The sequence below is a fragment of the Python bivittatus genome, unplaced genomic scaffold, assembly GCF_059951505.1.
Source record: "Python bivittatus isolate LINGU-HERP-01145 unplaced genomic scaffold, Pbiv_v1 ctg000700_np1212, whole genome shotgun sequence".
Taxonomy (NCBI): Eukaryota; Metazoa; Chordata; class Lepidosauria; order Squamata; family Pythonidae; genus Python; species Python bivittatus.
The window spans coordinates 92496566-93064918 of NW_028277098.1; the positions used below are offsets into that span (position 1 = coordinate 92496566).

The 568353-nt window shown below is 39.9% G+C and overlaps 12 protein-coding genes and 2 long non-coding RNA genes across 27 annotated transcripts; 5 read left to right on the top strand and 9 right to left on the bottom strand.

Moving 5' to 3' along the window:
• The first annotated feature begins 9102 nt into the window (after positions 1 to 9102).
• STX16 (syntaxin 16) lies at positions 9103 to 37292 on the top strand. Of its 6 annotated transcripts, XM_088153256.1 has the most exons (9): positions 9103 to 9815; positions 23476 to 23583; positions 24528 to 24668; positions 28119 to 28281; positions 28383 to 28474; positions 29250 to 29393; positions 29914 to 29994; positions 32903 to 33017; positions 33599 to 37292. In XM_088153256.1, exons 1-9 carry the CDS (start codon positions 9681 to 9683, stop codon positions 33625 to 33627), a joined length of 1008 nt encoding a protein of 335 aa, XP_088009382.1. In that variant the 5' UTR covers positions 9103 to 9680; the 3' UTR covers positions 33628 to 37292. The 6 variants fall into 6 exon arrangements, with proteins under 6 accessions (XP_088009382.1, XP_025024757.1, XP_007431972.1 ...); XM_025168989.2 differs by having other exon boundaries at positions 9104 to 9815; positions 32903 to 37292; XM_007431910.3 differs by having other exon boundaries at positions 9105 to 9761; positions 32903 to 37292.
• Positions 37293 to 37913: 621 nt separating this feature from the next.
• NPEPL1 (aminopeptidase like 1) lies at positions 37914 to 60348 on the top strand. Its single transcript, XM_088128534.1, has 12 exons — positions 37914 to 38115; positions 43779 to 43964; positions 45272 to 45442; positions 46885 to 46974; positions 48757 to 48838; positions 50510 to 50652; positions 51068 to 51145; positions 54550 to 54650; positions 56806 to 56929; positions 57730 to 57906; positions 58432 to 58542; positions 60072 to 60348. Exons 1-12 carry the CDS (start codon positions 37966 to 37968, stop codon positions 60228 to 60230), a joined length of 1572 nt encoding a protein of 523 aa, XP_087984660.1. The 5' UTR covers positions 37914 to 37965; the 3' UTR covers positions 60231 to 60348.
• Positions 60349 to 62282: 1934 nt separating this feature from the next.
• LOC103055458 (piezo-type mechanosensitive ion channel component 2-like) lies at positions 62283 to 127959 on the bottom strand. Its single transcript, XM_088154034.1, has 45 exons — positions 127942 to 127959; positions 127234 to 127348; positions 125873 to 126009; positions 124701 to 124964; positions 121041 to 121146; positions 118604 to 118785; positions 117637 to 117785; positions 115181 to 115354; positions 113636 to 113677; positions 112638 to 112670; positions 110909 to 110979; positions 109391 to 109554; positions 106873 to 107049; positions 105485 to 105628; positions 104773 to 104973; positions 103532 to 103736; positions 103240 to 103341; positions 101710 to 101875; positions 100916 to 101159; positions 98650 to 98746; positions 95813 to 95975; positions 94056 to 94145; positions 92549 to 92649; positions 91173 to 91244; positions 90416 to 90543; positions 88251 to 88374; positions 87894 to 87965; positions 86505 to 86671; positions 84440 to 84606; positions 82353 to 82589; positions 81683 to 81941; positions 80922 to 81110; positions 79862 to 80018; positions 78576 to 78702; positions 77249 to 77396; positions 75819 to 76033; positions 73479 to 73637; positions 71455 to 71602; positions 70298 to 70483; positions 69576 to 69668; positions 67316 to 67485; positions 66555 to 66671; positions 66049 to 66128; positions 64247 to 64475; positions 62283 to 62926 (listed from the first exon to the last, which is right to left on the bottom strand). Exons 1-45 carry the CDS (start codon positions 127957 to 127959, stop codon positions 62671 to 62673), a joined length of 6645 nt encoding a protein of 2214 aa, XP_088010160.1. The 3' UTR covers positions 62283 to 62670.
• A 2931-nt stretch (positions 127960 to 130890) lies between these two features.
• LOC148214273 (uncharacterized) lies at positions 130891 to 134333 on the bottom strand. Its single transcript, XR_015793475.1, has 3 exons — positions 134181 to 134333; positions 132963 to 133176; positions 130891 to 130967 (listed from the first exon to the last, which is right to left on the bottom strand). It is a non-coding gene; the product is annotated as an uncharacterized LOC148214273 (long non-coding RNA).
• A 27534-nt stretch (positions 134334 to 161867) lies between these two features.
• On the top strand, positions 161868 to 355382 carry GNAS (GNAS complex locus). 4 transcript variants are annotated; one of them, XM_088154248.1, is made up of 12 exons: positions 161868 to 162353; positions 239320 to 239392; positions 267565 to 267619; positions 267709 to 267828; positions 304353 to 304450; positions 343984 to 344038; positions 345990 to 346063; positions 346823 to 346881; positions 347764 to 347884; positions 348113 to 348243; positions 349405 to 349472; positions 350445 to 355382. In XM_088154248.1, the coding sequence occupies exons 1-12, from the start codon at positions 162113 to 162115 to the stop codon at positions 350589 to 350591; spliced, it is 1242 nt and encodes a 413-aa protein (XP_088010374.1). In that variant the 5' UTR covers positions 161868 to 162112; the 3' UTR covers positions 350592 to 355382. The 4 variants fall into 4 exon arrangements, with proteins under 4 accessions (XP_088010374.1, XP_088010375.1, XP_088010377.1 ...); XM_088154249.1 differs by lacking the exon at positions 161868 to 162353 and adding an exon at positions 233950 to 235403; XM_088154251.1 differs by lacking the exon at positions 161868 to 162353 and adding an exon at positions 236019 to 236374.
• Positions 178151 to 224055, bottom strand: LOC148214274 (uncharacterized). 3 transcript variants are annotated; one of them, XR_015798609.1, is made up of 4 exons: positions 223978 to 224055; positions 216310 to 216567; positions 182091 to 185410; positions 178151 to 178523 (listed from the first exon to the last, which is right to left on the bottom strand). It is a non-coding gene; the product is annotated as an uncharacterized LOC148214274 (long non-coding RNA). The 3 variants fall into 3 exon arrangements; XR_015798610.1 differs by having other exon boundaries at positions 216310 to 216405; positions 223978 to 224032; XR_015798611.1 differs by lacking the exon at positions 216310 to 216567 and having other exon boundaries at positions 223978 to 224033.
• Positions 355383 to 363866: 8484 nt separating the features above from the next.
• Positions 363867 to 385686, top strand: NELFCD (negative elongation factor complex member C/D). Of its 2 annotated transcripts, none has more exons than XM_088154586.1 (15): positions 363867 to 363973; positions 367189 to 367301; positions 367562 to 367671; positions 368122 to 368231; positions 369363 to 369470; positions 370238 to 370390; positions 371732 to 371862; positions 373075 to 373240; positions 374835 to 374969; positions 376136 to 376275; positions 377296 to 377410; positions 380733 to 380828; positions 382058 to 382198; positions 384244 to 384373; positions 385548 to 385686. In XM_088154586.1, exons 1-15 carry the CDS (start codon positions 363908 to 363910, stop codon positions 385580 to 385582), a joined length of 1749 nt encoding a protein of 582 aa, XP_088010712.1. In that variant the 5' UTR covers positions 363867 to 363907; the 3' UTR covers positions 385583 to 385686. The 2 variants fall into 2 exon arrangements, with proteins under 2 accessions (XP_088010712.1, XP_088010713.1); XM_088154587.1 differs by having other exon boundaries at positions 363873 to 363973; positions 367192 to 367301.
• CTSZ (cathepsin Z) lies at positions 385677 to 401025 on the bottom strand. 2 transcript variants are annotated; one of them, XR_015798614.1, is made up of 7 exons: positions 400675 to 401025; positions 397390 to 397553; positions 396205 to 396384; positions 393802 to 393952; positions 391490 to 391652; positions 389723 to 389931; positions 385677 to 385815 (listed from the first exon to the last, which is right to left on the bottom strand). XR_015798614.1 is itself a non-coding variant. In XM_007431868.3 (6 exons), the coding sequence occupies exons 1-6, from the start codon at positions 400821 to 400823 to the stop codon at positions 389818 to 389820; spliced, it is 921 nt and encodes a 306-aa protein (XP_007431930.2). In that variant the 5' UTR covers positions 400824 to 401025; the 3' UTR covers positions 389557 to 389817. The 2 variants fall into 2 exon arrangements, 1 of the variants encoding a protein (XP_007431930.2); XM_007431868.3 differs by lacking the exon at positions 385677 to 385815 and having other exon boundaries at positions 389557 to 389931.
• A 5717-nt stretch (positions 401026 to 406742) lies between these two features.
• LOC103065568 (cathepsin Z-like) lies at positions 406743 to 416956 on the bottom strand. Its single transcript, XM_088153935.1, has 6 exons — positions 416682 to 416956; positions 412943 to 413106; positions 411600 to 411779; positions 410333 to 410483; positions 408897 to 409059; positions 406743 to 407221 (listed from the first exon to the last, which is right to left on the bottom strand). Exons 1-6 carry the CDS (start codon positions 416825 to 416827, stop codon positions 407108 to 407110), a joined length of 918 nt encoding a protein of 305 aa, XP_088010061.1. The 5' UTR covers positions 416828 to 416956; the 3' UTR covers positions 406743 to 407107.
• Positions 416957 to 424870: 7914 nt separating this feature from the next.
• TUBB1 (tubulin beta 1 class VI) lies at positions 424871 to 433076 on the top strand. The gene is made up of 4 exons (XM_007431863.4): positions 424871 to 425115; positions 427884 to 427992; positions 429368 to 429478; positions 430661 to 433076. Exons 1-4 carry the CDS (start codon positions 425059 to 425061, stop codon positions 431734 to 431736), a joined length of 1353 nt encoding a protein of 450 aa, XP_007431925.1. The 5' UTR covers positions 424871 to 425058; the 3' UTR covers positions 431737 to 433076.
• Positions 433077 to 434533: 1457 nt separating this feature from the next.
• Positions 434534 to 436448, bottom strand: ATP5F1E (ATP synthase F1 subunit epsilon). 2 transcript variants are annotated; one of them, XM_007431865.4, is made up of 3 exons: positions 436289 to 436448; positions 435584 to 435710; positions 434534 to 434708 (listed from the first exon to the last, which is right to left on the bottom strand). In XM_007431865.4, exons 1-2 carry the CDS (start codon positions 436318 to 436320, stop codon positions 435587 to 435589), a joined length of 156 nt encoding a protein of 51 aa, XP_007431927.1. In that variant the 5' UTR covers positions 436321 to 436448; the 3' UTR covers positions 434534 to 434708; positions 435584 to 435586. The 2 variants fall into 2 exon arrangements, with proteins under 2 accessions (XP_007431927.1, XP_007431926.1); XM_007431864.4 differs by having other exon boundaries at positions 435580 to 435710.
• Positions 436449 to 439699: 3251 nt separating this feature from the next.
• On the bottom strand, positions 439700 to 450015 carry PRELID3B (PRELI domain containing 3B). Its single transcript, XM_007431866.4, has 6 exons — positions 449840 to 450015; positions 446583 to 446751; positions 444234 to 444323; positions 443724 to 443794; positions 442520 to 442622; positions 439700 to 441054 (listed from the first exon to the last, which is right to left on the bottom strand). Exons 1-6 carry the CDS (start codon positions 449869 to 449871, stop codon positions 440935 to 440937), a joined length of 585 nt encoding a protein of 194 aa, XP_007431928.1. The 5' UTR covers positions 449872 to 450015; the 3' UTR covers positions 439700 to 440934.
• A 7401-nt stretch (positions 450016 to 457416) lies between these two features.
• On the bottom strand, positions 457417 to 462198 carry LOC103065812 (aurora kinase C-like). Its single transcript, XM_088154035.1, has 6 exons — positions 462122 to 462198; positions 461180 to 461371; positions 460251 to 460389; positions 459600 to 459748; positions 458422 to 458596; positions 457417 to 457784 (listed from the first exon to the last, which is right to left on the bottom strand). Exons 1-6 carry the CDS (start codon positions 462196 to 462198, stop codon positions 457581 to 457583), a joined length of 936 nt encoding a protein of 311 aa, XP_088010161.1. The 3' UTR covers positions 457417 to 457580.
• A 27507-nt stretch (positions 462199 to 489705) lies between these two features.
• Positions 489706 to 502759, bottom strand: LOC107326216 (androgen-induced gene 1 protein-like). The gene is made up of 6 exons (XM_025168971.1): positions 502592 to 502759; positions 501068 to 501211; positions 496249 to 496350; positions 494862 to 494977; positions 490902 to 491053; positions 489706 to 489731 (listed from the first exon to the last, which is right to left on the bottom strand). The coding sequence occupies exons 1-6, from the start codon at positions 502757 to 502759 to the stop codon at positions 489706 to 489708; spliced, it is 708 nt and encodes a 235-aa protein (XP_025024739.1).
• Between the last annotated feature and the right edge of the window lie 65594 nt (positions 502760 to 568353).

Genomic DNA, 568353 nt, shown 5'->3' on the forward strand with positions numbered 1-568353 from the left:
AAATGATTTTGCTCACTATTTCCCAGCAACCCACAAACCACTGCCCTCATCTAGGGGATGGGAAAGGATCATATTTTCCATTTTGGCCTTGCAGGCTATGTCACGCTACAGCAGCCAAACCCTTAATGCTACTCTCTATCACCCCTCACTTCATAAGTTAAATGACACGATAAAGTGCAATCAACAGTGACCATTTTGGCTGGCCAAAGTCAACCATTTCTCTTCTCTCCAGCTCCTAGCCAAGTCATTAGCCGCAAGATAATATAGCTTATTCTTGCATACAAAGAGTTGAGGCAACTTCTTTGCTGCCTGAAGTTCTCACAGCCCAGCTCAGAACAGCTTCAGTCAGGGAGCAAGGGAACAATAAGATGCTGCTGCTTTGTTTGACAATCAAAGGCAAGTCAAAAAAATGGATTCTTTCCCCAGGCATGTGATGGCTCCAAAAATTCATACATTATTTAGCCCCCAAATCTCTCCTTCTTCTGCAGCTCCTAGAATCACACTGCAGAAACAGAGAGATGATGTTCCTCTCATTTTCAGTGGTAAAATGATACACTTCCCAAGAGGTAAGGCTGGATTAGTGCTGAGAAAGGCAGAAGCAGAAAAATGCAACATCAGACAAACAGAACCCCCTTTCTCCAAAGGGTCCACCTTTCCCAGATAGATTCTGCCTGCCCAATTTGGAGGGCCAGAGAGCACCTCCGAAGGATCCCCACCAGTCTGTGCTTCCCTCCTTGATGAGGACTCCCACCTACTCACACAGTGTTCCAGGAAGCTGATAAAAATCTAGATTTTCCAAAAGGCCTCTTGGAAGTGCCTAAGGACCATTGGCACCTATATTAGTTTTATGCCAATGTTAATTAAATAAATGCATTCTTATTGTGCATTTTTGATGTTTCATGTGGTATTACTCTCTGTAAACTGCCCAGAGTCTGTCTGGATAAAGATGGTGCATGAACTGCATAAGTCCATTAAGGATTGCCAGAAATAGCAATGCATCTATTGTTATTTGATCAAATAAACCAAATTTATATCCCTTCCTTTTACTTCTAACAGTCTTAATCTTTGGTCCATTCAAGTAATGTTGTAGAACTTGATTTCTTTTCATTTCTTTTTTGCCCATTCTCACAAGATTCATCCAAACTTTAACAAACCTCTTTTGTAAATCCAATATATAAGAATTATCCAGGTCACTATCCTGGTTTATTATTTGTAATTCCCTTTTGATTTTTAAAGCATTAACCAATTTCTTTTGTATATCCAATAAGACATCTTTTTCCAAGTCATTCTTCTAGTCTGTCATTTGTAGATTCACTTTCAGTGTCAACTCTGTCTTTGCCTTGTCAGATAAAACTTGTTCCTCTTCTGTCATTTCTTCCAAAATATCTTTTGGACACAATCTATCCATAGAAGCAAACACCACTATTGACATTGTTGATATTAACTTCTGATTCCACTTTTTCAAGTGTCTTTCAGAATTTCCAATGTTATAATATTTTGTGTCATTCTGTATCTGTTAATCAGGTTTATGTATTCTTCTCCTTTAATTAAAATCTTTAGTTCCCTCTAGTGTCCACTCCTGCGCTTCTCTTATTTACAGCAATACAAAACCTGCCACATTTGCAAAAAGCAACAGGGGCTTAATTGACGTAAATATTCCTCATTAGCTATGATGCTGAAGAAAAGCAGGTGGTGATTTTAAGGCCCCATCCCTACCATTGGACACTCTTGGCAATCATTTCAGAAGCTGAAGCTTTCTTCATTTCCAAAGGCTTTAACAAGTCCACGTGCCCAAGTATTCAAGAAGTTCATCCAAAGTGCAAAATGTACAAAATAAAAGGAAAATGAATCAGACTTCCTCTTAACATCCTGTCTTCCTCTGATTCACTTTGGGAGGTGAAGTTTGTTCCTGGGTTCTTCAAAGCCCTTTTCTCCAAAATGCAAATTGCTTAGAAAGGAAGATGTGGTAATGTATTGTCGAAGGCTTTCACGGCCGGCATACGATGGCTGGTGTGGGTCTTCCGGGCTGTGTGGCCGTGTTCTTGAAGTTTTGTTTCCTAAGGTTTCACCAGCACCTGTGACCGGCATCTTCAGAGTGCAGGAGCACAGACAGGAGCAGTTCTCTCTGTACCCAGGGTGATGTGACCCTTTTGTGGGTATTTATAGAGATCTGGGGGGGGGAAGGGGGGATTGGGTGTGTGTGTGGGGGGGGGTTGAGTTACTGAGTGGCTGCTTGTTTTGGTGTCAGCATCTGTGTGTATCTTCCTGGGGATTAGGCAGGGTTTTTTCTTCTATTGAATTGTTAATGAGGGGCTGCTGGGGATGATTAGCAAGTTCTTTGTGTGAACTGTTCACATGTCCTGGTGGTTGAGCTGAGTTCGTTGAGCTTTTGCAGGCTGTATTTTTCAGGATTGGTAGCCAGGTTTTGTTGATTTTTAGACTCTCCTCTTTTTTATTGAAACTGTGCTGGTGTTTGTGAATCTCAATGGCTTCCCAGTATAGCCTGGTATAGTGGCTGTTGGTGTTGTCCAGTATCTCTGTGTTTTCAAATAGGATTTTGTGTCCAGTGTGCTTGAGAGCATGTTCAGCTACTGCAGATTTTTCTGGTTGCTGTAGTCTGCAGTGCCTTTCGTGTTCTTTTATCCTGGTATGGATGCTGCGTTTTGTGGTCCCGAGGTATACTTGCCCGCAACTGCATGGTATGTGGTATACTCCTGCGGCGGTGAGGGGATCCCTTTTGTCTTTTGCTGATTTTAGCACTTCTTGTACTTTTCTGGTGGGTCTGAAGATTGTTTGGAAATTGTGTTTTTCCATCAGTTTTCCCATGCGGTCTGTGACCCCTTTGATATAGGGCAGAAATACTTTGTTGGTGGGTGGCTGTTTTTCTTCTTCAGTCGTATGTTGCTTTCTTGGTTTGATGGCTCTTTTTATTTCATTTTTGGAGCAGCCATTCGCTTGTACTTCAAGAACACGGCCACACAGCCTGGAAGACCCACACCAGCCATCGAAGATGTGGTACTTTGGTTTTCTTCAGCCAGAACTCCTTTGTCATTCAAGCTTTATTCAGATTTAACAAGCCTCTTAAAGACACACAGAGAAAGCCTGGTTCCCCTTAATGCGCAATATATTCGATTGTTGTTGTAAATGTTTTTCTTCGGTTTTAATTGTTTAGACTGCCTAGAGTTACTTCAGTGACTGAGGCATCTAATACATTTGTCAAACAAGCAAAAACAAACAAACCAATTTACCCTTGAACTTTCTTTCCTCTCAGCTATAAATCTGTGCAAAGCTGCATCCTGGCAGGAGTGTTTCAGGTGGAACGCTGGATCTGGAGAGACGGAATGCTTCTTGCAGAGAGGAAGCCGATGCTGCAAGTCCTCTCCGCTTGCTCTTCCATATATACAGAGAACACAAAGAAAGGTAAACCAAGCTGGGGTGATATGCTTGGGTGGACAGTTAAACTCATTGCCCGAGGGAAAACATCTGCATCTCAAGTCCTTTGGTAAGTGAAAGAGGTCCTCTGTCATAATCCCTGTAAGAGGAGAGCCGTGTTAATCTATGGTGGCAAAAAAATCAGAAGTCCCACAGCACCTTTTTTGACTAAATTTTATTAAAAAGCCATAAGCTTTTATGAGTTTGCTTCTGATGAAGCAAGCTGCAGCTCACAAAAGCTTATGCCATTTAATAAATTAGTTAGCCAGAAAAGGTGTTCGCAGACTCCTTCTGATGTCTGTAAAAGTCCAAGCATTTTCTTTTACCGATGGTTACTTTTCAATGGGAATGAGCTATGATCCTCAGTGGAAGAAGCAATGTATCTCTGAAAACCTGAGGCTGACTGATGCTGTTGAACTGGCATGTGTTGGATGAGGGTGGCTGTGTTGGACTTTAAGAAGGCAATTCTTCTTTTGCTTTCTGGCCCAATTTAGTCTAAACCCCTTGGCTGTATTTCACAAGTAGGGGTACCTTTTTAAGATTCTCCTTATATGTTGGTTGGAATGTTGCTTTCAGTGACATATAGCTACCTTCTCAGTGCTATAGGACACCATTTGGGGTGGGCAAGTTTGGAAGCCTTCTGCCTTCAGACATCACCATCATCATCTATTAAATGTATATGCCACCTGACTCCCAGTGGCACATATGTGTTCTGCTTTCAGGTAAAATATCCTACAGTGTCTGTATATAAGTAGTTCTCCTTCTCAGAAGCACAACAGACATAGACTGTAGTTTGTGTTTGTGTATTCTGTGTTTTCACTATACATTAATATTCTTTGATGCAAGTCACACAGAGAATTCTGGTTATGGCATATGGTCTTGCAAACAAAAGATCTGTTACTCAGCATTTCCCCCAATCCTTATCCATTCACATACTTGATCTTCTCACCTTAGCCCAGCCAAGCCACCCAAATCTAAAGCTGTGTAGCATCTTAGTTAAGGGGCTGGGGATTCTGGGTCTTGTAGCTGTGATATATTTGGAAGTTACCAGGCTGGAGAAGACTGTTGAATGCCATTTAATGAACTGCGTAGACTTCCCTACTCTTTTATAAATAATTCAAATCTGTACAAATAGCGTCCAGTCTTTAGTGTAACAGTTATTGATGCAAATGAATTCTTACAGAAAATAAATTTTGAAGTAAGAAAACTGGTGCTGCACCAAGCAAATGATTCAATGGAGTGCAGGGTATATTGGCCTAGGAAAAGATTCTAGCCCCCAAACTCCATTCTTGCTTGCCCCCTGCTGCTCACAATGGGAAGTACAGAAAATTGGTAGCCTTTCCCCCCCCCATCCACTCTCCTGAAAAAGACTACTGGTGAAATGATATTTAATATAAAACAGAATCAGGCTATTTTCACTACAGTTCCAAGAATGAAATAAATATTATGCAGTCTTTCTGAACGTTACAAATATCTTTTATATTTATTATACATTTAAATACCCAATGGCAAGTGTTTTCTTTGGAAAGCCATTCCTAAAGCTGTTGTTATTTAAGTTGATGAAAGAGATCTGTCCTGGATTGGAAATGTTATTGCTGGAATATTCTTACTAGCACAAGAACTGCTTTATGAATCAACTTGCTTCGTTCTTCTAACAATGAGAAATATTCAGACGCAGGAATATTGGAAAGGCAATGGAACATTATAATGACTAATCAAAACAACTGGATCAAAAAATCCAAACACAAATAGAGAAAGTGCAGGAATCTAAGGCTATGCTTCTTACACGCATACAAAAATGTGTTTTCCACTGTCACGGATCTGAAAGATGGAGTGCAAGTAGATCACACTGTATTGAAACAGTGAATGTTGGATTCCAGCATGTAAAGGATGAAGAATGGAGAACAGTAAAAAGGAAGATCTTTTACAAGAATTTTGAATTATGGGGCAGGAAATTCTAGAGCTCTGATTTGCTGCCAGGCTCTTGGAGCCATTTAGGGAAAGTCTGATTGTGTACTGTAAGGAGAGCTGTTTTATTGTTAAGGAAAAAACTGTTTTTAGAGGTGGCAAGGATGCTGGAAATAGTCTCTTGTTAATGAGCGGTGGATATGGTTGGGATTCTGCCCCATCAGCAAGTTAACTTTGTTGCCATCTCTTTATTAAGTCTGCCTTAAGTCAATTGCACAGGGGTGGATCTCTCATGCCTCTAGTCGAGTGTTGTCCAAACTTGGCCACTTTAAGATGAGTGGACTTCAACTCCCAGAATTCCCCAGCCAGGCTGGCTGGGGAATTCTGGGAGTTGAAGTCCACTCATCTTAAAGTGGCCAAGTTTGGACAACACTGCTCTAGTCAATTCCATTCTGCCTTTGTTAATGCTGAGCAGTTCTTCTTTCTTTTCATCAAGGAAAGGATGAGGGGAAGGCTTTGTTTAGGGGCAGAAATAATTCCTTTGGACCCAAGAGGATTATGTAAAGTGGGAAACTGAACCTGGTCCCTGTCATGTTCGCAAGGTTCTGGGGAAGTGTCCTGGAAATAAACTCTTATGTCATTTCAGCCACAACCACCCTAATGGATACTTCCATATTTTTATCTTTAAAAATCATCCCTGCATTTAGCCCCAGATTCCAGCTAGTGTGTGCACTCCATCTTGGTCTGTCCTGAAAGACTGCCTTCTGCAGAAACAGACAGGACTGTCTCCTAGCAAAACAGAATGGATATACTGGTTGCCTGTTTTCTTCCTATTTTACAAACCACAATGGTTTAGGGTTATATATTAACCAAAGAAACCATATTACAGGTCCCTATGGTAGAGGATTCAGGCATACCTGTACTTCGGATTCAGCTACTTGTTGGAACAACTAAGGAAAGGCACGTCCCACCCAAGCGTTATTTTAGATGAACCTTGGGGTGGGGATAGCAAAACATGAAATAAATCCGGTATAAGTCCTATGGGTTTACATAGACTTCTTCTACTATGTACAACTGGTTTTGGAAAAATATTAGAATCAAAATGGTAAGTTCTGTATTTTATTTCCATTATTCATTAGCTCCATCTACTGTCTTGTCAATGCTGCATATAAAAAGTACAAAGAGAAAGTTAGTTAACAGGGGTGGGAAAGAAAAACATATATGCCTTTATTTTGACAAGAGCACAGGACATAACTTCCTAATGATGGATCAATAAGGACTGGAAGGGAATTGTATTCCGACACATCTGGAGGTACCAGTGCCTATCTAACTAGGAAGTAATGAAAAGGAGTAGCCGTAAGTGTTGTTACAGGGCAAATTCACTTCCACCCAGCGGCTGAATTCACACAACACACTAAACCCAGATTTACAAAATGCAATTGCTATGTTCACATAACGTGCTATACCAAATAAATATTATAGATTAACATGGTGGCCTGGCTCATACAACATGCTAAGGCCATGGCTGCAGTTCACATCTGAACCTGTGACTAATCAGGCTGGTTAAATCTGAGCACTGCTGTTGCTGCATAGAGGTAAGCCCCCGAACTGGCTGGGGGCTAAGCATCATTCCACCCTCTGAAAGTGAAAAATTAAAGAGGGCCTAAGTTCTGCTTTGAGAAGAAGGTTGCCACCTTAAATCTTTCAGGGCTGATGAAGTACAACTCCCTCCATCTCTCATCATGCTGGCTAGGGCTCCTGACTGCTGCAGTTTAGCCTCACAGGAAAGACCCTGGGTTTCTCATCCTTGCACTAAACCAGCCTTTTCCAATCTGGGCACTCTCCTGATGTATGGACTTCAAACCTCATGCTGATTTGGGTATTCTGAGAGTTGGAAATTCAGGGGTTTGGAAAGTGCCACACACTGCAAAAGGCAGTCCAGAGACTGTCAGAGTTGAGCGTTTGCCAACAGCTTCGCTTACAGGAGCAGAAATTAATTCTCAGTTTGCATTTTTACTTCTTTCCGGTTAATTTCCTAATAAGCGTTTCATACCCAAGGTCCCCATTTGGCCCCAAGGCTTTACTACAACTTTCCCCAACCTGTTGGCTCCAGGAGGTATAGAGGAAACAATTCTCACAATTGTATCTCAGCTGGAAATTCTGGAAGTTGCATCCTCAGTGCAGGCTAGTGGGCACCAAGTTCAGGAAGACTGTTCTACTAAGCTCAGATCAACATAATATATACTGTACATTAGAGAACTGAAAACAAATGTACTTCTGTACATTTGTGCACAGTAAATGTGTAGCATACAGGGTCTCCATTCCAAAAGGAAACCTATCAGTTTTCAGTAGTTTGCACTCCAAGTTGTGGCTCCCCAGATATCCCCAGAGTTGCTGGGAGTCAGGAGGCATAAAAATTATTATTATTATAATACAATCATTCCCAACAAGTGTGAGGGAATTCTCTAGATTACATTATCACACAAAAATCTAGGCGGGATCGTGGTTGCACCATTTAGGCTTAAAAGTTCAGCTGGAGGTCAACCTAAACCCCATCATCTGGAGGGGGGAATGGTTGATTGTGTTATGATTGGAAGCAGGCTGTTAATACTTTCAGCCATCCAAAATCTGGATGTGTTAGAAGGTCATCTTGTCTCACAAATAGTGACTGTAAGCAAGGGACACATGGCTTTGGAACATGGAGTCTTAGTATGATCAACCTATAAAATCCCAGCCCAACGTATGGGGCACTGGGACTCCCCTATGAGCTCGAGTGGTGCATCTGGCCCAAGCAGCTCCATTCACAAGGTAAGCAGAGTTGCAGATTGTGGGCGAGGATTTTATGTGGGATAAAATCTACAATGTTCTTCTTCTGTGTTACTGTACGCTCAGACTAGATGGGAATTTCCTTTTGCAGCACAACCCATCTCCATCTTTCTCCTCTTTGTCAAGCATGCATCAGAGAGCAAAAGGCCCATTGAGGGTACCATCTAGGCATTTAACTTTTGCCATTGAGGGCTCTACAGTTTAGAGCAGTGTTTCTTAACCTTCACAACTTTAAGATTGTGGACTTCAACTCCCAGAATTCCCCAGCCAGCATTGCTCCAAAAAACCATGAGCAAAAGTGATCCTTTCCCCCCCAAAAATCATCAAAGTAAACATGCAAATAAAAAAAAGCCCCTCTAAAATTGGTTCTAAACCAAGACCTGGACAGATCATCATGAAGAAAATCTATCTAGGTGGTTGCTAAGAGTCAAAACCGACTTGATGGCTCATACAGTAATCAATTAAAACCAAAACCAAAACCAAGGCTGGATTTTCTCACAGAGGACTAGCCTCCTTTCAAAGCAAAGAAGCAACAAGCTCCTCCTCCTCCTCCTCCTCTTCTTCTTTCTCTTTCTCTTCCTCGCATTTGCATTCTTCTAAACCAGCATTTCTCAACCTCAGCAACTCAACCTCAGCAACTTTAAGATGTGTGGATGTCAATTCCCAGAATCCCCCAGCCAGCATGGCTGGGACTTCTGGGCTGGGGAATTTTGGCAATTGAAGTCCACACATTTTAAAATTGCTGAGGTCGAGAAACACTGCTCTAGCCGGACTCGCCCCACCTTCCCCTTCTCTTGACTTCAGCCTCCTTCAGGCCACGCACGCGGGGCGCATCTATCGCGTCGAACAGGAACCAGCAATACGCGGTCAACCACGAAGCACCTCGCCTCTTTGACTCTTTCCTCCGCTCCTCCTCCGGAACATTAGTATCTCGTCTCCTCCGGGCCAGGCGGGGAAGCGTTTGGGCGCCGGACTAGGCGGAAGTGAGCCGAGCCGGGGCCGGGATTGCAGTCGGGGGCAAGCGAGGATGGGGGACCCCGGAGCGGGTCGGGGCTAGTCCCATCCCTTCCCTTCCGTGGGCTCCGTGCCCTGCCAGCGGCGGGGAGGAGGAGGAAGAGCAGCCGCTGCGCCCCCCGCGGGAAACCTCGCAGGGCGCCGCGCTTGTCTTCGGGGGCGGCTAAGGCGGGGAGGCTCCGCGGGCTGCTCCCGGGGGCGCCTAGGCTGCGGAGGGGGGGGGCACTTTCCCTTAGAAGAGGCTCCTACCTGGAAGGTGCTTCCGCTCCGGGCAGCCCGGCGGAGCGGCCGAAGAGCGCATGGGGGGCCCTGGCAGGGAGGGCCCCCGCGGGAACCCCTTCGCAGCGGCCCCTCGAGAGCGCGGGGCGCCGTTTTAAGAGCCGGGCCCGCGGGACGCGTAGGCAGCGGGGGGTCCCTTGGGTGAGGCTGAGCGGGGCTCCTGCAGGCTCTCAGCGCAGCGGGCGGGGGGTCCTAGAAGGACCTCTAGGAAGCTTTCAGGCATGGCCACCCGGCGTTTAACAGACGCGTACTTGTTGTTGCGGAACAACGCGATCCAAAGCCGGCAGCTGCTGGCTGAGCAAGTGAGTAGTTACAGCTCCTCCAGTCCTCTGACTTCACGTAGCATGGCTGCTGCGGTGAGTCTCCGTTCATCCTTCCGTATCCCACATGACGCTTGTTTGTGTGCCAACCGCTTAGATATCAAGCATGCCTTTGGGGTCCCCCACCCCCTTTCCCTGTCTTAAGCTCTATCCTCTTTTCTCCAGTCTCTGAGATCCGGTTGACCTAGCAGGTTATTTCACATATATGTTTCAGTCCTTCATTTTATGCTAGGCAGCCGCAGTGTCCGTGCGTGTGAACTTGCTAAATGCGCCTGGTTGGCTGCTGTGTGACACAGAATGCTGGGCTAGATGGGCCCGATCCAGCAGGGCTCTTCTTTGGGTGGTGTTGGCTACCAGCTTGGCTGGATTCAAAAAAGGGTTGGACTGGTTCGTGGAAGTCATGGGGATCCATGGCTATTAGCCTTGATAGCAGCATGACAGCCTCTGAAGGCCGTCTGCTGGGACACTAGTGGGCTTCCTTGGGCAGTCGGCCACTGCGAGAAGACTGCTAGACTACATGGGCCAGGGATCCAATCCAGCAGGGCACTAGTTATTTTTTTATGTTCTGATTTTACTCTGAGATTCCATAATACATCTAATGGTAGGCTTTTTCTAAAAATGGATCATTCTACACATTGGTTGTGGAAAATATGGTCTATGCTTAAGGGGAAGAGGGTGTCAGTTTCAGTTTCTGACAAGCTAAGAATAATCACAAAGTGGCCAGAAATGGAAGATGTCTTTTCTTGTCTAGGATGTAAATTCACCAAAATTTAATTCATTTTGTTGCTTTTTTGGATGGGGGGAAAAGGGATGGAATACTGTATATTTCTTTCCCCGTTTTCTGTTCAATAATGCATGCAAGGATCAATCATCCCTGTCAACTGAAACTGCTTATGGCCTATTATTTGACTACCTTGGAAGCTGTGAGAGTTTGAAATAGACCTTCCTGGTTGATTTCCTTTTCTTTTGATTTGCCAATCCACCTGACAAGAACAGCTAATAGTCGTTTTTCTTTTCTCTTGAACACACTAGGGAAAACTCACGAGTTTTTTCTTAACACAAGACTTTTATGCCAAAATGTTGGAGTTGCACTAAAAAGTTAAACTAGTGAATACGTGTCAGCATGATTGGAAGTATTGTGCGGAGAGGACCTAGACTCTGTTTTGTGATGTTTGACATGCCTTTTATAGTTATACAGGTAGACATAAAGAGGCAGTTAAAATTAATGCAACCCTGTACTATCTCATGCCAACTTTGACCAGTTGAGTGCTCTTGAACAAGCCTCTGGCTGTTTGAAACAGCCCATTTCAATTTTAGAACAGACTGTGTTGAAGTCAGGATGTTTCTTTTAAAATTTAACAGATTTTAAATAATCTGTTTCAAACCTTTATTGTTTCCAGGCACAACTATTTAGATTCCATAATGGGGAGTTTCAGGCTCAGCATAGTGTTAATACAAACCTTGCACTTACAACTGTCACAGTGTCCCGCGGTCCCATGATCACAATTTGCGTACTTGGAAACCAGCATGTATTTACAACAGTTGCAGCATCCCGGGGTCATGTGATTGCCATTTGCAACCTTCCCAGGGGGTTCTGACAAGTAAAGTCAATGGGGGAAATCAGATTCACTTAACAACCATGTGATTTACTTAATGACCACAGCAAAAAGGTCATAAAATTGGGTGTGACTCACTTAACAACCACATTGCTTTGCGATGGAAGTTCCAGTCCCAATTGTGGTCGTAAGTTGAGAACTACCTTTAATTTGTAGCTATCTGAGGTATAGATTACAGATTGTTAGGGTATTATCTAGTTTACCTTCAGATGTTTTTGAGTTAGACTAGAGCAGGGATCCCCAAACTCTTTAGCATAGCAACCCCTTCATGAAGTTTCAGATTGTTGATCAACCCCTAAACATTTATTATGTGAAAATAATTTAATAAATACTACTTTTAACTAATAGTACTATGAATAATAATAATAATGATCCCTTGGATGGTCCCATTGAACCTTGGGGGTTGATATTGACCACTTTGGGGAACCCTGAACTAGAGGTATGTCTCTTCCTCATCCTTTATTTGCAATGCATTCTTCTAATGTAGACAGTATCAGCTCAGTATCTGCTTAAAATTGATCATTTTCTATTACATTATTATTTATTTTATGGTGCTTTTCAGCCAACAACTTTCAAATTAGCTAATAAAAAAATTATAAATGTGCCAAAAATATCATAATAAGCATGTAGACTATTATTAAACAATAGAAACAATATCTAGAAGCTGTAACAGTAGAAATATACAGCACTCTGAGAATGAATAAATAACTCAAAGCCCACTTTTTTAAAAATGGTTTTATCATCTGCCCCAAAAGAAAGATAAAACTAAGGGAGCAACGTGCATCTTCCAGTGAGGTAATCCCATAGCTTGTGTGCTGTTCCCAAGAAGGCCCTGCTCAATGCATTGGCCAGCTGGTGGGGTGCAAAGCATATTTGTCCTTAGAAGATCATAAATGGCCTTGGTGATTTGGTCCTTGATGATTTGGACCAAGGCTGCATGATTTGGTCCTTCTGGTCTCTGAACCTAAGCAACGTAGGGCTTTCAGTATGATAGGCAATGTGTAGCACTTTAGAAAGTAACAGTGAGCTCAAGCACAACAGAAAGTATGGCATTGAAATTCTGAATAATCCTCTTCTTTCCTCCCCAGCAGTTACTGGTAGGATATGTAGTTTTCCAATTTACTGTCTTTTAGCTGGTGCTGTGATACTCTGAGAGGGTTAAGCAGATGCGTTATCCAGCCATCCCCTTTTTAAGTGGCTGATTCCTGCAGAGTGCCTTCAGAATTGTTGTTGTTTTGGCCCCATAGTATTTCCAAAGTTTTTCAGAGTGGCTGCACTGGATACGTAATGAATGGCCACTTGAGAATTATTCTTTAAAATGATAAATAGAGTTGAAATGACTGAAAATACTATATAAAATGTCTATGGAGTTCACAGCAGTCTTTAAATGTTAAGACTATAATAAATTTAAAAAGACTATAAAACCATAATTAGCTTCATGTAAAAGGCATGCTGTATTATACACAGCTTTTGAAGTGGACTATGCTTTGTGGGTGTGATTAAATGGAGGCTGTTGAAGCCGTCCAGTTGCTAGCAGAAATAGCTGAATAATCCCTGTAGATTAAATTTATAGGCCTTTACTGAAACAGAAACAAAGTAAAAGGACTTTAAGTAAACAGGTATAGTGGGGCAAAAAAGTATTTAGTCAGCCACCAATTGTGCAAGTTCTCCCACTTAAAAAGATGAGAGAGGCCTGTAATTTTCATCATAGGTATGCCTCAACTATGAGAGACAAAATGGGGGAAAAAATCCAGAAAATCACATTGTCTGATTTTTAAAGAATTTATTTGCAAATCATGGTGGAAAATAAGTATTCGGGCAATATCAAAAGTTCATCTCAATACTTTGTTATATATCCTTTGTTGGCAATGACAGAGGTCAAACGTTTTCTGTAAGTCTTCACAAGGTTTTCACACACTGTTGCTGGTATTTTGGCCCATTCCTCCATGCAGATCTCCTCTAGAGCAGTGATGTTTTGGGGCTGTCGCTGGGCAACACAGACTTTCAACTCCCTCCAAAGGTTTTCCATGGGGTTGAGATCTGGAGACTGGCTAGGCCACTCCAGGACCTTGAAATGCTTCTTACGAAGCCACTCCTTCGTTGCCCAGGCGGTGTGTTTGGGATCACTGTCATGCTGAAAGACCCAGCCACGTTTCATCTTCAATGCCCTTGCTGATGGAAGGAGGTGTTCACTCAAAATCTCACGATACATGGCCCCATTCATTCTTTCCTTTACACGGATCAGTCGTCCTGGTCCCTTTGCAGAAAAACAGCCCCAAAGCATGATGTTTCCACCCCCATGCTTCACAGTAGGTATGGTGTTCTTTGGATGCAACTCAGCATTCTCTCTCCTCCAAACACAACGAGTTGAGTTTAGACTAAAACATTCTACTTTGGTTTCATCTGACCATATGACATTCTCCCAATCCTCTTCTGGATCATCCAAATGCTCTCTAGCAAACTTCAGACGGGCCCGGACATGTGCTGGCTTAAGCAGGGGGACACGTGTGGCACTGCAGGATTTGAGTCCCTGGCAGCATAGTGTGTTACTGATGGTAGCCTTTGTTACTTTGGTCCCAGCTCTCTGCAGGTCATTCACTAGGTCCCCCCGTGTGGTTCTGGGATTTTTGCTCACCGTTCTTGTGATCATTTTGACCCCACGGGGTGAGATCTTGCGTGGAGCCCCAGATCGAGGGAGATTATCAGTGGTCTTGTATGTCTTCCATTTTCTAATTATTGCTCCCACAGTTGATTTCTTCACACCAAGCTGCTTGCCTATTGCAGATTCAGTCTTCCCAGCCTGGTGCAGGTCTATAATTTTGTTTCTGGTGTCCTTCAACAGCTCTTTGGTCTTGGCCATAGTGGAGTTTAGAGTGTGACTGTTTGAGGTTGTGGACAGGTGTCTTTTATACTGATAACAAGGTCAAACAGGTGCCATTACTACAGGTAACGAGTGGAGGACAGAGGAGCCTCTTAAAGAAGTAGTTACAGGTCTGTGAGAGCCAGACATCTTGCTTGTTTGTAGGTGACCAAATACTTATTTTCCACCATGATTTGCAAATAAATTCTTTAAAAATCAGACAATGTGATTTTCTGGATTTTTTCCCCCATTTTGTCTCTCATAGTTGAGGTATACCTATGATGAAAATTACAGGCCTCTCTCATCTTTTTAAGTGGGAGAACTTGCACAATTGGTGGCTGACTAAATACTTTTTTGCCCCACTGTATGTTAGTGTTACAGAAATACAAACAGGTATACGTGCAGAATAGAGCAGCATTCTTGGCAGCATAAATTTTTGGAATTAATTGTTAATAACAAGAAGGATGGACAACAATATAAGCTGGCAAGCTTGATATGATCATCTGCCATTCTTGTTCAAGCGCTAATGAAGAGCAGATTAAGGGTATCTGTGAAGCTCTTAGCGTGACATCCATTTCCATCTTCTGGAAATCTGACTCCCATACTTATTTGTTTTATGACTCAGTGCAAACTGGCTATTTGCAGCTCTTCAGTATAGGTTCATTCAGTGAAATATTCTTGTGTGTATTTTTTATACATGATGTTCTACCTTTGGACTTCTACTTTTTAATACAATCCCCCCCCCCCAAGTTGCTGAAATACTCTAAAAGTGTCTACAAATGGTTATTTGCTAAAATAGGAGTAATCTTACTTTCCCTCTGTTGTTCTTTTGTCAAGGTCCATTATGAGTTGCTATTTTCAGAAATTGATTCTGTAATATTTATGAGGTCCAGAGTCAGTTAATAACTGGGAGCGCCTACTATCATACAATAAAGTGATTTATTTTATGATTCTAAAGCAGTTTTCCCTGGCTTTTTCCTTCCAGATAGGCTAGAGAATTTGATTTTTCCTAAGAGAATATAATGCTGCTGATACTCCAAAATGTCAGTTAACATAGTCATAGTAAATTTTATGCCAAATCCTGCAGTGTTTCAGATACCATCAATAGCTGAACCTACATATGAAATAATCAGTGTAAAGAGCAGAATATGATATTTTTTCCTTTAAGAAGAGAATCATTATTAATATAATACTGTAGCTCTTTAGGAACAGTATTATATGTTGGGGTTTTAATATGTTAAGTTAATCAAAATAGCTCATTTGATATGTATATATTCCCCATTTTACAGTAAGCATATTTTTCTGGCTGGTAGTTGTGTTGTGTTCTTTGGTCCAGGTTGTTCATCTGCCTTTAAAAGAGCCTGCAGTAAATGTATAATTGGCTCATTTCACATCTTTTCCATTTACTTTGCACTTTCTTTATAAAGAGACATTTCTGCACAATTAATTTTCCCATTCTGTTGATATAACTCTGTAATAGTTTGCTTTGTAACTACCAACTTCTGAAGTTTAATTAATGTTTTATAGCAGCAAAGGTCATATCCAGCAATGTATTTTCAGTCTGCTTTATTTTGTGACTACATCGCCAGCTCTTAACCGTTGTTTGTTCAAGTTATAATGTGATATTTTTTGATCCCCAGGGTCTCTTAGACATTTGCAGTTTTCACGCTTAATTGCTAGGGACTAGACAATTTTTTTAAAAATTAAATAAGAAAACTAAATACTGTACCCCATTTCTACTTCTACTTCTTTTAGGTGGGTAATAGAATGACTGGCATCTATGAAAGACCTATAGGATTTCAAAATATTTCTTAATCTGGATAGAAAGGAAATAGTTTCCAAGGCTGCTGTTCAAATAATGTCAAAGCAAGTACTTTCTTTGCTCACAATGAAGCAAGTAAAATAAGGTTATTGAGGGGCATCTGCAGAGGGGGATCAAAATCTGCAGGACAGTGGGCTTAGTATTGTGCTTGAAGCCCTGCCATTTTTTTACGGACATGCAACATGGTGATACAAGGGGGCGGGGCTTCACTCACAATGCCACGCCCTTCATCTTGTAGATTTTGACTTACCATCGTTGGCATCATTTAAGGAATGCAGCTTGTCATTGCCCAGCAGCCTCTGTATTGGGGGGAATATTCCCTGGTTCAACACATAATACCCTGCCATTATACCTAATTAAATGGGTTTACATGTATTGGCGCAAATCCAAAACAATAAGTGTTGATATTTCAATTTAAACACTCTCAGGTTATAGGAATATGTAAAAACAAGCTTGTGCCTCATTTATTGCACGTGACTTTGGTTCTCTGTGCTTCCTGAAATATTTGCATTTTTAAACATTTACAGTGTTCAGATATTTTGAATATTTGTGTAAGTGTTCAATTTCATTTGAAAATGGTATGTATATATAATCTGATTTCTGAGATTACTGTAACATATGCATACTAAAGTCACGAATTACTGTTAGTTCAAGAAAATAAAGAGAACCAGGCACAATTTTTAATTCATGCTCTAGTTTGTTTACAGTGTTTGTATGCTGGCCCAGTCATCGATTTGAGGTGGCTAACCAAAAAAGCCCATAATAAAATATCATAAAACCTCAAGTCATAAATGACAGCATCGTTTTCTTAACTAAAACAAATCATCGGTTTCAGCTGGCAACTGTTGTATCAAATCTAACATCCTAATATTGCTCTATATTGAAATCTTAAGTAGCAACCATAACGTTTTGCTTTTAAGCAGCTATGGAAAATCACAAGGATTATTACAGAACTCAGCAAGTTCTGCAGCCATGAAATTAAAAGACGCTTGCTCCTTGGGAGGAAAGCTATGGCAAGCCTAGATAGCATATTAAAAAGCAGAGACGTCACCTTGCCGACAAAGATCCGCATAGTCAAAGCTATGGTTTTTCCAGTAGTAATGTATGGCTGTGAGAGCTGGACCATAAAAAAGGCCGAGCGCCGAAGAATTGATGCCTTTGAACTGTGGTGCTGGAGAAGACTCTTAAGAGTTCCCTGGACTGCTAGGAGGTCAAACCAGTCAATCTTAAAGGAAATCAACCCTGATTGCTCATTGGAAGGATCGATAATGAAGCTCAAGCTCAGATATTTTGGCCACCTAATGCGAAGAGAGATCTCTTTGGAGAAGACCCTGATGCTGGGAAAGATTGAAGGCAAAAGGAGAAGAGGACGGCAGAGGATGAGATGGTTAGATAGCATCACTGAAGCAATGAGCATGAAACTGACCAAACTCAGGGAGGCAGTGAAGGACAGGAAGGCCTGGCGCAATATGGTTCATGGGGTCACGAAGAGTCGGACACGACTTAACGACTAAACAACAACAACAACAGCAAGTTCAAAGAGAGAATCTAAGCTATTCTTACTATTTAGTGCCAGTTTATACCACCCTCCTGAACTCATACTACTGCAGAAAAAGTTTCTTCATGATTACTATTTAGTATTAGTGCTATTAGTAGTCGATTAGAAATAGCATAGTGACAAGTTTGCAAATGAGTTGGCTTACATCATTTGTGCATGCAGGATACATGTAAAATATAACAATCCATTGTATTGTGAATGATCTGGTAAATAACAATGAAAAGTAGTAACTTAGTCCATCTCCATTTACTCATCTAGAATCAGCTCTCATTGAATTCTGTGTAGTTTATTCCCAGTGAGAATGTATATATAAGATTACTGCCCCCAGGAGGCCTCTCGCCTGTTCATAAATTCACATGCATTTCTTATGCACATTTACATAAAAAGTCATTTGGGGAAGCAAATTTGATTATTTAAACAACAAGTTTTCCCTTATGGTTTTCCAAAGACAGAACAGTATGAAAGTCTAAGTCAGAAACTTCCTATATTATGAACAAAACTGTTGCATTTATTCATTTTGGAAATTTATTTTTAAATTCTGCATAATATATCTGCTATGTAAATCAATCAGGGTTTTAACACACATTTTCAAACTTTTTATTTCCAAAAACAGACAAGCAAAATAAGTAATAGTTCATTAACATCTCACTGAAAAATATTTTTATCTGGTTCCACTGCATGCAGGCTTAATATGGAATTATTGGCCTTCAAAGAAAAAAAGCTGCCATTCTTAAATAAATAACATGTATGGAAAATGATGCTGTTGGAAAGCTGGGACATACCAAAGTTCACAAATGTTTCACCTACATGAACAAATCATATTTCTAATGGGGTTGTGTTTTCCTTTTACTCTAATTGGCCTTGCCCCCCAGGAAATGATGTTGGCACTATGCTTTGTTTCTCATCTCATCTTTTTTGACCTGCTGGAAAGGATAACTGGAGCTCCATTTGGTTCAGGAGGCAAGAAGCATAAAACTGAATTAGGGCTGGAAGTTGTGACTAGCTAGCAAAATTGTAGGGTTGAAAGCACCTCAGAGTTCATCTAGTCCTGCTAATTGGGAAATCCATTAGTGCAATTTCCTGTGTAGAGCACCTTTCTCCTTAAAAATGGGAACAATGTTGAATGTGAGAATTGTCTTGGTTCCAGGTTGGCCACACTTGATTCTGAAACTAATTCCAATTTAGAATCAAGAGATTGGTAACAAACACTGCCTGTATAGACTTTTGGTAATGAATTATCTGCATGTAATCTTTTGATTTTTTTTCCTGTTTAGGAACCTAGCTTGCATTCAGGTGTATTTTATAAGTCATTCCTAAACTGTTCCATTACAGTGTTTCCATACATATATAAACCAATGGATCATTTTTAGATCTCTCATGGTTACTATGTTATTACCAAGTGTTATGTAACTGAATTAATTGGAATCAGATCCCCTAAACTTGGATTCAGTGAATAAGTTTGAATTGAATGACTTCTTTTATTTGTTAGATTAAGAAGAAAGTTCTGGTTCCACTATCATATTAAGAATTAGCAGTACTGTGCTGTGAGGGCCTACCTTGGTTTTCCTTTTATTTCCTTAATGAACTTTTTAAAAGCTTGTTATGTAAAGCTCCTAAAATGTATATTTCTTTACAGATCAAGAACACGATTTGAAATATATTGAAGGGGAAAATATGCAACTATCCCCAAGGCTAAATGCCAAATCTATTTGAAAGCTGATACTGCTATAAAAGATTGTTTTGTTTTCTATGATAATCTGGCGATGTTGATCAATGAAATACTTGCATTCTTTCCACTGACTGTACCCTGTGCTCTGTCCTGTTCTTTTGTTTCCCTCTCTTAAAATTTTTGCTGTCCCTATATGGATGGGCTGATGTGATCAACAAACCATCTCAGGAGCTGGATGAGGTATAGTTCTGTTTGTCTAATCGGTTCTTTCAAATGAAATGTCCTGCAAAGTTGCCGTGTTCTGGCAAGGCAACTGGTCCATCTACCTCAGGGTTGTTCCTCCTGAGGGTTTTCCAAGGAGAAACCAGAAGGCTAATTTACGAATAGCCATCTGGAATTTGTCTCCGGCTTACTTCACTTCCTCAGAACTGATCATAATATGCATGGATACTGAAGTGGCCAGGATTTAAAATATTAATGTTGAGACCAGTGTTCCTCAACCTTGGCAGCTTGAAGATGTGTGGACTTCAACTCCCAGAATTCCCCAGCCAGCCATGCTGGCTGGGGAATTCTGGGAGTTGAAGTCCACACATCTTCAAGCTGCCAAGGTTGAGGAACATTGGTTTAGACTATATTTTATCAGTGAAAAGGGGCGGGGAGGGGGATGGAATCACAACCTCCATCTCTGAAATACTGTAGTTCAGAGTGATTAGTGATAGTGATTAATGCCATGGGCTGGGATTTTTGTATTAGAAGTGAACATTTCTTTTATGCTTGCTAAATATGTACAGCTGTCGCAAACTAAAATTTATAGCGGGGGAAAGTTCAGACTAAATATTCAGTCTGATTTCCTAAGTTGAGTTCCCAAGTTTTAGGGAGATAATCCTTTCTCTCTAGCAAATGTGCACTTTTTAACCCAGCACGCTTGTTATTACACAGTGCATTTGTTAGTTTCGTTATGTGCTTACCTGTCCTTCTACTCAAGAGTTAATGCAATTTCCTTTTTCTCCTCACAAGAGCTGTGTGAAGCACTGTAGGCTGAGAGCTGGTGACACTCACTCAAGATCACCCTGTTACTTAGAAGAGTAGAATTTATTTGCCTGGTCTATTAATAAATTTGAGTCCTCTCGGTCTAATGTTCTAATGTTCCACTCCAATGCCTTCATATAGATCTTGTCAGAAATGACACTTCTGTGGCTTTGCCCCAGGAGAAGGAAGAGCGAGGGCTGGGAATGCTATTTGCCCTCTCCTTCAAGGCTCTCTGCAAGGCCTTTGACTCTTCCCTGTGGATCTGCCAGGAAACCAGAACAACCCAGCCAGAGTGCTATTACAGACAGTCCCCTACTTGCAAACTTTCATGTTGTGAACTTTCACCAATACAAACAGGATGGACCAGAAGCCAGGCTGGAAGTTGTAACCAGAAGTCGGGAGAGGGCGGTGTTAGAACTAACCCTTTCCCACCTTCTTTAGCATTCTGTTTGCATTTGAGGTTTGCATTGAAGTTGGAGTTCCCAGAAAAGATTAGTTTAGGCAGTGTGCTCCATTGCTGGGTGAGGCAAGAGAGGGGCGGTGGCAGAGGCCAGGGGCGAGGGGGCAGTCGTCTCCTGCATTGCCCGGCAATGGAGCGCACTGTGCCCCACTGGCCCTGCCTCCACCTCTTTTTTTCCTTGCTTGTTGGACTTACGAACAAAACGGGCTTACAAACAGCCTCTTGGAACGTAACCCGTTCGTAAGTAGGGGACTATCTGTACCTACTCCCTGCCACTCGTAAGAAAGAGTCCAGGCAACCCTTCCACAGGGCAGAACTGGCTCAGTATTATCAGTTTTGCTGCAACCTTGCACTTCTCTCCCAACCAGCCATCCAAAATGTTGTCAAGCTTAGAGCCAAAACCTGTGTAAACTGCCATCGGCACAGGAGGACGTGGATATTTGCTATTTATCCAGGCATTTATATTTAGAAGAACAAAAACTAGAGATGACCGTTGTCCCTAAAATGTCCCTCTTATATTAGCTTCTAAAGCCCTGGAAGTATAAAGACACGTTTGATTAGCTTAGCTACAGCATATTTGCCATTTCCTTTTTTCCTGATTTCCTCTAGAAATGACTTAAAGCAGTGTTGTCCAAACTTGGCTGCTTTAAGATGAGTGCACCAACTCCCAGGATTCCCCAGCCAGCCATGTGCATGCTGGCTGGGGAATTCTGGGAGTTGAAGTCCACTCAAAGTGGCCAAGTTTGGACAACACTGACTTAAAGCCTAAAAATAATGTCTAATTGGCATGTCTGTTTGGGAATGAAAGAAATGTTGAGCTTGACTTTGCAGGCCAGTTTTCAGGTTTAAAGATATTGTTAGGAAGATAGGCCCAATTTTAAAGACCGAGCTGCCACTGCAGATGACAGAGCCTCTCTGGTATGATGGATTGCTTTAAGCATCCAGAGTTCCTTAAATATAACATTTTCTCAAAACAGGAGCTAACAGGGTCCAAACAAAAGAGGTTCCAAACTATAAATAATTTTAATATATCAAGCCTAGCACTTCCTTTAATTTTAAAGCCAATTGTAGGTTTTTGTATAGCTTCCTGAAGAAACAATGCTTTCTCATGGGTAGTATTGTCAGAGGTGGCCAGCAGCTGCTTGCGCTTACTAAGCGGAAGTTGCCTGGTTGTAAGTGGAAGAGTAATGCCAAGATAGACCGGGGCCCAGGGCTAGCTAAATTCTCAGACCTATAGATTAATTTGGAATGGATGCCCAAAACCGACTCACTCTGTCCTGTTTTTTCCACTCTGCCCTTTGTTTCAATTTCATCCACTCTCTGTGGCTTAGTTCGCGCATCAAGCTAAGTTTTTATTTATTAAAGCATGACTCGCTGAATAAATCATATTAGGATGGTTTTGCCCAACATGCTGAGATGTAAAATATAGTTTACTAAATATAATGGTAGGAGTCTTTCAGCACGCTATGCCAAACCACATTTTGGCTTAGTCCAATGTGTAAACCCAGTCTCCTAGAACAGGGCTCCTCAACCTTGGCAACTTTAAGACGGGTAGATTTCAACTCCCAGAATTCTGGGAGTTGAAATCTACCCATCTTAAAGTTGCCACGGTTGAGGAACCCTGTCCTAGAAGATTTTAGAGCTGCACTTATCCCAAAGACTAAGAAAGTTATATCAAATACTGTGTATGCTTCTAAACTCAGTCCTCGTTTAAGCCAGGGTGGAAGTTATTTGTATCTACCTACCTGTCTTCCAAGATCTTTTAGATGTCTTGACAATGGATAGACAGACAACTAAACTGGGGCATAAAATGTTCCTTGGCCTTTGAAAAGAAAATAGTAAGAATAAAGCTTTTCTTTTAATAGTTACCAGCCTTGGCACAGAATCATTTATGCATGTATTAACCTCACATTCCCTTTTAATTAGAGAGCACTTCAGTTTCATAAAGAAGTATGCATATGTCTGGAAAGTAACAATAGAGTTTTCCATTTGGCCTTTGTCGCCACTCTGTAAATTCTTTAAGTCCTCCATTTCCCTTGTGCATCTGCTTTTCTTGCATAACTAGATTTACTTTTTCAAAACTTGGCTCCTCTTTAAATAAAACTCTACACTTATGTACAGTGTATTTAACATCATTGTGAAGTGATGCTTGGCCTGGGAATTCATTTGTCAAAAGGTATGAATGAGTTATAAGTTGAAATATGTTAGGGATTATATGCAGAGACAGAGCCTTTCCCTTAAGTCAATAGTTTTCTTTTAAACTTGAGAGAACTTTGTACATCAGCTTCTTCACTGAAGAATTCTATGATTTCCTAGCATAAAATCCCTGCAAACTGCAGAGTTCTGAAGGGGGGACACCCTAAGATACATGCTTGTTGCAAGAACGTTGGCCAGTCCTTTGGATTCTTACAATTGTCTTACATGACTATCTCAAGAAATACATTCAGCTCTCCTTTGCAAATCTAAGTTAAAATGGAATAATCTAACGATGGGCAGACTTCACCACTTATCCATCTTTACCTGTTTTCTCATCAGAGAACCTTGGTTAGTGTCCAAAAAATCTCAGCATTGCAAAGAATAAAAAAATCATAACCTTGAGCCCTAAACTTTCAAGTTTTTTGCCCTGGATTCTCATTTCGATTAATAACTCTGTCTAAACACATTTTTTTCTATTTTCTCCAGCTTGCAGATGATCGCATGGCATTGGTATCAGGGATCAGTTTAGATCCCGAAGCAGCTGTCTGTGTAACTAAAAGGTTGCCTCCCAAGTGGATTGATGGTATAGAAGAAGTGAGTTTATTCATATATAAAGAATGTGATCACATATTCATACGTTCTGGAAAAACAGTAGTAAAAATTGGTAATATTAATGTGTTTACTTAATTTTTATCTTCTGAAGTTTAGGGCAGAATGTACAATTAGAAAGAAAGTGGCGTTCAGAGTTATAGTTTTAAAAACATTCAGTAGGAATATGTGATTTCTAAGTAACTGCATAAAATAACCAAATGTGAAGTTGCTTTAGCAATAACTCTTTACAGTATTTCAAATTTTAAATGAGAGAGAGAGAGAGAGGCATAGCTACTGAGGAAATATCGTATTTTATTCAAATTTTAAATGAGAGAGAGAGGCATAGCTACTGAGGAAATGTCGAATTTTATTCAAATTTTAAATGAGAGAGAGAGAGAGAGAGGCATAACTACTGAGGAAATATGGTATTTTATTCTTCCATTTATAAATGAAGAGATTTTTGGTAGGTGAATCCATTTGCTTTACAAAGGTTCAAGTTGCTAGCATGAGCTAGAAGAGGAAATTTATAGGGTTGAAGACAATAAGATTATACAAGGAAATAGTTGGATTATATCTTGTTGACACTGCACTTAAAAGGGAATAAGTGAAATTATTTCATCAGCCTAGCTTTGTCTGAGTTCAATTTCTTGGTCAAGATGGTAAGAGATAAGCTCAGATCAAGCATTCTGGAAGTGGTCTAAACCCAAGACATGTTGGGTTCCCCCCCCACCCCCCCCGGATCTAATGCTAAGTCTGAAAAGATTAAGAAGTATCCACTTCTGTGTATATAGCTGAAATTATATAGCATTGCTCTATAAATAACCGGTGTGGTTTTTTAAAAATATAATGAAATCAAGTTTTTTTCACTTTAGGATTGTCTGGAATGTTTTCTTCTCTAAGTTTCTTTGCTTCTAATTTTGCTCTTATTTTTTAAATTACATTTTAAGATTCAATATGAGATCTCCAGGATAAAACAGAAAATGAAAGAAATAGCCAGTCTGCATGACAAGCATTTAAACAGACCGACTTTGGATGATAGCACCGAGGAAGAACATGCAATAGAAATAACCACTCAAGAAATTACACAGGTACCAATGGGGTTCTCTTTTCAAAACAGAATTGGGTTTTACCAAATGCAAATACAGTCAGGTCCAGAAATATTGGGACATCGACACAATTCTAACATCTTTGGCTCTATACACCACCACAATGGATTTGGAATGAAACAAACACAATGTGCGTTAACTGCAGACTGTCAGCTTTAATTTGACGGTATGTACATCCAACTCAGGTGAACGGTGTAGGAATTACAACAGTTTGCATATCTGCCTCCCACTTGTTAAGGGACCAAAAGTAATGGGACAATTGGCTTCTCAGCTGTTCCATGGCCAGGTGTGTGATATCCCCTCAGTACCCCAATTACAATGTGCAGATAAAAGGCCCAGAGTTCATTTCAAGTGTGCTATTTGCATTTGGAATCTGTTGCTGTCAACTCTCAAGATGAGATCCAAAGAGCTGTCACTATCAGTGAAGCAAGCCATCATTAGGCTGAAGAAACAAAACAAACCCATCAGAGAGGTAGCAAGAACATTAGGCGTGGCCAAAACAACTGTTTGGAACATTCTCAAAAAGAAGGAACGCACCGGTGAGCTCAGCAACACCAAAAGACCCGGGAGACAACGGAAAACAACTGTGGTGGATGACCGAAGAATCCTTTCCCTGGTGAAGAAAACACCCTTCACAACAGTTGGCCAGATCAAGAACACTCTCCAGGAGGTAGGTGTATGTGTGTCAAAGTCAACAATCAAAAGAAGACTTCACCAGAGTGAATACAGAGGGTTCACCACAAGATATAAACCATTGGTGAGCCTCAAAAACAGGAAGGCCAGATTAGAGTTTGCCAAACGACATCTAAAAAAGCCTTCACAGTTCTGGAACAACATCCTATGGACAGATGAGACCAAGATCAACTTGTACCAAAGTGATGGGAAGAGAAGAGTATGGAGAAGGAAAGGAAATGCTCATGATCCTAAGCATACCACCTCATCAGTGAAGCATGGTGGTGGTAGTGTCATGGCGTGGGCATGTATGGCTGCCAATGGAACTGGTTCTCTTGTATTTATTGATGATGTGACTGCTGACAAAAGCAGCAGGATGAATTCTGCAGTGTTTCGGGCAATATTATCTGCTCACATTCAGCCAAATGCTGCAGAACTCATTGGACGGCGCTTCACAGTACAGATGGACAATGACCCAAAGCATACTGCAAAAGCAACCAAAGAGTTTTTGAAGGGACAGAAGTGGAATGTTATGCAATGGCCAAGTCAATCACCTGACCTGAATCCCATTGAGCATGCATTTCACTTGCTGAAGACAAAACTGAAGGGAAAATGCCCCAAGAACAAGCAGGAACTGAAGACAGTTGCAGTAGAGGCCTGGCAGAGCATCACCAGGGATGAAACCCAGCGTCTGGTGATGTCTATGCATTCCAGACTTCAGGCTGTGATTGACTGCAACAGATTTGCAACCAAGTATTAAAAAGGGAAAGTTTGATGTATGATTATTATTCTGTCCCATTACTTTTGGTCCCTTAACAAGTGGGAGGCACATATGCAAACTGTTGTAATTCCTACACCGTTCACCTGAGTTGGATGTACATACCCTCAAATTAAAGCTGACAGTCTGCAGTTAACGCATATTGTGTTTGTTTCATTCCAAATCCATTGTGGTGGTGTATAGAGCCAAAGATGTTAGAATTGTGTCGATGTCCCAATATTTCTGGACCTGACTGTATGTTAGTAGGTTGCCCTAATGCTCCCTTGGATAAAGTGAAAATCCAGCTGTCAGAAGTCAATTTTATTTTTAAAAAAACAAAACAAAACATTAAAAATGGCAGTACTGATATATGGATGCATATGTAATTTTAAGGAGAAAAAGATTTTAAACATCCACATTCAAGAATTCCAACCAAAATGTATTTGTATAGATGATGGTAATTATTAGTAAATGTGTTATTATTACCATTTTAAACAATGGTAATTATTACCATTTTAAACATTTTGAATAAAACAGTACTTAAGATTCTATGTTACGGAGTTAATTGTTCAGCTATTGCAACTCTTCATAATTTAAATACCATTGATGCAAATAAAGATTTATTTCAATTTGCCAACATTTTGCAACAGTAAATTTAGTGGCTAACATAAATATTGAAGTCATTTCTTGGGTTGCCTGGTTTATAAGACTTGGGAAAAGATTATTGAATAATTTCCTTGAAAAAAATCAAATACTCTCTATCAGCAGAGATGACAGTAATTTGATTAGAAACCCTCTGACATTAATTTACCTGATCTGCTGGATTCCGTTGCTGGGCTGGTGTTGGAGACCTCAAGGTTACTTGTCCTTGGCAATTTCAATTTCCTGCCACATGACAGTGAGTCTGGGATTTCTCAGAAGTTCATGGCCTCCAGAGCAACCATGGACTTGTTCCAGGTCATTGAAGGTCCAGTGCAAACTGGAGGTTGCCCACTGGATCTGAGTTTTTTTCTTGGGGTAGATGTGACATGATCTAGTTTTAGAGGACATTACCATCAATCCATTGCCCTGGTCAGATCCCTTTCTGATTGTTTTTTGGCTCGCTGGGGTGACCCCCACCTGTTTAAGATAACTGATTCCCTACAGGAGAGGGATAAGACATAGGAATTCCTATTGGGCCCTTCTGAGGATTATTTTTGCTATCTGAGTAGTCACTCCCAGTTGAAATCCAGTGGGCAGGTCCAGTTGAGATGCCTGAGACAGAGTCTTGTAGAGTTACCTGGAGTGAGTTTGAGACTGTGACTCATGAGGAAGTGGACAGAGTTCTCCGGATTGTGAGCTTAGCTACCTCTCTGTTAGAGCCGGGTCCCTCCTGATTGGTCAAAGCTGCCTGGGAGTTGATCTGTGGCTTTGAAGGAGGGGGTTGTTCCCTAGTTTTGAAAGAGGTGGAGGTGCGCCCGCTCCTCAAGTGGCCATTGCTGGACCCAGTGATTCTGGACAATTTTCATTCAGTTTCCATCCTTTCCTTTGGGTGAGAGGGTTGTTGAATTGAATCTGCTTCCTGTACTATTTTGAAACTTTCAAGAGAGCCTGACCAACTTGGCACTAGTGGTGTCAAAAAATTGCACGCAACTATATGTATACCCCTTATTACACCTCAGTATGGATTTTGTTTTTTTCATCAAGGTCAATACAGCTGCTTTTGCTTTCTATTAAGGAGGTAGATATTACAATATTGCCCTGAGCTACATATATTATCTTCTATTGGCTTCAGTTATTCTCTGTAAAGTGGAAATCACCAGGAATTCAGCACAAGTCATTTACTGTGAGATTAAATTAAGTAAGCCGTTGAGGGATAGATACAGCTCTAGGGGATAAGCTTACTTCAGTTTAAGAAGATAGTTTCTTAGTTTTTTTATTTTCTTGTTAATTGCACAAGTTGGAATGCTTGCTGCTGCTTCATTCTAAAAATGATTTCTCTTCTCTCTCTCTATCTTCCCCAGCTATTTCACAGGTGTCAGAGAGCAGTCCAGGGCTTACACAACAAGTCTCGAAGCTGTACGGATCAAGAGTGCCGGCTTCTGAAGAATGTTGTGTCTTCCTTAGCTCAGTCTCTGCAGGACCTCTCCACCAGCTTTAGGCATGGGCAGTCTGACTATCTCAAACGTAAGCAGTGGACCAGATGCAGCCTTTTATAGCAGGGCATCTTCCCTTCTTTTATTTGTTGCTGGGGACTCTTAGTGACAGTAGTCTTCTTGTTCCTGTAGGCATGAAGAATCGAGAAGAAAGATCCAAACATTTCTTTGACACATCGGTCTCTCTCATGGATGATGGGGAGGATGCGACCCTCTATGATAGGGTAGGTGCCAAATAGTCAACTGAATTATTTGTATGAAAAAGTACAAGGCATCTGGTATTCATTTGACTGCTATGAAGAATTTGAAGGTAATGATTGCATTTAATAGTTAAATTTAGTGAGTCTCTTTTCTATTAAGGTGCAGATTCCTCAACAGAGATGAACTTTTGAAGGCTCCATGCTATTTGCTGGCATGCCAAAGAATCAAAAGTTCCACCCCCTTCTCTCTCTCCCTCTCTCTCTCTCTCTCTCTCTCTTGTCCCCTTTCTGACATCTTTCTGTGTTTCTGATTGCCCAGCAGGCTGCAAGGGGAATGATAAATCACTCTTGCAGAAGGCTTTGAGAATTAAACTGAGAGTCCCATATTATCCTCTGGCTACAGGCTGCCTACCTGCTGCTAAAAATCTGTGCTTGCTCTCTAGGATCTCTGCCAAAGGTCATCCTCATTGTTGCTGGGAACACTTGTTCCACTGCTGGATTTTTAGGCTCTTGGTTATAAAGTGGTTCTTTGAAACTCTCAAATGGTGCGACTGGGCTTAGAAGGGTTGTCCTCACATCAAAATTACAGTGCTTATCTTTTTAAAAGAGAACTTTTAAGAAAAAGATTAAAGAGATGGCAGAAGGGAAAAAAAAGAACAATATTTTGAAAAATAAAGGAGGACATTAAATTGCAGGTTTAGCTTCAATTCAGTTGGTAACCCTTTGGGGTTTTTTTGCATATTATATGATGCAATGCTTTTAGCCATTTACAGTCTGATGTTTTTGTTTTTTTAATAAGGGCTTTACAGATGACCAGTTAGTATTAGTGGAACAAAACACTATGTTGGTGGAAGAGCGGGAACGAGAAATTCGACAAATTGTACAATCCATTACTGATCTTAATGAAATTTTCAGGGATTTAGGAGCAATGGTAGTTGAACAGGTAAGTGGCTCTTGATATCAATGCTATTTGCATCATATAAGCTTGGGTTGGAACATTATATGTCTGCCTTGGGTTCAACTGAAGAAAAGCAGGATATAAACGTAATAAAAAAATTAGGTCTGGACTCAACCATATTGAAGTAGCATTATTGAAATAAATTAACTGTTGGATCTAGTCTAAAGATTGGTTGGTTGATCAGTGCAGTTAGAATGATGCGTGATGGGTGAGAATAAGTGGAATGGTTAGGAAATGGCTCAGCGTTAAACAAGAAGCAAGACAAGGATGAATGATCTCCCTTTGATTCTTCAATGTATTTATGGATAATTTATAAATGTTAGAGGTGGAGAGGCTAGGTTCACCAGATATTCCACTTATTCTTGCGCATGCTTTACTTTCATCAAATGCTGCCCTCCCGGCATTCAGCAACCAACCTCCAATCCATATTCATAGAAAACTTTCTATAATTTAAGCCCGCATATGGCATTTCAGTCTGTAGAACTGACACATATTTTTTCTTCAGGGTACCGTATTGGACAGGATTGATTACAGTGTTGAACAATCATGCATTAAAACAGAAGAAGGATTGAAACAACTACATAAAGTAAGCATAGAATATGTTTAAGATGTCTTATTCTGAATGTCACTATTTCATTCTGTTGAGCTTGTGATTAGAGTTCCAGAAACGTGAGGCATAATGTTTTCTCTTTCTGTACCTATTGTTTTTAGAAGTTAAAAAGACAATGATGGTAGCCAGCTAAAATTAAGGAAATTGGATGGCTCCTAATCATATCTCAATATCTAGCATTTAATGATTGTATGTTAATGTGGTTACTTTTTCCAGACTGCCACCTGCAATTCTCACAGCAACCTCTCTGCAGTTGGCAGATGGGCATTCTACCCATTTCTTTGTACCAACTGAACTGTTTCTGTCTAACATAGACTAGATATAAAGGTTGAGTTAACGTCTATGCATATTATCTTAAGTTCCTTATATGTGGGGTATAAATCAAGTATCATAAATAAATCAGCCAAATAAAACATAACTGCATAAAATCTGAGTTGGGTAGAATTTTATTCTAGCTACAGCAAAATAATAACAGTTACTAATACAGACATTTTTCAGGGACTCTCATTAGCATATTCTAATTTGATTCATGGCATATTATGTAGACAGCACAGAGATATCCTTGGAGAAACTATAAAGTGACAGTTATAAGAATATATACCAGTGTTTCTCAACCTTGGCAACTTGAAGATGTGGGGATTTCAACTCCCAGAATTCTCCAGCATGCTGGCTGGAGAATTCTGGAAGTTGACATCCACACCTTTAAGCTGCCAAGGTTGAGAAACCCTGATATATACAAAAACATACTTTAAGTCCAGGAAACAAAGAAAACATTAGGAATAAATTCAGACTGGTTCTGCCCTGACTCCCTGGGATATAAGAGGAGTGAAGAGAAAATGCAGCCAGGCTTTCAGGACTGATGTCAACCCTTTAAAGTAGGCTAGACCAGGAAACTGACTTCACAAGTTTGACTAGAACTATATTTACTGATACAGACTATAGTGACAGAATCTTGAAAGCCTAAGGCCTTTTCCCCTTCTTATATCCCAGAGAGTTTGCCTTAACTGAGTTCATTATTAATGTTTTCTTTGTTTCCCAGGCTTAAAGCATGTTTTTGTACAGTACATGTAACTGTCTCTGCATACTGTAGTTTCTCCAAGGTAATCTCTGTGGCTCTCTACATAATATTCCTTATTTAGAGTGATTTGTTCTATTTATTTTCTGCAATCTGCAGGAAAGAATCTGTGTTAAATTCGTCTTTTCTGTATCTGCAGGCTGAGCAGTATCAAAAGAAGAATCGGAAGATGCTTATCATTTTAATTTTGTTTGTTATAGTTATTGTCCTCATCATTGTCCTTATTGCTGTAAAATTTCGCTAGGCAATGTGCCAGTGATGATTTCCTCTCTCTCTGTGTTTGTCTGAGAGGTAGCAAAGAATTTTTGTGTGTTGTGTTCTCCTGTTTTTGTTCCTGACAAAAACCGTTTGGTTAGGAATGGTTGAGCCTGTGCTCTTGGAAGCTGCCTTTGGGATGAATGTATGAGGTCTAATGGTGCAAAGTCTGTGCAATGTTCATACCGAAAACCTCTGTTTTACATGTTCAGTGAATATGGAAGGCAGTGATTTGCAAAAGCGTGTGCAGAAATATCAGAATTTCTGAGAAAAGCTACCAAATCAGGCATTTCATTTACCCAGGCCATTGTAACACTAGAATGCATTTTTAAAAGTGATTTAAACATTTTGGAAAGTGCTTCTACTAAAGAGGAATCATAATGCACTTTCTACCATGGCTTAGCCTATGGTTAATTTTAGGGTAAGGTGTCCAAATTGCCATGTGGACATCATTCAAAAACTATTGAGTTGGAGATAAAAATACCTTAAGGATACAGTACAGTAGTTTCATTCCATCTGTCTTCCCTCCAGGGTTAATATTAGTATGGGTTCACAGAAGTAAAAAAGATAACTCTGATTTCCTTCTATTATTCCAAAAGTAGCGTTCTGCATTATCAATAACACTCCAACCACAGGGAATGCTACATGTTTTAACTTTATTTTTAAGTTTTAAATAATCAGGAATGTTTTTTGATTATTTCCACCTCTTCCCACTATTGAACTGAAAGTTGTTTTTCTAATCCCTCTTTCTGAATCTTCCTCCTGAAGCTGGGTCTGTTATTACACAGCAACAGTTACATATTTCATCTTATTATTTTCAAATAGTGAACTGAAAAGGGCATGGTAGAATTCACACACCTAAATTGAATAGCAGTATGAGGGACCTAGGTCTAAATGAAATCACTTTTGTTCTCAGCTGTGTGGCTGTAGAGAACTCGGGAGAAACTTGGAATCCTGTTCAGCTGAGAGCAAATGCTGCAATCAGGATTTCTTGTTTCTCTAATGTTGCAGGTGGCTCTGCTGAAAAAAAACATGTTTTGTGATAAAAATTCTCATGGTTTAACTGTAACTTAAAACTGCTATGCAGTTTGGGGACACTTGCTTCAATTCTTTTAAAAAAGCATTCTGTAGTGAATCATTTCAAGGTTGTAGTTTGGATCTCTTTTTGCTGTGATTTAGCAACACTACTTGCCAACATCTTGTAGTTGCCTTGCATTCTTACCCATGAACCATGCAATAATTGTAATGCTGCCCGTGCACTTGTGACACCCTGTTTTCCTCCTTTCATCCAGCTCTTTGCACTGTCCAGATTTCTTGTAAAATGACAGTTATGGAAACAGTAATCATAGTCTTACTGTGGTTCACTGTGAGATTCTGCTTGCTAGATAAAGGCACAGTCCCACACAGAATTTCTATAGCTGAAGCCCCTTTGAAATAAATAGGATGGCCCAAGAGGATTGTGTTCAGGTGCTGCTATTATTATGTCAGTGAGGAGGTGGAGAGGGGCTCTTGGTGAACTATGCTCAGCAATTTTGATTCCTCTCCTGTTTACAGAACTTCCGCAGAAGGCTGCTAAATTATGCCTTCCAACGCAGTGGACCATTGCTTCTGGAGAGAATGGAATTCAGTCCCTTTATATTATCATCTGCAGCAACTGTCAGTTGTACAGGTAGATTTGTGATTTGTACAAGTTCTGGGCCAGCTAAAGAGCGGATAGCATGGGAAATATGGAAAAGGCATACTGTACATTATGCATTTGCAAAAACCCATTTGCATTTTATGCATGCATAAAATAGACAAAAATATGCCAAGAGTGATGGCTGCCAGGGTCTTGTCTGTATTTTCCAACTGGATAACAAGGGCCCCCTGTATTTATTGAAAGTATCATCCTGTTACCTAAAGTAGAATACACAATTTAGGACTGGCCTCCCTGGGCCTCTTTCCTCTCCAGACAAGAAAAAGGCTGAACATGTGTTGGCTTCAGTCTCGCCAAAATTTGCTCCTTGTGCCTCAAGATAACAGATTGCAATACCCTAGCAGGCCATGGTTAACCTCCTTTTCTAAAATAAATTCCAACATAGAGAACCTAGCTAATGGACCTTGATCTCCATGATGGGCATGGGACAGTTGGAAAATGACACGCTCAGTCCTAAAAATACATGACATGACCCAGTTAGCTTAAACCATGTAGAAATTAGAGAATAGTTGCATACCTGTTGCAGTGGGCTCATTATGGTATCCTTGTTCTAGACCCAGCAGCTGCTTCATGGCCCTCTTGAGGTCTTCTGGGCATTACTCCACTGTGATGACTGGCAAAATGCAGCGCACAGCCCCCCAATGGTTTGCACAGTCTTTTCAGTATTAAAATGTTAAAATGTTTCTCATGCTGCCAACCCACAGGGTGTGATCAAAAAGGTCAAGATGGCAGCCACAGTGGTTTGATTGAAGCTCCGTCTCCATTATGTGCAATGGACTTCTGTAGCAACCTTTGAAAGACCACAGGTGTCATACCCAAGGGTTTCAGGTTGTATCCCTCTGCTGTAGATCATGATTTATAAACCACTGGGTCTATACTTGACCATAAACCAAATCTAAACAGATCATAATGAAGCTAGATATGAACTGCTTGGCATGCAGGGAAATTAAGTCAGGCATTGTGGTATTTTGCTGGCTCTACAAGGTTAACAGAAACCATAATTCTCAACTACCATAGCTGCAGTGTAAGTAGATATTTAGATTAAGGAGTATGAGGAGCTATGCCTAAAGATTAACATGCATTCACACACACACACACACGGTTGCAGAAAGTTCGACTTAGGCCAGTGTAATTAATAATAGAAAAAAAGAGGGTCAGAAGGTAGATTAGGTTCTCTTGGTAGCTCTGGGTGATTTGCAGTAAATTTACAGAAATTTCTGGTCCCAGTTGATTTAATGTGAGCAACACCCAGAGGTTGTGGGTTTTGTCTTCTTTCTTAGGCTGCTAAGATGAAGAAAATTTGACAAAAACAAAAGTAGATTTTTGTATGAAAATACGGTGAGATTGATGCTTGTCCCTGAAAGCAAATTATTGGCTGAATATTTTGTTCAAGAGCATCTTTACTTAGTTCTTCCTCCCTGTGCTCCTAGTAGAATTTTACCCTTTGCATTAGGGCAGAAAGTCAAGTAGCCTGAAACCCAGTGTGTAGGCAATAAACCTGGATCTGCACTGTGCCCTTTCAAACTATAAAGCATTGCAGGAATGCTTTCCATACATTTTTTTTAATTCCCCAAGCCATAGAGTAGATATTGGAGAGAAATTGAAGCTGGAGTCCTTCTGATGTTCCAATTTTGCGTCTGAGAAGAGCCCACCATCTTCAGAGGAACTGGTAGAGTCAGCTATGAAGAGAACTGCATCATGAAGACTCCATTATGCTCCATGAGGGAAGCCCCATCATCGTCTGTGTTCTCCCTTTGAAAATTCTGTGTTACGCCAAAATGGGCCATGATAGTAACACTGTTTTTCTGAAAGCCGCTATTAACTTTTGAGCAGCGAGAAATGAAGCACTCCAGAAGGCACCTAGTGTGTCTACATTACAGGCACAATAAGAAGCATATTCCTTTTGTGAAATGGCTGCTGTACATGTTGCTCAACAGCAAGCATAGTGAGATCTCTGCTTCAGGAGCCTTGCGCTCTGAAGTCCAATTGGGGAGGAAAAGGACAGAAAGAGTAATTTGTCATAAGCCACCGCAGCAGCATGCACTTTGGGAGGACGAAGGCTGTAGGCCAATGTTGTCCGAACTTGGCCACTTTTCCCCAGCCAGCATGGCTGGCTGGGGAATTCTGGGAGTTGAAGTCCACTCAAAGTGGCCAAGTTTGGACAACACTGCTGTAGGCAGAAGTGGGGGAGATGGAAGAAAGATTCTTCTTCTGCCCAGTCCCTGAAATTAGGCCAGTGTTTAGTAAAAACTTGTAGAGATCTTTTCTAACTACGGAGATATTTAACTTATGGAACACTGTAGCAAAAGAGGATGTTTTGCCATGCACATTTTTTATTAGAATCTTTAATCAATGTTATTCATTTAATAACAAAAAATATTTATAAACATTCTTAAACAAAACCAATGGCGTGAATTGGAAAAGGCCATCTTGGAATTGATGCCTGTCAGTGTATACGTTTGTCAGAAGTAAAGTGTCCTTCGAGTCAAGCTGGATCCTTGATTACTTTGTGGATACTGTACTTTCAGTTCTCTTAGCAAAAATATGAAAATGGTTTGCCCTTGCCTTCTTCCTGGATGATTTCTAGACTTCTGAATGTGGCCTATACCTTAGGAATCCCCCTGCTTAGCTTTGAAAATATGTGCACACATATACATTGCAACTTGTATATTAATGATAGGTTTAATCAAAACTGGATTAATTAGATGCAGAAACAGACTTTACTTGCCCCCTGCCCCAAGAAGAGGGCCAGGAAATAGGAGTGAAACAGGAAATCATGGAAAAGGATTGAGCCAAAAGAGAAATGTGTTCTCTAAAGAGGATGATGGATAGAGCAAGCTGGATGTTTGGAAGAAAAAGGTATTTCACTGCTAAAGAAAAAAAAACCCACCACCATTCTTCTGGGTACAGCAAAAAAAATTGTCTCTTGGGAGGGGGAAGATTATTCTTTTTCATGCCACTTCCCTAAAGGCATATGTGGGTTAATGAAATATAACTTGGTAACAGGCTACCGCCACTAAAATTATTTGTGAAAACTGTTCTGAGGTTTTATTTGTATTTCTGACTACTGCAATATATATTTTGGAAGATTGGCCCAAATCCAGAGTTTCTCCAAAGTCTTTTAAAAAGTCTTAAATCCTGAGAAAAAATCAGTGTAAGATACATACATTCCAAGGAGTGGGTTTTGCAGTCTGGAGATTTCTTCTGTTCTTTGGCCATCGTTTTGTTTAAGATTACTGTACTTTAGGAAGAAATTTTTAAAAGTTTATTTAAATTTATTTATTTAAAACACAGTAGTTAAAGAGGTGGTCTTTTTTCTACACTGAGGATTCTTTATGACTGCCCCATTGGTGAACAGCTAAACTGGCTTGTGGTTTAACTGGTCAGGCAAGAGATAATTTAGCAATTTAGAAAAGAATGGCCTGAGATTTGATCATTCTTGCCTGCCTGATTTAGTGCTGCCTCTGTTTTGGTGGGTTTGTTGCATAAACGTTATGGGATGTTTTCTCTGTACCAACTCCCCCAACCTGCAGCCCTCTAGGTGACTCCAATCTCCGGAAAAACTGCTGGATGTTTTATCTCTTAGGCAATATTATTCTTTGTAGGCCTTTTTAATTCCTAAATAAATTGGCTACGTGCAACATGCCATCTTTCCAAAACTGGAAAACCAAAGCTGAGAAGTAGCATCCTTTTACCCAAAGAACCCATTGTTACAGTCTGATCTGAACTGAGACTATTCATCAGGTGAAGAAAAAAAGATGTAATTCTAACTTTCTTGTGACCTCTCACTGCTGAATGATGCTCGTGGTGTGTTCCAGAAGGTCTTACCTTCAGGCTTCTTCAGGTGCGGACCGAATTTGGGATTAGACAGGATTTAAGACTGCAAAGGAATCTACAGCCTGCCCTAAAGGTTCAGCCCCACCACCCTCTGGATTGCTGCCCAGCAGCCTTTCAGCGAAACGCCAAACCTTGGGCACAAAGTGAGAGCTCATGACACGCCCAATAACGGGGAACTATCCTGAATGAGAAGTCATCTCCTGATTCATCGCATACGGTCTTGAGGAGGAGCAAGGGTTGTTTCGAGCCATGCTGCGTTTGCTTTCAGATCAAATCAAATGAATTTGTGGTGTATGTAACATAAGGGATCTCGTTTTTACCCGGCAATGTACAGTCTATTTTCTTCCATTTCTGTAAAACAATTTGTAATGTATGAATAAACTATTCAACTCTAGCTAGATGCCGGATCTTTCCACCCCCCCCCCCAATTAAAACATTTTGGCAGGAGGACCAGTTATCCCTTGGGTTGTGTAACCTGCCCATTAAATCTAGTATTTTGTTTCATTAATGCTTTTAACGCAACACTCCAAGGGGTCTACCACTGGGCTCATTCCTCCCCCCTCCTTCATTTGAAAGGATCCATCAGTTCACTTTTGGCATACCGCCGCCCCCCCCCCGTGAAAACCCGCTAGATTTCAGTCTCGACGTGTGCACCCTTCCAGCAGATTTCCTCCTGTTGCAATGCGGCGGGGGGGTGCCCCAGAGCTGCCGCTTCCTGCCCACGTGGGCCAACCCTCCTACGGAGCTTGGCAGAGACGGGCGCGTTCCTTTGCAGCCGGTGGGGCGCCTGGCGCTTCTCCCACCTGCGAACTGTCAAGCGGGATCCGCCGGGGCGAGACGCGCCTTCGCTTCAGTCTAGCTGGGCTCCCGGGAAACGGCCTCCCCGGCCCCAAAGGGGCTCTCCCTCGCGAAGGCCGGGAGCAGGTGGCGTCCCGAGGTGGCCCGCTCCGGCCCCGGGAAGCGCTCCCGGCCCTGCGGCAGCCGCCGCCGCCGCCTCCCCCTTCCGCGCTGCCCTTCTTCGCGCGGCCGCGGGAGGCAGGCGCGGCACCTGCCTGGGAGGAGCCGCCGCGCCGCGGGCAGGAAGATGGCGAGCGTGCAGCTGGAGTTCCAGGCCAGCGCTGGCGAGGCGGACCCGCAAAGCCGCCCGGTGCTGGTGCTGGGCCAGCTGCAGAACCTGCACCGGCTGCCGTGGGCCCACGTGCGGGGCAAGCTGCAGCCGAGGGTCACCGAGGAGGTAACGCGGGGCCGGGCTCGGCGCCCCTCGCCGCCTTGCCGGGGAGGGCTGCCCACCGTCCCGCCCCGCCGCCCCTTGGAGGGGTGCTCTCCCGCTTTGCAGCCGCGGCTCCCCCGCGCGCGGATCTGCCGCCGCCGCGGCCCTCCCCGTCCCCGGCCGGGGCGCGCTCCCTCGCCCTTTCTCCCTCCAGCCAGGCCTAGGCTGAGCCGGGAACCGCTCCAGCCGCGGCGGTTGGGTTGGGTCCCTTCGCCTCCCCCGGCGCCCTGCTCGGGGCAGAGTTCCTTCTGCCCGGGGATTGCAGCCCTCCGCCCCCGTGGAGAGCTGTGCAAGGTGGGGCGGGGTGCGAGGACGTGGGCTGCGTTGCTGTCGGGGCAGATTCCGAATTAAGTGGATTCTGAAATTGGTAGCCTCGTGGCTCTCTACGGTCTGGGCTTTCTCGAAGTACCCCCACCCCTTTCCCCGAGTTAACCAGATAGGCTTCCAGATGTTTGCCCACCGCTTTTGCATGCCTTACCAAGAGAGAGATCCGATGGCGTTCAGGTAGGCTAATTGGTAGGCTACGCTGTGTGAAGTCACAGATTTAGGCTGGGTCAAAATGTTGCTTGTCTCTCTGAGGCATAGTGTTGGGTAAACCCAACCTTTGTGGCTTGTAGAGGGTTGTTTACAGTTTAATGTGTTTGTGAGCTCGGCCAGTTGTGTTTGATTCAATAAGTTATAGTTAAGCAAAATGAGTTGTTGATAACATAACATGCTGTGTGAATGAATCCTTAATCTCTAGATGTTTATTCCAGTTTCCCCAATGTTCCTTTTTTGCCAAGGAAATCGGATGGATCCCCATACAGTATCCATGTAGCTATGTAGAAATGTGGAACTGCCACTTGTCTTCATTTTATAAATATAATTGCTATCGTGTACTCATGATAGAATTTCCAGCTCTTATAATTTCATAATGGGAGTATGAAATTCAGGCTTTTAAGACTTAAGGTGTTGAACTAGGATTACCCTCAGCTACAGAAGCACACAGAGTGTTTTGCACCTAGTCACTCTCAGCCCAACCTACCTCATAGGGTTGTTGTTGGGAAGAATTGGAGGAAAGAATGCTACAAATGCTGCCTTGGCCTCCTGGTGAGCTTTAAATCTAACAAATAAGCAAACATTTCACAGTATGATAGAGTTCAAATAGAAGAAATAAAATTATGGGGAAAGCAAGGCTGAAGTTTTTTTTTAGCAGCAAAACCCAAATCAAACAGAAGTCTTGGTGTCTTAAGACGACACATTTTCTGCTATAATTCAGTTCTTGTTGTATTTATTGTTCCATAACTGGAAAGGAGAACTGGTCTGTGTTGGAATGTTCATCTCTCATTTTTGACTCGTGTTCTTTCCTCCCCCCCCCCAAAAGAGACTAACAATCTTGGCCCCCAGAGAATTCCCAGCCGACTGTGGGAGATGGAGAGCACCAAGTTGGGAGAAAGCTGGGTTGCAGCAACTGGGTTCATGCTATACCATGATTGGTTGATCAAGCCAAGACTGGCTCACTTTACATGTTGCACTAAGCTTTAAGCCCTGTTTTGCAAACTACAGTGGCTGAGTTCACAGAGCAGATTAAGCCCCATATCAGTGAAGCATGTCACGGCTGATCATAGTGGGTGAACATAGCTACTATTGTCTACTTAGGGTGCCACACAGTTCTTTGAAATGGCAGGGATTCAGGTGATCATAGGTTCAAAACATTTCAAGAAGGCTGTGCTGGCCTGTTAACCAAGAGCATCCTTTTCCTGTAGCGTGTTCGAGGAAGGGTCCTGGGTACATTCCAGTAAAGCTCATGTGGGATGGGAAATGAACAACGGCCCCTGTTTAGGTCTACCACATCTGCCCTGCAAGATTCTGGGTGACCTCAAAATGGGAGCATCTTTTTGCTTTCTTTGGTTATTTGGATTTTTGGCTGGCCAGATCTGGCAGTCCTAACCATGCAGAGGATGTCCCACTCTTGCTGAAGAACCCTAAGGCCCACACACCTTTTTCTATCAAAATGCAAGGGATGAAAAAGAATAGTATTGACATATTATTTGGATTATGTGAACAGTCTATCTGATTTACAGTTGTGTTCCTTTTATAAGGACATCCCTTTCTCTTTTTATATCTTTATAGTGGTGTTTCTCAACCTTGGCAACTTGAAGATGTGTGGACTCTAAGTCCCAGAATTCCCCAGCCAGCCATGCTGGCTGGGGAATTCTGGGACTTGCAGTCCACACATCTTCAAGTTGCCAAGGTTGAGAAAAACTGCTTTATAGTAATAAATTGTGTGGCCACTTCATCCCTGTTGATCCTGATTAAAGAGGAGAGGGTTTGGCACAAACAGAGGGTTTGGCACAAACAGCATTTTATGACGGGATAGAGTGCCACGCAAGCCGTAATTTGTTCCGCTTAACCCGGGGGAGACACCAGAGCTTCTCTTCTTGATTAATTGATGGGTGTTCTCCTAGTTGAGCAATACCAACAAAGCATCAGGGCCAGTATGTCACACACTTGAGAAGCATTTTGTGAAGGTGTGGGCCAACAATTCCATTAAGGACACTTCCCCTTGTACTGACTTTCACCAGCTATTTTCACTCCTCAACAGCTGCACTGCCCCATGACTGGAGAACTGTTCTAAATGCAACCAAGATTGGCAAACCGACTTCCAGGTTTAGAATCTGGACTCAAGTCTTTGGGGGTCGGGTGGTGTACAAATTTAATTTTAATAAGAATAACAGGAGCAACAGCTTTCTGTGGCCTTTCCTCAAACAACTCCCTTCTTGGGGATTCTTTAAATAGGCCCTCGGTCCTTCAGGGGAACTATTAATAGTTGATATTTGCTTTCTATTCTCTTGGCTTCCCATTTTCTCTGAAAAAGCCCATGCAGTTGAGAACTGCTATGAAAAACCTAATCTTGGTTCCCTGCTTAAAACATTGCCTGGCTGGGCTCACCCAGTGCTCTAAGCCAGAGGTAGTTTGTTCGGCTTGGCTTACAGCTGTGTCTGGTTTTGGCCACTGCAGTTTGTGAACCATGGGCTGTAGCTTAGCTTTCACCCAGCCAATTACAATCTAACAAAAGGAAACAAATTAGCATGATGTGTGAACGAAGCCACTTGGATACAGAAGGACATTGATGTAGTCTAGAAAGAGATTATCACATAATTACACATGCACGTATTTTTGAAGGACTGTAAGTTAGGACTTGCTGGTGAATCTCCAGCTGTAGAGGGGAGCTGATGAGGGACCCTTTTAAATTACCACACTCCCATTGCACTGGGGGTAATTAGTGGTTTCCATTTCCCACAGACAACCACTAGATGACAGGAAAGAGCTGGAATTTTCTGTATCTCTTTGCTGCCATCTTGTGGTCATCTGGACTTCTGTAGGACAGATTTGAGAGCTCTCTAAAAATTAGATTTTGGAGGCTCTGGTCAGTAGGGTGGCAGCCATATGTGTGAGATCGATCAGCTGACTTGGTTGTCCCTGAGTTGCTCCTGAAATGGAGCTGAGGTGTTTCTCTCTCTCTGGCCAGTGGACCTATAGGAGCAGTTAATCACAGTGACACTTTTCCAGACTGGTTGGTTGGTTTACAATTTTGCTTGATAAGGCCACCCCGACTCAAAGCCAACTCTGAGTGACATACAATTAAAACCAGTGCAATCCTTTAAAATATCGACAAAAATCCAGAAAGAACATCACATATCACCATCAAAACCAGTGCTACGCATCAAATTGCCACATCACCAACCTATCCCAGAATTTGGGGAAAAGTTCTCAAAAGACACCTAAAGGCTTGCAGGGTCAGAGCGATCTGAACATGGGGAGGAGATACAATTTCCAGAGGAAAAGTGCCATGAAAGAAAGTGTGTGTCCTAGATCTGAGAGCAATATTGCCTGTCGGTTGCACACATGCTTTACACTGAGGGGCATATAACAACATAATGGTAATAGTTAACTTGCCATGGCAAATTACATTATGCTATTGAGGAAATTCCCCAATCTGGGTTATCCTCCAGATGTTGCACTTAGTTCCCAGAATTTACCAGCCATCAGAGCCATTGCCAAGAATTCTGGGAGTTCAAGGGCACCCACTTGGCAGCCGTTCACCTAGCGAAAAAACGCTGTTGAGTCTTTCCAGTATCCCATGATTTCTAACTCTGCATACAGAGATGGTAACATGATCTTCCATGACAGTAGTAAGCTGTCACTTGGTAAATGGTTGTGTGCATTTACCCTGTTGTAAATGTACACTTAAAAAGCACCTTGAGTTTTGAATGCTTCTGTTATCCCTGCCAGCTTGCATCAGTCCTTCCCATGCAGGAAAAACTTCAGGTGTGATAGAAGGAAGAATCCCAAAACAGTACTGGTCAAACAAGGGTATCCTCAGGGTATGGTCCAAAAAGTCATGATGGTGACCACAGTGGTGCAATTGAAGTTCTGCCTGTTTTTCACTTATTTATTTATACGTAGCATTTATATAGCTGCCCATCTCACACAAAGTGACTCTGGCTGATGTACAACAATTAAAATAAAATAACAAGTGAATAAAAATAAGTATTATAAAAAGATAAAAAGTTATTGTTAGAATAAAAACATTATCACACATTTTAAAAAAAATAGATTTTAAAATATGCAAACCCCACGGAGAGAGCAGAATATCAATTACAGTGGAGACATCTAAGAATGTCTCCAGTTCCCAAAGACCCCCAGGCCTGATGACCCAACCAGGTCTTGAGGGGCTTCCTAACAACAGCAGGGAAGGGGCGAGCCTCACTTCAGGGGTAGAATATTCCACAAGGAGGGAGCCACAGCATAGAAGGCCCGCCTCCTGGGACCCACTAAATGTAAGTCCCTGCGTAGCATCCCTTCCCTGCCAAATCTAATGGGACAGGCTGAAGTGACTGGGGAGAGGCAGCCCCTCAGATAACATGGCCCCATACCATGAAGGGCTTTAAAGGTCAAAACCAGCACCTAGAATTGGACCTGGAAGCAAACCGGCAGCCGATACAATTTGCAAAGCAGAAGTGTAATGTGTGCTCTTCTAGGAGCACACCCAAGTGCCTGCGGTTGAAGCTTGTGGATATTCTTCAAGGGCAGTCCCATGTAGAGCGCATTATAGTAGTCCAATCTGGAGTTGACTAGGGCATAAGTGACTGAGCAGAGCCTCCCCGATCCAGGAAAGGGCACAATTGGTGCACAACACAAAGTTGTGTGAAGGGCCTCCTAGCCACGACTGTCACCTGCTCTTTGAGCAGGAGTCACGAGTGTAGGAGGACCACCAAATTGCACACTGGGTTTGTCCAGGGCAGTGCCAAAGATGATGTAATCCCAGAACCAGCAGGACCCTGAACCCAAAGCCACTCAGTCTTGCCAGGGTTCAGGTGAAGCCTGTTCTTCCCCATCCAGACCCTCACAGCCTCCAGACACTGGGATAAGGTGTTCATAGCATCACTTACTTTTTCAGGGCAGAGATGTATAGTTGGTATTTTACGTGCAACACACACACAAAATGGGCAGAATGTCAGTTGCATCATTGTGGCTGCCATCTTGACTTTTTGGACCACATTCTGAGGATACCCTTAAGCTGAAGTTTCTGCTTGCAGAACAGTTGCCTGCAGAAGACCTAATCTTTTTCCCTCTGTTCTCAGATATGGCAAGCAGCATTAAATACTTTGAACCCCAACCCCACCGACAGCTGTCCCCTCTACCTGAACCATGCTACAGTAGCTGCTTTACCTTCCCGGGTGAGTCGACATAACAGCCCGTCTGCTGCTCAGTTCCTGACCCGAGTTATTCGAACATGCTTGCCTGGAGGAACCAAGAGATGTATCCTTGTAAGTGAAGGTGGGAGAGGAAGCACTCAGAAAGGTGGAAAGGGGTTGATTTTTCTTAAATGTCAACTTGCAAGTTGGGGGTTGCCTTGTACAGGTACTCCTCATCTAGCGACTGTTCCCAGTTACAATGATGATGAGAAAGTCACTTTGTGACCAATCCTCGCATTTATGACCTTCGCAGGACTGTAAAGCAAAGGAAAGCCAAAGTAAGATCATAAGCACATTTAGTGGCCACTTCATTTAATGACTGAGTTGATGGTCCCAATTGTGGTTACTAAATGTGGACTAGCTGCAGTTAATTTCTAAAACAGAGGTGGGTATCTCTTAAGACCCTGAGGCCAAGTGTGTATGGCCAGATCAGTTAAAGACCTAACAATTGTGTCTATGCAGTGTGCAAAACCTTGGTGAGATTTTTTTTTTTTAAATGGCTCGGTGTTGTGGCAACCCAGACCAGTTGGTTAGCTTATTGAGAATATTGTGCCAATCCAGCAAGTAGATCAACTTAATTGGTTGTGGGAATGCAGTTGCTGAGATCTGTGAATGTTCAGTGCATTTCTCGCTGCAGTCTAAATCAGTGTTCAGTTCTTCTCTCAGCTGGACTGTAACAATTGTCACTATTCAAACGGGTAGTCTCTGGGTGGACTACATAACCCAAAACTGATCATTCTTCCAGAGTGATGGATGCTGCCAAAGTAGGCACCTATCATAATGCTTTGCTTATTTTAATCTTGTAACTGACTTTATGTGTCCAGAGACAGAGAAGTGGAACAAAAATAACTCTCTCCAGCTTCATTGGAAACCAAAACCATTGATGAAAAACTACTTTGAAGGCTGTCATTTCCCATATTTAAGTGTGTAAGGCAAGAGCAGGGATTTTCATGTTTTTCAAGCTACAGAACCTGTTAGTTAAAAAAAATATCCCAGAACTCCTAAGCAAAAGACAAAGCTGCAGTGCAGAGTTTTTCAACCTGGGCAACTTTAAGATGTGTGGACTTCGACTTCAGGAATTCTTAGCCAGCCATTGCTGAGAGAGTTGAATTCTGGGAGCTGAAGTCCATACATCTTAAAGCTACCCAGGTTAAAAAAAACACTGCTCTACTGATAGAAAACCAGCTGCGTGTCTTGGTTTTTCTCTTCATCTCTCATGGAACCTCACCAGGTTCTTGTGGGATCCAGGGGCTCCAGGGAAGAAGTTTGAAAAACCCTGGATTAAACCCCTTTTATCTCAGTAAACATGGTTTCCTTTCCTACCTCAAACTTGTGCAACGTGCTTTTTAAAAAACATCACTGTTGGTTATCTGTTTCAGATGGTGTGTGAGCGCTCAGAGGTCTTTGCTTCAGCTTGTGCCATAGCTCGGGCCTTCCCACTCTTCACCCATCGCTCCAGTTCATCTAGGCGTACGGAGAAGAAGACCGTAGTTGTGGAGTTTTTCCTAATTGGGCAGAACAATGGCCCGGTGGAGGTCGAGATGTTGAAAGTAAGTCTATGTTTTCTAGAGAATGCTTCAGATTACAAACAAAACAAATTATTTACAGGTAGTCCTCACTTAACAATGGTAATTGGAACCGGGATTTCCATCACTAAGCAATGCAGTTGTAAAGTGTGATGTCACATGACTGCGCTGCTTAGTGACAGCAGTTCTGGTAGTCACCTGTTACCGTTGTTAAGCAAATCACTGCAGGTTGTTAAGTGAAAACCTCATGTGACCGTGACTTCCAGCTGGCTTCCTCATTGACTTTGCTTGTGAGAAGTGGGCAGGGAAGATCGCAAATCGTGATCATGTGACCACCAGATGCTGCAATGTTCAGAAATCCAAGCCAGTTGCTGAGCACCCAGATTGCGATCCCATGACCACGGGGGCACTGCGATAGTTGGAACTTTGAGGACCGGTCGTAACTACCACTCATTCAGCATCGTAGCAGGTTTGAATGGTCAATGAACAAGTGATCATTAAATGAGGACCACCTTTACAATGTGCCACTCCCCTCCACTAATCCAACCTACTTAAAATGAACAATGAAATTAAAATGTGCACAAAGACTATCAAATATATCAGTGATTACAATGACTATCAACAAGCTTATTCAAATATAACATCCTACACCTAGAAACTAGCCCTTCCCGAACTGGTACCCTGCAGGTCCGTTGAACTACAAGGCTCATTATTCCCAATCTTTGGTCATAGTGAATGAGAGTTATGGATCACATCTGGAGAGAATCTGGTTGGGAAAGGCTGTGATTGAATTGAACATAAATATTTTTTCTGATTGGGGATCATTTGAAAGATTCCTTTTGGGCCCTTGGCAGATTTCTTTGATGGAGTCCCCATGAAGTTAGTACAAAATAAAGGCCAATGTATTGAGTATTTCTTCGCACCTTAAGTGATTCTTAGTGTTGTTATCACAATTGTAACACTTGTTTGGTGGCCAGAGTGGTGGGGGGTACTGTGTTTTTTATCATTCCTTTCTAAGCATATACACAGGATGACAGAACCTGGCCAAATGTTGAATGTTCAGGCGTAATTCATACAAGGATGGGAGACCGCAAGAAAGCCACAGGTCTTTAGCTAGACCAGGAAGTCAGCACATGTCCTGGAAGAAGGCAATGTCTGATCATTTCTGTGCTGCTAAAGAAAACTAAAGACTGGTTTTAATATAGGCATAGAGGCATCATGCTGCCAGCCTCTCTGAGAGGCCTAATCTTATTATTAAGATTTACATTATTATTAAGTCTTCATTATTAAGTCTTAGATCTACAAACCCTGCTAGGTTAAAATTTGCTAGCCCCAAATCCTTCTTAGTAATCTCTGGCATTCATGAAGCTTGAATAACCATGATACTTTAAAAGTCTGTGGACAATATAAATACATTGTTTGGATGAAACAAAACCCCACAAACACAGAAATTCTTTATCTTTTAGTGTCTGGAAAGTGCTACAGAAGGGGTTAGACTGGCAGCTCGAATCGTTGACACCCCTTGCAACGAAATGAACACTGACAGTTTCCTGGAGGTTGGTGATGCCTTTTAACATAGGTGTTTTTCCAGTGAATTTTGAAAATCCTATCTAGGATTCATTTTTGTTTCTAGCAAAACTTTGTGGGTATTTTTTCCAAGGATTGCTCAAAAAGGTGATTGCCTTTGCTTATCATTTGATCCAGAAATAATCCACAGTTGCAAGCAGAGTCTCATAAGTCTGAAGGATCAAATTAGTCTTTCTTAGCCTGACGTGTTCTAGGTGTGCTGGGGCTACAGGTCCAAGAAGGCCCAGCGAGCACCACTCTCCCAGCAGATACAGGATCAGGGCCCTGAGAGTCAGATGTCATTTGAAACCATACCTTCTTCAGTGTGTATTGAGGTGTGAATAGTTGGAGTAGGTGGGGATATGTTTTTTGATTATAGGATTTGAATTATTATGCCTGAATTCCATTACAGTATTTTTGATACCTTTGATTTGATTTGTGAGGATTACACTTATTAATATTGTATTTTGCTGCTTGTGAGAAGCTTAGAGATGAAACATTTGAAGCAACATAAAACACTTCTAATAAATAATGAATAAATGTCCAGCCAGCAGAACTGATTGAGGTTTTGGGGGGTGTCCTTTTTTCCCCAGTGGTAGAAAATTAACCACAATATTTATTTACTTGCCCTTTCCTAAGTTCTAAAATAAATAACTCAGGAGGTTGCCTCATTGTTTCATAGTAGAACCTACTGTTGAAATTCCAGGTTGCTTTGGGTTGATAGTTTATAATTCCGCCACTCTTAATCACTCAAGGAGATCAGAGATTCTTCCATACTCCCTTCTCTTAAAATCAGAGCAGGAATGATAGCCATTTTTCTTCCAAGGCAGCTTCCCCACCAAAGGTTCTCCACAGTAGAGTTGGAAAAACACTGTAGAATCCAGCATGTAGAAATTATAATTTCATTGCACTTGGGCAGTCCTTGCTGTTATGACCTGTTATGACTTCTTACATTTCGCCTATGTACCTCCACATTTTTAGTATGAAAAATACATATCTGTAACGTTAGTAGGCTTATTATTTTTTTTTAATGAATCAATGTGTGTCCTTCAGCACATTGTTGTTCTCATGGCAGCTCAGCACTGCAAAATTGAAACAGTATTATTGGCCTAAAAGTTCACCATTTTTAACTGGCCTTGGTGGACAAGGAGTCGCCCTTGCCAAGGTCTCTCTCCTCAAGTTTGTTTAGTACAGAGCCAGGAATCCTTACCACATCTTATTCTGCTGGCTCAACTAAATGTTTCCTGGATCAGGAGGGGTGCTGGCATAGCTACACAGGACGATTTCGTCAAGTCAGAGAGAAAACCTTGCTTTTTTTTTTGCTTTGGGGCAAAAAATAATAGAAAGGAGGCTGCTGATTTGGACTTGTCATGTCAAAGCACTCTAGGAACTTCTGCTGCCAGCTGATTGCTCACTTTTCCTCTTGGAAGAGTGAGAGGGTGGTGACCACAATGGAAAGGCTGAAATGGTCCCCACCTGCAAGTAAAAACAGATCAGCAGCAACTCACAAGTTCTTGGCTTTGCAAAGAAATGACATCTAAGAGCTGAAATCCTGGGAGTAGCCAATAAATGAGGTAGAATAACTGAAGGAAAAAGCTTCTCTCAGAAGAAACCCTGTAATGATGAGCCCAGGGGAGTTGGATGTGTAGGACCACAGTTGCAATGACACATCTTAAATGTGTGGCTTTACAGTGTGGCTTTTGTTTTTAAACATTGAACTAAAAGTTATTGGTCATTTGATGATCAGATGATGCCTTTTACTTTTTTGGAAGGAAATCAGAAAAGTGGGAAAGGATCTGGGGATTGTTCCAACTATTTTTCAAAATGAAGAACTGAAGGAGAAAGGATTTGGAGGTCAGTCAAAGCAAAAAGATTTATTTTTCTTTCTTTCTCCTCTCATACATCCTAGAGAACTGTTTCTTAACTCAGCCTTTCCCAGATAGGACCAGAGCTCTTAAGAGTTTGCTGTGCTGGATGGGAGCTGTAGTCTAGCATATTTGGAGGACACCAGATTAGGGATGGCTGGCATCTATGATTTTAACCCCTTCCTCATTGTTGATTTAAGTGATTGATTGATTGATTGATTGATTGATTGATTGATTATGCAACATCAAGTCAGTCTATCTAGTGATCACATAGACAGACCTTCTCCTTGATCATCTGTCTCCAGCCTGGCCCTTCAGGTCTTCCAGTGGCACCCATCAATGCTGCAACTAGGTTCATCAACCTTGCTGATGGTTGTTATCTTTTTTTCTTTCCTTTCCCAGCATTATAGATTTCTCAAGAGAGCTAGATGTTTGCATAATGTGTCCAAAATAGGATAACTTAAACCTGGTCATTTGTTCCTCAAGTGAGAACTCTGGATTGATTTGTTCGATGATCCATTGGTTTGTTTTCTTGACTATCACGGTATTTTCAAGAGTCTTCAACACAAAATTTCAAAAGCATCAATACTCTTTTCATCCTGCTTCTTCAAAATCCTCTAATGATTTTGGTCCTGCAAAAATAATAAGGTTTCACTGGTCATTGTTCCAGACACAGTCCTTAAACTTTGTCAGATGATTTTCAGAAATTTAAGGCTTGTAGAACAGCTTTTAGAAATAGGAAAGTGAAGAGCATGGGAGGACCTCAGAAGATGTTATGGACTTTGCACAGCTCTTTGAGATCCTACCATGTATTTTAGAAGCTGCTCTCCCTATCTCCCATCTAGAACAACCTAGAAGCAAGATAATTCTGTAAGTTTGCATCCTGTGGGGACAGGGGGATATCTGGATATCATGTTTAAAATACAGGTAGTCCTTGTTTAGTGACTGAAACTGGTTCCAGCTAAAGGTTGTGAAGTGAACCACGTGACTGACAGAAAGAGAGATGCAAAGATTGCTGGTTGCTGCTGACTCATTCAGATAAAGTTCTCTCATACATTATCCTGTGCCCAACCCATTTTTTCCCCTTTTTTTGACCCCTTGCAGGGCAGAGAGGAGATTGCTTAAACAAGCTATTTCTGCCTAACTGAAATTTAACAGACTCAGCTCTGTGACCTTAATTAGTTGAGTAGACCCCTTCTACTGCTGCCTGAAACTGACCAGACCTTAATCAGTTTCACACTGAAGGCTTTTGTTGTCCTAAATATGCACATTGGTTGGAAAATGAAGGCAGTTGCCAAAGAAGACTACCTGTATCTGTAAATATTGGGGAAGAACAATGATTGGGTTAAAGAGCATGAGGTGGTCACTGGCTATTAATTGTGATAATTAAGCTATCTACTGGTGTTTGTGACTTGCTTGGGATTTTGAAAAGATGTGTGGTTGGCCACCATAAGAAAAAAGTGGTAGAACAGTTAGATTTTTCTTCTGTTTGAGCACAGTTCATTTTTGTGAACCTAAATCTCAGAAAATAGTTCAGCTAGGAGGGTAAAAATTAAGAGCTCTGGGTTGAAGAATTAAGAAATTGCTTATGGGTTCCCTGAAATAATTATTTCAACCTCCATGGCAAAATGAATTTCTCAGTCCTGTCCTTCATCTCCAGGCATCTATGGGGTTGGGAAAGCAGCCATTCACCCACCTGCTCTAGCTGTGCTCAGTCATACCCCAGAAGGTGCCACACAGACTATTGCCTGGGTTGGAAAGGGCATTGTCTATGACACTGGAGGACTCAGCATCAAAGGAAAGGTATGGAGTCTTTTGATGGGGGGACCTGGCAAGTCACTCTAATATCCATGGGTTAAATGGACTCAAAGTAATGTTCTTCTTTCCCCTACTCACATCTATGCCTCAACATCTAAACTGAATGCATAACTGATGACTAAGTGATATTAGTTAATTATACCACAGCAACATCACAAATTAGGTTTTATACATCCCTTTGCCACTTCAAACTAAATTTGACAGGGCAGGAGAGGCAAGGATAAACACGGAATGAAGGGATGGGAATGCAGTCCATAGATCACATCAGCTACCTTGAGTTGGAGGAAGTCTCACTGAACCTGTTGCACTTCACTTTTGAGAACCACATGCAGTTTAACCAGGAATACTTTGCCCCAGTGCCTTTGAGATAAATGCTTGTATTCCCGCTTTTATTTGCTAGACAACAATGCCTGGGATGAAACGAGATTGTGGTGGAGCTGCTGCTATTTTGGGTGCCTTCAAGGCCACTGTGAAACAAGTAAGTGAAATTCTGCACATCACTGAAGATGGTTGGTATAAACCGTCTTGGTGTTAACCATCTGGTGATAGTGAGATTATCTTTTTGAATATGAATATCTTATATACTTTCTATGAATCTTACCAGACTTCAGGCTTCCATGGTTCTACTCTTACTGTTCTTTTCATCAGATTGTAAAGAAATTGCTTTTGATAAAAGGAACATGGGTACCCAAGACCCGTGTATATGGAGGCATACACGTAATTCTCCAAGTCGCATTCAAGTCATGGACCCATACACACACAGTTCTAAATAAACCATTCCAACTTTGCAAGAAGTGTTCCAGCCTAGGATATCTTTCAACATAAACTTGAAATTCTTGTGATAAAGTTGGGACACCATTGGAGCAATCTGCATAGAATTTGAAAAGTTCTGCACACCTGTGCTGTACAAACATGTTTTACTTGATTTTATTAAAATCATACAGGTTGTAAACATGTTTTTTTCTTTTTTTAAAATTTTGTTTTAATATGAGGCATCTAGAACAACTTACAAAGAAAGCCAGATTAAAAAGTCAGATGGGATGTCAATCAGTAAAACATTTATACACATACGGTATATGCACACATTCAGCCAGATGACTGTAGTACAGTAATTAAAGTAATATGATCAAATGGGCAGCATCTATTCAATCATGAATGAAACTGCATACTTGACAATCAGTAAGTCTGTAAAGCAAGAAAAACAGATCTTCCGAGGTAGTACATTTCAAAACATCAATCCTGCGACAGAGAAACCCTAAACATTTTTTTCCCCCTAAAAATGAAAACTTCCTCATCTGCAGCCTGGCACTTCCAGTTGAGCTCTGAGAATGACCAGTCTTGTGTGATGCGGTTACCCAACTCTAAACAGAAGCATGAACTGAAAAGCATATTTGAAGTGCTGAGAAAGGATATCCTATCTGAGTAGATGGGCCAGTATGGTTTACTCATTATTTTGGTCCTTTTATTAAGACGAACCTTTGCTCTCGGCCTCCATTTTGCATAGAACGCAAATAGAGGCATGTTCAAGACTCCGAGCGGCCCATTTTCATTGTCACTGTGTTCTCAGCTTGTCTGTGTGCTCGTTGGTTGAGATCAGACTCAGCAAATCACTCTGTTGACTTCTGGCTGTGCTGGGAAACCCCTGGGAACAATGTGTGGGAGGAAGGTACCAGCCGCTCCCTTCTCTTGATCTCACTTGATTTACCTTCTTTATGGGGAAGCCCATAAGTGCATCCAGCTTCATCTTGCCTGTCTGTTGGCAGGAGCGATGCTGTCGGATTTAGTTTTTCCCAACCCTACATAGAAATCCCAGGGATTGAACTTGGGACTTCAACAAGCACATGCTTTACTACTAAGCTCCTTCTCTTCCACATCATGCCATTTGCTACCTACTTCATTCTACCGCAGCTTAGGAATGAATGAAAGTGGGGTTGTTCTTCTCACCTTGCTAAATTTGACGTTCCTGGAATTTCTGTACAAATGTTGACTTCAGAAATAAATGCCATGTTTCTAAAACCAACCAGGTCACAAAGTTGTGGGCCAGAATATTTTCCGCTTGGGCAAGTTTGACAATTTTAAAGTTGCATAACATTTTATTGCCAGTTGCTCTCATTTCATTGTTGTTGTTTTTCCTCTACACATTAAAGCTTTTTCTTTGAATGTTCCCCAAATGGGGCTAGATTCAGTATTTCTATATCAACTAATTCAACCCAAGTACTAGCACAGACTGGATACTGAGCTGAATACTAATAATTGGAGTCGTACTTGATTGAATAGGAAAAAATTCAGATTCAGAATGGTCATTGCATAAAATGTAATGTTACATGATCTTTACTTTTCACCCAGATGTGGAGGCTGGATGGAGACAGTGAAAACTCAAGCACTGGAATACTGGGACAAATGGATCAGTGTCTTTTCAACTAAAAAAAAAACAAACCAAAAAATCCACTCCCACAGTAAATCCTATTGCTGTGAATCTTGCTGGCAGCTCTGATGCATTTTGTCCCCTGCCCTAACTGCCTGCAGATACAGATCTCTAAAAGCATTCTCTGCAGTGATTTAATAGGCCAGCCAAGAAAATTGGTCAGAAGATAACTTAAATGTTAAATTAGCATTTCCCTGGGCAATTGCTTTAAACAGCATCTCTTTTAGAAGGAAGGAGCTGTATCAAAAGCTTTGTTTGCAGCCCTGAGTGAACCTTCGCAAGTAAAGGATAACTATTCATATCTCTCCAAATCAAGCTAAATAAAAACACAAGAGGCATGCTTTTAGTTTTTTAACATTACATTTAAAAAGGAAGAAGACAAAGAGACTGTTTCAAGTTAACCAAATTCAATAGATTCAGCTGTTACCTTTTTTAAACAGGACCCTTCTGTTAATAGTTCAGTTTTAACTTTCCTTATATAAACTCTTCTATATTTAAGTTTTGGATAATTTCTAGTGTTGTTTTGGTAATATGTTAATCTTGCCTATGCCTATGTTTTTAATCCTGCCTGTATGATTAAAAAATAATAGCATTTAAATACAGTGGAACCTCGGTTTACGAACTTAATTCATTCCATGACTCTGGTCGCGACTCAAATTGGTCGCAACCCGAAGCAAATTTTCCCATAAAGTTCAATGTAAGTATTGTTAATCCATTCTGGCGTGGAGGACTGGGAGGCGGCTATTGCTTGGAGGGAGAGTCCCCCTCCCTACGACCACGTGTCGGGCGGAAAATGGCCACGGACCACGTATCAGGCGGAAAAATGGCCGCGGACCACATTTCAGGGGCGGAAAAATGGCCGCGGACCACGTGTCGGGCGGAAAAATGGCCGCGGACCACGTGTCGGGCGGAAAATGGCCGTGGACTACATGTCGGGCGGAAAAATGGCCATGACCACATGTCGGGCGGAAAATGGCCGCAGACCGTGTCACGGGAGGGAAAATGGCCGCGTATCCTGTTCGTACCCCGAGGCGGAGTTCGCAAACCGAAGCAAAATTTTGCGGCTGGAGCTGGTCGTAACCCGAAAAGTTCATTAACAGAAGCGTTCGTAACCTGAGGTTCCACTGTATGTATGTTGGAGGAAGGTGTGTGTGTGTGTAAGGCACTACCTAGCACTTTTACGTGACTTGAGCCAGGGATACTTGTAAAATGCACCTATATCTGGAGTTTGGTTGTGCTGCATGGAAACTTTGCATTTATTTATTTATTTATTTATTTATTTCATCTGTATGCCTTCCATTCCCGAAGACTGATGTGAAGAGAATAAACAACAAATTCTAAAAGGAGAAAAAATGAAGAATGGAAACCCCAAGAGAGGGACCTGTGTCTCCTAAAGAGATGTGCTGGTTAAACTCATTCACCCATCAGTTGATGCCTCTCCTTTTTTCCTGTAACAGGGCTTTAAAGACAATCTTCATGCAGTGTTTTGCTTGGCTGAGAATTCTGTTGGACCAAATGCAACAAGACCTGATGATATTCATATTCTTTACTCGGGAAAGTAAGTTTAATCCACTCATCATCGCTGCTGCTTTATTAAACAAATTTTCCACCTGCTTTTTATTTTTCATTTTGTGATGTTTTAATTTTGTTAGGTGCCTTCAGAACTCACTCAGGGTTGAAAGGCAAGATGGAGGGAGGGAGGGAGGAAGACAGTTTTTCTTCTTGTGGTTGATTATATGCCATCAAGTCAGTGTTGACTCTTAAAGACCACATAGATAGATTTTCTCCAGGACGATCCCCAACCTCGTCCTTCATGTCTTCCAGCAGAGCACCCATTGCTGCTGTAACTGAGTCCATCCACAGATTAAGTACTGCTAAAACAGCAGATTTCGGCCCTGAAAACATTTAATGGAGGGAGCATACATATGTGTGACATGTTTGCAATGTAAAGAAAGTGGTTATTTTGCTCAGGATTCAAATTATGAGAAGAAAACCAACTTTTTAGCTCTTAGGATTAATAGGATATGTTTGAAAGGGTGTGGGAAATGCCTGTTGAAATCTCTGTTTCTGAAGGGTTAATCAGATTTATTGAGCAGTCAAAAATAGGGTAGCAAGATCTGCCCTGCTGTGCCCTGCCCAGGAGCATAACTGAATATTATGCCAAATACCAACAACTATAGAATAAATTGGGCAAAATAAGAGAAATCTGTAAATTGGATCAAAGTAAAATGGCTTCAATGGATTAATAAAAGTAGTGTAAATTATTAAAATATGTGGACGGTTTTATAATATATTTTGTATGACATGCCGTTAAACTATCTGGCCTGGAATTTGTATTTTTATTTATATATATATATAAGCCTAAAATAAAGCATGAACAATCATTTTATATAGCATAATTTTTGAACGCATAAGCAAGGCAGGCTAACCTTGAATATGTGATCTCATGATTACAGAGCAAACTGTAACACTTCCACTGGCTCTTGGACTTTTTGCAGTTCTTTCTATCACAGAAAATGATAGAATCATGATATATTTGCACGTTCCCTTTGTACCTCTAGAGGTGGTCATGCAACTCACATGTAGGGAGAAACATTCCTGGAGGCCTTTTTCATCTGTAGCCTTCAGCAATGTGAGTTTGGGTGTCAAGTTAGATATCTTTAGAAAGCTGCTCTCAAATGTGAAGGTTCTGGGTTGCACACGTAACACTGTGCAAATGCATGAGAGTAGATTTCACTGATAGAGTATTCCGCATGTTTTCAAATCTCCCATGTGTATTCTAGAACTCTAGGTCAGTGTCTCTCAACGTTAGCAACTTTAAGATGTGTGGACTTCAACTCCCAGAATTCCCCAGCCAGCCATGCTGGCTGGGGAATTCTGGGAGTTGAAGTCCATACATCTTAAAGTTGCTAACGTTGAGAGACACTGACCTAGAGGGATTTTTTTAAAAAATGCCTTTGAGTCAATATTGAGTCCTGGTGATTGCCTGGAGAAGTCCCCACACTTTTCTCAGCAACATTTCAGAAATGGTTTATCCTTCCTTCTTCTTATGTCTGAGAGAGAATGACTGGCCCAAGGTGACCCAGCTGGTTCTGTGCCTAAGGCAGGGCTAAAACTCACGGTCTCCTGGTTTCTAGCCTATGGCCTTAACCACTACACAAAAGTGGCAGCCCTAGAGGGATTAGGAATCTCTTTTCCACATTCACCTTTAAAATTCCCTTTCCTGGTTGGCTTCCACTTGGACAAACAACTGAAGGAACCCATGCGCTTTTGGTCCCTTCGATCGCAGAGTGCCATCAATGTTTCTCAGTGGTGGTGCCAGCCTTCTAGAACAAAATCACCCAGAGATCCACCCGGATGATGTTCTGGAAGTCTTTAACACCTTGGCCGTTCTCCCAGGCTTTGGGGTCGGGTGTTTGCAGAGCTCTCTTGGTGATGTTTTTTGTCTGAGGGAATGTCTTTGTCCAGGTGTGTGGGATTTTCTTTTTTTACTTGTTTTTTAACTACTTTTCTATTTTTAATGTAAGCTGCCCAGAGTAATGTTCAGGCTGGGCGATCTCTAAATCTCATCAATAAATATTCTGTAGCTGCTATAGGAAAACATTGCTTACCTTGAGAAAGGAAGCATATCAAACCAGTGTAGGAAAGTTATGCTGAAATGGGATGTGGTTGTGTATAAATGAACCACTACCCCCTTTTCCCTCTTTTCCAAGAACTGTGGAAATCAACAATACTGATGCTGAGGGGCGGCTGGTGCTTGCGGACGGAGTCTCCTACGCTTGCAAAGACCTTGGCGCTGACATCATTCTCGACATGGCCACTCTCACAGGTGCTCAGGTACTGTGGGTGTACACATAAATAGCACGGCTTGCCTCCGTCGCTGCTTGAAGCCAGGAGGATCCTTCTGGCATGCCACCCAAGGGAGACAGTGTTTGCATAAGGTGGTGTGCGATGCCCTCCAAGAGACATGATAGAACATCTTCCTAGGAAGCTCACCAGGGCATGGACCTAAGCTTCTTCCACAAATGGAGGCAAGCTCTTACTGATCGGGCTATCAAAGGTTAACATCAAGAGAATAATGGCAGTGTGAAGCCGGAGGGAATTGTTAGTTGTCTATTTTGTATTGTAAATAATCATTCATATTCTGTCATTCAAATAATATTTTACCCTTACAGTGGCTTGGTGAAGAAGCAGGAGAGTGTTTCTCAGTATTACAGTAATGTGTGTGTGTGTGTGATGATGATGATGATGATGATGATGATGATGATGATGAAATTTGTATGCCACCTGAGCCCCAACAACTCACAGGGAGCAAAGATATGAATCCATGTTTCCTAGGTCCCCAGAGATTCAGGAATACCCTGATTTATTTACAGCATCCTTTTGATGTAAGGGTTCTTCCTTCTTTAACGTAGAACATGTTGCAGAGGACTCTGAGATACATTCTCTGCCTCTCCATCACATGTTCCAGCATCTGAAAATGGAGGAGGAACTCTTAGCCCCACTGTGTGTCACCCACACTAAAGCAGAGATCTTTAAGTCTTCAAGTCAGATCTTGCTCAAACACTCGTAAATGCACACTCGAATATCCTCTGCTTGTCTTGGATTTCACATTGTTGCCCTTATACCCCTTCTAGGGAATTGCCACGGGGAAGTACCACGCAGCTGTCCTCACCAATAGCGAAGAGTGGGAACAAGCCTGCATCAAAGCGGGCAGAAACTGTGGTGATCTGGTTCACCCCCTCGTCTATTGCCCCGAGCTCCATTTTAGTGAATTTACCTCAGCTGTAGCCGACATGAAGAACTCAGTGGCAGTAGGTTTGCCGGATTTATAATATTCTTTGCCTCGCTCCAACTACCGGACTGTTTTATGCCCTGTGTTTTTTTATAACCTGGTTTGGTTTTTCAGATGGTAAGTTTTGCAGAATGACTGCTAATCCATTCCACTCCATGGCATCCCCTGTTAGTTTGGGCCAACGGCTCCTTAAAATCAGATTATTTTGTATAGAAGGTCAGCCATGAAAAAAGGGGGAAGATGAAAAAGATTCCAGATCTCAAACTACACTGGCTGGGGGATTCTGGAAGTTGTAGCTTTGGAGAGTCCTGGAAAAGGCCACTGAAAATGGGGTTCTTCTGGGCACCTTCTCTAGAAACGGTAGCAAACTGCAGTGATGCCAGAATGATGCCATCATCACGCAAATGCTGATATTACATACTTACCTCCTGCCTGATAACATCATCAGGAGGCGTCATTTGCCCACGTCTCCATTTTAAAATTCAGGCTCTAAAGCAAACTGAACTGAATTAAAGACAACTTCCCTGTGCTGTTTTTTCTTCAGGACCGGGATAACTCTCCCAGCTCCTGTGCTGGACTTTTTATCGCTTCACACATCGGGTTTGACTGGCCTGGTGTTTGGGTCCACGTAGACATTGCAGCCCCGGTCCACGCGGTGAGTGAAGAGGATTTTCTCGATGCTCTGCATGCTGCTTGTCTTCCTCTCTGGAATCTTGTCCGGATTCTTTATGCCCTTGAAAAACTTATTTCTGCTACTGTTCATTGCTGTCTGTTATGATGAAACATTTTTTTTCCCCTAAAGTTATGCCCATTGTAAGTGTGTTTTCCCATTTGTTTTTCTATTCTTTTATCTAATTAATACATACAGTCTGGCTATGTGATTTGATGGTTTCTGGGTTAGACTGCTGCAGTAGGTTGCATGTATGACTGCCCTTGGACGTTACTTGGGAACTACCATACATTCAAATCATAGCTGTTGGCTTCTCCCTTGAATCAGGTGTTGGAAATACTGCATTGCTTAAAGAAACACACAGGCTTGCAGATGGCTTCTGGGTGCAGCTTAGAATGTGATGGCCAATCTTTAAAGCCTTCAGGATTTCCCTGGGTTCAGCAAACTCTCTCACGCTGTATTCTCTGAAAATATTATGAAATGTTCTTCCTGGGAGTTATGTGTAGGTTTTTTAAATATTAGTTTTAGGAAGAATTTAAACAATAGGCTGTTCTTCAGTGATAAATCTTATAATAGTCCAAGTTGCAATAAGAAAAAAATGACAATGGAATATTGTGAATATTATAGCTGCTTTCTGCATTTTAGATCTTTTAACAAGCAGGTGGTTGGTCTTCACATATTTTCTTGAACTTCCTTCCCTGAAATTTGTTCCCTCTCTTCTCTGAAGTTTGTGATGCAAAACAAGCAAATTTATGTAGCTTGAACTAGATAGAAAATTCTTCAAACAACTATCTTTTTGCTGTTGTTGTTGTTGTTGTATTATTATTATGGTGGTGGTGGTGGTGGTGGTAACTTCAAGTCAGTCTTGATTCCTGTTGACTGCCAGAACAAATCACTGCAATTTTCTTGGCAAATTTTCGGAAGTGGCTTGCCATTGCCTTCTTCCAAGGGCTGAGAGAGAGTGACTGGCCCAAGGTCACTCTCACCAAGCTGGCTTCATGCTTAAGGCGGGACTAGAACTTACTGTCTCCTGGTTTGTAGTCTGGTCCCTTAAACACTGCACCAAGATGGCTCTCAACCATCCGATAGTATTAATTATATTTTTTCCCCTTAAAGCTGTAAAGAACAAAATCTACATAGCCTGAACTGTTTTCTGTTGCTAGTGCTAAACATGATGTGTTTTCTTAAAATTACCTTGGGTTCGGTCACAAAAAGGATGCCTACCGATGTGCTTCATTATATTTTCTTTTTTTAAAAGAATGTAAGTTGTAGACTCGTGTGTGCTGACCTTGTGCTAAGCCGTGGTTTGGATAACTAGAGTTTACTGAATAAACCCAAGTAGTTTTGGTTCACACAGCAGCATGAACTAGTCCCAAACAAGCCACTTGTGTGAGTGGACACTTGGCATCAGCGTGCTGGGCTTTCTCCCAGTAAGTATGTGTACGTGTGCATGTGTGTTTGCTCAGAGTCTGAGCGAGGCTAGCGATCTGAGATGCCCTTGTGTTTGCCTCTAGGGGGAACGAGCCACTGGCTACGGCGTGGCTTTGTTGCTGTCACTCTTTGGCCGGGCCTCTGAAGACCCTCTGCTGAACATGGTCTCTCCATTGGGCTGCAGCAGAGACCCCTTGGAAGACGACATGGGGAGAGATTGCAAGAGACGGCGCTTGGTTTAATCCCCCCCCCCCCATTTTGGAGCTGGCATGCCAGAATTACCTCACTTTGCACTGATCAATTTCCTAAACCCTAAAATTAGCATGTGTCAGAAATGGCCATTTCAAGTATAAAACAAAATAGACATGAAAGTTGTTGTTGCTTATATTCTGGTTTTCCATCTCGTGATGATGAAAGGCCCAGTTGTACTGGTTTTAAGAATGGTTTGCATTAGGGTTTCTCGCTAACATGTAACGACTCTGCGGCTCCCAGCCCTTGTTGAGAAGGGCCCAAGAATGTTTCTGACCTGTTCCCCTTTCAGAAAGTATCTGAACCTATTAATACAACCGCTTGACCTCTTACTACTTGTAGAGCCTTTTGAATTAGTACCCTGGATTTTCACTCTGCCAGGGCTTTCTCAGTCCCCTGTCTTTCAAAATATATAAAGTAGAGGGGAAAACAGAATGCAGCTGTCACCTTACCATCTAGACCAAGTGCATACTATACGGTTAAAGGCAGGAGCTCTGCTTCCAGGCATTCTCTCTCTGGACTCCTGTTCCCTTCTGCCCTGCCTGTTGGGCAACTCAACCTGCAGTCCTTTTTGTCCCCTGCAGGTAGGTGAGCAAGACTAGAGCGGGAAGAGCTGGAAGGAACAGTGACTGTTTTGCCCTGCATCTGCTTACGATGTAAGGTGGCAATCCTGGGATAAGAACCACTTTGGGCCCTGCTGTATTCTATGACATCAATGGAGGCCTTAATCTCTTTTTTTTAAAAAAGGCTTTTAAACAAAACTCTCCCTCATATGCTCTTCTTGCATGATTATTTTATCAGTGTGACCCAGTGTATATCTCCATGAAGTTCTTAACACTCTTTTGCTGATGAACTGCATTAATGTTTAGAATTAAAGCCCATGCAAGAGGTAACCACGCCAGAATAAACTTCTCTTGTCTCAACATTGTTTGGGTTTTTAAATCAGGTTTTTTTTTTCTGCAAATCCCTGAAGATGCTCCAAAGAGAGCTAGACAAATTTATGGAGGATTGGAAGATACACTGATTGCTATTTGCACGGAAAGCAGCTAAATGCAGCTGGGAGCAATTAATGAGTCATGAGAGCAAGCAATGGCTGTCTGCCTGCTTGCTCTTCTTGGAACCTCTCTGGGGCCCCTGGTTGGCCAGTCCTTCCTGGAGACAAAGGACTGGATTGGCTGGACCTAATGCATTGCTATTACAAATAGTCCCTGGGTTAAGAATGCACGGTTTAAGGATGATCCATAGTTAAGAATGGAGCCTACTATAGCAACATTTGAGTTAAATACACAATGATTTAAATTAAATACACAATGGTTGGAATTAATTACACAATACTTATACAGTATTATACAATAATACTGTTCTGGCTTACATACAAATTCGACTTAAGGATAGACCTTGGGAACGAAACTCATTCTGAAACTGGGGACTACCTGTACATTATTTGTGTCAAAGGCCTGAATGTAGGACCACCCTAGGAAGGTCACTCTATCCTCTAACCCTTTACCAGCATTAACATCTTAGTGTCAGTTAGTTAGAAGGGACCACTTAGGCCAGGGTTTCTTAACCTCAGCAACTTTAAGATGGGTGGATTTCAACTCCCAGAATTCCCCAGCCAGCATGGCTGGCTGGAGAATTCTGGGAGTTGTAGTCCACCCATCTTAAAGTTGCTGAGGTTAAGGAACCCTGACTTAGGCCATGAAGTCCAACTAGGTACCCACTGCAGGAATCAAAGCATCTGTGGCAAATGTTCAGCCTCTGCTTGAACTATCCAGCAAAAGGGAGGTACTCTCTTTATTAGAGAATTGGTTCCATTGTTGAAGTACTGTCACTATTCAGAAAACTTTTCTAACATTCAGGCAGCCTGTTTTCCTAGAGCAAGACCATTATTCTGTGTCCTGCACACAGGGATTGTGACCTCTGTATGGAAGTATCCAGCTGCCAAACACGTACATAACCATCTGGGAATCTTAGTGGTTGAGAGAGAGAGAGAGAAAGAAAAGTCCCAAGATACAAAATTTGTATGCCTATATAACATTTTCTTTTGTTCATGCCACAGCTATTTGACAAATTAAAGATATAATTCCTAATTCATTGCTAATTTTACTGCCCTGTTGAGCTGAATTGGTAATTTGGAATCAAACTGACTTGCAATTAAAGGGGGAGGAAATGATGGGAACAGCTACCACCTAGTGAGGATTTCCCTTGGTCCAAATTATTATGTAGCTTTAGAGTTCCAATCTCTGTGCAGTATAAAAAACTGCATAGCGCACTCTGGTTATTAAATCTCACGTGTAGTTGCACACTTCCCTAATGCAGATTAAATATCCAATAAACCAAAACAACACTGTCTTGATGTCCATTTGCCAAGTGCAGATCCTGATTTTTTTTCTAGAGTTTTCCTCAGCGATAATCTCCCATCCACACCTGCTTTTACTTTTCCTTGTGTTCTCTGGTCCATTTGATCATAGTTTCAGGTGATCGATACAGAAAGATGAGTTTGGCAAAGAGCTGCTCTTCTAGCTCTGATTCTCCAGCCTCTCTCGCTAGGAAAATTTCTGTGCACAGTTGCAGGATGCGGTCCACATTGGGTAGCTCTTCAAACATGATGGAGCGTGAGATTCCATTGAAAAACTCTCGGATGAATTTCCCAATGACCAAAACAAATGACATATAGAGGCCGGCAATGCTGGTGTTTTGGGGAAAGAAGAGACAAGGTTATTTTCAGAGTGTTTGGGTAGCGTAAGGTTTGGAATGCATTGTCTTGATTCTGGCCCTCTGAACTTTATCTTTCAAGGCAGGTCACTACACTGCAAACAGTTTCTCCTATCTCCCCAAATTTGTATGGGAAATTTTGTAAGCGTGCTTGTCTTTGGACTGCCTGGACAAGGGACAACCCTAACCCTAACCCAGTTGTATCCAACAGTTAACCACAAAAACTGTATCGAAATGGTATATACAGTCCACCTTCCCTTAAGCTCTCAAAGCAAAAAGATATAGATGTTACATTAGGTCATACCCCACATTGACCTGACTTTAAAATCCCCTTGGAGTGAAAGAAATTTCCCAATGTTTACAAAATGTAGATCCTATGTGACCACCAGGAGGCAATGTGTAACCCGTTTGGTCCTATATTGGAACTCATCAATCTTGTATGTGGGGACATGACATAATGTAACACCCATATGTCTGCTCTGAGAGCTTAAGGGAAGGTGAGCAGTATATACCATTCTGAGTCAGTCTATATATCTCTTCCTGCAACTCTGCTGAACACTAGGACCTGGATATCTGCTGTATATAGCCTTAAAGTGCAACAGTCCATGAGTTCAATTCCTGGTAGAGCATTGGAACCTCACAGGATAAGATCTGGCTATGCATGTCTGATGAGACCTAGTATAGGATGAAACCAGTCATGTACTGCTTCCTGTTAGTAAATACAACTAAAAATAGCTTGTGTAAATTACTAAATGGGATTGGCCTTGAGGATTTTGTGCTAGAGCAAAGCTATTCTAAGGCTTCAGTTTTAAGAGATAGATTTTTATTGATTATTTCAAGTTAAACCTTGTTTTTTAATCACAGGATATTCAGGGTGGCTAGCAGTTTAATATAAAACAAAATGTAAAAAACTGTAAAAATAACTACCATTGTTATGAAAAGGCCTGACTGAAGAGAATGGAAACTACATTGTGGGAAATAAACACAGTTCTGAAGGCTTGCATGCTATGGCTTGTGAATAAAGAAAACACTGGAGATAAGGTTGGTGGCATAATGAGATTTCTTTTTTGATGCCCTCCCTAGTTCCTGAGAAAGTTGCCAACCCCTTTTACATGCTATTTCAACCATCAAAATACCTCAGATATTTTGTGAAGTGTGGGCTATAACAACTGCCAAGGAAACACTAAATCTCTAGGACAGCCTTCCTCAACTTGGTGGCCTCCAGATGCATTGGACTTCAGTCAGTGACTGGCTAGGGAGCCCATGGTGGAAATGGTGGCTGTACCATCCTTACCCATAGGCAGCGACAAATCCCAAACTGGAAGGATTGACTTTATCATTGCAAATGATAATCTCCATATTCTTGCTGCATCCATTATCCAAACAAACAGGCTTCTGCTCTTTAACAATCCACCATTCCAAAACATGGCTTGAAGACTCCTTATCTGGCAAGTGCTGCAGCTTTATGGTTATATTTCTGAAGAAGGCCATTGCATTGATGTCTTGTAACTTCTGGGAATGAACTGTTGAAACAGGTTAGTCTGTGCTTCCCACACCTTCTCCCTCACAACAGAACATGTGCCTGCACTGATCACAATTCTCTTCACCTCTTGTAATATGGGAACAAAGGATTGGGTTCAGTTCCTCCATGGCCATCACTTAATTACTTAGAGCAGTATTCTGGGAGTTAAAGTCCACACGTCTTAAAGTTGCCAGATTTGAAAAACACTAATTTGGGCTGTGTATAATGCTAAGCTATAATCAGTTTTATTTCATATGAAAATGTGAAACCATTTATTAGTTTTTTAGGGCATTATAGCTTGTTCAACTGAAAATGATGATTTAACATTATGTGTGACACACAGTCAAAAGTGTTCTGCACACTCACATCTTCTATCTTTTGATTCTATAGTCAAAACCTATGGCATACTGGCTTTCCCCCACTGGTGCGCAATTATTACAAAACACTTCAAACACAGGAAAAATTGTAGTCTATAGAATTGCAACTGGGCTCGGACATCCTGTTAAATCATAATTTGTTTTAACCATGGTTTGTTAATTAAGCCAGAGTGATCTAATGCATATGACATGCTAAACACTGACTATGCTTTTTAGGCCACAGCTGGTTTCATGCATTGCGGTAAGCTCAAACCAATTCAAACAACCCAGTATAGCTCAGTGTGATGTGAAAGAATGGCAGAAAAAGGTACATAATCCACTTATTCTCTTTTAAATATCTTTCCATTTTTTGCAAGACATAGGAGCTAGCAAGCCATGGTGGGTATGTATATGCATCTGATTTTAAAAACAAAAAGGGCTCTGGATCTTCTCCCAGCAGATACTTTTCTACTCAGCCAAACAATAGTCATGACATTTGTCTGCCGCATAACAGCTATTTAGAAATAGGATTACAGGGCAATGTTGTACCTTGTATCTATGACCATGGGCAACATGTTTTCAGATTTGTCAATACAGGTAGTCTTCATTTAACAACCACAATTGGGACCGGCAACTTTGTCGTTAAGTGAAGCAGTTGTTATGCGAGACATCACATGACTGCGATGGTCTTATGATGTCACTTTTCCCATGGTCCTTAAGCGAGACTTCATGTGACCATGACTTGCAAATTCACTGCTGGCTTCCCCATGGACTTTGCTTGTCGGAAGCCAGTAATGAACGTCACAAATGGCAATCACGTGACTGTGGGACCTGTGACAATCATAAATGCATGCTGGTTGCGAAGCGGCCAGATCTCGATCACATGACCCTGGGGACGCTGTGATGGCTGCAATTTCAAGGACCAGTCATAAGACTCTATTTTTGGCACCGTCATAAGTGAACAGTTGCTGAATGAGTGGTCAGTAAGCAGTGGACTACCTGTACGGGGAAAAATGGACCCTGTGCCTATGACCACAGCTACATGTTTTCAGATTTGTCAGTAGAAGAAGAACAAAAGATATTTGTGATAACAGCAGTGATGGTGACAAAGATGTTAAGTATCTCAGATTATAACATTCTGAGATAACTAGAACCTGAAAACCAATCTTCCTTCTTAGTGTATCTCAACGTTTTCAGTTTGCCAATCATAGAACTTACCAACTTGCAAGCTATATGCCATTTTAGCCTCTGCCCCATTAGTCGCTCTCAGATATCTTGGTAGAACACCAGGAAGTACACTTGGGAGGAAAAATAATAATAATAATGTTCTTACAATTACAGGCTTCCAAACCAATACTAATGCTAAGTTTCGTTTTCCAAACACACACACCCAGCCTAGATATTTTGCTGCCTGAAGTGGAGTAGCAAATATCCTATCTCCTCCAGCCAGAGATCAAGATATATTGTGCCCAAAGCCAGAAAAACAATTAGACGCTTGAATCTGAAAATCCCACAAGGGTTTCCCCCTGCCTTTAGCAATAAAAATACAAAAATAGCCTTCCACCCAATGTGCTGTGCTTTCATGACAACACATCATTTGATCCTGCAATTGCATCGCCACCTTGACTTTTCTGACCTTGTTGCAGACGCTCCTGGTTATTGGCAGAGCAGACTCATAAATAGACACCAAAAGGAACAAGCAAAAAAAAAAAAAAATCACCTACATTGGTTCAGTCCGTGTCCCAGAGAGCATGTGAATGATTTGATCCCTTATTTCCTTCTCTTCGTATCGCACAGTATGTATGCCAGATGCTTCAACATTCTTCACAAGAGATGCATTCCTGATTTCATAAGGAAATGAGCAAAAATCTTAAAATGATGCAACAGAAGCCATTTGAGGAAGGTCTGATGCAGACAGTTCCTTCATCTTTATGATCCTTTCTGGACTGTACATATTTGTGAAAGCCCAACAAACAGAGACTTAAGAAGGGTGCTTCTTTCTGGAAAGGAATATTTGCCCTACAGTAGGCTTACCAGCCTGATCTATACCTAATGCTACGTCATACTATGGTTGCTTTGGGCTCAGTGGAATTTGGGAAACCACCCCAAGATGTTTGCAGCTGGGGTCAAGGGTAGACACATGAGGAAAGCTGGGTTGCATGAATGTGATGCAAGCCCCGCCCCCTTTCTACATCCGTCATGACATTGCACGCACATACAAAAGTAGCAGGGCTCGTGTTGCTATGGCACAATGCTAGTTTCATCCACCCGGCACATGCTTCTGAACCTGCCTGACATTGTTTAGTGTTATGGGGGAATCAGGCCAGGGTGGCTTGTTAACCATCTATGGTTTAAAAAGGGCTTAGTATAACCTGGGAGCCAGACCAGAGTGAAGGGAGGCTAATGCCATAATTAGGGAGTGCTCTTCACTTTCTAAGCTGGTGTCAATAGGTGCATAAAATCTACTTCTTTAATTTTCTTTTACCTGAGAAGAGTCCAGTGGAAGCTGACATAGATTGCAGAGGAACTGGAGAGCTCTGCTATCATGGCTTTCCGACTCGCCGGACTGATACTCCACAGCAGGCTGGCATTGCCTTTTATTTTAGCGATTACAATGTCCTCTGGACTGTAGCCATCTATAAAGTATGAGGCAGACTGGAGGGAAAATAAAATAAATCGGGGGGACAGTTTTAAAAACACAACATAGCCAACAGTCCTTGCCCTGTCATAGCCATCCCCAGCCTGAGATCTTCCAAATGTATTGGAACGGCAGAGTCCAGGGTGCCTAGCACAGCATTTGCAACTCCAACAGGTGATGGACTACCAGGCTTGCTTTAAGAAGTATTGTTATTGTTGGTCACACAGTCTCCAGATGTTTAAACTGGATTTGGCATTTTTATCCACCTATCGAGTCCTTCCCAAGGACCTGGGATAGACAGATGTTGTTGTTTAATGGCATTAAAGGTATTGTCGCAGGATGTAAGCTGTTTCAAGTAAAGCTGCCTTTTGCAATTGACTGATGGTGATTTTGTCAATGCCAATGGTCTTCAAGTGGTGCTCCATATGTTTTGGGATCGATGATGATGATGATGATGATGATTATTATTATTATTATTATTATTATTATTATTATTATTATTATTATTCCATTTTATTAGTAGTTTGCCATTTTTTATGTCACACACAGAGAGACATGAATATATGCCAAGAGAGTCCAGGGACATGTGAACAGCCCCAATCCAGTAGTAGGCTGAAGTTGGCTCATACTGGCTCGCGAGAGCCAATTGTTAAATTTTCTGGAATTTTGCAAGCTGGTTGAGAGCAGAGCTCAGCCATAGTCTGCTGTTGGGTGGCATGGCATGGGGGCAACAATGGAGCCAGCAGAGTCGGTTGTTATGTATTTAGCAGCACTCCAATACCGCAGTATGTCCTGCTTTACATTTCATCATGCAAAAGTGATAGCCTAAGAAATAGGCCGAAGTCAACCTGGGAAATTCCTTCCGGGCATCTCGCAGCCAACAAATTTCATACAAGATCCAGAGGAGGGAAAGAGGACAGCTTCCAGCCTGAACAGCTCCTGCTTTTCATTACAAAAGCAGCTGGTGACTGAAAAAGGGAAGATTTTGTTAGCTAACCTAAGTTGGGAACTGTGTTCCCAGTGCCCAAAGCCGCCCCTGCTTCTAAAGCTGTAAGATGGCACAAAACTCCACAAGAGAATTCAGTTTGTTGGACTGATTCAGTGACATCTTCTTTCCTCTGTTGTTTTGGGGTTTGAAGTGAATTTGAATCAGAACTCACCAAGGCCTTAGGCCAAGAACTGGTTTCTAGGGCCAGGATTAAAACTGGGAATAATATGAAATTAACAGTAAGAAGGAATGCAGAGTGTATTTTTCTCAAATGAAGTAACAAAGCCAATGGCTGGTGTGGGTCTTCCAGGCTGTGTGGCCGTGTTCTGGAAGTTTTGTTTCCTAACGTTTTGCCAGCATCTGTGACCGGCATCTTCAGAGGGCAGGAGCACAGACAGGAGCAGTTCTCTCTGTGCCCAGGATGATGTGACCCTGTTGTGGGTATTTATAGAGATCAGCGAGGGTGCCTGAAGGGGAGGGGGGGTTGGGTTAACGAGTGGCTGCTTGTTTTGGTGTCAAAAGAAGTGTGTATCTTCCTGGAGCTTAGGCAGGGTTTTTTCTATTGAGTTGTTAACGAATGGCTGCTGAGGGTGATTAGCATGTTCATTGTGTGAATTGTTCATGCGCCCTGGTGGTTGAGCTGAGTTCATTGACCTTTTGCAGGCTGTATTTTTCAGGATTGGTAGCCAGGTTTTGTTGATTTTTAGACTTCATTAACCCAACCCCCCCCCACCCCCACCATCACCCCCTTCAGGCACCCTCGCTGATCTCTATAAATACCCACAACAGGGTCACATCATCCTGGGCACAGAGAGAACTGCTCCTGTCTGTGCTCCTGCCCTCTGAAGATGCCAGTCACAGATGCTGGCGAAACGTTAGGAAACAAAACTTCCAGAACACGGCCACACAGCCCGGAAGACCCACCCCAGCCATCATATTCCGGCCGTGAAAGCCTTCAACAATACATAATAAAGCCAACTTTTAGGACATATTGTAATATTTCCTTAAATCTTGGCATGCCATGCTTTGAGCAACTGGAACTAAAATGCTGCAAAAACTTGGTCCCTACAATTCATGTTGTAAGAATGTCCTTGTATATATATATATATTTATACTTACAGGATAGACAGCATATTGAGCAGCAAGTTGATTATATGCTGCCTGGGTGAAAGGAACCAGATTTTGTTGCTGAGCACTCATGGTGAACAAGGACTAGAAGAAAGAGCAAGAGGGGGACTACATTACAAACTTTTGCTGTGCTAGAGATGTCACTCACTGTATTTCACTCACATAGATTTGGCTTGTATTGTGTTAATGTAACTCTTTGGATTCCATCTCCAAACAATGCTTTGGAGCCGGGGGAAGGGGGGAAATATCACAGCATCATTTTCCAAATTATATAATTTGTGTTATTTATGCAATGACATCATGACACATGTGATGTCATCATGGCTTCTACCGGATACCTAAAGTCACTGAGTAAGTCTCCAGCGGAGCATTATCTCATCCATCCATTCCCAACCTATCCTTTTCAGATGTGCTGAAGTACAACTTCCAGAATGGACTCCCAAATTTGGAAGGCAGCAAGTAGGGAAAAGATTATCTATACTGATCAGGAGGAAAAATCTACCGACTCTGAGATTTTTTCAGACAGAGATAACAAGGACTGAATGAGGCCTTATTAATTTAGTAAATAAAAATCTTTGGCATGCAAGGATCTACTAAACTACAGACCTATGCTGCATCTCCCTTCTCCTTTTTATCTTATTAAACTGAGCAATGGAAATGGAGCTACTTATGAAAGGCTTAAATAGTCTCTTCTCAACTGTCCTCTCTGTTACCTCGTAACCGCTGATGGTGATTTTGATGGAAACATCCAGGGGTTGGTTAGTTATGCCTGCCACAGATTTCAGTGATGTAAGAAGAAGTGGGAACCACACAATGCAGATAAGTAAGAAGATCGTGAAGCCTCCCATCCCATACTTCAGAATCAGTTTCTTCTTCTGCCCAGGAGGTTGGGGGTATTTCTGGAGGGGACAGAGGAGTTAATTAACTAAGAGTATGGGTACTCCATATACACAGTGAAACAAGTAAATACCCCAACCAATCTATGTAAGAGTCATTTGAAGTTAGAACCAGGAGAAGCAACCCTGGAATTCTACCCGAGGGCTTTCCCATTGCTAATTTTGGTTTTGAGGGTGATCAAAACCAGCAACAGAGCATGTTCTGAATTCAACTTTCCGCGCTCTGGAGATCATAGCTAAATGCTGCTAGCAGATAATGTTCAAAGGTAATGTGTTACTGAATGTTTTTCTCCCTCTCCCTCTTGGTTTTTTTTTTTTTTGGTTTTTTTTTGAGTTAGAACTCAAAAAAACAAGGCAGGGAGATTCAGGATCAGTGCAGGACCCAGTAAATTGTGAAATTCACTGCTCCCAGTTATGAAATAATTTGAATAATTTTACAAGGGGACTGGAGAAGTTCATGGAGGATGAGGCTATCAAGGGCTACTGAGTTTCCTGCCTTCTGAATTAAGGACAGCAGGCCTTAGCACTGGCTGCTAGGAAACTCCAGTGAAAGGGAACTCTTTGCTTCTGGTCCAGGGTTGTGAGTTTCCCCAATCATCTAATTAGACTGGGGGATTCAGATTTGTTTGTTTGTTTGTATACTGTGCATCTCCAAGAACTCTGGGCAAGATGGGTTTAGGGTCTGATCCAGCAGGACTCTTTTAAGACTACAGTGGTACCTCGGGTTACGAACGCCTCTGCTAACGAACTTTTCGGGTTATGACAGCCGCAAAAATTTACCTCGGTTTGCGAACTCTGCCTCGGGTTATGAACCAGATCCGCGGCCATTTTCCCTCCCGTGACACGGTCCGTGGCCATTTTTCCGCCCCTGACACGTGGTCCGCGGCCATTTTTCCGCCCCTGACACGTGGTCCGCGGCCATATGTCACCTGCATTAAGAGGGCTAGCAAGAATCCAGATGAAATACCACTCACTTTTTCACATTCTCTCTCACATTTTAGGATGAAAATATTTGCATAAATATCCTCCAAGCAGATCCAACTGGACAGGCTGAGTGTAGTATCAGTCCAAACCCAATCCATTGCAGCCTTCAGCTCAGTCAAGAAAGGTACCACACGAAATCTATCCATAGGAGAAGAAAAAGGGCAAGTTGATATTGGTGGCCAGCATTTTGTAATAAGCACTTCAAACAGGAAATTTATTTTTATTTATTTCTATATCAAATTTGTCATCGTCCATCTCATTAAAAAGCAACTCTGGGCGGTTAGAGTTATTAATTAATTTGATAATTAATTCTCAGGAGTTTATTCAAAGGCTTTCTTTTAAAGAAAAATCTGTAGAGAAATATCAAGCTTTGATTTGGATACCAGTAACATCCTGACATAGATACCTGTAGTTCTTTTTTCAAAGTACCACAATTCGAAACGTTCTATGGAGACAACAAATAACTGTCATGCACATTTTAGATTTATACTGCAATTTGTTCTGCTACTAAATCAATCAATCAATCAATGCTGCTAATATTGCAGCCTCCCTGTACATTTTCAGGTACAAAAACTTAAGACAGAATGAAAATGGTAAATTGCACTTTGCTGTCATGCACAGAGGCAACAAGGAATGTTCATATATTATTGATTAACTAATTGATTGATTGATTGATTGATTGATTGATTTTAGGACCAGCCAATCATAGGTTTCCATCTGTGGCCTAAACTGAAGGATGGCTAAAAAAAATGTATAACCATAATTTCATTTATCATTATTTATAAAAAAAATCTATTCAAGTTGTCAGAAGTGAGCTATCCTTATTACTCATATGAAAAAGGAAATGGAAGATAGTCAGGGTTGTTCCTTAATTCCACTGTCTGGGAGCCACAGAGTTCTGATTATCACTCTACCTCAGGGCTGGGGAGACTTTAAAGCTGGCGGATCTACTTTTTTCCCCCTATAATTCTGATATCCAGTAAATCCAGCCCAGTGCATTCATCCTGGGCAAATGGCTATCCAATCTTTTTCTTGAAAAACTCCAGTGATGGAGCACCCACAACGTGCACTGCTTAATAACTCTCAGTTGGGAAATTCCTCCTTATTTCAAGCTTGGATCCCTCTGTCTTAAGCTTCCACCCACTGGTTTTGTCTTACCTTCGGGTGCTCTGGAGAATAAATCTACACCCTCTGACGTCCCTTCATGTATTGGAAGACTACTTCCATGTCTCCCTTCAGCCTTCTCTTCTTTAAGCTAAACATACCAACTTCCTTTAATCAGTCTTCAGAGGATTTAGCCTCCAAGCCTCCTGCTATCTTTGTCATTCTTCTCTGCACTCTTTCCAGTTCCTCAGCATCTTTTTCATATTGTGGCAACCAAAACTGGAAAAAATATTCTCCAGGAGCTCAAAGAGGCATATGTAGCACTTCTTCCTCTAATTTTCCCACAAAAACACCCTACATCTATCAAATAGATTTGGCTGAAAGAGAGAGATATTGACCCAAAGTCACCCAGTGACCTTCCTTAACTGAAGATGGACTAGAACTTGGGTCTTCCAACTCCTACCATAAGTACTACATTATACTGGCTGTTAGGATGGGAAAGAGTAACCAGCCCAAAATTACCCTGTGGCTGAGGAGGGACTAGAACTTGGTCTCCCAGCCTTAGTCCAACATTTTAACCACTATGCCATACTATTTAGAATGAAAGACTTCTATATCTAGAAACTTGTTCGGAGCAGCAGAATAGAGCTTACTTTCCTTTCCCACAATCTGTATCAGTAGAATAATTTGGGCCAAAGAAGAATCCTTTTGTTGCTGAAGTTACTTTATTATTATAAGAGTCAGAAAACTACCAGTTAGTCCCAATCTCCTTTCTGCCACTTCCTTCTAGGTGTGTACATGCTTAATTTGATTCATTTAGCAGTTTGTCATCTGGAGGGAATGAACAGAAAGGCTTTTGTTTTGCAAGGGTATGAAAAATGTTGTCCTGTCTTGTGAAATTACTGCTTACCCTTGGAATAAGTAGAGGTTTATATAGTTGTAACTCTTAGTCAAAAAGTTGCCTGTGATCCTCTTGGGGTAGCCACATTTGATCTGATATGCGGACAAACCTAAGTAAACGCACTTGACCAAGTACCACACCTGAGCCACTGCATTTCGGTTAAATCTCCTGCAAGTGAACAGAAAAATCATTCCAATCTCTCTCTTTTTCTAACAGCAGCAGTAACTTTAACATTTTCTTAGTTCTTTGCTGTTACCCAATTGAGTGTCTATGGAGAACCCCCTAAGGGGAGCACACAGAATTGTCATCAATGACACAAGAGTTACATGGGTGGAGGAAGTCAAAATTTGCAAGTTGGCAGGCACAACATCACAACTGAAGCCCTGCCCCTTTTGTACGTGTGTGACATTGATGCACGGACCAAAAGGGTGGGGCTTCTATCGCCACACTGTGCTCGCTATCTTGCAGATTTTGATAGACGCATACCCTGTGGACCAGTTGTGGATGCACAGAAGAGAGAAAAGAGAAGAAGAATTCAATCTTTTTCTTTATTCCCTTAATAACAACCAAAGGTTGTATAAAGTAAATGATTCCAGTTTTATTAGGGACAGGAACTACATGCACAGCATTCTCTTATATTCACCAGCTAATGAATGAATTGAGGGCAGAGTCTATGAGACACTAGCGTGACCATGACTAGGAGCTTTTTCTGCTAGAACAGGGTTCCTCAACCTTGTCAACTTTAAGATGGGTGGACTTCAACTTTAAGATGGGTGGACCTTGCTGGCGGGGGAATTCTGGGAGTTGAAGTCCACCCATCTTAAAGTTGCCAAGGTTGAGGAACCCTGTGCTAGAACACTGTTCATGGATGTACTAAGCATGCACAATAAATATAACCACCACCAAGTATAAATGCTTAGTTCTACAGTTTGGGCCTGGGTATAATTTCTGCAGCAACATACTTCCAATATTGTAGCACAATTTGAAATTCCACGTGTACGTGGCAATCAAAAACTTTAGGTGCATCTCCCAAAGGCCACCAGAAGTTATCACCAATTTGTATTTTTCATGTGACAGGAAGAGAAACGTATTCAATGCTTGGAAAGTAATTGTACTAATTATATTTAACTATACGTGTAAATGAAATCGAACCAAATTAACTTTTGTCCTGCCTCCAGCTTCTTCTCGTTGGATATGGCTTCTGGCCCAGAAAAAGTCAGGTATCCCTGGACTGAGCTATGATTTCATGGTGCTTTACTGGTTTATTCTGTAAACCACTATAAACCACCTTTTATGAACTACAGCCTCATTCCAGACTTGCTGCTTCTCCAGTGCTCTCTGTATAATAATCTCCAAAAGGTTTACACCCATTATTTCACCATTAGAATTAAAATACTTGAGTTGGAGTGTTTCCGTCAATATGTAACCAATACTAAATTCTAGGCTCTGCTATCTGTCTCTCTGCTGCCTCTTCAGCCATTGTTAACCAGTCAACTTGCCTGGGAAGTTATGAAATTAAATACATTTTCTGTGGATGTTCACTCACTAATATCACTGAACTACCCTGAAGTATCCCTAAGTGTCAGAGAGGGTCAAAAAAGGCAATATGGTGATGTCACATTCCACTGAAGTCATTTTTTAATACCTCCTGTAGACACTGCTAGAACTGTCAATGTTTTTTCCAGTGTCTACTTTTTTTTTAAAGGAGTCTGGTAGCTACTTTTCTGACTATAGGTAGTCCTTGCTTAATGACCACAATTGGGATCAGGAACTCCATTGCTAAGCAACATGGTTGTTAAGCAAGACATTACATGACGGCGACTTGCAATTTTACTGCCAGCTTCTCCATTGACTCTGTTTGTTGGAAGCCAGCTGTGAAGTGTGCAAATGGCAATCACATGACCATGGGACACTGCAATGGTTGTAAACACCTGCCAGTTGCAAAGCACCCAAATCTCAGTCACGTGACTCTGGGGATATTGCAATGGTCATAAATGTGAAGACTGGTCATAAAGTTACTTTTTCAGTGCCACTGTAACTTCGAACAGTCGCTAAACAGGGCAGTCATGTTATTATAAAGAACACTTTCATTGTAATTCAGCTTTTTAAACTTTTTTTTTTCCTGGTCTCACCTGTTTCTTTTGGTACAGCCCATCATACCAAGCTAACACAAAATATGACACTCAGCCTGAAAAGACTTGGTTATCCTGAAGTAGTACCTCGAAGCATGTAGAAGAGACACACGCAGAATAAAGGCCATTCCACCCACTCAGTTAATGCCTCCCTTTCTTAACTGAACCCCAGAAGAACTTTGCAGGAAACAACTCGCAGTTCCCTCCTTTGCCATACCTTTGTGTTACTCCTGGCAAAATGAAACACATCCAAATATGAATGCCAAAGACCAGGATCACTTGGAAAACGCATTTCCCAACCTGGTTCTTTCTTAGGTATAGTGCCCTATCAATTATTATGGTTCCAAACTGCACCAAGAGTATCACAAGTAAAGGTCCAGGGACTTCGTCTTCCGAAAGGGATTCTGTGATGTCAACAGCATCTGAATATCTCTGAAATATGTTAGAAAAGGTTAATAATAATAATAATAATAATAATAATAATAATAATGATGATGATGATGATGATGATGATGATGATGATGATGATGATGTCAGTTTAAACTAGATTTGGTTAGATTTCCTCTTCTTTTCTCTAATCTCCTGTCTCCAATTTCTTTTGCCTATTACTTTCTCTATTTCCTCACTTTGCTTAGTGTTGTTTACTCCAAAGAAACAGCACGAGAGATAGGTATTAATATCAGTAAACACAACAATAATAGATTAATATCATCATGCTTATAATGATGCACTTTAGATTGACGTTTAAAATTCATGTAAAGTTTTGGATGCAAGACTTTATCAGAAACACTTGCTTTACATTTTCAAATCCAGCTTAATGTTTTTATTTAACCAGTGTTTTCTCTAATTTCCATTATATCAGATAGAAGCTACATTGCTCATGTTTTCCTTAGACTCAGTTCCAAATGTGCATCATCATCATCATCATCATCATCATCATCATCATCATCATCTTCATCTTTTTCAGTTTTACTTTTTGCTTTAAAGTGTTCGACTCCAGTCCTGTTCAATCTATAGTCTCAAGTATCTTCCAGTATTCTCCCTCCCTCCCCCCCTCCCTCCCTCCCTCCCTCCCTCCTCCCTCCCTCCTTTCCTCCTTCCTTCCTTCCTTCCTTCCTTCCTTCCTTCCTTCCTTCCTTCCTTCCTTCCTTCCTTCCTTCCTTCCTTCTTCTTTCTTTCCCATTTCTATCCCATCCTCCTCTACAATCCAAGGTAGTCATCCTTTATTTTATGCTCACAATGACCCTGTGAGGTAGATTAAGCTAACAGATCATAATTGGCTCAAAGTCACCTAGTGAACTCCATAGTTAAGTGAGGATTTAAACTTAGGTCCAATAGTCCAAAACTACCCCAAAGAATACAATATATTCTTGCAGCAAAAATAACTAGAGACTTTTATGACCATTTAGTATAACATTGGCTTCATTGAACTTGACATTGCTCTCAAAATTGATGCATGGATTTGGAGCTTCTGACGTAATAACAAAATGCCTTTGAGCATATCAAGAGCACATCATGAGTATTTCTTCCTCATCAATGAAGGAAGCATTAGCAATTCTATTTGAAATTCTGGGGTGAAGCTTCCTTCCAGACCCACCAAAAAATATTCTTTCTGTTAGAATTACAGCAATGCACACTGATACTTACCCCAAAAGCCCCATAGCCAAGGATGACAATAATAAAATTAATCACATCAACGATGAACATGAAAGCATAAACATCACAGACTGGGCTATACTTGGGATAAATGATGTCGTAGAAGAACTGCTTGATAGGCTGATAAATCCAACGCACACTGGGGAATAAGAGTTTATTTAGAAACATCAAAGTGGCAAAGTAGAGTCATATTTGTTAAGATAAAAGTCCTTGCTTAAAGTTCAAGAGATAAGCAACAGCACTGATAGCAGACACTGCATGAAACATGCAACCTAGCTAGTTGAGATGAGGTTATAGACCCAAAGAGTGATTTAAATGTGGACTATTCTCCTATTTCTAGAGCTGGATACCCTCTTCCCCTTCTGCTCTTAGTAGTCTGATGCACGGTCCCCTCAGGTCAGGTCAAATGAGGTCAGAATTGGCTTTACAGCCAGCATTCCAAAAGAGACTCACCACAGCTGAGGCACTGATCAGCCTACAGTTGCAAAAAAGTGGATGCTAACGTTCGTGGCTGAGTTCTGGCTATCACCTAGCATAAGGTCAAGATATATAAAAACTAGAGTTGGGGCGGGCACCCACAGAAGACTGATTTTTATAAATCTGTTAGGATAATATATCTGATTTTATTCTAGGACTTCTCAACTCAGATAGCCATGAAAAGACAATTACTGTAATTATCAATGAAAGCAAACCACAAGATGTTATTCTGTTTTTCATCATCTATCTTTATGACAAAGACTTCATCCAGTTTCATTATGCTAAACGTGAGGGGGAGGGAGGTCAGGTCTGGAGCTCCCAGCAATTGACTGATTTGTCCATTCTGAAAGCCATGACCACAGAGGCATCTATAGGGGTTCAGGGGGTAGGCAAATGACCAAATGGGCATCACCGCATTGTGATTAAAGGTCTGCCCCTTTTGTCCATGCATTGTGTTCTCACACTTCCATACAAAAGGCGCAGAGCTCTCAGGGCAACAGCGCAGGACTCCTTTCATCATTCTGACCTCTGAGCTCCTCTCAGAGCTATGTTCTTTGCTGCATTTGCATCATCAGTTCATGAACCAAACTGAAATAAACATTATCCCAACTCAGCTAAGCAAAATCTTGAAGACCTTGACAATTTTATATTCAAAAAACAAATGTAGTGTGTTTCTTCCTTGCAGAATTCTATGCAGTGGCATAATTTTTTTACAGGCAATCGAAGTTCTGTGTCTATTCCTCCCACCGTCCACTGCCCTACCTGCAACTCTGCTCATTCAGGTTGCAACACCTTACTTTCTTTAGAGATTACAAAAGAAAAAAGAAAACCCTCCATTTACATTTTAATCAGCAACTTTTTTGCCTTAAGAATCTTCTCGTGTATTGTTTCTTTGGAAAGTCTCTTCTTGCCAGGGGGAGATTTTCTGAAAAGGCCCCACATCTTCTGCTCTTCTTTCAGAGATTTGTCTGCCAAAAGGAAAGCAGAACAGCCACCACGCTATCTGAGAAGCATTCATTTGACAGGAGCAATCTCTCATTTTTTTTAATGCTCCCTGACTCATGTGGGGTCCCATTTGCCAAGCACATGACAATGGATCTCCCATCCAATCAAGTCTTCTACAGTCAGTCTCTCCATCGATCTCTGTATGAAGTCCTTGTGCAAATTCCTGCCCTGGAGGTTCCCCCCCCCCACCACAAATGGCATCATAAAAATCTAATGAGCACAGAAGGGTCGAGCTTTCACATTTTGATTGCAAAAGAAGTTTAAAGAAAGACGAAGCTTCCCAGCAGAAACCAAACCACAGCAATGACAGTGAAAGAATGAGGAAGCTGGTAGGACAGGGGGAGACCATTTGGGGGAGGCTGAGGGACACAGTTGACAGGGTGATAAAAAAGAGACAAGCCTGGGATTTTCTATGTTTATTTCCATTTTTGAGGTAGCGGGCTATTTTTGTTTCTCAAATACATTGAGTTTATTTTATGGCTCATGCTACATTTGCCACCTCAAAATGATGGGAAATCACACTGTCCATTTCCAGCTGTGGCACTTGTGGTTTAGTTGGAGAAGTTTTTAGAACCACAAAAGGAAGTTCAAAGCCAAAGGTTACTCACCCCTGAGATAGGATAACAACAAATGCAAATGAGGTATGAAAGGATCACCCTGAATTCTTTCTTCCCTAACCTCCAGAGAGCTTACAGCAGACAGATTTCTTTAATGGACAATCTTCCTTTGAGAGGCCTGTTGGGATCATCAATAGGTTCGTGTTTCTTACGGAACAGAAGAGCAGAGATCACAGCCAGGAGGCTGCCTTGAGGGGAGTCTAGGCTATTATTTTATATTTCTGTCAGATCTCAGAGTGAATTAAAATCATGGGCATATATCAGGTGCTCAGATAAACCTAAGCTTTTTGATGTAGGCTTGTATTCATCTTGACTGAGTAGGAAGCATCTGTTTGCTTCTGTGACTCTGACAACAAAATGTTCAGCTCTCCAGCTCTTCTTTCACTAGTATACTCTTCTTGAGTTCTACTCTTCCTGCTGATCAGGAGGTACAGGATTACCCTTTTCCCTTCCTCTCTTCCTTTCATGGCAAGAGTATTTTGTCCACATATTTGCATTGATCTACCTCGATTAGCCCTCTTGAAGATGTCCTTGGAGAGATGCCATCCTCCTGAGCTAGGCTGATGTTCCCTCAAATGACCTTTGCAACATTTCTTCTTAGGTTTCTTGGTCATGTCCTTTTGTTTAGGATCTAGTGAGCTGGAATCCCAGAGCCCATGGTACTGTGGAACAAAGCAAAGTGAAAGTTATTCCATATGGGAATCTTAAACCACATTTAAAAGAAGAAAAAAAAATGCTGGCTCGGTACATGCATTGTTCCCATACATGTGACAGCACAGAGCAGAAGGAATAATTGGAGCTTTCACGGAGAAGCCTGGCTGTCAAGTAACCACCTGAATTTCAGTACTGGAGGGGACTCAGACTGGGGCCTTAGGGCAGGAAAACATTTGAAGAGATCATCCTTCAAATATTATGACCACAACAGGGACTGCTTCACTTGCTCTATGACAAGTCTATTGTAGAATTAGGGAAACATCAGTCATGCGGCTGGAGCAGCTCTGTATTAAAAAGTTACAGCATGGGAAAGGGAAAAGATTGGGAAAGGAAAGAAAAGTGTAAAGAATATCCACAGCAAGGAACATCTCTGTCTTTCTCATGATAGTACAAAACAACTGGGCATTCAGGAGAGACCAAAAAAATTTTTTTTATTATAAAATGTTTGGCCAAACTATAGAATTTCTTGCTTCCAGAAGTTGGGTAGTTAAAGAAATTAATGGAGCATAAGGCTGCCAATGGGCGTGATACTTCTACATTAGCTGCAGTATCAAAGGCAATATATTTGCCATGACATTACCATCTGCTAGGAAATATAAGTATCACGTTCTATTGCATCAATGTTCTGCTGGTGAGACATGGCTGATCACTATGGGAAACTGACTGATCACCATGGGTGATCAAAATCTGGATCACCCTAGGGACAAGATACTGGACTAGACAGGTTCTTGGCTTACAGGACTCTTCTGATGTTATTATAGATGTCTGCTATACTACATGTTAACAAATCCATGCTCAAAAATGGCTGATTAGAGTCTTCTTTTTTACTTATTAAGAAGAGTTTGCAGTACCTTCAAGATGTACCTGTGGAAAAACAAGGCCAGGAGCTGCACCAGATCATACTGTGCATATCCATCTTTCTTCTCAATCCCAGCTATATTTGGCAAAGCAAATGGGGCTTCTGCACTGATACTACAATATATCTCAGAGGACCAAGGAAAGAATCCAAACTGGGAAATAAATTTGATCACAATTGTTACCTGGCAGAGGAAGGAAACATATGTAGATTATCCTATTATTATGAAATGACAATTCTTCAAGATTTCTAAAACATTAAGCAGTGCTAGAGTAGAGGTACTGTTCTGTTCTATGACACAGGCCTCTTACTTTTATCCTGCTTACTTAATGATCATCTTTTCAAAGGAGAAAGATCATGGAAACTGTGGGATCATATTCAAATTTACCTTGCAAGTTTCAGCTGAAATAAGAGTTTTCTCCTTTATCCATGCCAGATAATCAAACTAATTTCCCAGAATTATGAGCAGGGAGGACATATATTCCAGATACAAATCACCATTAATTCAAAGTCCTGTGTTTGAAGATGCTCCTTGCCTCCTTTTTGTCGCAGATCTTGTTGCCATGTTCTGCTCTAGCTTCCTTCCTTCCTAATGTGCCCAATAGCTGCTTCCAAGTCAGAGACTAAGATTTCCAGGTAGGCTTGAGACCTCTTAGTGCCTGAATCAACTCTTTATTTCAGTGAAGCTCAGCATGGAATGAAAGTGATGGACAGAGAAGAGTACAGCAACTAAATGCAGTAACTATTGACACTTACCTCTGTGTAAATGATTGCTGTCATCCAGAAGAATTTGGTAGGCCTTGGAATGGACAGCATGGGCCACAGGAATATCAAGATGGGTAGAACCAAAGTAAGAATGGAAGCAGAAATCATGTGGTTGAGAACGATAGCAAAATAACATAGCATTTCTGATGTAGAGACCATAACATGGTACAAAGCAGCTCCCAGCTTCAAGAGGCAAGGAAGGCACTGGTAAAATTTATCTGATTGTTCCAGCTCATGGTCATGAAAAGTGCTAGACCATATTTAAGGAAAAAGCACAAAAGAAATGTAATTAATTACTGTAACTAAGAGCATATATACTGTAGCAGCTGGCATATACTCTAGAATAAATAATATCCTGAATTTTAGATGCAGCCATCATGAACATATCTTCCATCTTTTTCCCCATTGGGGATTGTTAAGGTACATTTATTAGGCCAGCCTTCCCCAACCTGAAGTCTTCCAAATGTGTTGGGATTATGGCTCTCAGCATTTCAGTCACTGTGTTAGAGAACATGTTCTGGGTTGTGTCAGAAGAGTGAACAAGAGGCACTCTCTGAAATATACTGGGCCTAAGGATTTTGCAATCTTGAATGTATGCCCTTCAAAAGCAACCTGAGGTCACAAAGCAGTCTTAATAAAAGCTTAATGGAATATGCCTTGCCTGTTAAGCAGCAGCTCACTGGCTGTTATCATAGCAGAAATTTCACCCAATGGTTTGCTGGGTTTTTGACGTCTAGTGAACAAGGAATCTGCAGATTCTTGAATTTCTGATGGAGAGCTGAAAGGACTGGCAGGTTCTGCACAGGAAGAGATCGGAATGAATCCTTGGGCTTCTTGGGCTTCTTTTTCATTCCCTTCTTCTACCTTCTCAATCCCCACTGCAACTTCACTGAATCTCCTATTTTCCAAAAGCACAAAAAAAATTGCACTGAAGTCTTTTAGTAACTCCAAGATTGAGAGGAAACAGTTTAGAATTTGGCTTACTGAACCATGACTCTTCTTCCAAAGGGCTCTTAAAACAATTCATTAGCCTTCACTTCTGAGCCATTTTTACCATCAGGGATTTACGCAAAGCAGATATCAATGGAAAGAGAAGCTTCTTGATAACTAGGGGCATTTGAGTCTTCTTTGTTAGAATAGAGGCTTTGCTCAGAAATAGCACATTGTTTCATATTTGGCCTCCAAAATAAAAATCTCACCATCAAACATTTGTGCTTTATCACCCAGTACAATTGGGCTGGGGGAGGCCACACATTTGGTTCATGGCTAAGCCTGTTTTAAAATGTAAAAATCTAACAAGTATCCTTTTTGTCCAAAGCCAAGCTGAAAAGTCCAAAAAAGGCACCAAAGGAAAGAGGGGAAGTGGGTTTTGTTTTCCTCCTCTGCATGCACAAATTTCTGTGTGTGGGAGTCACATCATAGAATCATAGGTTTGGAAGGGATTTTGGGGAGCATCTAGTCAACCCCACTGCCCAGTGTAGGAATCGTCATGTTTGCTTATTTATTTATTTATTTATTTATTCATTCATTCATTCATTCATTCATTCATTCATTCATTCATTTAAAAACTTCTGTGGCTACCCATCTTGAAAACACAATTCTGGGAAGTTCACAACAGTTGTATAAAAACTTCATAAAAGAATAAAAGCAAAAACAAACAAACAATAAAAGCAGAAACAATAACCTGGCATCACAACCAATCTTCTACGGTGCAGCCAACACTGCTAACTTCCAGCTCTGACTTCACCCTATCTTAGCGCTCAGGGGAGGATCCAAGACAAATGGCTATGATGAAACATGATGTCATGTGGCAAAACTCACAAGGTACATGCTTGCATCATCATATGCAATGAATGCAAGTGTGCCAGAGAGGGATTTGCATCACGACATCACTGTGTGCATTTCATCATTTTGATGGAATTTTGGTGCATCACAGATGCCTGTGTCTGCATGCTTGTTTTCTGCCAAAAGGATTCTCTTGCACACTCCCTTTATATGCAGGTAGAAGCAAAACCTGTCCTCCAAGTCCAGTCTGATCTTAAACAGCCATGTTATCTGGAAATGCAGCCACCTTTGAAGGCTTCCATTTATGAAGACCACTTCAGTCCTCCTTTCCCTACTCCTGCAGTGTGAGGGCAGCCAACACTCTGCTTTAAAGCAGTGTTTCTCAACCGTAGCAACTTTAAGATGGGTTGAGAAGACTTCAACTGCCAGAATTCCCCAGCTGGCATGCTGTCTAGGACAAGGTTCCTCAACCTCAGGAACTTTAAGATGGGTGGACTTCAACTCCCAGAATTCCCCAGCTGGCAAGCTGTCTAGGGCAGGGTTCCTCAACCTCAGGAACTTTAAGATTGGTGGACTTCAATTCCCAGAATTCCCCAGCCAGCATGGCTGGCTGGGGAATTCTGGGAGTTGAAGTCCACCCATCTTAAAATTGCCGAGGTTGAGGAACCCTGGTCTAGGGAATTCCAGGTGCTGAAGTCCACATATCTTAAAGGTTGAGAAACACTGCTTTAAAGTGTCAAAGGCAAAAGCTGAGATGTCTTGGTGCTCATGCCCCAGGGGCACTTCCCTTGATTTTTAATGGGCAAAAGAGCTACCATACAGATTCAAATACATATAAAATCACATCATCTGTTCCTCAGTTGGGAAGAACATCACAATATGCTTCCTAACATACAGGAACATTACAAAAACTTGAAGAAAACACTGGAGGTTTCCACCTTGTGGCAGGCAGTTACTCCTTACCTGTGATGCACACATGATGGCTCGGTATTCTCAATGGGTGGAGATTCAGGTCCCTTGCCTTGGCATTCCTCGATCCCTATGACTTTGGCTTTATTTTCTCCATAAACTGGTTGATTATTCTCAAATCTGTAATGCTGTAGAACCATATCTGCTGAAACCTCATTTCCCTTTAGAAAAATAACAACCCAGATCACAGTTAATTGGGTGGAAAGAGAACAGTAAAGAATTAAATGGAATTGTTTTGCATACATGGAATCTTAGAAGAAATTGGTATTATTTGGAACTGACATATAAGCTACAGAAAGACAAAGGTGAGGAGAAAAAGTCTTCTGCACATTCCACCATCTTTAGTAGGAACATGAGAAGTTGCCTTCTATTGAGTAGGATTCTCGATAATTGTTTAGTTAAGTTTAATCAATGCTGACTAGCATCTTTTTTCTGGATCTCATGGCAGGAATTTGTCCAGCAGGAGGGCTCTGCTAGAGATCTTGCCTCTGCAAGGATTGTTGCTTGTTGAGCTTCAGTTCAGGGTAGGCAAATAACCATATAAGCCACCTTACACTTTGGAAATCTTGTCTATTCGAAAAGATATTCTTGCCTAAACAAGAGAATGCTCTTGCCAAAAGCTGGCTTGCCTGTATAATTCAGTGGATAATTCTGAATCCTGGGATTTAAGAATGGGATCCAGAAACTTTCTTTTCAGTGATTGGTAACTTGGTTGCCTATGGGCATCAGGATGCCTCTAGCCAACCTCCTTGCCCTTACTGATTTTAATATTTCTAACAATTCTATGAATAGAAAAAGTGGGAAAGCTGATAGCCTCATATTAAAATATTAGCATGCCCCGGGAGGGACATTGGCCACTTATGGCTTTTAAATCATGGTTGTCTACAGCCTGATGTTTTCTTTGGAAATATCTATGCCTACCTACCTAGAAAAAAAAATACTGTGGTGGCAGGAAGCATTCTTGGGGGCCTAGAGTGAGTGGTGGTGTTTGCCTTCTGAGAAACAGTCTTTTGCGCCCGACTATATTTAATGTGGCATCCATTTGGTGACAGAACTCATGACATACTCTCAAAATTCCAAAATAGGTCTACTGGACTCCCTCCACACAAATTGCCTACCTTTGTTTTAACTTGATTAGCTCCCATTTCTTTCACTGTAATAGTAACAGTAACAGTAATAGTAGTAGTAGTAATAGGAGTTTTATTTTTCACATGCTTATAACCAGCCATGGGAAAAAGGGCTGTATGGGATCCAGACAAGATCTTTAAGGTGTCTCTGTGTACAAAGATCTGGCTTGTCCAGTTCATGGCATTTTTGATAAAATCATATGGTTATGAAAGTTGGGCAATGAAGAAACAAAATAGGAAAAAAAATAGATACTTTTAAATTATAGTCCTGGTGAAAGATACTGTTGAGTACAATGGAATGCCCAACAAACAAATCTCTTGATATTGGAGGAAATTAAACTTAGGCTTTCCTTAAAAGCTCAAATGACAAGACCACACTTTCGTATTTTGGATATGTGTAGGATATCTTGCTTGGCCAAGCTGAGTGAAACACAAAAGGAAGACAGGCAATGGGATGGATTTATTCAATAACAACAGCCATTAATTTATTTTATTTCATTTATTTAGAAATGTATATGGCCGCCTATCTTATACCTGATAATCTTAGTAGCTCCCGATAATATTCAATAAAAACAGAATAAATAAAACTGATCAAACCTCAGAACTACACCATACATCCCAACCACAGCACACCAACATCCCATGAACTCTATTTTTACACATATGCTGTGTTCACCTTAGCACTCTGGAATGCCACTCTAGCAATGATTGGCCATCTGACTGGAAACCAAATACAGTTCAGGACAACTATCCACAGAGTCACCATGAGTCGACATCAACTAACAACAACACAACTAAGCACAGTACAAAATAATAAAATTCAACACCAAGAAATTGATACATCCAGTTTCTTAAATTAAGATTGCAACTAAAACACAGAGCGTTAGTAAACTGAATGCAGGCTACAGTACTTCAAAATCCAGGGATCTTACCTTGTTCATCTGTTGCCAGAGAATGAACTTTTCTATTCTCAACACATCAGCTATGTCTAGGTTATCTTTAAACAGGGAACTCAGTGCTTCTATAATATCATCCATGAATGCGTGCATCAAGACAAAGATAAGCTTGACAGTGTTGATTATTCTTTGCCCAATACTTTCTGTTGTAAAGAGAATAAGCATATCATGTGTGTGAGAAAAGCTGAGAGTCCAACTACATTCCAATTCCAAAGACCCTTTAGGGATCTGCAAGGCTTGGAGCATACAAATCTAGGATCACCTCACCTTGAATCTATCCTGTGACTTACATTAGGACACTTCAACATCAGTGCTTTAAAGCAGTTTGTGATCAGCTCCAGACCCAAATGCTCTCATATCATTGTCTATAGTCAGCTACAACAATTAATTTCTGACTCTGTTCCAATTTATTAGAAACAACTGCAAAACTGGTATTTTATCTTCAAACATTGTAGATCTGGAATTTTATCATTCCCAAGTGAATTCTTGCATCATCTTATCTTCTTGCTCCTGGGTACAAGCCAGCCATTACTCCACAGCCACCTTCCCTGAAGCTGATACTTGCTTTGGGGGAAAATACTCTAAAACTTTGACTGTGATTTTCTCCCCATACTCCAGAAATCCTTTTTTCAGAAAGAGATTTTCCTGAGAATCCATTAGGGGAAGAAAGAGTTAAATACCTCCATTGCTTGTGATCTTAATGATCACCACCAGCTCTTGTAAAGTGCAAAAATACATTTAATGTGATATACCATTTCCGTGCAAACTTTTGTTAGACTTGCTTGATCACAGTTGGAATCTGAAAACTACTTGCACCAGCAATATAACATTAACAAGACAATAAAATTGGAACAACATAGAAATAATGATGAAATAGAAACAAGTATGAGAAAATCATGACTATTCCTGATGGTTATGATCAACTGGAGCTTACTGACTCAAAATTTATTCTAGAAACTGTCCCTTCAAAGCAACTAAAAATGTCACCACCATCACTACCACCATCATGGATTAAAACCATTAGTTTAATTTGCAGGACTTTTCCACACTGTAGCCTTCAGCTACTTGTCTCCCATGCACAAACTGGTTAGAAATGAAAACATCTTAAGAAATCTCTTTCTTTTCCTCCACTTTGGCCACAGTAATGGCCCAATGTTCTATCTGGACTGCAATTAGCAGGGACCCTCACTGGTGGATTCCCCATCCCCTTTGATGACATGGGCTTCTTGCTACCCTTCAGAGACTGGAAGACTGGGTTACAGCCCTGAACACCTTGATGATTACTCACCTGTGACCTACATGAGAGATAGATGATTGACTCATTAGTTGGCATGCTAATGATTTCTGAACAATGGGATTAATTACCTGACTTATCCAAATCCTCTTCAGTAGCTGGTATCTCTGTATTTTCATCACAGGATTCCAAACTGACATTAGCTAAACACACAATGCAAAGTCAAAAAAATCAGAAGAACATCCCAGAATTATGACTTCAGGCCAATGCCCTCTGTGGAGAGCCCAATGTTGCAGTGGTAAATGTACTGAGATTTACACCTTTCCATCAACAAAAGTTTAAATTTATTTTTAAGTGGAGAAGTGTGTAAAATATATTAATAGGGGCTGGGGGATGCTTTAAAATATAGTATTTTCCACTTCAGACCAACCGTGGTACAACCTAGTGAAAATAACAGCATGTGTATAAGTATCTCCTACCTCTTCCACCTTCTGTCAGTTGCTCATATTTTTTATTTTCCTCCTCCTTTTCCTTTTTTTGAATCCTGATTTCATCTTTCCCTCTCATTCTTAGAGCTGATTTTGAACTGCTCGTCCAGGCTTCATATGCAAGCTGCAAAGAAGACAGACTCTTATTTAGCAATGGCTAACTTGGGGCAGAATACATTAAATTATTTCCTATTGAATTTCTGCCTGGCTTCTACTTTTAAACAGAAATTGTGGGTTTTGTAAAGAAGCCAAAACATAGAATAAAAATCGATGTACTGAAAGAAGATAGAACCTAGTACCCATGAACTCCTTCTGTTAGAAACAGCCAACTTTGAACCCAACTGGAATCCCACCTCTATTCTTTCCTTGTTATAGCAGGCAATAACACCTTTTTGATCATGACCAGGCTTGGAAGCCAAGCAAGATCAAATCAGACATAGTTAAGATGATTTCATACTTAGATGAGATTCTACCAGGGAACTCCAAGTCTATTAGCTCTACTGGAAAATTAGGGAAAAAATCTGAAAAAAATGATGGCAGTCATGCTGTTGCAAAGAAAAGGGCATGATCAGTACATATAATCACTCTTCTCAAGAAGCTATTGCTGGACCCAACAGAACTGGACAATTTTTGTCCAGTCTCCAATCTTCCCTTTTTGGGGAAGGTTTTGACAAAGTGGTTGGCTTGCAGCCCCAGAGGGCCATGGAGGAAGTAGATTATCTGGATAGTTGGAATTCAGACCTGGTTACAGTACTGAGATGGCATTGATCATAATTGGTGGGCTCAGAATGAGCCCATTCTTGATCTTTTAGCAGCTTATGATCCCATCAATCATGGAAACTTTTGGGATTGGTTCAGGGAACTGGTAGTGGAAGGCACAGTGTTCCTGTGGTTCTCTTCCTTTTTCTAGGACTGGTTCCAGTTGATGTTAGTATGTGGAGAGAAATCAAGCCTGAGATGTGGGTTTCCTCAAGGTTGTGCACACTCCCCACTTCTATTTAACAACTATTGAAGCCACTGGGGGAGGTCAACTATTGACATGGGGCAAGGTATCATCACTATACATCTCTGCCCTAGGCCAACCAAGTGATCTCACTGAAGTCCCTTCCTGGTGACTGGAGCTTGTGGGGGCATGAATGGGGAAGGAACAAGCTCTGACTCAACTCTGGCAAGATTGAGTGGCCGTGGGTTTAGAGACCCCCCAGATCATTTTTGAGGTTTTTCATCTTTATGTCTGAATGGGGTTGCACTACTCTGGATGGAGTTGGTGGGCAATTTGAAGGTCCTCCTGGACTCAGCCATAGATAGAAAGGCCTTTGCACAAGACCATCTTGTGTACCAGTTGCACCCATTTCTGGATCAGGAGGCCTTACAGTAGCTATATGGGACTGCCCTTAAAGAGCATTCAGAATCTGCAGCTGCTCCAGAATGCAGAGGTGCAATTCAAGACACTGATTACCACATATAAAGCCTTACGTGGCACAGGGCCAGGTTATTTGCAGGACTGCCTGTCTCCAATTATCTCTCTTCAACCCACCAGAACCAGCAGAGCTGATCTGCTCCAGGTCCCATCGATTAGTCAGTGACATCTTGTGGAACCTAGGACTCATGCCTTCTCTGCTGCTGTGCCTGCCCTGTGGAACACCATTCCCCTAGACGTCCAGATGGCCTCAACCCCTGTTGGTCTTCCACAAGGTGTTAAAGACGTGGATGTTCCCATAGGCATTTGGACCAGGTCAAGTGAGGCCCATTGGTTAGCTGTTTAGTTACTGTTACTTACTGTGGAATGGATTTTTCAATCCCAGGTATGTGAGTTTCATAAACTGTTATTCTTTTAATCTTTGTACACTGCCTAGAATCACCATGGTGAGATGGACAGCTGTATAAATCTAATAAAAAATTCAAAGACAGCCATCCTCTTAATTATTACCAAGCCCTCTCCATTATATGTCATATAATTTAGTTTTCTGGATTAGAGATGTGCATTACTAGAGAGTACTTACGTTGTATAGGATTGTAGTCTTACAAAGCCTGAAGGAAGAAAAGTTTTTGCCTACCATTTAAAATTAACTCTCCATGCCTCTGTGCCACTTCCATTTGCTCTCATTCTACAAGAGTCCCTTCCCCAACTCAGCCTTTTTTTCCCCTTCAGAAATTGGACACACCTGCAATGCTGTTTTCTTTTTAAAGAATTCTTTTTTGCTCTTTTCAGAGGGTCCATGTTCTTTTTCTTCTTTTTCTTCTTCTTCTTCACTGTCAGTCTCAAAAAGAGAATAGCTCCCACTTCGAATCACTGAAATTGACAGGGATGCAGATATGAAAAAGCTCTTGTGGAACTCTGTGCCACACACACAACATTCAGGTTCTCAGCTGTGTTTTAGTTCCTCAAAGATCGCAGCTCCACTGCCCCGTTTCTTACTCACTTACTAAAACCAATTAGAACAGCTTTCTATCTAACCCGGTGTCCTGCAGATGGAGTTGACTTCAGCTCCCCTCTATTCAAGCCACTTGTAGCCCCACCCATCTGAAGAAAATCAGGTAGAGAAGAGGGGAAACAGACATTGTTTTGCCCAGACATTTCACAGTAGAGTTATTGCCCTTGCATGAAACAGACAGAGCTCTATACAGTACCTGAAGATGACACCCACATTTTTGTAAGTTGTCTGCATTAGAAATATTTTTTTAAAACTTTGCTGCCTATTTAATCAAGGATATCTTTCTGATCAGCCAAAATGCTTTTAACCAATTGATCTAACTCATTGTTCATGATTTTGCAAGCCTAGCAGTAATTACTCAACAGCATAAACATCAAACAAATCATGAAGGACAAGTTGAAAAGACGGAAGGGTCTGATCAAAGGGGACAAAAGGTTACACCAAGGCAAGAGACCTTTCCTTAGCATTGTAAACACAGGGAATGCACCTGAAGCATGTGTCACCCATGGCTGCCACCAAGTCTTTTTATTCTCTTTTTCCATCTTGCTGGTATCATCTTCTGCAGAAAAAAGCAAGAATTATTCAGTAAAAAGTGCCTTAAGAAGAGGTAGAGAAACCTTCTCCAACCTGTCACTCTCCAGAAGTGTTGGAATTCCCAGACTTCATGACCAATCATCCATGGGGTCAGGGGGCAAGTGATGACACGCAAATGACATCATCACACAAATACTATGGCTAATATACCTGCAGCAGTACAGTGGAATTTGCTGATGCATCATCACACGTGTAATTTTAGTGTTGTCGTAGTTTGCTGCAGACACTGTTGTGTCCATGCTAGCTGGGAATTCTGCAGCTGCAATTCAAATCTGGAGGGTATTGGATAATGGAAATGGAAGATTCATATTGATAGCTTACAGTAACCTAAAATTCTAAAGAATTTGGTGCTATGAAGCAACATGTTGCTTTTTTCTGCTGTGTCACTCCTGCTCAACTCTTCTTATCAGTGGTGCCAGATAAAAGTGAAACTGCTCCATATATGAAACAGACATCTGATGTGTTCCTTTCCAAGCAAGACCATTAGAGACCAAGAACAAGCCACAGATTCTAACTGTGGCTTATTTGCAGAGGAATTAGACAAAGTTCCTGTTTTTCACTGTAGGTGCAGGAGTAGAAACCAAGTGAGAGCAATCAAGTTGTGGTGTCAGAAAGTTGCTTGAGTGTGCCAGAATTCTTTACAGTTCTGTGATTTTACTGTTTGCAATCATGAAAACATGTCCTTCAAACTCATACATGGTGCATGAAGAAAAGGCAACATGCAGCATGGCTATGTTTGCTAAGAAAAAAAAATGCTTTTCTTTTTTAAATTAGAACCAATTGCAAATGGGTTTGCTAATTATTTTATTGAAAAATGAAGTATACGTTTTCAAAATAAACTAAAATAATACTTGTTTACTTTATATGAAATGACCAGCTAGGAAGTAGCATCTGGCTGACCTTGGCTGATCTCAAAAAGCTAATCAGGGAGAAGCCTGTTTAATATTTGGATGGGAATTCCAGGGCTATAGACTAGCCTGAGAAGTTGAAAAAAAGAACAGAAGACAATGGCAAACCACTTCCATATTGTTGCTAAGAAAACTACATGGATGTGTTCATGAAATCAACAGGAGTCAAGCTTTACTCAAAAGAGATTTTAGAAGTGCAGTTGTTCACACCAAATGGATACTTTACATGTGTGAGAAATATATAATCCAAATACATATTTTATCCAAATTTCTGGTTATTTAAATGTCTGGGATATTCAAAGTTTGCTAAGCAATAAGGCTGCAAGTGTGACATTTTGGCAAAAAAATTGAGAGTTTTTACCTGGATCCTCTTCTTCTTCCAATTTCTGATCAGATTCTGCTTCTTGTACTTTTTGCTCCAAGGAACTTTGCTTTTTTAATTTTGGTTTAATCAGATCCACTCTAAAAATTAACAAAAGAACAGATGATTTCCTTCATCCCCCCCCCCCCAAAAAAAATCATTTCTAAATACTTGTGATACAGTTTCTTCACAAATGACACTGGCATCTGGAAAGGGTTAAACTCTTCCATCCAGGTTCAACTCAGATTTAGAATAGGCAACCCATGGTATTTCCCTTTTACTCAGAAAACAATTTTCTTTATTCCAAGCCCAGTTTTGATCATGTTAGTTCTGATGATATATATGAGAAAGTGGTGAGTTCCTAACCCCATCAAGGAGTTTGTCAAACCATGCTGACTGGGGAATTCCGGGAGTTGAAGTCCACACATCTTAAACCTGCCAAGGTTGAAAAACATTGCCCTAGAGACATCTCTGCATCCTGAGTATTTGTTAAAATACTGTATTGACAGCATCTCAGAAGCCAGGGATCCTGGGAAATGTGATTTTCCCAGGATTTCCAACTCCACTGTAAGTCACTGAGAGCTCATGGGAGAAGAACCAATATGCCACCATGCTTGTCTTGGATCAAAGGAAATCATGAACATCATTACTTGCACCCCTTTCTTATCCATGTTTACCAAGACCCAAATGCGATAGAATTTATTTGCAAGTAAATGAGCAAAGAACTATCAAGGATGCATTCATATCAATATAACAGATTTTTTTAAAGACTATACCAGTGTTTAAGGACTTATGATTTCTCTTCTCTCCCTCTTTTGTGGGTTTCACTTGTTTGCCTATACAGAACCAAGCGTATGTTCTTCCTCTGAAGCCTAAAGTACAGGAAGATGTCTGAAATCTTCCTGAGCTTATTTCTTTTCCTACCACACTTCCATATTTGTGGTTCTGAGGGTCATCAGAGATCACCATTGCCATCTAGCATCTTTAACTATATCAAGCCTCTTTCACAGAGAATACCGGGGGAGTGTTTAACTCATACCACCTGGAAGCACTTCTTGTAAAGAAGATGTTGTGATGTGGATTTAGACATGCAGACTTCTTCAGACCACCAAAGACAAAAATAAATATGTATTTTTTATTTGTCAACTGTCCAGAATTGCATGGAATTTAATTCATGGATATAAGTGTTAATTGCTAGGGATGAAGGAAAAGCTGCCGCAAAAAGGGATTTAAGAAAGAAAGACAAGATATCTGTCCAAGACTTCTGGTCACAAGGAACAATCTGATTAGAAGCTATCCAACCATATTGGTGACATTAATGGCATTGACATTATTGAACTGAAACTTTCTGCATACAAGGCAGCTACTCTGCCTTTAAGCTGAAGATCCATCCTTGCTGCTTTTTCCCAACTGAGAACAACAGAAGAAAATAGGTTGTGGTTCCCCCCCCATCAATAATACCTAGGTATATTATTTGATGATGCTGTAACTAAATGAAGGAACTTACTGCCTTTTCATGATTTCCATTGATTTTATATTTTCTTCCACCCGAGAAATCACCTTTTTTTTCAGTTTCAATTCAAACATCTCAGCTGCTCTGTTTTGAAAAACAAGTTGGGACAATCAAGGATCTAACTAACCCAGCATCACTTTTTTTTTTTTTGCTAGATTAAAATGCTGGCCAGCAAGCTGCCTCTGTAGGAAACCATACAGAGACAGAATGTTGAGAGACTGTTCTATTGATAATATTCAGATGTGTACTGCCTCTGTATCCAAAGGAACCATTTAGCTAATATCGCTAACAGCAGAGGAATCTACAACAAAATATTATAGCATGGAATGCACCTATTCTCCTCTATTTGTCTATACCGCATGGCTTTTTCTCTCCTTCCAACAATAATCAACCAATATTCCATAGCCATTAAACATGCCCAGTCTTTGCTATTTTGGGATCAACTCCCCTTAATTTTGGCAGCTGGAGAATGGAACTATTATGTTCTCAGGCTGGACCCTCCAAATATGTTGGGATTGAAATTCCAGAATTTCTAGGCAGCATAGACTGAAATTCCCTAAAATTAATAGGAATTTTAGGAATTGCCAGTCCAATAGATGCAAAGGTCATCAGGTTGAAAAAGCAACTTTAGAATTTAGTTAAGTATATTTCAGACAGAAGAAAAATTCTACATCAAGCCATTTATGTGCATATGCATGCCAACCAATTAAAAAAACCTGAATCTACTAACTACCAGCAATCCAGCCTTCGCGTTAAACAGGGTGAGCTCCTGTTTCCTCCCCGGTTCCTGTCAACCCAACAGGTCGAAAACTCACGTGAGTAGACAAATGGGTACTCTCACTCCGGTGGGAGGAAAAATGCTGGCGGCGCCTTGCAAAAAGGAGTTGGGAGCAGTTGCCAGTAAGCGCGAAAAACCGCGCGCCCGAAAAGGGCGCGAAGCAACGGAAACCCCGCCTCCTGCGCTCGCCAGCTGGGCTCTGCCCTAGGAAGGAGGCTCTGGCAAACCACTTCCGAAACAATTGCCTTGAAAACTGCAAGGACTCGTCCAAGCAGTCACTGCAGGGTCAGCAATGACTGAGCGCAGACAAAAAAAAAAAAAAAATTCTACAAAACCTCAGAATAATACTTTCTAAGGATCATGAAGGAGACAGTTTCCTTTATACATAACAACCTAACTGAAGTGAAATTCAGTTGTTGGAAGCTTATTTTCATGACAACCAGAAATAAAACATGTTAGCAACCAACAGTGCTGAAAAATATAAACAAATTGAGGAAAGATGTAACTTGAAAAACAGATGATATATTAGGTCTGGATTTGCACTTCTAAAAAACCTATCCCTTTCTTTTAGAAATTGTGGGAACTATTCCCAATATTAAGAACCCACATTTGCCCAGGAAACTTGTATACATAAGAAAAAAATATATTAATTGGATGAAGTTGGTCTGAAAAATCACCACAGTCCTTGCCCAAGCTTGTGATGGCTTTTAACCTGTCATGTGATTAGATTGACATAGTCACCAGCTTTTCCAGTAACTTCAAGGAAGGCTTAAATTGGGCAATGGAGAATAATTCTAGGGCAAGGTTCACATTTTCAAGGCACTAGACACCTTAATAGCCCAGTTTGTTCCATGTCGATTATCTGCTACGTTAGTTGCATCAACTAATCATCCATCTTTAGCCTTATTTCCATCTCCACTTACAATAACCAAGTGCAATATTGTTGTAAACTTCAAATATAGTTGATAAATACCTGGAGGCCAAGATCTTTGAAGCCTTGAGATCTGTCACAATATAGAGGTAATAATAGCTCATAAAAATTCTTCTCTGAATCAGCAAGAGTGTGAAACATATTGCATCCCACATGATTCCTGCTTCATTCTTGGGCAATTCACATATCTCATTCCTAGGTGGGTCTGTGCAGAAGGAATATACACAAACTTGTTTTTCTAGGTGGTCAGATGGAGATGTAGATCATCCAATTTCCCTACTGAAAGGATTATATTGTTGTTGTTATTACGATCATTATCAGATTTATACAATTTGTATTTTGTACAATACAATGTGAATATTGTGGAGACCATGAATGAAACTTTGTTTTACAGAGATAACAAGGATAACTTCGGCTCTCCAAAAGGGAAAAAACCCCGCACAAACGGTGGTTTCTCTTTTATTTGGTTTTTGTCTGTAAAATAAATTGTGGCTTCTCTTTTATATCACATCCTAAGGATAAAATTCCACAATTCTATTGTTAAGTAACTCCATCCCTCAACAGAGAAGGTATTTTTGAATGGAAATTATCCAAGCTGTAACTTTACACACATTTGGTTCAAGTTACAGTGTCCTTTCAGCAGAGCTTTACTACTGGCGATTATAAAGATAGATTCATGCTGTTTTCTTGGTAATGATACAGAAGTGATTTATATTGTTTTCTTCCAAGATTTTTTTTTCAACTTCCCAATCTAGTCTACAGTCTTGGGAATACTTGGTAGCCTCTTACTCAATCTTGGTCTGATTCCAACCTTTATTAGCTTTTCAAGATTAGCTATGGAACCTTTTTGATCTGAGTTCAAAAACTTTCTTTTCTGCTTAGGCAACAGAAATCTCCTGAATCTATAGAACATATTTATAAAAGGAAAGACCTATCAGCTGAATCTTATATTGTAGGGTTACATGACTATTTCTGTAGGCCCTCATAATTAGATCTACCAATGGAGAAGTTTCCAGCCATCTGTATAAGATGGATTTTTTCTTATCCAGATCAAACTGCAACTGATGAAGGAGCACAACAGATGAATGAGCACAGGTGACTACTTTAATAATAATGTAAGAACTGTCTTATTCCAGATAAGAGTTCTAGTCCAGCTACCCCCAAATTATCTACTGTGACTGGCCACTACTTTCCAAGATTTTTCCAAGGTCTCAGGAACAATTGAATCTAAGATCTTTTGCATGGAAAGCAAACACTCTAATATTGAATTTCTTCCTAAATTGGTTGGGAATTAATAAATAGTAATTATGATTCTACCATAGATTATCTGATTGACTGATTGATTACTCAAGCCTCTCTGCTGTTCCAATTGGTCTAACTCTGAACAAATTATAGTTCCTCCATACAATATATAGGATTAAAAACATCTATAGTAATATTCAATAATGCATCTTATGTCCTCATCCAATGTACAAATGGCATCAGATGCCTTTGTTTGGGAGCTGAGGGTGAAAACAAACAACTGGAAAAAAGGTGCATCTGGAGAATATTGTTTGTGTGTGTGTGTATCTCCAGATGCACCATTTTACATTTTTTCCAGATTAGGGAAAGAATGAATGAATGAATGAATGAATGAATGAATGAATGAATGAATGAATGAATAAATAAATAAATAAATAAATCTCTGCCAGTTTCAGACCTGCAATCTTCTATTTACATGGCAAGAGTTATAACTCTTGTGCTATTAGGGTGCTCATGGTAAGGGAAGGTATAAAAAACACTAGAAAGAAAGAAGGCAATTAGAAAATATTTTTAAACTGCTTGTCCCTGCACATATGTGCATTCTGATGCATTAACTTTGTATGCATAAATTGTGTGTGTGTTTGTGTATATTTATTATACTCAAGCCAAATCAGTCCACTGAAGGATGATCATCTCTTTGCTGAAGGACCATAATCGACCATCCTGGTCCAGTGCAGGTTGGCAAATAGATGATTTTGACTTCCCAGTCTAGGGCTGAGGGAAGGGCCCCAAAGTCACTCATCTGACTTCCATGCCCAAGGGAAGATTAGAACTTGAATCTCTCTACTCCTAGTCCAACATGTCAACACACACACACACATCCAGGAAGACCACAAGAAGTAAAGCAATTGCCATTTGCTTTCCTGGTAGAGAAAAGTGGATGGGCACAGCAGCAGGGGAATTGTCCAGTGGGAGGACAGGGTCGCCTGCAGTCTGGACTGAATCCCTTGCAAGCTGTTGCCAAAGTGTCTCAGTCCAGACACGATTTTTAAAAACTGGCTTAGCATTGCGCTGTCACAAGCACAAGGCAGGAACAGCTTAAACGGCAAGGGTGGCTACATTCTGAAACTCTATATTCAGTAGCATAGCTCTGACTATTGATAAAGGAAAAAACACTACCTTAAGAGTTGTAGAGGATCAAATGTACTCAGTTTGCCCTTTAAAATGTCGGATACATCCCCCCCATCCACTAAATTGTTTCTTAGTGGTACAGAATAGCAGAAATATCACCTGGTGTCCCACTGATCATCTCTGTTCTATTGCTGTTGTATACAAGGAACAACCAAAGGCCATTCTCTTTGAGATAGAAAAAGTAAAACTACTGTTATTGTATTGTTTTAGCCTTGGTTGCCAATAGAGAATATGACACTTAGAGTTAGTTGTGATTGCTTTTAAGCCTGAGAAAAATAAATAAAATAATAAAGTAAAGTAAAGTAAAGTAAAGTAAAGTAAAGTAAAGTAAAGTAAAGTAAAGTAAAGTAAAGTAAAGTAAAATGGATCTGTGATTCTCTTTTAGAAACATCTGGAGTGCCTTGCTGTGTTAAGACTTTCTTTTTATGAATTTTCTTCCCACTTACCTATGTCATATCCTGGTATCGTGCAGTACATAGCAAAGGTCTGAATTAGCCAACAATGATTTATTTGTAATTTATTAAGGTATGCACATGCTCCAATCTGTCGGCAAAAACGAGAGAGGAAAAAGAACAATTTAGCAGGGATTAGGGATCCAGATCTCTTCCCTGCTTCACTCATGGGGGAGGGGGGAAGATGAAGCAAATGGGTAGGAGTAAAATTGGAGCTCTGCCCTTAATGATCAAAAATCTGGTAGCACCTTATTAAGCACCAGATTAACACCTGCTATTAAAAGGCATAAGCTTTATATAAAAGGTGTGGCTCACTTCATAAGATGCAAACTCACAAAAGCTTCTGTCTTTTAATAACTTGTGTTAGTCAGAAAAGGTGCTGATTTTTGCCCCCCTAGACCAGCGTTTCTCGACCTTGGCAACTCTAAGATGTGTGGACTTCAACTCCCAGAATTCCCCAGCCAGCCATGCTGGCTGGGGAATTCTGGGAGTTGAAGTCCACACATCTTAGAGTTGCCAAGGTTGAGAAACACTGCCATGGACCAACCTGGCTCTCCCTGACTGATGTCATCCAATTCCTGAAGGATCCTTAAAGCAACAGCACTTTGAAGTGGCTTGTCCTTTGCTGAGCTAAATTTGCAAGTACTCTCAGCAGCTGCTTCATGACAGTGTATTCAACTTAAGCACTTCTTATTTAGATTTTTCTGTTCCTGAGGCTACTGCTGCTTCTTAAACTCTATATTGATTAAAAGTGTTGGAAAAATTAAGTAGGGCTCCTAAGCCAATAATTTATTTTGTTAAGAAACTGAGGAAAATAGATAAAATTGACATTAATTATTTATACACCTTTTGGAATAACATACATATATGAGCTATACCAACCTGTTCCTTCTAACTGACAAAAAAAACAGCCAATGTTTCAAATTGGAACCATTTCAAGCCTTGTCAAAGACAGAATTGACTACAGAAGATGGGATCTTTTGAACCTTTTGAAAGTGGTTTGAGCTTTTAACTTCCCAAGTGACTGAAACAGCCCATTCCATACTTGAAATGGGTCATTTCCATTTCAAAATGGGAGCTTGAATTGGGAATTTTTGTATACCCCATCACCAACTATTGTATATTATTGTAAGAATTCTCTTTGATTATTTCCAACACAGCAACTTACTTTAAGGTTTTTTTCTAGAATGCATCTTGGAACTTGGACTTAGAGATGTCCACAGGGGAAATCGAGGGAGGACAAATAATAAAAAGTGGTGTTGCAATGCAAACTCTGCTCTCTTTGCAAATACATCATAGCATACTTGTCTGTAAGAAAGGGGCAGAGTTTGCATCATGACAACACAATTTCATTTTGATGAGAGCAGTGAATCCTGCAGGCACGTCTGCTTATATTAGTAACTCCTATCAGCTCAACCATTGGCTATGTTTGCTGGGTAACAGGAAGGCTAGATTCAATGATCAGAAATAACCTTCTATCATGTATTTCTCTTTTAGATTTTGGGAAAGCATGTTGGAAGCTGCATAATCCCAACATCTGCAACCAGTTCTACTGTCCCCCATTAACAGTTATGAGCAGTTTCTGACGACATGGCTCATTTTACAGTGAGCACATCTACATTCTCATATCATTGCCAGAATTACAATGTACTGCATTGAAATTGCCTCTGGATCAACAATGGGTCCAGACTGTACTATATAAAGCTATGCCAAAATATTACAATTTCTCACACTACCCCTAAAAAGAAGTTTAGGCTTCTCTTTTTCTACCTTACTCTCAGAATGCTTGAGAATTTCTTTCAAATTTCTCTTCTTTTATTTTGGAGCCTAGTTAATTTTGGAGTACCTCTCTCTTGTACTGTTGTTTTCTGCTGCATAGCTTTCCACCATTCTGAAGTTTCCTTAGCCACCCTAACTTCTCAGTCTCAAAGATGCCCAATGGGAGAAGTTTTTTAATGATATCTGCCCTTGGGATTTAAATGTGAGAAGCCATGGAGGTTCCAGATCTTTGGAAATCAGTTTGTATAGTGAAAAACAGGACCTCCATACCTACTTCATATCTAAAAAGAGCAAGAACATGAGAAATTCACCAAAACTTTTTTTCTTTTGAAAGAAAATTTGGGAACAAATCTTCTCTCATCAAACTGAAGAACTGGTAGAAATAAATGTAGAAGAATTCTTCTTCTGAGGCAGTTTACAATAAAGAGACACTTTTGCCCAGCCTCAGCCAGCTGATCACAAACATTAACCCACTACATACAGCAAGAAGGTTCTTTGCTGCTATAACCAAAGTAGTGTATGCAATCAAGTAGTCCCATGGTCTAAGAATGTCTCTGATGGGCTTCAGCTGAAGACTTTGTCCAGAGTGCATGAAGTAGAAGCAGGCAATGAAGTAGCCCACACAGAAGATGCTGATACCGGTTGTCCCAGTCACAAAAATCAGGCAAAGGACAATCCAGAAGAGGTACCTGAATATCATCACTTTTATCAGATCCAAATAGGTTCTGTTCAGAAGAGAATAATGAGAGTAGAATTAAAAGGGAAACTAGATGGTATAGTAACAAGGACATCAAAGTCAGAATTGGCTGCAAGTTCTACAGAGACTGTTGGCTGAGTTCACCCACCATATTATAAGCCACTTTGTTTATAACTATGGACTCTTGGCCAGGGCCAGCCTTAGGCTAAGGCCAAGTAGGCACTGGCCTAGGGCTCCAAAGCTTAGAAAGCACCAATACTTCTGCTCCTTCCAAATTATTCTAAAAATAAAAATCTTCGCATCAGGAGGTGGCACCATCAGTCAATGTGGCCGAGGGACACCATATACCTTTGAGCCAGCACTTCTTTTGAGGGATGAGGATGATTTGGAAATCACAGCTGTTGTAAGTACTTGGAAAGATTCCACATCACATTAAGAAGCAACCCTAAATTCCAATAGCTTACCAGATAGGGATTATGGAAGTTTTAGTCCCACACATCTAGAGGACAGTACATTGGGAAGTTGGTTTGCTTCCTGGAGAAAACCCAAACATACACGTATTTTCTTTCATTTCATACCTGCAATGGATAAAGTTTGGTACCCAACTGAATTCCCTGAGATCTGCTGGGCCCAAATCTTGATTAATCTCTGTGTTATCTCCAGCTTGCAGCCTGACTACAGGCTCATCCTCATCTTCAAAAACTTGCCATTGGAGGGAGGCAAAAAGCAGAAGAAGGAAGTCATCTGCCATAAGTAAGGAAAGAGATTTTTTTTTTAAAATTTGGAAGATAGTTTGGCTCTGCCTTTTTACTATAACATGTTTCTCCAGAAGGCACCTTCAATCATCTGCATGTATAACTAAACACAGTCATATAAAAATGTCACCATGCTATCAATTACAGAAAGGTCCGTTCTCCATAACACTGAAAAACAAAATGTGCTGCTGCAGCAGTGATTCTTAGAAGAATCACTAACTGTTAATCGCTAACTGTTTCCATTTCTAGCAGTTGCTTGAGATGTACAGGCTAACCAGGAGAAGCAAAACTAACCTTACAAAGATTCACTAGCACAAGATCAACCTGGTTTCTTTAAGGCTGAGAAGACATAAACAAACTGATACACTAAAAATCTGGATACGTGTTCTGCATGGAATTCAACATACAATGATGTTGTAGGTAACTCTTTTGTCCAATACCCTTCCTACACCATATTTTTGGCCACAATACTGCACCCATATTTGGAATTTTTGTTAAGGTGCAGTTTATTTGAAATGCATTCTGAGCTGGGAGGAGCCTGCACTAAAGAGCAGAGTGGGCAACCTTTTGAAGACTGGGACAATTTTTAAAAAATGGGGGTGGTATTTAGCAAAGAATGATAATTGGGGAGTAGGATCTCTAGAGGGGGCAGATTCAGTTTGGGGAAGTGGGGACATTCTTTTAGCAGGGTGTTTGCTAAGCTTTAAAGAACATTTAAGTACTACTTTTGTTTTATTAAAAAAAAATGGTAAGAAATTCCACTGCCATTTCTCTGTAGGTTGCTGCCATAAAAGTGTGCAGACAGAGGTAGCAAGATAGAAGAAGGATGGAGAAGGCTTTGCAACAGGAATCTGCTAGAGCTGCAGAAAATGAGCAGCAAGCCCACAGCCATATATGCACCCCAAAGTAAAAGGGAAAAGTCATTGCTTGGTGGAAAAGAACAGGTGTTGCATGCAGAAGATTCAACCTGCAGCCTTTCCTGACTGGACAAGAAAAATCCCACGTCTGGAATCCGAAAGAACCCTAGGCAATTAGTATAAACCAGGAATCGAAATTTGGTGCTCTACAGATATTTTGGACTGAGATACCCATATTCCTTGGACACTGAAAACAGTAATCCAAACAACATGAAGGCCACCATACAACCTATTCCACATATAGACAATATTGAGCTAGAAGAACATTGCCTATCTTGTCCACCTTTTCCCCAACTACAACCTGTACACAGAATTTAGCTGTATGCCATGTCATTATCACTGTTTACCTGTGGGACACAATCCAGAACTGTATGGCTCTAACCCTAAGTTACATCTCCCCGTTAAGTAGATGTTACCCTTTTCAAGTTATACTTACACAGGAGAAAATTAGTATTGGGTCTCTTGACAAAATCAGGCAGATAAAGCCACTTAATTAGATTTGAATGGAGCAACCAGTGGGAATTTCTCCATGGATAATCTGCCAGCAAAGAGATCATCTGCATTACATAAAGCTTCTTAAACTAATTTCCAAGTTTACTGTCCAGGCAAGTTTGATGCAAAGGGAGCTGCTGAGTACCAGTGACAAAGCCAACCCTTTGCTCAACTGTTGATGATTACCCTCCACATGAGACATCTTTGCTACCCCATGCATACAGTGCTGCATTCACCTTGGCACAAAGCAGGTGGGAGACCAATACAAAGTAGATACTGAAAGACCACAATGCTGGCAAGGAAGAAACAGTATTTGGGCCAGATTTTGGCTATTGCTTTCCTCTGGCGGTAGCTCAACAGGTAAGTCAGCCAACTCGCATGGATAAGTGCATAGAAGTCCATGCGTTGCCCAATCACATTAACTGCAGCCACAAAGCATATCTGAAAGAAGAGAAGAGGCAACTGAGCTAACACCACAACAGCTCCAGGCTCAAGGGATTTAACACTGACCTCAGGCATTGAGTCTACAGTGACATATACAATATCAGAAACTTTTGCTCCATAATTAGTGAATCCTTTATCATGCAAATCTCCCATATAGTTATTATAGGCATGTCTCGGTTGTGCTACCACATACTATCACTATTTCAAGAACTGCCCTGGTTACCATTTGGTTTCTGGGTGCAAATCAAGGCACTGGTAGTCATGTTTAAGGCCCTTCATGGTTCTATATTTATCATCACCAATAGCATTCACCTCTCAAAGTATCTGATTTCCTAGGCACTATACAAAAAAGCTAATAAACCTAATACAACACGTTTTTACTAAGCCAAATTAACCTGATACTAAGGGAAAAATGAAAGAGGAGAAAATAGGAAATACAAATAAAGATGAATGAGAAAAGTAAAAACTTGTTCACTATATTCTTGGCTACTAATTTGTGTCCTGTCTTCCATGGACAGACAAACCCATACTACTCCATTAAATTGTATACAATTATATACATGCTGGGAAAAGTGCAGCTTTGATTATAGCAACTCACCATCTGTACAAGCCAATACAGATTAATCCAGTATTTCCAATCCAGTATCTTTGAGGTATATTGTGACCACAACTCCCAGTGTTCCCAATCAACATGGCCAAAGGAGAATTCTTTTGTAATTTACTATGGCTGGAGAATTCTGGACATCACAGTCCCAACACATTTGAAAACATTGGTCAGGAAGAGTATGCTATCTTGTCTACATGCTTGTAGGGAAGACAGATGGCTTCTTCTCTGAATTCCCAAAACTATAAAATGGGGTAGTCCATAATGTGGACCAGGTGTCAGAAAGCTTCACCTTGCCTCCACAGTGGCTCCCTAGGGCCCCATCAGATGATATCCTACTTGAAACCAAACACCTTCTGTCTTCTAAGCTGCCTGTCTCATTCCCCAATGCCAAGAACATATGCTCCTTTCTTACCAACATTTTCTCACCTCCAGTCCAAATTTGTAAAAACTGTAGTTGAGAAAGTATTTGATACAGCTGAATAGTCCATCATCCAAGTCCTCCCGGGCAATATTATTAAAAAGGCTCCCTGTGACTGGTGGCAACAGTTGATTCTGAGTCCAGTAAAAATATTGGTGGTGATACACTGTCGCTTCTAAAGCCATTAGAATCAGGATGGTGAGATGATTCTATGAAATACAGGAAGACACATCCTTCATAAGAATGCTCAGAGCCCCAAGCACCCCACCTACCTATTGCACCTACTGCTTTTTCCTTCAATAGCTCGCCCTACTGAGACAACTGTATACTCATTCATGACACCCATTATTCATTAATCATTCCCTTTTGATGGAAGACAGAACTGTATCTCAGATGATTCCCCCTTAATGGTGGATGAATGGCAATCAAATACCAAAGCTAAAGTATGATTTAAGTCTGGTCAGCTTCTGAACATCTAACAGAGTAGGTTTAATACCATCTTTTCTAGATAGCAAAACATCTTGAGCCAGTCTTGTTCCTGATTTTAAAGTGATGTTAAAAAGTTTGTCTGACAGTAAAATTGTTAGACAGACATCAGTTTTCCCATTAGGAGGGCTAATCTCAGGGTCAGTGTCTCATAAGCAAAAAGATACTTTTTGCATTGACTGTAATATTTATTCTCTTGCTTACCATAATATTAGTGCCTAAACAGAGTCCTACCTTTAGACAAAGTAGAATATTGTCATTGCACTTCAACAGTCCTCCAATCCAGAGTCCTGGGTCAATTGGTGCCACGTACAAGGATGATTTCTCCAACAACTCATCAACATTGGTAGAGTGGTAAGTCATATTCAAATCCAGGTCCTGAAGAAATGGACACTTTATTCATTCATTCATTCTTCATTCATTCAATTTATATGGCTCCCTATTAGGCAAACAATTATGTTTTCAAAATTATACTTCTTCTTGTTCAATTTATACGGTAGCCCATTCACCAAATGATTACACAATTGTACTTCTTGTTTCCTTTTTTATTAAAAAAAAGTGCAGGCAAAAAAAAAGCCCTCGGGGGGAAAGGGGGGAGATATTTCAAAAAAAATATTCTCATTTGTTTGTTTTTTCAAGTCTCCCCACCTCTAGTCCATAGTATAAGCCTTAAGGCATACTGCCTGGAAATTCTGGGCTTGCAATTCTAATATTTCTTGAAGATACCAAGTTGTAGAAGGTTACGTTAATGATTAGGAATGTGCAAAATGTTCTGTTTTGAAATGGACTATTCTGCAGAACTCAACAGCATTCATTTCTTCCATGCTGTTTCAGAGCCAGATCATGCCTGGGACATTGTGAACTGCTTCCTGTTCCCAAAAGAACTACTTTTGTACAACTACTAGGCCATCCCTGGAACAGCTAGATGGACACGATCCAGAGAAAGAACAGAACAATGACATGTGAGTTGAACTGAATAGATACCTCAACTGATTCCTTTCTTCAGGTTATTGGTATTATTTCCTGCAGGCATTGGGGATTTCTAGCATTGCTCAGAAGCTTACAGCATTAGGAAACAATCAGTGAGATCCTAGCAGCAAACCAGCTTTACCCTCCACTCATCCATCCTTTGCAATATATAGCCATGAAATGTGGGCTATTCTAGGATACATTCTTTTGCACAAGGAAAAACAGGTGGGGAGGGGCACATGGATGGGTTTTGAGTTGGGAAACAGCTGAAAGAAAAATATATAAGATGGAGGTCCCTCCATCTCTTGTTCCTTTGTTTGCTTTACTCACTAGCCAAGAGGCAGTTGTGAGGCTTGACCACATCCTTTATCAGCTAAACCTGCACTCTAGAATAAGGCTAAAACTCCATAACACCACATAGAGATTTCATAGGAAAAGCCAGGATGTGGGGTGGCTATCCTTGTGAAAAAATCCAAAGTTTCTATCAAGTTGCTTGGCTGCTTTGTGCAGGCTGACTGAAGGAGGGTGATGGACCTGTTTCCCAGTGCTTCTAGAACTTCTTGGAAATATCTGATTAACAGAGCCAGAAGACCTTCAAGGAAGTACAAAAAATGCTTGAGGAATTTGAATCCTCAGCTCATTAGCACACTGACCTGAGTGCAGTTTGAGGAATAATTCCAGGGCTTGACAAATTTCAGCTGGTATAGCATTTTACAGATGACCATCACACAAGACCAAAACGTACAGATTCTTGAGGCATAGGGACGAAGTTTGGAATAAGGAATAGCAAACGCCCACACAATAAAGAAAACGTAGTTCATCAAAGACACCTACAGAACATTGGAGACATGCCAAGAAAGCAAAAAGCAAAACTAACAGGATTCATCTTTGCAAACAAATTGTTTTCAATTTTGTGCTTCAAGGATCAAGTGAAGCAGTTGATCTAAAACCCAGGTTGGGAATTTTACCCTCAAATTTAGTCATAGTAGTAGTAGTTTGATTTTTCATGCATCTGTAACTAGCCACAATACAAAATAATAAAGATCAAGAAATTGATGGGAAAATGCACTGTATTTACAATCACAACTAAATTATAGAGTCTCTGTAGCTTGAAGGCTCCGTAACATACCTAAATAAAATTCTGGATTAATAATTTATTAATAATAAATTTCTGGATTAAAAACTAATAATTAAATCCACTTCACTAAGGTCTGTAGAAAAGAGGTGTTTGTAATGCATTCTTAAATGTTGATAAATCAGAGTCAGGGTATAATTCTGGTGGAAGTTGATTCCACCAGAATTCCAAGGGCTGGTACTAGGTGGGAAAATGACTGCTCTAGTACAAAGAGGTACCAGCTAGCCCTGCTTAGAAAATCAGGGAAAGTCCACATGTACATGATAGTCAAGGAGATTTTCCAGTTAGTAAAAAATGCCTGTATGGAAGGCCCAATGACTTAAAATCTGCACCCTAAATTGGTACTGTTCATGAACACTAGCCTATATAGGTTGGGAGGTGAAGTACAAACTATAAAGGGAAGTGAAGTACATCAAAGGAATCCCAGAACTGTGCAGATGGTGCTGTTCTGGACCCTTATCAGGGAAGAGAAGAGGTGTTGGATAACCTGGCCAATAGACATAAAGTATAAAACTTTAGGCCCTCCACTTTCTTACCTATTATGTAGAGGAATATTCAGGCTAATTCCTCTCATAAGATTTCAGTCTTTTGCATGTGATCCCATGAGATCTTGAACTAAGATAACCTTTTCAAGATTTGACCATTTTGCAAGATTTGAGACGTTTTTTAAAAAAATTTTGGTGGATGCATGTACCATCATGCAAGAACATGCAAAAGTATATAGTGTCTGTAAAGGCATCTGACTCCTTAATTAAAACAACTCAAATGCATAGGAATGTTCCACTCTTTGTATGCATTGCTCCTAGAATCAGCTGTTATCTTAGCATTTTGAGGACCATGTCAGTCTGCAGAACTCTCTCTTAAGAAAGACCCATCTCAAATCCTCTCTAATGGCCTTTCTTAGGAAGGCTTTAGAAGGCATAGTTTGAATGAAGGCATAGAATAGTTCAAAGTATATTTGAAGGTTGCATCTATGTGTGCGTGTGTGCGTGCGTGGGCCGTCAAGTCAGTGTTGACTCCTGGCAACTACCTGGACTAGTCCCTTCAGCTTTCTTGGTGAAATTTTCAGAAGTGGTTTGCTATTGCCTTCTTCCTAGGGCTGAGAGAGAATGTCTGGCTCAAGGTCACCCAGCTGGCTGGGGAATTCTGGACGTTGAAGTTCATGCATCTTAATGTTGCCAAGATTGAGAAACACTGGTCTATTGTCTTAACCACTGCACCAAACTAGCTCTCATTTTAGACCCACCATGGATGCTTTATTATAGTTATATTAATTGGTAAAATTACTAAAATAGTGTCCTGATATACATTATCAGTCCCTTTGAACCCACAGAGGAAAGGTAGAAGTTCTTGTATTTTAAAAAATGAAGAAAAGCATGAGAGTATCCCATGAAACGCTCCAGTTTTCTGCAGACTTTCGGATGAATGTCTCTCTCGTACTGACAGGATGAACTGTTTTAAGCACATTTTGCATTGGTTTCATTTGACTGTTATTTTTAGGCTGAGGACTGGGATTGATGGACAACTTAGTGTAGCAGCTTTGTATGATCCATAGCACAAGCTTTATTCTTATGACTCAGAGGTCAGATCTCCTAAGATCACAAGAAGGATATCAGCACATCACTGAAGGGGAATATCTGGGATGAAATTATACTATTCAGCTAAGCACAGTCACAATCAGAGATCTCCTTTTAGCCCCATGATCTAAAGAGAACCCTCCACCCTCTTTCACTGAAGACTCTATTTCTGTATCTGCTACAGAGCAGGAATAACTTTCCTCTCAATCTACAGAGTTAACATCTGAAAAACTTAACCACCAAGGTGTCCCCAGAAGGGGAGGAGTTAAAAAATGACCCACCTACAGTTTATGTAGACCTTCAGCATATTTAGAAATACGCTAAAGTAATATCCTACTTTGATACACTTCAGTATTTATATCCATATTTATTTTTGTTCTGCTTTCTTGACTCAATTCCTGCTCTATTTCCTGATTCTCCCTTTAGACTATTTCCCAGACAAGACTGTTGTTTACTAACCTCTTGAACTGTGATCCAGATAATCCAAGTGGACACAATCTTAAGGATGTGCAACTCCAGAAATCTCCATGCAAACGCCTGCATGTCCTGAGTCACTGCTAAGATCTTCAGAAGACAAGGTGCCAAATTGTCAACCACTTCTGTCCATTTATTCCTCTTTTCTACTAAAAAAGAAAAGTAATTGATTTAAAAAAAAAAACAAAATAAGCAGAAGGAGAAAAGGGTACTGGGATTTGGCAAAAGGTTTGTACTTTAAAAATTTCCCAACAGAGGGATAAAGGAATAACGTGGCAGAGAGAAATAAGATAGATCTACTGCTGTGATCACACAAGATTATTAGTTTGATGAAAATACTGCTAATTATTTAAATATCTCTTTGAAAACTACAATTATGTAGATAGAAGTGTGATTATTAAACTGGGTTAAATTTGCATGTGAATATATCTTCATTCAGCCTTCCCAACTTAGTCATGCTGCCTGGGAATTCTGGGAATAGAGATCCAAACACATCTGGAGGTTCCAGGTCAGGGAAAGCTGTCTTGAAACTGATACTGAGGACTACATATAGAATCACAGAATTCAAAGGGATCTCAGAAGTCATTAGTTTAACCTGCTACTCAAGATCCATTTGGGATCCAGTCTTTGTTTGTAGTCTCCAGAGAAAGGAAATATAGCACTTCATGAGACAGCCTTTCAAGTTAATGTGAAACCATATATAAGTACTCTCTGGGTGCAATCATTCAATCAATTATGAATTATCCAACAATTGTATCTCTAGGCTATGTTTTACCATTTTACTGGGTGAGAGCATCATGAGATACTTTGTTGAATACCTTGCTGAGGTCCAGGTATGCTAATGTCTATGGCGTTCTCCAACTAGGGAGGATCATGTCAGAGACGCTTTCTCAAATTACATTTCTGGCCAGACTCAGACTTCTTTTATCTGACTGTTGCCTTGTTTGCAGCCCTTCCTCCTGTTCCTCAAGGTTATTCCTTCTGGCCATTATATCTAGAATGTATGGAGAGGCATAGCTAATGGTGCTGGTGTTCCTTATCTTTTTCCACTCACTGTTTACTTTTTTCTGCATGTTTCGTAACATTACTTATGCCAAAACGAAATGGTATGATCGGGATGTATGTCGATTTAAAGGTGAACGGAATAGTGGAAAGGCAACAACTATAATCACCATTTTAATTTCCTTCCATAACCCTGACACAGAATTGTCCTGGGGCATAGAGGGAAATAAAAATGGGTCTTTTGCCCTCCTACCTACCATTGTTCAGAGTGTGACGCTGTTGTCTGCACCTACTGCCAAGAAAACCTACCAGTAATCCCTCAGTGGGGAGGCTCAACTGAGGAACTTTGTTCCTTGAATCTAAAGCAAGCCCTCTTCCCACACTTATTTGTACTGGGATTAGGAGAAGGAAGATTACGTTTACAAAATGAATGCTACATTAGAATAAAACAAAACACTAGGTCCTATTTTTCCAGTAGAAGAGTTCGCTCTTCAACTTTACCCTTTTCCATGGTGTTCTCAGATTTGTCCAGTCCATCTGGAAAAGATTCTTGTAACCGCTCAGCAGCCAGCCTGTTTAAAATACATCAGAATAGCTAACAAGCTCATTTACTGCATGGCTAATGAAGCAAGGTAAGCCTTAGGCCATTCAAGTAATTTTTTAAAAGTTATTTTTATTCATGGTTACAGATAACAAGGGGGACAATCATCTCTGACATGTAAATATTTTTCAGGAAGTTTTTAAAAAACTAAAAGAAAATGAACAGTAGATTTGTGCTCTGCATGGCACTGCCCTTGAAACCACCCAGAAGCTTCAGCTGTTCCAGAATGCAGCAGCACAGGCAGTGATGGGCATGCCTTGGTATGCCCATGTAACACTTCTCCTTCACAAGCTGCACTGGTTGCCAGCTTGCTTCCAGATGCAATTCAAGGTGCTGGTCACTACCTATAAAGCCTTACATGGCATAGGACCGGAATACTTGAGGGATCACCTGTCTCCCATAGTTCCTGCCAGCCGATCCAATCTGGCAGAGTTGGTGCATTCTGGGTTCCATCGATTAAATGATGCAACTTTTGGGACACTGGAAGTGTGCCTTCTCTGTTGCAGCCCCTGCCCTCTGGAATGAGGTTTCCCCCAAAATTTGAACACTCTACTGATATTTCAAAGGACCTTGAAGCAAAGACCTCTTTGCTTAGCCTTTGCTGAGAATGACTGACACTCCTCCCTTCCTTTTCCTTGTTCCCATCCAGTTTGTTTTCTCTGCCATTTTTGTTCTTTGTTTTGTGTTTCTTGTATTTTTATTTGTTTTTAAATATTTTTAACAACTTGTATCACCCAGAGTTGCTGAGAGTCGGGCAGCATATCAATTTAATAAATTATTATTAATAATTATTAGTTGAATGTTCACAACATTTTGTCTTAATATCAACTGTGATTTTTCTTTGGTTTCTAGTTTCTAGACTTAAACTCCCATGCAGTGGAACAAAGACAAGACACTTGATTTTCTGCAAAAAGTGTCCTCTGCCAGTATCACTGGAGGACAGCCCACCTCGAAATCTTCCAGGCACTCTGTGCTACAATGAAAATGAGCAGGGCAAAAGAACTTCCATGGTCTTTCGGTTCAGTTTCCAGAAGTGGATTTGGTCTATTGTTTCCAGTAAATTCTTTATGTCTCTTCATCTGGGCAAAATGACTCATTTCTATTCAACTATGATATAACTATTGTTTTGTAAAATAATTTGAAACGCATTTCATATATTTCCTGGGTTTAATATTCTCCAAATCAGGCCAACATTAAAATGTCCAATAAGAAATTGGTTCGCTGAGTAACTAACAGATTAGAAACAAAATGAGGAAACAAAACAGTGGGGATAAGGGCACTTCCATATCCCCCCTGTTTCCACACTTTGCCCCCTTGAAAAGCAGGGATCAACTCCCAACCTGCCCAACGTGCAATGCTGAGAACAAGGAGCAAAACTCATTGCCCCATCAAGAGCTGCTTCAAGACCTGATACTGTGTTACCCTGTTGCTACAGGTACTGCACTGGTGACTGGTATACTCCCAAGTGCAATTCAAGGGGCTGGTTGCTACCTTTATAGCCTTGAATGGTTCAGGGTCTAGGTATCTGAGAGATCACTTTTCCCTGATAAATTCTGCCCACCTGACCTGGATAGGCTTCAAACCTTAAGCAGATTCAAACATTTAATATTCTATACATTTCAAGCTCACCTACTTTGCAGTTTCTGGATCATTTCCTTAACCCTGAAAAGATTAAAGACCAAAAAAATAAAATAAAATAAAATCAGACATTGCATGTATGGAAGTTTCCCAAATGTTTGGATTTTAGACAAAGGCCTTCCCAATCAACTACTACCAGAAACACCTAACTGGAGATGCCAATTAAAGACATCAATGAGCTTTCAATTTCTTCTTTTCTAGCAGGATCTTACAGTGCAAATATTTACACATAAACTTAGAAGTAAGAGTGTTTAAATTCAATCTGACTTATTCCCAAAGAGGTCTATTTATGATTGCAACATTCAGTTCCCTAACAATATTAAGACATGCCTCCTTCCCTGAAACAGGACATTCCCTATGACCAATAATTATGAGCAGTGATTGCATTCTTTTTCCAATATTTAATTTTATCTGGGTCTTAAAGGTACTTATGGCTCAACTCTAGAAAGCAAGTTAATAATCTCTTAACTTTGGTTAGCTTTCTCCTTGGTCAGTAGCTAGCAGGGCTGTGCAAATTCTTCAATAAAAGTGTTTTGCAGCACTCAGGAGTGCATATAAAGCACCTCTCTTCAAAACATCAAAGCAGCTGCATCTTTTTTCAGCCTTACAGAGCTGCCTCAGAGCCTGCTTCAGGCTGACTGTGCATGTGTGTGCATGCACATCCTTGCGAAGAACCTTTTTGGAAAGATTTGCATAGCTTTAATAGCCTTGTGACTGTTAGGCATCCATGACTAAAGTAGAAGTCCTCCCTATGGGGATCAGAGACACAAATGACAGCCAATGCAAGCAAGAGTTAACATCACAAACTAGGATCTGCCTGGGGAACATTTATTTCCTTATTTATTTATTAACTATATTTTACACTGTCATATTCAACACTTCTAGACTGTTTACAAGAAGTTGCATATGAACATAAAAACATGACGTATCAAATTATACCAGATAATGTTGTTTGCAAGGGAAAGATTCAAGAGATAAAGCCAACTCACATATTTGCCAAAAGGCACACTAGAATCTCCATTTGCTTGTCACTGGGGAGAAACAGAACATAAATCTCAGCATCTATTCAATTTCAATTATTGAAAGCCAGTATCATAGTACCAAAGATATTTCATCCCTTAAAGAAAAAACCCTCCTGGTTTCACTTTCCATATTCTATAGCCCTCCAATATCTGGTAGTCTGCCTCAACAGGTAGCAGCATTTGATAAACCTTGATTGGCCTTGGGAGCTAATTTGTGGATGGAAACTGTTAAGATGGGAGACCTTCCAGGGTTGTAGGCCAAACTGGGAATTTGTAAAAAATCCAGAAAAAGACAACGGTAAACCACTTCATTATCATACCAAGAAAACTGCATGCATGTGCTCATGTAATTCACGTGGACCAGCTCAGCTTGAACGAGACTCGACTTAATTTTTAACTGGCGGTCAACAAATAAGTTGGCTATGAGCTCTCATCATTCTGAAAATTCTAGGAGATGTAGCACAACTCCTACATGTAGAGAAGGCAGCAAGTTGGAGAAAAGCTGATGTAATAAAAGCCACTTAGTTCACATAAGTGTTCTAATAATCAGTTAGAAATGAACAATAATAAAAGTTAAGAGAGTTGCATCTTAAATTGTAAGTGCAGCTGGTCCACACAGTCATGGACTCTAAGAAAGCCAGACCCATGATGGGAGAGAAAATTCTGCTTACATTTTGCTGAATGTGAGTAGAACTTTCTATTCCAGGGGATGAGGGATATGCCTTGAGAAGACACAGAGGTTGGAGACAGTGTGCATGGCCCCAACACCATCCAGTTAAATCACACATTTAAACAAAAGCCTAAATAGGGTCTGGGGAATAAAAACAGGGGTTTTTTGAAGCCAGATAAATAAATAATTGAGGAGGAGTCTCATCAAAAAGAGGAAGGGATAGATGGAAATATTTAGTATTTTTATTTGGTATGTACTTATTTTCCCCCACAAGAACAATCCTATGAGGTAGGTTAGGTTGAGATAAAATGAATGGGCTACAGTTACCTAGTGAACTTCCATAGCTGAGGGTGGAGCAGAACCTGGGCCAAGTCCAACACCTTAACTACTACCCTATACTGGCTCTCAAATTTTGGGTCAGACCACTTCAGTGTCATTTTAATATCCCAGTGATATCTCTTGAAGATCTAATTAGCACTTGCCCTGAGGATTGACCTTGGAACTATTTATTTGCAAGGCAAAAATTCTACCCCCAAGCAATTAATTTTCCATATGAAATACAGGAAATATGAAGCTAAAATCATCTACCTTCCCACCTCCATAGAGTAAAAGAATAGATCTTGGGGTTACTATCTCTATAACTCAACAGACCATTCAAAGGGGAAGATGTGTGTATACATACTTTCATTACTAGGAACACATATATTTGAAACATGTTTATTTCTAAAGAGGAGTTCCATAATCTCTCTCTCTCTTTCTCCCTCTCCCTCTCTCTCTCACACACGTGTCCATCAATGTCTCTTCTATTATAGAGCCCACATAGAATAGTCTGCACATAATACCTGCCAGATGAAGAAGATGGACTCCCAGAAATATTGGTCACATCTGTGATCTTCAGGAAATCGTTATGGAAATAATGCAGCTGAAGGATACAAGTCAGAAGAAAGGCACAGGACAATATAATCTTCGCAAACAGCTCCACTGTGCTGAACCGCTCAAGACCCACATCTTTTAGTCTGCCAAATGAAAAGACAAAGATATATGCAGATCACGCTGATGAAAAAAAAAAAAGGAAAGGAATTCGTTCACATTATAGATACTCAAACATGTCAATACATGTATAATTCTTAATCAAAAAGAATGATAAAGCTAGCCAGTTATTCAGAGAGAAAGGTCATTCTCTATCCTTTCCTCAGTTTTACACATTTCAGCACAATTTGGGTGTGAATTTGCACACGCCTGGCCACCTTTGCTATCCATCAGGCCTTGGTCTAGCTCATTTTTAAACACTAATAGATATTCCCAAGATGTTTACAGCTCTGCACTTGACAGGTAAATAGGGTGGATGTGAAAAGTTATTTCTGTAAATAATGTTGTAAATGCATAGCTCATAGGTCCTTGCAGGCAAAAGCAATATATTTATAATCCAACCCTATGACGAAAAGGCATCAAGACTGGCTCCACAGCTGGAGACAGAATGTTTCCTCTGACAAAAAGTTAAATGCCTTCAGATAACCTTCTCGGAGCAAGGAAGCTAAGCAGTGATAGGCCTGGTTGGTCCTTCATTTGGAAACCTGAAAGGAATACTAGAGTGTTTTTTTAACTTTATTGATTTAAAAACCAACAGACAGTTTTAAAAGATCTAAAAACAAGGCAAGATTCCAAGAACAACTTTTGTATGTACTGGGGTATACAAAAAAGCGGGATTTGGCCTATTATGCTTTGCAAAAAGGATTACTTTTTCTCAAATTGAATTGAAAGTAACTTTTCTGGTATATTCCAACACCTCCCATCTTCTAAATGTCAGTTTTTCCATTACAACAATTTTTCATAATTTTTCATACCAGCCTCTGAGTTTTTCCAATGTTGTGCTATAGCCAGCCTTGCTGTAACAATCGTGAACTGAACAGTTATCTTATTTTTAGTTCTTTGAGTTGCCTTACTAAACAACAACAATAAACATATCTTGGGGCTAACACTAAATTTTCCGATAGCCATACTATTCATCTCTCTAAGCACTTCTGACCAAACACTTTGCATAACCTAACAACAGTGTCGTCCAAACTTGGCCACTTTAAGATGAGTGGACTTCAACTCCCAGAATTCTCCAGCCAGCATGGCTGGCTGGGGAATTCTGGGAGTTGAAGTCCACTCGTCTTAAAGTGGCCAAGTTTGGACAACACTGACCTAACAGGACCGCCATACATGCATATATCTATTGTTTGCTTTGCCACACTTCCAGCATTTATATGGGCCTTTCCCAGTAATTTTAGTTACTTGTACAAGGGTATAATACCATCTATGGATCACTTTTAAGTAATTTCCCCTGATTTTTGCTGAGATGGCAGCATTGTTTGTGAGTTATTGGCTGGCATTCTACCACATTTTTTATGTCTTTGGGTAATTGTTTTAATTTCATTTATATGAATTTTGACTTTTGTTGTTTTAACTTGTAAGCTGCCCAGAGTCATGTACAGTATGTGAGATGGGCAGCTATATAAATTGAAATAAATAAATACATAAATAAATAAATATTGCTTGTAATGTAAGGTTCTTTCAAAGTGTAGCCTATTGTGGGTCAGAGATATTACATGAGTAATAGTTGCATACCAGATTGAGAAGCTGAAAAAAAATCAAAACGCTTCTGTATTATTATAGGAGCCTCGGTTAATGACAGTAATTGGGACCAGAATTTTCATTGCTAAGCAACATGGTCATAAAGCGTGACATCATGTGACTGTGCTGCTTAGCGATAGCAGTTCCAGCACATCCAGTTGCTATTGTTAAGCGAATCCCACACCGTCATTAAGCACGATGTCACAGGGTCACCATTTGCAACCTCCTGCCAGCTTCCCCACTGACTTTGTTTGTTGGAAGCTGGCAGTGAAGGTTGCAAGTGGTGGTCACGTGACCATGGGATGCTGCGATGTCATAATTGCAAGCTGATCACTGAATGCCTGGATCGCAATCATGTGTACGTAAGGATGCTGTGATGGCTGGAACTTCAAGGACCAGTTGTAAGTCCCCCTCGTTCAGTGCTGTTGTAAGTTTGAAAGGTTGCTGAACGAGTGGTCGTTAAGTGAGGACCACCTGTACTAACATCTACATGGATGTGCCATGAAGTCCCAACAGTTGGGCTAGACCTAAAGAAGGTTTGAGAGTTATAGCTGAGTTAATCTAGTATTGTCATGTATATTTTAATACTAGCAGCAAATTCTTTATTTGCTTCAGTACAACAGGCTTTGGAAAGAATCCCAAGATACAATAAGAATATAGAATCTTAAATTAAAGGCCTTACCTTTCCTCTGATATGTCCAAAGTTTCTAGGAAAAATGCAGAAACCATCTTAAACTGGTAGGCATATATAGCAATGAGGACTACCATTGAATAGGAGACAACTATCAGCCAAAATCCCTTCAGGACTCGTCTCCACCTCTCATAATGAATCTAGAACCAAAGAATTCAGTTTTGCAGCCTTCGTATTGAGTCTGAATATAATCAGATAATTGTGCTGGAAGACTTAGAGGAGATATAGTCAAGAGAAATCAAACTCAACTGCAGTTTTCAAAAGCCATTTATCTTTATACTGGTACTACAGTGTGACTGTAGATAAATATAGCGTGTCTGGAGTCATTTTCTTTCTTAGAAATTTCAAGCTTCTCATGCAGCCCTCAGAAGTTAAAAAAAAAACCTCTCAATAATCATAGCTGCATCCAGAGAGACAGGCAGTTTCTCCAATTTGTGAATTAATATAACAGGGCTAGGCTAGAAAGGATAAGGGGAAAATTTTCAGATTGTAACTTAATGTGAATCTATCAGATCCATGCATTTCTGGAGCCAAGGAATGAACTAATTTGAAAGTACCTTCAATGTTGGCACTTCTTTGAAATTTCTAAGGTAGTTTTTCTATCACAATAGCACCTTGAATATGACAAAAGTCTATATACAAATATGCATGCCTATTAAGAAAAATATATAAATAAATGCAAATGTGTTTTTCTGCAGACTTCCACACCAATTGCAAGCTGATGTGGAAACAGAAAAAGAATAAAATTTCAGTGGTAGAGAACCAAGAAAAATGCAAACTGACAGATTAATGCATCCCAAATTTGATCTGGCCTTCCCTTCCCTTCCCTTCCCTTCCCTTCCCTTCCCTTCCCTTCCCTTCCCTTCCCTTCCCTTCCCTTCCCTTCCCTTCCCTTCCCTTCCCTTCCCTTCCCTTCCCTGTTAGGAATCAAGCAAGATTAAATTCCAGGCCTGCTTACCTGGTACAAAGCCACACAGAACAGAAAAAGGATAATGTAGAGAATTTTATATAGGACCACTTGGCCGCTGAAGCTGACAATAAAAAAGATGATGGAACAGAAGTAAATCCAGTATTTTACTAGCATCCTCTTAAATATAGAACCAAGTATATCCAGAAACAGGTTGGGCTGTGTGTCCATTTCTGCAACAAGAGTGTAAATTTAGTCAGGTGCATCATTAATATTCAGTGGCCCAGAATGATCTTTTAGGATAAATGTTATTGTATTTGACTAACAGTTTATGGTTTAAGATTCTAATCCAATGTTTGCTTATTTAGGAGCAAGTCTCATTGGAGTCAACAGAATTTCCTGCTAAACAGCTCTGCACAAAACTGATCTTGGACTAAGCACAGAATACTCACTTGCCCCCCACCTCCACCATAATACTATCTGTATAGGCAGATACACTGCCACAGCCATCCACAGAGAGAGATCAAAGAAGTCAAGACGGTGGCTACAGTTCTGTGATTAAAGCTGGCTTCTTGACTACTTTGTCATCTCCTATGGACGCCCCTTACATGCTCCTTCCAATCAAGTATTGCTAGAGTTGTTGATACCTTTTTCTGAATCCTGAATATAAAACTTGTCTACTTTATTGGGAAAGCAACCCCCCCAAAAGTGCATTGTGTTTCTGTGTTCATCTTTCTGCTATGTGTGCAACTTATAATGTTATACCCCTGTACTTCTTTGCCCTCCCACCTAGAAAAATGTGCATAATATCCAACAATACCTTTGAGGTAGTCCAGACAAGAAGCATGAGCAGAGCATCAGCACTATCTTTATTGTAAGGTTATGTTAAACAGAATCTTGCAAGACTGAAAAAGTATTTCTTTCTTCCTCTCTTTTTAGACTCCGGAAAACTAGGGAGGGTCCCTTCAGAAACGCTTCCCATGTTTTTTCCCCGCCTGTGGACTAAGCTGCCTCTTCTCAGACTGTTGCCAAGGCTCTGGATCTTCCTCCTGTCTCCCAAGGCCATTCTCACATACCATCACACTAAGTATGTTGTCCATTCTACTACTATATGTGGGTATTGGGGTGGGGGTGGCGGGGGTAGGGAGGAAATTACCTCTCTTATTCTTTCCAACCACCTTTAAATTTTCTTATAAAAATACTGAGAAGTCATTTCCTGAAAATATTCCCCAGTCTCCTATTTGCTTCTCTTCCACCTTTAGTTATAATACATAATACATAATAACATGGATCCAATCTATCACTCTGTGCTGGAAGAAGTGACTGTGGATGCTACATTTAGGATCGCTTCTACCTCTAATAGCACTTCTGCCACTTAAAATGAGGTTCTATGGGCCTGAGGGACTCTGGATAGCAGATTAAGGAACCACAAAGTGGAAATTGGCGTTTGCCCCCTCTTCTTTCTCAAGAATGAAACATCCTACATGGAATACTTGTGCTTCCTTGAACACTTCTATGTACACAAAGCCTAACGTATGTAGCAGCAGTCTCCTCCCCAACAATACAGTACATTTTCTCACTCTTCGCTCTAATAGAATGGTAGAGCACTTCCACACTGTACAGTTTTCACTCCATTTCCAACCAGTTTGAACACAGCTTCTATCATCTTCACCTCTAGTGGCCTCAAAACACAGAGACAGGGTGGGAAAACCATGAGTCAACTTGTTCTCTCTCCAGCTCACCAACAGGAGAGTGCAATGAATGAGATTGAAACACTGCTACCATCAGCCCTGAGCTTCCCCAGCTTCCAGAATAACAAAAATCACTTTGCCCTCAATCCACACAAAGAAAATCAATGGCTAGCATGCACACACAGGCACACACATACACATGTTTTCAGTGCTAGGAGGGGGTGGAGAGAAGAATGGATTGCTTGAACCCAGAAATTGGGAGCAGGGTAGGGCATGAGTTTGGTGCTCAGTTCACCAAAGATTTTTAAACAGGGGAAATTGATCTTTTTTTTTACAGAGTGTGAAATTGAGTAGAAAGATTAAGGTTAAATTCACAATAAGCCTGTATTCCTGGCATAATGAAGTTGTAGAGAAGCTGTAACAGAGACTGAAGAAGACCTACTTGCATTAGATGCTATGAGATGTGGTGAAGCAAGAGCAAAGCCCATAGAAAAACATACTGTTTATAAACTCCAGAGTTATAAAAAGTCCAAATTAAAGAATTCATGATCCATGGCTACCCAGATTCAACTTGAACACATCTTAGAACCTCCCTAAACAGGTTCTACTCTCAAACTGCTTTTATAATCAAGAAGAGTTTTTTTTCTAACAATCAGGCAGAATCTGCCTTTCTGTAATTTAAGACTTAAACTAGTTTCTCTGCCGTCATTCCTGGATTGAATGAAGGTTTTTAAAATCCATTTTAAAGAGAGGGGCAAAAGTTCAGGGTAACTTTATTTAATATTAAATGTTCTTACCAGTTTGATATACTATCACTTCTTTGAGAGATTCTTCCTCTTCTTGCTTCCGTCTTTGTGTAACATACTGCTTCAACAACAACCAGAAGGAAAGCTGATATAAAATCTGCAACAGAACCACATAGGCATTTTGATGAGGAATATGTAGATGAGAACTGGATAACACTGGAAGTGTGACTTCAATTTTACTCTCTTCAGCACCTTGCAATCTACTGACCACAAGGCCAGTAGGGTATAGAGGGTCTTTGTCTGTGAGATTGCTAATCTTGGGGGGGTTTCCTTCCAGCCTTGGCCTTTCCAAGCCCAACTGCTCTCTCCAGTACAAAATAGTTTTCTTTCAAAAATAAATATATCAAGTTAGACACTAGGCATCAATTGTCAATATACTTTGCAGATTACAGAAACTCCTTTAGGCAATTAGATTATTTTTCTCAGCAAAGAGATCATTTTGACAATTATATGTCCTAGACTTGGAATCCATTCTGCTCTCAGTAAAGTATAGAACATAGAAAGGGTATAAAGGCAACCATTATGTGTGATTCAAAGAATTCCTTATGAAATGCAGCCTTCAAGAATAGGGACTGATGGAAGCGGTTAGTGCAGAGAATGAAGCCAGAGCAGTGAAAACATGCAGTCACAGCAACTATTTAAACCTGTGACACAGAAGGATGAGGCATAGAAATCCAGAGACTAGTAGAAAAAGTGCCAAGAGTTCAAAATGTGCCATGTGTACCCCATCCAATGTGTCCCAGTTATATAAAGGCAAATCCTTCTGTGCCAATTCATTTATAGAGTAGAATGAAAAAGAAATGATGCAGTCTTGCAGTTGGTTTACATTGACATCTGAGGACCCATGCAAGTGAGTACTCCAGGCAGAAACAAATAAACAGATATCTATTAACATTTACAGATGATTACTCTAGGTTTACCTTTTGCTACTTGCTCAGTGAAAACAGTCAAGTACTGAAGGATTTCAAGGAATATGTCACTTTGTTAAGCAAAAAATTTAACAGAAAGCCCCAATTATTACGCAGAGGTAAAGGGGCATGAAAAAGTACCTGAAAGAGCAAGGGATTGTACATTGGACTATATGCTCTGTACCCCAAAAAGAATAGCATAATAGAGAGTAAAAATTGCTCTTACAGAAATAATGAATGCAGGACTAGCAAATATACTGGGGACAAACAATCAAAAGGGCTACCTGACTGCAAAGTAGGTTTCCAGGCAAGGTCACCATAAGAAACTATGCCAAGAAGGAAAGCCAGTTTAGGGGCCCTTCTCCTATTTCTTCTATGTGCCAAAGAGAGAGAGAAGGAACAAACCAAACTTAACTCCAGATGTGACAAAGGTAATGATGGGTGGATATTCACAGAACTGCAAGGGACACAGAATCCTCATGTCTCTATGCAAACTACTAAAACATATAGCATTGCTTATTTTTATGAGAGGGAAAAAGAGAAGAACCTTGAAGGGTCATATCTTGTGCCCCATGTCCAAAGAACTGGTGAATCAAATCCTAGGGGCTTTGAAGGAGACCTTCATCATGTGTCCAAACAGCAAGTCAAAACCAATAAGGGGAATGGAGGCATCACACCCAAAACACTCAGTGAGATTCTAGCCTGAGGGCTCTCCTACATTGCAAAGAAGAGGCAGATGGAGAACCCATACATGAGAAAACACTGAGAGAACGTGAACCAATGAATATGAGAAATGGAGAAAAGCTGTAGAAGAAGAAATTGAAGTCGAAGGGCTGCACTTGGAAACTCATTAAATTACCTACAGGAAAGGAAACAGTGGCATTTAAGACTAACCATGATGCAGATGGGGATATGTAACACCAAAAGTCAGACTGGTGGTTAAAGGATACACCCAGTAGTCATGTATACTGCTATAAGGACACTGCTCATAAGGACATACTGTAGCAGAAGCAAGGAACATGCAAGTAGAATACCTTGATATAAGATCTGCACTCCTGCATGAACAAATCAGGGATATCTACATGTGACAACCCCCCAGAAGATCATCTACTATCTGAAGCAGGCATCTGGAGCTTGGAACAACAGTTGAGTCAAATACTAGTCAAGGAAGGGTTAAAGCTGACTCTTATCTATTCCACATTTTTTAAAAAATGGATAGATATATATCCTAACCTATATGGTTAGTAGTCATTTGTTAGCAAGATCAAAGGGACAACCCTTAAAGAACCTCAACAAATAGAGGCAAAAGAGCTAGGGAGCATCTTCTATTCTATTGTCCAGATAGAAAGAAAGGAGCTACTTTCTTAGCCAAAAGCAGAAGATAAAGGAACTTCTTCAGTCCATGGGGCTAAGTGAAGAAAGCTAGTATGTGAATAGGAACTGACTCCAATCAACCCCTACTTGAGACTGGCAAATATAGGACTGCAATTGGAAATATACAGTCACAGTGACAATTCCTGACACTGCCGTGGCTTTTGCAGTCCTGTTAGGAAGTTGAGTGCGCTAACCAAAGGGGACTGGATTGCAATCAAGAGATGGGCAAGTACCTTAATATTATTGCCCATTTAGATCTCAGAGTGCCAGCTAATAGCAACCCCAGACTGGTGGGTTACGTGCATGCAGAATGGGCAGAAGGCAGGCCAAATTGTAAATCCTCAAGTGGAAAGCTGTTCCTTATGGAGGTGGGGGAATCAGTTGGGCCATTGGAAAGTAGTCAATAGTTGTCCTATCATCCATCAAAGCAGAGTACGTATCTGCAATACAAACATGCCAGCAGATGATGTAGCTATATAAACAATTAATGGACTTTGGATACATGAACCAAAGCTAACAGTCATGTCTGAGGACAATCAGGAAAGTATTCATCTCTTTCAAATGGAGAAAACTATATCAGGACAAAAAACATAGATGCCAAGTATTATCAAACAGAGGGACTCGCTAAGGCAGTGTTGTCCAAACTTGGCCACTTTAAGATGAGTGGACTTCAACTCCCAGAATTCCCCAGCCAGCTGGCTGGTGAATTCTGGGAGTTGAAGTCCACTCATCTTAAAGTGGCCAAGTTTGGACAACACTGCGCTAAGGTGACTGCCCATCAGATGAGATGGTAGCAAATGGACTCACTAAACCTCTGCCAAGAGATCTTCCTCCTGTTAAGGGTGACAGTCATCTTGGATTGTTCCTGCAAAGATTTTATATCAGGAAGTGCCTTTCCAACACGATTCTGCTCATCTTGTATGCATATCTAGAGGTGACCTGCTGGAGACTCCACTTTCACAAGAATAAAGAGGCATGTGGACCAGGGGAAAGATTGTCTCTGTAGCTGTCGCCATTCTATGCCAAATGCTGCCCTCTGAGGAGTGCTTGACTTCTACCCTTCTGGCATTCCACAAGGCGCTGAAAATCATACTTTTTAAATCAGCACTTGATGTCTAGCAATTACATTAGATGACCTTTAGTAATATGTTTTTCATGTTTAACTATGCTTTAATGCTTTAATTTAATTAATGTTTTAATTGTAAGGGAAGGGAATTATTGTTATGTTGCTGATTTTTCTACACCGCCCTGAGTCCTATGAAAGGACAGTATGGAAACCAAAAGCTAAATACATAATGCCTTAGTAAGTATATTGGAGCAGAAGTGTATCTTTGAATCAAGTTTTGGAGTTCAGCAAGTATATGCTCACCTTGGCTCCCAGATGGACACAGGGAAGAGGATAAGGTTTCAAATCCAAATCAATGAGTAATGAAGTTGCAACCCCTGGAAATAATTCCTCCTGTGAAAGATTCAGTCCCACAACAAAATTAAGAATCACCAGCACATTTCCATACGTGACAAGAAAGGGTGAGCTGTGCAAGGCATAGAGGCGACGGTCGTGAACCATCCAAATTATACAGGACCAGATTAACAGAACAAAAGTTAGCCAGCTGTTATAAGTGATACTCCAAACCTACAAATGAATACATAGCAATTATGTATTTTTAAGCAGATGGATTTTGATAAAGGTGCAGCTTCCTAGACCAATATGGATAATAAGACCTAAAAATATAGCCAGTATATAACAAGACACATTTCTTATAGTATTCCACCTCAGTTGGCTATATTCACATAATACTCTTAACCACCTCTGTAAAGATCTACCAAATGCACTTGCGCAACATACCTCCTTAGTGTTCACCTTAATAATTTTTTTGTAGCTTAATGTGTTGTGCAAACCTATCCCATTTGGTTAGTTTATGATTCAGTATAATATGCAAATCCTGAACATGGATGACTTCAATAACTAGGTTATGCCTATTTTATGAATGAAGCCATAATTTTAACCTTAACAACCTTATAACCTAAATATAACTCCAGAATGATTACATAGGTATCTTTATGGATATAATTTTGATGGATATTTATCTATCTATCTATCTATCTATCTATCTATCTATCTATCTATCTATCTATCTATCTATCTATCTATCTATCATATTCGTATAGCAGCCCATCTCACAAAAAAGTGACTCAGGGCGATGACACATGAGCTTAAAATGGAGAACTGGAAAGACAACATCATAAGACAGACAAAGAACTGTGATCAGGGTGAGGAGAATCAAGCTCAAAGTAGACCCTTTCACAATTCTTCCCAACTTGGTGCCATCCAGATGTGCAGATTTATAATTCCCAAAATTCCCATTCAGATGACTTCAACATTCTGATTTATTAGGAAGGCACAGGGCCAACTTGGAAATACTCCTGACTTATTTGGAAGGCACCAGGTGCAGTAAGACAGCTGAACAGGGATGCCTGGTTGCTGATGCTGAACATCTCCTTGGTAACAGCTCTTAAAAGACCACCAAAAAAAGCTCTTACCATCATGGTAATCAGTGCAACGATATAGCTCTGATTCATAATGAATTGCACCAATGCTAAAAATGTACTAGACTTGTTTTCTTCCATGTTACATTTTTCATTAGCTTCTGTGGAGGTTTCAGAATATATTGTGTGCTCTGAAAAATATATTAAGTTTGGAAAAATGATAAATTACAAGAAATGCCCACGTTTCTTGCAAGCCAGTTTTCATCTTATTTTATTTGGTGAAAACAACCCACTTTGAAAAATTCAACAAAAAAGTGTAATGAATGAATGAATGAATGAATGAAAGAAAGAAAGAAAGAAAGAAAGAAAGAAAGAAAGAAAGAAAGAAAGAAACAACATATATAGCATTTTCCCATTCAATGTTTTACTTCTGTGCTCCACACACTCCTTCCTTCATGTCTTCTATTTCCAGCAAACCATAGGTTATTCTTACACTGAAACTATGGTACGTGCTTAAAAAAGTATTGGGAGGTAGGTATTTGAAAGGGAAAACCAGCTGCCTTGCAAGAGTCAAAGCACCCTGACCCCTTTCTCTTATACACACACACATCCCATCTCCCTTATAAATTATCTATCACTATGGGTGGTTTGATGGAATGTGACATGCACAGTTTGATTGAAATTATGGTCCAACACTCCTGGAGGATAAAGTCATGTGGTGAATGTCCACATTTTCTGATAACAAAGAACCACAGGGCACCTTCAAGAATAACAGATTTAATATAATTTACTCTTATCATAAATTATATTGTCTTCTTAGAATAAGAAGTTCTGTGTTAAATCATACCATATACCTCAGGATCAAAGACCCTGATTAGAAGCAGCTTGTAGGCTTCCAGCCAGAAGTTCTTATAGACTTACTTGGAGATGCCTGGGATTAAACCTAGCCCCTTTGTCATGAAAATGACATGCTCTAGCACTGAAGCACAGATCCTTTTTGATTCAAATCCATTTCAGCAAATGCAAGAAGTATTATCATTAATTGGCAGTGATATACTTGCATTTTGCTCAAAACATTCATACATGGATATCAAAAAGACAACAGCACTCAGGAAATACCATTTGCAATCATTCTATGCAAAGCTTATGATAAAGTCAAGTGGAAGGACAGACAGAGCACCAGCCTGACCATGCTTTCTGCATTTTACATTTTGCATTTGGTCCTACTTTAACAGTCCACACATCTCAAAGTTTGTGCAACAATGTTAGATTTTAAAGTGATGTAAGATACTTCGTTGTGGTGTAGGTGCTCTTTGCTTCAGTACAGTAACTCAGAATTTCTCTGTACTGTACTTCCCAGTATTTCTATGACTGCCAGGCAGAATAATCTCACACCGGCACTCAGTACAATATACCTGATACGGAAATATTGTGTCCTGCATTGATGTAGCCATCCATACTGCAACTGCTGTGGTTCTGACACTGCAAGAAGACGAATTCCTGTGAAATTCCACTTGAAAGAGAAACCACCTAGACAAACAATGGAAGTGTTTTTATTGTATACGATGAGGGTTTACAGAGATATCACACTCAGGGTAAAAGCACTGTTACACCTTTATTTTATCCAAGGGGACTATTCATTTTGATTTTTTTCATTTTTGTAGGCCCCAGAAGTTTCATGGGCCCTAGGCACTATACCTTTTATGCCTAATCTGTGATGCAGGCAGGATGTAGTGAGAGCTTTTATGGGCTTTCTTGGGAAGACGAACTAGAGATTTGGGCTATTACTGAAAATAACAAGACCGATGTACAACCTGAGCACAGCTAGAAATGAACAGCAAACCATCCATAGAAACAATACGCCCAACACCCAATAACAAATCAAAATCCATTTCTCTCATTTTGCCTGCCTTCATCTCATATTGTAGTTTTTCTTATGCACACCTTAAGATTCACCCTTAGCAGGCAGGGATAAGGGGATATAGAGTATCTTCCTCTGATTATCTCTCTCACTCCAAGGTTTCCAGAATGGTCCCTACATAAGAAACCATTTGCCTGAACCTCCTGGTTTGATTTAATGGACAAGAATTATGATCAATCCAGAATTCTTAATAGCCCTTTACCTTGCCATTGGTATCCATGCTCATCCAAAGCTCAGAACACATCTTCACTTCTACATATTCTTCAGAATGGAACTGAATAGCCTCTTCTTTGCTTCCCTAAATGATACATTAATTCAAATGGAGGAACACCATCATGTTCAAAACAATAAAAAATGCTATTTTTATATCCATGATTTATACCCAACCTAGACCTGAGCTATAGATAATTTGGATCTATAACCATGTTATAGCAGATGAGGTGATCACTTTAAGGCAGTGTTGTCCAAACTTGGCCACTTTAAGATGAGTGGACTTCAACTCCCAGAATTCCCCAGCCAGCCATGCTGGGAGTTGAAGTCCACTCATCTTAAAGTGGCCAAGTTTGGACAACACTGCTTTAAGGAATGGAAAGAATGAAAGCAAGGGATGCAGAATCCTCTCAGTAGCCAGGACTAACTTCTCATAGCCCTGTATTCCAGGCACTTTTCTCCCGGCTAAAGGCCCAATACCCAATATTAGCCAGACAACTCAGCTCCTCTTTCTTGTACACATCTTTCGCTTCTTAAAACAGATCTCATACAATTAGAATAGATCTTGTTTTAAAGGTTGATTATAGAATCTAGGATCAATTCAATGCAGGCATTGGTAACTTAACTGATTTACTAGTAAGGTCTAATAGATGCATCTTCTTGGCAGGACTAACACAGGACTGCAACAGTGAGGGTTTCTTCCCCAGGCCACTAGAAATAATATGGGAAAAATCGGAAACCTGCATTGTGCTTAACAGAACATGCAGTTTATTCACCTGTCTGATGTGATAATAATTTTTTTTCCACTGAGGTTATTAAATTATTTTAAATTTAATAATTTAAATTAATTATTTAAATTAAATTTAAATTAAATCCCTGCTGCAAGCTAATAGGGATTAGGTTGTACTTCTATCTTGAATCACGTCATGTGTCCTTTGAGCAGAAGACTGAGTTAAATATGCTCATTGTATGTATGCATGTGAGCGTACATATAGGCATGCGTGCACATCAAATAATTTTTAAAATCTTGTGACTGGAATTCACCAGAAACAGAAGAGATGTCTTCCAACAGAAGAGAATAACTTTAGCTCAGGGTTGAACTGTAAAGTCCTTGCTGCTCTCTGAGCTTGGGTCGTTCACTTGCAGACGTTTCATTGCCCAACTAGGTAACATCATCAGTGAGAGTGAGTGTGGGGTTTGCTGCCTGTTTATATATAGTAGGTTGCCCTGGTGGAGGTGAGGTTTTCTCCTTGGTGGTCCTTTGATTAGAGTATTGTTTCTGCCAGACTGTTTGTCTGGTGCTGATTCCTAAGGCTGCCACTGCTGCCCCCCTCTGCCACCGCCTGCCACCCACCAGGCAGGCGTAGTGGTGGGCAGTAGGGGGCAGGGGGCAGCGGTAGCAGTGGCAGTGGGGAGGATTGTATTGCTTTGCATCAGTGGCGGCAGCAGGGATGGTGGCCTGCAATAGCAGTGGGCACAGCAGCTGGCAATGGCGGCAATGGCAATGGCGGGGTAGGCAGGTGGCCAAAAGGGCAGAAATAGGGGGGAAATAGGCAGGTGTGGAGAATTAAAGTGGAGGCAGTCCCTTGCCTTGGAAGAAGAATGACTTGGATCAGGGTGGGACCTCGGCACGGGATTCACTTAACAATGGCAACAAGGACTGCTGGAGCGGCCGTCATTAAGAGGGGCAGTCATGTGATGCTTCACTTATCAACCCCTTCACTTTGCGATGGAGTTGCCAGTCCCAGTTAAGGTCCTTAAGTGAGGACTACCCGTATTGTTCCTAGTCAACAATTGTGCTGCCTAGTGCAAACCTGTTTGTAGTTGAAACAGGCAATTGTATTGGTCTCATCATTGTCAGAAAAAGTAGCCTGCTAAAGACTCAGATGCATAATTTTTGAGCCACAGGACATGGTAGTTCATCCTGTCTTGAGATCAAAATTTGGAATCCATTTTTTGGGGATAGAAGATGGCAACTGGAGAATGAGAAAGGTATGAATAGATCACAATATGAGTAGGAGATACAACAAGGAAATCAAATTCAAGTTGGCTAGTTAGGGGTAGTAGAGGACAAGAATAACCTTTTTAAAAGGTTGGGGGTTCTTTCCTGGCTTTTTTAGTATAATCAAGGTTCTGAGTTATTCATTGGACCACTCTCAATTTCTAAGATATGGATGGAAGAAGAAGAATATACCGTTTGGATAAAAACAATTACTATATATTTTTTTCCACATCTTCAAGGTTAGACTATCAGGGGAGACAGAAGTATTTCTGGTAGGACAACCCAGAAAAATCTGAAATATTGACAAATGGTCCACTAATAATACATTTTTAGAACAACTCTACAGTATTTGTAAGATGAAGACACACTTCTTTCAAAACAATCTAGCAGAGATATTAACAGATAGCCCTATTAAAAAGTTTGTACAGTAACTTTAATCCATTTTTTGAATTGGAAAGGGAAAACACATACACATATGTTGTTTGAGCCAGAAAGGAATTGATTTTGGTATCATGATTGCTCTCTCTCTCTCTCTCTCTCTCTCAGCTTTGATGTGGTTGATTTATGTTTATTATTTATATTTATTATTGCAAACCATCTGATATCTTGTATACATGGGCAGTATATAAATCTCATCACATACATACATACATACATACATACTGGCTAGTTGGACTTTCTTTCAAATGCTAACCAGTAGTGGAGGGTTTAATACCTATTGAAAAGGAGACTTATAAAAATAGAAGGATCACTCAGATGCAGGTGGACCAGGAATACTAAGCTAAACTAGATAATTCTGTGTCCATAAGGGGAAATCTCAATGTTCTGGCTTATTTGTATTGCATTTTAATATACACCATACCTGTGCACACTGCTGCAATATTGCGACCAGTAAATAATACAGGGCAAGAAGGAAAAGAGGATTCAAAGTCACTGGCCAGTTTAGGTGAGGATGAACGTGTAGTTTCCAAGGTGCTGTAATGTTTGTCTTAATAAGTGGCACCATGCCCAAGATCCTAAAGAAGAAGGTGGTAGAAAAGAAGCTGCTGAGATTTTTTTTTTTTTATGGAAACAGAAGAAGAAAAATAGTGACACAATATATTAGTCCACTAGCACATAATCATTACATAATGACTACAGCATCAACTCGACTTTCTTAATGGGCCCATGGCAAACTCACTTTCAGTGCAACAAGAAGCCGTAACATAGTATTGTTTATTACCATATTAACAAACCAAACTATTACAGCTTGTTCAGCTCTACCATGGTTAAAAAATCTTGGCTTTGTATTATACATAATACACAGATTAAAGGATTACAGTTCTGGATGGTGCCATCTCCAGTGGAAGGGGAAGGTCACAAAATGCTCTTCAGAACTACATGATACATTAACTTTCTTTTTCTGTCTGATGCTCCAATTTACTTTTGCAAGGATTAAAACAGAATTAAAAACTCAGACTCATACATGTTGGAGGAGTGGATTAATGGAACTGATTCCTCAAAATCTAACTTTATCCCTAACCAACTGTTCACAAGTATCATGTTGATAGAGGATTAAGGAGTTTCTCTGTGTCCCCTCTTTGGCCCTCACTCTACCTGGTCTTTTTTTTTAAAGGATTGCTAATCTGAGGTCATATCCTTCTACCTTTCTTCCCAGGCATACAAAAACAGAGCACATGTTCTTGGACTCTCTTCCTGATAGGATGTAGTAATGTAGGTATTAGGCTTTGCCTATGTATATGTAGAGGAGAACAGAGATGGCCCTGAAGAAGTTATCGAACATGTGTTGGAGAAATATCAGTTTAGCCTGAGAAGGGAGGAGGGAGTCAGAAGAAACTCAAAATTGCCCAGCTTTGATTCTCTTGCACAGCGTTACTCAACCTTGGGAACTTTAAGATGTGTGGACTGGGGAATTCTGGGAGTTGAAGTCCACACATCTTAAAGTTCCCAAGGTTGAGAAACACTGTTCTTGGGTATAAGAGGGAGTGAAAGGGAAACAGTATCAGGGTCCCAGGTTTCTCTTATTATACCTTGTAATAATAAAGTAGAGTTCCAGTAGACTTTGCCGAGCCTGTTTCCTGATCTGGCTACTTCAAAGGAGTGGCATTAATCTTGAAAACCTGACAGAGTTGCTCTCCTTCCCTCTCCCCCAAATGATACCGAAGAAAATAAAAATGGGGCAATCTTGAGCTTCTTTTTCACTTCTCCTCCCTTCCCAAGCTAAGCTGGTATTACCATAATGGTTGCCGAATACCTTCTTCGGAGCCATCTCCAAAGTCTTTTACATTCTATGATGTGTTTTCTGTTATAATTATAAAACTATATAACTTTCTGTTATAGTTACAAAACCTGATTAGGCTCCTGCTGTCAGGAATGCTCACACTCACATAAAGAAAATGTCAATCTCAAATAAAACACAATTTTAAAAAAATGAAAAACTCCCTGAATCTGCAAATTCTACTGCTTCAAGTCTATTTCAAGCTTCTGCTTTTAGGCACCCATCATATCTGCTGGACTTGAATTCTTAAAATTCCTGTCAAGTATAGAAAAACTTCAGAATTTTGATCCAACACATCTGAAGGGTACCAGCAAGTTGGAACATCTGTTCTGCTTCCTAATTCAGTGTAATATGTGTAACAATTTCCTCTGAATAGAACCAGCTCAAATAATAATTTGCAAGTACTTAAATGTGAATGAACAAAACTACAATCCTATTACTTAAGATGGTTCTGCGGGTAATTTAGATGTGCATGTGAATAATCTCAGGAAGCACTGAGAACTGGTAGCTTTCCAGGATAAGGATCTCGAAGCGATACGGTGAATGCAAGGTATTCATTTGAGATCCATTGTCTTACTTTGTATAATATTCCTGTCCTTATCTATTGCTTTTATTACCTTCTGCCAAAAGCAGTCCCCAAAGTGACTGAGATAATCAAACATAAATAAAATAAGCATACTCAGTTGTGGTTTCACCTTCGTGTTTTTCTCATCTGTGAGATTTATGGTTTTACCTGACATAAATGACTTCTGCAGAAACCAAGGCCTGGGAGTACGGCAGTTGGTACAAGTAAAAAGCAGTGATGTGTCCCGCGGAAAATATTGCAAGAAAAACACACAAACTATTGAAGAGAACTGGGCTGATTGGACGATCGCAGGACCACCAGGTGCACAGGCCCAGGAAGGCAAAGAAATAAACTGCTGAGCATGCAGAAGGTAGGATTATACCTAAGGATAAGGAAATACGGTTTTCTTGGTAATAAGGTCCAGTTTATACACGTTGGAGAATCATTGCAGAATTGAGAACTCCCCCACAGAAGTAAAAGCTCTCTGAAAATAATAAAATAATATAAATTAATTAATTAATTAATTAATTAATTAAAATAAAATAAAATAAAATAAAATGGAATACAGGTAGTCCTTGTGTACTGACTGTCACATTTAATGACTGTTTGACGTTATGACAGTGTAAAAAAGACAACTTTGCGACCAGTCCTCGCATTTACAACCGTTGCAGCATCCCATGGTCATGTGATCACCATTCAGGTGCTTTGCAACCGGCATGCATTTACAACCATCACAGCATCCCGTGGTCATGTGATTGCCATTTGTCTGCTTCACAACCAGTTTCTGACAAGCAGAGTTAATGGAGAATGCAGAAGTAACATTGCAAGTCATGGTCACGTAATGTTTCGCTTAATGACCATGGTAATTCACTTAATGATCAAATGGGAAGTGACATCATACACCAGTTGTGGTCATGTGATTTTCTGCTTAGCAACCGTGGGGCTTACAATGGAGTTGCTGGTCCCAACTGTGGTCATTAAGCAAGGACTATCTGTAAGAGGCACCCTCCAAATCAGATTGGAGAAGTCTGCAACAACATGGTAGACATGGGAAAGGCATGGGTGAAAAGCAAAAGCCAGACTGGCTGATACTTCCAAGTTATTACTGCTTAATGGGCCAAGCTTGTCATTTGTGACTTCTCCATGTTGAAGGAAGAGCCATCATTGTTAACCGAAAAGGGTTACGGCTAGCAGACCAGGAGATGCCTCTTTTTGAGCAATCCATTCGGTATAATTTATACTGTTTTGTCATATAATACACCCCAATGCTATATCCAAATTTTAAAATTACAAAGATCACCTTCCTCTTTTTTCCTCTTGTGGGAGCACTAAGTTGTACTCAGGGTCCAGCCCAACTGTGCCATAAATATGTGAAATAACTTGTACCTGCTGAGCCTAACAGAAGCACAACCAAGACTTTGCCAGTAGTTCCAAGTGTGTCTTCACAAAGAATCTCCAGGCCTGTTAGGAGCAAAGTGAATTTCAGAAGGAAACCTGAATGGCTGTATCCCAAATCATCCTTTTCAAATGGACAATCAATTTCTGTATCCTCAGTATCTTCAGTTTCTGCTTCAGATTCCTGCGAACATGGAATATATTGATCAAGAACCAATGCTCAACAGGAGCAGCAAAGCCATTGGACAACAGGAGAGCCAGAGATTCTGTTACAATTCTGTATTGTTATTAAGGAACTGTTGTTTCCCCAAACAAGGCACTTTAAAAAAATCCAATCGGATTTTTATGGAACATTTCATTTTCCTATGGACTGATAACCTATCAACAAATGATTAGGGCTGGGTTGATGTGCCAGTGTATTCAATAAATCTGTGTTGTCATATTTTTAAAAATAGGCAAAAAGAAAAACTATTTTCTTATCTGATAAGTGCGGAAAAGTCTATCTACTTTTGCAAGCAATGTGAGAAATTAGGCATATCTAGCATACAGTAGATGTTTCTTCCTGCATTCTTCAATGAATACAACATTTGTTTAATACAGATCTATCTAGTGAATGCAAGTTTTTCTCTTTTTTAATGCGGTCTTTTTAAAAAGTATTTTTAGCCTGTAGTTATGTTTATACTTTACTCCAGCCCCACTAAATTTAGTCAGATTTATTTCTGATTAAATATGCATAGCACAGGGCTGGTGAGTCCAAAATCAGACATTTGCACACTATGTTGCTGCCATTTAATTATAAGGATGTACACAATGATTACTAGATAGTTAAAGTTATGATATAAAAGCCAAATGATTCATTTGGTGAATTATTTCCATTTCCCACCCTTTCCCTTCCTGTATTTGATTGATTGATTGATTGATTATGTGCCATTTCCCGCACATCACAGTATGGTAAGCCTCAATATATGTAATCATGGTTCAGTGAATAATTGAGCCATAAACTGCAAAGTCTGAGCTAAAAACTCACCAACTAACCAGCCATGCTGTGGTTTAGCAGATCGTGGGAATGAGATTATGATTCATGTTATTTATATTTGACAGTGACAACACTTTATGAAACTAACTCAGTTTCCTGGATTTGCATGACATACTCGTGCATGTGTGTGATGCATATAAAGAGGGGACGGAGCTTTGATTGCACAGTTGTGGCAACCTTTTGACTTTTTTTTGACCTACCCACCCCGATGAATAGACTGGATGCACTGAAATAAAAACGAATCACACAGGTTAAAATAGCACAATGTACAAGGCTAAATGTGGTTGCTAGTTTATGGTTCAGAATGTCATGTGAACCAAGCTACTGAGTGTTTCTATAATAAAGGATAACAGAAGACCCCTCCCAATCGTCAAACAGTTTCTGTTACGCCAAGAAATGCAGCATCTCTACCGTCTCGTTCACCTCTTCTTCCTCATCACAAGAGAATAGATCTTGGTTTCCAGACTGAGGCTCACTTCTCTGGCTGTTGAGTTTCACCATTTTATTGCAAAGCAGAGTGAAGGTCAGACCAGCAAGAAACATTCCAATGTCGGGAGCCAAAAGACGGGTGATGTTTCCAGCATCAAGCCTGCTAAACCTACAGGGTATATGGTTTGTTAGTATTTTGTAAAGCTAAGATTTTCCCAGTCCAGTGGGAGAAAGTTCTCTTTTTATGCTCCATTTGCAGTGGATCAGATTCTGATTTAGGCAGAGCAGCACAAGCTTTTCTTTAATCCCTGCAGCTCAAGGAGCTGGAGAGTCTCTCACACCCTCCAGGTGCATTTTAAATCCACATGCCGGGAAATAAATTCTACTCATATCAATAGGATTTAGATCCAGGTTCTCTACTGAGGAGAGAGATGCCAAGCACCAGCTGCTTAGTTTGTATTACAGTTAAAGTTGTCCTTTCTGCATTCAAATACCCTCCTATCCCGCACCTTATAGAGAAACCTTCCTCAGTCTGGTGACCTTAAGAAGTATTAAACTTTAATTCCCATAATTAGGGCTACCACTACAGAAATCTAGACAATCATAGGATGGCAGCAGAGAGACACAGAAAACTAATTATTTGCTGCCATCTACAGGTCTGCTGAAGATTTGAAAACCAAATCTAGTAGCTGGAATTACAATAAAATGTCATTAGCACTAGTGGCTGGGGACTTGACCATCCTGGAAGGTACCAATTCGGCAGACAATGGGTTTGCAGAATAAGAGCATAGCACTGGAGTTTTAACCTCCCAAACATTCACAGCACAATTTAAAAGCATCCTCTTAATTTCTGCTGACTTTCTGATGATTTCTTACCCTTCAGCTTCCAGAGGAAAGTGCAAAGAACATCATAGAACTAATATCCTGCCCCACCCCACCCAAACTACCACCATATAACAAAAATCCCCTCTATCTTCATGCTACACAGAAAGAAAACAAAAATGGTGGGCACGTACCCTCCCTTTCTTTTCAATACATGTATTTGCCACTAGGTGCATATCCCAAAAGCTGTGACCATTATTGCAAATTGCTCTGGTGGTTGGATTGGGAGAAAGGGGATACTTTCTAGTAAGGAACAGGATGTTGAACCTCTGATGGAGGGAAGATAGAGAGAGAAATCCCTTACTTGAACCTGGGAGCCAAGTGATGGGGTAAGGTAAGAGTTCCAGCTAGTGGGAAAACAGATTGCCTGCCAGGTCTGCAATCAAGAGTTTCAAAGGAAAATACTAGCTACAGAATACTGGTGGAGAGTCATTAATGTATTGACTCATTTCCTCAAAACAGACAGCATCATGAGTTCAATTAGGGCTAGAGCCAATCCCAAAGTGGTGCAAAGTGGAAGTGTCCTTAGAAGCTTGCATAATGAAGATGGAACAACCCAGAATGGGTCACTAAACAACTCACACCAGTGAAGCTACTACAAACAGATCCAGTGCATAGGACTGGGGTTCCAGTCCAGGAGGATCACAAGCTATGCCAGAGATACAAACGGGGAGTCAAAAATGCCAGTTACCAAAAACTGAAGCAGATGCACCATACGCTTATTTTAGATAAGTTTCCCAAAGATTGAGGAACAGGCAGCTGAAGTCTTGAGCTTTCCTTGTGACCTTCTAGGACCTCTGGAAACTGGTTAGCAATGGAACAGGAAGGCTTGTCTGCCATTATTGATATTTATAAGAAGGAACCACTTACACAGCTTTTGAGGAATTGAACTGATGCATCATCATGCTAAAGAAAAAGCAATCTCCCTTTTTAAAGTTCACCTTTAATTCATTTTTCTTGGAATCATTTATATGGATGCAATTGTAGCTATTATTTTGTTGGGTAGTATTATGATTTGTTTTGTTTATTTTTCCTTAACACTATTATTATAATTGGTCCATGTCTTGCCCCAGCTTTGACTAGTTATTGGCTGTTTTAATTCGTTTATATTTCCCATGGACATTTTAAAGGTTACAGATGTTTTTTGTTTGGTTTGTAGACTGCCATGAGTCTGCATTGATACAGTGCAATCAGAGACTTCATGCTGTTTTCATGGCAGCAGTAAAGCAGAGGTTTCCCATTCCATCCTTCTGGCATTTTATTTTAATTCTCAGTCTAAATTACAGCCCTAAAATTTTCTGGCGAGCCCCACCAAAGTATTAACTGGATCCAATTCCATTTGCTTTTTGAGATCTGTCATGGTTTGGTAACTGTCTAGATGTCCAGTCACAACACTAGCATCGTCTATACTACCTTGGCAGGTCAGGCAACCTGTCCTCAAGTTGTCTGTCCACCAGAAGCTAAATACTGTGGAGTCCTTAGGGTTCTCTGAGCTTGGTTGTTTTCCTGCAGACGTTTTGTTACCCAGCTAGGTAACATCTTCAGTGTTCTGAAGATGTTACCTAGCTGGGTAACGAAACGTCTGCAAGAAAACAACCAAGTTCAGAGAACCCCAAGGATTCCACAGTTCAGCCCTGAGCTACATATATTCTCTTCTATTGCTAAATACTGTAGACACCAAGTGTTATTGCTTCAGCAGTCATGCATAATGTCATCTTTCTGATAGTCATATTACACACAGCCCTTTCAGGTTCCCATATTCCCAGGTCTAATTCATCATACAAGGAATAAGGAGCAGCTTCTCCCTCAGGGGATGAGTAGAGAGGATTAAAAAGGTCAAGATGTCAGTTGTGACCAAGAGATCAAAGCACTACCTTTTTTACATGTGCCACATGTGCAATGCATGTCAGAAAGGAGTAGGGCTTCAGTTGCACAGTTGTGGCTCCCATCTTGACTTTTCTGAGCCCCCTATCTACAGACACCCCTATTGTCCCCTCCCAATTCATGCTGTAACATCAATGAAGGTCCAGCTGTCCACAGATACAATTTTGATTTATCTGCAGCAAGGAGACTTTGCTTACATATGAATGTTTCCACACAAAATGGAACACTGCACTGAGGGAATGTAGTCAACTGGTCCCTAAGGCAGTATGCAATGAATGCATAAATCTGAAAGCCAGCAGCCATCCAGGGTGTCTGCTGACTGTGGTAAAAAAAATCATCAGTGATGGCCGTGATGGTGCAGTCGAAGCTCTGTGACACACATAAAAAATGGGCTGAGCTTCAATTGCACCGTCATGGTTGCTACCTTGACTTTTTCAACCATGCTCTGTGGACACCCTTGCCCACTCCCACCCCACAATAAAGACAGGCAATTGAATTAAAATCTTACCGTACAACACCAAAATGAGACAGCACTTCCTCCCAAAAAAAATCTAGGAAAGAAAATATGGTGGTTTGAAACAGCCATTATATTCCATCCCACAATGTCTTTTAACAAATTGTTTGTACTGAAAAATGTATATCTTGGTGGAATTGGGGTGTGTGTGTGTTTGTGTGTGTGACGTATTTTCCCCCCTTCCTTCTTTGCACTTTGCTGGATTGTGTTACTGGCAAAATGTTTAAAATAAAGAATTGGCAATCTTTCATATGAATCTCCTAGAATTTTGAAATTGGCAAGGAAATAAATGCAAAACAAATGTAAGAACAAGGTTATTCAGACCAATTCAAATTAAAATCAATTTATACAAACTTCAAGGACATGTCACCATGAATGACTGAATTTCTGATGACAAATATTTCTAATATGTGATAAGTTTAGAATGGCCTCATATCCCCCAAACCAAAAAATAACTTTATCCCCAAATGACGCTTTTAAAAACATTTGTGTCTGCTTTTGAATAAAGCAACTTTGAGCTTTTTGTAAGATGTTCTAATTCAAGAAAAGGACAAAAACTCCAAACATAAAGAAACAATTTCCCAGTTGTTCAGGTTTAAAAATAAGCTTGGACAGAACTAGACATGATTTTTTTATCTGTTAAAAGCCTGCTAGAATCACTACCCTTTCTTCAAAGAGGAATTTAACACTACATCTCACTAAAGCCTATGCACACAAAATTTACCCTGTTTATCTATAGAGATACTGTACAACAATGATGTAGCACCATTTTGAATTTCTCAAATTTTAAACATTACCTCAGAACAGATTTTTTTGTAAAAACAAAAAAGGGTTGATTTCAATTCTCTTCTCACCAAAATAACTTCAAATCAATCTTAAAATATAATTGAAATGAAATCATTTTAAGGTGGGCATTATCGGCTGATAAAATGGATCCTCCCAATTCAAAACACAGCTACACCCCATTTAAGATGCAATGTTTGTATGTATTTAATTGCACACCTTCATTAATGTGACTGCACCATTCAGAGAAGCTAACAACGGTCAAAATGAATCCAAATTAAAATCTTTTAAAAGAAAAGCAAAAACAAAAAGAACTAATCAAAACGAGACCTAACTAAAGCAGGCAGATGCAGCAGCTGACATATTAAAAAAAAATTACATTGTCTGTGGAACAATGCCTCTCTAAGTAGGAAAGTCTTAACCAGTTGGTGACAAATTATCAGAGATGGTGGCAGATGGTGACAAATGGCATCCCAAGCCACGAAATTGCACCATTCTGGTCCAATTATCAATAATGCTAGTTGTACACTAAAAAGACCAAGCAGTTAGTTTGTACACTAAAAAGACTCTGGAATAGAGTGCAGTCCTATCCTCGTCTATGTTCTTCCTGACCAGAAGCACATCTGTCTTGCCTTAGGTTGAAAGCTCAATCCTCAAACTTATTTTCATGCTCCTACTTACAAGTAAAATATTAATATATTATTAATATAGCATCTCTCTTATTCATTCACAAAAGGAATGAAGTATTGACCACATTCAGACAATATGCCTGACAGAATCAGCTGTTTTGGGGCCAACTGACTCATCTCCATGCAGGGACACACAGAATCATAGGTGACTCAATCTTTTTTTTTAAAGTCCTCCCATCCACCACCAAGAAGGCTGATGTTCAAGCACTTTTATTTCTGAACTAAATAAATAAATAAACAACAAATAAAATACTGGTCCAATTCAGATTGGTGGCACTAAGGACAGGATCTGATGAGCTTATCCACTCCCATTCTTTTCTGCCCCTTTTCCCACACACACATGTAGCAGCAAAATTGTATGACAAATAAAATAATAGAAGAGATAATGTCCCTTGGAGCCCAATTTTTGTAAGGCCGCTGTAGGAATTTGTCTCCATTTCAGAGCAGTTAAGCTTCTCAACCCTGTTCACACAACACAACTTACTGAGGAAAGTTAACTTACGGCCAGCATATATATTACAAAAAGAAAAAGAAAATAAATGATATTGAAATGACAACATACTGTATTAATGGACAATGCGGCCATACAAAAAGCATTTTATCAATATTATTCCAAGCTGTATAAAGGAAGTGACATCTCTCTAGAGAAAATGGTTGATAGCTAAGGAAACAAAATTTACTGAGGATTACAGAGGAACAGAGACAGATTATGAATTGACCTATAACAATAAGGGAAGTTTCTGAAGCTATAAAAAAGATTAAACCAGGAAAGGTGCCTGGACCAGATGGATTATCAGGTTTTTATTATAGATGATTTGAGGATGAACTTTTACAACCTTTACAAAACACGATGAACTCTGTCCTACAGGGAGGAAAGATGCCAGAGAGTTGGAAAGAGGCCAATATAGCATTAATACCCAAAGAGGGACAAGATTTGACTTTGGCAAGAAACTGCTGATATAACTATCATGTTAAGATGGGAGAAATTACAACTGTCATTGCTGGGGAGAATTTCTGTCATAAAAATAAATGTCTTGCCTAGAATGATGTTTTTGTTTCAGACAATACCTGTTTTGACAACTGATGCATCATTTAAACAGTGGCAGAAGGATATATCTAAATTTGTGTGGCAGGGGAAAAACCCATGAGTTAAATATAAGGTGTCACAAGATGCAAAAGAAAGAGAAGGATGGGGTTTACCTGATTTGAAATTGTATTTTGCAGCTTGCTGTTTGGTTTAGATGAAAGAATGGGTGCTGCTGAGAAAAGGTTTTTTGAGTTAGAAGGACATGACCTGAGATTTGGGTGGCATGGATATTTGTGGTATGATAAAGTCAAGGTTAATGTGGAGTTTAAAAATCATTATGTTAGACATGCCATATTGAGAATATGGCATAGATACAAACCCAGGCTGTCCCTGAAAACACTTTTGTGGCTCTCAGCACAAGAAGCATTTTATAGACGAGAAATAATACGCAAACATAAATGGCTAATTTATCATGAGATACTAGAATTTTGTCAAGGGGAATATAAAATAAAATCAAGAGAAGAACTGGTGGCAGAGGGATATAGTTCTTATTTAGTTATTAGAAAGATTTAAAGTAGACAAAAAAGTCTATGGTTTTGAACATTGTAAGACTGTGTTTGAAATAGAATTGTGTACAAATGATGAACATGTAATTGCTAAAATGTATAAACTTTTATTGAAATTTGAAACAGAAGAAGAACAAGTGAAAGAATGTAAGATAAAGTGAACAGAAAATTTTGGTTATATTATACAGATGGAATAATGGGAAAATATGTGGTTGAAAGGATTGAAATTTACACAATGTCACAATCTCAAAAAGAATTTTTATAATACGATGTACCATTGGTGTTATTTCACCAGAGGAATTGTCTAGAATGTATAAAGGCACTTCAAATTTATGTTGGAAATGTGTACAACAAGAAGGGACATTTTATCATGTTTGGTGCACATGTAAAAAAGCTAGAAAATTTTGGATTCAAGTACACAGACTAATTCAGAGGATTTTAAAGATTAATATACAAATGAGACCAGAGGTTTTTCTTTTGGGATTGATGGACAAACAGTTGGGAAAATGTCATGGAACTTTGTTTTTGTATATGATAATTATTGTATGCACAAAGATGGAAATATTCGACACTACCCACGAGGGAGGAATGGTTGGTGAAGATGATGGAACTTGCTGAGATGGCTAAATTGACTTCTTTGATCGGAAAAAAGACATTATCTATGTTTATTGCTGACTGGAAATCCCTTATGGACTTTTTGCATAAAACAAAAAAAATGAACTTATGATTTATGGTTTTGATGATTAGACAGGATAAATTATAGAAAGAAGTTATGCTATAACCATAGAGAAAGAGGTAAATTTATAATTGTACTTATAACTGCTGTAAAGAAGATTGGAAACTACTTCTTTGTACCTTTTTTCTTTCCTTTCTATTTTCCTTTCCCTTTTTCCCCTTTCTTGTACTTTTAGCTTTCTCTTTGACTCCTTTCTTTTTTTCTTTTTCTTACTTTATATTAGTTTGTATTAGTTTTTATCTTCCTTTTTAAAAATCTTTAATACAATTTTATATATTTATTTATATATATATAAAATTTTATATAAATAAAGGTTAAACGCTTTTAGCCCAAAATATAGCTCTGGGACTATTTGAAGGTAAATTAATATATATTATACATACATACATACATACATACATACATATGTATGTATATATATATATATATAATTTACCTCCAAATAGTCCCAGAGCTATATTTTGGGCTAAAAGCGTTTAACCTTTATTTTACAAGATTATAGTCAGCTCCTATTGGCAAGGCACACTAAGTCCTGGTGACCCAGTTAATTATGTTGTGCAAAAAACATTATTTATACATTGTTCCAAGTCTGATCTCTAGTTGTAACGCTTTTTGCCCCTAGAATTAATTATTGCTGTGGAATTTTGAACTAATCTGTACCGTTAAATGGCAAGTAGTAGAAAGCAATTTGAAAAGCCATTTGTAACACAAGGGAAGTGAAGCTGGTATAACCGATGGCTCTAAGCAACTGCCCAGTGAACCCTGAAAGACAAAAGTGTAAACATTATTTTCAAGGACTTAAAACATTTCTGTTCCATCCCACAATCCCAATTTTAAAAATAAATTGCAAGAGAGAAGCAAAATCCTACAATTTAAAAAGTTGACTTGTAAATCACAATGGCACTATTTATGCGAGAATAAATATCTGCCTTCCAGAATAGGACTGATGACAAAGGGACATCTAGCCAATTAAAGACAAGTGTGTGTAGATAAATAAAATTAGTCACAGATTTTCAGACCAATGCTGAAATAATGCAGTGGTTCTTAAATCATGATCCAGAGCATGTTGTGGTTCCTTAGAAGTTTTCTCAGGAAATGTTCTGAGGCAAGAGCAATAAGTGCAGATCAGAGCCAATAAAAATGCACGTCCTCATGCTATCGATGGCTTCTGCCATTTATACAGAGCAACAACATCTGCATTCAAATTTACAAAGGATACTGCCCCAGAATCCTTTGCAATGCTCCACTATACCATAGCAGTCATACAAGGATTCCACAGGCAAAGGGCAATCTCTGAAGATAGAAAGTCTGAGAAAATATGAAGACCCAAGAGTAGACAATATGTTGAGAATCAAACATTTTGGTCACCTAGACCCCATATGCTAGATCTTCTGCCTGCATATGTTTTCTAAGACAGATGTGTGGATGCAAACACAAGGATTAAAGTGCAGCACATTCCCTTGAAAGTTATTACTATAAACGGAGAAATAATTTGTATTATTTCTGACACTCAGGACATATAGAAAGATGATTTGGAGTTATCGCTTAATATCGCTTTTTTTCCCCTGCTTTACTATCTCATCTTTGTCCTCATGTATGTGGGAGATATAGAGGAAAAGAAGGAATATCGCATGTTTACAGGTTACAGGTCTTCATTATTTCAACATCCTTCAGGCCAGTTAAAATTCAGTTATAACTGCCCACTTAGCTCTTGATAATTTTCATTATTTTCCTTGCCATCTTGAAAGTACAAAGCAGGCATGGTTTTTCACATATCTAGTGGCTGATACACAACTCTGCAATTCAACTCTATTATTTCTGCTTCTGTTTACTAATCTGAATCACCCAGCAGCTGTGCACGAACGACTTGACAGCTTGTCTCATTTCATTCATCTTTCTAATTGTATACTATAATTAACCTGAGTGCACCAATAGAAGCGAATATGTGTAGCTCAGGGTTGAACTGTGGAGTCCTTGGGGTTCTCTGAGCTTGGTTGTTTTCTTGCAAACATCTTTCTGTGAAACATTCAGTGAAGATGTTCGCTAGTCAGGTAATGAAACGTTTGCAAGAAAACAACCAAGCTCAGAGAACCCCAAGGACTCCACAGTAACCTCAGTGCAGTTCAACATGCTATAGTCAACATGGTACGGTCAAATGCGTTGGGACGATGATTCCTAGAATTCCATAGGTATTGGGCTGTTGGCAATACTGGCTGTAGAACATGGAGGTTGTAATCCTTACATATCTGGAGGGCATCAAATTAGGAAAGGGGGACCAGGATTTCGTGGATGTTTGCCTACCTTGCATCGTAGTAGCATTTGGCCTGGGGCACAGTGGCAGAATTAGCAGGAAGATGAGGTAGACCAGAGATAGCGCATTGTATCTGAAAGCTATAGCTGTGAAAATAGCCAAACGTTATTCTAACATTGTGCAATTTTACTATAATACCACTAATTTATCACATAGTAAATAAGAAACATAGGAAGTTAAGGCACACATCTTGTCTTTTTAGCTAATGTTTGTTTGCTCCAAAATACTCTATGTTATTAGCCAGCTGCTCATTTTCTCTGGAAATGCAAAGGACTTCACCCAGATTTCTCCATGCCAATTACATGTAGCCAGTTCAGGGGCAAATGTCTCTGAAATGGTCTTTGGTTATCTAAAACTATTAGGGCTATTTTAAACAGTTGACAAATGAAAAATATCCAGTGTGGAATATATTTAAGAGATATTGATTAATTTTATAGGTAGTTAAAATTTAAGCAATGTTAAATATACATGAGAGCATACCTTGTCTAATAAGGCTTACAGACCCATCTTACGCTTCTGGAGAATATTTATTTTATTTATTCATGCTTTTAATTAAATTTTAATTTATGGCTTTCTTTTGTTCCCTGCCTCCCTCCTTCCCACCTTCCTCTTTTTATATTGCTCACGTTTTAGTGTAACTGTCAACATACCACATAATTAGTTCTTTGGCCCCCCCCCCAATTGCTTGTCTACCTATGACTTGGGACTTTTTCCATGCAAAACATGGGTTTCACCATGCTGTAGTTCTTCTTCTGAAGTTTTTGCTTTAACCGCAGACCTGTGATTGCAATTAAGCCTTTCAGACATTTAAATACTGGCTGCATTTTTTCTTTTTGCATAAAAACATGGGATATCCCACTGAATTTAGTTGGACTTCCGCATAAACATGCATGTGATTGCACTCATACAAACAGCTATTTTCTAGCAATCCTGAGAGCCTGTCAATTTGGTTATAAAAGGTAAAGTCTTCTCCAGGTTGAGTTGTCTCTGATGACTGCATGCCATGTTGTTTTCTTGGCAGCAGTACAGAAGTGGTTTGCCATTGCTTCTTCCTGGGAAGGTCTTGCATTAAGCCCTGCGATTCCCAACTAGCACTAATCAGATTAACTAACCGGTACTTACTAGTTTAGTCAAACTCAACTAAAAGCTGTATCCACCCTTTTATTATGAATTTCTTGATTCGTCTAACATTTAGAGAAATGTACTTGCTTCCTCTTATCAAAACAAGACCACAAGCCTACCTTTTAATGGAACTCTAGAAGAGTTTGTAAATTTTCAGTCTGAAGAAATATACAGTACTTCCAGCCAGCTGTTCCTTCTGGGCAAACATTCCAGTATCACCTTCCATTTTGTTTTCTTCTTCCACTGACACTAAATATTTCACGGCTACCGAGCATAGTTTGTGAGATATCTGTTGCCTTTTTGCCTATTATATGCTTTACTACTCTGTTTTGTGTGTGCTGTATTTCCTTTCTATTTTACATTGTAGTTAAAATCAGGTACCTTCAAAATCACCCTCTGGGGTTCCTTTGCATGACAAATAGCATATAAATATATATTTTTAAATAAATAAATACAAAACGTTAAGTCAAAGCAAACAGCCAATTCTCATCCTTCTATGAATAGATCTAATTTCCTTCTCCTGTCATTTTCTGCATCTCATCTACATATTCTGGAACGTTTAATGCTTTCAATGAAATTGATTTTTTAAATTTCAGCTATGATAAACAGAATCTTGAAACTATTAGAAGCCACAGTCCTTATCTCCTTGATCTATATTGACATTAATGAAATTTCTTTATCATAAATAATTTGAAAGCAGGTCAATCATAACTACAGTCTCATATCGATTCAATGAACACAGGTGATAGAATCTAGAAGGAATCAAGAGAGTTTCATTGATTTCTACAGAAGAAATGTAAACATGTGCATTGGCATAAGATAATATTACAAAAAACCCTGTTCAATCTTTGACTGAATTTGAAATTGAAGTTCTTTCATTCTTTTCCTAACTCCACCCTAATATGCACAATTTTATTTTCCCTATGAGCTTGATAGAACATAAAGTTTTTAGATGAAAATAGAAATGTCTTACCTGCTAATAAGAACAGTGGCAGTCCTAATCTGAAAACTAATCCACAGATTAAACTGTTTTCCATGATCTTCTTGTTTCAGCATAAAGTTGCAGAATCAGGAGAGATCAACAAAAGCAGGGTATAGCATGAATGGCCTGGCTTACGCAACTTGGCTAAATTAAGACACTTCAGAACAACCCAACCTCTTTCCACTGTCTGTTTCACTGTAAATGTGAACTCTCCACATCTTTTAAAACCTCGTTCCAAACAGCCTCAGTTTACTGATCAATTACTCTGTATTAATTTTTTACAAAAAGTAAAATGAAATCTGGTGAATCTCCAATAATCTTCATATTGTGTAAAATGGGAAATATTGATCCATTTGGCTTTCCTTCTCTGACTCTGCACTTTAATCCTATTTTTTCTTTGCTGTCAAACAAGTACTCAGAAACCTGGCTGTTGGATCATCATTGATCCTTTTCCTTTTTCCAAGTTCTCTTCATTTGGTTCCTTTTCAGATCCAAGTAATCCACTATAGCAATATCAAATGGCTGTGGAATTACTTCAATAACTACATGTTTTTGGTAATCCCTTCCTTTACCTCCATTTTAGTGTGAAATTTCTTTAGTCATTAAAAATCTCATTTACCTGTCTAATCTTAATACAATTAAGAACATCCAGTTCCAAGTCAGTTTTGTTCACACCCGTGAGTCATAACCTGAGTCTCATCCCAAATTTGCTTCATTCTTACAGGAACTCTAAATAAAATATTTATTCCTCATAATACATTCTATTTATATAATATATATTTATTTCTCATAAAATTTGGTACTGTATTGAACCCTATAAAGATATGGGCATATGATTTAAGCATAATAGGTCAGAATTAAGTCTTTACTAAATATATGAAGCACATTGGATTTTCTTTGGTAACTGATCTATTTACAAAAGTTTATAACTCATCTTATCCCTGAGACTCCAGGCAGTTATTTCATAAGGTTCTGGTGGTATACACTCAAGATGTGAATCAATATGAGCAATTTTATCAGCAAAATGTTTGGCAAACTTATCATAGCAGCCGACAAGGAGAACTTTTGATCTGACCATAGTTCAAGAGAAAGTTGATGTCGGAAATACTGAAAAAATATTTTAAAAATGGTAGGGCGGTAAGTATAGATGGCATAACTAGAGAAATGATAAAAAATGGATGTGATTTGCTTATAAAGTCACTGTGCAACTTTAATACATTTCCATCTGTGCCTCACAATTGAAAGAATGCTGCTAGTCTTTTCCTAGATAAAGAATAAATGAAATTAGGGGAATTAGTTTGTTACGTGTGTCTGGTTTGGCAGAATTCTGACTGAAAGGGTATGAAAGGTAACACTAGTAAAATTTAGAAAGACCAGTGCAGCTTTGTGCTGGGCAGGTAATGCAGAGACCAGATTTTTATTTTTCTGAAACCATGGAGAAATATATATTGGGAAGAAAGTTTTTTGACTGAAGAAGTATGCTTGTTCATTTAGAGAAAGCATTTGATAAAATGAATAGGTTTGAATTATAAAAAGTTTTGTGCATTGATTAAGTTGGGTTGTTGAATGTAATAAGGGCAATATACAATAGGAAAAAAGCATACGTGAATGGAAATAAGATAAAGATTTGGGATATCTCTTTGATTGTTTAATGTATTAATGTATTTATAGGCAAATGTGTAAGGAAAGCTTGAGGTAATGTCAGAGGTATATTGATTGGCAGAGAACCTAAATGATTTGCAGCAAATGTATGATACAACAAAGAGTATGAAATTGAAATGAATGTATCCAGGACCAATGAAAAATGAATTATTTCAACATATGCATAAATAGATTTAAAAAGCTAGAGCAAATAAATTAACTGATGCAATGATAGAATATTTAAAGAAGATAGGAAAAAAGGTGGAGAAATTTAAGATGTACGAATACTGCTAGAAATATAGTAACATTAATACTCAGTAGCAAGGAATTTATTTATTTGTTTCAATTTTGAGGCTGCCTGACTCCGCAGCAACTCTGGGTGACTTACAATTAAAAATTGAAAAGAAACAACATACATTTCCAGTGCAAACCTAGGCATAAAGAAGTTCCTGCTCTGACCAATTTAAACAATTATTTCCCGCTTTTGCCTTAACTAGGTAGTCACTGCCCTAGACACTTAAGCGATGTAGTTAATCCTTACTAATATGTAAACTTCCCTTGCTGATTTCTAAATATGTAATTTTTTGTTCTATTTTTCTAATGGCTTAACGATGTAAACTATGCAGCTATTTCCTGATTTATTTTCTCAAAAGCAATCTAAGCGACTCCAGAAGGGGGAGAAGAGGTTCAAGGACTACAAAACTTGTCCAACAAAGGGTGCCCATTGTGGGTGGATTTGCCATGGCTGACCTCTCCCGCTGCTCCTCACATCTACCTTAGTTGGTTGAGAAAGGAACTCTCCTATGTAAGTATCCAGAATTGATCAATAAAGCTTTGTTAATTTTGTTCATTCATTGTTTAATGTCATCCATTCCTTTTTCAGAATCCAAACTGCAGCTGCCTCAGCCGGCCACAGGTGCATAAGAAGTGTATGCAATAAAACAAGAAGAGAAAGGGTCAAGTGCTGAATGAATGTGGACCGAATACAAAAGCAAGTGTATTCAGGAGGTTTGATCATACTAGAATGAATGATTGAGTTACAAAACAAATACATGAAGGAAGAGTGGATAAATGATGGTCAAGCAAAGAAGACTGAGAAAGTTATATTTGGATGGAACTGATGAAATCCCCCAAAAAAGGAAAGGTAAGAAGTTTAAAAAACAAAAATAAATTTATGAAGCAATTGTTGAAGCAAGGATAGTTTGCAAGGATAGAAAGGTATTGTCAGCCCTTCAAGGTAGGCCAGACTAGGAAACCAAAGCCATGCAGGCCAATACTACTCTTATTATAAGGTTATAGTAACAGATTCTTGCAAGTCTGAATGTGCTTCCCTCCTCCCTCCCTATATCTTCATGAGAACTAGGGAGGGTCTTGTCTGAGGCATTTTCTCCGGTTACAGTTCTGCCCCAGACTCAGGTTTCTTTTATCAGGCATTGTCATGATAGTGGCTCTTCCTCCTGTCCCTCAAGGTCATTCCTTCCTCCCATTACAGGTATGGAGAGGTATAGTGATTACTAATTAGTGATTAGGCTTTTAGTTTCTTTGTCTAACAGTTCCTTACTTTTTTTTCTGTATGCCAAATAATGTTGCTTAATCCCAAAAGGAACAGATTGTTGGATATGTGCGTTTGTATATACCTCAGACAGCAAAAGTGAAATGTATTAGGATGAACACTAAGCCAACAGAATCCAAATTCTGTCTGAAAAGTTCAGCTCTAGTTATTGGCTGTGGAGCTTGCAGACTGCTGAACTGAGAGCCTGAAAGGCAAAAACATTCTTGCCTTCTACCATTGCAACCACATTATTTGCCTACCAACTCTGGGCTATTGCCATACCAAAACTGGGCACCAGCTGGCAAGGTATGGTTCTCTTCTCAAGTCGGATTCTGGATGGTCAGAATTTTTCCATTAACTGTTGTGACATTTTGCAAAGACTCCATGAGTTGCTGGTATAGCTACCAAAGGCCCAGAAAGGCCCAGAGATTTTGATTGCCCCTTTCTTGGCCTCTCTGACCTCAAAAGCTGTATCTAGAATTTGCTCAATAATGGAAGTTTGCTCCCTGCCCCAACCTCATTCTGAAGGCTCTATCTGTCACTGTAAAAGTGATTTTATTAATAAATAAAATATAACCACTCAGTAGGTTTCCCCAGCACATTATGTCAGATACTGCAGGTAACACAATACATAACATTAAATAAAATAGGATAAAAGCTTCTATGCTTAATAGCAGCAATTAAACTGCACTGTAAAATAGAAGGCACAGTTAATAGCCACAGCAGTAGTACTACATTGTAAAGTACAAAGTAAATGCAATTTTAAATTACTATTTTATTTATCATCTGGACAGAGCAAAGTAAGCTTCACGGATGGTTCGGGCAAGAACCATTCATCTGGACAGATTGACTTGTCTCAGACACTCCCATTTTAAAAACCACGATTTTAGCTGGATAAAAAAGAAATCCCAAGCTTCTTAAAAAGAACCATTTAAAAATTCTTCCTGAAAAAACACGCTACTCAAAATAGTACCTCCGCTGTACTCCTAAACAAGGTTGTGCCTTAGACACTGGTGCCTATAGCAGGCAGAGGGGAATAGTTCCCACATAGATCTCTTAGAAACAGGCTGCATGGTTGGTAGATGTGGGTTATGCATGGAGGCTAGATATTTTGTTAGGTACCTCTGAGTAAAGATGAGCCTCAGCAAATGTACACCATGTCAACTTGTCACTGGTAAGACTCCCTGGTTCTTTCGAGGATATTCCTGTAATCTCTTTGATCCCACCCACCCATCTTCTCTTTGTAAGTCCCTCAATCCTGCCAAGCATAATCATTTTTCCTAAAATGAAGACAGCAGTTTCAACAGCAGCCACGGGAGTCTTGCAAAAGTTGAAATGATTCAGAGAGAGAGACTTTGTCTGCTTGCTTGTTGCAAAGCACCTCTTTCAAAAGTGGTACATAGCCTTAGCAATCCTTTCATCTCATCTCACAAACTTCATTTCTAGCATGCTGTTCATCTTTGCTATTATTTATAATATTTCCAATCTGCTCAACCTCTGGAATCCATTAGAACATCTAATTCCCAGAATCCTTCAAAGAACCTGATTTGAAATTATTCACTATATGTACTAGCGGGTCTATCTCATTTCCTTATGTCTCACAAGGAGGCTCCAAAGAGCACTTTGTGTCTTGTCAGGAAGATGGCTGACATGGAAATATCTGCCTTGGCAGCAATGTTTTGGTAGAAAGCATTTTTGATAATGGAAGTATCTCCATTAGTAAAACATTGCACGTCAGATTGAGAAGTATAGCACTTAGGATATAACTGATATAGAAGGAAAAGTACCATTTTAAAATGGAATGGAAAATAAAGGTGCTGACAAAAAGATAGCAAGGCAAATGAGAAGATGAAGCACCTCCCTTTATGGAGAACAATAGATGGGACATTCAAAAGGATTAATCTGTCTTTCCTGAGGAATTATCACCTTGATGTTAGCATGGATGTGCACGGCTCCATAGTTTCAGTGATCCAAAGTACAATGTTGGCAAGAGTGCAAACTCCTGGTAGTGTCACCCTTGCTGATAAGGTCTAAATGATAGGGGTGAAGCTAAGAGTAATTCACAATGAGGTGAGAAAAGGTGAAGTTCTGCAACTGTGTGAATGATCTCCAGAATCAATCCCAGAGAAGGCCATAGCGTACACCTTCAAAATTGTTACTAAGAATACAGCTGGATGTAGCTAAAATTTGTAGATAAGTTTGGATGCCAAATGATGAGAACCCCATCATGTCAGGTTCAGCCCAAGAATAGCAACGAGGCAATCCAGTACAGTTCAGTTCCTTTATTAGCTCGCACCTAATAGACAAAATCTGGCCAGACTAAACCTATGCTAAAGCAACTAGTGGCTATAACCCGTGAGACTCTAGGGAGGGGCCAGCCTCATCCTCTTCATCTTCCCACACTCTTGCTGTGGGCTGAGGAGGTGCTTGCCCTGGAATGTCTCTCCCCCCTCCTGACAACCGTGAAGTTCCATTCCAGAATCTTCCCTGCTCATGCCATCCATTACAATAATCACAGATACTCCTCTAGTTACTGAGGAAGGGTATAGAACTTTTGTGAGTAGATCTACAGATGATGAGATGGTCATATTAATGCTGCAAAGGAAGCATGGTCACTAGTGTTCTTTGATTAATATGGATGCCATATAAATTCACTAAATAAATAAATAAATAAACAACAATGTCAGCAGTGAAAAATAATTTTTTCATTTTATAAGAAGACATAGGAACATGGAATGTGAAAAGCATGAACCAAGGAAAATTTGACAAAGTCAGACTGGAAATGAAGCCTACTAAATTGGAGATTTTAGGAGTAAGTGAACTCAGGTGGACTGGAATGAGCTATTTTAAATCAAATGATGATCATGATACGCTATTAAGGGCATAAGTCTATGTGATACTCAGTAAGGATATTACTACTGTAAGTATGTGCTTGGCTGTAGTCCAATAAATGACAGGAACATATCTGTTAGAGCTATTGGATATCTGATGAACTTCAGTGTTACACAAATATATGTTTGTCCTACAGATGTAATGGTGAAAGACACAGAGGCAAATTGAAAAAAATGCCAAATACTTAATTTAGTATTACTGTATATATAATTTTTATTAAGAATTTTGATTATAATAGTAAAATCAAATACAAACTAAACTTGAAGAAAGAAAAGAGAATAGAGAGGAGTAAAAAGTGCAAGGAAAAAGAAAGAAAAAAGAAAAAGAGAAGAAAGAGAAAAGCAAGAATATAATAAAGAAAGAAAAAAGAAATACTGTATATAAAGAAGTGACTTCCAACCTTCATCACAAGAAGTACTGTATAAACAAATTTAGTAACTCTTTACCCTCTCTAAAGTTACAAACATTTATCTCGTCATCCCATATCCCATCTCTTATCTATAAACAAATCCATAAAATATCATCTTTTCAGTCCTGGTGTCAGGAGAAAGTCCAAAAAAAGTAGTCAGAAGTAATAACATATCTTATTTTAACCTTGATCAAATAAATTAACTTTATATTCCTTCCTTTTACTAAGTCTTAATCTTTAGTTCATTCAAATATTGTCACAGAATTTGATTTCTCTTCACGTCTTCTTTGTCCCATCGCACAGAGTTCTTCAAGGCTTTAACAAACCTTTTTTCTAAATCCAGTAGGAAAAAATTATCCAGGTCACTCTCTTGGCTTGTCATTTGTATTTCCCTTTTAAATTTTAAAACCTAGCCAGTTTCTTTTGTAGATCCAGTGAAACATCCTTTTCTAAATCATTCTCTTGGCCTGTTAGTTGTAAATCCATTTTGATACCATCTGTATTTTGTCAGATAAAATTTGTTCTACATCTGACATTTCTTCAATAGAATCTTTTGGACACAGTCTATCCATAGAAGCAGACATCATTACGGACATTGTTGATATCGTGGCTACTATTTTCTGATTCCATTCTTCAAAAGTCTCCTTCAGTATTTTTATTGTCATAACCATCTTGCAGGCCTGTATATCTTTCCTCTACCTAAAATTTCTAGTCCCCTCTAGTGTCCAGTTTTTGAAATTATGAAATTATTTATCTATGTTACACCTTGTAAAAACCAAAACAGGATCTATTTCCCATGAGAAGCTGCTTGTACTTTATAATTAATTCCAAAACCTTATTGTAAAAGTTTCCATAGTCCAATTTTATCTGGACCCTTAGTCCATTCATAACTTTCTAAGATCAAAATCTTATTTAGCTTTTTGCTATTTATTTCAGATTCTTTAAATTCTTAAGCTTATATTAAAGTTTTTTTTCATTCAGGATTAAAGGCAGACTCACCTGGCATCTTCAAACTTGTCATTCTGAAGGTCTCTAATAGCTTAGACATAGTTAATGAGCAATTTATGAAAGTGGTTAGAAAGTGAGGTTTGAGAACTTAGTGTCCTTTAAAAGTGTCTGCTGCAGTTGCAAGCAAGATGGCTAATTCTGTCATCTCCTGGCACTCAAACCCATGGAAAACTTCTGTCCTGTGGTCTTCTTGCAGGGAGCAGCCACCAGAACACATGTGGCCGATATCTGGAGAGGTTCCAAGGGGCTGATCTACTCTACCTTCGCAGAGATGTCTTCAATTCACCATACCTCCCCGGAAGCTCAGAATAAATGAAGTACTACTAACAGTGATTAATGGTGGTTGGAATACAAAAGTTGGAGAAATGGAGGAACCTGGGTTTATAGGTACATTTGGAGTGAATGAAAGAGTCAGGAATGATATTAACAGAGATTTCCAAACAGAATTGTTTGTTTAATACCAACACCTAGGTCAAGCAACAGAAATACAGACTCTATGTGTGGACATCTCTGGATGCCCAACACCAAAATCAAACAACTACATAATAAAAGACAGAAAATGGAGAAATGCAATCTAGTTAGCTAGGACACTTCCACGTGTACGTTATGAAACAGATTGTGTTGTCTAGCAAACAGGATAAATTTAGAAAAAATAAAAGAATATGTGCAAGCAAGATTTTACCTGGAGGACATACAGTCAGAATATAAGAACAATGTAGGGAAAATACTTAATATACCTAACCTATGCAAAAGACAACTGGAAGAGGTATGGGAAGAGATAGAAAAACTAAAGCAGAAAAAAATATACCTAATTCTCAAATGAAAAAAGATCCAAGTCATTTTCAGGACCAGAAAAATGGAGGATAAAAGCCCTGGTCAACAAGGAGGCCATACAATGACTGAATGAAGAGGTCAACTTCAAGCAAGAATGGACAAACGTATCAATCAAGAATGTCAACAGATAGAGGAACATAAGAAGAAAAGGAAAAAGGGAGATATTTTAAAGAAGATCAGAAAAATCACAGGAAAATTTACAGCTAAGGTGAGATTGCTCAAGAGTAATTTCAGAAGAGATTTAATAGAGGCAAACAGAGTCAAAAGGAGATGGAATAAATATACCAAAAAAAGGTGAAAAATGATAGTCAGGAACAGAGTGACATACAATAGATCAGCTATTGAACAGGAAAGCACCGGGTGCAGATAAAATGTTTCAAGCTGCAGGATAAGAACAATTAAAGCAGTGGCACCAGGAACATGGGTGCAAGGTGGCTGCGGGCACAGCCCCTTTCATACGTGTAGTGACCGTGCCTGCCTCCTGCAGATTTTGGCAGCCTTCTCCAGACGCCCATGAGTTAAGGGACCAACAGTTCTATGGCCTTTCTCCCACTGTTTTGAAGTTGCTGGCAGAAAATTTTGCCAGCATGAAATTTGCTGTCCTCATCACCAACTCCTGTCTTGCCTGTTCTAGTCTGTTCCTTCGTCTTCCCAGAGCAGGCTACGATCCTGATCTTGATTCAGTTTTTGAGATCAACCAAAGTAGGCCAGGTGCTGCCATCTAGCTGGCTCGCCCAGAATATTTTTATTTATTTATACAACACATTTATATAGCTGCCCATCTCACACAAAGTGACTCTGGGTGGCATACAACAGTTAAAATAAAATTACAAGCGAATAAAAACAGGCATTATAAAAAGATAAAAAGTTATTATGAGAGTAAAAACATTATCACACATTTTAAAACATTTAGATTTTAAAATACACAAGCCCCATGGAGAGAGCAGAATATCAGTTACAGCAGAGCCATCTGAGAATGTCTCCGGTTCCCAAAGACCCCCAGGCCTGATGACCCAACCAGGTCTTGAGGGGCTTCCTAACAACAGCAGGGAAGGGGCGAGCCTCACTTCAGGGGGGAGAACGTTCCACAAGGAGGGAGCCACGACAGAGAAGGCCCGCCTCCTGGGACCCACTAAATGCAAGTCCCTGCATAGCATCCCTTCCCGGCTGGATCTAATGGGATGGGCTGATGTGAGTGGGGAGTGCTGGTCCCTCAGATAACCCAGCCCCATGCCATGAAGGGCTTTGGCCTCAAATGGCAGAAAAGGTGATACTGGATCACAACTAACACACAAGAGTGGCAGTGGCTGTTTTGTCTCAGGCCCTGGGATATGCAATCACTGCCTTTACTTGTGTTGGACTTCCCCCATCACAAGAGTCCCAATTCAAGCATAGACCTATAGATGGCTGCTATTAACACTTTTTCACAGGGTGGTGCAGCAGTTCAGCTTCGAAGGCAAAAACTGTTTTGGAGCACGCGGGGATTCTCACACAGCATCAGTTTGCAACTTTTTAAAGCAGCCTTCTCTTTCCCAGGGATTGTGCAACTGTTCCTTGCCGTTGCAGGGCAATCCCAAGAAAAGGGATATCTTTGGTTCAAAGGGTGCTTGAAGAGCACAGTCAGGAATCCTTTTAATTAACTGTTCCTGGATTTCGGCATTCATCATATGTTTTAACTTTTTTGTATTTTTGGTTGTTAATTTTGTTACTTGTTTTGAGAGCTTGTCCAATCGGAAGGGCAGGATGAAAGTGAAACAGATACATAAATAAATGAATATCCTGAATGGGAGGACTTCAAATTTATGTTGGAAATGTGAACAACAAGAAGAGACATTTATCATGTTTGATGGACATGGAAAAAAGCTAGAAAATTCTGAATTCAAATACATACTGATTCAGAGGATTTTAAAGATTAATATACAATTGAAACCAGAGGTTTTTCTTTTGGGATTGATGGACAAACAGTTGGGAAAAAAGTCATGAAACTTTGTTTTTGTGTATGATAATTGCAGCGAGATTATTATATGCACAAAGCTGGAAAGATTTGGCAACACCTACAATGGAGGAATGGTTGGTGAAGATGATGGAACTTGCTGAGATGGCCAAACTGACTTCTTTGATCAGAGAAAAGACAATATCTACATTTATCGCTGACTGAAAATCCCTTATGGACTGTTTGCATAAAACAGAAAAAAATGAACTTATGATTTAAAGTTTTGATGATTAGACAGGATAGATTATAGAAAGAAGAGAGTTATGTTGTAACCATAGAGTAAGAGGTAAATTTATAATTGTACGTATAACTGCTGTAAAAAAGCTCAGAAGCTACCTCTTGGTATCTTTTTTCTTTCTTTTCTATTTTACTTTTTCTTTTCTTTCTTGCACTTTTAGCTTTCTCTCTGATTTCTTTTTCTTTCTTTTTTTCTTACTCTATATTAGTTTGTGTTAGTTTTTTATCTTCCTTTTTAAAAAATCTTTAATAAAAATTATATACAGTATATATTAAAAAAGAAAGAAAATCTTTATTGGACTCAATGGTGACCAAACCAGCATACAAAGGGGGGCAAAACCTGGCTTTCCTTCCCAGTTTTAGTCCCCCTTTTGTGCACTTTTTAAAGCCTGTCTTTTAAAAATTAGGATTAATGTTCTTTCAAAAGATCCTAGGATGTCATGTCCTGTAATTTGAACATCACATTCACTCGGGAATAAGCTAAATTGAACTAAGTAGATTTGAAATTGTGCTTACATCCAACCCATGGTTATCCTGTGCACATTGGACAACTCATTCCTACATATGTCTAAACAAGTAAAATTTCCTTGGTGATTCCATGGATTCATCCGCATTTTCTCTAGGCAGCAATATGGAGGTGATTCACCAATTCCATCTTTGGGGTGTACATCAACCACAGTTGTATCTGACTGAACGATGTAGACCCAAGTAAGTGCATTGGGATCATAGCCTAACCCTAATAGTTTAATAATAAACAAATTCAACAGTATTTACCCTTCTGGAGCCTGCTGCCTTGTTGATGGAAAGCTTTGCATTTATACTGATAGAAAGTATTTCCTCTACCTTTCTGGCTTCCCCCTCCAAATAATTAAAAGCTCTTGTTTCTTTGCATTCTGAACAACACCAACTTCCTGTTGCATCATATTTCTTGGTAAATTGTCTGATCGCAAACTACAAGATCACTCTTCTTCTGGTGCTTCTAAAACCCAAAGAAAGAGGAAAGAAAAACATGCTATTAATACGCTTCTGCAAAGCTATTTGCTTGACCTCTGTAGTTTCTCCTTATGTTAGAAACTCATCTCTATAGTACTGATTAATCATAGTATGATACACACAGAAGTGGCTGCCCGTTAGATCTTTTCCATGGAACTGATATCATTCGCTCAGTTACTGTGGCACCAAAGCATGGTATTCTATTTATCCTCTCAAAGGGTTCTTACAGATCCAACTTGCAGTGTTTTATTGGCTTTGATAGGATTGTATTGATCTATTTTAAATGTCTAAACCTCCTGTTGCATGTTGGTTTGCCTGTGAAACTTCCATCCTCCAAAATATGGGAGAGGGTAGGTATTTTACATAAGGCTTGGTTTCTTCTATCATTACTATGATATATAATTTATTTCTGCATTTCTACTTTGAGCATAGGCTCAATTTCATAGCTAATCATCCAATAGGTGGGTTCAGGCTCACTGTTTCCCTATCACATTTCTAGAAGACCACTCCTCAAATGTTGTTAGTATCTAGAGCAGTGTTTCTCAACCTTAGCAACTTTAAGGTGTGTGGACTTCAACTCCCAGAATTCCCCAGCCAGTTAGCAAGGTTGAGAAACACTGATCTAGAGACTAAGACCAACGGTTTCTCTTCCTCTGTCTCTCAGACCCCAACTGCAGTTAACCCAGCTTGTTTCTGTACTCAATATGCTCCACAGCCCAAATTAGTGCATTCTTCAGAAAAGGGAGAGGTAACTCTCTTTCCAAAAGGCTATTTTCTCCAGAACAGCCCATCTTTTGAGAGACATCTCAGTGGCTGGGTGACATTACTCTAGCTAAAATATTTTGGTTAGTTTGTGGTTCATTATGGTTATAGTAACTTATAGCATCTTCCTAGCATCACTCAGTCATCACTGAAGTGACATAGAGCCTGTTTGTTTGATTGATTATGAGTCATCAGTTCATTGTCAATTCTTAGTGACCACACAGATTTTCTCCATAGCGATCTATCCCTAACATGGTCTTCTAATGGTGCACCCATTGCCGCTGTAACTGAGTCCATCCACCTTGCTGCTGGTTGTCCTCTTCTTTTTTTTCTTTCCATCTTTCCCACCATTAGAGACTTCTCCAGAGTTAGATCTTCACATAATTTGAGCCTGGCCATTGATGCCTTGAGGGAGAACTCTGCGTTAATTTGTTTGATGATCCATTCGTTTGTGTCCTGGGCTGTCCATGGTATTCTCAAGAGTCTTCTCCAAAATGAAAGTTCAAAAGTGTTAATACTCTTCCTATCCTACTTCTTCAAAATCTAACTTTCCTTTCCACAGAGTGTCACAGGGAATACCATTGTTTGCATGTAAAAAGCTTGCTTACATTATGGTTATTTTGGTACAGTGGTGGCTGGGTGACTCATGATGCTCTAAGTCACTAGTAGAGAAATGACCATAGATAGATAGAATATAGAATGTCTTGTGGATACTCACTGTGACCTGCAGTATATTATCCTTTCCCATGCATAATCCAATGAGCCAGGAACTAACACATTTTCTTTTTCATCACTAATGCAGAAATGACCTAAGTTGCACAAACTCAGCCAGTTTGGCCATCTTAAGCTTCAATGTGTAGTGGAAATCCAGGCAACTGGGATAGTCAGTAAATCATAGTTTAGTAACTTACAACATCCAATGACAAAGTAAGATATTTGATCAAGCTACTTGAACCATCAAGTCTGTCCACAGCAGTCATTCTGGTTTCTTTAAATTGTTCCTTAGCACGAAGCTAAGTCAAGAATGACTGAAACAGAAAGAATACCTGAAAGATCACTTAGATCAAGCCCAAGGTTGTTTACGATCAATCTACCATGTGGAGACCAATTTGGAAATGACTGATCAACAGAGTCCAAAGACTTGTTGAAATAAAATTGCTTTAATCTGTTAAATATCCTCAGGGAAGAAAATAGAGACAATTCTCAAACAGCAAGAAGCTTGAGGGTCTGGATGCTGTCCCACCATGAAGAAGTGTAGATCAGTGTTTCTCAACGTTGGCAACTTTAAGATGTGTGGGCTTCTACTCCCAGAATTCCCCAGCCAGCATGGAAGTCCACACATCTTAAAGTTGCCAACGTTGAGAAACACTCGTGTAGATGCTGCAGTCAAAGAGCAGACTATATACCTAACTGATCATGGCAGATTGCAGAAGGTAAACAAGTCAGCCTTGGTTAGTACTTAGATGAAGGAAACCCAGAAGTGTTGGCTAGACCTGGCAGTTGAAAAAATTTCCTGAAAGAAGGCAGTTGCATATGATTTCTCTATTAATGCTAAGAAAACTGCATAAATTCAGTCAACAAGAATTAAGTTTTGGGGGGTTTCTTATATTGCACATTTTGAGGGTGAATTTCAATGCAACTAGCTTTTCTATATTTGTAAACTTTGTTTAACTACTTACATTAAAGAAAAATTAAGTTGTTGGGGTTGGGTGGGCCAAAAGATTATTACATAAATAAAAAAGTTTTTTTTTTAATTGCCTGGATTTTGAGGAAAGATTTAGAAATGGATATTGTTTTAGCAATATCCAAGACCTCAATCTATAGACAGCCTCAAAGTTCAAAGGAATGGTCTTTTAAAGACCAATTTTAAAGGGCACAAACAAAATTTAAGTATAGACTATTATTATAGATGTATCATTTATGGTTGGAAGAGCAATTAAACTTTTGTTCACTAGATTTGCTATACATCAGCTAAAAAGTTTTGCCCGAGAGATTAACCATGATTGTCTCATTGAAATCAAAAAGGTCATTCGTCCTTAATGCTGCCTTAATTCAGACTGGCTGGTGCCCAACTACGTGCATATATTTATTTCAATAACTCATTCTTCCCTCGCGCCAAGTTGTACTTAAGATCGTTGCGCGCGCTCTTGTCCCTTTCAAAAGTGCAGCAACGAAGTTAGTGCAGTAGACCGGGAAGAAAAAGATGAGAAAGGAGGGAGCAGCAGCTCTTAAAAGTTTAAATAAACCTAACGAAAGAAGCAAGAACAGTGTCACGGTAGGAAGTGACTTTTCGCCCTTCGATTTCTTCTGGAGAATACGGTAAATTCGTCTCAGTCACGTGTTTTGCGCTCGGACACACACACACACACACACATAAACTAACACCCAAATACCCCCACACACACACACTTACGCTCTAATTTGAAAGGGAGGAAATATGAACCAAAGAGGACCAGGACAAAATGCGTCCCTGAGATCGGAGGAAAACTTTCCACCCCTTTGAAAGTCGCCAAAGGGAGGATTAGCGGAGACCGCTGAAGCCCCCTTAGCGCGCGCGGAGCGGGTCGGGTCGGCAGAAGGCGCGACCCTCCGTCGCTCTCGGGACCCCTCCCGCGCGCCGCTCTCTCGCCCCCCCGGCAGCATGGGGATGTGCTACAGCCTCCGCTCTGGGAGAGACCACCTGCCCGTCCCCGCCTATCCCGCAGGCGGAGACGCGCCGGACCTGCAGGAACGCAGCGCCGCTGGCGGTCCGGCCGTGCGAGCCGCCAAGGAGAGCAGCAAAATCAAAGAGAAAGCGGATCGGAAGCGCAGCAAAAGCATCGACAAGTCCCTGAAAGCCGAGAAGAGGGAGTACAAACAGACGCACAGGCTGCTGTTGTTGGGTGAGAGCGAGCCGTGCGGGGAGGTACCGGTGGGTCGTGCGTGGCGGCGGCGGCTGGGTGCGCGGGCCGTCGGGGCGAGCAGCTTGGCTTCCGTCTCCGAACTCATCATCTACCTTTATACCTCACGGCACCCCCAACCTGGCGCCCTCTCGACGCGTTGGGTTGTAGCACCCGTCCCCCTCGGCCACTGCGGCAGGGATGGTCACAGGTGTAGCTCACGACGCCTCGAAGGCGCCACCTGTTTACCTTGTTTTTTCCCGCCTTTCTTTGCTTGCAATTCAGTTTTCTCCTCCTCCCCCCCCTTCTCTGGCTCCGAGGCCGGTGCCACATCAGACAGGAATCTCACTGTGCAAAGGGACGTTCTCTCCTTCGGCGTTTGCCTGTTGTGGGGTCGATATTAATATTGCTGGCGTTCCTGTTCCCTAACTCTCCCCCCCCCCCCGCATGTACACGCGAACTCCAAGACGTTTTGCAAAGACGATCCGGAAAAGGGAGGGTTCCGCTTATGTCCGAAAATTTGGGGGCCATAAAGAATGCTGTTGTTGCAACACGACTTTCTCCCGCCACACCCACGCGAAGGGGTGTCTCCGTGATCAGTAACTGAAAGAGTAGAGGATGATTAGCGCAGCCTACCCCCTTTAGGGCCACGTGGCCGGGAGGAGGGGAGTTGCCCCGGGACGCAGCTGGGGGGCGCCGGGTTGGGGAAGGTTCAGCTTAGCTGTTCAGAAAGTAACGCAGTGGATGATTGGCTAGGTTGCCTCTGGAGAGCGGCTGAAATCTAGAGACAGGAAGAGCTGTTGCCGGTCGCCTTTCCTTCTGCAGCGCCCGTGGGGATGTTCGGAGGGAGCGTGGCTTGAAGGAGGGCGACCTGGGCCGCCCGGAGTCCTTGGGAGTCGGGCGGCGCACAAATCAAATCAAATCTCAGAGGGAGAAAGGTTTTCTCTTGAGATCCACGGAGAGCCCTGGTGTGTGTTGGCAGTTGCTTCCTCCAGACTGGTGAAGTTGCTTCTTATGAAACGCTTTAATGGTTTATCTTGAATTAAAGCCTAGGGAGAGGAACTTTTCACCCCCTTTCCTCCCTGGCTCTGAGCGCCTCCGTGTTAGGAAGGAGCTAAACCGTGATTCCTCTCCCTTCTTGCTGATTATGAGGATCTGGGTGGGAATGGATTACAGTGATTATGAAAGGCAACCCTGCATTTTTCTCCTAATCTTTGCCAAAACATCTTTGAGTGGATACTAGAAGGCAATATCTGTAGCTCAGGATTGGACTGTGGAGTCCTTGATGCTCTCTGAGCACGGTTCTTTGCTTGCAGACATTTCGTTACCCAACTAGTAACATCAGTGCCAGTGAGGGTGGGCTTTGCTGCCTGTTTATATATACAGGTAGTCCTCGCTTAACAACGGTAATTGAGACCAGCAACTCCATCGCTGTTATAAAGCCATTGTTAGGCAAATCCCGCCTGATCACAGCATCCCCCAATCACGTGATCGCCATTTATGACCTCCTGCTGGCTTCCCCAGTGACTTTACTTGTCAGAAGCCGGCAGTGAAGATTGCAAATGGTGGGATGTTGTGACTGTCATAATTGTGATCCAGTTGTCAAGTGCCCAAATCACAATCACGTGACTGCGATGGCTGCAACTAGGAGGAACGGTCATAAGTCCCCTTGTTCAGTGCCATTGTAACTTCAAACGGTTGCTGAATGAATGGTCACTGAACAAGGACTACCTATAGTATCTTGCCCTGACAATTTTGGTGGGGGCATGCAAGCTACTATATATATACAGGCAACAAAACCCACAGGCAGCAAACAGGCAGCAAAAAAATTTATAACAGATTGCTGGGTCCTCATTGTATCATATGATTCATGTTAAAGGCCCTTCATTTTCATAATGAAAACAGTTAATATGAATTATGTTCTTCATATTAAATTAAATTTATTTGCTCTCTCTATTTCATTGTTTGCCAGTATCAATCAGCCTAGCGTAGCTTAAGATACATAATCTTGGTTTCGCTTAAGCTAAGCAGGGCTGGCCTGGTTAGCACTTGGATGGGATATCACCAGCAAATCCCATTGGAACAGACTGTTACCCTAAAGCAGTGTTTCTCAACCTCAGCAACTTTAAGACGTGTGGACTTCAACTCCCAGAATTCCCCAGCCAGTATGGGGAATTCTGGGAGTTGAAGTCCACATGTCTTAAAGTTGCTGAGGTTGAGAAACAGTGCCCTAAACTGAGATTTTTTTTTAAATCTTCCAGAATAAGCTGTTTTTGTATTGTTGCCAAGAAAACAGTATAGGCTTGTCTGTGTAGCCATGGGGAGTCAAGAATGACTTTAACCTTTTACTAAAAACATTTTCAGCTTTTACTGCAGATCAGTCCTAAACACATATATTTATACATCTTCCTACTGACTGTGCTAGTGGGAGTTAAAGATCCTGATCTGGGATCATTTTGCTTATTTATTTAATTTTTAAAAAATTATACCACTCCTTGATGGCTTTGAGTGGCTTACAAATGTACAAGAAAAACAATGTGAAAAAAATAGGCCTCCAAATCACATGTTTGGAAATATGGTAGGACTATTGATTGATTATGTGCCATGGAGTCAGCATCGACTCTTGGCAGACCACATAGATTTTCTCCATATTTAATGGTTAATATTAAATAAAATATTACTAAATATTTACTAAAATATTAGTTTTATTAAATGATTTGGGTAAGGCTAGTGGCCCTGGGTAATAATTGTCATTCCTGAAGCAAAATGTGGCCCTGTGCAGCAGAGTATTGATGCTACACCCTGAAGATCTGTGTTCAAACACCTGGCAGATTTTGTAGGATACGGACAGGCAATCTGAATACTACAGACAGTCTGAGAGCACATCTCTTCCCCCCTTGCCTTTACAGTCCAAGAAAGTAGGGAGGGTCCCTTCTGAGACCTTTTCCATACTCCCATTCCTTCTGTGGGCTAAGCTGCCTCTTATGTGACAGTTGCCTAGTCCACGGCTCTTCCTCCTGTCTCCCACGGTTATTCCCACATACCACACAAAGGCCTTCTGTGGGGTTTGTACAGCATGTGATTCCAGTTCAGAACTGGAAATCTGTCTTCATAGTTTTCATTTATGAGGCACTGAAATCTTGAAAGAGCTCCCCAACATAAGAAATCATATATTTTTACCATTTACTTGTGATAATGCATAAAACTGTGCAGTGGTGTTCACAGGGAGAGGAGAGGTCAAAAAAGGCAAGATGGTGGAAGTAGCATCATGATGCTGGCCCCACTTATACCTGTTGCAACCTTGTACCCTAAGCTCCACCCCTTTTAAGCATGCATGTGACCTGACACACAGAAAAGGGCTTGCATTATGATGCTGCTTCCACAACATAGACTTTTTTGACCCATCCACACTCCTGATGCTGTTGAATAGTACCTATTTCCTGAAAAAACTGCTTCCTTCTTACATATATATAAAGAGAAAAAGAATGGTTTATTACAGTCATAGACAGCACAAGCAAAATATAATTCCACAATACAAAAAGTTAATACAAAATCAATAAAAGTGCTTATAAATATAATGCATAAACAATCAACTGAATAAACAAATATGGCTAAAATAGGTGATCAACAGAGCCAAACAAGAAATATCTCAGAGCTACTTAAAGGTTGTGCCGTACTGTATAGAGAGTGGAGCAATATTTAGCAATGTTCAGCAAAATAGAGTCAGATTGATCTGATGATAACAACTAGAGGTAAAAGGAGCCAGAACAAGCAGGACACTGACTAAAAGTGGTGATAATGCCTCCTCTGATATAGATAATACTGATCTATATACACCCCAGTGACTTCTAGTAGCTTCCTGTGTTCCTAAAGGTAACTGGACAGACACCATTTCATCTCCCATCCAAGGCTTCTGGAAGCTCATATTTCAGCCAAAAGTGAAAGACAGGGGCATATGTCTCATTTTAGAGCACATGCATTACACATAGAAGATCCTATGTTCAGCCCCTGGCATGCCCAAGAGGGGCTAGAAAATTTGGGGGAATTGTGGTCAATCATTGTAGACAATACTGCTGGGCAGGGCTTGGGTTTCGTTTCCATAAGGAACGTGGGGCACAAATGTAGCATACATCTGTGACTCTTTAAAGCAGCCACTTCTTTTCCCAGCATAGTATAGCCATGTCTTTTCCTGAGATCATGTAGCAGCTGTAGAGGACTCTACCTTTTTGGAATCAAATTCAAAGCCCCAACAGACAACAGGGGCCTGGATGAGCTTTTCCTGTGTCTTCTGCTACCACGTGTACTGATCCAAAAATATAACATGAGACCTCTGCATGTGCACTCCTCTTTTGTATATTCTAATGAAGTGCTTCTCTTTTCTTCCTTTCCATTCATATTCATAAAGCTGCATTGTGGATACAGAACTGAATCAGTCTGAATGCCAGATGTGGGGCTCCACCTAGCCAGAGCGGGAGTGGGCAGATGATCTCCAGGCATGGAGCTTTTGAAAGAGAAGCCCCACCCTCTAGCATCATCACTTCATTTCATTCAAAAGAACTAGGAAGTGATGCTGTTTGCCTCCTCCTGCATGCAGAAACCCTGTACTTCTTCACCAGAATATTGTTTTTTCTTCAAAGGGAAAGAACGTAATCTAGCTAAATACTGACTTGTTAGCTTCTACGATGGACAAAGATGTTGAATGTAGCAGCCTTGATGCAGGCTTGTCATGTGATGATGGAACATATCTTGTTTATTTTCAGTTGGGGCAAGTTTTGCAATCTGCTGGACCAGTTCCTCTCCTGTGGTTTGGCACCAAGCCTTTTGGAAGGCCTTGTAAGACAAGGCTGCTGAAACTTGGAAATACCAGCAATTTCCAAGCAAATGCTGTCTATGTTCCCACCTGTCCTGGATACTTAATGACCTCTCCATAAAGTTCAAAACAAAAGGCCCTAGGGAAAGGGAGAGGCTTCATCTTCTTCAATTTGTTTAAGTCTTCTGTTTGTCTTCACTGATAAAAAACAATTTGGAGAATATATGTCAGTTATTTAGTTATGTTGCTTGTATCACCACTATTTTGCCATTCTGGTAGTAGCTTAGAAGAGCTACTGCATAAGATTCTCTGTTGTGTTATCTAAAAAGGTTGCTAACTCTGTCATAGTTTGGGAGGATGGATCTGATTTCCAGCATAAACAAATGGCTATGTTGACTTGGATTGTAGGGAAGGTTTTTAAGACCAGTGCATTCCCAGATTAAATCCTGGTCTACTTAACAATACACAATGATAACAGGAGAAGAAGAAAGGTATGTGTAGTCTTATAACTACTTGGAGTTAATAGATTGGCCATCAGTGATCATGTTTAGTGCAACTTAGAGATGCTGAAGTTATCTAAAATACATTGAACCACAAATTTATAGAGTTTGAGGGAGCCATTTAGGCCAACCCCTTGCTCACTGTAGGAATCTTCCCAGCAGATTATTGTCTAGCCTCCACTTGAATACATCCTTCTGAGTAATTGATACTATTGTTGAATTGTTTTCATTTGAAGTCACTTGTCCTGTACAGGTACTCCTTGTTTAATGAACACTTGTTCAGTAACTGTTTGAAGTTACGACAGCACTGAACAAGTGGTACTTATGACCGGTCCTCAAAGCTGCAGGGTCCCCGTGGCCATGAGATCACAATCTGGGTGCTTGGCAACCAGCTCACACTTACAATGGTTGCAGCGTCCCACGGTCATGTGATCGCCATTTACAACCTTCCCTGCCAGCTTTCCACAAGCAAAGTCAATGGGGAAGCCGACAGGGAAGATTGCAAGTCGCTTTGGTAAGTCACTCGCACCCTCCCCGCCTGGCAGCAGCCCCCCCCAACCCCCCCCCCGTGCTTGCACCATACCTCATGGGCCCCTTGCGCACCCTCCCTGCCCAGCAGCAGCCTCATAGGCCACTTGCACACCCTCTCCTACCTGGCAGCAGCCACCCCCACTCCGTCATGCCACGCCTAATGGGCCACTTGTACACCCTCCTTGGCCTGGCAGCAGCCACCCTGGCCCTGCTGTGCCCCCGCTGCTCCTTATCTGCCTGCCAGCCTGCTTGCAAGCCACCTGGGACTCACAATGATCCACAATCCTCACTTAATGATGGCATCACTAAGTGATGCGGTCATGTGACATCACACTTTATGACCACATCACTTAGCAACAGAAATTCTGGTCCCAGTTACCATCATTAACTGAAGACTACCTGTAACTTAAATCTAGTATTTTGTCTCCTGCATTCTGCAGCTCTTGAACAATTAATACCTTTCAGTTTTTGAAGAGAGTGCTAACATATCTTTTCTCTCCTCTACTCAATGTGCTCTCCTCAAGGCTACTCATGTCCATATTCTTACGTCTTTCTCCACTGAACTTAATTTCTACTCCTCAATGATCATCATTGCATCTGAAGTTGTCCCCATTTGTTTGAATCCTTCATAAATTGTAGCAGGGTCTGACCAATGCAGAACAAGTGGAACTATTTGGAAGCTACATGAGTGTTATTGATGCATCCAAAAATGTCATATGCAATGCAAAATTCATCACTTCAGGACATTTTTCCAACCTATCAACATAATTTTGAAATGTATTTTTGTTTTCTAGGATATTAGCGGTGTAACCCAATTTTGTGTCATTTTTCTAAATGTCATGAGCATTCCTTCCACTCTTCATCCAAGTCATTAATAAACACAGACTCACAGAGTCATAGAATTGGGTATGCCCTTAGAGTCCATCTAGACCAACCCCAGTAGGATTCGCTGAGTATCTCTGGTAGATGACCTTCCAGCTTCTGAAGATCTCCAACAAAGAAAATCTCACCACTTTATGTAGCAGCTTGTTGCACTGATTGACAGTTTATACAGTCTGGAAGTTCCTCCTGACATCTAGTATGAACCTCCTCCCTTGTAGTTTTAACCTGGAGGTTCTGGTCCAGCCCTGTAGGGCAACAGACAGTAGATCTGCTCTCTGTTCAGTGGGACAAGTGTTCAGATATTTGAAGACTGCTACCATATCTCCCCTCAATTGTCTCTTCTGGAGGCTAAACATACCCAGACACCATTTGGGTAGCTGTTCTCTGAACTCCTCCAATTTTGTCATTGCCAATTTTTGAGCAAGACACAGTATTCCAACAAATTACTTGAAACAATTATTTGCTGTGATCCAGAATCTCTGCTCCTGCTAATGTACCTTCATATAGAATTTGACTTTTTATCAACTGTTTCATGCTGCTGGCTTGAGTTTAACTTGTGGTTGAGAAGGTCATCCAGATCCTTCTCACACGTATTACACCAAGCCAGGTCTCCCTCATCCGATCCTTGTGCCTTTCACTTTTTCTAACCAGATGCAAAACTTCACTTTTCCCTTGATTAAATTCCATTCTGTTCATTTCAACCCACTACAAGTATTAATCATTTTGAAGCCTCTCTCTTTTCTTTAAATTATTAGCCAGACATCCCTTTGTGTCATCTGCAGACTTGATAAGCATCCCCCCAACTCCTTCATCCAAGTCATTAATAAAAATGTTGAACAGCAGAAGCCCAGGACACCCCACTAGATACTTCCCTCTAAGGTAAAATGGAGCCATTAACAACCACTCCTTGGGTTCTATCATTCAGCCAGTTGTGAGTCCATCTAACAGTAGTATCATTTAGCTTGTTGAAGAATACAAACCTCAGGAATCAATCTTGTGATACTCCATTCAGTATCTCATTTCAGTTGACAAGGAATGTTTGAACGTGGTTTTGAGTCAGTAATATCTACTTTCATGCCATTCAGCCTATACATTATTACTTTGGTATTCAGAATATTACGTTTTGCTGAGATCAGGATATATTACATTTATAACATTCCCATAAAACTACGGATGTTATCGTAGTAAGTACCTTAGAAAATGAGTTAAGACCAGACTTGCAAGAGTTGTTCTTGACAAATCCATGCTGTCTACTGCTAAATACTACATTATTTTCAAGGTGTTTACAGACTGAACTCTTCATGAAGTGCTTTAGAATTTTTCTAGTTATTGATGTCAGACTGTGTGCCTTGTAGTTCCTTGGATCCTCTGTTCTCCTCTTCTTTAATACAGGGACAACATTTGCCTTCCCTTATTTATCTGGCACTTTACCATTCTCAGGATTTTTCAAAGATAATGCCTAAAGTTTCAGCCAGGCTATCAGCATGAATTCCTTCATTACCCTAGGGTACAGTTTATTTGGCCTTGGAGATCTAAGCTCCAACAGAGCAGATACTCATTTACCATGTTTCTTTCAGTCTCGGATGTCAATCCTGCTCTTCACAGTTGTCTGATCAAACATGTACCCTCTTGCTTAAGGAGCTGAGTTGGAGTAAGAGTTGAGTAGCTCAGCCTTTTCTTTGTTCATGATTCGCATTTTGTTGTCTTCTCTGATATTGGTAAATGGAGTCTGTTATCTTCTTTTAACTTTGAACATATCTGAAGAAGGCCATCTTGTTGTTCTTAGCACTCATCCTTGATGACCTGTCTCTCAGCTCTTTGTATGGACATATTGGCTTTTTTCTCCTGTTTTTCATTTTCTTCCTCATTAGAATTGTTTAGAAATATACATTTAGGATCCCTTTTATAATAATTCCCACCCCTCAAACTCCTTTTCCCACAAGCTTCTCCTGCCATAGCATCCTGCTTATTATTGTTCTAATTTTATTAAAATCCACTTTTTTGAAGTCCAGCATACACATTTGATTACACTTAGTTTTTATTTCCCTTGAAATCAGTATGTTCAACTTTACACAATCACTTTCTTCCAATGTTACTGCTATTTCTAATTCCTCAACTTATTCCAATTGGGAAATATCAAAATTTGTATCCTCCTCCTTTTTCAAACAGGTGACAAGAAAAAAATGATAACAAACAAAAGTGTAGCCGTTAACAAACTTGATTTCTTTTGGAAAGAGTTACCAGTTCTGTGCTAGAAAAATCCAGAGAGCCATTAGAAAGCAACATGAAGTTGTAGTTATCTATACCTTTACTACCATTCATACTTGTCCAGATTTTTGCAACCCAGGTCTGGTAGGCCTAGTTGTATAAAGTCCAATAAAAATGCTGGTCAGTGGTGGTATGGATGAAGCTTGGTGGTGATATTCCCACACTGCATGGAGAAGTTCCCATTTAATCCCCAGCATAATTTTTTGACAGAGAGAAAAAGAACTTATCCTTAAACTTCAGAGCACAAGGCTTCAAATTAGAGCATTTACAGTGACTTTATATATTTCCTGGGCTGTCACCAGTCATATATATAAGTGGTTTCAACCTCCAGTTGGGTTGGACTACAATTTCACCATCTCTAGCTAGCAGACTGTGAAATGCTGACTTAGGGACTCTTTTGGTAACATCCAAAGAGGAATACAGAAGAAAGATAGCAGCTGTGGGTAGATACAAGATACCATTAGCCCAAATTTCCCTCCTCAGTATATTAGTTTAGGTATTAACATTTTTTCAGTAGTATCCAGTGCTGTTGCATGTTGCCAGCAAATCCCCCAAAAATGAATGTGGTGTTGTAGATTGGGTTTGAGGATGAGGGCAGACTCGGGCAAAAGGTAAGAGAATTCCTGTCACTAGGGATGATGATGTTGATGACAATGCATTAAAAAAAGGTTTTGAGATAAGTAGTTAACCAAAAGCAGAAAATCCAGCCACTTCTGCCAAGGTAAACAATTTTCTTATCTTACTGTACCCTTAGATTTATGACACTGTGCCTCATTCCCATGGTTCTTTTTTCTGTACTACCTTATAGTATCTTATATCTTATCCTATCTCTGTATCTTATCCTATCTCCTACCTTAACTCCTTAATTTTGGCCCTATTCTTTCTTTTACTTACAGTACTTTTATTCTATCCCTGACCATTTGTGGGCCTAGATTAGGTTCTTTGTTCTTAGGTGTTGCAATACAACATCTGAATTTGTAGTCAGGAGCTTGGCCTGCTTGTGGGTAGAACCTTGAGGGTTTGCACAGACCCCTTTCTACTCCTGCTTGGCCTACCACTCTGGGCCCTCTTAAATGACTGCCAGTGACCTGACCTTTGTCTGGAGTGGTTGTCACCACTTTGAGCACCTTCTTTTGCCAGCATTCTGAACTTCACCTGGTGAGAGCTGGCATTCTCTAAGCAGCTCCACCACCATTGCTGGTCTCCACCACTGATGCCACTCTGCTACTGCTGCCAACATCCCTACTCTCTTCTTCAAGGATTCAACTCTTTCTCTCTGTCTTACTTCTTGATGCTCCTTTCTGACTCATCTTTCTACCTTCTCTTTTCCTATGACCCTATCACACTGATGGGAACAGCCAAGCTCTTTTTAAAGATGAAGGGGGCCTTAAAAATAAAGAGGGAAGGAGGGGCATGTTTTCACCACCATGCATCCTTCCTTCCACATGCAAACTTGCATATAAATGTGTTTTGGAACTGGTTCACATTTTCAGGTCATGAGGCATTCATTCACTTTAGGCATGCTTGTTTTGTTGGTTTTATGTCAAACCCTTTTTGTTCTCCAAGCTGCATCAGTAAACCAACTTCAGTAATTGCCTTAGAAATAATTTTTAAAAGTCTCCAAAGAGTCTGATGTCCACTATAAAAATAAATGTAACTATAATTTAAATTTAAGCCAGCTTTTCCTAATCTGGCACCCTCCAGCTGAGTTAGGACTATTTATTTATTTTATTTATTATTTATTTATTATTAAATTTGTATGCCACCCATCTCCCCTCAATGGGTGACTCTGGGCAGCTCACAGTTAAAATCAAAAACCCCATCAACAATTAAAAATACCCCATAAATAGTTAAAATAAATTAATCCATTAAAAATCAAGTATAAAAAACAAATCCTGTACATAAATACTATAGCTGCTGATGCACATTGAATGGGAGGCCCATCAAGAAACCCCAAAGTTGTAGACTAACTTGAGAAACATCCTGGAAGAAGCAGCAGGAGCAGCAATTCATTTCCATATTGTTGCCAAGAAAACAACCTGTATCTCCATGTAATCACCAAAAGCTGAGTTTAATTTGAGAGAAACATAAATAAAATAATAACCTCTACAAGCAGATATCTGTCTTCCACATGAATCATCAAAAATGTTTAGGTCATCCACTGTTCTTTCTTTTTATTCCCCCTACCCTGCGCCTATTCAATTGATCTGCTTTGTTTGATTTCTGTTTGTAAAGCACACCCTTTGGCCAATGCTAGGAGGCAACTTACAAACAAGGCAAGGATTTGTAAAAACAATAAATAATGTTTTTAAAAACAGCAGTATTGGAATACCTATCACAGGGCACTCAGAAATAATCTTGCATGTAGGGTGAAGGGAAGATATTTTTATGCAGTTTTGCTTTGAATGTTGATTCAGCTCATTCTTATAGGATTGATTTATTAAATCAATTCTTTCATTAAATCACTTTTAATCTGGCTGTAGTGATAGTGTAAATAATACAGAATTATTTTTTATTTCCACAGTATTTTTATAATTTAGATAAAATATATGTAAAACAGCTATTTCCTTCCTCCCTCCCTCCCTTTCGAATTACATTAAAGCTCACCATTTCTCTTGGCTTCTGCAGACACCTTCCAACATTTGGGATACTAGTAAAGGTGGCAGGATGTGGAATTACTGATTTACAATCCAATCCACAAAAATCCAGCCATATCTAGATTTCTGTAAAGGTGCAGTATGGGAAACATGTTCAAATTGTTCTTTTGTTCCTGTGAGCTCTAGAGTGAAGAATCAGTAACCACTTTCACAAACTGACCTTTTTGACTTAGTGTGTCATGAAAATACCATCAACATTTTCTCTTAGTCTCTTTGCAGCCATGACAGAGAGGGAGGGAGGAAAAGCTGGGCAAGGTCAGGCTGACCCAAGTTCAAGTTCAAGTTGGCAAGGCCCAATACATACAAGTGGTCATAGGTTTGATCTGTTTTTTTATCTGGGGCAGTTGTAATGTAAGGACATTACTGTCAGTCCTTTCTCAAGGTCAGATCACTGTCTGGTTGCTTTTTGGCTTGCTGGTGCTGCCCCCCTCCCATAGGGAGGTTGGATCTATTAGATTGGTCGGCCCCAGGTGACTAATGGATCCTGATGGGTCTCAGAGAGAACTTGGGATTTTTCCTGGGGATCTGATAGGCAGTTCAGCCAAGGTTTGGATTGTTCCTATGCAGCCTCTCCATGTTTGTCGATCCCATAAGATTCACTGGTTTTCTGAGGAGTTTTGGGAGATGAAACAATAGAACAGATGCCTAGAATAACAGTGGAGAAAGACGAAAAGTGAACCTGACTGAGCGCATGTAAGAGTCCACATTGGGGATAACACTGAGTCAAATTATTTTTCTGCTCTTAATTGTAGTGACACTGTTCAAAGTGGCACATTCCTTGCTGGGGAGGAATAGGCCACGAAAGTATCTACAAGGCCATTGTGAGGAATACTGTAGGCATGTGGTCAATAAAGTTCCTTGGATCCATTCTGAAGTATGTGTGGTATGTCCCTTCCTCAGGAAGCCATTTCTGGTTCCAACAGCTCTGGCCAATTTTTATCCAGCCTCCAACCATCTCTTTTGGGTATGTTTGTTGAGATTTGGGTCAGATTGCAGCTTTAGAAGGTCTTGGAAGAAGGGGATTATCTAGGCCTATTTCAGTGTGATTGAGTAACTGTAAGAGAAAGGCATACACTGTTAGCCTGCTCTTGACTGACACCAAAACTACTCAGAGCTGGACCTGGTTAGTACTTAGATTGGACCCTGCCAGAACATGTTGTTGGCTAGACTGGAAGTTGGGGATAAAAGACCCATTGGAAAAAGACAGTGGCAAATCAGTTCCATATTGTTGCCACATCAATTACATAGGCGTATTCACATAGTCAGCAGGAGTTGAGCTCAACTCACAGGACACTTGACTTTTTATCCTGACAATTAATACAATGAGCTAGTTCCCTTTTGGGGATTCCATAGACCCCTAATTTTTCATCTGCCATTGTGATTTCCCCAATTTTCATGTCTTGATTGCAGATCAGTAATTGTTGCTGATCTAGAAATTGTTTGTTGAAGGATAAATTAGAACATACATCTACTCGGGGGAGGTCAATTCTACTTCTAGCAGTTTGGCTTTGTCATCTAGAAAATTATCCTCCTTACTTTCCTGCTTTTTGAAATTTTCAGAGTAGAATGATCAGCAGAAGAAATAATTGCTGGGAAGAGTTGTCTTTTGGTTTTATATATTTCAAAGGAGTGTCATTCTTAGAATCTTCCAGACTATATATCATTACTCTCTATTATGGAACTGTGTGAAATAAAACTAGGTAAAATAGCTCTTGCTCTAAGAGAAAACAATGTAGATAGAAGGAAGAATTTAAAGCTTATAATTCACCTTGGTTCAATGGTAGCCATCACTATTCCAAATACTATATAAAGCATTCAAGCTGGAGGAACTAAAATTACCTTTGCTGTTTGTGGCAGCTGTGTTTTTGGCCAACCAGTGTGCGTGCTTTCAGCCTTATCTTTCAAGCTAAACATGCTAAAAATAAGTTTATGGTACTCATCATAGAATGATTACGTGAGTGCCCATAGAAAGATAACTGAGGGTATGTTTGCATGTTTTGCTTATCACTTGGATTTTTAAATGATCAGTGGATCATCCTTTGCAAGCAAAATCCTATATATTTCTGTTCAAAAGTAAGTACAGTGGACTTACTGATCCAGCTAAGAGTGTACAAGATTGCAGCACTACTTGGTAGTGTAACACATTAATAAATTTACTGATTGGAGATTTTTCATACCTTTATTGGAATTATTCCCACAAGAATTATGTAGGGGTGTAAGAGCATGAAAATGGACACAAACTAGATAAACATTGTAATGAAAATTTAAAGAAAATGTAAAAAAGCGCTTCCATAACACGTGATGTTCAATGTTTCTCTTTCGAGCATTCTAATCGGTTCATTCAAGAACTTGGGGCCAAGAAGGAAAAGCTGCCAATGGCTTAATGCACTTCTCCATTCATAGGGAGTTACTATAGTAGAGGAAGGCAATGTAACTTGGTAAGTTATGTACTCAACCACATGTAGTTAATAATATTATTTGAAATGTAAACTTCCTTGTCTGAAGAATAACTTTTTTCACCTCGTTGAATTGCACAAAAGACACTTCTCTCCCTTCGCCCTCTGAATACACTTTGGCACTGATCCCTCCTGGAAATTATACAGGGCATGTGTCTTAAATGTTGACTTTGATGCCTTGCCTGGTAATGTCTTTCCAAGGAAGTACTGTACTCTAAGAAGGCTCTCAGCAAGAAGCCAAATCTTGCTGTCTGGCTTTAGTTTTAAGAAAAGAAAGAGGAAGGGAGATATAACTCAGAAGATTAGTAATTGAAAATGAAATCTTCCCTTTTGGGTGCTTTGTAAGGGTAGATTTATGCAAGACTTTTTAAAAAGCACTCTAAATAATAGGCAGTGAATCTCTCTGTTGCAAGGAAGTTAAGGATGGGTTAGCTGTGGCTTCTAAAGAAAACAAGGACTGGGAGATGGACAAGAAAGAAGGATTTACTTGTGCAAACCCAGCCAAAAAGCTTTCCTTTGCTTAACAGACTTGTGAAGGTTGTCAATGCGAGGATTGGTTACAAGGTTACTTTTTCATCACCGTTGTAACTGCAAACAGTGCTAAACAAGACAGTTGCTAAACGAGGACTATATAAAAAGGAGACTCAGGAGAGAAAGAAGGAAGAGAGGAAAATATAGTGGCCAATTTTGCTAGCTTAACAAGGAATGTCCAAAGGAGTCTTCTGGTGACTTTCATTTGGTTGGCTAATTGAGGCTCTTGAATGTAGCCCCCACCGCCACGCAACTCCACAAGATCAAGAAATTTAGGATGACACAGAATTCAGTAAGAGACCTTTAATGCTAGTCCGAGGGTAAATACAGAATCTTGGAAACTCTAAGAGGAATTTCCCAGACTCAGTTATAGTGAGAGCCAGTTTGGTGTAGGGGTTAAGGTACCAGGCTAGAAATCAGTCCTGCCTTTGGCACAAAGCCAGTTGGGTGACCTTGGGCCATTTTCTCTCTCTCTATCTGGATTAAATTGCCATTTATGAGACTCAGCTACTGTCTTTTTATCATTTTAAGTCTACTCTCCTTCTTCCATTCTCTTCTCAGCCTCCTCATAATCTCTCACAAGCGCCCATATTTTTTCTCCTTCATGGGCAGGGTATGCTTCTTGGAACCCTTGTCTAGGCAGTGTGCTACTGAAACGGAGGAACAATCTTTGTTTTTTAGTCCCCCCCCCCATTTGCAAGAAACACATTAGAAAATATATTAAAGTATATACTAACGTAAAAGCTTGAATGCCCCGTGAATAAGAATAAGTTTGCTTACCTCTTTTCTTTATAACATATAACATTTACCAATAACTTCCTCAGGAAAACAGCAATGTTTGTAACAAGCCATCCTAGCATCCAAAAAGTAAATAAGTTGTGTTGTTTACCCCCCTACAGACATACAGCCTTGTGAAAAAGAAAGTACACCCTCTTTCAGTTCTATGGTTTTATGTATCAGGACATAATAAAAATCATCTGGTCCTTAGCAGTTCTCAGAAGTAGGTAAATACAACCTCAGATGAATGACTGTACATGCCAAGAACTTCCCTTCCCTTCCCTTCCCTTCCCTTCCCTTCCCTTCCCTTCCCTTCCCTTCCCTTCCCTTCCCTTCCCTTCCCTTCCCTTCCCTTCCCTTCCCTTCCCTTCCCTTCCCTTCCCTTCCCTTCCCTTCAGCATTAGAAATGATCCATTTTTTTATTTGTACCATTATATCACATCTTTCTTCTGTGAGGATCACAAGACATTTCCCAGGCAGTCTCACATGGAGACATGGATCTGCTTCCTTGTCCCAGCACAAGGATGGCTCACTGTTTCCAGAGCACGTCTTCATGCCTCCACCTTCGTATCTCAGCATCCTCTTGCAGCAGAGACCGCCCAAGGACAACTTAAGGCATTGTGGCTCCATTTGGTTCTACTGGTTTCCTGTGGGACCTTCCCCTTGAATCTGGTCCCTGATCTCTTCACCCACCATCAGTCCTCTTCTGGCTGCAAGGATGACTGGAACTCTGGTTTCTGCAGCTGCTGTTATGCTGCCACCTAGTGGCCAAGATGCTGAACAATCAGTCTGTCAATCTACAGAGTCCAAAGCCCTGAAATTAGCTTGTCCATACTTGGCTTAACACCTGTAATGCAACTGAAAGGATTCGTACTTCTGCGGCCTTTGGGATTGGGAATTCTTCACTCACAAACACACACACACTGCCTTAAGGAAAGCAACCCTTACCGTCAAAGACACACAGGTCCCACCACCCAGTCTAGCCCAAGGCCGGGGGAAAGAGCCATGTTTTCAGAGCAAATTTGAATACGGCCAGGGTGGGGGCCAGGTGTATTGGGGGGGGTTGTTCCAGAGGGCATGTGCTGCAACAGAGAAAGTACACTTCCTAGATCCCATCAGCTGACACTGCTTAATGGATATGACCTGGAACATGCCAACTCTGCCTGATTGGACAGGCTGGGCAGAAGCCATGGAAGGCATACAGTCATTTAAGTAAACTGGCTGTATGCCATGAAGGGTGTTATAGGTATTGAATTGCACCTGGAAGCTTGCTGGTAACCAGTGCAGCCAACAGAGCAAAGGTGCTACTTTGGGCTGATGAGATACGCCCAGGTAGACCATATAATTGCACGTGCAGCATGCCCATGATTGCCCGTGCTGCTGTATTCTGGACCAGCTGCAGTTTCAGAGTGGTTTTAGATGGCAGGCCCATGTAGAGCGCATTGCAGTAGTCTATCAGGTGACCAAAACATGAGTGACTGTCTGAAGGGCCTCTGTGTCCAGTAACAGTGCAATTGGCGCACAAGATGGATTTGTCCGAAGGCCTTCTTAGCCACAGCTACTGCCTGTTTTTCAAGACCTGTGAGTCCAAGAAGACCCCCGAATTGCATACCAGTCCTGATGAGGAAAGTACAATCTTGCTCAGGACTAAAGATTAAACATTCCCTGCCCTGGGGGATCTCAAAACCCACAGCCACTCAGTCTTGTTAGGACTGAGTTTAAGCCTGTTCCTCTCCATCCAGTCCACCAAAGCTTCCAGGCAGTGGACAAGACTTTACTACATACTACAATAACTGGTCCAGAATGGAGTGGCACGTGCAGTGTTGGGCGTCTAGGTTCGCCCATATTACATCCCTGTTGCATGAACTGCACTGGCTTCTGTTTTTCTTCTAGGTGCAATTCAAGGTGCTGGTTATCACCTTTAAAGCCCTTCATGGCATGGGGCCCAGTTATCTGCAGGATCACCTCTCCCTGAGAACCTCTGTCTGTCCCACCAGACCTGATAGGATAGGCACACTCCAGGTCCCTTCCCTTAAACATTGCCATCTTGTGGGTCCTTGGAAGTGTGCCTTTTCCATTGTAGCCTCTGCCCTATGGAACACGACTCCCCGAGATCTGACAGGCCCCTACCCTTCTACCCTTCCAGAGAGCACTTACAACCTGGCTCTTCCCCGAGGATTGGAAGAGGGTGAGGCAAGAATATGGATGCATCAGAGACCAGGTTTTTCTATTTTTAGTTTTATTGCTGTTGGTTTCATACTGTTTTATATTGGTTTATATTGTTTTATTGGTTGTAACCTGCCCAGAGTTGTTTAAGGTGGGCAGTTACATAAATGTTTAAATAAATAAATAATCTGGTAAATCTGTAGTTGAGATGGATAATTGGGTATCATCAGTTCTGATTTCCTTCCTCTCCTAATGTTGTGTTGTCGCAACTCCCATATTAATCCCCACAGCAAACCCCTGGTCTTCAGCAGCATTTGTCCGCTGCATAAATACAGATGACTACCAGATGGCAGTCAAGAGATAGAAGACCCCCAATGCTTTGCTGCCACATATTGATTGATAGGTCAGACAATCAACTGGTCGACTCACAGTTCCAAGGAACAACAACAAAAGTTCAGTCAATCCTCAGTACCCCAAGAAAGAAAAAGAAAGAAAATCGCAGCTGCTGGATGAAGTTGGGAGGGGCTGGAAGAAGGAGCCCCCAGTCATGGCCCTCAGAATGTTGCACATTAAGGCTGTAGGAACAGCAGTGCAGCCCCAGACCCATTCTTGGTGCTTGTTACGCACGCACTATCTAGACAGCAACATTTAGAGTGGCGTGATTTGCTTCCAGTTCTAGCACAGGAGAGAAGCATGACAAAGCATCTGTGTGGATGTGGCCTTTAAAAAAATGTCCAACTCATACGTTACACAGAGCCTTTTTGGTGGCACATCTGGCCCTATCTGAACAGTTTTCCCTTAAGGTGCATACAATAGGAATAAGGAAGCAGATGTTTCCTGGGGGCCAAATCCAGCAACCTACCACACCCAGTTAGTTGGATGTTATCGAAGGGCAGAGCTTAGTTGAACAATATCAGCACTGATATTTTTCATTACCTTTACGGCTATCGGGTGTCTGCAAGGTGTGGTCAAAAAAGTCAAGGTGGTATCTGCAACAGTGTGATCAAAACTCCACCTGCTTTTTATGTGTGTTGTGTGCCAAACGAGCATAAAAACCAGGCAAAGCTTTGATGGCACCATCGCGGCTGCCATCTTGACCTTTTTGACCATATCCCACAGACACCACTGCCTGCTAATATAATTTGCCTTTCCTTTTTTCTATTTTAATTGGAAACTCCTGCCTGTCTGTATACAATTTGCCATTCCAACTTTTTATTACCAACATCCAAGGTGGCAAACGTACAATAAAACCAATTATCTTGTACTGATTATTCTCATTAGTACAAAGGAACAAGTAGTTTTCCATATCCTTCCCTCCTGCCCATTTCTAACACATATAGAGACATACTCTGCAACTCAACACTAAGCTGGTACCCAAGGGGTTCCAAAATCAATTAGTCACACATTTCTTAAATTACACCACATTGTAGAGTCTGTGCAGTCTTCCTACAGGCAACTTTTGAAGAAGGCAAGTAATTAAAGCAAGGCAGCAAATGAGAGCTATACATTGCTGAGTTCCTAAAATAAATCTCCTGTTTACATTGAGATGTACTGATGGAGCTCAGCATACACACCCAGGATTCTGGAGACCATAAAATTGCCTTGCCTTTTTAGAAAAGGAAAAAAAAAAGGCTCTTGAAATGATCACAGCTCATAAGCTGTAGGGTACTTATAAATAAAGGCTACATTCAGAATGGGATGGTTTAAATCAATTGCATGTTTTGTATTTCGGCAGTATGCCACATTATCCCATATACTTCAGCTCTCAGTTTTATTTGGCGCAACTAGGCTGTGCTTCTCTGAAGATTCCGTGTATCAGCTGTGGAACCCAGTATCCCACACTGTTTTTTCCTAGCCTTGTGTCACATTTATGGAGAAAGTTGCACACATTGCTCCTTGAAGTTAACTCTCTCTCAACCCAATCTATTTCATATATTCTAAAGAAAAATAGGAGGGGCCCCCATGTACTCCATTTTAAGTTCTTGTGCAAAAGTCAGGATATAAATATATCAGCAAATAAGTATTTATACATGTGAATTCTGCTTTTTCTCCTGAAGCTCAAGGCAGCTTAAATGGAGATCTCCTTCATTTTATCCCCAGAATGTCAATCCTGCATGGTAGGTAGTGCTAAGAGAGAGCGAGATTGACCCAAAGTCACTCACCAAGTTTCTGTGGCTGGAGTGGGCTTGAATCTGAGTCTCCCCAGGCCTGGACGACAGTGTGTACAACTTTGGCTTCCATTCCTGTTTCGCAACATCTTCATTCCTTTTGAAACTAAAATGGGGCAGCTTTCTCAAAGCGGATGACACTGGGATGACAGGAATTGTAATCCAAAACATTTAGAACCCAAGAGATTGCGCAATCCTACACAATCATAAAGATTCTTGTGGCACGTTTATTAACCCATTTATGGTGGCATAAATTTAGTGGATTAAAGCCCTTTCTACCAGATACAAGTTCACAAATAATTTATTTATTGCAAAGCCATAGGATTTATTATCATTCATTCATTCTTGTTAATGCTTTTGGGCTGGTTTCAGCAAAACCCATCAAGGCTGTATCCGAACCACAAAACAAAACCCTAATAGCATCAGAAAATCATTAATCCAGGAACAGCACCATAATAAAAACGTAACAGAAGCAACAGAAAGCCACACACAAAAAAGAGAGTTGACTGAAATGGGGCTTCTGTTGTAACTTTGAAAGGAATGTCTTTAATTTGGAACTAAGTGCCTTTAAGGCAGGAATGAGTGTAGGTTGTCCACAGGGATAAAGATGGCAGCCACAATGGTGCGATTGAAGCTTCACCTCTTTTTTATGTGTGCACCATTGTGGCTGCCATCTTCATTTTGTTGACTGCACCTTATGGACACCTTGAACAAGCAACATGGTGTCTATTTGCACCAATGCACAGGTAAACACTTCCCTTACCACTCACAAATCTCTGCCACACCTGACATTATTTTTAAATGTTTCTAAAAATATTAAAATAGGTGTGAAATGCTTCCCTGTGCAGCTCAAAGTGTTGCTTTTGAGCTTTAAAGAAGTAATTGGGTAGGAAGGAGAGAGATTCTCTAATTTGGTGTTTTAACAAGGATCAGATTTAATGAGGCAAATGAAGGGGTTTTGCCCCTTCTAAATTCTCTGGCCAAGTTAGTCACCTGTAGACATTTGTACCTTCTGCCCAGTTCCTCCTTTGCAATAGTGTCTTCATTTCTTAGAGAATGTAAAATAATCTTTCTTCCTCTCACCATTCTCACCCCACCATTCCCTCTAAGATTTACCTTGGAGAATTCATGCTGATTTTCTTCTTGCAAATCTTATTCTTCTGTGTGCTTTATTCCTTTTTTAAAAGTGATATCTCTAGTGATTTGCTCAGCATAGGTATTAAGTTAACCAACCTATACATTTCTGGATCTTCCCTGGATCTCCTTTGAACTCCAGGAATGCTACAATGCTTTGAAAGCTTCCGTGATTATGTGAAGAAACTTTTCCCCTTCTAAAAATCCCAGTTTGGAAATTCTCTTTATCCTTTTTGCTTTTGCAGCCCAGTATTTACTAATAATATTTTTCAGATTTTGAGAGAAAATAATCTTACACAATGATAAAATATGGTCAATTATTTTAAATAGATTTTCTGAGAGATCATCAAAAGTTCAACTCAACTGATTCTTTACTAGATTTCCACCACTGCAGTTTCAAAGAATCAGTTGTGAAAGCCAGATAAACCTTTAAAGTTGGGCTACAAGTCTGCTCTTTCTGTAATAAAAAAATGTAATAAAAATCAAACTGGCCTCACTAGAAAAATTCCTTGACGAAAACAGAGTTTGGGTTGACGAGTGGGTGGAGAGTACCAGTTGAAGGTGTAATCTGGTTTTGTATGAGATGAATCCCCTGATGATCAAATGAGGTCATGACTTGCAATTGTAAGACATTTTGATTTATTTGTGTTTTTCTATGGACAGTGAAATTCCATGTCTAAGAAGCTATTGCTGCTTCAGAAATCTGCATCTGAATTTTATGGTCCCATCAGAAGGGATAGTTTTGCTCTGTCCCTGAAATCCTGGTATACCACCATGATGGGCACAGGAGGGGAACACAGTTTCTTTTCTTTTTGTGGGAAGAGCAAAACAATGTGTGCTTAGGCATGGGCCTAAGCGGGGAGTCTGAATTACTGGCCAGTGCTGAGTCACTACTGATTGATGAATTCTCCATCTTCCGTTATTGTTCAGAAAGGACAAATTGTGGGTTCTGAACAAGTTCTACAGACTTGTGAACATGCAAGCTTGCCCATGTTTGTAGCTTCCAGGTGTTGAAAACAGTAAAAAATAGCTTGGATCAATCCTGACAATGTTTTAATCTGAAATCAAAGAATTGACTTGGCTCCCATGAATATCACGGATGAAATATCCTAACTACATGACTGAGTTATATGAAGTATCTTGCTCAAAGGCAACTTAATCTGACTGTCTTTTTGGTAGTAGTGTTCCAATAGTATCTGATCCACCCATCTTTTTGGAGTTTTCACTGGAATTTCTGAGCTTTCACTCTACATGAAAAGCTAAACATGGATAATTATATTGTCTAAACAATGGTGGCTTCTTCTGTCTTTCAGAAATTCTGGGAATGGTAGATTGATGAAGTACTAAGAGTTTTCAGTTAATTAGGATAGTTTATGGGAGGATGAGAATGACTGTTTAAATTAGCTATAGCTAGAGTACAATGTTTTCACTCAGTAGGGTGTTTTCCCACACTGGAGATGTAAACTGTCTAGGAGTCTCTCATGGGTAATGCATTTATACAAACCTTTGGAGGCATTGCCAACTGCAAATGAGCAATCTGGCTGAGGTTTTACATTTATAAAGCAATTAAAATAAGAACCTTTTAAAGTTGCTTGTGTAGAAACCACTCCAGATTATATACAATCCACTGCCATTCAAGAATTATGGCCTGAAATTGTTTGTGGTTTTGACCAGTCAATAACTTGTGCCTCTTAAATTGTGCAGAATGGGTTGTATTGGTTTCTCTGGATAGGATTTCGTTATTTTATCCAGGGAAGGAATTATTAGATTATTCAATCGGTTTAAGAAAGACATTGCCTTCCCCTTTTCATCTCCAGATATAGTGTTGGAAAGTAGGGGGCAACTGCAGTTCTGATCTCAAGTCCTTTCTCACCTTTTTGGACCTCAGAAAATATAAAGACCTCAAAGAAGTGGAAGAAACTTCATGGACAGTATTTTCAAGGATTTCCCCCCCCCCCCAATCTTTATATCCTGCATTTTACAGCAAATTTCAGACATAAAAGAAAGCAGGGGAGTCATAAAAGTTTAATTTTACAAAAGCAGTTTTCTGTGAAATGTTCTTTTTCCATTCTCTTCAGTTTGTCATCATTTCTCTTTGCAAGTATTTTAGATTATAATGTGGTGTTAAACCATGGAGTTTTTGTTTCCAGTTCTGTTTCTTGTTTAGGATAATAGGGATGCTGTGCAAAAAAACAAGAATGTTAATGGCTTGCAAGATTGAGTTACTGATAGTGCATTTTTTTCCTCAAAAAGCAGATTTGGATTTTTTGGAAGGAATGAAAACTGTCTCAGCAGCGGCCTCAAGTGCTGGAACAGCAGAATAGTCTTATCTTAAACCTGTTTGTTTAAGTCAGTGTTTCTCAACATTGGCAACTTTAAGATAGGCGGACCCCATGATGGCTGCGGAATTCTGGGAGTTGTAGTCCATTTGAAAATAGCTAAGGTTGAGAAACACTGGTTTGAGTCTTTGGGGGCATTTCGCACTGTAGGAATTCTTACACAATTTTTGTGGCCAATTATGAGAGTGCAAGAGTAATGGTATTTTTGTCCTTCTGAACACTGATTTTAATATAATTGTGTATAGGGGACCAATAGGCATTTGCATCTACATGAATATGAGAGGAAGGAAATGTGTATTTCTCTGTTCAAGCTGCCTGAGGAGAGAGAACAATTTGCAGTTCTCCCTAGATACTTCCTCCTGCAATTCATCTTCTGTCCAGCCATCTCCAATCATGACACTGAGAGTGATGGATTGAGAGATTTCTGCAGGAGTTTGTCTGCACAGGCAGATGCCTAAGACGCCTCACCATGTGTCACTGGGAGGAGGCATTGCATAACTTTACTGTTCCAGGAGCAAGAACAGGAGAGTTGCGAGTGAAGATTTGGACCCAACTGCCACTCTTCCTGGTCTACTACCTAAAAAGGCTGCTTCTTTGTTGTTAATGGAAGAGTCCATTCTTGGAGAGAAGGATTTAGCAGAACTGAGTATGAAGCTACTGCTGATAAATCCATGAATGGGCTGCTGTTCCTTAATAATCCCACTGGAGATGGATATAGGGGCTTTGCCTGATATACCTGGAGCCTGGCTAAGGACAAGGAAAGAACGATGCTGTCTGTCTTCTTACGTTTTCTGGGCAGTACCAATCAGGACTTAAGGAATGGGGTAGGAAGAGAAGAAAGCTATCTGGCTCTGCAACCAACTAGATTAGAGTGTTTGCACCTGATCTTCAGAATCTGATTAGGATTTGAGAGAATCTAAACATCTAGGGCCTGTAACTTTATCCTTACTAGACACCATGATTTGACCTGTGAAGCTCTTGTTCTTCTGCTGCTCACTGATCTTTCATTTCCCATTAGGACAGGTCAAGACACCTTGAAGCTGTTTCCCTGTGGCTTTGATTCCCCTCTTCCTTTATAATAGTTTGAGAGCCAACCAAAGGGTTCTCCCCACAATTGGGAAAGTGTGATTTTTCCTCATCTTTTAATATTATTACAGTACTCTATTTTTGAGGCTACGATACAGGTTTCCTATTTTTACCCACCACAAAATGGTGGAAAATGTGTGATTGATTTTTGATAGTCACACCACTGAAACTTGGTGGTGTGGTAAGAAGGAACTCCTTGTGGATCCAATAAACATGTTCAAGGTTCTGGGCACCCACCCTCTACTCTAATGGATAATTTACACTCAGGACCAGATGGTACCAATTTGTATTTATTTAATACATTTCTATACCACCAAGTCTTGTTACTCCTGGCACTTTACAGCAGTAAAAAATATAGAGATCAAGCCATAATGAAACCAGAATAAATAATGACACTGAAGCAGTAAATTAAGTAAAAACAATATCCATGCTCCATCTCATAACCACACCCACCTGTATTGAGTGGCATCAACTCTCAAAGGCCCTACCAATAGCTCTTTGGTTTTAATTGCTTTACCAGAGAATGTCAATGTTAGAGGCAGTCTAACCTCCAGTGGAAGACTTTCCATAAGGTGGGAGCCACCATAAAGAAACATTACCCTCAAACCCCCACCAATCTAACCTGTCAGACACTGAGGATAGACAACATCCTAGTTGGGTCCATGCTACATGTCTCCAAGCCATGAAGGGCTTAAAGGTCAAAACCAAAACTTTGAAGTCAACCATGAGCCATCACAGGAGCTGCAAACGTGGTCCCCTGAATAGCATTTGTTCTATCCTATCAGGCTTGGGATTAGAGCCATGGTACTGTAGTGGTTTCAGCCCTGCCTTGTTGGAAGGGAGCAGGGTGGGGGGAGCTTTGTGTCACTCTATAATATTTGGCTATTCAGGGCTACAAGCTCCGTTCTGTCTATATCTACCTTGCTAGGCAACTGTAGCTTGAATTTATGAAGTTCGCATTGCCAGTAGAAAATACTGGATAGATCAGACAATATGCTAAACTCTAAACCTGGATAAGCAAAACACAATTACTCTGCTCCCACTCCCATTTTAATCTTGTAACAGCCCAGTCACTAGTTGGAAGTGTAGGTAAGCCATACCTGGAGAGCTACAACTGGCCTACAATGAGTAGAAGTTGAGTTCTTTATAGACAATATGATAGCTTGTTTTGACCTCCTTAACCAGATCATTTAAAGATCTAGCTGTGGCATTCACACAGCATGCTAAGACTGGATAGTTTTAATCTTGTTCTGTTTTCTCTTTTTTTGGTAGCTTAGATTATTTTGTGAGCCAAGTCTGTTTAGTTAGTTTATTACAGTGTAGGAGGTGAATTCAGAAAATGATTTTACTCAGTAACTAAGTTAAGCATTTTGGGTGGACTTTTGCAGCTGCTTACAACAGAGGCTCTATCAGAGCATACACCCAAGATACACATATGAAATATTTACTCTAAAATGGCTACTTTAAAGTTGGGTGGTTGTATTAGCCTTCCTCAACTGTATATGCTCCAGAAACGTTAGACCAGTGTTTCTCAACCTTGGCAACTTTAAGATGTTTGGACTTCAGATCCCAGAATTCCCCAGCCAGCTTGCTGGCTGGGGAATTCTGGGAGTTGAAGTCCAGACATCTTAAAGTTGCCAAGGTTGAGAAACACAGAGGTAGACTACAACTCTCTGCATTCCCAACTAGAAAGACTGAATGTTAAGTTGTTATGAACACAACAGTAACATGAGAGTAAGCACATACAAACAAATTATAAAATTCATCAAACTAACTTAAAGCATACCATGGTGATAAAGCTATTTTTAAATAGCATGTATGTATTCGGTGTCTGTGTGCCACTGGATTTACAAGCCTAGCCAAGATGAAAAAGCTTGTGGTTTCAGCTCATCACTTTAGCATCCTTAATTCCATTGTAAAATACTCAAAATGGTTTAGAGGGGCTTTTGTATTTCAGGAGTAAAAATAAAACTGAGCACTCCAGGTGACCTGTAACCGGTTGCTGTTTGCTCCAATTCACTCAGGGCTAATGTGGCCCTTGACTCAGCAGATTGTTGTTACTTCACCTTTGTTTAAGGAGGGTATTCCTGGTCTCAAGATGATTCAGGCGACCGAGATCACGTCTCTCCAAACAACCTTTCATTTTAAAAAAAATTCCTGGGTAGAGAAACCACATGTTTGAGCACGTGACCAAGACAAGACTATTTCGTCATGGTCATAAAATGCTGCTGTACGTGTGGGTCATTTGATCATGGATTTATTGCACAATATGATTTGTGTGCTGTGTGGACCTTCCACCCCCAAAGGATATTGGGAAGCCCTGTTGATTTCAAAATACTCAGTTGCTGACGTGTTGCACTATAACAGTGAGTCCAGCATTCAGATGCTCTGGAATCTCGCAAGGGAAATATACCCATCTCTCAGCTTTATATCAGGCATATGGGAGGGTGAGAGGAAGCATAAGCCACGTCCGCACTGATGTTGCATTTGGCACAAAGCCCCTTGAACATGTCATGTTCACACTTCATTTTCTGGTTCATTTTCTCTCTGTGAGCATGGTCTTCTTTTGTGAGCATATCCACTGCCAGGAGCCATATAAATGTAGTGGTTTAAAAATGGAATAAAGAAATTGACACCCCCGCCCCCCATAAGGGAATTCCTATTTCACCCATTTGCAACATGCACAAGATGGATGAGACAAGTCCTGTAAATCTGTCTGTTTTGGACCAATGCCTAGATTGGTGGTAGCACGCCATTCTTTGTTCAGATGAGAAGTATGAGATCACAGTTTGTAGCTCTGACAGAGCCCACAGATCAGCCGCAATCCCAGCAAAATTTAATAATGCCTATTTTCATGTAGAAATACTGCAGTGAGTATTAATGTGAGACCTTGTGCAAACAAGTGCTCTTTTCTGTAAGGGAGAGATCTCTTGGCCTGAATTCTGGAGTGGCACAGCTTGGGTAGACATAACTACGCAGCTCAGTTCACAAATCCTGTAACACCATAATGCACTTTGTCTCACTCAGCTTGAGGTGTTGGGTTCTGAATGCAACTGTTATGGTTTGTAAAAGCAAGATTTAGAATAGCATGTTATCCAAATCTAGCAAATGTGGTTTATTCATGAAACTGTGGCTAAACAAATTGTGGCTTGGCATGATGAGTAAGCCAGATCTGTGCCTTGGGGGGCAGCATTTATTTATTTATTTATCCCTCAAACTTACATGCTACTTCAGTCAGACCAACTCACTAACTTCCCAGTGCAGTAATTGAGTTAAACATAAGCTAAAGATAAGCATAAGAATTAAACTATGCAGCATGTTGGTTAACTTCATGGGGTGAGTTTGGGATTAAAAATACATACATTTGTTCTTTGAATGTGGATTGGAGTAGCACATTGATAGAGATTAACGGGACTACTCTAAGCAAAGCATGTTTTTCAGTGAGTTCAAGATTTTGAATCAGACTACAAAAGAACCTTCGGTCCCTTTAAAGACTATTGCATTTGCTGTTCTAAAGCAGGGTTCCTCAACCTCAGCAACTTTAAGATGGGTGGACTTCAGCTCCCAGAATTCCCCAGCCAGCCTTAAGTCCACCCATCTTAAAGTTGCTGAGGTTGAGGAACCCTGTTCTAAAGTGCACACAATTCTGTGAGGGTTTTGCGGCAAGAGACTAACAAGGGCTACCCTTCTGGAGACACTGTGGTATAGATTCCAGGAAACAGCTATGAATTTTACCTAGTTAAAAATTCAGTCCAACGGAAGAAAAGTTGCAGAAGTGAATTTAGATCTGGGCTGGGTGAGTAAAGGATGGCTCCTTTAAATTCAGAAGAGCTCAGGTAGGAGGACCACAAACCACGCCTCTTCTTCTCCAGCAGACCCAGGGCACGTCTGGCCAGTTATAAATGGATCACGCGTTGCTATTTTTAGCCTAAGTGAGGCTTGTAAATATAAAAGGGTATAAAGTGCAAACGTAGCAACAGCAGCGTTTGTTTGCTTTATTCCCTCTTTTCCTTCTTCTTCTTGGCAGGAGGGTGTTTCGGAGGGGAGAATGAAAAGTGGAGTTAAAAGAGGTTTGTTGGGTGAACAGATGGGGACTTTGCACTCTGCTCTACTTCCCCATCTCACAGGCAGTGTGGAATGTGCAAGGAGAAAAGGAGAGCGATTTTTTTTTTCATGGACTCTTTTGAGAAAGTAGTCTTGCCAAATTCCTTGTGCTGTGGGAGAGCCATATGCGAAGACTGTAGAAGGGGTGGGAGAGAAATGGAAGGAGGGAAAGAGAGAAACGGAAGAGGGGAGCAATGGCTATGTTAGAAATGAAAAGGAAGCATTTGAGAAAGGAGAACAGAGGATGGTGGAGCAGAAGAGAAGCATCAACTTGGAACTAGATATCACAATAATATTGGGTATGTGTGATTAGGCCCTTGTTTTCCATGGCTATGAATCCTGATCATCAGCAAAATCTCTTTATTAATAAGTCATGTCTGACTTTGTGAGGCACTTTGTGACAATTTGGAAATAGGTTGGCCGTTCCCTTCTTTTGAGTCTTACTTCCTGGTCTAGCCTACAGCCCTGGGATCTCCTGAGAGTTTTCATTCAAGGTCAAAGACTAACCACATCTGACCCTTTTTAGGAGCATCAGCTAAGTGCTGCCACCTAATCAATTGTGTGAGAAGTGCCGTTCCTGTATAATTGCGTCCCCTTGGGAGTGTGCAGATGGACAGACTTCTGCCTTAGCATTATTGTTCAGATCAGCTTTCCACGCTTGTTGAAGGTGTAATCCTGGAGGCACTGGTTTGATTAAGGCTGGTTTAGATGTAAAACATTCCCTACCCGAGTGATCTAAAAGCCCATTCTTTTGATCTCAAATTAGAAACTGGCTGTGCAAAGAGATCATTGGTTGAAGATCAATATGCTGGTTCCCCCTTTGATGTCGCCTGAGTTCTCAACAGGTTTTATGACATTAAATCTGATCCAGAGGGCTTTTTCATATTAAAAAGAGGCTACTTTTTCTTCTCCAATCCAGGAAACAAATAAGGCCACAGGATTTGAACTTCTAGTTCACAGTGGCAGTTGAAGGAGAAGCTTGAATTGAAAATACAGAGGGGAAACAACAGCACAAGCTGGGAATTTTTGGCATTACAGCCCCTCCCCAACTCCTCTAAAGGGCCTGGAGTAGGTTTATCACCAGACACCTGGGTCACCCGTGGCCCTTGGAGAGCTTATGTGATGCCACCATTTCTGGCCAACTTAGAATTTACAGTGTAGCAAAAAAGAAACAATATATAAAATACACCACAAGAAGGTAGTCGTACTACATTGTCATTAAATATAAATCAACTTTAGTTTTTGTCCCCTTCCCACCCACTAATTTGGGGAAATGGGGCTTTTAGCATGCCATTCAAAGGTCAGGTTTACCTCTTGGCCTGAAAAAAGTTTTTTATCTACAGATGCTTAAGTGCAGGAGTCTTTTCCAGCTTTACAAGTGGAAAACCTGAGCCTTTATGCAGGCAGGTCATGTTCTGAGCTAGAGCCCCAAAGAATTCCACAGTGGCTAGAGATGGCTCATTGCAGAAAAGCTAACTGGAGTTGCACCTGGTTAACACTTGGATGGGAAACCCCAAGATTGCACACTAGATTGAGAAGTCCAAAAGACATTCTGGACAAAGGCAATGCCAAACCAATTCCAGATTTGTTGCCAAGGAAACAACACGGAAGTGTCTGTGAAGTCACCAGAAGTTGATACCAAGGGAACTCCTTACCTTTAACCTCTATAAAAAGATTACTGAACCTCCCCCTTTTTTTAAGGCAGCTGGCTGACCAGGTATCTGGAAATTTACCATCTTTGTATAAAGCAGATTAGAATCGCCCGTCCACCCCAAAGCATACACTGGGGTGGGAGTGGGAAGGTGCTCATTTTCAAAGCAAGTGTGTCATTTCTGTTTCAGGGGATGAATGGAAGTGAAAATATGGGGAACATCCCCCCCTCCCCTCTCAGCTTGAGGAAATGGGATGTGGGAAAAGCATTTCTGCAAAGTGGGTGTGGGGTTGGGAGGGAGAAGAGAAAAATGGACAGTCCAGGAAAGGAAAAGTAGGCAGGGTGAATTTAGCTTTAGTGTATGGCTGACTGTGAGCGTGTGTGTGTCCACACGCTTGTGTGTGTAAAGGAAGTAAGCTGGGGTGGGGCTGGAAAGGGAGAGGCTGCCATGTGAAAAATGAGGGTGTGTTTGAAGCCAAGAGAAAATGGGGGGAGGGGAGGAGGCAGGGGGCTGCCTGGGGCAACTCTGTGGGGGAGAAACTACCCGTTGCCAGGATGAGGTGAGGGTTCAGCAGATTAAAAAAACAGAGCTCTTTCTAAAAATAGCAGCACCGTTAAAAATAGCAGCTGTTGAAAATAAATGTCTGGTGGAACTTCATAGGACTTTCTTTCTTTCTTTCTTTCTTTCTTTCTTTCTTTCTTTCTTTCTTTCTTTCTTTCTTTCTTTCTTTCTTTCTTTCTTTCTTTCTTTCTTGTCCTGGGATGGGGGTAGTCACTCCTTCCCCCTCCCCAAAGGCAAGGTCCCCCCACTTTTCAATATTTCGCTTGATGCGTTAAACCCTTCAAAGGGCAACCTTAGGATTTTTAACTTTTCCTCCTTGCCCTCCGTTTCTCTCCTGTCCCACTTTGCTGGATCTCCATCTGGAGAAAATGAAGGGAGGGAAACAGCAAACGTGAAAGCTTTGTGCTGATCTTGCTGATTGTTCATATTCTACTTTCAGTGGTTCTTTGAAATGTCTATATAATTGTTCTAAATTTGGGAGGGAGGGAGGGGAGGGGGTGCCTTTTATTAAGGCCAGCTTGGAATATTATTTTCCTTCTCCAACATTTAAAGTGTAAAAGAGAAAGAGAGGAAAGAGAGAGCACAGGAATACAAGCAAATCTTTGGCATCATAGGTTTGCATGGAGGTTTTCTGGTCAAATTTTTAGGTGTGCAAAGAAGTGGAGCACTGGGGTTTTTTTCTGAGCACAGAAGACAGAAGCTTGCTTTTTTGAGCGTCCTTCTCTAGCCAATGAACAGCGCAACAGAAAACAGCAGTAAGACCTTGAAAAAGCCTATTTTTTTAAAGAGGAGGGGGTTGACCAAGCCCCCTTTCCTGCTAAGTGCAGGGGAGTTTAAGCTGATTTTTTTTTTAAAATTTAGATGTGGAGAAAACTTGATAGGACAAGTGTGGGAAAAAAGGGGGTATCAAGAAACTTGAGTCAAAAATCTGTCACTACTTTGAGGAGGGCCATTTGTGAAGGTTTGGGGAGATTCGACTGATTGTCCCTCCCTCCTCCAACTTTCCTCTTTTCTCCAGTTTAGAAGACAAACAATGTTTATTTTGACTGACTTAGATAAGTGAGGCAAATGCATGCTGAGATGAGGCAGAGAGACGGGGTATGAATTCTGCACTGGCCGTTTGGGGGTTTAAGAGTAGAAAAGTTGTTGTTAGGATTTATTCATTTATTTTTATTTATTAAGTTTGTATGCCGCCCATCTCCCCCAATGGGTGACTCTGGGAGGCTCAGAGGATTTTGGGGCTCTTCCCCCCCCCCATGAGAAATGTGCTAGAGGAACATCTTGAGGATATGCTCATCTTTCAGACATCCCTATTTTGGAAGCATATGAACAATTCTGATATTGTGGTGGCAAGGGTGGTGGACTTTCGTACTGACTGTTTAGGATAAAGGTTTGGGGGACATCAAGAGTGCCGACCCTCTCCTGTCTCTTCTCCCTCCCAATTTATAACAATTAAAAATCTTACGTATAAAACTTTTGTGAGATGTTTCAGTTATTTTATGTCTAAGGTTTCCATGTAATAAGACTTTTTCCCAGTCTGATGTAATAATCAACAAGATGGGAGTGTTGATAGTTTCCAGATACAAGACAATGTATTTCAAGGAATCTTCTACTGTTTTAATAATTACGTGGTTTGAGTGGGTTGGAATGAGTTAAATTGATTAATTAAAAGTGATTTGTCATTCCCTCTCTCCTGTCTAAGATATTCCTGGTACAAAGATATAATATTGATGGGTTTAAAAGCTGTATCATATTTCTGAAATCCGATCTTAAATCACCTTGCTTCCAAGTTTCTATGCCCAAGTGTGCAGTTTTAGATACAGTAGAAGGATGAAAGAGCAAGTGTCAATATTTAAAGAACTTCAAGTGTTTGGTTAGTAGTTGCATTATTTTTTATTTTTACTTTTTAAGATAATTCTTACATTCCCACGCCTCTTTCCATAGATCTTTTAAAAGAAATTATATGTTATACAAACAAAGGCCAGTAATAATTTAATTGCATAGAAAATAAGGAGGGAGAAAACATTCCTGTCTGCAGGAGGAAATACTAATTTATGTAGGTTATTTTTATTATTAAATTGCAAAGAGTCATTTAATTTGATTGCTACATCCAGCCTTTTCTAATAGAATGCAGAAATGTGTGTTGATGAATCTGAACTAAACATTTTTTTGGGGAAAAAAAGAAAATATTATTGCTATTATAGAAGCATATAAATCTCTATCCTTTGGCACAATAAAACAAGGAAAGAATAGATTTGCTAGTCTTATTCTCAGTCCATGCATCCAGGAACCCGCTAGAGACTTTTTGATTATTTAACAACCATTCAAATAAAAATACTTGACTATTTGCTGAACTACTGAAAAACATTTTGCACATTTAATCACTTGCAGATTTTAAAATGATGATATGTGCTCAATAGTATCAGGTCTGGCCTAGGAACACTGCTCATATTTTCAAAACACAGCTTGCTCTCATTTTTAGGGTGTTTTTTTTTTCTTTACTCCAATTGCTGATAAAGTAATGGAAAGTTAAGAACAAGAGAAAAGTAAAATTCTAAATATATTTATGGCATGTGCACAAAAGCTGAATATGTATTTGTCATGCCAACCAATCCTGTTTAGGTTTACTTGGCAATAAGTTTTACTCGATTCACTGAGCCTTCTACTGAATTTCAGTAGAAAATTCAAAGATTTCAATTCTGTCCTTTCGCATGCAGGGTTCTAGACAAGATACCTGATTTGCAGTATTATGGGTATTCTGCTCCTTGACTCACAGATTAGGGAATCTATGTCTGACCTACAATAGATGTTGAAAAGGAAACTGTCTAATGATCAAGTGGCCCAAATAACTAACATAAATTCTCTGTTCATTTTTTGCTTTTTCTCTTTCTCTAGCTAACAGCTAGATGTGAAAACTAATCAGTTTCTGACAGAGCTGCCAAAATCTCTCAAAGAACCTGTTATCTCCATTTTTGTTTCAATAGTTTTTAAAAGGTTCTCTCTATTAATAACAGGAAGTTGGGATGAAAGTACTTATGTATTCATAGATTGAATTCTAAGCTGGGTGTTTACAGCAAACACATTGCATGCATTCTGCATGTAGTTTGCATTTATTGATTTTCAGCTTTGGCTCCTTATTGGACAGTTTCCACCAAGAAAATAGCAATATCCCACTAAGATCCCATAGAATCTTAACTTTTCTGCCTTCATTGACAGGAAAATTAACCAACCAAAGATATTTCAGTTTGAATAGGAGAGAGGTGGAAAGAGAACATGCAATTCTTGTAAAATGCTGCTTCCATATAGACATATGACAAATAATAATGAGACTAGTATGTAATATTTGGGCTGACAGGAATGTTCAGCATTTGTAATATACTTATTGGGGATTAAATCTTGATGAACTGTATGAGGCTTACTTCTGAGTAAGCACACAAAGGATTCTTTTGCCCCTTATGAAGAACAAGAAAAGTTGTTAGGAAAAATGTCAATTATAGAATATGCTGCTTTGTAGTTTTGAGACAAATAGTTCAGATGTTTAAATTTAATAAGGAATGAAGAAGAGAAAAAGTATTCTAATTATGAGTGATAACTTGGCTTATGAAATTAGAAGGTATGCTAAAACATTTAATATTCTCTCTCTCTCCTTTTCATAAGTATTGGTGTTGCATTTCTCCATGTCTATACATAACCGTTTGTTTAGTGAAGATTATAGATACTTGTTTTGTAAACTTGGCTACTGGGTTCTGCCAGAAGTATGTAAATTTGATAAATAAAGATTATTATTCAAAATGGTCCTGCATTTTAAAATACATTCTTTAACATCCCTTGGATAAAGGCAGATCTCTAGGAGCTTCACAGGATTTTAGAGTTTAGCAATTGTGTAGTCTAAATGAGATTTAGTGGAAAACGTTTAAATTGCTATTTTATAGGAAGAAGCGAAGAACATTTTCCCCACTACTGAGCCACTCATCTTCAAGATAGCAGAAAGTTCTCTCACCTCCCTGAAAGGAAGTAGATAGGGGCCTCTCAGTGCCTGGATGGGAGACCTGATAGAGGTCCCCTCTATGCTCTTATGATGTGTTTATTTAATTTGTATGGCTGCCTATCTCACCATAGCAACTCTGGGTGGCTAACAACAACAACAAAAAAAGCCTGCAATAATAACAATATGTTTGGCCCCAATCCATAATATCTATATCTATATATACATAAATGGCCAATGCCAACAATAAAAACCACAACATCTCATGAGCTCAAGCTAACCTCCTGGCATCCATGCCTGGGCATGCAACCAAGTCTTTGAGGCTTTCTGAAAGGCTGGCAGGGTCAGGGCATGTGAAATCTCAGGGCCATGGTGTTCCAAAAGGTTGGTTCTGCAACTGAAAAAGCCCGCTCTCTGGGTCCCGCTAGTTGACAATTGTTAGTAGATGGGGTCCATAGCATGCCTCTACTGTTGGACCTCATGGAATGGGTAGAAACTTGGAGAGAGATGGTCCCACAAATGGAAGCACTTGTGATGGGATTTGTGATAGAAGCAAGTTGTGATCTAAATGTAATAAATGGCAAGAACCAGGCCCTCATATTAAGCCACAATATGATTTATTTATTGGAGCATGTTTGGTGAATACAAAAATTGCATTTTGTTAATCCTGGTTTATAGTTTCATATGTTGTGTGAACAGAGCCAGTTATGAAAGCCCTGTGTGTAGTGTCAAATCAGTCATGATTAGATACCATGAATCATAAGGATGCTCTCCATTCCTAATCTTGATTTCATCTTTAATACGATTACAGGATTATTTTTCTTTTCTTTTAATCGTTGCTAAAAAGTTACAATCATGTCAAGCTGTGGAAAGTGCTCAGAAAAATGGAAATCTGAGAATATCTCATTGTCCTCATGAGAAACTTATATACAGGTCAGGAAGCCACAGTATGGACAGAACATGGCAAAATAGACTGGCTCCAGGTTGGCAAAGGAATATGAGAAGGCTGCATACTCTCCCCTTATTTATTCAACCTATATGCGGAATATATATTAAGGGAAGCTGGACTGAAAGAAGATGAGCATGATTTTAAAACTAGAGGAAGAGACATCAATAGCTTGTGTTATGCTGATGACACTACCCTGATAGCCCAAAATACAAAGGATCTGCAAGCCCTACTAATAAAGGTCAAGATGCACAGTGAAAAAATGGAACTAAAATTAAATATAAAGAAGACCAAACCAATGACATTAGGTAAAACAACCAGCCTTAGAATTAACAATGAAGATATTGAAGTTGTGGATATCTTCTTCCTTTTAGGATCAACCATCAACAGTAACGGAACAAGCAGTCAAGAAATATGCCACAGATTAGCACTTGGTACAGCAGCCATGAAGACCTTGGAAAAGATATTCAAATGCCATGATGTGTCTATATCTAGAAAGATCAGAATCATGCAAGCCAAGGTATTCCCTGTAACACTCTATGGGAGTGAAAGTTGGACTCTGAAGAAGCAAGATCAGAAGAGTATTGATGCTTTTAAACTTTGCTGTTGGAGAAGACTCCTGAGAATACTGTGGACAGGAAACAAACACCAAGAAAACAAACAAATGGATCACTGAACAAATCAATGCAGAGTTCTCACTCAAGGCACAAATGACCAGGTTCAAATTATCCTACTTCATACACATTATGTGAAAACTTAGTTCTCTGGAGAAGGCTCTAATGCTTGGAAAGGTGGAAAGGAAAGAGAAGAAGAGGATGACCAATAGCAAAATGGATGGACTTAGTTATAGTAGCGATGAGTGCACCGGGACAGCTTAGGAACAGATCGTCATGGAGAAAATCTATTTATGTGGTCATTAAGACCTGACAATGACTTGATGGCATGTAATCAATAATCAAAGAAGATATAAGGCAGACCTATGGGGAAGTGGTCTATCAAGGCAGAGATATGGGTAGGTAACTTAGACCCTAGATTAAATGTTCCTACAGAGGCTCCTTCTTTAAGAAGCAATGGATTGGATCAAGATGTAGATATATTTAGAAGAGATCCACTGAAATTGGTGAGATCTTTATTAGTTGGAAGAAGCAGTTCCCATGGATTTAAATGGATCCAGTCTAATGCATTATTTAAGCCCTGCTGGTTTGCTTATTCCAATATGGGGAGCCCTCTGCTTCTGTCCCAAAGTCCTGGTTCACCATGATTGTAAATTTGGACTTGCTATGCTGTTGCAGGAGACAGACTGGTGTCGTCTTTGTCTGAGACTGGGTTCATATATAAAAGTAAAGACTTCCTTGAGTCTAGCTTATATCCTGATGTGACTACAGGAACAGGTTCATGTAGATTTCTATGACAACAGTGTGGAATAGTTTTGCCACTGCCTTCTCCTGGAAAAGTTTATTGACTCATCAATACAGCCTTGGATTTTCTGGGTGCTCACCCATCCAAGTTCTCACCAGAACCAGTCTTTCACATAGCATGATAAGCTGTCAATTGCTTAACCACAGTTTAATTAATAAACCACAGAGATGTAAAGTGTACATCACCATTGACAAACCGTAATGGATTGAACTCACACAAAACAGAAAACCGCCTTACGGCTTAGTGTGATGTATGAATCCCTACTGAGTAAGGCAAGACATTCCTTCTACAAAGCCTCAAAGCTGTTTCTTTTTCTAAATATTCCACTATTGAAAATAGATTCTTAGGTTGCATCCTGAATTTATTGTAAATGTTTACTTAAAAAAAGTTTGGAAACAAAACAAAAGCCATGGTAGCAGAAGGAAAATACTGAGATTGTCCTTAGCAAGACAGTTACTAAAAATGCTCTTTCCTCTGGTTAGCTGTAACAGCAGTGAGAAATAGACAGCAAATGTGAGAATTAGGATCATGAAGAGGGCAGTTTTCATTTTAGACATTAAATTCTTAGCCGTTTTATGTTTGCGGAGATCAGCTGGAAAACATAGTGGAACAAAATGTTAAAAAACAGTGAAAGCAAGCCTGGTTGTAAAGCAAAACCCAGACTCATTGTTTTTTAGTACTTTGAAATCAATATTTTATTATCTTTCTCAAAAAATCTCTGAAGTCCATAGATTATAATTTGTTCTCAACCTCCCCTCCATCTCTTTGAAATCCATATATTATGTTGTTTCTTGTTTTTTTAATTGCTGAAAAAAGTAAAACATGTCTGCCTAATTATCATTACTTAGTATTTGTTTATATTTTTAATACTTCAGTCATAGAAATTAGATGAAGCCCACACATCTTAAAGTTGCCAAGTTTGAAAAACACTGCTCTAAATGAGTCTGTTCAGCGAGAGAGCAAGTGGAACCTGCAACAAAGTGCTTTAGTTCTGTTTAAAGCATTTTATAACATTATCTTTGAAGACTACAGCCTTCCTAAGGTGGTTTACCATACATCTTTACTTCTTAGGAGGCAGTCTGCTTGTATGAGTCTGGTCTCTTTTTCAGATACCAAGCTGTAGAAGCTGTAATTAAACCTTCTATTTTATTCCACCTTCTCTCTTTCCATTTTCTATTTTTCTTTTCCAATTGAGACTCAAATGGCCATCACTAATAATCACACTTCATTGGTTAGCAGACTAGTTAAATACATAGGTTCTCATACGATTTTACATCTCTTGCAAAATTGACCTTACTGGTTATTTACCGAAGAAGAAACTTTTCTCCCTTATATTAATTTTATGAGTAATATTGCATAGAATAGGAATAACCTGTCCCCTTATGTAGGTCACCCAAGAATTGTTGGATTTTAACTTCCAGCAACTTCAGACAGTTGGGCCAATGGTGATGAATGTTGGAAACTGTAATTCAGCAACATTTGAATTACATAGGGCTTCTTAGTTTTGTGGGTTGTATTAATAAGATTTACTGTAATAAAAGCAGTAGTGGAAGCCGCACTAGATGGAATTGTACTGTTGCTGCCAGGATAGAAATTCTAACTAGGGTTGTGCAATGCTTTGGAAATAATTAAGAAAAGATGCTTTGGAGCACATGGGACCCAGTCCCAAGAAATGACACAGCTGCTTTAAAGAACGGCAGATAGGTGCTATGTTTGCACTCCATTCCTTTTTGGAATCAAATCTGTACAGCCCGAATTATTACTAAGCACAGGTTGTTTATGACCAATAGTTGATCCACATTTCTTGGTTGCCCAAGCATGAGGATAGGCTACCCATTATTTCAGGAGGGCAAGAACAGATGATGTCATCTTCAGCCTGCCTCTAGGCTGCTGGGAAGTTGACCTTCATCCAGATTTTTTGCTCAGCACCAAAAAGACCGTTTTCCTCCTTCCACTGGTGCCAGTATGGGAGTCTGGTCCACCTATTGCACTTCATGCCATTGTACACAAATGCCTCTGTTCCCATTGGCTGGTGTGTGTTCTGACATACCCATCATCCCCACTCTCCGTCTTTGATGGTTATTTAGCACTGGGCTGCTGATGAAAGGCTGGACCTTTGGGGGTGGGGCTTAATTTTATTTTGTTTTGTTTTACAAGTTCAGTAACAGAAGGTGGAATGCTGCATCTTTGTCTCTTAACTGGGAGGAGTTAAGAAGGGAAACTGCCAAGCTTTTCCTTCTAGCCCAGGTGACTGAAAGAACTGTAAAACTGTCTTTTTTTTCATCAGGCTCCCAAGTTGGCACTTGCTTTCCTGGCATGGGTGGGAAAGTAACAGAAGCACATTAACTGCATTTTGGATAGAATGCTCGGCCATCCCTGTGGCCAACATGGAGGAAGAGGTTGACATCTGGAAAGGGATCTCCTAAGCGGCTTTATCTCCAGCCAGTTATTGCACAGGAGACAAGCAACTGAAGGCTACAGTATGGAAAATTCCTGAGAAAAAGAATGGGAAAAAAATAGTTACATGCTTTATAAGCTGTCTGAGGATACTGGGGGCAGAATTAAATTATTTGAGTAGGAAAATTTGGAGATAGCTCAGAAAATGTAAGGTGAGAGTCAGGTGTCTATCTTGACTTGGTGCCCTCCCGTCCAGAAAGTTAAGATTGGAGAATTATGAGCGTTTGAGTTCAGTGCATCTAGAGTAAATCTATTAATGAAGGAATCTCCTAAAGACACCCCAAGTTTATCTGCATGGGATTGTAGTGTTCATGGACACCAGGTGACAAACTAGCATTCACAAAGACTTGTTGAAAACTCTTAGTAATCTTGGAGCTTTTGTTTAGGCTTCACCTTTGGGGTCCTATCCTAGCTTTTTTCATCTCTTCTCTTTCTCCAACTATGAAAAATGCGGGAGTTCCAGTCTACTGCATAGTTGGTGTGTGCATGTGGGAGGTAGGGGTGGTGAAGTAAAAGATATGGGAAGGAGGTATTCCTACTTAATTGGCAATTTTAGAATTGAGTAGATTACTGCCCACTTTTCCAGCAGAGAAGAGATCACAAATAACTTCCTTCCAAAGACAGCAGGAAGCCAACAATATTTAGTAGAATTGTTGGGGAGGAATCAAGTCTTTGCCTTTTAACGACCCTGCCCCAAAATTGTGGTTTCTCACACTGGAAATCAGCAATCTGCAACCAAGATCACTTTTTGTTCCAAAAGAACTTTATTAAATTTCAACAGAGAATAAAATATAAAGAAACAGAAAAAAAGGATTGAAAGAGAGAAAGATCAAGAAAAGAACAAAATTTAAAGTGCAGAAAAGAATAAAGAATATCAATCATCAAAACCCAAAATTTACTTATTTTATTTATTTATATTTCAAATTTAGGTATTGCCCATCTCACGAAGAAGCGACTCTGGGTGGTTCACAATAAAACAACAATAAATATTAATTAAAATACAATAACAGTATAAAAATACAGTAAAAATAGAATAAAACCAAACACATACACAAATAATAATATCTTCCAAGATGTTGATGATCAGTAAGATGTTAACATATGGGAGCATCTTCAAGGTGCTAGCCACCCCCCAGAGTTAGTTGTCCCTTTCTTCACCCCATGCCAGTTGGCAGAGCCAGGCCTTGACTGCTTTCAAGAAGGACAAGAGAGTTGGGGCCTGCCTCATCTCTGGGGCAGATTCCATAAGGCAGGGGCCACAGCAGAGAAGGCGCTCTTTCTGGACCCCGCCAGTTGACATTCTTTCATCGATAGGGTCCGCAGCATACCTATTCTGCCTGACCGGGTGGGATGGGTGGATATAATGGGGGTGATAACCAACAGCTTGAATTGGACCTGGAAGCAAATTGGGACCCAATGCAGCTCATGCAGCAAAGGTGTAACATGTGCCATCTTTGGGGCATCTAAAATTGTCTGTGTGGCTGCATTTTGAACCAGCTAAAGCTTCTGGATACTTTTCAAGTGTAGCCCCATGTAGAGCGCATTGCAATAGTTTATATGGGAGATGACTAGGGCATGAGTGACTGACTGGAGGGACTCCCGATCCAGAAAAGGGCATAACTGGTACACAACACGTAGTTGAGCAAAGGCCCTCCTGGCCACGACTGCCAACTGCTCTTGGAGCAGGAGTCGTGAGTTCAGGAGGACCCCCAGATTACACACCGGGTCTGTCTGGGGTAGTGTGACCCCTTCCAGAACCAAAGATGGTAAACTTCTGGATACAGAGGAGCCCCCAACCCACAGCCACTCCGTCTTACCAGGGTTCAGCTAAAGCCTGTGGTTCCCCATCCAGACCCCCACAGCCTCCAGGTACCATGAAAGGGTAGTCACAGCATCACTCAGATCACTGGGATGGAGATGTATAACTGGGGTATCATCTGCATATTGATGATACCTCACCTCATGGTGGCGGATGATCTCGCCCAGTGGTTTCATGTAGAAGTTAAAAAGGAGTGGGGAAAGTACTGAACCCTGCAGCACCCCACAAAGGAGGGGCCATGGGCTGGACCTCTCGCTCCCTATCAACACCGATTGGGACCAGCCTTGGAGGAAGGAGGTGAACCAGCACAAGACTGTGCTACCAACCCCCAACTCCCCAAGCCAACCCAAAAGGATACCATGCTTGATGGTATCGAAAGCCGCTGAGAGGTCAAGAAGAGCAAGGATGGATGCATTAGCCCCATCCCGCTCCCGCCAGAGATCATGCAAAAGTGCAACCAATGCTGTTTCAGTCCCAAATCCAGGCCTAAAACCTGACTGAAAGGGGTCCAGATAATCCGTTTCATCCGTTTCATCCAGGATCCTCTGGAGCTGCAATGCCACCACCTTCTCAATCACCTTCCCTAAAAAGGGAAGGTGGGAGACTGGACAAAAATTGTCCAGTATGGTGGGATCCAGTGATGGCTTCTTGAGGAGAGAGTGTACCAATGCCTCTTTGAAGGCCGCTGGAAAAACTCCCTCTCTCAAGGATGAATTCACCATTGCCTGGACCCACCCACACGTCACCTCCCGAGCTGCCTTAACCAGCCAGGAGGGGCATGGATCTAATTGACAGGTGGTGGCATTTACAGCTCAGAGGACCCTGTCTGCTTCCTCAGGTCCAACAGGATCAAACTCTTCCCAGATAACAGGGTAAGTATGTACCCCAGGCATCTCCACAGGCCAAGCCACACGCTTGGTGTCCTACTGGGAACGTATCCAAGCAATTTTATCCACCAGATGCCCAGAAGACTCCTCTGCGCGGCCCTGTAGGTGGGTCACTGGGCCCACCTTTCCCAGAAGAGATCGAATGATCTTAAACAGGGCCGCTGGGTGGCATTCTGCGGATGCAATAAGAGCAGAGAAATGTTGATGTTTCACCACTCTTACCACCACAAGGTAGGCCTTAATAGCAGCTCTACCCTGTGTTTGGTTGGATTCGGTCTTTGTTTTCCTCCAGCAGTGCTCTAGATGTCTCTTAATCCTTTTCAGAAACCTCAACTGCTCTGTAAACCACAGGGAGTATCGGGCTCGATGGGTCAAGAGAGGTCGCACGGGCGCAATCTTGTCCAAGGCCTTGGCCACCTTCCTATTCCAGGTGGTGGAATAGAAAGTTTAACTTCTTTCAGGTTCAAGCAAGAAGTCCAAAAACAGTTTCCAAGTAGAAGCAAAGCCAGTCAAAATCTTTTTTTTTAATCAAAGTAGTCAGTTTTGCCATCTCAGCCAACTCCATTAACTTTCCTTTCCATTCTTCAGTCATAGGTATTTGGGGTGCAATCTGCAAGCAAGATCACTGAGGCTGCAGGAAACCCATGTTGCTTCCCCATACCTGTCCAAGATTCTGCTCACCTAACCCCATTTGAGAAAGATTTGAGAATACATTCTCAAAATTGGCTCAAATCAGGGAGATTTGACATGCTTTGGCAAGCTGAAAAGAAAAACACTTCACATTTTGCTCTTTAAACCTTCTGATTCAGTGGAAATTAAAAACAAAAAACAAAAAAGGTGTAGACAATTTTGTCATTTGGCATGGACCTTTCTTTTATTCTATGAGTAATGTTGAGCCGAAACCAGTAGAACGAGGAGTTTGGCATGGCCCAGCAGGTTCAGGCTGAGCCATGTACATCTTGGTTTTCATTTGTCCCGAATGTCAACATTTTCATGAGCTGCTTTTAACACAGGCTTACTAAATTTTAATCATTTGGTTTGTATATAAAATGTGACAGAGCTACCCAGAGAATTTCCTGATAAAGGTGACAGTTAAGAAAAGAGGGAAAGTCTGAAATGAATCCTGTAAGGCTCTTGCAGGACATGAGCAGATGTATTTAAAAGCTTTTTTAAAATGAATGAATGGGCAGGGTTTTCATTGTTTTTATGAGCAAGTGAACTGAATTGCTCCAATACCATGTTTGTTTACTAAATAAGAGGGCAATTCTAACCTGATGAAAATGGCTGGAGGAGCTTCAAACAATGAGTTGATACTTTCCCTCGTGCCTTGGACTGGATTCACATATTGCACTAAGTGCGAATCAGAATACATCTTATGCTTTATAAACCTACTTTAACCACTGCTTATTGTTATGCATTATATCTTTGGTTATTCTGCTCATTTCCCCACCAAAGGTGAATTGTACAAACTGTAGCTGACATGGCAATTTGCAGGCCTTCACACCAGAGGAAATGTGCAAGATTATGGGTGTAATGGTGAAGGTCACCAAAGAGAAAATATGTATCTGTTGTTAATTTGTTCTGCCTTCCATCTCCTCCATCATCATCATCATTATCGTCACCATCATCCAGATTTATTAAGGCTGTCCGACTCCAAAAAGACTTTGAGTGGCTTACAAAATACCAATGTAGTGCTGAACCTGGTGTCTGCTAGGTAGAACATTGGCTTCACTACCCTAGCAGTTCCTCTGTTCCTGTGCCTCTCAAAAAGAATGTGAAAAGCAGCTTCTTCTGATGAACTTCCATATCTTTTTTTTATACATGAATGGAGACTGGTATAAATCTGCACTAAGACTGTGGCACCCCACTGACCATAACAGGGTACGATCCAGAAATATGATTGATATATAACTTCCATTTATTTTAAGAGGGGAAGATATTTAGATGCATAGTAGCTTTGCATTACCTCACCACTGAAGTGGAGAAAGCCGAAGGCATATTTTGTAACCAAAATATAAGCATGACTGCAGGACACTCCTACCACCATCTCTTTGTTTCTATACTTGTTTCTTTAAGTCAAGTTAAACAGTACTGAGGAAATCATCTTTGAAAGAAAGATGATAGCAAAGGCTAGTGTTCTGCTTTGCAGCTTCCTAGCTTCTAATTGAAAACAAAGGTATCCATAGGACCTTTTTTAGGACCAGCTTTAGGGAACACAAATATAGAAAGTGCAAACTATACTCATATTTATGCTATTTATTATACATGGGATTGGCTGAAAAGCATTATCTCTGATAAAAGAGAAACAATAGCACCAAAGTACTGGCATAGGATACATATTACACACACACACACACACACACACACACACACATGCAGAAGAAGTTGCTGCATTAATTTCGCTTGGATATTAGACTATAACAAAATTGTTATACTCATCCCACTTCTCTAAACAATAGGAAGTTCCAAGAGATCAGTTCTTACCCAGATTTAGTTTCCTTTAGTTCCTACAACTGCCTTAGGATCCCAGGAAAAGACACATTTGGTTTAAGGAGTTGCAGACAGGTACTCTGAAGCATCTTTTTGCTCTCAGATCCAAAGCAGTGCATAATAACACCACCACCAACAACATCCCAGGTTCTTGGGAAGGACTTGATAGGTGGATAAAAATGCCAAATCCAGTCTAAACATCTGGCTGACTGTGTGACCAACCATCATCATCATTATCATCATTGCCAGTACACAAAAAAACTAGCAGGCAAAGCAGATAACAACAAGACCTAGCAATGGCTAAGAGCAGGAAAGTTGAAGAAAGAGACAGAGGGGCTAATTCTGGCTGCCCAAGACCAAGCCTTAAGAACAAATGCATACAAAGCCAGAATGGAGAAGAGAGCAATAGACAGCAAATGTCTATTGGACATATTCTCTGCAAAGAAGCTGAAGAAACAGTGGACCACCTAGTCAACTGCTCCAAGAAGATTGCACAGACTGACTACAAACAATGGAGTGACAAAGTAGCAACTATGGTGCACTGGAATATCTTCAAGAAATACCATTTGCTTGCAAGCAAGAACTGTTGGGACCACAAACAGACAAAGTGACAGAAAATGAAGACGCTAAAGTACTCTGGGACTTTAGAATTCAAAGAGACAAACACCTGCCACATAACACCCCAGATTTAACAACTGTTGATAAGAAAGACAAAAAAGTCTGGATAGTGGACACTGCAATACCTGGAGACAGCAGAAGAGAAGAGAAAGAACTGGAGACAATCACAAAATACAAAGACCTGCAAATAGAAATAGGACAACTGTGGCAAAAGAAAGCAAAGATAATACCAATAGTAATAGGTGCCTTGGATGCAGTCCCAAAACATCTGGAGCACCACTTGAAGACCATCGGCATTGACAAAATCACCACCAGTCAGTTGCAAAAGGCAATTGACTTTAATTGGAACAGCTTACATCCTGCGACGATACTTTTAACACCATCAAACCACAACATCTGCCTATCTCAGGTCCTTGGGAAGGACTCAATGGGTGGATAAAAATGCCAAATCCAGTCTAAACATCTGGGTGACTGTGTGACCAACAATAATGATATAATTTATTAAACTTGTATGGTACCTGGCTCTCAAGTACTCTGGGCGGCTCACATATTTATGGTTCTTTATGTATAGTAGTATAATGATTAAAGTACACTTAGCCAGGAAGACCGAGATTCAGGTACCATGCTTGACAACAGAATTCACTAGCTGTTCTTAGCTAATTCCTCTCTTTCATACATATCTAACAGAGATGATACTGTGGGGATATTAGTTGGGGCAATCGCATATAAGCCATTTTGAGCTCTCAAGCTTACAAATTATCAACGTAATAAAGGAGAAAAATATTTACAAATACACAGATTGAGCATATATCACTAATCTGTACAGATTGAGCAACAGGCACAGTAAATTCTTCCAACAGAAGATCAGATCTCCAGGGAAACGGCCAAATTGCTAAAATCATTTAAGACTTCCAGACCCAGCATTTTCTGTCCCTTCCTTTGTGTTAACTTCAAAACTTCTGGTCATTTTTTCATATACAAATATAGTTTTTCCTTCTGGCTGGGAATAGGGAAGCCATTCTCCTCTGACCATCAGTAGTCTTCTTGGGCCATCATAGCTTCCATAAAATAAATCACCAATGACCCAACCAGAAGGATGCTTTAATTTGGATTCCTGTGCTAATTAGGGAGTTGGACTCAGCTTGTGTAATGGTATGTGAGAGAAACCTTGAGAGACGGGGTGAAGAGATGCCGCCTAGGAAATGATCAGATAAGAGAGGGCATAGCCTATAACTGCATAATTGGAGGAGAAAGAGGCTCAGAAGGGACCCTCCCTAACTTCTCAGGCTGTAAAGGAGACCGCAGGAGATTTGTATCTTCAAACTTGCAAGATTCTGTTAATGTAGCCTTACAATAAAGTAGGATTAGATCTGATCATGTTTCTGGTCTGATCTACTTGGGAAGGCTGACAGCTTAAATGGCCACTTCAAGCTTTATGATCGTTTATTACCTAACTATTACGGGTTGTCAGTACTCCTTTCAAGCCTGAGACCCTGTCAGGGCAATCAGCACTGATAGCTCTACTTGCAGAAATCTGATTATTGTTATGGAATCACATATCAGTATTTTTACTGGTGTTTTTCTTCCCCCAGTTTCTTTCCTTCCCCTTTATTTTGTTCAGGAACTTCCAGGTACTTTGTGGGTGTGGGATTTGGCACTTTTATCCACCTATAAAGTCCTTCCCAAGGATCTGGTATGAATAATGGAGCTAATATTTTGTGCCTACAGAGAATTTTCATTCTATGATCACTGGCACCTAGGCTAGCTATTGCTCCTACATGAATTCTGCTACTCCAGCCAGGGACAACATGAGAATCTTTTCTTGGCAGAGTCCTCTCTCAGAAAGCGGGGGGGAGGGGGGGGTCAAGCAAGTCCTGCAAAACGCCACTATTGCTGCTTTTCTTAAAAGAATTTAATACGCTCGGTTTGCTGTCATTGGCCTGCAGGCGCCTGCGTGGCTTCTGAGCGAGAAGTGTTCAGAAGTACCTTGTGGTGCTCTTAGTGGCTTATCCTGGTGTTTATGCATTGATTTGGGGCTGCAGTAAAAACAGTCCTTTGATGGGAAGTTGGCTGAATAGCTGAGCAGCAGAAGTGGTACAGGAACAGAAGGAGAGATTTCTTTGCTTCACAAATCACAGCTTGGTTTCTCCAGCTGATGTTCCCATTTAGGTGCCTTGGAAGAATTCAGCTGCCTAGGGTGGATTCCACCTCCAGAGAAAGAGGAGCTGCTTAGTCTGAGAATCTAGTTCCCTACAGCCAGTGTTGTCCAAACGTGGCCACTTTAAGATGAGTGGACTTCAACTCCCAGAATTCCCCAGCCAGTATGGCTGGCTGGGGAATTCTGGGAGTTGAAGTCCACTCATCTTAAAGTGGCCAAGTTTGGACAACACTGCCTACAGCCATTAGGCGATACTAGACCACTTGGCTCAACCAAATTGTGGCACAAGTCAAAAATTACTCTCTGGTCTTGCTGATGGAAAGATGATGGCTTCTGGTGCCCTGTGCCTCTTTGTGTGGGCCACTGCTAGTGATAAACTGTGACTTTGGGTTTTCAGAGCTAAAATGAAACAATCATTTCCTCTGCTGTTTAAAGTTAGGTACAACAACATCTAACAGTGTCTCTGCCTTTTACCCACATGCTCCATTTGGACTGTCCTTACTCCTGAACTAAATTTTGGATAATCTTGCTTCTCCTTCTTTTTTTATAGCTTCTTACTTGATAAAGACTTTTGGAGAACTTAAAGTCGCACACGTTTGTAATGATTTGGCTGCTTATTTATTGTGCTCTTTGACCTCTCAGTTGTCTCCTGACCTATATCAAACATTCCTTAGTTCCTATTTATTTGGATATCCCAGCTCTCCTATCAATAGCTCAGAATGGCATAAATGGGATTATTAAATATTTACTACCTTTCTATTAAGCCAAAACTTGCAGAAACATACACAATTCTTTTATTTATATATATTAAATATTTACTACCTTTCTATTAAGCCAAAACTTGCAGAAACATAAACAGTTCTCATCTCTCTCTCTCTCTCTCTCTCCTGCCCTGCTTATTTTTATCCTCACAACAACACTGTGAGGTAAGTTTGGCTGAGAAGTACTGGTTAAATCCACATACTGTATTGCATTTATGCTCAAGCAAAGCTTTTTAAAAAGCAGATATGCTAAGCAAATTAACAGAAGAAAAATAAAGATATACACAACAATATTGTAAAAAGAATAAATCTTCCAAATGAAACATTGTGGTAATAATAAAAAGGGAAAATGGTCTCTTTACGTTATAAAGAGAAGTTTAAAAAATGACCATATTGCTCAAAAATCTTCTTCCTTGACTCTCTGTTGAAAACAAAAATCTAATTCAAATGTTGACAAATGATAGATTTCCATTGCTGCAAATCAGGTGTATCTCCTTCTAGTATTATATAATAATTATTTTGGCCAGTCCCCATGTCTGAAAATGAAACATATATTTTTAAAAATCAGAGTTGGGTGGGTTCACATGACACAGTAAGTCATAATCCAGTGTTTTTCAAACTTGGCAACTTTAAGATGTTTGGACTTCAATTCCCAGAATGCTGGCCCCATGCTGGCTGGGGAGTCCTGGGAGTTGAAGTCCACACATCTTAAATTTGCCAAGTTTGAAAAACACTGCCATAAACCATGACTTTGCATGCTAGTGGCTGGATCTATACAAATTATAGACACCGCAGCCCAGTGAAATGCAGTGTGGGAACCCCCTTAGTGTTAGAAACATAACGTATTTTTTGTTCAGGAAAGCTTTCTTGGCCTTTGGGAAAGCTCCATTAAGGAGCCCTAGAGAGAAGCTCAGGATTCAAGATGCCCCCCCTCCCCCGGTGGGTCCTTTTCTCTCCCCTTCTCAGTAGGGGTTCTGGAAGTCAAAGGCAACTACTGTTCTCTGATCAACCCAAGGCTGCTGGGTCTGGAAGGGCTTTGGATTGGGCCACTGTGCAAAATTAAAATGGTGGTTCTCATAGCCAGTTGCCCCCGGCTGACAGCAAAATAAATATATAAAGGGGAGCAGGGAGCAGGGCACATCCCATGGTAGGGCAACTGAGGCCTCAGGATAGCTCAGTGCTAGACACTGATGCTTAGCAAGGCTCCTTGCTGCACAGCTGGACCACCACAGTCCCCCTATTATGCTGGCTTTGAGACATCTTGAAAAGTAAATAAACCAAACCTAAGAGGTCCAAGTTCTTTCAGAGTCCTCCCCTACTATCCTATCTACCCAAGATCCATTTTTGGTCCCCGGAGTCTGTCTCCTTGTATTCCAAGCCCCTGTGCTATACAAAATCTCATCCAGATGTTTTGTGGGGAGAATGCATTGCACCTGCAAAGCGCGCCTTTCTTGTAAGCAGAGGAGGGAAATATTAGTAGAGGATCAGAAAGCCATTTCCTTCGTTGGGACATGGGTGGGGGGAACTGCATCAAATGGAGAGTAAGTGAAACTGCAGCAGTAACTACTATATCCTTTAAGCCAAGAGCTACTGAAGCCAATGCAAGAGCTGGAGGGAAATTCCATAAGAAAGTTAACTGTACAGTGAAGGAGAGACCAGGAAATGTCAGGGCTGATTACTTAACAATCTTGTATTTTGCAAAATATTGACTCTCGTATGGCAGGAAAGCTATGAGTTTCACCAGTGCTCTAATGATATAGCCTGCTTTTTTTTCCTCCTCCTTTTCCTCTCCTGCTTTGGATTTAAGAAGCAGAACAAAACTATTTTTTTGGCTTTTAAAATAACCACATGAAATGCCAAGCTCAGGGACTGAATCCCCTTTGAGGAAAGTCTGAAGCAAAATTATCTAAGGGTCCTGGAATATCAGAACTAAAGAAAACATTTTAAGTTGAGAACAAAGATCAGACCCTCTGCTTTACAGATATCTATACAACTGGGATGGGGTGGGGGGATAATGGATTTTTCCTCTAATACAAAGACTGACCTGCCATTTGTACATTCTGATTCTTGCTTTCATTCACAAAGGAGAAAATTGATTCACTGCTGTTCAGCTTCAATAGATGTCTGCAAAGTATTTCTTAATGGTTGGTTTGTGTATTTGTATAAGCATATATTTAAAAAGTTATTCTCTGAAATGTTGAATGTGCAAGAGTGGTGGAGAGTATGACTAGTTTTGGGATCGGCTTAGCACACTTTTGATGCTATTTAAAGCCAAAATATTAAATACTATATAAATGTTTAACTTTCTGATTGTCTTAGAAAATCATTTAAGTCATACTTTAAACTGCATGCCAGAGGATCAGAAATGTATTTTTCCCCTTTCATGGTGGAACAAGTAGTGTGGAATATGTGCAGCAGAAAAAAAAATGGAAGCAAAAGTGTGCATGGTTTTTTTTCCCACAGGCGACTATGTAGTTGTCAGAATGTGCTGTCCTGTTCAAGGTTTTCCCACTACTGTACTACAATACCAAAATTTTCACTGAAGATTATTCTGACACATTCAAATCCACTCAAGTGCAAAGATAAACTCATTTTTGTGGCTTAACCCAGAGTCAATTCTATTGTTTGGGAGGAGGGTATCTTAAACCTGAATCCTATTTTCTCATTAAATAAGCTACATATTTGGATGTGTTAGACACTGCTATACTGTTGTGCATTCTGTGTTAAAAGTGACAGGCAATTAACAGCCAGAAAAAAGAAATGCATTCAGTAAAAATCTTCAGTTCTTTAGGTATGCCAGACTCTGTATCGTTTCAGCTCTCTGGCTTTTTTGCACACTCTGAATCCAAACAGAGCAGTCGTTCCTTCGGTGCCAGTTTGAAATGGGAGAGGGCAGCACAATTTAAATGTGGTAGTGTATCTGCCAAGCATTTCCATCTTTTTTTCTAAAATACCTTCAGTTTGCCCTTTTTCTCTACTGGGGATGATGGCAGTAAAAATGAAATCATCCAGGTTTCTACCTCTGGTTCAGGACAGTATTGCTCCCATCTTCTTGCAAAAGTGTTTTTCGCCTATGGAATGAACTCTTGGAGGCAGAGAGATTCTTTGGGAGGCTGTCAAGGCTCACTCACTCAGATACAGGGCATCTGATTATTTGTTTCCATGAGAGGTTGCAAAAATCTTCCAAATTTATCTTTGCATGCTGGGGAACAAATTGAGCCCTGTCACAACGGTCCTAAGATGTAGTGTGGAGAAGAAACATTGCTTGGCTTTCTATGCAGAAGTTTCCAAGGTCAGTCCCAGGGAGGGCTGAGAACAGCTCTTTCGATTTCTGAACACTGCTGTTGTTCAACCCCACATCTGAATCCAAGCCATCACAGTGTGCCTTTGAAATGCTACATTTCCCCTTTTTTCGCTCGGTTATAAACTCTACTGCCAAATTCCCCAAGAAGCTGTTTTTGTTACATTCTATACCTATGACGTTAAGCATTTTTTAAACTAAAACATTATTGATAGAATTCCTTTTCTTCAGCGTAACACAATAGTAGGGCATCGGTGACTAGCCCATAGTCAATCAGTAAATCCTTGGAAAATAGTAAGAATAGAGTAACTGATCAGCTGCAGAGCACCTTCATTTCTGAAGAACCTCCCCACGTGAGCAGAACTAAAAATTAGGATACTAAACCAAAATGCGGCTTAGCTTGTTTGCCAACCCAGCCGCTGTGGTTTGTAAACCATGGTTTGTGGGTCAGCATGTTGTGTGAACCTACCAGCTGTGACTTATTCAATACACTGTAGCAACGTGGAGTGTGTGAACTCTATCAATGTCTTCTTCATGGATTAAACCCATAATTCTGCTATTTTAAAATTAACCACTGATCCTGCTTTTGTTGTCAATTTAGTGGCAATCACAGCACATAAATCTCCCATCCCCTTCTATGCATTCCCTTTTATTTCATGCTTGACTTCTGTTCCAGCACTCCATAAATCTTCCATTTCTTGCTTCCAATAAGCTTTGCTTAATTACTTTTTACCATTCTCCCACCTCAACATACTGTGGACCAACTGACCAGGAAGCTGAATGCAGCAGCATTTCTACAGTGTATCAAGATCGAATCCTAGCTACAAGAAAACTGCTTCTGACCATGTGCAAAGCTCATCCCCCACCAAGGAAATAATCAAGGACAGATTACTGATTGCATGCTTAGACAACATTTATGCATTTATGGATAAAACAGGCTAGACATCTGCTTTTACATTATCACCGTGAAAAATAGAGTACTATAAGAAAAATGTTAGTTTCACTCGTTTTAAATTAATAATATATAATTCTGGGGAAGGGGATTTTAGAGCTACATGTGGGGCTTATGGGGAACAGCCCAGCACAAAATACATTATTTATAAACCCTACCCATTTTTTTTCCAAAATTTGATTTCTCCCAGTCCTTCTCCAGTCCTAAAGCCACTAAATTTCATTGTAATTTACTGAACAGCAGTGGCAGCTGAGGAGCCCAAAGCTTAAAAGCCCACCTCGCAACACCTTTTCTTTTCCTTTTGTGTATGGTTAATGTTACTAATGGTAACACTAGTAATGGTTAATTACTCATAATTAATGTTACTAATCATTACATGAACAAGCATTCAATGAACAATGGATAACAACTAATGGTCATTGTCATAACTATTGTTATGTAATGATTAAATGAAAATTATTTGTAAAAAAAAGAAGTAAATAATTATAGATTTTAATTGACAATTTACCATTTTATTTTTTAAACGTTTACATAATTTATTAGTTCACTCAAGGGCAAGCGGAAGGCTGAAGAGAGCACTTCCTATAACCAGACTCCTTTGTTCTCCATTCTCTACCTTCTGTAAGATTTCCTGCAACTCTAAGAAAGGAAGGATGTCAGATGTAATTAATACTGAGGTTTTAGAAGGAAGGTTTGTAAGAATGCTTTACTGTGACCAGGTTCGCATCACACTTGTAAACACTACACACACAGCTGTAATACAGGGTGCTTGTTTCGCTTAGCAAGTTGTACAAACCCGGCTGTTGTGGTGTGCAATTTAGGGCACTGTATGAGTCCATCTAACCGTAGTTTATTGAACACTTCATGGAGTAGGATGTGGTGGAAAAGGTTTGCTTAAGTGATGACTGGGCTCACGTATTGCACAAAGCATGACTTGCTTAAGCTTGAATTCAGCCTTTAGGAAGACTTGCTTGCATCTTGCTTTTCATTATCTACAGGCAGTCCTCGACTTACGATGGCAGTTGGGACCAGAATTTCCATCACTAAGCAATGCAGTTGAAAAGCACGACCACATCACTTAGCGATGGCAATCCCTGCAGCCCCAGTTACCATTGTTAACCAAGTCCCATGGTCGTTAGGCTAGGCGACTTCCTACTGGCTTCCCACAACCAAATTCAGTGGGGAAGCTGGCAGGAAGTTGCAAGTCCCAAGCTGGCAGGCAGGTAAGTGGCTGCTGCCGGGTTGGGGAGGGAGTGAGGGGGTGCGCAGGGGCGTGGGGGAAGGTCGGGGAGGGGGCGCGCGAGAGGCACAGCGTGGGTCGGGGAAGGTTCACAAGCATGCAAGGGAATGCATGAATGCAGCGTGGGTCGGGGAGGTGCACGAGGGTGTGAGAGAGGGTCAGGAAAAGTGCATGAGGGTGCGGCGCGGGTCAGGAAGGATGTGCAGAGGTGTGAGGGAGGCGCAATGAGGGGTGGGGAGTGTGCATGAGGGATCGGCATGAGCGCAGAGGGGCTGGGGAGGGTGAGCAGGTGGGGGAGACTTACCCCGCAACTTGTGATCTTCCCTGATGGCTTTCTTGTTGACTTTCTGGGGAAACCAGTAGGGAAGGTTGCACGTGGCGATCACATGATCATGGGGTGCTGCAACCAATTGTAAGTGCAAACCAGTTGCCAAACACCCAGATTGCGATCACGTGACCCCAGGGATGCTAGGACAGCCGGAACTCCGAGGACTGGTCATAACCACCATTCGTTCATACCATCATAACTTTGAATAGTTCCTGGTCATAGATCAAGGACTACCTGTATTATGATTTGTGCTATTACTACATTGCTTTTTATAAAGAAACTTAGCCAAAGTACCCTCCATATTCCCTTAGCAGTGATACAGTATTAGGAAGTCCTATCAATATGCTCCCAGCCCACTCTCATTACTGTGGTAAATTTTATGACCTGTGATACTTGAAATTTCAGGTTGCAGGCAAACCTAACATTTCAGGGTGCTAAGTTACCAGACTGTAAAGGGCATAGGGAATGGCCTTAAAGAACAGGAAGAAGAGCCACTTCCTAGGCAATGGTCAGATAAGAGAGATTTGACCCTAGGCCAGGAAAACAACTTGAAAAATATCTCAGATAAGCCCCTCCCTAGTTCACACGAAGATAAAGTGGGGGGGGCGTGCATTCAGACTTGCAAGCTTTTGTTACTATTGTTGTTACAGGTAGTCTTTGCTTAATGACCCTAACTGGGACTGGAATTTTGGTTGCTAAGCAGTGCGGTCGTTAGGCTAAACATCACATGACCGCACCACTTAGCGATAGCAGTTTTGGTACTCCTGGTTGCAGTCATTAGGCCAGGATTGCGCCGTTGTTAGGCAAGGACTCCTGTCCTGTCACACTTGCCTCTGCTTCAACTCCCCCACCCACTTATCCCCCCCTCTGCCCTTTGGGTGCCTTGCACTCCGCCACTCCTGTCACCCACAGCTGACTTTCACCATCTTCTTCCTGACACTGCTGGTGAGGTGCACCTGGCCTGGCCCTTTATGAGGCCTTCAGAAGACCCCATAAGGCTTTAGGAAGGCCTCAGGAAGACCTCATGAGGCTTTGGGAAGGCTGCGCTCGGGCAGCAGCTGCCTCACGAAGGGCCAGGCCAGGCACACCTCATCAGCAGCAGGAGGAAGAAGATGGTGAAGGTTAGCTGGGGGTGGCAGGGGCAGCAGAGTGGAATGCAGGGGCAACGGATATAGGGCAGCCAAAAGGGCAAAGATGGTGGGGAGATGGGCAAGTGGGAGGAGTTGAAGTGCTCCTGTGGTCATAAATGTGAGCAGGCTGCCAAGCACCCGAATTTTGATCATGTGACTGTAGGGGTGCTGCAACGGTTGTAACTTCAAGGACTGGGTGTAAGTACCATTCATTCAGTGCCATCATAACTTTGGTCACTGAATAAATGGTCATTAAGTGAGGACTATCTATAGAATAAAAGTAGTCCTGACCTATATGGCACTGGTTTCTTAGTCTGATCTACTTCGTTGGGCTGACAGAGACTCACTTATGAAACCCATCTTTATTCTTTTGTCTCTTTGCCTTTTCTTATACTGTCCCCCTTTTTTTCCTTCCTGTCCACCCTGATTCCAGCAGACTCTGCCCAACTATTCTGGTTTTGCCTTTTCAAAGAATGCACTCCCTATACAATGGGAAAATTACTTTGTCTATATGGATAGATAAATATGACATCTCTGTGGTAGCTGGAATCATAATATAATGCCATAAAAACAATATAATACATTCACTTTAAAAGTGTATTATCAATTTTCTGCCAACCATAGTTTCCAAATAGGAGATGCTCACATTATTTCCCCAACTGGCTTTAACCATGGCTTACTATTAATGCTAGCCATGTTTAATGCTAACCATAATTTACAAACCCCCTTGACTTACTCCTAATCATTCCTCTTAATATTACTTAATATTTCATTAACTACTTGCACTTACTCTTTCCCTAGGATTGTCATTTAATATCTTGCCAACAACAAGGGGTAAAAAAAAAATATCTTGCCAACAACAATGAAAAAGAAAAAACAAAGAATACCTTCATATGTTAATTGCATATTCATATACTAAATTTTCAAGCTACATGAATGTTTAAAAACAATTAATACAATTTTTCTCTTCTGAAGGGAAGCAAATTAACGTCCCATCTAAATCATACCAAATAAGTTCTTAAATTAATTCATTTCCCATCCCAATCTCCCTAATTATTTTTGTTCTAAATCAGTTCTTTTCCTTTAATTAATTAGAATCATTTTGTCATCCCTCCCCTAAAATAAATTCAAAATAAATAGAATATACAGGGATTGACTTCCCTTTCCAATTACATTCATTTTCTAGAGCAGAGGTAGGCAAGATGATGTGCTCCATGTTTTGGATCTTAACTCGCATCGGCACCAGTTAGCATGGTCAGTGGCAAGGACCATGCTGGTGGGAATATTTATTATTTATTTATTTCATTGGGTAAGCACAATACAATATAAATAACCAGGATGACACCCAACCAATCAATACAGAACATGTAGAAAAACCTGTCCAACAAAGGGGCCTCATCTACCCTAACCCAAGACCTGGGAGAACAGTTAGGTCTTCAAAGCTTTCCAGAATACCATGAGGGTGTCAGCCACTCAGATTTCAGAGGGAATAGTAGTCTAAAATATTCAGGTTTCACTAGGTTGTATGTTTTTATTATTAACTAAAGGTATCTCTCTTCTCCAGATTGCATCTCCAATCAGAAAATTAATTGAAATATGAAAATGACAAGTGTCAGTTGCTTCATAGTAAAGGCTGCCCCAAGTTGTCAGTCCCATGAGATAAACCAGACTGAAAATCAACTCCACAGGAAGACTAGAACTCTATTGAGATAGGCTATAATAGAAGATTCTTGCAAATCTGATTGTGCTGTTCTTCCTTCCCTCTTATACCCTAGTGAGCAGCCAGCCTGAGTCTCTTCTTAATACTATCTCTGTTCCCAGGACTTAAGAAATGCTTTTGTTGTTTTTGCTTAGGTAATGGTTTCTGAATATTTGCTTCAAGGCCACATCCCTGGCTCTCCACAGGTGTAAACCTAATGATGGCTATTGCTTTCTTAAAAACTGTCTGTTTTAGCCTTCTGTGTGCTCACACAAACTTTCACAACCCAACTATAACTGGTTTGATGCTAGTTGTTTCCCCACTAGTGACTTATAACAGCTTCTAGAGTCATCAAACCATCACTATGCCAAAATAGCCATAATGTAGACAGGCTTTATGCCACTTCAGAGATGGCTAAGTGATGCGATGAAGATGTTAGAAGTCAGTAGCTAGGAAATGGCTTCTGGAGCAGCCCTTCCTGTCTTTTCAAGCAAGGTTTACTGCCTGGTAAACCAAGTTTTAAACAGAATTAATACTGACATGTAAGCTGCAGTTTTTATAACTATGGCATATCAACCAATCCACCAGTGGCTATTAAACCAAAAATTTTTGAAGTAAAAATTGGCATGGTTGAGTTCACATAACATGCTAAGCTAAAAATTGAACAAGGCTATGGTTTACTGTATTGTATGGACCCCATGGTAGTGATTTCTAAATCATAGTTTATGACTTAGCATAATAAGTGAATCCAGCTAATTATAACAGATTAAGTAAACAGATAACTTAGTGCAAGGCATGAACCAGGAGGCAATTCTGGATGTTAAAAAGTCAATGAGGAAAAGGGGGGATGTTTTAAGAGGTCTGCATCAACGTCTCATTAGCCTCAGCAAAAACTAAGGGATTTCTACTATGAGAAAAGAAACACTCCTGGAAGACTTACGGCTTGCTCACTGTTTTTGCATTGTCCTTTCATTTTCTGTCCAAACAGTACCATTTCCCAGTGAAGGGGAGTGGAATGAGGGCAAGAATCTGGGATGCTGACTTTCCTTGCTCCTCCAGAACTAACTTGCTTCAACTGGATCAGAAAGTTAGAGAGCCGAGGATGGCAAAGTGACATGGGCTAAACTCCATTATAGCAGCTTTGCTGACCTTGTCACACTCTTTGAAGCCATCTCCACCCACCTAAAGATGAACAATCATGCATGCACAAACCTATCATTATGCAACTTTGCAAACTTCCAAATAAAAAAAATAATACTAAGGCTCTGAACTTTAGGAGATATGACTTTTTATGACTTTAGGAGACATGGCATCTGAAGTTTTGTTTGTGAGGTCCAGCTTGAATGTGCAGCCTAACCAAACTTGTACTGGTCAGGCTGCATTTACAAATCCACTGATATTCTGGGACTATTTTTGCCTTTGCATGAAAAGCACAATGGTTAATAGTTCAGAGTTAAAACACAAGGTAATTAGGCCAAAAATTAATCAGTTGGTAATCCTAATTACAATGTTTCGTTTCAAATTTTCTCCATCTGATTTAAGGAATCCAAGACAGGGAATGTTGCTACAATAAAAAAGGTGGACATATTATTCCATATATCACATAGCACAATCAGCAACTTTGTTATTGCTGCAAATGTCTTTGTGTTAAATTCTGTTCACTTGGAGGGGGAGAACATAATTCAGTGCATCTGCATTATTAACTAAGGGAAAAGAAAAGTCTTCCTGGCACGAAAAGAGACTTTTTTTCTTGAGAGTTGCAATAGAAATTCAGGGGCATTTATTAATTGAAATTAAGGCAGATTGGAATGGAACTGGGACACTGCAAGTATGTTTATGGCTGGGGTGACAGGAATGAATATATGGTGAGAAATGGCTCATAAAAATACTGAAATACTGTAACAGAAAAGGTTACGATGATGCCTAAAACAACAATAGTATAATAATTACCTCAAAAACATTGGCAGCAGTTGATCCCAGTTAACATTTCTTGCTGTGATATCAGCTTGTTTATCAAGGGCTATCCAAGCTTTAGTTTGAAATTTTCTTACAAACGACTTGGAAAAAAATCTCACCCCCCCTTTTTTTTTAATCCTTCTGTCCGAACCACAACATTCCTTAAAACATCTACAAAGTGCAGTTCATGAGATGTAATTATTACACAGTCACAAAGGAGAATCACACTGGGATTTGATGGGGAGGGGTGTTGAGTATTTGGTTTCTTCTTGGCACTATCTGAATTCCCTGGAAACAATATTGTAGAGTTTCTAGTACAAAACAGGGCTTCATGTTGCTAAAATCTGTTGTGGATGAGCACTTTTTATTCCATGTGGTTGGTGGTGGTTCTCCCCCCACCCCCCCCAAAAAGTTTTTTGCCATTGCAGTTGGCTCAAAAATGATTTAACGACATAATCTAACAACACTAAATTGATCTTCAGGTTTCTAAAATGTTTGAAGTATCATTATCAGTGTGCGCCGTATAATTAACACCAAATCAGCAGAATTTCATCCTGAGGGACAATACAGTGGAATGGCTGAGATAAGTGAAATTTGGGTTAATGATGGGTCTCCCCTCCATATCAGTGGCATGGCATTAAGCACAGGTAAATAATTATCTCAGGAGGCAAACAACAGTGATGCTAATTTGCTCCCACAATAGCCCCTAACTAGCCTTCTGCCTTCAAGGGTAACAGAAAATTTAATTAATTATTGATTTTTTACCCATGGGGTCTCAGGGAACCAACCCATGGTGGTTTACACCAGAGTTCCCCATCCTTGGCAACTTTAAGATGGGTGGACTTCAACTCCCAGAATTCCCCAGCCAGTGTTGCTGGCTGTGGAATTCTGGGAGTTGAAGTCCACCTGTCTTAAAGTTACCAAGGTTGAGGAACCCTGGTTTACACCACCAACTTAAATTGTAGAGCCAACAATGGAAAAGAACAAACAATAAATATTGAGAAAACCATAGACAAGGTTATCTTTTTTATATACAATGGTTATTCTGATGAAGAGTCCATTAAGAAGGGAAGGCTAAAGTACAGAAATGGTTTTGCAGATTTCTTTGGTAAGGGCAAAAACACCTCCAGAAGGGAGGGAATTCCACCGTGTTGGCGCCGCCCCTGAAAAGGCCGTAACCCTGGTTTGTTTTTAATTGGCCCTCTTTTCTGGGCATGCATAACATACTTTTATGAGGTGAGTGGAGCTTGTGCTTGGTAGTATCCTGAAGGAGTTTTCCTTTAGATAGGCAAGGCTTAAACCATAAAACAAATCTTGAATTTGGCTAGGAAAACATTGGGGACTCAGTGCAGCTGAGCCAGGATGGGTATCCTGTGCTCCCAATGAGAAACACACAAGAGAAACATAGTTGCCTCAATTCTGTTCTATTACTAGTCCATTCTTAGGACTGAAATAAAATAAATTTTCTAGTTCAGTTTTGCTTCTGAACCAAGGATGGAGAAACAGCACCTTGTTTGTCACTTCATAGGGCAGAACATTTTAAACCCTCCTGTCTATGCAGTTTACTGTGATACAAATTATTGGTCTCTATCCTGTCTGGGTTTTGTGCATCCAGTTAAGCCAAAATGTGGTATGCTTCATTCTGGGTTCATGCAACAGTTTAGCCAAACTATTGTAGCTGCTCTAAAAACATGATGATGAAAAACAATCATAGCTTGGTGTGTTGTGTTGAACCCAGCCTCCCTTATCCAGTCTATCATATCTGCTAAGTATTAAAGATTAATCCACATCAAATGTGGAAATTATAAGAGTGTCCATGTAATCCAGAAAAAATTAGGTATTCTTTGTTAACTTCAATGTGACTTGTCCAGGGATGACAGTTGTGAAGCTTACTAGAAGCTATATAGATTCAAGTAGTCAGAATTTGTTGGTAGCTAAGCTAGTTCACCCTGGACTGAGTTTATCCAATGGCAAACTGGACCCAAGAAAAACTTTGTACATGTTTGAGAGAGTCGTTACAGGCTTCTCAAAATCTAATCCTGTTAGGCCTTGGGAGTGACAGGGCCAAAGAAGGGATGAAGTTAACAGTCATCTCTTCCTGCAATGCATTTTAACAGGGTTAAGTTTTCCCTTGTTGGCTATCTCCAGATAACTCAGCATTGCATCTTACCTATGATATTTTGATATCTGTATGAAGGCATAACACATTTCTAATTATTGTGCTAAAACAGAACAGGAAGCAACTGCCTATTGATGAATTAAGGAGCTAAACACTCTTTTATATTTTGACCTCCTTTCTGACTTTTTATTGAGTGCAAAAGTGAAAGATTGTTAAATTTTAAGCTTTTCTTAAAAAGTGCAGATGAAATTGTTTATCAAACAACTATATGAAAAAACAAAAACTCTGCCTCCCATTTTTCCTCAGCCCTCTTGTCCCTGTTTTAATATCTTTAAAGGAATAGGTGCCCTGATAGAATAGCATTGATACCGAGAAGTAGATCCAAAGAGCTTTCATCAGCTTTTTGTTTAGGCATAAAGAGGAATGGCTACTCTTTAAATACTTTAAATTTGCTTGGTAAGCTGTTAAACTTTTAGCTATAAAAGTTGTTGGGAAATATGTTAAAAGAATAATTCAGAATACCCAAACTCCCTGGATTTTATGCATAGCTCTCTTATTGCTTTCCCTACAAACAGCGCAACAGCATAACACAGAGAAGGAAAAAGAATGCATCTCTTTTAAACTTTGTGAGGGTAAGCCAAAGCAAAGGGTTATTTTACAAAATGAATGCCCCCACCAGAAATATGTTTAAATAAACTGCATTATACCAGATAATATCCCACACCTAAAGCATTTTTTACCTGCTCTGAGTCAGGAAAATGTAGTAGCACTTTTGTATCGGCTTCAGGAACCTTGCTATACAAATTGACCATCTGCAGTTAATTCGCGCACTGTATAAATAGTTTTGAAGACTGAATAGTTTGCATTCCGAATGGAACAGTCTATTTTTAGCTTTCGAAGCTAGCGTGTTTTGTGTTCTCTGCAGAGGCAGAGACATAGTTGTTTTTTAAAAAAAAAAATTGTAGGGAGAAGATTGTTTAATTAATTGAAAAGCAAATAATCAGAAGGGACATCAGAAGAAATTTCTGAATAATCTTAAAATTCTATAGAGGAAGGTGGTTGCTCCACAATGAAAAAAACTGCAGAGAAAACATGTTTTACATAGGGTTTTTTCTTCTTTTTTCTAATATACAGTGCATGCTTTTGTGGTATCTGTTGGTTACTGGGTGAGCTTACTTGAAAGAGGTAAAATAATATAAAACTGAATGCAGCCGAGATTGTTCAAGAGAGAGTTATATCTGGAAAACTTTGCAATGCCACTAAAGTGTTACGAAAATACAAGGTTAGAAAAGATCCCGGAAAACATTCCACCACATTCCTTTCTTGTCAAATTGCACAAATCGTAAATAGTTAAATGGGTTGTACTTTAGGAATACAAGTGAAAGGGAAAAATCCTTTTGTTTAAAATGCAAAAAAAACGTGGTCACTGCTTACATTACTTGGTTCAGGATCTAAAGCTTCTTCTTGGCCAAGCCCATACTTTGCCTCTGAAGGTCATGGTGAGGATGCATAGTCCAAAAAAGTAACTGGGCCAGGAAATGCATTTTATTTAATCTGCATTTACATTCAGTTTATATCTGAATCATATATCTTTATCCATGTTTGTCTTCTGTTACATTTGAGGGCTCTGGAGATCGAATGCAAACTAAGTCCTCAGCTCCTGTGCCCCTCTAGTTATTATGCATTATAAAAGGTTAAAACAGTAATATGTACCCTTAAACATTGTAGGAGGAGAGATGCGTTAGTCTAGGGTAGCTAAAAATCAGGGTCCTGGTAGCATCTTTTCAGAGTAACAGATTTTATTAAAGGAATAAGCTTTTGTGAGCTACAGCCCATTTCACCAGATGCACTGGAGTGGCTAGACTGATATAGGAATTTTTTTCCCCCTCACTATTTTACATACATATGCACTTATATAAAGTCTATAATTTTCCTCTGACTCCAGCTGTGAAGTTTTTTTTCCTTGCTTGTACTTTTAAATGAAATACTATCTGGCTTCCACTGTATGTTTGTGGCATCGTCTTAAAAAGTCTGTTTTTATATTCCCAAGTAGCTGAAAAGTATATCATTGCACAAGTGCTGTTTCCCATTTCCATTACACTTGTGTGTGGATGGGATGAAAACTATGTTTGTAGTTTTATAGCAACTACGTCCTTAATCAGCAAACATATGTGTGAGACTTCTCAGAAGAAAATCCTCTCAAGCTGACGGGGTTGTTACCAGCTACGTTGGTATAAGATTGGTTGCAGAATTAATATTGTTCAGTTCTTGAGCTTTTATTATACTTTTTCTCTCTCTTTTCCTATTTTTAAAGAACCCTGACTATTTACATAAATCATCCCTGCGAGAGTGAGGATAACCAAATCCCACATACATTTTCCACATCTCTGCAAGCTCAAGATCATTTAAAACAGTCCTTCCATAAGCATTATATATAAATGATGTAATTTTAAAATCCTAAATGTTATTCTGCCCTATCCTAGTGGCTTGGAAAGAGTAACAAAAACAAACAGACTCATGGAAAAACAGAACTTAACCATCTTCTACCCTTTTCCAGCGTAATCCTGAATCCAAAGAGAGACCCACAGAAGTAGGGTAACAAAACTTCCAGATGTTACTCAGGCATGTGTTTCAGCAAATGCCATCCTTAGAAGAAACACTTCATACTTTAGCTGTCTGAACTTGGTACTTTGGGCTAATCTAGAAATTATATTAAACACGATATGTAATTGTTGAAAGTGTAGCAATAAAAGTCCTAAAGGAAATATGTCTAGCCTGGAAAGAATTCCAGTGGGTTCTTAAAAAATAGAACAGGGTAAGTAGTTGTTGGGTTTGCAGCTGGAGACTTGGGTTCAAATCTTGCCTCAGCTGAATGAACATAGCCGTGGTTTGTTGATAAAGCCACAGCTAGCTGGGTTCACACAACATGCTAGTTCAAAACTAAAACCCCACATGCTTGTTGAGTGGGTTATGAGAATCCCGCCACTATTTCATTGAAAGTTGAGGCTGAGATGCTCCTTGGAATGAAACCTAGAATGCAAATATGATGCGGTCAGTTACAAGGGAGGAATACAACAATTAGTCAATATCACCTGGAGAAAATCTGTTCCTTGCTCTCAAATAGGAATGGGTTTACACATTGTTTGATCATTGTTCAGTATGTTTTCTGCACCCTAAAATATGACTGGCTAGTTAATTGTGCTGTCTTTTAAGTCAGCTAGTTTTCTTAATTGATGGTTCAGTGTCATGTGTATGGTTTCTTGTGTGTTTGTTTTAATTATGTGAAGCTGCAGTCCATACTTATTGGGAACAAAATGAAGCAAGATGCTATTCTAGTTTTTTTTTTCAGGAGACCCTAAATCTGCCCTACCAGGTTAGGTGTAATTGGGTCTGACCTAAAACAGCCCATGTATTTTCTCTTATTTTGAAGAAGGCACCTAAACTCCAGATGGTGGACCAGATATAAAACTAGCCTAAAATAAATTAAACAGCAAATAATACTAATATTATATAGCTGGGTTTATTTACCTTATAGTCAGCTGGGTTCATGCATTGGATTAGGACATGCTTTACAAAATGGCTGGAGTAAAACATATTAAGCCTAAATCAAACCAAATTATATATCATCGTGATGTTGGCTAGAGCTTAAGGAGAGTTTTGTTCTTAAATATCAGGAAGGCCCCAAGTTACCTATCGTTTCTCCCATATTATCACTGTTAGATATACCAGGAATAGTTAGTTGGACTGGGATCGTATAAGTTAGTGTAAATAGTTAGGAAAGTAAAGCTCTTGTAGGATTTGATTGGTAGTTGGAACTCTGGTCACATACATACAAATTTTAGGCCTGAATGTTGCTATTTGCTGAGAAGGGCCTTTGGGTCTATAAATTGGTTCCAACTTGCACAGAATTGAAGGGTCTCATTTGAAGACTTGCATCTGTGTGGACTGAAGTAATGAAAACAGTCCTTCAAAAACACAAGGTAAGCATTATCAAGCCTGTAAGTCATGAAGGAATTAAAAAGTACAGTCCTCTCTAACCAGCATAGCAGTAGTTAGTTGAAAGTTCATAATAAGGTTTAGTCTGAAATATCCAACAGATTAACCAAAAATAATATTGATATTGAAAGGCAAATTAAAACAGATATAACCAGCAAACAGACTGGAATATTGTATGTCTGTGCTTGTGCACATACTCCTGCTAAATCCTCCGTGTGTATGTGTGTCTGTGTGTGTCTGTGTGTTTATGTGTATTGTGTTTGCCAGGAAAGTTGCATGCTACGTTTTGAGCTTCTTTTTCATACAGACTTTATGGAATTTATATATTTTCATTAGCTATTTTCAGACAGATTTTTTAAAGTAAATAAATAAGAACCGTGGGATTTTCAAGTTGGTAGAAATCACAGCACCTCCATTGCACATTCTGGTTGTTTTTTTTTAATCATTGGGAAAATTTACTTTCATTCTCAGTGTGTATTAAAATATAGTAATAAAACTTGACCTTGTCCCTAATCTACCCCACAAGATTGTTGTGGGGAAAAAATGCAGGAGGTGTTGTTACATGCATCACTTTGGAAAGATGGATCTAGAAGGAAATAAAAAATTTGCCTTGTTTTATGCCTATTTGTGGGACTAAAGAGTGAGAATTGAGGGTCAAGACAAGAGTCCTTGTTTATTTACTTATTTATGCTGTATTCAGTCTGCACCAATCCCAATGACCACATATGAACTTAGTTTATACTAAGAAAGACATCCTTCCGTTGGCTAAAGAGCTGCTATACTGGGATAACAGTTTCTCCAGTTATGTTGGAAATCACAGGTTCTTATTCTTCCTCATATCCCTCTGGGCCAAGGCTAGACTGGATCTTGGCAAAAGTTTGTTTAGGAGGTTGGAGGACCAGAGAAAGGATTGTGTTCTTCTTTAGAATACTGTGTCCTCCACCCACCCGTATCTCCATGGCTTGTGGTTTGCATCTGAGACATCATGGTGGCAACATTGGTAAAACTGTGGCCAAAGCAAAACGTTGCTCAGTTATCAATTATTCTGGCTATTCTACTTTTTTTCCCCACCTAGCACATATTTATTATACTTGCAAACTAATTTATTTGGATATCCATTTTGGACTAATACATTTTTTCCTTTAAATATTTGCATCTTTATTCTTCCAGTGTTGACACAAAATAGATTATTTTGCTGTCAGTGCCCCAAATTTGATGGGCATTGAATGGACCACATTAATTCTGTGTCTCTTATTTTCATAGGCACACTGGTGAATGTACTCAGCCTCATTTAAATGGCTGTCAAAATTCAGTTGTGTATCTCTGACTTTTTAGAAACTGGCAAAATTAATTTTGGCTCATTGAGCATTCGCATACAGATGCCAGCATACATATACATAATCTAATATGAGCTCTGTCAAATTCTGGCACACACATATATTCTAGTTAATGCTATCCTAAAAAAAGATGAGGGAGAGCTGTTCCTAAAATAACATTTTAGCATCTATTTTGCTAACTCCAGAGCTAGACATAGTGACAGGTCCTCATCTGGGATATATCACCATAACTCCCTATGCCTGTTTTATTTTGACAAAAGGCATTTCAGATGTAAAAATAGTTGCATTGTTTTTCTCTAACTAATGCTCCTCTATTTACATGGGGTAAATTCTAGCACGTGCTTTAACAAGCTAGAAATCCGATTTCTTAGCTGACTTTGAGCCGATAAGATTGGGGGAGGAAAAAAACAAGAATTGCTATTATACAGGAGCTAAAAATGATGATAGAGGTATCACCATGTAGGATTCCACTGGAGTCATTTTTTTTTCATGTTTGTCAATAGTCAGAAGAATTTTTTAAACTGAGATAATCCAGAAAGAAGATTCAGCTGCTTTCTATCCACAGGCTTACAAGAGGGATTTACTCCTAAGAAACTGCACCCTTACTACTAGGGATTTTGGGTGCTGAGTTCAGAAGGACGCAAAAGACCTTGATGCTTAAAATCAGAAAGTAATCAAAATGTCTCTATTGGTGTTAAAATATTATTCATGCACGCAAAATAACTTCAAGGTGCTTTTTTTTTTTCATTAAATAGCAGACTACCTGCTATCCTGGTATGTTCAGGCACAACATTATGGTGTTGCTGAATGAAGTCCTTTTTCAGACTGTCATTGAACGTGGTTCTAAAAGAGCTATGGCAAGTCTTATATCTGATCAGCATCAGTTGACTTTCTCATGGAACACTTAATGCATCCAGATATACTTTTCCTCAAAAATATGTATCTGTATCCCCACTCCAGACACCCCTCCCTGGCTTCAACAGGTTTTCTCTGATTTTGATTTTTTCCCCAACACTGCACCTCTGAATAATTAATAATAATAATGTATTGGATACATAAGGGCGCCCAATCAGGAGCCTGATTTAAAATATTAAAAACACAAATAGGAAATCAGTGAGTTTCAAAGTGGCAACACTATCAGAATCTGTCAGGTACAGTGAGAAAAACTATTGAATTTGATATTGGTATGGTGAAATTGAGTATAAGAGATTGAAAGGGATTGGAAGGGATTAAGATGGTGCTCAAAAAAAAAAAAGATTGGTTGGTGAAACTGACTAGAAAATGGATAATTCTGCAAGAGGAGGACAGGAGAGACAGAGCTCCCCAACACCTGCTTTTCCCAAAATGATTTTTTCCCTTTTTTTTAAAAAAACCAATATCAAATGGGTAGGAACAAACCTCTCCATGTTTGGACCTATGCATATTTGTAGACAAAAAAAGGAGGGGGGTATTTTAAAAAACATGGTTTTTCTAGCACCATTTACAAGGTATATATCAGGTTCATGTTGTAAACACACCAGATGTTACCCTGTAGTATTTGACATTTGTCTTCTGAGTAGCAACTGCATTTTGGAAAAATATCACCATGATTGTACATCATGTACAAAGGGGGTACCCACATCAGCATTAAAATATCTTCTGAAATTTTGCATTGCTGTTTAATTACGCACCTTTATTTGACATCAGGAAATTCAGGCATAGAGAATTACTGGAACAGTTTTGTTCTGCACCTGGGGCAGGTGCAAAATCTGTCATGATAATTTCAACACAAAGTTAATTCAGAATTGACACTTAGCCCAGTATTCAATGCCATCACATGTCACAGCAACCATTTTCCTAACAATGAATCAGTTGTCAGTATATATTTCAAAGTCTACCTTGCCAAGTTTCCTTTTCTGCAAAACACATCTTCTCATCTGAATTTTCTCTCCAATAGAAGAAATGGTATTGAAACTAGTTGCCTGAATTTAAATCTTAAGGAGCGCTTTATACAACACATTTATGTTACAGTAACACAATTCCTCTCCTGATTATGGTTCATAGCTTAACGCAGTGTATGACTTAAGTTGCTGTTTTATAAACAATGGTTTCTACCTTGGCATTATATCTGACATGGTACATTGTAAACCATGGTTTATAATTATGGGTTTCAGTAATATGGTGTGATCAATAAATTGGGCTATCGTACTTCTCACTCCATCTCACGTGTCCTGAAGAAGTGGAGGCACCTCTGTTTATATCCCTATTTAATTCTATTCTTTGCTTCTTAGTCTTTAATCAGTTACTAATCTATATTGTGATTTCCTTTCTTATCTCATGACTGTTAAGTTTGCTCAGGAGTTTTTGGTGAGACTTTGTCAAAATCCTAAATAAACCATATCTGCTACTTCATCTTTATCCACTTGGTATATAGACATTCTAAATACATATAACATCAATGAGAGAAGATGCCACTTTGAGGAAGCCACTTTAATTCTTCTTCAGCAAGAATGTTTATCTTCAATAATTACTCAGAACAGGTTTTAAGCTAGCCAGGGCGGTTTCTTAGGACGACGACAGATTCCTTTCTGGTCCTCTAATGCAGAGGCAGATCTTACAGATGTATTTCTGTTAAAAACTCTTGGATGACTACCTACTGGACTCTGATTTACTTTCAGTTTTCCAAGAAGTTCTAAAACTTTGTCTCTTTTCACCATGATTTGCCTCAGTTCTTCAAGCTCTCTCTCTCAAAATATCACTTCAGGCACAAATAATTATTCTACATTCTCTGCAAGGAAAAGTGATGTAAATAATTCAGATTCTTTATAAATTTCTTACCCTTCCTGTATGATCCTTGTTTTAAACTTATCCTTCTTTGTGGTTTCCAATTCTGACTGACAGATTAGTATTAATCCTAACGTTATTAGCAATTTGGCCTCACTCCTCCTCTATACCCGGCATTATGTGTACTCTTTCATGCAACTTCATGCTTTTTATTTTTTTCCTCATTTCCTCATTCTCATTTATAAATTGAAAATAAGGTCCATTCTTTTATCATCTTAAGAGGCTAGTATCTCCATATTTAGATGTGTTGTAGATCAAATGTGATTGTGTTGGACTTCCTTGGCATTTCTTCACTTACGTTTAGATTTAATAACTATGGCTACTGTTTCCAATGAATTCAACAATCTTCTTCTTTCTTACTAGGAACCTATATCTAATAGGGAAAGGTATCATATGTAATTCAGAAAGAATTCAACTCTTGAAGCACTTTGAACAAAACCTGGAGACTAAAATGCATTTTAAAAACAAAGTTTCCACCATATTATTCTAAAGCTTTTACCATCAATGGTTATACATTTCATTGTTCTAAATCTGACATTTTGCGCTAGCTGGGTTCATCACGACAGCTGTTTTGTTAATGGACATTTTCCCCATGAGAGCCATTTTCTGGCAGCACTTCCAACATTTTTCTCAAAATTCCAAATGTGACCATCGTTGCTAAAATACAGGATTTTTCCCTGATGTTCTTACATCACAGAACAGAAGCTATATCATACTCCCCCCGGTTTTGTTCTTCTCTATATTTTGCCTTCAATTAATTTTTGCTGCACCTTTGTGGCCTGAGATATATGTAGTTGCTTTTGAAATAATATCATAAGCTAATAGAAGAGGAAGATGGGTTCATGGCCATCTGTCTTTACACTTCTCTTGTCCAATTTAATTTCATTATCCACTAGATAGGCTTGGACTGATCTTTAGAACTAGTTCTAAATGTTGACCTAACATTTTGGTTGTAATTCTATACTCACCTGGGATTAAGCTCAAGGACTCAGATTTAACCCAGCATTGAATGGAGCTGGATGTGAGACTAAGGAACTGGGAAGACAGAAGGGCTGATCAGAGGGGAAGGTCAGCGAAGCTATAAAGCAGGATCAGAAGAAGAGGCCCCGATCAGCTTGAAGCTAGGCACGGACAGATCAGTTAGAATCTACTGGGAAATTTCCAGGTCCAGTTGATCACCATGGATTTTCTGTTCCCAATGGTTTAAAAATACTGATAATAAATTCGAGGAAACCAGCTTTTGCAAGATAATATATGAAACGTTTTTAACAATATACTGTATGACAGCTTTTAGTATAACTAGGATTGTGCGTGACTTAAATCCTAATGTAGTTTGTTCAGTTGGGCCTAATATGCTGTGTTAACCAGCACAATCGTGGCTCATTCAACAAACCATGACTTAACCATGTTTTCAGAACATCTTGAAGATTTGGCTTTTTCAGCACACCCAGGAGCAAGATGGTTTTGTGACCCCACTTTCAATTTACACTTTTGTAACAGGCCTTGCAATTTCTGCAGCATGGGTTCTAGCCATTTTATTTTCTGATCTGCGTTGCCTTCTTTTAATCCTAACAACCTATTCTTAAAGCACATAGAGTTGTAGCTGTGACTGAAGCAGCTTATAAGTCAATTAAATAGTAAAAAAAAATAAAATCATAAAACCTTGCCTTGGACTGTTGGAGGACAGGTGGGATTGAAGTCTAACATAATAATGTGCAAACAGGGGGAAGACCCTGTATGTACAACACGAAAATGCATAATTAAAAGAGCAAGATGGAAATGCTGCCTAGCCTCTCAGGATGCAGACGAATAGGTTTACGTATATTCCGCTGGGCCAAGGGCTTAACGCAGACAGGATCCTAATTTATATGGTCGGAATAATAGCTAGAGTTATACTGGATCGGTTCAGATAGACTGCCTCGTGATTAGCATAGATGGAGCCCCTCTTGGCTCTTCCCCCAGAATTAGCGCGCACTCCCCCCCCACCCCGAAAGCCCCTTCCCGGCTTCGGACTCTCCCTCCAGCCAGAGTCGCGCTGCAGGGCGGCTGGTCTGCCCTTCCCAGCCCGGATCCCTAAGCCACCGTCTTCCCTTTAAGGGCTCGTTTGCTTCAATCACCGGCGCTCGGCCCACGCTTCTCCCGCTTCCCTGCCTCGTCCTCCCCCCCCCCGAAGACTTTCCAACCAGCCCCGGGATTCCCCCTGGGGGGCTCCCTCCGCGCCCCTCCACTGTCGGGGTGGGGAAGCGGGAGCGCCTTTTGCGCACCGGCCCGTCTCCCCCAGTCGGCGCGAAGAAAGTTGCGCTCGGAAGCGAAACTGCAAGCGTTTTCCAAAAAACAGAACGAAAAGGAGACTTCCCCCCACGCCCCACCCGCGCCGAAGTGGCCTGATGATAATAAACAACCCCCCCCCCGGGCGGGCCAAGATAGGACGGAGCAGGCAATCAGACACGTGCAGCCGCCGCCCGTCCCCCGTCCGTCTTTCCCCGCGGGCGTTTGAAGAGGGCGCCTCTAGTCAGTCAGCTCCTGACGTTTGGGTATCATGTGAATGATTGAGTTCCCATGGTTCACTGTGAGCCGAGGCTTGCCCCACCCCGCCGCTCCTCGCTCGCGCTCCCCTTCCTCGCCCGATTTTAATATTAAAATCGCCCCCCGCGTCCTCCGTCGCGGGGAAATGCAGGAAAGAGGAAGGAAAATTAAATAGGGAGCGGGGGGCGCGCAAGGAGAGCTCCCCATAGGAGAGTTATTTTTGTTTGGGGGAGGAGACCCACACTGCGTTTGCCTCTCTGCTGCCTCTTTTTCCTCCTCCTCCTCCTCCTCCCCCCGTCCCCTTTGCCCCTCGTCTCCCCGCATTTGCCGGAGAGGCGAGCGCTGGTCGAGCAGCCTGGAAGCCGAATGCGAATAAGCAGAAGGGCGCGGAGCAGCAGCAGCAGCAGCAGGCGCGGGCCTTGGATTTGTGCAACCACCATTAGGGAGGAAGACGCGCAGCAGCCGCCGCCGCACCGCGGGCTGGAGAGAAGGAGGAAAATCAGCCCAGCCCGCAACGCGGGGACTCGCCTCTGCCTGCCAGCCGCCGCCGCCGCCGCGGAAAGGTTAGCGGTGACCCCGCCGGACGCTTCGCCCTCTTCGCGAGAGGCGCCTCGGGAGGGGAAGCGCGAGCAGAGACCGAGAGCGACGGGCGATCCCGGGCGAAAAGGGCCGGCGGAGGAGGAGAGACGTTGCTAGCGCCTCGGTGGCCCGGAGCTGGGAGGGTCCCCCCCCCCGGCTTTTGGAGCTTGCTGCTGCCTCGATCCCGAAGGATTATACGCGGAGCGGAGAAGAAAGAGACCGTTTTGCTTTTTATTCTGTTCCCCCACCGCCGGCGGAGGTGGCGTGGAAGCTGGAGATATTTAAAGAAAAACCCACCCAGATCTGGTGGTGGCTCTCGCTGCGGGGGTTGGGGGGAGAAGGAGGAAAAGGGAAGCCGATTTCCAGCCCGTGATCCTTCCCCCTTCGGGTGGCTGCCGACCTCCCTCCGTTCCCGGCCCCCCTCCCTAATTTTCTCCCCCCTTTTGTGTGTGTGTGCGCGCTTTTTTTAATTGGGGAAAAAAATCTGCATTGCGAGCGGATCTGGTGGCGGCGTGGGGGAGAAGGAGGTGGAGGCCCGGCTCGAGCAGTAGCAAAGTCATCGCTCCCCCCTCCGCCAGCCCCCACCCCGTAGTAGGCTCCGGGCTCTCCATGTCTTTGGGTAGCGACAGCTGTGCGTAAAAGAATAATATTGAAAGGGGGAAAGGAGACTCGCCGCCGCCGCCTCTCCAGCGACCCCCGATCGCTTCCTGCTCCCCTCCTTCTCCCCTTCCCCAACCTCCCCTCCCCCTCCGTTGCACCCCCCAAGATGGGCTGTTTAGGGAACAGCAAGACTGAGGATCAGCGCAACGAGGAGAAGGCGCAGCGAGAGGCCAACAAGAAGATCGAGAAGCAGCTGCAGAAGGACAAACAGGTCTATAGGGCCACGCACAGGCTCCTCTTGCTGGGTAAGGGCGCGCGGGCGGCGGGGGCGGGAAGGGAGAGGAGGGGAGAGGCCCCCTTCCTCCTCCGGGCCCGTGGACGGGTGGGCTGGGTGGCAGGGACTGGGCAGGAGAGGTGGGGCCCGGCTGGCTGGCTGGCTGGCTGGCTCGCCCGCCCCGCCGCCTCCAATGAAACGGGCCCTGTGCCAGGAAGAGGACGGGGTGGTGGAGGGGTTTTGCTTTCTGCCCTTTTCCCAGGCAGGCGGCCCCGGCTTGACATCTCCGGGAGTGAGGAAGCGGCTGGGATGTCAGGAGGAGGGGGGAATGCCAGGGGGTGGGGCTGGGGGGCTGGGAAGAAGTAGGCCTCGGCCCTCCCTGGTGGGCTCCTGTCCTGCAGCTTGGACTTCAAGAGGAGGGGGGGCTTAGGGGATGAGCCCTAGGGAAGCAGAAGTGGGGGGGGGGCTGGGAAGGTATCCGGGGGAGTTTAGGAGGGCTCTTTCTCTCCTCCCTTGTTAAGATTATCCTTTTCATGGGCCTAAGGTGGAAGAAGTGGTTTGGTCGTTTTTTTGTCAGAAAATTCCAGGGACGATACATTATTATTATAATAATATGATTATTAAAATTGCACTTCTTTCTCTTCTCCCCCATGAGACCCCATCCTCCTCCTCTTTTGAAAACGTATGAGTTACAGAAAATCCATGTCAGCTCGGCCTTTTTGGTTTGGGACTTCCTTGCTCCCAAAGTTGGTTAATAAATAAAAGATTGCTTCATTCTACCTCTGCCCTTCTGCTTCTCCCACTTGTCGTTCGCTTCTGCAGGGCAGTAAGGGTGGGTGAAGCGGTGCCCCTCTTTTTGAGCCATGATTCTGGCAGCTGAGTGGACCCGTCGGTATGATTTAAGGGGAAAGTCACGCTAATATAAGGAAAATATTCTTACTGATATTGACGTGGTTGGCTTTGGGGATGCAACAGAATACTGTAGTCGGCACTTCCGTTAAGGTATGCGATGCCAACAGGCCGTTGGTGGGGACTGAAGTAAATATAGTAGATGGAAATAGAGGATATAAAGAGAATCTGGCCTCACTCTGCTGTCTGCTGAAGATGGCACGTTGAATTCTCGCAGGAAGTCTGTTGGATTTTGCAGTATGTTGGTGAGCTGGAGAGAGAAAAATAAAGGTACTTCTGTGGAAATATAATGGGAAGGGGGGGACTAAAAAGCTAAGAGTTGGTTTAATTTTAATATTGAGATCGGATTGCATTCTTCTCTTTGCCGCTTTCGTTGGAAATAAGACTGGGAATAAGTCTTTCTGTACAATGAGCTGCAGTTTTAGCATATGTCGGTTTTGATATCAGATGGTGGCCTATTGGGATATATTTTCCACAGGCCTTTCTACAGTTTTATCTGAAGATCCCAAGTAAAAATAAAGTGAATAGCACTCTGTTTTCTAGCATGTATTTTATCTAAACACGGTAGTGTTCGCTAGTAGAGCATTCCTTCTGAATAGACTGATTTTTGGGAGGAAGAAAATAAGAAAAGCTAGGTTTGCTACAGCAGATACTACTTCGGGTAGGTTGAACAGTGAAAATCGGTTGTAATCCCAGGATGTGCTATGAGAATATGGTGGGTTTGTGTGTGAGGCAGTTTACACTGTTAATTTGGAGAAGGATTAAAGATCAATTAGAAGAATAACAGAATGTTTCCTATGATAAATGGTTTGTCAAGATCCTGTTTAACTTAAGTTGAAATAAAATAGTTGACCTTCCACATACATTTTACAGGCAGCCCTTATTGCTAGGGTTACAATCTTAAGAATACATACTGGATATTAAAATCTTTTTAAAATATTGGGTTCACCTCCATATAACTGTGTTTAAGGTTGAGAAAGCAATCATTTTAATATGTTTTTGACATTCTGATGATCAGAAAAGCGCTTAGAGAAAATTTGCAGACTCTTCGTAGTTAGAATGTGTCTTTTTATGTTTGAAATATGGCTGGGCCTAAATGTATATAATGTTTTTTTAAAACCATAGTTTTATGACTGCACAAAACAGTTAACAGCAAGAAACCTTTGCTGTTGAAGTGTAAATGCTATAGAACAGCACAAGTGCGGGGCATTTCTAGTATTCCAGCATGTTATGAACATGTTAAGAATAATTAAATGAGGGGAAAAAAGCTTTGTCCAGTCTTGTTCATAAGGCTTCATATACCTTAGGGTACTTGGTGTAATGTCTCGACCAAAGAAACATTTAATTGACATACCAGTGACAAATGTTCTGTGGCTTGTATTTATATGAGAAAAATGAACGCTGTTCAATTTGGTCTTTTATAGATCAATATTAGCAGTGTTGGAGTTAATATTTTAATTTAAATGTGTCATTGCTTAAGTACAGGTTGGTAGATTTTTTTTTTTAATTTTTAGGTCTGGTATAATAAGACAGCATTATACATATTTAGGCGGAAGGTGTGGGAAACACCCTTGCTTTTGATCAGCTCTCTTACTGCATGGTAGGAAAGACATATTACAGTTCTGTGACTGGCAAGCACTTGATGCAATTATTTGTCTGCCTGGGAGAAATAAGGAATCCGATTTTTACCAGTATTTATGAAGAATGGAAGGAAAAGGCAGTGCAGATCTTATATTTTGGTATTACAGTGTTTAATGGTTGGATTTGAAGAAGGCTGAGAACATTAATAGTGTGCTATGGTAATCAGGGGCCAGGATGGCTGGGCAGATAAAGCCAGAGAAAGAGAAGGGCAAAATTGGAGCCTTCTGCAGCCAAATAGCCTTTGATATATAGCTGCTAAAATTTAGTTTTGTGTATGAGACTCAAAATGGAGGCTTGTGCTGTAGTGAGTGCTAAGAGAAAGCTTGGCACCACAGATACTACAGTGCTTTCGTGAGCAATGCCCTCTTTAAGCAATGTATTTTTTTTTCCTCAGGCTTGTGGAAAGCTATCTTAGAAAATGAATTGCCATGCCAAAAGATACTGGGGTATCTGTAGGTCTGCATTAGTCAAGCAGGTCTTGTGCTCCTGTACAGTAGAAGAAAAAGGGGCTTGTGCATAAAAATAATGCAAACCAATGACTGGAATGTTTGGTGTCTCTGCTAGATTTTATGGCTGAAACCGTCCCCTGTGCTGGCTGAGTGGGGCAGATGGGGAGAAAGGGGGCTTTCTCGTTCCAAGAGGGGGAGAAGGAGAAAGGGTAGGAAGCAGAACCAAGGGTGTTTTCTCATAGGACGTGTGGGAGGGTAATCAGCTTGATAGGCAGTTTAAGGTCATGCAGAATATACGAAGAGGATGGGGAAATAGTTTTTAGAGTGCAGATGGGAGATGTTGTACAGAAGGAAGCTTTTTTGCAGCAGTGGAGTGAAGGGAGGGCCAAAGAGTTGTGTGTCTTGGCTGTTCAGTGCATATGACTGGCTGATGGCATGGGTTGAAGACATCAAGAATCTCCAGACCAAACTGGCAACATGAACTGCAGCAAGTTGGTCTTGCTACTTTTATGGTTTGAAATGGCAGTTGCATTAGATAGCCTCTCTTTTTTCCTCTTAAGACAGTGTTTCTCAACCTTGGCAGCTTGAAGATGCTGGCTGGGAATTCTGGGAGTTGAAGTCCACACATCTTCAAGCTGCCACGGTTGAGAAACACTGTCTTAAGATACTGGAGGTCTACATTGTGCCTGTTTCAATAAAGACCCTGGAAAAAATGGATAGTGAAAAATTCCAGGCTTCAACTCTGACACATGACTTTAGCTTGACATTTATTTTTAGTACAGTTGCAGTTTCCATTGGCAATTACAACTTTTTTTTTCCTTTCAGTTTTCAGGCTTGCACTGCATCGCCCAGGTTTGGGGAATATTGCTTCTTGAACAGGAGCAGCCACACGTGTCCTCCTGGATTTCTACTATTATTTTCTGAAACTGATTTGTTTTTGCTTTCTAGGTGCTGGTGAATCTGGTAAAAGCACAATTGTCAAACAAATGCGGATCTTGCATGTGAATGGATTTAATGCAGAGTAAGTATCTATATTTTTATTGTATTATTTGAAGATGCAGGTGTCATTTAAGAATTAATTATTTTGTGGGTTCCTCGCCCCTCTCCCCCATGTTTCATTTAATCCAAGACATGGAAATTGGATTTCACAAATGTGTTTAAGGGAACTGTCATTAGCTAACATCATCAAAGGTTCACTTGTCAGGTTTTATGAAGGCAAGGTTTTGGCTGCAGTTTCTTCCTCATTATGGCTGGCATGCCAACTTTTGCTGTTTCTCATTTTGTACTGTTCTCAGTGCTTTCCTGCAAAGAAGAATAAATATGAAGTAAACTTCACATACTTGATTATAGAACATTAAGGTTTGCTTCAGGAAATTTTTCCTGTGGTGGAATGCTGATTCAGATAGTTGGATTTCTGTAGTTGTAGTTTGTTTTCCATTTAGGTTGTTGATCTGATGGGCCAAATACTATGAAGTATGAAGATACATTCAGAATTTAATTTACAGGTTTACACAGGCAGTTAAATGTTGCATTGCGACTAAGCCAGTAACTTCAGATGCTTTGAAACCTCTCAAACCTTTTGCAAACTTTGTGTGTGAGGATCTACTCGAGTTAATAGTTTTTTAATTCATATTCTAGGTTGGAATTACATGCTTTATAGAAAAATCTATGCTTCTAAGTAATTTCTTCAGAAAGTGTCAATTCAAAGAACTTTTTTTTCCCTTCAGAATTGTTCCATACACTGCCCCCCACTTCTGTTATTGATAACATGGGCCAGGATCCAGCTATCTGCTCCATTAATTCTGAATACCCAAAGGTGTTTTCCATTTTTTTTGTGGGGGCAAATGCAGAGAACTTTAAAACTGAAAGCAGTGGAGAGGAAGGAGACATACAAAAGGAGTTTGTTATAATGGCATGTAAGAGCCAATTTGGGGTAGTGATTAAGGCACCAGGCTAGAAACAGGAAAACTGTGAGTTCTGGTCCCATCTTAGCCACAAAGCCAGCTGGGTGACCTTGGGCCAGTCACTCTCAGCCCTAGGAAGGAGGCAAGGGCAAACTATTTCCGAAAATGTTGCCAAGAAAATGTCAGGGACTAGTTCACCCAGTTGCCAGGATTCAACACTGACTTGAAGGTGCTAAAAAAAAAAAAAAGAATGTCTACCATTGGGGATCAGATGTCAAAAATCCCACAAGCAGTGTATCTAAATAGAATGAGGCATTTGGATCTCATTTTGGATTCCTCATTGAGTTCACATCTGTTACACCATGGGAAGATCCCTGCTTACCAGGCCAGAGGGACCACATTTTGATTCTGTCTGGCTCAGCAAGATACTTCCAGGAGATGGAGACTTCCTTTAGAATTTCCTCCTTACCTTCCCCTCAAAAACTTTATTCAGTAATATATTGCTTCTGAGCATGGTATTTCTGTTTAGATAATGGGACTAATTGTTGTAAAAGACTTATCTTTGAATTTATTTAATCCCTGCTGAAAGTATTGCAAGCTAGTGTGTTGTGTGAAGAGATACTACTTGCTGTTGAACAAATTTAGTGCAATTTTGCATCGTGGAGAAGGAGGATGTTTTTTCACTGGGTATTTTATAAAATTTCTTAGGTTCTCCAAACCAGCAATCCATAATGCTTCTGTTTTGTTTTGTTTCTCCCCCTTGGGAGAAGTTGCTTGATTTCCATGATCAGATTTTTACATCTTGCCCTGCTGTATCTTTCAAAAAGGGTGACCTATATCATATTTCAGTGTCCTAATTGTGCCTTGTCATATTTAATCTTTGCTAGTGTGGAAACTGTTGTTTTTGTTGCTCCTTACAAGCCATGGGTGATCTGACTCTTCAGTCAGCCCTTTGAAGAGGGAGAGGGAGACCCTTCACTTCATCTTACTTGTCATCTTTTATCTTTTATTGATTTTACTGTAATTTCTTTGATTGTTGTGAGCCACCCAGAGTCGTTGAGAGTCAGGCAGCATACAAGTTTAATAAATTATTATTATTATTGATAAATCATCTGTGTAAAGGCTACGTAGGTCGCAGTGATCCATGTGGTGGTTCATACAAGACAATAGCTATAGTTTGGCTGACATTCCATCATACTATTACACCATTGTTGAAAAAGATGGTCCTGAGTTAATGTAGCTTTCCTTTTGGAAGAAAAATATATTATGTATCTAGTATGTGTTTTTGGTTTTTATGTTTTGTAAAAATAAGGAGGAGTCTAGTAGCATCTTTTCTGACTAACACATTTTATTAAAAGGCATGAATCTTTTAATATGATGTGGGATTTGAAAAGAGGATAAGAGGGGAGGGGAAGGGTAGTTATGTAGATACAGGTTACATCTGAGACAACATACCTTTTCAGTTAGCAATTGTAATGTTAAAACCCAGTTTTGGCTAAGACCTTCTGACCCAGCCTGAAACCTGTTGATGTCTGTAAATTCAACAATCTCTCAGTGGATTTTGCTTTCTTTTTCCAAACAGCTGCTTTGAAATCTGCAGTGGAGTGTTGTGGGAGATTAAAATATTGATTACAGATTTCAAAGTGGTCATTTGAAATCTGTGCCCCCTTGCCTCATCCCCTTTTCAAATCCTGCATCAGTTTAACCACTCCATGCATCTTTTGAAGTGAGCTATAGCTCACAAAGGCTTCTCCATTTAATAACATTTGTTAGTTGGAGAAACTGCTACCACACTCCTGATTTGTGGATACCATAGACTAACATGGCTTCCTGACATTTTGTTAATGGTCATGGGTGTAATGCTTATCATTAAAGAGTGTTATCTCTCTTTGAGAATAAACTTTTTAATGGATTTTAATTGCTGAATTGTCAGCCAAAATTATGTCTGAAATGCATTTTTAAGTCCTTGTTTATGCCTGGTGTTCCAGAAAGATATCTGCTTTGTTCTAGCATATTTAAAGGTTACCCATTCTATCATTATTTTTCGTTGCTTTACAGAGAATTAAGTATTAAGCAAGTCTGATATTGTGCTATTAGACTTTCTGATTAGATAATGTACACAATTTTCTGATGGATTCCTTGCTAAATTTCTGCTTACTTCATAGTGATTTGAACTTATTTTCTTTAAAGCACAACTAATCAGTCAGATTTTTGAATATTTTAAGTGCTTATCACCATAAACAAACAGCTATGCTATCTCTGTGAGATTTAAAATGTAGGGTTTTTAAAAGAATTTTATTAGATTTATCTTCTGCCTTTGTATCAAGAGCTCAAGGTGGCATACAGTAATGCTCCATCTTCCCATTTTTTTCACAACAACCCTGTAAGGTAGGTTGGGCTGAAGGAGAGATGGACTGGCCCAAAATCACCCAGGAAAAACTTCTGTGCCTGAGGCTCAATTTGAACCTGAATCTCCCTGGTGCTGGTCTCCAGAGTTAAGAGCGGTGCATCTTAAAGAGCTAGACCTCAGGGATAATATGTGCTACATAAATCTAAGTAGTAGGGTGATTATGGCATTCAGAGTTTAAGAACTGTTGAATCTTTTTACATATAGTTGTGTGGTTGTTATGATTTCACCAGCTATTATCATTTTTTAATGTCTCTGCAGTACAAGATGTTAATTTGAAAAATCCAAGCCTCTTCAATGTTTATAGATTTCCATCTTTGCTCACAAAATGTTCATCATACAAATGGATAGCTGTGCAGACTTAATAGGGCACCTACAATGCAAGGGCCCCAGGAAAATGGGCTTGGTGTTTTTACCTCTGTCAGCTCCCCTGGTCATGCTAGAATTCAGTTTCAGTTGAAACCAGGGAACTGACTTCTAGTTTACACAAATTAATTTTCTGTGGAAGTTGTTTCAACAGAAATTGTCGGAACGTTGATTTGATCTTTTTCTAAGTAAAGGCCTTTTCAGCAGTGACTATCATAGAAGTGTTGTAGATGCTCCCTTTTGTAACTGTCATGAAGATCCTATAGACAGTTTGATTTCATCAAGAGTTGTATTCATTTTATTTCTGGCCTATTTCTGTTTACCTCATGCTGCTTTTATTCTCTGTTGTCCACGACGTTATGATAATGGCTTCTGTATCTCTGTTCTAAGATGTTTTGTGAAGACTGGCTATAAAAGGTAGAAATAAATAAAATAATGCTTAATAGAAGTTATTTTAGGGGCATTTTTATTTTATAAAAAGTAGCAAAACTTTGAGATGCACAGAATCATGTATGCGTTATCTGGAAACAGTGTTAACATAGTATGGTTTTGAAGTATATGGTATATGAAATATATGGTAAAAATGTGGAGGAAGCCTTTAAAAAACAATACATTCCCCTCCTATGCTGGCTGTCTGGAGCTTCCCCTACTAGTTCCTAGGACTTTCCAAAATTCTGGGGCAGATTCTCTGACAGGAGTTCCAGGGAAGTAAATAAAATGGTTTCTCTTGCCATTCTATCAGCTATTGTAAAGAGATACATACTATGAGATGCAATCCAAATATTTGGAAAAATGGGAGGAAGGGAATGTTATCTAGACCACCTTTTCCTCCTGACAAAGGCAGAGTGTAAATAAAAATAAACACCCCACTGCATGAAATACCACAGTTATATTTGCCCTATTCAAAAAAGAAATTCATTAAAACTGAACCCAGAATTTGGGCTTATTAAGGACAGCACTCTTTCTTTCAATAGTTAGTAGAAGAGAATGTGAAATACATTTTTTCAGAGAATGGGGGGTGTATTACCTCTGTTTGTGGGGGCTGCAGAATATTCCTGGGCACATCTGGACCCATGCCTTGCACATATTTATTAATTTATTTTATTATTCCGTTTAAATGACTCTGGGCAGCTTCCAATTGAAAAAGTAAGAAAAATACCAAAAGAAAGGTCATAAGCAGCCCATAAACAAACAAATAAAAATCATCCAGCAAGACTTCAACCATCGCCCTACCCCAAAGCCTGGGAATTCAAAGCCACATCTTTAATAGTTTCCTGAGCATCATTAGGGTGAGAGCCATCCAGATCTCGGGAGGGGGTGTGGTTCCAGAGGGCAGGTACTATTACAGAGAAGGCATGTTTCCTGGCTCCTGCTGGATGCCAGCGCTTAATTGATGGGACCCAAAGCACACCCACTCTACCCAGTCCCCCAGAATGACCAGAAACAGGTAGTCCCTCAGAAATATCCATCACTTTGCTGGTTTATTTTTTTTCCTCCCCACTTCTGCTGTGACACCAATCAGATCTAATGGGGTTTGGGGTGGGAATAGTTGCACACTCAGCCATGGACATTTCCTGTATGTGGTTAATTGATTGGACAGCAGATTTGATCCCAAAGCTTGTGGGAGTGGTAATGGCAGTGTATATTGTAGAAGAACACTTTCAGTCTTATTTCCCCATGTTTGGGCATGCCATCTACGCCTGTGCATAACAAATTACACTTGTCTTTAAATCTTTATCCAGATTTAGCCACGTTCTAGTAATCATTTTTTAAAAACCAAGAATTTCACTGAACAAAAATGAGCACACCTGAGAAGACAGTTGTGTTCCAAGCAGAAAAAGTAGCATATTTATGGGCCCTCAACATATGAAATACATACTTTTCATACTTTTTTTTCTCCTCTTATCTCATTCTCTGCACACAATGCTTTGGCTGATGAGAGAAGAACATGGGAGTAAGTAGAAGACCCCAAATTGGGTTCCAATAAGAACCTTTGGCCTAGCCTTATTCTATGGTTTAATCAACCTAGGACCCTCTACATGGTCTATACTCTATCCTGAAGCCCTGACCTTGGCTCATGTTTGATGGAGCTTGTGGGTGTTGTAGTCCAAAACATTTGAAAGGAAGCAGGTCGCCTACTTCAGCTGTCTGGCTTTAAATCTTCAATCAGGAAGTTGATGAAAGAATTGTTCTAGCAATTTAGGAAATGTTTCACATTGATAGGATTTAATCTCTAGGAAGAGGCTTCTCTGTGCTTGTGTATTCTTCCTTCTCAATTAATAGCATTATTTATGCTATTCTTATGTATCTGCTCTTCGTATTTGGTCATTAAGGTAATACAAGATAGTGTAGTTTCGTTTCAGGCTTTACCTCCGCAGCAAGAACCTAGAGATCTTATTCAATTTATTAAAGCTCTAATCGTGTACAGTTGGATTCTCTCCCCCTCTCCCCGACTTTATTGGGAATTTTAACAATCTAATTATGTCTAGAATTTCATCTTAATTCCTTTGCTTCAAACCAAGGAGTGGTGGGAAAGCTGAGATTTCAGTAAGGGTAACAACAGTAAAATAAACAATTAAGGCATCTGTTCCTGTGCCAGATGTTTTGAAGGCCTAAATTAATAGCATCTCATAATTCATTTAGTAGGTACTTTCTTTGTCAGTCTTCCAAATTGCTGTTCCAATATGTTTCATGCTGCACTTGTATAAGTAGCACTTAAATATCCATTTCTATGATAATTCAAGGGGCATTCTATATTGTTGTTATTTAATTAGATTTATTATTTAATTAGATTTATATCCCACTCCTCCTTTTCCTGCAGGAGCTCAGGGCAGTGTATACAACAATACCCCCATCCACTCCAGAAGTTCCTGCCTTTTCATACATACAGTTTATAAATATATTTCATCAGGCTAAAAGAAATGATCTGTTTTAGCCTACAAATGTGACCCTTGTCTCTGGCTTGGCTATTTATGGAAATTCTCTTTGCAGGCTAGCCCTCAAAGCATCAAGAAGATGGAAAATAATGTTTATAAAAAGGGGTAAATGCTGAACATCTGATCTTATTTGAGGAAACTAGCATTTGGGCTATTACTCCAGAAAAGAGCATGGACTGTTTAAGGGTGCGGGTGTATCTGAGTTTTGTCATGCTTTCTACTCCCCTGTGACTGTAAATTTTCATTTATGTTTTCTAAAATATCAGTTGTCAGTTTGAACTTGAGAGAGTTGAACAACTCTTTTTTTTTCCAGTTTGTTTGTTCTGTAGTTTGCATGGGCTGCATTGAACAAAATGCATAGATTTGAGGGTTATATTTTAATCTCTTGCAGCTGCTTTTTCAAAAGAAAACTTGGCATTTCACACCCAACTACAACTTATGTTGGCAGGATGAATGGAGAGAGATTTGCTAAGTTTAGCATCTTGCATTATCAGTGGGCTGGCCAGTAGATTTTTTTCCCAAGAAAAATGTGTAAATACATGTAAACATACGCCTAACAGCTCAGTTTCTTTGCTTTCACCTCTCAGTTCCCACATGGCCCAGCCATTATTTGCCGCCTGTAAACTTGTAAGGTCATGATTCTCCTTCAGGAAACTTACAGGCAAGATGCTGGCATCCAGGGGAGTAAATCTGAAAGCAATGTAGCAATAAATTTACTACCACATTGGTATATCTTCTTTTGCCATCTTCAGACGTTCAGTATCATTGAATGCACAGTTTATCAGTCCTAGTTGCCCTTGTCACTAGGGAAGGAAAAATTCATAGATACTTAAATGATGTAGACACTAAGGACAGGAAGTAGGACTTGAGTATTCCACCAGGTTATGTGGAATAAATAGTTTTATTTTAAAAGTTCCATGCTTAATCAATATAGCATTTGCAGGTAATGGAGAGGGAAAATTTACCTAACCTTGTATCTTGGTAACATTTGAAGGGTAAACTGGTTGCATGCAGCAAGAGAATCAGACATTGTTGGCTATTTATGTGATGATTTTTAAATGATATAATTCTAAGAAAGGTGAAAATAGATTTGAAGGCAAAATATAGATTTTTTTTTTACTTTTATTATACGTATCATAATTAAATAATGTGTGTTTGATGTTAGAAACTAATAGACTGTTCCATAATTGCATATGGTTTTTCTTTAACTCTGTACATACAGAGGTAATTTCTTGGTCAGGATCCTTTCTTTGACTTCTAGAAAGTCCTCCTTTTTTGCTGATTTGCTCAGTTTTAAGCTTGAATTTAAAGTTTTAAGCTTTATTGGTTGAAATTGTCTTTAGGTTGCCTGTGGATTCTTGACATAGGTTTTCATGGAATATTTGAAGTGTAAGCTTACAGTGGCCAGGTGTTCTTTCCAAACTGAGATTTGGTCAAAATGATGAGATGCATGTGGTAAAGTCATGACGCAAATTCTACTGTTACTCCCCATGTCTGATGCAAGTACTGTCAACTGATGCAAGCTCAGTTTTGTGTTGTTAATCATTTATTAAATATCTATACCATTATACCTCACAACTCTTGGTGTCATGTCATAATGCGTCTTTTGTCACTCCCCCACCCACTCCCAGCAGACGTAATCTGTTTTGGGCCTAAGATTTAGATTTTACCAAAGCTTGCCTTATTCTCATTAAGAAAAAAATTCATCCTGACTTTATGATCATTGAAGTAGCAATCATAATCACAAACACCAGCACCAGTTTGAAAGAAAGAGTAGAATCAGTATTCTTCCAGTAGAATCAGAAGTGTAGGATTCTTTCAGCTGGGAAAAGGAACTGCAGACCAAGGATATTCTAGGAAGTGGTGAGGGATGTGACTAAGACCTAACTACAATTAACCTCTGAGACTACTTGGAGGAACTGTACTGGCTTCTTCTTGGGCTTTGAGCTTTTCAAAATGGGCATTCATTCATTTATGAAACTGGTGCTGTACTTGCAGTGCTGATCTATTCACATGATGTATCCAGCTAATTAGCTGCCTGTAAGTTGCAAATTCCCTAGTCCCTCCTCCCCCCCCCCCCCGTGGCTGCAGCATTTCAACCCTATGGAGTTGAAAAGTCTGGCATGCAGAGTAATGATTGTTCCCTTCCCTTTTGGTCTGATGCTGATACCTACCTTTTAAAAAATATCTTCCTAAAGTAAATCCTGAACTTTTGAGAAGTGACCTGAAATCTGCATTACTTCCCCTGTGGTTTCTCTCCCTCAGTCTTTCAACAGTTCTAGGTGAACACCTGTTTTAAATTACAATGGATGTAAATATACTCAGTGCTATCCCAGGGTGCTGTTTTAAATGTATTTTTGTTTCATTGGTTATTTTAACGTTTAGCATTGGTAAAGGAATGTAATAATACTAAAGGCTAAACCACAAAGTCTGATCAAGGATCACACTTATCAAGTTTTGTATGCCATGTTAATACATTCATTAGGTCTTTGCATGAACTGGTTAAGTGTGTTGTATGAGGACAGTCCTTGAGTAGCTGGCTGATAGCACAGGAACTTGCTGTGCTGTGTAATTAGGAGTCCCCCTTCCACCAACTAGCTGCTTTGCTCAGATATGCATAGGACATAAATTAGAATGGTAGTGCCTTTTCAAACTAATAAATTCTGCTAAAAGGGATATGTTTTTGTGAGCTACGGCACATTTCATCAGATGCAATAGGGCATAGGTTCCTGATAAGCAAGTTTTCAGTGGCTGATACTGTTTTTTATTTTATTTAAAAGCCAACTAACCATTTCTGAATGTTTTCTTGCCAGAGTTAATTTAGTTATTTTGCTGGCCACATTCTCATGCTGGACTGTTTAATACAGCCAGTGGTTTTCATACAAATCAAAAGACCTCAGCCTGGATTCTTATGAGACCAGGTTAAGAATTATTAATAGTATAGTTCTACCTGTGACATATATCAGGGTTCCTCAACCTTGGCAACTTTAAGATGGGTGGACTTGCTGGCTGGGGAATTCTGGAAGTTGAAGTCCACCCGTCTTAAAGTTGCCAAGGTTGAGGAACCCTGATATATAGCAACAAGGATTTCATACCCTTCTTCCCTTGTAGGATTAGGGGTGCAACATTATTGCTTGCTTGCTTGCTGGGGAATTCTGGGAGTTGAAGTCCACACATTTTAAAGTTGCCAAGGTTGAGAAACATGGGTCTAACTGAACAACCACAGGAAGAATACTAGACAGTCTCCATAAGAATTTGCAAGATAAAAAGTGAGATGGATCTATGTAATTTTATATTGGTGCAAGAGAAAAAGGCTACTTCACACACACACACACACCAAAAAAGTGTGTCAGGTATCTTGTTCGGTCTTGTTTTTTTTTTCCCAGCAGGTGTTTACTATAAATGCATACAGCTTTTCATATAATAATGCTACAGTTAATTCCCGTTTCTTTTCTCTGATGTCTGCTTGCTGTTTTCCATATTAAAAACCTCTCCTTTAATTTCTAAGAAATAAAAAATTGGTCCTGATCACTGATCTTTGAGTCGTTTTATTTTTAAACTTGGAAAACTATTTTGGAAAATAGAATTTTCTTGGCATGTTTTACAGACACATTCAGACTTGATACCTTAAATTCACTAAGTTGCTTTCATAAGAGAGATTGCAATTAAGTTAATAGTCTTCATTTTGGATATTAGATTTGGTATTGTTTGATACTGAATGTAGATGAAGAGTCTGTATTGGTGAAGGTGGAAATATGTGCCCATTGTTAGTAGTGCAAATCATTTTTGCTTAGATGCGTACTAAGATCATCTGAGATTAACTGCTTTGGCCAAACTTGTGTATGCAGAAAAACCTAACTTATTAAAGTATTACTTAAAAGAGATCTGGAAATGATTGAAACATTTTCAGTTGTCTTCTGTAGTAACCATTTAGTTTTTCTACATCTGAGAAATTCTGCAACTTATTTTTCTATGAAGACAGGCTATCTGTATAGCTTAGTTCTAAGGTTTTCTGTTAATTTTTTTTTTTTTTCTGGAGCCAGAAAGGATACTACAATTTTTTTCCCCCTGCCTATGGTCAAATTTTACTGAAGTTACGGAAGGAAAAATGCCAACTGTCTGATTTAAGAATAAATGGTAAGATTGGCTACAGCTTGCAATTGTACAGCTTGCAGGGAGGAAATTGGAAACTTATTTCTGTTTTAAGGAGACACAGTTTATAAGTTGTGTCTGAATCTGAGCAAACTGTTCTTAATTTTATTATATCATGTATTGGGGTTAAAAGTTGACGTTTCAAAAATTATGTTGACTTTTTTTTAACCAAGTATGGCCTATCCTTATAAGGGCCATATTGATTTCTGTGTAGGCCTCTGAGAAGCATATGTACAGCACAGGGAAGGCAAGAATTAAACATGGTTGTGCCAAAGCAAAGTTGTACCCCTTTCCTTCTTTCTTACCTCTCTGCTTTCATTTTCTTTGCATTGCATTTCTTCTCTCTGCCCTGAGAAGAGGATTTGACAATGTCAAAAATAATTCAAGCATTGAGTTGGCCCTTGAGGGGCTTTTTTTTTTTTATTTTGGCATCACAGGAGGAGCCCAGCTTGGCATAAAGATGACATGTTAGGCTTCTTCTTGCCAAGCCTGGCCTATGGGTAACTTCACAGTTTTCCTAACAGATAGTTAAGACTAATCATAATGGAGGGTTTGGATAACATTAAAAATGGAAGCTAGCTGTTCCAAATAGTGAGACCTAACAGACTCTGGTGTCAAGATGGAGGTATATGTTGAAGAGGAAAAGAGCATTGCTAGCTATCTTAATTAGTATGTTCTAATGCAGGATCATATTTGCTAGCAAAGCAGTAACTGGGATAAGGACATATCCTATTCAGGAAATGGAGGGTCTCTTAATAAACATTTAGTTGGCCTCAGTGTTTTGTACTGTAGAGATATATTTTCAGAAATGATTAAATATCTCGTGTTCATTCTGCAAATTTCCCATCAGTTGCACGCGTGTAAGGCTCAGTTATTCTTGGCGTAGTGAATGGGCAAACCCCAATTCACTCAGGCACCCAATTAACTCAGGCCCATCCTTACCATCCCCCATATTCACTCAGACGTGCACAGTCTGGGCTGCACGTGGGTCAGGCAGGCAGGCAAGCCTGCAATGAGATACACAATGCACATGTCCCAGATGTCTGAGCAGATGGGCAGGAGAGCTCATTGGCTGCAGAACAAGCCTTGGAGGAGGGAAGAAAGATTGCTAGTAGAAGTAGATAAAATGGAGACTGGAAACATCCACATGGTTTTGGTGAGCTAGTTTCCAGGAGAAGCAGAAGGCTAAGCAATGCTCAAGCCAGAGTGAAGCTAACTTTCTCTGGGATTGGAAGTGAGGGTAAATTGAAGGCAAGAAAATCTTTGAAGAGCAGAGAATAAGGCCTGCTTGAGCAGGAAGATGCATAGACTCTTAAGGGAACAGAGTGGATTGCCAGGGTCCTGTAGTAAAGGTAAAGCTAAGTGACTCTGGACTGAAGGTGAAAATAGGTGCCAAAGTGTGATCCAGAATCTCTAGTGTCAATGGGACCTAAGAGGAAGTGCTCCTCAAACATTAATTGAAGGCTACAGACTATGGGAGTCAAGGATTAGTCAGGACCAGGTAGCTGGTGAAGTGAACTGGGGGAATTCTTTCCTCTTTGAGATGAAGTTGAAGTTGTAGGCAAGAATTTGTGATCTGATTCCTTTGTTTAAAAGTGTGCTGGTCTGCATAGTCTCTGATCCTTTGAATAGTATCATTTCAAGAAATTTGCCTCTGGTTTTGTATTAGATGTTTTATCATCTTTTGTACTAACTCAAACGTTTTGTGCCATCTGACATTCTCTGAACCTCAGATCCCACGCCTCTGGATCTGTGTCCTGTCTTCCCACAGGAGATTGATGTTTGAAGCATTGTGATCATACCAGGCTTAATGCCATACAGTATTCCATTCAATGATAATTCTCTTAGTATTTGACTATCTAAGGCTAAAAGGAAGTTTTACTTTTCCTTCTTTTTACAACATTGATTTATAAACACACACATAGTTTTTCTGTATCAGCTCTTCTTTTAATATGAGATAAGGCTGCTGTTTATTGGCCAAAAGTCTCAAAGCTGTTTGGACCAGGAGGTGACTGGTAACACGACAGAGTTTGTACTATTATTGTGGATTGCATAGTCAGCCAGATGTTTAGATTGGATTTGGCGTTTTTATCTACCTATCGAATCCTTCCCCAGGATCTGGGATAGGCAGATGTTGTTGTTCAATGGTGTTATAGGTATTGTCGCAGGATGTAAGCTGTTCCAAGCAAAGCTGCCTTTTGCAATTGACTGGTGGTGATTTTGTCAATGTCGATGGTCTTCAAGTGGTACTCCAGATGTTTTGGGATTGCATCCAAGGCACCTGTTACTCTTGGTACTATCTTTGCTTTCTTTTGCCATAGTTGTTCTATTCCTATTTGCAGGTCTTTGTATCTTGTGATTTTCTCCAGTTCTTTCTCTACTATACAGCTATCTCCAGGTATTGCAGTGTCCACTATCCAGACTTTTTTGCCTTTCTTATCAACAGTTGTTTATCATTATTATTATTATTGCAGTTGTCATCATTATGCCCAGTTTGTGATGAAATAAGTTACTCAAGCTGCGAATGTCTCATCTCTGAAACTGGTATTAAGGGGGAAGAAAAATGGCAAGGCATGGGAAGTACTACATGGTGCATTGCCATGATGTTCCAAGCATGGTGAGAAGGCAGAGCCCAAAGGACAAAGTAAAAGCCCCTCTTGACTCTCCGCATCCCTCCTAGGCTGTAACACTAGAGTGGTTTTAAGTGTACCTGACAATACGATGACATTTCAAGGATATTCTTGTGTGTCACAAGTCCTATTGAAAGCCCATATTTTCCGCTGGAATGTTTGATACATAAGATTTTTGAGTAACCCTTCCATGATTAAGTAAAAAGAAGCATATATAGATTGCCGTGTTTTCTCACCATTAATCTTAACAACTTTTTCCCTTTCTCTTTTCACTTTGTTACTGATTTATTATTCTTTCTGTTCTTCTGTCTCCAGCCATCTAACTATAGAAAGTTGGGCCCTCTGGAGAGACATCGCTCTGTTGCCTGTGTTATTCTATAACATGCTGTATCCACAGATATTCTGCATAATTAACAATATTACCTGCAGTAACTAAAAAAACAATAACATTGCTTTTGGAACTATAAATACTCTACATCTTCTCTCACCTATGTTGCCATTCAAACATATGCCACTAAGGACTGGCTGGAAATGGCTGAACCTTTATTGTTTAGGTTTACGATCTTCCAGAATGTACTGCTATTAAATAGAGTGATTTTGGCTGTGTCTCCTGAAGCCTGGAGGAATTTAACTTGCATTTTTAAAATTCTTAAGTGATGTTGATTCATCTAGCAAAAATAGTAAAGCTAATACACATTGTGGCATGATTTTCATGGAATAAGACTCATTTCAGTGATGATATGGAAATATTATCCCCAGTTGACAAATATACATAGAGATAAGAGTTTGTACACTGGAGCCATGAGTAGCCATAGATCTGTAGGAATGAGTAAGCAAATAGAAAAGGTCTTGGGTCCAGTTCCTATCATCTCAGATACACCTCTCAGAAACTACGAAGAAATGCTTTGGGTTAAAAAACAATGAGCTCAAAACTGAGTTAATGGATCAAGATAGTCTCTATGGCATCTTTTTGTGGACCTAACTTTTGCGATCTAAGAACACCAAATCATGCTTATGATGTTGGGCTGAAATTGGACAGTGCTGGGTTCAAGCCTTCCACCTGATCATGGAGTAAATGGGGGGACTTGGGACAAATTGCTCTTGAAGCCTAATCTATCCCAAAGAGGTGTAGCCAGAATAAAATGAGGAAAGCCATGTATGTACCCTATGGTTAATTGCTAGTGCAGAATATTATTTATGCTACCAGCATCTTTTCTGAACAGGTGGTCTACCTTGGTACCAGGACACTGGCACATTTGCACAGCCAGGTGTGTGCTCTTCAACCTGTTCTCTATCCATATTCCATTTTTATTGAAAGGCTACTTTTAATGAATAAGTCTGGTTTATTTGCATTATTATTTGCATTGTAAATGAGGTACATTATACACCTTATTGGAAGGAATGATTTGAAAGCTATAGCGCCACAGTTCCCAAATTGTGTGCTGTGGCAGCCCAAAGTACCACGGCAAAATCACAGGAGCTCTGTGGGAAATTTTACTATTTAATAAACAGAATTGTCCTAACTGACCCCAGGGCATTGCAGCTCACAGTTTGGGAACTCTTAGTGACACCATGAAAAAATTACTGAGATACTAGGAGTGCCATGAACACAGAAGTTTGGGAACTTCTGCTATAGAACTTGTATGCAGTGTTCTTCCCACCTTCTTTGACCATGTTGCAGTAGGATGGAGTGGAATCCATGGTGGCATCCTTTTTTTGGAGAATAATTTTCAGTGTGTCCATATACAACTCTTTCATCGTGAATAAAACACAAATCTTTCTTGTTAAATGTGCGTTCCTCTACGTTTCATTACCAGACTTTTATGAGCAATCTGAAATAGCAGTGTGAATGGAAAGGAAACTAAAACTAGGGATTCACTGGATTTTTTTCTATGGAGAAGCTAAAATTGTGCTTATTTGACTTGAGTTGAACTGTATGCTCATAGCAACCCAGATTCCTGTCCAGCTAATGAGGTGTGCATTCAACATATTGAGGTCAGAAAGAAAAAAAAAGTATTTTAGGCCTTTCCTAAACTCTGCCTACTTATGTAATTAGTATGTGGCATTGGCTTGTGACAGATATCCTGATGCAATTCTTATTGTGGGCCCAACAAGCAACTGCATTTGGGGAGAAAGAGATGTAATATTTCTTTAGAAACAAAAGAGATTCCTAAGCACGTCCTGCCAAGGTATTCTAGTTTTAGAAATTTGCGATGAGATCATAAGCAAATACATTAACTACCTTTTGATAAAATTAACTATCTTTCACTTGCTGTATTCTCCGGTGTCCTATTATGTAGGCCGTTTTGCTTGCTCCTGTCTGTCGTCAAGACTCCAGAAAACAATTATCTATCCCTGATGCATCCTTTCAGACTCCCAAGACACAGAAATAATGGTACAGTCACTTGTAAAGACAGTGAATAATCTCTTTAGTCATGTCTATAAAATATTGTAAGTTTTTTCCTTTCCAGACAAAAAAAGTTGAAATTAAAAGAGTATATTTTAATTGTTGAGAGCCTTTTGTCTGAAGCATTGTTTTGTGATGGTGGTAGAAAGAGAACTCTTGCTTTCAAAAAACAAGGAATTGAAAATTATAGTCAAATATCAAGTTGAGCATTAAAGTATCTAGAAGTAGAGAGCCAAAGGGTTAGCTGGACTAGTTTGAAGAACTGAGCTCCAGACAAGGTCACAAATGAAGCATATATCAACTTTTCCTTTAAATAATGTGAGTAAAAATAATATTGCAGTTTGCCCTGTTTGTACTTTTGATTCTTATGACTTCTGCAGTTCTAAAGAATATTGCTCCTGATATCCTTCCCCCCTTTCTTGATATTCTTTTTTAACCTTTGTACCTCTCTTCAGATTCCCTTAACTATTTCAAATCTGCCTTCTTATAAATGTGCATGGACTTCATATTTTTAATCCCCTTTCTCCTACCTAACAATGACATATTCATCAAAACATTTTTTTTTAATCTTGTCTTCTAAAATTTGGAGCAGTATTTTTCAAAAGCAGATGTTTTAATGGCAATTTAATATCATTTCAGTGAATCAATGTGTTTTTACTGCTTTAATGTTGCTGTGGCGTACTATGTTGGTGCCGTTTGTAGTATATTTTCAGTGCTTTGTATAGTCTAATTAATGTGGGTATTTATTTTTTTAATTGTTTTCAGGTTTTTTTCTAACTATGAGCCGCCCAGAGTCACCCTCTGGGGGAGATGGGCAGCATACAAATTTCATACATACATACATACATACATTGTACCTTTTTATTCCAATTCTGGGAGGCTGTTCCATTCAGTTGTGATAAATATTTCCTTTTTCCTATAATTTTCTCTCCTCAATGTGAATTAGTTCATTTTCACAGTTTCTGTTCCATGAAAGAGCTGTCTACTTACACTGCTAAAGATCTGTTGCTTTAGCTCTCTTTCCCCTTGACTCATCACTGTTTTTTAATGCAAAGGATAATATCAAAATCATACTTCTTTCCCACTGACCAGTTCTACGTTTTGATTCTTTTTTAATTGCTTTTTCTTCCACTTCTGTTTCTTGCCTTCATTTCTTTGGTTGGTCATTTCGATCTTGTTTCATGCTCAGTGCCCACAGTCCTTCAGTTTTTTGATTAATTTATCATAAAAGTTTAGGCCAGTTCCCCTGTTGTCCTTGACTCTACATACTTGCCTGGCAGTTAAGACTGAAGGGGTTAGCCCTCTTGGGGATGCCACGTTTGCTAGATGTTTGAAGCTGAGAGACCATTTTTGGTAAGAGGCGCCCCAATGATGGAATTAACTCGTTTTTCCTCTTTCTGCAATGTGTTTATTCCATGTCACTTTTATTTTGTTAGGGGGTTAGGCATAAACCTATAGAATAGATAAATGAATGACACTGAAATACCTATATTCATGGATTTCTGCATATTAATGAAAGAGCCATTTAGGTTCTTGGGCTTTTGTCATCTAATAGTTTTATCCCCTAACCCACCCCTCAGCCATCCACCCACCTTGGATATGCCTTCCTGACTATAACCTTTTGGGCAGGACCTGCATTTTACATTAAATATGTATGAAACCTACATGTACTCATTACTGCTGCTGTTGCATTGATTTGGCTTCAGTCCTGACCAAGGACTTGTACAGATGAATAAAACTACTGTGAGATTTAAACCACACTGTCAAAAATTCAGTTTGATTGAATTTGTCATTAGTTGTTGAAGGACATGTAATTCCTACTTTCCCATTAAGTTCATTTATTTTTATTTTTTATTAAAAGCTGGATGCAAAGCAGTTTCAGAATCACATCAACTCAAATCTCTGTCTAATGGAAATTAACATTTTACTTATTTAAACTCTTGCTTAGGGTAAAATAACTTCATTTCTAGGGGTTCAGAGTATGTAAATGTGAGAAATCCATCATTCTGAAGGGATATACAGTACAAAAATGCTTATATTCATGTCTGGCAGTTATGTCATACTTTCTTGTGGAGAAAGACAAAAAGTGGACATATGATTATTAAATAAGTTTACTCTTTTTAGCAAAGAACACTATTATTTTCTTTTATGATCCATATTTTTGAGGGCAGAACTTTGCCAGAAGGAATAGGAATATGATTATGCGGTTTGCCTATTTCTTTATTTGAGCAACTACCCTCTCTTTATTATTTCTAGCTGATCTTAAACTAAAATAATGGAAATCATGGCTATACACGCTCAAATTCCTTTGAAGATTTTACATCGGTTAGAATGCAACTTAATGTGACTTTGACTTCCTTTAATGATTTCATGTAATTTGAGGGCATTTCATCCTAAATCTTCAATCTGTTGATGATGCTAGAAATGTTTCTTCTCTTCATCTAATGCAGCTGAGATGCAGAATATTCCAAAGAGATGCCTATAATCAGTTATGGCACCAGATGTAAGATAATTAACTGAATCACAGATTAAACAGAGGGTTAGTAAGTCACTTGATCCCAGAGTAGGGGGTCAGCCTATTCTTGCTAGAATTTTATTCTCACAGAGGATGAAGTTTATAGTGATGGGTTGGTACTGGGCTTTGCTCCTGAAGATTCACATGGCCTCCAGGGTCCTTTTTAGTAGCATATCAACAACGTCTCCTCCTGTTCAAAGATCTTGTCTTGGTCACCTCTGTCTTAATAAATTATCAGTCATTTTATTGTGCTGGACTTTCAAGGGGGTGCTGCTTCCAGTACATGGTGGTTAGTCTATGGCACTTTAAGTTCTGCACTGATTTCCGGTAGTTTAGTATGTTCTTGCTTATAGGTACTTAGTTAGGTCATAAGATTTATAACCGTTAGAAAGTGGAATATAAATATAAATAGTTTTAAAAAAAGCAAATCTTAATAACCAGCTTAGTATTGGAATCATATTGTCTAGAGCCAGGAGGAGACAGACAGAATAAATATGCAGGGTAACTCAGAAGTCTTATGAATTGTACATAAATCAGGAAAGTCTTTTCATGTCAACCTTTTGCCAAAAGCTGACTTATTATAGTGTAAATGTAATATCTGGACTGTTGCTTAAAGTACCAGAGGTTTAAAAGTGAGACAAGCATTTCAAATGTCCCTTTCTTTGGCATGAATGCAAATACTTAGTAACACCCACCCTTTTTGTTTATTCCAGGATAAGTTTAGTGTAATAATAATTTTTAAAAACCTACCCCAAAACCTGTCTATTTAAAAAGCAGTAAGTTATTGAAGCATGATGTAGCACAATGAATTTTAGTAATTATTTTCTTAATATTAATGACCAGCTATCAAGATGGATGGCCTGGGGTTAAACGTTTTAGCCTGCCGATTTTTTCTTTCCTTTTTTGTTTTGATAGTGAGCATTCAGTAATAAATATGAAGTTAAGTCAAATAGTTACCTTGAACATTTCTCAAGAGGCATAACCTTGCCAGCAAAATGCTTCAGGCAACCTTCTATACGTCACACTGTAACCATCATATCTTAACTGGAAAATTAAGTGGAAATAGTTATATACTGACCTCGGGTTTCTGAAGGAATCAAAGAACAGTTTACATTAGTCGCACAGCTGGGGTGCTCTATCAGTCAGTCCATCTCGTTTTTTAAAAAGTAATCTTTTCTCATAAGGATGCAGTTTACAGAAGGAACTGTGAAGGCGAAGCAGTGGGTTAGATATTGAGTATATGGCTTGCATCATTTGAAATTAGGAAGAATGGATGGCGCTTCCCAAGATATTTTATAGAAGTATTGGTCTTAAAAATGCCATGTCAGATTTCACTGTAATGATTCCAATAAAATCTTGCGGTGGTTGGTTTGTTGAGATGCACACAAAAATGTCCAGATACTATTTCATTAGAAACCTCAGATTAATATTTTTGGTTTGTTTACTGAATTTTGTTGAGAATATTTTCTGTTTACCAGGGATGTGACCAAGTGATGGATCTTCCTTTAGAAAATTATAGTGAAGACCGACATTTGTCACGGTTGACAATACTTTCTCTGCTTGTATTGGCACCAGTGCTGAATATTACACAGTTTTAGAAATGGAATTGGATTGTCGTGCTTTTTATATGATACTGCCTCTGAAGATATTTCAGGGAAATAATACAATTTGGAACAGAACAGCTAGTCTGCTAAGAGCAACTGGGCATAAAGGGTACATTTCAGTAGTTCATGGACAGTTATTCTGGCTCCCTTTATAGTAAGAGGCCAAGGCATGAAGTTCTTTTATTAGAGGTGAAGCATCTGGCAAACTGGAAGAAGGCCTTTTCCATGGGACTGCCTTGGCTTTCACTGTTTTTCCAAATTTGCCCTCAGATATCTTTCTAGTGATAAATGAGGATCCCCCCCCCCGTCTTGGATATTACCTTTGCACAACTGCTGTCTTGATCTTATTTTAATTTGTTTTTTTATTTTATTTTGTTTGGGGTATTATCTTTTAAGTCTTTTAATGGTGTACTTGATGTAGGGAATATAAATCTTAAAACAATTCCAACAGCAACAAAAGAAAGGGATTTTTTTTCCCCCTGTATGTTTGCAATTTTGGTGGTGTTGCTGTTTTATGAAAGAGTCATATTAAGAGCAAGCATGTTATTGTGATTAAATAATCATTGAGATGATTGATTGATGTTTTTACTTGCATGTCACCTATTCCAAGAGGCTTTAGGAGGCTAACCATAAAAGGTTCAGGATCTGAAGACGGGAGCTCTAAATGTAAGCCACCTTGAGCTCTCTAGGGAAGTGCAGGATATAAATGTCAAATTACAATGTTGTATTTGTGTGTGTGCACACACATGCCTATGTATCTGCAGGTAGGAACATGTGGTCAGTCATATCTAAGCTGGGAATCTAAGCTGTTCAGTATTTGGGTGGAAGACCACCAGGGAATTCCAGGGCTTTTGGCTAGATTAGGAAACTGATAAACATCTGAAAAGTAGGCATACCATAACCATGAAAATTCAGTATATCCATGAAGTCACCCACATAATTTTAGAGACTTTAATGCAGTTGATGTATGGAGGCTTGAATTTTAGGTAAGAAGCTTTGAATGGGAGGGAGGTGGATGAGAAGCTTTCAGTCCTTTCACTTGTACTTTTTCCTGCTGAAATGATCCTTATGGGAATTAACACGAGCAGATTCACTAGTACTATGGTGCAGGAGAATTGGAAGCAAGTGTGGGAAACAGTCACTCAGGTAACTCACTCGGTGGAGAGTGAGCAACCATTATCTGAATACTCAAAGGATACTTATAATGCTATCTCAAATAATGTTGAACCCCAGTGGGGGTGGGTTTAAATACTCATTGTTATCCTTTTTCCGGTCTTTTTGTTGTTGTTGTTGTTGAATGCTGTACATGTTTAGAATACATGTGAGGGAGATTATGTTTAAAAAGTGCATCTCCGGGTGACTGAAGATTGAAAGTGTTTTAAAAGTTGTTTGCATTCAGACAAAGCAGTAGCTATTCTCCTGCCCCTCCCTGCAAGCATTCATAAACTCAGCTCATGAAACGTCACATACAATGCCCACTGTAACCGTTTGCCTGCTTATATGATAAACTGTGATGATGTGAAGATTAGGATTTGAATTTCCGTGGATGAACTTCTAGGGGGACAGATTAGGAACACTTTTGGTAGAAGCCCATTGTTTGCTTCCTGGGGAAATGAGGTGGCAGTTCTGCAGTTGCAAACTAAGTAATAGTGATATAAATAAAGGGATGTTTGGAAACTTAGTGAAAGTTCAGCAACTGAATCAAGCTTAAATATTTTTAAACTACTTTATAAAATTCTGAGAATTTTGGAATTTTTAACAATATCTTTGAAAGCTGGCCAGCATTTCTGGAAGGTACGGTAGCATATCGAAGGATTTATTCCTGCTTTTTTGTGAGAAAGAGGCAAGAGGTACAGCTTATTTTTCTATTTTTGCTTAAACATAGGATGGGTAATAAAGAAGAGGCAAGTATTGGGTAAAAACCTATTATGGATCTTTTCAAACACCGTTTACATCCAAAATAGCAGTTTTGATTGCCCTGAATTGCTATTTAGTTTCACTGCATTTCACACTAGCTTCATGGTTCTAATATGAGAAAGGAAGAAAAACACCCTCTACATTCAAGACATTATTTTATAGATCTCTGTCATATTTCCTCTTCATTTTAGTTATTGATGGAAATATTAGCATTGTCCATTAGTTTTCCTTTCCATATAAAGATTAATTTTAAAATTAAATAATTACACAATACAGTTAATTCATATCTATTGGGCAAGATTATCATTATTTCTGAATAAGGCCAGCTATGATGCAAAAGACAATTTTGGAGTGTAAGGAATGTTTTCAATCTTGATTTTAGCTCAGCCATATTGGTATGCTATAGACGTTAGTCTTTACAGTCGGCCTTAAAATCTCAGTGTCAGCCTTGAGTGGGTTTGGTCTGAGTAGATTATAGTGGATTTACTTTAAATCAAGGCAACTGAAATAATTTAAAAGGTAGATTTCATATGGAGCCCAAATAGTAATGAAAATCTAGTTAGTCAACAGTAGTAATATACAGTTAAGTAGAACATAATTCATTCTGTGCAAGTTCATTCTTTTGTTTGTCATACTTGAGGCATTTACCGTATTTTTCCGACTATAAGACGATACTTTTTTCTAAAATCCTTATGCTAAAAATTGAAGGGTGTCTTATGCAAGGAAGTAAGCCAAGGAGAGAACTGCACGGTTGCAAAACTGCCCATACTTTGTCTCTGCAAACAGGCTTCCTCCTATTGCTAGCCTCCAATCACGAGTGAAATAGCTTGTCTCTGCAAACAGGCTTCCTCCAATCACGAGCCTCCAATCATGAGTGAACCTGCCCATACTGTTTCTGCAAACAGACTTCCTCCAATCATGAGCCTTATGTAACTGATGTCAGCTGATGCTGAGCAAACCAATTGGAGGAAGTCTGTTTGTAAAGACAAGCTATAGGCAGTTTCACTTGTGATTGAATGTAATCAGTTATGCAAAAGAGCATGGAAATAGAGCTGCAGAGAGACGGTTTGGACCTCCTCCCACCAAGTGTATCAGTAAATGTTACCTAATTTCTAAATAAAAATGTGTTCTGCACTATCTTTAAAATATTGATTTCTTAATTTTGGGTTGGAAAAGTGGGGAGTGTCTTGTACATGGGGGCGTCTTATTAACGGAAAAATACGGTACTTGGTTTTCCATTGTTTAAGCTATAGAGTTGGCTTTAATTTTAAGAATGGGAATATAGCACAGATTGGTAACACATCACTTGCAGCACCACGTAGTACCCACAGTTCTCCAGAAATTATTTGAAATTACTTAATGGCCAAAATTTCATGAAATCTAATTCAGATCTTGAAAAAATTACCCACCTCTGGATTATAGAGAACATTTGCACAGGACAATCTAGTCTTTCCCCTTTTTCCATTCTTTCTTTACTTTGCAAAAAAAGCTTATTTTCATTCCAAGGCTTGGTTCATAAATTGCACTGTAGGCCATGGATGATTTAACCATGATGTTCTGAGTAAACTGGAAATAGCTGGGTTTGTATAACATGCTGTGCCAAAACTAAGCAAACCACATTGTGCCATTAATTAGTAATCTGTCAATATACCTAGTAGAGGCTTTGATTACTTTAGAGGTGAATGATAGAACTAACTTTTATGCACATTATTCTTTTAAAAAAAAATCTAACATTTAATTCTAATTTAAGTGTTTAATTCTGTGCTTTTTTTTTTAATAGATTTCCCCCTCTCCTGGTATAATGCTGATGAATTGAATTAAAAATATTAAATCGTCAGCACTTAAAAGTATAGTATATTTACATATGCAGTGTACATGTATATGTACAATACATTCAGTTCTTTAAAGTGATGTCCACAGATGAACCTTATTTTTAGATGTGAACACACATTTATGATGAACCTTGTAATCATAGTGTATCAGGTGGCTTTATGTCTTTAGATAACTTGGTGATCAGAGGTGAGACTACTATTTAGTTTGGCTCTTTTTCAGTTTGACAGCTAATGGGGGTTGATTACACCTGGCCTCCTGGGTTATTAATTTGCTTATAATATCATTTCAGAGTTATTGGGCAAAATTGGAAAAATGTTAAAGGCACCTGATATGTATCAGAGGGCTTATTATGATAGCCCAACGTTGTATGTCAAAATCTTTAATGTAAGATATCAGAGGATTTTGAATATTTTCATGATGGAAAGCTCTGAAAATAAACTGTCAAACTGATTCCAGTTCTTGAATTTTAAGGCAACATAATATCATAGTCTTTTACCCAGCTTAAAACCAGTTTTTAAAAAGCTGTAAACAGTAACATATTTTCTCTTTGGTGTCTCAAATGGGCTTCAGTGACCTACCCGAATAAGCTCCTCCGAGAATCTGATCACTGTTGGGATAACTTGCATGGCCATAAATAGATTCTAAGATTTTTTATTATTATTTATTTAGTTTTATTTATTGGACTTGTCCCTGCCCATCTCCCCACAATGGGGGACTCTGGGCGGCTTACATCAAATTAAAATCATTTATTCTAGAACTTGGTTGGTTTGAAGCATAAGTAGGGCTTAATTTTATAGCATGGGTGACTTCAACATCAAAATTGAACATCCATCCATTTGCATTTAAAATTTTGTATACAAATAATTTTGTATAGAAATAGTTGGATTTAGCTTATATTCCCCCCCCCTTTCCTAGTATTATAAGAAAATAAAGCTCATGCCCCCTTCTTTTCGCTGATGTTGCTTCTTTCCCTCTGAACTGATGTTCCAGATGAATTTTCTGTATTGCTGTTCTAAAAGAACCCTCATCTGATCAAAGGACAGAATTTTATTTTTTTTTTTAAGTATAACTTGGTAGCAAAAGTGGGATGGGGAGCAAGAGTTGGTTTTCTAATTAAAAAAAACCTTGGTTTTCTAACCAAGCCAAGGTGGGGTGTAACACGTACATTTCTTTCACATCTATTATTGTATAGTATCTGATATATACGTTTATAGTAGCTCATAAAATAATGCAGAAGAGGAACGCTGTGGTTGTTGGTGGCTTTTAAGAATGTAAAATATTGTTCTGGCCTTGTGGTTTCTCTAATAGCTATTTTTTATCATTAAAAATGTTTTAAAATCTAGCAATCTTCAGGAATAGAATTTTCTTGTTGCATATTGCTGAAGCCAGCAAATGGTTCTAATGCTGAGAACTTCAGTCAAGCAAGCTGTTTATTGTATTTTGTAAGTCCTTGAACCATTAGTATATTGCACTTGAAAGTAAGTTATTAGTCGAAGTCTTGACGTACCTCACTCTGTAGGTAACGTAGCATGCAATTGTCATGGAAAACATATTCTTAGGAAATATTACAAAACACAAATTAAGATTATATATTCATTGCTGTAATAAGAGTCTTTGTTTACTGCATTTACCATTAGTCTATGGTAACCTGTCAGAAATAGGGACTTAAGTACTCTTTTGGTAAAGACAGTTACGTCTGCCATCACTTAAGGATCTTGTCAATTATTTCAAAATCCATTAAAAGTTCTTAATGAGAAAGAAATCTAGTGCATCAGCCTTTGTTTTTGATTATGCCATTTGGCCTTGTTAACATTGATTAAAAAATGGTGGATATTTTCCCTTCCCTTCTCTTAAGTGGGTATTCTGTGGCTGGGTATTTCATGATGTGCTAAAGCCAGCAAACTTCTTTTCTTATTTTAAATGTTGATTTCAAATGGGAAGCAGATGGAGGAGAAAGAGGACTTTCCCAGGCCACACTGAACAAGAGAACACACTTCTAAATATCTATTTGAGGTTTCTCTGGAAACCTAGTATAGCTGCTGTAATGCAGCCTTTCTCCTTGGCAGCATTTTAAAGTATTGTGTAGTCCAGAATCTGGGTGCAACTATGTGAAACTGTTTCCATAACAAGTTGTCCAAAATTAGCTGAAAAATGGGAAGCAGTAGCTGTGTGTATCTCCATGATCTTCCTCCATTTATGAAGTTGCAAGGAAGTAGATATTGTCCCAAACTCTGATGCAATCCTAAACAGATGCTTGTATTTCTAATGTATGTGTGAATTCAGCTATTTATCATCACTTTGTAATGGAAACATTACATTATATTGTTGTTGTTTTGCCATTATAGCTGTAATGACCCTTTCTTCCTCTGGCAGACTTTGTAACTGTTCTATGATAATGCAATAGCTGGAAGTTGGGGATGATAGGCAGTCTTTGACCTAAGTACAAATCACATAGCTTAGAACTACAACCAGATCTTTTTTAGGTGTTTAGAATGTTACTATATTTTATTCAATGTGCCAGATTCTTACTTTTAATATCGCAACCCCATTGAAATTGGGAAGATACAGTTGACTATACTGGTATGTTTTCTCTCCTTACTCTAGGACTTGTCACTAGTGAATTGTAATTTTGTTGATTTTTTTGTTGAGTTTGTTGACTTTTATTCCTTAAATTTCCCAAGATTCTTCACTGAATTAGTTGATTAAAGTAATTCCTACTTGCTCATATTTCACAGATGAGAGTCAGATCATCTTTCTATAACATTTTCACAGTGTCTTCTGAACACAATGCATGGCAGAAAACCTTTGTTTTGTATTCATGTTTTGTGCAATAATTTGTCTTATACTGACTTTGAAGAAAGTAAGTTAGAACTTTTTCTGCTATAAAAGTGAGCAACATTTGTAAGTACAGGAGGAAAATAGATACGTCATGATACAGCCAAAGGACATCAGTTGTTACAGTAGGAAAAGATGTGCACTGGCAGGGTGGTGATTTTTTTGGACGTCCAACACTGGATGGCAGAATTTAAAAACAAAATTGTGCTGTATTGGAAAAATGTTTGTCCTATTGGGTGCTTTTATAAGAGTTGAATCTTGCCAGAATGCCAAGTGCCACATCTGGTGTCATGAAAGTACAGGTGGTCATTCAGCAACCATTCAAACTTACAACGGTGCTGAACGAGGGGGACTTATGACCGATCCTCTGAGTTCCAGCCCTCACAGTGCCCTCGCAGTCACCTGATCACAATTTTCGATATTCTCTACCAGCTTCCCACAAGCAAAGTCAGTGGGATTTGAGCTCTGTAACTGCCCGGCGCTGGGAGGTTTCCCCTCCCCCTTCAGCACTGGGCAGTCATGGACCTCAAATCTTCAGGATTTGAGCTCCGTAACTGCCCAGCACTGGGAAGTTTCCTCCCAGCGGTGTGAAGGAACGGACCTCAGATCTTCAGGATTTGAGCTCCATAACTGCTCGCCACTGAAAGTAGAGGGGAAACCTCCCGGCGCTGGGCTATTATGAAGCTCAAAATCCTGAAGATTTGAGGTCTGTTCCTTCACACTGCCGCCTCCCCTCTGCTTGCAACCGTCCCTGCCAGCTTCCAATGGGGAGGCCAGCATAGGAAATTGCAAATGGCAATCACATGATTGTAGGGTGCTTGGCAACCGGTCTTAAATGTAAGCTGGTTGCCAAGTGCCCAAAATGCAGGCCACGTGACTGCGAGGGGGGGGCATAAACCACCCTTTCTGAGGTTGTCGTAATTTTGAATCATCATTAAACAAACTCATTAAGCAAAGACTACTTGTATTTTCAGATGCCCTTTCCTTTCCTCCTTGTACCTTGATAATATACAATGGACTGTAGGTACCTGCCTCTGTCTTAATTCTGTTGTGTGAAATTCAGTGGGTTAGATATGTGGTAGCTGCAGTCCAGATGTGACTTCCTGGCAAGGAAAATATTGGTAGGGCAGCTCCAAAATTGATGGACCACTGTAGTCTTGTTCTATAAATGACAACATATGCTAGGATATATTGTTTTTTCAAGCCACGTGAACAGTAGTAGCTGCTGTAATTGGAAGAACGAGATGGCTGGGAGATCCAATTGTTGATTGGATTTTTGGAGGCATTTGCTAAGCCCACCCCCAGGGTGGGCAAAAGGAATTCTGGACTACCTGTGTTAGTTTAAGTGTTCTTTAGAGCAGAACACTATTTAATTTTTTGAAGTCTTGAAAATTGGATAGTTAGGGAGAGACTGTTGAAAAGGTAGGAAGGAAAACCTGTTCATGAGTTTCTGTACAGTTTTGTTAAGCTCATGTAGATTAATTATGATGGGGAAAGTTACCTAAAAAAAAAAACACCCTTTGCAAAAATAGAATAGCTGATTGGAACTGCATATGCAATTTAATGAGAAACTGGCTATGATTTATTGAATATTGCTTCACTAACTAAAAATGGTTTCACTTTGGTTTTCCCTTTCAAAGTTAGCCTTTACAATTTAGAAATTTAATTTTTTGTTTCTTGATTACAGGGAGAAAAAAATGAAAATTCAGGATATTAAAAACAATATTAAAGAAGCTATAGAGGTAAGTTTACAAGCCGTTCCTTGTTGTTTTGAATTAATCTTTTAAACCATCACATTCTGGTAACATTTTTTAAATCATTTCCTCTACAGACAATAGTAACAGCGATGGGAAACCTGGCACCACCAGTTGAACTAGCTAATGCAGAGAATCAGTTTCGAATTGATTATATATTAAACTTAGCAAATCAGATAGATTTTGACTTCCCACCAGTAAGTACACATTTTTATTGAAATTATGTTGGATTAATATTTAAGATTTTGCCTCTTTATCCCCGTGGATGTTTTGAAGAATAGAAAGTAATTCATTGAATTTTCTGATGTTTCCAAACACGCATGCATTGATTGGTATCCATATATTGATGTACAAATGTGGAGCTAGAATCTGAGTTTTTATTTATTTATTGAATTTGTCACCGTCCTTCTCGTTGAACAACTCTGGGCGGTTTACAAAACACTTAAAATCAATTAAAATTAAGAGATTACAATAATAAATGGAAAATAAAAAGATCCAAAATAATTGGCAATCACTCAGGGAGTGTCATCGAGGCGCTAGCCAGCCCCAGGATTGGGTAAAGTTGTTATCCCCCCATGCAAGCTGGCAAGGTCTTTAATTCTTTCCGGAAATTTTCTTTCTTCTATGAGCTTTTCTGCATCAACTGTGGGTTGGATTATACAGATGTATAAAGTCTCCTGTGGATGTGCATTTAAGTATGTTTTCTGGAGGAATCAAAGCACTCCAGTAATTTAACTAATATTGCCAGTAAAGTAATGAAAATGGAGCAGGTATTTTAGCTGTCGGCTTGTGCATTCATATATGTGCACAAGCATGTGAACAAGCCATCTGTGCAGTGTAACTTAGCTTCTAAAATGGATAATGGCTGCCCTAAAGTTGCTCACCAAGAAAAGTTCCAATCTTAGTTCCTGGCAAAGTTTAGTTACCCATCAATCAGGCATGTTACTATGGACTTTGAATTTAACATGAAAGTTACATGTGGTTGAATGCTTAAATTTATGTGGAACTACTCAGGCTTTAACTCAGTGGGACATCCACCCCAAATATACTGATAAATATAATTCAAATTAAAGAGAGTCAAGTTGGAGCAGCAGAGCTAAGACACCATTTTCATTGGTCATGTCACCTCCCCACTTTCAGTTGGTCCTTGATAAAAGGCTTTTCTGGTACGGGCCCAATAATTTTAACTTGGAGGCTTTCTTTTAGGAACAAAGACAAATTTTAGTTACTGTTAGTATTGTTTCTATGCTTTCTAAATGCATGAAGGGCCTGGATCAAATAGACCAAAATTCTCAATATTAAGCCATGTCTCAGTTCTCTGCCTGCTATTTTTTAATTTTGTTAAACCTGCTTAGTCACGATAAAAAGCATTTTCTGATCCTTTTAGCTCTGAAAGGTAATTTTGTTGAGGTTGGTTTCACTGAGAAACCAGAAATAGAAAGAAATAATTTTTTGAATAGCTGCCTTTATTTCACTCCTGTTGCCAGTGCGAGCTCCTGGTTATCAGACAGTTTTTGGCCTGCATTTGTGGCTCAGCTTTGTTTCTGGTAGCAGCCAGTATAAATTATGAGACGGGGAATTTTCTTACACATCTAGATTGGAAAAAGTGCAATGATTAGTCATTTTCACCATCTTGGAGCCATTTCTGGCTTACAAATGGCCATTTTCTTACTTGCTGACAAACGTCTAACAGCTATGCCACCACTGGAGAGAGAGAGTTAGAGACTGGCTTAGAAGTTTCCAGCTCGGCAAGGTTTCAGAGGAAGTCATGGTTAATAATCTTCCAGTAGTTGGGGATTAATGAGTAGGTCCTTTGGCACTACAGATTTCTAAGTTAAAATAAATCCCTCCCCCCCAATACATTGGATATAGACACGCATGCACATAATACCTGGCACATTGACTGTCAGACAGCAATTTGCATATTGTGAATAGTCTTACTGGTAAATTCAACCAAGACTCATGTGAGTGGTGAAAGCTGTGGTGCTGCTGAATTGTGGACTCCCTTCTCTGCCAGCTGCTAATTAGAACTGCTACAGATGTTGAGATGCATTTATATTTCTCTGTACAGCTTTTCTTTTTTTTAAAGAAAACTTGTAAGTAGCAATGTGCGCACACAATATAGAAGTATTTTGCTGATACCCCTGTGAGGTCAGTTCAGGTCCTTCCACTCCCCAGTCCTTTTGACTGTCAAGCAAAATTGTTTGCTACATTTGGTTGTTTAGTGCAGCATTGGAGTTGGGGGAGAACTCTATGTCAGGAATATTTGGGGCATCAGATGTCATTTCTGTAGTATCGCTGCTGGGCTGTGCAGATCACGCTGCTTCAAATGCAGCCTGCTTGTAGCATCAGGTTTTCTCCTCTGAGATAAGTCTTCCTAATGTATACAGTCTCACCTGAGCTCATTTAAATGTTGGCTGTATTCCTTTGGTACTGGAGGAAAAAAAAAAGTGTGTATTAATTATATCTAAAGCAATGTCATACCATGGAATATGTCTATACTCCTAACCTCCTGGGTACAATCATTGAAATGAAGAGTCCTCAGAGAAAAATGGAGACTTTATAACCTTAGTTTATATAGATTTCCCTTCCTGAATACTGTAAACAATGGAAAGCAGCTTTCTCTGGTGCATTACAAAGTATGCAGGAGCAGCTGGACATGTCCCACTTTGTGCTGAAGTTGAGAGTTTACCCAATTTTCTTAAAAATAGTATGCACCCCAAGGATTTTAGAGTGTTCAATTCAGCTGTCTTTTGCAAGCTATTGTTTTGTCGGGCACCTGTGAACATGTTTTTGCATTAATTGCTGATTCAAGTTCCTATTTGTATCCTTCTCTTTGATCTCCAAGAGCATTTTTGTGAACCTGTTTGTTTGGTACTGATTTTTCTTTTTTTTTTAGAGCATGTGACTGGGGAAATGAGTTACTGTGGCCTCAGTTCTCAGGCTAAGAAATGCAGAGGCAGTCTACATTAAGGTGTTTTTCCATTAGGGTTAACACTTGGCTCGCACAAAACCACCAAGCGTCCCTGGCCTACCAGTGGGCCACCTTGACACTCTCTTCATTTCAGTAATCTGTAGACCTGTTTTGTGACGTCTCCTTGCTTTGTTGCAGTGATACCTGCATAAGAGATTGTGGAGTAAAGGAGTAATGTGCAGTTACGACTTGAACTGATCATAGTCCCTTGAGCCTGTAGAACTAGCTTGGCAACTTTACACCTTTCACCTTATGCATGAGGGAAATGAACAGTGGGCAGGAAACTGGAGTCTGTTTGTCTGCCTGTTTGAAATTGGCTCAATAGTAACTGTTGTCTTTTCATGTTATTTGTTTGACTATGTAGACGTAAACATCAGAATAACCACTCACTCTAATAAAACCATTATCTGCAGAAAGTGAAAGAATGCTCACCATCTGTGAAATTGGCTTTGGGCAAGGATTATCCATTTTTTCTGGTCTCGGGTGTCATGTGACCTCAGCAATTGGATGGAAGCCAGGTACCTCTTTGGTGGGTTGGCAAGTGACCGTGGGCATTGAGTTGCTGACCTTCATTTCATGAGATAAATTAAATAGAAAGTTAACCACATTAACATGCTAACTTCAAAGTAATTGGAGTTTGGAATGCCTGTTTCATACTTTTGGGGTTGTTCTCCTCTCTCATACCCCTCAAAAAGCTACTAGGAAGCTGAAAGAAAAATCATAAATACCTGTGTCTGTCTGCTTACAAGTGAAGTTATCTTAAATGGGGGTACACTGCTTTCCTTTTACTTTACAAGAGCAGGTTAGAGAAGGGGGGAGCTTTTTTGGAGGGAATAAGCAGTATAGAATAGTATTATTATCTGACATGAAACTTAAGTGCAGTATTTTTTTTTCCTCACAGCTTTTTTGCTGTGAGGAATACAAATAAAAATACTATTCTATACTGCTTATCTCCCTCCAAAAAAAGCTCCCCCCTTCTCTAACCTGCTCTCGTAAAGTAAAAGGAAAGCAGTGTACCCCCATTTAAAATATCTTCACTTCTAAGCAGGTAGGTTGGGCTGAGAAGAGCACCTGGCCAGAGTCACCCTATGACCATCTGGGCTGAAGGTGGACTTGATTCTGGGTCTCCATGTTCCTAGTCCAGCTCCTTCACCACTATACCACTCTGGCTCAAGGTGAACTTTGGGGAAAGAAGAATATCTGTGATAAAAACCCAGGAGTAAACCCGGGGTTTCTCCTAGCCTGGAGAGGTCTTCTCCTTTGGAACAACAGTGCTCCAAGCCTCAAAGAGGGGATTCAGAGACTGAGAAAAGAACCATGGCAGCCTTAGTGAAGTAGCCAGCTGGGCAGGATTCTTTAGGGAACCGTTGCCACAGATTAGCTCCTACCATTTTTTCCATCTGCTTCCCAGTGTGTTGGGAGCAGACTGTTGGCACAGTCATGGGAGTTGTCTTTCATGCATCATATAGGTTAAAAAAGAGAGACAGACAAACATTTTCTCTCATCATTAATGGTGGCTACGAAGGAGCAAGTTGAGGAAGTCAGGAAGGAGAATAGACCACTGGATGCATTTGCAGAAGCATCACACCGTATGTGTTTCTTTGAAAGAGAAAAAACGTGGTTCCAGAAGTTTGTGGCATGAAAATGATCTCCCTTTCTAGAGTTAATCTGTTGAAATTAATACAGTAAAACACATACAACAGCCTCATACTCACTGTGAATTTTGTGTGCCAGTGCTATTTAAGAAAAATGCCAACACCAATACACACGTACAAAATTATCATTAGAGATCTCTGTTGAAGTTGTCTTAGTTTAATTTGTAACTTCACACATAGTAAGGTTAGGAATTAAATAAAATATTTATTTATTTCGGTCATCGGCCAGTACAATTCATAAATATCATACAATATTATCAAACACTAAAACCAAAATAGGGAGATTTGCAACTCTGAAATCTCAAAAAAGAAAAAAGCTAGGCGTTAAATTGTGTGTGTATGCTGTGATACAGGAGTTCAACTGAGGATGTGGCTTATATTACTTAGCAGAGCTCAAAAGGATGGGCTGACCATATTCGTACTCACCATGATATAGTGTTCAACATGACCTTCTGTTGAAAGGGATGGTGTTTGGTAATGCGAGATAGTTAAAGATTGAGTACATTTGGTAATGGTTTACTAACTTCCTAAGTCAAATGAGTTGGGTTTTGTATTAGCTGTGGCTTGCCAAGCAACAATAAGGAATTTAGGCGCTTAATAGATGACAGTAACATCCCTTTTTGTAATCATTGCTTCCTGTTCAAGTTTTTTTTTTTTTTAACCACCAGTAGCCATTTGTGTGTGTAAGTCTAAAGAAACTTAGCAAAAACTTGAAATCTTTACTATAAAAAGTCACAAGGAAGAACATAGATTAAAAACTTTCTCAGGAAATGGGCACTGCTTTGTATATTTTCCGCTTATTAAAAATGTGCTGAAAATGCACACCTTTTTAAAAAAAATGAAGAAAGGGATCAAATATTGATGAATCATTGCTGGGAAGGGAAGAAATAAATTGTTGTTATAAAACCAGTGCCAAGGATCATTGAGAACCACGCTCACTTTTTCCAAGAGAAAAAGTAGAAGAAGATAATGTGGGAATAGGAAAGGGAATGTGTCCCATTTCACCAGTGAATAATACTGGTATTGTTTTTTAGTGTATGCATTATAAAGAGTACCAGTTTGGTTAAAGGCACCAGGTTAGAAACTGGGAGACTCTGAGTTCTAGTCCTTTCTTGGCACAAAGTCAGCTGGGTGACCTTGGGCCAGTCACACACACTCAGCCCTGGGAAGAAGGCAATGGCAAAACACTCCTGAAAATGTTGCAAGAAAACTGCAGGGACTTGTCCAGGCAGTGGCCAGGAGTCAAGTTTGACTTCAAAGCACAAAAAAGGGAGGAAGGCATTATAAAGTTATCGTGGGCTTCTTAGTTTTTATAGTATTGATCTATGAATCAGAAAGAAGCACGCTGAGAGCGGAGCATAAAATCATCCAGGAAGTCATGGAAAACCCCAAACAATATCCAGGCACCTGCAGACCTCTCTTACCTTAGCTAAGATTAATATTCATGACTCTTATCATTAGAAAAGCGCTGGATACAAATGGTATTCTTGAGAGAGTAGCAGGGAGGAAGCCATTACTCACCAAGTAGAGCATCGATGCTCATCTCAAGTCTAGATTGCTGGAGGAATACTCTATAAATAGAAGAGTCAAACATGGACGTTTTCAGGCTACATGGGTGTTGTTACATCTGGCGGAAACCAAACACTTCATAATGAAATAAAAACTAGCTGTCGAGCATGGAGATGGTGTTGTCATGGTCTGGGAATACTTTTCTGCCTTAGGAAGTGGATGATTTGCTGTCACTGAAGTAAGCGTGACTTTTCCTTTATATCAGAGAATTCTACAGACCATCTGCCCATCAGCTGATAGACACTAGAAGGTTGTGATTCCAATCATTCAAGCAAGAGGAAGATTCCTATGTTTTGTAATTGTAAAGTGAAACTTCAGAACTAAACTAATAGAAATGTTGTGGTAGGACCAGAAACGAGCTAGAAAACCCTAAAATGTTATGGAGTTGAAGTGGTTTGCCAACAAAGAATGGGCCAGAATTCCTACACAGCATTATGAAAGACTGATTACAAATTGCAAGAAGTGTTGTTTGCAGCTATTGGAGTTAAAGATGGTACAACCTATCACTGAATTTAAGGGGGAACATTTTTTTTTTTTAACATGGGTGCATCACATGTTGGATGATCCTGTATATGAAATGCATGTAACAACACAAAACCTAGGTGTTGCTTGTTTATTCAGACTTTCTTTATAGACAGGTAGAATTCTCACGAGGTTTGGGTAACATTATCCAAAACTCAGGAAATTTGAAAAGGGTAAATAAATACTTTTTAACAAAAGTGTAGATGATTTTCTTCTACTGAAGTTTAATTTTGTTAGCTGTATACATAGTTTTTGGAATAGAAGTTGTGGCATGCTAAGTTTGTAAGATAAAAATAGAATGATGTAAATTTTTGTCACAACACACAAGTTAAGCTAGATAGGAAACAAAGAATTGAACAGGTACATAATATTAAAAAATCCTTCCATCCCATACATTCTCATTCTTAATTGTCTTTAAACTTTAACAGAGTCTCAGAAAATAAATGTTGCCGTATTTTAAACTTTTATAAAATGCTTTTAATGGTTTTAATATAAATCCAAAGAATAAATATGAATCTTCTTTTATGACTGTGTCTTTGAAATGCTGTGAGTGCTGTTAATATTCAGTATTTAATTCTGAAACAAGTATGAAACATTAATGAACTTAGTAGAATTATTTTGTTGTACGTTAATTTCTGTAGAAAACTGTAATGTTTTATTGCTCCTTAACTAGAATAGACATTTGCTGTATAACTGCTGAATGAGTATCAGAATTTTTTAAAATGTTAGCACTGTCTAAAATGAAATGCCAAAGCTGAAGAGTGGGTGGGTGGAGGAGGAAGGGAGAAAACTTGGATTTCGTTCTCTTTCAGTGCTACTGCATAGCCAATACTTTATTGACCAGTTAAGGATTCTGAGTATTTCCCAAACCCCATTTATGATCTGAAACAATTGGTTCAGTCTATACAATTAAAACTCAGACTGACTCTGAAAATTGAGTGTACTGTATAAATTGTGATAATATGCTTTTGAATTTCAACAGCAGATGTATAGAACTGGTGAGAAGGGATTTATTCCTTAAGTTCAGACAAATGCTTCTCTACACTTTCCCTATATCCCAAAGAATAAAATCCCCCGATCTTGTAAGGTGGCTTGTTCCACTATCAGGGTGAATGTCTGTAGTAGAGCACTGTGATTTTGGTATTTGGAACAAGGTGACAGGAGTTTAGTTCCTGCATAGTTTGGTCTTTGGCCAGCCACTACTTCTTGTTCTCCTAGGACAACCTGATATTCTCATAGAATCACAAAGTTGGAAGAGATTTTTTAGGTGAAGCTCAAATAAAAGTGTCCACAACACTTTAGCCTCTACTTGAACACACATAGTGAAAGGAAGCCCACAGTTTCTCTGGGTAATCATTCTACTATCCAACTGCTCTTCTAGCCAGGAGGTTTTTCTTAACATTCAGTTGGAATCTGCCTTTCTATAATATAACTCCATTATCCTGCACTTTGGAAGGATAGAGAATAGATCTTGACCTTCTTCTGTCTTTCAGGAATTGGGGGAGTACTATCACATCATCCCTTAGTGTTCCCTTCCAGTATCTAAACATGCCCTGCTCCTTCTTGCCATGAGACAGTATCTTGCCCTTCTCCAAACCTATTCACCTGAATCTTTCTTAAAATGTGGTGGCCATAATTGTATCCTGTAGTTGAAGTGAGATCTGGTCAGAGCAAAATAAAATTGAACTATTACTTCCATTCTGAATCAATAAGGAAAAGAGCACATTATATAAATCTGAGAAATACTGGATTAGTCTAAACCCGCACTATTCAAACTACATTCCCTACAACCCCAGGGTTACGTGAGAATCATTCAGGGATTCAACATGGCAGTTCACTCTTGTGATTACAGTGAAATTCTAAGGTCTTCATTCCTTCATTTCGTTTAAAAGAGAGAAGTCTGTGACAAGGTATTAAGACATATTTATTAATGAGTTCTGCGCTGATTTTTCACATTGAGAAAGGTTTCTTGGGTATCTCGAGTTTGAACATCTCTGGTCTAAAATTTACAGCTTCTCTGTACCCCACCCCCTCCCATTCTATTGGATCTTCCTTTGTATAATTTAGTTTCGCTACTTTTTCTGCCTGTAAATATGCTCTGAAATGTTTGAAAACAATTACCAAAACAAGCATCCCATGTTGTTCTAGCCCAAGATTAAACAGATTTTATTTTTAACATGAATAAATGTGACGGCAATAGGATCCTATAATCAATGAATGCTTTGTTGTGAAAGTGATATCTAACTATCTCCCATGTTATTTTTTTTATGAGGGAGGGAAGGAGCAGGGGCAAGATAACACTTAGCTTGATAGTCCAAAATATCAGGCAATGCTCACTACTTTGAGTTTTTCCTGGGTGTTCAGGAAAATAGCGGTTCTAAACGTTTGGGAGGCAATAGGAAGTATAGTGGGACATTCACTTTCTTAAGTCTGTTTGTAAAAACAAACAGGAAGCCCTCATGAAAAAGTAGTTCTTGGCACATCCAGTTGACTTTAGACTTCATTGTTTGAACTGATCTTCCGGGTAATAATAGGATTTTACAAGACCCAGTGCCTTTAAAAATAGTTTCAATATATACTTCCAGTACCTATTTCTTGAATAAGAGATCTGGATATTTTTTGCCTTGTTGCTTTGCAAGGAGTGTAGCATCTCACTGAAATGTTATTGGTACTCTCTTTACATTGTATGAAACAAATAGTTTATCTTATGAAAGAAAAAAGGTATTGAGTATATTTTCAGGTGCTTCATATGCAGACTTTTTTCCCCTTTAAATATCAGCTTCATAATCATCAGTACTCTGTATTTCTCTTTTTAGTTTGCATGCAGTTTCGTTTGAATCATGTATTTTACGTGATGTCAGAAATGTCAGAAATCACATTTCTAATCACTTCCCCCTCTCTTCTCTTATTGCTAAATCATTGAGAATGAAAAGATGGCTATAACAATCAATTATGGGTTTGCCGGAAACTCTGAACATATAAACAGCAAAAGGATGCCTTTATAGCTTGACTTCTATGTCACCTTATGTGCATATTGTAACCCTCCTTTAAAAATATATATATGAAAAATAAATTTTTTTTAAAGGGGAAAAAAGTAAAGACCGAAGATCAACAAAGGGGGTATTTCCGACTCCTTTTTTAAAAAAAGTTCCTTGAAATTGAGGAATTCAGCTCTTCTTTTGGAAGAGAGGGTTGGCTAGGTCATCATGTTCAGCAGAATGGAGAAGAACTGCTTATTAGAAAATGTGACTAATTTGTTACAGTCTCTACAGTGCTAAAAAAACTACAAGTCTTCCTTGGAAATAAAAAAAAATGTATCAGGGAGACAGGCTCTAGTCTGGCCTTTTGATTGCTGTGCTGGCTTTATGAAAGTTTATAATCTGGAGGGACTTTAAGAAATGCCATTTCCAGCCTGTATTTCATAATTGTTTCTACTAATTCTATCAAAATAGATTCCTGCTGCATATGTTAAGCCTCACTAAATGTTGCATCCTTCCAAGGCTTAACATGCTTATTTTCTGTTCCCATTCTCAGTTTTGCTTTTGCTTTTAGCTGGTTCCAGTGACTTTCACTTCCGTAAGGAGTGAACTCAACTTAAAATGATCCTTGAGAAAGCTGAGGGCTTGCACGCATTCTCTGCTCATTGAAAATGTTGCTAGATAATATGTTGCGAGAACTATATCTATAAATTAATATATAATAATAAATAATATAATAAATCTATAATTAATCTAGTTAATTCCCATGTGATTTTTGATATTTTGCTTTTTAGTACTTTCCATTTTAAAGGTGAACTGATACCTGGAGAATAAATTGGCATGTGATGGATGAGGCCTCCCTCCCTCCCTGTCTCTCTCTCTCTCTGGGATATTCAAATTTTTGATTGAGCAAATTGTTGAGAATATTGCAACATTATTAAAAGAATGTAATTGGCTGCCATTTCTAACGCTTTATAAGATTGAAAGGCTTGATACTGGATATTGAAAGGAATTTGTATGCTGTGTCTCATATCAACCTTTTAAAATCATTTAAATCATAATTTTGAGCATAGGGAGTGTCTCGTTTTTTAATGCATCTAAAGTTGGCCTTATGGTTCCTTTCAGCTGAAGAGTGGAATACAAATGCTTTAAATAAATATATTTGCCAATGTTCTTTAGCTTCCCTCTGCCATTAGATAGTAAGAGAGTGGTAACAAAGGAAAATATTTTTAGTCATGACCTCTTGCTTGTGAAACTTTTCCCCCTTATATGTTGTTTTTCAGCATCTGGTAACCTGCTTTTGATTCTCCTAGACCTTCTAGAGATTTTTGTATCTTTGTTGTCTGTTTTTTAACGGATGGTTTGTTCTGTTTGTTTTGTGTTTTATATTTTATTACAAGCTTTAGATATAGAACCTGAATCTGTTTTTTTTTTTAATGGAGGGTTTTATAATTTAAACGCTTGATTGGGTATTATTATTGCATTCCAGACCTTAATAAAAATTAATCATTTTTGTTTTGGCAGAACTTAAAAAAAACACGGAGAAGTTGTTCAACACTCCCATTGAACTCAGTAATATTTAAGGGGCTTACATTATTTTATTTTCACTTGTTTTGTACAAAGGTTTGCTGCTTTTGAGCTGTAGTCTGTTTTTATTAATCATAATCTGAAGCTGTTAGTGTGGAACGTGCAACAGTTGTAATACTTTCACCCAAACACAGTCCCTTGCTTTGTAGAATGGATTTGCTTTGGTTGTTCTTTGATTACAACACAGAGAGAGAGAGAGAGACAGACAGACCTAGATGCTGTCTTGTCTTTTCCTGGAGAAATGAAATGCCAGCCTGTTTGAAATCTAGAGAGCCTGTATAACTGTGTCGCTTTTTTATACAGTCGTGGGTTGGCTGTCTCACTGAATATACTTCCTGTTTCTAAAAAAAGCCTCTCGTTTAGCTGCTTAAATAAATATGACAGCACCTGCAGAACTGGATGTGTAGCCTCGCCATTTGTGTTGAATCATCCAAATTGCTTGGCTAGTAGCAGCAGTCTCCAGAGTTAGAGACTGGGGCACAAGTTATTTAAAGGCTTCAGATAAGTGTTCACACTGGAGCAGAAGATGCAGATGCAGTTAACAGTGCAACTCTGTTCATGCTACTCTCAGCGTTGTTAGGTCAGTTACGTTGTAAAGGAAGAGAAGAAGCACGCAAAATCTTGATTCCCAAACTGTACAATCTGTTTTGCTGAATATATGGTGGGAATTTTTTTTTTTTTGGCTGTAATGAGGATAAAATGGAGAAAGGGGAATTTCAAGCTACTGTGGTTTTTCTGTGCTTTTTATTTATACCCCACCTTTCTGCTTGTATAAACACACAAGGCATGTCTGAACCTTAACTATGGTTCCAAAGCTGAAACAAAGGCTAAATTGAAATCGTACTCCCCCTTGCATGTGCCTAGATCCCTCCATTTATTCCTTCTCCTTTGTTGGCTCTCTTAGTGTTGCTTCTAAACAAATCTTGATTCTAAGCATTGTTTTGTCTCTGTGCTGTTTATTTTATTTACTTACTTACTTACTTACTTACTTACTTACTTACTTATTTATTTATTTATTAAAAATTTGCCCACCACAGTCTGGCAACTCTCAGCGGCTTACAAAGTATATTATGTAATCAATGTTAAAACATCCACCGTACAGTTAAAAACAGCAGTAATAGCATAAAACTCTTTACAAAAAAACTAGGAAAAAAAACAGCAAAAGCAAGAATAAAGAAATAAAGATGTCACAGTGCTTAAGTTAAAAGAACACCCTCCGGAGTAACCACATTTTCAATATTTTCCTAAGACCAGTAGGGAAGTGACTATCCTGATCTCTATTGGGAAGTCATTCCAGAGCATCAGCACTGCCAGATACGTGGCACTTTCTAATCCAGTGTTTCTCAACCTTGGCAACTTTAAAATATGTGGACTTCAACTCCCAGAATTCCCCAGCCAACATTGAAGTGTTGAAGTCCACATATCTTAAAGTTGCCAAGGTTGAGAAACACTGTTCTAATCTCATTTCCCCTCATCTCTTGGAAGTGTGGGACTATAAGCAACTTCTTTCCTACAAGATCTAGTGGCTTGGGCTGATTCTGTTTGGAATAGGTGGTCTTTAGGCACCTAGGTGTCAAGCCATCAAGGGCCTCCTTATAGGTCAACAAAGAACTTTAACTGGAAACCAGTCAGCAGTCAGTGCAGGGTGTGCAGAATCAGAGCTATGTGTCCCCAGTGCCAGGAGCCAGTAAGTGTGTGAGCCAATGCTTTCTGTACCAGTTTCAGTTTCCCAGTAGTTTCTTAAGGGCAGCCCCATGTAAAGCACATTGCAGTCCAGCTGGTAATAAGGGTCTGAGTTACTGTAGCTAGGTTCTCCTGCATGAAGTAGGGTCAAAATTGGCACACCAACTGAAGCTGAGAAAAGGTTCTCCTACCTACTGTTCAAGCAGAAACCATGAATCCAGAAGAACCCCAAAATCACAAACCTCCTTTATGACTACTGCTTGCTGATCCAGAGATAGCACTGTCATCTGTAGAGAACCCCAATGTGCAAGCAGGAATTCCATCTTACTTGGGTTAATCTCAGCCTGTTCTGTTCTGTCCAGAACTTTATAACCTAGGCACCAGGACAGGATGTTGGCAGCATCTCTCTTACAACCCAGATAACAATGTAAATTTGGGTATCATCAGCAGACTGATGATATCATGGTCCAAACTGTTAGATGCCTGCTGGGAAGGTTGTCCACCACCACTGTCTCAGCCACCTTCCCCAAAAAGAGGAGGTTGGAACAAGTTAACCAAAGCCGCTAGATTCAAGGACAGCTTCTTCTGGTTGGGCATGACACAGCATCCTTGAAGATATCTGGTAACTCCCCCTCCCATAAGGAGGCATTGACAGTCTTCTAGGTAAGTGCTTATCTCTCTGTTCACTTCCTGCAACAGCCAGGACAGGCAGAGGTCCAAAGAACAGGTGGCAGAAGATAACCTAACAGCGCCCTATCTACTTCCTTGGAGTTCACAGGCCAAAAGGAGTCCCAGGTAATATGGCAAGACAATGCTTTAGTCACTATCAAGGACTCTGCCCAACTAAAGTCCAGTCTCTAGCAAATTGAAAAACTTTATTTGTGAGGTGCTGTGAATTGGTGTAGAGAACCACAGAGATGACCTTGGAGATAGCAGTTATAAAAACTTGATTTAAGCCCAGGACAGGAAGAGAGCATCAAGAAAGAAACTTAAATTGATCCCACCTTAATTTTCTTGAATAGGGAGAGAAAATGCTGCCAGGCTTTCAATATTCTGCCTTTATCAATAAAATAGAGTTCCACTCATTCTTACAGAGCCTGTTTCCCAACCTGGCCTACTTCAAAGTGCTGACAATTGGACAGAGTAGCTAAGTGGGAGGTCTCTATTCTGAACCTTTCCTGAAAGGGAATTAGCTACTCTAAACAAGGCCAGTGGATGACACCCTGACAACACAATGAGGGAAGAGAAGTAAGCACAGTCAGCTTCCCTTATCGGCATGGTATAGATTTGGATATGGGCATGGGTTGGATTTCCTTCTTGCCAACCCCCAGTGCTCTAGGCATTGTTTATTGTGCTTTATTTCTTGGAGGGTCTCAGTAGATCAAGGCAATAAGTAGGGTTGGCCCCACAGAAAGGCCATTTGGGGGCAATAATGGTGTTTCTCAATCTCAGCTGAATCATGGGGTGGTGGAAATCCCTCCCCTTCCCTCTTCAGGTCACCAACCATTTGCTGAGAGACAAAAACAGTGTCTAAAGTATGACTGCCCATGGGTGCCATGGAGGATGTGGATTCCTGAGCCTTGTAGTCAATCCCCAAGTTACGAAGGTTGAAATCTCCCATTGCTAAGAGGTGGGGATTCTCTGCCACCAGTCCAGAGACTAGTTGCAGAAGCTCAGAGAGGCCAGCAGGTGGTTGATACACTAACAGAATCCCAAGCTTGTTTCTAAAGCCCAGGCTACTATATAGGCATTCACATCCTGTATTGCAAGAGTAGCATGCCTAACCACCAATACGGTGTCCCTTATGATATCCTGGCATCAAGGTTGTGGAATGACCCAAATCCTGGTAGGGCAGATTTCCAACAAGATGATATTGTCACCTTTGCCCAACCAGGTTTCATTGATACGTATCAGATCTGCTGCCTCATCCAATACCAAGTCATGGATGAAGGTGGTCTTGTTGCAGACAGACCTAGCATTAACCATTATCACCTTGAGGTGAAGGACACCAGCAATCCAGCCCCTTGGTTTCCAGGACTGGAGAAGCTGGGATCACCATCAAATTAGAGGTCTTTTTTCCACTGAAATGGCCTACCCAGTGCTCCTCACCATATTTCCCTCAATCCAATGCTGAGATTAGGGATACAACTACCTTTATCTTTCTCTTGGGGTATGCCCCACCACCCACCTCTTCCAACCACACCCAGTCTACCATTCACACCCAGGTACTCAAATCTACTGACCTTTACCTCCCAATTGGGCAGAATGGTGTCAGAGATCTTCACCCCCATCCCCTTTTCACCCTCCACTGGTGAAGTGGAGCACTCTTGCACCAGCCAGCCAGAAACCTGTCAATATTCAGATGGAAATCCCAACTTCGCAGTCCAGTTTGAACAAAAGTCCAGCTGTGTTTTACCCTAAGCAAAAGAGAGATCCACAGAGGAGTAAGGCCTCCTGATTCTCAATTCTTGTTGTTGCCATGGTCCTCCAGCTTGTCAGCCCCTATCAGTATGTAATGGCCGTGGCGCAGCCGCAGCACCAGCTCCACCCGATGCAGTTCCACTCTTTGATGGTGGCAAGATCTTCGGCACAATGGAGCAGAGGACTAAGTAATACTGAGCTAAAGAAGTAGAAGGACTCAGTCTTTCATGATCTTCCATGTGGTCCATATCGTCAAAGACTGGTACAATCCATCATCCTCCAGCTGCTTCTTCCTCTCTCAGCAGGCTAGCTGTTAGCCACCAGAAACCTACATCTCCCAAAACCAGCAGTAGGCTGACTCCCAAATTCCACTGTACATCCCACATCCAAAGGAACATGAGACACAGCACCATAACTACAAATAAAAGCAAAAACCATATGTGGTTGGGAGAATCAGTGGGTGAAACCCTCATACTTAAGAGCCATCTTGGAAAAAAAAAAGTGGGCTTATATACCTTGATGATACCAAAACATTACTTATATATGCAGACATGTAAAATACCAGAATGTTTTTAACTACAAAGTTACATGAGATTCTGTCCTTATAAGTTGAACTAATAGCTTGATGTGAAGCCACCTATTCCATTGCTAAGGTGAATTGTGAATTGAATTGTGATTTCCGATTCACAGCTCATAATCTGAATTGCTCCTCAGTAAATTTACCATTCTAGTGTCATTTAATGTGCTTTTTCTGGAACAGAAACTGAGCCTAGAAACAAGGCATTTACAATATTAATTAAAGTTCCAACTTCAGTCAAGCTGCAATATATGTCATTGACAACTATGAAGGTGAAGTTTCACCATGAAGCTCTCAGCCAGATGAATGTAAGGGAAGAAAAAAACAATAACAAAATGAAATACAAAGTATTAGCTTTTTAACTAGTTACCATCCTTTTTTGTGACTGGCTGAGAAAATGTGTTGTCTGTTGTACCACCCTCAGCTTTCCAGTGCTGAAAGTTGAAATGTGTGCAAATTGATGGGAGTCCCAAGGCTTGTCACATGCTCTGAAAAGCCCATTAGTTATGCCAGTGTTGTCCAAACTTGGCCACTTTAAGATGAGTGGACTTCAACTCCCAGAATTCCCCAGCCAGCCATGGTACAACAGCCAACACATTTTCTCAGCCAGTCACAAAAAAGGATGGTAGCTAGTTAAAACACTAATACTTCGTATTTCATTTTGTTACTGTTTTTTCTTCCCTTACATTCACCTGGCTAAGCGCTTCATGGTCAAACTTCACCTTCATAGTTGTCAATGACATATATTGCAGCTTGATTGGCTGAAATCCAGCTAAACAGAAATTGGATGGGTGGGTTACCAGTCTTATTTTTTTGCATTAGCTGCATTGTCTCATGCTTCATAGGGTCCCTTAACTTCCAGAACAACTTTTGGGAGAACAGTAGTGGAAAGAAGAGGACACCCTGCTATAGAGGTCCATTAAAGCAGAATTGCACCCTATGTCCAGTTGTAATCCAGTTCTCCTTTTTGAAGCACAGAGAAAAATAGAAGTGGTTGCATCAAGCTGCATTAGCCTGTTTTATCTGCCACATTTACATTGCCATTCATTTGGGGGCATTGTACCACCATATGAAAAGCCATTTGAAAGGGCTTAATAACATATAAATGCAGTTTTAAGTATAAGTGAAACATTTGGAGTGTTTTAAAAAGAGTAATAAAATAGCTATTTATAGAAAACATTTGGAACTGCGTAGTGAAAGAAAGGTGGTTGCCAGGTTATAGTTATGTTATGATTAGATACTAGCCAGTTGAGGGCATGGGGACATACACACCAATAAGCTTGGCATAGTCTTCATTCTGAAAAACAAATCTCTGACCAACTTGTGAAATTTTGAACTTTTTAAATAAGAGCAAATTTAGAACTGAAATCTACCTAAATCTGAATAATTTATTATCTACTGTAAGTCATCATAAAATAGAAATCAGGGTATGAAATTCTTCTTTTCATTCCGTGCTCATTGAACCAGTGAGGGTCAAACCCTCATCAGGAGATAGATTGCACATGAGAGCCTTCTGTGTTGCCTTCTCTTCTAACCCCCCCCCCAATTCTTGCCTCCCAATTAGCAAATGCACTTTGTCCTCTTTATACAAACTGTTTTGTGAGCAATGCATGCTTAGAATAGCTTTCGAAAAACAAATGCAAGTAGGCGAGTTTGGAGAAACCTTCAGGATTTCTAAAAATTTGAAAATGACATGAGTTGAACCTTTTTCTTTTCTATCTCTGTTTCACTTGTCCTGTTAATAGTATGTATTGCAACTATATACTGCCTTTGTTCCTAATGTAATGCCTGTGGGTTGGCTTCCCTTCCAAGGTGGTTCCCTCTTTCTTTTTTTCACCTTCCATTTAAGATTTAAAACTATTTAAATAAATGATTTCTAATTATACATTGATTTATCTAGATTTAGAGTAGGGGTGTAAGAGAATACCTGTTTTTTTATACTGTTTGGATGCAATCAGTTGTGAATTTGCATCTCCAGAATCTATTTTTCTCTTAATGTTATCTAAGGGGAAGGTAAGATAATTTTGAAGTAAGAAGCTATAAATAGTTTCTCTACCTTATAGATTTACTGCAGGGTCCCATCAGCAATCAGTAACCACTCATCAGTTGAGACTTTCTGTAATTGCTGACAATCCTGTTTATACCTAGAACACTTTGGCGATACTCAGGCTACTTCACTGTGCTTTATGTGCTTTTGAAGACTACTCAGAAACTGCAGCTGGCGCAAAATGCAGCAGCCCATTTGTTGGTGGGTGGGAGCTCCTGCAGGCACATAGCCCCTGTGTTGAGGGCTCTGCTTTGGCTTCCAGTAGGTTACCAGGTGAATTCAGAACGCTGGTTTCAACCTGTAAAGCCTATGGGGTTTGCTCCTTAGCACCTTCCGGGTGAGCTGCTCCAATGGAATCAATCTGTTCAGTGCATTCTTCTCATCAGAAAATATGGTCCCCCATTTTTTGGAGGTGGGGCAAGCAGAGCCCCAAAAGTATGCTTTTTTGTTGTAGCCTTGTTTATGGAATAAACTTCCCTTTAGCACCTACCCTGAAAATTTTTGGAAGCTGGTGAAAGGGAAACCCTCTAGGAAAATATACTTGAAATAAAAATTTATGAGAGAGAGAACGAAGGGGGGATCCATATTTTGGGTTTTTAATAATACAATTAAACCATTTTAATAATAAAATCAAACCATTATAATATGGTTTTTTTTAATTCTCTAAGCTCTTTGGGAATGTTATCATAACATGTATTTAAAACAATTATCTCTATGAACCAGTTTTGAAATTATTAGGTGTAAGTGTGCAAATCTGATTTTTTTTTAAATTATCCTGGTATTTCTCAAATGAGATTTGATAGATATTTGTAGCGTATTCTAGTTTTTATATAGTGGACATGCCCATCTTTCTTTGTAAAGCCTTTTTTAAAAGCAACGTAATTTACTCAGTACCATGGATTTTATTCACATTTTGCATAGTCATTATATGTACCAGTAACACCTTTAACAAAAATTTCTCAGTAGAGGTGGAACCACATCTCCCTTAACACATGTTCTTCTAAAATATAAGTATTTTTTTGGCCATAGAAAGAAATTTAATTCATCAGTAATGGAAATGAAGGACAACCATTGAAGATTAGTATCCTGGAACTACATTTTTTAAAAAAAAATGTAACAGAATTAGTAGACATATGCTAATAATTAATAGCTAAATATGAATGAAATGTTCAGTTACTTAAAAATAAGAATATTGAATTATTGTTAATATCTGCAGAGGTATTTTATGCATGCTAAAGCTATGTAATATCTTTCTTTTGTTTATTGAGTTGTCAGTAATTTTCTTAAAAGACAAAGAAAATGAATTGTAGGACAAAACTAAGCTTACTTAATTAAAAATTGGTGGAATTTAAAAATAAAAATGCACACTTTGGCATTCTTAACCTTCTGAAATATTTACCAAAATATGAATTATTTGCACAGCATACAGAATTTAAATTATTTGATTCACACTCAAGCCATATACATACATACATACATACATACATACATACATACATATATCCACTTTCAATCGTGACCGATACGGAGACTGCCTGGATGAGTCCCTGCAGTTTTCCTGGCAAGGTTTTTTTGGGAGTGGTTTGCCATTGCCTCCTTCCTAGGGCAGAGCCCAGCTGGTAGTCACAGGAAATCGAGTCTCTTCCGTTGTGTTGCCTCCAGCAACCGGCAACCGATTCTCATTTTCCCGTGCAAGGCGCCGCCAGTGTTTTTCCTCCCACCAGGGTGAGAGTACCTATTTGTCCGCTTGCTTATGCTTTCGAGCTGCTAGGTGGGCAGGAGGTAAGGGCACAAGACGGGAACTCACCCCGCTGCGCGGAGCTTGGGCTCAAACCGCTGAAGTGTCAACCATTTCTGGCTAGCAACTTCCAGCGTCATTAAGCCGCTGTGCCACCGCGCGTGTGTGTGTATACACAGATTGATTTGGAATTATATCCTGTTGGTAAGAAAGACAAAAAAAGTCTGGATAGTGGACATTGCAATACCTGGAGACAGCAGAAGAGAAGAGAAAGACTTGACAAAATCGCAAAATATAAAGACCTGCAAATAGAAGTAGAATGACTCTGGCAAAAGAAAGCAAAGATAGTACCAACAGTAATAGGCGCCTTGGGTGCAATCCCAAACATCTGGAGTACCACTTGAACACCATCAACACTGACAAAATCACGATCAGTCAATTGCAAAAGGCAGCTTTACTTGGAACTGCAACGATACCTTTAACACCATCAAACCACAATACCTGCCTATCTCAGGTCCTTGGAAAGGACTTGATAGGTGGATAAAAATGCCAAATCCAGTCTAAACATCTGACTGATTGTGTGACCAACCATAATAATAAATTAAACTGGTATGCCACCTGACTCTCAGTGGCTCTGAACAGCTCACAACAGTCAAACAAAGAAATTATAATAAAATAATAGGTAAGGATAAAAGATGGCAAGTGCAATGAACCAAAAGTCTCACTCTTCATCACTGAAGGCCTGGGTGAAGAGCCAGGTATTCATGACTTTTCTAAACAGCAGAGTGGGGTCCATCCGGGTCTTCGGGGTAACCTTGTTCCAGAGGGCAGACACTGCTACAGAGAAAGTACACTTCTGGGGTCCCAATAGATGACATTGTTTAATCGAAGGAACCCGGAGTGTGCCAACCCTGCAGGATCGAATCAGCCAGGCAGATGTTATGGGAGACAGGTGGTCCCTCAAATAACCAGGACCTATGCCATGTAGGGTTTTATAGGTAACAGCCAGCACCTTGAATTGTGTCTGGAAGCAAATTGGCAACCAGTGCAGCTTGCGAAGCAGAGGTGTTACGTGGACATACCGAACCATGCCTGTTACAGGTAGTCCTTGGTAAACAACTACTCGTTCAGCAACCGTTCGAAGTTACAATGGTGCTGAATGAGTGGTGGTTATGACTGGTTCTCAAAGTTCTGGCCATCCCAGCACTCCTTCAGTCACGTGATCGTGATCTAGGTGCTTCACAACCCGTTTACACTTAAGATGGTTAGTGTCCCACGGTCACATAATCACAATTTGCGACCTTTCCTGCCGGTTTCCCACAAGCAAAGTCAATGAGGAAACTGGCAGGGAAGATTGCAAGTTGCTCAAGTAAGTCTCCCCCACCTGCACACCCTTTCCCAACCCCTCTGCACTCACGCTGTGCCTCCACCACCACTCGCTCACCCTCCCTGAGCCTCGGACTTGTGCTGCACCTCCCCAGCCACTTGCACACCCTTCCTCACCCCACAACAGCCACCCCAAGCCCTGCAGCAGTTATACTGCACCTCCCCTGTGCATCCTCCCTGATCCTCACTGTGCTTGCGCTGTGCCTCCCTGGCCACTCGTGTACCCTCTCCCACCTGGCAACAACCACCCCAAGCCCCACCATACTCGTGCTGTGTGTCCCCCGTGGACCCTTGCACACCCTCCCCAAGCCTCGCTGCGCTCATGCTGAACCTCCCTGGCCACTCATGCACTCTCCCCCACCTGGCAGCAGCCACTTACCTGCCTGCTGGCCTGCTTGCAAACCACCTGGAACTTGCAACTTCCTACTGGCTTCCCCACTGAGTTTGGTTGTTGGAAGCTGGCAGGAAATTGCAAGGAGGTGCTCGGTTAACAATCCATGATCCTCACTTAACAACAGCAGTGGGGACTGCAGGGGTTGCTGTTGCTAAGCAATGCAATCACGTGACATCACACTTTACGGCTGCATCGCTTTGCGATGGAAATTCCGGTCCCAATTGTTGTCGCAACTCGAGGACTACCTGTACTGATATGTTCTGGATCAACACAGTATATATTATAAAGTATATAGTATAAAACAGTAGTCACTGAAGTTATGTTGAATGAGTACTGTGCCTCTAAATCAAAAAGATGGTTTGCATTTTGACACTTGAGTCTTTATATGGATGTTTCTAGTCTGATTCTGAAAAATGGTATCAGGTCCTTTAGCTTGTCACGAGTGCTCTGTTTTTCAGTCTAGCTATGTACCAGTGTACAGATAAAATTTATTTGTTCCAAGGAATGTTTATTTCCTTTATGATAACATCAGGCCTGCATGTTTTCAGTCATAATTAATAGGTGGTACCACAGTTACATGCAGAGATACTGAAATACAAGTACAGAAGGGTCACTTCCTTGTACCACATTTCAGATAGACAGATTCTCCCTTCCCCTTACACACATGCGTGATCATGCAAAAAGAGACTGAGATAAAGAGATTATGATGATGATCTGCGTCCAACAGATGCTGGTCCCACTGAAATAGAGCAATAGTGGAAAGGTTGGTATTAGGTGACTTCAGACTCTCCACCATCATAGACATGAATTCTCTAATGACATTTCTTCTTCGGTAAGCTCCTTCCTGTTGATGGATACTTTTTAGGAGCAGCTTTAGATGCTAGAGAAAGGGTCAAGGATGAGAAGGCAGCAGGAAGCACAAACATTTCTGTTCTTATGCTCTCTTGTCTTGTGTGAATTTAAGTTCCTCCCCCATCCCTTAATAGTTCCACTAGACAGAACTTTGTGGGTTAGAAATGTAGCTTCCAGGGTTTCAGTCTGCATTTACCCATTGCTTTAAACCATAATGTGGTTTGTTTGGTTTTACCTTGGTATGTTCTATACACCCAGCCAAAGGTGGCTTGTTCAACAAACCATGATTAAGCAAACTATGTCTTAGAGCAGGGGTGCAGGGCTCCAGGGTGCAGGCAGTACTCAAAACCTCCAGACTCTCTCCAGAAGTTGCCATAATATTAAAATGTTTCCTGTGACAAAATGAGAGCTGTACTAGTAGGGGAATAATTACATTACCTATACAGTATTGAATTGTTTGGTTTTAAATTAAATCAAGCCCTTTTTGTTCCAACCCATCCACGTTTTTGTTTGTCTCTCACTAATTGTGCAAATTTCCCTCTGCAGCTCATATTCAGAAGCCAAGGGAATCCCTTTGCCTCAAAGAAGTTGCAGATTCCTCCTGTCTTAAAGCACAGGCAAGAACTCAGCTAACTTGTGTTCTCACTGCAGGAAAACTACAGCATTTGGAAAGGCCCAGAAAGCATAGAGAATAATATTCCTTCCAGTTCAAAAAAAAAAAAGTATCAGTGTTCCAAACACGGTTGAAGTGGTTCAAAGTAGCCATGCTAGGAAAAATTGCTCTAGAGAAATATAGCATTTGTTATTTATTTATTAGTGATAATTCTGTGCCACTCTACTCCAACCATTATCAACCTGGTAGGAAATAATAAAAGGCTTTTGGAGAGAAAAAGGAGTCCAGAGTGACAGAAGGTGGTTTTCCAACCATGTATCAGCTGGGCAACAACAGTAAAAGTGTCTTTCCAAGTGCTTGTTGTGATGCAGCTCTGGCATTAGCAGGTATGTCTGGAGCTCTGCATGGAATGCAGTAGAATTGCTGACCTTGCTAGAGAGTACGTATGGCATAGCTGCATTTAAGACACGGTTATGAGCAAGTTTGCAGCCGAGGTTTAGGACTTGCATTTGGCTGTAGGAAAAAATGAAGAGGTGTGTGTGTGAGAGACAGAGACTTTTTTCAGAGTATAGCCTAACTCTGACCTTTATTTGTGAGGTTTACTAGGCAATGACCTATTTAAAATTACTGTTGTGAAACATTTTCATGGGGCACTGAACTTTGTCCTAACGAAATTGGATATCTTGTTTTAACAGCAGTGTTGTGTAACTTCTGTGCACACACCTTTCAATATGGGGTGTGTGTGTGTGTGTTTAAAAAAGCACCACTGCTGTCTTAAGCTGCAAGTGGTAAACAACAAGCTCTCAAATGACAAGTCCACCTTGTGTTTTTATTTTACAAAGTGTTGCGTATCTGTTCTGAGTGCCTCTTTCTGTAAATGCTGCTTTGTATCAGAAGACCTTCTTCAAAGAAATGCTGTTGGAAATAAGACTGTATTTTCCCAGCACTGAAACAGCAATATTTTGTCATTGAGAGCTCTTGCAGGTGTTGCCCAAAATACGGCCAGCAGTTCCTACTGCAGTATACCCACAACATGGCCTGGCCTTGCTGCCAGAACATACCAGGGATCATTGCACAGTGTTACTCTAGAAAAGAAAAAGAATTAACTGGCTCCCAATCCACAAATCTTTCCCTCTCTCATCTCCATGAGATAATTCTTGCTTAGCACCAGGAGCCACCAGGTGAATGGCTATTTATAAGTCCAAAATGACAGCAGCATGCCTGTGGCTTGACATGAACAGGTTGCCTTTACTCTTTGTGGCTTTTGGAAAGTCTAGAAGATCCTGTGGTGTGACTGCAGTTTCAACAGAAGCAAGACTATTTCCTTCTCTGCGTTTCTGTCACACCTCAGTTGTCTTATTGCTGGTATTAATATGGCCCCATTCCAAGCATGACATTATCTATCAGCTTTCTTTCCTTTTCAGTTTTTTTCAAGAGTTTCTCAATTACTTTATTTTGTCCTATTTCCCTGTTGTAGTGACTACACAAATGACTTGCTCAACTCAGGTTTTTTCTTGATCTCATGGCTTTCATTTAACAATATCTTCTACTCCTATACTCTCCAGAAAGTAGAGAGAATATATGTTCTCACCAGCAGAACATACAAATCAATTTGCAAAGGTGGAAAGTTCTCCAGGTAGAGTATATCTGCAGTACTGTACTTAATAGATGTGTGGAATTTGTATACTGAGGGGTTGTATGTTGAATACTGAGAGGTTGTTTTGTGGAAGGATGCTTTTTGGGAAGTATCAGGTGGCTAGGAATGGTGTTAGCTCTATTCTGATTGCCCCGCCTAGTCAGTCTATTGTGTGTGGTTTGAATCAGGTGCTAGACTGGATGGTAGATCATACCTATTTCCATCAGTCTGCTGATGTGAGGGCCAGGAAGTCTATAAAGACTACAGATACGGCAAAGTAATTCCTATTTCTGAACTGTTGAGCTATGGAAACCTCACTGGAATATGAAGTAAAACATCTCCCAAAAAACATGATCTCTACTTCAGTATTGATCTCCCTAAGCCTGGAGAACCCCAAGTAAAATTATGTACCGTGAACCTTGACTACTGTTATCCCAAGAAATCCTTAAGTTCTCCAGATACATTCTATAACAAGCGTTCACCATTTCTTCTTTATTCATTGGATGATTATGTTGGGCTGTTTTGATCAATGTGAGGTATAGAACTATTACTTAATAAAATAAGATCTGCTGCTGTAGTTCAACCTTTCTTTGCTTAGTCAGTATCAGAATAATTAACTAAAAATCTATACAAGAAAGGAACAACAACAAAGGAAATCTGCTGTCCAATTGATAAATAATTCTAACTCGGGGAAGGAATGGATTGTAACTTAAAACAAGCTCTTTTTTCTTTTCCCAGAACCAGATAATTTAAAATACATCTATATATGATTAAGATTTTCTCAGCTGCAATCCTGTACAGAATTGTTTAGTATACATGATAAAAGTATTCTGGGGTAATGTCCTGAAAGTTATTTAGGGACAAGTTTGTAATGTTGCAAGTATCATAGATTCCCAGAAAATGCTATCTTTGGTTTACTATAATCCTGCACCTGCTAGGCTAGAAAGATGATTGAATCAAGGCAATTTGAAGTCTATTACATTTCAAAGGTACAAAAAAAAATGTTGAGGACATGTTCTAAAGGTAGATGAAATAATGACTTTGCTGAAATGAAGCTGTTCTAGATTTTTAAGTTATGGTTTACATTCTAAGCCAAAACATATGTTATGGCCCTTGAGGTTTTCAATATCTTCTTCATATATTCATTACCCAAGGCACCAGTTACCTGAATTGGGATTCTAGTAATGAGAAATAGGTTGTGTTAGTGTATGTTTCCAGTGCAAAGCCATAATATTCAGCTCAGTTCCACAAGCCTAAGAATGTATATCATGGAGAGGATCTGTCTGTGTCAGTGATGGCAAACCTGTGACATGCATGTCAAAGGTGATACGCCATGACATTTTGGGTGACACGCCAGCGTTCACCAACACCCAACAACTATTGTCCCTGTTTGAGTTACCAAAGAAACTACGTTTGTTTTACTCATATTTCATTTTTGTTTTGTCAAATTATTTGACATTTCTTTGTATAATACATAGCGCCACACGTGATTGGATTGTATTTTTTTAAAATAAATGAATAGGTAAAGAGTTGTTTCTCTTTTGTTCAGTGGGAGAGGGTGACATTCCAGCAGAGTCAACTTAGTCAATTTTCTGAATTTCTGACAAGCTGAGCCCAAAAGTGGTTGGTCTATATGGTTGTTAGGACTAGATGGCACTTCATCAAGAATATATAAGGCAGCAATTAGCAGGGAAATAGTTCTTCTTTTTCTGGCACTCATTTTAGCAAGTGTCCTGAAATCAGGATAAGCTGGATCTTTAAGGCCGCTCTTACGTGCCTTGAGCAACACAGATTTTGTAAGAGAGTTGTTCTTGAACAGCATTATAGAGAAACATTAGATTTAAAAAGTAATTGCGGTGTGTAGACAACCCCAAGCAGACATTATTATCTGTGCTCAGAAAGTATCCATCTTAAGGCTCTTCCCATGTACACATTTTGAAACCTGTAGAAGTTCATAATGTTTTCCACAGTAACTACGTTTTGCTTTGTGTCACAGATCTGTAGGAATACTTTTTTTAATATAACAAGTGCTTTGATAAGGAAGGCTTCAGATGTGTTACCTAATTCTGTACAAGATCTGTCATTTATCCCCAAGATGGAATGGGTTTCTTCTTTCTCCCTAAAACCTTAAAAATCAATTTGACTTTTTTACCAAGTTCATCGTTTTTACCAAATTCATAAGAGACTAACACATTTATTGAGAATGACTGCCTAATAATCTAAATGGGTAGTAAAAAGTGGAAACAAGGAAAATAATTATCTTTATGCCCTTTAAAGATACTTCTCTGGATAAGACAGTTTAAAGTCCATGTTTTAAATTCAGGTTATTGAAATATGCAGAAGTGTTTTGCATGATCAATCACTGTTTAAACTGCTGATGTTTAAAACCTGGGAAAAGGTTGTCTGCTTTAATTTCTAACTCCCAGAACATGGTTTTTCTTGCCCCTTGAAATCTATCTAATCTTCTCATTCTTTCCGTGGGTCACTAGCTGAAAATTGAGCTGTATCTTCAGTTTTGCTTCATCTTGCCATTTTCTTTTCTTTTTATGATTTCTAACTGATTTCACATGGTTGATTAGAATTACTTGTTCTTCATCATGGTCTTCGATTCACATACATGGGTCGTGCAGCTATATTAGGCTCATTTGGATTTTCTAGAGCACTGCTTCCCAACCTTGTAGACTTCAAACCCCAGAATTCCATAGCCAGCATAGCCATTGATGAGAATTCTGGGAGTTGATGTCCATGCACCTAGGAGTTGCCACAGTTAGAAACACTGTTCTGGAGCTCATAGGACTGTTTGATAGGACCACTGACTTGAAGCAAGACTCCCTTCAGTTTGTTTATTGCTGCCAAACCATCAGCACGTTCATCCTGGAGCTGATTATCCTTTTGCTTTATCAAAATGCTTGGTTTTTTCTCTTACTCATTTTCTCTACTCTTACAATTTGCCTTCAAAGCTCCTTAGAGGTTTGTTTGTGAGGACACCTCGTCCTTGCAGAGCAGAGCAGGCATCCAGCCTTTGGCATTATCACCCTAAAAGGTCCATTTCACAAATGTCATGTTGCAAAAATAATCTTCTTCCCTCAGATGAGCATAAACCTTATTTTTCTTGCCTAGACATTTGTAGGCACTATTAAGTATAAGTTGCTGTGAATTTCCATACCATCCCACAGTATATTTTTGCAGAGATAAAAGTAGAACTTGTGGCTGCATAGCTGTCATAAATATCTGTGAACCAAAAATGCAGAGATGGTACCTCCTGACTGTGCATGTTGCAATAATTTGCTGGAGACTCTCATTCTAGACCTCTCAGTTGGTATTGCTGTGTTGCTTTCCTCATATCCCTAAGCAATTTTTTCTTCAGCATACAGGAGGAACAAGGAAGTTCCTACAACTTCCTCATTATTTTGGTAAGAGCCTGGAAGCTGCTAAGAACCGTGAACTGGCAGGGTTGGGTATATCAGCAGCATTGCTTCAGCCTTCCATAAACTTCTTATACACAGAAGTTTCTGTTCACATGTTTCTGTACTAACTGGTCCTCAGTCAAAATGAAATCCAGAAATTTCAGTTCGTTTTTTTTTTTTTTTGCTGAATTGTAAACATCATAGGATCAGTGTTATTTTTCCCTCTTTGCTACCATTCACTGGTGTTTTAAATATAATATTTTTTCCCACTGCTTTCCCTTTTCATACTGTTATTTATTCATTTGATTTATATAGCTGCCCAACTCACAGTGCAACTCTGGGTGGCTAACATCTTATTAAAGAGCAGCAGACAAAAAAAAATCCTGACATGTTGGAGCGTATAGATAATTTAAAATCAATAAACTTGGACTCTATATCTATGACAGTAATACAGCATAAAAATTATTTTTTAAATGCACCCCTCCCCAGATAGAAGACATTCTTCTATTTTCATGGAATGCATTTGAATTAAACACATTCTCTCCATTTATGTATGCTGTTGAAAATTACTTATTGTACTTTGCAGTATGTGTGATTGAAAAGTATATTATTGAAAAGTACTGTCTGCCTGACCAAAAAACCCCAAATAGTAGGATCTGTTTTGTTTTGAAGCAATTTCATGTCTACCATTATTTGTTGTTTAATTTCAGTTGTTACTGAATGCCAAGATGAACACTAAATAATCTGTAATTCCCTTTTTCTGTGTATTGCACTATTTCTCTTTTTAAATAAAAAAAGGTTTGAGATATGATACTGATTGTGACATATTACTGTTTAACTCTCCTTCTCATCTTGCTTTCACTTTCATACTTTCACTTGTACACTTTCATACATGTGTACAATATTTTCTGATTGCTGTAGGGTAGGGAATGAAGATTTAGGTGAGGCTCTAAACGAGAAAGGGAGTGTTTTTGGATGAGAAGCCTCATGTGCTATGTAATTGATTTAAGATGATAATGAGGTCTGGTTAGGACATCACTCATAGTGCTATAGCATTTTCTTTTTGGTTGGAAGGAATGGAATAACTCTGATAACTTCTCCCATTCTACAAGGTCTGTTCTCTGGCTGAAGATGGCCTTTCTTCAAGGCCTTCTCTAGGTGAGGGAGGTTTTGAAGTTGTCCATTAGCAGTTAATACTTTGATAACAAATTGAGCAGACACACAGGTCACATGGTGAGGTTTATTTCTGTTTAATTAATAGTAAATATTGCTACGTGTTAATCTATATACCTAGGTTAACATATCATAAATTTTATACAAATTGATTAATTTATTTTCTTGTTCCTCTGGGATAGATTTCCTCTTTTGTGGCAATATACGAGCAGTCATCTCAGTGCTACTAGGCTGTTTGTTTAAATTACACTTTGATGGATAAGAAACTAATTCTTACCAGGAAAATTAGATACTCCTTATCTAATTTGTCACTTGGGTTAAACCACAGTATCAGTCAGGGTAGGTAATAGCCAGACTGTGTTTAAATTGTTTTGCATTGGATTTTAATTTGAAGTGAAAACTGAAGAAAAATGGAGGACCTAACTCATGTGGTTCATATCTTAGGCACTTGTCTGTAATCCAGTAAATGTTAGTATTGATTGTAGGTCCTTATTTTGAAATCCCAGTCAATAAGTTCAAAGAGTGTGGACTTAGAATCTTTTTCCATCCCACGTGGAAAGTTAATAACCACATTAAAAAGATAGCATAACAGTTGCTGGGTTATAGTTCAGGTTAGAAGAAGGTGACATCAAGCAAAATAGTATTCTCATTGATCAAGCATTTTGGCTACGATTTATGGTTTCTGCATAGTTAAGTAATTGATTCCCAATAAAATGTGATCAAGAAGAAATTGCTCCTGTGAAACCTTGAGGCAGCTTCATTTTTGTTTGGTTATTCTTTAATCACTTGGAATAGAAGTAACAGTGGGGAAAGCATTGCATGAAAACACATCAATAGCACATCAAGCTCAAATCCCTATTCAGTGTATTAAATATCCTTGCTTGAATCTACTGTTACCTACCCAACCAGGGAAATAACATAGATATATTTTCCAGAAGCAAGTTGCAGATACTACAAAGAGACATTGATAGCGGGACATTAATTATCCCAATTTCTGGTAGGAGATAAACTGCAAGCATAATCCTTCCAGAAATTTCCTGAGTTTTCCTGCTGATAATTGCCTCCTTCAGTTGGTATTAATTAGTAGGGGAGACTTGGTTAATAAATGTAAGAAACAACAAAGTGACAATTAAATGCTGGAATTCTTGATTTTAAGGGAAACTAAAATTTGAGTATAGTCAAATATTTGAAAAGTGGATTTTAACCAATTCAAAGCAATGCTAAGTAAAATTCTGTGTCAGGAGACAAATAGGAAAAGGAGCTCAAGATAGGTGGGAATTTCTGAAAAAGATACTAAAATGCATTAGAAATAATTCCGGGGGGGGGAAGGAGGAGAAGGCAGTATGACCACATCAGAAGCTTAGCGAAGACCTGAAAATGAAAAGGACAGATATCAGAAGTTGAAAGAGAAAAGGTAATCAATTCAGGGATCGCCCAGAATTGTACAGATGGTGTCAGAATGGCTGCCAATCAGAATGAACTGAGGTTAGCAAAGGATCCTGAAAGCAAAAAGTAAAAAAAAAACAAAGAGAACAGTCCCAAAAGGAAAGAAGGAAAAGGCAGAGTTAGTGAACTCCTGTTTTGATTCAGTCTTTTCCTGTAAGAAGATACGTACTACATTAAGGAGCATCTTTTTCAGCCTAATCAGTACAGCATTAGCCATCCTAGGCTATATCCTACTCTTTCAGCTGAAAAACTAACAACAAACAGTATAAAACAGTTCATATAAGATTTGTCACATTAATAGGATAATAATGTTCTTCCTCTCTATTATGTGGGCAGGGAAAACCATAATTATGCCAAACAGTTCAGTCCTGGTGCAGCAGAGGAAGCACCAATTGCCCCTTGATGAATTTATCATCTCATGTTCCATATTGGCATCAGAATTGGAAAGTTTGGGGTGGGTGCATCTCTCCCAAAATGTTCACTTGCGTGTATCAGTTCTTTTGTTAGAGTAATAAGACCTTTCATTTGATATTTATTTATTTAAAATATTTGTGAAGCCCCCCCTTTCACAGTTTGTGACTCTGGGTGGCATGCAACAACAAAAATCAATATCAAAAAAGAAAATAAAGATTATATGAATCACAAATAAATTGACAAAACAACATTTAGTCAACCCATAGCTAAGAACAGCAATAATAAGATATGCTTTCATCACAGAATGGTTTCATCTACCATCCTGGTCCAGCAAATGGAGGAAAGCCAGATTGCGTTGAGAAAGTTTGAATAGGAGGGGGTAGTGGCTTGTGTTGGAACAGATGATGTATTAGCACCAAATGGTAAATGCAGTCATGCTAAATAGGAAAACTGGCCTAGATCTGTTTCACATGAGATGAAATGCTAAATTGGTACAGTGGGACCTCGGGTTAAGAATTTAATCCGTTCCGTGACTCTGGTCGCAACCCGATTTGTTCGCAACCCGAAGCAAATTTTCCCATAAGGTTCAATGTAATTACCGTTAATCCGTTCCGGCATCCGCAGACCACGCGGCAGGGCGGAAAAACAGCCGCGGACTGCGTGGCACAGGCGGAAAAACGGCCGCGCGGCAGGGCGGAAAAACGGCCGTGGACCGCGCAGCAGGGCAGAAAAACGGCCACGGACCACGTGGCACGGGCGGAAAAACGGCTGCGGACCACGTGGCACAGGCAGAAAATGGCCGCAGACCACATGTCACGGCGGAAAATGGCCGCGGATCCAGTTCGTACCCCGAGGCGGAGTTCGCAAACCGAGGTAAATTTTTGTGGCCAGAGCTGGTCGTAACCCGAAAAGTTCGTAAGCAGAGGCGTTCATAACCCAAGGTACCACTGTATCTGAATTGCATTGTTTCCGGTATTAAGCAGGGTCTCACATGACAGACCCTTTCCATACAAAAGAAAAAGAAGATCATAGAAAGAGATTTCCAACCTTAAATCTCCAGTTTGATAGTTTTCTGCTGGAAGGACTCAACACAAACCAGGCTTGAGGAGCACTTCCACTATTCACTGAGTTGAAGTAGGTTCGATTAAGACACCTATATAAAAGTGATAGTATCTGTAAAATATAAATTCAGTTTTGTTGTTCAGTTAAAGCTTTGGATTTGAATTACTTCAATAATGCTTTTACTTAAACATCAATGAACTTCTTATCTTTAGATAAAGCCCTAGATTGTCTAGGTTAGCATTTCCTTTAAGAATGCAAGATTGCGGGAGTCATATGTTTACTTATTTGCAGTAGTGTTTATGGAGGAACATAAAAACAGTCAGTATGGTGGTTGCAACCATGTGATTGAAGCCTGACCCCTTTTGTGTGTGTCACACACACATAGAAAAAGGCAGGGCTTTATCATGCAGTCACAGCTGCCATCTTGACTTTTTTGACACCCTTCATCCCCAGTGGACACTCCTGCTTATTTGATAGACTACTTTGGCTTGTAAAAAAGTAAAGTCCTTGGGTCAGGCTCAGCTCTTGAGTACGTCATGGATATATGTTTACAACCATGCAGTTTTCTTGGTAGAAATATGGAAATGGTTCACCGTTGCCATTTTCCAGGATGTTTTTTGACTTCCCAGTCTAGCCTATAGCCTGTGGCAGTTTCCCATCCAAGTATTAACTAGGTCAGGCCCTGCTTAGCTTCCAATTTCAAAACAAATCAGCAATATCAACTATCGCTTTTGTGTATATTCGTTTACCATGAACAGAATTACTATTCTGTGAAGCACATGCTTTGCAGCAATATTAAACACTATGCTGATAGGTTACCCTAAATGTATTTTGTGAAACAATTGCAGTTACAGTGGAACCTCGGTTTATGAACTTAATTTGTTCCGTGACTCTGGTCGCACCCCGAATTGGTTGCACCCCAAAGCAAATTTCCCCATAAGGTTCAGTGTAATTACCGTTAACCCATTCTGGCGTGGAGGAGAGGGAGGCGGCTATTGCTTGGAGGGAGAGTCCCCCTCCCTACGACCACATGTCGGGCGGAAAATGGCCGCGGACCACGTGTCGGGCGGAAAAATGGCTGCAGACTATGTGTCGGGTGGAAAAATGGCCGCGGACCACGTGTCAGGGACGGAAAATGGCCGCGGACCACGTGTCGGGTGGAAAATGGCCGCGGACCATGTGTCAGGGGCGGAAAAATGGCCGCGGACCATGTGTCAGGGGCAGAAAAATGGCCGCGGACCATGTGTCGGGGCAGAAAATGGCCGCGGACCACGTGTCGGGGGCGGAAAAATGGCCGCAGACCACGTGTCAGGGGCAGAAAAATGGCCGTGGACCGTGTCACGGGAGGGAAAATGGCCGCGGACCATGTGTCGGGGCAGAAAATGGCCGCGGACCACGTGTCGGGGGCAGAAAAATGGCCGCGGACCATGTGTCGGGGCAGAAAATGGCCGCGGACCACGTGTCGGGGGCGGAAAAATGGCCGCGGACCATGTGTCAGGGGCAGAAAAATGGCCGCGGACCATGTGTCGGGGCAGAAAATGGCCGCGGACCACGTGTCGGGGGCGGAAAAATGGCCGCAGACCACGTGTCAGGGGCAGAAAAATGGCCGTGGACCGTGTCACGGGAGGGAAAATGGCCACGTATCCTGCTCGTACCCCGAAGCGGAGTTCGCAAACCGAGGTAAATTTTTGCGGCCGGAGCTGGTCGTAACCCGAAAAGTTCGTTAACAGAGGCGTTTGTAACCCGAGGTTCCACTGTACATCTAAGGCCCTTGAAAGAAATTGTGGATGTTATCTTGGATCCCCTTCAGTAATTGTTGAGAAATCATGGAGGACAAGTGCATTGCCATAGAATTAGAGAAGGGCAAACATCTCTATCTTCAAAAAGGGGGAAAAATAGGTCCTGGCCAACTATATACAGATTGGCTCGATGTCAGTAACAGGCAAAACAGATTATAAAGAAGTCACTTTGTGAGCATTTAGGAAAGAATGCATTGCTTGACAGGGGCCAGCATGGGTTTATCAAAAAGAGCCCTGCCAACTCAGCCTGATTTGTTTTTCTGATAGAGTGACCAATTTAGCTAACCATGGAATACAGTGGGCACTGTGTACTGCAATTTCAGAAAAGCATTCAGTACCACCTCCCTTGAGATCATAGTAGAGAAGATGGTAAAAAGTGGGTTGGATTTGGAGAATCTTAACAAGCTGGAACAATGGGCAGGATGAAGTTCAATAAAGATAAATGCAAAGGCCTACATTTGGATTTTAAAAAATCCAAAACTTGATTATTGGGGGTGTACTAGGAACAGTACATGCAAAAATAATCTCTGGTGTTTTGGTGGATCAGCAGTTGAACATGAACCAGTAGTGTTACGCAGCTGCACCAAAAGGAAATGCAGTCCTAGTCTTCATCAACAGAAGTACAGCATCAAGATCAAAAGTAATAATTGTTCTTCCCTGTTCTCCATTGGTCAGGCCAGACCTAGAATATTGCATCACATTTTCAGAAATACATTAACAACCTGGAGTAGGCTCAGAGGAGAATAACCAGGATAAAAGCCGGAAAGGAAAACCTTATAAGGAATAGTTGGAGGCATATAGTTCAGTCTATAGAAGAGGAACAGTAGGGAAACATGATCGCGGTCTTCAAGTATTTGAAGGGAAGTCATGTTGTAGATGGGGCAGAATTGTTCAGAGTCATTCCAGAAGGCAGGACAAAATGGTTTTAAAATATAAGAAAGTAGATTTGGGTTGGACATCAAGACAAAACTCCTGTATGATAAGAACTATTTAACAAAGGAACCATGTGCTTCATTGGTTGGTATTTAAACGTAGCCTAGATGGCTGTCTGTCAAGGATGCTGCTGCAGTAGATTCCTACACCAGATGGGGGTTGGACTAAATGATCTGAAAGGTCCTTTTCAAGCATTACGTCCCATAATCCTACTATACAGTGGGTTATGTGGCTTTACCTTAGGAAAATATGTGGTTATGTAGCTTATGATTTTTGGCTTAGCATGTTGTGTGAATTCAGATATGTTTCACATGATCGTGGATCTATCTGCATATTTAAATTCAAAAAGTATTATTCTTAGTCCCCAGCACCTGGTATTGCACCAGGCAATTCACATAAGGTTTACACTTGATTATCTTGTAACATGAACTGTCGTGTAATGTACTTAAGATGCTGTCATGTTTGCTTAATGACACATTCTGTGATGGTTTTCAATGTCAGCTAATTATTGCTGAATTTAAGTGAAAAGTGAGTTTAATATTGTTGGAAATTCAACATTAATTTTAAAGGTGAAAGCCAACATAGGAAAGGCAGGAGGAAATTTGCACTAGTTGTGGTAAAAGGAAAAAAAGTGTGTGGCTAATCACTTAACCCTGATTTAAAGAGATCAGTTGCACCAAGGCAGTGTTTTTCAAACTTGGCAACTTTAAGATGTGTGGACTTCAGCTCCCAGAATTTGCCAGTCAGTTGAAGTCCACACATCTTAAAGTCAACAAGTTTAAAAAACGCTGCACTAAGGCATCCTGGGAATATAAGAAATGCTAGTAAAATGCCGATAAAATTTAGTTCCTTGGATTCTTTGTTGTGTGAGTATTGGGTTGAAGGTGTTGGAAAGTTCACATAACTTCGCTGTATTTTTATTGGAGTCCTTGCCAGAGATCTCTGGGTTTTATTTAGGTGTTTTTTGTTTTTTGTTTTGAACCTGAAAATCCAGTACTTCGGAGTTCACTGATTGAAAATGGATTCCAAAACAAGTCAACACAAGTGAACTGTGTTTGAGAAATGCTCTTTGGAACTTTCTTAACTAGTTTGACACTTTTCAAAATGCTTCTTTACATTAAAAAAAAGTATGTTAAACATTAGATTTGGTAATTTGAAAAAAAAAATGTATTTGGTTCTGTGTTAGAAGCTTGGATTGTCCTGATGAGTGGGGTTCCTCTGAATGAAGAAAAGAAGTTTAATAATCTATTATAGAGAGGAACACTGTAATGTCGTAGCTGTAGTGGACATTATTTAAGGTTCTAGTATTGTTCCAAAAAGGGGGAAAGGAGTATTTCTAACATTTTTAAAATTCATTTGAAAATTGCACTTGAAATCCCAACACTCTCCTGTCACATTCAGCATCGGATGACAGAGAAGCAGATAAAGCTTCTCTTCTAGGTCAAGTGACCTCTAATTTTTATTTTGCAGTGTGTCTTGCAAGAAGGTTCTTTGATGACATAACGTAGATTTCTAAAATTGAACAAATATAATTGCCATTATGTGAGAACCGCACTTAATTCTAATATTGGATTAGAATACAGAAATTTTGCATAAGTAAAGAAAGCTTCTTTAACATATGTTATAAGTATTATCTATTACTATGCATAGAAATATTATCAGCTAAAACTGGGGATACAGGATTTGGTTAATGCAGAAACCCATTATTAGAAAATATCTTGAAACTTTTTGCCATTTAATATTTTATTTTATTGGTTGTTGCTCATGATTTAAAAGCATATTGGATTTTATGTATTCCTTTTTTTGTTTGTTGTTCATATAGATTTATTCATTCTCTAATATTTTTTGCTTTCAGGAGTTCTATGAACATACAAAAACACTTTGGCAAGATGAAGGTGTGAAAGCATGCTATGAAAGATCTAATGAATATCAGTTGATTGACTGTGCACAGTAGTAAGTACAACTTTTCTTACAATTAATTTTATTGCTATACTGGGGGCAAGGAGAACAAACAGTGGAAAGATTCTGTGTTACTGGTGTTGATATGATACAATAACTTGAGCCAGATATCCATAATATAGTAAGTTTGCTGAGCAATCTGATATTGTTGCAACTTTATCCTGAAGCATTTTTTTATACATTTTGAATGGTGATACACAGTGTGAGGTTTGCTGAAAATGAACAATTTTGCATGTAGGATTGCAGTATTTGAGAATGGCTTCATTGTGTTGATATATAAGAAGAGTCTACTTTATAGCATCACTAAGTTGTTGACAATGTGGAAAAAAAAAACCACAAACTACATGACTCCTTTGAAGTCTGTGGTTAAATCTACCATTAAACTAAGTTAAATATTATGTGAAAATGTGAATCAAGTTATGTATTTAGGCATCTTATTACAAATTAGCATAACCTTGGTTTGTTGGAGCAAGCTCAAATGATGTGTGCTGATATTCCCACTTCTTTTGTTTCTTCTTGGGTACCTTTGAGAATTCACAGTGTCATATATAGGTAGTCCTCGGCTTACAGCCATTTGTTTAGTGACCAAAGTTATGGCACTGAAAAAAGTGGCTTATGACCGGTCCTTGCACTTACAACTGTGGCAGAATCCCTGCGGTCACGTGATCGTGATTCGGGCACTTGGCAATGGTTGTGCATTTGTGACAATTGCAGCGTCTTGTGGTCACGTGATTGCCATTTTCAATCTTCCCAGCTGGCTTCCAACAAGCAAAGTCAAGGGGGAAGCCGGCAGCGAAGGTCACATGTCATAGTCACGTGATGTCTCACTTAACGACTGCGGTGATTCGCTTAACGGCTGTGATAAAAGGACATGAAATCAGGTGCAGTCATGTGATGCCTCGTTTAATGACCACATTACTTAATGATGAATTTTTTGGTCCCTATTGTGGTCATCAGTCGAGGACTATCTGATATTCCAACAAAGGCATCAAATGTCTTGCTATACAGGTAGTCCCTGGGTTAAGAATGCCCAGGTTACATACAACCTATAGTTAAAAATGGAGCGTATTGTAGCAAAATTCAAGTTAAATGATTCAAGTTAAATACATAATGGTTCAAGTTAATTACACAATACTACTTATACAGTATTATACAATAATATTGTTCCAGCCTACCTGTCGACTTAAGGACAGACTTTGGGAACGGAACTCATTCTTAAACTGGGGACTACCTGTATGTAATTTATAGCCTGATTGGCTGTAAAACAATTCCCTGTGTACCGATATCACAGGCTGGAAAGCTTTAGTTTTGGGAAATCAAGTAGGCCATACTTTTTCTTCTATCCTGTTAGAAGATGAGATTCATTCTTGATCAGACCAAGGTGTCACTAAAGTTACTTTTCAAAAAGGTATCTTACAAAAGTAAAACTCTTGTAGATTGGAAGGTATGTGTAGCAAAGTTTCATTTGCTCTCAGTTGCAATCTTCTGGCCAGCAAAGAGGTTGGGTTGCACTGACTTACCAAATCAAATCTTTATTATGGTCAAAGACCAGTGTAAGGAGAGTGGGGTACACTCAATTAAAAAGCATAGAAAATACATCAGAATCTAAATAATAATAACAAACTAAAAGAAATAAAATAGAAAGTATATATCTAAAAGGAAGGGTAGGAGCATTAGATTGGTGTAGGGGAGCATAAAGGTTAGCATATGGCAGTCTATATCTGTCAAATTACAGAGCACTCTAGTATGATGAACTAGATGCTCATTAAGACTAGTTTATGGCACAAGTCATCATCTGTGCAGAACCTGGCAACATTAGATATTGTAACAGGGTTGGTGCCTGAAAGCAGCAGAGGGATGTAGAATTGTCCTGTGCTCCCTGGGTATTTGTGCAGTAATGGTGACATGAAGCTAGTACAAATGTCTTTGTAATACATGCACTGGAGAAGCACATGCTCTATTGTTTCTGTGTGTCCAGAGCCACACAGGGGCATTGTCTCTCTGGGTAAGGAATCTTCCTGTATTGGCCTTCAAGGACAGCTGAGGGGAGGGTGTGACATCGTGCCAGAGTAAAGGCCCCCCAGTGTTTAGGTACTTCGAGTTTAGTTAAGTATGTCATAGGGGAGACAGAGTACATGTTGGATTCACTGGCAATAAAGGTTGTGGACCTGAGTAGATCCAATTGGCACTCTGTGTCTGCTACATGCTGTTTAATGAGTGCTTTGGTCTAATCATATCCCATGTTGAGTAGAAGACCATGTGGACTGAAAATCATCCCTCATAGTTCATGGGACAAGGCAAAGAGGAATAAAGGATAGTCTGAGCCAGTAGTTGAGTATGGTCACCCACACTCTACCCTCCACTTTCATGAGGCCTGTCTCTAGTCTCAGTGTGGCATTAGAGACACATTTTGGGATTTGAAGGGCCAACCTTAGAAATTTGGATTGTACAAGTTCTAATGGTGCAAAATTGGAGAAGAGGCCCAGCCTGGCACCATAAAAAGGTTGTGCTATTGGCTTGGCTTCAAATAATTTGAGTGGTGCAGGAATATAGTGGCCACCTCTTGAGGACTTCAAGGATGGCAGATGAGCTCCTCTGTGCATTTTCAGCAATGTAATCCCCATGGGCTTTCCTACTGCTGGCAGAATGATACTCCCAGGTATTTGAAACAGGAGATCTGCTCAATCTTGTGGCAATCTATGCTCCAGGAGTGGCTCTTGGACCTTTTGGCAAATGCCATGACTTTAGTTTTCTGATAATTGAATTCTAACCTTGCAGTACTGTGTTAGTGCTCTCAGTGCTCTTTTAAGGCCAGTAGGTGTTCTTGAAAGTATTGCTACATCGTCTGCATAGAGTAGAACAGAGGTGTGTCTTCCAGCAAGTTTTGGTGAGTGAAAGTTTGTGTTGAGGAGATGGCCCATCATGGAGTTGATATCAAAACTGAATAAGAGTGGGGCCAATATGCAGTCTTGCTTGACGCCTTTCTCAGTTCCAATGGCACTGGTGAGATGGCCCTGGGGGTTACATCTTACTTAAGCAAGGTCTGTTCATGAAGCATATGTATTAGATGAAGTAAACATTGGTCAGTCAAGGAGGCCTCCAGTTTTTTCCCATAGTTTAGCTTGGAATATGGAATCAAAAGCTGCTTTGAAGTCTATGAATGCGGCATAAAGGAAAGCTGTGTTGCAGGAGAAGTATTTTTCAATGAAATGTTGGAGTACTAGGCACTGATCAGTGGTGGATTGGCCTCTAAAGCCAGCTTGCTCCCCAGCAAGTATGTTTTCTTGTTCCAGCCACTCCTGGAATTTCCAGTATAGATGTCCTGCATAGAGTTTGCTGATTGTGTTGAGAAGGCTGATCAGTCTATAATTAGCAGAGTCCTCTTTTTCTCCTTTTTTTAAATATAGGGACAATGATTGCAAGCCCCCAATCCTTGGGGACTCAGCTATAGGTGTCATAGGTAAAGAGTGAGGCCAGAGTGGGGGTCCAGAAACCCAAAATGTTTTTAATGGCCTCTGGAAGGATTAGGTCTTCTCCTGGGGCCTTCCCTGGTTTTAGTTGAGCAACAACATTCTTGATTTCTGTCACTGTCACTGGTGCTCACATTGGCAGATTTTCCATAGTCTAATTAGGGCATCCACTTCCAACAGAGGTGTCCATGTAAAGTTCCTGAAAGTATGCCTGCCAGGTCCCTGGGTGGATGTGACAGTGCACCATGGATGGACCATTGCTTTGGGAGCTTGATGTGATATGCCAGAAAGAGGCTGAGTCATTAGGTTTGACTGCTTGAATGAGTCGTGTTCAGTTGTTTTTCATGGCTTCCTTTTTCTGGTGTGCCAGCAGTTGTTTGTAGTATCTCTTCTACTGGAGAAGATCCCGTGCAGCTGTCATTGTAGTCTTGGATACAAAAGGCTGGTAAATGGTAGCAAGACCTTCTTTGGGATTAACACAGTCCTTATCAAACCGTGGCTTCAAGTGGTGCTGTTCTTGCTTCAAGGGTGCACTGTTACAACAAGTTAAATGCTGGTGGACTCTTGGGTAAGGGGGTTATAGTTGGAGGCTCAGCTGAAGTCAAGACAGACTGAAGGCTCTGTAGGTGATCTGAGGCCAGTAGCTCAGTTACCATTTGATTAGATGGGGCAGGTGGTTCACTTGGCTCAGCAGTAAGTTCTTCCTGCTGGCATTAGAAAGAGTTGGTAACTGTCCTCAGTGTGTGTTTCCTAAGTGAAGACATTTAACTGGAGTAGGATTGAGAAATGATCACTGTCAAACTTAGGCATAACTTCTAGGGTGCTGGCTTGTCATAACTCTTGTTGTTTCAAAGGCTTTAGAAAAAGGGAATTAGTTTACACCTCTTTATAAATAAAAAAAAGTAACAAAAGGACAAGATCTCCCCACACTGCCTTTAAAACATGTTATTTTGATGGAAATGTTAGAATTACTTTTCTACAGGTAGTATTATTTCATGGATCATTATTTTAGAAATTTCTCACCCATGTTCTCTATCCTTTTATGTGTGCAGCATAAAATATTAGAATACTTTCACTTTCAGATTTGTATCCATGATTGCAGTGTGGATGTCTCTTCAAATGGCTTTTTGAAGGATGTATGACTAGCAATAACTATATATTTTTGTGCTAGTTTAAAGTGTTTTTATCTACCTGGCCAGCTAAATGGTTTGCATTGTTTACTAGTTAAATAGCCATGCTTCTCAGTTTTATGTTGCTGGTTTTATTTTCGTTGTTGCAATAAGTTATTGCCTGAAGTCCCTTATGAATGAGTGGATTGTTTCTGAATCTTTTAAAATAAGTAGATTAAGCTGAGAATATATATGCTTGTGTAACCTTGGTACACACTCACGGTAAAATGCTTGGTCAGAATTCCCCAGGGGAACTTTCAGTTGTCTGCTGGATCCATCTTCTTTGAAACCTGCAGACATCAAGTAGATGACTTTGCTACGGGGACGATGGGATGACTGACTTAAGGATTTCAGGAAAAGCTCTCAAAATACATATCCTACTTAATAGGATATACAGTGTGACTTGCATCTTTAACCCAAGGTTCTTTGCTGGAATTCCTGATTGAAGTCATTGTGTTGCTCTCACAGCAGATAAAAGATACGGTAACTCAGATTTTGATAGCATTTTAAATGCTATCATTTAAAATGGGTTATATCAACTCAATGTACTTCATCGCACAGCACATACTTATCTACCTGTGTTAAAAAATGGAATAAGAATTTCATTAGCAAGAAATCATCAAGCATAACCCAGTTACTTTAATATCCACACTATCCTTTTCTTAGCTCCTCTTATGAATTTTCCATTTATAATATATTGAATTGGACTTTATAAGGCAAAGACTACAGCCTTCCATCTCACCTTAATTGGGAGCCCACTTCTTTTCATTGGATTTTTTCTCAGTCTGTCTAGACTATTAGAATAGGAAGCCTACCACTTTTCAGATACTACTGAATCTTTCTGCTAATAGGGCTTCTGGGAACTAGTTCATCAACACCCCTTTTTAGAAGAATGATTGCTTGATCCTGTACTTCCTGCTTACTTACACAGAAGTGAACAGCTTGAGGGGTGGGGAAAACAGCAATTTCCTTTCCCTTAACTAAGATTACCGAACTGGTTACTTTCACTGGAGCTACTGGAAAAGAAATCTGATCCTGAGCTAGGAATTTCCCAGTGCATTTGGCTCTGCAAGATTTATGATAGCTAGAAGGGAAGGGTCAATGCACCTTGTCCCTCAACAGACTTTCAGGTGATTCTAAGAAAAAGAAAAAGAAAAAAGAAATTGCATGGGATGTTACTGTCTAGAATCAGAATAAAATTGACTTTTTGGTTTATACAAAGTGATTTCCCCATATTTAGTATTAAATGGAAACTGGTTTTATTGTCATGGGAACATTTGGAGAGTGAGATTCTTGTCAAAGTGAATGAGATTCTGCAAGGGGCATAAGTTAAAAAAAAAAAAAGATAAAGGGAAAGAAATGCCTTTGCTAATAGCATATTAATGTAAAAATATTTGTTTTAAATATGTACCATCTGGTAAATGTTTCCTTGACATATTGAAAGTTAGTTGGAAGAAGCTAGGTGGTTTCAATATGCCCTTAGCCTTGCACACGTTGTGCAAAATTCTTTTACTGAGCTGTGCTTGGCAGTTCATTTCCAGATCATCAGGCTGTGCTGAAAGGGTGCAAGAAAAACATATTCGATGATTTTGATTTGGAATTTGTTCCTCTTTGTTTTTGTCTCTTGTGTTATCCTTACATCTTTGACATAATTAGCTGGGTCATATATTTCGTACTGCTCTGATACCCATAAGAATGCAGAGCAGTCTGCTAATAACTTAAATGAATAAACAAGCATTGAAAATGACAATTTTATTACAGTAATACAAGCTGTTCCATCTTCCCCCACAAATCAAGGGTTTTTTTGGTAAATTTGCTCATGCCCTCATTTTGCTAAAGAATTGCTATGTGTATCTTCCAGTTAAAATTTCCTGGACTTTTTCCAGGGTGGAAAAGGAAATAGGACGAGGGAAGCCATTTGCAAGCTGTTTCACACCCCTTCGACTTCAGGAAGGGCTGGAAGTAGCGTGAGAGAGTTTCTGTTCATGGTGTTTCCTGCAAGAATGTCTCTACGTGTTTTCTTGCTGCCTGCCATTTCAAAGGAGGAGCTTAGGAAGAAAGTGTTGTAGAGGCAGGTTGGATTGCCTGCACTTCATCGCTAGAAAAATGCTCAGATCGCTTGAGAAGGGGCAGGGCTCAGAGCTCTAGCAATCAAATATTTGTAAAATAGTTGGCTTCATGCTATAGCTAGAAGAGAGCTGTGGGAGGGCAAAGAACATGCTACAGCTGAGAATAATGGAGGGTTAGGTAGCAGAGATATACCAACATTATTGTGTCCTTTACATTGACTATTTTTTGCATTATTTCTCTGCATGCATGCAGTCCATAAGTCTTTGCACCCACTAACAGCTAAGTGTCCCAAGCAGATTCTTGTGTAATTACAGGTAGTCCCCAGGTTAAGAATGTCTGATTTAAGGATAACCCATAGTTAAGAATGGAGCCTGTTATAGCAAAATTCGAGTTAAATACACAATTATTCGAGTTAAATACACAATGGTTTGAATTCATTACACAGTACTACTTATATTTATTGTATAATACTGTTCTGGCTTACATACAAATTCGACTTAAGGACAGACCTCGGGAATGGTACTCATTCTTAAACTGGGGACTCCCTGTATCTCCTTTAAATAACCCTTGTAATAAAAATACATTCTGCTTTCCAGCAAATATTTGGTCATATCCCTTTCTCTCAAAGGTGGGACACACGTTTGCATAATAGATGTTCTGGTGCTTTTCTTCCTGTAACTTTGCATTGATTTTTATTGTTCCCTGCTATTACCAGTACCCACAGTAAAAACGTATGGTGAGTAGCTGTTTTCTGATATACCCAGAGATATTAACAACATGCTTGTTCAATGAAATGCGGTCCTTTAAGTGACATGGTGGTCTTTAACCACTGAATCAACAACCAGATTCACTACTTAGCTCCTTTTAAAATTCTGTTTTGGGAATCTTACTTTGAAGATCAGAAATGGCAAGCGAAGTTCCTTGAAATACAACTTCCTTGCCACTTCCCATCTTTCCCTACAGAGCACACTAATCTCCAGAAATATATTCATTTCATATGTGACAAGATTAGGCATGAAATTGTATAGAATAAAAATGAAGAATCTTCCACATCACACAGTGGTTTTCTGATCGTGCAGGGAAATTTTAAAGAAATTGGGATGCAAAAGTAAACTAAAAAGTTTGACGAAACAAGGTTGTAGTTCTTGAATCTTCCCCCTCACAACCATGTCTACAACCTCACCCACTTAATATTCCTGTTTCATTTCACATGGTTTTTTTTAAAAATAAAGGACAGAGATTGAGGACCAATCTTTTCAGTACTATTAGAACCTGTTAAAGAGAAAATTAGTCTATGAAAACAGGGAAAACTCCTGGACTTGATGAACTTCTAGTTGAATATTACAGAATTTTCATACATCTGTTGGCACTTATATTGTTAAGGTCTATAATCAATCACAATCTCTCTGTATTTCCTTTATAATTTTATTATTACAATGATATTGAAGCTCAGAAAGATTCTACTAAATGTGCAAGTTATAGACTAATATTTTTGCTTAAGTGGACACAAAAATACTAACTGCAATGCTAGCCAGGAAGTTACAGAAGGTAATACCATCTATAAACTAACCATCTCAGTCTTGATTTATAAAAAAACAGACAAGCTTTCTGCAATAACTGTTTGGTAATTGATATTTTGGATATAGCAACAGGTAAATTGGAATCAACTGTTCTAATTTAATTGAACATTGAAAAGGTCGCCAAATGGTTCAAATTGAAATGTTTATGTGTGTTCTAAGAAGAAAGTAATTTCTTTTGTTCACTGGATTTCAATTTGCTATCTTCACCCAATAGCTAGAGCTATTATAGATGGATTAATCTCTCAACCTATCAAGTTATATCTTGGCATCCATCAAGGATGTCCCTTGTCTCCTTTGATCTTCAATTTGATTCATGAACATTTCAGTTCTTCTGTTAGGCAGTTTCAAGATAATAAGTGTCTGGTAACATTCAATTCTGAATATAATTTTTCCTTATATGCTGACGCCGTGGCTATTTTGGACAATTATGCATTGTCATCAACAAAGCTTATTGAAGTTTTCCAGCAATGTGGTTTATATTTCATGCTATTAATAAGTCTATCTTGCTACCTTTGGGATCCACTATATCTATAGAGTACTGCAAGAGATTAGGATTAATGTTATTAAAATATTACATTAAGATTAATGTTTGTTTTAAGAGGGATTCCAATATTAATCTCTATTAGATACTTTATCCAAATAGATAAGATAATGAGAAAATTTTTATGGCAGGCCAAAGCCCCTCAAATATCTTTGGCCAAATAGACATTACGTATGATGAAGATGGCGTTAATCTACCAGATTTTCAACTATATGATTTAACATCTATATTATTTCAGAATTAAACCTTTTATGAATATTTTCCTCTTTCGGCCTACTTGGAGAAGTAACAATTCTGAAATCTTGAATCCAGGTTTATTAAATCTTTGAAAGTTGCTAGGAATGTTTGGTAGTTAATAAGTAAGTGGTTACATTTTGGTTCCAAATCACATGATGTATTGACATTATGAAATAATCCTGACTGGAAAATAGCAGGGAAGTTGTTTAATTGGAATGCTTGGGCCAAACAAAGGATCAGTCAGTAAAATTTTAATGGTTATTTCAAATGCATTTCAATATGATTAACCTACAACATTTGCTTGGCAACATATACAGTTGAAACATATATTGATTAAAGCATGGCCTAGATCAGGGATTGGCAATCTATGGCTTGCAGGCCAGATGTGGCCTCCACCCAAAATCATCCAGCCTACAGTTCCAAAAAGAAATACAGGTAGTCCTCCCTTAGTGATCCCGATTGACCAGCAACTCCATCATTAGGCAACACAGTTGCTAAGCAAAGCATCACGTGACCACAGTGGACCTACAACATCACTTCCCATTAAGTCATTAAGCAAGTCACCATGGTTATTAAGCACGATGTCATGTGACTGTGACTTGCGATTTTACTGCCAGCTTCCCCATTGACTCTGCTTGTCAGAAGCTGGCTGTGAAGTGTGAAAATGGTGATCATGTGACTATGGATGCTGCGACAGTCGTAAATGAGAGGACAGGTTATAAAGTTACTTTTTCAGTGTCACTGTAACTTCAAACAGTCAATAAACAGGGCAGTCATTAAGTGAGGACTACCTGTATATCCACCAGGCCTGCAAGAGAGAGAGGGAGAGAATGGCTATCTGTTTGGCTTCTCTTGTCAGCACTTGCTGCTTCCTTAGATGACCATTTTGGTGATGGGTTCACCAGCTCTTTGGTGCTGGCAAGAGTGAACTGTGAGGTGGAGAAGGAAGAGGAAATGGCTGTAGTGGCATGGCCTTGGATGCCTATGTAGAAAAAGGTTGCCAGCCCCTGATCTAGATGCTTGAGCAGCCTCCAAGGCACCTGTAATTTTAGAGTCCTTAATAGATACAGTGCTTGAATGGAAATCAACAATTCAACTCTATAAGGAATTGAAGTTAAATTAAAGTTAGTATTCATTATCTATCTGAACTGTGGAATAAAGAAATGAAATATCCAGTTTTGGTGAATCAGTGAATCTGTGGGTTAAAAACTACCAAGTATACTTCTCATGATTTAAAAGAATGAAATTAATCAGAAAATATTCCATGTTTATTGGGCCCCTCAGAGATTGTTTATAAAGGGTTGGACATTAGATTTTTCATGCTGTGTCAATACAATTTTGGAAGGAAATATTATAGTTACAGATCTTAATGTATTTCTAAAACATGGAGCATGTCACCTCATGAGCTTTGCCTCTGTCATGCCTGGGGCATGATAAGGAGGATAATTTTACATAAATGGAAGGAAGGTTATCCTCCTGATACTGAGGAATGGATTCAAGATAGGAGTCTGTTAATCTGTTCTTGAAAAGTCATTGTGTTCTAAAAATGAGAAGGGAAAGCACAATGTTTCTATATTGTCTAGGTTTAATTTGGTTTAACTGTTACCAATCAAGGGATATTATATGAATCCCCCCCTTTTTTGTTTTTTATTCGTTTTTTTCTCTTTGTTACATTTAGTTTGTTTTAATCACAATTTGAAAAATACCATTTAACCAGTTGATTTGAAAAACAGAAATTGTGTAATCAGGATCAGATCAGGACATTGCAATTTCTGCTTCATCTTTCAAATCACTTGCAGTGAAGAAGATGCAGGCCTGCTATAATGGGGCATAGATACTCTTGTACTGTCTCTGGCATCCTATTATAGAAGGATGGCCTTATAAAATAGACCAGAATATCATGTTTGTTTGTGGCCCTGGGTTCTAAGATAAGATTTTTAGAATCAAAGGTAATGCTGGGAAAGATGAAAAATCTATAGAAAAATGGTTGGATTTAATGAAAGTATTCTGATCCATTGCTGATTGAGCAATAATTTATTACAATTCAATATAATAGTTGACAGTTTAATCTGAATGAATATAATACAGGTAGTACTTGTTTAGTGACTGCCTCATTTAGGAACCGTTCGCAGTTACAACAGTGATGAAAGAATAACTTTATGACCAATCCTCACATTTTCAACTTTCACAGGTCTGTAAAGCAAAGGAAAACTGAAGTAAGATCATAAGCACAATCGCGGTTTCACTTAGCAATAGCTTCACTCAACAGCCAAGTTGCTGGTCCCAGTTCTGGTTGCTAAACAAGGACTACCTGTATGCATTTGTTACTTGTTACTTTTTAATAATTTACATTAGAGCAATTTAGAACTGGATGATTAATTTATGGTTTTTGAAGACCTACTGAAATCTTATCTTTACATTTATTTGTGTGCATTTAAGTAGAAAATACACAGTGAAAATTGATATACCACTTCCTATCATAACGTAATGGATCAGATGTGTTATGGAGTTTCAGAGTACTTTTCTGCTTTCAGATTATTAGAATTCTCACAGTACTCAAAAATTCAGTTAAAGCATTGACTGGCAACTATCAAGGTCACGTTCCGACATTTCCTCTGCCAGCTGCCATCCCAATATTAAAGTATGCTGAAATAAAAAGTGTGCAAAGTAGTATTTTTTTAAAATGTGGGTTTTTCAAAGCCATTTTGAAGTGTGAGAATCCATGTTTGTGTAAAACAGTTAAATTAATTTCAGCTCTAATAAGAGTTACATTGGCTTGCTCTTTTCATCTTTACCACATTGTACTGCTTCTTTCTTCAGGTTCACAAAACATAGTTGAACAAAGTTGACTTTCCTATGAGCCTGTGTGCCTTTTTTTGATAACTATATGAAATGCTTTGTTTCCTATGCATGTTTGTACAGATTAAAATTAATGAGAGACAGTGTTCCAGTTGTTGACAATTCCAAATAATCTCAGAAAGTTAGATGCTTCTTACACTATTTTCTGTTTGCTGGAAGAATATTGAATGTTGTAATTATAAATAGTATGCTAATGTGAATTTTCATCAACATTCTCTGTGTTTTGACTAAATGTGTATAACATGTTCAGATAGTTGATTAGCTTTGCCAAGATACTGAGTGAAAGAATTAATAAAGTAGGAAAATAACTTTATAGCTTTAAGGTATTCATTTTGATGTGCCAGCTTCTACCTTTCTGGTATATCTTGATCTTAGTGTTAGATCTGCTCTTCAAACCATACCCAGTGTAGTTCACTTGAAAATCTGCCTTTTTCCTTGCATTTCTAGCTACAACATTCAGCTAATATATCTGTTAGGATTTATTATTGTATGATTAATTCCTGTGACAGAGCACTTGGCTGTTTTAAATTCTTTTCATCTCTCAGATAAAAGTTTACTTGCAAAAAAGTACTCCAATAGCATGAAGTAGATTGCTAAAATTATATGAATATAATTGCCATCACATAAAATCTTGGCCTGTAGGCGAGACTGGGAATTTGAGAAATACCCTGGAAAAATACTATATTGTATTCTTCTGTATTGTTGCCAAAAAACTGCCCAGTTGTGTCCATGAAGTCATCCACCATGGAGCTCAGCTTGACTTTACAATCATGACACTTAAATTTATTCAAGTGCTAATGGACTTATACAAGCAATTTTCTTCCTTTTTGAATTTCCTTATCCAGACTATCTTAAACCTGAGGCTAATCCAAGTTGTACAGCAGTGGAGGGGTTGTTCATTTTTGTTCCCACTCCTTCAGGATAATGGTGTAAACTAGGTTGCTACAGTGATTCTGTATGCTCAAACTGTTTTTAAAATCTGCAAAATTCTGATAACTGCCCACATGTAAAGGTTACAAATCTAAAAATTTATTAATCTCAAGATATAGTCTCTAACATTTTTGAGATACACCATTTTATGATAACCGTCAAAATGGTATAAAATTGAGGGATGCATGTTTGGGAGAAACAATTATAATTATAAAAATCTATCTGTACTGAGTTCTAACAATCTAGCAGCTTGATCCTTTGTCCTTGCCATGTAGCAGATGTGATTGGGTAGGTCCTGCTGTGACATCATAATTCATATTAGGATTGGCTAAAGCTGTGTGTGAGAGCCAGTTTGGTGTAGTGGTTAAAGCACCAGGCTAGAAACTGGGAGACTGTTGACTTCCAGTCCCACCTTAGGCACGAAAGCATCTGGGTGATTTTGGGCCAGTCACACACACTCAGCCTTAGGAAGGAGGCAATGGCAAACCACCTCCGAAAAACCTTGAGAAGAAAACTGCAGAGACTTGTCCAGGCATTCACCAGGAGTCAACGCTGACTCGAAGACATACACACACACAAAAGCGTTATGAAGATGCCATGCTTCTCAGTTACCAAATCCTTATAAGTGGGAATGTCTACCTGTCTCATCCCTTTTCCCTCCAGTTACTTGGTTTACATGATACGAGTCGTATGATTCAAAGGAGACGTTACCCTTCAAAGTCTGAACCAGAATAACTGAAATGAAATTTTAATTGTGGTTTTTCATTCAGCATCAAGGATGAGCAGTGCTTAACCCCAAAACTGCGTGCAGTGTAGATGGCAGATTATATAAATGGATAACATTTGAGTTCCCCTTCCCAAGCTGATAGCCATGGAAAACAACTGAAGAGCGAAACAGTTGGCACAATATTTGGCTGTTGTGGATGCAAAACAGGTGAACATCTTATTAGCTATTTGGGCTTCCAAGAAACTCAAATATATGAGAAATCAGTCTTATTATTTAACTAGGACATGGAGGAAGGAATTCACATGGTCGGACCTCATTTTGTAAGGGATGAAATTTGCATTGGGACATTATGATACATATTTTGTCACTTGCTGCCTTGTCCACCTTCCCCCCATGGGTGGCTATGTTATCATAATCCAAATTAAAATAGCTGTTCACCCACTGCCTTTGTAAAAGGGAGTCCATCTTCTTTCTAGTAACAGTAAAATCTACCATCCTGTACCTCATGACTGTTACTCTGTGTTCTACCTTTTGAAATGAAAGGGAACAGGCCTTGACTGCTTCAGGGCTTGTGTAACAGTCCATCAGTTACTTGAAAAGTCCTATGATATCTGCTTTCAGTCACCTTTTCCTCAAGGCTAAACTTATGCTCTTCCTTCAGACTCCCATTAGGTCTCAGCTTGCAGTTTCTTCTCCATCACTCTCCACTTGTCCCAGGTCCTCTGAACCATCCTTAAGTTATACAACAGGGACATGGAATGTGATTTATCCAACTCCATTGCTCTGCAGCCTTTATTTACTTATATGGAGTTATATCCCACCTTACAAGGAGTCTACCATAATTTTATCTCTACCACAGTATTTTGATGAGGGTTGAGCTGAGAGAGAATGACTAACCCAAAGTCACCTAGTGAACTTGGTGGCCAAGAGAGACCTTGAATCTAGGATTTTCTGGTCCCAGTCCAACACTTTCACAAAGTGTTTTGAATCTACTCTGTGCGTAAAGTATAATGTTAAAAACAATTCTGTAACATGTTTGACTAAAGTTTCAAGAGAGCATGTCATGTAAGTAGGCCTATTAGGGAGTAAAGTGAGTCCTTCTCACCCATGGATGTAAAAATGTACCATATTGCCTAACTATTGTATTGTACTATAATGTCAATATTCATTCTAGAAGTTATTTTGAGGAATTTCAGTTCTCATGAGACTTGCGTGTGAGTTTCTAGCGTTTGCATTGAGTTACTACACGCATTGAGGTAGAGAAGGGCACATGCCATAATTCTCAGTTAACCTCAGATCCCTGGAAAAAGGCACAACAATCTACTGTGAGGTCTGAATGAGTGAGGCCTTTTTTGGCATGTGGATCTTGAAGGTGCTTGTCACAATGAATGCATTTTGTTTCTCTTGGCCTCTGAGGGCCTCGTATCCATTGCAAAAGGCCCCCTGCCCTGAAACCACTTATGTAAACCAGGAGAGAGGAACAGCAAGCCAGCAAAGGGCTATTTTTAGTAAGGCGGCGGGAGTTGTGTGGGGAGAGCAAAAGAGGCACCATTTCTGGGTCATGTAGAGGACTGTTTCAAAGGGAAAAGGGGATGGGAAGACTTACAGAGTATGACTCCTATTCCCCATAATTTTGGATGGGGTCCAAAAACCAGTTTCTTAGATCTGCATTAAAGTACATACTTAAAACAGGTTGTTTTCTGAAGTGAAAATAAAATCTGAAGAAATCCTACAGGCTTCATTCTTGAGAACTGAATTGATTGACTAGGCTGCTCTGTATGGTAGAAATGCTGATGATATATGACTGCAACCTGCAAAAGCTGTTTCCTTTTAGCATTTAAGCAGCAGGCATTGTGCAGCAAGTTCCTTTGCACTGCAGTATAAGTTGGAAATATAGGTTTCAGTCAGTCATCAAATAATATCTAGGTTTCTTACTTTCTGTGAAACATTAATGCGATAATAAATAAAAACTCATGAAAGGAGTTGGGCTGGCTGGTCAGTTTTTATTTATTGTAAAATGGTATTCATATAATTCAACATTGTAAAACAGAAGTCTTTTTATTTTTTTTAAGATATAGTTGCATTTATTAGGGTTTTTTTAAAAATTGATTAAATTCTCAGAATTCTAAGTGTCTGCTGATTGCACAAAGGAGTCTCAGAAACAGAGCGTTCCCCAGCCCTGCGGAAAGACGGTTTGTGTTACTCTTGCCAGTTTAGCGGTGAATAAGACCTTTATTGTCCCCAGTTATTTAATGGGATGCTCTAGTTGGTAATTTTGTTAACGTACATCTTTCCATGTTACAACAGAAACAAAAGCACATGGTCATGAAATTAACTTTACTACTGAGGTTGGGTTTTTTTTATCCGCCCTACTTCTTCAGTGTAATATGAGCCTAGTGATATTTCTTGCATGGGATTGCAAAATGCCATCAAATGTTCCATTTCATCTCCTTATTTATTAACAAATCATTGCCTGCAGTATTAACAGAAAATTGGTTTGCTGGAGTCACAGTTGACTAGTTCACCCGCTAAAAATGTTGCATATGTGATACATCACGGTGTGCACTCACTTAGCACTGTGATATCTTAAAGACTGACAAAGATATTATGAAATCGATAATTTGAAGCCTAAAGCTAACTTCACCTAATCAATTTTATAAATGCCACAATAACTTGGCTAAAGATTTGAAAATACGTTTTGTTTGTTTTGTACCAGGAAAAACACAGATACCCCTTTGGAATTTGGAATGCATGTTTTGGAACAGAATGTTCCTGCCATTTTTTTTCAGTATTCCATTGGACAGCCCTCCCCAGTGTCGCCTTTTTGTCTGGGAGGAGTCCCTACACAGGTGGAAGGCACCAGATGGGGAAAAGCTAGTGTAGTTTTGTTACCTGTCTATGCATTCATAAAGGGCATCCCTTACAATAGAGCCTAACTTACTTGATTATTGTCTTCATTTATTTTATATTGCATTCCTATGTATGGTGCATTTGGAAAGTATGCAGACCCCCTTCACGTTTTTCAGTTTTGTTATGTTGCAGCCTGATACTACAATCGTTCAAATTCATTTTTTTTCCTCATTAATCTACACTCAGTACCCCATAATGACAAAGTGAAACAGAATTTTAGAAATGTCTGTAAATTATTAAAAAGGAAAAACTGAAATATCACATGTACTTAAGTATTCAGACCCTTTACTCAGTACTTTGTTGAAGCGCCTTTGGCAGCAATTACAGCCTCGAGTCTTTTTCGGTATGATGCAACAAGCTTTGCACACCTGGATTGGAGGATTTTCTGCCATTCTTCTTTGCAAATCATCTCAAGCTCAATCAGGTTGGATGGGGAGCATCGGTGGACAGCCATTTCCAGGTCTCTCCAGAGATGTTCAGTAGGGTTCAGGTCAGGGCTCTGGCTGGGCCACTCTAGGATATTCACAGAGTTGTCCCTAAGCCATTCCTGTGTTGTCTTGGCTGTGTGCTTAGGATCGTTGTCATGTTGGAAGGTGAACCTTCAGCCCAGTCTGAGGTCCTGAGCACTGTGGAACAGGTTTTCACTGAGGATATCTCTGTACTTTGCTCCATTCAGCTTCCCCTCAACCCTGACCAGTCTCCCAGTCCCTACTGCTGAAAAACACCCCCACAGCATGATGCTGCCACCACCATGCTTCACTGTTGGGATGGTATTGGGCAGGCGATGAGCGGTGCCTGGTTTCCTCCAGACATAACATTTAGAATTGAGGCCAAATAGTTCAATCTTGGTTTCATCAGACCAGAGAATCTTGTTCCTCACAGTCTGAGAGTTCTTCAGGTGCTTTTTTGCAAACTCCACGCAGGGTTTCATGTGTTTTGCACTGAGGAGAGGCTTCTGTCTAGCCACTCTGCCAGAAAGCCCAGATCGGTGGAGGGCTGCAGTGATGGTTGTCCTTCTGGAACTTTGTCCCATCTCCACACAGGATCTCTGGAGCTCAGTCAGAGTGACCATCAGGTTCTTGGTCACCTCTCTTACTGAGGCTCTTCTCCCCCAATTGCTCAGTTTGGCCGGGCGACCTGCTCTCAGAAGAGTCCTGATTGTGCCAAACTTCTTCCATTTGAGAATTATGGAGGCCACCGTGCTCTTGGGAACCTTCAGTGCAGCAGAAATTTTTTTGTAGCCTTCCCCAGATCTGTGTCTTGAATAATCCTGTCTCTGAGCTATGCAAGCAGTTCCTTTGACCTCATGAGTTTTGCTCTGATACAGTATGCATTGTCAGCTATGAGGCCTTCTATAGAGAGGTGTGTGCCTTTCCAAATCATGTCCAATCAGTTTAATTTACCACAGGTGGACTCCAGTCAAGGTGTAGAAACAGCTCAGCAACTATCAAGAGAAATGGGAGGCACCTGAGCTAAATTTCAAGTGTAGTTGCAAAGGGTCTGAATACTTATGCCCATGTGATATTTCAGTTTTTCCTTTTTAATAAATTTACAGACATTTCTAAAATTCTGTTTTCACTTTGTCATTATGGGGTACTGAGTGTAGATTAATGAGAGAAAAAATGAATGTGAACGATTGTAGTGTCAGGCTGCAACATAAGGAAATTGAAAAAAGTGAAGGGGGGCTGAATACTTTCCGAATGCACTGTAAATATTTCAAAGCACTGAGGAAAAAATTACAACAGTGAATTTAAAAATAATATAAAATATATGGAATAAAAAAATCACAGGGAAGATATAAAAAAGCAGGTGGGTCTTCACAATACCGGGAAGGCACAAGAATAGATTGGGAGTGAGGGGAGACCATTGCAGAGAGTGGGTGCTGCAACAGAGAAGGCCTATTGTACTTGCAAGTGTGTGCAAAATGGCAGTGTGCAAATTGTGGCCTAAGCCTCTGATGATCTCTGCAATGGGGAGAACACTTTGGCAGGAGTCCTTGTCCCAAATTGCTCAGGACTTTATCTTGGTCTTCATGCAAGTAAAGCAAAATTCTCTCAGTGACTTGCAACCTGCTTTATGATAAGAACCATGGACTGACTACATTCTGGGAAAAGATCAGCTGCAAGCTTTTGTATGCAATACATTCAGAATTGCATTAACTATACTTCCCATTTTTGAAGATGACTTAACAGTTACTATATTTAGTAATTTAATATGCCGACTCTTACATTTGTCACAAAAATGTATTTTTCATCAGGCTTCCGTTTTCTTTGTAAAGAAAAAGACTAAAAATAGATTAACATCCCTAGTGCTCTCTATGTATGTTACTCTAGCAACTGGAGTCATCTTTCCATTTCATGTTTTAAGCATTTTGATGGTTTGAACTAGTTCTGCTAATTTATATCATTTCTGCTGAAGCTAACGCTTAAATAACTTTCCTGCTTTTCTTAAAGAGATAGCTTGAGCAGTGAACTATACCAGTTCAAGGGCAATGTTTTGGTGATAAAAACATTTGCTGTAGCAGTTCTTGAAAGGTCTAATGGCAGTGTGATCTCCCCCCCCCCCACTAATTTGGGTAAAGAATGGGTTACATCTCTAATCAAAAATTCCAAAAGCATGATTAGTTTATTTAGATATTTTATGTGCCACCCACTTCTTTAATGGCTTTAGGTGGCCTACAGAGTCCCCATAACACTTCCAAAATGCTAAAACTGGCCTGCTTTTGTAAGTGAAACAGCTGTTTTGAACTCACAAAGGTTTAAATACAAAAAGGTTTTGACAGCGTTGGCAGTAGACATAAACACAAAATTAAAATAGCATTAGCTGGCCTGGGAAGATAAATATGTTCTGAATCACCTCCTAACATTGGAGGGGGGAGAGGTGGAGAGATGAGAAGGTGGTTTCAGCTCTAGTCCGTCCCATAATATGGGCCCTGCATGGAAAAACACAAGTTGATTGTTGATATCAAATATCTCCATGGTGAAGACACGCAAAAAAAAAAAAAATGATCTGTTGATGATGTAAGAGTATGGCAGAGATGATATGGGAATGGGTAGTCTTATAAGGACCTGAGCTGCAGAAGGCTTTATAAACCATTATGAACATCTAGAATTGGACTTGGAGGGTAATATGGAGGTAAGGAGGGACCCCAGGCTGACCCTACTCAGCAAATCTGCTGCTGCATTTGGGTCAGTTTCCAGTCTTTGATCTTGATCCCAAATACCACATCATATTACAGTAGATCAGGCTTGTAGCATCTGGTTTGAAAATCAGAGTCTGATTTTTTTTAAAAAGCTGCTCACTCACTTCTCCTACAAGCGAAACTCCCAGTTTCTGCTAGTTGTCCATGTATAACTTGAAAAGTGTAAAAGTATGAGGGATATGAAAACAGCTCTTTTGAGTTGACCTCAGCTCCTGGTGATTGCATGGAAATGTTCTTGGCCTTTAGCAATTTGACAAATTCCTTTGTAGTTGGCTCATCTTACATTGTATAAGCAAGCTTCCAGCTGTTAACGATTGCTTGAAAAAAATGTGTGGCTAACCTGATTGGCACAGAGGTTTCAGGCATTCCTAATCTAACTTTCAGGTTGGCATTTCCTGGTGGTCTCCCATCCAAGTGCTAACCCTTCCATTTTTCAAGAATGCAAAGAGATTATCACTTACAAAACCATGCAGAAAAAAAATACAGTAGTGAAAAGAGAGCCAGTGTGATATAGTGATTAAGATGCTGGACTAGGAGCAAGGATCCCCAGGATTTAGTTTTTTTTCCAACTGAGTGACCTTTAGCAATCACTCCCTTTCAGTCCTAATCAGCATCAGGCTCTGCCCAAGTCTGATAAACAAAGGAGATAGCTTTGCTGTAAAAAGGAGGTGAGCACAGTGCAGAAATAGGTGGATCCTGCAACCAGGTGGGAGAAAAACTAAGAACAACAAATTGCAGTTAAAAATACCTGATTATCCAGTACTGGAGCATGGGCATTGGTGGGGGTGGGGAGGCAAAAGATGAAGTAAGCATCATAGTGCAGTGCAAACTCTTTTCCTTTTGTACAGGCATCATGATGTGTCACCCAGGTAAAAGGTGGAGCTTATGTTGCGACAATGCAGTGCTTGTTTTGCCATTCTGATGAAACCATTGGATTCTGTGGACACCTCTGACAAGTGTTCATGAAGGCACCCATAATGGATCGCTGTCTCATTTTCTGCTCAGCGTTAGGTTTGTGCTTATTAAATTCAGTGAAGATTTTCTACTTAGCCACAGGCCAGTAAAAATATGAACACTAAGATACCGCCATTCAAGTAGAATTGATCAAAAAGCAGAAACAGCAGGTGATATATAGCCGATCGCCTTGAACACATGGCCACTGTTTATTCATGTATTTGTTTCTAGAAAGTATAATTCAGTGATGAAAAATAAAGCCACATTAACAGAACATGCACGCTTTTATCTCGTGAAGTCCTGATCAGTTAAAGGCCAAGATTGATTCTGTGTATTTATTTATTAGATTTATATAGCCACCCATTTCAGCTGCATGACATGGGCGGCTTACAACCATTTGAAAAGTACAAAGAAGCATTACAATCAAACCACATAAAGAAGTATAAAAACCAATACAAATTAACAAAATCTACAGCCAGGGCTAACAGCAATCTACACTTGTCACTTGAAGGCTTATGATGGTAGATCTGGGTTATCATATGTAAGGAGGCAAAACTATTAAGACTGTCCTCCTAATTAGTTGATAGGTGGGATCAGGAGTGGGGAGGCAGGTTGATATAGGTGGAGGCAATCCTTCAAGTAACCTGGATCTGAACTGGTTAGAGCAGTGTTTTTCAAACTTGGCAACTTTAAGATGAGTGGACTGTTCAACTCGCAGAATTTTCTAGCCCACTGGGTTAGAGTTTTAAAGGGCCAATATCAATATTTTAAAATGGACCTGAAAATGCAGTGAATTATGTCCCATGAACCAGCACCTTAGCATGTATTATTATTTCAGTGCTAGCATTTCATGTAAGTTGAAGTTTACCGAAAAAGCTGTCCAGGTCTTCCTTGGACAGATTATATTGCAGTTATTCATTCAGTCATAAGAGCAAAGCGCACTGAAAAGAGCGCTCTTGAGTCTCTGCACCAGTGAAGTTTTCCAGTGTGGGTTGAACTGTGGAGAATCTCCAGTCTATGCACTTGATCCTTCAACAGGAGCGCATTCCTCTCCATTTGTAGGTACTGTTCAGAGTAGTTACTTTAACTACCAGTAGTACTTTTGTCTTGGATAAGATTAGCTTCTTTATCCTCTTTGATTCCAGAAGCTTTATGAGATGACAAGATGGAAATGAGATAGAGTTTACCATAATTCGTATATTGGTGACCCTGAGTAATCAAGTGCATCTGTATTTGTGGGAGAGCTTTTCAGCTTTCCTAGACATTTCTTCTCTAGGTCCTTCAGTCCTTTTAATATTTGTCATTTTTTTTCCAAAAATTGATGTGTTCCAAATTTCACGTTATAATTCTTTCCCTTATACCAAGACCCAGACAGAGTTGCTCCCTGCCTTTATTGAATTGACCATTGGAGCCTCACAGTTTTCATAATTTCATCAAACAAACAAACAAACCAAAAAACAGAATTAACTAATTAAAATTCAGTATTCTGGTGTTTTATTTTGTTTGGTTTTTCTCCTTAATGATCTGAATTTTTCTTTCCACCTTTAAATAATTTGATTTACCAATTTGGAATTTTTTTTTAATGTAGGATAGGTGAGTCCACGTTAGAATGAAATTTCTCTACATTCTTGAGTCTTCAACATTTCATCAGTAGGCTTCTTCCACACAGGAATCAAGTAATGAATTGTACCCCAGTTTTTCCACTCCTTCCATTAGCAAAATGGGGAAAGGTGATTCTCCATCCTTATGTCCCATCAAAATCATATCTGGAGTTTTGGAGGACTTCCTGGTTCATGTTTTGTGATGCGGGGGGGAGGTAAACGGATGACTACAGAGGAAAGGAAACAGTTTATGAGATGAGATTTTTTTTTAAACAATCTTATCTTATGCAGCTATCAGTGAAAACTGATTTGGATAGATTATTACATTGCATCTTATCATCTGGGATAAGATGAACATCAACATATAAAGCCATATTGTTTAATGGCTTACCAGTATACATCCCAGTCTCTAAGTTTGTGCATAGTAGTGAACCTTTTAGAACTTTTATGAAATGTAAAGTACTTTAGATTTTTGTTGCATAAAATTCAATTTCTGATCCAAGAAGAGATGGCTTTTCTCCAGTATGTAGTAACTATCTATCAAAGACGGCCCAAGGAATATTGTGTTCTTGCTCTGCTGGTAGGAATTCCAAACATCCATATGTTTTCTCTGCACCCAGTTTTGATTCTTGTACACACAAAAAACTAACAATTTGCCAGAATTCAAATTGTTGGTCACACTTTTTTATGAAAGACATGAAAAGTAATCAAATTCTCACAGAGGAGGAAAGTAATGGGTGAGCTGACACCTCCTAGTGGCAGTCATTGGGAACTGAGAGATATATTGGTTTCAACATTTTCTACACAGCCCTTAGCGCTTCCCAGCACCCCCCACCCATATCAGCACTGCCAACATTATACAGTGAATACTATTTTTCTACCTGTGGCTTCTGTCTAAAACTCTGTTTGTACAACAATTGTACCAAGCCAGTACAGAACAGGAAAGACAACTAGGAATCAGAGTGGGAAAGACAACCAGCTGTATGGAAGGTTATATTATCTTCAGTTAAAAGTGGTGAGATGATATGTTGGTCTCGCATATAGTTCTTTTAAAATGCTACTTTGCTCCCATTTTTGGTGCTCCCATTATACAAAAGATTTGCAGAGTGCATACTCTTGATAAGATGAGAAGACAGGTGAAGGTCACGGGACTCTCCTGTCCTTCCCCACAAAGCTGCTGTTATCAGTTGTCCTGTGGGATGGAGACAGAAGGTGGGATAATAATTGATTATCTCTGATTGATAATAGCTTGTAAGTTGGTTTGGTAGGATGGGTTTTATTTAATAGTAAAATAAAAATGAACGAATGAAATAGCTCCTAATACACAGAATCCTCTCCTATGCAGCAGAAATTGATTAGTTGTACTTTGTTGGTTTGCCAACCATAAATTTCTGTAGCACACTGTCCAGCTGTCTGTGAAATGGACAGAAGGCCTGGTCCATTCTGTAAATGAAGGAATTAGATGTTTATCAGGATAAACAGTAAGGCTATACCAAACTCTTCCCTTAGCTGAAGGTATTTTAAAAGAGATTGTTGCATCCTTTCTCTGTTGTGGGTGTCCTTTTCTTATGTTTTTGTTCTTCAACGTGAAAGCATAATACTATTAATCCAGGAATTTCTCTAAAGCAGTGTTGTCCAAACTTGGCCACTTTAAGATGAGTGGACTTCAACTCCCAGAATTCCCCAGCATGCTCTAAAGGATCTCTTGGCTTTGCTGCCACCACTAGAGCCTGTCCCGATTTGGAATTTCTTTTGTTCTCCTCCTCCATTTTTATTTCAGTCTAGCTGTCTATTTGAGGCAATGTGACTAGATGGAATGTGGGGACAATACAGAAAAGCAGAGTCACTTAGTCCACATTTAAACAAGGAATCAAATTAACTTTTATTAAATAATTTAAAATGGGTTATAAACAAGTTCCATTAATATTGTAACATATATGCGGGCTATCAATCCTTTTTAACTATCTTCATCAACCTGTCACTCTGACAGATGGAGATTTCCTAGGACTAGGACCCTGAGTTTCCCTAGGACCCATCCTTCCACTGGCACCATTCAAATCCCTCCTCCTCAGTTTGTCTCTCCCTCCAGAACATTGAGCGATGCTTCTAATCCCCAGTGATCACAGAAACAGACTTGGCTAGCCCTAAGTTCTAAATCTGAGTAGGAAATAAATGAAAATCCTGGAAGAAGGCAGTTGCAAGCCACTTCTGTATTATTGCCAATACTCACGAGAGACTTTACTAGCATCTGTGTAGTTCTTCCTTAACAAAAGGAAGGGAGGGAGGGGAGGAGACTCAGTTTAAAGTGTGCTTCTTCTTTGTACTCTGGTCAGTCTCTTTTTTGGTCAGTATCCCAGTAAACCTTTTGATAGTTAGGTTAGCTCCATCCCTGTTAATGTTCCGAAAGTCCCTCAAGACCTGGTTACGTCACCAGGCTTGGGGGTCCCTGGGAACCAGTAACATCCTAAGATGGCTCCCTTATTTTGGTTGATATACTCACTCTCTCCATGCTTTGTGGTTTATATATTTTAATTTTTAATAATTATTGTTTCTATTTTTTATAATTATTGTTTTTATAATTATTGTTTTATTTGATTGTTTGTTGATTTGTATGGTTGCCCAGAGTCACTTTTTGGGAGATGGGTGGCCATACAAATTTCAGAAAGAAAGAAAGAAAGAAAGTGGTTGATAGACAAGTGCTTCTTATAGTAGCAGCAAAAATGTTTATGATATCCTCCTACTCACCACTGAAGCAATTGTGCACAGAAGAGGTGAACCTGAAAAGAGTCCCCCACAGTGATGTAAAGCAAAAATAGAGTAGCAGAGGTAGAAGTAGCTCCATTGCGTAGTTCTCCTACATTCTGTTTGTTTTCCTGAAGAATTATTTGCTGATTAACTATATATGTATTTGGATGGTATAATGTGTCACAGGTGGTATTGCTAAATCCAGAACAAACCCTGATGACTGGTGGTGGAGAACAACCACTTACCTCTTGTTTCCTGGGTTGGATCACAATATAGTTGTAGATGTGCAAACATAATGTAAAGAGAAGAGAGAATCTACTTTGGACAAAATCATAATAGTCATAAAGATCCAGTAGAAGCTGTAGATGTCATAATCATCATTACATCATCATAGAAAGTATGATTTATGACTGATGCAGATGACATAACTGGTGTCATTAGAGTCATAATGTACATGTTATTACTTTCTCCTACACCACATATACCTAAAAAAGTAGCATCTCTTAACACATAAACTAATGGTTATTATTCTTAAAGCTAGACATAAGTGTCAATCATCCTACCCCAATTTTCCCTGCATAGATTGGTGATAGGCCTCCTGACAAAGTTTAATCAGTTTGCATCAGGAAAAATTTTGACGTGTTCATTTGTCCCTTCCATGGTAAAGAAAAAAGGTGACAGGAATGGTGCTGCAGAAGCTTGAGTTCCCGTTTAGTTTCTTCTTATGGAGAATTAGATTTGGGAATACGTAGAACTTTTCTCTGGAATATAGGTAGTCCTCGCTTAACAACTACAATAGGGACTGGCAAATTGGTCATTAAGTGGAGCAGTCATTAAGTGAGTCATATGACCCAATTTAATGACCTTTTCACGATGGTGGTTAAGCAAATCGTGCAGTCGTTAAGTGTGTCAGGTTCAGCCTGCACCACACGCCTAGGAACTTGCCCAGCCGCACTTTAGTCAATTTCACCGCTCGAGCGCTAGCGCAGAAAGAGGAAATGCGAAACCGCAAGCTAATGAATGGGCCACCTGGCGCCACTTCACTAATCTGGAGCGGATGCGTTGTGTTGAGGAAGAGATCAGCGCGCGAGGGGATGCTCCCGGCTGGGCGCGCGACAGAAGCCCCAACGAAGGCAACGACCACGCCACAGGCAACAACAATCAAAGAAACAAGAGAACTGGGCTGAACCTGCCATTCCAGTAGAAGCGGAGGATTACAGGGGGCAATCTGCAATCTAATTTGTAATATGTAACCTAGCAACGGGGCCCACAGGGGGATTGAGACAACTATAAAGGAGTAATGTAAATGTACCAAGCCAGTCCTGGCTTTGCTTGTGACTGCTACCTTACGCATGAGTAAACCTCTTTTGTGAACCACCGTGTCACAAAGTGAACCACGTGATCGTTAAATGAATCCAGCTTCCCCAATGGACATTTTTGCCTGAATTCACTTAACCATGTGATTTGCTTAACAGTCATAAAAAGGTCGCAAATCACGATCATGTGACTGGGGGGGTTGTGATAGTTGGTGACAGTTGTAAGTGCGAATACAGGCTGTAAAGTACTTTCTGTGAGACTCGTAAGTTTGAACCATCATTAAATGAATGGTCATTAAATGAGGGCTACCTGTAGATGACATAAAAAGTTTACAGGAGCATAAGGCCTCATTAGTGATTAGTGTCTTAATCTCTATTCTTGGCTTTTTTTATTTTACTCAAGGCATCTGCAGTAGATGAAATGAGAAGCAGCAGTTTAACTTGTTAACAGGATTCCAAAAGCTTAAATGCACTTACCCACAGAAGTAAGCGTTCAGGCTTTACATACTCTTCTGTAAGCCTTGCCAACCTCTTCAGCTCATTGTAGGGATTTCCGTGGTTTCGTTAATTCTTTGTGCCAGGTTGTAATAAGTATACAGTATAATCATGAATACCGAAATGCTAATATTGCGGAGAATGTAGTATCTTGCTACCATGTCTGCATGTTAAACATGACAGCATAGAGATATAGTGTCTTGGCCTCTCTTATTCTCAATTCAGTATTTTATTGTTTACATACCAGTTGATTCCCCACTCTCACTAGAATCTCTGCTGCTCTTTAGAATTTAAGTCCGGAAAATCCGGAAGCTCTAATTATAGTAGTGCAAAACAAATGGAAATCCTGGAATTGTGTATCCTCTGTGCACACATGCACGGTGTATTGGAAACCAGTTAGAGTAATACTTAACAGTAATAAGCGAGCCAGACATCTTTACCTCTTGTGACTTCTCACTTGAGGGTTAGTACATGTTATGTCCTGACATACATTTGACCTTCTATAGCTCTGTACTAACCCTGGCTTACAGCAGAGAGATGGAACAGTTTCTCTAAAATGGTTGTCTCCATTCTTCTAAGCAGAAACTGCATGCTGCTGGCCTCTTTCCCTGCACACTCCTACCATCTGTTTCTAGCCTTATCATATTTTCTGGCACTAGATATGAAAGCTAGTGCCTTGCTACCAAGCGAACTGCCGTCTCCTAATTCTTCACAATCCTGTTAATGATCCAGTGCTATTCATGAACGATTGCTAGAGATGTTGTAAGCCAAATCTCTATATTGAGATAACATCTATTTCAGATCGTATAGAAAGTTCTCTGGCTACTACTTTTGTAGATATTTGAAGTTCTGTACAAGGGTTCTAACACCATTGGCTGAGGAACAGTGCTCTCTGAAAGGGCCATAGGAAGTAGACGAGATGATGTGTCCCCATTTGATTTTCTAAAATATGTATATGCTGGTGTTCTCTATTTCAGTTATTCGTGAATTTTGTTTAGGGTTTCCATGGTGTTAAATTGTTTCACGACTGACATATTTGCCCAGTGAAATCTAACTTTATGTTTGAGATATAGCATATATATTGCATATAGCTTAATTTGTGAATTCCTCAGTTGCAGAAACTAAAGTCTTTCCCCCAAGGAATTAAGATGCAACATGGCTTTTGATGTGATTGTTAAACTGAAGGAAAAACTGCATCAACAGGATCAGACCTGGCTAATTCTTTGCAGTTTTTCAATGTCTTAATAAATGTATGTTTATTGTACAAATGTGTATCTGTAAAAAAACGATAATAAATCTTCAAGAGTCTATAGGGCCTTAATAAATTAAGTATGAGATTTTCTGAACTGGGCCTTTCTTATAAGATCATTAGTATTTAAAAATGATTTGACAAACATCAGAGTTATTTATTTAATTCATTTAATTTATTTATTTAGACAGACCTTATATGATCTATTTGTAGGATATATCCAGCTATTACTTTATATGTGAAATAATATTTTAGGGAGTCAGTGTTTTATACGGTAAAGTCCGGAGTGAAACCAGGGGACTTCTGTTAAGATGGCAACATGAGAAGTTGAACCTTACAATAGGTCCTACTGAGATTAAACTTCAATTTTATATTGTTACTATTCTGGCCAATTTTGTGTCAAAGAAAGTGATTTATGGCTATGTCAGTAAGAGAAGAGAGTGGATGTAACTCGACCTCAGAAGATAACATTGTCATTGCAGTAAATACTATGGTACTTAGGGAGACCCATGTTGACCCTGGGGTTGATAGGGTGGCCTTGCCCAATTAGTCCTCTCCTGGTTGATAGGAATGTAATAGTTTCACAGAGTTGTGAATTTAAATTGAGCAATAACTTTATGTACAACATCTTGAACTCATTAGAAAAAAGGTAGGGTATAAAGGTAAGAAATAAAGAACATTTTAAAGAAAAGTATTTATTGCAGCTCATGAAATTCTTCATCAATTTATAACAGTTTCAATATATATCTTGGAGTTAGATTTTTTTCCCTTTTCCTCCAAGTTAATTTTTTTAAAAAATAAATAAAACAATTCTTTATGTTCACATAAAGCATAAATGCAAGGCTGTATGTAAATATTGAATTTCTCTGCAATTTATAGTCCCAGGACTTTTTCTCATCTTAATTAAAAATTGGAACCCATTTTAATCTCTTTATTTGCTGTCATAATCCAATCTACTTGGTTCAGTAGTCTTTTTAACTCTACCATACCATTTTTTTTTCAAGGAATTCTGCTTTGATTTTTCATTTACAAAATCCTTTGTTGAGCAAACTCCTTAATTAAACACATGGAAACCATTTTAGTTATAGTATTGAAGCAATGCTACTGAAATCTAAACAATCTTAAGAAAACAATGAAGATGGCTTTGAAACTACTGTACTCGGTTAATTGCTTCACAGATAGGTTGTTCTCACTTAGGTGGATTGAGCACAGCAGTGTTTACCGTAGTGTTTCTCAACCTTAGCAACTTTAAGATGAGTGGACTTCCACTCCCAGCATTCCCCAGCCAGCCATGCTGGCTGGGGAATGCTGGGAGTGGAAGTCCACTCATCTTAAAGTTGCCAAGGTTGAGAAATACTGGTTTACAGCAACAAACCTGCTGTTTGTTCCCAAAATGTGGGAGACTTAAGACAAGCATTCAGGTTGCATTAGGCAACAGGGAAGTGACTGGCAGACACCCGCTCCCCCCCCCCACAATAACATACGGTACGTGCACCAGATGAGCTGCTTTTAATTTACTGGCACTTTGCACCTACCATATTTCATTTGTTGAAGTGGAAGCTTGGAAGGCATTGTCGGTTTTTCATTTGGTCTTTCAAGCTGTTTCGCAAAAGAAATTGGAATTGCTAAAGTTCCTCACCTCTTGCTGTCTGCAACCTCAATTCAGAGAAATACATGTAGCCGGGTTTCAGTAGGGTTTTTATTTTTTATTTTCTCCTTTTGGAAAGAGGATACGGTAAATTGCTTTCGAAGACTCCAGTAGTTTTCAAAAAGTTACAAATGCAACATGAGGGGGGTGGGTCCTGGTCCCTTAATTACGAAACTTTTCTCAAAATCCAGGTATTGACAATAATGCAGTTTATCATTCTCCTTCTGCAATTAGTGAAACGTTTTTGGGTTGGTGAGCAGATCTTCTCAAGAAAGCATCGAGTGATTGTGTTAATACTCGGCTGCTTAAACAGATTGCAAAAAGCTGATCTGCAGAAGACTATTGAAATATATAATAGTATTATGCTCATCATAGATGCAAGGTGAGCAAAAAAGAATAATTTAGAAGCAAAGAGCCAAAGGGTTTGTTCTGTGCATAAATGTAACTGTTGTGGGGGTAAGCTGGGAGTGATCATTTAGATTGAGCCAGAGTGAGCGTGGAAGAGGCTGACAGTTTTTTTGCTTAGTTTTTCATTTGCATATGTTCTGCTACGGAATAGGTTTGCAGGATAGGGATTTCTCCAGAGATTATTAACTGAAAAGCTGCTTCTGACTGTATACTTCTTTTTCTAAATGGAACTTGGCAGCAGTTTTAGGGCCTTAAACCCTTGGAAGTTGGGTATGTTAGGCTCTGTTCAGCACAAAGAAATGGAAATTTTGAATGCATATGTAACCAGTATGTTACGGTGTAAAATTTTCCAAGGTATTATATGCAAGCTGAAATGTACATTGTTCAGATTGCAAGCAGACAAAATTGTATGTGGTTGGGAGTGGGGGGATATGAAGACTCTCAGATAGATTTGAGGGTGTAGGAAACTTAAATCTAAAATTTTTAGCAATGAAAATATCCATGTAAGGATCTAAAGGAATGCTGTAGGCTGATGGTGAGGTTTGCATAGAATGCCTGCATTAGTTCCTTTTGCTATTTTCAATGAGTCTTTGTTCTTTCTTTCTTTCTTTCTTTCTTTCTTTCTTTCTTTCTTTCTTTCTTCTTTCTTCTTTCTTCTTTCTTCTTTCTTCTACAATAGTTTCATTTCATCTGCAGTCCCCAATCGTGTTTACTTCAGATCTTTTTAAGTTTGTTGTTTTTTGCTGGCTTACTATTTCACTGCAGTAGCTGGAAGAGCATATATAGGACTTGTAAAGAGAGTTTAATCAATTTGTATGGTGGTTTGATTACAGCCTTCTTGGCTCCAGATTATTTAGGATGGCTAGCTTGAAAATTATACCAATTTAGGTTGCCGTTTGTATAGTGGTTAAATTTTCACATGAGCAATACGTGAACTGGGTTCCATTCCAAAGTAGTTTTTAAATTGTATTTTTTTTTAATTGGTCTTGTCATTCAGTAGATTGACCAAAGGCCATGATTTAAAAATAGAACATTTCTCTGATATTATGAATGAATTGAACTTTGAGTATAGCATGCAATTACGAAAATGAGCTTCTGTGATGTGTGACACATCAAAAGTTTTAGGAGCAATACTAGCAAACGTGTTCATGCACTTCCCGTTTTCCTCTTCTCTGATGACCACAAGAGGAGATTAAAAAAACTTCTGTTTCTGCTTTTTGAATGATCACAGTACAGAATGATGACTGAACCCTAAATCATCATTAATGTTAATGATGGTTCATTGAAACATGACAGATTTACAACCCATGATTTGAAACTGGTTTGTTGCAGTAAATTGGTGTGCTAGGTTTACATGAAACAAGGGGAAGGCAGAAAAAGGAGGCTCGCTGACTTAATTTTCATCTTGCTAAACAAGGATTATCATGATGTTCAAACCAGGTGTTAAAGCTGTTTTAATTTGCTCATAGGATATGTGAGGGAAAAGTAAAATTAATACCTGTCTTTAACAATTACATATCGTCCTTTATTTCTTTTTTCCCTATATGGCCTGTAAGCAGAATGAGAGAGGAATGCCTGTATTTTTGGGTAAGATGGGTTCTCCATTGAGGGAGTTTCTTGATTGCAGACAAGCAGAAATGCAGCCCTGTCGATGAAGCCTAGAAGAGGAACCCTGTGTGTGTGTGTGTGTGTGTGTGTGTGTGTGTGTGTGAGAGAGAGAGAGAGAGAGGCACACCCCCACCCCCATAGGGAAGAAATTGCACTGTTACGAGTCTCGAAATGACACGGTTTGCCACGGACTGCGAGAGGGGGATGGGGGGGAAAGATCTTTATAAAAAGAACGCAAACGCCTAACTGCGGCTTTTATGTGAATAATGGAGCCTTCGTGTTTTTATAACCCTACCATAAACTCGATCCTGCATTAAAAAGCAATCAGAGTTCTTTCTCTGTCCAGCTCCGATTATCTTGGTGTACGAGTGGAGAGACGCATTGTACCTTTCAAGCGTCTCCAACTGCCGGAGCCTATTTTTATTTGTCAAGCTGGGACTCGCCTGGCCCCACTCCAGATGTGCCTCACAAGATTTGGTGCTGATGATCTATTTATAGAACTGTGGTTCCATTGTCATGGCAACCGTGCTAGAGGCCAAGGCGGCTGGGAGCTATTTCTGGACTGGTGCTGTAATGTAAAACGCATTGGGAAAGTTGGTGCATCTTCTAAGCCAGACTAACTTTAGTCAGGCTGAAAGAGAAAAAAAGAAAGACATCTACAGCTTCTTTAAATAGACTTTCCTTTTCTCTTCTTGCCTCCTTCTGTCCGTTTCTTTCTTCTTGCTTGTGCCCCAAAGCGCAGGTTGGGTTGTTTTTCCAGGGCCCCGGTTGAACGTTGCATTTTTAACCCTGCATGGAAGAAAAGAGTAACAATGCAAAACCAGGGTTCCCCCACCCCATCTTACTTCTTTCCTCCCCACCCTGACCTCAGTCCCCAACTACAGTACATGACAAAAGGGCAAACTTCATATTCAGTAGCTTAATTTTTTCCCCCCTAACATGTACTTTGTGCATTCCTTAAGGAGTTACAAAACAATTAAGAAAAGTTGGTTTCAAATAAATAGAGGATCGTACTTCACTGTTTTCTTGTTATTTGCTTGAAATTTTGAGCAGTAGTGCCTCTCTGCCTCCAAGTGGCTGGAATGCTATCCCAGGATCCTGTAATTAAAGCCAATTCATTTGTGAAAGCTACTTTTTTTAAAATACTGTGCCCACATTTGCCGCTGTTCCTGCAAGTCCCACACTTCTTTTTCATCTATGTAAGTTTGAATAGTTATATAATTTTGATCTACTACATGTTTAAACGGCATCCAGAACGCACTTTAGATTTTACTCCCAAGCTGCAAGTAAATCAATTTTTAAAATAAAATATAAAAGAGCTAGAATTTATAATAGTTTCAGCTGAAAATTATGACTTTATTTTCTTGACTATTAGATTTTTGGCTTGCATTGAACAAATATTATAATAGAAGAATATTTTAATACTGCCACAGTGAGTTTCAAAACTGGTGTGTAATGTCTCCTTCCGTGTGCCAGTTTATTAAGAAGCAAAAGAAAGTGATTCATCTCCAAACTCTAAATATAGAGGATAATTTTAGCTAGTTACAATGATTTATTATAAGCTTCATTTGTGGTTTTTTAAGAGTTGGGCAGCTATTTCAGTTTAACAGTGTATTCCCATCTTTCTAAATATTTTAAACTGTGTGAATATTTTTTGAGAGTGCTGGTGTCACGCAGTGTCTAGGACTCTCAGCTGGGAAATCTCCTGTTCAAATAATCACCTCCAGCTCAAAGTATGCGGCAGATCACTTTGCACTCAGCTTTAGCCATCCTGCCGGTACATTGCAATATAAGATAAATGTGTGCCCTTACCTCACAGGGCTGTGCATGAATTGTTGAGATAATATGTTAGTGTCTTTGGAACATGGGGTCAGAAAAGCAAAGCTGCAACCATTTGATCCTTAGTCATTGACAGTCATTTGGTTTCATTTTAAGAATCTGAGATTTGCCATGGGCGAGGCGAATGCTTTTGGATGTATGGACGTTATGTCCACGCTACCTAAAATTTATATTTTAAAATCTTTTTAGTCTCTGCACAGCTTTTCCATCTTACTGAGGCGAAACAAGCTTATTTTGGACAAGTTTCAACTGAAGTTTTTAAAGTGGTGTTACTTTTTTTAAGTTAGCTCTTCTGTTGTTTTTTTTTTATATACATAGAAAGACAACAACTTTGCTCCCACACATTCTGTGACAATTAAATATCAGTATGTCTGGATATTAGGGCCTGAAAATAGAAACTTGAGAAGAAATTTTAAATGTTACGCTTTTGCAGACTTGGTGACACCAACACTCCACACGCCTTGCAAAAATGGCAGGCTTTGCCTCGTCTTTGGTGTGCAGGCCTTCATCTTCAAAATTGGCCATGGGGGGTGGAATAAGAATATTGGGTAAAAAGTTAGCCACAGAAAATGGCACGTTGTCAAACATCTGCAAATCAATTGAGTATGTTCAAAAACAGTGACATAGAAAAAAATGCAGGAAGATTAAAAGGTGGTCATTAAGTATGTTTAACCTTGGGAAAAAAAGATTGAGAAGAGATTTGATAGCATTCTTCAAATACAGAAAAAGACTAACTTAGAAGAATATGAAGAATTGTTCTCTATTATTCCAGAGTGCAGGATTTGCAAAGATGCCTTTAAAGTTTAGGAAGATAGCTTTTTGTTTTAGAAAAAAAACTTTTCTAACAGAGCAGTCGAACAGGAGAACCAGTGTCCCCAAACAACTGGTGGAACTTCCCTGGAGGAGTTAAGTGGAGGCTGGATTTGTTTCCAGAGAATTTTAGTTTTACTTTCTGACTAATCAGCAGTAGGACTCCAGGCTCTTTCCAGCTCTGGATTCCAGGAATTACCATTTTGTCTGCATTCATATAACAAATATCAGCAGAAATCAAACTAGTGTTTTTTTTTAATCTCCGTGAATGTTGTCTGATAAGATATATTCTTCTAGAACAAAAGGAGTTTCATGCAGATACTGAGAAATGTTACGAACCTGTTATTCTTTTGCTAGGGCACAAATTTTAAAATCTGAAATGACTTTGTCGAAAGGATTGGCAAATTTTCTGGTTTGTTTGTCATTCTTTTTTCTGGGAAAGTACATTAACGTTAAAATGGGGCTTGTGTTTTTCCTCATATTTCCAGCATTGGAAAAAAATATAGGCTAATGGCAAGAGAGTTGAAAGTTTTTGAAACTTTTATTTTTTTCTTTCTCATGTGGACGTGGATGAATCTTCCTCCTAGTAATCCAAATATTAATATTCTATTGCAATTTTTTCTAGTATAATAGCATTGTTCAGTTAGGATTCAAAAGCACAACATATAAATGAAAACAGTCACTGCTAAAGAAACCCAGCAGATTTTATTGTTTCAAAGTTGGAATGTTGGTGCAGAAGTCTACAGTAGTTCTATACTCTAAATTTAACATATTTTAAAATATTTCCAGGTCTCCTCTAAATAGTCCCCTTCTACTTTTTTTTTTTTTCCATCCAAGATGAAAAGATGATCTTTGAGATTGGGGAAGGCAATCACCTGAAAGATAATAGGCCGCAAAATTTAGTTTGGATCGTAATCTGATGGAAAGTGTGAAAGAGGAATTTAGCTAGGTGATTTAATTCTTGGCTGTTGTAAAACGACATGCAAAACTTCACCAAGATCAAAGCAGTTGCTCTAAAAACCGAAAGATGTATTTTGCTGACTTAACTCTCCTTTCCCTCAGCATTGTATGCAAAAAGCTTCTATATTAGGGAGTTGATGGTCAAAGACAGGATTGGTTTTTTAACCCTGCATAATCAAGGGGTACACTGGCATTTTTCCTCAGATTTTGCCCAAGATAATTTGACAATGTTGAGGGGTCCTAATCATCTTAGAACGGATTGCAATAATGCTGTAAAAGGGTTTTTGACGGGGAGGGGGAGAGGCACAAACATGTTAAAACGTATACTTTCTACAATTTGAGAAGGGCGCTTCAGCCCGCTATGTTGTATGTCAGTAGATGTTCTTTGGAAACCTTTCTTTCCTTTTGTACATTGGGACATTGTTCTTCTATCCCACTGTTCCCCACCTCTGCCTCCCCCCCCCCACAATTCAGCCTCTATTGTTTAAGCACGGTTTGATATTTACAACCTGCACTTCCTTCTCCCCAGACCTTTTTAAAGAGAAAATACAGTATTGTTGTTTGAAAGATAGTGGTCTTCCTTGGTAACTATCCACAGGGAAAATTTGTTCTCTGAAAGTTTAACTTCTAAATGCAGGAAGGTTTAAATGCTGGGACTTGTTTTTTGGGAGAGAAGGAATGTTTATGGCATTCAGACTTGTTTTACCTAGCGTGCATGTAGCATTGAAGACCACATCCAGCAGTGTGCTCTGCTGTTGCCTGGCCTGAGTAGCTGGTGTTTTTCAAGGAAATCACAAGCCTAAAAATAGTCTGCATAAACAACTGCAGAACAGTTTTGCCTGGGTTTTTTTTTTTTACTACTTCGCTATTTGGAAATTTCTTGTTCGTTCTCTAACTGTGCCAGTATATCTGAACCCATTGGCATGAGTAGCAAAGTAACAGCAGTGTTTCTAGGTGATTGCTAGAAATAAATATTGAATACGCAGTCCTGTGAAAAAGGAGACCAATGGTAATTGTTCTGTTTGAATTAGGCGCCGCTTCTGGTGCCCATCTCCTCCTGCTGAAATGCATGAGTCAAGCACATCCATTCAAAGTCCATAATTGCCACATTTTAGCACAGTTTATTGCTATTTGCTGGTTTTGCTTCTCTACTTAAAAATTAACAGCCTGGCTACTCCAGAAGTATTTGTCAATTGATTTGATTGATATGTGCCATCAAGTCTTTTTCAACTCCTAGCAACCACATAGATACATTTTCACCTTGACAACCTATCCCTAACCTGGTCTTTCAGGTCTTCCAATGATGCACTCATCACCACTATAACCAAGTCTACTGCTGCTGGTTGTCCTCTTCTTTTTCCTTCTACCTTTCCCAACATTAGAGCCTTTTCCAGAGAACTAGGTCTTCACATAATGTGTCCAAAGTAGGATAATTTGAGCCTGGTCATTTGTGCCCCAAGTGAGAACTCAAGGGAGGGTTGATTTGTTCATTGATCCATTTGTTTGTTTTCTTGGCTGTCCACGGTATTCTCAGGTTCTTCTCCAACACTAAAATTCAAAAGTGTTAGTGCTCTTCCTATCCTGCTCCTTCAAAAGTCAACTTTCACTTCTATCTAGTGTCACAGAAAATACCATTGTTTGCAATATTCTGATCTTTGTAGGTAGTCACGTAATGACATTTGAGGACTACTTTTAATTTGGACTGCTAGTTCATTTGTGTGGTGCTATCCAACTATCACCCACAGAAATCCTTTTAGAATTGCAAGGATTCTAAAGGAAAGTTGCCCTTGAGTCAAGTGTGATTCTGGTTGACTGTAGGGGCATCTGGATGATGATTTGCGTGCAACAATGTGGAAGTGTCTTGCTTTCTTCTATTGCCTTCATGAGTTCTATTACTTCCGAGTATAGACTTCAGCTCTGGGATTTCTTGGTGTCCTCTCATCCAAGCACTATCCAGGTCCAACCCTTCTCTGATTTTTTGAGATCACCAAAAGTTGGCTAGTTGCTGCCACCTGCTGTTACATCCATGCTTGCTTGCTTGCTTTCCGTCTTACTAATAATAAGAGTAACAACAACTAATAGCTGTAGATTAGCAAGTAGATTGAAACATATTGCAGAATCAGAAAAAGGATACAGTCCCCCTGCCCCCCCCCCAAATTTGGCATGATTTTCTAGGCCATGAAAATCAGGAATTTCAGGAATAAAGATGTTGGCACAAATTGATGATCAAAATTCTTGCTGATGATCTGGTGGGCTTGTAAATATGAAGGAATAGTCATGTAGTAATTCCAGAAATCAAAAAGTATTATTTTGAGACTATGGTAGCAACCTTATATAACTTACACATAAGAGGAAGCTTTGCAGAATTCCCTAAGACTTGCTTCTGAAAAAGCAGGCATAATATTGTCCTGTGGAATTACAATCTAAACAAAATTTTAGAAATAACCCCTATATGATTCCTGTAGTATTATAGTTGAACTCAGTTGAGTGATTGGTCATTGTACTGTTATAAATATTTTTGTTAATATTCTCACAAATATATATTGTTAAGATTTTATATATCAACAAGTTACCCCTATTTTTCTTCTTTTACCATATAAGTCCAGATAGATGGATGGAAGTATAGACAGAAAGACAAATACAAGATTGATTGGTTCCATACCTATGTGCTTTATGTACAAATATGATTAAAATTAAGGGAAGAAAAAAAAGATATATAATAAATCTAAGTCAGGAATCAGCAGGCACCATCACATAATTTTGCACTATGATTTGTGTGTCAGCATCTTCCAAAATTAAAAATTCGATGATTTTGAGAGATGTTGGCCATTTAACTTTTTTTTTTTTTTGGGGCCAGGAGGCACCATCCATACAGATTGCGGCCAACCCCCATCTGCTGTTCCCATAATTCACACAATTGTTATATCCCTTGTGACAACATCCAGATATCATCCAGGCGATGTACAGCTCCAAGAAGGCACTCTGAAAACTTAATTTTTCCCTAGATGTCCTCTTACATCTGCCAATCTCTCTGAAGTTGCTATGTTAAGCTGTCTTTTGTCAGGGCCTCAAGGTTCAGGGAGGACTTGTAGCACCCGAGAACTGCACATAAACTAAAAATGCCCTCATTACTCATGTCTTCTGGCTACACATTTGAGTCTGGTCTGCTGGAGCCAAACCAAATATGGCATGGATCCTCAAAACGTATAAGAGGAGTCAAGAATGGTGTAATTCTGCTACAGATCAAAAGGAAGTGGGTGGCATTGCTGGATAGACCCACGTAGGGTTTCTTCTCATTTATATTTGTATTAATAAATAGGAAGTAGCCTGCAAGAAAGCAAACCTGAGCAATAAATTTATGGTATTTTGAGGCAATCTGCGGCTGAGAAAAATTACTATGATTAATGAAGAGTTCCACTGAGCTGACAGGATATTTATTTTTAACTGGATGCCATATGAAAAGAAATTACTTTATTCTTTTGCTGCAAATTACTCATGGTGTAAGTCCTGCATCTTGTCCACTTAGATTACTTATTCCCTCAGTTTTAAAATTGTGAGTATCTCCCCATCCCTATCAAATCAAGGTGACAAAGCATACATGTGAATACTCTGATTGTAGACACCTCATAATTGGCATAAATAATGGAATTATAATTATTATAATGTATTTTTGCTACACGGTATCCTCCCACAAATGCCACCCCCTTCAAGTTCCCAACTTCAAAAATTGTTAGTGTATGTGAAGATGTTTGGAAGAGTGGTCCTAGCTATTGATAGAAGTCTTCCTCTGGAGTGATTCAATACTGAATAAATAGAATAGAATCAATAGAATACACATGAACCAGGAGCATGATCCATCCAGCTTACCTTGCAGTACCCTTGAATGTTAGTTTCTATTGTTAGGTGATCCCTGTACTCTGAATATTGATTTCTCTGTTGAAAAGTTCAAGCTGTTTTTTCAGGCTTCTAATAATCAGAATGAGGACCAGTTTGAGGTAGTGTTTAATGCTATATTGATGCCCCTGTGGTTACAAGAGTAACCTTTTTTCCTTACTTATTTACAGTGGGTTAGAAACTGGGGGACTGTGAGTTCTAGTCTTGCCTTAGGCTTTTCAGTATGGTCTCTTTTTAACATTAACACACAAACTGTAGTTACATCCTTGTGCAAATTTATCAGTGAAAATCTTTTCTTCCCGTAGTTTCCTAGACAAGATTGACATAGTCAAGCAAAATGAATACACACCGTCTGACCAGGTGAGTAAAATGTCTTTGAGAAAACAAAGTTATATATCTTCAGAACATCTAGTCTGTCTGTTTTTGCCCCTTCCAAAACTGAAAGTAGCATTGAGTGAACAGTGACTGGAACAAAGTGATCAGACATACCACAGCTAACTTGCTTGATCACCAACACTCAGTAGTCTGTTCCAAGTCCCAATTCAAGTTGTGAGTTTTAAATTTTAAAACCCTAAACAATAGAACTATGCAGCATTTCAGATTCATTTCAAAAAGGTGCTTCAGAGCACAGAGGAATGCAGACTTCCCTCTGCAGCTCTTTAAAGCAGCTGAATCTTTATCCAGAATCATTTGTCCTCTGTGGCTGCCATTTGATCCTAAAAAAGAATTGTGCCTGGTTTAAAAAGTTGAAGGTTGGTTGGTTGGTTGAGTGCCATCAAATCGGCCTCTGCTCTTAGCAACCACGTAGGTAGACCCTATCCAGGGTGTTCTGTCCCCAACCTGGCCCTTAAGGTTTTCCAACAACACATCCATTACTGCTGTGCTTGAGTCTATCTACCTTCTGCCTATAATCTTTTTCTTCTCTTTCCTGCCATGTTTTCTAGCAGGTGGTATATTCATATCCCCACGCATTCTAGAATACATTTTAGAATCAAATCCAAAGTTTTATACCATCCTAAAATCATATCTTCTCTGTGTTCCATCCTACGTGTTCTCTTTGTCATCTGAGGCCCTGCTTTGCATTGCAGTACAGAATGCCCTTTTATGAGATTTCCCAAACTCAATTAGTTGTTTGCCTGGAGTGAGTCGTAACTAAAGATGGGTGTACATGGGGGGGGGGGGGAATGGCCCCAAGTCCTTTTCTCCCTAATCATTTGTGTATTTCTGAATATTCTCTTAAATAAAAGGATTACGATACGTACGAAATTGAGCTAAGTTTAGAAATGAACCTAATAAAGAAATGAATTAACACATGAAAAATAGAAAAGGTTATCCCAGTACTAGCAAATTTTCAGTTTTCAAAAGTCTGTGAATATGACAATATTAAAGAATCAGAAGACACTGCTGTTCTTCCTAGTGCTCCATACATAGGTAATGTGTATCCCAAGTCTTAGTGTTGTCACCTCTTTCCAGGTTGTCGGTGGATAAAAGGCAGAGTGCAGTGTTGATGATTTCTTCTGTTTTCAGCTTTAAATTTTTACCTGCTGGCTTTTTTCTAAAGAAGCAAAAATGAAGAAAAGCTACAATTCTTCAAATTTGGCTGCATTTGGATCCATTTGGGGGGAAAAAACATTCTAAAGTAAATTCAATCCGTAAATGAATAGCCATTATTCAAATATACTTTTCCATTTTATGGAATAAAATCTACTGTTATAAGCATATCAAATTATACACAATTAACTTTTATAAATAATAGATTTTTTTATCACTACAGGATATTTAAACATTAACTATTACATATATTTCATTTTTTTCCAAGATGACTTTTTCTGTTCAAATTTTTCAGAAGTTTTTAATCTCTAGTTGCAATCCAGTTAATCTGACATCAGAATGGGAGAAGATTTTAGAAATGTGCCTGAAATCTATATGGTTTCAAATTTTCCTTTATGCCTTCATTTTGGTTTTCTGAGCTTTAAGGGTTGCTGTTTTTATCAACTTATTGTTTTGTTTCTAAGATGTTGGTATATTTTGATGCTTTCTTAACTTCATAAATTTTGTTTTATTTATTTACTATGGTAAGCTGCTTTGTGTTGGTTGCTGGGGTGGAGGAGATGGAAGAAAAATTTGAATTTAAATTAAATGAGATAAAAAAAAATGAGAAACAAATTTTACATCACTGTACTCTTTTTACAAAGAACCTAAAATTGTTACTCACTTGTCCCATTATTCCCTAAGGCTTGTATTTTTTTTAAAAAAGAATGTTTTTAAGGGAAAAAACTCTATTATTGTCCCCCCCCCTTTTTTTTTAAAGGACCTTCTTAGATGCAGAGTTCTGACATCAGGAATATTTGAAACCAAATTTCAAGTGGACAAAGTAAATTTCCAGTAAGTATCTCTAAAGGTGGTGCTTAAATTGAGAGTGAGATAGTAGAAATGTGCAAAATATTCCATACCGAAGTTATCCAACTTCAGAAAGTCCCGTTTGCCTTGGAACAAGCCAATCCAAGCAGGGTTGTTTCCTGTATTTCAGGAAGTAGACATGGTTTATGGCCAGACAACATTTGGAATAACATGAAGTACTTCAGCATCCAGACAGTCTAATTTGGGAAATACATAACACCCTGTCCCACCCCCACCCCCAGTGTTTGTATTGACCTGTTTTGGAGGAAAACAAAATGTTCCAGAAGCATGTCACTGTGAAAATTTAATACAACTGTATCTCTGGTGTGGTGATTATAAGCTTTGTGCAATTCTATCCTATTTCATTTTTGATAGTCATCAAAGTTAGTTTTAGCTTTTTTGTAAGTTATAAAGTTTTCAAATTATACAAATAATATCCGGGGGGAAAAAGAAGACCCTACACCTGCGGAAAAAACAATGGGAAGGAAAAAAAAATACAATTTCAAATTCACAACTATGACAACTTGCACCTCAATTTTTAACTTGCAGAATTAGTTCTTGGGGGAGCACCTTCAATGAGCAGGCTGATAAGATCCTTGAAATGTTGTCAGTGCTAGTTTCTCATAATTCTAATGGCATTTTTGCAGCCTGCAGCTGTTGGTGGGCGGGTGTGTATCTAATAGTATTGCTTCTCTGGCTCAGCTACGCTGTTCTTAATCCCTCCCACTTTTATTTTTTTTCCAGTATGTTTGATGTTGGTGGGCAAAGAGATGAACGTCGAAAATGGATCCAGTGTTTCAATGGTAATATCGAAGATATGTTAAACCTTTGGTAGACAGTGAACATTTTCCATGCAATATAAACTGTATACAGGTAGTCCCTGGGTTAAGAACGCCCAGTTTAAGGATGACCCATAGTTAAGAACAGAGCCTATCATAGCAAAATTTGAGTTAAATACACAATGATTTGAGTTAAATACACAATACTCTTATACAGTATAATACAATACTGTTCTGACTTACATACAAATTCGACTTAAGGACAGACCTCGGGAACAGAACTTGTTCTTAAACTGGGGACTACCTGTATTATATTAATGTGTAAGATCCAGATCTCCAATTACCTGAATACCAGATATCCACTAGTTGGCATTTGGCATTCTGGCGGGTTGTCTCCATACCAGCTCAACTCTTCAACTCACATGCAAGCCTCCACTTTGTTTTCTAATGCATTGTTCCTTCTTTTCAGCATATAGCTTTCTTTACTGTTTTGCTTCCATCTCATGGGATTGATAGTTATAAAAGAGGAACGAACGTTAATTAATGTCACATATAATACCATATATTACATGCATATATACATACATATAATGATTGCACGTTTTATTCCTTTCTATTGACCTATGTATCCTACAAAATACCTCTTTTTCCTCCAGTCTCATTACAGCTGCATTTTAGCTGGCTTTTCTTCCTTCCTTTCCTCCCTCCCTCCTCCCTATCTTTCTTTTGTTCTTCTGAACTTATTCTTGTCTAACTGATTTACTCACATATGTACTGTTCTCCTTTTCCCTACGTTGTTCTTTCTCATTTTCTGTCTGTTTCTCTTTGTGGAGCAGAATAAAAGAAGAATAAAGTCAAAGGAAAGGTTATTGATTAAGGATGTTTTCCTTCATTTTTGTTTTTTAGATGTAACTGCTATAATATTTGTGGTAGCCAGCAGTAGCTATAATATGGTTATACGAGAAGACAATCAGACCAACCGGCTTCAAGAAGCATTAAACCTTTTCAAGAGTATCTGGAACAACAGGTCTGTCCCTTCAGTTTTGACCAGTTATGTCCTTCATAATGCTAGTTTATGTTTATTGCTGACTAACTGTATTGTGTAAGACACCTAAACAGTGCTAATATAAACTCTAAGAGAATTTACATTATCTCAATGAAACAATGAATGTAGTGTCTAGAATATTTTGTTTTATGTTCCTTTATACCTTGCTTGTTTTATTGCCGTTCACAATATATTGGCCTCTTTCTTTAGGTGGCTACGGACCATTTCAGTTATTCTTTTCCTGAACAAACAAGATTTGCTAGCAGAGAAAGTTTTGGCAGGCAAATCAAAAATTGAAGATTACTTTCCAGAATTTGCTCGTTACACCACACCAGAAGATGGTAAGAAAGTTGACGTTTAGTGCAGCTCCATTTTGAAAAGCTGCTTTGCTTTGTTAACATAGGAAAAAAGTGAGAGAAAGAAAGAAGGAATTAATTTTTTCCTGTCTAATCTTTATGTGATAAAGATGGGCTCATTTTTATGTACAATTGTTTAGGACTTTTTTACTCTCTTTTTGTGATCACCAGTTGTCATTTTATTATGTTTGAAGCTTGCAGTGTGAATCAGACAAATGCTTGACCTAAAATGGAATAGTGTCAGTGACAGGCTTCTATTTAAAACTATTTAGGTTCCATTTTTTTCAGAGTAGACAATGAAGGGCCTTCCAACTATCATTAATCAACATTACCTGAAAACCAGGTTCTTTCCTCTCTGAAACAGGGCAGAGTTATGAACCAAGAGGATTCCTTCTGTTAACAGAAAATCTCTTCTAAAATTTGTGGAACAGCTTTGCACGAGAAAAACAATCCCCAATCCAGTGAGATCCTTTTCTTTTCATACTCTTTGCAGTAACGTTTTATGGTCCTGTGTGGTTTCTTGACTAGTTCATTTTTTGAAGTGATTATTCACTATGTTTCCCTTCCTATAATGCAAGAGTGCAGAACTCTGCGAGCAGATCACATGCAGCCTCAGCATTTAAATTGCAGGTCCACAGTGCCCCAGATCAGATGTCCAAAATTCAGTGGCAAACAGTTAAGGCATCTACTAATTTTCAGGCCTATCCTCACTGATGCTTCATCCTACATGTCTTTAGATAAGAAAATACATAGGAGAAATAGTTTAAAATAATATATTTCTTCTTGTTGTTTGAGTTTATGAATCAAGTCTTTATCTGAAATATTTTAATTAATTTTAAATGCACAAGTCTGAGAGAGATTTATGGTTGAAGTAGTGTATCTTGTGTTGGTGTTTTGTTAAAACCATTTGATTGCAATAATAATAATAATGAAAATGCAGTTTCCAGCTGATCTATCCCTCTAATTAGGCAACCCTTCATACAGTGTGATTCTATGCTTAAAGAAGTAATTTGCAATGCTTGTGCTTTTTCATGGAATGGCACTGAAATATTTTCTCTATTCCCTGCTGTGAATCCAAACAAAAGTAATTCCTATTGTAAGATAACATTTTTGTTGTTGTTGTTTTTACTTTTTTAAAATGAGCAGCAACACCAGAACCTGGCGAGGATCCTAGAGTTACAAGGGCCAAGTATTTTATTAGAGATGAATTTCTTGTAAGTATGCTTTCTTTGCTGTTTCTGTTTTTATCAAACTTGACCTTGCTACTGCTGCTTTTATAGTCAGCTAATTTCAACATTTAGAACCATTTAACTTTTTTGTTTGAGAAATGTCTCAGTAACTGCGCAAAGCAGACTGCCATTTGAGAAATATTGATGTCCATTTCTAGGATAATGTGATTGGAGTGACAGAGTGTCTTAACTTGTGGCACTATAGGTAGTCCTCGCTTACTAACTACAATTGGGACCGGCAACTCTGGTGCTAAGCACCGCAGTCGCTAAGTGAAAAATCATGTGATTGTGTCGGACTTACAACATCACTTCTGCTTCCGTCGTTAAGCAAGACATCACGTGACTGCAACTTGCAATTTCACTACCACATTCTCCAGTAATTCTGCTTGTTGGAAGCCAGTTGTGAAGCTCGCAAATGGCGATCACGTGACTGTGGGATGCTGTGACGGCTGTAAATGTGAGGACTGGTCACAACGCTGTTTTTTTCCCCCAACGATTGTAACTTCGGACAGTCACTAAATGAGGTAGTCAGTAAGCGAGGACTACCTATACTGTCTTTTGGCTTCTGTCATCCCATCACAGTTCATGGAATTCGGCAGTGCTTCAGAGCATTGAACCACCGCCTTAACAATATTGTTTTTTATCTTTTTTTTAATCATAGATACAGAAGAGTATGGATTTGAACAAGTGTATTTTGTATCTACCCAGTTACCAGCATTTAGCCAACAAAATCACATATTTTTAAACCAAATTCTCAGTCCAACTTTTGTAATAACAATAACTTCTTGGCCCATTTTTCCAGAGCATTTCTATTTAATCTGTATTTGGCTGGGCATTTCAGATTCTTAGAACTTTGGGAAGGAGTATAGGGAAGAAAAAGTGGAAGATAAGCTGGGAAAACTTTTTACCCTGTCTTGCAAGCCCATGACATGGCCTTTCTGTCTGCTGCTCTTCCAGAGAATCAGCACAGCCAGTGGAGATGGAAGACATTACTGCTACCCTCACTTCACATGCGCCGTAGATACAGAAAACATTCGGAGGGTTTTCAATGACTGTCGGGACATTATTCAAAGGATGCATCTTCGTCAGTATGAGCTGTTGTGATGGAGCGCACTTTTTCCTCTGTTTTGGACTCCTTGTTCCTTATTAAAAAGAAAAAAAAACCTGGCCCACATAGGGTGGAAGAGAACTATTGCAGTCTCTCTCTGATTTGCATCCCTCAGTCTTTTTTCCTTGCTGGACAAATAGCAGCGTTTCTGAGCTGTCTTGTTTCACTCCCTTGGAACAGTCTGAAATAGTCCATGAAATGTAAAAGGCTATTTCTGCGGTCAGGGTGAGGGTTTCTCTTAACACAGTCATTAACGAAACAAAGTCCAAACATGCAGACAAAAGAATAACGCCCTAAGGGTGAAGCACCTGAGAGGATTTGGGATTTAAATTAAATATTAAAAACAAAACAAAAAAAAATAGGAGGGAGAACTTTAGATAATCATTACTGTTGTGGGCGTGATCATATATCCCATGATTTCAACTGTGTATCCATTCACTGCATCCAACTAGAGAAGGTGCCAAGTTGAAAGGGCAGCAGCTTCAGTTTGGTTCTTTGCCTCTGAATGTGACTTTGAGTGGAAATACTGACATTTCTACGGCAAACCTAGACAGTAGAAAACCAACTGCTGCCTTCAGAAAGGTGTTGCTGAACCATGGCGGTCCTAACTAACCAGGGACGGTGCAAAATGAACTGCATTATAGCCTGTGATTGCAGAAAGATTTAACCACACACTGTTTTCAGTTTGTCCACTGATGATCCTATCTGTGATTCATATATATGTGTGTATATGAATATATATATATATATAACTATATATATATAACTATATATATATATATATATATATATATATATATATATATATGACTATAGTCCTCACAGTCTTTCCCTGTTCCCCTGGCTATCCCTTCTTCTATTTCCTCTTGTCCTCCCTCCATGCCTCTTTTTTTCCCCCGTTTTTATTTTACTGCTGGATTATTATTCTTGTACAGACTGTAAAATGTATTATTTTGTACAACTTTATTGAAAAAAAATAACTTGTAGAAGATCTTTGTGCCTTGATTATGGCTGTACCTGTGCAATGAGCTAAGATGTAAGTATGTTTGATTGCGCTCTACAGCTTTGTCAACCCTATCAGTAGCATTCGCTCGAGGTAGGGAAAATTTATCTGTAGTTTAGGGTTTGTTTTTTTTTTTCCTGGTTTATAAAAGGAGGAAAAAATACTGTTTAGTATATTAAAAAAAAGTACAAATCGTGCAAACTTAACCACTTTAAAAGTGAGTTCTACAACGAGTGAGCAGATGTTTCAGCATCATGCTTTTTAATTTTTAGCTTTAATTCATTTAAATCTCTATCCAAATGCAAAACATGGCTTGTTTCTACATAAACCAAATTTTGCTACGAATTATCAATGTTAGTCTTTGTCATTCATAGTATTTTTTTTGTGCAAAAAGATAAAAAACAGAACAAAAAAAGCTAATATTAATGGCACTGCACAGGCCTAGTGGCTGTCTTTATGCTGGGTCAGATACTTTCCACCCAACGCTATTCCTCTACAGGCGCAATGATAAGATGTACCTTGCCCCTGGATTTGGTCACTGAATTTCAGTTTCAAATGACATTTTACTTCTCTTTTAATAAAGAGATAACTTAAAACATTGTTTTATATTAACTATATAAGTAGCTTAAAGTGGAGACGTGTGGATTTTTTTTCTTAAACTTGAATAATTTATGCAAATTATATGCTTAGGACAACATGTGGTACAGTAAAAAAAAAAAGCAAAAATCACTGTAGCAATAAGACAGCATGTAATTTTAGTAACTATTACACTGCTTTATATTTTATACTTAGGTGTTTTATGTCTTTGTGAGCATATTACTTTTTCATGTGTCTAAACCTACCTGTACAAATTTGTACAAAGTCTAAAATTACAGCTATAATAACACGTCTAGAACAGTGTTATCCTATTTTCCTCAAGCCCACTTCTTTGCCCCTGAAGTAGGGGAACATGGGTCTTAATACAGCGATTATTTTTTAAAATTGCCTTTTACACACACGCTTCTGTTTTCACAGGGCATCACTTTAGCTTCCTTTTCAGAAGCTAACTTGTGTCCAGGAATTTCTGCCAGTGGCAGGAGCCTTTGTGATATCCAAGAACTGTACTTCTTCTAGATTATCACATGGGCAATCAGATGATATTGAGAAAAAGTATTTCCCTATCCATTTTCATATTTAAAAAACACGAAATGGTGGTGATAATTCAATTTCCATTTATTGGGGCCATTTGCCAGTTGTGATATATTTCTCCCTGGTAGAATAGGAACAATTGCAATGTCTTTTACAAAACACATACTTTCAGCGTTGGCCCTCTATGCATAAATTGGGGGGAGGGCAACCGGCGGGGAGGGAGCACACGAAACTGAATTTTCCTTTTTGGTTTCTGCTACTGCAGCATCCAAGATCAATGAGCCACATCAGATTTTAAGAGCCAGCTTTGCCTCTTCGGGTATAGGTGCTGAAGCTGTTGAACAGTTGGCAACCCTGACTGTATCTGCAACGGGGCCTTCGGATCTCAGCCTGTGTCTGCTATTAAGTGAATTTAAATGATCAGATTGTAATTCTAAAAGATTTTGAAGAGGAACTGCCTTGTGAGCATTTCGAATAGGTGGCAAAGTCTGACCCAGAAATTTATCTTTTAGCTGGTGCCTACTGGGGTTTCAGGGGTAAAGGCGCAGAAAACCTATACACACATGTATGTGTATGTAAATGCACTCTCAGACACATATACATAGAATATGAAAGGTGAGCCTTAATTTTTTTTTTTTTAAACAAAAGCCAAAACTTTTTAAGTTTAGTGCCAAAATTATTTTATTATTCTAAATCCTAGGGAAGGGAAGAAGATTAATCATCATCATCATCATTAAATGAAGTATTTACAAGGAATGTAATGTGTGATCTAGGAGAAACAAAATATTGCCTCATCTTTAAAATAAGGACACTTTTGGTGGATAGATGAGTTTATGTAATAAAATATATCTGCGCGTGTGCATATGCACACTTTCACACATCCCATTAAAATACACTTCCTATGAAGCTTTATATGAATGGAAATATTTGACATATTTTAAAAAGTTGAGTTGGAGGGAGCAGTTCGGTTTGCACGTCTAGAAAGAAAGCGAGCGTGTGTGTGTGTGTTTTTGCCTCTGTCAGCATGTCTGAGCGATTTGGTGGCCTGGTAACCGCAAGTCTTATTTTTAATATTTTTCTTTGTTTTTTCTTTTTAATACAAAAATCCCATAAAGCTTCAATGCTTGCTATTTAATTATGTGTTTTTTCCTGTCTCTAATTTAGTTGCCTTAACTTTGGAGTTAGTTGAGCTATTTCAATCTAATCTTCATCTTTTCCTTCAATTTCAATTTCCTATTTATTTATTTGAACTTTTTGTTCAGGTAACTGCCATGACTGAAGAGAAAACTAGCTTCTACCAGTTCAGGAATTTCTAGCTTTTATCAGCCAATGTACTTTTTCTTATTTTCTAAGTATTTCCTAAAATGCATGGTTCCCCCGTAGCAGTATCCCTTCTTCTAGTAGAACTAAAGCGGACTTCTAGGTTCACGTGTATCATCCATAGTTATCAGGATGTAACATTATCGATAACAGTACTATCATGAAAATCAGTATTTCTTCCCAGCTACATTTTTGCAACTACTCCAACATACACAGTATCCTCAGTTTAAATTTTTTCAGCTCCTTTGGATGAGTTTAGGCTGCTGCTGTTTCATGTTTTGCAAGTGGGTAAATCAAGTGAGTTTAAAACATAACATGCCATGCTAGTCCCCTAAAACGTTGACTGACTACTTGACGTATTTTGTACAAATAATAATAAATTGTAGAGATATTTTCAAAACTGATCTTTGTAACAAATGGATGTTAAAATACTGCACGCTGCCAGAAATGGAGGGTGCACTTTCTCCAGTTGTTCTTTATACTAAGATAAATATCCTGGGAATGAAAGAGGTGAATGCAAAGCTTTCTAGAAGCCACCCAGATAATTAACGCTAACATAATGAACGAGTAAGAGCCACACTCCGTAACATTCCTTTTTTATTCTCCCTTCCCTTCCCAACATAATTTGCTATTCTGTCTCAGTAGAATAAATTTTCATTTGTTTTGGAGTGGCTTAAGACCAGATTGTGGAGAAGAAGTCCTACCTCAAAGATAAGGGATTAATTAGAACTCGCTGTTCTTTCTGAAGCAATTCAAAGGACGCTACCCACTCAATTACGGTTATTCTGCCTATTTCATGTTACCAAATAAGACCATGGAAAACCCATTGCAACAGGATCCTTAATGAAGTCTTAAATCGTTTTAATGCCCATGTTATGCAAAACCTATTGATGGTTTAGAATGCAGTTGAATAAATCAAAAAGTGAATTATCACACTGCATTCAAATTAAACGTGCAGTTATGGTATTACAATAAATTCCCTGGAACGATTATCAATCAGAACGTTTTCTTGAGAGTTCAGCAGAGATGGGAATAGTTCCTTTAAAAAAAGACCAGCATGGAATAGATCTTGTTCTGTTTACTATAAAAATGCACAGAGTGAACGAAGAAAGAACAAGAATGCGTAGCTTATTGTCTAAAAGCTAATCACCATGCCTGCATTGGAGTTACATACCATCAAAGTAATTGTGTATTACTTTGGACTAAGTGAGCTTGACTTCTTGTGTGACTTCAAAAATGTATTTTCCTTGCCACTCTTAAGTAGATAATGTATGATCTATGGTTTATTGCAAGAACTGTGATCTTCCTCTGTAATATAAAGCAGTTTCTGAAGATTTTAGGTTGTTTGGTGTTTCAGGCAACCCATATTGGAATCAAAGAATGAAAACTGGACTCTTATTATGTATTAGTAACATACCTTTTGTTCCTTGTCTACAGAGGTGGTTCCAAAAAAAATAATTTTGAAAAATAAGAGCGGGGGGGGAATGGAACAACTCATTTGGTTAATAGCCTTCAGATAGAAAGATTACTAGACTGAACCTTGATGCATCCACAGTTGATGTCTCACAGATCTGTTTAGACAACTGATTTGCTAATGGGGCATCATCATTGAATAGAACAATGTTCTGTTGACTTTCATCCCAAGGTGAACTTTGTTGTGAAGATCTGTGAGGATCCTATTCTCTTGATTCCTGCCAAACGCATACATTGACCAGAGCCTCCACACTTGATTAGGATCCATACCACATAGTAGCTTGAAAAATTAAGCTCCATGGTATTCTGATGTTTTCTCCTTTGTGAGTTAAATACTAGAATCTGCAACCAGATATTTGATGCTACATTGCTATCTATGAGAACAATGATTATCTCTGCAATGCATACTAAGAACTTCAGCATAATTTTTACAGTTCTGATATTGAGAATTCAGCTACAGACTTCGTTAGCTAAGTGTACAAATCAACTCCACAATGAAGTCATACTTCAGTGAGAAATAAGCTCTATCATTAATGTAGAGAAATTTAGAATAATATTTTAAAGTGGCTTCCATTAAAAGGAGAGCTCTATGTCCCTATGCATGCGTAGCTATTTTCAGTCTTTGGCTTCAATTCTGCTAAAAGCTGTATACTACCCTGTCAAAAAAAGAGGGTATCAATAACAGGTTGATGCAATGGACTTTGAACTTAGCTCTACCAAAAATATTTCAAGCAATTGATAGAGCTTTTAACCAAAGAACTGAATAGAATGTTGATTTAAACATTTGAATCACAAAATATAACAGGTAACATTCAAAATAAGAGCCAGTTTGGTGTAGTGGTTAAGGCACCAGGTTAGAAACTGGGAGACTCTGAGGTCTAGTCCCTCCTTAGGCACAAAGGCAGCTGGGGGACCTTGGGCCAGTCTCTGTCAGCCCTAGGAAGGAGGCAACGGCAAACCACTTCTGAAAAACCTTGCCAAGAAAACTACAGGGACTTGTCCAGGCAGTCACCAGGAGTCAACACTGACTCAAAGGCTACAAACCCCATCCAAAACGGTGCTTTGCGATGTCCGATTCTGTTAGGATTGAGGTTAAAAAGGCACAGAGGAAATGGAGAAGTCCATTATGAAAACAGAATAGCCGTTACAGATAAGCTTGAGAAAAGGACAGCTACCACTCCTTTTCAGTGTTAAGGGCAGGATATAACCCTGTGATGTCTATAAATGTATGTATAGCTGGACTCTACCATGGTAGAAGTTGCTTATCTTCAAGTTGCTGTGATTCCATTCAAAGATGATACAATCGAATCCTAGATTTCCTGTGAATGGGCCAAGTTCCAGTGAGATTATTGCAAGCATTTCAGGGCAGCCTTAGCAAGCCCTGGTTCTAGGGCTTCCAGGATTTCTTGGGATAGTGGTAGCCCAGATTGGCTGTACATATCTTTACTGAAAACTGAAGTGGAGATCACTTGATAACTTGTGTGGAATAAGTCCTCCATTTCCTATCATTCTTTTACCATATTCCAGCCAGTGTCCGTTTGCAAACATATTCAACTCTCCAGCAGGAAGATTCCAAGTCTCTGCTTAATCTCACCTATTGAGATAAAATGAAGATGGCTGACATCACTGATGCTTATTATGCCTGTGAATCCCACTGCCCATTGACCAGAAAAAGGACTGTTGCCAATTTGAATTGCCCCACTTGAAAGGCATCAATTCTAGCTGATTCTTCATGGTCACTCCCCTTTTTCTTAGAATTTCTGGCTTACTGAGATCAGTTCATGGGATACTGGTAGAATCTGCAGCCCTGATTCAAGTTTATTAAAGTAGACCAGCCTATTTCATTACACAGAGCTAACTAGACTTAAGTTTCTGGTCTAGGATTTTATTCACTTTTTCAACTGTACACTACCTTTCCTCTGTTTTCTTTCTCTCTTTCAATAAACCTTTACTGATAATTGGACTGAAAGACTGATGTGCATTTCTTTGCATGTTTATCATACCCCCTACACAATTGGAAATGTGCATGCTGTTTTGATACCTCTCTTTAGGACCAGCCGAGTAGAAGCAAGCAGGATTTTCCCCTCACTCCCAGGCAGCCTAGTTTTGCTTGGAGAATTCTCCACTGCAGGATCAGGAAAGTTGATTAGCAACAGCTCACCATGATGTTGAAATCCTCCTCCCACAGAACTGGCCTACTTTACCGAGAGCATCAGGATAGTCAAAAAAAGAGAGAGCCCTTATTACAGTGATGATAAATTATCACATAATCAAACTAAAGAACATCAAGAGCTTCCAGAGAGTTCCTTTCAAATAAACCTGCCCATTCTCCACTGGCCTTTTCTAAATTAAAATATAAATATATATTCCAAGAGTAAACAGATCTCCCATATGCCCAACTGTATCTCCTCTAATGCCACGAAGATGCAGAGAAGGACTTAACAACAAATGTGTTGTGGAGAAAGCTGTACTTTAGATACCCGGCAATTGGAACTTTAACAAAAGTTTTGTAATTAGGATCTATTAAAACACCAGATAGTAGTTGGAAGTGGTACAGTATTTGAATTTCATGGTCCATATATTGCAGTGTTGTCCAAACTTGGCCACTTTAAGATGAGTGGACTTCAACTCCCAGAATTCCCCAGCCAGCCATGCTGAATTCTGGGAGTTGAAGTCCATTCATCCTAAAGTGGCCAAGTTTGGACATCACTGATATATTGGCTTATATATTAGCCCATATAGTATCTAAGCAACCTGTGTTATATCAACTGATGCTTTTTGAACACTCAAGTTGACCCTCTGCAGAGTGTTGTACAGCAACTCTCCCTAAAATACTGCCCTTCAGAGGTGTTGGAATACAATTCCCAGAATCCCCAACCATCATGGAATTGTAATCCAACATTTCTGGAAGGCACCAAATTAAGAAAGATCATTTTATGGTCATCTGATCTGGATATTACCAAGACCTGTATAATTTGCCAGGTCAGACTTCACCAGGGAAAATTGGGAAGTTGACAGCACCTGATTTTTAAAAAAAAAAAAAAACTTTATGCATTTTTAACATTAAAAAGGTGTTGAAACATTCAAAAATTTAAAAACCATACAAAAGTTAATAACATCAAATGAAGAGACATAATGAAATAAGCAAAAGCCAACACATTACATCAAAAAAGTTATCAATAATTATGTTAAATAGGACTTTACTGGAACAGAGTAAACACATTAAATGCTTTTTTTAAAAAAAAAATTTGTATTTTCCCAATACTTGACTAGCTTATGACTGGATTTACTGAAGGATAAACTTCACAGTCCCTGTTATTTATTTATTTGCATTTCTTAATAACCCACCCTAGACAAGAGGGACTCTGAATAAGGTAATACAATTACTATGGAAATTTCTTTTGACTTCTTGGGTATTTTGGTTCTTTATGTTAGCATGCTAACAATAATATATATTGATTTAATGAAAAATATGGCACAGAAACTTTCCTATGCTTAATGCTACCTTAAAAATACATTGCACTCTAAATAAGGCCACATCCAGATACCTTTAAACTGGGTGATCCTGTTTCAAAATTCCAAATATGTTCCCAAGTTTGAAAAGGCTATGTATAGTCTGTTACAGTATATAAATATAGTTAAACTATGCAATTGTCTTCATGGGGCTACCCTAGAAGACCACCTGGAAGCTACAGCTGGTGTGGAATGCAGTGGTGTGGGCGGTAATGGGCATGTCATGGTATGTGCACGTATCCTGGTGCTTTGTGAACAGCACAGGATGCCAGCTGGCTTCTGGATGCAAGTCACGATGCTGGTTATGACTTACAAAGCCATGCATGGCATAAGGTCTGGCTACTTGAAGGACCATCTGTCTCTGTATGTTTCTGTATGTGAGGTCAGTTAGTGACCATGTGCCAGGTCCCATCAATTAAGCCTTGTGGGACCTAGGAAGTGTACCTTCTCAGTGATGGCACCTGCCCTGGAAAAGGGTACTGCTACCACCCTTTCAATTTTCTGCAAATTATTAGCCACCTGAGTTGCTGTAGAGTGTGGCAGCCTCAAAAGGCAGGCAGGCAGGCAGGCAGGCAGGCAGGCAGGCAGACAGGCAGACTCGTGGCCACCACATGTGGTGATAACCAATAATTTAGATGGTTTTAAAATGGGACTGAAGAAATTTGTGAAGGGTAGAAATGCTGAGCTCCAGAATCATCAGTACTATCCTTGAAATGCCAGTTGCTGGGGCAGAGAACAACAATGGAAGAGACTACCCAGGATCCCCCCTTCTCTCTGTGCGGGTGTGTTTCCCAAATGGATCTAGCTGGGCACCACTGCTGGATTAGACACCTCATCCATCAGGACTCTTCTTGTGTTAATTCCTGTTAGAGGACAGGAAAGCATTAATTGCCTGAATGACTCAGACAAATCTATTGGCATTGTTTAGGACAGCGTCTCTCAACCTCAGCAGCTTTAAGATATCAACTCCCAGAAGTCCTAAAGCTGCTGAGGTTGAACAAACACTGGTTTAGAGCAAGGCCCCTGTTTTAGAGACACTGTTGTCCTAAAGTTCACTGTAACATTTTGCAACTTTGAAGGGATGCAGAATTACCGGAAGATGTCGAGCAAGCATCCTGAACAATTTTATCCCATCCTGAAGAAGATGGAGCATCTACCCCTAACCTGGACCATTCCAGGTGTGTTACATTTCAATAACTCTCCTTATGCTGGTTTATGACCATAATCAAGATTTGATTTGATTTGATCAGCACCTTTCCACTGCCATGTACCGGTTAGGAAACGTTTCCTAAGCAATGAACCTCTCCCTCTGTTAAACTCCTGCTGTAGAAACCTTTCTACATGCCCCCTTTATCTAGCATTTATGTTAAAACAAGGAAAGGGGCTTCTTGAGAGCAAACTTATATATAGAATTCTCTCCTGGGTTATATGGTTTTTATAGTTTTATTGTTGTTGTGGGCTGTCCAGAGTTGTTTTAAGATGGGTGGCCATTCATTCATTCATTCATTCATTCATTCATTCATTCATTCATTCATTCATTCATTCATTCATAAATAAATAAATAAATAAGGGGGAGTGGTTGCAACTCCCTTCTCATTTGTTGCAAACTCCTTAATTGCTCAGGATTTATTTATTTATCCAATTTATATGTTATTTATGTTGCTGGTTCACTCTTCTTTGAAATAACTGAACTTACACCATCCTGTAATCCTAAAACGGTAAACTGTATTTTTTTAAAAGAAATATAACTGAGTGGTTTTTCTGGTCAGGCAGTGTAAAAATTAAGATGCTCTTTGAAAACACTGAGATGGCTTACTCAAAATGCAACACCAAGTTCAATCAATCCTGTGCTTCCAGGATTGTCCTGGAAGGTCCAAAGCTTCCAGTCCCTTGTGCAATAAAAAGTTACAGGAACTCTGCACATGCTCAGGCATGTCCTTGTGTCACAGTGAATGGAAGCATTAAAATATTAATTCGCCTTCCCCAACTAGTGTTGATGACATGCTGGCTGCAGGATTATGAGCATCAGATTGGAGAAGGCCTCAGACCCGGAGAAGACGGAAATAGGAGATCTACATGCAGCTAACCCCCGCTTGCAGGAATACTAATGACTGCATAGTCTGAATGGGCGCCCTGCTCCTTTAAGAGCACCCTTTCTTTGCCATTCCGCCCCTGCGGAGGCGGCCCCGTTCTCTCCTGACCACCAATCACCGCTTGCTACAGGCAGGCGTCCAAGAGCCACAGAAAGGCTAAGGTTAAAAACCGTTAACTTCAGGTTTCAAATGGGTTGCCTCTGTACATCGTGAGGGGAATGAGTCTACAGCAACCATGGCCGATCCCTACGATAATACCCGTACGTATCAACACAGCCCACTAAGGAAGCGAAGGGTTGCTTTTGTACCGGAAATGTTGGACAAAACGGAAGCGCTCTCTCTTTGCTTTCAACCGCCTAGGAGTCGAGATCCGTCCTTACCCAGAAATCTCCGCGGCGACCTCTCGCCCTCACAGAGATACATACGGCAAGAGAAGACTTCCTTTGTTTTCAGTTACAGTGCTAATACTTTTCAGATGCCTATAGAAAAGCCTTTCTTAGGAGCAACTTTGAATTGAACAAAGAAATCCAGTATTTTATAAAGCTGAAAGATTATGAAGAGATTCTCTAGCAGTCTGGAAAGCCGCTTTTGCAGTTTCTCACTCTGGTCTTCTTTCCTGTGAAATATTTACAGAATAACTGTTTATCCTTTAACGCGGGGTTCCTCAACCTTGGGGACTTGAAGATGTGTGGAAGATGCTGGCTGGGGAATTCTGGGAGTTGAAGTCCACGCATCTTCAAGTCCCCAAGGTTGAGGAACCCTGCTTTAAAGTCCACACATCTTTAAGTCCCCAAGGTTGAAAAACACTGCTAGTTCAGGCTACAATTGAATAGCATACAGTGACCCTAAAATACAGCCAAGTGTTATTATAGAGTATTGCATGTTTTCAGCAGATCCACCTAAAGTGGAGACTGATGGATTTAATGACCCTGCAGGGCTGTCTGCTGGGCCCTTGTAAATAGAGAATTGCTCTGAAGAGAGGGTAGAAAGATCCAGTGACTTCATAAGCATCGTAGGAGAGCCATTTTAGTCCATGGTAGCCAAAACTCAGAAGATGAACTGATCAATAAAAAGGCATAAGCTTTTGTGAGCTGCAATGAACTTAAATACATAGACTCTGTGCATTTGATGAAATGAGTTATAACTCACAACAGCTTATTCCTTTTAATCAAATTGGTCCGTCAGAAAAGATGCTACCAGCCTCCTCCTGATTTTTGTCTTCATGGAGATATCCATATACTGTAGTTTTCTTGGCAACAGTAAGAAAGGGGCTTGCTCTTCCCTTCCACATTTCCCCCTCCCCCAAATTCCTAATTTAGTTGACACAGGAGGACTTCCTGCTAGCTTCCCACTCATGTATTAACCAGGTCTGACCTTGCTTAGCTTTTTCAAGGTCAAGCAAGGTTGGCTTGATGCAGTTAGCAGCTGGCCTATGAATGCATTGCAGTTAGCCTGCTGCCATGACAAATCAGCTTTCCTCAACCATGTTCCATCCAGGTGCACTGGAGTACCCTTGACCATAAGGCTCTGCTATTGATAGCAATAAGAATTTAGTCTAGCATGTTTGAAGAGCAGAGAGACTGGGGAAGCTGCTTCAACCTTGCTGCAAGTTTGAAGGACGGATGCGGAGAACAGTCAAGTCCTACCTTGCAGACACTGCGTCAATAATTTATCCTCAGAGGGGAATCTGAATCTGGTTTGGCTCTCACTCCAGTCTTTTTCAGCCCTCCCCCCCCATGTTAAATACAGACTATAGTTTGTAAGTTTGGGCTTAGTGTGATTGCATGAACCTAGGCACTGGTTTCTAAACTATGTTTTATGGCTAACATGTTGCACAGGCTTAATCAATTTTGATGAATTCAACAAACCTTGACTTTAAAGCTGTTGGCTTAGCACAAGGGATGAGCCCACCCTCAAATTGCTATACAGTATATCATTCTATGAATCGCTGTCTCCTAGAACAAAACTGGTGTTCAGTTGCACATGAACACGAACATGAACCTTATGTTTCCTTGGCTTCCACGTGGATGAGTTGGGCGTTCAGGTACTGTATTCTGAAATGTCATAAAGAATGTAAGATAATCAGCAATGATTAAGCCAGCAATTATATTAGACTAGGTGGGGTTTTTTTGTTTTTGTTTGCATTTCACCAACGAATAAATAGCCATTACAGAGCAAAAATCAGGGTGTTGACATCCACACTATTCAAATAGGACCAAATCGTGCACTTTAATAAGGGTCACAACATAATGAATGTAGTATGTGGAGGACAGCTAAGACAGCTGGTCAAGGAAATGACTGAAATGGCCTTAGAAGACCTACGGAGTGTGGCCAGACAAGCCCAGAAAGTGGTCACTTGGCCACACGGCGGACAGAGGCTGAGCCCAACTTGATGGCACTTCACTAGAAGGAACAACAACAAGATCTATACTACTACTACTACTACTACTAATAATAATAATAATAATAATAATATAAACCCAAACCCAAATTACCCTTAGGAAATAGCATATCAGTGTTTACATTCTCGGGGGGGGGTGTGTGTGCAAAATTGACACTGAAAAACTTCCCAGCCCTTTAGGGTTCGCCTCAGGGACGATGTCAAAATATCCCAGAATGAGGAGGGGGAGACAGACCCGGGACCTTCGCCGGGACGAAGCGGCCCGCATCGCCCCGGAGGCGGAAGGCGGCTGCGGCGTGCCGGGGGAGGTGCGCCTCTGTACTTTCGCAGCTCTGGGGCCGCGCCGCTACCTGGGCTGCAGCCGCGGCGGGAGCCGAGCCGATGGAGGAGCCCGACTACTTCGGGGGCAGCGCGGCGGAGTGGGGCGACGACGCCGACGGAGGAGCGGTGAGCAAGCGCGGCCCGGGCGAGAGGGGCGAAGGGAAGCCCCTCGGGCGCCGCGTCCCCCGGAAAGCCGCCGCGGGAGGGGCGGCGGCGGGGGTCCGGTGCCTTTCTCCGCGCTTGGCCTCCCGCCCGCTGCGGACTTTATCACACCCCGCCGCCAGCCAGCACGCGCACTATAGATGCGTGTGCATTTGCAATATGCAGAAGGCACATTTTGTTGCACGCATATATTTCTTGCAACAAAATGTGCCTTTTGGATATAGCAGTGTTTCTGAACCGTGGCTGCTTGAGGATGTGTGGACTTCAACTCCCAGAATTCCCCAGCCAGCCTTGCTGGCTGGGGAATTCTGGGAGTTGAAGTCCACACATCCTCAAGCAGCCACGGTTCAGAAGCACTGGCATAGAGTATTGCCCTGAGAGAGAGAAGCGAAGGCAATGAGGAGGGCTTACGAAAGGAAAGTGGCTTCTCCAGCAGCCTGGGGGATCCCCTGTGGATCCTGCTTGTGCTTCCATGGATGTTCCCCTCCCTCAGTCTTGCTTTTAGTTATATTTTTAAGGTTTTCTCTAACAGCTGTGACATTGTTTTCACTGCTGGTTGCACACCACCTAAGAGTGGTCAGTGAGATGGGTGGCCTAAATGTATTAAATAAATACATACATAAAATAAAGGAAGCCTCGAAGCAGACACGATTCCCATTTCTTCCAGTCCTGCGGGGAAGAAGAGGAGCTGCTGTAAGCGGATACCAGGGAGGTGCCCTCGGCTTCCCCATCTGATCAGCGGACGTAGGGTTTCCTGGTGGCCTCCCATCGAAGTATTCTTTGCCCGCCAGGCCTTTGGCAAAATGATTAAAGCCCACTTTCCTTCTTTGACTTTGTTCCCACCTGGGTTTGTTATCTCTGCCGTCTGTGCTCTTTTCGGTTTAGTTTTGCTTTCTAGTTTTAATGTTTTTAACAATTTGTAAACTGCCCAGAATTGCTGGGAGTAGGGCGGCATATAAATTTAATATCATCATCCTCATCGCCAGCTAGGCCTGTCCTTGACTAGCTAAGCGGGAAATATAAAATGTTCCCCTGTTGCTGCTGTTGAGTTTCTTCCTTAGTTGTGTGTTGGGTACAGAAAAGATTAGCTGTATGCTAAAAGACAGGTCAGAATCAGAAACGTCCAGTGCTGTGGATCATCAGAACAGTGTTTCTCAACTTGGCAACTTTAATGGTGGCTGGGGAATTCTGGGAGTTGAAGTCCAACCATCTTAAAGTTGCCAAGGTTGAGAAACACAGATCCAGAAAGTCAGTTTTCTCTACCTACTTTGTAAGTGTGAGAGAAGATGCTTTATGGATGCAGAATCATGTTCACCTTAGTCTGTTTTAGGAATCACTACAGGTGGTCCTTGCTTAGCGACAATCTCATTTAGGGACTGTTTGCAATTACGATGGTGCTGAAAAAGTGACTTCTGACCAATGTCCTCAGTTATGACTTTCGCAGCATCTCTCTCTCAGTCACATGTTTGCCATTACAGTCAGCCAGTACGCGTTGTCCTGTGTAAAATCATACAGTCACAGTCATGTGATTTTTCACTTAGCAACCGCTTTGTGTAATGACCGAGTTGCCAGTCCCAATTGTGGTTGCTAAACAAGGACTACCTGTCATTGATACTAGAAGTATTGTTCCCTTGAAATAAAAAGAACTAAAATGCACTATTGTTTATGTAAGAGGTTTTGTTTTAACCAGTATGCTGAGGGAAGGAGGATGAAAAAGCTTTAAAAACAGTGGTGTAAGGTAGAAATGTATAGCCCAAACTTTCAGGAGTGGTATGCTCAAAATCTATCTATCTATGTGGTTGCTAAGAGTTGACAACAACTTGATGGCACATAATAACGACAACAATAATAATTTATTAAACTTGCATGCCACCCAACTTTCAATCAATCAATCAGTGCTCAAGATCTTGTTTATGCAGATTTAAAGCACCCATGAAACACTCGGTAATCATTGGTGTGCATTTGTAGCCAGATGCAAAACTGAAATGAAAAGAAAAACAATTTAAAATAGTATCTCCTTGAAAATATAAGGGGTAGTGTTATCTTAAGCCTGCCAGGCTGGTTCATTTAGTCTGCAGAGCTATTAGCAAGGCCTCTTTTCTCACATGAAAGCACCTCCTTTTCACCGAAGCCAGAAGAGGTCTCTCCTCCTCATGTGGTCTTTTAGGAATAATAGCAGAGCCAAACGGATGTGGGGTGTCCAAAGTCAGCTCCTGAGGAGAAGGTTCTTAGTGCTTGTCTCCTAAGAATGTGTCACAGCAATTGGCAGCATGAGACTAACCTTGGTTGATCTTGGAAAAAGCAAAGCAGGACAGACCTGGTTGAATGGGAGACCACTAGGAAATTCCAGCACCATTGACTGGACTGGGAAATTAAAAGAATAGCAAACTACTTTTATTGACCAAAAAAAAACCTACTTCAGGGCAACCACATAATCACCAGAGTTGGCTTTTTTTTTTTTACCCACAGAAAAACATTTTAAAACATTCCAGACTTTCAATAACAATTCCTGCCTGGGGGCCCAATGAATCATTGTAGGTGGGCCTTATTTTGGCTGTACTGCTGCAATGTGATGTGGTTCTCTGAAAGCAGCCTGGAAAACATCTATAATGAATTTGGCATTTCAGAAAAGACAGTAATTTCAGATTTTGGTACTGTGCAAATTCACTTAAATCCGAATCCACTCAAAGGGTCAGAATGGACAGTCCTAAGCAAACACTGAACAGGGTACAAGGTTAGGTTTGGATGTACTGTTTTGGCCACTTTGACCTCTTACAATCTCACCAAAGAATGGGGATGGGCAACCTTTGGTGGGCAGGATCTGCATTTAACTTTAACTCTGAGATTGCTGTGGCACAGAATGAGCAGAACATGTTGCGTGAATGAGAAGGTTGGGCTTTTCAAGTCCCCCCACCCAAATTCAGCAGCCTAGACAGCAGGAAGTGTGGGAAGTGCCAAAGTGTTCAGAGACTAAAGGTTGCCCTCATCTACCATAACTTGAGGTATCTTCACCCTTAGATGTAGAAATGAAGCTGTAGTTAACTTCTTTCCTTAAGACTATAGAACCCCAAGCCATGAAGTCATTCCATGCTTAGGGTAATGTTGCTGTCTGTTGCCACACAAAAGAAATCTGAGGTGGTGGAGAAAACAACACTGGCAGTTTTAACTCTTTCAAACAGCAGGATGATGAATATGGAGGGGAAGATGATGCCGAAGTCCAGCAGGAATGCCTTCACAAATTTTCCACCCGAGATTATATCATGGAGCCCTCCATTTTTAATACTTTAAAGCGGTGAGTGCAAGTTGATTCGAACATTGTGGTTGGAAAGGGGGATTGTGGGTTGATTGTGATCTGATACCCCTGATTCTCTAGGACATTGTTTCTCAACCTTGGTAACTTTAAGATGTGTGGACTTCAACTCCCAGAATTCCCAGCCAGTCATGCTGGCTGGGGATTTCTGGGAGTTGAAGTCCACATGTCTTAAAACTGCCAAGGTTGAGAAACACTGCTCTAGGAATTTCTTAAATGAGGATCTCTGCCTCCTTTCACAGGTACTTCCAAGCGGGTGGTTCTCCAGAGAACGTGATTCAGCTCTTATCGGAGAATTACACCGCCGTGGCTCAGACAGTAAATCTTTTGGCTGAGTGGCTTATTCAAACAGGTAATTTCTCACTGACTTTGGGGCTGCATCTTTTTTTACTAAGACCCATAGCCGAAAGATACAAACCAACCAGATGTGGCTTGTCTCAAACGATAAAACATGAGACCAGTGTGTCTGTTTTCAATATTATTTCCTTCTCAGACCCTTTAGAAATATTTGTCTGTTCTTTGAGTCCTGTTGCGCTTAGTGAGTGCATATATCTATGGTTCAAAATTGTCTGTGCTTTAACATATAACTGAGTTCCTAACATTTGAACATGCTGCTACAGGCATCAGGTTAGAATCAGTGATGCTGAATCAAATTACTTGTAAAGTCAACATTTTCTGTCTGAAGTTGCCCCCCAAGTTAAATTTCATAAAAGGAGTGTGCTCTTTTGCACCAAAGATTATTATGGGAATGTTTAAGGATTTACTGTCTGACGTTATCTGTAGTGAATATCTCTTATTGCAGGCGTTGAACCTATTCACGTCCAGGAAACCGTGGAAAACCACTTAAAAAGTTTGCTGATTAAACACTTTGATCCACGTAAAGCAGATTCCATTTTTACAGAGGAAGGAGAGGTAACTTGGAGAGCTCGATTCTGCTAAGAGGGATAACAGCACAATTTCTCTCAAGTTCAGAGGGGAATTTCATGGGAAACTCAGAAACTTTCACTGTGTTTGAGAGGGGGCTTCAAGCATGAATTGTTGTCAGGACATAGTCCTCATTATTTTTTAACTGTTATTCTATCTTTCAAAACAGAGGTTTTTCCAGGATGGCTGAGAAAACATTTTAAATTCATTCTTCAAATATAAATTAAAAATAGCAGCTAAAAATACAAAGAAGCAAACTGGGATGAGCTTTAAGTAGCAAAAAAGTAAAACCGCAGAAATAAAATTAAATATACTGACCTCTGATTCCTGGATGTCTTCTAGGCTGCTCAAAGTGATTCATTCCTGCCTGGGGGGTAAAACTGACAGTGAGCCTATATAGCACCACCTCTTTCAAGGCAAGCAGAGCCCCCCCCCAAAAGAATAACTCGTCCTTCCCCTGCAGAGATTAGCAGGAGTGATGATAAATTGAGCAGCTCTAGGTTGCTTTCTCTGTTTTTCCCATGTGGACATTAATTGTGCATTTGCATACAATTGACAAGAAGGACTTCAGCCTCCTTCTGTGGGCGGGCAAACCTTGGAAGCTGTTGTATTCAATACCTTATTAATCTGGTTACTTATAGAAAAGATACACACATTGCCTTTGCATATTATCTGCTTCTTTTTTTTACATGCAAGGTATCTTCAGACCACATGTTTAATCTGCTTTCTGAAGTAATCCATGGTTGGGCTTTGCACAATACTTTGAACCACATACTCATCAAGTGGGTTGAGTATGCTGAATCATAGGCATCCTTGGGAGGGCAAGTGACATCATATGTACTAAGCCATCGGAAGAGTAACCAGGCTTAAAATTCACGAGCTTAGTATATTGTGTGATTGCATATGCTTAGTCTTGACGAGACATGGCTGTGTGTCACCAGATGTAGCCATAGATGGGTTTGTAAGTAATCTGTGAAGTGAGTAGTAGAGTTCTTGAGAGAGTAAGCACTTGAGTCAACTCTGTGTTTTTCTTTTGACCCTTTTAAAGCTGTTTTAAAGGCACAGCTTGATTTTCTGACCACTCAGCCCATATCAGTCTGTTGCTCTGGTTTTTGGCAGACTCCAGCATGGCTTGAGCAAATGATAGCACACACAACGTGGCGAGACCTCTTCTACAAGCTGGCTGAAGCTCATCCAGACTGCCTTATGCTGAACTTTACTGTCAAAGTAAATATAGTTCTTTCATTCAACTAGAAAGCTTATCAAGTCTCTCCTGTTTTCATGAGCAAATTTGTAAGTAGAATGTAGGTAGATTGGGGAAGCTAACATGTTAAGAGTACAGTTGGACATTGCTCTTTTGGGCATCATATTACCATGTTTATGATCACATAAAATGCATACAAGATTGCCATGAGGAACAGGAACTTCTCTATTGCCATGCTGCAAGGAGTTTTGCACACGCTCATCCATATATCTAAAGTTTGGAGAAATTCTTAAAGTCCAAACTATTTCTAGTTTCCTATATATAATATTTGCTTTGAAAGATGACCTCAGTAGGTGGCAGCAACTAGCCAACTGTGGCTGAAGTTAAGCAGGGTTCAGCCTGGTTAGTACTTAGATGGGAGATCATCTGGGAATTCCAGGTCCCATAGGCTAGACTGGGAATTTTTTTAAAAATCCCCAAATGAAAGCAGTGGCAAATCACTTCTCCTAAGAAAACTGCATGGACTGACTCATACTCAACTTGAGTGTGTCTTTATCTCCTCCTCCCCCCCTCCTCCTCCCCCCCCTCTTCCTCTTCCTCTTCCTCTTCCTTCCTATAGAATTTTAAAGTGTTTATTTCTTGATTTCCATCCCCTAAGTGCTAAAATAGTCTCATTTCCCCTCCAGTCCTAGTCTACATATTGAATTAAATAAAATGGTATTTGCTGTAGTGATGAATGTGATTACAAGGCTGCTACTGTCTCAGTTGCTAATTCTCTGGTTCGTTGCAGCTTATCTCTGATGCTGGATACCAAGGGGAGATCACCAGTGTATCAACAGCCTGCCAGCAGTTGGAAGTCTTTTCTCGTGTGCTGCGGACCTCTCTAGCTACTATCTTAGATGGTGGAGAAGAAAATCTGGAGAAGAATCTACCAGAATTTGCTGTAAGTTTGCACCCTTGTCTCCTTTTTTTTTTTTTTTTTTTAAGAAATTGTTCCCAAAAATATTTGCTGTGGAAAAAGTGCAGGGGAATGGTAACATTCTATACCCCTAGCTAGGTCTGTATCCTGTGGTACCATAACTACTTTTCTCTTCTTATGCTTGATATTCTCACGCACAAACACTCTACTAAGTTTTGTATTACACAGGGCAGAGGTTTTCATACTTTTTCAGGTGCTGCAGCTATTATGCAGATAAATCTTCTCAATCAATAAATAAGTATTTTTTTCTAAAAAATATATATTGGAACCCCTGATCAAAAGGCAAAGCTCTAGTGATAGAAAATTGGTTGGTTCTTTTTTTTTTTTTTTTGCTCCTAATCTCTCATGGAATTCCATCAAGTTCTCGCAGAATCCTAGCATTTTTTTTTTTTTAATGGCATAGGGACATAGATCTTCAACCAGTTACTGGAACTGTGGACATCATAAGAATGGAGCATTTGATTTAGCTTCAAAGTAGGGTTTGTAATTTTCTATCAAGCAACAGTCATTGTTCCTCATGTTGGTGGGTGCCCATGCTCTTCCTGCAGCTTGTTCCACCTCCAAGTTTCCCATGAGGCAAAGGAGAAATTTCTCAGAAGCTGAGCTTTTTCAGGATATGCTGTGTTACCTGCCACCTCCTCTATTGCAGTATTTGTTCTTCAGTGGAGAACAAAGAAGAAGAGGAGATGTTGGTGTCATCATTCATGTTGGACTTTGTATTTGAAGGCAGCAGCTAGGTATCAGTTGTACACTGTCCTGAATTCCAGCAGAGGGACATGTAAACTGTTTCCTTCAAAGCTTTGGACACAGGGAAGAAAGAGGGCTGTGTAACTCCAAACAGTGCTTTTGTCTAAAGGAATATTTTTGTCTTTTTGTTTTTATTTGACTACTTAAATCAAAGACAGTCAGTCTTTGGTGGCAATTATTATTGGGTGCAGGGTGAGTGGAATGATGGGTAGGGCAGTGGGTCCATTCTCTGGGTAGAACCTAGATTTTCAGGGTTTTTTTCCTGGGTTGGGGGGAGGGATGTTTGGTTAACTTCCTTTTTTAAAAACTATGTGCACTATTCAAGGGCTTATGTTAAAGCTTTTATGGGTTCCCACCTCAAACTGGCTGGAAACAAAGCCAACTTTTCAGTACTCATAGCTGAAAGGAATTTAAATGGAATGTTGTTTTAAATGAACTGCTGAACTGTTTTGTGGTGTTTACGTGTCTTTCTATAGACTGAAAAATATAATTAGCCCTTAATGTTGGACACATTCATGTTTCTGAATAAGCTGATAATCTGTGACAATGTATTCGCAGAAAATGGTGTGCCACGGTGAGCACACGTATCTTTTTGCTCAAGCTATAATGTCCATGTTAGCACAAGAAGAACAAGGTGGCTCTGCTGTGCGCAGAATTGCTCAAGAAGTTCAGCGATTTGCTCATGAGAAGTAAGATCTTGCTTCATTTCTTTTTCCAAATTTAATTTATGGCTCCCCTAGGTTGCATGCCTCAGGATAATTCTAGCCCATAGAAAAGGAAGCCTGATTCATTTCTAAGCATGATCCCCAAATTGAACTTCGCTTAAAAAACTTACAGTTAGTCAAGGTGTCCAGTAGAAGACACCATGCCATCAAAACAACACCAGGTGCACCATGTCATCAATATGGCAAATGTCACAGATTATGTACTTTCAAGACAACATCACTTGTGCACCCATGGACACCCGCATAGCTGGCAGAGTATTAAGTATACAACTTATGTTAGAATTGCCAATTTAGAAATACAGATTTGTAGAGCTTTTTCTTAGTTCTAGATCCTTCCTTCCTTCCATATTATCGTTAAGGTGTAAAAGTATGCATCTAAAACTTTCGGATAAGACCTGCTTGTTCTAAATTGTCTTTCCTAAATGTGATTCTGCCCATCTTGTCCAGATATCTAGAACAGTGTTTCTCAACCGTGGCAACTTTAAGATGTATGTTCAACTCCCAGAACTCCCCACCCAGCATACTGGCTGGAGAATTCTGGGAGTTGAAGTCCACACATCTTAAAGTTACCAAGGTTGAGAAACTCTGATCTAGAGAGAATCTGCTTAAGATCTCGCCCATAGGAGGTAAGAGGGATGTGGGCCAGAAGGCAAACCTCAATAGTGATCTCCTCCATTATGAAATCCGCAGCCCTTGAGAGGTCCGCCTGTCTCCTTTTCTTAGGACATTACAAAGGGGTCTGAAAACCATTCAGTTTCTGCAGACTTTGGGGCCTTTGTAAGGAAATTGCAGGCAATCATCTATTCATTTCTACAGAATTTAAATGTCATATTACCCAGTATCTTAGATTGAGACTGGGTGAAGGATGGATGGATGGATGGATGGATGGATGGATGGATGGATGGTCAGACAAATGAACAAATGAACACAGATTACATACTGCATAAATCTGGTCTATTTAATAACAGTTGTGAGTCCAAACCTAATGTGAGAAACTGAATGTCCTCTGCTGTTTTGTCCACATAATTGATTCTGTTTGGGTCTCACTAACACGCCAAACATTCTTAGGAGATTGCTCAGACGGTCTCCACTATTATTGGTGGTCTGTCACCCCTTCTGAAACTTTCCTAAAACAAGCTTGCGCTATCTCTTTTGTTCTTGCTTGATCTGCTGAAGAGGCCATGATGCCAGTCAGATCACCCTGGCGTTGGGTACTGCAGCTTCCTATCCCCGTGCCTGCCAAGCCCTTGGCGCCATGCTGTCAAAAGGAGCTCTGAACCCAGCAGACATCACAGTCCTCTTCAAGATGTTCACAAGCATGGATCCTCCTCCTGTAGAACTGGTTAGTAGCAGCTTCCCTTAGGAAAAAGCCTAGATTTCTTTAGACCTTGGTTCAGTAGCAGTTTCAAAATGTATGATTATTCTTGAGTTTAGTTACTTTTTCTGCTGGGTAGTACGGAGAAGAATCTAAGGAATGAGAATTGTAGCTGTAGTCAAAGGAATTAAAATCAGAGGAGATGTATGGGTCATCTTTATTTCTGATGCTGGAAGCATCCAAGGTGCAAGATGAAATCTACAGATGTATCCCAGAAGTGCAAATCTGCCCTGTTGTGCCAGGGCTAGAGAGGGTGATTTTCTTTCCTTGGTCCAGCCCATTGCCTCAAAGGGACCCTGACCGTCTGACAGCGCTGGCCATCCAGTTTATTATGCCTCTTCCGGCCTTCTCCCTTCATATATTGATGTCCCATTATGGCATACGTGTGTAGAATCTGTGTGTCCAAAGGCAGCCTCTCCCCACTGGATTTGAGCAGGACCTTTCTCCCTCCATTGTAGATATCGAAGAGTTCAATCCTATACTCATCTATTGGGACTTACTTTATGGGACTTCCTCTTAGATAAGTCAGCGTTCCTGAAGAGGAGCCCTTGTTGCCTTCAAGGGGGAACCAACATTTATCTTCATCTTGTTTTGTAACATGGTAATGTTACCATGTTCTGTAGGGCACTTTATTCCTCTTGTCCCTTGGATGCTTTGAGCAGCTGTTGCAATCACTTCCTGTCTTTATATCCAAAAATAATGTGGAGTAACCACAACAATACAAAAATAATAAATTCCAGAACTGGAATTAGCACCTACATAGCCCTTAGAAGGGAGAAAGGGGAACTGACAGTGATCCCCAAATAATAATAACCTGAAAATATGTGTGTGAATATACTTAAAGTGTTGTCTGAACTGTCTCAGGCTTATTAGCTCAAATAGGCTAATACTTTCATTCCATGGGGCAGAGAAAGAAATGAGATTAGCAGGCAGCAAGGATGGCCAGAGGGTGTGGTCCAAAAAGTCAAGATGCACATTAAAAAAAAAAGATAGCATCATCTTGACATTTTGGACCACACTCTTCGGACACCTCTACAGGCAGTGATTTATCTAAGATTATCCTAGGTAACCTTGAGTGTTCATTTTTTCAAAAAGATGTTGGAACATGTCCTGTGATGTAAAAAAGAAAGCTCTAGATCGGTGTTTCTCAACCCTGGCAGCGTTCAGATGTGAGGACTTCAACTCCCAGAATTCTGGGAGTTGAAATGCACATACCTGAAAGCTGCCAAGGTTGAGAAACACTGCTCTAGATTGTGGTAATCCAGCAAAGTGTGTATATATGTATTCAGTCTTCATATTATCTTGGCCTTCATGTACTGACAGATGCCCAGTGATTTTTTTGGGGGGTGGGGGTTCATTTGATTTGACTTTATGCATTTTTAATGAAGGAATAATATTGTAAATTTATGATTAAAACCATAATCTAAACATGATACCTAATCTTACTTACAACATTCACTTCCTTGGAAATAAAAGTATTTTGAGATGCAGTCAATGCTTATTTCTTAAAATCTGGTTTTCCGTAAGCCAGTGTTATGTTTTTTGTTTAATTTCCCTGCAGATTAGAGTTCCTGCTTTTTTAGATCTCTTTATGCTGTCACTGTTTAAGCCAGGAGCAAAAATCAATCAAGACCACAAGCACAAATATATCCACATTTTGGCCTATGCAGCTAGTGTGGTGGAAACATGGAAAAAGGTAAACTTGGGATGGGTGGATGATGAAATAAATTGGTGCATTAGAACAGGATAATATTTAGGTTATTTTATGTGCTTGCATCGTTTAGAATAAAACCGTATGCTTGGCTTCCATGTTTGCAGAAATAACATATGTATGACGTATGTTCTTTAACCAAAAGTGATCTTAATTCTTTCTCTTTTCAAATATGCCTTCCTTGCTCTTTTTCTACAAATGGGAAACACGGTGAATGGTGGGTGATAATGATGGATATTTGGGACTTCAGCAGGAATGCCCTCCTCCACCCCCACTCCCCAGATTTGCTAAACCACAGTTCCTGCCATTCACCATTAGGACTGTTGGAAACTGTATCTTAGCCTCATTAGTTCTACAGGTTCTGCATCCTTGTTTAGAGGTGTATTTGTATCTGTGCAAGGAATTTCATAGAATTATGTCATTGAAAGGGACCACGAGGGTCATCTAGTCTAACCCTCGACAATGTGCAGGAAAACTAGTTAAACCATCCATGAGAGCTGGCCGTCCATCCTCTTCTTCAGAACCTCCAGATGGAGAATCCACAATCTCCCTAGACAGACTATTTCAATATTGTACACATTCTACTATCAGAAGGGTTTTCCTCATATTGAAATGAAATCTAGGTAGCTCTATTTGAGCTAGAAAACCATAGGTAGTCCAATAAATAGATTAATATGTTTAACCATTTTAAACTTTTAGATCATGCTATTTATGCACATCAAATTCTTTCTGGGGCCCATGAGCTGTTCCTTTCTGATCTTATCCTTCCATCTCCAAATTTGCTGTGTATTTGCGCTGCACCTTTGCAGAATGGGTCTTCCCAGCAGGTTGTGCCATACTCGGAGGCTGATGCTGTTTTTCTGCTGGTCAGAATATTCAGGCAACTGCTTGCCAATAATTTAAATATATTTCTAACTCCTCAAAGTTACACTTCTGTTTTACCAGCACCTTCTAATTGCCATTTACCATGATAGTCATGCTGGGAATACCTTTGCATAGTATCCAGTGAGTTAACCTAATGAGTAGAAGACTCAGAAATGTATATTTTTAAGAAAGATTCACTAAACAGAGTTCTTTGCCCAGCTCCAGGTTTCAGCAGGAAAGACTGATGATTCTTTTTGTCTCCCACACCTTACTTCAATGCTTCTCAGAACAAGAGGGTGAGCATCAATAAAGATGAGCTCAAGTCAACTTCAAAAGCAGTTGAAACAGTTCACAATCTTTGCTGCAATGAGAATAAAGGCGCTTCAGAGCTTGTCGCAGAGCTGAGTACCCTTTACCAGTGCATCAGGTAAGCCTCACCTGAGATCATGGTTTCTTTGCTTAGAAATGCAAATGTTGCATTAAACAGAATATTAAGGAAGTGTGCAGTTTAAGTTCTGCTTAAAATTAAATTATTTTAAATCTGTGTTTGTGGAGAGCAAGCCTGAGAAATCTGCAGGGTTATCTGGGTAACTGTTTCAGAGTTTCGTTGATCTGAGTTTGCAATAGAAGAAAATAATAAAGAGGGCAAGTTTCTGATCCTCAGTTTTGTGGAAGAAAATTGAGAAAATTGAGTGTGCAACTGGATTATTTCTTGAAAGTGCTGGGGAAGGACACAAGTAGTCAAGCCCTGCCTTGTGAATCTTTGACCAGCTCTAAATTAGATCCTGGGAAACATTATATGTTTGGCCACTAAAAACTCTACTCTGGGAGTATCTTGGGCAATAAGAAGTGACTAATCTTGGCCACCATTTAAATTTCCCATAATGCCCCACAATGGAGACATTTCCTGCTAACAGGTGAAAAATGTCCTGGCCCTGTTTCATCTTTTTGTGGCTGGTCTTTAAAGGCTGTTTTTGCACAGCATGCCAACCCTTGCTTAACTCAGTAAGCCTGTGACCAATCCAAAAATGTAATTGGAAGTTTATCTGGCCTGCTAAAGACAGTTTTAAAATTTAAGGGGGAGGGGGAGGGGCCAGCCTCTTAGCCCTCCCCTCTTTTTCCCACCTCTAGGCTATAGACCTCTTGAAACTTGCTGAAATCCAGTTACCCGGATTCACCCAACACAGACAGCCACAACCTAAACACATTTTATCCCAGCATATTATGTGAATCAAGGAAGTGGCTTCTTTTATAGGCAATCGTTTTCTCTGCAAATATGTCTGATTTACTGCCTGGGAAATTTTCTCTCTTTTTGGGGAATTGCTTAATGGGGAAGTCATCTTTGTTCTGACAGTATCCAGGGAATAGTAGATTAAAGGTGATGGCATAGATGCTGGGGGTATTTGCCTCAATTCGGCATGCTCACTCTCCTTCCTGCTCTCCTTAGATTTCCAGTTGTAGCCATGGGGGTATTAAAATGGGTCGACTGGACTGTGTCAGAACCCCGATATTTCCAGCTTCAGACAGATCACACTCCAGTGCATTTGGCACTGTTGGATGAGGTGAGGTTTTTGAGCTCCGCTAAGTGACAAGTCAGCCTGGCTTTATATTTTATATATGCTTGCCGTGATTCCTTGCTGCCCTACAGAACGGTGTCCCCCCAGGGATCCGGATAGCCACAATCTTCTTGGCACTTCATAAGGCATAGAAGAGATGGATGCTCCCCTTAGTGGTGAGGCTGGGAGGTTAAACCAGCCCTGTTGATGGATTGCTTTGTTCTTCATTGACCCTAAGCGTATGTCATACTGTTATCATTACTAATATTTTGGATCAGTACTGCATTTTGGGTGCTTTGTTTTGTATGTTACATTCCTGGTATTTTGGTTTTAATCCTCTGTGTATCACTCAGAGTTACAGCTGTGAGATGGGAGGCTATATAAATTGTTTAAATCCATCAATCAGTAAATACTGTTTATGTATTGCTTTATGTTTGGGGCTTCCATTTTTTGTTGTAAACTGCCAGGAGTCATAGCATACAAATACTTAAAATTCAGAAGGTTGTTTTGTTTTCTCGTTAACAGATTTCTTAGAGAAATATACTTCTAAAAAAGTGAGTTGGCACCAAAAAGGCCAAGTGTGTCAACTTGTGTAAATGGTTCTGTTTCTTCTCATCCCAGGGAAGGGTAAAGAGTTGTGCCAAATGATGAAGCTCTATTTTTTAAGCTCTGGATTTGAAAGTTTCCCAACCATTATGTGTATGTTTTTATTTTTTGTTGGCAATAAAGACTAGAAACTTGTATAATTTTGCTTTTTTTTTCCTTAATGAAAGTGGGTATTTGGGGATGCCAGATTTCTTCTATGGTACTTATTCAGAATGGTGGAATATGCATAACCCTGATTAAGATATGTAAGAGTGCTAAGATCTTTAATTGAAAAGATACCATATAGGAAGCAGAGATCCTTTTAAGCAAGTTATTTACATTGCTTCCTTTCTGTGCCAAGTTTTTTCTTTCTTGCCAGCCATCACAAACACATTTGAAGCATGCAGTTAAGGAGAGCTAAGAAATATACGAATATTACTGCTTCCACCCAGTGCAAACAGTTCTGAAATGACTAATGCCATATCTGGGCACAGAAATATGAAGCTGTCAAAGAGAAATGAAACCTTTTTCAGATCACGGTCCTAAAAATAGATGGGGCAAAAGACAAAGAAGTAGAAGTGGCAAATATTCCCTGCGTGTTAAATAATTTCCATTTTTGTTCAATGAAGGATTTCAGTTTGCAGGCTGTTTTTGGAGGAAATGTCAGAGTGCAAGAGTTTTATTCATACCTTTGAAAGCCACTCTAGGTTCTTTTTTAAAAACCTATAAGCAGTCAGGTTTCACATTATGGAAGAAGGTGAGATAGATTCATTCTCGTTCACTCCACCTTTTTAATTCATGGATAACTGTTTTTATACAAGGAGCCCTTTGCGAAAGATTTTTCTGACTTGTAGACTGGAATATGCTAATCCATTCCGGAGTCTCATTCTGTGGCAATAAGTCTGATTTGTTTAAGGACCAAACCTTTAGTATATAGTGGGGCAAAAAAGTATTTAGTCAGCCACCAATTGTGCAAGTTCTCCCACTTAAAAAGATGAAAGAGGCCTGTAATTTTCATCATAGGTATACCTCAACTATGAGAGACAAAATGGGGGAAAAAAATCCAGAAAATCACATTGTCTGATTTTTAAAGAATTTATTTGCAAATCATGGTGGAAAATAAGTATTTGGTCACCTACAAACAAGCAAGATGTCTGGCTCTCACAGACCTGTAACTACTTCTTTAAGAGGCTCCTCTGTCCTCCACTTGTTACCTGTAGTAATGGCACCTGTTTGACCTTGTTATCAGTATAAAAGACACCTGTCCACAACCTCAAACAGTCACACTCCAAACTCCACTATGGCCAAGACCAAAGAGCTGTCGAAGGACACCAGAAACAAAATTGTAGACCTGCACCAGGCTGGGAAGACTGAATCTGCAATAGGCAAGCAGCTTGGTGTGAAGAAATCAACTGTGGGAGCAATAATTAGAAAATGGAAGACATACAAGACCACTGATAATCTCCCTCGATCTGGGGCTCCATGCAAGATCTCACCCTGTGGGGTCAAAATGATCACAAGAACGGTGAGCAAAAATCCCAGAACCACACAGGGGGACCTAGTGAATGACCTGCAGAGAGCTGGGACCAAAGTAACAAAGGCTACCATCAGTAACACACTATGCCGCCAGGGACTCAGATCCTGCAGTGCCAGACGTGTCCCCCTGCTTAAGCCAGTACATGTCCGGGCCTGTCTGAAGTTTGCTAGAGAGCATTTGGATGATCCAGAAGAGGATTGGGAGAATGTCATATGGTCAGATGAAACCAAAGTAGAAAGTTTTGGTCTAAACTCAACTCGTCGTGTTTGGAGGAGAGAGAATGCTGAGTTGCATCCAAAGAACACCATACCTATTGTGAAGCATGGGGGTGGAAACATCATGCTTTGGGGCTGTTTTTCTGCAAAGGGACCAGGACGACTGATCCGTGTAAGGGAAAGAATGAATGGGGCCATGTATCGTGAGATTTTGAGTGAACACCTCCTTCCATCAGCAAGGTCATTGAAGATGAAACGTGGCTGGGTCTTTCAGCATGACAGTGATCCCAAACACACCGCCTGGGCAACAAAGGAGTGGTTTCGTAAGAAGCATTTCAAGGTCCTGGAGTGGCCTAGCCAGTCTCCAGATCTCAACCCCATGGAAAACCTTTGGAGGGAGTTGAAAGTCCGTGTTGCCCAGCGACAGCCCCAAAACATCAGTGCTCTAGAGGAGATCTGCATGGAGGAATGGGCCAAAATACCAGCAACAGTGTGTGAAAACCTTGTGACGACTTACAGAAAACGTTTGACGTCTGTCATTGCCAACAAAGGATATATAACAAAGTATTGAGATGAACTTTTGATATTGACCAAATACTTATTTTCCACCATGATTTGCAAATAAATTCTTTAAAAATCAGACAATGTGATTTTCTGGATTTTTTTTCCCATTTTGTCTCTCATAGTTGAGGTATACTTATGATGAAAATTACAGGCCTCTCTCATCTTTTTAAGTGGGAGAACTTGCACAATTGGTGGCTGACTAAATACTTTTTTGCCCCACTGTATGCCAGAAACATGAATCCTTGGTAGTCATCCAGCTTGATTGGTAAAATTTCTAACTCTGGGTTGAGTGGCAATCATATGTATTCTATATTTTAAAAATTCAAGAGTTCTTAATAAGTATTCTGCATGTTAAGGTTTGTGTCTCATAACAGTTGTCTCATAATCAAGCTTGTGCAAATCTTACATTTTGCTTTTTGCTTTCCAGATCAGTACATGCCACCAACTGCTTCATCCTCTAGTCTTGCAGCTTCTTGTCAAGCTCTTTGAGACTGAGCACTCTCAGCTTGATGTCATGGAGCAGGTGAAGAAAACTCAAGAATTTGGGATTCTTGACTGTTGAGACTTTTCATGGTGCATCCTGAAGCTGATTATTTTATGAAGTAGCTGAAGTATCTTGCCTGCTTGTAAAATTAGAATTCACGAGAACATGAAAGGGCTGGAAATCCTTAGGTTCATAGAATGTTAGAGTCAAAAGGGAACTTGGAGAACATGTAGCCCAACCCTCTCCCCAGTGTAGAAATCCATTACTACAGAATCCTCCAAGAGTTAAACATTTCCTAAGAATACTCTTGAAATATCCATTTTCAGAACCTAACATGATCTATAAGAATTATTTTTATTTAATGTAAAAAATGAATGGTGAGGTCCAACCTTACTTGGAAGTCTGTAATTAGTGTAATTGGCTCTCTTTGTTCTTAAATATTGACAAGGGAAGATGTATCCCTGAGTATTGTCCACAGTTCCAGTTAAATACTGAAGATGCTTCAGGAGGAAACTCTATAACTTATATTTCCAAGGTCCAGGGGTATTCAACTGAGTTTGCTGGTCATGCCCTTCTTTGCATAGTGTTTAAAAAACCTTAGTCAAAATTGTAAAGGGTCAGGATTCAGAATGGGAACTCTTTTTTTCTGTTCTTTTACTTTATTTTTCCATGTTGTGGAAAAGCTGCAGCTATTTCTTTCATCAATAGAGGGCACTCTGACCCAGATTTTTTTCTTGCTCCCTCTACAGATAAAATAAAAAACACTGAATCTTTTTTTTTTAATGGTGGAAAGAAACATATCGAAGAAGAAAGTCATCAGAATAGGTTGAGCCAAAATATGTGGTGGTGAGGATGACGATTTCATTTGCGTGTTTTCATGGCCCAAATTTCATCCCTCAACCAAGAATGGGTACGATTGTTAAAGGGGTGCAGTGGTTCTGCAAGGTTTATGTTACCTCTTAAAACCCCAAAATGCCTCTGTAAAAAAAAAATCCACAAAAAACAACACAAACGTTTTGTCCCTGTGGAGTATATTTTTTCCACCCATGCCATAAACAGAGGAGAAAACTATTTTTTTATGGGGCCAAGAAAATACATTCTAGGAGGTAGTTCTCCTTGATGGATTATCTTTCATCTCTGCTGTTGTAAGCATGCCAGAAATTGCACTTGAATAATATTTTCTTAAACAACAATGGAAATTGCTACACAACTTCATGGACGTAGGATACCTCGAACTTCAAATATTCTGCGGCCTTCTGTTCTTTCAGTTGGAGCTTAAGAAGACTCTTCTGGACAGAATGGTTCACTTGTTGAGTCGTGGATATGTCCTCCCAGTGGTGAGCTATATCCGGAAATGTCTGGAGAAGTTGGATACGGATATATCTCTGATCAGATACTTTGTGACTGAGGTCAGTGAATGTTTGTTTGGATAGCTAGAGTTTTAAAATGTTATTCAGGTGGATCAATTGGCAGTGATCATTTCGGCCAGTAAGCTTAAAAACTATAAAATGGTTACTTGGTTACACAATTATTTAAAATTGTATAATCAGATTCCTGATTACATGTCTTCAAAGTGACTTGGCTTGGATTAAGACAATAGAAAACAAAAGTCCAAATATAAATGTATACAAAGTATTTAAAAGCCTAGGAAAATAAAAGTGTTACTTGACATCTAAATAAAAAGAAAAATGGCAGTCAAACATAATTGTTAAAAGAGTAGCATGGTGATGGGAAGAAAACAGGTTCAAAATGGTACCACAAGAAGGGTTCTAAGAATCCCCATGTTTCAAGACCAAACTCTTCACTGTAATTTGTTATAGGAAGGTAAGTCTCCTCTAATAGTTAAAATACTTCTGGGGAAATGTTCTGTATGTACCTGTAATAGTTCCATTTCTAAATGGTGGGACGATTGAGCAGTTTTGCTTTTTATACAAGTAAACAAATAGATCCTGTATATAAAGGGGATAGAATCTGTTGATCACATTAGATTCTAAAATATTTAATACAGAGAAATAGTTAGGCCCTTACTTTGACAATGCAGTTATACAAATCTTGGGAGTTTGCAAAGATGAGTAAGTGGAAGATATATGTCTGTTGATCACTTAGGATAATTTGACAAATGATGCCCAATTTTTAATTAATATCAGATATAATTTGAACAGGCCCAGGTTGGGAATAGCTCAAATATTGGATAAATATTTTTCCTTCAGTTATTTTTTCAGTTATAATTTGGTGGAATGATGGGCAATGCTGATGCTTGTTGGGTGTGTAAATACTACAATTACAGGTCATCGAATTTTAAGAGTTGGAAGAGACCTCTGAGGTCTTATAGCCCAACCCTCTTTGTGGTGCAGGATCTCCTAAAGCATTTCAGACAGACTACCCAGCCTCTGTTTAAAGACCTCCAGTGAAGGGGAAGAGACCACTTCTTAAGGGAACCTATTCCATTCGCTGATACCTCTTGCAAGAAATTCCTCCTAATATCTAATCTGAATCTACTTGCTGACAGTTTCAGTTCCCCTCAATCCTCCTGTGGCATTTGGTTTTGGTTCTGCCCTCCAGGATGATGAAGAAGTACACTCCTTCCTCTACAGGACTACCTTGCATATATCTGAAGACTGCTATCATATCTCTCCTCAATCTTAAACATGATCATTCTTTTAAGTGTTCCTCATAGGACTTATTTTCAGTCCTCTTACCATCTTGTTGGCTTCCTCTAAACTTGCTCCAGTTTGTCAGTGCCTTTTTTAGAATACAGTACCTAGACATGAACAGAGTATTCCACGTGGGGCTTGACCAAGGCAAAGTAGAGTGGGATCATTACTTTATGAGTCTGATCTCTATGTTCCTGTTAACATGTCCCAAAATAGCACATACCATTTTAGCAGCTGCATCACAGCTGCAGTTCCCTCAATCCTCCTGTGGCATAACAATAACCAACTGGAATCTGCTTCCCTCTGGGAGAAGACAGATACAAAAAATGAAGTATGAAGTTCTACCACCATCAGCTGCATCACAGTTGCAGTTCCCTCAATCTTCCTGTGGCATAACAACAACCAGCTGGGTTCTGCTTCCCTCTGGGAGAAGACAGATACAAAAAAAATGAAGTATGAAGTTCTACCACCATCACTGTTTTACCACTTCCTTCTCCCAATGGACCTATTAATATCAATATTAATGTTTAGAGTTTTGTACTGATTGGCAGTTATTTCTCAAGAGATGTAATGAGTTTAGTTTTATATACTCAATTATTTAATGAAATAATGAATTTTAAATTTTATGACAATTGTAAATTTTGTTTACTGGTATCTTATTCTCCATTCACTATGTCTTTTCTTATTTTTTTCTTTTGTGTAGCAATTTATTTTCTAAATGTTTTAAAATAAAATTACTTCCCCCCCCCCAAAAAAACCCAATGAAGCCCACAGTCTTTTGCTGCTTTCTGATTTCATAGGTACTGGACGTGATCGCTCCTCCATATACCTCTGACTTTGTGCAGCTTTTTCTTCCAATTCTGGAGAATGACAGCATTGCAGGAACAATTAAGACGGAAGGCGAGCATGACCCAGTGACCGAGTTTATAGGTAAAATCTTTCCTATACAGTATTTTTATTTCATTAGATAGCATCACTGAAGCAGTGAGCATGAAACTGAGCAAACTCAGGGAGGCAGTGAAGGACAGGAAGGCCTGGCGCAATATGGTTCATGGGGTCACGAAGAGTCGGACACGACTGAACAAGAAGAAGATTTTTATTTCAAGTTGGCAACCTGTTTATGTGCATGCAGGCACCCACATATCAAAGAAGCTACCCCAAGAGTTTCTGAGAAAAATTTCCCTTCAATTGTTTTCAACTGAAAGGGTAAGCTATTTCTGAGGTAGCAGCAATTTCATCTTTTCAGGGTGTTTGCTGGACTGCAGGAAAACCTGCATGAGACATGTGTGTCTGCAGGGTACAGTGAAAAAGGCCAAGATGGGTGCCATGATATGGTGCAATCAAAGCTCTGCACACAGTGCACATTAAAAAGGGGTGGAGCTATGATCACACTGTCGTGGCTTCCATCTTGACTTTTGACCGTGGACACGCCTGAAGACTTGCAAGCATGTTGAATTAAGGCTAAGCTTGCAGGAGGAGAGCTGTGTTGGTCTATAGTCTAAGCAAGTTTTTCTTAAAGTATGGTCCTACAACCCCTGGGGGTCCCCCAAGATTCTCTCTCGGGTCCTGGAAATCAAAATCATTTGCCAGCCTACAGTGCTAAAATCCCATCAAACAATTGTGAGAAGTGGTAGCAGCAGTGAATTCGTCAATTTAAATTTTTAATAGAGTAAATATTGACAAATATAACCCATACAAACAAAAGATCTCTTGGGGTCCTCTATAATTTTTAAAAGTGGGAAAGGTTCCTAAGAGAAAAAAGTTTAAGGAACACTGGTCTAAGCTATAGATGTGCAGATCACTAAAATTCAGGAGTTGGAACAATCAAGTGACATCTTAAAAGATTAACTTTTGTAGCGTAAACAATTGTAAAAGTGCTGTGGAGATTTATTTATTTATTTCATTAAATTTATTATAGCCACCCATTCAGCAGACTCTGGGATATGTGTATGTGGCTGTGGAGAACTGGAGAATATTTTATAAGAATGTATTAAAGCATTAAAGAATTCATACAGTCAGACCCTGTTTTCCATTTGAGTCAACAAGGTTTATGCACATACATTCTACCCTAAACCAACCTGTCTTTCTTTCGTTTTCTTTAAAGCTCACTGTAAATCGAATTTCATCATGGTCAGCTGAACTAGGGAAGAAATTCCAAATCCTGAAGCCACTGGTGATCAGGCCCCTCTCGTGCTGCACAAAGAAAACTGAAATGGTTTGCTGATCGGTTTCAGGTTAAGTAGGAGCTCACACCGGTCAATTTTATTTATGTAGAAAGCAGTCACTGCCATGACTTGTCAATACTTCAAACCTTGGTCCTCTTGAAGAAGAGCAGAAAGGATGGTGGAGGTTGCCTGCTCCAAGTATATGACCTAGCGAAATATGATAGCAATGATATTCTTAGAGATGGTTTCTTGAGAAATTCATTGTTTTAGTATACAACTGGTTACTTCTAGTAAGTAGAGCTGACACTGTGTTATGAATTCTCTCTGCTCTCTGTGTTCCAGTCAGTTCTGTAGACTGGAAAAGCAGTGCATTAATTTCTCATACCTGCTTGATTCTTGACAATCCTATAAATTTCTGGCGAAAGTATGTGTCAGATCTGCCCTATCTGAAAATACCCTTACGTGAACCGTCTCCAACCTGGACACCCTTAGATGTGGTGGGACTACATTTCCCATCCTTTGGCAGACCCCAAGCTGGATAAGTCTCTTTATGATGGCTCTATGATAATATTGTAGCTTGTAAATCAACCATCATGGATGATTGCTGAGAAACTGCACTATGCTTAGTGACTGTTGCATTCCAGTTCTGAATCCTTTTAAAAAAGAAAATCATTTGTGCATCACAAATGTTTATGTTTGCAGACCTTAGCAAAGAAATACAGGTATTTTGGGTTCTTTTAGGAGAAAATATTAAAATATTAACCATTATCAGTAAGTTTCATTACTTTGAGAGAAATATATATATCTACTGTTACATTTCTCTAAATGCATAGAAGCATATACAGTAATGTATAACTTTTCAGGCCTGCCTTCTTGCTGCATGTCAGATGAGTGAGAAGTATGACAGCTTGTAATTTTTAATAAATTTTCTTTTGGGTAAAAAGTGTTGCACTTGTTGAATGTATTCTTCACTGTCTCAATTTGCGAGGCAAACAATGACACTGGGGAAAAATACTGAAAAGATGCTGTACTGGTATAGTTTTTAATAAGTGGGTAGAAAAATAGACATAAATCTTCCTCATATATTGGCTGGGTTTACACAAAATGTTGAACTATAATGTTAACTGAGTTTACTGGGTTTTGTGAATCTATCCAATATGGCTTATGAGCCATAGCTTATGATGTGTGTTTTGCAAGTTCAACAATATGTTTTTTTCAATAAATCATGGTTTTGTTAACTGTGATTTAGCACAATGGCAAATCAAAACAGCACCATCCTGTGAGATTTAACAATCTCATCTGGCTTCTGGCATTTTTAAAAAGAATCAATTAACTGGGGGGCACGAACATTGCTGACTTTTAGAAACTACAACCATTAACACATTTGCATTTACTGGCCCGAGTCACAAAACCCAAGTTGCTATTTCATGTCAATACTGAGTATTAAAACTTGGATGCACATCCACAAAAGTTCACTGACTTGGAACACTTTACTGCTTACCCACAATTCATTGGATAAACAAATGTTTATTGCATACACCAATCCAGAACCAAATATACCATCTTATGGCTAAGTGCAGTATGTGAACCCAGACTGTGAGGGGGAGATGCTTCTCTGAAGGCAAGATCTTAAGTGTTTGAGTATGTGCCATCAGGTTAGGGCCAGCTCTTCATGACCTCTCCAGGAGAGAGAACTCATGCAAGATTCTTACGTGTTTACTACCTAACAAACATGCGACAAGAAAACTGTTGGCACAACATGCCCACATGTATTCCAAGAAGGCTTCTATTAGCCATGAATTGAGGTCTGCTAGTTTCCCGGCAAAGACTGGATTTGCACAGTATGCTACAATAAAATGTGGTTGGCTAGTTTGTTGCTCTTAGTATCATATGAACCTAAGTGTAGTTAGTCTATAATTCAATGTATTCTGCAAATCCAGAAAATTAATTTAGTAAACCATGATTGAGTAAACCACAGGTTGGCATGTTGGCCAAACACATCCAAAATTTAGTCATGTAATCCTCACTGCAAGGAACCTGACACTGCAGATTGATGGTGGGTATGGATTTTGCTGGATCACAAAACTAGGAAGCATTAGTTTTGCAATAATCCAGTGGTGTTTCTGCATAAGCAGAGTTCAGCAGTAGCTCAGCCTTCCTTGGAAAAGTACCTGCAAGAAGCCCAGTTAAGAGTTTCCAAAGTTCAGGAAGAAGAGGAGGAAAAGCAACCCCTGTCATCTCACGAAGACAACTGCTAGGTTTTCAGAGTGCTGCTAGCGGCCAAATGAGAGTTAGGCTTGCCACTGAAGCTTCTGCTTGCAGTTTTTGATGAGACGAGCCAGATAAGGATTAGTCCAGCACCAAATGGTCTCAGTGAAGAAGTGTACTACAGCACAGAGGCCATTGGTGTTGCAAGCCACAGGTTTCTCCGCTGGTATGCCCAACTTGAATCCTTAGACTGCTTTTAAGTTGAGCAAAGTGCACATTACAGCAAATGCAGTTTTGGTTCCTCCACTTAGGGTGGCTCAAATTCTTGTTCAAACAGGAATGAGGAAGCAGATTTATATATCCGTATCTCCTATTACCCAAAGCTGTTTGCAGCAAATCATCACAAAGAGATCAACACCCAGTAAAAATTACAGAGCCAGTTTGGTGGTGTGGTTAAGGCATCAGGCTAGAAACTGGGAAACTCTGAGTTCTAGTCTTGCCTTGGCCACAAACCCAGCAGGGTGACCTTGGGCCAGTCTGCCTCAGCCCTAGGAAGGAGGCAATGGCAAACAGCTTCTGAAAACACTGCCAAGAAAACTGACTTGAAGGCACCAAATAAATAAATAAATACAGAACCAGATATGGGGGTGAGAGGAGGGAGGGAGCATGTGGCTCTGTTCAATTAAAAAAGGAAGGAAGAAAAGGTTCTTAACTAGTGGATTTAAATGCTTTTTAAATCATATCCAGTGTTGCTCTGAAGTGAAGACCAGACTATGCAGCTCTTGAGACAGGTAAGAGGCCAACCTTCACTCATTTCTTTCAATCAAACAAATTCTGGCAGATACTCATTACTACAAGTTTCTTGCACTCCCTTGCTGCTCCTCCCTTCACCAGCATTAAGTAATGAGCAAAGGGCCTATGTAAGAAATGAGCAGAGAGATTGGTCTCAAGCATTATAGAGCCAGAGGACGCTCCTACCACAACTTCGATAATTATCTCAGCGCAAGGCTCCATCTAAGGCTTGGCTTAGCCCCAAGATAAATTTGCTACTCAGTACATATGAAATGAGAATCAATTTGGTGTAGCGGTTAATAGCACCAAAGCTAGAGGCTGTGAGTTCTATTTCCGCTTTAGGTACAGAAGCCAGCTGGGTGACTTTGTGCCTGTCCCTCTCAGCAGGCAAGGGCGAGAGAAGACTCTCCAGAGCAGCCAGCCTTTTAGTGAGATCTCTAATGGACCTTGGTGAAGAAGCAAGTTCCCCGTGCTCCTTGGGTACTATACTGTGCATGGGAACATTTCGCCAGAAAGCTCTTTGGTTGTGCTTAATGAATATAATGCCTGGCCTTTATCCCTTGGCCTCTAGACGCTGCTGTATCTGATGTGTATCCATAGTCATAAGGTCTTTTGTTAGAACCTGGGAACATAACACAGATTTACTGTTACTGCTCAGTAGCTCACAAAAGTCTTCGTTTAGATTAAAAGAAGATCAACCAATATGATCAATCATATTTTTTTTCTGTTACAGAATAACTTTATTACAAGGATTTCAGGAAGAAATCCTCATCTATCAAAGACAACATGCAAGCAACCTAGTCAGTCTTTCCCTCCACAGCAGCCTAGGGTCTGTCCATTCACTACGTAGGATAAGGAATTTGGCATCCATATTCATTTCAGACATGTTTTAATATAAAATAATTTAAGAAATCTGCCCCCAAATGTTACACGTTTTAAAAAATTAAACATTATTTGTATATTTATTATAAAACTAATTGTTTAAGTCACAGCTCACTTCCATTTGAAAAACAGTACAAGGTTTTCTCAGCACAATCAGTAAACTCATTCTGATACTTTATGCAAAATCTTTAATGAAAAAAAAATCATGACAGCGAAGACTCAGTTTAGTTACCAGTTCATATGTTGTCAGCTGATCCTGCAGAAAAAGCTGTTTCCCCTTCAAAAATAAAAGACTGAAAAAATTCTTGCATTCCAAACAGCACTGATTCAAGGAAGAATTGGGTCTCCATATGTACACTGTTGTTCAATGCCCAGGTTATAGTCTTCTCCTCTCCCACCTTTATAAGTGCTTGTCACAATACGCAGCCACCCTTTTTCACCCTGGAATCACAAATATAGGCACATCACAAAGAATTCTGGCTCAACCCACGTTCTCATCTTACAGCTTTGCTCAAAAAGTGCTATTTAAGCCTTGATTGTGCATGTACCCGGGGAAAAAAAACAACCCAAGGGGATCCAGTAGCAAAAAAATGCAGTGGGCCAACAATGCAGTGGTGCAGGATCTGCCCCATTGTTCCATATCTGAAGCAGCCACTTTTGATGATGAACTGGAATACCCAGATGAACTGGGACCAAGACTTCACCTCCTGTGCGTCTCCCTTGCTCTGACCACTGCTTTGCTGCATCTGAATTGCCTAGCTCTCCTTGGCCAGCCCGCTACCAGCATGGTTTTGAGGAGGTCTGGTGTCTGTGAGGACAGGGACTACAGCAGACACTTCACAACATATCATTCTGAAGGTCCTCTTTAAGCAATGCAGGGGATGAAGCAGGCCCTCCTGCCATCTCTCATGATGACTCCTTTCAATTTTGGTGCTTATGAGCTGGGAAGGCCTGAGGCTCTGTTGACACTCAAGAGGTACTATTGACCTAAACAGGCCCATCATCTGGTTCTACAAAATCAGTTCCTACATTCCAGCACTGCCCAACAACTCCAGCTCCTTCTGCTATACTTTCCATGCTGTTTTCATCAAAAGGCCTTTGTGAGATTCAGATACACATCTTCGTTACTTAAGGAATCATTTAATGCAACCAACAGGGACAAGAGTCCTGCAGGAGCGCCTGCTGCATCCAGAAACCTATGGATTCATCTTCTGGCTTCGCTGGCAGCAATGGGTAGAAAAACAATTAAAGCAGCTCTAGGTCAGATGTAAGGTAGTTGTGGGCCAAGCCAGGGCTACATTTATAGATCCCTACAGATTTAAATCCCTGACATGCCAAAGATTTCTGCTCTTGTGCTTATATCACAGGATAATCAATGGCTCTCCACCACTGAAAGAACTCTGGAGAAGAGGGGTTCACAAGAGGTGTAGGGTGGGGGTGTGAAAATGTCAAGGTAGCCTTGCAGTTGTGATGAAGGCCTCTTTCTGGAGTGCGGCTTGGATTCTGTGGTCACAGTTACCATCTTCACACATACATACATACATACATACATACATACATACACACACACACACACACACACACACACACACACACCATGCTTGTGGACACCCCTGCTCCTCGCCTATCTGTAGTCTCACTGCTAGCTTCCAGGCCACTAAAAATTTCTCATTTAGGTCAGGGAGTTTTAATGATGTGCTGAGATCACACATCAAACTGCCCTGATGGAGACCAGATCAAATACTACAATTGATTTAATTTCATTTAAATTTGCTGTATCTTTACTTTCTTGACATGTATTTAAGCATTTTCCTCTTTTGCCACACTCAAAATTACTATTTGGTGAATACCTTTGCAGGTCTCTGAAGGCGGCAACCAAGGGTTTGGTGGAAGTTTCTGATTTATGGAAATTAAAACCAACCTCTGCCCTAAGGTGGAATGTGCGCTGTAATATCCCTCAAGGTTTTTTCCTTAAAAGGAAGACCTTGCTTCTGCTTACCCATGGCTCGCCCCAAGAGTTCCGGACAATCCAGTACTCAGTTCCATCTTCCACATCCCAACCAGCAACAGAGACAATGTGGTTGATGAAAGGTGAAGAGTGGTATTCAGTATAGAGTCCTCCAGTGTAGTTGTCCAGGCCAGGGGTGGCCATGATCCCACAACTGTTTAAATTACATGAATTTAGAATGCTAGTGAAACCAACAATGCTGAAATGTGTGCAATATCACAAAAGTGAAGAGTTCCTAACTAGTTTTAAAATTAGCTATGTGTCCACAAGTAAAAAATTATGTGCGATGATACTGTGAACCAATCATGGATATATTTAGGAGAGAAATTGAGCCTGCTATAGGTGATGTGCAATCCTGTACATTTCTACTGAGGCATAAGCCCTCCTGCAAATATGGGCAATCCATCACCAGGAGACTACACAGGGCCTTCCAGTCCCACATATGTACTCCATGAATGCCCTCAGAGTCCTAATGCTGTTTTTTTGAGGAGGACAATGTTTTGCTTTACAAAAATGAAGTAAGTCTCAAAAGAGGTATGTTAAAGCTCAAATATTTGGATTTTAAAGAGGAAAAAAACCCACACCAAAAGCTAGGCCAAAATTCCACACGCACCCCACCCACCCACCCACCCACCCACCAGACATCACTACCAGACTCCACCTTTAGGACTTATATAAATAAATAAAACAATGGGGGGGGGTATTTTCCCAGCTGCACAAAGTTTCTTCCTTCCAGCTCTAATAGATGCCATGGAAATAAGTGTGTTCAGGATTGCAAACTAAATCAACTTTTAAAAAGTCTCTAAAACTCCAGTTGTTTCTGAGAGCAACCTTAATGCTATAAAGAGATCTTTAATGATTGCAGTTGTATTTTTGCCCTGGAACCCTGACCCTTGGGGGGAAAAGTCATATGGTGATAACAACTCAGATTCAAGAGGAAATTTCTTCTAGATTTGACATTTCATTATAATTTTGTAGTGGCATTTTCCATTACTCATGATTAAGTTTTGTATTATTTTACCCATCACAAAGAAGGTCATGAGAAAGTCATTGCTAATATCACTGTAACCACAAGCACTGAGCGAGGCTAATAAAGCAGACAGTGACGTTTCCTCCCTGGATGAGTCTGCATAGAGCAGAAGGATCATATCAGAAAATATTAAAATGTGGCTGTAATTTTCCATTTCCTGGATTAGCTAACTAATCAAACAGACATTTTCAGAGCAAGGCTACCATCAGAGGTGAAAAGCCTTCCAAGAAAGGGGAAGAATGTGCTTGTTTTTAATTTTTATTTCATGATTTACTCCTCCTGTTTGCATTTTTACCCATAATCAAGGCATTTTAGGGAAAAGGAAGGAAGACTATGGATTTTGTGGGCTAAGCCTTCGTGCAACACAGCACTGATGCCTGAATGAAATGCTCTCCTGTTTGGCCTCTGCTGAGACCCTCTGAGAGAAGGTGGCAGTTTTCTCAGCCATTGGGAACGCTGACCCTGCCCCATCCTTGGTTCTTCTCACCATCCTCAGAGGCAGAGAGATAAACAGCCATGGCTGTAGGAAGAGCCCCTATGGACCACTGGACTGATCACCTGCCCAATTCCTGACTATTTCAACTGAAGATGTTACCTAGTTGGGTAACGAAATGCTTGCAAGAAAGCAGCCAAGCTTGGAGAACCCCAAGGACTCCATACTTCAATATTCTGTTTCAAACTTTGATCTTTGAGAGGTATGTATTATATTGCTGTTATTGTTATTTTTTAAAGAATTGTGGCACTTTTGAAGAGAACCCTCCCTCTTTCCAAAACACAATCATCGATTCCCTTGTTTGATAAGCTTGTGTTGCTTTATTTCGGGGATGGGCAAACAAACCAGTTTGTTTATTCCTGGGCTTGGTGATTGTTTAAGGAGTGAAAGGAATGCCTTCATATTTGTAGAAGCTTAAGGCATCCATTTCATCTTAAACCACTTTTCACCCACCTCCAAATCAGGTAATTTTTTCCTGAAGGGTTTGAGATGTATAAAGAGAAAATGCTTCAGATGTCCATTTCAGCCTTTAAAACAGTGTTTTCCAACCTTGGCAACTTCAAGATGTGTGGACTTCAACTCTCAGAATTCCCCAGCCAGCAGGGGCCAGGGAATTCTGGGAGTTGAAGTCCACACATCTTAAAGTGGCCAAGGTTGAAAAGCACAGCTGTAAACCATCTCCCTGCCTCCAAAAAAGCTAGCCACACCCACTCCAATCAGGAAGGAAAGAAAAATTAAATGAATCATTCTGAGGCATAAAACTTATGCCCACTCCTTTACCTGATGGGACCATTCGCATAGATTTCTGCCATCATCTTCTCTCGACCACTGACGCTTCCATAATCAGCAACTTTCCAGAGGGTGTAGTTTTTTATCACATGGCATTCCCCAAAGGTAACACACGTTCCACACTGGTTAAACTTCTGGCATGCTTCAAAACAATTACGTGAAATAAACAGAAACAGCAGTTAATTCTCCCAGACAGCCTGTTATTCATCTGCCACCCAAAATTGCGAAATTAAGATCCTCAGCACAGCACCTGGGGCATTGCCCTGTTTGTTTATTTGCATTATTCCTATTCCACTTCACATATATTTCCATTGAATAATGAACTATGGGAATCATAACATGAAATACAAAGCTTCCAAGCATAACATGACATTTGAAACAAACCAAAAGACCCCCCCAAATTTAAAAAAGTCCAGGAGGCTTGTGTCATAGAACAGTTTCTAGAGTAAATCCCTCATCAAATTTCTTCCAAAAGGGAGCAAGAGAGAAGACTACTTCACACACTCTGGGGAGAGATCTCCACAACTATGGAGGTGCTATGGGCGAAAAGAACTTGTGATACACCGATCAGACTTTAGCCAAAGGTGGAAAAGAGAGCTAGAACTTCACTGCTAATCTGAAGTCTTAGGCACATTCATGCGGCTGAAACCGGCTAATATGGACTAGAATAAATTTTTTAGTGTCAACTGTGTGAATTGAAAAATGATGAATGATTCTTATCTCAGCAATAAAAGAGTCATTGGTTTAAGGCTGGCAGCTCCCCTCTTAGCATAGTCACATCTCTGTAATAAGGAAGAAACAAACTTACAAGGGCAACTCTAAGTATTCATGAAACTATTATCAAAGCTTTTCGGTGTAATATTGGCTACTGACTAGTAGGAGGTACCACATGAGTAGAACACCTAGTATGGAGGATACCTAAGCCTGAAGAGACTCAGTAAGGATGAAACTGGTCGTGCGCCTTCTACGAGTCAGTAGCCAATATAACATCTGAAAACGATAGAAGGGGAAGTGGTGTTGAGACCTCTAGAATGAGGCCCAGATCAGTACAAATCAGAGAACTCTCTAGTATGGAAAAAAACTGAAGGTGTACCTGCATAGCTTCTATAACTATCAAAGCATCTGCTGGAATGGGGGGGTGGGGGGATGACAAATGCAGTGTCATACTGTAAGATCCCCTTCTTCTGTACGCATCTTGTGACATTCCATGCACACACAAAAGGGATGGAGCTTACAGTACAATCCTTTGGACACCTCTGGATGATTACCCAGGATGGCTATCAAGCCAACCCAGCCATGGTCTGTTATCAACCAACCCTCTTTTGCACGCTTCCCTCTTACTTTGTGGGGTTTCTTTCCATTTGTTTTTAAATGCTCAAAATACATGCCCTGTATTTCCATTTCTTTCAAAATGATCAAAGCAGCTAAATTAAAATCTATTTCAAATTAAGGAAAGGAAGACACTAGCAGCAGAAATGATCGTCTTTTACGCCCGCCGGAAGAAGAAGCTTGGAGATGAAGTCCAGTATTCAACAGTCTGGTGCTACAACAGAAGAGGCCAATAAGTTGCACCTCTCACAGAGGCGAGACATGAAAGACATCTAACGGGATTGGCAGAAACGGCCTTTTTCAAATCTTGGTCCCCAAAGATTTTAATAGGCAAGAACTGTGGTTTAACAGTTTGTGCTAATGTGTCCAACCAGAACTGCAAGATACAAGTTGAAGTTAGCTTGCAATCTGAGCTTGGACAAGCAAAAACTCTTGGGGTGTAACACCAAATGATGGTTTGTTCAAATTAGGCAATATCTAATTGAAGAAGGGCATTAAGTGGTAGGGAAGCACTTGCGCAACACCAGGATGTCTTTCCGCAGTACAGTCGTGTTACTGAACTCATTCTAAATTCATTAGGAACCAGCCGAGTGTACGTTCAACATTTTATGTGCTTTAGGGCAGTTTTGTAAACAGCCTGATTACCTATGATGGATATGAACTAGCTCCAGGCAATCAGCAAGGGGTTTCTTTAAACAATACGGACATTTGTGAGCTAATAGCCAAACTGTCTGTGGGCCATAACCTTCGTGGATGTATTAGCAAGGCTGCTCAGTTATATTCCCCAACATCAACAGTATACAATGTGTTTGGTAGGGAGGGCAGGAAGGCACTGGCAGAAAACCTCACTGGAGAAGATGTTCTGAAATTTTCACAGACCTTTGCAAAATTTGGGTGATCATTATTACCATTCATTAGAAGTAACAGTTACAGACTCCCATCAGTAGATGGGGTATGTAGGTTAGTTGGATCCATTGCAAGGCTGATACAAATGATGTATCATTGGGATGGCTTTCCTTTCTTTTGGAGCCCACTTCAAAGCCTTTGCGCTCTGATCATACACACCTTGGTCTTTAGCTTGATAGTTGTTGCATGTTTCGTCCGGGATGCCGTGCTCATGAGCATACTGCCACACACCACTGTCATCACCTCCTTCGCATGATCCAGCATTGGCACAGTCAATCACATTTTGAACAGAGAGATATGCCGAGGGCCAGACACCTTTCTTCTTGATATTAATGCGATCTAAGAGAGAGAGAAATAAGCTTTCTAAGTAATGTATAAAACTAGGAACTGTAACCCTTCTAAGGCACAGACTGAGTTCCCACAACAAGCTAAGCCAAAATATGGTTTGTTGACTTTGGCTTGGTGTGTTTTGTGAACTCAACCACAGTTTGTGGTTTGCTATGTCAGGCCAACTCACACCACTGTAATTTATTTGCAATCCATGGTATAGCAAGCCATGACATAGTACAAACCTAGTCATGAAGTACAGATTGTCCAAGTCTAACTGTCCAAATCTTCTGTTTCCCTTTCCCTACCTGCCACCCACAATTTTGTACTAGACCTCACATTCTAGTAAAAAAAACAAAAAAAAAAATTGGATCCTAGAAACCTGCTATTTACTCCAAAAAGGGGCTGCCTGAATTCCTTCCCTTTTGAATCCCAACTGCTCTTTCATTTTCCCTTCAATAATACCATTCCGGCCAATTCAGTCCTTTACCACAATCATTTCACATTGTCCATACATTTTAATATGGCAACACCTGGGCTCAGAACCTACGTAGTGTTGAACCTGGTTGGTACTTAGGTAAAAACCAACAGAAGACTGTAGGTTAAACCAGGGTGAAAAAAAGTCCCAGCAGAAAGCAGGGACAAATTGCTTCCGTACTGCTGCCCAGAAAGCTATGTGGACATGTCTGTTACATTACTACGAGTTGAGCACAACGTGAAGGAGACTTTGCCTTCCATCTGGTGGCAGAGAATTGCTCAGGTAACTCAGTTAGAGACAATGTCATGAAACAAGCCCTCCACTCTCAACCAGTGTTGCCCAATCCTGAAAGGCGGAGCACACGACCCAAGAATTGGAAGATGGGGCAGAGTGATTTAAAAGGCGGATTGTGATGTGGGGTGTAGCGACCAAGAATTCTTTTAAAATCTACACATTTCCTTAGGAGGGAGCAATGCTGTAATTCTTCACCTCGTAATTCTCCTTCCAGTGGAAGGCATAACCAGCAGGCATTCCCATACCTGCCAGGGCACTGGTGCTACCGTGAGCCCAGCAGGATCCACAGTACTGGGGGATGTGCTGGTTTCGGGTGGTGCTCGCATAATTGATTCCATCTCTGTTTCTCCAGTCCCAGCTCTTGGGCAGCTTAGAGAAATCCAAATATTCGTGTGGACGAGGGTAGGTTCTTTGAGGGAGAAATAATGAGGAAAATAACTTTCTGTGAGCAAAGGTAAGATGGTTATTTCTCAGTGCTTGCTTTGATTTGAGCCTAACCCAGCCTAAACAGCATATATGATTCCCACCTCATTTGATTCATAGGCAGCTCTGTGAGTCAGCTTAGGCAGAAAGGAAGTGACTTAGCCGTTATTGCCAGGAGAGCTTTGTGGTGAAGCAGAGATTTGAATGTATTGTCGAAGACTTTCACGGCCGGCATACGATGGCTGGTGTGGGTCTTCTGGGCTGTGTGGCCGTGTTCTTGAAGTTTTGTTTCCTAACGTTTTGCCGTTTCGCCAGCACCTGTGACCGGCATCTTCAGAGTGCAGGAGCACAGACAGGAGCAGTTCTCTCTGTGCCCAGGACGATGTGACCCTTTTGTGGGTATTTATAGAGATCGGGGGGGGGGGGGAGGGGGATTGGGGGGTTGGGTTACTGAGTGGCTGCTTGTTTTGGTATCAGAATCTGTGTGTATCTTCCTGGGGATTAGGCAGGGTTTTTTCTTCTATTGAATTGTTAACGAGGGGCTGCTGGGGGTGATTAGCAAGTTCACTGTGTGAACTGTTCACATGTCCTGGTGGTTGAGCTGAGTTCATTGACCTTTGGCAGGCTGTAAAAGACTCTCCTCTTTAGACTCTCCTGTTTAGACTCTCCTCTTTTTTATTTTGTTGATCAATAAAAAAGAGGAGAGTCTAAAAATCAACAAAACCTGGCTACCAATCCTGAAAAATACAGCCTGCAAAAGGTCAACGAGCTCAGCTCAACCACCAGGACATGTGAACAGTTCACACAATGAACTTGCTAATCACCCCCAGCAGCCCCTCGTTAACAATTCAATAGAAGAAAAAACCCTGCCTAATCCCCAGGAAGATACACACAGATGCTGACACCAAAACAAGATTCTGACACCAAAACAAGCAGCCACTCAGTAACCCAACCCCCCCACCCCCCCTTTCCCCCCACCCCCTTCCCCCCTCAAATCTCTATAAATACCCACAAAAGGGTCACATCACCCTGGGCACAGAGAGAACTGCTCCTGTCTGTGCTCCTGCACTCTGAAGATGCTGGTCACAGGTGCTGGTGAAACAAAACTTCCAGAACACGGCCACACAGCCTGGAAGACCCACACCAGAGATTTGAATCTTTTTCCAGTTTTAATTTCTAATCTGGAGTAAAGGACCAGCTACCCTTCCTGTACTTTTGATTCTTGAACATGTTATCCACATCACTGGGAAGACACTGGGTAGTTTCCACCAGCTTAAATATTACTTCCCCCTTGCTTTTTCTCTTGACCAGCAGCTCCATGATCACTCCTTTTGAAACTATCATATGACACCCTCACAAGATGCCTTTTCTTCAGAACTCTTTGATGACTGCAACAGTTCCCAGATGGACTTTGATCTCTTCTCTTGCCTTTTCAGCAAAACTCTGTGGGGGGGGGGGCATCTTGGAAGAGCAAAATGATGACACATCAGAATTTGCAAAGGGACACAATCGAGAGGGGTCACCTTCCCAACTGGGCTCTTTCCATATATTTCAGATTACATCTCCCATAATACTCAGCAGCCATGGTGGCTGAGACCGATAAGAACTGTAGCTTAATTACCTTGAGGAGGGGAAAGCTGTACAAACTAGCTGCAAACTCATTGTGTGTGTCAGGATTTGTGTTGCACATCAACTGTGTGCAACCCAGAAGGATCAACAATGGACAAATACATGCTTTACGGGAAAAAAAGCAGACCCCCCCCCCCCCAAGGAGACCAGGCCTGCTTGGTGGACAGAGCATTTTAGCAGATCTTTGGGAAGGACCTCTTCTTTCAAGAAGGCTAATATAATATAAGAAATACTTTGGAAGGGTATGGCTGATTGGCACTTTGATGATTCTAATGAATTAACAATCCGTTAGGAAGCTCCCTTCTCTATTTCTGTTCTCCTAAATTACTACTGTAAAGAGAGTTAAATGCCCAACACCACCATCAACAACTGCCAAAATGACGTAACTAATATCGCCGCATCCCTGGAGGTCAGGCTCCAGTTCCAACCCTCAGAGTCTGTACTCTGCTCTTCTGCTTAGGCTGACTGTCCCCCATCCTTAACCAAAAGACAGACACAACCTGCCAACATCTTTTTTCCCTGGCGTCCCCATTACGTTAACTTTTAATATTTTAACATAAAAAGCTGCCTTCTGTTACAGATCCATCTGGCTCTCTGACACCCACACTGACCAGCACAGGGTGTCCACCTTTTCAGCCTGGAAACTTTCCCAGTTTTGAGATGCCACAGAAAGAATTTGGGATTCAAACTCTTTACAAATGTTCTCTTTTCTTGTGTGCAACGCACTGTGTTCTGCTGCTGAGCCCCAGCCTTGCCCAAAGGCAAAATGCCCATTTCTGCCAATGGCCCATCCTTATCTCTTTCCCACATGTATAAATAGATGTATTTCGAACCACAGTTCTTTGTCAAGATACTCAGAATGATTTACATGAGATCACATCTTTTTGCCTTTTATTAAGTTGGAGACCCAACGGTTGCCCAACGCCCCTGGGCAGTTTCAGGGTCAAGCAAGGAAGTGGGAACCCTGGTTAGAACCAGGCCACCCTCCCCCCTTCCCTCTTCACCCGGGAACACCCAGAGCCCTGAAAAGCGAGGGGGGCTCCCAGGCGACTGGAAAGCAAGCCCTCGGATTTGCCCCGAGCCCGCTGTGCGGGGATCTCCGGCTCTGCCCCCCACTCCAGCCTGTGCTTCCCAGAGCGAGGGCAGAAGCTGAAGGACCGGCGAGAGGATGCCCAGACGGGCCCGTCCACTCTCTGCCTCCCCCCCAACCTCCAGTAGTGCCAGACCACCACCCCAATTCCACGCCGGCTGGGAATTCTGGGCATTGGGCCTCTAACGCATCTCAATTGCTCCTGGTTGGGGAAGGCTGCTTTCCAGCTCTCGAATCCTTGAGCTCCCCCTTTCCTTGGACCCGGGCAATCAAGAAAGGCCCTTCCGCCAGGCTCAGCTGCGCCCCCCTCCCAGGCATCCTATCCCTGCCTGCCTAGCAGACTTCCGACACGTTCCGGAGTCCCGCGATTGCGCGCCGCCGCTTTTACCGGACGCCGGGGGGCTTGCGCGGCAGCGGCTTGTAGCAGCTCTGCCCTTCTTTGAAGTGGAGGCCGGCGGCGCCCGCGCACGCCCCGAGCAGCACCGGCAGGAACCAGAGGGCGAGCGGGGGGAGGTCGCGCCCAGCCATGACAGTCATAAGGCCGGCTTGCTGCCACCCGCCGCCGCCCCCCGCGACAGCTGCAGGGAAAGGAGCGCGCAGAGCCGGGCGGGACCCCCTGCCCTTTCTGCGGAGAGCTGAGGGACTGCGCCCCGGGCTGGCGCAGGGGGAGGCGGCAACGTGGGGGGACGGACCGAGAAGCGCCGCCGCCCTCTCGCCGCCGCCCCGCCTCGCCGCAGGTAGGCTGACTGGTTCGCCCGGGATTGCGAAAGCGGCGAGCAGTTGCGACAGAGGAAGCAATCACGCGCGCCCTCGTGACTCGGGGGCTGAGGCGCCCGAGCCGCCCGCTGGGCAGCCGCGGGTGCCACCCCGCGCGGGCGAGGGAGCCTCGGAGGAGCGGCCGCCCCGTTCGGGCTCGGTGGCGCCGCGGGCGGGCAGCGTCCTTCCGGGCCTCTTCCAGAGCGCTGCGGGCGCTTGCCTGAGAGCCCACCTGGCTTGGCGAAGGCGGCCGGAAGGGCTGACGCTGCCCCTTGAGCCTGTGCCCTTCTTGATGAACCCCCCGTAGGCTGCAGTGTGGGCGACGCTGAAGGCTCCGAAACGCTTCAGCAGCCCTTGGCAGAGACCCCTATAGTAGATCCATTACGGTATATAGCAGCGTTTCCCAACCTTAGCAACTTTGAGAGATGGGGACTTCAACTCTCAGAATTCCCCAGCCAGCCATGCTGGCTGGGGAATTCTGAGAGTTGAAGTCCCCATCTCTCAAAGTTGCTAAGGTTGGGAAACGCTGCTATATAGAAATGTCAAATAGTCTGTGTCCCTCCTGGCTATGAGAGCTAAAGCTGAACCGCCGCGGAGCATAAATCTCCGCAAAGCTGCTCTGTGTAAACGGGTTTCACGTGTCGTGCCTGAGTCCCGGAAGTGTTGCGTCTGGAGTTTAAAGTTCGACAGCATGGAGCAATAGAGCGCACTGTGCCCTTCAGTTCTTATAGGGCAGTAAGTAGTTGGCAACCTTGTTATCTGATAATTAAATATAGGGTTGTTTCCAGATAGGATTCGTGAGCCTTCCCTCCCCCCTTTCTTTATCATCCACCTCAGGGCTCCAGCCTGCTGAAACAAGGATTTTGAGGAAGTAATTCACGATCTGGGGGTATCCCGGGATTTAGTTATGGTTTGTGGTATCGCTATTATTTTCATAAGAGCATGTGCCTCAGGATATTTGGCTTTTGTTTCTAAATAAAGAAGTACAAAATCCTTGGTTTTGGTTTGCTTCTTGTTTTTAACGCACTCTTTGCAGCTGCTAACTGTGATTTGATGGGGATGTGCAATGCCCACAAAGGCCAAGATTTAAAAGGAAGTTGTGTCATGAGCGCCGTGGAAATTGTGTTTCAAGAAAAAGACAGCAAGAAATGAAAGTGAATCAAAAATAAGTTATATGGTAAGATAATATACAGAAGGTGGAGGTTGGAAGCAGCAGAAACTTTCAAAGACCACAGATCCAGACATTGTAGGAAAGGATTAATATCCAAATTTATGAGAGGAAGTAAGATATAATCTGTCTTAAATTGAGCTCAACTCCTGATGACTATGTGAAGATGTCTGTATTGGATTCATGGCAACAACACAGAAGTTGGTTGCTATTTTCTTCTGGATTTAACTTAGAGCTCTGAGATTTCCAAGTGGTCTTCCATCCAAGTAGTAACTAGTGGTGGCCCTGCTCAGCTTTTAAAAGGTCAGCAAGAAAATGGGGTGCAGTCAAAACATCAAGACGACCACAATAGTGCAATCTGCAAAGCATCCATTGCACCAGCATGGCCACCATCTTGACTTTTTTGACCACACCCTGTGGACACTCATCTGCTACCTACTGTGCTACTTCTGAGCTCAAAAGAAACCCAAATGATTCCTCTCCTACTCCTTGGGTAACTGTTTTCTTTACTCAGGGAAATATTTGTATAGAACTGAGTTAGCAGGCCTTTTCAGACACTGGCAGGAGGGAAAGAGAAAGGGGAAAAAACAGTCACAGCTTCTGGAGAAACTCAGTACTTGTTTCTGTTGAGTAAGCAGTACTCTTGTGACCTTGCTAAAGCATCCAGTAATGTATTAACAGCTCTTAATTTAGAAACACCGAACATGCCAAGTGCTGAATGAAGTAACTCTGCAGGTACTTGTAGGTGCTGAATGAAATGATTCTACAAGCCCTCGTCTGCCTCTGAGGCACAAAGTCCATCCCTGTCAGGTTCACAGAGTTGATGTGAATGATAATTGATGAGTGCCTGAGGCTTCTATGGTTTTGCCCAACATGCTGCTACCTACCTAAATATCTGACTTCACGCGATGACATTTTATGTAGAAGTGCATAATCTAGCGCCTCTCTGATTTGTATATTTATTTTATTTACATAGAAAATTTATTTGGCCACCCATCTTACGTATGAACTGTGGATGGCTAACGATAAATATAAAAAAGCCTGCATAAAAAAAGAATTAAGATAATCATAATGCAATCATGGAAGGGGCTTGAGTGCCACCGACACCATTTTTGCGGCTCGCGTGCTCATGGAGAAGCAGAGAAAAGAAGCCATTACACCTGGCCTTCCTTCACCCAGATAAAGTTTTGATCGCGTTCTGCATCAGCTGATGCTGTATGTACTATGTGACCATGGTGTGCCCAGGCTACTCATAAAATGGGTCCAGATGCTCTGTGTTAATACCAGCTGCTGAGTGAGATGCACCACCAGCCTTTCCAACAGCTTTCCTGTGAAAGTTGGTGTGCACCAAGACTCAGCACTATCGCCATTCCTGTTCATTCGTGTCATAGATACCATCACGAGACCTGCATCAGAGCGCTCCCAGGCCTTGCTCTATGCCAGTGTTGTCCAAACTTGGCCACTTTAAGATGAGTGGACTTCAACTCCCAGAATTCCCCAGCCAGCCACGCTGGCTGGGGAATTCTAGGAGTTGAAGTCCACTCATCTTAAAGTGGCCAAGTTTGGACAACACTGCTCTATGCCAATGACGTCCTCCTCCAGCTACCACCAGGGAAGAACTGCAGCACCATGTCCAGACATGGAACAACCATCTGAGGCAATTCAGTTTGTGCCTCAGTATCAAGACTGAGTATCTAGAGACCAGCCTGAGCACCTCTACCACCCAGGTTGGCAGTGAAGATCTAGTAAAGACAAACTCTTTCCGTTACTTAGGATCTCATCTGCAAAGTGACAGTGGCATTAATGGGGAAGTGCACGCGACAGTGAGAGCAACATGGCTGCGGTGGAAGGAGATTACTGGAGTGCTCTGAGACAGGTGCACGCCAATTCACTTAAAATCGAAAGCGTATAGAATGATGGCTCACCCAGTAGCACCACATGGTGCTGAGTGCTCCGTTGGTCATTAGGCGTCTCCCTTCTTGACCTTCTGCTGCCAGACTGGATCGTCAGCAATGATCCAGTCTGGCAGCAGATGGGCACTGCACCAATAACAGAGAAAATGCAGGAAAAACACCTACTGTGGTATGGCCACGTCCTATGAGCAGCACCCCACACTGTCGCCTGCACCACCTACCACTTTAGCACCAATGGCAAATGCCCTGCGCAGAAGACCAAACCAAAGATGGCAGGACACAATTGACACCGACATGAAGATCACCCAGTTGGACCCGGTTGCTGCGTTCCATCGTGTGAAATATTGTTCGTTGATCTGAAAAGTGGACCTTGCACCTGCTGGAGAACACTAGGAAGATGAAGAAGAGAAGAAGAAAATACAATAATGGAGGTACCATATAACAAACTCGCAACCCAAACCACACCTATATTGGGTTCATCTAACATCCCGGCCCAGGGCCTGGGGGGAAAGTCACATCTTCACAGCCTTCTGAAAGGCCAAGAGATCAAGACTTTCTGGATCTCAGCGGGGAGGCTGTTCCATAGGGCAGGCACCACAACACAGAAGTTACAGGAGCTTTCATGGCAGCATGGAGCCTGTGGAACAGTTACACTTTTCATAAGATGGGTGCCACCGTCCTGCAGATTATGTTTTTAAGGTTTTAATGGTTTTCTGTTGTTACTGTTTGATTATTTATTTCTATCTGTTTGGGGTTTTAACTGTGTAAGCCTCCCAAAGTCATGTATATGAGATGGGCAGCTATACAAATTGAACAAATAAATAATAAATAAATAAATTTACAAGTCAGAAGGTGGAGATCCAGGAGCCCACACAGGTTGCATTCTTCTCCATAACTTGATTTATACTTCACACCATAGGTGTCTGGTACATGCCACAATGATGTCATGTACATCATGACATCAGCATTGAAAAGATGCAAATTGTGTAATTTGTCTGGCAATCTCATATGTGGGACATCCCCCACCTCTTCCCTGATGCTCGTGCTTTAAACTAAACCATAATGCCATTTGTTAAAATTTGGCTGAACACAGAACTGGAAAGTGCCTTCAGACAATAGAAAAAGCAAGGAGAGAAAAGTTCTCAGGCCAGGACATTTAAATTTGACCTGATGTAAATGTAATTAAAATGATATTAATACTCAATTATCATTTCTATGATTGCTGTCCTGTATTTAATCATTTTTCTGCCCTCTTACATTAAATATTATAATTCCATGATAATTTGGGGAATAGTATGCAGGTTTAGGAGCTTAGCTTGTGCATTTGGGCACAGAATATTACCTGAACCAGCCATTATGCCTTATTCAACAAGTTATAATTAACCCAAGACAGCTGGTTTAGTCTAGTGATTAAGGTGCTGGATTAGAAGATGGGAGGCCTAGTCCTGACTAGGCACGGAAGCTGGTTTGTGACTTTGGGCCAATCACTCTCTCTCAGCCCTAGGAAGAAGGCACTGGCAAGTCACTTCCAAAAATATTACCAAGAAAACTGCAGGATCAAGTTACCAGGAATGAGGGCTGATAATGGGCCAGAACACAATAGTTGACCAAAACATGCCTCAGTGCATGGTGTGAAGCCCACTGTTGTGTTATTCAAAAGGTCCACTTTGTTTTGGAACTGTTCTTTGTATTGCACTGGGTTGCATATCATCCTAAACTCAAACTTGTTTTAAAATTAACATTGTATCTGGAGACCTTCAGTGAGGGGGAAGAGACCACTTCCTGGAGCCCCCTATTCCATTTATTCTCAGCTCTTATCACCAGAAAATTCCTCGTAATGTCTAACCTGAATCTACTTCCCAGCATTTTCAACATCTTTGTCGCAGCAGTCCTTTCCAAGTGATGGAGAACAAGTCCCCTTGTTCCTCTATATGACAACCCTTTAGATATCTGAGGAGTGCCATCATATTTTCCACCAGCCTTCTCTTCTGCAAGCTAAGCATATTGAGTTCATTTAGTGTTCCTCATAGGATTCAGTTCCCAGTCCTGTCACCAGCCTGATAGCCCTTCTCTGAACTTGCTCCAGTTTGTCATAACCTTCTCAGTTTGCAGTGCCCAGAACTGGCTACAATATTTCAAGGGGGGCCCAGCCAAAGCAGAATGCAGAGGGATACCCAACTTGTTAAACTCCAACCCATTCTCTACTAGAGCACTGGATGAACCCAACTGCTGAAGAGTTTTCAAAATATGGGATTAAATCTTGGCGTGGAAATATAGTGATGAAGGAGATCTCTGTTTTCATATAATCCTTCTTTCTATAGCAGTGTTTCTTAACCTTGACATGCTGGCTGGGGAATTCTGGGAGTTGAAGTCCACACATCTCAAAGCTGCCAAGGTTGAGAAACAGTGCTCTGTAGTGTTAACCTTCTCCTTTTACAGCAGCTCTTCTAAATACAACTCCCTTTCTCAATTCCGTTGAAAAACTAATATAAAGGTAGGCACTAGAAAGGCAGAATAATCATGTGTATGTAACAAGGAAAGAAGGGAAGAAGCATTCATTAAAAGAAAATCAATACAGATAACCTCCACCCTTTTGGCTCCCAAACTCCACCCCCTCTCAATTTAAAGATGACTCCAGCTGTTTGGGCTTTTAAATGCCCAACCCAGCATCAAATTAATCTCATTTTGCCAATGCACAGATACCCACATACTGTAATTAGAAGGCTATTTGTTAAACTTACAACAGAACTAACAACTCATGAAGAAAACAAACTTTCTGGTGTTTATTTTCTGCATATCCAATGAATAGCAGTCCATTCGGGACTGGATATTCATCATTAAAAAAAGAGAAACTGAATTATGCTAACATTTCATCAGTGCCAAATGCTATTGAATAGCACTGTCCCTTTCTTAAGAGTGAGTTTTGCAGGGTATTTTATATCAAAATCTCAAAAGCACCAGTCAAAGAAAGTGCAGTGGCAAATTCAGGGGAGTATTGGGTCTCCGTAAGCACATTCCTCTTCTAAAGCCAAGTTGTAGTATCTTCCTCTTCCGCCTTTGTACGCGCTGGTCACAATCCGAAGCCAGCCACGCTCTCCCTGGAAGACATACATTACATAAACTCATATAAGAATATTGAGTTCTTTGGCATGTCAGGGTAGTACCCTAAAAATACTTAAAATCGTGGACTGTGTGTAAGATAAAACAGAGCAGTTGGGTACAGGGTATAGAACTACATATAATCAAGAAGTAACTGTTCCCAAAGAGTGAAAAAGAAGTAAAGATGTCACTAACCCCTACCTCCATATGGCTTGTTGATGTATTTCACAGCTAGAGCGCTCATAGCCTGCCCAAAATCTTTCTTAAAAAAACCAGATGTAACTCAAAGATCTCCTATTCATAATCTCCGATGGACACAGATGAACATTCAGTATAGGGTTTTGTACATTATACTAAACCACAATGGGTAATTTGTAGCCTTCTTGGCTTAAGCACTGTACATTAGATTCATATATCATATTCAGCCAGACTTTGCTTAAAATACTTTTGTAAGCAAATTGTGGCTTGGTTCAGATGCAATGCTTACCCATAAACCATGGTTTATAAGCTACTATGGCTAAATTCATGCATCATTAAACCACCCATCAAACAAATCTCATTATGACTTAGAATATCAGCTACTATACAGCTCAGTAAGCAGATTTCAGGGATGAAAATAGTTTGCAGAAATGTCCATTCTATTTTAATAGCTAATCTGGAATGTATATGCTGTTATATTGCCACAGTTCAGCTCCATGCAAAGTTTGGGCCAGCTGGGCTAAAACAAGAGTTGTAGCTGCTAGATTTCTGCAGTTGAAAGCAGGAGAAAAATAGCAGCATTAACTGAGCTCCTACGGAATAAGAGAGCAGCATTTGGTTTAGTGGATCACTTCAGTTTATTAGCCTGCTATCAGGAGTGTCCATGGGAGGGGGGACAAAAAAGTCAAGATGTCAGTTGTGAATTCTGAGCAAAACTCCACCCCTTAGTGTTGCATGAAAGGGCAGGGCTTTAAACCCGTGGTCTCAGGCCCAAGTCTTGACCCCATGGATGCCCCAGGGATGTTCTAGTCCCTTCAGGCATGGCCAGATTTCCCTACCCACTTCAAAAAGTGCCACCACATGTCTTGCTGCTGATAAAGCATGCAAGAGCCTCCTCTGCCTGCAAGAACAAGCTTCCCCACCCTGGTACCCTGAAGAGGTGCTGAACTTCAGTTTTCAGAATCAAATCAGCTGCAGGGAAAGAATCCAATTACAGAAAATGACTTAAGATGAATCACTGATGACAAGGATCTTGTCCTTGGAAAGAGCTCAGCTTTTTCATGTTTGTTCTACTGCTTCTTGGAAAGTCTAATCAGCTATTTGACCTCCTGGAGGTAGACATCTCACCTATGCAAGTGGAACCAATAGGTTTTGTCACTATAAACATTTCAGTCTTGATTCGGAGATGCACTCCAAGTGCCAAGAGAGAATTTCACCTCTGCTGAGCTCATCAACTCTGAAATAAGTCCACAGGTGTCCAGGGAGGAGGCAAAGGACAACATGTGTATGGCATCACTGTGGCCTCCACCTGGTTGTGCAATGGCCAAATTTTGCTGGGAGCTCCTCAAGAAGTTTAAGCTTTAAGCTATGCACCCATTGTGCCAAATGGCTCTTTATACCAAGTGGGGGACTTTTCCTGCCCAGCTAAATACTTAAAAAATAGTAATATACAGTCTCATATTGTGTCTTCCTTACCCAGGGGTCTCCCCAGGAGTTCCGGACGATCCAATATTCTGTTCCATTTTCTACCCCCCAACCAGCAACAGAGACTATATGATTTATTATAGGCAAGGCATGGAATTCTTCATACAGGCCTCCAGTGTATTCATCCAGTTTGGAAGTGGCCATGATCCCGCAACTGCATAAAAACAAAAGGCAATAATAAAACTTCCAGGATGCTACTGAAAACTAGCAGCTTTCTATTTGTGCCTTAGACAACATCGTAAAATCAAGGACCTTGATTAAAATCCTCCTCTCCTCTCCTCTCCTCTCCTCTCCTCTCCTCTCCTCTCCTCTCCTCTCCATCCCCATGAATTAACATTTTGTTTCTTTTAATAATACAGTGGTACCTCGGGATACGAACTTAATGCGTTCCGTGACTCTGGGCGTATCCCGAGTTGGTCGTAACCTGACGCAAATTTCCCCATAGGGTTCAATGTAAATCCGGTTAATCCGTTCCGCCCTCCGAATTTGGTCGCACCCCGAAGCAAATTTTCCCATAAGGTTCAATGTAATTACCGTTAATCCATTCTGGCGTCTGCGGACCACGCATCAGGGGCGGAAGAACGGCCGGGCGCCGCGCCGCGCGGCGGGAAAAAGGCCGGGCGTGGCGTGGCATGGCGCGGCGCGAGAACAGCCGGGCGCCGCGCGGCGCAAGAACGGCCGCGGACCACGTGTCAGGCGCAGAAAAATGGCCACGGACCACGTGTCAGGGCGGAAAAATGACCGCACCCCAAGGTGGAGTTAACACATTGAGGTAAATTTTTGCGGCCGGAGCTGGTCGTAACCCGAAAAGTTCGTTAGTAGAGGCGTTCGTATCCCGAGGTACCACTGTATTAGTGAATTGCTTTTAAACCAACCAAAGCTACTGTACTTCCAGTTGACACAGAAAATGGTAACTCCTTGCTACTATATAATGGTTATCCTAATTCTTGTAGCCTAGATGTGATATGTCTAACAGAGAGTTTGGTGCAGTAGTTAAAGGCGCCAGGCTAGAAACCAGGAGACCATGAGTTCTAGTCCCACCTTAGGCACAAAGCCAGCTTCCTTGGGCCAGTCACTCTCTCTCAGCCCTAGGAAGAAGCTGAGGGCAAATCACTTCCAAACATCTTGCCAAGAAAACAGCAGGGACTTGTCCAGGCAGTTGCCAGGAGTCAACACTGATTCAAAGCACCTCATACAAAAAGTGTAACAGATCAACTGAAATCATTCATTATTTGAGGGCTTCTGTATATTATCTAGACCAGAGTTTCTCAGCCTTGGCAAGTTTAAGCTGTGTGGACTTCAACTCCCAGAATTCCCCAGCCAGCATGCTGGCTGGGGAATTCTGAGAGTTGGTCCACACATCTTAAACTTGCCAAGGTTGAAAAACACTAACCTAGATGCTTAGCATAAAGCTTGCATTGCTTTACCTGATTGGTCCATTTGCATAGATTTCCGCCATCATCTTCTCTCGACCACTGACAGTTCCATAATCTCCAACTTTCCAGAGAGTGTAGTTTTTTATCACATGGCATTCCCCAAAGGTAACACATGTTCCACATTGGTTAAATTTCTTGCATTCTATAAAAATCAACAAAGAAGTCTGACTGACACCATAAAATTGTCTTCCATCCAAAAGATAACAATGATGAAATGAAACATTAGCAAACGTAGTGTTATAAATATGGCAAATAAATAGCTTCAGGGCCAGTTTGCTGTGGTGATTTATGGCATCAGGCTAGAAACTGGGAGACTGTGAGTTCTAGTCCTGCCTGAGGCACAAAGCCATCCGGGTGGCCTTGGGCCAGTCCCTCTCTCTCAGCCCTAGGAAGAAGGCGGCAAGGAAAAACCACTTCCAAAATCTTGCCAAGAAAACTGCAGGGACTTGTCCATGCAGTTGTCAGGAATAAAAAAACTGACTTGAAGGCACCAATATATAATATATATAAAAACCTACGAGAGACCTGTCTTGTTAAAAGAACAAGGAAGTGTAGTATTCTTAAATAGTCTATGGAAACAATCTCTAAATACCTGCACCAGATGTTTTTGACTTCTACTCCCAAAATTTCCTAGGCTGGAAATTTGTCTAACATTTCTAAAGGGGACCTAGTGTTATCCTAAGAACTTATTTCTTTTTATTAGATGTATATTCTATTTTGCGTGTCTCAAGGTGGCGAGCAGACCTAACACTCCTGCCTCCTCCTCCTATTGTGGTTATTTTCCCCACAATAACCATCCTAAGAGATGGGTTGGGCTGAGAGTGACTGGCCCAAAGTCACCCAGCTGGCTTCCAGGCCTAAGGGAGGACTAGAACTCAGTCTCCTAGTTTCTAAGCCAGCACCTTAACTGCCACATTAAACTGGTTGGAGAAAGCTATTCCACAGATACTTCCAAGAGTGTTCTTCCTCATGATCATGACTCAGAAAGCTGGGTAGCTGTGATACATCTCGAAAAGCTTGGAGACCCTTGGTATCCTATAAGATGTCCCCTATTCTTTGCAACCACATTGCAGTGGAGTGCTACATCATCCATCAGAGCTTCCATGGATGTGATGGGGATAAAGGTCCTCTGGAGCTGATTCCTGTCTGCAGATGTCCACATTAACACATGGATATCAAAGGATGGAGATGCAGAGGTGAGAATACTTTCAGGTTGCAATGGGAGAGGACTAGGGTTAGGGTTGCCCCATTCTCTCACTTTGATCCTTTGCCTGGTAGTTGTTGCAGGTCTCATCGGGGATGCCATGCTGGTGAGCATACTCCCATACGCCTATGTGGTCTCCACCGTGACAGGTCCCTGCCTCAGCGCAGTCAATGACGTTCTGAACTGAGAGGTAAGCAGAAGGCCAGACACCTTTCTTCTTGATGTTGATGCGATCTGAGTGAAAAGCAGCAAATAGGAGGTATATGGCATGAGTTGGGGCCTTCAGCAATCTGGAGTTCAAAAGATGCTTTCTTCTGGGAAAAAAGGGAGCAGCCAGCCTTTGGGGGATAAGGGACCCATTTCAACTTTGAAACGATGTCAGGCTGGGCTAACAAAATGGTGGTCCCACTGACAGCCTCCCATGGGGTACTTTTACTTTCTAAGAATAGTCCTGGAACCTTTGTGGGACCTTTCCCATCACGGGCAGGCCCAGGATGGGGTCAGATATTCAAGATAGCACCTGCCTGATCGAAGCCCCACCCCTTTTTTTTACATGAGGTAGGGCTTCAATCACACGCTTGACTTTTTAAACATCCTCCCCGTGGCTGCTTATTGTAAAAAATGATCAAGCACCTTTTCCACCTTGGAGTGGGGGACTCCAGATGTACAGAGTTCACTTTGCAGAATTTCACAGCAAGGGGCATGCTCTGAATTCTTGAACTTGAAACCCCCTCATTGGGAGAGTACTCCAGTGGGGAAAAGCTGCTTTGCAGCAGGCCAACTTTCCTTTATTATGGAATTAAAAGCATATTGTTTTTAAAAAATGAAATCCTGCGGGACAAGGAATTACTTGTGGTCTTGTGGGAGCTGACCACACACCCAGTGCTGCCTATCCCTGCTCCAGTTCTGTAACAGGGCAAATTGTTACAGCACTGATGAATCCCCTTCTGGATTACAGTCAGCTACTCTTCAATTAAACAGAATTCACTTCAGAACTAGACTTTGGAAAATGATGAGGATGTGATGCTAGGGAGAAGTTATAGAAGCAGGAGGGCCGGTGGAAATTGGGGGCAGGCTTAAGGAAACAGAAGATCAACTTGGGGTCCAACCCACTGAGAACAGAACTATTCACTACTGTAAGGTTAAACTGAAACAGACAGGAATGGAGCCTCTGGAGTCACTTCCGGTGAGGAATGGCGAACTGCAGATTAGTGGGAGGCACTTCCGGTGAGGAATGGTGTTCTGCAGATTAGTGGGAGGCACTACGACCAAAAAGGCAGCTGGATGCTGAATCCCGACTGCCAAAATTCTCTCCAGATTAAGGAGAGATCTTGAGATTATCCATATGTACTCTGGACAGCTGGTTTTTTTGTGAGTCGCATAGGACAACTACATACCCGCTAGGGCACTAGTGCTGCCGTGGGCCCAGCAAGATCCGCAGTACTGGGGAATGTGCTGGTTTCGAGTGGCGCTCACATAATTGACTCCGTCTCTATTTCTCCAGTCCCAGCTCTTGGGCAGCTTAGAGATATCCAAATATTCGTGAGGACGAGGGTAGGTTCTGTTAAGAGGAAAGATGAGGATGTTGGAAAGGAGAACCAATTAATACTTCTCCCCCATTTTTCTGGGAAAGAGGAATAATGAGTTCCACCATCGCAGGAAGATTCTACCCATTTTTCCACTTAGTTGGCAATTGTGTTTAAGCTTCTCGTGATTATATTGCCTTCCAGGCCTGCAAGCTAATACAAAAGTTGCAAAACGTTTGGGGAAGTTGCACAAGGAAGAAAAGCATCAAAGACTAAGATGTGACACACAAGAAAGTGTGTGTGTTTTGTGAAAACCCAAAAGCAAACTCAGTGAGTCAAATGGAGACAGCAGACGAGCACAAGAGCCTCTGGCCACCCCATTTATTATCAATAATTAAATTATACTTTATCATCATGTTATTATTACACCATGCTAATGGTGATGGTGAAGACACTAACAACCTTCATGCACAGAATGAACTATTCTTTCTTAGACCTTTCCAAAGCCAGAATGTTTCAGCAAGGATTTTCTGTGCATCCACCAGGGTCTTTCTGAGGACCAGGCATTGGATAGTGAGATAAATGATAATGCTGGTAGCCAGCTGCTGGTCAGCTTCTCCTTCTGAGAACATCAGCACAAAGTCCAGGATCTCCCCAATGTTGATGCCCTAAGAAAATGTTTCTGGTTCTTTCCGGTGACCCACCAACCGGAAGCAGTCCATGGGTACTGGAACCTGTCTGTCTAGCACTTCATTTTAGCAGGACCAGGCAGGCTAAAATGGTGGGATTTGCATCTGTTTGGAAGGGATTGGACACATTCACGGAAAATCCAGGTATTGCTCCTCGGCATGCTGGTGTGGGAGGAGGGGTGTCCATGGGGTAGGGTAAAAAATGTCAAGATGGGGGCTGTGATGGTGCAATGGAAGCTCCCACAGTGCATTGCATGCTGCATATATGTGTTGCATGGCTGGGTTGAAAGAAGATGAGCACAATTTTAAAATTGGAGGAAGAAACATCCATAATTTGCACTATGCTGACGACACTACTCTGATAGCTGAAAATGCAAATGATCTGCAAACTCTAGTAACAAAAGTCAAGAGCACAGTGAAAAAATGGGACTAAAATTATACATAAAGGACTCCAAACTAATGACAACAATACAGCAACTAGTCTTGGTGATGAAGACACTGAAGTGGTGGACAGCTTCTGCCTTTTAGGATGGACTATCACCAGTAAAGGAAGTCAAGAAATGTGCTGCAGACTAATATTTGGTGGAGTACCAATGAAGGCCTTGGAAAAGATATTCAGATACCATGATGTGTCTATACCTACAAAGATCAGAATCATGGAGACAACAGTTTTCCCTGTGACACTCTATGGAAATGAAAGTTGGACTTTGAAAAGGATACAAAGAATATTGGGACTTTTGAACTTTGGTGTTGGAGAAGACACTTGAGAATACCATAGTTGGCCATGAAAGCAAATAAATGGATCATAGAACAAATCAATTTAGGGTTCTCTCTTGAAGCAGAAATGACAGACTCAAACTATCATATTTTGAACACATTATGTAAAGACCTAGCTCTTTTGAAAAGTCCATAATGCTGAGAAAGGTGGAGGGAAAGAGAAGAGCAATCCAGCAGTAAGATGGACGGGTCAACTACAGCAGCAAGAGCACACTGTTGGAAGACCTGAAGGGACAACCTGGGGGAAATCCATCCTGAAGAAGGTTCATCTATGTGGTTACTAAGAGTTGACCCTGACTTGATGGCACATAATCTGATCAAATAGTAAACTGAGAAGGAAGGAGAAATGTCTGGCTTTGATTCCTGTTTGTCACAATCTTGTGTAACTAAAAGAAAAAGAATGGAGTTCAGGGAGAGGCCATTAGATAATAAAAAGGGCAAAATGAATCCTATCTCAGAAGATGAGGGAGGGAGCTATTCCTGACTCAGAGCAGAAAGACAGGTTTCCCTCTCACTCCTCTCAGTGATGAAAGGAAGTGGGGCAAATTAAGTACCATATTTGAGAACACCATTATGTTGGATCCCTTGATGTTTGACATGGATCCTAAGTAGGACTGGTCCCTATGAGTTGAGGTATGCAAAATTACTTTGTGCAGCTATGCATGTGCAGCCACACTGTTCTCTGCCCTTGTATTTAATTAGGCTGATATTTCTGGACATCATATCTAAGGAATAAAAGAGCTAGTCTGTTAATTTGATCCTTCCCATCAGGGAAACAGGGCAACAGAAGTACCTGCATGGGAAAATTCCCATGAGGGAATTCCAGGGCTCAAGGCTAAACAGGTAATCTTCATTTAGTGACCACAATTGGGGCCAGCAACTTGGTCATTAAGTGAAGTGGTCCTAAGTGAAACCACAACTGTGCTTATGATCTTACGTCAGCTTTCCTTTGGTTTACAGACCTGTGAAGGTCATAAATGCGAGGATTGGTCACAAAGTGACTTTTTCATCACTGTGGTAACTGCAAACGTTTGCTAAATCAGACAGTCGCTAAATGAGGACTACCTGTACTAGGAATTTTTTTAAAAAGGCATCTTGGGTGAACAGAATGGCAAACTGCTTCTAAACTGCTGCCATGAAAAACCATATGGATATGGCTTCATAGTCCACTATTTTTTTATTTTGTTTTATTTTTAACCAGCATCGTTCACAAATCTCCTCTTCCTTGGTGTTCCCCCCCCCCCCACCTCCTCCTGCAAAGCTGTATGTCATACAAGAAGGGCCCTTGGCTCATCCTGAGTAAGAATTAAGCAGCCTTCCAAGATCGCTCTGGGCGTTGAAATCCCAAATGCTGCTGGATTGACCCAGAAGCAGGACGACCAATTTCGCAGTGCCTCTTGCTTTGCTCTGACATCCATTTAACCAGCGCAGCCAAACCGCTTTCAGCTATTTCTACAGCTGTCATCAAAGGGTTCCAGTCCTGCCGGTTAGCAATTAGGCTGTAATCTAAGGCACGTTTACTTAAAAATAAAGCAGCGCTGGACGCAAAGGTTGAATTCATACAAGATGCCTATTCTGGTTGCTGAATTGCGCAAAGCACGGAACCAGAAAGCGCCCAATGGCGGGGTTCACGCGGCGTGTTAAGCCCCTCCGCCCCCTACTCAACCAAGCTTAGCACACTGTGCGAACGCATCGCTTAACCCGGTTAAGCGGGTTATGGGAAGAGAATCAGGGGAGCTTTACGAGGGACATAATTGGGGATCGCATTGTCGTCTCCATGACTTGCAGCAGGAAGTTACGGAGAGAGGGAGCTGCCCATATTGTCAGCACGGGCTGGCAGCAGCTCCGCAGGGTTGCGGGCACGGGTTGTTGCTCTCCCCCGCTCGGGAGTGGCAGAAACCGGCCCGGGAGCGGAGGCGCTGCGTGCCCTGCAATCCGACCCTCCAGCCTCCTCCCGCAGGGGGGACCCCCTTCGCCCGCCTCCCCCGACGCGCCTTTCCGCCCGATCCGGCAAGTGCCGAGTGCCCGGAGGCTGCCGCGCGCCCGCAGCCGCAGCCGCTTCCCCAGAGCCTGGACCGCCGCGCCCGCGCCGTTCCCGCCGGGAGCCGGGCTGGGGCGACGGGGCCGCGACTTCGCTGCCTTACCGGAGGCCGGCGGGCTGGCGCGGCAAGGGCTTGTGGCAGCTCTGCCCTTCCTGGAAGTAGAGAGCCGCGGCCGCCGCGGGGAGGGAGACGCAGGCGGCCAGCAGCGGCGCCAGGACCAGGGCCGGCAGCAGGCGAGGCGCGGGCATGGCAGCCTCTCGCGAGCCGGGGCTGTGGCGACCGCCCCTCGCCGCCCGCTGCTTATAAGGGACCACCTGGCGTGGTGTGTGAATCACAGCCGCCGCCGCAGCAGGACGAGCACGCACACGAGGGCACACGCTTACGCTCACCCACGCGCGGCCGCCGCCGCCCTGGCAGAGCTTGGCGGCCCTCGGAGAGTAGCGGGTGCGGGGCCGAGGACGAGGTGCCCTCGAGCAAGGGGACCGCTTCTCCCTGGACACCCCCCCCCCGGTTCCTTTCTCGGCCCGCAGAAGGGCAGCACTCCGGACAGGGGCCCCGCGCCCCCGAGGCTGCACGAGCGAGGTCCAGCCTGGCCAGGGGATTACCGGCGGGGAAATCTGCCTCTTTTCTGAAAAGCCGGGAAGGCCCAGATGGGCAGCTTCAGATCTAGAAAGGCAGAGAAATGGCTGGGGAGGGGCATCTGCTGGCTTTTTAGGAGAGAGCGGGAAAGCCCAAGGCGGGATCAGGCCAGAGCCCCTCCGATCCAGCATGATTGCTGTGCCTCAAGGTTGCCAAGTGCTTTTTTGTAGGTTGCCTCCAAATTTAGACAAGAAGGCGATTGCCTTCTTTCCCTGACTGCCCAGCAGTCGATCTTTCAAAGATACTTATTGCCTGGATTTTTGGAGGTAGATGAGGACCATCAAAACCTGTAGCTACTGATGTCCCCCTTTGCTACAAATTGGACTCATGTACTTCAGACAGGGTCCAAATGGGTGGCCATTGCCACACATCCAAGGGCTGCTAATTCCATGGCTTCTCCAGACTGTTTGGTGGAACCTTGTGGAAGTTCTGGCACAGCATGTTCCGTCTGGGCATAGGAACTCCCACGGGAGTCCTTTGTGCTCTGAGCTTGGTTGTTCGCCTGTGGAATTTTCATTACCCAACTAGGTAACATCATTAGCACCTAACTGGGTCATGAAACATCTGCAAGCAAACCACTAAGCCCAGAGAGCACAGGGACTCCACGTTTCAGCCCTGAGCTACAGATATGCTCTTCATAGGATCTTCTCCGTAGCGTCTGTGGTGCAAAAGGGGTGTAGCAGCATTGATGCGGTGACAGGCAGCTCTTGGCAGCAAAGGGGGGAGGGGCTGGCTGGCAGGATATGCTTCTCCAGGCACGCACCAGCTAAAAGTGGGAGACTAGGCAGAGAGAGGGCTGGTCCAGACACTTGCCGCCTGAGGGAATGGATAAGAGCCCCCTCCCACTTCATATGCAGAAGGCACTTGGATTGGCAGGGGAATCTGCTTTCAACCTTGCTGATAGGACACTGCTCACTCTCTTCCATGCACGCACACTCTCTTCCTCTGAGAGCTGGAGGCCCACGTAGCACAGGTTGCAGAGCACAGACAGCTTTGCCCTTTCATATCTTCCTGCCCCCCTACCACCTCCTCCCTGGCAAGAAGCCCCAGTGGTTTCTGACTCTGAATAGCTATGGTTTGCACCAGAATTTCTCCCCGTTTGCTCTACTTTTCTCTTCTTTCTCGAACTCCTTAACTTCCCCCAGGATGATCACAGTTGAATGAGATCACCCTGCCTCCAAAAACCACTGGAGGAAAATGACAATTTTTCCAGCAAGGGGCCTGCTGGAGTGAAAATTCCTTCCAACACTAACACTAACCTGCTGCTTGTTGCTGCCACGTGTTGAGTCCTGTCCAAAGTGTTGAATTTTAGGAACTTATTAGGACACAAGAAATGAAAAGGATCCCTTGGAGGGATTACTGAAAATTTACAAGGGTACTAGAGTTGGCAGGAACCCACAGGAACTGTATAACAATGAGATATCCCAATAGCAAATTGTACTTCAATAATTGACTCACTGTTACTCTCTGCTCTCCATTCTGTATTGGACTGACTGTACCTAGAGAATTGCATCCGGTCCTTGATGCTGCATTTTAGGAAGGATGTTGACAAAGGACTCTGTCCAGAAGAGAGCAGTAATGGATGGGAAGGAGCCTGGAAGGAAAAACTTAGGAAGAATGGTTGGGGGCACTGGATACATTTATTCTAAAAAAGAGAGACTGCAAAGAGAGATGATAGCCCTCAAGCGTCTGAGGGGCTCTCGTAATCCAGATGGAACGAAGTGCTTAGAGCTGTTTCAAAAAACAGAACAAAATTACCTTCAATTATAAGGAAGTCAATTTGGACTGGACTTCAGGAAAAATATCTTAAAGGTGAGAGCAGTTCAACAGCAGGACAGATTGAGGTGGCAAAGTCAGTTCAGTTCCATATCACCTGGAGGATTGAAGCAGATGGCTCCGTGGGATGCTGAAGTAGTGATGTTTTGCACTGGGAAGAGAGTTGAGCTAGATGTTCTTGAAGGTGCCTTCCGATCCTAACATTCTATGGTTCTGTGATTCCATTTATGTCTGTGTGTTTGACTCAAGTTACATTTTATGAGTCCCACTCTTGGGCAAATCAGAGATTCAGATATTCCAAAAGGACATGGTTAAGTTCTATTGTGGAGAGGGAGATAAAGCTTTTTGCAACACCCCTCATATCTGGAGAGAGAAAACAAAATCTTCCATTGCTTTGTGACAGTTTCTTCAACATTTTTGCTAATTTGCCCAGTGAGTTAGGGCTTCAGCAATTATTTCCTTCTGAGCATGCCTATTAATAATATTTCAGAATGGCTGGGAAAGTTGCTCACCTTCTCCAACAAACAAAAGCATCAGAAATAACATGTTGATGTATGACTTATGACTTGAGAAAATGAAAAACACAATAAAATGACATTTGTTTTAAAAAGGCTGAACAAAGTGGGACTTACTCAGGATGATAGAATTGCCAGGTCTGTATTTCAGCTGATCGAACTTCGGACAACAAACCAGGGATGTCTGCAGGGAGGGTTTAAAAAGCCATAGTGGTGTCAGTGACTATGTGATCAAAGCCCCACCACCTTTTAATGTGCATATTAAAAGGGGAGTGTCTGAGTAAGTGGTTGTGGGCACCCTCTTGAATTTTTGACTGCCTTTCCAGATGTTCCTGGCAAAGACAAATTCATTTCTGAACAAAGTCAAAGACTAAGTGGAGACATAAATTGTTTTTTGTTGTATATTGCATAAATCAGATTGATAGCAGGGGTGGGTAATCTGTGGCTACATGCTTCCCTTGGTCTAAATTCAAAAGCCCTCTGCGTACAATGAGTTTGTGGCTTCTGATACAACATAATTGTCCTTTCCATGCAACCTGCTTCTTAGGAGAGGGAAAAAATTATCAGAAAGGAAAAAGAGATCAGAAAGCGGAAGAAGGAGTGTTAGAGATGGAATGAATGTCCCTAGCCATTTTTGGCTCAGGTTTTAACCATTGCTTGGTTCAGTTAGGATCACCTGTTGTCCCCAATGGATTACACCAATGGATTACATACAGTCCTCAACAGAAGAAAGCCATTCAGCTGTGAATTACAGAACTGTGAATAGATGGGTGTAACTTTATAGTAGCTGATTCTGTATCTAAACATATGTATGTATTTTGCATTTACAGTGGCTAATTGTTTTAAAAAGGTAGTCCTCTCTGGGATTCAAACCCATCATTATGTCGATGATACTCAGTTGCTATCTTGACATTGAGCTGAATAAAGGATGCATTCAAGGGGCTACCCAAATTTGTCTGAGTAACACCACTACTTTGAAAGCTGCACTTGTTACCAGTTGGTACCCCATCTATCCAGTGGGGTTGCAATATCCAGCTGATCTGAGCTAGCGTTTAAAACTAAGAGTTGGATGGGAGACCATTAAGAATTCCCAGTGTTAGAAGCTTGATTGGAAAATTGAAACATCCTGAAAGGAGGCAGTAGCAAGTTACTTGGGTATTAATGCCAAGAAAACTATGTGAATGTGTCCAGGTCAGGTATTGAGCGTGATTTAAAGGAGACATTCTTTGTACATGTCTATTCAGAAGTAAGCAGTGGGGTTCCTTGGAGGTATGTGTGTGGGAACACAACCTGATCTATCTACTCAGCTATGAACTGGAAACTTTGGGTGAAAAACGGCAGCAGCCACAGGGTCACACTGCTTTCATCACAAAGATGAAAGCCACTTCAAGGCATCACATTACAATTTCTGTTCCTTTTGGTCATGTGTGTGATATTGCAATGCATGTAAAAAAGGAGAGGGGTTTACATCACAATTTCCTGTCACTGCTTTCGTCAGTCTAACCTGCCCCTCCTGCGGTCAATCAATAGAAAAAGACAACTATTTCTTAATATTTTTTAATCCTCTGTTTATTGGAGATGTTATAAGTGAGTCCCTTTTTCTTCCACAGACTAGGTAGATTTTGAAAGTACAATTAGTCTTGGCATTCTGGAAGGTGCCAGATATTTTCAAAAAGAACAGCTCTAGATCTTAGAACAAAAATGCCAACACTTTTGGAAAACTTGTGACCCAGATCTGTTTTGTTAAGCTAATTTTCATCTTTTGACTTTGCTCATGTGCTGCCTGTTGATAAGGTCCAGGGCAGTTCACTTGAGTGCCAACAGCAGTGTGTTTCTGGATATAGCTGAAGAGGTGATTCTGCGAAATTTGTTTTTTCTTTAAAAGGAATATGCCATGTGTACAGTGACTCCCTAATAAACAAAGTTCAGAAAAGTGTGGGGGGAGGGAGAAGGAGAGAAAGACTGGGCTGTGGTAGAAGAGATGGGTTTTGCTTTTTCTGTTTGCAGGGTAGAAAAAGAACATTTATTAGATGAGCTAGTGGCAGATTTGGTACTACCATATATAACAAACTTCTTTAAACTGCCCATAACTTCTTGCAGATAACAAGATGGGCAATAAGTTATATAAAAAAGTAGACCAACCCACTGTGAACAGTTGCTATGGAAGAAGGGGGTGAACAGATCTTTGATACCAGAAATCCATGATGGCCTATGGCTTTTCTCTCTCTCTCTTGCTCTCTTAACAGCAGCATGAACAGTGGCCTCTGGTTTGGGGGAAAGAGATTTAATACTCTCCCCGTGCTACAGGGTGTTCCCAGGTTATGGTTAAAAAAGTCAAGATGGCAGCTACAACAGTGCAATTGAATCTGCTCGCTTTTTATGTGTGACACACATAAAAAGGGGCAGAGTTTTGATTGTACTATCCACACCCTTGCTATGCTGCTGTTAATGATTACCGAAGAGTGTAGGTGTGGTGATGTCAGACTCTGACAGGTGACACTGATACAATACAAATAGATGGTTGTCTTTTCTGTACTCTGCACTGAATATGAACTTGAAGAAAATAGTTTTGATTATCCAAATGATACCACTGGAAATGCTTAACCTCCATCTTTTATCCATATTAGCTAGTTTGATCATAAATGGAGCCTTCATCATCAGAGACAGTGTATCATATTACACTGAATACCTGTTATTTATAACAAATAGCAGAGGGCTGTTGCCTACATGGAATTTCCTAGAAATGTCTGGGTGATCACTACTGGGTGTAGACCTTAAATGTGGTAGCAAATTCTCATCAGGAAAAATGTAGCTCATTTTTTTTAATTGCATACACTTTGACAGATTATTTAAACAGAAATCACACAAAGATACAAAAAGCAAAGTAGAAGATAAAGAACTACTAATAAACGTAAGTAAAAACATTATGGGAGGAAAAAAAACTTTGTAACACATTCTCCCCTTCCCTTCCATGTATTTCCCCAATTGCTAACTACTTCATAAGCATTTGTACTGTTTTTTGAATGTTAAATGTTGGAGGTTATTGCTAATATCTAAGTCTTTTCATTTACTATTTTTGATTGGTCTCTTAACTCTTCTCCTAAAAAGCATATCTCAAGTGTCTGAATTTGCCTTGAAGGAGTTATATATCACCTGTGAAACATTTTGTATCAATTTCCCCTCAAATTATAGCTTGGAGCACATTTTACTGATTTTTCCATAGCTCTTCCCATTGTTCTACTCTGATGACCTCTTTGAAGTTTTACATCCATTTTATCATGCAATTTTTAATTTGTTGCATCTCCATAATCTTTTCAAGCCAAGAAATTTGGATGTAGCCTACGGTGTCGGTTGGTTAAATTCCTTGCAGTGGTACCACGTCTTTGAGTTCTCACATTTGTATCCCCCACAGACAGCTGAGCTGATTCTATTCGGTTCCAATAAAAGAACAAATATGTGAAATCAGGCTGGAAAACAGTAAGCAGACAGGGCAGGTAGAGACTTAAACATGTGTCTTCCATTTGGTTTTCCAAAATGCCTGCTATGATATCTTAGAGTTGGTTGTGAATGAAGCAGCACCCATTTTAAAAACCCTTTGAAAGAAAAGGGGGGTGACAGGCGCTCTGACAGTCCTCTCTGCCTTTCAAGGCAACATCTTTTACATTAAATTATCTTTCTTCCCTACCATCCTTTCTGGCCTCCAGTCATTGCTAGATCCCTTGGCACATAATTACTATATTTGTCCTATCAGAATTTGCTCCAAGTTCCGGTGTGCAATTAAAAATAAATGCTTCACTTCTCTTTCTCTGCTGTCCTTCCTATAATGAAGCTGGAGCCTGAACAGCTACTGTCCCATTCTGCAGCCAAGGAAGGATAACACATTTGCAGCCTCACTGCAACCCCAGGCCAAAACTTCTGGGAAGCGTGGTGCTCAAAGATAAACAGACCTCTCCCTATCAAAGGGGAACATGCTTTGCTATGGCTTCCCCGTAACAGAAATGCTTCTGTTTTCAGAATGACATTGTCTCAGCAAAGACATGGAGCATTAAGGGGGTCATGGAAAAGAAGAGATAAACAGCTGGGGTGGGGGAATATGGCAAGGATATTCCTACTAGTTTACTTCCTGGGAAAGGATTAGCCACACTCAAGGTGGCAGCCATTTAGAGAATGGGCAAGCTGTCCTTTCATGGCAGACATTTTGTGAGAGCACCCAGGACATGCATCCAAAATTTCAATGAGGTTCACTGTCCCCCCCAACAAAGTTTGCCTATTTTTGATGCATACCCAAGAACAGAATAGCGGGAGAAAACTACAAGGATTCTCCAAATCCAAAGCCTATAAATCATGGGACAGCCAAAATGGAAGAACTATCTTTGCCTTGTCTTAGCCAGTGGGCTTAGAAAAGAGGAAGCACATATAATTATATGGGCTAAGGAGTCTCCCAAATAGTCAACCTGTAGACAACAGTAAATCCAGGCTAGAGACAATCCAGAAGCTGTATAGCCAGAATTTCACAAAGAGAAAAATCAAAGTACACGTTTCAGAGGCCAAGAAGACAATGCAGATGTTCAGGGTAGGGTTCAAGACAGCTTGTCAAAGGAGCCTGCAAGGTACAAAGCTGGTTTCCAACATTGGGTCACTCCTGAATAGATAGATTTATACAAGCCTGAATCCCCAATACAACCAGCATGAATATAAATAAATTGGATTGCAGGGCAACCTAAGACTGACTCCTGATAAACCATGACTCCCAAGGAGATTTTTCTTCCAATCTCACTTTCTGCGCCTCATAGTCATTTGACTTTCTATCCAGCAACAATTCTCAATGGTTTAGAGGTTGTTCCAAGGAATCCAGCAAGAATCTGGAGCCGCATAGAAGCTGGCCCTTCCTTCCTTCCTTGCTCTGCTGATCCTGGATCAATAAATCCATTGCTACCAAGGGCCCTCTGGTTTCTTCTTATCTTCTGAAGAGCAGTCTTTAGTGATGGCTATAACAAGCTCTGTGTCTGACTTGGCTGGGATCTGACTGAACCATTAGACACAAAATGTTGGGTTTGATGGTCTTGTGCTTTGATCTTCTTGCATTATCAATAAAAGCTGGAGACCAGATGCTATGTGGTATACATGGTCATGCACTGTTGCTATTTCAAGTCAGTGAGCTAGGATAAAAGATAAACACCTGACCTTCTAGTAGCACCTCAACCTTAGTTGAACGTTTGGAAATGCGAATAGCTATTGTAAGACACAGTGGGGTTGTATAGCTTGGGCTGGATGGGCAGAGTTCTTGTGTATAAGATTACATGGATAGGAGGTTCTCCTTCTTTGGGACTTTCTTATAAATGCCATATTAGAAGAGCTCTTGTTAGTCAGCAGAGTAGGAGGTGCCAGACCTCCCCATGTTGATGCTGTTGCTTGCATTTGCTGTAGAAGCCACGTTTGGCAGATGATAAGGGTGGTTATAGCTGACACTACAGGGGATGAGTGAGTCTTTCTTTTAGAGAGAGCATCTGGAAAAGAGAAGCCCGTCTTTGTTGCTGGACCTAGGCAAGATGCGTGAAATTGTGCACGTCCAGATCGGCCAGTGTGGAAATCAGATTGGTGCTAAGGTAGGACATTGCTTTCGTTAACCTACTAAAAGATAATGAGATATAGTTTATACCAACAAAGTATGATGGGAATTTGGACAACTTTGGGTGAAGATGCTATTACTGTTTGATCCACATGCAAAATCTATTAAAATGTAAGTTTTCAACATATCAGAAGAGATTATAATTTCAGGTCAAATATTGACTCATTTAGACCAGCATCCTGTTTTATACCAGATGCCTCAAGGAAGCCTGTAGGTACAACTGAAAAGGAGGTGTTCACTTCTTCCCAGCAACTGGTACCCAAAGACACACTACCTCTGGAAAACAGCACATAAATATGACAATTACCCTTAGATTTTTTTTTCTCCATTCATTTGTTGAATCCTTCTTTAAAGACATTTTGTGGTGTGAGTAGAGAATTAAATGGGTGCCTGTGTGAAATAATTGCCTTAATAGAAAAGCAAGGAGAACACAATACGTTTATTAAAAATGGCAAAGGCTGAGTGATCACAGTTCCCACCATGGTGGAGTATTCCCAGCACTTCTGAAAGGCTTGTCCATACTTTGGACAAAATACTCTGGTGGTGCTTGAGTTTTTCAAAGGAATCATCACCCATCTCTTCTAATAAAGATCCAGATTAGATAAACAGCATTACAGCATTAATCAGCCACTAAAGTGATGGACTTCCAGATCTACTGGATTTTAGATCCCACCATTCCCTGCCAAAGAATTATTGGAGCTGGACATTTGGAGTCACCAGGCTGGGAAAGTCTCTGGTGTATATTCACTCAGCAGTAAATCCCACTTTTTTGATGGTGATTATTCCTTTGGTAGTAAATTATATTTTAAAATTAAGATTATGGAACTCCTTTCTTTTTGTGAAGGAAGAAAGTTTGAAACAAATACTGCGTTTCTCTTTGTTACAAATAAGTTTGATTGATCTAAGGCAACCTAGAAACAAGGAAGTTGGTAAAATAAGCAGCCAAAGGCTAGGCCTGATATAGGTCACATCCTGAAGAATTTTATTCTAACCATAGTTGATAGACAATAGCAATATCCAACTGTATCCTGATGCAGGTCAGTCCTAAGTATTCTTAATGATGATGGAAACAGCTACCTATAAGAACTCAGCAAAACTTCTAGAAATAAAATCTCTCTTGAACTGCATATTCCAGGGACTCAGAAAGAAGGAGAATGAACCATCTTCATGCTTTGCTTCAGCTGTGTTTGCTAACCACTGTTGGGGAACATGGTCTAATTCACCAAGACAGTTTTCTACAGATCCCAGTTTTGAACTGGAGGCTGTTTGTAATAAACAAAGTGCTTTATATATTGCAAACGAAAGACAAGAGATGTTTAGAACACTTGTAGTTGCAAAATGAGGGCGTTCTTGTATTTACAGCCTCACAGTCCCAGATAAAGACACAGCAGGGCTGGATTTCAAAGTGGGCACATAGATAGGCATTGCGGGGTAAGAATCCAGTGCTGCCTTCTAGTCCAAGTCAATGTTTGTGTGTAGCAAAAGGTCTGCCTCCCTGCTGTCACTGTGCTACTGATTCTTACTGGAAGTCTTGTCGAAACAAATTACTGGTGAAGAATTAATAATAAATAATACATATCACGACCATCAATAATAAGAATAGTATACCATGCATTTCAAAGATCATAAAAGATGTTATAAAACCTGATTTCAGGAATAGGGAGGAAAGTTAAACAAGGTAGTAAAATGTGCATAGCACAGCTTCGGGAATACTTTCCAACCCTTAGTCATGAGTATAGCAAGCATCTCTATTTTCTTGTTTATAATAAAGAAGTTGCATCAATGTAAGTGTGGGTGTGGGTGAATTTCTGCTCTTCACTCATGTTGCCACTGTGTGTATTTGTGTACATGGGCGCACAGGGCGGGCTGCACACACTCTGCTCTAGGTCACATGACCAGAAAGGAGGAACTTAGAATGAAGCAATCGTGAACATTCCAAGCCACCGCCCGATTGCCTCTGCCAGAGGGATGCATAGGGAGGGAATCTTTTTTCTGGAATGTTTTTCTCCACAGCCCTTGGCCAAATCTGGCCCATTTTAAAACTTGATCTTTTTTTTGTCATTATCTCGCCCCACACTAAACCTGGTCCCATTCTGTTCTGCACTGATGATGCTGGATGCCATGAAATGCAGAAGTCTACTCTCTGCTCCCTCCTCCCCACCTAGTTTTACTAACATGTAACCTGAGAAAGAGTTCTCAAGATTGCGCAAGGAGGAATTGATGGATTAAGTGTTGCCAAGTTGGCACTGACTTTTAGTAACCACACAGAGGGAACGGGTAGGGGGGAAAGAGAGAAAGAACACTGGGGAGGGAAACCAGGATGAATGAGAACCTTGAAGTACATGGAAAGCTGTTGGAAGACATCTTAAGCATTCACAACGACCCAAAGCAATTCAAATCTACATGTGCAAAGCAAGGTTGCTCTGCTAACTTGTGGCAAGTAACCAATTTTCAGTTTCAGGATTGCAGAGAGAAGTAGCTGTTGATTCCTGATTTGACTCACCTTGCTATTTTTATCTGATTTGTCTTACCTTGGCTTCCTACTGGCGAGTGGGGTGAGGGAAATTCATGCATGTACATATTAAGCCGATGGAGAAAAGAGAGCTCACTCAAATTCTATGGCTGCTGCTCCATGCAAGAATGCCAGAGATCAAAGCCTCTCACCACTTCACTAGGCCCATCAATAAAGAAATAAATAACCAGGTGGAATGCTTGTATGTTTTGAATTTGTTTGTTCCATTTCAGTTCTGGGAAGTCATCAGCGATGAGCATGGAATTGATACCACAGGAAATTATCACGGTGATTCACCATTGCAGCAGGAAAGAATTAATGTGTATTTCAATGAAGCTTACTGTAAGTAATTGGGCAAGCAAATCTGCTTGCACATGCAATTACAGAGGCTAAAAATAGAACATGCTTATCATTTACTTATTACTACAATTTCGATGCCAAAGATTCAGAGTGTCTTACAGTATTAATATAAAATAATAATAATAATAATAATAATAATAATAATAATAATAATAATAATAATAATATGCTTTGTCATCTTCCACTGCCATGAAATCTACTTCTTATAAAAACTGTCAAATGAATCTTCCCCCGCCTAGAAACTGCTTTATGTGAGAACTGCAACATCAAAAACTAGACTAGGGTCGGCAAACTACAGTAAGGGGCCAAATCTGGCCCATTGACTTGGGAATTCTGGGAATTGAAGTCTATACATCTTAAAGTTGCCAAGTTTGAAAAAACACTGCTCTAGAGGTAATTTGCAATAGAGACAAGAATGGCAATCCTATTATCATTTATCTTTGAGTCAAGCCATGAAGCTCTCTAGGATTATAGTGCATTTGATATTTCACAGCTGTATATATTATCTCAAAATACAGCCGGTGAATCATTTTGGATTTCAAATTCCTTTCTTTACTGTACAGTGGAGAAGATATGGTTGTAAAGTCTGCAGCATTTTAAAGTCATCAACCTCTTTGAAGATATTTGATATTTCCTTCCAAAATACATTTCTATGATCAGATTGTGTGGATGTAATTATTTCCTTACTGTAATGAAAGTCCTAAGTGTATTTCACCAACTTAACATAAATTCCCCAGGTGTTCATAGCTTTAGATACATTGCCATCTAATGGACATAGAGGGCATTTCATAAACATTTCATGCTCCTCTTGCTAACTGCCAGGACTGTCCCCACGTATATTAGCTTTTTCAAATGTTTTTGTTTATTAGTCACAGAGATATGCTACGGGAATGAAGAATGTGGACAGTGTTCCAGCAGGTTTCCTAAGTCTATTCCTAATTAGCAGTGGGTTGTTCAACATGGCATCCTTGCCCATTCTTGTGCCCCTTTAGAAAGGTCATAGGGTGGATCACCCTAGGGTGGGACTGATGTGTTGGGGGCCAGTTTGCTAACCCCACTTTGAACTGGTATTTCCCTGGCTGAAGGTCATCTTAGAGTGCCAGTAGACTTTGAGAAGCTTCCAAAATGAATCAACCTATGCTCTAATAATGTCAACAACATGTTGATTCCTCAGCCCAAACTGCTTACATTCCAATTTAAGGAAAATACTAATAAATCCTACTACGTTTGTTCTAGCACGGTTTGGGTGACTTCTGCTTTTGCTGGAGCATTTTCAATGAAATCTGTAGACTTAGGAAATGTTCAGGTGAGGCCTACAGGTGATTATTTATCATATCTCTGATCTTTTGTGCTGCAGCTCATAAGTACGTTCCTCGTGCTGTCCTGGTAGACTTGGAGCCTGGAACAATGGACAGCGTGCGGTCCAGCAAAATAGGTCCACTCTTTCGGCCTGATAACTTCATTCACGGTATGCATGTGACATTACTTACAAACATAATTTAACAAACTGATATTCACAGAAGTGACATAGTTGATGTTCAACCCATTGACTCACTAAGATATCAATACCTTTAATCATGGCTTCAGAACACCTAACAGCCTAGTTTTTATGAGGGAAAACTTAATTCTGGTTTTCATGCTTATAGTGAAAGCCTAAACAGATCACAGCAGACTTATTTAAAATGTTCAAAGATGAGGAGATCGTTAATCTTAAGAGGAATGTTTCCTCAAGTCTCTTTCCTTGCCTCTATAACTTTTGTTACAACTCTTCCCACATAAGATACCCACATCATTCTTTATATAATTAATTACTGTGTTATGTTAGCTGCAGGTTTTGGACTAGGGGCTGAAAATTTTGTTGATTTTTAGCAAGAAAATAATTAAAGATGACAACTTTCTGAATATTCCCTAGAGATGAAACTGTTCTGCATTTTTAGATAAACAAGGCTCAGATATATCTGACTGGCTTCAATGCTGGAAAAGTAACCTAAATCCTGCTATGATTAGAACCAAGAATTTGCCCAGATCACAAGGGTATGAAAGAGTAACTCTCTACCTGAGCCCACAGTAGCAAATAATATCATTTCTATTCTAGTATGTAACTGACATTAGGCCAATAATACTGCTAAAAATCAGGAAAACTGAAACCACCACCATCTTCAGAGAGGTGTAATTTTAATAGGGGACTCCTGGATATTCGCTCCTTCCATAAAAAAATTAATTGTTATCAATCCACTTAAAATATTTAAGTGGAACCAACATAGGCTTTGCTCTCAAATATATATCAGAGTTCTTTGTCCAGAAGAGTGCAGTGCTAGGAACAGCTAAGATACTGCGCAGAACCCCCAAACTCCCAGGCCTCTGGTAGAGGACCCGAGATTGAGGAAGACACGTACCACCCGTAGGGTGAAAGGGGAATTTTTTTTTAAGTCTTGATACAAAATTCGTTTTGACAACATTAACTCTTCTCCACGTTATAGGGTATTTTCAACCACCTCTTAATATCTTACTAGCATTTAGGAGGACCGCTTCAGGTCCTACCTTGTTTTAGAACTTAGCTTTTTGCATTTGGGTAGAGTAACTTTTCAAATAAATTGCTGGTTATTCAATTGACATTTAGCCAGCTTTCTTTATAACTATATGTTTACAGGAAATTCAGGTGCTGGTAACAATTGGGCAAAGGGTCATTATACCGAAGGGGCAGAATTGATTGAAAGTGTAATGGACATCGTGAGGAATGAATCTGAAGGATGTGACTGCCTCCAGGGCTTTCAGCTCACTCATTCTCTTGGTGGTGGGACAGGGTCTGGAATGGGCACTCTTCTGATTAACAAGATCAAAGAAGAATATCCTGATAGGATCATGAACACTTTCAGTGTAGTGCCCTCACCCAAAGTTTCAGACACTGTTGTGGAACCATACAATGCCATCTTATCTATCCACCAGTTGATAGAGAATACAGATGAAACCTTCTGCATTGACAATGAAGCTCTGTATGACATCTGTTTTAGAACACTGAAGCTCCCAACACCAACCTATGGAGACCTAAACCACTTGATGTCTCTCACCATGAGTGGTGTCACTACCTCACTTCGCTTTCCTGGCCAGCTCAATGCAGACTTGAGGAAGTTGGCAGTCAACATGGTGCCTTTCCCCAGACTTCACTTCTTTATGCCAGGATTTGCTCCACTAACAGCTCGGGGCAGTCAACAATACCGAGCTCTCTCAGTCCCAGAACTTACACAACAGATGTTCGATGCTCGGAATATGATGGCAGCTTGTGACCCACGTTACGGGCGGTATTTGACTGTGGCATGCATCTTCAGAGGCCAGATGTCTACGAGGGAGGTGGATGAGCAGCTATTGTCTGTGCAGACTAAAAATAGCAGTCACTTTGTGGAATGGATCCCCAACAATGTCAAAGTGGCTGTTTGTGATATTCCTCCCCGTGGGCTAAAAATGTCTGCCACCTTCATAGGCAATAACACAGCCATTCAGCAACTCTTCAGTCGTATCTCTGATCAGTTCTCAGCCATGTTCAGAAGAAAAGCATTTCTCCACTGGTACACTGCTGAGGGGATGGATGAAATGGAATTTACTGAGGCAGAAGGCAACACGAATGACTTGGTTTCCGAGTACCAGCAGTATCAGGATGCAAGAGCAGACGTAGAAGAATATGAGGAAGTGGAGGAGGAGGTCAGGGAAGAAGAAAAGGAAGCAGCTTAAATGGAAGAACAATGCCTGACCTTTGGTCTTTAAAAATAACGATACTTTACTAATATAATATGCTGATTATCACCAATTAAAATGGCTGGATTCACTTCCAAAAGGAACTTTTATTAAATCAAAAGCAGGAACAACCATGAAGTCAATAGCCCTCATCATTGTCTATAAACATAAGTCAATTGCCTTTGAACAGAGAAATTTTATTTAACCATGACAGTTAAAAGCCATTGATAGATCTAGTTCTTATTAATTTATCCAATCATTTAAAGAGTTCTAAAAGTGATGAGTTATTTCCCTTTTGAACAATTAATGTAACACATTTATGTATTATGTGAATACTTTTTTGTCTTGAATGTACTATTAGTTATCTTCATTGAATGACCCCCAAATATCAACACAGAATTAAGATGACTACCTAACACTACCAATGCCATTGCTAAGAAGTTAATTATTATTTCAGTAGGAAGAGCATGGCCACAGAGTTGACACTTTAAACCATATATTTTAGGCTAATTCATTGCAAATTCACTAAAGCAAAGAGGAAGTGCTACTAAATGTATCAGGACATATTTTAAGTATTCTGTGTGTGTGTGTGGCAAAAGTGAGTTTTCAGTGGTATGAGTAAAAGTCCTGAAATGCAAGGGATGGTGGTAATTTGTACATATTTTCCTTATAAAAATGTGATAGCATGATTTACAAGATTATTAACTATAGGATTTTAATTTATAGAACAGAAAATGCATTCTATAATACATCTATTGGCCTTTAAGGTGCTTCAGGACTCTACCAAAGACTTTTCAAGGGTACTTTTTTGTAGTTGCTTGTAGAAATAAATTTGTGTTTCTCAATTTGATGTTAGATGTTCTAGATGACATGCTGGCAGAAGATGTTGAAGATGGAGTTCAACACATCTCAAAGGCACCAACTTATGGTGGTCCAGAGGCTCAGGAAATTATAGAATCATAGAACTGGAGAGGGGGACACACAGGCCATCTAGTTTAACTTCCTTCTCAGTGTAGCATTACATGAAGCTTTGCACCAAACCACCCCTCCACCAGACAATTCAGACACTGCCAGCTACAGTATTAACATACATTTCTCTTTATCTTGCAGTTTTGCTTTTCTGACTTGAAGTGCACTTCAGTGCATTGTGCAAATTTCTGTTGAATGTTTATACAAACTATTTATTTTCCTATAGTATAAAACTGATTTTGCTAGCAGAAAAAAGGAGAAATACTTCTCTTGGCTGCCATTTATTTTACTCAAGTATAATTTTGATTTTATTTAAGCTAATGTTACAATGCAAGTACTGTACTATACAATATCCAATAAAAATTAGATTAAACAGAATTTGTGTCCATTTCCATGAATTAAAAAATGTCTTGGAGTTTACACTGTTACAGTTTGTACAAATTGGATTTTTCCACCATCCCCCAAAGATCTCAGAGAAGGTTGTCACTGTAGATGTGCAAAACATTTCCAATTTCCCCTCCTGTTTTACTTCCTCAACAAATCTGTAAAAGATAATGAATCACCATCTTAATGGCTGGCAAAGTATTACTTTCTTCAAATGCTTTTTATGTGGTGGCGGCTGAACGGTTCAATTTTTGTTTCATCAATCCAAGGCATTTTGTTCCAAAACATTTCCGATTTATCAACTTTTTCTTTTGCACGCTTTAGATGCAGTTTTGGGATGAAACTGGACAAAAGATTTCCTTCTGACAGTTCTCGCATACAGATCACTGTTGGTGATCCATTGTGCACCTAACCTTTGAATCTGTAAACTGCATGCAAATAAGAAGCATGCATTCAAATTTAGAGTAAAATGTCATATTTAACTTTGTGCGATGTAGCAGTTCTGCAGCTTCTCTTCACTTGGGAATTCACTGAAAGATACAATCCGACCACAGCTGAAAATTTAGGATACCTAACTTTTTCAGAAAATCCTATGTAGCAAACATCAGTGCTAAAACATTTAAAACTAACATTCTACAGTATTAAGGGACTGTGAACTCACTGAACACAGCTTTGGAGGTTATCTGCTGAAGCTGCTCTTTTAATATAGGAAAACTACTTGTTACAATAGGTTAAAAATGGTTTTTATCCTAAATGCAGTTTTCTTGGCAACATCCATACTACTGCCAAGCTCAACAGCAAACACAAGACAAGTGAATATGGAAGCATCAGAACATAAGAAATACTTCCTTAATACCCAGCTAATGTTAAGCCACTTTAAATCTCATTTCTTCCACTAGACCGCTTTTAACATGCTTAATTTTCCTAGTAAAAGTAAATGGAATTTAGAAGCACTGGAATGTGTCCAGATTCACCAATGAGAAAAGAGCATCATTTAGACCTTATTTGCTACACTTTAAGTTTTAAATATTCAAAAGGTCAAACTACCAATACATTTTCTTTTATAAAGATCTCATTGTATACTTAAATATTTTTGTTTTAAAGCATCAGTATTCATTCCAGGCTAAATTACAGCTTTTCAAATGTTAAAGCTACTGAGGCAAATGTGGCTGCAAACCTTCATCTACATACTTGGTAGTAAGTTATGTTAATCAACAGAAGTTAATTCTGACAAGCATGGTGATTTAAGGGATTAAGACATTTTAACTGAATTTTCTTTCACTGAATGTTTGCTGTTTATTTTCAATAATATTTTTCCACCAGAAAGGACTCAAACATCTGTAACCTCTGCGACCTTGTTTAAGTTGTTAAAAACAGACATCAAAATGAAAAAAGCTTTTTAATAAGGCACTGTCCAATAAAAACTAGACTGACTGCTTAATTCCTTAAAGAGCTATTTTATTATTGCTTGATAAAACATAATCACTAAAATAATTTGTATTAAGTTTCATTTATTGGCATGCTCATTTATATATATACAGTGATTTCACAAAATGGGAAGTGGCTGTCCATAAGCATACCCACGAGATGCCATTTTTCTTTTAAGAGAACGGGCCCTGTAAAGACAGGTAAGATATGCAGTTAGAATTTACAGCAGCACAGAATGTGAATTAAAACTGACAGCTTTAGAATGAATATCAGTGTACCAGCCCTTGTATTTTTAAGTATTATCCAGTTAAGTTATTCCATTGAGTCAATGAGCTGATGTGCAAAAGGTGAGAACCTAAAAACACTGAAGCTATTTCCACATCCATTGAAACGCATACACGAATCTGCATCTTTCTTTGTTGTATTTGCTACAGCAATTTTCATTACAGAGAGAGTAAGCCACTTTTAAATGCCTGCTGTTTTCAGCACTGGGAAACTACTGCAGACCTATGATGAAGCTGAATAAGAACAGATGAGGGATGAGGAACATGAAAAGATGTTGGATGAGGCAGAACCGAGCATGCAGCTTCTCTGTAACTTAGCATGCAACGTGCAGCTTCTACAGCATGCAACTTCTCTACAACTTAACATGTTGGCTGCTTCCAGTGCTGAATTTCCAGTTCAGCTGGCTTTTGTATACAGAACAAGAAAAGCACAATCCTGCCCATTTTTTGAGATGACAAAATCCACTGGAGTAGCCTTACTAACAGCAGAATCAGTAAAACTGTTCCTGCACATCCAATTCTGTTCCTTACAATCATACCCCCTCAGCACCTACCATGCTAATAATACATTTCTTGCTGGAGTTTGAACAAAATCTCATGATTCAGCAAAAGCACATCAGTAATGTCCTGTTCTTGAACACTCTTTAAATCGCAAATTCCTTTTTTATGGCTGCGCAGATAATTTGTACCACATAAGACTGAGGGCACAGCTTAATGCTGTAAAACTATATACAGATCTGTGGGAAACAGAAATCTTGAGAGCTTCCTTACTTACTTGCCTGTCATTCCTTTTTGGGTTTTACAATTTTTACATTGGCTCCTGCTGCTTTTTCTGCCTCTATTTTAAACTGAGGTTTCAGTGCTGCTCTTACTGCCTTTGCACAGATCTGGGAATAGCGGATGTAGCTGAAGGAAAAAGAAATGCGGATCAAAAGAGTAACAATCTGCTGGAGTTAACACTTGTGGAAAATAAGGAAAGCACCCTGGGAAAGAGACGGGAGGAAGCTATTATAAAGGTCCAGAACCTCTAATAAAACGGGAGCTGGTCCACGGTGGCTCAGGCATTTATTCAGAGGCACGTTCTGAAGGTGGTATAGCCGTCCTGAAAAGTGGCCACTGATAACTCTGTTTGCTCTAAATATATTTAACCCTGTTAAAGCCCTCTAAGTTGGCGGCTTTCACCGTATCTTCTGGTGTAGTTAGCTACTGTCGCAATTGTCTGCAGATGATCATGGGTTATTTTCCACCTTTCAAATCCTTGATAGATAACAGGTTTGGGGATGAAATTATACTAGGGAGCTTTTTCTTCTTTTTCTGTATTAGAAGGATTTAATTTGCAGGGTGGAGAGGAACTAGGGAAGCCCTGTTGTAGCTTCCTCCCTACGGCGCCCAAGCACCCGGGGACTAGCGGCTTCACAAGACCAACCTGCTCATCTTCTCGGGGGTGGGAAGATCGGAGCCGCCCCCTTCAGCCACCCACTTACCTGAGCCCAGCTTGCCTCCAATAAGACACCATGACGGCTGCTTCCTCGAAGCCGTTGCCCGCTTGAGGCCACAAGGTCGCCCAGACAGCGGGAGACGGGTTTACCGCAGCCTAACCCGGAAGCGCTAAGAGACCCGGAAACAGAAACCAAGCCGACCAATCACAACGCACACCCCGTCCGTGCCCGGTACTTAATTCCCCGCCCGTCTCGTCTACACGGGAAGAGCCCACCCGTCCGGAGATAACCAATCACAGCATGGACTTCTGCGGTCCGGGTATTTTCATTGGCTGCGTGGTTCGATGAGCGTGGAATCTATCCTCCCGATGGAATCTCAGGGTGAGTCTCCCATGTGATCTGTTGAGAATCCCTGCGCCCTCCTTGGGGATCGAGGTACCGCAGAATTTGGAGCCTCCGCGTGGTTTGGGGGCTTTGTTTTTTAATTGTTGGGGATTACAATATTTATTTTTCTTATACTTTGTAACTCTTTCTCATTACTATTTCTAGATTTAGCTTTTAATTATTCCATATATTTTAAAAACATGTTTCGAAAATGCCAACTGGGGATTGGGGATGCGGCAAAGCAATATTCTTACTTGTCCTGCTGCATTTCTGAGTCCCCCAAACTCAGGGGAAGTATGGGGTTTATAAGTTTCACTTTTATTCTCCGCTAGCAAAACAAACTAAAAATGGATCCTTTCTATTTTAATACTAATATAGGATGTTCACCTATGTACAGTAATGCAATTAACAAGAATGCAGAATGCTGTCTGACGCTGCAACTAATCACAGTTAACCCTGAGGCAAAGAAGTGAATACAATGGTATGAAATTAAGTTTGCTAAGCAAGGGGAAGCGTGGAGGTGGACTCATTGCAATAAACCGTATACAGTCAGGAACTAACAACGCCCAGCTTCCTTGTTCAGTGGGACAGATCCGGGGAACAGAAAAACCTAGGTTTGGCTCCAAGTATTTGCCTCATTAGTGATGTAAAATTGGGGACTGTACTATGTAATTAATTACGCAGTATTAGCACGTTTTCTCTGTTTCTATATAGTCCTCACTGACCTAAGCTTAGGGCTCTCAGCTTGTTTGTGGCTGGGGCCCAGTGATCCCTGCATATATATAAAAATCAAACTCAACTCTCCGTTGCTCTGCTTCTCATTTCAATGGAGCTGGCTTTTCCCCATGACAATAGAATAATTGTATGGGACCCCAGTAGACATATTCATGCCTGAACATCCTTTTCTTAATAGTAATTTTATTAAGAGTTACAATTAAAAAGATAAAAACTAATGCAAATTAAAAGAAAAAGGGGAAAAAAAACAGTGCAGAAATGAAAAAAATAGAAAAGAAAAAATTATATAATAAAGAAGAATAAAAGAAATATATAAAGAAATGACTTCCTCCGTCACAAGTATAGACAATTTTAGTAATGTAATTTATCATCTTCTACAGTTAATTCCAAAATCTTATTTCAAATCCACCTGGACTCTTAATCCATTTGTAACTTTCCAGAACCAAAGTTTTAATCACCCTTTTGCTGTTTATTCCAAAAGAAAAAGTCCTGAAACTTGTATTTAAAACTTCTTTCACTAAGGATTGAAAACTTGTTGATCCAACAGTTCCCAATAGCTGAAAAGCAGTTAACAAACAATTTCCAAAAATGGTTAGAAAAGTATGTGAACCCAGGAGCTGACTGTGGGTTGAGCAAGATGGCTATTTCCTCGTCTTCCAGAGCTGTAGACCCACTGGAGACTGCTGTCTTGTGGTCTCCTCATGAGTAGCAGCTGTCTGGAATACTTGTGGGCAATCTCAAGTCCTTTCCTGGTCCAGAGAGGAATTACAAAGAGACAGTCTACTCACTGGCTCTTCATTCTGCTGTGGTTGTCAGCTCTGCTTTTCAGTTCACCATTCCTTTCCTGGAAGTCTGTGCCTGAACATCCTGTTTGACTTTTTTTACTTTTTTGTTTGAGTGACAAAGCATTCAGTCAGGTCCTCCTTTAAGTGTAGTTCTAAGAAGATACTTGCCCAAAGCTATCCTACCCCTCCAAATTTAAGAAAATCATAGAATTGTTGAATTATAAGGTTGGAGGGAACCAGAAGGATTTAGTCCAAACCCCTGCAACATGCAGGAAAATCAATTACGTTGACCATGAGAGGTGACCATCCAGCCACTTAAAATCTCCAGATGTGGAGAATGCACAACTGTAGGTAGACTGTTCCACTGTTGTCCAGATCTTACTGAGTTTTTTCCTTATATTTAAATAAAATGTGGGTACCTGCAACTTATACCCATTATTTCTGGTCTTAGTTTCTGTGGCGGTAAAACTGGCCATTTTTGCTGTTGCACACTGATACCACCTCTTCCCTCAGTCTTCTCTTCCTGAGACTGAAGTTAAATTACTTTTCAAATTCCAAATTAAGAGCCAGTTTGGTGTAATGGTTAAGGTGGTGGACTAGAAACTGTGGGACTGGGAGTTTTAGTCCTCCCTTAGGCACATAGGCTAGCTGGGTAACTCTGGTCTTAGGTGAACCTGTCTCACGGGTACTGTCATGGGAAAATTGGAGGGAGCATTATGTACACTACCTTGAGTTGCATAAAATAAAGGTGGGATATAAATCCAATTAATCAACAGGCCTGGGGATCAGGAGATGTGGCTGGGCCTGTACTATGGCTGTGATAATTTCTTACTGGTGACTTTGCTTTTTATGTTGCTTTTAACTATTGTTAGCTGCCCAGAGGCACGAACTTGAGATGGGTGGCCATATAAACTGAAAGAGTGAGTGAGTGAGTGAGTGAATGACTCAATGCAGAACCATTAATACTGATCCTTGTGGAGTGTGATTAGCCAGCCAGTTGTGGACCTACCATGCTGTAGTGCCAAACTACACTTTAATAGTTTTTCAATAAAACTGTTTAGTAGAACATTCTAAGAGTTTTCTCTTTTTAAAACAATACTTCTAAAGGATTAGGATAAAAAAGTTGTTTAGAAAAGGGCTGATTGAAAAAAACAAGGAAAAGCAATAGTCATACATACATAATTTGAAATTAAAAAAAAATGAACATGTGCAGAGTGTTATGCAAAGAATGGCCTGAGACTGCAGCTTTGACCTTCTTAACTGTACTAGGGCTGCTGGCCAAGACAGACCCTCCCCTTCCTTTGGAGTCAGCCTGTCTCTGTTACCTGAATGACACCTCCTTCCCATTCACCATGGTCAATCTGGACTGCTGCTGTTCATTACTTAAGTAGTAGTATTTTACTCATTGAATTAAAACAGAGATTAGATTATCAAACATTAAACATTTTTAATTAACATTGTCTCTATAAAATGTTTTTGCAGTTTTTAAAGATGAAAAAAGACAAAACATAACCCAGTAGAAAAATATTTAACATTTAAATGCATCAGTAAATGTTTGCAATCACACCTCACAAGAATCAATACTTTCTACTGAAATGTTAACTTTTAAAACTAGCTCTAGGTCGGTATTATTTACAGACATTCTTAAGAACAAAATATTCCATGCTAAACACCACAGATGAGAGTATTAAGGGAATTAGAATTTAGAAATTAAGATATGCCTACAAGTCATTAGCTCTTAAGTCAGTTGTGACAGTTACCACAGTTCTATTATTGTCCTGCATGTCAAAGATACCTAAGAAGTTTTACATTGTACCTATATCACAGACATAAAAGCCTTTGGATTTTCCAGTTTTTGAATATATATATTCTCCCCTGTGAAGAAAGAGGACTATTCTGATGTTGGAAGGTATCTATTGTTTTACCTATGGAATTCAGGGATACTTGTTCTGAGGCACCTAGACTTTTGTGGATAGAAGGTGGGGGAATATGGATATATATGTAGTCCCTGATTTTGTTTTGTTCCTTAAAGAGTTAAAAACAACAAAGTACAATTTAAGAGACTTTAGTTGTCTGGAATATATAAATCATGATTATGCATTTCATTTAAAACGGAGGAGTGATTTCTACCTATGAATGTAGCTATCACACAAATTCTGATTCCAAGAAAATGTAAGATCAAAATGAATATGTTCAACAAGTTGCATTTTTCAACAATTAAACTATCTCTACCAAGAAGAGACTCTGAAAAACTGAAATTATAAAATTTTGAGCTAAGCCACCTTTAGTCCACATCCAATTATAGAGCATGCAATTTCTGCCAAATTCAGAATTTGAATACCACAAAGCTTTTAAAATTATGGAGCTTCTGTAAACATAGATGTTAAATATCAAACTTTTCATGTTAGCAAATTGTAACTCTCATGAAAGCAGCCTATAAAAAGTGTTTTAGAATGGATCATATTTCAAGTAATAATGTTTGTTCTTCGAAGCCAAACCCTATAACAAACTGCTCAAAATCCTGTGCCCAGAATATACTCCTGCAAACACATCAGCTGTCTTGAATGCCTGCATTCCGGCTTAAAGGAATGTACAATCCAACAGAAAGTCATGTATGTTACCTTCATGTACAGATTTAGGCAAGTTCTCTCCAAAATTTTAATTTAAAAATCTAAACTACAGATCCATTTTTAAATAGGTAGAAGAATAAATATTTCCAGCTTTGAGGAAGTGTGAAAGTGTTCCTTTCAAATTATCAGGCCTAACAACCCATGTACCGCTTCTATACTATTCTTCCATAAAGGCTGCTGCTGCCATAGGAGATCTTATATTTCCTCTTGCTGAAGAAGTGAATTCTTCTATTTCAGCATTAAGTTTGCTGATTACCCATTCCAATGCTTCACGTCCCTGTAAAGACACATATTCTTTATTGAAACAAGTCTAATTATCTCAGAGATCATAATGTATAGAAATAAGATTGATCATAAATATTAATCATACTGGTATTCCTTTAACATTTAGAGCCACTGGGTTAAGGAGTGCAATGTCTGTGTGTTATATTCAGAATAAGCTCTTTTTTTGGGGGGGGGGTGATGGTTCTCAAACTCTGGAACATGATCAGGTGATCATGTTTCAGAGGCCACTTAAAAAAATGTCCTGTTTGCTCAGGCTTTTGGAAGCATTTGATTTATATTATCTATTGGCTGCTGCCTTTTGTTTTTTATCATGATACATTTTAATCATGCTGTGAATACCATGAATATCTTGATTCAGAAGGAAGAGAGGAAACAAACTCCTTAAAGAGAAGTCATGTGTAGAACCATGGAAAAACAGATCAACCCAAAGGAAAAGCTACCCATTGTAAATGTTAAAGTGATTGGGAAAACTGACAAGAGAAGACACTACATAAGTCTAATTAGTTTTAAGTAGAGATAGCTTAAATAGATAATATAATATGAAGGGAGAATCTAAATAATGAAAAATTCTATTAGGCTAGCAAAAGCTTCTCAGGTTCTGTGTTGTTGCCTCTTTCAGGTGTAAACACTTGGGTTAACAATTCAATGCATGCTTCAAGATAATTTGACAGATTGTGTTAATTAATTATAAAATATCCACATTTCATTTACTAAAATATTTAGGAAGTCTTCACATATTTTGACATTTTGTAAGGATGAATCTCAGCTGCTCTTGGCAAGAATGTTTCTGGCCTCATATCATTGATAATTCTGACTGTAATGCTTGAATTAAGAAAAGATTCAGTTTTCTGCCTCAACACTTCTCAAGATGATTGGGGGTAAGTGTAATTCTTCATGATGCTCTGAGTGCTATTTTTAGCTATGCTTATTATCAGTATATATGATCAATATATATGATCAATATTGCTATCTTTCTTTCTTAGTGAGTCGTAAACTTTGATTAAATGGCTAAAAGCAATATATTATCAAAACAGGCTCACAGTGAAAAAACATATGTGTTAGTCTCATAGGTGTATTACTTCCTTTTCTTTCCCCCACTAACAGATGGAAGAAAATTATTCAGCTTATCCTCAAAAGCTTGAAATGGCTAATATTCATAAAATGTAATTCAGCCATTAATAATTTCATATTTCCATTCCATCCCAATTTAAAAGGAAGCAGAAATATAATGATGTCTTTGCCTGTCTGCCTTGTCAGTTCTCTCATACAGGGAAGTTCATCGTTTAAGTTATGGTTATTTTTCCAATATTAGCAGTAAAGTTATAGCCTGCATGAAGATTTGAGTTCCCCTTTCATGTTCACAACTTACCGCTGCAGAAGCTCTGCATTTTTTTCAAAGTTTAGATACTCATCCACCATTCTCTCCTGCCCTCTCAAAGTAAGTTAGCAATACGTACTTTTTTAGCATTAGAAGAAATTGTATTTTCCATTAGTCCTTCTAAGTAACTGCTGAGACTAACTCCTTTTACACAAATTGTGGCTTCTTGAGTCAAAATAGTTCTATGGGAAAAAAGGGACAATAGTTTACCAATTTATTTCTCAAAAAGTAATAAGGAACTAGTTTCGTTCTTCATATGCCTACAAAAGGTTCACATATTACAACAACAACCAATCATTTTCCACAGGGATAGATTGTTCACAGATCCATTAACCTAGTATGGAATGGGCAACCAATAATCTCAGAGTTACTTTGACTCCCAGGGTTGTGTGTGTGCACGCACGTGTGCATGGCTATTAGAATCCCTTCTGACAAGGATTACTGAAAAGAGTACTGTTTTCTGCCATAATAATATGTAGCATGTGTTTCAGTATGCATCTGATAACTGAAAAAGCAAAGGAAACATCAAGACCCCCCCCCCAACTCAGTCTTGCCCATGTTTGAATTCTGAAATGTGCTATGGCCCACCCCTCTGCACAAATGTTAAATGTGGCTTCAGTCACAAAAAGTTATTCATCCCAAAAGAAGCATAAACCGGAGTCCCAGCGTCACAGAAATACCCTCAAAGCACTGCTTACAGCTCCCACTAAGGTTATGCAAAACATTTTATGCACAAGCTGTTCCGTGCACAGAACAGCCAGTTTCGGACAGTCTGTGTCCAGGTCAAAAGATGTATGTTCTGAGCAGAAGCATTTTCAGTAGGAGAGGTGAGAACAGGAAAAAGTCAAGGACAAGAGCAGAGGTGACTAAAGGGAGAGAAAATGTCGGGTTGGGAAGAGGAGGGCCAGGCCTGGAAAAGGGGGAGAGGGCACATTTCGATGTGCCATATCTCAAAATCAAACATACTGATTGTGGTAGAAGCAGCTAAGAAGAGGTAGGGAAAGGAAGTTACTGGTGGGTTGGATATGTTTGAACACAGGGATTCCTTTTCAGTATTCATAGATGTCATATAGGTTATTATTGCTATAAAGTGGCATTTTACATTTGTTTAAGTTCTAATTAAATTACCACAGATTATATTTCTTGTATTCAATATGTTTTCATTATTAGCCCATGTACCTTGAGCAAGGTTTTGATTATTTTTAAATGACCTACTACGATTTGCTGAAGTGTTTCATACAATAAAGATATATAGAATAAAATACTGAAAATACATTACTTACTTTTCTGGCTCTTGAGGATGTGGCTTATAAATCAGTCGCTCATCTACTGACACCAGATTTGTAAATGAAATCTACAAGAAATTTAATTTATGCAGTAAGCCTCAGCATTAAAAAGTAATTCAGTGAACACAATTAACTTGTGAGAGCATAATTTAATAGATAGATTACACTGGCTTCCTCAAATAGAGACTTCATTGTGCTTTTCTATAAGACTACATGATACATGAATGCACTATGATATGGAAAGAAAGCCACAATAATGAAGTAATTTGTTTCACTTTGGAAGGACGTCACTTTAGAAAAGACTGTCAATTTTACAAGGTACAAAATGGGTACTTGCTTGATACAATCTGAAATACTAAGGACTTCAGAAGGAAAAGCACACAGTATCTGTGCCACCAAACCTTTCTAGTGTTCTGCCACCTCTGAAGAGGTAAACTTAGAAGTATGAAGGTACAGGAATTAGGTCTACTAGAAATGTCTAAGTTAAACCATTTTTGTAATACTTACATTAGTAGATTTGAGCTCCATTACTTTCTCAACTGGGTCAACTACAGAGTGCTCTTGTACATAGGTTCTCATTCTACAAGCACCAATAAGCTAGAAGACAAATGTAGCATTATGTGCATTGTGACATGTGCATAGCATCAAGAGCTTAACATTATTACTATTTCAGGCACATGAAATAAAAGAAGGAACAATCTAGAGTTTTCTTCTTGCATTGGGTCCCCCTTCCTTAAAGGTTGTTTTAAAATATAAACTGGATTTTCCTGATTCTCTACCCCCCGCTTTTAAATTGTAATTAACTGAAACATTTTAATGGCTTTTCCATTGAAAGAGTAATTAGATAATTTCAGAACAAGTTTCAACTATGGAGCAAATTCCTTAGAAATTTTTATTCTTATTTTCTGTTCATAGTAATGAGCACGGCCCAATCCATGAAGGCTGTTAACCCCAAAAGTGAGAACTGATTTCAAGAAATTCAACTATTAGTTGTTAAGTACAAACCTAGTAAAAAACTATAGTTTCCAGTGAATTATGGATGAAGAATCTATTGGTCTCTAGATATTGACAGACCATAGCTTCCTATAGCCTTAGCAGCATGGCTCAGCAATATTTGGAGGGCTATAGGCTCCCTGTTCCTTTGCTATGCATAAACAATCTTGCATGTGCTTTATCCTGTTTCATATTCTACATCAAAAGTTTTGCTTTGGGTTTTAAACCAACCATAATTAATGTATGAATCCATGATTCAGAACAATAAGAACAAGCAAGAATCTGAAGGAATGGCTTGATCCTGGCTTATTCTTAACATATTTTAATACTTAAGGTCACAGAAACACTGGTTCACTTAAAATCAGAAACTGGAATTTTATTTAGTTCTGAGTAGGAAAGGAAAAAAGTATGAACCTGTCTCATTCGCAGAGTTTCTTTTTATATTTAAAGAGAGATTGACTACAAAAAAGTGAATGAGTGAGTGTGTTCATTCCAAGAATATTTTATTAGGAGTGTACAAATCAGGCAAAATTCAGTTTAGGTAAAATCTCATTCAGTCTTTCAACTTGGTTCAGAAAGCTGATTTGGAAATTCAAACTGAATTATTAAAAAAAAAGGTTCTCCACATGTGCAGAAGTCATTACAATTTATTACAAAGCACCTGATTTGAAGCAACTTGCCTATTCTAAATCTGATTTGACTGAATCTCTTTCAAATCAAATATGTGAATCATATACACACACCCCTAATACTTGCACGGAATTCAGTCATCCATTTGGAGCTATGACGTGTATGTTGGAAATGCCTTAGTTATGTACCCACAATGGAGGAATAGACTGTAAAGATGGCAGAATTAACAGAAATGGCAAAACTGACCTGCCTGGTCAGGGATAAAACAATAAGTATTTTTACCAAAGACTGGAAACCTTTTATGGAGTTTTTGCTGAAAATGGAAAAAAGTGAAATGATGATTTCTGGATTTGCTGATTGAAAAAAGGGTTGAATATGGGATAGAAGAGATCTTTGTAATGTAATATTAAGAGGGAGGAGGGATAAGTTTGTAGTTGCTGCAAAGAAGATTGGAAGTCGCTTCTTTAATTATCTTTTTCTTTTTTTCTTTTTCCTGTGTTACCTTTTGCACTTTTTTTTATCTTCTAACTTTTCTTTATATACTTTTATGTTTATCTTTTATCTATGTAAAAATGTTCAATAAAAATTTTATAAGAAATGCCCTAGTTATGCAACTCTCTCCAGTATTTTCTATTTAAATTCTACAGAAATTAATATAGGTATAAATATATAGAAATATATAAATTATAAATACGTATTTATAAACTAACATTTATTTCTCAATTTATAGAACATTTTTTGTATTTAAATTGACATTTGTATAAAAATGATCCTGATATTTAATATGTTGCTAAAATCTAAATTACTTAACCAACTAATTTTCATGCTGTCTCAAATAGCACAAGGGGTGTAATCTGAGGAAAAAAGGAACAATAAAGCAATTCAATTTTCTGTAACATGCTGTTGTTTGTGATGTAACAGGAACAATGAACTCATTCATCAGCTACAAAAAGCTGTTGTACAATCCCATGTACCAGTTACCTTTATTATAAAATACTAAATGAAAGGGGCAGTAATAACTTTCTGTGAGAATCTGATCTATTCCAAATCCTGAATACCACTCAATTATGGAAATATCCGCCCTTTGGGTCTTAAATAATGTCAGAAATTCTAAAGAAAATATAATGCAAGATGCTACAATAAATGCACTATGCTACATTTTATAAAATCAAAGTCATATGACAAACATTCAGAGAAAACTGCTGAAAGCCCAACTCTTGGTATGATACTTACTGATTTTACAATAGATGGCATTCCCCATTCTGTACTAAGCAGCCGGTGGCTATGTAATTTTCCATTAGTATCTACATGCCGATCCAGAACATCAACTCCAACTACACTGGGATTCATGGGATTTGGGTATTTCTGCATAGCAGCTGTAGTAACAGTCTTCCAGGGGTGGCTATAAAGTAAAAACAAAAACACAAGGATAACTATCTTTCAATTCATTATGCTAAATAAAGCATGGGTGGGCAATCGGCGGGTAGCAAGTTGTTTCTCATGGGCCTATTTTTTAGAAAATCTCAAACCCCCCAATATAATCTGACAACAAGCCATATGTTGTGTGTGTGTGTGTGTGTGTGTGTGTACACACACACACACACACACACGGCATCAAGTCTCCAGTAAGCTTAATTGGGGTATTTTGCTAATAATCATATCAAAGCACCTGAAAAATGGCAAAAGGGGGTTAAAACTAAAATTCCCCCAATAACATCACTGTCTCATCCATTAGATAGATAGATAGATAGAGGTATAGTGAAAAAGGTAGCATCCTTTCCCAGCCAAATATGTAGATAACCTTCAGATTCAGTATACTGACACCAAAACAGTTAATTTTGCTTGATTTACATCCAGCCTTTCCTCCAGGGACTCAAGTCAGCCTATGTAGCATTTCCAAAACCCCTGTGGGGTAGGCTAGATTGAGAAGCATCACGTGCAAAAAAACCGCACCCCCACACAAAAACCCAATGCTGAGGCAACTGTCAAAACAAAATATAAAACTAAACTGAGTTACACAAAGAGAAAAACTACCACAAGCAGCTCAAGTACATAAAACTAGCTAAGTGTATTCTGAGAAGTCAGGAAGGGGCTCAATTCCAAGTTAAGTGAAGAAAATCCTGTATAGGTAAGCTTTAATTGGCCAGCTAGTTCTGAATACTTGTATTTGTTTCTGGGTTAAAAGAAATCCACATTTACCTAGAATCAGATATTACAAGGTTCCCTCAGTAGGTGGTAGCATCTAGCTAACCTAGACTCAGAAAGTAACAAGGGTTGGGTCTCATTAATGTTTGGATGGGAGACCATCAGGAAATTCAAGGGCTGAAGGCTTGACTAATAAGTAGAATAAACATCAGGAAAGAAAACTGCTACAATGCTGCTAAGAAAACTGTATAGATATGTCCAAATAGTTAGTAGGAGCCAAACTTACCTCAATAATACATTTATCTTTTCAGTGCAAGACTTAAACAGGGTTCTACAGCCCAATTGCCTGGATCTGTAGCCATTTCCCATTTCATAATGGGAAAAGACATGAGATAGTGACTAAGTTGTTCAACTGACACCAGGGAGACCCAGGTTCAAATCCACTCTTAGCCATGGAAGTTCACTGGGTGTCTATGAGCCAGTCACACTCTCAGCCCAACTTATCTCACAGAGGTGTTTGGGGAAAACTTGGAGAAAGGAGTGTGATATATGCTGCCTTGAATGGAAATCTAATAAATAAACAAAATGCATTGTGCCCAAACCCAGGAAATGAAGCAACTTTTAAAATAGTTCATGATAAAATTTGCACAGAATACAAAGCAACAAGGAAGCTGGATCCTCCACAGAACACATTTGCTCTAGACAAAGAAGATGAGCCACAATAAGAACAATGAACCCAAGAGGCTGTGGATTATGGACTAAGAGAGTGACAGACAACATATGATCTAAAGGTACATGTTTTCCAGATATATACGAGGTTCCCCCTGAAATCTGAACAGCTCCCACCCTACTGATATTTTGAAGGCTCTTAAAGACCTGGCTGTTTACCCAGGCCTTTGCAGAGGACAACTAATGCTCCTTTCTTTCTTTTCGTTCCCTGCCAAGTTTGCTTCCTTTGCCATCGTTGTTCTTTTGCCTTGTGCTGTTTTTGTGTTTTTTTATTGTTCTTTTTTTAAAAAATGCTTTTAACAATTGTAAACCACCCAGAGTTGCTGGGAGTCAAGTGGCATATAAATTTAATTAAACAACAATAATAATACAATACCTGGAAAAGGTACAGTGAAGAGAAGAAACATTAAGCATTGATATTTAATGTTAAACAATATTAAATGTTAGCATTAAGAAGAGAGGACTTTAGGAAAATGACAGTTCTCTTCAAATATCTGAAGGGTTGCCACAGCTAAGGTCTGTCCTTTATTACCCTAGACAGCCAACAATGGAATAAAGATCTTGACAAAGGAAGGAAGATTTTGCTGAAAGCTTGGAAAAAGCTTCCTAGGAACAAGAGCAATTCAGCACCTACTGAAGTAAGTGTTGGGGAGGTAAGCTCTCCACAAGCAGAGCCATTTGCCAAGATGCTTTAATTTGGATTCTAGCACTAGCAAGAAGTTAGATTTAGGGTGGCCTAAATGACTCCTTTCAAGTCTTCACAGCTGCACACACAAAAAAGGTAATACTGTGATCCCCAGGACAACTGCTTGTCATAATCACAGTGTAAAACAAAAACACTATTTGTAATGATTTAAAACTAAATCCTAGTATCCTAACTAGAAGAATTCCTGAGATTAAAAACAGCCAAGCTCATCTCTTCCGCTTTTGCATTTTTTTCCTCTCTCTCTCTCTCTACCGGCCAGAGCGTTTATAATCAAGCATACTGAACATTTCATCATTTGTCCTTTTGGGCAGGGGAGGGGGGAAGGAAGAGAGAGAGAGAGAGAGAGAGAGAGAGAGAGAGAGAGAGAAACCGCTGCTTTCTACAGAAGAAGTAACGCTGACTTTGGAAAAGAGATGCAGCAAATGCTCAGCCCGGGAGCGCCCTTTTAGGGCGCCCCCAAAGACAGGTGTGGTGTTTTTTTCCTTTCTTAGCAATCCCCAAGGAGACGTCGAGGAAGACTGGAGAGAGCTGAGGGCTGCAGAGCCCCAAGTCTCTTCCGGGCAGGCTCGGGAGGCTCTGACTCCCGCGAACACCCCTCACCCTGCCTGGGAGGACGATGGGCCCTGGGCGGACACGCGGACCTTCTCGGCCAAGGTCAGGCGAGCGGCAGCCCAGGCAGATTTCCCCGCGCCAAGAGAGGAATGAATGGGCTGCCGAGGCTGTCCGCCTGCAGGGGAAAACTAAGCTCCCCCCGGGGATCGAAAGGCCGTCCAGCGTCTCCTGCTCCCCCACCCGGGTGGAATGGGCGGCTCCGTTACCCTAGTGACCCCGCCGCCGCACCCCTGCCCTCTTTCGGCTCCGGAGGAACCGTCAGCGCAACCGTCGCCCCTCAGATGCCTCGGCCACTCACTCGAAGGTGTGCTCCGAGGTCCAGATCTTCATCGTGAGGGCGGCGGCTGTTCCTCGCAACCACCTTCGGAGACGCTTCCTTCGCCCGCCCGCCGCGACCGACAAGGAACTCGAGGTGAGCGGGCGGCGTCGAAGAAGCCGGGCGAGGTGGAGATCCGAGTGCGCCTGCGCGGTTGGCTCGAGGAGCGACTGCAGAAGAGTGGGTGGGGCCAAGCCTCGGGGAGGCCTCGGATAGGGCGGCTTCCTATTCAGGCCTGGTGACGTCAGAACTGAAATCAACGTCTTTTTTCTCGCCCGGCCCGTTAGGGAGGGCTGCACGGGTGCGCCTGCGCGAGAGAGTAACGGTCTCGCTAAAGCTTGGGAAGAGCCCCCCGGATGGTTAAACTGCGTGTGGATGCTCCACGGGTTGGTCCCTTTGTCCCCATCGTGCCCCTTAATACATTCACACGATTGTGGCCTTGAGAGCCGCAGTGAGGGGGACAAGATACGTCCATTGCATCTCAAGCACAGGTTAAGTAATTATAGAAGACTATTCCAGCAGTTAGAAAAGAAAATGTCACGTACTCAGATCAGTCAAACGCAGTACCTCTATGATATATACACGTACTGAAGGCAAATAAATGGATTAGAATCCTGAGGTGGGTTTTTTTTTCTTGTTCTTTTTGCAGGTTGGGTGGGGTTTGGTTTTGTTTTTAAAAAATTCTCCTGAAAATTCAACCTAGATAAGAGCTGTTAAAGTAGCTTTTCCCAACTTGGGTGCATCCCAGCTGGGTTAGGCTGTAATTCCCCAAATAATCTCAGAATTAGAATTGCGGCATTGGAAAGGACCGCACGGATTTAGTCCAACCTTCTGCGGTGTGCAAGAAAACCAATTAAATCATCCATGAGAGGTTCAGCCTCTTTAAAAACTCCAAAGATGGAAACCCTCGGCCTCCATAAGTAGCCTGTTCTTCTATCGTACAGATCTTACCTTCAGGATTTTTTTTCTTAAAAGTTAAATGAAAATCTCCAGAGTGGCTGATGGCAATGGAAGTGTGTTTATTACTAACATTTCCATGCTGCTCTACTTCCAAAGGCTGACATCCCCAATATGCTCGCTGCTAGAACCATTTATTATTAGTAGTGCCATTTTTATTATTAGTATTTCCTCACTAGGGAAGAGGTGGTTCTTATACATGAGGGTAAACTGTTCCATGAAAGGGAACTTTTATGGAAGTTTTCCATACGTTGTAGTCTTGCCTACCTGGAAACACTATATTAGGGAAATGTAAATAAACCAAAAACAAGCTTGCAACGTACCATTTCTTTATGTAATTCAGCACACGTGTGACCCTGAGTTTCTCTTATACCACCCCCCTCTGCAGGGAGGCCGGACCCATGCGATTGGTCTGCCCCCGGCATCTGATGGACCCGTCAGGGTTTCAGAAGGAGCTGGGGGATATTCCCACAGATCTGCTCCATGGTCCAGCGGAGGTCTTGTCTGCTGCCTGGAACAGGGAAGCGGCCGGGGCCTTGGACAGGATCGCCCTCTTGCCACATTGGCCCCGACACTCCCCGTGGTTCACGGAGGAGTTGAGGGTGCTGAAGAGGGTTAAGAGACGTCTAGAGCGCCGCTGGAGGAAAACAAAGACTGAATCCGACAGAACACAGGTTGGAGCCTCTATCAAGGCCTACCTTGTGGCCATAAGAGCGGCGAAATGCCTCTATCTCTCCGCCCTTATTGCGTCTGCAGAATGCCTGGCGGCCCTGTTTAGGATCACTAGGTCCCTCCTTGGCAAGGGGGATGTGGGGGTTCATTTGCAGGGCCATGCAGAGGAATTTTCAGAGCATCTACAGGACAAAGTCGCTCAGATTCGTTCCAAGTTAGACTCCGAGCGTGGGGCAGGGTCTGGGGAGACACCGAGGGACTCTTCTTACCCAGTTATCTGGGAATGGTTTGATCCTGTTGCTCCTGAGGAAGTGGACAGGATCCTGGGGATTGTGAAGACCACCACTTGCCTTCTTGACCCATGCCCCTCCTGGCTGGTGAAAGCAGCTCGGGAGGTGACATGTGGTTGGATCCAGGCGATAGTTACTACATCCTTGCAGGAGGGAGTGTTTCCAGCTGCTTTTAAGGAGGCATTGGTGCACCCTCTCCTCAAGAAACCCTCCCTGGATCCTACTGTGCTGGACAATTTTCGTCCAGTCTCCCACCTCCCCTTTTTGGGGAAGGTGGTTGAGAAAGTGGTGGCATTACAGCTCCAAAGGGTTCTGGAGGAAACTGATTATCTGGATCCCTTCCAGTCAGGTTTCAGGCCCGGATATGGAACAGATATGGCATTGGTCGCACTTATGGATGACCTCTGGCGGGAGCGGGATGGTGGAAGTGCAACCATCCTTGCTCTCCTTGATCTCTCAACGGCTTTCGATACCGTCGACCACGGTATCCTGTTGGGACGGCTCAGGGAATTGCGGGTGGGCGGCACGGTCTTGTGCTGGTTTGCCTCCTTTCTCCAGGAATGATCCCAATCGGTGGCGATAGGGAGTGAGAGGTCCCATCCTCGGCCCCTCCTTTGTGGGGTGTCGCAGGGTTCGGTTCTCTCTCTGCTCCTTTTCAACATCTACATGAAACCGCTGGGCGAGATCATCCGTCATCATGGGGTGAGGTATCATCAGTATGCTGATGATACACAGCTATACATCTCCATCCCTGGTGAAGTAAGTGATGCTGTGGCCACCCTTTCACGGTGCCTGGAGGCTGTAAGGGTCTGGATGGGGTGCAACAGGCTTCGACTGAACCCTGGTAAGACAGAGTGGCTGTGGGTTAATGGCTCCTCTGTATCCGGGATTTTGTCATCTTTGGTGCTGGATGAGGTGGCACTGCCCCAGACAGACCCAGTGCGTAATCTGGGGGTCCTCCTAGACTCACGCCTCCTGCTTGAAGAGCACATTGCAGCCGTGGCAAGGAGGGCCTTTGCACAACTTCAGGTTGTGCATCAGTTACGCCCTTTCCTGGATCGGGATGCCCTTTGAACAGTCACTCACACCCTTGTTATCTCCCAGATAGACTACTGCAATGCGCTCTATATGGGGCTACCCTTGAAGAGTATCCGGAAGCTACAGCTGATCCAGAATGCGGCCGCGTGGGCTATTGTTGGTGCCCCAAGGAGGGCCCATATAACGCCTCTGCTCCGCGAACTGCATTGGGTGCCAGTTTGCTTCCGGGTCCAATTCAAGGTGTTAGTTATCACCTTTAAAGCCCTACATGGCATGGGTCCAGGTTATCTAAGGGACTGCCTCTCCCTTATGACTTCAACCCGTCCCACCCGATCACACAGAGAGGGCATACTTCGGATCCCCTCAGTAAAAGAACTCCGTCGAGCGGGGTCCAGAAGGTGGGCCTTCTCTGCAGTAGCCCCTGCTCTTTGGAACATCCTGGCCCCAAAGATGCGATTTGCCCAACACTCCTGTTCTGCCACCTGGCCTGGGGTGGGGTGAGAATACCTCAAGCATGGGGATGGCTAGCCCCATAGAGGCCTTGGCCTTCAGCCTCAGGTTTCCATCCCCTTGGTCTCTCCTTCTTTTTAGTTATGTTTTAATTTATGGTTTTATGTGTTTATATATTTATGTTCTAATGTTTATTGTGAATCGCACAGAGTTCCCCCATTGAGGGGAGATGGGTGGTTGAAAAATTTAATAAATAAACAAACAAACAAACAAACAGGGAAATTTATTTTTAATTCTCTACCATTGTGAAATTGCAAATAGCTCATCAAATCAGCCTCTATGATTTCCTTAGTCAGTCTCATTAGGGCTGACTGGGCTTGGAGCAGTGTTTCAGAATCAAAAGTCCTGCCACTGAAGTTGTATTTCCTGTAAGAAATTGAAAACCTTTGCCACTAAATTGGTGTTTAAATTATCTCTCAGAGCAAAATACAAGACGTGACATTAATCCACCTGGGCCTCAAACTGTACCCTCTTGCACCGCATGTAGTTTTCCAGAAACTGTGGCTGTGCAGCCCTACTTGTATTTACTCCTGAACGCTATGTGCATGGAGACTGACCTTTCATCCATCCCAAAATGGTTGGCATTGCAGGCACCAATCTTGGATTGAGATAATTTTCTTCCAGGGCAGATGGGTGCAGTAGGACAAAAGGAAAATTCACCTATGGAAATCTGGTTTTATAGTAACCTTGTTTTTGAATGATAAAGTGACACAAAACATTTATTTTTGTTGTAGCAGTCTAATGGCTTTAGGGCTGGTTGGACTTCAGGAATGTTCCTCAAGAAATTCTGCTCAGAGGAACTGGGCTTCCTCTGGATGGTTTGGATTTATTTATAGAACACCATTCCTATAGCACCGTTCTTATAGCAAAATTGGACAACAAAAGCATTCTTTTCCATAAAGCTTGCTTTTTACTGAACAAGATATCACTTGAGTCTTGTACGTCAGGAAAATAGGGCTGTGTCCTGATATCGTTACAGAATATCTCTGCTGCCTCAAGGCAGTTGTAGCAATCCAAAGGAAATAGTCCTTGTGCGCCCTGGAATCATGTTAACAAATTCCAGGCCTGCATAATAAAACAGAATGTCCAAAGATGGTAGGATATTTTTCTTATCTAGGCAGAGGATATTAATTTTGGCACTGTGAGCAATTTTAAGGAGTTGCTACAATCACTATTCAGAAACGTGCTCCTCTTGCTTCTTAAAATAAGCATAATCCATTTTGGAATTAATAAAGCAGATGAATAGAGTTGCACCTGAGGAAATTAAGGGAAAGATTCAAAACCTAAATTGTTGCTGTTAAGTCACATTTCTTAGACACCTGCTGATATTTTGTGTAATTTGGATTTGAACTTTGGATAGACAATAGTAATTCTATGCAACTATGTAAGCTAGTTGGTATCAGTATTGTTCACAGAATAGGTAACTCATGCATTCTTCCACTACAATTTAGCATACAAGAGAATATCATTTAAGTAGGGCCATCTTTGCCTGGATTTCTCTTTTCTTCACAAATGAACTATATGTTTATACTTTAATAAAGATTGATTTGATAAAGGAACTATTGTGTTTCTGGAAGAGGCTCTCTGCCAAAGGGAATCAGTGAGGAGCCTTGTTTGCACATCCAGTTTTTCAGAAGCACAGCAATTCATTCTTCTGTTGATGCAGTCCTATAAAACCAAAATTACACAGCTCAATAACATCTTGATTAAAAGGATCCAATTATTCAAAGAAGATACATTTTGAAGAATTGAAAGTGATGCAGATTAACTCAAGACAACCAGAATTACTTCTGAAGTTTAAAGGATGGGTGTGAGAAGGGACAGAGGCTGGATTCACATATGACAAGCCATGGTTTGGCTGGGTTCATAAAACATATTAAGCCGTCAACCTTGGGACACAGCCAGCATTCTTGTTTCTCCATTATAGCCCCAGAATTGTGGAACAATCTCCCCCAGAATTTAAATTGGTCCTATGGTTGCTTTTTTGGAAACATGTTAAGATGGATCTCTTCCAGAATGCTGTGGATAATGCTATCTGGTTATTACAATGATGTTCCGGTATTAGGTATGTTTTTAATTATTATTATAATTTACTTTGGATGTTTTAATTACTTGAATTAAATTATATTTTTAGTTTATCCTGAAGTTTTTATTGTCTTTGAATTGTGTTATTGTGGTTTTAACCACCTAGAGTTGTTTCTGAAATATGATAGTATACAGGTTTTACAAACCATAACAATCATTAATGTTATTTTTATTAAATTTATACTCTGTTTATACTAAACCTTGAGACAGGTCACAAAAATTTAAACCAATTATGGTTTAAAGTCGTGATCAGCAACATGGTGCCTGCACAAATGTAACTTGTGATGTCATTAAGTGATGCCCCCATACCTAGCATTTAAAATTTCACATCTTTGAGTACTGGCATGAAAACTCATGAGGTTTTGGCTGTTTAAAATGTTTTAATTTAAAACAACTTAATTGTGCCCATGACATTGTATGAAATCATATGATACCACCATTTGAAAAGATTGCTGACCTTTTGCTTTGTGAGATATGGAGTCCACATCACAAATAGTAGTTTAGTAGCCCTAAATGCCCCAAGCCTTATCCATTATAGTCTGTAGGTCTACAATTGTATACCTTGCCAAAATAATTGCTTGTTTGTCAGGTTAGGTTCTTCTATGAGTGGTTTAGATCCATTGAACCTCAGCCTTTTATTTTTTTCCAAACAAATGGAATGTTGGAAAAAATTATTTAAAGACACTCAGGACTTTATCTGTCCAACAGCAAGATAAGTCTCTAAAAACAACAGAATTGGACCAAATCTGGTGTGAAGAGAAAAGCCACCAAAAGAAAGATGAAGTAAAAAAATGGTCCTGATCAAGCCAGGGGATGCAGAGAAAAACATTCTTGAAAAAATTATCCAATGCATCCCACTGAGAAGAGGCTTGGAATGCTGCCATTTGCTAAATTCTGGGCCTCATCCCCTCTTCTCTACTGATCACAAGCTGCAGAATGGCACATACTCAGCCTACCTCATGTTTCCCCATGCACATATGTACAAATATAAGGGAGAGCAGAAACTCAACAATAGAAGAACATAGATGCCTTCTATGACCACTGTTGGTAAAGGGGTAGAAAAAAATTCTAGAAGCTTTGTTCATCATGCTTTCTGAACCTTGTTCCCATGCATCTCAAACTCTTTATAACTGCTTTAGCTACAGGTCTTGCTTTCACTCATGTTAAGTAATGGTTTGCTTAACTGTGATTTATTCATCAAGCTGTAACTGGTTGGGTTTATACAATATGCTAAGCCAAAAATCATTATATATAAACTAAAGGGCTGGGCTTACCCAGCAAAGTAATCTACAAATAAGCAAAGCTCATAATGGCTCAATACAGTTGGTAAACCAAGATTTATTATGGCTCGGTATATTGCAACCATAACAGATATCAAACAGAAACTAGTCAATAGTACTATAGCGGGTTAAGAGACTTTTCCCTGTTTATGCAGTTTTCAGGTCAAACTGAATACTGTGAATTCAAGTAGGATATTGTACATCAATACACACCATACTTATTTTTGTCAAGTTGTTAGCAGTCAAAGTATGATTTGAAATTTGTATTTGAGCATCCTCAAAATATTCAGAAAAAGGGATACAAATTCAGTTTGAGAAGTCAAGAAGTAAGCACCATACTATTTTCTATTAGCTTGCTATTTTACCATTTTTATTTTTAAGCCAAGATTTTCCTTCTGATCAGCTCTAACCCCTACATAGACCTGACAATGCCAGATCTCGTTCTTATGCAGAAGGCTATATAAAAAGGAAAAGAACAGCATATTTTTCCTGGTGAAGATTAGTAGTTTCTTCTTGCTCTTTACTCTCCACTTTTCAGAATATTGCTACTAGCTGTATTTTCAAAGAGTCTACAGTCAGCTGGTTCTCCTAACGGAAGATGTTATGAATAGAGCAATATGCCATCTATATCTATACCATCTCTCCCAACTGCTACTGCCTTGTGAACCATGTTTTATTTTTAAAAGAATACATTTTCCCCCCTTACATTAAACATCAATACCCGCACTTTACAAATTCAATCAATATGCAGTATTATTGCCAATAGTAGTAAGAATTCATTTAAATAAGAGTGATTGGGAAAAAGCAAATTTACAATGGTAATTCAACAACTGTATACTACAGCAGCTACTCATCTAAAAGGATACAACAGAGATTTGCAAAGAAAATGAGTTAAGAGCTTTTAGGAGATACCATAAACATTTGCTGTTCTACTTCATTGTAGACAGGTGGCAAGATTCTTCTTGACTTTGTCTTAACCCATGAATGTTCCATTATTTCTTTCAGAGGAAGTCTCATAGAAGGTGTACGGTTAAGGACTTTAGTGATTAGATCCCGGGCTCCATCTGATATCCAAGGAGGAAATTTAAAGTTCACCTTAGAAGTAAGTTGTTTTTTTAAAAAAGTTAGATTCTTTTATGAAAGCAATAATATTGTGCAAAGCTTAACTGAACCAGAACCTCAGTTTATCTGCTTCTCTACCTGACCTATCTTTCTTTTGTGCTTGACTGACACACCTGTTGCTGCTGCTTCTCCTGGCATAGGCCTTATCTGCTTATTGTATGGCAGAGGTGTATAATGACCATCAGCTCAAGGATCATACCAGGCTTTAGGTGGTATGTTGATAGCCACTCTGTCTGTGGATGCAACCAGGGCCCATCTGTGAGTTACAAAGGGTGAGATGGTACCACATTTCTTGTTAAATCCACCAACCCTGATAAATACAGAAGAGGGCCCACATTTTTGGTCCAACCTGCTCTGGAGGTCACAAAAGGAACACAGCAGCCCCTAGATCATATTGTTTGCACTCTTATTGTAAAGTTTCTTAAATTTCCTTCTGAGATCTGTGTCATATGACTAGAATAAGGTATGTTCGAGTTCCTCCTGGTCTCTTAAATGTAATCCTCTGAATTTTGATATACATTCATGAATAGACATAAGATCTGGCTGTGAGTTTCCAATTATTGGTTGTAAGCACTGTCTCACTTCAAGGATTTGGTTTGGAAGAACGTACCTCCTGTATTCGTCTGAATGTTTCCATACGAGTTGGTGCTTCAAAAGGTGCATATCCTGCAAGACACTCATAACAAAGGACACCCACACACCACACATCAACATTTTCATCATGGGGATTCCCCTCTATCATTTCTGGAGCAAGATAGTCTGTGGTGCCACATAGTGTTGTCCTCCTGTTTAAAAAGAAAAACAAGAAAAAATAAATTGTTCAAATCAGTGCATTTGTGATTCCTTTGCAGTCACTATTCAGTGAGATCCATGTGAAACCAGATTCAGTGAAGCCTGGAAAAATGCATCAGGTCATGCCCACAGAAAAGGCCAAAGATTAGCAATACTGTAGCACACATGTTTTGCACACATGTTTTGCACATATACATTCCATTTGATCTCTGTAAACTCTGCTCTAGAAGCCTCACAAAGGCTGGGAAAATATTTTAACATGAAGACTTGTAGTTATTAAAATTGTTTTATCCTACAAGCCAGTTAACAGCATTCTAACACAGCATGCTACAGAAACAGCAAAACATCTCGAAACAGAGCCAAGCAGCATGAATAAATCAATTAACTCTTTTCCACACAGAGAGCCTGTTCACTTAAAGACAGAAGTATTAAGACCAGATAGACTAGAGTTCAAAAACATTCCAGGAGAAGGCTGTAGCCAACTACTTCCATATTGTTACAAAGAAAACAACATGGATATTTCCATGAAGCCGCCAAAAGTAGGGCTTGAATTGTGGGAGGCCAGGTGGATGACCATCCGCAGGACCTCTGTTGGGAATAAGGATCTGTTGGCCCTGTCTCTTGAGCTACCAGCCATATCTCATACTGGGATGGGGAAAGGGAAGACAAAGCAGGACCTTGGATATTGATCCAAATGCGTGGATAATAAGTACGGGAAGAGACAGTCTTGAAAATTCTACATGGACTAGTTATCTGACTTGTCATACCCAACAGACTCATATTTTAAATGAAATCGGATTTAGCCTTGTGCAGAGCTGATAGCTTAAAAGTTCTTAATCTTTTATACTCAAGAATTTGAAATGCTGCCCTAGTTTCAGGTTCATCATGCAAAGACAACACAGTTTCACATGAGTAAGTAAGTTAGTCTGAATTTATCTTATAGGCCATTTCGTATATTTGGTTTTATAAGGAAATGTATATCAGCCAAAGGCCTACCTTAGCGAAGGAGCATGCACTGACCAGCCAAAGTCCGCCAACTTCAGCTCTCCTCTTAATCCTAAAAGGAGGTTTTCAGGCTTGATATCTCTATGGATCACTTTCTGAGCATGGCAGTACATCAGAGCATCAGCTATTTCTTCAATATACTGTTTGGATACATTATATAGTTAATCTTGGATGCCAACTCAGATTATCTATCTGCTGGGAATTCTGAAATCTGAATTTCCAACACATTGGCTATAATACAGATATTATATAATCTTTGACACCAAGGAATCTTCTTCCCATCAGTGCAACCAATGATTTTGCTGTTCTGTTAATTTTAACCAAATCTCACATAAGATATACAGTGTTGCTATGAATTGGGGAGAACTGAATAAGCAGAAAACTCTCAGCTTCTTTTGCTCTTCCTTCAGATTAATTATCACCTGTTTTCTCTGCAGGACTCCCAATGCAATATAGATAATTCTCCTTATTTTCATCCTTACAACAACTCTCTGTGGTATTGGTATCTCAGACAAAAACATTATGATTGCATCCTCCCATTAATCCAATTATATACATATTTTAACATGTTCGGTGCTGTTCGTATATCTTGGTTCTAATAGAACATATTCTATTCTATTAATCTAACAGAGTAGTACTTACTGTGGCTGTTCTATTATCATCAAATCGATTTTTTTTTTGTAACTCCTTGTACAGTTCCCCCTCTGGAGCATATTCCAGCATAAGAAAAATCCGTGTCTGATCATGAAAGTAGTTATACATCCTTAAAATATTTGGATGTCTAGAGAGAGGGTGGGAAAAAAAAAAGGAAGAAATCTATAACTGTGATTGGCGGTCAAAAAGGGCTTAATGGAAAACTGACTTTGGAAAGGAATGTTGATTTGACACTCCTATCCCAAAGATAGCCCATAAAAGCTAAGGGATAATCTGAGAAAATCAATGTTTCTCTCCCAACTAGGGGAAGGGGACAAGCTACCTTTGATTTTAAGTTTGAAATAGAGGCACACATTTGGAATCTGTATTTGACCTATACAGTACAATCTTTTAAAGGATGCTTTGCTTCAAAGCTTCAATTGAACCAGCTTTTGAAGTGGCACTTCACTTCAGAGCAGCCACGCTGCTTTGATCTGAATAATAACAGAAGCTTTAGTGTATGTGCAGAAGCACATTAATGCTAGAGTGAAGAAACCATCCAGATCAGATAGGCTTGTTTGGAGTCAAGGCAGTAGTGATTGTCTGAGTCTAAGGACTGCCTTGAATCAGAGCTCAGTGAAGTCTTGAGTCAATATAAAACTTATTCTGCACAGGTCTAATATGTATCTTTTCAGTGTTTGGGGATGCTGGCTATCTTGCCCTAAAGGGATGGCGAGCAGTGGATTTTGACTGTATGCTGAAACATACTATGCCTCTAGCAGTGCTCAATATTTATATTTCAAGTAACTGTTCCTAAACCCATAATCTTCCAGTGATCTCTTTCCAAAGGATGGAGTTAAATCAGGGGCAACAGGACAAGGATAACTCCATTAAACTAAGAACTCCAGATTCATCCCATGTCATTCCAGCTGTGTTACCTGAGATGACTTAGGATTTCTATCTCTCTTCGAAGCTGATGTTCCAGCTGAGCTTTCTCCAAGGCAGACTTGAATATGACTTTTAAAGCCAAGATGAAGTGGGTCTTCTTCTCTCTGGCCAGGTAGACTGCTCCAAATCTCCCCTTCCCAAGTGGTTTGCCAAATTCAAAGTCTCCTGTGCTCCATATTCTCCTGTAACCCAGAGGTGAACATGAAAGCTAATAATATTTTCTTTACCAATCAAATACTGGTATGGGCTCTTCCTCACATTCCTATTAACTGTGGCATGAAGATGCCTTATTAAACTTTTTTCAACATACACAGAGTTACTTTTCATATTTATAGAATCAAAGAGTTGGAAAAAACCTAAGAGGTCATCAAGTCCAACTCTCTGCACACTACTTCACTATACCATCTCTGATAGAGACTATCCAGCCCATTTGAGAACCTCCGATGTAATGGATGGCATGAACAGGGAAGATTCTGGAATGGAACTTCAAGGTTGTCAGGAGGGGGGAGAGACATTCCAGGGCAAGCACCTCCTCAGCCCACAGCAAGAGTATGGGAAGACGAAGAGGATGAGGCTGGCCCCTCCCTAGAGTCTCATGGTTATAGCCACTAGTTGCTTTAGCATAGGTTTAGTCTGGCAAGATTTTGTCTATTAGGTGCGAGCTAATAAAGGAACTGAACTGTACTGGATTGCCTCATTGCTGTTCTTGGGCTGAACCTGACATCCAGTGAAGGTGAAGAAACCACTCTATGTGGTAACCTGTTCCACTGACTGACAGCTCTTATTATGAAGAAGTTCTTCCGAATGTCTAATCTGTATATACCTTCTTTTTTCCCCTAGTCTTGGTCTCTGGAGCATGAGAATAAATCTGGATCCTCTACAATGTGGCAGTCTTCAGATATCTGAAGACAGCTATCATGTCCTCTCTCAACCTTATCTTCTGCATGCTAAACTTATCTAGATCTTTTGACCATTCCTTGTAGGACTTGGTTTCCAGTTCTTTCACCATCTTGGTATCCCTTCTCTGGACTTTGATTCTAGGGTGGTAGTGGGCAAGCTATCCAAGATGGAACTATTGAATCATTGTATGGAGGAGATCAGACATAATTATTAACTATTTATATTTGATTGTTAGTTGCTCTGAGTGCCCAGTGAGTAGAAAGATGAGATATAAAGTGAAATTGAATTATATTTCACATTACATATTTTCATCTGAATAGTTTCCAGCTGAGATGCATTTGCCCAATTCTCTAGAGATTTCTTTTTAAATAAGAAACATGAAATATTTCAGAAAGAGTTTATCAGCACTATAGATGAATAATAGCTTACAATTCAGTGTTATCAAAACCACATTGGGCTAGTAAGACACATATAATCATTAGTGAGGAAATGGCCTAAGTAAACCATATTATGGTAGATGGACCAGTAATAAAAAGGCATGGGTACTCCAAATAATATGATTTGGATTAACTGTGACCAAATGGAATATCATAATATGTAAACGTGAACAAGTCTAAAAAAAACCTCAGTTGAAAGGAACTGATCAGCAAAAGCATTCAAGAATGAAGAACAGGCATAAAACTTCTGTGCTGTACAGAGATAAATTTTCCTATCAGAAAGCAAACATATTTCTCTGAAATATGGAGGCTCCTCCATGCAACATATCCTACCTTTAGAATACCATAATAGTTACCTGGGAAGTTGAGAACCAGGGACACCATTGGTATTTGCTTTTGATTCACTTTTCTCCCCTGCTAAACAAATTTACATTGATTTAGGAACACAGTTATCTTCATCATCTAAAAAGCTGTTGCTTGTGATACTCAATAGTTACATTAGAGATCTATTTTGGATCCAGTCAAAGGCCTTTCTGCTTTAGCATTCCGTAAAATCAGTAACCAATAGATTGCAAGAGAATTCCACAAACATGTGGCAGCATTCTCTTGCTTAGGATCTCCAGGAACAGTACTAATATGCATAGACTTTATGATCACTGATAGCTGTATATTCTCCATGGCTTTATCTAGTCCTCCTTTAAAGCTAGCTAACTGGGTAGCTATTAGTATCTCTGTCCTGAATTTCCTTTCATCCAGATTCACCGGGTACTCCTGTATTCTAGTATTATGAGAAATCTCTTTTCTCCATCTGTGCATACTGCTGTACCTTGTGTAAAGATGGAGCAAGTTAGGATGGAGAGAGCTGTAAGAGTATAAGAATATGATTGAGCTCAGTGACAACAGAGGTCAAATATCAAAAGAAAAGAAAGATCAATGCAGCACTGAGATGGAGGGCAGGTGAGAGAAGAAGACAGTGTGAAAAGCATAAAAGGAGGAAAGAAAAAGAGCAGACTCATCTTAATATTTGTATAACCTATTGCTCAAGACAGAGATAACTGATGGTTTTTCTCTCTATCAAGTACAAGAAATCAAAATTATTGGAGGCAGTTATTGCTCTGTAAGATGGACAACTTGTTAGGATACTTAAATACAACAAATTACCCAAATCTGATTAAGTTGTCACATGACGCCTGTAGTAACATACCCTTTGATTCTATTCCTTTGTTTTTCTTTAGGAGATTCTTGAATTTTGGAGGCAATCCTCCCTGAGACATACAAACGGAGAGAGAAGAACTACTGAGCCGCTTCTTCAAAGTTCTCTGTTGCGCAGCAGAACCAGGCAAAATTGATTGAGTAGCACATGGCTGGGCAAACAATCCAAGAGACATTAATATAACCACCTAATAGTCAACAGCAAGAACTTTAGCAGTTCATCCCCAGGGAAAGAAGAAAATCAGATCCGAAGAGTCAAAATTAAATGATAAGTTTTATTTAAGTTTAGTTGGAGAAGATAAAGAGAAGATGTAAAGGGACTAAAATGTGCCCACAATCAAAACAGTATAATTTGGGGTCTAAAGTTTGCAAATGGCCCTGGAAAATCTCATTTGCAACTCCCAAAGCCCCCTTTTTTCTTATGCATACCTGCTTCAGGTATTATTTTAGAGGCTATATTAGAACTAATTAATATGATGGATTAGTAATTAGAGAGAACAGTGATCTACTTTGATGCAGAACTCCTTTGATATTGATACCAAATGTGTATTACTAGTAGGGAAAAATTATGAAGAAATGTTTAGCTTTTGTGAATGTTTACATGAACTTGATTTTATACGTTCTGTTTATTAATTCTACTTCCATACTGCCAAATCCATACAGACCCATAGCAGTATTCAAAACAAATATTATAAATTATTGAAATGATACAGTAAAAACTTTATAACCTATTAGAAATATATGAATTACCCTGGATTTGGGTTAGTACTCTGCATGGACTTTAGTTGGTGGGATGCATACGCAATGCTTTGTTGGGTTACAAGCTAGTTTCTCCATTATAGAGGTTCTCATTTGCATAGAATAGAGGGACATGGTTGAGCCAAAACTGCCCTTTGGTTGTACAGGAACTTCTACATGAAAAAGTAGTAGAAGATATTAATCTCTCAGCTGAATGGAAAGTGGATATAAGAAAAGAGGGTGGAGAAGCTGCTCAGAAGAGTGAGAAGCATTATGTTCCAGGGTAAGCAGAAGTTACACTAATGGGAAATGTGAAGAAGGATACTTGATAGAATGATGGAGTGAAAAAGGCTGTGGATGAAAAAAAAATGTAAGAGAATGCAGCTGCAAAAATGAAGATGAGAGAAAGATATTGCATGATGGATACACAGAAAAAACGATAGTTTCAAAGAGAAGAAGGAAAGATTAAAGTTAAGAGAGGCAGAAAAAAAATCAGGAGTGATTTTGTTGGAAAAATACAGCACTGGAAGTAAAAGAGGGAAAGGAATTAAAAATAAAAGTGTTGAAATGATTTGGGGTGAAAGTGAAATGAAGGAACACTCTTAGGAGGGTTTCATGGGAATAGCAGGAATATGTTTCCTGCTATTCCCATGAAACCCTCCTAAGAGCATTCCTTCATTTTGCTTTCACCCCAAATTGAACCAAAATCCTATAAAGTTTCATGTCTGGGGGGAAAATTGAAAGGAAGTCATAAATGCTGTGAGAATGTTGAAAAATGATTAAGATTACAGGTATAAATGGTATAACTGCAGAAATTTATGCAAACATTGGTATGCTACTTATTTCAATAACCTGGGTTGGCTTTTAATATGCATACATTAAAACTTCCATAAAACCAATCCAACATTAAAACAAGATTGGTTGATGACCTCAGTTAAAATCTTCCCCACCAAATAACCTATGGAAGTGGGCTATTTTCATCAGTTTCCCAAAGGATAAAAGGATGGGAGCTAATCTAACCTCAGAGGGAAAGCTATTCCAAAATGAGGGGATTGCCATATTAACAGTAGTCAAGCATGCCAAGTAGGGGGCTAAAATAGACTTTGATATCCCACGTGACATTAATGACATCTACTAGAAACCAACCAGGCACTAACCTTTTTGCTAGTATTGCAGTGGTATATATCTGTAGTCTTCTGGGTATCCATCAGTCCCCAAGGGCAATAAGCTAAAGAGAAAAATCATACCATCTCCAGTTATTAGACTTTAGCCTGTCTTGTGGTGGCTGTTTTGGTATTTCAAGAACCTAGTACTTCTCAGGGTTGGTGGACTCTGATGGCAACTGAGCTTTCCATCTGATCTCATGAGTATTGGGAAAACAACATGTGGTGCTAGAATCTTATATAAGATAGAGGCATTCAGGGCACATATTGTAAATAACTTTTCCCACTTCTGAGTTGAAGTGAATAAATGTATCCTTGAGTTGACCAAAAAAATCAGACCGGCATGAAATGTATTGCCCCCATTCCTAATCTCTATCTTCCTGTATTCCTTGTCATTGCCAGTCATCTGTCTTCCCTCCAAGGTAATGGGTAGCAAAACTTGAAAGACTTTACAGATCTTGAGGTGCTGTTGGATAATGTTAGAGGAAAATACTACACTAACATTAGTATAGCTAAGGATGGCATAAGCCTGTCTAACTCAGATGGATACAAACTCATGGAGACACAGCAGAAAAAAGATGTTACCAGGGCATGTTGGTGTTATAATTAACCACAAACAGGAAAAGAATCTAAGAGCAACTTTAGTGACCGCAACCAAGTTGTTGTGTTGTAAATTGTGATATAATTTTCCTTCTTTTTAATTAGCAGAACCTATGGGCTCTAAATATCCTAGGGCAGAGCTCAAGTGGTTGGCTTCTTAGTACACATCATAGAATCCCAGCATTTATATTGAATGAAAATGATGGTGCTGACTTTCAAACATATAATGTTGGGATTGGATATTGTACTAAGCCATAATTTACCTAGTTTGTTGACCAATGATCTGTGCTTATATATCACACTTAGCATAAATGGCTAGGTTTACCCATTATACTAAGCCAAACCAAACAAACCAGTTTATCACTTAGCACATGTGAATCTAGTTGTAAAGCAATTAACATACAAATCCATTCATCATTCTGCTAGAATCCTTTCAAACTCTGAACACATGGGATGGCATTCACAAAATAACCATGGCTTCTGAGCCGCTATAAAACAGTCAATTTGAATTACTCCCAAAAAACAACAACATGGCAAACACTATCCAATACATTAATGTTAAGATTCATAACACAGCATATACCATGAACTTGAATAAAATATAAACACATATAGATCTGAATAGTGTTCATCTTCCTTGAGAATTCTTGTGCATTATTTTAATCTTATTATCCCTTTAAAATAGCCTAATTTACACACCACACTAAGCCATAATATAGTTAACCATAATTTATTTCATTGGTAGATTCACACAATTCACTACACCATATTCCAATGGCTGAGTTCACACAATACTAATCCAAAACTAAACAAATCATATTATGGCTTAATACAATGTACAAAGCACTTAGCTGTGCAAATCACCTATGTCTCCTGTCACAATATACTACCTACCAGAATAACCCAACTTGAAAAATGGTTTGAAACTCCAAGACACCAAGAGATGACTGTAGGTACCTTACCACATATCTTTTCTACTATGGCTAGAAAAATAATTACCTGCAAGCCTTATCTCTCAGCTCAACAGAAGTATGCAAAGGCAACTTTTGATTGGCCAGAGTAACAGTCAGTTCTGTTTTAGATACCTGTCAACATTTCTCCTCTTAAAGATAGATTTGGTCTCCCTTTGCATTACAACATTTTGCTGCCCTCACTTAGCCACTGGAGGGCAGAGCAACACTGTCTATTGTACAGAAGCAACTTCCTCTTAGCTGTGGTGAAAGTCAGTTGCAGTGATAATTTGTGGCTTTGCCCTTATTCTTTGGGGTTCATCAAAACTGTGTCCAGGCATTAGTCAATTTGTTTTGTAACTTTGCTGTTTAGGAGTTGTTTTATAACATTGGTTATAAAATAGTGCTTCCCATTATTCTCTAAGGCACCATCTTAGGGCATCCGGAAACTGAATCATGGCTCTAAATCCAGCATTTTTGTTGCCTGTTTGACTTTCAAGTTCTCTTGTACACCTTTAAAAACAACAGCAGTAGCACCACTGTCAAGCTAAGCAGAACAACCATAGCTACAACTTTATAAATTACATTTAGAAAGTATTTCTCTATCTAAAGCAAAAGAAAATGGAACCATATGTCAGTCTGAAACTGGAAAGCAAAGACTTGCATCTTTTCTGCTTCTAGAAAAGCTGTTTGGGGAGAACTTTTGGCAGCCTTTCATTTCTTTGGCTTTATAGTTTTTTAAAAACATAATTCAGAGAATTTATATATTTTGAGGAAGCTTTGGACAGGGCAGGGGTGGGCTTGGATTTAGACAGAAAAAGGAAGGTGTTCCTTCCCCACTGCTGAACTGCTAGACCATAATCTTGTACTTCCCTGGAACCCTCCTTCCTTCCTTCCTTCCTTCCTTCCTTCCTTCCTTCCTTCCTTCCTTCCTTCCTTCCTTCCTTCCTTCCTTCCTTCCTTCCTTCCTTCCCTCCCTCCCCAACCATGTTTTGGAATCATGAATCTCCTGCCTTGTTTAATATGGCTTCTGGTTAGCCTTCCCCAGCCTGACACCCCAAGAGGAATTTGGAAGAATCCCAAGGAAATCTGGGAGTTGCAATCAAAACATACATGGAGGATACTATCCCCAGGATATTTATCCAGTTGGAGCCTGGACAAAAATTGTCCAGGATGGTTGGTTTCAGCAATGGTCTCTTAAGGAAAAGGCACACCTCAGTCTCCTTTAAGGCTGAGGGAACCACTCCCTCCCACAGAGAAGCAGACACTACTGCATGGTCCCAGTGGCAGATCACCTCTTGGGCAATCTTAACCATGCAGGAGCAGCCTGGATCTGAGAAACAGGTGGCCAAGCACCCAGAGAACCATGTCCATTTTGTTGAGAGTCCCAGAATCAAACTATCACTATAGGCTGTGAGAGTCCCATTTCTCTCTCAAACATGTCTGCCTGAATAGCTAGACCAAACCAGGAAATCAACTCCACAGGAAGGCTAAAATTACTTTTATTGAGACTGGATATAATAACAGAATATGGTAAGTCTGATTGTGATGTACCTCCTCCTACTTCTTATACAGTAAATTAGGGTGGTGTCTGCCTGAGCTGCTTCCAAATATTATCTTGTTGCTCTGGATATAACCTGCCAATGTGTGCACTATATCTCTGGTCATTTTCTACCTAAAGCCAAAGGGTTTTTTGCACAACAGCCTCACGTTGCCTCCCTCCTCTGCTGAAATGGCTGGAAGTGAACTAGCTTAAGAAAGTGATATCCAGATTTCAGACCCTTCCTTAGCTTTGGCAATGATGCTGGCCAGGAGTTCTGCCTGGACAGTGGTTACCACAGTAGATTCCCTTATTTCCTTATTCCTCCTGCCCATATAAGGAAAGAAAGGACCAATCACTTTCTATTCTGTGGGTGGGTCTTTGCGGACATGTGATTTCTGTTGATAGATTTCTGTATGAGGTGCCATCTGTTGACTCTCCCTTGACCTGGCAGCTTCTTATCCATGCAGTGGTGGGGGAACCCTCCTTCCCCATCCTCCCATTCTTGTCACTTGGGTGTGAAGACATGCCCTTTCATGGTGGACTGGGGCCACGTTGAGGATCATGTTGTGCATTCCTGTCCTTGAGAAATGGTTGATAGGCTATCCTCACACCAGGCCAAGCAGGACGTGCAGATGAGCCAAAGTAACTTATTGATTCATGATGAATTCAAAGGCCTTTGTTTAATATTTGATCCAGCTATCTATAATGTCAAGATCATTAGAAGTGATACTTCTATTCCATGTTATACTGGTCAGACTGCACCTGGAATACTATGTCCAGTTTTGGTCACCACAAACAAAAGGATGCTAAGGAACTGGAAAGAGTGCAGAGAAGAACAACAAAGATGGTGAGGGGTTTGGAGGCTAAACCCTAGGAAGAGCAGTTAAAGGAATTTGATAGGTTTAGTCTAAAGAAGATTAAGGGGAAGTGTAGGACAAGAAGCAATTAGTAGAAATTTTACAGAGGGAGGTCCAAGTTCAAAATAAGGAGGAATTTCCTGACCACGAGAACTGTTAAGCAGTGGAATAGCCTGCCTTCTAGAGTCATAGTTGCTCCATCACTGGAGGTTTTCAAGTTTGGACAGCCGTTTGTCTGGAATGATCTGAAGATTCCTGCTCTGAGTGAGCAATCTCCAGGATTTTTATGTATGTATGCATACATTTGTGCCTTTGGGTCAGTGTTAACTTCTGACGACTGCCTGGACTAGTCCCTGCAGGTTTCTTGGCATGATTTCAGAAGTGGTTTGCCATTGCCTCTTTCCTGGGCTGAGAGAGAGTGATTGGCCCAAGGTCACCCCACTGGGTTTGCACCTAAGGTGGGACTAGAATTCATGGTCTCCTAGTTCTTAGCCTGGTGCCTTGACCACTACACAAAACTGGGTCTCCCAAAATTCCTTCCAGTCCTATAATTCTATGATTCTATGAACATTTACATGGGATCCATCCAGATATCAGCTTATTATGAATTAAGAGAATAGAATAGAATAGTACAAGATAGTATATAAGATAGTACAAGAGCCAGTATGGCATAGTGGTTAAGGCACCAGACTAGAAACCAGGAGGCCGTGAATTCTAGTCCTGCCTTAGGCATGAAAGCTGTTTGGGTGACTTTGAGCCAGTCCCTCTCTCTCAGCCCAGGTTGTTGTAGGGAAAATAGGAGGAAGAAGAGTATTAGGTATGTTCGCCACCTATAGTGATTTGTAAAAATAATAAAGGCAGGATGGAAAAAAATCTAAAATCTAAATATTTAAAATACAGCAGGATACAAATAACCACAAAAGCTTAGAAATAGGCAAACTACTTTTTTGGGGTAAACTTCTAAAAACATTGTGGATATTCAGAGAAGAAAGCATTAACAAACAGGGCAAACATTTTCATTCAATTTCTTTATGAAATCTCCCACCACATTCCACACCAATGAAAGGAGTGAGAGGAAAGACAAATTTCATACTTTCCCAGTGAGAAAATAGTTCTTGTTCAAGTTCCTGGCAAGGAAATATCCCTACAACACAAGGATAGGTGGGGGACATATACAATCAGCAAGAAATGTGCATCTATTAAGAAATACATAGGGAAGATGCTGGGGTGATAGGAGAGGAGCAGGATTGATGAAACCCATGACCAAAAGGACAGGCAAACATTTCCCAAGGAAATTCCTGCATAGCTCTTTCGTAGATGTGCTCTCCCTACAACAAAGCTCTATGCAGAAATTGCTGGGGCTTTCAGTAGCAGTTAATTGAACTGAAACAGCTGGCCCAGATGCTAACAACAGATTTGGCCAGACAGAAGTGTCAGCCTCCTGTTTGAAGTGGGTGCCAGAATGCATATGCAATGCCAAAGTTTGCATGATCTGCTGTTTAACTAGAGGAAAACAGAGAGAAAAGATATTCCTTTTCCTCTTATCCTATTTCTCCAAAATAACAATCATTCTAAAGTAGAAACATGCTTGTAATTTGATTCTTGGTTTTAAATTCAGATGAAGCAGAGTTTCAAATTTGAATAGAAGCTAATTGAAATGGCAACTGCTCCAGATTTGGAAAACATGCTTCATTTTCTATAGGACATAGGGACAGGTTAAAAGGCTGTGGAAAGGTAACATTATGTGGTGGTGTGGCTTTCTTCATTAACCGTCCAAAATATCTTAGAGGGTTGTCTGGATGTGTTTTAAATATTTTCTTTGATTTTGGCATAGCATAATGCTATGTAAAAGGAAAGTCATAATGTTAATCTGCATTTAATGACAGTGTCATGGTTGGGAGGAATGTTGGACAGATGATGATAATTACAAATTGTCAAATCATGTGCAAAAGAAGATGATTCAGAAGTACTTCTAAAATATTGGGCTGAATTTGCTTGGAAAAAAACTCTTCTTTGGAAAAATACAGCTCCGTGCCTAATCTGTTTTCTTCTTTCTGCTTGCTTCAGAATTTTTTTAAAATAATGCCAACTACACCCTGCTGGTTTTTAAGCCTGCATTCTTGTACAAGTGGTTTTTTTCTGTTGCAAGGAATTCAAATCAAAGCAATGAATTACCCTTGTTTGACCAAGACAATCCTTTCAAGATGATGCATTTTCTTCAGCAGATGTACTCACCATATGTCTGAAGAAACATCTGTGGTGAAAAAGTTTTGATGTCCAAATTATGCACACAGATGATCCCCAGATGCAGGCTTGTCTCTTCTTTTGAAGACAAAGTTTGGCCCTCTATGGAAGGAATCCCTCTTCCTTTTTTTTAAAGCCTCCACTGTGTGTCCTGCTTGTGCAAGTTGAAGGGATGCTTTTCAAATTGTGATAAGAAAAAATCTCCTTCCATACTTTCACCAAACACTTTCCTCACTGCTACTATTTCCATCTGTTTTTCCTTTAGGCCAAATCAGAAGTGGCCACAGATAATCCTGGAGCTACAACTTGGTGAGGGGCTTCTTCCAGTTAGCACTGTGCCTTCTGCTTGGTGTGGGAGGGGGCAGTTTTGGCATCTACTGGTAAGCCATCTACTGGTAAGCCTGACTGGTTCACCTCTTGCCTTCATGTGGCTTGTTTAGCTTTCGCTTAGTGTGTTGTGCGAACAGCCACTGTGCTTGGTGAACCATGGCTTAGGGCAGGATCATGCAACTTTTTTGGGCTGAGGGCATCAACAGACCTGAATGGCTGATCATGCAAAAACAGAGCAAGGTTTCTTAAAAAGTTTCAGAAAGGGGTGGTAGTGGGGAATCTCACATTGAATATTATTTTAATTAAGGTATTGCACTGTGAAATGTTAATGTAGATAGACAACAATAGTGATTCCTATTCCATCATATACATACTTTTTCTGAAATTGTCAGCCCTTCGGGGTAGTCCAGACAGGAAACCAAACCATGAGTACTAATACTAGCTTTATTGTAAGGTTACAGTAACAGAATCTTGCAAGTCTGACAGCATTTTCCCGCTCCCTTTATCTTCATGAAAACTAGGGAGGGACTTGTCTGAGACACTTGCTTGGATTACAGTTCTGCCGCAGACTCAGATTTCTTTTATCTGACCATTGTTCTTGATGGCGGCTTTTCTTCCTGTCCCTCAAGGCTATTCCTTCTTCCCATTACATCAGCAGGCTTCACTCAGCCTGGAAAGAAACCAGAAAGGTGTTCACTGAGAAATGTAAGAGTTGAATGAGCAGTGAGTCTCAGTGGGGATGGGAAAACACAGGGTGAAGAAAGTTCATTGACTTAATGGGCCATTGTTGAGTCAATAGCAAGATAATAAAAATATGGCTGTTGCTGACCAGCAGAGAATCTAGGAGCCCAGGACAAAATAGCTGTATGCAGGTAACACTGAGTCTTTAGGTCTTTCTCCACACGAACCTAAGCATGGCCAAATATGCCTTAGCGACCTCTTTTTCTGCTAAGTTCCCATGTTTTACCATAATCTCATTCCCAACCCATGCTGAGATATTAAGTCATCCTTAGCTGCACCAGAGTTGTGTTTTGCTGTTAGGTCAGTATCATCAAAGCAGCTTGAATATATATAAAATTGGATAGGCTTTGCCACTCATTATTTTGGAAGGAAATCAGGAGTTTGACTGGGAACAGAGCCAATAGAGGAAGGAGAGTGATTGGCTGTGGAGAAAGCAAGTTTGATGTCAGGATTGTTTTCAGCTCAGCAGTGGGAATTGGATTTTCGAGACAGACCTTAATAGATGGGCCTTATTTAAATTTCTCCAGTTCCCCTTTAAAGCTATTCCAGTTAGTGATCATAATGACTTCTTATGGTAATGAATTCCATAGGTTAATTGTGTATTGTATGAAGAAGTACTTTCAGCTTCATTGGACAATCTCTGGTCATAGGATTTTGGGAGAAAGAGACCGGCTTTCTCTGCTCCACGTTCTTCATGCTAAGCATGAGCCTGTACAAGACTCCAGTCATGTTGCCCCTTAGTCACCTTTTCTCTTAGCTAAAGAATCCCAAATATTTTATACATTTTTCATAAGGAAGATGTTCCAGATCCCAGATCATAATTTGGGTTGCCAATTTCTGCCTTTTGTGCAGCTCCATGATGTACTTTTTCAAATATGGCAATCATACCTACACATATTATTCTAAGTGTGGAATACAGGGAAGTACTTTAGCAAAATCTACATCACATGATCACCAGATTATCTAATGGGGCACATTGTACCGTTATATTATCATTACTGGGGAATTGTCTGGAGCACAATATATCTTGGATTAAAGGGAAGCCAGTGGGTTGTTTCTGCTTCTTGTTCTATGGTGTCTCCAAATGCTTGAGATTGACCCATAACATTTGTCTCTTGTGGGCTTTCCTTTTAGTTCTGGGGTCGAATTCAAATTAACTTTCTTTGCCCCAGGTGGAATATTCCTTCGGTCAACTTCCTTGTGATATTTATTGCTCTAAAATTGTTCCATTGTGAAAAGAGAAAACAGGTGGCACTCACATATGTTTATATTATGCACAGAAGACCAGAATGTCCTACGTAGGTGGCAAATAACTTTCTTAAGTGGTGGATTTTTATCTCAGTTTGGGGATGATACATCATTTCAATTAAAAAGTGACTCATTGTGCTTGAAATGAAATATACATATTGCATGATTCACTCACCAGAAGCATCCTTTTGATAGAGTTGTTCCTCAATTATAGAAATGAGCTGTGCTATATTAATGTGTGCGCAAATCTTTTGCTTCTCCCTCCATCTGGAATGATGATATCCTTAAAAACAAAACAAAAAAATATGCTGAGACAATTAGGCATGCAATAATCTGGCTAATTTTTGTTACAAACCATTCTTAATATGTATATTAATACTAATATATCTATTTGTTGGTTGAAATACCAAACACATATACACACACATATACATACTTATAAGAAACTACAACTAGTTTATGCCAGAAATCAAGCTTATTTAGAGGCCTTTAGACAAATCCATTGAACAGTCATAGGTAGGAAACATATGGACCACCTGATGTTGATGAACTACAATTCTCCTCATCCCTCACCATTGGCAATGCTTTCTAGGGATGCCTGTTGTTCAGGAATGTCTGAGTAGTCCAAAAGTTATTATTATTAGTTCTTTTGTTCAATTGCTCTTATTAATAGGAAGAAAAAATGGAATGTCTCTGGAAACAGTACTTACTGGCAAGCCCTTTAATATGATAGGGCTGAAGTGTTAATTCATTCCCAAGAATATTGACACCTTTGTTGGAGAAGACTCCTGAGAAGACTATTGACAGCCAAGTAAACAAACTAATGGATCACTGAATAAATCAACCAGGAGTTCTCACTCGAGGCAGAAATGACCAGGCTCGAATTATCCTGTTTTGGACACATTATGCAAAGACCCAGCTCTCTGGAAAAGGCTCTAATGCTGGGAATGGTGGAAGGAAAGACAAGAAGAGGAAGACCAGCAGCAAGGTGGATGGACTCAATTACAGTGGTGATGGGTGCACCATTGGAAGACCTGAAAGACCTGGTTAGGGATAGATCGTCATGAAGAAAGTCTATCTATGTGGTTGCTAGGAGTCGAAAACAATTTGATGGTACGTAATCAATCAAACCGTCAACCAACTGCATCAGAACACAGGCCCATTTTATTCAGCAGAGCAGTTTCCCATAATAGTCCATCCCACGTCCAGAGCTAGAAGACAGAAAGCTTTCTCTGCTCTTACCTCATTCATCCAGATATTTAGTGAATTCTGGGCATAGAGCTTTCATATAACGGTCATACCTAATTGTTGAATTCACACGTATTGAATGAATACTCTTCTGACACATCTAATTGATTATCCATTACCACTACTTCCAGGCCAGTGTATTCTTCAAACTATGTGTTGGCATGAAGAGTTCTGCCTTTGGTCTTTTCTGAATCTGCAGTCACTCAGGGCATTTGTGCATTTCTCTACTTTTACTCCCCAATCCTGCAGAAGTAACTTGAGGTAACCCACAGTGCTGACTACATTTATAAATCAATTATTATTCTTTCCACCTTACCAGTTGGACAATGCTAAAATATGATTCAGTCAATGCTCTGTGCCAGTCACATTTTTCATTTACGTTGTATTTATTTGGTGATTTGAGTAAAAAAAAAAAATCATCATGGTTCTTTTGAAGAAGAGCTGTAAAGCTGTCAAAGCACTATCCCTTTATGCAGGTTAAAAGATCTGCAAAATGGTAGTGTGATGCTAGGGCAGCTGAAATGCTAGGGAAAAAGTGGAGAAGTCTGGTGTACAAGCAAGGGTTCATACCCATGGAACAGTGCCCGCCCACGAGCTCTGCAGAGCTCCAATATTTCTAAAGTGGAGAAATCACTTTAAGTGTAGTTTGGGATATAGATGGCTAAATTCACAATAAATAGTCTCAATGTAGATTATGGAATGGCCTTGCATCCTGGTGGAGCTAATTCTAGAGCAATGCAAAACCCTCCATTAGAGTTCTTGAGCTATGATAAAATCTTCTGTCCTTTTTATCTGAATCATGCAGAACTTTCTATCAGCCACTATCACAGATGTCTTGCATCCTTGTGCCCTTCAGATATGTTGGAACTACAATTCCCAGAATTCCTAACCAGAGAAAGAAGTTCAGAATGCTACTCTATCCTATGGAAAAGAATGCAGTACACTCTTTGGGCTGTCTTCTGAAGCTGAGATCCTAGGCACGCTTACATTGAACACTCCACATATAAGAAGTATGACTGAGCCTTACTGGATCAGGCCAGCAGCCCATCTAATTAACATTCTGTTTTTATAATAGTCAACCAAATACATTAAGGAAGCTTTCAGAGGCGAGAGCTACCCATTATCTGATATTTTAGATATGCTCCTTGTGATTCAAGAAGTAGCATAGAGACATCAAGACTAATCTTTGGTCCAGTTTTCTTTTATACCAGCTAAAGTAGTGTCTATCACATGGAATCAGAATTCAGTTTGAATATGTTGTGCAAAGTGTTTTTAAAAAAATCTGTATTGAATCTCCTCACTTTTAGTTTTAATGGATGGCCCTGACTTTATTGTCAAATGGCAGAAAAGCTTCTACCATATTTTCTATAGCATGTTTATATCCCTCTCATTTTCCCCCTTATCCACCTTTATTTCAGGCTTAAAAGCTTCAGACACTGAAGAAATTTTGTAGAGATGTGCTCTAGCAAGGTGGGCACATGGATGGAGGTAAGAACCGTCAAGATGTTGACTGCAACTGTGTGTGAAACCCCATTCCTTTTTCATACGTGTCTCATGCATGCTGCATGTAAAAATAGAGGGCTTTAGTCATGTGGTTGCAGCCAGCATCTTGACTCTTTTGACCTCCCAGTGGATGACTCTGTCTAGCCCAGTGTTGTCCAAACTTGGCCACTTTAAGATAAGTGGACTTCAAATCCCAGAATTCCCCAGCCAGCATGGCTGGCTGGGGAATTCTGGGAGTTGAAGTCCACACATCTTAGAGTTGCTAAGGTTGAGAAACACTGGGGTAGCCCATTAATAAGTTTGTTTGCCTTCCTTTTTGTGCTTTTTCCATCTCTAACATACCCTTTTCCATACCCAGAACTCTACCCAATTCTCCCAGTGCGATTGCCCACAGATTCATCAAGTAGCCGTACTATATTGACTGTTGTATTTTCAATTCCTTCCCAGATATTCCATAGCATGCTTTTGTTTGGTTTTAGCTTAGTGTGTATTGCAAACCTAGTCACTGCAATTTGTAAAACATCATCTACAACAATGCAAAGGGTGCATCAAGACATTTTGTCTATTCAACAAACCACAATGAAAAATATGGCTTCGTGTGAATGCTTAATCCTACCAATGGAAGTTACTGTATGCCACAGTTAATATGTTTAGGATTGGATTGTAATCCATTTTTTGTTCTAAACTCATTCTGCCCCAGCCAAGACATGAAGTTTTCCTTGCAAGATGTTCAGAATTTCTGTTAAGTTTGGTTCTGTTTCCTGAATCTGTTCTAGGGTTATAAGATTCCTTTTTAGATGGAAAACCAATTCAACCACGTACTGGATGAAGGTATACCTTTATTTTCCAATACCTTTCGAAGAAAGCTTTAAGCAGGCAACAGACACAGGTGCTGAATGATCAGCTGATCTTTTCATTGCTATTGTCATTATGATTCTGTAATCTCTTTTCAGGCCACATAGCAAAGTTAATCAAGATTAACTTTGATTAAAAAGATTAACTTTTTAAGATAACTTAAGATGTGCAAGTTTCCACATGCCTCTTTCAGGTTGACAGAGACAGGAGCGCCATGCTAATCCAAGAAAGGTCTGATTAACTTTTCTAAAGAAAAGCATACAAGGGTTTGACATTATGCCGTAATTGGCTCAAATGCTGTATTCTTATAGCCTGGTGTGATTTCTGACAATTGCTCTATTCCTCTGCAACCCACTTCCAAGTATTTCCTAAATCCATGGACAGATTTTCAGGAGGCTGTAGAGACAAAGAAAAATCCTGTTCTGCTAATGTTTGTTCCACTCACAGAAGGCAAATTGAAATTCAAGCTGTTATGTAATACTATGCAACCAAGAAAAACTTCGCCAGAGATAGGCAATCTAGTGCTCCCCAAGTATTTTTTTACTACAATGTCTCTGACAGCTAATGGCAGCAGACTAGTATGGAAGTTGTAGTCCATTCATTTCAGTGCACAATACAGCTTCTCAGTGGAGTTTATTTTCCCCCATAAAATACCTCAAAGGGTATGAATGAAGTCTCTTCATGGTCCACATTCATTTCACAGGGATCAGTACAGAAGAGCTTCCGGATAGATTGTGCTTTATTACAGTAATTAAACAATAAAACATCCCAGAACATTTTCAACATTGTATCTTCTGGACAGGTTAGAATTTCATTTGCTGTCCCAACACACCTGGAGGGTGCCAGGTTGGGCATATCTGAAGTATAAAATAATGACTGGATCCATACATCATACTGGTACAAGTAAATATTTTCAAGATTGAAACATTACTACAGTAATGAGGATGCCTTTTCAATTTGTTTGCAAAGGGACTAGACATCTCTTTCTAGCTTAAAGATTGGTGTACATTCTCTGATAATGGGTCACAGCAGTTTGTATTAGTTTTAACTTCATCTCTAGTCTTTCCAGTATATTCCAAATGGAAATGGAGACATTTGAACATTCCGCATTTGACAGTTTAATTTTCTCAACTGGGGAATTAATAATGTGCTCATTAAATTAATATCTGCAGGTTGAGTATCTTCGCATGTTTGTGTAGGTACATGAGAAAGAGAGTTAGAGTCCAAAGTCTGTGATAGTCTAAGCTCCAAACAATAATTCTTAGATGTTGCAAATAATTGATTTTGTCAATTTATTTTAGAAATATTTATTTACTTTATTAGGCTTATAAGCTACTCTTTTTTTTTTTTAATCTGCGCTCAGTCGTTACCAACTCTGCAGTGACTGCTTGGATGGGTCCTTTTGCAGTTTTCAAGGCAAGGTGTTTCGGAAGTGGTTTGCCAGTGTCTCCTTCCTAGAGCAGAGCCCAGCTGGTGAGCGCAGGAGGCGGGGTTTCCGTTGCTTCGCGCCCTTTTCGGGCGCGCACGGTTTTTCGCGCTTACCGGCAACTGCTCCTGACTCCTTTTTTGCAAGGCGCTGCCAGCATTTTTCCTCCCACCGGAGTGAGAGTACCCATTTATCTACTCACGTGAGTTTTTGAACTGTTGGGTTGACAGGAACTGGGGAGGAAACAGGAGCTCACCCTGCTAACGCGAAGGCTGGACTCTAACCGCTGAAGCGTCGACCATTTCTGGCCGGCAACTTTCAGCGTCATTAAGTCGCTGCGCCACCGTGTCCCCCTATAAGCTACTCTAATTGATGCCAACTCTGAGTGGTGTCCACACCAACCTCTATAAAATACAGACACATTACAAAGAAATGGCAGAGCCACAATTCATAAAAATAACAATCTATAACAACATAAGCACCAGGAATCTAGTCCATTCAAAAGCTATCAAGGAAGCTACAGGTAGTCCTCACCAAACAACAGTAATTGAGACCAGAATTTCCATTGCTAAGCAATGTGGTCATAAAGCACAACGTCAAGTGACTGCATCACTTAGTGATGGCAATCCCAGCAGTCCCAGTTGCCATTGTTAAACGAGGATCACAGGTCATCAAGCAAGGATCTCACTTGACTATGACTTGCAACTCCCTGCCAGCTTCCAACAAACCAAGTCAGTGGGGAATCTGGCAGGAAGTTGCAAGTCCCAGTCGTGGCTAGCCTTTCCTTAGGCATCTTGCAAGCAGGCTGGTGGGCAAGTCAGTGCTATGGCTGGGTGCAAGTGCTCATGGGTGGGGAAGTAGGTGCCACAGCCTGGCACGAGTGCAGGCAGGGGGGGGATGGGAGCCTGGGGCCCACACTCGCCCTGCCACCTGGGGGCTTCTTGGGAAAAAAAGCAGTGAGGGCAGGAATGACTTACCACAGCAAGTCGTGACCTCCTGCTTGCTTCTCCATTGACTTTGCTTGTCAGAAGCTAGCAGGGAAGGCTGCACATGGCAATCACATGACTGTAGGATGCAGCAACAGTTGTGTGAGCCAGTTGTCAAGTGCCTGAATCATGACCATGTGACCGTGGGGGACCCTGCAATGGCTGCAAATTTGAGGACTGGTCATAAGTACCACTCATTCAGTGCTGTTGTAACTTTGAATGGTCACTGAATAAGTGGTCGTAACCTGAGGACTACCTGTAGTGAGCTGGGGGGAACCAAATTATTCAGAAATCTAATATTTTTACTTGATTGGTATTGTTCACAGTTTTGTTCACAGCTATAACAAAAGCTGCAAAGTACTTTTATTCCTAGCAAAGGCAGTATCTATCCTTGGTTTTACTGTATTGCATGTAAGTTCCAAAATACTGTAGTCTCATTTCTTCCCCAGAGCAGATACAATCACTCTGGTTTTAGACTTTGTTTGTACCACATTCTAGGGCCCAGTGTGTTGATACTGTTTTATAATTTTAAAAGCTATTTGAGAGCTAATTTAAATAATGGGTATCCAATCATTATGCTTGGGATTTAAAATAAGATGGTAACCAATTCAAACAGACAGTTTTATGAGTAAGATAAGAAAGTGCTCAATTGGGAACCTATTCAGTATTATTTATGAATACTGCAAGTAATAAAATGGTCTTGCAATACTGAAGTCTGAAATACATAATTGCTGTATGTCTGAAGCCATATACAATGAATATGCAAGAGTTAACTACAGTCTAAAGAAAGGGATTTAAATAACCGTTCAGCATAGATAATTCCAATATTATGCTGTGAGACTTCTGTTCTATTTCTGAAATAGACATATTGAGAAAACATCCAGAAGTTCTGGCAAAACCAATTAAACATTCCAGATGGATTCACACATCTCACCAAAGCATGATGTGATTTCTTTTATCTCTTCCTTGCCATGTTGTGTGAACCCAGGCTTTACAGTGGACCCAGATGGGCCATTCCATGAATAGAAGGACACTAGTATTCAGCAGAGGGTCCCTAATGGAGAAAAGGAATGAGGCAAGATTTATCCTTACTTCTGTAACTTTTGCCTCTTTTGCTATTCCAAAGTCCCCCAACTTTCCAGATCAGAGCCTCAAAAAACTCATGATGTTATAAGGGGAAAGAGGAACTGTGTAGATTGCTTTTCTGCCCTCTTCCACCACTAAGCACAGTTCTGAATTCCTCCCATTGTTCTGAAGGTAATCTAGCAGTGTAATGTAGCTACAATAAATCCTTAAGAATTCAAAAACACTTGCAGTTCTCAACAGCTTAGCTCTGCCAACCCATCTTGCTTATTTAGGCAGTAGCTATCATGCAGGGTTCCACTTAGAGGGGGGAAAAAATCTGATAAATATTATGTAGCAGTAATGAAGAACACTAATATGCAGTTCAAGGACAGCTTGTTCACTGTGGAACTTTTGCTCAATGACTCATTTTCAGGAATGAGTCATAATATTCCTTTCAGAATTCATGCATTTTATGAAAACATTTGTTTTCTAACAATGGATGCTCTTGTTTCCCACAAAATGATTTTTTTCTGATAAACTGATCTTAAATCTTCATGAAAACATAAATATCATTGGGAAGAAGACTACCAACATCATGGTATACCTTTTTAAAGCTTTTTTTTAAAACGTCGTTTCAGAACTAGAATTTTGTTAAACAGAGAGAGATGCAGGGGAATGAAGGAAGGACAGTAGCCCTGCAACTGGAACCTGCTGCTTGAGACAAATGCTGCAGGATGCTTCATGGTAAGCCTATCATTATCAACAGCTATGTAAAACTGTTAGCAAAGTGTCAAAAAGCTGATGCTCAGTTGACCCTGCCTTGGAATGTAAGAGCTGCCTCTGTGAAATGCTTAAACTCAGAATATTAAGTATAGGGCCTACTCTTCACTAACAACAGAATGCTATCCTATTTTTTCTTTAAATTGTTATATGAAAATAAATAATTTTCCTTCTTAATGTAATGAATTAATCAACATTACAGTAGTTACCCAGTGTTTAATGGTCATGGTCTAATTCCAGGTTAAATCCTTTAAATACCAAGTAGATATATAGGGGAAATATAAGCAGATACATTTTTTGAAATCTTGGCATTTAAAATTATTTTTGGGGGGATTTGAGCTACTGTTAACGATAATCTGCTTTTAGGAAGGAATTTATATATGTAAACTGTTTCCATCTAAGTGGCATGTGGATGAGTATCAAGTTTTCTGTGATAATAGCTTGAGGAAAAGTTGCCACTGTTTTATATATTTTGATAGCCACACATGAATATTCCCCATCTGGAATTGGTGGATAAATTCATGAGAATACAGTCAGGAAAAAATTTCAAGGAAGATGACAATGCCTTTTAAGATTACCATCTTAACCCCCCCCCTCAGTAAACTAAAGTAATAACATGAAAAAAAGGGGCCCTTCCAGAGCTCATGGGCTAGTGTTTCATAACTTCCAGCTTTGAAAGTTGTGTCACTTCAACTTCCATGAGATGGGTATTGGTTCCAGCAAGGCTCAGGAATTTATGGCCTCCATAGTAACCATGGATTTGTCTCAGATCATCAGTGGCCAATGCACAGAAGCAATGAAAAGTCAGACCTGTTTTTACCTTTGAGCAGTAGCTACATGATCTGAAGATTAAGGACATTGTCATCAGTCCTCTGCTGTGATTGGATCATTTTCTATTGCACAAGCGTACCATCAACTCACTTGACCTTTGTGAGGATAATGGGCTGGTTAATATGGTCTGCCCCAAGTATCTAACCAGATACCTAATAGGATAGCTTCCTGAAAGAACTTGGGGATTTTTCCAGCAAGCAATTAGACAATCCTAGGGTATACCTGGGATTGCTGTTTTGAATTCTGAGGGGTCAAGAGTGCTAAATGAGATTGTCCTTTAATGGCCTCACAGATCCCGGGAGCTTTCTTGGGTCTCTAAGGATCACTGGAAATGAAGCTTCTCTGGAACACTTTGCCCCCCAAATTGAGAAAGTGAACAGGGTTCCTTGGGACATAAATTCCACAATCCATAGTTGAAGCCACAGTCTGTATGGCTCCTTCTGGTGGCCGACAGGATGTATGCTGCTGGCTTTGGGAAGTGATCAGTGCTTCTTTGGAGGAGGGGAGGGGGAGGTAGCACTGTTATATCTCACAATCAGTCTTCCTTATGACACCACTGATGCACACAGAATCAGCTTTATCCACTTGTAATGAAAATGGTAGGGAACAGGCATCTTGAGATGTTGGAAATGTAGCTCTTAGTAGCTGGATGTGTATGTAGGAAACACACAACTTTAAATGGGATATCAGCTCTTCTGGGATCTTGGATGGGATTTTTGCTTAAGCACACACACAAACACCTTTCATTCTCATGTGCTTAACAGGCCCCAACAGAGTAACTGATCAAGAAACCTAGGGGAATAGAGAAGCTGGATCATGATCCATAGAGTTGTATATACATATATGGGGTGTTTTCCAAGCAGGTTCTTGTTTGCCCCTCCTTTTTGTACTTCTTTTACTCAGTGGTTCTCATTGCTGAACTGGGTAGGTTTTACTGCTCGATGAGCAATTTTGGCAGGCTTCCATTCTGGTCTAGTTTCAAACTGAGTCATTCACTTTTCCTTGCACATCCAAGATCACACAGCTTTGCTTTCTTGTTTGCTGTTTTTCTCAGGCTGTTGACTACATGTCACACTACTAAATTCAGATGGAATCCATATAGTTTATTACAGTACAGCACAAAAGAGATTGTGATGCAATCCCTCCTGACATGGCCATCTCTTGATCCAGCCATTTTTGGCAGCTCCCACCCAGTCTTCAATCTTCCCTTTCAGGAAAAGATTTTAGAAAAATTGATGGGGTTTTAATAACAGAGAATAATAAAGGAAATGGTAATCTAGATACTTTTAGTAACTATTCAGGTCTGGGTATGGGATAGATATAACATTGGTCAACCTGTTCAATGACCTTTAGAGAGACCTTGAGGGAGGGAGTGTGCTCTTCCTGATTCTATTGGGTCCTTCCTGAAACTTTGGAAGGACAGGTTTAGAAAGAGCAACACTGCCACCCTTGCCCAACCAGGATTTGGCAATACAATCTCCCTATTCATCCACAAACAAAACATGTATGAATGAGAACTTATTACAGACAGATCTGGCATTTACAACCAGCATCTTGAAGTCAGGAACCACAGCAATCCAGCCTCCTGGTCCCCAGGACAAAGTAACTGAGTTGGAAGTAAAGACAGCCAACAGATTGAAAGTCTCCTGTCTATCGAATGGCCTTCCCAATACCACTTGCCATATTTTCTTTTGTGGAGTCCTTTGAGTTCTCTGAGCTTGGCTGTTTTCTTGCAAATGTTTCATTACCCAACTAGGTAACATCTTCAGTGCTAGAATGGAATGGGGTTTGCTCTCTGTTTATATACAGTGGCATGCCCTGTGTTGGTGGGGGTTTTGTTTTGTTTTTTCCTCTGGTAGTTCCTTGATTAGGGTGTTGTTTACTGCTGATTGTATGTCTGGTGATAATCTACTTATCTGTGTGATGATTGCTGGTGAGATGTTCTGGTCTTTTGTTTTCCTTTTTATTGTCTCTTTTGAATAGTGTGTAGTTGTTGTTTATCTCTATGTGCCTGTTGATGGCTGCCTTGTCTGAATACCAAGCTTCCAGGAATTCCCTCACATTTCTGGATTTAGCTTGGTCTAAAATGCTGACAGTTTCCCAGTTGAAATTATGGTCTGTCCATGTGTTGTGAGATTAAGGAGTTTTCATCATGTCTTCTGACTGCTAGTTGGTATTCATTGATGTGCTCTGCTAGCCTTCTGCCTGTCTGTCCTACCTAGTGGTTGTTACAGTCCTTACACTGTATGTTGTAGATGACTCCTGTTTTTTCTTCTTGGACTACTGGGTCTTTTGGTTTGCTTAAGATGCTTTGGAGGGCTTTAGCTGGTTTGTGTGCTACGGAGATGCCATGTGGTTGTAATAGTCTGTTGGTTGTTTCTGAGATGCTTTTGATGTATGGTAGTGTTATCCTTTTCATAGCTTGTGTTGGTTGTGCTATAGTGGGTTGAGTGGTCAGGCACTTTTTGATAAAGTTGCGTGGGTATTTTGTTGGAAGATGTTGTATAGGTGGTCTGTTTCCTTTTTCTGCTGTTCTGGGTTGTTACAATGTATTTGTGCTCATTTGAATAATGTTCTTATACAGCTCCTCTTGTGGGAGGTTGGGTTGTTACTTTGGTAATAGGGTACTTGATTAGTTTGGGTTGTCTTCCAATAGACTTGGGTTTCTAATTTGCTGTTGTTTCCTCTGCTGATGAGGATATCCAGGAAGGGTAGTGTGTTGTTGTTTTCTTCTCTGGTGAATTTTATTCCTCTGAAGATGTTGTTGATAGTTTCATGTGTTTTCTCTAGTTGTTCCTTTTTTATTATAACAAAGGTGTCATCTACATACTGGATCCATACTTTAGGATGTATTTGTGGAAGTGCTATAGCTTCTAGGTGTTGCATTACAATCTCTGCTATGAGTCCTGACAGTGGTGATCCCATGGGTGTGCCTCTGATTTGTTGGTATATTTGTCCATTGTGGATGGCATTTTCTTTTGGCCCAACGCTTTTGGGATAAATGTCATTGCTCATCAAACTGCCAGTCCCCTTCTTTGCTCCCTACTCCACCCCCATATTCATCCATTTACTGCATCTCAATCTCAACATAGTCACCCTGTGGTGTGCTTATTGGCATGGCCATTGAGCTGGGCTATTTCTATTCTCTCAATCTCTTCTCATCATTCTAATTTTCCTAAGAAACAAACCATAATCTCTCACCACATCTTGACAGACCCCTATTATTCCTTGACACCTGCTCACTAACATCCTGGGGACAGAGGCTTAGCCTCCACTTGCTTCCCACTACAAGCAGGAGCCCTCAATCTACTGTCCTGACTCCCACCAGAAACAGTGATAGCCAAAATAAAGATCCAAATTTCAGTCCTAGTCAATCTCTGGGGGAGGGGTAATGATAACCCAGCCTCTGGAGACCCGGGTATCACTAGAGCCATCCAGCTCAGACCCAAATACATTAAGACTTTTAAAGCCAAGTTGCAATGCCTCTTTCCAACTCACAGCTGGACTTCCCAGCCCATTCTACCTCTACAGCTACTGGACCCTTCACCCGCCAGGATCACCGCCTCAACAAGCAGGATGCTAGCAACTTTCACTCCTCCAATGAGTTTGGCAGGGCCAAGTCTGAGATCCAGGTTGCTGTTTTAAAGCTCTGGCAGGGTAATGTCATTGTCAGTGTCTCAACAGTAAATAAAGCAAATACATAAAGCCTGATTTCCTTCCACAGTACTCACCAATATTCATAGGGGAGACAACATAGTGAAAATTCTCATCCAACGTACCTGACCTCCACAGATCTTTGCCGGTTCGGCTCTCCTGCAGACCATTCTTCCACATAACAGGACCATCTTCTCAATAATGTTAGCACCCATATCTACCATGTCAGCACAGGCAGCCATGAGTCCGCTGCCTTTCTCATCTCCCACATTCATCACCAGATTTGTTCTGCCATCAACCCAGCTGCTGCCAATACTAAGTACTAACTAAGGAAGGGCTCCACCAGGTATCAATATAGTTCCACTGTTCTTTCTCACTGACAAATAATGTTCTTCTCACTCTCATCACCATCTCTCCATTCCTTCCTGCAATCTAGCAATTCAGTCACATACTCAGTCCAGAAAACTCAGCAATATTGAAGCCCCAACTGTAGTCTGCACCTGGGCCTCACAAATCGGCTGGTTGGTCCTAGTATACTCAAATTTCATCCACTATCCTGAAATACCAGCAGCCAAAATACATCCACAGTTGTAATTCCTAACAGGAAAGCTGTTCACTTAATGTCATCTGCTTAAAGCTTCAACCGCTACTCTTCATAGGTCTCCTCAATCACCAGCCTTAACTTTCACGTATTTTTCCAACCAGCCTCTTTCTAGCAGAAGGATTTGCTTCTTCTTTGCTCCTGAGCTATGCCCCCTCAGGCACCACATATTCTTTCACCAACTAACGGATTCCAACTATTGCCTTGAAGTTACTCTTTCATAGCACATGTACCTATGATAAGCAGAACTATTTCTGCTTATCACAGATACATTTCTGGCCTATTTAATTATTTCATACATTCATACAGATGTTAGTACATATTGGATATAAAAACTATAAAGCAGAAAACAAAGCAGCAATAACAAATTAACATTATTGATTCAATCTGTGATCCAACAAAATGTTAAATCTCATTTAATCTTTCTTTAAAGGAAGTTGACTGGACCCACATGACTGCAAAATTCATACACCTATTTCACTCATGAGGGCTATAGGAAAATGTGAAGAGGCAGCAACTCTTTCCAGGTTTCTTGTGCTATAGAGCTGGCTGGAAGTCCAACACAACTGGAGGGTGTTATGTTGGGGAAGGCCATCTTAAGGAATCATAAAACACACTGATGTTCATATTATGAAGTAGTCTTTCTGATGCCATATATTAACAAAAAATAGATAGGAAAGTGTTGCTTAGCTAAATGTGGGCTCATTAGTCTGAACCACTTGGCAACTTTAGCATGTTGGCTGGGGAATTCTGGGAGTTGAAGTCCATACATTTTAATGTTGCCAAGTTTGAAAACACTGGTCTAAACTCAAAAGATTTAAAGGAAACCATTAAACATGACACTTGCATTACTGAAAAAGGTGAGAGTTTTTTAAGTGTTCAGAATAACAATATATTTTAAATGTGCTTTTTGTTATTTAAGAATATATTTAACCAACATGGTTTTTTCCCCAAACCTTTCTGTTGTAAAAATATACAATCAAATGTTACCAGAGCAATAATCTGAAAGGCATGGAAGTTATGATTATATGTGTACGAGAAGAGAGCACTGGACATGTCTGTTTCTACCTTTCAGTTAGCTAGATTAATCACACATTACAAGAAATGGGTTTTTAATTAGCTTTCATCTGCTTTGTACATGGAGGAGATCACGTTTGAAGATGGCTAAAAACAATAATGGGCACTGTGACAATAAATAGCATGCTGGGAGGGAAATTGTTTCAGTATTCAAGGAGGATTAACTAACATCATGGAACAAAATAGAGGAAATAAAAATGAAATTAAATATGTGGTTTTGCAGTAAATAAAACACAACACTTCCCTCTTACTCCTATTGAAAATAAACAGAAAACTGTATATATTGCACCAAAAGAATTACTTCATAAGCATTTTTGTTTTAAAAAATATCACTGTTTGCTAAGCCTGACATTTAAAAATTGCACCCTAGATTAATGCTGAGTGTAAGTTTGCATAGTTTTAATAAAAAAAAATAAATCCAAAACCCTGCCAACCTTACAGAAACTAAAACATACTGCAATTAAGAAAAAAGCAGAAATGATATATTCCTGACTGCCTACCACTAATTTATATTTGTAAACATTTAGGACTGTGATCTGGGTTCATCATTTAAAATTTTATTTATTTGAAACTGTATTTTGAGGTTACCCAGTATGTTTTAAAGCATATTTAAAAGTACAACATATCAAAATGCCCCAATCACCTACTTTACCCTCTACACCATATGAAACAAACTGTATTTTTAAAAAATCAGAAAGTATCCCAGAAGAAAGTTAATACACTGTTTCAAAATATGGCATTTTTGAACTTCTAGGGGAAGAAGTATAAAGCAGCCTCTTTTATTTTATTGCTTGAACCTGATGATAACAATGTTAAGAGTCAGAACTCTTTCCGGTCAGAAGTTTAGAGAAATTGGGTAAAACTTTAAAAATCTCAAAACAGATTCCCATTACTTGTGGGTTCCTAGTGGCTGCTGGGGAGACAAACATTATCCCCGAAGGCATGTTTTATGTGCATTTTCAATACTCCATTGAAAAGTTTTCAAGTTTCAATTGATGTGCATTTTTCAATTTCAATTTTACATGTCAAGTAGAAAAGCTTGGCATGTAAAATGCTTCATACACTCACATTATTAACCATAATATTCTTATTCTTATTTGTAGAATCACTTCACTGGTTATTCATATAGGCACACAACCCATTATCTGTATTTAGTAGTAGTTTTGCTAGCAGCAGCAACAGCAGCATTCTCCTTTTCTGCCATTTTTCTCTTTCTACCTGGATGGCTTTTTATTGTATGAGTGGGGAACCTGTGGTCTTCCAAGCTGTTGTTGATTAGAAAATTTCCATTTCTTGAAGCAATGGTGGCTACAGCAGCTGGGGTTGCTGGGAACTGTGTATCAGCCACATCTGGAAAACCAAAAATTCCTCACTTCTGCTCCAAAATATGAGATTGAGAAAATGTTATTTTCCATGTAATCACTAAGAACCAGTTACAGTCAATAATTTTATCTACATTCAAGTTGTACTCTATTCCATAAGTGAGCTTGCCCTTTTAATGAACTGGTGTCTTTTTCAGAGTCTTCTCTACATGCACTTCTTTCTACGTCTTGCTGTAGGGAATAAAGGACAAACAGAATGTTAAACTATTGGGCTATTCTGCAAACTTAGCATAATAAATTATGTCATCATGGCATCGATGCAAAGCCCTCCCGACATGTTTCCCTCTGTATAGGGAAGAGATCCCTGCAACTTTATGGCTAAATCTTCCCTCCTTCCACACTGCTGGGATACATAAGGATAAGGCAAATGGCTCAGCTGATCATGATAAACTGGGTCCTATTATATTTCACAAATATTTACAAAAACTAGTGAAAATATTAAAAATTAAATGCCTACCAGAAGAGGATGCCTGGCCTCTAAGTATATTCACTGATGATGCTAAGGGGTCTCTCCAAAGAAAGCCCTTCGGAGAAGGGGGCTCTTTCCGTAATAGCCACCCGTTGCACCATTAACAGTTACGTAAGGATGTGCTCTTCTCCAAGGTCCTAGTGCACACTGAATTTAGGGTGATTTTGAAACAGCCAGGAAAGAGAAAGCTGTATAATTAAAGATGGGGTGTTAGCCAAACTACAGCATATTTAGTTGAAAGCCTTTAGGCAGCTGAAAGTTCTAACCTATTATTTTTAATTAAAAAACATTACATTAATTAGCTACCCAACTCCATTAGGACTTTTGGTGGTGCACAATATACAATATTTACAATCTGCCCAATGCAAGAGTACAAAAAGTGTCAGGAGAAACAGCTACATAATCACAAGGGGTCTGCCACCCACTCTAGCCCAAGGTCTAAGAAATGAGCAGCTCTTAAGGGCTTGTCTAAATAAGGTCAAGGTGGGGACTCTGGTGGGATGTCATTCCAGAGGGCAGCTGCTATGGCAGAGAAGGCCTGCTTCCTGAGTTCCATCGGATGGCACTGCTTAATCAAAGGGGCCCAGAGCATGCTGACTGCCAGAAGGTACAGGAGCAGATAGCAACTATGGAAGACAGGCACCCCCTTAAGTAACCAGACCCTATGTCGTAAAGGGCTTCATAGATGGCACCCAGCACCTTGAATTGCACCTGGAAGCATACTGGTAATCATTATGACTATTATAGGATTCTTTCTTAAGGAAAAAAAAAATTGACAAGATGTCTCTCTTGTTAACACATTGAATCCTGGAAAAATTTAAGCAGCTAAGGCACTGAAAATGTAGAAAAAAAGCAAAAAAAGCATCATTTACCCCACAACCATTTTGTTAGCTGCTCCCCAGTGAAATAGAAGATAAACATTATGCACATAGCAACGGAGAAAAATACCGCCTTTCCAAGTACGCCAAGCACTCCTAAAACCGGATAAGCCCAAATCCCAGCTACAAGATGTATCCACATTATCCTAAAACAAAGCAAGATAAGCATCATAATGAAACATAATGAGCCCAATATTTTAAATATTGCACCTATTTCTGTGGTTGCATGAAAATACTTCAGTTTGCTAAATTAAATGTTCTTAACTTTCCTATTTAAATCAATAGCACATAAAATGCTTGACTGACTACCTCAAAATGGGGAATCTGTTATCTTCCAAATGCTACCACTGAACTACATTTTCCAACTTCTCTTACCATAGTTAAAGATGGATTTGGGCTACTGGAAGTTGAAGTTCAGCAATATCTGAATACTACAGGTTCCTCAGTTTATGAGAGACTGAGGTGCCATGCTTAAGATAAATAAAAAAATGGTATTGAAACGACATATATTATTATTTATTTATTTATTAGATTTCTCTCCCGCCCATCTCCCCTACACTAGGGGACTCTGGGCGGGTTACAAAGACATTAAAACTATAAATATATATAAAATACATACCATATATACAATTAAAACAATACTAAAAACAAAAAAACAAAAAAATCCAAGAAGATGGAAAATCAGGGCAGGGACAGCCGGCCACTATGGGGCTAGCCATCTCCCTGCTTGAGATGTTCCCTCCCCACCCCAGGCCAAGTGGCAGAACCAGGTCTTCAAGGTCCTTTGGAAGGCCAGGAGTGACGGGGCCAATCGCACCTCCGGGGGCAGAATGTTCCAAAGAGTGGGGGCTACTGGAGAGATGGCCCGCCTTCTGGACCCCGCTCGACGGAGTTCTTTTACTGAGGGGATCCGAAGCATGCCCTCTCTGTGTGACCGGGTGGGACAGGGTGAAGTCATAGGGGAGAGGCGGTCCCTTAGGTAACCTGGTCCCATGCCATGTAGGGCTTTAAAGGTAATAACCAACACCTTGAATTGGACCCGGAAGCAAACTGATACCCAATGCAGCTCGCGGAGCAATGGTGTTACATGGGCCCTTCTTGGGGCTCCAAAAATAGCCCACGCAGCCACATTCTGGACCAGCTGTAGCTTCTGGATACTATTCAAGGGTAGCCCCATGTAGAGTGCATTGCAATAGTCTATCTGGGAGATAACAAGGGCGTGAGTGACTGTTTGAAGGGCTTCCCGATCCAGGAAAGGGCGTAACTGATGCACAACCTGAAGTTGTGCAAAGGCCCTCCTTGCCACAACTGCCACCTGCTCTTCATGCAGGAGCCGTGAGTCTAGGAGGACCCCCAGATTACACACTGGGTCTGTCTGGGGTAGTGCCACCCCATCGAGCACCAGAGATGACAAAGTCCCGGATACAGAGGAGCCATTAACCCACAGCCACTCCGTCTTACCAGGGTTCAGCCGAAGCCTGTTGCTCCCCATCCAGACCCTTACAGTCTTCAGGCACCGAGAAAGGGCGGCCACAGCATCACTTACTTCACCAGGGATGGAGATGTATAATTGCGTATCATCAGCGTACTGATAGTATCTCATCCCATGGTGATGGATGATCTCACCCAATGGCTTCATATAGATGTTGAAAAGGAGCGGACAGAGAACCAAACCCTGTGGCAACCCACACAGGAGGGGCCAAGGATGGGACGTCTCGCTCCCTATCAACACCGATTGGGATCGGGCCTGAAGAAAGGAGGCGAACCAGCACAATACTGTGCCGCCCACCCCCAATTCCCTGAGCCGTCCCAACAGGATACTGTAGTCGACAGTATCAAAAGCCGCTGAGAGATCAAGGAGAGCAAGGATGGTCGCACTTCCACCATCCCGCTCCCGCCAGAGATCATCCATAAGTGCGACCAATGCCGTTTCTGTTCCATAACCGGGCCTGAAACCTGACTGGAAAGGGTCCAGATAATCCATTTCCTCCAGGACCCTTTGGAGCTGTGAAGCCACCACTTTCTCAACCACCTTCCCCAAAAAGGGGAGGTGGGAGACTGGATGAAAATTGTCCAGTACGGTGGGATCCAGGGAGGGTTTCTTGAGGAGGGGGTGCACCAACGCCTCCTTGAAGGCAGCCAGAAACACCCCCTCCTGCAAGGATGTAGTAACCATTGCCTGGATCCAACCACATGTCACCTCCCGAGCTGCTTTCACCAGCCAGGAGGGGCATGGGTCAAGATGGCAAGTGGTGGCCTTCACAGTCCCCAGGACCCTGTCCACTTCCTCAGGAGCAACAGGATCAAACTATTCCCAGATAACTGGGTAAGAACGGTCCCCCGGTATCTCCCCAGACCCTGCCCCATGCTCGGAGTCTAACTTGGAATGAATCCGAGCGACTTTGTCCTGCAGATGCCCTGAAAATTCCTCTGCACGGCCCTGCAAATGAACCCCCACATCCCCCTTGCCAAGGAGGGACCTAGTGATCCTAAACAGGGCCACCGGGCGGCATTCTGTGGATGCAATAAGTGCGGAAAAGTATTGGCGCTTTGCCCCCCTTATTGCCACAATGTAGGCCTTAACAGCGGCTCTAACCTGTGTTTGGTCGGATTCAGTCTTTGTCTTTCTCTAGTGGCACTCTAGACATCTCTTAACCCTCTTCAGCACCCTCAACTCCTCCTTAAACCACGGGGAGTGTCGGGGCCGATGTGGCAAGAGAGGTCGCATAGGTGTGATCCTGTTCAAGGGCCCAGCGCCTCCCTATTCCAGGCAGCAGCCACGTCCTCCGCTGGACCGTGCAGCAGGTCCACAGGAATATCCCCCAGCTCCCTCTGAAACCCTGACGGGTCCATCAGGCGCCAGGGGTGGACCAATCGTGTGGGTCCTGCCTCCCTGCGGAGGGGGGTGGCATAAGAGAAACTCAGGGTCACCAGGACGTGATCTGACCATGACAACGGGGAAAGCTGTAAATCTCCCCTCAGATCACTTTGCCATTGCTCCGACAAGAAAACCAAATCCGGCATGTGGCCACTGTCTCGGGTTGGGTCCTGCACCATTTGCGACAGGCCCGTGGCTGCCATGGTAGCCAACAACTCCTGAGCCGCGTCCAAGGACCGCCCCAGGGATGGCAGGTTGAAGTCCCCCAGAACCATAAGCCTCGGGAACTCCACCGCCAGCCCCGCGATGGCCTCCAGCAGCTCAGGCAGGGAGGCTGCCACGCAGCAGGGAGGCTGGTACAATAGCAGAACTCCCAACTGTTCACGGGAACCCAACCTAATGAACAGTGTCTCACAGCCAGAAACTTGTGGAGCAATGCCCCTGAAGGCCACTAGAGATTCCCGGATCACAACAGCCACCCCTCCTCCCCTGCCCTGGCCTCTCGGCTAGTGCCACACCATGAACCTAGCTGGGCAAATTTCCGAGAGGGGCACCCCTCCCTCGGGGCCCAGCCAGGTCTCGGTGATACATGCCAGGTCTGCCCCCTCCTCGGTGATCAAGTCACTGAGTTGTTAACTGACCTGGCATTAAGCAGCAACAGCCGGAAGCCAGGGCCCCTACAAACCTGCTGACCAGGATGTGGGAATGAGCCAGGAGGGCCGGAACACGCCACCGGTGAGACATACCAGGGGCGTTTTCCCCAAAGATGGCCCGCCCTCCAGCTCCCTACATAACGTCCCCTGCCCATCACCACCTCGATGGAGTAGCCCACCGCATAGCCCCTAGGGGTTCTGGGCCCAAATACCTCCCCACCTGAATCTCCCGGGTCCCCAATCCGAAGCAATTATTGCTGTAATTTTGCATGCAAACTTGTATAGTGATTTTAAACACTCTAGATAAATTATACAATTGTTCAGAGAAGCTATTGCAGAGTTAATACAAAAGAAACATCTGAACAAAATGAATAAAAATGTTTTAAATTCAAATATGTTTCTCAAACAAGAATGAATACCTACCATGATAGGTATATAACTGCAAAGAGGGTAAGTCCCAATATTCCTTTCCATCTAGGTGGATACTTATGTGAACATATAACTAGCTCTATGAAAAGCAGTGGCAGGATGGTAGTGTGCTAGAAAGCAAAAGCAGAACATAAAGATACGAGGTACGGAAACAAAATCAGTTTTATTGCTTCTTATTCTGGTTTCAGACCCCCTATTCTGTTCCACCATTATTGCCGGGAAGATACTTTCAGGTTATTTTTGTATTTTTGCTTCCTTCCTCAATTATTTTAGCTACTATAGTTATAGTGATCCTTTTGAAGAGCCTATGTGAATAGGAAATGCTGCAAGAAATAATACAATTATTTTGTGTGAAATTTCTAGCAGGGGTTGTCAGGGAATAAAACTACAGATTTTAAGGATGTTTCTAAAGATTTAGAATATGCTTCTGTGATCTTGTTAACCGGCTTGGGGTGAGGAGACTTTAGAAATGTTGAAAGCAGGAGAGCACTTTTTGAAGTTTGAGAGCTGCATGGCATAGTGTTGCAATGGACACACTGAAAACAGGAAGCATAGCTAGGACAAAGAAGTATGGAGGTGGGGGACAGTCAAAACAAAAAATTAATGTAATTCAATTTATATTTGAATTCAACTAAAGTTAAAGTAAATATGCTTGCCTCCCCCCCGTCCCTTTTTTAAAAGATACTGTTCCTCTCCTGCTGCATGCAAAGCTACAATTTGATAGCAACTTTTGGAGTATCTATACAATTGCTGCACCCAAAGTTTTCAGCAACTGCACTCAACTGATGACTCCCAAAATACACTTCTGCAAATGCGACACAACTTTATTGACTTATTTACCAAAAAATTTATATTACTGCTGACTTGCAAGATGTAAGAGGGTTTATAGTAAACAGAACCACATGTATCAAAACAATAATTATAAAACTGCTTAAAACAAAATAATTTAACAAAAAACACGTCCAGCCAAAGTGGCAGACAAGCATCACCCTCATCTACCAAATGTTCTCAGGAATGGGATGGTCTTCGCAGCCTAATATAGTGTTTCTCAACCTTGGTGACTTGAAGATGTGTGGACTTCAACTTCCAGAATTCCCCAGTCAGCATTCTAATTCTAATTCTAATTCTAATTCTAATTCTAATTCTATACATACATACATACATACATACATACATACATACATACATACATATTCTATCACATGAAGAAGAGGAAATAATCCTCACCACAGCTTATGTATATAATGTAAAATCACAGGCTAGCATTATATTAAAAGTAGCCCAAAAGCAAGATTCCCATAATAATTTGGAAAGTACCAATTATCAAGTGCATAACAAATTGCATGTGCCAAAAGAAGGATACTGAGCTTCAAATACTTACCATAGTATGATTAAGCCAATCTGGATTAATGTTATCAAGCTCTTTAGGGTACACTAGTTCTCTGTCATATGCATAAAGGCCCCAGAAAGCAACAGCTACAAACTAAGAGAAAACATCTGAATATTAATGAGAATTTCAAATGTTGGAAAATTTTAGAAATCTGTAGTCAACATCTTATAGACTGCCTTTGAATATCTGTGAACATAGGGTATGGTTTTTATTTTCATTTCTCCAGGTAAACGAATATTAAAAATTGAACCTTCAAAACATGTTCTGGATCATGCAGTGCAAGATACAATTGTATCTGAATCCATAGATTTGCTGGGAGTTGGGCGGCATATAAATTTAATAAATTATTATTAGTTATTTAATTTATAAGCCCCCCTCCCCCTCAATTTCACAGCAAATCTATTGCCTTGAAGAATCAAACGAAATACACTATTGTGTACTTTTTAACATGATGTTTTATGTAAATTCTCATCAGAAATATAAGCAGCCGATCTGCAGAGGCAATTTTTTCAGGACCATGCCAGGAAGGAGGAAAAAAAGGACATTTCTATACCACTCATGTCCCCAACCTCCTAGGCTTCCCTATTTCTATTTATTCAGTAGTATTTATTCCCTTCATTTTTACAATGAATGTATTGTTAACTTCATCCCCCTTCCTCCCACCCAGGAGTTATAAATAATGGCTTCGCTCATGAGTCACCTATGCATGTTTATGTGATACAGCATGTGTTAAATTGGACCAAGAAATGGATTAAATATTGAAAAGAGTATTTCTAATTATTGAGGAAGCAATCTCTGGGCTCTTTTCTGATTGTAGAATGGCACTGTGGGTTAAGAGTGAGAAAATGCTGCAAGGTGAAAATTCATAATATATTGGAAATGCCTTTTTAAAAAAAATTGGGATGTCTAGGTCACATAAAAATACCTTTGAAGTTCTACCTGGCAAGATGAGGAAGTCTTCATTAGGCTAAATCTCAAGTATTTGGGCAGTCAGAATGATAAAAACCAGAATAATGAAAATAATTTTAGGATTGCAATTGATATTGATGAGGAAAAGATAAAATGTCTTAGAATTCAGATATTATGTAAGTTGCAGATTCAGATAAGCACATTGAATTTTGCCTCGCAAGTTACAGAAATCTTTGAATTTCTAGTAAAAAGCATCCAGTAAAAACACCCAGAAGAGGATGAAGCACTTTTTACTCATTCATGGCCTGAGTGAATTGGAGTCTCCAACAATTTTCACAGACCACTATAACCATACATTCTATATGACAATACTCACTCAATACTGCAAAGACCATTGATGGCCATCTGGTTCAAATCTAATTGTTAAGCTCCTGTGATATAGCTGGAAATAGATCAAGACACTAAAAACTATAGGCTCATACTACAACAAAAATAATAAATAATAATAAAGGTTAATCTCTCCTTAAAAGCACAGAATATGGTGGAAAAAAAATTGACAACTGTCAGTTAAATAAAAAATAAGTATTGGAATTCTTCTGCTGTAGTAGTAGAGCCAAGAAACAACCAGAGTTTGAGATGTTAAAAGTAATTGAAAAATTATTTTTAAAATACATACATGACATAGGGTGTGGGATGATGTAAAGAATGATGGCCCATATAATACTCATCGAAATAATGAATGTGCTGCTGGAGAAAACAATAAGATTTCCCAATGATTTAGAATACCAGGACATGATTTTTCTCAGACTTTTTTAGGAAAAAAAAATGTTTGCTAGATCAAGGAGGTTAATGGAGATCTGTGAAATAGGTGCTAGTGTTGTGACTGTTGTCCTTGACTGTCACTGTATGTATATTTATTGTCCTTGGTTGTTTTATTGAGTTTTAACTTAGTTAGCCACCCACAGTCACTACTGTGAGATGGGTGGCTATATAAATTGAATAAATAAATAATCTATCTTTTAATAATAAATGCTGCACAATCCCCATTATTAAAGCACATAATTTAGGAAAGGGTTTTTCAGTTTTCCACTGAACCCTAGGGTTCCATGAGAGACTAAGGGAAGAACAAAAACAGAAAACAAAGCCCTCATTTGAATGCCGTTACGGGCGTCCCTAGCAATTCTTTCAAGAAAAAGCAACAGACATACAATGCTGATTTACTTGGTTAAAACATTAACCTCCCATCGTAAAACTCAAGTTATAATTTTTGTGCATTGGAAATACTTTTTATACTTAAAAAGTGGAGGAACTTTCTGAGACAATAATTGAGGCATTCAATGTTGTGACATGCAAATAACTTTAATATATACATTTGCATAAATAAGTTATAAGGTATACAAGTTTCATTTTATTGCCCATTTTTATCATTTGAGTTTTGTCTTTTGATCGGTGGTTCTGGGAATTTATTGTTTTAACTAAGTCTCCAACTGCCTAAAAAAGTTTGAAAATCCCAATTTAGGATTGCCCATAAATGAACACTGTTCAATGTGCATTTCAGTCCCTATCTACCTAAAAAGAAGTCCCACTCTATTCAGTGTTTTTTTACTTAAAGCTAGCATGATTGCAGCTTTACCGCTAGATCCTAGAAATATTTTATAAAAACTATTCACTGATACTTTTTTTTCTTTTTGGACACCTTCAAGTGAGTATTGACTCCTGGCAACTGCCTGGACAAGTCCCTGCAGTTTTCTTGGCAGCACTTTTGGAAGTGGTTTGCCACTGCCTGCTTTTTAGGGCTGACAGAGAGTGACTGGTCCAAGATCACCCCGCTGGCTTTGTGCCTAAGAAGCGACTAGAACTCATGGTCTCCTGGTTTCTAGCCTGGTACCTTCACCACTACACCAAACTGCCTCTCCAGTGATACTTACTGTACTTCTAAGTAAAACAGAATGGTAAAAGCTATATTATTTATCCTTTTCAAGCTACTTTTAATATACTCCAAATGGCAACACATTTGTTAGAACTGTTTTGGAATGAAGCAAGCTGATTTAAACTATAATAAAAGCCTGCAGAGCAAATTCTTTCTAACCCCTTTAACAGCAACGGCCATAGAAGGTATCTGTATTTTCTTCTGTGTAATGAAGTAGCATGTTGGACGTGTGTTACTTTCTGATTTCCCTGTGTACTGCGGTAGTATATCCATGAGCACTGGGAAGCACAGGGGGAACTGCACACTGAATGCTGTGGGCTACATTACCACCAAGGAAAAGAGGATCTTAGAATGGAGCAATCACCAACTTTCTGAGCTACTGCCCAACAGCTTTTCCTATAGAGTTGCACTTGGGAAATTTTTTTCTGAAAAGTTTTTCTCCACAGCTCCATACCAAATCTTGCCCTTTTTCAAATTTAATCTTTCTTTTGCCAGCTTCTCCCACCACTTCTGGTCCCATTCTGTTATAGTTTTGGAATTAGTTATCTTGCTGACAAAGTCCAAAGTTGTTTCACATAATTTCTTTCCAACATTCCATTGGGTTGGAAAGAATAAAAAGGGCAGCTATTATTAGAAAGTCAATTAATTTTAAGAATCAATTAAACCACTTTGAGAACCAATCCACACATTTTTCATTTGGCAGATGTACAATTATGAGTTATATAACAGTAGTGCTGCATCAGATGGAACAATGATCTAATTTAGCATTACATTCTACAGTAGCCCACCAGATATCAAAGGGAAACTGACACACAGGACAGGAGCAAAATAACCCCCCTCCCCCGCCCCCCGTTTCTGTTTCCCAGCAAGTGACACTGAAGGGAATACTGCCTTTGTTATTAGAGGTAAAATATATGCTGCAAATTAATAGCCACAGATAGTCTTTTCCTTCATGAATTTAATCACATTGAAAAACACCCAAGGCCATTAGGCATCACTACATTGTATTATATTATGTCTTCTCTTTGCCTCTTTTCTAAGTTAAAGCCTCAATCCTTTTCTTATGGGAACTTCCAATCCTTGCTAACGTCAGTTGCCCTCTTCTGAATTTTTCTGGCTGTACAATATCCTTTCTGAGATGGAATGACCAGAAATGGACATAGTATTCTAAGTGCAACTGCATTATGGATTTAAACACAAGCATTACAACATTTGTTGTTTTATTTTTTAATACTAAACATCTCCAGCATGTAATCTACTTTATTCATAACTGGCAGAATATATATTAGTTTTTCACTGAGCCATCTATCACCACCCAATAAGTATTTAGATCTAATGTATATGTAAAGTTAAGGTATTTTATCCAAGTGTTCTACATTTGTTTCATTGAACAACACCTTCCATTCCCGTTCCCATTTTCCCAGTTGTAGATTATTCCTGAAGGTTTTCAGTGCTTTCCTCCTTTTAAACACTCTAAATAATTTAGTGTATTGCTTATCTCTAACTTTGTATCATTTATGAACAAGAAAAAAAGAACCGGGTTCAAAAAACACCTGTTTATGACCCTTCATTATGAGAACTGTCAATTTATTGACTCCCATCTGTTTACTGTTCTTCAATAGGCTAAGACCTCAAATTACTGCTTTAAATAACAAAGCCACTGATTTTCTTAGACAAATGCTAAAGTGAAAAAGATTTTTGGTGCTATACAGAAGGGCAAAATAAATGATAACCAGCCCATAACTATGAGCTTACCACTGAGAAATCAATGTCAGTTTTGCTGATTTTATCAGTAAACAAGTCAGTATAACTTCAATAAAAATGTAAGATTATGGAAATGATAATGTGGTTCTTAAGATAAGAAAACCATCTAAAATCTCATGAACCTTTAAGCAAATTTGACCCAACCTCAATGGACTTATAGTACAGTATGGTATTATTTGAATAATAGCAGGTATTGTAATTACTTACTAAGCCAACTGGGAATACGTATGCAGAGAAGATGAAATCTCTAATAGGCAGCACTAGAGATGATACTCTCTTCTCTTGAGAAGGGACAAACAGGGCTGCAGCATCAATTATGACACACAGTAAGTACAGCAATGTCTGCAGAAGCTATGAATTCAAAGAAGTTATATTCAAGATGGAGTGTACATTTTCTTTCCACTATTTAATATCTTACCCAAGAATAAAATTTAAAGTTGTTTTATATATGTTTTTATATATATATATATATATATATATATATATATTTATATTTATATTTATATATGTTTTCATCTATTATAAATTAGTCCCTTAATCTAGATTTGTTCAGTACACTACATCAGGTACTTGAAAAGGTGTGATGTATCATCTTGCAGACTTCAAAAGTGAGAGCTGTGAATCTACGCCTAAATCAATTTCTCCCTAGCGCTCTGCAGACATTTTGGGATTGCAGCTCCTAGAATTTCCAGTGAAATTCAACTGAAGGGGCCCAACAATCAATTTATTAGTCCAAAGCTAGCAGGTTCCAGTGAGTCCCTGGTCTCTTGCACCCAGAAGTACCAAGGAAAAAGCCACAAGTTTAGCTGCATTTTATGTTGATCAAAGATAGTTTGAGCATTTAGCAGAGGATCCAAAATAGAGAAAGAACTGCTTTACAATTGATCTAGCCACAAAGGGAGACATGGGCACCCTTCATGGTGTGAAAACACTGCAGACACATTTGTGGAAATGCAACATAGCAGCTGTGATAGGCAAGTTGAGCCAAGGCCCCAACTGTTATTTTAGCAGGCTGACCCTGCATTAGGAGATAAGGAGCCATGGAAAGGTAATAAATTCCTCTAACACATATACCATCAATTAGTCACTAACAGGCGCACAATGACACAATATGAAAAAAAATCCATTCTTAAGGATGTTACATGAGAGGTACAGAGAAGAGCATGGATGAATTAAATCATACAGCAATGCTACACGTACAAGTAAACTTAAATGTTTACTTATAAGTCTAATACAAATTGATTCAACCTGAGTTCTTATTCCACACCACCACACCGCTCAGTATTGCTAGAAATCACCACTCACAAAATTTCCAGTCACTACTGGTTACAAACGTTCACTTGTGCTGGGAGCGATTTTCTTCAGTTATTTTGAGGGTGCCAGATCGGGGGAAGACTGATTCAGATGCTCCTTGCTCTGCCTCAGTTACCCTCCAGATGTTCTGGACTACACCTCCAGAATTCCCAGCCAGAACAGCCGTTGGCTGGGAATTTTGTAGCCCGACCCCTATCAGATTCATCAAGGCTGGTCCCCATTTCCATCTAAGAAACGATGCCCAGAATTTGGCCTACCCCGCACTAAGGTGACCCCAGAAGGGGCGCCGCTCACTCCTCTCTGGCCCCGCCTACCCTCGCTCTCATTGGCTCGCCCTCCCAAAAGCCCCTCCTCCACCACGTGCGAAGGGCGAAGACTAATCTGCGCAAGCGCACGGTCTCCCGCTCGCGGCCCCACCTGGTTGAGGAAGGTCAGGTATTTCCATTGTCCGCCATAACTTTGGTCCTGCTCCTTGCGGACCGGGTTGGGGAAGCCCAAATTCTGAGTCAGGGCGAAGGTCGCCCAGAGCAAGCACAGGAAGTGTAGCAGTGCCACAGCCCTCTGACCCCGCACGGCCAACACCATGATCGTTCAATCTACGCCGCGGTGGGTGGAAGCGGCGGGGGGGGGGGTAGGGTTTTAAAACCGCGGCGGCGCCATGCGCCAGCGGATACTCTGCGCAGGCGCTGAGAGGGAATTTGGCGCTCAGTCGCCCGCCGCCATCTTGGCTGCCTTTGAGGCTTAAAAGGAGCTTTTCTGAGTCGCGACGCTTCCTCACCTCACAGTGGCTGTGATGGGCAATTCTATGTCTGTAGCTTGGGTGGGGGGGAATAGTGATTCTCCCTGGTGTAAGCTTCTCTGTTTGACAAATATTTGGCGCAGTAGAGGTGAGAATATTTCATATTCCTGAAGCTGTAAGTTAATAGGAACTTCCTTTAAATATCGCTCCCGTTGTTAGAGAATGGATTGTTCACCCCCCCGTGACATAATCTTGGAATGGTACTGACCTGACTCAGATGGGAGGGGCCTAAATGTGGGCGGGGTGTTTGGGGACTAGGAAATCAATGGTGTAATAAAGGAGCGCAATTCTTCAGAACTGTAGCATTGGGAATTGTACTTTGCTCAGGATTTTTTTTTCTATATTTGATTGGAGGTTTTTGATCTTAAGTATTTTGGGGGTTTTTGGCTCGCCATCACCAAATCTGATAGCATTTCCAGTCAACTTTGAAGTAGACCTAGCCCTAGATGTTAGTTATTGGCTGTGCTCATTAAATGTTTTCTCAGATATTGAATTAACCTGTTTTCTTGTCCCAATAATGCATTCAACCATCGACTTATCAAATTGCTGGGTTCACATAACGTAATAAGGCATCCCAAAAATAATGGAACAAATAGAAATCTCACCAAATGTACAGTTTACTGAACTTAGTATATGCTGAAAATGCATCTGTTGAGTCTCTTGTTGGTTTGGTTAAACCTGCTTTATGAAGGCAGACATTGACTTTAACATTTGATCTGAATAAACAATAAGAAGTAGAAAATGTTAAGATTTTCCTTCCAAATTTCATTTTATAACCTGCTTTTTTGTTGTTTTGATTTGTTAGAAACATTGATAGTATAGATTCAAGTTGGGGAAAAGGATGCACTTTGACACATATAGTATAGTGTTTGAAGGGGACACTGATGGGGCAGGAAGGTAGAATTAAATATTTAAATTTAATTGCTGTGGTACTTCTGTGTTGCCAGTGTTCTTTGTGGTCTTTAGTAGGTGATATAAAATGGATTCTCAGTTGTATTCACTTCCAAGTACTGACTAAACATGCTTACGTTCAGCAAGGTTGAAACAATCTAAGTGACATGAGACCTGGTTAATGTTGAATGAGACACCATTAGAAAATCCCAAGCTCTAAGCTATTGGGATGTGGAAAAATATTACAGAAGAAGGCAGTGGTAAACAACTTCTGTACTACTGCCAAGAAAACTAAACTGACATGCTTATGAAGTCACTGGGAGCCAAGCTTTGTATTTAGTTTTATGTTATTTCAAAATTGGTTTAATTTTATCTACCATGGATTTTTAGCATTTCGATCTTTTATCTTTTTATTTAAACAAATTATGGTAGCTTATGTTTGTGTTTTATTTATTTGTAAGCCATTTCAAAAATGTTTTATATACAAATGTTGTTTAGTCGTTAAGTCGTGTCCGACTCTTCATGACCCCATGTACCATATTGCGCCAGGCCTTCCTGTCCTTCACTGCCTCCCTGAGTTTGCTCAGTTTCATGCTCATTGCTTCAGTGATGCTATCTAACCATCTCATCCTCTGCCGTCCTCTTCTCCTTTTGCCTTCAATCTTTCCCAGCATCAGGGTCTTCTCCAAAGAGATCTCTCTTCGCATTAGGTGACCAAAGTATCTGAGCTTGAGCTTCATTATCGATCCTTCCAATGAGCAATCAGGGTTGATTTCCTTTAAGATTGACTGGTTTGACCTCCTAGCAGTCCAGGGGACTCTTAAGAGTCTTCTCCAGCACCACAGTTCAAAGGCATCAATTCTTTGGCGCTCGGCCTTTTTTATGGTCCAGCTCTCACAGCCATACATTACTACTGGAAAAACCATAGCTTTGACTATGCGGATCTTTGTCGGCAAGGTGACGTCTCTGCTTTTTAATATGCTATCTAGTTATCTATACAAATGTAGATATTTTTAAATGGGAATATATTTGTATAGGGTAAATTGGGAAAATGGAATACAGTACTGTAGATTATTATAATGCTTAATTCCATATGTTCCAACTCAAAAGTAAATCCCATTGATTTCTGTGATATTTGTTTCCAGGGAAATACCATACTTTTGCAAATTTAGACCTCACAGTCAAAGGACACTGGGAAAGAAAATACTTAAAATATGTTAAACCGCTATTTGAAGATCAAAGAAATTGTGGTTGATTTCCAGTGCAAAGAGTTCTTATTTTCTTTGGTAAGTTGTTGATTTAGACTAAATGCTTCATACTTCCTCTTGGTAGTTGTCCCATAGACTTTTTTTGAACATCTGTTAATAACAATTTAAACATAGCTTATACTAATTTGTCTGATGCTTCTGTAAGGTATGTAAATTAGTAGTCATGACCACAACTTCTTGTGGCACTGAATTTTACTTTATGAGTAAAACAAATCTATCTGAATATACTCATAATAGTTTAACTGGCCTTGTAACCCATTATTGGCATGTGAATCATGTCTATAAGTTTATATTCTTCCAAGTTGCTGCATTAAAACAGTTATGCCCTCAGAAGAAATGTTATTTCCTGGTAGTTCTTAAATATATTTGGCTAAAATATAAAACAGCTATTTTGTACTTTAACAAAATGCAGCTGGCTGATATAAGGAGAACTACTAGAAAAGCATCAGTTCTTGTTTCATTATACAGCTGAGTGCACAAGGAGACAATACAAGAAAGTGCCATACAAGAAAGTGCATTCAGTCATAGTTCCTCAGTTTTGCAGCAAATGTTAGGATGAACTCAGATCTTCAGTATCTTCTGTAACTTATAAATAGCACAGTTGCCTAAAATGACCATTAAATCTATCAGGGCTACTAATCATAATAATATGCAGCCATGAAAGTAATACACAGTCTCCCAAGTTTGGGGAGAGTATACTTTTGGGTATTTAATGAGACTTTCTTGTCCTGCTTGTGGACTTTTCAGAGATTTAAGAAATAGAATCCTGGGTTATATGTTTGATCTAATGACTAACAGTTAAATAACTAGCTGTGAAGTAATTTTAGAAATTCTTGTTAGTAGACTCAAACTTTCAGAAAAGCTTCAGAAAATTAACACAAGTCAAATTAGTGAATATATGTTGTGACATTTAACATCTAATTAGTGGGTATGATATTCTATTGTGCAGGAATTGGGAGATAAGATGTTTATTTACTCTTGGGCTTTTATCTTAGAAGAAAAGAGAATATACATTATCTATCTAATAGAGGTTTATTGTTGTAACCATAATTCATAACAATGTAGCAGGCGAATATAGGAAAAGGAGAGAATAGACAGAATAGAGTATGTCTTATCTGTTTGGGAACCTATGCTGAGGTTATTTATTCATTTATTGTTTTTAACCTCTGCTATTAGATTTCAAAAAGGAGTACAAGCAATGAAACAACCATTAAAACCTAAGCACTACAAACCCTGACACACTGACCATGTTTAGATGGTAAAACAACACACACAAGACTAGTTGTGAATGCATTGGGTTGCAGCAAGGTGGCTCCTTCCCATTTTTCCTCATGAGGTTAGCTTTTTTTTAAGGCTTATTGTTTGTCTATGACTTCTGCCAATAGAAGTCTTGGCCCAATGGGTCATGGTTTACTCGTGGTTTGCTTGGTTTAAGGCTCGTTGTGTTTTCTATCCATAATTTTTGTAATAAAGCTACAAATTAGGGGGCTATTATTTTTTTTCTCTGTTTCCCTTTGTTTCTCTGGTTAGTGTTTAAGCAGATGTTGACAGACAAATAACAAATCTTTAAAAAGTCAGTAAATGCTGTTAGAGTGGTATATTAGGTGGCAGGGGTGGGGAGGATTGGAGTAGCTTGGTTTCTTCATGTGAAGCCCAAAGTTAGAAATCTTTTGGGGCTGGTCAAAATATTTGGAATTTTGAGAATACATCTTGGTAATTTTCACAAAATGGCTGCATGTATGTAGCTGCTGTATGAGCAGTTACAAGTCATCCTTTTATCAAGAATAATAACACTTATATACAAATACAGCATGCAGATTAAAATGCTGGTTTAAATTTTCTTCAAATTTAGACTCATTTTAATAACAATACATATTTTTTAAAAGCTGGATGTTTCACTGCTAGCAACAAATTCTGATCTCTAGGCTATCAGGCAAATTAGGTGAGTTACCTCTACATTTCTAAATGATATTATCTTTACCATAAACAATCTAAACACAGAGCTGCAGTAGTAGAAATCTGGGGTTTCCTTGACAACTGATAAAAACACAAGTGCATAAAACCAAGATAGAAGGATGCAGCACTCATAAATAGCGTGGGTTGGGACAGCAGTGTCTTAATCTGTTTGAGGTTACATGTAAAGTGAGGAGAGAAAAGACTTGTGAGAAGTACAGTTATAAACTTTGTAGCATTTGGATTTGATCTACAAAAAATCAAGGATGCAAGAGTCTGACTAAAGCTGAATATGATTTGGTGTGCTTCAGGTATGTTTGAATTTTTTTTTCATGTTAACATATAGAAAGATTCATGAGCCAATATACCTTGAGGTAGTTAAGATTCTTATTTGTGTTTTTGATTTCCTTTTTGGTGTCCATATGGAAGCATCCTCTAGTACATATTAAATGAGCTTTTCTGCATTTATAAATTCTTATTTGTATCAGTTATTAAGTCTCACATCCTTATTGTTTTGTGAGATTTTGACCTTTCTCCTCATCTTTGTCCTTACACAGATGCAGATTTTCACTAAGAGCCTATGTTCAAATGGAATAAATTGAATTGATGCATGTGTGAGTCCAAAATTGCATTTTTTAAATCTAAATTCTTTGAATTGAAGAGAAATTTGCCATTTTGTCCAGAATTCTGCACACTGCATGTTATATATTTGGTCCCATTTCTAATTTCAAAGGTATTAACAAAGTATGTTGCCATTTAAAATGTAATGTAGATTATTTCAGGCTTCTTGAACTCTCATCAGTTTAAAAATCTTAACCTCTAGAACCAAATACTCCTCATGAGCATAATGGACTATGTAAAGTTGGAAATTGATGATTACTGTTCCTGTTAAATTTCAGTACTCTGCAGCAGCTGCAGTATTTTGTGGCAAACCTCTATGCTATAAATGGTAACTGACAGAAAGAATTTCTCCAGATAAACTTAAAAAAATACAAATGCAATAAGTTCATCCAGAAGGAGTTAGTAACTGCAGCAGGTGGTATTTCCATAGCAAAAAACTGTATGTGTGATGATTTTTATGCCTCCACAACTGCGCTTCATTCAATTATTTGTTAATCTTTGCCATAAGAAGACTGCTGACAGAAGGGGGACACACCTATGTGCACCTGCTGTACTAATGACTACTTATGGTTTCCAATGTGAAATGAAATGTAACTATAACTGACAGTGAAATTAAAAGTTCTGTGCTTAGATTCACAGATGGAGCTACTTGACAGCTTAGTTTCTCAGTTTTACTAATGTTACATTAAGCAAGGAAACTCTTGAAAAATGAGAATAAGAGAATTCCATTCATAATGGAAAGTCATCTTGTTTGACTTTACAAGATGTATTCACCATTTGAAAACTCTTAGGTATGAACAAGATGACTAGATAAGAAAATTAGTTATAAAACTTGTAGTTGATGAGTCAGGGGATACTAATTTTCAGTTTTCCAGAAGTAAAGGGGTAGAAATTCTGTATTGAGGGAAGATTTCCTTAATATTGTAGAGGTAGTTCATGAGGATAACAATTTAAGAAACAATTGACTTGTCTTGAAATACTAATTTGAAACTTTTAGCAGTATGTTTGCACAACTATATAGGGATCTAGAGTATATTCATGCACTCACTTTTTTTTAACATATAAACAAGATGTATATATGCCCTTCTAAAAGTGTGGAGCATGAACATGTTGTGTCATAGAAATGCTTATCAGGTACAGTAGATGACATGGCTGTGGCTCTATATGTTTAAAAACCTTTAGTTATTGTTCAATAATTGGAAACTGTTAGGATTTGACCTGATTCAGAACCAGACAGAAATAAATAGGAGCTTTATGCTTCAGGTTTATTTAAGTATTTCTGCTTAAATCCATTTTGTAGTATACAATATGATAACTTTGTCTTTATTGTTTGATTTTTTATGATAACTTTTATCTAGGTGTTTTCCAAGTACAATATTTAACATGGTTGGTGTTGATTGATGATGGGCATTGCAGTCCATTGCCCCTAGAGAACATCATGTTGAGGAAAGTTGACTTCAGAGTTTTATAGCAAAACCAGACAACCTGTGACCCATTGGGTCATTGTTTCAGAGATATATCCTTACCTAAACAGAATGACCAAAGGCAAAAAAGCAGTGGGAGTGACTTGTGACTTGCTGCTGGCTTCCCTGTTGACTTTGCTAGTGGGAAGCTGGTGGGGGGGGAGCAGAAATCTCCTTCCTTCCTTTCCACATATAATAATAGGCTTGCACCATTTGCCCTCCCCTCACGACCCTCAGGAGAGCCTGGTGAAGCCTCCTTCTCCTCCTTAGCTGACCCGTGGTACTGCCTGCCACTTTGGGGGGAGGTGGAACAAAGGGAGCCACAGACCATGAGGAAAACTGCACCCCTGTTCCCCATTCTGGCATGTCCCCAAGGGCCCCTCCTCTCGAGGGAGGAAGAAGGCTCACCTGTCAACCACCGGTGCCCCCTAGCCAGCCCTACCTCTCCAGCAGGCATCCAAGTCACTCCCTCATCCTTCCCTCAATGCCTATAGCTGTTAAGAGATTTCAGATTTCTGCCTTGTTTCCAAAGCAGCCAATCGCCACTCAGTGCTCTTGCTGCCAGCCGATTGGGTGCAAGGGATAGAGGGAGGGAAGAAAAAAGTCGGGGATGTGCCCATGATAATCACATGAGCTGGGCTGACCATTGCAGCACAGCAATGCTGAAGCAGTCACAAATTCCCTAAATTTCAATCCCAGGGGAGTAATGGGCCCCAGATTTTGGATGTATTCTGTAACTTAGGCCATTTGAGGTACCTTGGTTCAAAAATTATTTCCCTATGATGCGCCATTTTACTCAGTTGATGGTTATAGACACGAGAGTTTTAGTAGTATATAGAAGATAGATAGAAATCCAATACATGCATAAATCTATCCCTCTAGTTGAATAGGCTTTCATTTTAGAGATATGTTGATGATAACCCTGCCTCAGTTTATAATTTGCAAAAGCATAGAGTTGAGTGATCAAATTAGTAAGGAAGAAGTTTAAGAAAACAAGAAAAGGGAGACCTACTGCTAGTAAAGAGAGAGATTTCAGATATAGATTTATGTACTCTCTTCTATTATGTAAGCATTTGTGCAGTTTAATGACTTTTATCGTAGTTTTGGAGAGATTTAATAACAAGAGCAGCAAAACTGTATCAAGCTTGCTGGCTGTGAATAGGAAAGGTATTCTTTATTTCCAGTGATTGCCTTTAATAGAGATGCTTCTCGAGAAACTTGAAGGTTTTCAAGGTACATATTAACATGAATAAAATCAAGTTTTGACTATTCAAATAATACAACCTTAAATAAAACTGGTTGCATAGAAGATTTCTCATTTTTTAAAAATAAGATCTCTGAGGTTTAACTTGCAATATAAGGAAATTCACTTTGTGTCACTGTAGTTAAACTGGAATTGATAGAGATGGGTCATTGACACACCAGATCATAAAACTGCAGCCAAAATAGATTGCTATAGCATTGTACATTGTAGGAGCCCATTTCAATTCTGTTAGGAATATCATATAAGATGTTCTCCTATATAGATTGCTCCTGAGTTCCTTAAAAACAGAATGATGTGGTTCACATTTGACTAATTCTACATAAAGGCCAGTTACCCTTTCTCTGAATTTTTCACTTAAAGACATTTAAAAATGTGGTAGCTTCCGAGTTTTCATGGTGCTTTAGATATTTCCCAACAAAAATTCTGTGCAGTTTCCAGTAGTTACGTCATCATTAGTTATTACTTAACCCTATACACTGATGTCAATTTTGCCTTTTGTTTAATAGTAAAGTATGAGAAATATATTTTTAAAAAATATTTTAGAGCCCCCAAATTTGAAAGTAATTATTTCCTTTCTCTACTTCTAGTTTTAGTCTTATTTAAGATTTATTCATTTATTTATTAAATTTTTATGCTGCCCAACTCCTAACAACTTTGAGCAGCTCACAAGTAAAAATATCTATACACACACATATACACATTGCAGTCAGACTTCATACTAAAATATTACTAAGTCATAAGAATACTTGATTGCGTTAATGAATTTTATGTTTCCAGTACTGTGATTAGTTATTCTTTACTATCCCTCTTCAATATTTAAATGATGTCTGTGTGTGTGTCTCCTTTGACTGTTGCTTTACTTTATGAAACTAAGGCAATTCTGAAAGAAGCATAGAAGCAGAAAACTTCCGTATCCAAAGCCTTTTATCTCCCATATTACAAAGCACCTCCTATAAAATAAGCTTGTCTCATCTCTTCCCACCACCCTGCACTATGATTTTGTTCTCAGAACAAAAATGGGCATTCTAAAATACCACAGAACAAGATCAGATGGGCATTTTTGTAGTATCAAATATGCTATTAGTATCCTCCCCATTAAAGCAAGACTCAGAAAGAGGACCAAATGCAATAGGGAGGCTTACTTTAATATACTAACTGATAAATAAAGATCAAGGTACATACATTCAGTTTCATGAATCTGTGCCTAACTCCTTTTTTTCCCATGCAATAAACCTGCCTACTCAGAATCTTTGTGAGAATCTTGCTTTCTTGGTTGTGTGCTACTGTAAGGGGCTTGACACATATTTTAAATACATGCAGGGTAAACATATTTACCCAGATTTATTTATTTACACTTTCTTCCATATCACACAAGTTCAAATAACTCCTGGTAGTTTATGAAAATGCATAATCAGAACATGCAGTAGAAAGAAATTTCGCCACCCAGTCAAGACCTCACATGTAAGTCAACCCACAAATATTCAGAAAGAATAATTTTAACTGGCTGATGGAAGACCAATAGGGAGGTGCCAGAGATACCTTTGGGGGCAAGGTGTTCCACTTGGAGTTGTTACAGAAAAGGATTGCCTCAAGGCCCTTGTCTCTTTGTAAGTACAACTGTATTTAACAGAGCCTATTGTTTTAATTCTCCAAAACATTTGCATTTGGAGGAAATTGTAGAATTTATTACCTATTTTTATGTGGGAAATACTGAGGGTGAGAATCCAATGCAGAAGTTTCTTAGTAATTAACCCTGTAGCATATAGACTTTTAACATTAATACAAACATCTTAATTACATTCAGATGAGTATGCAGAATAGCAAAACCTTGTCTACATTTCTTCAGCTTTAGTTTTATTGGTTTGGTATAAGTTCCATATGTCATCTGCAGACAAAGAGAAGATGCTTTATTGTACTGTAATGCTGATGAATTCAATATGTTTAGCTAATTCATGCCAAGTATATACCAACTTCTTGTCCCTTGACATAAACACATACCTACAACCGTTGGCTTGTTTTAAAGAAGTTACTCTCAGCTTTCACCTGCAGCATAGTACGGTAAACTCCCTACAGAATATTTTGAGCATTGTAAAAGCTCTAAATAGATGCCAGCTGTGGTAAAGTAAGTTTGAGTGCTTCCAAAAAGAGCGCTCTTAGCACTCCTAATCAAGATAATAAAGACAGAAGCAGCAGCAGGAGAACACAGGAGCTTACAAATGAAAGTCAGTGTTCTGTGGATCCTTAATAACATTTTTTGTTTGAGATAGGTTCTGACAACTGCAGTGGGAGGGCTTCTGCATCTCCAACACTCTGAACTGGAACAAGATGGAAGACCCTGTTTGTCACATATTTAGGAGGTATAAGCAGCACTGCTTGTATAATGTATAACAATCATTAAACTCCAGCCTAAACACACAAACATCCATGTGTAACAGTTGTATCTCTGGAAAAAGACTGACCTCAGTTATACAGCTTTCATTTTTTTCTCCTTAAGAACTAGCTAAGTCTGTACGACAAGCAGTTTAGCACACCATTAATACCACTCTGCATGCTAAGTAAAAGGTCAACGTCAACTCCAATTCCTATTTATTTGGCATTTATTAAAAAGATCCAATAGGGAAGAGTCAGAAATAAGAAACCTGGTATGTTATCTTTACTTCTTAGGTGAGATTACTGCCCAAGAATTAAGGTTTCTAAACAACCTCCCCCTTTCAGCATTTGCAAGGAAAACATCAAATTGTGCAAAAATAAGGTAATGAAAAAAATACTTTTCATGAGAAAAACTACTATAGAAAAAGAAATTTTATAAGGTGTTGAATGGAAAGTATATATTTTAATAAATGTATAGTAGATGGCTGTGTTTAAAAACAATTTTAATTTAAGTCAGTGTAATGCAGAAGGAAGAAAGGTAGATAGATAGATAGATAATCTGAATTGCTTGACTGTTGCAGAGTTTGTGGTGGTGCTAAGAGACTAACTTTTCTGTGGCATAGAGTCTGAAGCAGATTAGGAATTCATGAGCACCATGGCCACTGTGGGCCAGATCCAGATCATTGAGGGCCTAATGCACACAGGTGGTCACACATAGATCTGGTTTTTAGCTCAAAGTAGTTATAATGAGATATGAAGTTGGAGAATGTTACCATCAGTCTTTTGTTATGGTCTAATGACTGTGATTGTCTTTGAGCTTTCTGGTGCTGCTACACCTGCAGGGAGGATGGACCTTTTAGATCAATCTGCCCCAGGCACCTAATAGGCCCAACAAGATTTCAAATGGAGCTTAAGGGTTTTCCTTCAGTTTAGTTGAAGTTTTAATCTTAATTTAGAATGAGTGTGCAATGAGGGTCTTGAATCAGAGTGCAGCTTCTCTCTTTTTGTTGATCCTTGACCTTACCTGGTTTGAGGAGCTCTCAAAGGTGAAATGACAGAAAAGATGCCCAGAACACTGTTGGAGTAAGGTGAAGAATGTGTCCAACCAAATATGGGTAAGAGCCCTTATTAAGGATTACATTGGGTCAATAAGAGGGGCAAAATTTAACTATTTTTCTGCTCTTATTACATCTGATTGCCAGCTACTCTATTTAGAATGACCTGATTCCTGATGGGTAGGGAAGGGTCACAATATCTGCAAGGGTGCTGGGAAGATTATTCTAGGCATCTGATGGATAGCTTGGAAACATTTTGAGCTAGATTCTGGTTGGGCAGATCCTGTCAAATTCACTGAGGCAGAGTCTTGTCCTGTTATCTAGAAAGAGTTTGAGTCTGTAATTGGACAGGGTTCTTGGAGCTGTACATTTGGATGTATGTTTAATCTATATCCCTTTTGCCTGCTTAAGGCTTCCCAGGAGGTAACATGCAGTTGGACCCAGGTTGTGGTAAATTCATCCTTGACTGACCTTCAGGGAGCCAGTGGTGCACCCCCCTCTTCAAGAAGCAGTATGTGGCAGCTGTGACCAGGAAAGCTTTTGGACAGTTTGTCGTATGCACCATTTGTCCCCTTGCCTGGATTGGAAGGCCCTTCTTATGGCCACTCATGACTCAGTAACTTTGCATGTGATTCACTTTATATGAGGTAGGATTGGTGTGCTCACGAACTCATCTATTAAAAAATGTCATCTTATGGGACTCAGGAGGTATGCCTGCCTTTTGGAACAGCATGTTATTTATGTTTAACTGTTTGTAAGCCTCCAGAGTCACTGATAAATGGGTGGCCTTAGTAATTGAAATTTTAAATAAATATAAAATAAATAAGCGTAGAAACAAGCAAAATAATTTTTAATTCCATTCTCTTCCAGGATCTCCAATAGCATAATAAAAAAGTTTCCTTCTCTTTTGACTATATAAACCTGCTGATTATCTCAAACCTTTTTTTTTAAATACATTGAATTCAGTAAGACTGTCTTCTAGCTAAATGGATATGGGATTGCAAATTTGAGGAGTCTCAAGTCTAAGGGAATGAAAAGCCGCCTGCTCTGGATTTTTCTCTCTTTAGTCCTGCTTTGACTGTGCCATTGGTTTTAAGGAACAAGTTCCTATTGTTTCATAATGTTTGATGAACAAATAAAACTAACAGTTCTAGTTTTCAGTAACATTATTCAGTGGTACTTTGCAGAACACAACATAAGTGATAAAATTAATCTTTGCTCATGAAGTGATAGGAGAAATTGAGTGGGTGGAGCTCTTGAAATAGAAAGAATCAGAGTGGAAAATAAAAGTATTCAAGTTGAATGTGTAATAAAATGAAAATGATTTGCCTGTCAAGTTTGAAATTAGTTTGCAAAATGCTGCAATTTACATGTAGTGAGTGTGACACTAGGTGAATAAAGTATATGCATCTGTTTAATTTATAACCCACCTTTTCTCTAGGAGCTCAAGACAGTGTATGTAGCATTCCCTCCTCCATTCTTTTCCCCACAATAATCCTGTGAGGTAGGTTTGGCCGAGAAAGAGTGACTGGTCCCAAGTCAACCAATGAGCTTACAAGGCTGAAGCTAGATTTCAACGTGGATTTTAACAGTCTTAGTACCTTAATCATTACATCACACTGAGCAAGGAAAAGTGTTGTTTATTATTCATCGAGGGGGGACGCGGTGGCGCAGCGGCTTAATGATGCTGAAAGTTGCCAGCCAGAAATGGTCAACACTTCAGCGGTTCGAGCCCAGCCTTCGCATAGCAGAGTGAGCTCCTGCTTCCTCCCCCAGTTCCTGTCAACCCAACAGTTCGAACAAACTTATGTGAGTAGATAACGGGTACTCTCACTCCGGTGGGAGGAAAAATGCTGGTGGCGCCTTGCAAAAGAGTCGGGAGCAGTTGCCAGTAAGCGTGGAAGCCGTGCTTGCCCGAAAAAGGCGCAAAGCAATGGAAACCCCGCCTCCTGCACTCGCCAGCTGGGCTCTGCTCTAGGAAGGAGGCACTGGCAAACCACTTCCGAAACACCTTGCCTTGAAAACTGCGAAGGACTCATCCAAAAGCAGTCACTGCAGAGTCGGTAACGACTAAGTACAGATTAAAAAAAAAAAAAATCGTTGAATGCCTATGATTTTTGGAAAGAGAGTTAAAAAATAAACAATCTTAGTTGTAAAAAAATGTATAGGTGGCAACTAGCAGTTTTGTTTTTTCTAGTGGTAGTAATAGAAGTAAACTGATAATTAATTTGCTACGAATAGCTAAATTGAGATGTTGCTTGTGAACAAACCAGTTGGGTTCAATATCTGATTAGCCATGCACATTTTAAATATAAGGAAATACATTCTGACAGTAAGATCTGTACATCAGTGGAAGAGTCTATTCATACTATAGATGTTCTGGGTTCTCCATCTCTAGACATTTGTATTCTCCATTTCTGGACATTTTTAAGAAGAGGCTGGATAGCCATTTCTCAAGAATGGTTTAATTGATTTTCCTGCACATTGGATAGGGTAGGACTAGATGAACCTTCGTAACAGTCATAGGCTTGTCCCCAGTCATGATTGGCCATACTTTCGATCTGGTGTTCATCTGTCAGCCCTTCAGGGTTGATCATACTAGGAAACCAATTCCGTGTAGTTCAGGACTACTTTTATCGTAAAGCTGTAGTAACAATCTTGCAAATCTGAATGCGCTTCCCCCTCCCTCTCTTTATCTTTGGGTGAGTGAGTGAGGGGCTTGTCTGAGACATTTGTGCATTTATTTATTCAATTTATATCACAGCCCATCTCAAATAACTCTGGGTGGTGACATGTTACATCCTTGCCCTGACTCATGCCCCTTTTGTCTGACCATTTTTATGTGGGCAGGTCCAGATGGTGATTTTTGAGGAGGAGGTCAGACTGACAGCAGCTTTGGTATTAGGCTGCTTCAGGGTTCAGTCTTTTTCCTTACCTTATTCACCTTCTACATGAAACCATGGAGAGAGATCATCTGTCAGTTTGGGGTGAGGCATAATAAATGTGCAAATGATCCCCAATTGTACATCTCTACCCTGGGCCATTGTGGGATGTAGTAGAAGTTATCACCTGGCATCTGGAGGTTGTCAGGATTTGAATGGGGAAAATCAGGCTCAAACACAACCCCACCAGACAAAGTGGCTGTTGGTCCAGAGGCCATCTGATTTCAGGATTGCATCATCATTGACTTGATGAGGATAGGTTTCCCCAGAAAGAGCAGGCTTGAAATCTGGTGGTCTTCAGTTGAGCTGGACTCTCAGCTCCTGGTTAAAAAGCAGGTGGAGACCATGGCCAGAAGGGCTCCTGCACTGCTTCAGCTGGTGCAGCCTTACCTTGAACAAGACTATTAGTCAGGGCCTGGTATCTTAGGGACCACCTTTCTCCAGCAGTTTCTGCCTGTTCTACCCAAATCACTAGGGGCACCTGTTAAGAATCCCTCTTATTAGTAGGAGGGGGCTTGGCAGTGAGCATTGTCTGTAGCAGCTCCCCTCCTTTGGAATAGCTTGTCCCTTGATGCAAAGATGGCCCCACTCTTATGGCCTTCTGGAAGCAGGTGAAAATGTGGCTTTTCTGGAGGGTCTTTGGGGATTATGTCAGTAGTGCCATACTCAGTAAGTTCAACATATTTTAACATTAAATTGAGTCTTAATTGGGTTATTTTAATATTATAGTGACTTGTATTTTTTATATGTGTGTGTGTGTGTGTGTGTGTGTGTGTGTATATATATATATATATATATATATATATACACACATACATACATACATACATACATTCTATAAGCTGCCTTGAGTCTGGTTTCAGACAGTAGATAAATCTCATAAATGAGTAAATAAAACATCATGTAGGTTGGCTGTGACCAGAAAGTGACCTAAGAGACTAGACTTCTGAGTTCACTAGTGATCAGTCACCCTTTGGAAGCTTAGTCTTTCTTTTCAGTATATTGATATTAATGATACCATAAGGAGTACTGTTCACAAAAATTGGTTTTGGTAGAATAATAGAAAAATATTGCTTGTGAGTGAGCCATATGATTTGTTCCAGTAGTAAACACAAATGGCTTGGTGCCTATTCATGCAAAAATACTCAGGAGATTTCCAACCTATGCAGATGTAGACAACTTGTAAATTCAAGGAATTACACACATACATACAAATACTTTCTGGCAGATAACAGTTGAGAGAATGAGAATTGTAAACTGGATGCAGACGAGAAAAATAATTTTGCTGAAAGCCCTTCATATTTTTTTCTGGGACAAAGAGATTGAGGAAGAATGGATGTGTGCTATAAAATTAAAAGATTTTTTTTTTTTAAATGACAGTTCCAGGAGGAAGAAGAAAAGCACCCCCATTCATTGTATATGGCTCAAAATGTACGCTTTGATACTGTTTTCCTTTCTACCCTCTTGAAACTTAGCCATCCTCCCATATGATCTTTCAGCAGGGCTCCTGTTGCAGGCTGTCTGGTGCCCAAATAGTCTCCAACATTACCAATCAAAAGGCATTGTCTAGCTGCCCCATCCTTCCTTCAAATGCGAAACAGGATGGAAAAACAGTAGGAAAACACAGAGTACCAGTAGAAGTTGGAATCACCTAGATTTCATAAAATTCTTGAATGACACATAGCATAATGAGTGCACAATGCCAGCTTTGTATGGAAGCCATTCCAGGTCTTGAGAAATCTAAGAGCTTGAGAAAGGGCCTTGTAAATTGCTTTAAAGGCTTTGCTGGTACGGGTGGTCCTTGCTTAATGACCACTTGTTCAGCAACTATTCAAAGTTGCAATGGTGCTGAATGAGAGATACTAATGACTAGTCCTTGAAGTTCCGATCATCACAGTGCCCCCACGGTCACATGATTGCGTTTCAGGTGCTTGGCAACCAACTCACACTTACAATGGTTGCGACATCACTTAGTCACGTGATAGCCATTTGCAACCTTCCCTGCCTGTTTCCCTCAAGCAAAGTCAATGAGGAAGCCAGCAGGGAAGGTCACAAGTCACTTTGGTAAGTCCCCCTCCCTGCCTTTCTGTGCACTGCGCCATGCCCTCCTTCCCTAGGCCTCCCTTCACTTGCATCATGCCACACCCTCCTTCCCGTGGCCTGCATGCATTCACATGCACCCGTGCCCTCCCCTCAGCTGCTGTACCACAGCACCCCCTCCCCCAACTTGCACAGAGACTCTGCTGGGCCTCCCAGGGCCTCCCCCCCTTCCTATGGCACCCCCATGCTCCTTACCTGGGACTCCTAATGCTTCCTGCTTAATGACCTGTGCGTCTTGGGGTTACGATGGCAACTGGGACTGCCTGTATTGCTATTGCTAAGCGATGCAGTCATGTGATGTCATGCCTAGTCCCAATGGCTGTTGTAACCTGAGGACTACCTGTACTGCTTGTATAGCTGCAGGGTAACAGTGCAAACCTCTCATTTCTGTTAGTAAAGCATCCTGACGGAATTCTTTCATCCATTCCTTCTGAGGCAATGGTTGAAGCTCTGAGGGGACTCATACTACAGAAAAGACATCCATCCTTTTCCCAAGAAGCTGCAGATGTGATTAATCCACTTTCAGTGGGGAAGGGAGCAAAAGAGAAGTATTGGAAAGAGAACTTTGACGAGTTATTTAAGGTTAAGGCAAACATGCAAGTAAAGCAGATGGACTGAGTATAGTACATATGACCTTGCGTTTTGTGTCAGCACCACTATGATATTACTTTGTCCACAATATAGAAGCAATTTTAGATTGGCTTAGTTAGTTAAATTTAACTCTAAATTTAAGACTCTGAATATTCATTGTGTCCAAGAACGTAAGTGACTGAAACAGAAGGTAGTCAGAAGCTTTGTATGGCTCTACCATCATTTGCTGTTTAGTGAAAAACAAGATTGCTGAACTGGTATTCTTGAGATGGAAATTTCTGTTTTCATAGGAGTTTAAAATTCTACCATGTAAATTCTTTCAATTCTGAGAAGCACCATGTTTGTGAACAGAATGGTCATTTTAATTTTGTGATATTTTCCTGTATTCGTCTTAATTTAGATAATCGGCTGGGATAGCAGGCAATAATTATCACAGTAGTAATATTGTTGGATTGGGCTAATTTGATGTTCTGGGAGATTATACTATGCAGAGTATATACTTTAATAATCTGCTTTCATTTACTGTATTTTAATTTTAAAGTATTTTGCCAAGTAAAATGTATTATCTTAAAATAAGGATCTGAGAGGTGAAAGGAGTTTATTGCCCACTTTAACAGTGTGGATAGTACAATTTCAAACCTCTCAATTCCTTTTTGAGAAAACTAATTGTACAAACTGGACTATCTGTAGCCTCTGACCATGTTTTTAATGAAGGAGCAGATAAAAAACCTCTTGTCAGTAAAAGGAAGATAAAGCTTGAGTTCCTGATTTCTTCTTTCCCCTTTGCCTTCCAAGGTACATTGCATGGCCTCTGTGAATATGTCTTCTAGCTTGAACAATGAAAAAGTCACCTCTGAATACATACTTTAAAGAATGTAATATCTTTGGATTGAATATGTAGAGTTTTCAATCCCTTTAATGCGAAGGATGGCATACCAGCAAACTGAAAGCTTTGTGCAACTTAAGAGTAGAGCAGATACATCCTAGGCCATTAGGAAATGTAATAGTTCTGTAACATACTCATCTGAGTAGTGAGATATTCCAGGGACAGTGTTGAATTAGGAATACTTGTGTGGAATTGTTAATGATCTTGATAAGTTTTAGAGTTGAGAACTCTCTTACTAGTTGTTATTATTTTTTTTAACATAGAGAAACTTATATTATCCTTAACTGGGAGAAACTCTCACTTCTAAATCTGCTTTCAGTTGTGTCCTACACATTTTAGAGCCTGTATTTTCATACCAACAGTGGTGGTGGCAGACTTGAGTGTTAAACATTAAAGTGGTCTAAGCACAAGAATATCTCTTGGCTCATCCACACATAGACTGATTTATACAAATTACATAGGATTATGTCTTGTAGATTGCAGCATGGTACCCATGGATGCTGTTACTTCTGGTTTTGATGGTCGCCTTCCTTCACTTCACTTGGACCTTGTGGACAAAACTGCTCATATAGACTGCTGAATGTTGCATGATTAATCCCCAAACTTTCAGTTTGCATTAACAATTTTTATATAACATTATTCCAATGATATAGCTTATAAAATGAGGAAGGCGGTTCCCCCTCAGTCATTTTGAGCAAAGAGCTCTACTCCAGATAATGGAGAGGGCGGAAAGCTGAATGAGGTTATGCATGTCTCCCAAGACTTTGCCAGGCTAGATAGAGCTGTATTAACCCCAGATGTTCTGCTGTCTCAGAAGAAAGAACACCCTTTGAATTAATGATGAAACTTCAGTCCATGTCTAAACAGATGGACTATAGACTTTGCAGAGTTTGGAAAGGGGCATATATGGGATATCCATGGAGAACTTAAAACTAAGAAAGCCCAAGCAATTAATGTACAGAGAGAACTGCTCCTGTCTGTGCTCCTGCACTCTGAAGATGCCGGTCACAGGTGCTGGCGAAATGTTAGGAAACAAAACTTCAAGAACACGGCCACACAGCCCGGAAGACCCACACCAGCCACCAAGCAATTAAATTTGACAAAGATTTGGAAGCACTTAACAAAATTATTGCTATTTCCCATGAAACCAGAATTAGAACTATAGAAGAAAAAGAACAATTTCATGATACACTTTTGTAATAACTTTTCTAGATTTGTAATAAGTTGAACTACTTAAGGTTCAAGGGCAACTTACTAGAAGCAACTGAAAAATAATGAATCTATCTTTGGATGTACAGCAGCAGAAGCATTTCCTGGAAGGTATCCAGGAAATCTTCTCATTGCCAGCTGATTTTAAAATCAGCACCAGGTTCTATAACTTTCAAACTATTGAATTGAAATACCATTCAAGTAAAATAATGATTTATCAAGACATTCTTTGCGAGTTTAAATGTTAAGAAGAGGCTTTGATATATACATCACATGTATTTTTGGTACCTTCTGCCTTTCTCTTGGAAAAAGAAAAAAATGTACAAGCCCAACCATTGGTGTGGAATTTTTTGAAGGTCTGTATGTATCTGTGGATAACAAGCTTCTTTTTTCTTTCCTTTGACACTCATTACTACTATTTGAGTATAGAAGCTTTTTTAAAATGTATTTTATTCCCAGGGTCCAGAGGGTTGGATGGGTGGAGGTAGTAATTAAAGCCAAACTACAGGCTTAAAATGGAGTGGATTTTTTTTAGTGTTAGTACAATTGGGGTATTGTCACATATTTTTGCATTATGTTTAATTTTTTTTAAACTTTAGATCCATATTTATTACTTGAATATTCTTTATGTATTTGCTGTGTATGAAGCTTACTACAGTGTAATTGTAAAGTTTGGAAGTGACCTTGAAAAATGTGCATGAGAAAAGCATATTCTCTACATCAAAACTGCTCTAGACTATATTTTTTAAAAATTCTGCTTCTTGGGTGGATCAAGTTATGGGTCCAATTGCAATCTCAGACAGTGACTCTCACTGTGAAATTTAAAAACTATAAATATAGTATAAAAACTATAATTCCAGGCAGTATCCGGACTCTTGTTTTGTGGAATATATTAGAAAATATAGTTTAAGTAAAGGTTCTATTAATACTTTAATCTTTTGGGCTGAGTTTGAAGCTTTTATTTGTCAATATGCTATGGCCATTGTTTCAACTAAAAATAGAGATTTAAGCCTTGTACAGTTTGAAAAGATGGCTGAAGACTCACTTTTATCTTATGCTAAAACACACAGATTGATTATATCCAGCATTGAGGCTACTACAATCAGAACAATTTGAACATTCTTTTGAACTGCATTAATCAGAACTATTGAAAATCAGGAGAGAAAGCTGGAAGGTTGTTAACTCACTGGCTGAAACAACCAAAACAATTCATATTTTGAATTTGAGGTAACAATAGTCAGTTATCTACTGAGACAGTCTATATACATTTCCAGTTAGCTACATAAATTGGAGACGTCTGTAACTGAACAAAAAATTATTATTTGGGGGGGGAATATTGAAATGGAAGATATCTCTCAGGAAGATTTTAAAAAACTGGCACATCAGCCGACATAACAAGAAATCCAAGAGACAGTTCAATCTATGAAATTGGGGAAAGCTCCTGGACATGATGGATTTCTAGTTGAATAGTGTAAAATCTTTACAGACTTGGCACTTAAATCATTAGGGGATTATAATGGAATCATTTGGAAAGAATAAATGTTCCCTCTGTTGTTTTATGAGGTCTATATTATAATATTAAAGCCTGAGAAATACCCTATCAGATGTATAAATTATAGACCAATACTTTTGCTTAACATGGATACTAAAATATTAACTGCAACATTAGCCAGGAGGTCACAGAATGTAATACCATTTATGATTGACATATCTCACTCTGGATTTATTAAAAAATAGAGAAGACATCTGATAATATTCATTTGGTAATTGATATTTTGGACATTGCTGCAGATAAATTAGAATTGGTTGTCCTAATCTCATTATATGCTGAAAAGGTCTTTGATATCATGCAAATTGAATTTATGAAGTATGCTCGAAGATGATTTGGGTTTTCACCATCTTTTATTCATTAGATTACAATTTGGTATCTTTATTCTTGAATTCTTAGCTTCTCTCATTAGATAATCCCAAAATATTAAGAGTATGATGGCACTTGATACCGAATACAAATAGTTTTTATATGTCGATGATGATATGGCTGTTTTAGATAGGCCTTATTGAGGGTCATTACTAAATGCAAATGACTAAATACTTGAATTTGTACAGAATATAGTTTATACTCTGATTAGGCTATCATTGTGATCTATAATACCTACAGATGACTGCAAAAAAACCTCTATAGACTATCTGTATTTAAATTTTTCTTGAAACATGTCCCAGTGTGTTGAATTAAATATGTTTAAAAGTACAGGTGATTTCAGTAGATATAACTTGATGGTTAAAATGTCCATTGAGACTCTTGGGCAAGATTAACGTAATTAAAATAAATATAATATCAAGACTAATGAATATTTTAACAGGAAATCCAATGTTAATCCCTGTTAGACAAATTAATGAGAAAATGTTTATGGCAGGCCAAAAACCCTCAAATATCTTTGGCCAAATGGAGGTTGCCTTATGATGAAGGCAACTTTAACCTTTAACCTATCCTTTTTTAAAACTTTACCACTGGGCTTTTATTTTAGCTTCTGTATTTTTATGGAATAAGAACTTTTCTGAATATTGCCCTCTTTGGCCTATTTGTAACCCTTCTGAAATCTTGGTAAATTTTAAGGTCAGTTATAGTAAACAGAGATCTTTATTTCCAGCCTTGAAAGCTGCTAGACCTACTTAGTTATTAATAGGTAAGCAGCAAAATTTTGATCCAGAATCATATGAGAAATTGATGCTGTGGAATAATTCAAATTTAAGATAGTGGGGAAGATGTTTTAGTAGAACACTTGGGATAAATACATTAAATCTATATATTCTAAAAATGAGAAGATGTAATATACTATTATGTGGTCTAAATAATTACAAACTTTAAAGATTGAATTAATCTGCTATAGATACTAAATGGATATTGTATGGAAATGATATTATTAGTTTTTTTCCTCTTTTGTTATGTTTAGTTATTTTAATCAGTATAATGTATGCAGGTTTTTAAAACATTGAATAACATTGTATTTTTGAATGGTGGTGTAGTTGTTTGGATCTCACTATTTAAAAATTATTTTAAAAAATATGCAGGAGGGTGGCTGCCCAACCAGTCTCTTTACCCTAAGAATCAATTGGAACTGTCCATGAAGAAAGAAGTAGAACCACTGTAGGACAGTGCTTGCATGCAAATGATCTAAAAGGGTATCATGGTTAATAGTATCAAAAGCTGCTGAGAGGTCTAAGAATACCAGGAGGGCCACACTACCTCCACCCAGGTCCCAACAAAAGTCATTAAGAGTAACCAATGCCATCTCTGACCTGAACCCTGATTGAAAAAAGCCCAGATAATCTTCTTCTAAGGGGTTTTGCCCAGTGACCATGGTCTTAATAATTCCTAATAAAGAAGAATAGAGACAGGATGTTAATTATCAAGGATGGTTGCATCCAAAGACTTATTAAGGAGGGAGCGTTTTCCGATACTGTGAGGATTATCCTCTCCTGAAGCAAGTCAGTAACCTCCTAGAACCAGCTGAATACTTACCTTGCTGTATGAAGGGGCTGGGAGGGGCAGGGATCCAAGACATAAGTGGCTAAGGACATAATAGAGAGCACCCTATCCACTACCATATCTGTGCAGAGGAATGATGTGGTGTGGGAAGGAAATACTGCATGGGCTTTTTCACAGTTGGATTAGGTAAAGTACATGTAGACAGGTTCATAGCCCAGCTCAGTAATAAATTCCATAACAAATACAGCTAAAATATTATTTCCCCTTGTTCAAACTCTGGATTGCACTGAAAACAATATTCATTATAATGAATTGGGAGCTTGGGTATGCATGCTTCCTGTAGAAAATATGGTGCTCATGCAGACAGAATTTTGTACAGAAACAAACACTCAAGTAGGCCCGTTGTGTGTTCAGAAGGGTAATTGGTTTGTATTCCACCAATCATTGCTCTGAAACTAACCAATGTTAGTGTGTGTGGACTGCAACACTGACCAGCCCCATTGCCAAGGCATTTAAAGATAGATTGGGAGGCAGTGCTTTCCATGCCAACATACTTTCTTCCTGACTCAGGAATGGGAAGAAAGCACAGGACTGGATATGAAGAAGAACCCAACACAATTTCCTGTCATATCTCCCCAAATCTCATTATAAGCCTCTCAGCTTCTTTAAGTCAACAAGCACTAAGTAAACAAACTCGCTCTTCAAATGCTAGGAATCTTGTTGGCACTAAACATGCAAAGTTTTGATCAGTAATATATGTAACATAGTGCAATATCTTGGATAATTTTCACACATTTGCTAGCTTTCTGCCTCCATAGCTGTTTGATTAAATATTATTCTTCAGACTGTAACTTATCCTTATAGGCTGTCTTGTGACCGTGTTTTGCTTTGATAGGCTTTGCTGATTCTTCCTAAATAGTGCTGTAGCATGTTACATTAGAAGGCCAGAAAGAAGGACTAGATTTATGGGAGTAGAAATTGATTTGAACATTGCCTTCTCTTTCTGTGTATCTTCTGACAATGGAAATTTCTACCAGGAACAATGATTAAGAATTAAGATAAATATAACTAGAGTAGCTCTAGGAATATGAGAACTTGATTAAATATGAACTTGACTTAATATATCTTTAAAAAAAAACTTATAAGTGTTGTATTAGTATAAGATCTGTACCTTAGGTTCTTAACATTGGAAGGGGCCTTTTAAAGCATTGGATTCACATACACGCTCTCACACAGGGTAGAAATTCAGATCAAAGCTTCCCACAGAGATGTCTGTCTAGCCTCTGCTTGAACACACAACTTACCTGGGTAATTCGTTCCAGTGTGAAAATGCTCCTAGCCTTGGGAAATCCTTTTGTGTATTGGCTCTTTAAAAAAAGTCTGGCTGAAGAGGAAAGTGTCAGGTAAAGGAAGAAAAGGAGGAGGGAAGAAACAGAAGAGGAATATGGAGAAGAAGAAAATGAGGATCTAGAAAGAGCTGAAAGTCCCAGAGTTCACCTGGAAGGAGTTTGATTGATTATGTGCCATCAAGTCATTTTCAACTCCTAGTGACCAGATATAGAAATGTATTTTTATACTTTTTCTATTTTTCTATAATATTTTTATAGTAAACTATTTCTTATACTGTATTTGTTCTTGACAAATCCATGTTTGATTTTCTGTAATTACCATATAGTTTTCAAGGTGCTTACAAGTCTGTTTATGATCTGGGAATCTTCCCAGATATCTCTGAAGACTACCTAGTCCTGTTGTTTGCTGAGTCTTCCTTTTTCCCCATCTTGAAGGTAGGGACAATATTTGCTCTTTTCTAGGCGCTTTACACTTTATTCAGAATTTCTCAAAGATAAAGTATACTAGGAAGCAGTTCATTTGGATCTAGAGATTTAAAGTAATTCAAAATGAAAAGATATTCCATGACTATGATCCTAACAGATTAGCTTCAATCCTGCCCCTTCATTCTGCTCTTTACAATTTCCTAGTGGAACACATACATCTCTTGGAGAAGATGGAACCAAAATAAAAGTCGAATAGTTTTAACCTTTCTTTGTTACTGTTTAGTATTTTGCCACCTTTGTTGAATAGTGGGTTTACTGGTTCTTTTCTTTTTCTTTTGAAAGCTGAAAAAAATCCTTGTTCTTAGCATCCTTCACTAACTTCAACTTATTCTGAGCTTTTGCTTTCCTGACACTGGCTGTACAGTTCTGGACTGTCTGTATTTCTCCTCTTTCCATTTCTTTGTAGTTTTCATATCTTCATTAAGCTTTTTGAGTAGCCACATTGGCTTCTTTTACTATCCCCCATTTTTTTTGCAATTGCGCTTTTAATGTTTTCTTTCTTAGGGACTCCTGCCTATCTTGAGCTATTTTTCCCATTAGCTTCTGTCATGGGATCTTACTTATCGTAGCTCTGAGTTTATAGGTGTCTGTTAAAAGCTCAGGCTCTTTTATCTCCCATACATTGGGTATTAGCATATAAATGAAATCCATGAATTTCATGAACCAATTTTATTTTTAATTTTTTTCTTTGAATGGTTTGGCTCTTTACACTTTCAGCACCACTAATATTTTCTGCAATGCACATGTATTTATCTAAGGTCTTGGCACTTTACACATTTCAGCACCACTAGTATTTTCTGCAATGCATATGTATTTTCTGCAACGCACATGTATTTATCTAAGGCTCTTACCTGTGATTTTTTTGCTTCCATTCTCCAAAAGATTCGTTTTAAAGCCCTCCTAATGAAGATGTGCACTGGCCGAACAACATTGTTACCAGTCTTTGTATGGTACAACCCATCTTGTGTCAGCAGTCCATTATCTATATCATACAAACCATTGTTCCAGAACCCAAATCTCTCTTTATACCATCGGTGTAGCCAGTCCCAGACTTGCAGTATTCTTTCCTTTTTCAGTTATCTTCCATGGAGTGAAAGGTTGAACGAGAATGCTCTGGGGTCTTGAGCTTTCTTCCAAGATTTTTAAATGTGATTCACTTGCAGCTGTTCTTTGCAGTGTCATTTGTTCCCACCTGTATCAACAGAAAGAGATAATTGTCAGTGAATCTGTTGAATCTTAGAAGTTGTTTGGTCATGTCCACACACCTGGCACACAGCTTCTTTTGGGAACTGTTGTGTCCAGTCAGCATCCATCTGTTTTGGTTTCTTCTAATAATGAAATACTAATCACCATACCTATTCTTGTCTCCTTGTGGAACAGTGTTGCAGCTCCTGTCAGGGGTCTACTGTTCTGTCTTCTGTACTACGATATTTCTTTTTCTTTGCGTGAACCGTCAGAGCCTATTTCATTTGTAAGGGTCTGCAAATTATTTCTGAGTCCTTGCCTCTGATTGTCACTCTGATTCCTTGTTCTTACAGTTCTGCTCCTTTGTCTTCCTTATGGAGAGCTGCTTCCACTATCTCTTTCTCTTGTAAGGCATCCTCTCTTTAAACTGATTCATCCTTGTTCTTTCTCATCAACTGAAACTGGGCTGCTGTCCTCTCCTATCATTTGACTTTTTCTTCAAGGACTGCTTTGAACTTGATTTGTTGTCAATCTGTCTCAGATTGTTTTCAAGGAGGAGGACAAAAAATGACACCAACCTTGCAGGTCCCAGTTCCAGACTCCTGTCCATTCAACTTCACTTTTTTCTTATTAAAGTACCACTAGTAGAACAAAACTTATTTCCTCTTGTTCCTTTCCCTCCTCTTGTTCCTTTCCCAAGTTCTCAGATTAGCCAAGTACAAACTCTTGATTTAGGTGGAAAATTGTAGGGACTTCTTTACTCTTCTTGTTCCCTCACTCGGTGACATATAATTTTATGGTGTCTCCTTATTCAGCAGGAAGCAGTCATTCATCACCTATCATGGGCAATCAGCAGCTATTCAGGAGGTGGCCTTTTCACCCCTCACACAATCTCTCAGAAGATGCAGCTTCTCTTGATCTCCTCTTTTTGTCCTGCTGACAAACTGCCATTACCTCTCCCTGTTCTCTTGCTTATTTTAAGAGCTTGACTTAAAGACTTAAAACTGAATTTGCACTGCGGAATGCCTAGAGTTTTTGTTGATAAGCTTTTTTTTTACTGAGTGAGTGTATCCATTTAGTGTATAGTCCCTTTCCAAAATTGGGTATATTTTTCTATCATTTCTCTGCTTAAACAGTCCTGTAAGAACGATAATTTTTACAGATTTTTCCCCCTCTGGGTTTTCACTCTTAAAGTTTTCTGAAAGACTGCTTTTGGGGATTTAGTTCATTTGCTGTGCTCATTTGCCATTATGTGGTCATTACATGATTATCAATTATTATTATGAATTATTATATGGTCATATGATTACATGATTAATGGAATGAATTAAATAGAAGTGTAGCATTCTTATATTTATTCTTAAATAAGCTTAATTTATTGTTATTTGATACTTTGTCATAAGGACTGAGAAATTGTGAACAGGGATTTTTAAGACTTAGGAGCCTTCTGGAGCCTCTCCTATTCTACAGCTCTGGCAAGATTCTCCAAAGTGTTGCTTAAGACATTTGGATCAGAAGGCCTAATTTAAATAATACTAGGATTTTTGGTGGCAGCACTTACTGTACTAGACTTAAATGAATGGAAATCTAGAAAACTGTCAGTTTCTGTTTTCATTATGAAATTATAGTTGATTGGCAGCTAAGAGTATTAGTTTTCATTCTATGGCCTGTATTTCCCTCCCTTTCCTTTCATAGTTTAGATTGTAAGCTTTGGGAGACAAACTGTTTTCTTTTTATTGATGTGGGCTTTCCAACTGAAGAATTACATATAAATGCTTCACATATTTCATAAAGGTTTAATTTTAAAAAAGGGATTGTAGAAAGACTATATTGACATTGCAGTAAAAATTTAACTAGTTTATTTACAACAAACCATGTAGTACTTAGGACTCCATGATATAATATAACATATTCCACCATAGCAGTGATGACTGTGACACAGATTGCTATACATGAGCCATAGATTACCCCAAACCCTTTGTTGAAACTGCAATGGTAAAAACCAGATAGGGAATAGATATATAAGAGATAAAGAATCAAATGACATAGGTATTATGCATAAAATATACATCGAAAATTATATAACATTCTGTTAAGAGTGTGTGCAGCAGGGGTATAACCCAACGCTTTGAATTGTAGATATTGTGTAGATATGCTAGATCTACAGAACTGTGCAAAAGTTTTAGGTAGGTGTGAAAAAATCCTGTAAAGTAAGAATGCTTTCAAAAATATATATTGTAATTGTTTGTTTATCAATTTACAAAATGCAAAGGGAGAGAACAGAAGAGAAATCCAAATCAAATCAATATTTGGTGTGACTACCCTTTGCCTTCAAAAGAGCATCAATTCTTCTAGGTACACTTGCACACAGTTTTTGAAGGAACTCGGCAGGTAGGTTGTTCCAAACATCTTGGAGAACTAACCACAGATCTCCTGTGGATGTAGGCTGCCTCAAATCCTTCTGTCTCTTCATGTAATCCCAGACAGACTTGGTGATGTTGAGAACATGGCTCTGTGGGGCCAAACCATCACTTTCAGGACTCCTTGTTCTTCTTTACGCTGAAGATAGTTCTTCATGACATTGGCTGTATGTTTGGGGTCATTGTCCTGCTGCAGAATAAATTTGGGACCAATCACACGCCTCCCTGATGGTATGGCATGATGGATAAGTATCTGCTTGTATTTCTCAGCATTGAGGACACCACTACTCCTGACCAAATCTCCAACTCCATTTGCAGAAGTTGCAAGGAACCTCCACCATGATTCACTGTTGCCTGCAGACACTCATTATTGTACCGCTCTCCAGCCCTTTGGCGAACAAACTGCCTCCTGCTACAGCCAAATATTTCAAATTTTGATTCACCAGTCCAGAGCACCTGCTGCCATTTTTATGCACCCCAGTTCCTATGTTTTCATGCAGAGTTGAGTCTCTTAGCCTTGTTTCCACGTCAGAACTATGGCTTTTTGGCCACAATGAAGACCACTTCTGGCCATACTTCTCCAGACAGTAGATGGGTGTATCTGGGTCCCACTGGTTTCCACCAGTTCTGTACTGATGGCACTGGACATCTTCCAATGTCAAAGGGAAGTAAGCATGATGTGTCTTCATCTTCTGCATTAAGTTTTCTTGGCTGACCACTGCATCTACGGTCCTCAACGTTGCCCATTTCTTTGTGCTTCTTCAAAAGAGCTTGAACAGCACATTTTGAAACTCCAGTCTGCTTTGAAATTTTTGCCTGGGAGACACCTTGCTAATGCAGTATAACTACCTTGTGTCTTGTTGCTGTGTTCAGTCTTGTCATGGTATATGACCCATAACATGAAACTGACTTCCACAAGCTCATCTTAGTAGCAGAGTTTGGCTGTTCCTCACCCAGTTTTAAGCCTCCTACACAGCTGTTTCTGTTTCAGTTAATGACTTGTTTCAACCTACAAATGAAATTGATGATCATTAGCACCTGCTTGGTATAATTGGTTAATCATACACCTGACTCTAATCCTACAAGATCCCTGACTTTGTGCAAGTGTATAAAGTGTGCAAGTGTAAGAATTGATGCTGGTTTGAAGCCAAAGGGTAGTCACACCAAATATTGATTTGATTTAGATTTCTCTTCTGTTTGCTCACTTTGCATTTTGTAAACTGATAAACAATTACAACATATATTTTTGAAAGCATTCTTACTTTACAGCATTTTTTCACACCTGCCTAAAACCTTTGCACAGTACTGTACATGTTTTATCCACAGAGATTTTTTAACGTAAACTGATATTTTTAATTATCTAGGAACTTTAGATATATCATGAATATTGGAATACCTGTGCTTGATCAGCCAAATGGTATTTAGTTAAGTAGTCTTTTTTCCATAGTGGCCATTCCCAGCTGAGTGGAAAATCCATTGATGTGATGTAAATGCAGTATCACTTTCTTGTTTGTATTCACTGCCACTTGTTGCTAGGGATAATGTGGAGCCAACAGGACCAGTAGCCATTGGTAGTCTTATTCTTAGTTTGTCTCATTTCATTTTAAATTTGACCAAGTTTATGACCATTGCTATTACTCTTGATAGCAGCTCCAAAACTTTTCTGTCCTCTGATGGTATGTACACATTGAACTAAACTCTAGTGTGTTTTGTTTGGCTTTGGTTTAGCGTGCTATTGGATATAATCATTATGGTTTATGGATTAATTTATTGTGTGTCCCTGACCAAATTTGTCTTAATAAATCATGTTTAAAACAAAACTAATTTATTGTGGGGTGTGAATCTAGTCCCATGACCCCAACAGAGATCGCTTAACAGCCAGTTTTCTAAAACCATATTCAGTTGATATAAATGGAATATGTGTAAAAAATGTTCATGCATACAGAAATGTAGTAAGTGCAGATAGACAATATGTGATTACAGGTAGTCCTTGGTTAACGACCACTTGTTCAGTGACCAAAGTTACACCGGTGCTTATAATCAGTCCTCAAAGCTCTGACTATCTCAGCATCCCTGCAGTCACGTGATCGCAGTCCAGGTGCTTGGCAACTGGCTTGCACTTAAGACAGTTGCAGCGTCCTTCAGTCATGTGATTGCCAATTGCGACCTTCCCTGCCGGCTTCCAACAAGCAAAGTCAATAAGGAAGCCGGCAGGGAAGGTTGCAAGTTGCTTCTGTAAGTCACTTAACTCCCATGGCTTTTTCTTCCAAGGAGCCCAGCTAGTTTACAAGATCCCAGGGATCAATTGACTTTGCTTGTGGGAAGCGAGCAAGAAGTTGCAAAGAGGTCCTCGCTTAACAACCCGCAATCCTCACTTAATGACAGCAATGGGGACTGCCATCACTAAGCAGTGTGGTCATATGAGTCACACTTTACAACTGCATCGCTTAGCAATGGAAATTCCAGTCTTAATTCCAGTCATTATGCCAGGACTAATTGTACTTTGTATTTTGATGATACTGCACCCTGTGCTGTCAAATCACCACACCCAGGGTTTTTGTGTAGATGTTAAAGAGGAAAGGAGAGAGACCCAAGCCCTGAGGCACCCCATACTGCAGTGGCCTAGTGCTTGATCGCTCTCCCCACAACACTGACTGGAACTGGCCCCAGAGCAATGAGGAGAACCCCTGCAAAACAGTGCCTCCCATTCCGAACCCCCACAGCTGGTCCAGAAGAATAGCATGGTTGATGGTATCGAAAGTCACTGAGAGACCCAGGAGAGCCAGGACGGGTTGCACCACCCCTGTCCTGAGCCTTCCAGAGGCTATTTGTCTTTTCTCCCCCTGCCCCCCCCCCCGGTTTTCCATTCCTTCCTTCCAAAAGTCAGCTAGTATTCTTTGTTCACTGCTGGATTCAGTCCTAATGGAATTTCCTTCCACTCTGTAATTGATTGGTTGTTTGTAACTCTGCAAATATGGGATTTCTTTTCAGGCTTGTTGTGGCTTCCCATTTTTGTATGGATTGTGCTGTTTTGTCCATAAGAAAATAAGACCGGTATAGGTGCTACCCTTTGGAATTCTGAAGCAATAAACCTTGAAGATACAGTAGAAGATTAATATTTGTATTCATATCAAAGGTGGGCACTAGGGTAAAGATTGCAGCTTGATTTTTTGACTAGCTAGCAGAACACAAGGGGCGTTCTGATGACACAGTGTAGCTGCGAGCGCAGTAGGGTTGATTTTCTTTTGTTCATTTTTGGTGTATAATATAAACTGAAATTACACTATTGCAATTCAGCATTACTGTAGCTGCGCATTTCGGCCTGTTGTTTTGCTGAGAGTTAGGGGCCCTTAAGGATGGGAATAGAAACTGTTTGCTTCTAACTCCCATTTCCCACTGCCGGCCCTACAAGGTAGACCAGACCAAGAAACAGATGCCACATGTGCCTAAAACCACTTTTATTAAGATTGGTTATAGTAACAGAATCTTCCAAGTCTGAATGTAGTTTTCCTCCGCCCTCTTTATAGAGTCTGTCTGAGATATTTTCATAACTCTCTCCCATCATCTGAATTTATTTACTTGTTGCCTTTGTAATGGAACTTTCCTCTCTAGGTCAAGGTCACTCTTTTTTACTCTCTACACCAGTGTTTCTCAACCTTGGCAACTTGAAGATGGGTGGACTTCAACTCCCAAGATTCCCCAGCCAGCCAGGCTGGCTGGGGAATCTTGGGAGTTGAAGTCCACCCATCTTCAAGTTGCCAAGGTTGAGAAACACTGCTCTACACCAATCTTATTTTCACCACAAAGTGGGATGTTTAAACAGTCTAAAGCAGTGTTTCTCAATCTTGGCAGCTTGTGTGATCATGGCTGGCTGGGGAATTCTGGGAGTTGAAGTCCACACATCTTCAAGCTGCCTAGGTTGAGAAATATTGGTTTAAAGAAACAATAAAAGCCAGTGGTAACTGTGACCACTGAAATCACAGATCAGCTGCAGGCTTTTGAGTCATAACTCATAATCAGGAAAATGTTTAGAAGTCATAAAAGTATGTGTGCGTATTATCCCAAAGAATGCTGGAATAATTTCAAGAATAATTTCTATTCTTGAAAACAGAAATTCTACTGGTTCAAGTTGTTTCCATTCAAAGGAAGATACACAGATTCTTTGCTCCAGGAAAAACCAGCAAGTTAACTAAGCATCCTCCTTATTTCCAAAACTGGAGATAACTGAAGAATAATAAAGTCCCAGATAATGTGATGTAAAGTTCTCTTTTGCATGTGTATGAGCTTACTAGTCAGCTGATTTTGGTATTCTCCTATTCCTGTATAAAGAATAGTAGCCTTCTTGGCATTTCAAACATTTTATTCATTGTCATTTTGAAATCATACAAAGTAGTTTCAGAAGTAGTTAATAACATGTTGATTGGAAGTGTGTTATCAAGCTTGTTCCTTTGCATTTTAACTACTATTTGAGTTATAATAGGACCAAGAAGAGGCTTTTGGTAGATTGAAATATCATTAATTGTACTATGTCTTTAAAGAGAAAAAAAAAGAGAGAGATTTTTCATTTGTACCTGATGGTTTTATATATATTTAATCTGTTTGCAAATGTTGCTCTGATGGTTTGAAACCCAGTCGTTTCATTTCTTTACGCCCACACAGAGCTGCAGTAGTGCAGACACTGTACTAGGAAAACCGTGTTACGAGCTGGAGCCATTAAAACTCTTCCCACGTCAAGTGTGGGTAGAAACAGCCCTCTTCTTTCTTCCCTACCCAGAGCTCACCTAATGCCACATAATCTTCTGTGGATTGATGTTTTACAGATTTAGAAAAAGAAAGCTGGAAAAAAGGAAGATGATTCTGGATTAGTGTTTTTTGTTGTTGTTCCTGGGCTGTCTCAGAGAAACCTAAAGCTCCTCTTTGGCCTGTGGACTTGGCCATTTAAAGGTTAGCAAAAGCTTCATTAATTTTGAAATTTAGAAATTTTATTGAGAATCTGCAAGGAACAGGACAGGTTATTGGCTTTTTAATTCAGTAATTGCTGGAACGAGCTACAAGAATTGCATGCATGTAATTTATTCACTAAAAACCTGCAAAAGGACTCTGTCATCAGAATATTTAGTTTCTTTGGTTCAGCCACACACATGTTGAAATATAGACTAAAATGCTAGTTGTTCTCAAAGAAAAAGCATGTCTGTTGATGAACAGTATGTAAACCAAGGACAGCCTGCCCTTTTCTGGTATTACAAACCACATTAGAATTATTTTTACCAAATTTATTGCAAACCTTTTTAAAACACATTTTTATGCAGTTTGTTATGGAAAGGCAGAATAATATATTTCCTTTCCTTTCCCTCTGACAGTACTGATCAAAATTCAGTTTTCTGGAAAATAATTCATATTGTAGTTCTTTTATATGATTCACCTTAGATGAAAATGGCAAGTCTGTTCATATTAAAGTGATAGTGTCTTAAGGAAATTTTTGTTTAATATGTATAATACAAGGGGTTGTTTTTATTATAGCAATCTTTGTAACATTTTAGCTTTGCAAAAATAAGGCGGGAATGTGTTTTTCCTCCTAAATTGCCTAGTATGTTTAAATGAGTAAGGGATGCTTGTTTCTTTTGCTTGGAATCTAATTGATGAGTTTTAAAGTTTGTCCTATAGCTCTCAGTACTAATCATAATAATTTGGTCTTTTATGTTATGGTGTACTGTAAAATGGCTTTTATTATTTAGTAGGATGTAATGTGTAAGGGTGTATCAAATAAAGTGCTCATGTTAAATATAGGTAATGACCTGTGACAGGGAAAAAAAAAAAAAAAGCCATTAAATGTTTATTTCCAGTACCCAAAGAAAACCTAGCCACAAGTTTTATAAGCTTTCTTAAGCATTCCTATTTTATTATAGGGGTAATGAACTTTTGGCCTTCCAGAGGTTGCTCAGTTAAAACCAGGTGCTGTTGGCCATGTTAGTTTTGGCTGCTGGTATTTCAAGCAACATTTGGAGGGCCATAGGTACCTTAACACTATTTTCTAGGTACATAATTCTGTACAAGTAACTGTCCCTAGTGAATCCTTCGTAAGAAAGGTTCTTCAAAAAGTTATGAGTGTTTCCAAATATATAATATAAATAAGTTGTGCTCAGATGCCTTAGACAGAAACTACTCAAGTAATGTTGTTTTACAGATATGTTATGGAGCTGCCAGGCAGTGTTTGAGGTACAGTAGATTACAAGATAACCACAGATGTGCTGCTTTGGGTAGGTTGGTCCTAAATTAAGATTATTACAGTATTAGATTAATTAACAGAACAAGCTAGGGAATGCATGCATTCTAGGCGTTCTGGAATCCTTTCAGATTTACCTTTTACCTTTACCAGCAGAGACCAATAGATGGGATATCTCCTTTTTCTTCTTTGTAACCATGTAATGTGTTGTGACTGGGTAGGTGTGCCCTTTCTCCCCAGTGTCTAATCAGGGTGGGTCCATGTGAGTTATAGCTGTGTGGGGTGTGTGTGTGTGTGAATGTTTCTGCTCCCCCATTGCGTTGCATTTGTATATGTTTGAGTTTATGTGTGTACTGAGAAGCACAGGATAAGTTGCATGTACTTTACTCTGGGTCACCAGGAGAGAGAGAGGCTTGGAATGGAGCAATTGGCAGCATTCCCAGCTGCTGCCCAACTGCCTTTCCCATAGAGACGCACTGAGAGATTTTTGTTTGCTTCTGATCTGGCCCAGTCTTTCTTTTGCTGGCCTTTCCTATCTTACCCAGTTTGGTCCCATTGTGTTCTGTCTTCAGAGATTTATCCAATGGACAGTTGGACAGAGTCCTAATCCCCTTGACATAGTTTCTTTCCAACACGTTGTTGGGTTGAAAAGAATAAGAATTATCTAAACTAAAGCTTGGACAGTAGGTACTGGAGGATGCTTTTAATTACAGCAATCGAAAATGTGAAATATTATTTGCAGTTTATAATGGTTTGCAATTTCTGCTGAAACTAAGAAATCTGCACTCTCTTTTCAGATAGCTTTATATCAGGATATCTTATTGTCAAGGTCACAGAGATCTATTTTACACTATACACAGAATATACAATTGTAATTTATTTGATACATTGCTCTGGTTAGAATGTAATGGACAAATCCTGATTTAGCTGTCAAATTCCCAACTCTGAGACCCTTGGGATTTTGTGTTCAGTTCATTCCTCCTCTTCCTACTTAGCAATTGCTATTGTTTGCTGTTGCATTGTGGGTTGTTGCTGTTACCACAACCCATCATTTGCCTGTGAATCAAAGTTGTAAATTCAGTGTAAGAATGATATTTCTTAAAAGATTTCTGAAGGATTTAGGCTATAAACAGGTAGCTTAATTTGGATAATTTAATTTTTCAATAAATATGTTATTTCTAGCCTATTTTATCTGGACATTGCTACAAGCATAGGCTTGTACATATAAAAACTACCATTAATTGCTATATTATTTTCAGAAACTGCTCTCCTGCTGCTAAGTGTATCTCTGTAGTATTCCCAAGTATCATGAAAACAGCTTGTTGTACCCATACTTATCTCAATTTTGTATGAACCTATAGCTCTTTTTTTTTTTTTACTTATCTTTGTAACATTGTATATCAGTGCTCTTTTTTTAAAGTTCTTTCTTTTCATAAGACAGATTTCTTTAAAAATGAAGAACAGGGATATGTGAAGAACAGGGCTGTGGCCCACTCTTTCTCCATCATCCATGGTTTTTTATGGAAAAACTGAAGGGAAGTTCTGTTTGGGATTGCTTGAACATGAGCATAGCTGTTAGCACAGCTCAGAAGCCTGATTCCCTGTTTTACTCAGCTCCTGGATTACTTAGAGAACCCCTCAGTCCTCCCACTTGAAAATGTGGAAACAGAGACAGAGAACAGACATCTCTGTTGTGCACTCATTTTGAACTTTTCTCATGTTCAGGTAAATGCTTGAACAGGTTGTAATAATCCAGGTGGTGAGGTTTGTGAGTGACGGTCTTGGTAATACCTTCATTTTTAAAAGTTTAAATATTTGGGGGAACAATTGAATATGGTTAAACTACTTGTTTTTATTACAATATAGTGTTTTATTCAAATGGAAGCATCTCTTGGACAGAATAATCAAAGAGAAGGCAAATATTAAATATGATGGCGTTTCATCCTGAGAATAAGTCTTAAGTAAACCTTCCCAAATCTGCTTACCATAATTTTGGATTTTTAGTGCCTCAAACCTCTCAGCACAACTAGTGAAATATATTCCTGAGATTGGAGCAAAGAGAACTCCTCTCATAAGTTCTGTAGTATATGCAGAGAATTTAAATCATGCTTGAAACACTAATGTTAACTAGTAAGTGAATCCAAAATTGTGGACTTCCTGCTCTCAGCGAACAAAAATCTTTTGGTAAACTATCAGATTATGGGTGGCTGCCATGGCTTTCCTAATAGCAGAAAGTCTAAGTGTTGTTTGACAATTTTGCTTTGATGTAAGTAAGTATTGCAGGAAAATGGCGTCCGATGATCACAGGAACAAATATTAATTTGCAAAAAACTAGATATTTAATATTATTCCTATTAAGCTATAATTCAATAAAATGTCTTTTAATATAAACCAGGAAAATAAACACAATCAAAACATAGACCTTGATTTCTTCATGTGTTTTGAATGTAACTTCATGAATGCCAAGTATGATTCAATGTGCCACTTCAGTGTTGTTATTATGATAGAGCTCTTGGTTGATTATTTAATAGAAAAGTAGCAGACTCCAGTCTGACAAAATGTCATTCAAACTAATAAAAAAAAAAGCTTTTTAGAAAAGACAAATACCCAAATTCCATGTGAATTGACTGCTTGGAAATCTTGGGTGTTGGTATTAAAAGCAGAGGGATGCTTTTAAACCTTTATGTTACAGAAGTCTCTGTGTGCATGGAGATAGATAAACAGTTATGCATATGTACTGTTTGCAATGGCATTTATGAATGCTTTCATTCCTATTTTTATCTCCTGCTGAATTTTGAGATCCATTTGTAGTTATTGGAAATGCCTGCCAATTGGTCTCTTCCATTCCTGTTATCTACAGTCACGTTTCTATTTAGTCTCAAGCTGGTACATTAAGACTGGGCACTGATATAGAAGTATTTATGCCTCCTTTGCCTTGGGTCAATAGACTATACTGAGGGTCACTAGGCTATACTGAGACTGTTCTATCAAATAGTGCTTCCAGGTTGGTGTTGTGGAAAATATATATGCTTTGCTCAACTTCAGGGAAGAAGTGAAAGTAGATCTGCTTCCCCCCATTACAGGATAACATGGCCAAATTATATGTATTTGGTTGATAGTGTTAGTAGTCAGCAGAACAAAAGGCTTTCTGTATCAAAGGAAATATTTAAATTCTTAGTAAAGTCAGAGACTTGTTAATGCATTTTTAAGTTACATTTGGTACATTTCTAGTGAAGGCCCACCCTTGAATTTTTTATGCTCACACTTTCTTACCAAAGTTGTGATATTTTGTTATCACCACCTCCTCCCTGCAATTGTTCCCATTTTCAGTATTAAACCTGGTAAATTCCTTCTCTTCAGAAAATTCAGTTGAAATTATAGCAGAAAATCTGCTTTTTCTAGAACAAGTTTGGAAATTAAATTGGCAGTATATTTATCTTAGAATACAACTTTTCAAATAATTAAATCTGAATACCTATTTACTGAACTTTTGTTACACTGCCCCTGAGCTTGGAAAATATATTTGTATTTGCAAGATATAATTTATATCTTTAAAAGTGGAGATATTGTTTCAAAATAAAATGTTTAACTATTATAGTTTATACTATTCATTCATTCATTCAATTTATGATCATAGGCCAAAATTCAGAAAGAAAAAAAATATGGGTATTTTTGTTATTGTTTAAAAGCCGTCTAAAAGAACACTGAGTGCACAACTGGTGGGAAAAAGAAGAGACCCTTTCGGTAGCTAACCATCAAGTTTATGTAGAAGTTAAACAATTGAGGTGCTAAAATGCAGCCTTAGAAACAGATACAGGTTTGGTTAGGTGACTGTTGGGAGAGTATCTTATTTGGTTGCAATTTTGTTCATGCAGTTTAATAAAATGTTTAGGTGATGTAATGTATTGTCAGGTTCAGCCCAAGAACAACAGTGAGACGGTCCAGAATCAGTTCAGCTCCTTTATTAGCTTACACCTAATAGACAGAATCTCACCAGACTAATTCTAATCCCCAACAACAACATCTATAACCATGATGCCCTTAGGGAGGGGCCAGTCACCTTCTCTTGACTTTCCCACACTTCGGCTGGGGGCTGAGGAGGCGCTTCCCCTGGAATCTCTCTTCCCCCTCCCGGCAACCTTGAAGCTCCATTCCAGAACCTTCCCTGCTCATGCCTTCCATCACATGTATATAAATACCTAATTGTGAAGAACATGTCTTTTGCATATTCCTCATGTAGCATCTTCCCACATGGAATCTGCTTGTGCCTGTTGTTTCCTAATTTTGGTTAGCATTCATGCTTTAAGCTGAGACAATAAATCCAAGGATGCATATTGCTGTGCCTTGTTATCTCTTTTTGTTGTAAAGTACAGGGTCTGCTCATTAGAATAATAGCCAGAACTGATGTAAGTCATATATTGAAACCACAGTGTTGCCTTTCAAGTAATACATCTGTAATGTTTTAACATTATGAAGGATGCCTGTGTCTGTTTTATTGGTTGTAAAGCAAATCTCTCTATTGGGGTCCCTTATTAACATATATGCATGCTGAAGCTGTCATTGATCAACATTCTATATAAAATCTAGGCAACAGCTGTTATTATTCTTGGCTCATCTGGGTGCAAGAGACTAATGACTCACTGTACCCTGCTAGCTTTGGCATATAAAATGAAAATTTGGATTGTTTCTAATTGTCAGTGTCCTTGAGTGAATTTTCTCCTGTGTAATTTGCATATTTAAAGGGATAGGGCCCTTACCATGCAGTTCACAATTTTGTGCAGTTACAAATCCAGAGTGATAAAACATGAGAAAGGATTAGATTTTCCTTGTAGAATTATTTCTACAAGGTGCGAAAGACAGGAAGACCATGTTTACTGGTAATAGATAGCCATGATGTAGCATTAGGCCTTTGTGGATTTGGGGCTATGTTTCCCTGCCCCTCCACGTACAGTGGTGCCTCGGTTCACGAACTTAATTCGTTCCACGATTCTGGTCGCAAACCGAATTGGTCGTGAACCAAATCAAATTTTCCCATAAGGTTCAATGTAAATACGGTTAATCCGTTCTGACCCCTACGAATGTGGTCGCCAACCAATTTTGGTTGCCAACTGAATCAAATTTTCCCATAAGGTTCAGTGTAAATATGGTTAATCTGTTCTGAACCATATGTATTTTTTTTTTTAAACCACAAAAATATGAAACAAAGTACAGTTCAGTACAGTATGAAGAGAGAGAACACTAACCTTGCTTGAGGCAACTTCTGGCATGGAGGACAGGAAGGCGGGTGGGGAGGCGGTTATTGTTTGGAGGGAGAGTCCCCCTCCCTACAGGAAGCTACGACCATGTGTCACAGCAGGGAAAATGGCCGCGGATCCTGTTCGTCACCCAATGCAGAGTTCGCGAACGGAAGCAAAATTTTGCGAACGGTGCTGTTCGTGAACCGAATTGTTCATGAACAGAAGCGTTCGTGAACCAAGGTATTACCGTACTTAAAAGATGAGGCTGAAATATTCTACTTTAGAAGTTACCACAGTTTCCTGTGGTATATTCTGATTATGGCTAATTTAAAATAAATCAGGCTAAATTTATCTGTTTTGTTGCACAGTAAGTGCATAATGGCTTTCAACCCCTTGTGGGCAGATCTCTGCATCTGGAGATACTCCAGAATGTGAGGTGCCCTCAACAGGGCAGAACATCAGCACGGACATCCACTCTTCCATGTGAGCCACTAAATTCCAGCCTTTTACTATGTAAATATTATATAAATTATATTGCCTTTACTATTTAATATAAGCCAATTGGTGCAGTCATTCATTTGGCAGCTCTTATTCTTAAAAGATTTTGTCCAGGCTTACTTGTGTAGTAATATAATTTCTGCATATAAATATAAATTACCATTCCGATGAGACAGAATGCATGGGAATGTTGTTTCCCAACATTAATCTATTTGCAAGATTTTTTTTTTCATGTTCAGATTTACCAGAAGCTTTGAGAGATCCAAATTATTCTCTTAAATTGTTTTATCTAAGTAAACCCTTTTCAGATTATGGAAGGTTATCAGGTATGATGGCTTGCACCTGGCTACACATTGCCTGGCTATGTTGAATATTGGAATATGACTCTGTGATCTTCTTTCTGGCTGCTGTGGGTTTTATATTTTTTAATATGTTTTTATTATTTTTAATACTGCAAGTCACCCAGAGTCATGTGTGTGAGAGGGAGGCCATATCAATCCACTAAATAAATAAATAAAAATAAGCAGGAGGAAAGGCACAGCAGTACAAAGGAGCAGGCTAACTAAAGCCACCTGATGATTCTGGAGAAAGAGGAGACAGATAACAAAAACTAGATTGTTGTTTTTTCTTTGGTGTGAAGAGAAATACTATATGGACACAATAAATGTCATTGTTTATGGTACATGGTGTTAGTTTCTGTACTTAGGGTGGATTAGAGTCCTGTTAGTAGCAAAGAATCTAGAGGTACTGGGATAGCTATAGTAAGGCCATCCCATAGTATTATTAGATGCTACATTCCTGCTGTAAAGGTCACAGTATGATTTACATTACTTTCTTTATCATTCATCTATGAAACATTTCTGGGGGTATATTACATATAACCTTGGTTAAGTTTGGGACTCTCTTGCATTGTTTTGGCCAGGAGCCCAGTGATCACTGTAGTTGTGCACGCCAGTAAAAAATACTTGTTGCATCTATCTCCAAATGCTTTGTTTGGTTCCTCTTGTAAATGGGCATTTTCCCCACAACACAGAATAAAGATCAGCCTTTTATCTCAGCTTACTAGCTGAGGTCTGTTTTTAGTTTTTCTTATCTCTCTCTCTCTCTTTCCTCTCCACAACATACTTTTTTCCACTATCTTTCTACATATCGCTCTTTATTTAATTGTAGTTGTGCCCTCTGCTAGATCTCACTTTAGACTGAACTGCAATCTACTTTGGGATCAGTTTTACTAGTTCAAGATGAATAGATTACAGAGTGTGAACTGTAGTAATCTATTACTGGCATTTGTTAATTGCCAGTAAAGATGCAAACTCTTTCCAGTAATTTTTCATCACAAAACTGTATGTTCTTATGGTAAAAAGAGATGCTATCTACAAATGCTCTTACCTTTTTTGTTAAGGAGGATGGTTCCCTCCACGCGGTCCATGCTTATTAGCACCCAAACTCTGCAAACATTAGAGATTACTTCTCCTTTCTGAACTTGTGGAATGGCTGCAGATGTCATGCATTTTTAGATCTTAGTAGACAGCCCTGTGACCCATTGGGCCATCCTTTGAGAGAAAGGTAGTGCAGTCTGATGTGATAAAAATGAACATTAAATTTTTGGCTGACCATCTTTTTTTTACCCCAATGCTGGATGGTCCCATGATCATCTAAGAAGAGAATATATCATAAATAGAAAAATAATTGTAGTGACAAACAAACTTCAGTAATAAGTCAATATTTACTTACCTAAACAAACAAACAGAATGACCACGGGGGGCAAAAAAGCAGTGGGAGCGGGAGTGACTTCCAACTTCCTGCTGGCTTCCCCATTGACTTTGTTTGTGGGAAGCTAGGAGGGAATGTCAGAAATCATGATCATGTGACCGTGGGGATGCTGCAACAGCCACAACTTTGTGAATAAAACTGGCCTGAACATCATGGAAATTTCAGTTCCACAGGAGTAATGGGTCCTGGTTTTTTAATGCATTCTTTAAGTTAGTGGATTTTAGGTACCTTGATTCAAAAATTGTTGTGATATAATGCACCGTTTGGGCTAACTTGAGGGTACAAACAGACAGATAAACACAATGAGAGTTTTATTAGTATATGGATGGCTAAGGTGCTGGACTACGAACAGAGATCATGAGTTCTAGTCCTTTCTTAGGCATGAAAACCACCTGGGTGATTTTGGGGCCAGTCATTCACTCTCAGTCTAACCCACCTCACAAGGTTGTTATGGGGAAAATAGGAGGTGGGAGCATCATGTATGCCACTGGAGTTGTACAAAATAAAGGCAGGATATGTCTAATAATGATAATGCTGCTTCATATGAAGCATTCCTACTTAGTTGCCTTTGGGAAGCTTTAATATATAGTAATCCTCTTTGAATTAATGTCAAGCCCCTCAGTCTTCATGCAATTCATGTATCACATTTTTCCTAACCTTTTAGACTATTTTTTGGTTGTTTGGATGATTTATTTACTTTGAAGATCCTGCTGTCCATACAGAACAAGTTCGAGTTTCAATGCCTTTGTGATTACAGCCTCTATCCCTAGCTAGAGCACTTTTGATGGCTGCACTAGATCATTTGGGATACAGTATTTTCTCAGAAAGACTTCAGATGGATCCAGCTAAAGTTAAATCTATTCTTTTTGGGCACTTTTCTACACTATAAAGGAAGTACAGTCAGCATTTTCTGAAATATGTCTATTTTTATCCTAAAATGGTTCTTAATTTTGCTGCTCTAACTGTCCAGTCATTCATCTTTCCAAGCAAAGGATCTCCTTTCAGTAAGATTCTGAAATTTAACAAGTGTTTCTCCTGCTCAAACAGGCATTCGCTTCTTAACCCATCATCCATATTTCTCATGCCACTTTGTGGTTCAGGTTGATGCTTCTGATTGCATTTTAGGTTTCATGGTTTTACTACCTTCTCCATGCTTGATGGCAGCTTGTTTTCCTGTGCATTTTCCTCTCAAAAGCTACTTCTTGCCATGTGAAATAATGTTTTTAACAAGGACCATCTGGTCATCAAAAAGATATCTTTCACCATTGGTATCATCTCCATAAAAGTGCAGAACACTTATCAAGGCCTGAACTGACCAAAGAAATGTGGATCGTTTATAGTTTTTTTCACAGAATTACATAGCACCAGGCAGTGGTCATGATTCTTTTCCTGTTTTAACTTTCATCTCCCTAATTCCAAGTTTGCATGACAAGCTGGATGATGCTTTATCATGTAAACCATTTTTTTTTCTTTTCTTATAACCCTTCTCTCACATCCATTCTGCACAAGGAAAATTTTCCCTAACTCCCTTCCCTTTGCATGCCTGGTGCCTGGCCTGCCCTGTTACACTCTTAGAGCCCTCCTTTTTCCCTTATCCCTTTTCTTGGGAATGGGTAGAACTGCATCTCTGAATGTTCCAAGTTGTACATTCTTCCTTCATTGAAGGAAGAAATCTTGCAGCTTTGCTACAGCAACTGGCCAGCTGAACATTTTAGAGCATATTGAAGGCTATGTTTCTTTTTGCCATACTAGTCACTTGACTCTTATGAACAAGGCTGGGTTGTTACAATGCTGCCCTTGGAACTGGGACACAGTTTCCTTTGACTACAGTAACTACTAATATCTACATCATAACAAGGACCTTGATGCCATTTTAATGGTAATTGACTTCTTTTCTCAGATGGCCCATTTTTTCATTGTGAGGACTCTCTTCCACTCCCAAGATGGCGTGTTTGCTTATTCAACAGATTTTCCAAAATCATGGCTTGCCCAACCACTTCATTTCATATGGAAGCATGCTTTTGGAAAGCTCTGTTTTGTCTATTGGATGTACAACTCTTATCAATTCCCTGCCAATCATCCACAGTCAGATGGTGAAATAGAACAAATGCTACTTTGAAGCCATATCATTATTGCTGTGTTAATTACCAGCAAGACAATTGGTCTGATCTTTTAGCTATGTCTGAGTTCTCTAACTTAGTTCATGGCGCTACTCAGGTGTCACCATATCAAATCATGTACAGTTACTATCTGTGGCCGTGGCTAATGTGTCTTTCCTCTCCCGAGGCTAGAGCCTTTCCATTTTTTTACAGGAATAGGCCATTCAGCACCTCCTCAAGGATCAATAGGGTCATGACAGGCCTCCTACACTCTGCTGTTGTATCAGGAAGGACCCAATTTGTTCTTGGAGACCATTTCTGGCTCTTTGCCAGATTCCGCCCTCTACACAACCATCTGAAAAGCTGGATGTCAAGGTTACTGGACTTTTTCCTGTAATTGCACAGATCCTGCTACCTCCTTCTGCAATTCTGTTCACAATACCTCTGCAAATTAAATCACCTCTCTGGCCAAAGTTTTAGTTTTAGCATCTCTCAGCACTTTTCACTTAGGGGGAGAGTGACATTAAAGTAACTAGTCCAACATAAGCTGAAGAGGAGAGGTCTGGAATTGGAGGAGTGCCTGACAAAGTGGTGGAAGAGCCTGGAATGGCAGAATCCTCTTCAATTGTGGTTGAAGAAAAATAAAAATAAAAAAATCACTCTCTTCTGATATCCACAGCTAAGAGGAGTGAGGGACTGAGAGAGTTGAAAGTGGGGAAACTGTGTCAGCCCCTATTGATGAAATTACAAAAGGAGGAGTAAAACACCTAGTCTTCCCTAACCAGAGGTATATCCAGGTCCATTGGGGGAGGTGGGGAGGAAGATAAAGGATTAAAGATGGTGAAGTGGAAAATTGTTTCATAAACAAGGGACAGAAATGTTTAAGACCGCATGGCTGTTGAATAAAAAAGGTGGGAGGAAGAGACTCAAGCCTTGAATCTTGCAATTAACATATATAAGGGCAAGATTCCTGGATGCTGTTAGACAGAGAACTACTTGTATGAATGGTTTCCTAAATGCTCTGTAATGTATCTGTTCATCTTTTCTGGAATTTTCTTGAATATGGAGTAGAGAGAAAATCGAAATTGACGTATCTGGCACAAAGCATGACTTCTGTCCCTGATAATTTTAATTATCTTCTTGGCACTCTTCTCAGTCCTGAAATCATGTTTTTGAGTTTTGCTGCCTTGATCTGTATGTAGTATTCCAATTTGTGGTCACATTTACGTAATTGCACAAAGATATTACAATCACAGCTGGGCATGAAGTATGTGAGCCCAATCAGTAGGTTGATGTATTTATTGAACTATCCTTTTCAGCAAAACTTGAAGTTTTATATTACCTGTCAGTCTTAAGAGCTGACATTTCTTTCTGGGCCTGAAAAGGTTTCTAAAGCTTCTGGACCAGAAGCCCCTGTAATTCAGCAGGTAGCTTTATAATAGTATTCTGGTTTATATAAAACTCTGCTCCTGCAAAAGATTAGACTGCTTCATGCCTTCAGGTATCCAAATGGTAACCATATGTCTTTTCTCTCTCTCTCACATACACACACACACCTTTTTCGGTGCATAAAGATGAAGTAATTATCTTTTTGTAAGACAAGGTAGGATAACAGTGATTGTTCTAACAGATGGGTTTTTATGCTGCATTAGCCTTCTGTCTGTACAAGAACCATTGCCAAAAGATGAGGAATCTCTTCACTGATTTTAAACTGCAGTGCTACAAGCTCTTCAAGCTTTTCTGTTTATTTGGGATGATTTGCAAAGGCCCACAGGAACAGTTATTATGCACTGCCCCAGAGCAAAAATAATGTTCCTTTATGCAGGTAAGTCTTGTCATTAGATGACCCAGTCTGGAGCTACTGTACAAAGGGACAAACTTATCCTTTAGCACCTTCATTAAGGACACTTGTGGAGAGGTAACCTGTCCATGGTTTGCCATTATGCTCATTATATTTGATCAAGAGTTTTGCAGCACATACTGTAACAGTTCCAAACATTACACAAATGGTCAATTTTCCTTGGTATCTTCCCTCTAGAGTATTTTATTATTACTTTATATCAATTCATTTCAGCAATGGGCATTATACATAACCACATTTTGGGTCAGCCACTGGGATAGTCCCAGTGTCTCACAAGACTTGCTGTTGATAGAAGCCCTTGAATTCCAGTGCCAAGTAGCTGGGTCTGGGAGCCCTTTTAGTTATGTACAAAGTTTTTATTGTGGCATTGCTAAAGGTATTACAGTAAATCTAAGTGATTACAGTGCTGCCTTCAGGAAGAATCTCAGGGGATTTGCTGGAAGGTGAATTGATTTAGATCTTCAAGATTGATCTTAGATTTTCAAGAAGGAAAACAAACCCAATTTCTTAATACTCTTTCATATATCTAAGCTGTTCTGGAAACTGAATTCCTAAAATTTTCAAACATTGTTCTCTATCAGGGCTGATTTGAATGTCCACATAACCAAATAGTGGTTTGGCAAAGGCATGGTAAAACTTATTCTCATTCTGAAGAAGAGATTCAGAAGAAGATTCAAGTAGAAAAGTTGTTTGGTGTAGGTATTGTGTATTAAGTTTATAAAAATGAGAGATGGGCTCAGATTGTTTTTGTCAACGTTTTTCTTGTTTAAAAATAAGCTATATTGAATAGTTAGAAAGCACTTTTAACTTGGGCCAAGCAATTTTCCCTAGAATATATGTGTGTGATTAGATTATTTTTATCTATTTATAAATCAAATTTATATGCCACCCATCTCGCTATCAGTGACTCTAGGCAGCTCACAAAGAAAAGACATAAAAACATTTAAAAACTACAAAATGCATTTAAAGACTAAAGACAAAGTTAAAAGATTACCTAGCTGTCAAGATAGTATACAGAAAAGGATATTCATGTTTTTACAACTTTCCTCTCCAGATAGAAAACTTTCTGGGAAACTTCCTTTCTGGCTGCTGGATGATTAGTTCTCCCCCCCCCCCTTTTTAAGCCTATGATATTGAAAGTACTATAGAATAGCCTCATTCTCCATGAATTTGCCTAATACATTAGGTAGTATTTTAATTTGTGTTCCTTATAGAAAACAACAAAACAAAAACCTTATTTTGTAAATGATCTATAGAATTTTAGTTATTAGGCAGATCAAAGGCATAATAAATATTTTTCCAAGTCCTGAATCTCTCACCATTCCCATGCATGGGACGATCCTTGCTTCTAGTATTACATTTACAGAAGAAAATAATGCCTTTCTGCTTTCCTCACAACATACATGGTTTTATATATCTCATTTTCCTTACCTTCCTTCTAAGACTATTCAGTCTCAGACACCCTAATTTTGTATAAGAGTTGCTCCAGCCCCCCTGATTCTTTGGTTTGACTTTTTGCCCATCTGTATAATAATACAAAAATGTGTAAAAGCATATTGTATAATGACATTCCTTATTTATTTAATTTTAATTATTAATTAGTTTTTTAAAATGCATAGAATGGAGTCTGGGATTTTTTCTGAAGTGATCTTTTTCTGATACGTGGAGGGCATTTGTGTTAAATCTGGAGGCAACAGTAATCTTCACATAAACACAAAGAGTGTTGTATCTCAGGTGGTGAGACACCAGCAATCCCACAATCATGCTGGGAACTTGGTGGCTGAATGCAGATTTGAAGCACAAGTCCTCAGTTCTAGTCCTACCCACAAAAACCTAATGCAAGCCATGTTTAAATAAAAATATTCATTTTTTCAATTTTGGTAAAAGAGTACACTTGTATTTTTCCATTATTATAAAATTCAAATAATTGGACATGGTCCTTTTCAAAATCTGCTGGGTTTTTTTTTTCATACTGTTGCCCTGAAATAATAATTTCTGTGTTAAAGTATGTGTTTCCAGAATAAATTAGCCTCTGTGTAGAACAGAGCTGTAGATGCTGTCAGTTAAATTTGGCATGGCAGAAGAAAGTATTTCATGGCTACAAGATCAGATGAAAATTCTCTTGGTTTTTTGCTGCTTCATGATGATGCCATTTGCTTGGAAAAATAATCATATCCGGGTGGGGGGGTGGAGAAGGACGAGGGAGAGAGAAACCACAAGGAAGACTGGCCCAATAAATGATGCTCAGATCCCAGCAGGGAGTCTTTAGCTAAACTGCACCGTTGTTGTTGTTTTCCCCAATTCATTAATGAAAACTGCATGCAAATATGAACAGTTTTCCAAATGGTTTCTTACAGAAATATGGTTGGGTGTATGAAACTGAAGTACTAGGAAAACAAAGGCAGGATAGGAATTAAAAATGTCATGTTTACCTGAAGACATCCAAGGTATCTATGGGGGGTGGGGGGGATTTATTTATTTATTTATTTGAACATTTTTATATCTGTTTTTGTTTGTTTTTCATAAGATGGAGGGTAAAAGTATAAATGAATAATGGTAGATTTGCTGCTTGCAAATTGCAACAAAATGGAAAGGCTGCTGGTGAAGCCAGATTGTATTAATTTAAAAGGTAAGTATGCTTCAGCCCTAACAAGGGTGTACATTTTAAAATGACCTTTTATATAACCCACACAGCACTGGTAGTCAAGCAGCCACAATTGATGGTTCTCAGAAGAGCTAAGTAGGATTGCACCTTGTTAGCTGGATGGGAGACACCAGGAACTTCAGAGTTGTAGGTCAGACTGGGCAGTTGAAGAAAGCAGGGGCAAATCACATGGACATACCAGTCATCGAGTTGAGCTTGATTTGAGGGAGTCTTTACCTATCCAATCTTTGATTTGCTTCCATGGCATATCTGTTATATCATTCATGAAAATAAGCTTACACTGCAAGTGAAAAATCAAAATATTTGTCCTTCACCTTAAGTGAGGAGATAACGTTAGGTATATAGAAGCACCATGGAAATCTTGGCCATTTTGTATATGTTCTACAGACATTAGGGAAAGAGGTGCTGAGTAGGAATAAAAGCACAGGCTCAGATAAACCCTAATATGTAAATGTGAGACAATGTAGGGAATTAAGTGGATGTATATGTATATGTGAAGGAGTGGAAACAATCCACAAGTAGATCATGCCACCCCTAGTGGTGTCCTTGCCCTACTGTGCCCTACCCAGCTGTCTACTCATGGGGGAATGCTTTCTTTGAAATAGTATACCTATCCATCCACAGATTAGACTGTTTGCCTTAAAATGGGTACCAAATTCCCGTTCAGCTAATAAGGCATAGCTTGTGAAACTGGGAGTTAAAAAGAGAAATTATGCACACTAACCCTCCTCAATCTGCTACCTTTCAGATTTGTAGTCACACACATTTGGAGATCATCAAGTTGGGGAAATCAAATATCCTAAGCTCTTTGGAGTAATTACATATATTCAATAGAAAGGTGTAAATAACAATACTAATAATTTGAAATTCAAAAGCAGATTAAATTTACAAAGTTAAGTTTTATTTTTTTTTAATCTATAAAACATCTAGCCTGGTTCTGCATTATTTAAAACAATCAGAAAGTAGAATACATGGGTACTGTTCTACAGAAGAAGAGGCCTGACAAATAAGTCAAGATTGGAAATCAGTGTCTAACCCTCTTGATTTATAATGCCTTTGAGAGCACTCAGTTACTGAAAATGATTAAAGTTAACCACATCTGGAAGTAAGTAAAAAAAAATTGTATGAATCAATTTCCTTCCTCTATGCAATTAGAGTCTTTAAAATTGCTTTCATAGTTACTTGTGGATTCATTTTTTCATATTTGAGAATCACAGTTCTGAAAAAGATTGCCTGGACCAAATTTAAATGACAGCCCTGAAAAATGGAGAGGCAGATGTATTTTATGGAACTGACTTTTCTGTTTCTTATGCAAGGTAGGATAAATATATAGTTGAATAAAACAGCACTTGTATCCTGCAAACCTCTTACCTCAGACTGGAAATACCTCTCCCTCCTTCCTGTGCCATTCAAATGCATGAAATAAGAGACTAGCATTCAGCTGCAGGTGTGTTAGACTGATGCTAAAATTATCTGGATTACGAGGGATACTTTTTCCCATTTTGACTTCTAGTGATCAGGATTGCAGATGGTCACTGTACACAATCTTACTTTCGAGCTACGATAAAATTCTGTAATTTGTTTGTGGTTTTGGATAAAGTATATTGTGTTTTTTTCTATTAAGTAGAAAATATTAATATTTATTCAGTTTGTATCCTGCCTTTCTAAGCATGGAACACTCAAGTGTCTTATAACAGTTGCGAAAAATACAAATTTATAAAACATAAAGCTATACAGTTAAAATCTGAAGTAAAATGAAAATTGGTACTGTATCATTAAAATTATTTTGGTTACAGAGAAAAGCTTGGGGCAAGAGATGGGTTCCCCCCCCCATTTTCCTGAATATATAGGTGAACCAAAGTCATCTCCTTGGAGAGTACGTTTAATAGCCAGGGAACAACACAGAAGCAGGCCCTCTTCTATACACCAAGTAGATGAACTTCTAGAAGCAGGGTCTTTAAAAGGACTTCTTCCTACTACTCCTTAGTAGGAAAGGTGATTATTCAGATGGTAAGGCACTGAGCCATTTAGGCCTGTAAAGACCAACACCAGTATTTTAAATTCTGTCTGGTAAGCAATTGCTAACCAGTGCAGATATTGCAATATAATCATAATATTGTCCCTATTCCTTGTGCCAGTTAGCAGCTTAAGTACCACATTTTGTGCCAATTGTAGTTTTGGATGCTTTTCAACGGCACCTCCACGAGGTGGGATGTGGCTATAGTCATGCAAATGTGCTCCTTGCTGCAGCCATCATCTGTAAACCTCTAACTTTACAATGATCCAGCCACTCAAATTGAGCAACTAAATAGGCAGGAACTTGGATGGAGGTTTTGGTCAGTGAGATAATACTCCTATAGTCAACGCCACACCAACTTCCTATCCATCAGCCTTAGCCTGCTGTATCACAGACTGGCAGACAGGGCTGGGAGAAATCCCCATCTTCTCTCTCAATATATGTCAAGTCAGCTGTGGCATCCAGGATTAAGCCTGGATAAAAATGCTTTATCAGTAACTAACCTAAAGGTTGAAGGGCCCATCTTCACTTTCACTTGATTCATGGGCAGATTGCAACACAAAAGGAAGAGAGGCCAGTCTGGCCATCTGATCTATGTCAGCATTATATTTCAAGACCTTGGTTCACTGAAAAGTAATTTTAGCAAAGTCCCAGGAAAGCCCCAGCATTCTGTTATAGTCACAAACACTTCAATCAGCTTCCAAATATAAATGAGGGTTGATGCTCCCTGTTTCTTTTAAAGTGCCAAGATTAGTCTGGCAACATATGAATAGTACAGTTGTGAAGTGAACCTGACAGGAGCAAAACATCTGTCAGCATAAAGCATTTTTTTGTAATTTAACTGGCTTCCAAAACCCATTGTACTGTATTTCATACAGGAGTACAGTGGTACCTTGGTTCATGAACTTAATTCGTTCCACAACTCTGGTTGCGAACCGAATTGGTTGTGAACTGAATCAAATTTTCCCATAAGGTTCAATGTAAATACGGTTAATCCGTTCTGAACCATATGTATTTTTTTAAAAACCACAAAAATATGAAACAAAGTACAGTACAGTACAGTATGAAGAGAGAGAACACTAACCTTGCTTGAGGTGACTTCTGGCGTGGAGGAGAGGAAGGCGGGTGGGGAGGCGGTTATTGTTTGGAGGGAGAGTCCCCCTCCCTACAGGAAGCCACGACCAGGTGTCACAGCAGGGAAAATGGCCGTGGGTCATGTTGGTCACCGGATGCGGAGTTCGTGAACGGAAGCAAAATTTTGCGAATGGTGCTGGTCACGAACTGAATTGTTCGTGAACAGAAGCGTTCGTGAACTGAGGTACCACTGTATTAGACTTCCAAGGCATTTTATTCATACCTTTAAGGAGACCCCATGTTAACTTTCTTTAGTCACTTGCAGAAGAGAGGAGGGTCCATATAACAAATGATTGAGCTGCCCCAGAAGACAGGATGAGAGTAGACTCTTGAAAGCTTGGTGGGAACTTCTTGTTAGGAATTCCTCAAGGATGGGCTGATGCCTACTTCTACACACTCGCCAGGGAATTGGTTCTGATAACTAATTCCAAAGTCCAGAAGCTATGAAAAGCTTTATATAAAGTAATGATTCTTAAACTGGGTGACCACCCCCAAGGGGTAATTTGGGCATATTATGGGGTAATGGAGCAATTTGTAATTGCATTTTTGTGCGTCAGAGATCCAGTTTGGGACTGCTGCTGCTGAGTTACTTGTATAAAACAACAAAGTCTGGGCTTTTGTTTTCTGTGGGGGGTGGATAATGACATTATTTGAGACCAGGAAAAGGAGCAGTTGGATCAGTTTAAGAATCACTGATACAAAGGCACACAGAATTGCCATTTGCTGTGGCAGTTGATTGATGCTATTAATGCAGTTGATTTAATCCTCGTTTAGTGACTGCTTCAGATTCCAACCATTTGCTGTTATGACGGTGATGGAAAAGTAACTTTGCAACCAATCTTCACATTTACAACCTTTGCAGGTCTGTAAAGCAAAGGAAAGCTGAAGTAAGATCGTAAGCATAGTCGTGATTTCACTTAGCAACTGCTTTGCTTAATGACTGAGTTGCTGGTCCCAATTGTGGTCTCTAAATGAGGGCTACATGTAAAGTGAATTGATTTGAGTTTATTATAAATTAGCCATCACAAAATATGAAGATACAGCCAGTTAGAAAAACTCACCAGAAGGAAAATTGGGGAAGTTGATTTCTGCCTCTATTTGGCTCTGGATGATTCTTTCTTTATCTGTTTTCTTTACTAGCTTACCATTGTCTTTTCTCTGATCAGGTGGTCATATTTTGAAACAAAACACGGGGCCACCATTTTTCTTTTCTAACAATGTTTATGGGGCCTATGTACTCAATACAAATTGGCTGTATTCACACATTAAGCTAAACTCTACTTTTTTTTTTTTTAAGTGTGTGTGAAATAAATGTCAGTTGCTGGGGTCAGAGATTGCAGTAAGCTATAAAAATAATGATTTCCAGATCACAATGGCAGGACTCATGTATCTTAGTAAATCAAACAAACTGTATTATGATATACTGCAGAATATGAATCTAATCTGTGAATGCTGCTTTCTTATAAAATTCAGCTATTAGGATGTCCTCACACACAAACACTCCACACATGAAAATAATTTGGAAGGATTATGTCCTTTAAGGAAGCTCTTTTACTTGCAACCTATTTTTTGCAATTCATGCTTATATGAATTGTTGCTTGGTGTTGTTTTTCTCTTCCAGTGTTTTTATTTCTAAACTCTATGCCATTCAAACCACTGGGCACGTTGCTTTGAAGCAAATCACTGTAAAAAACTTTGCCCTTGCTTTTATACACATACTTTTCTAATGTTATTTTTAAGATCTGTCATCCTCTTTCTCATCCTCCCTGTTATTTGTTTCAGTCTTCATAACGGCCTATGGTATTTTTTGCAAGTAACAACACTTCGGTATGGGCTTGCAGTCTTAATAAACTAAATGGTCTGCCATGGGAAATAATAAGCCCACAGACATTATATATTTTAAAATATGAAGCAGTTGAGGCTGTGAAGCAAAGACTTTCGTAATAATTTTTGCTTTGGTAAAATATAATTGCAAAATTTGCATCTAGCCATGATCTAATACAGAAAGATCCTACAGATCATTATGTGATACCTCACACTTATAGGAACATGGAGATAAAACTATGAAAGCCAGACTCAATTCACAAGGCAAGCTCTTGATTAAAGAGGGCTTTGGCAAACTCTTCTCTGCTAGATTTATTTCTCCTCCTTGATACTTAATGATTTTACTGTTTGGAAAAAGCAATTGATTGCAGCACTACTCAGAAACAGCCACTATTCACACAATTCCTGTATTAATGCCATTTAGGACTGTAAATATGAGCTGGGATCAGATACTTTCAGTCAAAAGACCACATCATTTAGTACAAGACCATCAGCATTTATTACTCAGGATATGAGAAACAAAGAAGAAATGGTGTTGCTTTTATAGTTAGGAAGGATATAGCAAGAACAGTACTTAGCTACAATGCAATCAGTGACTGAATAATATTGCTTAGACTTTGTGGACAGCCTTTTAATATGACGATCATTCAAGCTTATGTTACAACCACCGATGCAGAAGGAGAGGAGGTTGATGACTACTATGATCAAGTTCAATTTGAAATTGCCAGCACATGCAAACAAAATGTGCTTGTGATTGAGACTGGAATGCCAAAGTTGGAAACATGAAAGAGGAAGATGTAGTTGGATTGCGTGGCTTAGGAAACTCAAATGAAGCAGGAGACTGACTTATCAATATCTGCCACTCCAGTGATTTCTTCATAGCTAACACTATCTTCAGACAACCAAAAGGCCACTGCTATACATGGACATTACCAGATGGACTATGTAGAAATCAAATTGATGATGATGGACTATACTATTGCTAAAAGGAGGTGGAGGAGCTCAGTTATAGCATCAAAGACATGGCCAGGTGCTGACATGGCCAGATTACAAATTGCTCATGTGTAAGCTCCAAGTTAACTAAAGAAGAAGAAGAAAGTCAGTTTCCACAATATGATCTTAAACATATACCCACCATTTTCAAGGAGAACATCGGGAATCGCTTTAGAGTCCTGCACTTCATTGATAGTGAAGCAGAGGAATTATGGAATGAACTTAAGTAATTGAGGATGAATGTGAAAAGAGACTGCCAAAAGTGAAGAAAGAGAAGAAAACTGGTTGTCAGAACAAACTGAAATTGCCAACAAGAAAAGCCACTGCCAAGACAGACAAAAATCTCAGGAAGGAACTTAAACAGTTTCAGAGAGCTGTTAGAAGAGACAAGCATTATTACAACAACATCTGTAAAGGCACTGAAGATGGAAACAGACATGGAAAAACACGGAAAGCCTTTCAAAAGATCTCTGAACTCAGAAGGAGGTTCCAGCCTTGAACTGGTATGCCAAAGGATGCCAATGGACAGATAGTAACCGATTCAAAGGAGATTAAAGGAAGATGGAAGGAATATACTGAAACACTAGACAGTAGAAATGTCAACATTCAAATACAAAAGATATTCCCTGAATACAAGAACTTCTAATACTAGAAAAAGTTAGATTAGCACTCCAGTCATTACCAAGTTGGAAGGCTGCAGGAGCTGATGGAATACCCACTGAAATACGGCAAGCAACAGAAGAAGAATCAGTCAAAGTTCTAACCAAGCTATGCCAGCAAATCTGGAGAACGACACAGTGGGCAACCTACTGGAAGATGTCAATCTACATTCCAATCCCAAAAAAAGTCTTAACAGAGTATGCAAACTATCATACAATATCTTTAATTTCACATGCTAGCAAAATAATGCTTAGGATCATCCAAAGCAGATTAGAGCTCTATATGAAAAAAGAGATGCCAGATGTTCAAGCTGGCTTTAGAAAAGGCCAAGGAACACACGACATTATTGCTGATACATGCTGGATAATTGAAAAAGCCAAATACCAAAAAGAATGGGAAACTTATATACAGGTCAGGAAGCCATAGTACAGACAGAACATGGTAAAACAAACTGGCTCCAGGTTGGCAAAGGAGTGTGATAAGGCTGCACACTCTCCCCTTATTTATTCAACCTATATGCGGAATATATATTAAGGGAAGCTGGATTGGAAGAAGATGAGCATGGTTTTAAAACTGGAGGAAGAAACGTCAGTAACCTGTGCTATGGTGATGACACTACCCAGATAGCTGAAAATGCAAAGGATCTGCAAGGCCTAGTACTAAAAGTCAAAGAGCACAGTGAAAAAAATGGGACTAAGATTAAATATAAAGAAGACTAAACTACTGACAACAGATAGAACAACCAGTCTTAGAATTTAAATGATATCAAAGTGGTGGATAGCTTCTGCCTTTTAGGAACAACCATTAACAGTAAAGGAACAAGCAGTCAAGAAATACTTTTCAGACTAGCACTAGTAGAATAGCCATGAAGGCCTTGGAAAAGATACTCAAATGCCATAATGTGTCTGTACCTACAAAGATCAGAATTGGGCATGTTGGAGAAGAATCCTGAGAATATTGTGGACAGCCAAGAAAACAAACCGATGGATCATTGAACAAATCAACCCAGAGTTCTCATTAGAGGCACAAATGACCAGGCTCACATTATCCTACTTCAGATACATTATGTGAAGACCCAGCTCTCTAGAAAAGGTTCTAATGCTGGGAAAGAGAAGAGGAGGATGACCAGCAGCAAGGTGGATGGACTCAGTTACGGTGGTGATGAATGCACTGTTGGGAGACTTGAAAGAACACTTTAGGAATAGATCGTCTTGGAAAAAAATCTGTCTATGTGGTCCCTAGGAATTGAAAACTACTTGATGGTACATAATAAATCAATCAGGACTATAAACAGCTGAAATGGAGATCCTTCGATCCTAGGGGAAATTCATATATAGCTTCTTGTGATGTCTTGATGAAGCTGTATGTGGTCATCCCCAGGATTTTTCTGGTTGTGAGGCAGAGTTGCATATAGAATGTGATTGTATGTCATGGTGTATAACATATGTCACTACAGAAAAAAAAACCTGTCCATGTTTCTTCATGAGTGGTAATTCCCCATAATTTGTTAGGAAATGGGCAGGAACATGGGAACTTTATGCTGTATTGAGCTCTGGTCTATGTACTTCAGCATTATCTCCACAGATTGGCAACAGCTGTCCAGAACTTCACACTATAATCTTTCTCAGCCCCACCTGGAGAAGCCAGGGTTTAAATGTAGCCCCATCTCTATGCAAAACAGAAGCCTACCAATGAGTTACAGCCCTTCATCTTGGAAACATTAGAGAGACTTTGTAAACAGCAGTTTATGAGGAATGTCTTTTGCAGTGGGAATGGGGAAAAATTGATACAGTTGTGGTTGCACATTTGGTTTAAAAAAAATATACACAGAGAGACACATATGCCCTGAATAGATTATTCCTTTTTCAATTAGTAAACGGATATCCAGACATAATGTTTTTCCATCAATGTCTTCCATCCTTAGGGGCTGAAATTCAAGAAAAATATTCAAGTCCTTAATCAGTTATGAATCAGTTGAAGAAAAAAAAGATGCTTAATCCAGATTAAAGTCCTAGTCATTCGAAAAGGAAATCAAGGGATTTCCAGCTATTCTAAGTGACATTTTCAAGAGAAAGGTGATACATAATAAATGCAGTACTGTACTTTCTCTGGCTTCCTTTTACTTTGTCTAGTTTGCATCCTGTCCGTGGGCAATGTTTTCTAGGTACCCAAAGAAGTTGTATTTGATTTCTTTTTTGAATACATGAGTTACCAGTCATATTTGACCAGGACCAGTCTTGCACTAAAAGAAAGGGAGAGAGCCCACCCAGGATTCAAGAGATATGAAAACGTGCATTCTTGATTAACATTGTAGTACATATATTCATCAGAAGTCCCTCTACTTCACAATCAAGTGCCTTAGTAATATAACTACAACACACCAGGAGATTAGATAACAACACTGGATTATTTTGCAAGGTTTCATATACCACTCTTTCTATCCCTGCCCCAGCATAATCATGCCTGATTATCTGGCAGGGTTGGTATAATTCAGTCTCTTAGACACAGTTTTGCTTTTTACAACACGTATATAACGGTGGAATACCTGCCTCTGTATTAACTGGGAAGTTAATTTTTTTTAATGTTTGGATTTTTTTAAAATAAAAAATATTGAAACATCTAAGTTAGAAACATTACAAACTTTGGTCCTACTATTTATGGTGTTGTTGAACACATTACTGTCCATTCACAACTACATCAAAAGCTCTCAGTTGTGTTACATGACGGCGATCATTTCCTACTAGGGAAATATCAATGTATAAAGCCAATTATTGCTAAGACTGCTCATACACTTGCTAAAAATAAAAAGCAGGTGTATTACAAAATGGGCAGAATACTCATACATTCATCTTTTTTTCTTGACTTTTAGAATAGTTACAGATTAACCCTTTCTCAGCCCTGTGTGACATGTTGCATGGAAGAGAATCTTGTCTTCTACACAACTCCTAGCTACCTTCTTTTGCAAATAATTTCTATATACCTGGTTTTGAGATAAAAGTGTAGAAATTCCTGGAATTCTCATTAAAATAGAAAAGTAATGGGAAAAAATCAGAGTGGGCAAATCTAATAGTTCTTGCAAAAGCAAAATGTCTTATTAGAAGCAAGTTTTAAAATATTTACATGGTTACTATTGCCATTTAGTTCATTCCTCACAGGGATTCTTCATTGCTTTTGAAGTCAATTAGAGGTAAGCTGCCTGATTCAATGCTGTATAAAAATGAATCCTGATAAGTAATTTTGACTTTATTCAAGAACGTAGAAAAAGGTCTTACATGCCCAGTGGTGGGTAATGTCTGGCTCTTCAGGTTTGTTGGATTGCAGTTTGCATCACCCTGGTTGTACTGGCTAAGACTAGTGGGAGTTGGAATCCATTAACTGCAGTAGCTTTCTCTCTTTGGTTCTCATTGGCAAGATGTAATACCTGTACATCCTGAGGTTTCATTTAGTTACCATAGACAAGCCTAGTGTACATATTGAACCAAATGTACTGTTAGGATAGAATTTGCTGGTTCAAACTGTACTTTTTAAAATATCCCTTTTTGTTAACAACAACAACAAACCACATAAGCAGGAAATGAATACAGCAGAAAAGAGCCTTTCTATCTGAAGAGTACAGTAAGTGTGTGTTACCTTCCATGGAAAGCTTTCAAAGCCAGCATGCCCTACATCTGCAAAGACTGCTCTATTTCCTGTATTGCCACATTCAGGTTTAAGAATTGAGTGGGTGTGCAAAATGCATCTGCGTGCAAAGAAAGAGAATGACTGTCCTGTAGAGGAATTTTTAGAACTTTAAGAAGAGTCAGAGGATCAGACTGACATATGCAAAACTCTGGAAACCACAAAGCAAGATAAAATCAGCTAGTTTTGGAAAACATGGTGTCATTAGCTTAGTGTATGGGGAAGCTTCACACCATCTGTATTGTTACTCAGTTCAGCATTTTCTTTTGGGTGGTTCATTACCATAGCTTGAATATTAATACAAATGTAATATACCATCTTTTATTTTCAAGTGTGCTTTTCACTATTCAGTTTCATGGAGACTTGGACAAACTGGAATGACCATTAGGGTTGTTCATTAGAGCTATTGTCCTAAAACTATTACTCATGAACAATATCACTCATCAGTAAATGATTTTAGAATACCAGCCATTGAATATGTATAATGGCAGAATCCACACATTTTATGTATTTATTAGAAGGGCTTTTATATTGAGCTTAATGTGACTGCTGGCAGTTTAAATATAAAAACCAGCATCAGTCAATAGAAACAATACATTTAGAATACAGATGGTCACCCACTCCAGCAAACACCAACAGACCTAACCTCTGAATGCTGTGTTCAAACAACACAGACTTGACTGCCTTGTGGAAGGCTAATGGTGTCTGTGGGTGGCGGTGTCACACACACCTCTGGGAGAGGGTTGCAACAGAGGAGGCCTTCAGTCCATGTGCCCTTCAATTCTCACAGGAATGGTTTCCTTAGATTCCTTTCCCTGAATTAAAGCCAGACAGATCCCACTTGAAGGAGTGATCCCTAAGCTACCCATATTGACTATTGTTTAATCAGCATACTTTGCTTGTATGTACGGATAAGATATATGACCTATAGTGATACAGACTTGATGCATGTATTATACTTTGCAAAGCACTTAAAATGCTGCACTAATCTTGCTGAGTTATCTTCACCATTTTATACACTGGCCCATGATATTAACTCCATAGTGACAATTAGTATAAGAGGATCAGAACCAGGGGGATACTCATTGCTTCACACTCAATATGGCTATGTTCATACAACATACTAAACATACAAAGCCCTAAGCCTAGTTGTCAAAACACAGTTGCTATTCATATAACATGGCATGGCCAACAGATAAACTAAAAGGTCAAGTTGAAGACAGTTCATTCTGGAGAGAATCTATCTAGTTGCTAAAAATCTACATTGATTTGATGCTACTTAATCAGTCAAGTGTGTTGGGCAAATTAAACTACTGGATGATTTTAGTACAATCACTGTCTTTCAACCCAATTTAACTTACATGGTGGTGGGGATAAAAGTGGAAAAGGAATTCTACATACACTGTTTTTTGTTCCTGGAATATAATTTTTTGAGCTTTGGGATATAAACATTATATTCTAATTAGCAAGCTAGTTCAGAATGACTTTTAAGTGTCATTTAGCTGGCTTAAAATATACTCTTAAAAATGCTATTCCACATTCCAATTTCCTCATGAAACTTGAATCAATCTGGCAGGGTTGGTACACTCTGGGTTCCATCGATTAAACAATGCGATCTGTCAGGACCCGGAACCATGCCTTCTTTGTAGCAGCATCTGCCCTGTGGAATGAGCCCCCCCCCCAATTTGAACAGCTCCCACCCTACTGGTATTTTGAAGGGCCTTAAAGACCTGGCTCTTTGCTCAGGTCTTTGGAGAAGATGATTGATGCCCCTTTCTTACTTTTTTTTCCCCTCTGGCTTTATTTTTTTCTTGTCACTATTCTTTTGTGTTGTTTTTGTGTTTTTTGTATTCTTTGTTTTTAAATGTTTTAACAATTGTAAATTGCCCAGAGTTGCTGGGAGTCAGGCGGCATATAAATTTAATCAATCATTGCAGGTCTTTTTATTTTGTGATTTTCTCCAATTCGTTCTCTTCTCTTCTGCTGTCTCCAGGTATTGCAGTGTCCACAATCCAGACTTTTTTGCCTGTCTTATCAACAGTTGTTAAGTCTGGGGTGTTGTGTGGCAGGTGCTTGTCTGTTTGAATTCTAAAGTCCCAGAGGACTTTAGCTTCTTCATTTTCTATTACTTTGTTTTGTGGTCCCACCAGTTCTTGCCTGCAGGCAGATGGTATTTCTTGCAGATATTCCAATGCACCAGTGTTGCTACTTTGTCACTCCATTGTTTGAAGTCAGACTGTGTGATCTTCTTGCAGCAGCTAACTAGGTGGTCCACTGTTTCTTCAGCTTCTTTGAAGAAGCAGCATTTGCTGTCCATTGCTGTCTTCTCAATTCTGGATTTATATGCATTTATAATATATATTATATGCAATAATATGTATTATTATTATTATCCTGTGATACCACGCAATTCCAATAATAATAATAATGGTAATAGTAATAATAATATGGAGTTGTGTGGTATCACGGTTCAGTCTTGGCTCAAGTACTCTTCAAAGTTTTCATTAGTGACTGGTATGCAGGAGGAGGAGAGGATGCTCATTAAATTTGCAGATGATACAAATTTAGTGGGATAGCTAATGCTCTTACTTGGATAGAGAAATGGGCTGAAAATAATTAGATTGAAGACAAAATGTTAGTCACTGAAGAAAAAGAAATCAAATGCACAAATATAAGATGAAAGATACCTGGGTTAATAATAGCACTTGGAATAATATTTGCTCACAATCAGTAAACAGTGCAATGTGGCTGTTAAAAAGGAAAACCTATGCTAGGCTGCCTGTAGTAATATAGCTTCCAAAACATGGAAATAAATCATTCCACCATAATCTGCTTTGGTAAACCCTAATCTTGAATACCATGTTCAGTTCTAGGCACACTTTAAAAGATTCAAACACATTGGAACAGGGTAAAGAAGGGCAATAAGGATGATCATGGGGAAGTTGGGTGTTTCATTATTTTATTTACTGGGGCTTATGCATAGCTCAAATCCAGAGGGACTCGTTCAGTAATACACTTGCTTCTGGCTCTTCATGGCTTGATAGACATCATTTTACCATGATTACCTGTCAGGAACTGCTTCTTTGAGTTATTTTAAGCTCTTGCTTGTTTCATCAGTGATTATATCTAGCCATCTTGTCTTCTGTAGACCTCAATTTTTATTGCCTTCAATTTTTCCAAGTATGTTTTTTCCAAGGACTCTTGGCTTTTGCATTATATGTCCAAAATATTAATGTTATAGCTTTATTGCTTGTACTTCCAGTGAAGTCTGGTTTTACTTTATCTGGTACTAAGTTATTTGTTTTTCTTCTGGCCCAAAATAGTCTCTTCAGCAGCATAATTCAAAGGCATCAATGTTTTCTTCACTCCAGTTTGGTCCAACTTTCATAGTCATACGTTACAAGTGCACAATATCTTTGTGGTCTATATGATGTCTTTACATTTTAATACTTCTGTCATAGTCTTTCTCTCAAGTAGCAGCTGTCTCTTTATTTCTTGGCTTTACTTATCCTTGTGAATGTTTGAACCTAAGAATGTAAAAGTTTGTTTCTACTTCAAGTTCTCAAGCTATATGTATTGGGTTGGCATTGCCTGTTGGCATAATATATTTTTTTTAACATTGAGCAGCAGACTGGGTTTTGCACTCTTATTCTTTTGCCCTCAACAAGAGAGTCTCACTTTCAACCATCAGAATATTTTCAGCATATCTGAAGTTGCTGTTGTTTCTCCTGGCAATTGTTTTCAGGTTTTATTTCCTCTAGTTGGTTCATTTTCTGCTGGTAGTCCAAGATACCCAGCTCTTTTCCACCTATTATAGCAAAAGGGTGGTCTGTAGGGTTCACATGTCCTCTCCCAGAAGTCTCAGGGTTGGTACACCCTGGCTGGCTTTCCTGCCTTGGTGTAGCTCCTGGAGAGTTACTACTGCTACCATCTCTCTTATGGAGGATGTCTTTTCCTACTGTCCTCCTCTCGGGGCCTTGTAGCTTTTAGGCATGTGACAAGGGAAATCAGCCCCCCTTCCCAGTAAGTTAGATGAATCTAATTTACATTTTTTAATGAAAAGAAAACAAGGTAAAAAAAAATCATTTTTAATGTTAGGAAGTCACATGTCAAAAATTTTTACTGAAATCAATGTATACTATATCTACTGCAGTTCTTTGGTCAACTAAACTGATTATCAAAAAAGGAGATCAGATGGACATGATTTATTTTTGGTACACTCATGCACAATGTGCTTTTTTAAAATGCTCATAAACTGACCCCTTAATCATTTGTTCCAGAATTTTGACTGGTATCAGTGTCAAGCTGACTGGTGTGTAGTTAATCTGGATCCTTTTGTTTTCCCCTTTTTGAACATTTCTCTTGTGCCTTTCTCAAAAGTAATATTTCAGCCCATGTACATGGGCACAATATCAAGACTATAAAGATCCATAGTAAATGAGTTCAGACAGAACGGAACGTGGGAACTGCTGTAGACTTTTCCAGATAGGAATCTACCTGGAAGACCGTTTTTGAAATTTGCACTAGATCATAGGTTCTTCTTTTCCTTGTTGTTAATGAACTGATATAACTGTTAATGATTCCATTGTATTATATGATGCAAATTGTTTAGTACGTAAGATACGTATGCTTTGGGGATTGTGTTTCTTCTTTCTCTTTTGCATACAGATTTTAATTTTTAAAGAAGAATAAGCCAATAGAAAAGCTTAAGTCTAGAGACATATTAACATAATAGGCATTTAAAATAGAGACTTTTTAAAAAGCAGCAAGTGCTCTGTCAGCATTCAGTTATTACTCAAAATTTTAATATTTCTAGGCATTTTCTGAGCAATAATTGCAGAGGATATGGAAAACTCACTTGTTTATGTTGCAAGAATATAGCATTTTATTGTAACTGAAATTATAGTATTAGAATTGATTCCTTGTTGTTTTAGGATTATTTCTTGCTTCAAGAAAAAAAGTGAGCTGTAATTAATGTTTAAAACACTGGTCAAAATACATGCAATGTAAAGCACTTTCAACTGTATCGATTTGAATGGGAATTTGGTACATGTTTAAATCTCTTCCATTGCACTCCATTTAAAAGCCTTTATAACTTGCCTGGATTCTTTATTGTATTGCATATTAAGCTTAGAATGATCTAGTTCTTAAGTCTTATAACATTTGTGACTTTTAAATACCTATTATAATTACACTGTGCCTCTATTATTTTTCATTTTATTTCAAAAGTTGCTTTGAGCTTTAGTTCATTAAACTTGATCCTCTCCTGAGGATCTTTTATTTGTGGCCATGCATAACTGATTATTAGTAAAACCAGCCCTTGAATGATGCTCTCAAGTATCCTGATAATTGTATCCTGACAATGTCTATTTGTAGTTCAAAGGAGGATGTACTGATTCAATTGTAATCGATCCCATCCTTCAATATTTATTTCCTTCCAATGGTGTCTGGACTTTTGGCTTTTTTTATCAGTGCGTCTCAAAGCTGGCAAAGCTAAGGGCTGAATCAAAGATTATACAGTATCCAGTTGATTGTCATAAGAACATCACAAAAAGATGGGCAGTTTTTTCTGGATTTAAGTGCAGTCTTCCAATGGCTGAGAAACAAAAATAAATAATAAATGCTTGCAGAATATTGTGAGATGCTGCATAAGACCTGTGAAATCATACATTTTAGTATGCATGCATTTGATTCCCAAAATCTCACAAGACTTTTCATTTTATTCCTTAGAAATCAGTGAATGTAGGATTATCTTCCTTTTTGCCATAAGCAACTAGTAAAATACCACACCGCTATTTTTATTTTAATAAAATATCATTTGATTGCATTTAAAGTATTTTAAATCATAACTGCTCTCCAAAAAGCTGATTCTCAGTATAAGCCTAACCCACACTGAAAGACAGTAGCTGGCCCAAAATTATATTGTAATTTATTTTTATTTATTTATTCTATTTTTACTGTAAACCACCCAAAGTCACCCCACAGTGAGATGGGGTGACAAATTTGAAATATAAATTAATAAAATAAATAAAATTGATTTTAACCACTTTGTAAACCGCCCACAGTTTGTGAGATGGGCGGTGACAAATTTGACAAATAAATAAATAATAGGGGTTTTGCATGAATTGCCCAGATAAACCAATCTTAGAGATTTCTAGGAAGTAATAAGGTATTAACATTTTTATGAAAAATTCATTCATCTACTAAATGAGTTTTACCTACCTATCAAAGGGTTTTTGAAAAGGTAAAAACTCAAGTTTGATTCCTGGGTTTACTACCTTGAAAATATTATGGCCTTCTTCAGAGATGTTTTTCAGCTTCCAATCTAGCCTACAGCCCTGAGATTTTCTTGTAATGTGTCATCCAATCAGGTCTAACTTTGCTAATGTTTTTTAGATCAATCAAGATTGGCTAAGTGCTGCTATCTTTCTGGCACTAATTTCCACTTATCAAAAATCATTACTAAATGACTGCCTTAAATTAATTTCCTTAATTAAAAAAAACAATAGGAGAAACTTGCCCCAGAGATTTTTGACATGTAAATATATTAACATGCATATAAATGGGCATTAAATGGTTCATGAAATGCATATGCCAGGTTTAGTTTTTGGATCAATCCCCCATTTTGGACTGCAGTGACTCTGAATTTGTGGTGTGTGAATGGTGATCAGTGTGTCTGTTTTGTTTGATTGTGGGGGTTTTTGGGGAGGGAGGAATGATGGCATTAAAAGACTCTTCCCAAGAACACGTAACATGGCTTAATGTTAATGATTTTTTAAATTTATGTAATTTATGTTATTTTTAATGAAATTCCCAAGTAGATCCTCACCATGGCTATATCCTCAGCATACAGATATAAGTAAAAAAGGTAATATTGTATGTACACTTTATATATTTTAAAGCCGTGTGTAGAAATATGTGTTACAGAATAATTTGTATGCTTATGGTATCCTTTAAAAGAAAAGACTTAAGATATTGTCATTTTAGGTCAATGTATATATAGGTTTGCGTATGTGTAGTCCTTGAGTTATGACTGCAGTTGGAACTGTGATTGCCATCGCTAAGTGATAAAGTCATAAAGCACAATGTTACGTGATCGCATCGCTTAGCAATGGCAATCCAGGCAGTCCTGATTGTTGTGGTAACCCAAGAAGGTCATTAAGCAGGAAATGGAGGTC

Bases quoted from the DNA above. Each gene is read 5' to 3' on its own strand.
- ATP5F1E (XM_007431865.4), bottom strand. From the start codon at position 436,320: ATGGTGTCTTATTGGAGGCAAGCTGGGCTCAG. The intron at 435,711-436,288 runs GTAAGTGGGTGG...TTTTTCCTTCAG, and splicing joins TGGAGGCAAGCTGGGCTCAG to CTACATCCGCTATTCCCAGA.
- TUBB1 (XM_007431863.4), top strand. From the start codon at position 425,059: ATGCGTGAAATTGTGCACGTCCAGATCGGCCAGTGTGGAAATCAGATT. The intron at 425,116-427,883 runs GTAGGACATTGC...GTTCCATTTCAG, and splicing joins GAAATCAGATTGGTGCTAAG to TTCTGGGAAGTCATCAGCGA. The intron at 429,479-430,660 runs GTATGCATGTGA...ATATGTTTACAG, and splicing joins GCCTGATAACTTCATTCACG to GAAATTCAGGTGCTGGTAAC.
- GNAS (XM_088154248.1), top strand. From the start codon at position 162,113: ATGGGGATGTGCTACAGCCTCCGCTCTGGGAGAGACCACCTGCCCGTC. The intron at 239,393-267,564 runs GTAAGTATCTAT...TCTTGATTACAG, and splicing joins GTGAATGGATTTAATGCAGA to GGAGAAAAAAATGAAAATTC. The intron at 304,451-343,983 runs GTAAGTACAACT...TTCTTCCCGTAG, and splicing joins TTGATTGACTGTGCACAGTA to TTTCCTAGACAAGATTGACA.
- CTSZ (XM_007431868.3), bottom strand. From the start codon at position 400,823: ATGACTGTCATGGCTGGGCGCGACCTCCCCCCGCTCGCCCTCTGGTTC. The intron at 393,953-396,204 runs GTGTGTATGATC...ATTGTTTTGAAG, and splicing joins CTATCAAGCTAAAGACCAAG to CATGCCAGAAGTTTAACCAG. The intron at 389,932-391,489 runs GTAAGCAGAAGC...TTGTGATTCCAG, and splicing joins ACTCTTGGGGCGAGCCATGG to GGTGAAAAAGGGTGGCTGCG.
- PRELID3B (XM_007431866.4), bottom strand. From the start codon at position 449,871: ATGAAGATCTGGACCTCGGAGCACACCTTCGA. The intron at 444,324-446,582 runs GTAAGTATCATA...TTTGTCTTCTAG, and splicing joins TGCCATCTATTGTAAAATCA to CTTATTGGTGCTTGTAGAAT. The intron at 443,795-444,233 runs GTAAGTATTACA...AATTTCTTGTAG, and splicing joins TGGAGCTCAAATCTACTAAT to ATTTCATTTACAAATCTGGT.
- LOC103065568 (XM_088153935.1), bottom strand. From the start codon at position 416,827: ATGCCCGCGCCTCGCCTGCTGCCGGCCCTGGTCCTGGCGCCGCTGCTG. The intron at 409,060-410,332 runs GTAAAGCAATGC...GTTTTTATGCAG, and splicing joins TATGCAAATGGACCAATCAG to TTGCGGGATCATGGCCACTT. The intron at 407,222-408,896 runs GTAAGGAAGACA...TATGTCTTCCAG, and splicing joins ACTCCTGGGGAGACCCCTGG to GGAGAGCGTGGCTGGCTTCG.
- NPEPL1 (XM_088128534.1), top strand. From the start codon at position 37,966: ATGGCGAGCGTGCAGCTGGAGTTCCAGGCCAGCGCTGGCGAGGCGGAC. The intron at 48,839-50,509 runs GTCAGTCAAAGC...CTTCATCTCCAG, and splicing joins GAAGGAGAAAGGATTTGGAG to GCATCTATGGGGTTGGGAAA. The intron at 50,653-51,067 runs GTATGGAGTCTT...TTTATTTGCTAG, and splicing joins GACTCAGCATCAAAGGAAAG to ACAACAATGCCTGGGATGAA.
- LOC107326216 (XM_025168971.1), bottom strand. From the start codon at position 502,759: ATGGTGTTGGCCGTGCGGGGTCAGAGGGCTGTGGCACTGCTACACTTC. The intron at 496,351-501,067 runs GTAAGTAATTAC...GTTTTCTCTTAG, and splicing joins ACGTATTCCCAGTTGGCTTA to TTTGTAGCTGTTGCTTTCTG. The intron at 494,978-496,248 runs GTAAGTATTTGA...TTTGCTTTCTAG, and splicing joins ATTGGCTTAATCATACTATG to CACACTACCATCCTGCCACT.
- LOC103065812 (XM_088154035.1), bottom strand. From the start codon at position 462,198: ATGGTGAAAGAACTGGAAACCAAGTCCTACAAGGAATGGTCAAAAGAT. The intron at 459,749-460,250 runs GTAAGTACTACT...GTATCCAAACAG, and splicing joins ATGATAATAGAACAGCCACA to TATATTGAAGAAATAGCTGA. The intron at 458,597-459,599 runs GTAGGCCTTTGG...CTTTTTAAACAG, and splicing joins GTGCATGCTCCTTCGCTAAG to GAGGACAACACTATGTGGCA.
- STX16 (XM_025168989.2), top strand. From the start codon at position 9,681: ATGGCCACCCGGCGTTTAACAGACGCGTACTTGTTGTTGCGGAACAAC. The intron at 9,816-23,475 runs GTGAGTCTCCGT...TATTTTCTCCAG, and splicing joins CACGTAGCATGGCTGCTGCG to CTTGCAGATGATCGCATGGC. The intron at 23,584-24,527 runs GTGAGTTTATTC...TTACATTTTAAG, and splicing joins GGATTGATGGTATAGAAGAA to ATTCAATATGAGATCTCCAG.
- LOC103055458 (XM_088154034.1), bottom strand. The intron at 115,355-117,636 runs GTAAGGCCTTTA...TTCATTTGGCAG, and splicing joins TTGGACATATCAGAGGAAAG to ACTAAAAGATGTGGGTCTTG. The intron at 88,375-90,415 runs GTGTGTCCAATT...TCTTCTTTGCAG, and splicing joins AAAAGAAAACAGCATTGCAG to CTTGCATATGAAGCCTGGAC.
- NELFCD (XM_088154586.1), top strand. From the start codon at position 363,908: ATGGAGGAGCCCGACTACTTCGGGGGCAGCGCGGCGGAGTGGGGCGAC. The intron at 367,672-368,121 runs GTAATTTCTCAC...CTCTTATTGCAG, and splicing joins TGAGTGGCTTATTCAAACAG to GCGTTGAACCTATTCACGTC. The intron at 370,391-371,731 runs GTAAGTTTGCAC...ATGTATTCGCAG, and splicing joins AGAATCTACCAGAATTTGCT to AAAATGGTGTGCCACGGTGA.